At 40.5% G+C, this 576,716-nt stretch overlaps 20 protein-coding genes, 5 long non-coding RNA genes, 1 other non-coding gene and 5 pseudogenes across 46 annotated transcripts; 13 read left to right on the forward strand and 18 right to left on the reverse strand.

The window, feature by feature from the left end:
- Window positions 1–915: 915 nt before the first annotated feature.
- Window positions 916–238,616, forward strand: galnt14 (UDP-N-acetyl-alpha-D-galactosamine:polypeptide N-acetylgalactosaminyltransferase 14 (GalNAc-T14)). 2 transcript variants are annotated; one of them, XM_085432500.1, is made up of 15 exons: window positions 917–1,385; window positions 43,424–43,593; window positions 129,250–129,348; window positions 147,615–147,682; window positions 164,859–164,924; window positions 175,943–176,064; window positions 180,826–180,913; window positions 183,851–183,935; window positions 197,527–197,630; window positions 210,109–210,235; window positions 215,542–215,634; window positions 216,524–216,607; window positions 218,904–219,048; window positions 227,294–227,413; window positions 236,022–238,616. In XM_085432500.1, the coding sequence occupies exons 1-15, from the start codon at window positions 1,224–1,226 to the stop codon at window positions 236,178–236,180; spliced, it is 1,692 nt and encodes a 563-aa protein (XP_085288626.1). In that variant the 5' UTR covers window positions 917–1,223; the 3' UTR covers window positions 236,181–238,616. The 2 variants fall into 2 exon arrangements, with proteins under 2 accessions (XP_085288628.1, XP_085288626.1); XM_085432502.1 differs by lacking the exon at window positions 227,294–227,413 and having other exon boundaries at window positions 916–1,385.
- On the reverse strand, window positions 89,337–90,238 carry LOC146692420 (uncharacterized). The gene is made up of 3 exons (XR_014915186.1): window positions 89,797–90,238; window positions 89,526–89,703; window positions 89,337–89,439 (listed from the first exon to the last, which is right to left on the reverse strand). It is a non-coding gene; the product is annotated as an uncharacterized LOC146692420 (long non-coding RNA).
- On the forward strand, window positions 202,196–202,963 carry LOC146692421 (uncharacterized). The gene is made up of 2 exons (XR_014915187.1): window positions 202,196–202,423; window positions 202,648–202,963. It is a non-coding gene; the product is annotated as an uncharacterized LOC146692421 (long non-coding RNA).
- Window positions 238,617–240,394: 1,778 nt separating the features above from the next.
- angel2 (angel homolog 2 (Drosophila)) lies at window positions 240,395–249,213 on the forward strand. Of its 4 annotated transcripts, XM_085432506.1 has the most exons (9): window positions 240,395–240,616; window positions 241,963–242,864; window positions 243,340–243,551; window positions 244,163–244,232; window positions 244,759–245,189; window positions 245,450–245,585; window positions 246,586–246,655; window positions 246,787–246,920; window positions 247,600–249,213. In XM_085432506.1, exons 2-9 carry the CDS (start codon window positions 241,970–241,972, stop codon window positions 247,734–247,736), a joined length of 2,085 nt encoding a protein of 694 aa, XP_085288632.1. In that variant the 5' UTR covers window positions 240,395–240,616; window positions 241,963–241,969; the 3' UTR covers window positions 247,737–249,213. The 4 variants fall into 4 exon arrangements, with proteins under 4 accessions (XP_085288632.1, XP_085288629.1, XP_085288630.1 ...); XM_085432505.1 differs by lacking the exon at window positions 240,395–240,616 and having other exon boundaries at window positions 241,949–242,864; window positions 247,573–249,213; XM_085432503.1 differs by lacking the exons at window positions 246,787–246,920; window positions 247,600–249,213 and having other exon boundaries at window positions 245,450–246,626.
- Window positions 249,214–260,856: 11,643 nt separating this feature from the next.
- vash2 (vasohibin 2) lies at window positions 260,857–290,966 on the reverse strand. Of its 6 annotated transcripts, none has more exons than XM_085432508.1 (9): window positions 290,749–290,966; window positions 289,249–289,686; window positions 276,826–276,914; window positions 276,567–276,623; window positions 276,187–276,327; window positions 270,678–270,915; window positions 270,447–270,590; window positions 266,331–266,449; window positions 260,857–261,184 (listed from the first exon to the last, which is right to left on the reverse strand). In XM_085432508.1, exons 2-9 carry the CDS (start codon window positions 289,567–289,569, stop codon window positions 261,115–261,117), a joined length of 1,179 nt encoding a protein of 392 aa, XP_085288634.1. In that variant the 5' UTR covers window positions 289,570–289,686; window positions 290,749–290,966; the 3' UTR covers window positions 260,857–261,114. The 6 variants fall into 6 exon arrangements, with proteins under 6 accessions (XP_085288634.1, XP_085288639.1, XP_085288638.1 ...); XM_085432513.1 differs by having other exon boundaries at window positions 276,187–276,261; window positions 289,249–289,526; window positions 290,749–290,965; XM_085432512.1 differs by having other exon boundaries at window positions 276,187–276,261; window positions 290,749–290,965.
- Window positions 274,452–274,524, forward strand: trnat-ugu (transfer RNA threonine (anticodon UGU)). Its single transcript has one exon. It is a non-coding gene; the product is annotated as a tRNA-Thr (tRNA).
- A 1,185-nt stretch (window positions 290,967–292,151) lies between the features above and the next one.
- On the reverse strand, window positions 292,152–309,133 carry LOC146692425 (cytochrome P450 2K1-like; annotated as a pseudogene). The gene is made up of 9 exons (XR_014915188.1): window positions 308,830–309,133; window positions 295,808–295,970; window positions 295,562–295,711; window positions 295,305–295,465; window positions 295,027–295,206; window positions 294,720–294,844; window positions 293,459–293,643; window positions 293,095–293,236; window positions 292,152–293,014 (listed from the first exon to the last, which is right to left on the reverse strand). The product of XR_014915188.1 is annotated as a cytochrome P450 2K1-like (transcript).
- Window positions 309,134–310,042: 909 nt separating this feature from the next.
- LOC146692426 (cytochrome P450 2K1-like) lies at window positions 310,043–319,374 on the reverse strand. The gene is made up of 15 exons (XM_085432521.1): window positions 319,125–319,374; window positions 318,834–318,996; window positions 318,580–318,729; window positions 318,323–318,483; window positions 318,045–318,224; window positions 313,963–313,976; window positions 313,103–313,274; window positions 312,837–312,999; window positions 312,604–312,753; window positions 312,358–312,518; window positions 312,059–312,238; window positions 311,618–311,759; window positions 311,215–311,399; window positions 310,729–310,870; window positions 310,043–310,655 (listed from the first exon to the last, which is right to left on the reverse strand). The coding sequence occupies exons 1-15, from the start codon at window positions 319,317–319,319 to the stop codon at window positions 310,468–310,470; spliced, it is 2,346 nt and encodes a 781-aa protein (XP_085288647.1). The 5' UTR covers window positions 319,320–319,374; the 3' UTR covers window positions 310,043–310,467.
- A 963-nt stretch (window positions 319,375–320,337) lies between these two features.
- On the reverse strand, window positions 320,338–326,525 carry LOC146692427 (cytochrome P450 2K1-like; annotated as a pseudogene). The gene is made up of 8 exons (XR_014915342.1): window positions 326,318–326,525; window positions 326,049–326,211; window positions 325,816–325,965; window positions 325,701–325,730; window positions 321,913–322,161; window positions 321,510–321,694; window positions 321,024–321,165; window positions 320,338–320,950 (listed from the first exon to the last, which is right to left on the reverse strand). The product of XR_014915342.1 is annotated as a cytochrome P450 2K1-like (transcript).
- A 1,832-nt stretch (window positions 326,526–328,357) lies between these two features.
- On the reverse strand, window positions 328,358–329,608 carry LOC146692428 (uncharacterized). Of its 2 annotated transcripts, none has more exons than XR_014915189.1 (3): window positions 329,242–329,608; window positions 329,038–329,093; window positions 328,358–328,906 (listed from the first exon to the last, which is right to left on the reverse strand). XR_014915189.1 is itself a non-coding variant. In XM_085432520.1 (3 exons), the coding sequence occupies exons 1-3, from the start codon at window positions 329,311–329,313 to the stop codon at window positions 328,746–328,748; spliced, it is 351 nt and encodes a 116-aa protein (XP_085288646.1). In that variant the 5' UTR covers window positions 329,314–329,608; the 3' UTR covers window positions 328,358–328,745. The 2 variants fall into 2 exon arrangements, 1 of the variants encoding a protein (XP_085288646.1); XM_085432520.1 differs by having other exon boundaries at window positions 329,038–329,155.
- Window positions 329,609–342,524: 12,916 nt separating this feature from the next.
- Window positions 342,525–351,549, forward strand: LOC146692429 (cytochrome P450 2K4-like). The gene is made up of 9 exons (XM_085432519.1): window positions 342,525–342,777; window positions 342,872–343,034; window positions 343,143–343,292; window positions 343,361–343,518; window positions 349,468–349,647; window positions 349,838–349,979; window positions 350,079–350,263; window positions 350,695–350,836; window positions 350,914–351,549. The coding sequence occupies exons 1-9, from the start codon at window positions 342,583–342,585 to the stop codon at window positions 351,096–351,098; spliced, it is 1,500 nt and encodes a 499-aa protein (XP_085288645.1). The 5' UTR covers window positions 342,525–342,582; the 3' UTR covers window positions 351,099–351,549.
- A 2,605-nt stretch (window positions 351,550–354,154) lies between these two features.
- Window positions 354,155–359,616, reverse strand: LOC146692430 (cytochrome P450 2K1-like). 2 transcript variants are annotated; one of them, XM_085432514.1, is made up of 9 exons: window positions 359,305–359,616; window positions 359,051–359,213; window positions 358,616–358,765; window positions 358,361–358,521; window positions 358,070–358,273; window positions 357,746–357,887; window positions 357,434–357,618; window positions 355,254–355,395; window positions 354,155–355,172 (listed from the first exon to the last, which is right to left on the reverse strand). In XM_085432514.1, exons 1-9 carry the CDS (start codon window positions 359,509–359,511, stop codon window positions 354,985–354,987), a joined length of 1,542 nt encoding a protein of 513 aa, XP_085288640.1. In that variant the 5' UTR covers window positions 359,512–359,616; the 3' UTR covers window positions 354,155–354,984. The 2 variants fall into 2 exon arrangements, with proteins under 2 accessions (XP_085288640.1, XP_085288641.1); XM_085432515.1 differs by having other exon boundaries at window positions 358,094–358,273; window positions 359,305–359,615.
- A 1,692-nt stretch (window positions 359,617–361,308) lies between these two features.
- LOC146692431 (cytochrome P450 2K1-like) lies at window positions 361,309–370,076 on the reverse strand. 2 transcript variants are annotated; one of them, XM_085432518.1, is made up of 9 exons: window positions 369,792–370,076; window positions 369,509–369,671; window positions 369,273–369,422; window positions 369,018–369,178; window positions 368,734–368,913; window positions 368,000–368,141; window positions 367,263–367,447; window positions 366,876–367,017; window positions 361,309–361,510 (listed from the first exon to the last, which is right to left on the reverse strand). In XM_085432518.1, the coding sequence occupies exons 1-9, from the start codon at window positions 369,996–369,998 to the stop codon at window positions 361,329–361,331; spliced, it is 1,512 nt and encodes a 503-aa protein (XP_085288644.1). In that variant the 5' UTR covers window positions 369,999–370,076; the 3' UTR covers window positions 361,309–361,328. The 2 variants fall into 2 exon arrangements, with proteins under 2 accessions (XP_085288644.1, XP_085288643.1); XM_085432517.1 differs by lacking the exon at window positions 361,309–361,510 and adding an exon at window positions 366,138–366,798.
- A 2,006-nt stretch (window positions 370,077–372,082) lies between these two features.
- LOC146692432 (cytochrome P450 2K1-like) lies at window positions 372,083–380,265 on the reverse strand (annotated as a pseudogene).
- A 5,706-nt stretch (window positions 380,266–385,971) lies between these two features.
- Window positions 385,972–387,014, forward strand: LOC146692433 (uncharacterized). The gene is made up of 2 exons (XR_014915190.1): window positions 385,972–386,200; window positions 386,275–387,014. It is a non-coding gene; the product is annotated as an uncharacterized LOC146692433 (long non-coding RNA).
- Window positions 387,015–391,840: 4,826 nt separating this feature from the next.
- On the forward strand, window positions 391,841–393,743 carry LOC146692434 (uncharacterized). Its single transcript, XR_014915191.1, has 2 exons — window positions 391,841–392,929; window positions 393,004–393,743. It is a non-coding gene; the product is annotated as an uncharacterized LOC146692434 (long non-coding RNA).
- Window positions 393,744–395,689: 1,946 nt separating this feature from the next.
- Window positions 395,690–396,871, forward strand: LOC146692435 (uncharacterized; annotated as a pseudogene).
- A 7,526-nt stretch (window positions 396,872–404,397) lies between these two features.
- LOC146692436 (cytochrome P450 2K1-like) lies at window positions 404,398–405,068 on the forward strand (annotated as a pseudogene).
- A 123-nt stretch (window positions 405,069–405,191) lies between these two features.
- Window positions 405,192–405,882, forward strand: LOC146692437 (uncharacterized). Its single transcript, XR_014915192.1, has 3 exons — window positions 405,192–405,255; window positions 405,620–405,762; window positions 405,840–405,882. It is a non-coding gene; the product is annotated as an uncharacterized LOC146692437 (long non-coding RNA).
- A 3,069-nt stretch (window positions 405,883–408,951) lies between these two features.
- Window positions 408,952–410,702, reverse strand: LOC146692438 (uncharacterized). The gene is made up of 5 exons (XM_085431147.1): window positions 410,226–410,702; window positions 410,047–410,136; window positions 409,927–409,955; window positions 409,760–409,807; window positions 408,952–409,602 (listed from the first exon to the last, which is right to left on the reverse strand). The coding sequence occupies exons 1-5, from the start codon at window positions 410,524–410,526 to the stop codon at window positions 409,483–409,485; spliced, it is 588 nt and encodes a 195-aa protein (XP_085287273.1). The 5' UTR covers window positions 410,527–410,702; the 3' UTR covers window positions 408,952–409,482.
- Window positions 410,703–430,359: 19,657 nt separating this feature from the next.
- LOC146692439 (uncharacterized) lies at window positions 430,360–435,593 on the reverse strand. The gene is made up of 7 exons (XM_085433424.1): window positions 435,537–435,593; window positions 435,140–435,332; window positions 432,528–432,556; window positions 432,342–432,389; window positions 431,479–431,535; window positions 430,871–430,930; window positions 430,360–430,672 (listed from the first exon to the last, which is right to left on the reverse strand). Exons 1-7 carry the CDS (start codon window positions 435,591–435,593, stop codon window positions 430,547–430,549), a joined length of 570 nt encoding a protein of 189 aa, XP_085289550.1. The 3' UTR covers window positions 430,360–430,546.
- Window positions 435,594–445,111: 9,518 nt separating this feature from the next.
- LOC146692440 (uncharacterized) lies at window positions 445,112–451,848 on the reverse strand. Its single transcript, XM_085433428.1, has 6 exons — window positions 451,842–451,848; window positions 450,521–450,577; window positions 450,277–450,447; window positions 447,599–447,916; window positions 446,955–447,224; window positions 445,112–446,773 (listed from the first exon to the last, which is right to left on the reverse strand). Exons 1-6 carry the CDS (start codon window positions 451,846–451,848, stop codon window positions 446,658–446,660), a joined length of 939 nt encoding a protein of 312 aa, XP_085289554.1. The 3' UTR covers window positions 445,112–446,657.
- Window positions 451,849–454,580: 2,732 nt separating this feature from the next.
- LOC146692441 (uncharacterized) lies at window positions 454,581–456,937 on the reverse strand (the record flags this gene model as incomplete). The annotated part of the gene is made up of 3 exons (XM_085433430.1): window positions 454,581–454,764; window positions 455,857–456,135; window positions 456,565–456,937. Coding segments are annotated over 3 exons (804 nt in total), but the record flags the coding sequence as incomplete, so codon positions are not given.
- A 1,377-nt stretch (window positions 456,938–458,314) lies between these two features.
- Window positions 458,315–465,592, reverse strand: LOC146692442 (uncharacterized). Its single transcript, XM_085432523.1, has 8 exons — window positions 462,494–465,592; window positions 461,842–462,150; window positions 461,118–461,399; window positions 460,866–460,979; window positions 460,576–460,604; window positions 460,341–460,382; window positions 459,040–459,111; window positions 458,315–458,757 (listed from the first exon to the last, which is right to left on the reverse strand). Exons 1-8 carry the CDS (start codon window positions 462,537–462,539, stop codon window positions 458,671–458,673), a joined length of 981 nt encoding a protein of 326 aa, XP_085288649.1. The 5' UTR covers window positions 462,540–465,592; the 3' UTR covers window positions 458,315–458,670.
- LOC146692443 (uncharacterized) lies at window positions 465,588–469,161 on the reverse strand. The gene is made up of 5 exons (XM_085432524.1): window positions 468,848–469,161; window positions 468,098–468,279; window positions 467,838–467,939; window positions 467,732–467,760; window positions 465,588–466,211 (listed from the first exon to the last, which is right to left on the reverse strand). Exons 1-5 carry the CDS (start codon window positions 469,117–469,119, stop codon window positions 466,128–466,130), a joined length of 669 nt encoding a protein of 222 aa, XP_085288650.1. The 5' UTR covers window positions 469,120–469,161; the 3' UTR covers window positions 465,588–466,127.
- A 12,484-nt stretch (window positions 469,162–481,645) lies between these two features.
- flvcr1 (FLVCR choline and heme transporter 1) lies at window positions 481,646–497,208 on the reverse strand. 2 transcript variants are annotated; one of them, XM_085432525.1, is made up of 10 exons: window positions 496,508–497,208; window positions 495,897–496,041; window positions 495,013–495,153; window positions 492,299–492,366; window positions 490,101–490,204; window positions 489,061–489,171; window positions 488,553–488,658; window positions 488,112–488,223; window positions 487,919–487,986; window positions 481,646–486,084 (listed from the first exon to the last, which is right to left on the reverse strand). In XM_085432525.1, the coding sequence occupies exons 1-10, from the start codon at window positions 497,189–497,191 to the stop codon at window positions 485,986–485,988; spliced, it is 1,638 nt and encodes a 545-aa protein (XP_085288651.1). In that variant the 5' UTR covers window positions 497,192–497,208; the 3' UTR covers window positions 481,646–485,985. The 2 variants fall into 2 exon arrangements, with proteins under 2 accessions (XP_085288651.1, XP_085288652.1); XM_085432526.1 differs by having other exon boundaries at window positions 486,017–486,659.
- Window positions 497,209–497,458: 250 nt separating this feature from the next.
- On the forward strand, window positions 497,459–501,566 carry spata45 (spermatogenesis associated 45). 2 transcript variants are annotated; one of them, XR_014915193.1, is made up of 2 exons: window positions 497,459–499,952; window positions 500,561–501,566. XR_014915193.1 is itself a non-coding variant. In XM_085432535.1 (2 exons), exons 1-2 carry the CDS (start codon window positions 499,206–499,208, stop codon window positions 500,578–500,580), a joined length of 261 nt encoding a protein of 86 aa, XP_085288661.1. In that variant the 5' UTR covers window positions 497,459–499,205; the 3' UTR covers window positions 500,581–501,566. The 2 variants fall into 2 exon arrangements, 1 of the variants encoding a protein (XP_085288661.1); XM_085432535.1 differs by having other exon boundaries at window positions 497,459–499,446.
- A 315-nt stretch (window positions 501,567–501,881) lies between these two features.
- Window positions 501,882–507,977, reverse strand: tatdn3 (TatD DNase domain containing 3). Of its 4 annotated transcripts, none has more exons than XM_085432529.1 (10): window positions 507,831–507,977; window positions 507,651–507,683; window positions 507,355–507,428; window positions 506,837–506,921; window positions 505,720–505,782; window positions 503,782–503,891; window positions 503,294–503,349; window positions 503,113–503,225; window positions 502,942–503,022; window positions 501,882–502,854 (listed from the first exon to the last, which is right to left on the reverse strand). In XM_085432529.1, the coding sequence occupies exons 1-10, from the start codon at window positions 507,885–507,887 to the stop codon at window positions 502,720–502,722; spliced, it is 807 nt and encodes a 268-aa protein (XP_085288655.1). In that variant the 5' UTR covers window positions 507,888–507,977; the 3' UTR covers window positions 501,882–502,719. The 4 variants fall into 4 exon arrangements, with proteins under 4 accessions (XP_085288655.1, XP_085288653.1, XP_085288654.1 ...); XM_085432530.1 differs by having other exon boundaries at window positions 502,790–502,854; window positions 502,942–503,035; XM_085432527.1 differs by having other exon boundaries at window positions 501,882–503,022.
- Window positions 507,978–508,014: 37 nt separating this feature from the next.
- nsl1 (NSL1 component of MIS12 kinetochore complex) lies at window positions 508,015–516,319 on the forward strand. 2 transcript variants are annotated; one of them, XM_085432531.1, is made up of 6 exons: window positions 508,015–508,282; window positions 509,851–509,923; window positions 510,028–510,161; window positions 510,418–510,472; window positions 515,185–515,252; window positions 515,346–516,319. In XM_085432531.1, exons 1-6 carry the CDS (start codon window positions 508,091–508,093, stop codon window positions 515,601–515,603), a joined length of 780 nt encoding a protein of 259 aa, XP_085288657.1. In that variant the 5' UTR covers window positions 508,015–508,090; the 3' UTR covers window positions 515,604–516,319. The 2 variants fall into 2 exon arrangements, with proteins under 2 accessions (XP_085288657.1, XP_085288658.1); XM_085432532.1 differs by having other exon boundaries at window positions 508,016–508,282; window positions 510,031–510,161.
- A 69-nt stretch (window positions 516,320–516,388) lies between these two features.
- Window positions 516,389–519,294, forward strand: batf3 (basic leucine zipper transcription factor, ATF-like 3). The gene is made up of 4 exons (XM_085432534.1): window positions 516,389–517,196; window positions 517,540–517,644; window positions 518,619–518,663; window positions 518,840–519,294. Exons 1-4 carry the CDS (start codon window positions 517,122–517,124, stop codon window positions 518,981–518,983), a joined length of 369 nt encoding a protein of 122 aa, XP_085288660.1. The 5' UTR covers window positions 516,389–517,121; the 3' UTR covers window positions 518,984–519,294.
- Window positions 519,295–536,332: 17,038 nt separating this feature from the next.
- On the reverse strand, window positions 536,333–540,457 carry atf3 (activating transcription factor 3). Its single transcript, XM_085432536.1, has 4 exons — window positions 540,314–540,457; window positions 538,882–539,140; window positions 538,645–538,752; window positions 536,333–538,473 (listed from the first exon to the last, which is right to left on the reverse strand). Exons 2-4 carry the CDS (start codon window positions 539,137–539,139, stop codon window positions 538,171–538,173), a joined length of 669 nt encoding a protein of 222 aa, XP_085288662.1. The 5' UTR covers window position 539,140; window positions 540,314–540,457; the 3' UTR covers window positions 536,333–538,170.
- Between the last annotated feature and the right edge of the window lie 36,259 nt (window positions 540,458–576,716).

Raw genomic sequence — 576,716 nt, forward strand, 5'->3', positions numbered from 1 at the left:
TGCCAGTTTGGGAAATTTTAGTGTAATGGTTTACACATTTTACCTAACAAGCAAAAAAAAAAAGTCCCTCCAGTTTTTGAATCATTGCGAGAATAACAATTGTCACCGCAGTATAAGGAGAAATAATCAGTAATGGAATAGATTTGGGGGAATGTACAACAAAGTAGAAAAACTTGAGGGACAAATATGTATACACCCAATAAAATCCAACCACGCCAACATTTTATTTTTCTATCAGCTGGTACCACATACAAAACACCGGGGCACAAACACACGGAAATGACCGTATAACGCAAGTATAAATTCTAGCAACAATGTCGGCCACTTACATAAGTTACATGTCAGACTCTAAAAAGATTAACTGAAGAAGTCTAAATCAGGCATTTGGGATTAGTTGAAAGCAGCTTTATAAACGTGGTAAGACTCTGCCCCCTGATGGTGAAGGTTTTAATTACATTCTGTCAAGGTTAATTACAAAAAGTACCTTTAAGCAGTACTTCATATTAGTTTCCTATTCTTCACACTTTTCAGAAACTGCAACTAACTTATTTTAATTTATGATAATCTGCCAGTTTTCCACATTGGTTATTATCGATAAACTCAAACTTGGATAACTTGGCTGAGCAGAAATTGCAAAATCCAAAAGTATGCAACAGATAAACAATAATCTATCAGAGCAAGGAAACAAGTAAATGCATGCCTACATCTTTCCCCAGTCAATGCCTGTCATGCTGACCTAACTGATCATTCTCCCTTTGTTTTCTCTCAGTTTTCTTCTCTCTTCTTCCTCCTTGTTATTTTGTTTCGGGCTCCTCCTTAGTGGAGTAGTTGCGGGTGTCGCCAGGTGGAGCTCCATGCTCTCCCAGTCAAACCTTCAGGAGGGTCCAGGACTCCCTCAGCGAAACACACACACACACACACACACACACACACACACACACACACACACACACTAACATGCTCGCGCACACCAGCGCACGCGCTTACGGCTGTCAGGCGTGTCAGAGAAGCGCTCGCGCTTCTGTGAGTTGAAGGAGCGAGAGTGAGGGCGAGCGAGCGTGTAGTCGGTGCTTTACAGTGAGCGGGACCAGGCACGCTGCTGCCGTGTCAGTGAGTGGAGGCTGGCTCCGAGTCCGCTTCTTTCACTTCTTTTCTCGCTTCTGTGAAATGGACTTCTGACAGCAGCCGGGCTGCGGGCGCCGCCGGTTCCTCCTGACCGGAAAATGAAGCGACTCTGTCGGAGGCTGGCGGTGGCCGTGGCGGTGCTGGTGTGGCTGGGAGCGCTGGTTTACCTGCTGGTGTTGAGCCGGAGGAGGTTGCCGGAGCTCAGTCCAGGAGCGGTAGCAGGGGGAGGCGGAGTAGCAGGAGAGACAACCTACAACCAGGTGAAGTAAAAATATGACCTGCTGTGTACGCGTGGCGGACTTAAGCGGGACGTCTGCGGAGCTCGGGGCAGTCGCACTAGTTTTAGCAGCATCATGAACCCAAATCCCGAGTGAAGGAGTTTCTGAAACAGACATGGAAACGGAAAAAAAAGTTGTAAAGAATTGCTCCAATATGAGAAAGTCCTTTTTGACATTAATCTTAAGTAAAGCAACCAAATTGTCAGAAAAAAAAGTCTAGTGAAGTTTAATGATGGGGGGAAAGTGTTTACTCTTTGTAATTACCTCCGGTGGACCTAAACATCACTAATGAGCTCTTTCAATCGTTGCACTTTCTCTTAATGTATTGGTGAATTCTTGACCTGTAAAATACTTTGGCCATGCAGTGGACTAAAAACAAGACTAAAACATCTCAAAGGTGAGATGAGAGCAAATGCCACCAAAGATCCCAACTTTCTTCTGATTGCTTTTCTTGACTTGACTCCCAGAGTAAACTAAATGTTGTCTTCTGTGTTGCAAGTTAAAAACTTTTATTTTTCAGTAGATTTATTATCAGTGAAAAATCAGTTTTCTAATCCTACAGTATTCCTATCAGAGCAACTCAGTAAATTGTGAGGTAATACTCAGTTTGTCATTTTAAATTTCATTCCTTTTTTTAATGAAGTGTTGCACGCTCAGTATCCACTATCAGAGCTCTTATCATTGTTTAATTCAGTTATCAGATTGCAGTGGTTCCTTTGAAGATAATTGGGTTCATTTTCGACCCAGCTTGATACCCATGCCCTGTGTTCACTGCAGGACGTCTGTTATGCAAAAGACCCGCAACATGTTCACTGTAGCTGGGGGTATAAACGTATTGATCCTGTCTCTCTTACCTTGTTAAACAGAGCTGCCAGCGCACACATGCACACCATGTAGGAATTGTGTAACAGCCCAACTGAATGGTAAATGGCCTGTATTTGTATAGCGCTTTACTTAGTCCCTATGGACCCCAAAGCGCTTTACAGGACATCCAGTCATCCACCCATTCACACACACATTCACACACTGGTGATGGCAGCTACATTGTAGCCACAGCCACCCTGGGGCGCACTGACAGAGACGAGGCTGCCGGACACTGGCGCCACCGGGCCCTCTGACCACCATCAGTAGGCAATGGGTGAAGTGTCTTGCCCAAGGACACAACGACCGAGACTGTCGGAGCCGGGGCTCGAACCGGCAACCTTCCGATTACAAGACGAACTCCCAACTCTTGAGCCCCGATCGACCGAATGTCCGTAAGAATATGGTGAGATTGTCATACATGGTATAAACCACATAATTAGCAGGGATACTGTATGAATTTATCAAGAAAAGATTATCTATGCTTAAGATAAATTGTAGCTGACCTTTGTAAAGAGTGTTCTGGGTCAGGAATTTGTTTTGTTGTGAGGCACAACAGGTAAAATGCATCCGCTTCAATGTACTTTACCTGAATAAATCTAATGAATAAGGATCCAAGATGCAAGATTTTTAGATGGAAGTACCACTCCAGTGTGTATGTGCAGGGCATTTCTGTGTGAGGACTGCTACATATTCAGCATCTCCACCACACACTGGGACTCAGCAGTCTGTGTCAAAGGAACATGTGTTTATAGAAACTGCAAAAAATACAAAAAATAAATTCTGCATATGAAGTAGGAAAGATCTCTCATAAGCTGTTGTGTTCTTTGTGCTTTTCTGAAATTAATATGCATGTACTCGAATCACATTATTTGTTCTTCAACACCAGCGTACAGACCTCTGACCTCCCCACGGCCCTTGTTAATGTTTGCTTGTTGCTAAAGTGCACACTAAGCACTGAATGAAGGCTTTCAGAAAGTTCTGAGTACACAGCAGAAACCCACGTTGCAGTTAGACCACCTGCAGTGTGCGTTTATTTTTGTGAGTGTATGTGTGATCTGTTACAGTGCAGTGAATTTAGAGCTAGTGTAAAAGCTGCTTCACAGGAATTCCATTCTTCACATCATCCTATATATACAGAATAGACTTACACTTCTGCGTCAGCTCTATGTCGTAACTTATGCCATAACCGGAACCCTATTTTAACCCTACACTGCAACCTTCTACCTGGTGTGCACCTCCCAAGAAACATAATGCAAGTTGAAGCACAACGCAATTACTCGAATACTGTGGAAAGTTGTTGTGTAGGAATAAAAGGAGTTTCCAGTTACTATGAAAGTTACGACGTAGGATAAATCAAGCTTTAGGCTTCTCTGAAACCTGCAACCAGCTTTTCAATGGAGGCCTACAGCTGTAGGTATTCTCTGTCTGAAAAAGAGCTGTTTTAACTCCATCTTTCTCCCTTTAATCCAACTTTATTTTGATTGGGTGCCCTTCTTAAACAGGAGGTTTGAACAGCAGGTGCGTGTGCTTGACTGTGTGCACGTATTGACTATTATAGAGTAGCATGCTCTGTCTGCGTGGGCAGAAAGGTTCGCAGACTGAATCAAAAGCAGGAAGATAAGTCATCATTCGTGACAGTCTTACTCACCTTGTCACTCTACCGTGACTGTAGATTTCAACATTTGTTTGATAGAATACTAAAAAGATCAGGAAAGCAAAACCACAGTGCTAGCAAAGGGTGTGCACTGAAGTCAGAGTATACAATTTGGAGCAAAGTATGTATATCTCACTCCTTGGGGCTTAAAAAGTTGGAGTGGTTCATCAGATGATCTGGGAAACTCATCTCTTATAAGATACTAGAGATGTGTTCAAATGTCCATTTGATATATAGCGCACTACATATATAGAGTCCGCAGTTTTATAGCGCTGATTGAAATCTCAGCTGTAAATTTCATCCTCTATGTTATGTTCTACAAAAATCGCCACATGAGACAGCAAGAAGTGGGTTACAGGCGCTTTATTGTATATCCATCGAAGGAGACCGCCGCCTCGCTATCTGTTAAAGAATTCTGATGTAGTGTGCTAATGTGATTTTCTTACCTGTTGAGAGGGGAGCATAATACTCCTTGGATGTCTCAGCGGTGCGGTGGCTTGTTTCCTCCCCTGCCCTAGCAGTAGGATTAAAAAAACGAAATTATGCGAGACACCTACAAGAAACATATTTGAGACTTTTCAGTCTAAACTGTAAATATGTTGGAGACGTGTTATTAAGTAGCATGCTTATGAAACCTTTGCACACAAGCAATAAGAGTGAAGCTGCTGCTGTTAAAAAACAAACTGTTATTACGTTGCATTTGGCTGTGCTTCGAAGGGGTTTGAAATGCATATACTGGAGATACAGTTACAGCAGCCCTTTCCTTCTTTTGCTCTTGTAGGTGGATTTGGTTCAGCTGAAGTACGCTGTAAATAAAGTTTGCACAGATGGTGTGTGGATTAGACTTTTTTTATTTTAAGAATACAGAGTCGTATGTCAGTCACAATGTGTGTGTATACCCAAAAACTGTGTTACATTGCACCATATAGAGGATGAAATTGTCAGATTTGAAAGACAAACTGTCTCACCCTGTGAGATGATGGATGGACTATCTAGGGACACCTGGGGAACAGCTGGGCAGATGGGTGATGATGGTCAGGTGATGTGCCTCTGCATTGACCTTCAGAGTTGGAGTGACTGAAGTGGCAAATCATGTGTTTGTGCACAACTAGCTCATGAAGAAGGACGGCCTGGCAGAGATGAGTTAAGCTAACTCAGTGATGATCAACGTGATTATGCTGAACAAGAGAAACCCTTAAGCAGCTGACTTCCAAAGCAATTGTAATTTTTGACAATAATTTATGTAGAACGTTACATTATTGTAAATGCCCCCTCATTAACAATAATGTAAAGTCGGGAACAATATGAATCGTCTTAATTTTGAGGCGTGCCTTAATTTTGTGTGAATAGGGAGGTGTTTTCAAACTGCTGATAATTCATGCAATGAAGCTTAATCTGCTGTTGCTCTCATTGTATGTTGACCTGGATAAGATTCTCAGCTAAATGCCTCAAATCTGAAATCTGAAATGTAATTAAACTACTTCAGTTGGAGGGATAGAAACAGCTGCAACCACTTTAGCCTATCAAAAGAAGAGGAAAAAAAGAGTGTCTTGTCTTGTGTGGACTTGTTCGGTAAGCTGTGAGCCTACAAGCTAATGAGAGAATCGCTGTTCATTCAGCAGAACAGTGTGTGTGTGTGTGTGTGTGTGTGTGTGTGTGTGTGTGTGTGTAAAAATGAATGTATCATTTTCAAGTCAGGACACACATGCTGAAATGCACCTCGGCTAATACCCAGCCAGATACAGACTTGCCAACTTAATCCTACAGTTTTTCACACCCAGTGTAAATCTGTAGGTACAGATTTGCCTGGTATCATCATTACCATGCACACAGTCTGCTTGTATCATAAGAAAAGAAGAATATATTTGGCTCTTTCTAGTGCCGTGGTGTATTCTCCAAATGCAAGTTTAAACAGGAGCGCTAGAGAAGTGATACAGTCTTAATTAGAGAGAAAAACATTTGGAATCAAACCAAATGTATCTATAAAAAAACAGGAAACTTGTCTGAGGAATTTTGCTCAACAGAAACTTCTTAGTTTTAAATTCCTAATTCAGTGTAAAATCCTTTTGTGCAATATTTGATGATACACTCTGCTAGCTGTCCCATTAAACTTAAAATATTCTTTCTGTTTGTGCATGCAAAATGATCTTGTCTATCCACATCCACACCCCTGAGTTCATGCAAGCTGTCAATGTGCATGTGAAATTTGACTGTGCAGACTGTGTGACTGAGAAATGAGTGTGTGCACGTTTGCTGTCACATTAGAATAAAAATAAGAGAGTCACCTCCTCACAACTGGGAACAGTTGGTGAGTACTCAGTGATTACATTGAATACTTCTTCACATTTAGTGACTGAATTTAAGTAATTGCAGCGATATGTTGGTTGCACAGACATTGAGAATATAATTACTTATAAACCTCATGGTGACTAATTTTGTTTGCAACATAATTGCACAGGTAAGACAATGGAAGGCAACTTGTCTTCAGATATTCACGGTCCAACTAGAACTGCCTGCAATCATTCTCAGACAGACTGGCAAAGGTTTGCAAATAACTGCTGATTCATTAATACAGATTGCCAACATGTTCCAATCAATCTCACTTAGTCTTTGCTGAAAAGTACAACAATTTCTAATCTCTGAGCTCTGGCTATAGACTCTAAATGTAAGTAGTTATTATGAATTTCTGGGTTTGGCAACAGATTTGTCATTACTGATGACATATCACAAATAATTGTTATATTGCAACAAAGAGATGGCATTTAATTGACAATTCGTTCCCATCCAGCCTGAGACTGATGGCAGTCTGACTCCACCTTATTGCAGACAGTAACTGTCTGCAAGTCGTCACAGACCTGGAGCCCAACTTCAAAGCAAACATTTCAAATGCAGTGAGATTTTTAGTTTATTACACATGATCGCAGTAATTTTGGTTGTGGCGTGGTCTCCAATCACTGTTTCTCTCTTTTTTGTGACTGTAGCTTTATGTTTGACTTATTGCCATCTAAGTCTTTGCACATCTTTTTTGTTGTTGTTGACCGAATGCTTAGTTAATATAATAATTTTCCTTTATTTTTGTTCTTTTTTACACTCGTTTGAATTAGTCTAAATTTGCTTGTAGCTGTTTCAATGTTGGCAAACAGTGCTTGTTTTTGTGTGAATGAATGCAGTCTCAAGGCGTGTGTTTGGCATTCAGAACTACAAACTCCACCCTGATCGTTTCTGGTTTATCGCGAATTCCACTGCAGAAGCAGGAATGTTTGTGGGGCAGGAATTACGACACAAAAAAAACAAGGTTCGTGCTGTATAAATGCAAGCTAATCTCACGAATTCTTGAAAGGCCATAGGAGGTGGACAATACGTCACACTTCTGGAACTTTATCCTTTCTGTTTATGAAAAAAATCTTAATCCTAGTTGCACTTCGGAAATTGAACAAGCAAGATTTCTAAACAAACATGTATGTTCCTGTGGTAATGAAACATGCATGCAATCATGTACCGCTTACATAGGGTCCTATCCTTGTTGTTGACCTAATTACACTGTAAGTACCGTATTTCCCGGACTACAAAGCGCACCTGAATATTAGCTGCACAAGCTAAAATCAGGGGAAAATCCTGTTTTTTACATACATTAGCCGCACCTGACCAAAAGCCGCAGGTGTTTCAATGTTGACTTATCATATGTAAGAGAATATGCACAAAGGGAATTGTCAGGAAAGAGATGGCTGTTTGGAGACACACCCCTTTTATTAATATTTTGAAAAACAAGTTATGGGTACATATTTGCATAACTTTTTAGGTATATGTACAAGCAGTGTTGGTCAAGTTACTTGAAAAAAGTAATCAGTAACTAATTACTGATTACTTCCCCAAAAAAGTAATCCCGTTACTTTACTGATTACTTATTTTCAAAAGTAATTAATTACTTAGTTACTTTTTAAAAACATGATTTACAACCTGAAGAGGTGATAAAGCGATAGATCTTTCAGCCCAATTCTACTTTTTCTGCATAATCCATCATACAAAATGTAATCAAATGGAAAAATCTCTTTTTTTAACTTGTTTTATCAGTTTTAATCTTTTAACTTTATGCATCAAGCAAAAATTTAATTATATGCAACATTCTCTGAGTTGAATAAATTAGTTTAACATTTAAACCTATTTTCTGCACATTCCAGCACATAAAATAAAATATTTTTTGTGTTTACACTCACTCTTTCAAATAGATGCAAGTAAAACACTTGAAGAATCCGCGACTTTCTCTGTGAGTCTCCCATTACGTCGTTGCGCACTCGGTACTTGCTTGGAAGTTTAGGGATTTTTTCGCTTTAAAAAGAAGTTTTCTTCCCACGCACAATGGACGCTAATGTTTTTGTCACTTTTTATGGAATCAAACTCAAAGTAAGGTCAGTACTTCCACGCTTTAAACGCTGCACGCTCATACTCTCTCCCGCACTCGATATATTATCCATTGTTGATCTGCACACAGCTGTTGTCACTAACGGCGCACTCGCTTACGTCACTGTCGTGAGACATTCTCGCAAAAAATCACGGTTTTAGTAACGCAGTAACGCAGCGTTCCTACGGGAAAGTAACGGTAATCTAATTACCATTTTTGCAATAGTAATCCCTTACTTTACTCGTTACTCGAAAAAGTAATCAGATTACGCCCATCTCTGTGTACAAGTAGCGGTAATTACAAGTACGAAACATGTACTGTGCTTCATAAATGAGTAACAAATGTAGTACATAACAATAACCTACAGCACACCAGAAAAATAGATTCAGACTACCTTTTAGGCTCAGGTGCAGTGACATGGCTTTAACAAGAAGAAAAGTCAAGTCATTCACCACCATCTTTCTCTTCTTCCTGCGCACTAAAACCACCAAAGTCCTCTCCTCCAGTGTCGGATACGAACAGGCTCAGGATGGCTACGTCATCCATTCTCAGCTTCTTTCATTCGTTGTCACTTGCAAAACCAAAGAAATCCTCGTTGTCAGTGTCAGAGTCGAACACCCTCTGAAGGGCCGTGGCGGTGTCCTCCTCTCCATAATGCAGCAGTCCAGCCCTTGATCATGGATGTTTTCACACTTTTCCACGCTGTCAGAATCCAATGGTGGAGTTGAGCATAACTTGCTTTTCGCAAGTTTATCGCCGCTCGTCATCCACGACTCCCGCTGAACGCGTAGCGTTAATTTGAAGTTTGTTTTTCGCGCTACTTGTACAGCACTATGTTGCCTGGCGGATGGACACGTGACCAACATACCACTCTTGAACCCCGATACTGTGTGTCTGATCACATGCCCTTCCGCCAGGCAACGTAGTGCCGTACAACAGCGGAACAAACAAAACAAATCGTCTTACGATATGACAAAAATCATGGACAATCCATAGAAAAGCCGCACCTGACTAAAAGCCGCAGGGTTCAAAGCTTGTGCAAAAAGTAGCGGCTTATAGCCCGACAATTACGGTATATTATTGACACGGTTGATTAAAGGTGTGTCTTTGCAGAGGTGTGTAAATGGTAGGCAGGTAACATTTACACACCTCCAACATTTGAAAACAATCAGCAGGTTGCCATTTTTTAATCAGAAGGAACCTTTAAGCTACTTGTCTGTGGCTGCTAAAAAACATTAATTTTTTTAGTACATGTCAAGCATTTGTGTGTGAGTGTATGCCAGGACAGAGGATGTGTCTTTTGTCAGCAATGCTCGTGCTGCTGAGTACTATTCAAATGCTAATGCAGAATTCCCACTCCTCACTGGATTAGCCTGCACTCCTGTTTACCTAGCATGACTACTTCCTGTACAAGGAAGGATACTCCTGTACTCTGTGCACACACAGAGAAATGCTTATATGCAGAATCACACCCTCATCTATATGCACGCACAAGAAAACTGGTATTTCTTGCGGGATCCCACACATGGACACACACATACACACTGAGAGAGCTTTTGGAGAGCCTTTGAAGCAGCATGGTTGGAGTGTGCCGTGTCCTCGGGCAGGTTGGCAGGGGGTCTTTATGGAATTTCTGCCTTCAGAAATCCAAACATGAGAGGAAACAATCTGTTGGTTCTTTGAATACTGAAGGACACTGCCTCACTGTGTGCCTCTCTCATTCTCTCTCTCTGGTGGAGGAATGTCAAGCGTCTCAGGGCAAGATGTTGATCAGATCTGGACCAGACAGAAATTATTTCTGTATGTAGTACATTATTCATTGAATTCATTATTTCACAGAGGATTCTCTCTTTAAATGATGAACACAATGGCACTGTGTCTAACAGAGTTAGCGCTGGTACTTCCTGACACTTTACAAAAGCACCACTGCTAATGCACTGTTTTGTTTAAAAAAATATACATGTTAGCAAATGATTGAAGAAAAGGTTTTATTAAATTGTTGAGGTGGCCATTGAATCGTTTTTGCCAGCTTTGCCCTTATTGTGCAAATTTGTCTTCGCTGAACTCTGATGGCAGAAGTTCCATACAGCGTAGTCTGTTTTTACATGATTGATTGACATTATATTGATCAAGTGACGAAAAGATGGTGTGATTGTCTGAAGCATTAGACTGATTAAAAGTTAAGAATCACCATGTGCACCCACCTTAGTAGTGACCAATTTTTAAGGATATTCTGCTGTTACTTTTGAACAGGGGCCAAACCAACTACGCCCTTCCACTCCTGTCCTGCCAACATCTGGTTGGTCTCATCCAGTCTAATGTGTGTTGTTATTCTTCAGTTGTTCCATTAAAAAAAATGCTTATTTCTAATCTTACCATCTTGTAAACCCTCCCTTTCACTTCTACCTCTATCCTTCTCTCACAAATCACTCCCAATACTTGTCTCCACCCACTCCACCCTCCCTGGACTCTCCTTCACCTCTCCAGTGCTTGTCTGTTCCTTATTAAAACGTCACCTGCACTACCTCCACTCCTTGCGTCTTACAGCTGCCTCCTTTTTTGCACACATGTATTCTGTGTGGCTTCTATTGACTTTTGCTGCTCTTCTCTCCAGAGCATACCTCCACCTCTCCAGGCTTTATTCCACCTGCTCCTGACGTTCAATGCAGATCAGTGTCATCTGCAAACATCAAAACCGACTGATGCAGTGATGAAAGAACTCAGTATTAGTGCATATTGTGATTTTTTTCTTTTGTCCCTAACTCATGGTTCAACCAATCACACAACTCGAATGCAAGATTGCTTAGTTCAGTATATAGAGTGACAGAGTGCTGAGAGAGTATTAACCCTGCTGCTTCAAGTTCCCTTGTTTTGTTTTTTGCACTAATCCCAAAGCCAATAGTAGCCCTTTTTTAAAATTAAAAAATAAATAAATAAAGGAAAAAAACACCTTAATTAATGGATTAATGGTTGATGCTACACACTGTAGTGCTCTATGCATGTAGAAAAACTTAAAATACAATATACATTTTCACAATATTCTTCTTCATACACTCAACAAAAATATAAACGCAACACCTTTGTTACTGCTCCCATTCTCCCATTCCCCATGGGATGGACGTAGAGACCTAAAATTCATTCCAGATACACAATATAACCATCCCTCCCAAACAGTGGTCACAAATCAGTCCAAATGTGTGGTAGTGGGCACATCTGCTATATTGAGATAATCCATCCCACCTCACAGGTGTGCCACATCAGGATGCTGATCTGACATCATGAGTAGTGCACAGGTGTACCTCAGACTGCCCACAACAAAAGGCCACCCTGGAATGTGCAGTTTTGTCTCACAGCAAAATGCCACAGATGCCACAAGCAATGAGGGAGCGTGCAATTGGCATGCTGACAGCAGGAATGTCAACCAGATCTGTCGCCCGTGCATTGAATGTTCATTTCTCAACCATAAGCCGTCTCCACAGGCGTTTCAGAGAATATGGCAGCACATCCAACCGGCCTCACAACTGCAGACCTCGTGTAACCACACCAGCCCAGGACCTCCACATCCAGCAGGTTCACCTCCAAGATCGCCACCCAGACAGCTGCTGGAACAATTGGTTTGCACAACCAAACAATTTCTGCACAAACTGTCAGAAACCGTCTCAGGGACGCTCAACTGCATGCCCGTCGTCCTCATCGGGGTCTTGACCTGACTCCAGCTCGTCGCCGTAACAGACTTGTGTGGGCAAATGCTCACATTCGATGGCGTCTGGCACGTTGGAGAGGTGTGCGCTTCACGGATGAATCATGGTTCACATTGTTCAGGGCAGATGGCAGCTGAGAATGTCCCAGTTCTTGCATGGCCAGCATACTCACCGGACATGTCACCCATTGAGCATGTTCGGGATGTGCTTGACCGGCGTATACGACACCGTGTACCAGTTCCCACGAATATCCAACAACCTCGCACAGCCATTGAAGTGGAGTGGACCAACATTCCACAGGCCACAATTGACAATCTGATAGATTCCATGCGACGATGTGTTGCACTGCATGAGGCAAATGGTGGTCACACCAGATACTGACCGGTTCTGGGTCCCCAGACCCCCAATAGCGCAAAAAACTGCACATTCCAGGGTGGCCTTTTGTTGTGGGCAGTCTGAGGTACACCTGTGCACTACTCATGATGTCAGATCAGCATCCTGATATGGCACACCTGCGAGGTGGGGTGGATTATCTCAATATAGCAGATGTGCCCACTACCACACATTTGGACTGATTTGTGACCACTGTTTGGGAGGGATGGTTATATTGTGTATCTGGAATGAATTTTAGGTCTCTACGTCCATCCCATGGGGAATGGGAGCAGTAACAAAGGTGTTGCGTTTATATTTTTGTTGAGTGTAGCATCATTTTTAAAACAGTCATCAATTTATTAGCTTATTGCAATGTTTTTTGTGGAAATCTCTCTTACAATTTGACTTCTGTCTCAGTTTCTCTCTTTTCTTTCTCGAGAAAACAAGATCGATGCTCCAGTCACTGTGCTCGTCGTGTGTATCACAACGCCCAATCGCGCCACAATGGCACAAGGCACACTTACACACAATACTGTACACTACACTAAATAACACAAGAGCACACATACATAAACTGCATGCACACGCACAGTTGAAATTATTCATTTCCCTGTCATATGAAATGCAGTTATTGTTCCTTTCTCCTTCCCTCTCCCTATCAGGAGGCATTCACATGGACAAGAGGAGAGGGAAATGAGTTTTCAGAGCGGCTATAACCAGCTCCCAGGGAGGGAATAATAATAATAATGTTTTATATGAAGCACTCAGTTCAGCAGGGCCCACAGGTTGGCTAACTAGACTGGCCTCTGGCACTGGAGGACTCATTTGTGAAACACACTTACCACTGTGGAAATGAACCTAACTGAGGTTCAACAGCTACAGCGGCTGATATATCACTAAAGTTATGTCGCAGCTTTGCGATTTTCATGATGTTGGTTTGGAGAAATGCCAAACAATCAACCAGTTAAGTGTTTATTTTTGACTGGTATTGATGGTAGGGATAAAAGGGCACCAGTTTAAGCTTTTAATTAAACCATATGTTAATGGAAATTTGTCATGTCTTTGAGTAGGTTCAGAGGTTTCCTAACATGTTTTTTCCCTGACATTTCATAGTGTTATATTGTCATAACATAGACTTAGTGTTATTTTTTTTACAATAATTATTATAAAATATGATTATATTTTGGCCATGTTTCTCAGTTTTCCCATGTCTGTATCATAATGAGAAATGTGAAGCTAAATATTTGCAGACATCACCCAGCAGAGATCCACGTCAGAACGCTAATGTGCCAAGCAGTCAGACTGGACATGTGGTGGTTTGGTGTAAATCAGTTCCCATGTTTCTGCTTTGTGTTTAGTATACTGATTCATATTCTATTCTATCTGTTTCATATCAAAGCAAATGTAGGTTTAAAAAAATCTGAGATCTCAAACAAAACAGACGGAAATGTTGCTGTGAAAGTCTTTACAGTACAGCAGCTGTGGGGAATATTGACTTACCTGTGAGGCTTGGTCACTGAAGGCCATATGTGTTTTTAGTGAAAGTGGAGCATTGCAAAGGTAGAAAAGCAGTGGTATCGAAACTCTGGAAAGAATTCATTTGCATTTGTGATTTGGATTAACTGAAGTTGGGGGGGAATCCATCTGTTATTTCATTTTTTTGTGAATATCAACAACAGAATATTGTTTATTTAATCATATTTAATTAAAATTTCGTTATTTGGTGCAGTTTCTATGTTCCCCCCAATAATTCTCAGAACCTTCAGAAGTTAATTTTCATTTCAAATTTTGACATTTTAGCTTTTTGCTTTGAAAAGTTTTTTTTTTCTCCCAGCGAGAATTGCAACTTCTTTACTTGTTTAGCAGAAATGGTACAAAGAAATATTGTTACATAAGCATTCATATGTAACAAATGCAATGTGCAGTATTTAAGCCATGTGGCCCTAATTTCAACCCTTTATCTCTCTCACCCACAAAAATGACATCTGATGACCTCCCCTGTACCCTTAATTACGTGTTTTTGACACCACAGGATATTACGATAAAGATGTACATAGTTTCCGGGTTTTTCCAAGGGTAGTTGCGTAGGCAGAGGTAACCCTCAGTAACTTCTGATGCAAACCCAGCAGGCCTTAAATATGACAGAAACTGCTCAGTTCAGAAAAGAGCTTTAAGGGATATTCCTAGTATGATTTCAAGGGGTAAAGAGTCAATATGGAGGGCCTTTTTCCAATATAGAACTTCACCCTTTACTGTATATACATATTCTTCACATCATAAAGTGTTGATTTAAATTTCTATTGGTGTGATGTTTTGAATAAATGTCTCTCAGAAACTGTTCTTTACCTAATTACATTTCCAACGAATGCACATTTTACTCATATACATGTATCTGACAGCTTCAACTAATGTTTGTTTTTTTTACTTACAATTTTTCACTGACTACATAGTCTTCACTTCAGAGGTTATTGGACAGCAGCTTTCAGCTAAATTAGCATTTGATCAGATGTTATACAAAGAAAGGGAATTTGCCATCACCATACAATTCCTGAAATGAGAAGCATGTTTCTCTCAACAGCACAAGAAAAGGCGTTTAGCATTTTTCCCTCCTAATTCCTTCCTACGTTATAAATGGTAAATGATTCAGAAGCTTAAAAAAAAAAGGGAAAAAAGCAAGAATCAGCATACATTGGATTTTTTTTTTTTTAGATGGGGATGCGGTATAATCAAGCATCTTTGACTGCAAAATTATCCATGTACTCTGTATGTGTGTGTGTCTGTGTTTCTCTTACACACACAAACATACAGATAAACAGAGGCTGGGAAAGGCTCGAAGGTTTGATTATGTCATCATGCAGGCTCAGCAGGACAGTGTCAGTAAATCATAACTTTACATGTACCGACATTTCATTTATAATTCATATGATGGTCATGTAGGCGTCAGTTTGGGTTCCGCTTTGCGAGTGTGTCTCTTCACTTGTGCTACACATACTTGGGTTGTGTCTGTGTGTATCTGTGTGCAATGGAAATTAACTGTCACTGATAAGACATGCACCACTTTGTCACGCTACACAACAGACGCCTTTGTGTGTGTTAGGGTTACGGTTTTGTGTGTGTGTGTGTGTGTTTCTGAAAAAGATGTTGCCATGGATTTAACTAATTTGGTTACTGTCGCTTTCCACAATGACTTGACTTTTTAATGTAATATATAAATCAGGCTCTTGATTTCTTGTTTGAATATGGGGATTAGAGAACAAGATTCACACAGCTGTTGAAAGAACATGATGTCTTAATAATCAAGATAAACAAGTCGTGTATGTATGGCAAAAGGGTTTTGAATAAATTCTGACTGAAAAAGTTTCAAATTTTAAAACTTGAATTAAATATGATGTTAAACAAAAAACCTAGAAGGAATTTTTGCTACTTGGTAGCCCTGTTGGTAACACCTTCAGGTTGTTATTTTAATATAAGACTGTAGATCTGAAGGACAACATGGTGCTAAACTTAATAATCACATGGATTTAAAACCTGTGTGGAAAGAATCATGAATCAGATCTGACAACTTCTTAAAGTTTCTAAAGTTTCATGACAGCAGAGCTTAATATATGGCTCAGTCCACGGTGATGCCACGATCAACATTTTGAACAGAGTACTTGAACAGATGCTTCAGAAACCATTATGCTTGCATAGAAATCCGATTGGTATTGGTTGTTCTTGGTTTTGCTGTTTTAAAGTTTTGCTGTAAAGTGTATTTTGGCATAGTGTTGGTTTCTATTCTACAAATGTTGCTGTCTTTCCTGAAGACAACTTCATCCTGGGGTTGGATGTAACCTACCTCCACTTTCTTGGCCTGGCACCAAAGATGATCCTCCTTATACCACTGTGACCTTAGTGGTAATTGTAATTAGAACCTGCAGCAGCTTGAGAACTGATCATTCATGATCAAGACAGTAACAGTCACCTGCACTGACTGGACAGCAGCTGTTACACAGTGCAAGGGAAATAAAATATTTGCAGAAAGAAACATTTAAGAACACCTCTTCAGGGCACACAAGGATGCATGTACATACTTAAACACTAAATGTTTAATGAGGTTATATATTAAAGAAGTGCAACTATAACTTTTCCATATATTTTCATGTAGACATTTTTTTTTCCTCATTCAGAGGTGTTGATCCATTCTAGCCATGAGAAAGAATTGTGGTTTAAAGCACTTCCACATCAGCTGTACTTTTCACACTATGTCCCTGTTTTATTTTCAGTCTGTGGTTTTGTGTTTTTAGCCTGGCCTGCAGCTCCTAACCTTTTCTGAATAGCTAGTGTTGCACTGATCAGGAGGCAGGCAGACACCTCTGTATTGTTAAATGAACACTACGTGTAACATGTTTTTAGGCCAGAAAAAGCAGTACACAACATAGGCAAGTCAAAACCCTTCATGCCTTCATGGGTTACTGCAGTACCACATTATACCTTGATATTACGCTAACTGAGGTGTGCCAGATTAAACAGGATTGCATCTGGAAAATCAGTGGCAACAGGTGTTATGGAGTAATTAATCCAATTATGAAATTTTGGTTCAAATCCTCAGTATGTATGGAGGAAGTCAGGATAGAGGTACAACAATGAGTGTCTACAGCCATGTTTAAAACAAAGTAAAGGCTCTATCTCTGTTTAGGGTTGTATTTTAGCCCATTTTTATTGCCAACTTGTTGCTTTGTGGAATGTAACAGATTGGCAATGGCTTTGTTTTTTCAGCCTGATAATGATGCCAAGCAGCACTGCCAGTGCAGTAAAAGCATACCTGGATAGTTTTTTGTTGTGCGTTTTTTCTTTTGGTCATGGATTGGCCTCCCCAGAGCCCAGACCTCAGCATTACTTAAGTAGTGTTGGATCATCTCAACAGGGAATTGAACAAAAGACAGAAACATCCAAAGAAGAGCTTTGGATGTCCTTCAAGAACCCTGGAGAATGATTTCCAGTGAACGCTTAAAGAAATTACAAGAAAACTCGTCTAGGAGAGTTCAGGCTGTGCTGAAAAACAAAGATGGCCATACTAACTATTGACTTTCAAGCTTTTTTCCTAAAAAATATAAAGAAATGAAGGATGGTTCATGACTTTTGCACAGTACTATATCCTCTGATATCCTGTGTTAAACTTGACTCCTGCCAGCAACCAGCTTATTTTGTGAATGTCAAATTAGCCTGAGTGAAAAAAGGTGTGTGTGTGTGGGAGGGAGGCAAAGGGAGAGAGTGTGTGTGTGAATAGGGCAGTAATTGTCTACTGCCATTTCTGTGAGTGTATATGTGTGTGTGCGTTGGTGCAAAAATTGTAATTCTCACCTTGATGCATGTAAGATTGAGCCATCAATCTAGTTTATAGAGAGCGGAGGGTAAAATGAGGATAAAGAGAGTGGGGGAGAAAGATAACAGAGAGGGAGAGTGAGGGAGAGGAGGGGATACAAACGAAAGAGGAAAGTCAAAAACTAAGAGTCAAAGAGAGTGAGAACAAAGAAGGCTACAAAAAACGAAGAGCCAAACAGCAGCATTGACAGAAAAGTCGCAAAATCACAATATGAGAGAGAATAGAAAAGCTGATGAAGAATAAGAAAGATGGCACAAAAGGAAAGCGTGATGAGAAATGAGAAGAAAAATGAGAAGGAAAAAATAAGAAAAGACAAAAAATGGGATATATTGAGAGGATGTGAGGTAAAGAGAGACAAATGGATCCGCAGAAAGAGCCGACACACACGCACACTTGCACACACAAACAATGAGAACAACAGTGAGCCGACAGGGAGCAAATTAACTGGTTTAAAGCAGACAGAGTACAAGCTGTTTTCACTGTCACCAGTCATTTGTGCTCAATGTGTCATTTCTCCACTCAGTGCCAGTTACAGTCGGCTTCTCCTGTCACTGCCTCTGTGCGAGCACAAGCTAGTATCAGTACTTACACAGCATTGTGCGGTGAGCCATAGTATTTCATGCAAGAAGCCACCTAGCAGAGGACAGCCTTTCACGATGCTCATGTTTGCAAAGTTACAGCGATCATGTCTGGTGTATGTGTGATGATGTACAGTGCTGTGTGGACACAGCACAGTTTTACCGTGGAATAAATGTTGATTGAGCTGGAATATTATTATTATTTCTGTAACTCTACAACAGAAACTGAGTGCTGTGAAAACTGCTTACTGACTGGTTTGTGAAGTCCTCCATTGAAGCCTCAGCTTGATCACTTTGGCTGTTGCCGTCTTGTTCTTTTGAAATGAGATGCAATAAGTGAGGGTTGGCTCCATTGTCAGGTAGCTGTAGACTAAATCATTCTTCTAGTTCATCGATGTTACTCTTAGTAGACTGAATATGTTGTACTGGGGGGAAATTGTAAATTAGTATTTGAGACCAAAATACATGCGTTGTGAATTTTTCTTCTGAGATCATAAATCAACCCGAATTCTCCCCCTACCAGGTCCACACTAGACAAAACACCGCAGAGAACCAGTCTCTGCCCACACACACAACCCCCCCCCCCACAACCCCCCCCCCCCCCAACATCTCAGGACCCATACACATAACAAGCATAATCCCCAAAAAACAACAACGACCACAACCCCTCCCCCCCACCCCGCAACCAAACAAACAAACAAAAACAAAGCAAAAACAGAGAAAACAAAAGCAGTTATTATAGTTAGTTATAGTTATAATGTTATGGTTATAATGTTATTTTGTTGTCAATTTTTTTATTTGGTTTTTTTTTTTTATGTAAAAGTGTTTTCGGAAATGTTAATTTTTTGTTGATGTTGTAAATGTGATTTGCACTTCACAGCCACCGTAGTACGGACATTTGATGTAAAAATCTGCCAAACATGTGGAGCTACATGCTGTGGTGACCTGTTATGAATAAGGGGGCATTTGAAAGGAGCTTCTTTTTCTTTTCCTTTTTCTTTGCCAAAGTGTCTGTCTTGTGTTGACACAAAACCTTTCTATTGATTGAATGATGTGCCTTTTGATGAGTTAATGATTCGTAGTTCGTAGGTTAAGTGGATTAATAAACAAAACAAGAAGCAGACCTTCAGAAAGCCATGAGAACTGTTGTTAAAGAGCATTTAAAAATACAATAGTCTGGCTCCTTGGAAGTTAAATCTAATGAAATGAGGGTCAAGACTTGCACACAGCAAACAGCACAATTTCCATGCATTTCTCTGTTACATAGCCAGCGTGCCATGTAACCTGCAGAGACTGAAAAGAGACTTTAAAATCTTGTCAAGTCTCAAGTCTGCAAAGTCTCATTTCACTAACCCTCTAAGACCTGAGGTGCATTTGTAACTTCAGAACTGAAGCAAATTCCGGCGCTTCACTCTGAAACTCGTGTTGCTTCAAAGCTGTCAGCTGTGAGGCCCAGACAGGAGAGTCTGCCGACTGCTGTACGTATTGCTGCGGTTGTCATCATCACCATTGCACTTTTCAAGCCGTTGCTGTTGTCACAGTTGTTGTTGTTGCTGGGGCTAATAGCAGATATATCCTCTCCATTAGCAGTTAATCTCCTTGCCAAGGGAGTGAAGAAAGCAATATTACCAGCGGGATTTAAACGAGCACTCCTATCATCTTTTTCCTCTTCCACCTTCTTCCAAACTCCCCTCTAAAAATGTAAAATTTTCATTCCTGCTCGGCAACAATGACACACACTCTCTCTCTCTCCCACACACTCACACAAACGTACACACACAATATTGCTTATTCCCCGGCTGACCCTTCTGCTTGGGGCCAATAAAGAAAGGGATTAGATTGAGAGCTCAGTGCACACAACAAACACACGCAGCTGCTGTCAAGACATTTAATAATGAATCTGTGTTGTTGTGATTTTGTCCTTGGATTTTTTTTTCAGCAAAGCCAGACTTCTATGTTATTAATTTTTATTACTTCTCCCGTTTGTTGTTTGATAACTGCAGCACCGTGTTTATGTCTGTGAGCATGTCGCTGCTCTTTCAACATCAATTTTAATTTCATTTTGTTGAAATACCAAAAATAATATTTCTTTGAACCACACTTGATGAAAACCAAAGGTGAACTGGAGAAAGGAAAGTATCTGTGTCTCTGCATGTGTGTCTTTGTGTGAGAGAAAAATAAAATAGAGAGGAGGTGACAGAGAAGAATAGAGGGAAAGAAGAATCACATTTTGTATTTTGTCTCTTCTCTTAAGTTTGTTTTTATTCATGGCTTTTGCACAGGGTGAATTATTGCTGTGCTTCCAGACGTCTGGCTCTGCAGTGTTTGCTAAGCATCCAAAACAACGTATTCACACTCCCAGGAATTTAGATTCACCAGCGAAAGTGGGTTTTGTGGGAGAAGGTGAGGAATTTTGAACAGCTGTGATTGGATAAATGGTTTCCAGGACTGTTGTCCACTGGGATATCTGGACAGATTAGGGACAGACAGAGAGGGAGCACAGTCTATCATTGACAGCTACTGCACCTGAATTGTAGATGGAGATGGTGTTATTGTAGAGTAGAAAGTGTGTGACAGTTTTCTTTGCATTCACAAATTAGAAATGGTCTTAATACTGAATACATTTACCAGCAGTGTACAGGAACAGGCCACCCTGTACACTGTTCTTTACCACCAAAGTAAAATCAAGAAACTGGTTCTTTCATAACTATTAAAACTCTTTTCTTGACTTTAGCAGCTTTTTCTCCAAAACGGTTGAATAGAACATATATGAACACACAATTAAGCAATCTGACAATCACTAAAATTAATTGGAAGATAGTATAAAAACAATGAAATGCAGTCATTGAAAATGACTAAAGAATGCTTATTTATGGAGTGGGACTGTGGTGAATCAGAATCAGAATTAGAATACTTTATTGATCCCTAGGAGAAATTTTTTTTCGTTACAGTGCTCCATTATAAACAAACATTAACAGAGACAGACAATACACTAACTAAGAATAGCACAATATATGCAGGCATATATATACATAAAAGTCACTTATTAATAAATAGCTGAAAAAGAGCATGTGCAAGAAGGGTGTAGCTGTTGCAGTAAACAGTGTGTTAAGTGGATGCGTTGTACAGGGAGATGGCCACAGGCAGGAAAGATTTCCTGTGTCGTTCAGTGGTGCTTTTCGGTAATCTCAGTCTCTCACTGAACGTGCTCCTGTGACTGACCAGCATGTCATGGAGTGGGTGGGAGGTGTTATCCAACATTGTCCTTATCTTGGACAACATCCGCCTCCATCCCCACAACATTACTGGCCTTAAGAATCAGTTTATCGAGTCTGTTGGCATCTGCGACCCTCAGCCTGCTCCCCCAGCATGCAACAGCATAGAGGATCGCACTGGCCACAACAGACTCGTAGAAAATCCTGAGCATTTTCTGTCAGATGTTGAAGGACCTCAGCCGCCTCAAAAAATAGAGATGACTCTGGCCCTTCCTGTAAAGTGCTGTGGTGTTTGTAGCCCAGTCCAGTTTATTGTCAATGTGTACTCCAAGGTATTTATAGTTCTCCACAATGTCAACACTGACCCCCTGAATTGAAAGAGGGGTCAAGTGTTTCCTGGTCTTCCTGGAGTCCACTATCAATTCCTTGGTCTTTGCCACGTTGAGCTGCAGATGATTCTGCTCACATCACGTGACCAAGGAGTCGACCACAGCCCGGTACTCTGTCTCATCATCCTTGCTGATGCATCCAACTACCGTGGAGTCATCAGAAAACATCTGAAGATGGCAGGTCTCTGTGCAGTGGCTGAAGTCTGTGGTGTAGAAGGTGAAGAGGAAGGGGGAGAGGACAGTCCCCTGTGGTGCCCCTGTGTTGCTGATTACCTTGTCAGACACACACTGTGGGAGACGTACATATTGTGGTCTTCCTGTCAGGTAATCAACAATCCAGGACACCAGAGAAGCATCCACCTGCATCGCTGCTAACTTATCACCCAGGAGGGTCGGCCTGATGGTATTGAAAGCACTAGAAAAGTCAAAAAACATGACCCTCACAGTGCTCGCCAGCTGGTCCAGATGGGTGTAGACACGATTGAGCAGGTAGATGATGGCGTCCTCTGTTCCGAGACGAGGCTGATAAGCAAATTGAAGGGGATCCAGATGTGGTCTGACAATGGGTCGCAGCTGGTCCAGGATGAGCCTTTCCAGGGTCTTCATGATGTGGGAGGTCAATGCCAGTGAAGTTGTTAGCACTGCTTGATCATAGGTGAAATTGTGAGCATGAATGATTGTCTCTTGTTATTAGTAGTCCTGTGATCAATCTTGACACACTGGGTAAAGACAATCAGTCAAACAGAAAACCGGTTAAAACTCTGTCATGTTAACATCTACAAATACTGCTACCTTCTCTGAGCTTGAGCTCATTTAGGATGACTGTGATAAAATGGAAAAATGTCCTGTGATCACACAAAGTTTTATTCGTTATCAGTCCACGTTTGGTAAACCAACATCTGTGATGGTTTGGGAATGTAGAAGTGCACTGGCATGGGAAACTTGCACATCTGTAACGCTCTGTTAATGCTCACTGATATATCCAGGGCCTGGAGCGACAGATACCGCCCATATGAAGTTTGTATCAGGGACAAAAATGCCTAACCATGTTCTGCATGTTCTCCAACAGGATGGTGGAGTAGTAAGAGTTTCAGTGCTAAACTCACCTGTGTCCAGACTCGTTAACTGTTACAGACGTGTAGCCCATCATGAAACACATGAAAACCTGCTGAGTACTTGAAATTCTGTTTCCGTGTTGCTTTCCAAACTACAGCAGCTGGTCTCAGTAGTTCACAAACGCAGTGTAGTCAAAATAAAATGTCATGCAACACTGTGGGAAACAAGCAGAAACATGCAGCAGGCTCATTCATATATTTAAAATATTATCTGTCTTACCATGTAATATATTGACTTTGGTTTATATTGGCAAGTTTAATACAGTTTTGGTGATTTACACGACAGTAAATAGCGTTATTTACATTTTAAAGCTGTTTTGGAAACAGGATTGTTAGCAGTAGTATATCCTTAACCATTCATAAATCCCTTTGAGGACATACACTGATCTGGCATAACATTATGACCACTGACAGGTGAAGTGAAGAACACTGATTATCTCTTCACAATGGCACCTGGTAATGGGTGAGGTATATTAGCGAGCAAGTGAACATTTTTCCTCAAATTTGATGTGTTAGAAGCAGGAAAAATAGGTAAACATGAGGATTACACAGAGCATCCCAGTTTGTTGTGTAGGGTCTGCACAGCTACAGACCAGACAGTGTGCCCATGCTGACCCCTGTCCACCCCTGAAAGTGCCAGTAGTTGGCACATGAAGAGCAGAACTGGACCATGGAGCAAATGAAGAAGGTGGCCTAGTGTAATGAATGATGTATTAATTTTACATCACGTGGATACCTGGGAACATCTCACACCTGGATACACTGTAGGAAGAAGGCAGATTAATATTAGCTGGGAAACATTGGGTCCTGTCATTCATGTGGATGCTACTTTGACACAAACCACTTTCCTAAGCATTATTGCAGACCATGTCTCATTGGAACAATATTCCCTGATGGCTGTGGTCTCTTTCAGCAGGACAACACACCCTGCCACAAAACAAAAATGTTTCAGGAGTTGTTTGAGGAGCACAATGATGAGTTTGAGGTGCTGACAACCTCCAAATTCCACATATTTCAGCCCAATCGAGCATCTGTGGGATATGCTGGACAAACAAGTGTGATACTAGTGCAACTAGTAACTAACTGACAGTATTCCAGTTGTTTCTGAATATATGTCAGGGTTATTTTGAAGAGTATTATGGTGTGTATGTTTATGCATAAATCTCCATGCTGAGGCTTCTCATATGTGTGTGAAGGGTAAAATGTGCATCTGTACAAGGTAATGTTTAAATTACATTCCATCTGTCACCTCATACATATGCATGCTGAAATACACACACGCATGCAAAAGATTGGCCTTGGCTGTTTTTCTTTACAGTTTTGAGCTCGGTTGAACAGACACGGAAAGCCTTGCAGGGCTGCGAAGAAAAATGCTTTAAATTCAAGGCAAATTTTTGATGTAGACACCTACAAATGCATTTTCTCTCTCTCTGTTTATCTCTTCCTCTCTCTACCACTCTCCTTTTTTCTCCTATGCTTTATGGTGGATGCATTTATCCCTGGTTCTTTTGGTGTGCCATGAATATGCAATGTGATCCTCTCTCGATCCCTGTGGGGACACTCTGCCTCATCTCAGCCCTACTGCCTACGCGGGGATGCCGGCGGTCAGAAATTGGGTTTTTGCTTGAGAGTAGCCACAATCTGGACCACGTACAGTTTCTGAAAGTTGCCAAACAGCGCTTCAGCTGTGACTCTTAAGGTTTGAATGAGAATAAATGTGTGTGTTTGGCTCTGAGGGCATCATACAGGAAGTTTTTTTTTTTTAAGTTTTTTTTAAAAAAGTTTGGAAAACCAACTATAGTAAGTAAGTAACAGTATGTTACTAGATTTTGACTATACAGTATGTTTGTGTCCAGTCATGTGATTATACATAATTTATGTTTGGTTGATAATAAAGTCCTGTCCAGTTGTGTTGTAGGTTTTTGTTTTTTTTAATATATATTTATATATAAAAAGCAAGTTCCTGTGCTCCAATGACTTACTCAATCATTGTTAGATTTCTTGTTCAGTATTTGGGTTTTGAGATAACTTCAGGGATATATGTCTACACATTTGTGTGTGTGCGCATTCTCAAGCAATATATCGCTTTGTTGCTGTGTTTGACTGACTGGAAGTGCAAAACCTGAAAATAGATAAGACTGCAGGATTTGTTCTTGTACCTGTAGAACTCTTGACAATCTAATGCCTCTTTTTTGCACGTACCTTTTGCTTACTTCTGTAGGTTTTCCATTAGGTGGTAGCACTTTGCCCCAGGTATTTATTTTAGTACAAATTTGTCCAGAGTTCCAAGTGATCTGAGTCACAAATGTGATGTCAACAGACTGTATGTCACTGATTGGCCAGTCAGATATGTCGATGGAGGATGTCGAAGCAGATGTACTTCGACATCCTCCATTGTTGTGTTTTGTTTGTGTTGCATACAAATGATGTCTCTGACTTTTGTAGGTATTGCTATAATGTCCATGCCCACATTGAGGTGATACTCATTTATAATGGAAAACAAACAAAATCCAGTGGAGTGGAGTCGAGTTGAGCCAAGTAGGTGCAGAAGAGGCATAAGAGGCTTTTGAAAAAGGGCATTGCCTTGAGAAGTTATTGTTGTAAAAATGTTCCTAGTTGTCATGGCCGTGTTATATTTCCCAAATAGAAATGAAAGCTCGACTCAAATGTGGCCAATATCTGCAGTTTTCAGTGGGCCACATTTCGCCTTGATGGTGTTGACTCACAGTTAATTTGACTTCCTTATCTCAGCCAGTGGTTTGTGTTATGTTAGCCAGATGTGTCAGGCATGCTGTGACATTTGGGCCACATGAGACACACTTAACATTTGCAATAACTTGATGTCAACTACTTGTCTGTTGTAACTGAGGGACATGAGTCCAAAGGCATTTGCCATTATGTTCAACAAAAAAGGATAAAATTTCATATTTCATGCCCTTAATGGTTTTATTTTCCTACTGCTTTCATACTTAGTTTCAAGTATACATCAAATAATTGCATTTAGATTAGGCAGTAAAATTGAGTTGTTTTGGTTTTTTTGGGGGGGTGTACAGAGAGTAATATCTTTATTTAAATTTGAATTTGGTGAATTGTGAATTTAATCCAATTCAGGGTCACAGGTGGACTAGAGCCTGTCCCAACTCCCATAGAGAAGGAGGCTCTGTAGCATCTTATTATTATAATATAACAGGGACAGATGCATAAAACAGTGTGTACATTAATGACTAAAACTAAAGTGCTACACACAAAGCATGAAAGTGCAAAAGCATTGTTTTAGTCAGCTTTTTTAAATTCATACATATACATGATGATTATAGCTCCTGATCAGGATGACATTTCACAGAAGTGCATGAGCCTCTCTTACACTTCCATATTTAGCTATTTATTGAGCCTCCCTCAATCACCATTTGCATATAAAATTGCAGGTTATTTGAAATAGAGAAAGATATACAGACAATAGCATAAAAAAACGTGAAGGAAACATCGTTTGTTGGTCTCAGAGTCACAAACAAAAGAAAAACTACTGAAGCAGAAAGCCAAACAAACACAAAAAGAGATCAGTTGTGAAGTTCAGAGCAAAGGACTCCGGCTGAGGTAATGAATAAATAAATAAATATATATTTGGACTACAAACAATTCACACAATGAAAGCAGACCATTACATATGGTGGCAGTGATTTAAAGTATCCACCCTGAGCCACACATAATAATAATATTAACCACAAAAACAGGCCTGTTTAGAATTTGTACATTTGTATACAATAGATTATTTGGAATGAAGACTGTGTTAGTAAATTCACTTATTATGGTATGTAGGTGTGCTTTCTAAACAGACACACGAATAATGTTAATAAAAAATGGCAAAAAACCCAAAACATTTAAACCAAAAAAGAAATAAATGTATGTTTTATTTTGTGTCTTGATTTATTTTTTAATCTCCACTCTGTCTGGTTTGATTTGTCGTAGAAGATTTTTATGGATGATCTGAAGAATGCCTGCACATTTATGACAGATTCTTCCTGTATAAATACCAGTTTATATGCTGGAGAAGGCTTTTTTTTTTGCTTTTGTTGTTGGCTTTGCTGTTCAGCTTTCAGTTCACTACCACACAAGCACAAATGTCCTTATTTCATTTTTAAAAATAAAAACGAAATAAAAACTTGGCTCCTGTGGTCAAAAGCAGAGAAAAGCAGGGCTACAAAAAATGTTCAGAGACAACAAAACTAATAATGTTGCAGAGGTGTGTGTATCTGTGTGTATATCTGGCTGTATGTGTCTGTGCGTGTGTGGCTGTATTTGTATGTGTGTTGGGGTCATAGACAGAGATGTATGAGCTGGAACAGAAAACAATGTAGAAACCAAACAAGCACCACTGCTGCAGGGAGAGATCTATACACACCCTTAATTGATGACTGAGCAGTGTGTGTATGTGTGCATCCACTTCAGTCCCTGTGGGTGAGACAGCGTTGATAGAAGAACAGAGAGAGAAAGAGGAGGTGTTTGTATCGGTGTGTGCGTGTATTTCTGTGTGTGTGTGTAGTATCGACGTAGCTGTGCTCTCCCCAGACCTGAGCTCAATAAGCCCTGACTTCAAACAAACAGCAACCACTTTACACAGTAGGAGAGGTGGAAGGAAAAGGGAGTAGGTAAAAATAAATGAAGGCCAGAGAGAGAAGAGGAAGAATAAGGAGAGGAGTCAGGCAGTGTGGAATAACAAAGGAGAAGCACTAATGATGAAGAAACTTCAGAAGCTGACAGTAAAGGAGAAAGAAGGGGAGAAGGAACAGCTGGGAATATCAGAATAGGTGTGAACAGAGGGAGGATGACAAGAGGGAGCAAAGGAGAAAAAACATGAATGGAAAATGAGGAAACATGAAAATAGACGAGACATTTCTTTTTAGGAATGACTATAATGATTTAGCCCAGATAGCTTCTCTACGATGAACAGAACAAAGTTAAGAATCTTCATGCTGTGTAAGTGAAAACAGACAAAAAGAGAGGGGGGGAAATGCACTAGTTTGCGGATTAGCCTCTGTGGCTGCTGGGTTTTGATTGGTATCACTTGGAAGTTCCCAGTGGACTTTTTTTGACCACTAGTAGTGCTTTCGAACACTGCTTTGATGGGTTGCAGTATTTTATTCATGCACACTGCTACACCAGTGATGGCTTGAGCAGCTCGCTCTGATCCCCGGAGCGTCAATTAGTGCCGTTTTCTCAAAGCCAGTGGTGTGGCTCGTTTGCGCCTAAGGTGTCCTCTGGAGCCCGTGCCCTCACACACTGGGTTATTCGAATTAGTCAGACAAGTCTGTTTCTCTCACCCCATCATTTTTCAATATGCAGAGTTACTACAGAGGGTGATGTTACCCAAAACACAACTTACTTTGCTCAGTGTTTTAACCTCACCAGCAAACAGAAAGCAAACACACAAGCAGAAACCTGTCAAACATGTGATGTATCCCGTCAGCATCACCCCAAACTTCCAACATGGATTTTAAAGGACTGTTAACTGGATACCAGCAAACATATTACTCATAGACTTACTTTTGCAGGAACAGTCAGGAAAGAATGAGACTACAATCTGTAGTAAAAATACAATATTGTGCATAAAAATATTAAACGATTCAAAATTATGGTATCTTATAATAATTCTTCTGACTGCTCATTTAGGAATCACCACAGTGGATCATCTGCCTCCTTCTCACCCTATCTCTTGCATCCTCCTCTGTTGCTCCAACCCTCCTTCACTGCATCCATGAGTAAAAAATGTAAAATTTGGGTATGCGATTTTATTACTATATTGAAGTAATACAAAGATGATGACAAAAAAAAAGATGTCAGAACTGCTTGATTAAGGCAAAAATCATAACCATGATTCTTTAGGTCATGTTTTGACATGGCCTGTCGCCGCTGGCTGTAGCATTCACCTTTGGAGACCTGTGAGTGCAAACCCGGGCAATGAGTGTCCTGGCAGTCTGCAGAAGTGCATGCACTAGGGCTGGGCCATATCATACCGTTCACGGTTATTACCGTGGTTTTTTTTGGAAAATACGGCACACTTAAAAGCGATCCTTTGATTTTTCTGAAAATCGACAGTGCCCCTTATAATCCCGTGTGCCTTATGTTTGAATTCTGGTTGTGTTTACTGACCTCGAAATGATTTTATGTCGTACACGGCGCTCGAAAATCTGTCAAATGTTTTAGTACGACTTTGCTAAGATACAAACCCGCACAGCTTGATGGATTGTCGGAGCATTACGGCTATCGTAGGCAGGAGCCTCGCAGAGTGATATGTACTGTGCTTGAACATAATATTACCGTATTGTGTGTGTATAACCTCTTTTTAAGTTTTGTGGATATTATGCATGGTTATGCTGAGGATATGTTGGCCAATTTCCACTGGAAATGCCTTTTTGGTTAAACTGTCAGCAAGGAATTTGCATTTGCACTGTTACATTTTTATATAACTTTAATGCACATAAAAACAGCTGCTTGTTTAAGTGAAAATACATTGATGAGGTTTTTTTTTCACTAATAACGTTGTGGAGTTGTAAAGTATTTTGTCTAGTGTCAATTATATCGTCAGTTATATTGTTATCACAAATTTTCAAATGTATATCGTGATAAATATTTTTGGTCATATCGCCCTGCTCTAGCATGCACACCTGCACAGAACTGCAGAGAGAGTAACGGGATGTTTTCTATGATTCACCTAAGGCAACCTTCTCATGACTTTTCCTTCTTCTTGTTCTTGTGTAGTCGTGGCTGGAACTAAACAGTGAGTAGATCAGGGCTTTTAGAAAGTGGTGAAAGAGTGCTGAAGCAAAGAAAAGGTCACACTAGATTTATTACACAAAACAAAACATAATTGCAAAAGAACCAGTTGCAGCACAGCAACTGTTTTATATCATATATCTTGTTTTCAGAATTATTGGAAGCAAAAATTGTAATCAAAAATGAAGCCTAGCATCATTATTCATCAAAAGCCCAATCGGCTTTGTCAGATTTGGTCTATGTTGGATCCACAAGGTACAGAACTGCCTGAAAAAGCAAGAAGGAAGTTGCTAGCATTAAAAAATGGGGGTATTAGCAGGCTACTGAACAGCTGCAGGCAGCTTGTTTAATAGGAGCATACTGCCAATAATAGGAGGGCCGATGGCCATCCTAAAAAAAGAAGCTACAACCCCCCCCCCCCCCCCCCCCCCCCCACAAAAAAAAAACACTACATAGAACCTGGCACTGAAAAACAGACTATCAAGTGATTCTGATTTGCACTGGGGACACTGGTGTTTTAGTGACCAGTGAAAGACCTGGCGTGTACTCAACCTCAATGGCCAGTATCTAAGAAGAAAGCCATTTTGCCAGAGAGTGTGAAAAGAAGCCTGATTGAAACTGGCAGCATATTCTTTAGTCAGTTAAAACCAAAATAAAATTGTCTGCACCAGTACTGCCACAGTGATTTTGGAGTGCCAACTGTAATGGCCAAATACCGAATAAAAAGATGACTCTCAAGAATCTTGGCAAGAGATGAATATTCCAGCATGTCAATGATCCCAATACACTGCAAAATTGTGGAAGACATTTTGAAAGAGAAAGTGAAAACGAATGCCCAACTGGAATCATGTGAGGGGACATGAAGCAGCAGAGTGATGAAGAGGTTAGCGCTGTCATCTCACAGCACAAAGGTTCTGAATTCAAACTTTCTTCTTCGCTCAGTTCCTGCATGGGTTTTCTCCAGGTATTCCAGCTTCCTCCTACAGTCCAGTGACATGCTTGTTGCTTGTTAGGTTAACTCAGTGGTTCCCAAACTGTTTTTGTCCATTATGGTAGCAGTGTCCAAGCGTTCTTTTTTTCTTTTCTTTCTTTTTTTTGCCCCCCCTGCAATGGCTCTGCGCCCCCCCCCAGGGGGCGGGCCTCACACTATGGGAACCTCTGGGTTAACTGGTGAATCTCAATTAGGCGTAGTTGTGAATGGTTCAGCCTCACCGTGACCCTAGATTGGATGAGTAGCCTATAAAACCACCTCAGTAAAGAGCACCTTATAAGATTTATCCATGAAAGCCACCAAAAAAAACATGCAGATGATTGCAGAGCATTGGTATTCAGAAAGGTCAATGGAAGGAAATACACATCTTTTTATTTAGTATTTTATTTTTGAAAATAACAGGTTTCATTCTTTTTGGACCCTCAGCCGGTTGTGGCAGATGGCTGAGGTTTAATCCTGTGAAAGGGGAGTTTTTCCTTCCCACTGTTGCCAAGTGCTTGCTCATAGGGGGTTATCTATTTGTTGGGGTTTCTCTGTATTATTGTAGTCTTTACCTTACAATACAAAGTGCCTTGAGGCAATGTTTGTTGTGATTTGGTGCTTTATAAATCAAATTTAACTGAATTAAAAAAACAAGTAAAGCAACGCAGATTTAGCAACACTTCCTTTGCTTGCCCGCAAAATGCCGCTGCTCATCCTCACCCTGGCCTCCCTCCATAGACACTCCATAGGAACCACTTTAAGATTTTAAGATTGGTTTTAAATCTTTTAATTGATCAGCACCACCTTATATAGCTGAGCTGTGGATTCCATACATCATCCCGAGGTTGCTGCTCCTAGTAGTCCCAAAAACTGGACCGAAAGCCACCAGAGGTGATCGATCATTTTCTGCTAAAGCCCGCAAACTCTGGGATAAACTCTCTGTCGATGTTAGGATGCTCCACTCATTACCTGTTAATAAAACACATTTCAAAACAATTTTTTACTGGGATCTTACCTGGTATTTATTGTAATTTTTCTTGTTTGCTTGTTTTGCTGTGTGGAGTTTTGGTGCTCTGTTGTATTTAAAAAAGTGTTCGCTACATAAAATTGGATTGGACTTGATCACAGCTCAGTGATATGACCAGAGATTTTGTTTATAGAAACCATCAATTATAAAAAGTATATTTAAAACCGTTGATGTAAAAGATTTAGATCCTGAATAAGTTTCCTACTTGTGAGATCACTGCCTCTCTATATTTCTTGTACTTGCATACATTTTCAGAAATTAATTACGATTACCAACAGATAAAAACTCCTATTTCTCTAGATCAATCATTAATAATCTTGTTATCTCAAAACAGCAAAATCTGTCAGTGCTGCTTTGGAGTTTTATCTATAATAGAAACTTTCTGCCTCTTCCATTCTCATCAAAGCAGAGTGTGAAGAGTTGTTCAGTCATTTCCACTGACTGTGCATGAGCTGCTTTGGTTTCCCTTCAGTGAGCTGGACTTTAAAGAGCGACGCCACCCCGAGTCCTTCTGAAGTTGATCTGAAGATCTAAAGTCACAATCTTACAAAAGAGTTTGCAGTTTCATGAGATAACAAGATGGTTAGTCGTGACCTGAAGATAACAAAACTTTGGTACCTCATCGCAGCATGAAAACTAATTGGCAAACTTTAGATAACAGGATTATAAAAAAAGAGTCTATGTAAATGAGGCCTGTTTCGCTGTGAGTTGTGCACCCTTTTTTTCAAACATGGGTGTTTTGTGCAGCATCTGACCTGTCTTGGCTGTAACTAATCCAACACTTTTATGTTTCCTTTTTGGTTTCTTTTATTTGTTTACGCTGCATAATCTGTCTTCTGGATGCTTATCTCTGTGTCTTTTGAAGCGGGGGTTTTACTGTCAGCCTGCGCTGCATAGCACTTAATCTGCAGCTGAAAATCCATATTCATATGTTTGTTGTATTCCTGCAGATTTTGTGCCATTTATACATGACCGTGGCTCCAAATTGAATTCAGCATCTCCAACACATTGTCCCTGTGTTATTTTATCCTAACATTATTTTGCTAGAAGGCTGTATTTTTTACATTGTCATTATTGAGATGGCAACCACATAATGTCATAGGATCATGCACAGAAACACAAAAGGAGGGGGAAATGGTTGCGTCTGTTATAAGTAATGCTCAGCACCCTTTCTGCCTTCTCCTACCCGTATAACCCGAGCGAGATAATTTTCAAATTGGATGACATGAAGGATTATATTCTCCTTCCTTTTATGTAATAATGTCACCGATAACTGCCAATGCTATGAGTTTAATTTGCCTTTACAGAAGCAAACAGATATTTTAAATAGAAACGCAGAATAATGGAGACATTACTTGTTTGGCTTCTTGTTTAGAGTTCTTACAAAGGTGATACATCACAATATAATAAAGGGGTTGACATGTTTGTTTATGTGTATGTGTGTTCAAGTGGTGCTCATGAACAGGGGGTAATAAAGACACACACATGATTTATGCCTTGGATGTAATAGGTAATTCATCATCTGACTGGGGCACATTTTAAGGTAAAGAAGCAGAGAGAGGGTGAGAGTGTGGTATTGTTTGGTTTATCAGAAATAACAGTAGCAGTAAATTGAAAGCTTGATTTGTAGGCTGTTTTACTAAAACTATACTTCTCTTACACCATATCCTTCATTTTCTGTGCTGTGTTCAACTGGATAGCCTGTAATACTCTCTCTACCAGACGCGTGTGCACGCACACACACACACACACACACACACACACACCCTCGCACAAACACGTGTGTGTCTTCAAAGAGCAATGTTCTCATTAGCAGCAGTCCTCTGTTCAGACACTGATGTCTCTCTCCAGCTCTTTGCTTCTGTGTGTGAATCTATCTGACAAGCAAGCAATGCTCTGAAAATAAGAACACTAATACTCTTTACACCGATAATGACACTGATATTAAAATAGATTCTCATTACAGGTAATACTGATGATTCTCCTGCTGCCATATGCATGGCTTGTATGACAGGATTAGTGGAGGCTGTAGTACACAGATTATCAAAAGTAAAAATGGTCACATACACCAGATATACTGAACATGGAGATATATGTTCAGTATATCTCCATCTACCAGTGCAGGAATAAAAATATGTATTCTAGAGATAGTTTTATGATATGGAGAGGCTCCAACTCCATATTTTTGTACAATACCCTCAGCACTGACTGCAGCTCATATAGCTCATGTAGAGTATGGACAAGCAACAACTAAAAAATGAAGTCTGTGTCCAAGTGCCAAAGACTGCAGTTTCACCCATGACCACTTGAGGCACACTCCTAAAACAGCCTGTTTCTACAGGCAGGTCAAAGAAACTCTTTTGCGCTCTATAGCTAATTTCTCCCTTTTTAACAAATGCAACAGGGGTGAAATGTTTTATAGCTCAGCTCTTTAAGCGCCAGCCTCAATAAGCAGGGATCAGATCTCCAGGGCCTGTGCCCTTAATCTCCACCTCACACACACACTACACTCACCCTCTGGCTGTAGCTCAGGAGGTAGAGCAGGTCAACGACTAATCAGAAGGCTGGTAGTTCGTGGTCTTGGCTGCTTCGGTCTGCATGCCTTCAGTATCCTTAGGCAAGGATTGGTGAAGTTGCTCTCTGATGCATGAATGCAAGACAGAAAGCACTTCTGTGTAGAAAATTACTGCTTGTATGACAGGATGAACAAGATACATTGAATAAAGTGTTTTGAGTGCTTAAGTAGAGCAGAATAACTTTGTATCAGTACTGGTCCAAAATCTATGGCTCTACGGGAGGGCTCTCCTTCAAGCAACCTCGCCTCTACGACATAGGCTCCTTTGACTGACAGGTGGATGCCAAAACAAGTGGCTGTAGCTAGTAGCTGCCTGCGATACAGTTTTTTATTTTTCCTGTCTTTTGGCAGCATGCTTTGTAGCGATTTGGACCTTTTCTGATCTGCATGTTGATATGACAAAAATATAATGTCAGATGCCCGTATCGACACAACCTTCACTATTCATCTGGGATTGGCACAGCTAAGATAGAACTTTATTAATCCCTCGGGTGGGTTCCTCTGGGAAATTCGATTTCCAAAAAAGCACAGCACCGACAGAAGTTACAGAGTTATACACACACACATATATATATAAATGAACTTCATAGCTTCATATAAATGGTTCATAGCTATGAACCAGCTATGAAGTGAGGTCACTGAGGCCTTTTTTTAAAGAGTGAAAATTGGCACAAATCACTGTATGATGCGCCAGATGGCTTTTAGTTAGAATTCCTGTGGAGACTTTTTAGCAAAGTTATGGCCCAGCCTACTGTGTCTCTGATTGGGTTGAGTTCAGGGGGTTGTGTTGCCGCATGACTCATAATAAATGATAATTGGCTGGTTTAGGCATGAGGAGTCAATCAGAGGCACAGTAGGGCCAAAGTCATCGAATAAGTAGCTTTCCCTCCTCCTGCTATTTTATTTAAACTGAATTAATAATTCTGCAGTTTGTTTTGTTGTATTTTTTATTCTTCTATACACACAACTCACCCGTTCCATAATATTTTTTACACATGGCTTTTTTTTATACATAGCAATACATTCACAGCTTTTTTTTAATATAGATAAATAAAACCATTTACCCTTTTTTCAACACTAGGAGTTGTTGCTGCAATATTGTAGCCTTTTCTAGTGCTGTACCTTAAATATAATACATTATGAGAAAAAATGGACCTCCCTAGTTTCAAAAATCTGATTACAGCCTTGGCAGTATATTTAAAGTTTTCTGACCACCAAAAACCCAGCATCACCAAACACTATACTCTGAACACAGCAAAATCTCCAGTGTTAAATTAACACTGGAGAGTGTCTATATGGGTCCACACCTCTAGTGTTAAATACAACACTGTTGAGTGTTAAATTAACACTTTTGACAGTGTTATATGTTTAGAAGTTGTCATGCGGCCGTGGTGCGCGGGCACGAAAGGATCCAGGCGCAGACTCCGAGCTAACAAAAAGACACTTTATTAAAACAACGAAAGGCGACCCGGGGAAAGTAGAGAGCAAAACAGAAACTAAAAATCCGGGGAAACAATGACACGAGGAAGCCGGGATCGGGACGGCGGGGGGCTGCAATAGAAAGGGGAGATGATTACTAGGGAGCCAGGAAGCGGGGAGAACATATCAGGACTGAGTTAGAGTAGGGGCTTACGATAGAACGGAACCGTGGGAGCTCGGGAGGGAAGTGTGGCAGTCCGTGGGGGCAGGAAGTCCGTGGAATGGTGAGTGGGCCAGGTGAGCACCGCGAGATCCAGTTGAGCCGGAGGACAGGCAGGTAGCAGACGCCGAGTAGAAACCACTGTGGGGATGACTACGGACTGGCGTGGAGCATCCGTCAGCGCCGGATTAAGTGGATCTCCGTGTAATCACCGGGATGGAGAGCAGGTGTGCTGGTGATGGCCCAGCCCGGGGGTGTGGCTACCCGAGCATCACGCATTCCACAGACACAGGACCACGGACCATGACAGAAGTAACCTAGTCAGTTTTGAAGATTAACAATGGCTAACACTGAGCAGTGCTGGTTTGCTAACACTGGAATATTTCTAACATTTTGAGTTATTTTCCAGTGTTAGAAAATCAGCACTGCTCAGTGTTAGCCATTGTTAATCTTCAAAACTGACTAGGTTACTTTTAAACATATAACACTGTCAAAAGTGTTAATTTAACACTCAACAGTGTTGTATTTAACACTCAGAGGTGTGGACCTATATAGACACTCTCTAGTGTTAATTTAACACTGGAGATTTTGCTGTGAACAGACAAAAAAAACCCATGAGGTCAGACACTGATATAAGTTAATGATTAACAATTTCTTGTTTGATTATACATGACGCTGTTAGAAAGTGGGATATAAGTGAGGTAATAGCCTCTGATGTCGAATGTGTAGATGTGATGATTTCATGCCATCTATTGCTATGCGGGAGCTTGAAGTGGAGAGGGTGAGCAGTTTTAGATACCTGGTCATCCACATCAGTGAGGACCTCACCTGGTCACTGAACACCACACAGCTGGTCAAGAAGGCTCAACAGCGGCTGTACTTCCTGAGGAGGCTGAGGAAATTTGGTATGTCGGCCAAGATCCTCATCAGGTTCTGCAGCTGCATTGTGGAGAGCACATTGACCAGCTGCATCACTGCATGGTACGGCAACACTACTGCTATGGACTGCAAACGCCTGCAGAGAGTGACATTAACCTAACCGGGCATTTGTGTGTGGCAGCAAAGAATGTGAGTATTTCACAAGTTCAGGCATGCAACGCTACTATCAATATCACTTATGATCATTTCCAGCTGCATAGTTTTATTCCTGGACTCTAGTAGAGTAGCTTCGTCTGATTCACAGTCAGAAGTTATCCTTATTTATTAAATACTATGACTTTGTGCGGTCTGTCAGTTTATCCTCTGTCTGAAACAAGCTGCTTTAGCTTCTGCTAACTGGCTGCCTCTCACAAAATGCACAAACGAGAGTTTTGAACAGCAGGTGGGTGAGGCTTCATAGATATAGATAGCTGGCCTTAATCCTAATGGTATCATACAGAGCCAAGGGTAGAAAAAACTGTCTGAAACACACCAGTCAAAGACGTCTGAAGTGTAATGGATCGCCTATAAGCTTGTTTAAAAAAAAAAGCAGCTGATTGTGAACTTGTTTTGCTCTTTTACTTTCTTTGACTGGATCTTTCAAAGTGGTCAGAGGGATCTAAATCAATAATCTTCCATTACAGGACCACATTTTAATATACAGGTTACCTTTTGCTGTCTTCTTCTTTTCCTTCACACACCTCTCCGTTTCTCTCTCTTTACCCCGGCTACCTTTCTCCACCGTGAGCTGTCAGAAAGTACGCAATGACCGTGACACCCCGGTGTGCGTGTGTGTTTGTGTGTGTGTGGGGCTCAGGCTTCAGCTTTCTCATTATGATTCTAAATGTATCTGTCTGTCTAGTCTGGATGAATTAATAGGTTCCTTGGTGGCTTGGCTCGACACTCAAACACACACACACACTCGCAGAGCCACACATTGTTTGTCCAGCGATTCGTGCCTCAGGTTTGTTAATTGAATGTCTGTGTTCATGTAAGCGACCGTGAGAGGCATTGAGAGGATGCCACGGTGCATTAGGAAGACAAGCTGTGTGTGTGTACGGGTGTGCGCCTGTGCGGGTATGTGTCTTGTAAATAGGATAGAATCCAGGGGACCTTGAACGCAGCCACTCCTGAGCTTCTAGCGAGACAAGACACAAACAAATCCTACAGAGGCGAGAAGGCCGCAGGTGTGTGTGTGTGTGTGTGTGTGTGTGTGAAACCCAGAGAAGCTTAATCACAGCCTGCCCTTGTTCCTCTTTTCTTACTTTGTCCACTTCTTTTTCACTTTCTCGTCCTCATTTCCTTTCTCTTTACTTCTCTTTCCTCTTGCCCTTCAGTTCTTTTGCTTTTTTCCCACCTCCCTACTCCCATTTTCAATATTCTCCTATTCCCATTTTCCTGTTTTCTAACTTGCTTATCTATGTGTCTCGTTCTTATCTTTTTCTTATTTGTCTTCACTTTATATCTCCTACTTTTTGTCAGTTATTTACCATTTTTCTGCCTCATTTTTCTCATTTTCTTTGCCATCTTAATCATCCTTCCCTTTTTAAAAATCGTTTTTGTTTTTATCTTCCCACTTGTCCCACCCTTTATCATTTCACCTTGCACACTTCCTCTTTCTCTTATTTCTTTTTTCTTCTCCTGTTCATCTTCCTCTAACTGTAACCTGACAGGTACAGTGCAGATCTTTTTCTCAGTGCTAATAAGTTACAGAGGCACAACTAAAACTGCTGGATTTGGACAAGCATTGAATGTTCTTTATTTCTCCTCACTTTTCCCTCTTTCCCTTTTTTGTAATTAGTTTTCATGACTTTCTTATTTTTAATTTCTATTTCTTTCTTGCTACAGTTGTTTGATTTCAAACTGCTCTTATTTCTTCTTCCAGGCTACAACTGTGTCATTTCCATTGTTCAAATCTTGGTTTTCTTTCTCTAGACTGCTCTCATTTTCTAATTTCTTTTTGTGCTCAGCCTCCATCTATCTTCCACTTTCTCCCTTTCTTTCCCTCTACCTGTTTTTTCTTCCTCTGAATCTTTTTTCTTTCTCTTGTGTTATTCTAGCCCTCTTTTTGTCTTTAGTATCTTTATTTTTTCTCTTCTTCTGTCCTCCACTTTCTTTTCTTTCCCACTGTCATCCACTCCCCATCTTTTCTCTACTCCAATATCTTCTTCATCTCCCCTCCTCTCCTCTCCTCTCCTCTCCTCTCCTCTCCTCTCCTTCTCATGCTTTGCGGTTAAAGCCACCAGGGGAAGTTCCACTAACACATCCTTACACATTCACATACACACATTCAAAGAGTCTGACTCCCAGCACTCTAATGGCCCCATTTAGACAATGTGTCGCATCAGCAAGTCGTATGGCTGAATAATGAGAAGAGGAGGAGGAGAAGGAGGACAAAAGAAGATGATTCGTTTTCCACATCACTCCATCCAGGCAGCTGCTTCACCGTAAATGTTGTTCTGTTACACACACCATCAACGCTGTGACCCTGCGAGTGTGCGTGTGTGTGTGTCCATTCATCCGCACTACATGCTGGGCTGTATGGTCGTTGAGAAAAAATATGGCCTCCGGGGATTTTGCTGAAGCTCCTGTGTTATGTTTATGATGCGGCGAGAGAGAGAGAGAGAAAGAGAGAGAGAGAGAGAGTAATAATATACATTCATTATATCTCTCACCCTCAAAGAAACTATTCCTTGCTCTGTCTCTCTCATGTATTACCCAAAGATGAAACTCACACTTTCTCTTTATCAAGTGAAATACACACACACAAGACTGAGAAATCTGATTCTCAGTCTCCCAAACAACAGGCATCTGCACTGTCTCATAAGTGATATATACTCCCTTTTAAACTCCACACACACTCCAAGCAGAGGTCTGACAGACAGAAAGTGCAGCTGTAGCTTTTTTTTTGTTTTTTTTTAAAGTCATTGCCACCTTGTGTTTTTCACCACCAGCTGTTCAGGAGCTGATTGGGATTTATGAGCTACATTAACATTTTATATCTTATTTTATAATGTTTGTATTTTCTGGAGACGTAAAGATTTTTGCAGAGTCGGTTGTTTCCTTTGTGCGACACTGTCTCTGGTACTTGTGATGAATAACATAAAGTTCGTTTTTGGTGACTTACACTGACAATTTGCTTCCTTACTGGTATGTTGAAGGGCCATATGGCTGCTTTCGCATAGCCCATCAACTGCAAACTGCATATGCTTTACATTATTCATGTCTACTTTCCAATGTGTTGTAAAAGTTTTAAAGTTTGCTTCCAGAACATTTTTTTCGCCCTCATTTTACTGTAAAACTGTTGTTTTGTGGTACTGCAGTTGAAAAATGTTTTTCTAGCTTCTCTAGTCATTAAAAAGAAGAACATTTCCGTGCAAGAAATGCCTAAATTTTCTGTGTTATATTCACAGATTTGTTCCATGCTCTTTCTATGTCGCTCTGGGAGTTGGGGGGGGGGGGTATTTTCCAACCACCAAAATCATGAATGCAGAACAGTTCAGCAGCCAGCCATCAATTCTCAGATGTCAAAATGAATTGAATGCATGTTCATTACCACTTAGTAGTAAGTGACAAAAAAACTACAGGCAAGATGGATTACCTACTGTATCTCAAGTAGCTTTTTTTTTTTAAGTCTCTGCATATGATTTTCATACATTACTGATATGAGCTGATGCCAGTGTTTTTGAAGGTTAGAAAACTTGCATCAGTCTTGCGTGGTGTACCAGAATTACAAAGTAATGGTGTACCAGACGATTTTTTTGTTTCATTTTTGTTTTCCCTTTGCTCTTAAAGCCCTCAAAACCCACAAGAGCATCAAACATTGTTTATTTGCATATTTTATGGTAAACGTGCGAAAAACTAAAACATCTGTGAGCTGAATTGAAGAGTCACAATGTTAAAGTGTTTAAATGATTTTGGACGGGTTATAGTTGTAGCATCATAAACACCCGCCTCTCCTTTGACCAAAATGATCTTAAACACAAAGAGACAAATAATATTCTGTATCTCCAGCACACGTTGTGATTTTACTCCTAAACATATCTGTTGGAGCTAATTTGAAAGTCGTCATGTTTTGCCTGCGTTGGACATAGAGCAGTGAATTTAGCTCATTTTTACGCCAGTCTGATGCTAATTTATTTTGATGTAAGTTAGAAGACTGAGAATAGTCCCTGTAAGCACCAGTAACGATCACTAGGCTTTCAGTCCCACAGGTCTAGAGACCAGTTGATGACCCCCTGATGACCTCCAATTGCTATGGAAAAAATGTATAATCCCCAACTAGCTGGCAAGTGGTTGCTGGAAAGAGTGTACTGCACCAAACTCATAATGTACTCTCTGAGCGTTAGTGATACTTTCACTACTAATTACCAATTTGTGAGGCAAACCAGAAACTAGGAACGCTCCCCTTCAAAGTAAGTTGTGCCTTAGAATAGAATAGAATAAAATAGAATAGAAAGGCAGCACGGTGGCACGGTGGTTAGCACTGTTGCCGCACAGCAAGAAGGTCCTGAGTTCAATTCCACCATCAGGCCGGGGTCTTTCTGTGTGGAGTTTGCATGTTCTCCCCGTGTTTGCGTGGGTTCTCTCCAGGTACTCCGGCTTCCTCCCACCGTCCAAAGACATGCAGCTTGTGGGGATAGGTTAATTGGATAATCCAAATTGCCACTAGGTGTGAATGTGCGAGTGAATGTGAGTGCGAATGGTTGTCTGTCCCATGTGTTAGCCCTGCGACAGACTGGCAACCTGTCCAGGGTGTACCCCGCCTTTCGCCCTATGACAGCTGGGATAGGCTCCAGCGCCCCCTGCGACCCTGAAAAGGATAAGCGGATGGATGGAATAGAATTCAACTTTATTGTCATTGCACATGTCACAAGTACAAGGCAACGAAATGCCCTATTGCTTATTGAATGCAAACAGTTTGTTTCTAGTTTGTCACACTTTTCACAGTTTGCAGTGTTTGCCGCTCTGCACACCTCTGCACTGCATACCTGTGACCTTCCAGTAACCACTTGCCAACTGGTCGGGGAATGTAAATTTTTCCCTCGTGGCCGGTGGTTGCCTCACGGTTGCTGACAGGTGTCTTGGCCTGTGTGACTGGGGCCTCTCTTTTTCATGCAATACTGCATTGACACATTTAATTGATCATCATGCTGGATGACTGACTTGATGACTAATTGCCTCATTGATCTGTTGACTGGCTAACAAGCTACATCCCAACTGGGCTTTTCACAATGCTGGCAGCAGTGCAACAATGCAATAACATGCATGTGTGAAAAGCTGTTATTTAGAGGTGTATTTGGCTGATTTGTGCCCTTAAATGTCTGTAACAAGAAGAGGAAAAGTGGTGCGCCCCTTTTCCATGTTTGTTTGTTTGGATAGTTCAGATTTAGAGCATCACATAATGAAGAATTACAACTTCAAAGTACAAACCAAACAAGCTGCCGAGAGACAAAAATGCAGCGTTTAGTCACAAAATAAGCAGGCAGCAAAGAGGATGAAAAACTGAAGCACGGCCTTCATCTTGTTAAATACCAAAAAGCAGGAACTGAAAAGCTCTCTGAATCTCCCTTAAATAAAATGACCCCTAAAAGCTCTTCAGATGCTTTTAAAAAGCCCTCTGCTGTGAGCAGCAAAGAACATGTGTGAATAAATCCAACGTTCACTAGTTCAAATGTTCTGATGACTGATAAAATAGAAAAAGATAACTGTGAACCTGATGCTTTTTTTTTTTTAAGATTACATCACGTTGTTTCTTTTCTTATATGTCAAAGATGATTTTGAACACATGGTAGATCTTTTCATTGTGTTGACTGCCTCATGCATCTGCCCACTGCAAGCTAACTCGTTTCTACTGCACCATTGTTCAGGAACCAGAAATTGCCATTTTAATCACATGTGTCCGCTAATTAACATGTCAGACTAATACAATGCTGGACTCTCATTCACCAAAACTGAAGCACAGACTTGTTGGAAGGGCTGTACCACACGGCAACCATATTTATCACTAGCACACAGCTAGCAGCTACGCGTGTCAGTCGAAACACTCACTATTAAGCCTGAGGAAAATCCAACATGAGTGAGTTAAAAAACAAAGTTTAGTCCTAATGCAGTTATTAAAAAAGGAGTGATGGGCTCTAAAGACAAGACACATTTTTATGCCACATTAAAACATATTTTTTTCATGGTCTAAGTTGGATGTTTTAGCACGGGCACCTCAGGGGAATGACTCCCTTTTGCAGCCTGTCTCAAGTGACCGTTTGGCACTTCTTGTTGGCTTCATTTTCAGCACCTAGGCTGATATAACTGAAATAAAACAGAGCAAACTGATTTATTTAATATTTTTATTTAACAAACAGAAACTGCATCTTCTGTTATCTGTTATACCGCATCAAATTTGATGAGAGTGCATTTCTCTTTTACATGTGATCATTAGTTCTCTTTTTAACAGCTTTGACTGATTTCCAGATTTCAGATGCAGAGTGGGAGGACATGTTGGAGGGCTTTGATGAGCGGAGTTACCTGAGCGCTCGGCGCTGGAAGCCCGGAGACGACCCGTACACTCTGTACGCTTTCAACCAGAGAGAGAGTGAACGCATCCCCAGTGATCGAGCCCTGAGAGACACTCGACACTACAGGTACAAAACCACAGAGTGCAGTATATAAAACGAACATGCACAAGTATAAATGACAACACACAGAGAAGTCTGACACAATACAACGTGTGTTGTGTTAAAGACGACAGACGAGCTTGAGAAAGTGCAGATTCTTTGTAGCAAAATGTTTCTGCAGCACCTGAAAGACAAACCTCTGGAGGAATCTATTTATTACAGGCAGACTCTACAGAGTTATGTATAAATCTATCACAAGTTTGCATCCCTGCATAAAAGGAGAGCTTATCACACAAAACAAACTCATGTTGCCTGCAGGCATAAACAAACACATCAACAAACACACAACAACACCACAGATCAGCTTTTAGTATTACAGGTATGTGTGCGCACATAAGCGCGCACGCACCGAATTAAAGCAGCAACTCCTGGAGTTCGTAATGAATCCCCTATCTGTACTAAAACAAATTTAGATTATGGAGCCAACACGTTTTCATAGAGAAACCACCAAATTACAATCCGCCTGTCCGCTAAGAAATTAAATTAAACCAAAATAGAAATCCTCTTAGCAGAGCGCCGTCTTCCTCTGTTGGAAAGACGCTCAGCAGGAAGATAAGGAGCTTGCCGCATTGACAGCAGCTCCCTACTTGTATATTTCAGGAGATAAAAACTTCCAGGCACTTGTAGAAGGCGTTCAGAGGTCCAGTGTTGTTGGTTGAGATCGTGTGGGATACACAAACACGGCTTTTTTGCTGAGATTCTGTTTCTATTAGGCTTTCAACAACAAAGCCACGTCTTTGCATTGATATATAATTTTTTTCTTTTTACAATTTTTTTTTTGAGTTTTGTTTCCTGGGTTTTTCTCACCCGGCCATAATTGATGTGCCTAGAAAGTCTGGGAGCAAAGTTTATCCACCCGACGTAGTTTCTAATGATTAACCCACACACTGGGTGGTCTGTTTGCTCCTTGATTTCAAAGCAGAACCAGCATTGCATCTAGTTTGCAAACTTTCTCTCGTGCTAAAAAAATAGTGCAAAATCTCTTTCTGACTGACGGAAATAACATTAAGCGAAGAAAAAAAAGCCATGCCAATGTTGAATCTGTCTTCATTTTAGATCAAAACAGTAAGTACCAAACTGCAGTACCAAAAGTTTTTCAGGAGTCTCTAAGCGGCAGTGAGATGCACTGGATCCACCTGAGTTGTGCAATATATCTTAGATCTTTAATTAAATCAGGGAATAACAGAAGCTGTGGGAACATAAAATGAAAAATGGAGTGAAAAGGATTTTTTTAACAGTTTATATATAGATTTATAGGTTTTTGTTATGCCCCCCCCTCTTTTTCCTAATTGACCTCAGTGACATGGAACTCTAATTATTGCTCCAGACCACATGGTCCCATAAATTAGACAGCATATCAGCTTCTTAGGTCCTTATGTAAAATCAAGCCTTAGAAATCTCGGTGTCGTATTTGACAGCTCGATGTCGCTCGAGCAGCATTCTAAGCAGCTGGTCCGAAACTGTTTTTATCATTTACGGAATATTTCTAAACCCAGACTAATGGTATCAAAGCTTGAACTTGAGATGATTATTCATGCTTTTATTTCTTCTCGTTTAGACTACTGTAATGGCCTTTTTACTTGTTTTAACAAATCAGCCTTAAATCGTCTTCAGACTGTGCAGAATGCTGCAGCACGTCTCTTAACAGGCACCAAGAGAAGATCGCATATCACTCCAGTCTTGGCCTCCCTTCACTGGTTGCCTGTAAATTTTAGGTTTCATTTTAAAATTTTAGTTCTAACCTTTAGGGCCCTGCATGGTCAGGCTCCTCAATATTTATCTGACCTGCTGAAACCACATACATCTTCTCGGGCTTTAAGGTCATTAGATCAGAGACTGCTGGTGGTACCGCGCACTCGTTTTAAAACTCGTGGTGATCGGGCCTTTCAGACTGTGGCACCATGGTTGTGGAATTCTCTCCCACTGTCTCTTCGCTGCACGGACTCCATTGATTCTTTTAAGAAACAGCTGAAGACATTTGTATTTAGAAAAGCATTTGATTAATTTCTTCTTATGCTGTTTTATAGTTTTATTGTTTTACATTGTTTTATTTACTGTTATATTGTTTTTATATTCCCATTTCCTGTGTTGTAAAGCACTTTGTGATTTTTATCTGTGAAAAGCGCTATATAACTAAATTTTACTTACTTCCTTCAAACATCGGGGAAAACTTACTTGATAATGGATAATGGATTTGAGTGTAGCTTTAGGTCATGCCCTTCTATGCATCCAGTTGACAAATGTTCAACATGCTACTTTCTTCAGACATTCGTTATGCTGTTTAAGCTCCTTCAGCTTGCTTAAAGTGTGTCTACAAGCTGCTTTGCAACCCATCTTCATCCCAGTTCTGTTCTCTTTGAGGGTTTTGGTGCTGCTCATGGAGGGGCGTTGATGTCCCATACCACAAAACATGATTACAGATCGCAATCCTTTTCATTTTTTTCATGATTTTTTTTACTAGTATATGTATAGTATATTACTTCATAGTATATGAAGTACATGTCCAGCTTGAACATCCGTTGTCCTGTTTTGCACATGTGTATGTGAGCCAGTGTTTGCTGTGTGATTAACCTCCTAAGACCCGAACTCTTCCACAGCATGCATTTTTAATTTCTCTTTGATATTTGGGCATATTGGGGCGCGATGAATGTAAAAACAAAGAATTTTTTACCTTATTTTTGTTTTTAAGAAAAATGAGAGCCACATATGAGGATATTCGTTTAAAATTTTGATAGAACAGTAGCAGTATAATGTCCTTGTAAGTGGATATCAGGCCCTTGTAGAGCAAAATTAAGTAGTTTGGTCTAAATTACCCAAAATGTGATGTCCACATATGTGGACCCCAGGTCCTAGGAGGTTAAAGGTTACAAGGCAGCTCATGGTGACCCAGCTCCCTAAGAGGAAGCTGCATGTGGGTATTTGTTGGGTGACTGTTGGTTTTGGCAGTCGTGCTGAACATGGTCATGTCCTGATTGGTTGCTGCTGCTGTGGCTGATGGTGATGAGCGCAGCAGGTTACAACTTCACAGGCTATAATCTGTTAGCGTAGCCGGCATGTACATCACTGTGTGCGGATGTGTTTTGACGTGTGATGAGGAGATTGATGTCTGACTCAGTCATAGCTTGTCTGCTGCTTCCAACACTGACTGTGTGCGCGTGTGTGTCTGTGCACAAGTGTGAGTATTTCTGAGTGTTTATCCATATGTGCACGCTAATGTGCGTAAGTGCACATTGTGCCGATCGTTTGCATCATCTGCTGTGCTACCGGAGGAGGGAAATTCACTGTCGAGCTGACATAAGGCGACTGAGAAATGTGTGAGTTGTGTGTCTCATTGTGTGTGTGTGTTAGAAAAGTGAGAAGGATGTGTAGGAAGGGGGGACCAGGGATACGCTTACACATTAATCTGTTAGCAGGGAGGTAGGGGGCTGATGGTGCTCATTTATCTCATATAGGACAGCGAAGTGTGCGTGTCTGTCTGCACGCATGTGTGTGGATGGGGAGGGGGGTTGCTGTTATGTGATTATCTGTTAACTCAGTTACCTTGTAGCTGTAGATCACAGGAGCACTTGGCAGGGGAAAATGAAGGCGCCTCATCCTCTTTTAGGATTGGAAAAAAGAAGAAAAACTGCAGTAAAATCTTTGACTGTAGCTACTGAGGTATTCTTAGAAACACCTTCTTTTCTACTGCAGAGTCATGGAGGTACTTCCTACACCTTGGCAGGGTTCCCAAGAGGAACTATTTGGCTTAAATTAAAGGTGGTGTGAGGGCTGGTGGGAAGGAAATTGGATAAGACAAGACAAACGGATATGGGAATGATGCAGCTGGGAACTGCGTGCCGTGTTTGAATGTTAACCTTATCTTAGGTGTTTGATTCAATGCCAAATATTTTCTGTTCTCACCTTTCACAAAAATAAGCACAGGTTTAACAACTTGGAGGTTTTGATACCATGGTGATGTATGCTTGTTCCCATTACTTCTATGTGCAGAAATGTAAAAAAAAAAAAAATCCAAAACAGACAAGAAAAGCATTTCCATTTTGTCTAGTGAACATATTTATATGTTCAGAAATATTTCTGCTTATGCTGAAAATCAGTGGCCCCATCTAAAGAAACCAAGTCCAAGGAAATTGACTGACAGGCCATCTCTCTAAAGAAGCAACTCAGCAATGAACCTTGAAAGCTAAATAGAAAGACACAAAACCAAGAAGAATTTTAGATTACCACTCTAAAGGAAAGCACCAGAAGCGAAAACACAGCAGGTTTAGTGAAGCTGCTTCAGGTCTGTTATTTTCCCAGTGGGGCAAGGATAAGCTAAAGATTAGCAGGCTTGGAGAGATCAGGAATCTATAAGATCCGTAACCCCTGATGGTAAGACTGTGGCTGCGACCACAGAGATGAATGCAGTGCAGGTGGAAATTGTACGATTTGTGTATACAGGGGGTAAATGTGTCGGCAAGAGAGATGCAGTTGGTAAACTATAATAGATGATTACTTAATATATGATTGCAAGGTGATGGAGTGGTTAGCACTATTGCCTCACAGTGAAAAGGTCCTGGGTTAAAATCTGGGTGCTTGTAAGTACCCCACCTCTTACCCCGGTCCCAGCTGGTTGCAGCAAATGGCTGCTCCTCCCTGAGCCTGATTCTGGTGGAGTTTTCTTAATGGTAAAAGGATGTTTTTCCTTCCTGGTGTCACCAAGTGCTTGCTCAGATGCGGTCGTGTGATTGTTAGGGTTTTATCTCTATTATTGTAAGGTCTTTACCGCACAGGATAACGTGCCTTGAGGCAACAGTTGGTGTAATTTGGCATATATAAATAACATTGAACTGAAAAGTATTTTTGAGGTTGGGCTGCTTTCACCAACAATGCCAAAGCCTAGCACTGAAAACTAAGGCTACTCAATTAGCCCTAATCTTCAATTAACCGGAAGGCAAAAAGCACAGTGACAATTATTTCATGATCTTGAGTATTTAACATCATTAATTATGAACTCACTGAATTTATTAAAAACGTAATAAATGAAAAATGTGGTGGCTGATTCAGTTCAATCTTTGACCAAAGTCTGCCTTGGTAGAGCCACCTATACCTGCTGATCTCTTCAGCAGGATGTCTGCAGATGCAGACAGGGGCAACAAGAGGCCAAGGAAGCAGCTGACTTAGCCCAAGTTGACACCATTGCAACCACGAGCTTTTCATCCTCGAGGTTTAAAAAAAGGGAAGCTGTGTTCTTTATTTATAAGGTTTTTAGCAAAAACAAAAAAGAAAGAGGTCACAAAACAGTTGCAAAAGGGTACTTGTTTCATTCCTGTTATCTTATTTTCATAATCACTAAAAGCCAAAATTATAATTGAAATTAAAATCTGATTAAACAGCCAGCTCTACTGAAGGTAACTCTGGGCTACAGTGTGGTTAGTATATTTTATACATTAATTTTGCAGCTGTATGAATCTCACATTGATCCTCAAGCTGTTTGTTGTTTGTGTCTGTGCGTTGCAGAGTCACTGCATTAAGAACAGTGGTGTTCAGGTTGGTAGGAGGTCCAGAGAGGTGTGGAAAACAATTTCTTTTGAAGCAGTGTTTTGTATATTTATTTATTTGTATTTTTGAAGGGAAGGCAGGATGTCCAGGTTGTTACTGCGTATGGGGGGAGTGCTTCTGTCTCTATCTTGTGTTTGACGGTGGAACAGTGGAGTGTATGCAAGAGGAAAGAAATGAGGAGAGAGCTACAAACAGCTTAAGCAAAGATAGGAAGATAGAAGAGAGAAGGTGATAAGAGAAAGAGGAGGAAGAAAAGTCAAGTGGAGATTAGGGAAGGGAGAGAAGGGGAAGTGGTAGAGGAGGAGACTATAGGGGAGATGGGGGGAGATGCCACAAGCTGCTGAGAGGAGAGATAATTGCCACATGCAGAGCTGAGGAAGCTGTGTATGTGTTGGGGTGTGTGTGCTTGTGTGCGTGTGTGTATAAACCACTCCACTTCAGTGCGCTGCTATTATCTCGGTGAACAGGGGAACCTCCCTCTGTCTGCTCTCCGGCAGACAGTCTATAAGCCCAACAGCCGCTTCGCTGCAGGGATTAGATCCAAGTAGGGAGACAATGGGCTGATACAGTACAGGGAGGAAACATGTCCTACAGTTATGCACAATAGGTTGATATGGCAACAGGAAGTGTGTAAGAAAAATGTTTTAATGCGTGAGTAGACAACAAAAAGTGATGTTCAGTGCAAGACAAGTTGTTAAAAAACAAACTTTTATGTATTGAAGAAATATCGAAAGCACTTTTATCAACATGCCATAGAGAGAAATATCATCTGTATATACTGTCTCACTATCTTCAAATGCAGAAAATATGCATAAATATATTTTACACATTTTGTTCCACTGACTTCACTTTTATACACTATTTGTCAAAACTATTCGCTCGTACGCCTTCACACTCATTTGAGCTGAAGTAGCATCCCATTCATAATTCATAGGGTTTAATATGATGCCGGCCCACCCTTTGCAGCTTTAACTCTTCTGGGAAGAGTTTAGGGGTGTGTTTATGGGAATTTTTGCCATTCTTCTAGGAGTAGTTTCGTGAGGTTAGACACTGATGTTGGACAAGAAAGCTTGACTTTCAGTCTCCACTCTAATTCATCCCAAAAGGGTTCTGTCGGGTTGAGGTCAGGATTTTCTGCAGGCCAGTAATGTTCTTCCACATCAAAGTTGCTTATCTATTTCCTTGTGGACCTTGCTTTTTACACTGGTGGGCAGTCATGTTGGAACAGGAAGGTTTCCATCCCCAAATTTTTCCCGCAAAGTTGAGAGTATGAAATTGTCCAAAATGTGTTGATATGCGAAGCATCAAGAGTAACTTTCACTGGAACTAAGGGGCCTGAAAAACAACCCCACACCATAATACCCCATCCAACTTTACATATTCATACAAGTACCGTTCTCCAACCGCTAAACCCAGAGTCATCCATCAGATTGCCAGATGGTGAAGCCATGAAGCTCTCTGCACACTGTTCTTGAGCTAATGTGAAGGGCACATGATGTTTGGAGGCCTGTAGTGGTTGAATCTGCAGAAAGCTGGCGACACCTGCGCACTATGCACCTCAGTATCCACTGAAAGTGGAACTGTGTGTGGAACTGTGGAATATTTATTAGTGAGGAAATTTCATGACTGGACATGCTGCACAGGTTCATGTTTTGTTTTTATTTATTTTATTTATTTGATTTTTTAACCAGTGTTTTTCTATATCACAGGAAGTATTTTTATTTCTTTTTTTTCTTTTCTTTTCTTTTCCTTTCTTTTTCTTTTTTTTTTTCATGCGTTTTAGGTTAAAAGACCTCACCATGTGGTTGAAAGAATGTTGGAAACATTGTTTGGCTGTCTGTTGAATATCCTTTCCTTTAGTTTCTCACATGGAGCAGCTTCCTTTAGATTTTTCGTACATGATCTTTTTATTAATTAGAACAAAAAATAGAAACGTTCAACATGCAGGCAACAAAAAGTGTCTGAAAGCATTTTGGATGCAGAAATGCTGCATTATACTTACATTGCAGTTTTGCTGTTAAACCATGACCATTTTTGACTATGGACACACTTTTACTGTTGCAAAGGTATTTTTTGGGTTTATTTTTGCACAAGACAAGATTTATTTAAGTATTTTAGGTCAAACTCCTGCACGTTTGCTTTATTTTGTTACCTGAAAAATTTAAAATACAGTATTATGACAAGCCCTCTGCTGTCTTGGAAGGAGTTACAGCCTCCTCTTTAAAAGGTCATCCTCCAACTCACCCATTTGGTCACTGCCCTCTTGTCTGTTATGTACTTGACACAAACCGTCTTTGGTGATTACTTTTTTGTTAGTTTATCTTCCTATTTCTATTATACTCATTTGTCTGTGCTGTCAGTTATCAGGCAAGGCCCTAGGGAGAAATAATGGTATTAAAGTGGTTCCACAGTCAGCCACATTGAAGCTGGTGTAAAAACATTAAAAATGTGTAAAACTATCATCCTTTCTGTCCTCTGAAGCACATCTGAACAACACACACTGCGTAGCACACAATTTGTCATTTTCTTTGTTTTGCCTCAGTGGAAGATGTGATAACGCTCCAGTGTTTTGTTGTTACTGCTCCAAAATGGAGGCATCTCTCCTGCAACCAGACAGTGCTGCAGGGAGAAAAAACCCAACAGTCCATTCAGTCACTTACTAATTATTTGATTACATTTTGACCCTGTGATGCTCAAACACTTATTACTAACTAGATCATGCAGTCGTTCAGCACTGCCCTGCCTGTGCGTGTGAACGTGTGTGTTACATGTGCACACTGGCGTCAGTGTCCTTTCACACTCAGTCGGCTACTTAGTCATATTTCCATGAATCACAACAAGCAGCTAAACATTAATCACTGTATTAGCTCTGGTGCCTCCCACGCTAACACTTGTCATCCTTCTCAGATCACAAGCCTCGAAAATACACAAAGAAAAAATCCCTCTGAACTCTGACACTAAATGATTTTTATTATCTCTTGTCAGGCTTGCTTATTTGATTACCTGCTCTGGTGATGAATGATCAGAGTCTGGTATCAAAAGCAGATGGAAGAAACATAAAACAACCTCGAGGCTCACATTTTCTTTATATCGATGTTCTACGAAAATGCTCGGATGTGGAGAAAAAAAAATACAGGTCTGACCTCCAAAAAGTATAAACACCACCCACTGCATTACTTTATTTGCTTCTTCCCAGTAAGCACAGATTTGGTGATTTGTAACACATTAGATGTCTAGACTTTTAAAGTGGAAGCACTTGACTATAATATCATCAGTCTTCTTGCAGACCTTCAAATAACCGCCTACTGGTTAGATTTATTGGTCATTCATGTAAGTCAGGTGGTGTGTCCATTGACAAAAAACTGAAGTTTTCTTGTTGATTGAATATTATCCTTTCAACCAATCAATCGAGTTTACAGAGGGTTGATGTTTTTGTTGTTGGCATGAGTTTTGCACTGGACAAATGTCCCTGCAATAATAGATACAGAGATAATGCAGAGACAAACACAACAATTATATGATCCCCCCCCCCCCCCCCCCCCAAGCTCTTTGGCGACTGTGGGAAGGAAAAACTCCCTGTTAACAGGAAGAAACCTCCAGCAGAACCAGGCTCAGGGAGGGGCGGCCATCTGCCGTGGCCGGTTGGGTGAGAGAAGGAAGGCAGGATGAAACACATTCTGTGGAGGAGATTAATAACAAGTACTTGTTATTTAAATTATTGTAATCATTAGGTTGCAAAGCAAAGTTACAGATGTTGTACATTTTATGCTGGGTAACAAAAAAAGTATAAAAGAATGAGTATATAGTTTATTTATAAAAACCTGATTTTCTTGATGAAATGTGGAGGATGAGTTCAGTAGCCGCACAGCCTGAGTGTGTTAAAAAGCGTGGTACTAGGGTGATAAGTCCTTTTCCTACTCCTGGCTCCTTATCTTTCCATCTATGGTGTGTGTTTCTTGTATGGTTGTGTCCCAATACAGGGAGTGCAGAATTATTAGGCAAATGAGTATTTTGTCCACTTCATCCTCTTCATGCATGTTGTCTTACTCCAAGCTGTATAGGCTCGAAAGCCTACTACCAATTAAGCATATTAGGTGATGTGCAACTCTGTAATGAGAAGGGGTGTGGTCTAATGACATCAACACCCTATATCAGGTGTGCATAATTATTAGGCAACGTCCTTTCCTTTGGCAAAATGGGTCAAAAGAAGGGCTTGACAGGCTCAGAAAAGTCAAAAATAGTGAGATATCTTGCAGAGGGATGCAGCAGTCTCAAAATTGCAAAGCTTCTGAAGCGTGATCATCGAACAATCAAGCGTTTCATTCAAAATAGTCAACAGGGTCGCAAGAAGCGTGTGGAAAAACCAAGGCACAAAATAACTGCCCATGAACTGAGAAAAGTCAAGCGTGCAGCTGCCAAGATGCCACTTGCCACCAGTTTGGCCATATTTCAGAGCTGCAACATCACTGGAGTGCCCAAAAGCACAAGGTGTGCAATACTCAGAGACATGGCCAAGGTAAGAAAGGCTGAAAGACGACCACCACTGAACAAGACACACAAGCTGAAACGTCAAGACTGGGCCAAGAAATATCTCAAGACTGGTTTTTCTAAGGTTTTATGGACTGATGAAATGAGAGTGAGTCTTGATGGGCCAGATGGATGGGCCCGTGGCTGGATTGGTAAAGGGCAGAGAGCTCCAGTCCGACTCAGACGCCTGCAAGGTGGAGGTGGAGTACTGGTTTGGGCTGGTATCATCAAAGATGAGCTTGTGGGGCCTTTTCGGGTTGAGGATGGAGTCAAGCTCAACTCCCAGTCCTACTGCCAGTTTCTGGAAGACCCCTTCTTCAAGCAGTGGTACAGGAAGAAGTCTGCATCCTTCAAGAAAAACATGATTTTCATGCAGGACAATGCTCCATCACACGCGTCCAAGTACTCCACAGCGTGGCTGGCAAGAAAGGGTATAAAAGAAGAAAAACTAATGACATGGCCACCTTGTTCACCTGATCTGAACCCCATTGAGAACCTGTGGTCCATCATCAAATGTGAGATTTACAAGGAGGGAAAACAGTACACCTCTCTGAACAGTGTCTGGGAGGCTGTGGTTGCTGCTGCACGCAATGTTGATGGTGAACAGATCAAAACACTGACAGAATCCATGGATGGCAGGCTTTTGAGTGTCCTTGCAAAGAAAGGTGGCTATATTGGTCGCTGATTTGTTTTTGTTTTGTTTTTGAATGTCAGAAATGTATATTTGTGAATGTGGAGATGTTATATTGGTTTCACTGGTGAAAATAAATAATTGAAATGGGTATATATTTGTTTTTTGTTAAGTTGCCTAATAACTATGCACAGTAATAGTCACCTGCACACACAGATATCCCCCTAAAATAGCTAAAACTAAAAACAAACTAAAAACTACTTCCAAAAACATTCAGCTTTGATATTAATGAGTTTTTTGGGTTCATTGAGAACATGGTTGTTGTTCAATAATAAAATTATTCCTCAAAAATACAACTTGCCTAATAATTCTGCACTCCCTGTAACATTACATGTTTCCAAAGGGTTCTGATCATTTCACATGTTTCTGTGAGATCATCCACTGACGGTTGTGTGGTGGTGATGTAGATTTGTTTCTGTTCATCAGTCTTGGTCAAATAAACCAGATTGCATCCAAAGTCTACCTATTTTTTTGCTCACTGTGTGCAGCATTGCAATTCTAGGAATCATGGCTTCAAACGAAAGCGTCTGAAGCCCACTTGTTATTCTGAGCAAAGATGAGTTCTCTCAATATCGAATCCTGGCTCAGTTACAGGTTTTGAGGGGGCAGTTCATAGCACTCTCAAACACTTCATGGCAACTGGATCAGTTGTACCCAAAGCACGATCGGGCAAACTAAAAGACCTTGCACTATCAGAGGATCAATAACACAAACATTGTTCACTAAGATACAAAAAAAATCACCTTCATCTCAGAAAAAAGATTTACTAAATAAAGAATGGAAGAACTTTGATGGTTTAATAATGAGGAATAATTGATATAAATGTTAGATTTCATTTGCAAGAGATTTGCAATTTGCATAATTTTATTGTATATTAAATTATATATGCAAAGACATGCAGTTAGTGGGGTTAGGTTTCTGGATTGGTGCAAAAGGTACCCCGCCTCTCACCCTTTGTCACCTAGGAAGGCTCCAACCCCCTTCTGACCCTGAATTGGATAAGCGGGAGGAGGGATGGATGGAATAAGTTATATTCATAACGATATTATATTTTATTAACTGTAACTCTGTGTTATAGTCACTGAGTTATTATTCTTCATTAGAAATATAATATTGTTTCTTTCATCATTAGAAATATCTACGCAACATTTTTTCCCCCCTAATGTTAGGCTTTAAGTAGCAAAGATGCTAATATGCACCACATGTTTTAAAGTACTTTGAGGCAGGTTCCTGTGTCCTCCAATGTTCCCAGTTTATCCTGAATTCCAGTCCAGGATGTTCCCCAGTCAAAAAACACCAGTGGTTCCTCTTAAGTGTGCCACTGTTTACACTGGGTCTAACGAACAGCACAAACCACAGCAGAAAGCTCTCTGTGAGGCGAGGAAATCCCCTTGGTGTATTGTGGGTAATCTGCTGATGTGGAACCTGAGCTGCGAAGCACCCCGGTGCTCTACAACAGCGCAGAGTGACAGTGATGCTAAGCAGCTTTACCACAGCTAGCGTCTCAGCTAACCGTCCTGCTCTGTCTCTGAGATGAATGTGTGTCGAAACAATCACCGAGCAGACGACATTACAAGTGTATCTGCTCTGATACCTGATTAGATTTGTTTGACTTTTCTTTAGCCTCTGTGCTTTTGGATTCTGCCCTTTTTTTTTTTATCCCAGCTGCTGCTTTTCTTTGGCATCTTTTGCTCTGTTGATGAGTGCAGAGAATTACGGGGATTTACATTATGAGAAAAATACGCTGCATGTTTGAAACATGAGGCAGAGCTGCGCCTTGAAATAGACTGATGGTGGATTTGAGTGAAGCTCTGATGTCTCATTGATTTCACCTCTTAAATCCACTTTTCAGCTGTGAAGGTGAGATGCAGAAGAAGAAGAGGAAGCAGATTAAAAAGTTTTTAAGTCCTCGTATATTTTGGGCATGAATGGTAAAATGTAAAAAGCCGCCCGGTCTGAAACACACAGTGGCTGGTGTTGTGTTTTGCACTGCTGCATCTATTGTGTTATTTTAGTGTTTCATGTCTCTCAGATAAAGCAAGCTGAAGAAAAGTGTTGTAGCTATAAAAGTGCTGCTTAAATCTCATCACAACACTACAAGTTAAGCCAAAACTGATTATATCTTCTGAACCCCCAAACCCATCTGGAGGTTTGGAAGATTATAAACAGGAAGAAGGGAAATCATTACTAAAAGATTAATTGCGATTATGCAATAAAAAAAATAACTCTTTCCTTTTGGGCTAGGTTAATTAAATTGCTTGTTGTGCAGCACTGTTTTTGGGTTTAATTGTGCCATAGAAATAAACTGACTTGACAAATTTACTTGATTTAAGTCAACCAATGGGGGATGCAAGGAAGTATACCTTTGTTTTAGGTCATTTGATTCCCAATCATTGGTAGTAGATTACAGTGGGTCCAGAATTTGTGGGAGTACGTTTGGATACATATGCTTTTCATATCAGGTACAAATGGTTTGTTTTCAGTTCTCAAACTTGTCAGACTCTTTGGTTGGTTCTCACAAAAGAACAAAAAAGAACCGTAATTACCCGTGAAACACACACACACTGATGGAGGCAGTTCTATGCATGTGCATAGAGCTTTCTTTGAGCTTAAAAAAAGGATTACATAGAATGTGATCTTTTTGGCTATTCCTCCTTAACCCAAGTGCAGAAATACACAAGGGTGAGCCAGAGGATCAAGCTGAGTGACAGTTTGATTGAGCTTTTATACAGGTGCAGTGCTTGATTGGAACACAGGAGTCAGGCACTGGTCAATTCAGCCATGGTGGAAGGCTAGATGAAGGATAGACAATGAAAATGATGAGCTCAGCAGGAGCTAAATGGAGGAACCAATCAGGAATAGGGTCTTATACATAATTAATTTGCGTGCAAGATAAAATAGTTCATCACGCTGTGAGGGGTTGGAACATAATGACCTAGGACTGGAAGAGATCTCAACACTCTGGCTGATCTGTAGATGGAAAAATGAAAACCTGACGACAGGATCGCATCGATAAATGTACAGTTCAGCCTGGCCTTCTTGTGACCTGCACACCAGTGTAACCAATCAGTATTAAAAACAAATTAATTTAATTTCATGCTCTGAAATATGGTAATTATGATATTATTTGATAGTTAACTGCAGAATTTATGTAATATCTACCTACACAATGTGAATGGGGCCACATAATGGCACAGTGTGTGTGTGTTTGTGGATTTGTGTGTGTCACAGGGGTTGCGGCAATCATCGATTGGTCCAGTCACGTATTGATCCATCTTCATCGATTGGCTGGTGTAAGTGCCTGTCAACCATCCTGTCACTGCCACTCCTCACTTGAAGGATTGCTGTTACATCCACTACTTGTCGTCCTCCTGTGCTGAGCATGTGTGTGTATTACTCTTGTGCTGTGCAGCTCCTTTTGTCTTCTTTTTCTGATCATTTTCTCCTCTCCTTACCTTCTCCATCTCCTTCCCCCCTTTTACTTCTCTCCGCCATTTTCTCTCATTTCTGCTTCAGGCCATATCTAAATTGAGCTGGACCCAGAGAACAGTCAATACTGCCTGATCCCTGCAGATGTGTGTTCTGTGTGTGTTGGGTTTTTTAAATTTTAAAGTAAAAGATGGATGGAAAAAAGGAGAAGAAAATGGAGGCATAGAGTGTGTTTGACAGTTCAACACAGAACCTCATGGGGTGCACAGTACATGCATCCAGAGGGGGTGTAAGGATCTTAACTTCGGGTCAGAAATCTTTTTGAATATTACCTGATAACTGCACCATTTCCCAGTCATTAAGTGTACAATTAATATATGAATTAGAGGACTGGTATTTATATAGAGCTTTGTTTTTAGAGCTCGTTTATTCTAGTTGCATTCACCCATTCACACATGTGCACTTTAAGGACTCACACACACACACAGACCGATGGAAACATTAGGGGTAATTTCGGGTTCAGTATTTTGCCCGAGGACACTTTGACATGCAGACAAGCAGAGATGGAGATCAAACCACTGACCTTTCAACTAATGGATGACCTCGTAAGCCCCTTCAAAGACTAATGTGAACCACTGTGCTCTGCCATAAGATTCAGTACACAGCTAAATATTACATTATACTCATTTGAGGTTTAGTCTACACTATTCCTACTTTTTCTTCCTACCAATTCTGCTGATTCTTGACTAATTATGGATTTCTTCATCCAGAATTTTAAATCTGTATTCCTTTTGACTGCATGAAACTAAATATAAACTAAACCATGAGTAAAAATGTGATGGTACCTGATACGTTGGCAAATAATGTCCAAAATAGGCGCTGACTAGTCACATTGGCCAAACAAGGTCAATGTCTAATTGTGTGTCAGTTCTAACATCCCAGCAAGAGTGCACTGAGTGCAAGAAAGAGCTGTTTTATGTGCAACTTTTTAAGTGGCTGTTCTGCAGAGGTAGGTTGTTTTATCATTTTACACTGTTGGCAACATACATCCCACATTGGTCTTGAGTAGGGCAGATAAGAGTGTAAAGATATGTAACATTTAACTTCCCAGATATCTTAGTAGGAAACATAGAAGTGCTATTTCAACAGCACATCTCTGTTCTTCTGCATAATAAAGAAATGCTGCTGTAAGAAATCTATCGCCACAACAGTTTGGGCATAAGTTGTAAGAAATATGTAAAATTACAGAGAAAGCTCTGGTAGCTCATAGCTCAGACTCTAATGTAATCATAAAACAACGTTTTTGTTAATTCACACAAATGTACTAATTTTTGTTATTACGCCAAACCCCCCCCCAAACCCCCCGGATATTTCTATAATAATGAAAAAAAGGAATGTTTTTGTCACTTAAATGTTTATGCGTTACTTTGGTGCAGTGGGAATGGCCATGAGGAAACTCTTTATGAGAAGGAAAGATGTCCTGAAAATAGAACACAAGATTTATATTTATCATAACTGTCCAGTCGGCCAGGTTCAAGTGTTTGCCGGGTTGCTTTTGGTTCCTGGGGCTTATGTTTGACACCCCTGCTTTACATAGTAATGCATTTGTTATAAGAACTTTTCAAGGTGAAGTGCAGCATATTTGTTGTTGTCAAAAGTACCTATAGTTTAAGCATGGCCAGATATTAGTTACAGCCTTTTGTCATTCCTTTGTTATGTTTCAGACTGGTGATGAGTCTGAAATGCTCAAAACCAAAATTAATAGTTAAACAGTAACTTTGTATTAGAAAGCTCACTGCTCTATTCAGGTATTTGACCGTATTCATTATAATTCGGCACAAAAGCAGAAAATATTATAATGAAGGACAACTGAGCAGATTTTCTTCTTCGTAGGTCATGTTTTTATTATTTTATCATTATCAGAATAGTTATTAATTATTTCATGCAGTAGCTGAAATGTGGCTGTAAAGTTCTTTCGGTTGAAAATCCATGTTCTGCTTGCCTGGACTCGTGCAGTGCGAGGAAATTGTTGATGATCTTACAAACAGCTGGATGCAGCTTCACGCCGAAGCCCTCCAACATCATCTCCATGCACGGGCACACACAGACACACAAAGACCAAAACCTGTGCACAGTCGCACACAAAAGCACCATCAGTCACCCCTGCTGAGCTGTTGATAATTACAAGTAAAACTCTGCAGTAAACACCCACCTACACACACACGCGAGTTGAGAAGGAGTTTTATTGCAGTTTGGAGCTGCTGGGCCTCTGTTCTCTAAGCAGCATGCAGAGTTCACTAATAACTTTCAGCAGAGTTGGAAAAAATAAAGCAAGCATGCAGAGGCTGATGGACAGATTAAACACATACATCATAAACATGCATCAACTAATGAGCGAGTTAGGGATTGAATGAGCAAATAATTGAGTGAAGCGATTAACAAGATCAGATGAATAATTAACAAATGAACAGGGGAGAGGGAGAAGTAAACAACAGGAAAATGAACACAGGTGACGGAGCAGACGCCCGAGTGCACGAAACGTTGAACTAATCAGATTCTCAAAAGCGTCAGACTTCCAACACCTTTCAATTCTCACACTGCTGTGCTGGGGTGCGCTGAAACGAGATGAAACAGCTGGCAACGAGCAAGCCGCACCTCCACAGAAATCAACCCCATAGGTTTCTACAAGCTGTTACTCCAACCTGTAGTGATATTTTTAAATGAAGTGACTTCTAGCTGCCACATGTAAAATGTATTGTAACCTTTAAAGCTCCTACTTCAGAGTCATAGTGTGTGACGAGGATCTAATGAACATCAAGTTTGATGCATCTGGACTGTACAGTGATATTACCTGTTATATTGGGACCTGGTATACACAGCCACTGTTTCTTCCTCTTTCTTGGCAAACTCATAACAGCCGGAGGATACATCACCCAAGCAAGGCGTTCTATTGCCAATTTAGCTTAACTTGGGATTTCAAAAACAAAGTTTTCTTCAATAATTTCATAAAAACTACTTATTCTTCCTCCTAAACAATAAAAACATAACCAACAATTAATAACAAGGAGATAATGAATCCAAACAATTGTCTCAGGGCATGAAGTGGTCTGCTTTTCAGTTAACACCAAGACAAAATTATTCACTAATTACTGAATATCCAAAAAAACTGAAACAAGACAGCGTGCATTTCATTGCTTTGTCCTGGTAGTTTTTTTCAGCATGTTAGAATAAATGAATAACATTTCTTGCAGCTTTTACACAAAACAACCTTGATTCAAAACCTACAGGCCTCACTTGACCTCTGTGCTTATATACACCTGCACCAGGAAACCAACAGGTGACCCTCTCCAAGTCGAGGTCAGCTGAGTTGTTATCGCTGAGTTGAGCCAGCTGTCTGAGACCTCGAATGCTAACAAGTGCTCCTTCCTCCTCATAAGCTCACTTCTGTTTAACTTGCACACAGAGGCTGCACAGAGTAGAAGAACACACACATAGGCATACTTACAAAGTTTATGTATCCAAACATGCACAAGTAACATGCATGTAAAGTCACACTCAAACATGCACACAAAATGCAGACAAACACACAACACAGATTTTTCACTTGGCTCGATTGTAATGATTACAGCATTTCAGCCTGAATTTCTTTCCTCCTTCTGGCTTTTGTCGAACAACTGCAATATGTTCCAGCTCAGCATGATGAAGTGTGCAGAGACAAGCCTGAACAGGCTCGTACAGATCTTTGTGCGTGCGCGCGCGCACACACACACACACACACACACACACACACGATCTCTCTCTACTTTTTTTTTTGAAGCAGCCTAAGTAGGACTACCGTTAAATAACCTATTAAATTAAACTTTTGTATAGCTCCCCAAAGTGTATTTTTCATATGTGCTAAATTTTTTATAGCTCAAATCCCAAATTCTGTATAAGGGACCTAAAAATTTTTTTTAGCATGAATGCAGTTTTAATGAGAATTGTATAATTTCTTATCGTGTATAAAATGTAGGGATGATGCTCTTTAAATTAGGTTTATAACTCTCAGAGCCACACAAATGTACTGTTTGCCTTCTGATTATAAATAGAGTGCACTGAGGCCTGTGAGACAGGTGTGTAGAAGAGGGAACTGCTAGTGAAAAAAGTTCCACTTCTACATACCAGCAGCAAAACATTTTTAAAAGGTTTCACCCTGCGATGACAACAGAATTCGCCTGAAACATGTTCAAGATTTTTACTTTTCTGAGCTCAGATTTATAAGACACATGGAGCCCTAAGCTATATATGGCCCCAGTAATCACCAGTTTATGCCTCAGAACTGCTCAAGGCAAAGATAGTCTGTGCACTAAGTACACACAGTATACTAAATATACCGTACATGCACATTATGCACAATGTACACACAGATATAAAGAAAAAAAAGAAGAAGAAACAACTCTTTAAACATTAAGTGATTAAATAAACTAACAAAGCACAGAGGGTGAACGTACAGGGAGGGAGCGGGTGTGTTTTCCTTGTTTGAAGTGATCAATAATGACAGATAGAAGTACCCAGAATGCAGATGGATCATCGTGGCCTCTAACGTCGGAGGTCGACCGTTCATCAGCTCAAATCGAGCGTGATGAAATATATCGCTGTTCTAGCCGAGTGAAACATCGCCTCACGTTACATTACATTTAGCTGACTGGCTTTTAAGTGACTCGCTCGAGCGTGAAGACTTTGTCAAACACAAGTTAACACCCACACAAGGATGTTGAAACAAATACAGCAGGCTCCCAGTTGTGTTGTTACTTGTTAAGCATCAGGAACTTAGCAGGTGCTCTTGTTTTTTTTAAGCAGAAAAAGGCTTTACATGGCTCTAGAGAAAGGATTTCAGGGGTCACAGGTAAAACATAAAGTCGATTGAACTCTTGAACACAAAAGGCTTTGAAAACAGTAAGAACTGGGTTTATTTAGACAGTTTAGTTCAAGGGGGCGGGGTTAGGTTTGGGTGATTTTCTTCTATTGAACTTCACTTGAAGGTATATCAGTAACAATCTGATATAATCTGCATTAGAAAAAGAGACTGTCTGAATTGTTATTTATAACAAAAAGAGAGATTTGTTTTCATTGGAGCTTAACAAATTTGTGTATTCTACCAAGATCCAAAATGAGTTGCATTGTGATCATTTGATATTGAGTGTATATTTGTAGATTTCAGGTACCATGTTTAAACTAAAAATTCGATGAATGAATCACAGTTTGGACTGAAAAAATATAGACAGAGTAGAATGAGGGTCAAGATTTGAGGCCTGGGCTTTTACTCTACAGCCACATTGAGGGGCTGATCATTTTCAGTCAGAGGCAGTCGGTTCAGGACTGTTTGGCAGGCAGATAGGAGAACTGGCTCTCTGGCACATGGCTGTCCGCCTCCAATTTGATCCATTCAGAAGCTCTGAGATCATGAATCACACTCTAACCACAGAGCTGACCAGCAGACGGCACTTTTACCTTGATATATGATACAGTTTTTGCCCACAGAGATACTTCGGGCAGGTACACAAGCTTTGGAAGGCAGACGGTTTGTGCACAAAAAGGCAATATGTTAAAAACTGATTGTTGGTCGTCACATTGTGAGACTGTTGTTTTTCCCAGCATGCTCCTGGGTTCCTATAACCGGGCACTGTTATCAAATAAGGTTTTTTGGGGCACTTTTATCTTAGAAGAATGTTTTCCCATTCCAAAAGAGTAAGAAAAATATCATTTAAATGGTTTCTGGTGATTATATACAGTATTTGTAAATCGACATGTATGTATAACAAGCAAAAAAATTGTCTCTGCAGGAATATTTATATATGAAAACACAAAGCAGAGATTAGTATTGCCTTTTACAAGGAATTACTTCTGCTTACAATTACTTTATTAATGTTTTTATGTAACACTAATCCCACCCAGAACTGCATCGTCATTTAATCCCATTTGGTCCGACATGGTGATTACCACAATTACCAAAGTCCATCTGGATAAAGAGAAAAGAAAAAAAATACAGCTCCACTAGAAGTGTGTAGATTAGATCACATCAGATTAGTGGCAATAACTTCAATACTGTGCAAGTATTCAGATATAATCTGATAATGAAATGTATGTTTTTCCCTAAATTAAAATTTTTTGCAACACTGATCATAAAACCCCCCAATTTCATCCATTGTATAAAGATCATCCTTTTTTAATCTATCTTTAGAAAAACAAATATATTTACATGAAAATGTACTTCAAAAATTCAAAGCATGAGCAGAATTGCTGAAATGACCACTTTGAACCATACAAGGCAAACCTATTTAACTTTAAAATTTTACACTACTTTAATTAAAATGTGTTAATGGGAATAAACATAATGTGTCACACGTCAGCAGTTATTCCCACACAACTGGTTTATCTCAAATATGGCGCCTTCTCATTATTTTTGACTCACTATTTGTTAGAGAAGCGATATTAGCAGTGACTTCTTCCACAGAAAGAAAGCAACAGTATGAGGACCTGTGCAGTCAGCGTGGTTAGACTAGCAGCCCACTTTACTCATGGTTTCACATCTTTGCTAATCTTATACAAAGGTAAATAAAAACATAACCTGAGCAACAGTAAACATAATAAACATAGACCAGCTCATAATGGACAGCAAAACCAGGGAATATAGGGTCCATGTTCAAATGTGGATTAACATGTATAAATGTATATAGCTGGATCATATTGTTGATAATTTCACAAAAATTTGTAGAGCTGATGCTTCGATTGGTTATCACAGAAGCATAACCACAAAGTCAGACCTACTCGTGAGCAAAATGATAAATCTGGCATCCTCCAACCAGGAACAGGTTGAGAATGATGCTCCGATAATAAGAAAGGTATGTCAAGAGGGGAAGATCAAGATTGTCAAGAGGTAATTATGTGTACCATGAACGCTGGCAAATGGATGTTTTTTTAGTTGTAACAATGTTTGTCCATTCCAAATATGATCTTATCATTTATATGCTCTTATCGTCTATTCATTGGCATTCACTGAATGTTCTTTTTTGTGCTGCAGCACATAAAAGAACATTCAGTGAAACAAAGTACTTTTCAAAACAATCGTGTTGGATTTTTCTGCTGACTTATTAATTGACAGGAAACAGATAAACTCATGTTCTCTGTCCTTCTAACATAAATGGGTAGAAGACGTAATTCATAAAATAAAGTAATAACTGATTACACTGCACTGAAAATATTATTCAGCGAGTGTCTCAGGGTGTCGAAGGGGAGACTTCTTGGAGCTAGGGACAGGGTGAAACTTTAGTTCAGGTAAATAAAAGGCTGCATTGTCATTTCAAACATTTGTATGCATGGTTTATGCACAGATTGATGCCTCCGCACTGTTTGTGAATGAGGTCCATTATAATTCATGTGGGTTTTATTAATGTAAAGACACAAGCTTGATTCTATGTTGTTATATTGACATCTGTTCATGTTTATTTATTCAGTTGTTTTTAGGAATCAAAATGTCTTTAAAATGAAGGTGATCCAGGAAGATCATGGATCATACTGATGATTATCTTCACTACAAATCTAACCTCTAACACCGGAAGATGATGGAAGGATCTGATCAGCAAGACTTTCAAATTTCATTTTTGTGCTTTAATAATAGTTATATGGCGAATCAAAGTTCATCATTCAGAAGCAGATTAAATTGAGAAACAAGTTATTGGGCAGGATCACTGACCAGAGGTGATAGTACGATTCCATCCACATTACATTGTTCTATAAATTCACGGGTTGTAATTTTAAAAAGGGAACTGAGTGCATTGCAGAGACAGACAGAGAAAGGACTAATAAAAGTTTAATGGAGGGAGGAAAGGGAAAGTCAGACAGAGAGACAGATAGAGAGATGGATAAGCCGATCGCCCAACATGACAGGCTCATCAGACAGCGATGTGTGTGAGGTGGAGAAAGGTAGAGAGAAGACGAAGAGAGGGAGGAAATTGTTCTGTCTGGATTCTAGCGGTTGCATCATTATCCTGCAAAGCTGTGTGCTGCTGTCTCTTGCTGTCTCCTCTCTCTCTGGTCTCATCTGCTCTGCTGTCCAGCCAGCTAATAGAACAGTCCATGCAAATAGCTTGGGTTAATAGAGCAAGGGACAGCAGACAGGAGAGGGGGTGGAGGAGAGTTAACACCTCAAATCCTCTCATCAGCAGGCATGTTACACCACTGCTGCTGCTGCTGCTTTCACGTCAGATTGGATTTATTACAAAATGAAGCTGCAGCATCAATTAAGAAAAATCACAAAATTAAAAAAACACTATGTTGTTGTTACTGGGCTGTTGCTACGGGTGTGCTGTGTGAAGCAGTTTTTGTTACCAACAGCTGTCTAATGCAAAAAAGGGAAACATATCCCTTGTACCCAGAGTAATAACACCAAAAGTTAAAAAGCAGGCATTGTCTGAAGGAATGTATGAATTTGCACAACAAAATAATTTAGTTGCATTGTTTTGAAACCCAGACATAAAATATATATGCAAAAATAATACACAGATTTTTCAAGCACCAGTTTGTAGCCCTGTTACTTGGCGTTAGGGGTGGTATCTGAATGTTGGTTTGTTGGCTCATGAGTCCAGGCTAATTTCATGAACCACTGAATGAACTGCCATGACATTTCATACAAACATTTACGGCCCCCAGTAGACGTAAACATGGTGGTCCTCTGACTTTTATTTTAACACCAGCAAGTTGATGGATTGGCACCAATTTTTTCACTTCACATTTCTGTCTATCATCACCTTACCTTGGAATGCTGCAGGGTTCTTACTGCAATTGAACCATGGCTGGTTTGGACTAAACAGCTTCCCATGAGTACCTACTGGTCCAGAAGGCCACGCCTATAGACACGTTTTAGGAGATGGTTCATCAACAGCTCAGTATTTTTCACTTCCTGCTTCTTTTACCTCACAAACAAAGCAGGAATCGTCTAAGGACATTCTGACTACATAGCTCGCTATACTTACTGCTTGCTACCTTTAGGGATCAATCCAGTGTTTCTTGATTTGCTATATTTGTTATTAGCATTTTATAGACATTTGAATAATCCAATCATCTTTGCATTTTATCAAAGTGCCTGACCTTTTTGTGTTTCACAGGAATACTTCTTAGAAGGTTCTGTGTAACAAACCTTTTCACACATCAGCTGCCATCAGCTGCTTGACATTTTTTTGGTGGAGACTGAAATGTCAACTTGTTTTCCGTGACAAATGGTAGAAATTCTGATGTTTGACTTGTTGAATCATGTTGATGCTTGATACTCCTACATAAATTTGACATATTTCTCTTTTCATTGAAATATCTCAGCAACTCCTGTGTGAAATGTGATGCACACATCCCAGTGGTTCTTGTTATATATTGTCAACAGTCCCTGAGATTTTTACCATCAGCTCCTGTTGTAGTTTGTGTTAAATGCCAATTAACACAAGATAGCATGCTAACACATTAACCAACGATAATGGTAATCATTATGCCTACTAGCATGAAGATCAAAGCACTGTGCTTACATACAGTCTTAAAAAGCAGAGGACTCTTAGTTTTGTTTACATGCATGTCTTCATATTTGCATGAGTACATTTGGGGTGGGGTTGTAGAGTGAGCTCTGTCGAGCTACAACAACAAGATATAATCTAGTTCATTTGAGTCAGAGATGAAATTTCTGTGCTTTTTAAACAAACATGTAAGAACATCAAACAGCGCTATATGGAGATGTTCTTGCTTATTAGTTAAGTATAGACCCAGTGTCTATGCATGTTTATTTTCCTGCTTCTCATTTTTTGTTGTATTGTATAAAGAAAGTAACTAAGTAAACTTTGTAAAAACAGTAATTACCTTTGATTTTCACAGATTTATGCAACGTACATGTGGACCCATCCGCGCTTTAAACTGTAGCTCGACAGCAATATTTGCTGATTTGTGGTTCATCTCTCCAGCAGGCCCTTCTTGGTCATGTTTCCTCTCTTGTGTTTCTCTACTCTCTGTAGTGGATCCTCTGTTATTTAATATTTAGAGTCGAGCCTGGGGCAAATCACGCATGCAAGACGTGCAGTAATATCGATTTTTATTGCTACACAGATTACACATTACATGTTGTCATTTATGTCCTTCTTTGCTGAAAATCTGATTTTCACATTCAAAAGCTTCCTGCTCTTGAATCAGACTAATCAGAAATAATGATAATGCAGCCTCCTAACCCTGTTATTAACAATCTTTTTTCTCATCTTGGTTAAAGAAAATCAGGTTGTTTTTTCAGTTCCTTGGACTAAAGCTGTGCAATTACGGTTTGGTCCAACTGAGATGTCATTTCATCTGCACCAGTATTTTCTGGTCTTAAAGACTACAAAGAATACAAGACAACTGATTTTTTTTATTTAATATTGTTGTATGTGCATGCAATTTGGCCACACAAAATGCATACACATTTGACTAATATGCTACAAACTATTAATAAAAAAATGTTTCAACATTGCAGACTTACCATATATCTTTTTAGATTTGCGTGGATAATATACACTTTCTGTAAAAATATGAATAAAATCCAGTAGTCATTAAAATTAACGTAGGCTTTGAAATAAATAGTACATGCTTATTCCTTCGTTAACACACACAGCCTGCCAAAAAAGTGTAAACACTGAATGAAATGCAAACTGAGACAGAGAGCTTGTAGTTGAGTAGAAAGACATACTGGGTCACGTTCTGCTGGCAGAGAAAACAGCTTCTCATCTTTCCATGACATGCTGTCACACCCTAATATAGAGCCAACACACACAACAGAAAGCATGATGCATCCTAAAAATACATGCAAGCCTGGTGGATGCAGACAGTCGTGGACTGTACTGGACCAAAGGTCCATGTAGAGCACTGACAGATTGACTGACAGCTGCACGGAGGATTTGGCAAGTGTTTGGTGTAGCATTTTAAAGATTACTTTATCTCTGTCAAATGAGGCCTGACATGTTCGTGACCAAGATCTTTGTAAAGCGTTACCATATACATTTCCAATTAACGCTTGGTGATATACTGCAGCAACTACACAAGCACAGATGGCATCGTTGTCACAACATTCAGGATCATTTTGTTTTGATAAGAGATGATGTCAACAGCACAAATAGTCCTCTCACTTTTAATTGTTGTTGAAGTTCAGAATAAATCTCCAGCTTTTTGTGTGTATATAGATGAATCGAAATTTTTTCTTTACCCTTTTTAAACCCTGGTTATTACCTTTGACCTTCAAACTACACAGCAGAGCAGAAAAGTGTAGGTCGGTGAGGCAGTGCAGAAGAATCATAGGCTGTGGGGACAGAAGCTAACAGTGCATCGATCTGCCCCCTGCTAAGAGAGCCTTCAACCTCTGAAGGATGAAGGCTGCAGATCACTAATTCCATCTAATCAAGTGTTTCACTGTAATAAGCTGTCTGTGAATGTGAAAGACAGACTGCTGTACAGAGATGGAAATTTAGTAGAGTAGAAAGACTTTGTTGGGTTAGGTCTGCTCATACTTGACAAATATATTTTTGTTTTCATCTATTTATTTTGGCCTGGGGCACCACGGTGATTAGCACTTCTGCCTCACAGCAAGAAGGTCCTGAGTTTGATTCCTGGCTGGGGCCTTCCTTTCTTTGTGGAGCTTGCATGTCCTCCCGTGGTTGCGTGGGTTCTCTCCGGGTACTCCAGCTTCCTCCTACAGTACAAAGAGGTGGGGTTAGCTCAAATGGTAATTCTAACTTGCCCATAGGTGTGAGTGCGAATGGTTGTCTGTACCTGTGTTAGCCCTGCTACAGACTGGTGACCTGTCCAGGGTGTACCCTATGGTAGCTGGGACAGGCTCCAGCCCCTCCTGCGATCCTGGATAAGCAGAATATTTTAAATGAGTGAAGTTTGTAGTAGATAATTTTTTTTTCTCGGTCCACAGGGATGCAGGGAATATGAATGAAATCCAAATCTTTTAAATGCAGTATCTTATCCATCCACGCTGGGAAAATCTTTAAAGGTTGCAGTTAGAAATCTGTAGATAAATAATAAAGATGTCATTTTATCTACTTTTGCAGGAGGTATCTAAAAAAAAAAGATGCACTTTATGGCTTTCACTGTCAGAAGACGCACAGTCAAAATGCAACAGCTTGTCTTACAGAAACAGAAAACTGACAGTTGCAACAGTCAGTTTTGGATTTCTTTGACTTTGTATCGGTTACAAAATGTCGTTGCTCACAGACTCACAGTGAGTATTAGTACGGTGCAGTTTTTCCACAATTGAAATGGATCGCGCGTGTCTTTGTGCCTTTATTATCGACTTCTGTAAAGGTTCATTTTTTAATTTAATCGTTTATGCTAACTTATTTTTGTTCCTCATTAGTGATTCCCATCACACAGCAAGTTATAGGCATTTAGTATCAGTTTATCCTAGCAGAGGGAATTGACTTTGAGCCAGGTTTGCACAAAACAAACTCTATGGAGTACCAAGCTTTTCCTTTTCTGTCTCCAGCAAGTAAATTTATGATTAGTTAGACTTTTTGTAGACGCATTCATTGTTTACACTGCTGTAGAACCATAATTCTGTGTAGTTCACTTAATACTTCATGCTTTTGCATTTTAACTGAATTTAAAATGAATGCAATTTGACAGATATGATTGATAGGCTTAAAAAGAACATCTGTTCTTTTGCTTCTGGTTGAGGATATTTAAAAAAATATAAAAACTCTACTGAAGAACTGAATATTAATGAATTGAATGAAATTAATTGAATGAAATGAATTGAATGAAATGAATTGCTGGCCTAGAGGTCAAATAAGCTCCCATTGCTGGGAAAAACTATGGATATGTAAATATTCATATGTGTATGTTCCCAAAATATAATAATAAGTGGTTGTTGGAAATTACTGTGTGTCGCTGGGAGAAATCCCTTGCAACGACAGTGCAGCAACAAAATTTGCCTGTAGTTTGTATCAAAGGTGCCAACTTGTCTGCAAACACTCAATAGTGGCTACCCAAGCAGTAGCACAAACAAACCACTGTAAATGGAGAGCATTCAACTGCAAAGTAAAAGTGGTGCCACCACTTCAAAATATACAACTTTTGCTTTGAAGGCAAACGGTTCCATTTCTGGTTTGTAGACTGCCGCCAGCTAGTCAACTGCAGGTCAGAATACTACTACATTTCCCCTTTTTGGCTACCACTGGCTACCAATGTGTTGCTGATTGGTGTCTAGGCCTGCGATACTTGACCTGTCGCTGTGGGTTTCTACACTAACAACTTGGGGAATGGACGCAGAAAAAAAAAGACCCGTAGTATTTTCTCTAAATTCTTATTTGCAGTTTGTGGGTTTTGTGTCCACTGCAATCACCTGCTTTTTCCCTTTAGCTAATATGCACCAATCTTAAGTCCTTTCTTAGTGGCATCTAAAATAATGAGAAAAATGAATCTCCACTGCTTAACTGCTTTTAGCATATCCTGCCTAATCAGGTTTGCATGAGAAAGCTATCTAGATAGCAGAAAAAGTTGCCCGCCGTTAAACATAACGACTCTTTACTTGCTACTTTGGCATCAGACTGGAGCATGGTGTTTTCTTAAAAATGCAGATGACAATAAGTGAAGCAAAGCAGTCCCCCATGTGGCTGTCAGTGTGGCGGAAATGGGACTTTCCATGTTAACAACGCTCACTTCCTTTATCCGACTCAGCCTCTGAAGCTGGTCCAGGAAATGAGGAGCAGGTCTCTGATTGTTCGCTTTGATTCCGACCGACATTTGCTTTTTATCCTCGCTGCTCTCTCATTCCCTTTATTGTTTTTTTTCCCCTCCTGCATTCAGCCCTTTGCTTTCATTTTGCATTCTCTCTTTCACTCTGAATCTGCTTGTGAACACATCAAGGGATGTAAATGAAGAGAGATGGTGTTGACTGCTGGGTAGATGGCCTGATAAGCAAAACGACTTATGATGCAGAGATATGGGGCAATTTGACGCTGGAAAACGGAACTTTATTTTTTTCTTTATCTTTTTATCTAAAACTCATTTTTATTGGTGCCGTCCTTCCTGCCACATTGGTGTTTAAGGTCACTGGCTGCAATACTTTCGGGCAAGACAAACAAACTCACGTGGACCTTGAAATACTCTAAATGTAAATTCCTATCCGAAGCTCAACTCTACTGTACATTTGAATAAATAACCTTCTCGAGTGTGGGTGACTCTGAATGCCCCCACTGTAATGTATGTAAGTTACTTTAAAGAAAATGGTCCTGTCAGCACACATGCATCGGTGACTGCTGAATAAAAAAAAAGAAACTTAATACTCCTCCGGATGTCCTTTACTGTTATTATGGGTGGTTTGGTGCTGCAGACCAGCTACATTGCTGAACATTCTCAGTCCCTCAATGTGGGAGCTAGGACCTCAACACAAAGGTTTTACTGCTTCGGATATTAGCTTTCTTACTGCCTAGCGTCCCTTCTAGTCTGTGCAGAGTTTGAAGAGCCTTTGGCCACATTGATATTTTATTATAATACCAAATAATGCAAAGTCAGAGGCAACGTATGTCTCCGTGCATACATATATGAATGATTTCAGTTTTCATACTAGCACTAGAACAAATCATGTTTAATTCCAGACAGGTCGTGCACAGCAAAAGGCACAAAAGAAACGGTGTGAGGACACAAATTGAAATCACCATAAAACTTAATATTATTAAAAAGCTGAAATATCTTTTGTATCTGAGTGTCTTTTGTGCTGTATTCAAAGGTGACCCAGTGGTACATCGAGGGTTGCTGGATCTATTGTAATGTGGCAGCAGAGTTCGTTTAATCCCCGTCCCAGTGCAGCATAATCCAAATGGAGTGCTGAATAGTCCTGAAGCTAATAGCCTCCCAGGAGCTTCTCCGTTGGCTCTGCCTGCAGATTAATGCAAGGTCTATTCCAAAATGTTTCCAGTCTGTGATTCTGCATCTGTGTGTGCAAGTAGGAGTGAAATTTTCTTTTGGCCTCCTCAGCTATATCTCTGTGTTTTTTCTTATATTTTCGACCCTGGATTAACCAGACAACCAGACCAAGAACAGCTGTGATTGCACACGTAGCTGACATTAGTGAAACAAAGCCGAGCAGCGACTTTGTAGAATTGACTGTCCTGACATTATTAAACAAAAACCATCAAATTAACAGTGCATGCTTGTATGCATTGCGCATACAAGTTAGGACAGCTAACATCATAACATCACCTCTCCAGACAATCAAATAATAAGAAATCCAAATAGAGACCTTTGCTTGTTCGCCCTCAGTGAAGTAGTTTCCATCTCTTAAACTGCTCGCTGACCCATCCGAGCTGTCGTAATAATATCAAACATGTTCCTTATTAAGAATTTCAAATCCAAATGACAGGAGAGAACCAAGACGACAGAGCCTATAATGAGACAGAAGTTAATAAGAGGACTTGTCGAGTGCTAAACAACAAGCTGCTTGTGTGTTGGTTGGCTGAGATGGAGGAAAGAGATTAGTTCAGTGGCTGAATTCCTCCATCTAGCAGCTCTGCAATTACTTTGGGGCCAGGTCATAGTGACCGTGTTACTGCTGCCTGATGATGATGATGACAGCCACATGGAAAAGTTTTATTTGAAAAATGTTTGCCATTCCTGGTGGAGCCGCTGAGAACTGCACTTATTCTGCACAATTTTATACACATTATTGTCAAAAGTTGCATTTCACCATAAGTAAATGGACTGATACTTATGTAGTACTTTTCTACTCTCACTGTGCACTCAAAGCACTTCTTTTACTAAAAGCTATTCAGATACATTCATGCTGAATTTTATTTTATGCCTATAAGCACAACTATCACAAACACTGACAAATTCATCAGGGGTCTGTATCTTGCCCAAAGTATACTTCTGGTACTCCTCCAAATTTCTCTATACAGCATTAGTCCCTGGTGGTATTGAAGTGAAGTGGTTGGAACTGTCTCCTCAGAGCAAAACTATCGGCTGGCCGGACCCTTTCTGAGCAAGGACAATTCAAAGAAATCATGGAGAAAGTTGGTTTTATTTCTGATTCTAAACAGACCTGGTGTACCCCTCCATTCATTCTCATTCTTCAGTCAGCTGATTCATGCCACTCCGTAAGGATAAGTCTGATCTGTTGGTCGTCAGTCCAGGAGCAGCTAACAGGGTCAGCAATCAAACATTGTAGCCTTTGAAGCTAACGTTAGATTGCATACGGTTGACAGCTATAACTGTAAGAAAATTCACCTCCAGGTCTCACTAATGGGTAGACAATCTCTGCCTACTGCACCTCTTCAAACACTTTATATTCTACATGTGTTTAGCCTCCTGCTTTGGTTTCTCCTCACTAAAAAATATTGCTGCAACAAGATCTTTTTGGTGTGGATGTGGCTCAGGATGTAGAGCAGGTCATCTACTAATTGGAAGGTTTGTGGTCTGGCTGGTCAGTCTGCATGCCAAAGTATCCTTGGGCAAGATACTGAATCCCAAGTTGCTCCCGATGTATTCATCAGAGTGTTAATAGATAGAAAAAGGGGAGCATGGTGGCGCAGTGGTGCTCACAGGTCTGGGTTTAAATCAACCTTTCTGTATGGAGTTTGCATGTTCTTACCAGGTACTCCAGCTTCCTCCCACAGTCCCAGGACATGGAGTTAGTGGGGTTAGGTTGACTGGGGATTCTAAATTGCCCAGGGTAGAAATCTAAATCCACAACAAACTGGGGACCTGTCCAGGGTGTATCCTGTCTCTCACCCCATAGCAGCTGGGATAGGCTCCAACCTTCCTGTAGCTGTGTAGGTTGTGTATTGGATAAGCGGAAGAAAATTGATGTCTTACTTGCATCTTTGTTTACATCTACAGATGCAATAACACAAATTCCCTCTGGTTTAATGATATTAATATCATGCTGTAGTGTGTGTTATGCTGTTGTTTAAAGTTTAAATTATTTAAGAGTGTGTATAATTTTCATCTTTGGGATAAAAGAGAAGACAATCTGAGATTTTCTCTGCATGTTCTTGATGCAACCTGATTTCAGAATTGGTTAGAGTGAGTCTGAGCCAACCATTAATTGCACATTCTTGCTGATTGTGATGTTGTAAGGTTAAGAAATAAACTCCAACGTGCCTGAACAGAATCTGTTTTGGTTTAGTGCAGTGCATAATGTGCAATGTTGCTGATGCTGTTGTTTTAAAACTGCATTACTGAGGCAGCACAGAGCACCTGTAACCCCATGTGAAAACATAGTCTGCTTCTCTTCTCGCACTAACCTGCACAACAAAAAGAAATCAAACAACCATCAAATTCACACTAGCTGCACGTCCTCCCACCTGGAAGTAAGAGATGGATTTTCTGGCCACAAGAGACTAAATCCATCCATGAATTAAACATTTTGTTCTGCAATTCTCTCAGTTTCAACAACACTTTGCTCCCACTGCACAGTCATGCTCCCAACTCCCACCTCTACATCCAACTGAGTACTTAGAAAACACTTTTTCACTTGCTTAAGTAGCATGACAGGCCTCAATCTAACTCAGACTAGTTAGGAGACAGTGTAACGCTTAATTTCAGCTTCGTGTCACTTAATGCACACGTTTAAACGACTCCTTTTTATCCCAGTTGATAACCGAAACCTGAAATAAAATTGAAGAAAACTTAATTGGATTTTAAAGTGGAGGAGCCTTTTGAAAACGGTCAGAACATCACCCTCAGTTTATGTAGTTTTATTTAACATATCCTATGAGTAACTCACAGGTGGCATTTTTCTCTCTGTTTACTTCAAGCACCGCTGGTAGCCTCTCTGGGAAGTTTTAAAATAGAACAAAATAGAAAATAATCTTCCCTGAGTGGCACTGTGTTTCATTTTGAGTGCCTTGCTCAAGGACACTTTCAGTTCTCATTTAATGGAGCTGCCTTCACCTCTGTGCACTTTCTCTCGCTCCCACCCATACACCCCCACAGTCTACATCCCTTTCCCTCCTAACTCATCTAGTTTTCCTCTTTCTCCTTTTTCCTCCGTCACAGCAGCACTCTCGTAATCCCTGACTCACTCCTTGCTTTTCATCCGGTCGTCTAATCTGCCTTCTTTGCCATCTTGTTCTAACACTTTCTTCACCTAACCCTCCTTTTTTCTCTGCTCTTCCCTTTTTTCTTTCTCATCCCTTTCTTGCTTAACCAACTGCTTTTCCAAACCAGGTCCTCCTCATCCTTCCTCCCTTGTGCACTCTCTCCAGTGATTCATGACTCCTTCTTTCCTTCATCTTCTTCTCACCTCTTCTTTGCTAATTCTTTTCTTCAATCAAGACTCCCTCTCTCTTCTTTCCTGCTTTGATATGAAATTGGCTTCTAAGTGATTTATGAACGATGAGAGGCTAATAAAGAGTTTATGCTGTAACTCTTCATTACTTTACTATTAACTGCTTTCTTCTGTTCTGTGTGTAACTTATGAGCCTGTGTGTGTGTGACTGAGAACCATTAGAATAGCACCTTAAAATGAATTCAGTCTTGATGGATGTCATTAAAGCGATCGTCCGGAGAATTAATTGCTTAATTTTTTTTTGTGTTGCTTCACTCTCAGGCACAAAAGGTGTGTCAAGAGATTTTTTTAAGCTTTTTTAAAAAGACATCACAAAACAAAACTGAGGACACGCAGGCTCCCACATACACTTACCTGCAGCTGAAAGCAGGGAAAAACAAGCAGCCCACACAAGTACAAATGACCCTTGTCTCCTGCCAGCGTACTGAATTCTGCAGCTTCCAAACTGCTGTGAAAGTAAAATGGATTGAGCATGCAAGTCTCTTTTTTTTTTGTAAGTGATTTTAAATGGCTAAATCTGCACTCAAACAAAAGTCTTCATTGTCTTTCCTTTTCTTTTCCTCTGTTAGACTAAGCAGAAGGCTTACATTTCCTGTTGAGCCATTTACGCTGTAAGTTATGAGCATTTTGCTGCTAACGACAGCCAAATGACCGACACGGCTGCCGTCAAACTCTAAATGTGTAAATCGAAACTCCGTGTTCGGCTCGGTTCAATCAATATCTCGTCCTCAGGACAGGAAGATACTATTTCCCAGCTCGGTGTGTGTTATTATGTGTATATTTTTCTGTTGGTGGGGGTCGTGTTCGTGCTAAGGGGCATGTCGAATGCTGCGGGGATGAATACAATATAGATGTGTGTCATTTATTCTGGCGTGGGAATCAATTACTGTTACGAGTTTTGCTTCTGCTATAGGCAGAAAGAGAGCAGTGAGAGGGTGGGAGGGGAGCAGAGGGGAGCACAGACGGTACAGAGACACTACAGTACAGTTTACATGGAAAACTGTGCTGTTATATATTATGTTGGGAATGGAAATATTTTTGGTTAGTTTCTTTTTGTGTTCATTATATTTCTAAGAAGCAGTGCACTGTGATGCAGTTTGTTTTTATGTTTCACCAAATTGCAAGCTTCCCTCTGGGGACCGTTTATCTGAAGTTGATGTTTTTGTGTATTTTGCTCTTGAATGGTTGCATAATGGTTAGGATTTTTCGTTTTTGTTGTTGTTGTTGTTTTGTCTTCACTTTTTTTCTCTCGATCTGTTACTAATGTAACCACGTTAACATAATGGGATGGGACATAAAGGGAATGGCTAACAATGTAAGTAAGACACAAGATGAATATGCGCTTTATAAATGCTTGAAAACTTAGTTTGTCTTTACCGCATCCTTAGTGTCAAACATTTATATACTGTACTATTAAAACTAACAGCATGACCAAACGTTGCACATCCAATGGTATAAAACTGCTGCTTCTTCCACTGATAATTCATCACACTCAGAAAGAAGTTAAAATAAGAAAAGTCCAGAATTTCTATACAGACAATACAGTCGTAACCAGAATTTTTGGCAGTGGCACAAAGTTTGTTCCTCAAGAACTTTTCCACTTGAGTTTTTATTTATATTATTTATGATGTTATTTTGTTTCTATAGTGAAGAACAGTGACAAGGATTTTATAAGTTTTAAAAGTGTTTATTGGTAAATAAATAAAATGTTTATATTGGCAGGGGTGCTACTGTCAGTACTTTTGGCATTGACTGTAGTGTGATAGTGCCATAAGTCACAGAGACAAAAACTGGAGGAAGAGAGTTTTCAAAAACCATCCATCCATCTATTCATACATTTTTTTGATCGTGGCTCAAGATCGTGGCTCAAGAGTTGGGAGTTCGCCTTGTAATGGGAAGGTTGCCGCTTCGAGCCCCGGCTTGGACAGTCTCGGCTGTTGTGTCCTTGGGCAAGACACTTCACCCGTTGCCTACTGGTGGTGGTCAGAGGGCCCGGTGGCGCCAGTGTCCGGCAGCCTCGCCTCTGTCAGTGCGCCCCAGGGTGGCTGTGGCTACAATGTAGCTTGCCATCACCAGTGTGTGAATGTGTGGATGACTGGATATGTAAAGCGCTTTGGGGTCCTTAGGGACTAGTAAAGCGCTATATAAATACAGGCCATTTACCATTTTATTCAAGTTTTGTCTAATTTACGGTCATGGCTAGAGGAGGGGCACACCGTGGACCAGTCACAAATCTGTTTTTTGTTGTTGTTGTTGTTTTAAATCCACTATATTTCATCTACCTTTACTCTTTTTGTAAGATGTGTTTTGGACATTCAGCATGCCCTCCCCCATATACATTTTTAAAAAAAATTAAAATATAATAAAATGCAATACAATAAAATACAGGCACTAAACATACTCCCACCTGAATCCTAAACTGCAGAATGGGACTAAAACATGAGGTCTCACTGATAAATAAACCGTAAACACATTCTTCTTTGATGTTTTTCTGACTCACAGCTTTTTCTCAGTCTTTAGTTTCCAGGAGGAATTAGGTCACATGGCCCAAAAATCAATTCACCAAATACGTGACCAAACTGCTTGTGAGCTGTTCACCAAAAAGAAGCGATTTTACCAAGGGTTAGTAGAGTGTGAAAAACTGAAAGTCTCAAAATGAAAGCGTCTCCGATGTTGTGATGAGATGTGTGACTCTGTCAAATGGTGTTTCATTGAATGCGGAGCCGGAGCGGAGTAGGAGCGCTCCGTGACAAAGGTTGAGACGCACTTATGGTGTCAAGGATTGCCTGGATTTTGTGCAGACTACAGCCAAACTGCTAGAGCTGGTGGTTCTGCCTCTTCACGTAAGATCATTGAATTATTTCCTGCAAAGCCAGCAGAGCAAGAACGCAAATGTTATTTTCTTCACAATAAAAATCCTCTTCACATATAGTTCTTTCTATTTATTCTATTCCTTTAGTCATTTCAAAGAACTGCTGTGTTTACAGCACCATGCAGTAGCCTTAATCTGTAAATTAAAAAATTCCACCACAAATTATGGTCCATGTTTCTCCAAACACAGCAGTCATTGTATCATAGTTTACAGTGAGCCTTGTGCGAATGTGTAGCAGAGCATCTGTGTAGTTCTTTTTACTTCCCCCCATGGGTCAAAAATGATTGAGGCTGCAGTGTAAATTATTAACAAGAGCTGGGAAGGCTCATCTAACTTCACAGCATGGTGAGTCATTACTTTTCATTCGCAAGTGAAGCTAATCGTTGTCATTTGGATCATAAATTTGGATAAAACCCGTTTTGTTTTGAGACACGGGGTAAACAGGCAATAAGAACACACAGTTGTAATGACTGCGTCATGGCCTCTTCACTGTTATTTTGTTTTTTTTAAAATGCACTGTTCATTCACAAGAAACCATCCAGCGCTGCACTTTGGCAAATGTGAGATCTGCGGTTTCTGATAATCCAGAAGGAGCAGACTAATTGGGAAGGTCAGTTTTATAATAGATTGACCACAGTATGCGCTCTGCCCACAGGGACTGTCTGACCAAATGTCTATACTGCATATCTGCATTTCTGCCTGGCCACAGAGCATCAGGTCTTACTTCTTGCTTGATATCTCAAAGGATCTAAAAGTTTTATTACAAGACTTTGGTATCATCAATAACAATCCCACATGAACATAAGGAGAGAAGAAAGTTTTGTCTGCTGGAATCGGAAACAATGACACAAACTTCCTGTGAAAGTGACTTCAACACGGTTCTTTAGTCCTGAACAGAAGGTAGCATGTCTCATTTAATTAGGCCTTGTAGGTTCTTCCTTCCTTTTGCCCGTGGTCCTTTATGAGAAAAGCCAGTTTTACTTACATCTGTGAAAGCTTTGGGAATATTAAGGAGCAGCTACCTAGCAGAGCGAGTCTGATGCATGTAGGGTGTTTCATTAAAGAGCTGCAAACTTTTCTGCTGCTCACTTTTTACAAATATGTCTCAGTCTCTCTGCCCCTTGAGTGCAGCAGGTGTACACAGGTTTTTTTGTACATCATTAACTCTGACTGACACAACAGTCTTATGAAGAAACCACCTAGGATGGATTTTTTTAATGATAGATCAGAGGGAGACTGTTGCTTACTAGAATAAGAACAGTATGCAGTGTCCTGATGTTTGTCTGCCTCTCTGAAACATGAAGTACTGTCTTTAAAATTAATGAAAGTACATATTGAACTTATGTTTGGATTTCTTTATTTTAAAATGTCGTACTGTCCTCACCAGAGAGACACTTGCACTATTCTTTTGCTCACAAGCTTAAAACATGTTGTTTTTTTTAATCATGGAAGTGAATTCTTGATCTTAAAATGTGTAGTTTAACAAAATAGTTCTAGCTCAAGGTCAGGGGCTCATTTCTCTCAGTGTTAGTGGGAGCTAGGTTACTGTTATTATTTTCAGTTGTACTTCTAAAGCCACTCATGACCGATTTCACTGATACTGAAAACAAAAGTGCAATTTCTAAAGCGAAGATTGTTTATATCATCTTAATTTAATCATGAAAGTTCAAGCAGTTTCACAAAGTTATGTTTTTAAGCAACCTGAAGGATGGATTCTGACAAAATAAAGAATTTATTTAATTATTCAAACTCTTTTTACATTCTTTCTCTTCATTGAGGTTTGTGCACATTCATTTATGCACAGCTCATTGTCAGGTTGATGTTTGGACTTTAGTTGGGCCATTGCAACCTTGATTTGATGGCGCCCTTGCTTTGTCCTGTTGCATGACCCAGTTTCAGTCAAGCTTCAGCTGTCAAACGGACAACACCACATTTGACTCTAGAATACTATAATGCTATACAGTTCATGATTCATGGTTTATGGGTGGCAAAACCTGCACAACAAACTCAAGTTATCCACCCCCTGTAAAACTGATATAGGGTGTACTTTTTGACTGTAGATAACACAAAAACCATCACATTAAAGTCATTTAGTCATTAGTCATTTGAATCATTATAGAGGTCACTTATGTACCTGATGTACCTGTATTTAAAAGATAAAAGCAACAAACAGGGCATAATAGTTGTTTTAAAGACTACTACTTTCGAGAATGTTTTTAACCAGACATAATGAACAAGGGATAAGTCATACTGAGAAACCCAACTTGTCAGTAACAAAGTAACCACAACCCAAAAGCATACCCTGCTTTATCAAGTTCACTCTAAAATTTGCAAAATACAAAATACACAATGCACTAACCTCGTTTAAAGTGAGCAACAAGAATATGAACTGAATAATTCAGAGGCCATAAATCCGGTTAAAAGTAGGACCCCTTTCTATTATTTTCTACAGTCATACAATGTAGGTATACAATGGAGAGATGCACATGACTTTTTTCATTTTTAAATATGCCAGTGTCAGCTCTGCGGTTAATGTAGGTAAACTAAAAAAGGCCATAAATGTCATAACTGGGTTTTAAAATTATATTAATTTGCAGCCTTTAATATTTTACTTGGTGATCAGGTAATTACCTGCAATTTGCATTATTTATGATTATGTGAAAATCTCATTCATCTGACATACTTAATAAGTTTATTTGATACCTGCATTGTACTGATATAACACAACGGCACTGCACTGTGCATTTTAGTCCAGATGGTTCCCGCACAGATAAACACTCGCATGTAAAAATGGAAGATAATGTTCTTGCTGCCAACAGGGATGGCACTACTCCATCAGTAAGAGTAAAAGCTACTTACAATATCCTTGTATGGGTTAATACACAGGTTAAAACAGGGACATTGTATGGAGAAGTCGTTAGCAATGCTAATTAGGCGAATCAGGAGGAAATGAAAGTCGGTGCTGCTGCTGTGAAGCTGAATCTGTGATCTTTAGCCCACAGTGAGCCGAGGAGATAGGAGATAATTTAAATGTTCAGAGCCCCGAGGCTTCAGAAGCTGGCTTCATGTCATGTTAGGGGAGGCAAGAGTGGAAATGTGATCTCTTTGAATGTATGTGTGTGTGTCTGTTCGTGTGTGTGTCAGAGGGATACTGTACTCACCCTTTCTGAGTCATAGACAGCCAATTATAAAAACCCAACGGCCACCTCGTCCCCCCTCTCTCTATCTGCCTCACTCATTTCCTACCTCTCTCAGCCTCCTTGTCTCATTCTCCATCTCTCTCTTATCTTTCTCACTTGCTTTGTTTTTATCTGTTTCTCTGCCCCCACCGCCCGCCCCCTCCCCTCTCTCTCACAATATAAAAACTTGCACCTCATTAATAAACCTCAGTTGGGGTAAAAATAGTAGAGGAAGGGATGGTAAAGAAGAAGAAGAGAGGAGGGTAAACGAAGTAGAAGGTGAAGAAGTGGGTGAGGGGAGAGGGGTGAAGAGTTGAGAGAAGATGAAAGGATGGAAAAGAGGCAGCCATAGCAAGGAGAAGAGACATTAGGGGGAAATAGAAGAGAGGGCAGATTAAATTAGATTAGCTTTGACTCTATGCATGTCTAAATGGAAATTAAATTTTCACGACAGGAGGTACAATATAACAATATTTCACCCCAGTTCAGCAACATTTGCTGTTTCCTCTTGTTCTTTTCTGCTCCTGTTAATTGCATCAGTTTTAGTCTCTTTGCTGCATGTTGAAATAAACGTCTTGTCTTGTTTTACCCCGAGCAGAAGACTCACCATGTTAGTGTGAATATAAGGAAGGATATCTCTGCTGCACTGCACACTGCTGGTTTTCTATATCTGAGGGGAATGCACCAGGCTATATGGGCACTGGACAGAAATATTAGGCTGATACATATTTATTACAGCTTGAATATTATATCTCAGATTGTGTCAGATACTTGTGGTATTATGTAGCGATCAATGTCGCAGTGTTGATTTATTTTTTTCTTCTTATTGTGTTACTCTTCTTATATAAAGATGGAAAATGTTTTGGGAAATTCATCACAAATTCATGCATTCATGCTTTGTGCATGCAGTTGCAAAACTTAAAATCTTCTCACGTTTGCGTCTTTCGCTGAACTGACTTATTTAGTCTGACGCATGCAGGAAATGTTATAAATAAGCAGAAGGGGCAAATCATCATTTGCATTTTGAATTATAGGTTGATTCAGCAGTTGTTTAAGTGCAGGTTTAACTGTAGGGCTCAAAGTGTAAATCTACTCATCACATCATTGCTGCAATGTAACAACTAAGGACAAAATAAATCACATTTTTTCAGCAGCTTTGCTCAAGCTAGAGCAGGTGGGCAGTGCCTCATAATATTATTATTATTATTATTATTATTATTATTATTAGTGTAGTTATTCCAGCTGGCTCCGTCTTCCTTCCTCCTCCTCTGTGTCACAGAAGGGTTGTTAGAATGTTTTAATATCATCTGATGTATTTATTTTTCTTCTGTCAGTGCAAAATGTTTAATGTGAGTTGTTCAGTGTATATTTCCTCCCGCCGGTTCACCAAATCAGAGGGATTCATGTTGCAAGTAAATAATCCCACTTAATAGTGTTACCGCCGTATGCCTCTCACTTCATCAGATTAATTCAGTCACTGTTGGCTGCTGTATCTGTGTAGCTGTCAACCACACATCTGATTTACATTAGTGTGTGTCTGTGTCTGTGTAGCCACAAAACTCCTGCACGCAATTATCAAGCGTATAATGTCCTCTGTGGGTGCGACGAGGCATGAGGTTGCTGTCACTTGTTAACATCTTGATGTTTATTTCCAAACTAAATGAGAACACAGGTGAGAGAAGATTTGGGCTGATCTAAAAAAAAAAAAAAGATATTTAAGTGGAACAATGATGCCTCCCATAAACACCAAAGACTGTATGTAAAAGATGATACTAACTTTAAGCCCTAACAAAGTGGCTGAGTTATTATAAAAAAGATTTAAAAGTTGGTATTGTATGGTGTTATTGTAAAGTTCCTATGAAGTGGAAAACTAGCCACAGAGCCCAAAACTGCCTGTTGTACCAGTTTGCAGTTACACAGGCGAGTCTACTGATTGACTCCAAGTGGCCACTAGAAGAACTACAGTTTTTGGTACTTCTCTGTTGGTGCCATTTTTCTGCTACTAATGTTGAGCTATATGTACGAGAGCATGCATGTTAGCAGAAGGTTGTAAGGCTGTATCAAACCTGAAAAGGAAGACCTGCTGCTCAGCCGTGAGTCATATTCTTAATTATTCAACTTATTTTTGTTCAGATGCGACCCTGGGGATCTGGATACACAGAAGGCTCAGTGATACAGGGATTACTTGCAAACCTATTTAGCGGACATGCTACAGTGGGAATATAAATCTGAATTCCCTTAGCAACTGCCAATTGGTAGGAGTTCAAATTCCATTCAGTTCAGGATCGTGCAGAGGCTGAAGACTATTCCAGCTTTCTTTGGGTGAAAGGCAGGGTGGACCCAGGACGATTTACCAAGCCATCACACGTCTAACAAGGGGCATTTTTGTTTTCAGTTGGGCGGCACAGTGCAGAATGAAAGCAAAGCAAACGGGTGCCCACTTTCAATACCAGTGGTGATGTTAGTTTTATAGTACACTCTTAAGGCAGGATCCAAGATAGACTGGGTGATATTCAAAATAGAGTTTATTGGCAAATGTGGCTCTGAAAAAGGATTGAATGCAACACGTTTATGATATGGGAAACTGTGCCATCCAGGAGAGTTCATGGATCGAGTAAAGGTGGGTCAGTCTGAGCGCGTTACTATAGTTTGGATTGGAAGAGTCTGATTTACTTGAAGAGATGGAGATGGCTGTACCGTGGAAGGCAAGTGATTTGTTCTTGAAGTCACTGAGACGTTGGAGGGTGGACAGTGGATGAGGACAAGAGGTAAGGGATCCACAGTTTTTCTGGGTACAAGTGTGGCTGCAAGGTTGCCCTTCAGACACACATATAACTCTGTGAGACAGGAGAACACAAGCTTAAGCACTGGGAATACTAGCATGCATGGAAGCCATCTAGGAGCCTGGTTACCACACTGAGGAGTTTGACAATCTGGTAAGGGAAAGGAGACTTGAGCCGGTCTATATATATTGCTTCAGATGAGGCTGATGGGAAGCAGGTGCAGTGGCTGAAATGCAGGAAACTGAAGTCTACACCCTTGGGTGGAGATGGGACCAGCTCAACCCAGTCTGGAACTCAGATCATATACAAAAGGAACAAACTGCAAGGACTAGGATACCCGCAGGAAATCTAAATTTAATCAGAAATGATAATGATTTTCAGTCCCCCCCCCCCCCGCCCCAACAGTACAAATTTCATAAGTAAAATGTGATGCTGTGCAACACTAAGTATAATTTTATGATGAATAATTGTTCTCCCCAGCCGGAGTACCCAGAGAGAATCGACAGGCTCAGGACTAACACACAATCCTCACACAGAACAAAAGGGTCCAGATGGCCCTCAAAAATATGGATACTTTAATACACATTTTGATTTTGACTCACGACTTATGCAAATTCAAATTGTGTATTAAACAATCCATATTTTTGAATGAAACCTCTAAAAATGTAATTATTGAAAGGCTGAAGAGTGTTTGGTGTGTGTGTGTGTGTGTGTGTGTGCGCGCATCTGTATGTTGATGTTATTTAACTCGATGAAGAGGTGTGTGTCCAGGGTGTATTGCCTTGGACAGCTGTGCTGCTGGGAGCAATACAGTCGTCACGCACCATCTGCCGTGCACACATGCCCACACAAACACACTCATGGACATGCACACACGCATCAGCATGTTGTGATTTAAGCAAACAGGCACATCCACCACCTGGTGTGGCTCTCAGCTACCTACTGCTGTCTTTCTTGGTTTACCTCTTTCTTTCTCTCTCGCTCACACTCTCTCGCTCACGCACACACACCTCTCTACGCAAGCAGTGTCAGTCTTTCTCTTTTTTGTTTTATTCGCAGACGCAGCCTGATTTCAGATTGTTGAGCCTGTCAAGAAAAGAGTGTGTTTTAATTGGCCCGTATACTTCTATAACGGCTGCTCCTAAACACCAATATAGCTCCCCGGAGTCACTGACAGGTGCTGCAGTGTTTACTGCGTGTGTGCATGTGTTGAGGGGGTGGTTGCATAGTTGTATCTCTCTCTGTGTGTGTGTGTGTGTGTGTGTGTGTGTGTGTGTGTGTGTGTGTGTGTGTGATGTGTCACAAACAATAGAGAGCTTGAACTCAGATAGATGACACGGAGATGCACTAATAGGTCCGCAGAGACTGCAGCTTCCTTTTGTGAGTGTGTGTACTTGTGTGTGTCTGTGTGTGTTTTATATCTAATGAGCATCCCCCTTAACAACAAAACATCCATTTCTAGTGAATCTGCAGACTGACTGACTAATGAACTGTTTCAGCGAGTGGCGGACTGACCGATTTAATGGCTGCCTTACTCACAGAGTAGTTGCTCTTTTTCTTTAATAAAACAAGTTAAAAAAAGATTTCTTTAAATGTCCTGATCTTAGGATATTTTCTTTTATGAAACTCATTGTCCTGCCCCACAAATTTGGGTCTTCCTCCACTTGTCCAATATCCTTCACACGTCATGCATCTCGTAGTGAAGGATTGCAGTCGTTAATTAGTACAGGCTCTACAAGTGTTCTGATATGTTTGTTAGCCAATTAAATAGTGAGTGATTACATAATGTAACATAGAGGATATTTTGTAATTTGTTCTGTATGGCTTGTGGTGTAGTCTGTTCCTTGCTGTAAGTATGATGGTGTTAGAGTTAATATGCTGAGCAACAACACTGAAGCCATGCTACTGTTTTGGTCTAAAATCAAGATACGCCTAAAAGCTAAAACTTACTGATAGATAACCATACCAGAGTGGTTCTGTTATGTAGACTTCTGAAGCAACTTAACACACAGAGTTAACATCCACTGGTTGATATGTGTTGCAATACCCAGTGAGCTTGTTGACATGGCTTTCTTAGGTGCATCTTCAGCATTTTCTGACCAAGAAACCTGGTATATGGGTATGATGGGGGAAGCTGTTGTTGCAAGGTCTGCAGTAATGATTGGGTCAGTGATAAGAACAAGGTTTCCCAGCCCTTTATTAATGGTTAATATGATTCATTTCAGCTGTAAATAATTTCAGGTTCTGACTGATTGTTCTATAGTACACCTGATTGTAGGTATGTTATACCACTTTCTGTTTGGCTTACTCTTTCAACAATCCAAGCTCTGTTTTATTCTTATTTTTCTACTGCAATTTAATCATGAAACATTTGGAAATTGCTCTGATTAATTTAAAGCAATGGTGCTGTTTTATTTTGAGATTCATGACAGAAACAAAGTAGAAGTGTACGGTGTCGAGTTTCTTTCCATGTTTTGTTGCTGAACTTGGAAAGCAGTCTGGATGGTTTAATGAGTAATTTAATGACTAACAGGCTGGTTATGCAATTGAGTGGCTGCCCAAAACTTGGACAACACACAATACTAAAGCTGTTTTTATCCAAATAATAAAAGCAGGGAGGCTAGAGGCTGCACACATTTATTATTTCACAGGAAAAGAGCATTTATCACAAAGATTAACAACATGGTGAGACATTTGCATATTCGAAATTATGTATTTTTTGGTTCAATAAATCATTTGCCGCCCCAGGTTGAGAACTGCTGCATAATGCGGCATAAAAAATATACTTTTTAAATTTTAACATTCTGCTTCTACAGCTGAGCAGCATAGTTAAAAATGCATACTTACATCTTGTAATGTTTTGAACTTTTGAGTTTCAATTTTGATATCAACCTGGAAATGTTTCCTTAAGATTTTATTGGATTTTGACACAATTTGGGAACGTGTGATGGATTAATACAGTTTTTGGGAACTAGACATTCTGTGCGTGTGTGTGTGCGTGTCTGGATTCTGGTGGCCTGTTGGTGGGTTTCCTGTGTCTGTGTTTGTTAATCATTTGCTTTTCTTGAAGCCCATACGGAAAAGAAATAGTAAAAACTTATATGTGATTACTCATGAAAGTGGCCACTTTCTCATTACTTTCATACATTGTTTTAGTAAGTATCCAAAACATACAAGTTGTAATTTTTCAAGGGATCTTATATCTGTTTTCACTCTTATATGCTTTTCATATAAGTTTCACACAAGACAGATACAAACTTTATAAGATTTATATATATCTTTTCCATATGGGTGTGCATATCAACAGTTCAGTGCGTGATTTGCTGTGTATCTGTGTTTAGAGAAGTGATGAGGCATGTAGTATATTACAGCAAGTGTTCTCTTTTTGTGTTGCAACTGTCACACACTTGGTGTGTGTGTGTGTGTGTGTGTGTGTGTGTGTGTGTGTGTGTGTGTGTGTGTGTGTGTGTGTGTGTGTGTGTGGTCCTCCAAATTTAGTGGGAGCTATCTGAGGTAAACAGCTGGTGATTGGAGGGGGTACGTCCTATTTTGGAGAGCTTCCCAGACTCTCACTCACTGTCTCTCTGTCACACACACACACACACATTAACACTCTCTCACACTCTGTCACTCACTTTCCCTCCCCATCAGATTCGATTAGGCGATCTTTGGATGATGCTGAGGTGGAGTCATGTGAGCATGAGATTGATGAGAGAGAGAGAGAGAGAGAGAGAGAGAGAGAGAGAGAGAGAGAGAGAGAGAGAGAGAGAGAGTGTGTGTGTGTGTGTGTGTGTGTGTGTGTGTGTGTGAGAATTAAGCACACTGTGTGGATATGACACTGTTTACACAGTCACACTGTATAGAACTGCTTCTGTTTTGGTGACAAAAAACAAGTCAAGCTTAGTATTAAGACTTGGTTTAAGATTAGGTTAAGTTTAGGTTAACAGTGCAGTAATTCTTCAAGTAATGAGCCAGTGTAGTCCTAAATGATAGAAATGTGTGTGTGTGTGTGTGTGCGTGTGTGTGTGTGCGCGCGCGTACACGCACGCGCTCATCTGTGTAATTTCTTCAGAGTTGTGACAGAGTCTAATTAGGGAGTAGGCAGAGAGTGCTGACTGACTAACAAACCGAGTATATAGTGTTTGTGTGCGTGCATGTGTGTGTGTTGGTCTAATAGCTTCTATAAAATGGCAGCAGATGGCCATGTGCTTATTGAAATTTTCCTGAACCTTGAAGGTGTTACGGCCGAGACCGTTTCAGACGAGTGACAGGACTCAAGACGCCGAACAGCTCGTAAGTATATTTTAAGAATAATGTTTAATGTTTACACAAAATATTCATAAACAAAAGGTGAGCGTAGACGTTAAACTAAATAACGATCTGGTCTGGGTCAGAGAGGATAGCTATTCCGGGGATTGGACTGGAAAGCAAGTCACAAAGGGTCCAGGAAAAGGTCGGGGTCACTGTAACAGAATGCAGATGTTCAAACATAGATAAGGAGGCATATGAATATGTTGTTTGGCTCAGAATCCTCCTTCGTACTGCGTACTTGCCAACGGAGGTCGGAGATGACATAGAGGGGTGAGTAGTCCGGGTGTGTAAATCCAAAAACTCCTGGCGTGGAGGCAGAGAGGCAGGTAGGTAATTTTGGTAATAGCCTGAGGGACTGCCAGAAGGTCCAGCATCCAAGTAGAAGCTCTTCGCCAGGGGTTGACAGTTAGGTGTAGCTGAAAAGGGAGGCGCACAAAAAACAAACATACAGTGAGGCAAGGTGATTCAAAAAAACACGTAGGGAATTTATGGTGGTGGCCTGCACTGACTGATGTTTAGCAGAGAATCTGGCGAAGAGAGATTGAGAACGCTGGCCTTATGAGTCCCCGGCTAATTACCCACAGATGTAAGCGATCAGCAAAAACACTGAGGCCCCTCCCAGGGGTGGAGACGCCGGCTCGGAGGGAGACACACTGGCACACACCCGGACCATGACAGTACCCCCCCTCAAGGGACGCCACCCGGCGGCCGACCAGCACCCGCCCCACGACGTGACCTAAGAAAATCAGAAACCATCACAGAGTCAAGCATCAAAGAACGAGGAACCCAAGAACGCTCCTCCGGCCCATAACCCTCCCAGTCCACCAAAAACTGCAGCCCCCTACCCCGCCGCCGCACATCCAGAATGCGCCGGACAGAAAACGCAGGGTGCCCGTCAATGAGCCGGGCGGGAGGCGGGGGCACCGGAGGCGGGCACAGACGACTAGACACCACCGGCTTCATCTGAGAAACGTGAAAGACCGGGTGAACCCGCAAGGCAGCAGGCAAACGGAGCTTGACAGCCGTAGGGCTGAGGACCCTGTCCACAGAATAGGGGCCGATGTAACGAGGAGACAACTTGCGGGAGGATGCCCTGAGAGGGATGTCTTTCGCGGCGAGCCACACCTTCTGTCCCGGTGAGTAAACAGGCGCAGGAGACCGGCGACGGTCGGCACAGCTACGTTGGCGAGCCACAGCTCGCAACAGCGCCTCCCGCGTACGAGACCAGACCCGACGGCAGCGCTGTAGATGATGCTGGACCGAGGGGACAGCAAGATCAGCCTCCTCCTCCGGAAACAGGGGCGGCTGATAACCCAAAGAGGCCTCGAACGGTGACAACCCAGTAGCAGATGAAACCAAGGAGTTGTGGGCATATTCCACCCACGGCAGATACGAGGCCCAAGTCGCAGGGTTATGACAGGTCACACAGCGGAGCGCGGCCTCAAGCTCCTGATTTAAACGTTCCGTCTGGCCGTTCGTCTGAGGATGGTAACCAGAGCTCAGACAAGGCCTCAGACAAGCAGCGCAAAAAGAACCCCAAACTTGGGACGAGAACTGCGGACCCCTGTCCGAAACTATTTCCACAGGAATGCCATGAAGCCGAAAAACATGGTCCAACAACAACGTAGACGTCTCAGCCGCAGTGGGAAACTTCTCCAAAGCGACGAAATGAGCAGCCTTAGAAAACCGATCCACGACCGAGAGAATAGTGGTCTTCCCAGCCGAAACCGGGAGTCCCGTAACAAAATCCAGGGCGATGTGGGACCAAGGGCGATGAGGCGTAGATAACGGCTGCAACAGCCCAGCAGGACGGTGAGTACGCGACTTACACCTGGCACACACAGGGCACGCAGCCACATATTCCCGAACATCTTTGTCCAGAGTGGCCCACCAAAAATGTCTCTTAACCATAGAAGTCGTCCTGCCCCTGCCCGGGTGACACGCAAACCTCGAAGCGTGCACCCATTCCAGTACCTTGGAGCGAGCAGCCGCAGGAACAAAACGCCGGTTAGTCGGTCCCGTGCCCGGATCCGGTTCCGTCCGGAGGCCCCGGTTGATGGCGTCCTCCACCTCCCAGGTAATAGCTCCCACCGTACAGCCGGCCGGAAGAATGGTGGAAAACTCCGCCGGACCCGTGTCAGAGTCAAACTGCCGAGAGAGGGCATTCGGTTTGGTGTTTCTGGAACCCGGGCGATAGGAAATGGAAAAGTTAAAACGTGCGAAAAACAGCGACCAACGAGCTTGACGTGCATTCAACCTCTTCGCACCGCGTAGGTACGTCAAGTTCTTATGATCCGTCCACACCAGGAACGGTAGCGCCGCGCCTTCCAGATGATGACGCCACTCCTCCAACGCCAACTTAACGGCAAGCAGTTCCCGGTCCCCCACATCATAGTTCCGTTCCGCTGGTGAAAGCCGCCGAGAGAAAAAGGCGCACGGCCGTAGCTTAGAGGAGGGGCCGGCACGTTGTGAAAGCACAGCCCCCACCCCCACATCAGAAGCATCCACCTCCACAATAAAAGCCTTAGACGGATCGGGTTGAGCGAGGATGGGCGCAGTAGAAAACAGATGTTTCAGCTTCGTGAACGCGCTGTCTGCTTCGGCGGACCAGCCGAACGGAAGCTTCGTAGAGGTAAGGCGTGTAAGCGGAGCCGCCACCAGACTGTAGTTCCTTATGAACCGACGATAGAAATTTGCAAATCCCAAAAACCCCTGGAGTTGCTTGCGAGTAGAAGGCACAGGCCAGTCTGTGACCGCCTTCACCTTAGCCGGATCCGTCTTCACCTGCCCCCCTGCCAAAATGTATCCCAGGAAAGAGACCGATGTCAAATGAAACTCACATTTCTCAACCTTGGCATACAGTCTGTTTTCCAAGAGGCGTTGAAGGACAGCTCGGACATGTGAATGATGCTCAGCCAAAGTTTTAGAAAAAATAAGAATGTCATCTAAATAGACGAACACAAAACGGTCGAGGAAATCCCGTAGGACATCATTTATTAGGGCCTGAAACACCGCTGGAGCGTTCGTTAAACCGAAAGGCATAACGAGATACTCGAAATGACCCAGGGGGGTGTTAAACGCGGTCTTCCACTCGTCTCCCTGACGGATTCGCACCAAATGATAAGCATTGCGAAGATCTAACTTAGTGAACACCGTGGCACCCTGTAGCGATTCAACAGCGGAGCTAATGAGTGGCAAGGGATACTTATTTTTAATAGTGACGTCATTCAAGCCCCTGAAATCAATACACGGCCGAAGAGACCCATCCTTCTTGTCTACAAAAAAAAACCCAGCCGCCACGGGGGATGAAGACGGACGGATTAACCCAGCCGCTAGTGAAGCCCTAATATACTCCTCCATCGCAGCACGTTCAGGCCTAGAGATACTATATAACCGGCTCTTGGGCAGGGACGCTCCGGGGAGCAAATCAATCGCACAGTCATAAGGGCGATGGGGCGGTAGGGACTGCGCTTTGATCTTACTGAATACTTCCCGCAAATCATGATACTCAGGCGGCACCCCTGAGAGATCGGGGACATATTCGTCAGTCCCCGTAGCCTCCCCCGGGCCGGGAAAACGGGCGGAAGTCAGACAATTGGAGTGGCAAAAAGGGCTCCAGCTGACAACCCTTTGCCCCTCCCAATCCAAGTGCAGATTGTGTAAGCACAGCCAGGGATAACCCAAAGTGAGCGGAGTATCAGGTGACTCGAGGACAAAAAAGGTGAGTTTCTCCCTATGATTCCCCGAAGTGCACAGTGACACTGGACCAGTGTGAAAAGAAATTTTAGTGAAAACCTGGTTATTAATCGCTCTAACTGGAATGGGCGGCTCAAGGCGCACGAGCGGAACGCCTAATCGTTCAGCGAGATCGAGACTGATTAAATTCTGTTCAGAACCAGAATCTAATAAGGCTGTGCATGAATGAGTAATCTGTAGCATCTCCAAGGTGACAGGGAGTTGTAAACGGGGTTTCTGACCAGAATTCGAACCGCCCACCCGTATCCCCGATTCTACCGGCGGGCGACACCTTTTCCCTCCTTCGGGCATGCAGCAATCAAGTGTTCCAGCGAGCCACAGTAAAAACAGGCATGAGCCCGACGCCGCCGCTCCCTCTCCTCCGGTGTCAACCGTGACCGGCCAATCTGCATAGGCTCCGGCTCGGGATTAGTGACGTAAGCCGAGGCGACAAACTCATGCGAGTCCACAGTCGGAGGCGGCGACGGTGACGTACCCGGAAACGAGCGCGGTAAACGGCGCTGGGATTTGTAGTTCCTGTCCCTCTCCCTGTCACACAACCTGTTGTCAATGCGAAGGGAGAGGGACGCCAGTTCCTCAAAAGATTTTGGCTCATCACGGGAGGCAAGCTGGTCTTTCATACCCTCGTTCAATGCCCGGAAAAACACCCCACGCAGAGCGTCGTCAGGCCAACCGGTTTCGGCGGCGGCAGTACGAAAATCAATCAAAAAATCGGCAACCCTCTGACGGCCCTGGCGAAGATCCAGCAGCCTCTGCGCAGAACTACCCTCAGAAATGGGGTGCGCAAACGTTTTCTGGAATTCCCCCAAAAACACCTCATAAGAACAGGTTAACAAAGGATTCTTTGATAGATACGCCTCCGCCCACTTAAGTGCACGATTACGCAGTTTACCCACCAAATAAGATATCTTATTAGAATCCGCAACAAATGTGCGTGGAGAACGACCGAAAACAAGGTCGACCTGAAGCAAAAACCCGCTACAACTCCCTGGATCCCCTGAAAATGGTTCGGGCTCCGGGGACGTAGCATCACGGAAAGCTGATGTAGGTGGAGATGCAACGGCAACAGGTTGAGGCAGAGGAGCTGGTGTACCGGAGTCTTGGCCCGCGGGGCCCGAGGCGGAACCAGCAGCAGTAGAAATATCCGCTTGTAGAGCCTGGAGGGACTCCAGTATTTTACTTTGACCATCTCTAAGAGTCTGCTGCTGGGCTAACAGGAACTGAATAGATTGTTCATGACTTCCTAATATCGCCCCCTGCCTCTGAATGGCTGACCGTTCCGCGTCTGCTGAGTCCATAACTGCTGGCCAGATTCTACTGTTACGGCCGAGACCGTTTCAGACGAGTGACAGGACTCAAACGCAAGACGCCGAACAGCTCGTAAGTATATTTTAAGAATAATGTTTAATGTTTACACAAAATATTCATAAACAAAAGGTGAGCGTAGACGTTAAACTAAATAACGATCTGGTCCGGGTCAAAGAGGACAGCTATTCCGGGGATTGGACTGGAAAGCAAGTCACAAAGGGTCCAGGAAAAGGTCGGGGTCACTGTAACAGAATGCAGATGTTCAAACATAGATAAGGAGGCATATGAATATGTTGTTTGGCTCAGAATCCTCCTTCGTACTGCGTACTTGCCAACGGAGGTCGGAGATGACATAGAGGGGTGAGTAGTCCGGGTGTGTAAATCCAAAAACTCCTGGCGTGGAGGCAGAGAGGCAGGTAGGTAATTTTGGTAATAGCCTGAGGGACTGCCAGAAGGTCCAGCATCCAAGTAGAAGCTCTTCGCCAGGGGTTGACAGTTAGGTGTAGCTGAAAAGGGAGGCGCACAAAAAACAAACATACAGTGAGGCAAGGTGATTCAAAAAAACACGTAGGGAATTTATGGTGGTGGCCTGCACTGACTGATGTTTAGCAGAGAATCTGGCGAAGAGAGATTGAGAACGCTGGCCTTATGAGTCCCCGGCTAATTACCCACAGATGTAAGCGATCAGCAAAAACACTGAGGCCCCTCCCAGGGGTGGAGACGCCGGCTCGGAGGGAGACACACTGGCACACACCCGGACCATGACAGAAGGTGACGGGTTTGGCATTTCCTTGCTTTGCTTAAGTGCCCTTGAGCACCACCCTCAGCCTTCTAATGAAACTGTTTGTGAGATTATCAGTTCACCTAAATAAGAAGCACAATCAATACATTTTGAATACAGTGAATGTGAATACTGTACTTACTACAAGTTACTTTGCATATTGAGGTTTTGCATACAGATCCAACATATTGTCCTAAAACAGTTTACATCTACAGGTGACCTGACTGAGCAAAATTACAGCTTGTCCAAAAGCTTTAAAATAGCCTGTATTAAATGAAATACGCAGCAGCCTGAGGATGTGTCCACACACACACACACACACACACACACACACACACACACACACACACACACACGCATGCACGCACACCTGTTGTTGTCAAGAATGCCCATTTAGATAATCTGGCCGATCTGATTGTGGTAGACATACACACCTGTTGTTGTCTTCTTCCTCTCTCATTGTCTGACTGTCCATCTTCCCGATGATCTCCTTCTCCTTTTCCTCCTTTCAGCGTCTCTTGGCAGCACCGCAGTCTCATATCCGAATGAGTGTTGAAACAGTAATGAAGTAGAGATCAGAGAGCTTTTCTTGGGGAAAAGTACACGAAAATGGGATGTGTCCTGTTCCAAACAGAGTAAACACATTTTTTGCAGGCAAAACAAGAAATATTGAGGGTACTCCAGCATCTCCACTGATGAAGGCAGCCTGACGTCTTCGTGTAGATCCATCCAAAGTCATAAATGCACCAGTGTGATCTGCACCTTTAGATTAGCTTGCATGTCATCTTACTGAACTTTGAGTTGCCCCCAAAGCCATCCATTAGCGTAGGTGTATGTGACTGTTAGTGCTTTAAGTATAGATAAAGGCACCGTATGAATGTGTATGCCTGGGTGAATGAGACTTGTAGTAGAAAGTGTTTTTAAGTAGCTTAAGTACGTTATATAAGGATGAGTCCATTTATCATTTTACTATTTATCTAACTAGATATATGAGAGAGCATGTATTTACATATCCTCCCTTTGTAATTGTAGTTGGTATCACTAGCTTAAACCTATTCTGGAATGACTCCTGCATTATTATGTATTTATTCATAATATATGATGTAAACCTGTCAGATTTCCAGAGTCAGAAAAAGTCAAACTGTGTCTTGCTTATAGTTCAGCTGTAAAATTCTCTCACCACATGGAGCATCTCTCCTGCCGGGCTGCTGACAGCCAAAAACTCAGTCCCAGTGAAGAGCAGTAGTGAAAGTTGAACTAGCATCTAACTTAAAAGCAGTTTATCCAACTTCATTTACAGCCGGCAGTAGAGCCGAGAGCGTCAGGCCGGCCAGCGGACACATTCTGCACTACTGCGTCCATTACTTCAAAACTAATCGGGGTGAGGTGCTTTTCAGGCTGGACTTGGTTTGTCAGGTTTACAACCTGCCTGCCATGCCGTTGTTCTCACATTGCACATTTGCAGCGGTTGGAGAAAAGTCATCATAGATTTTTAGGGGCAACCACAGTCTCCAGTTTCCAGAAGAGTAATAACTCCTGAACAGCTGGGCAGTAAGGAATGTTTCCCAGAAATATTCAGCAACATTTGTTTTTAAAAAGAAATGAGTGCATGACAATTAAGATAGAATATAACTTATACGTTGTAATTAAATCATTTTGAATCATAAGAAAAAGTGATCTCGAAGCTGGTTGTGGGGAAAAACAGACCAAAAGTTATTAGCTTAATTAAGTTATTTTTCATTGTGTCTGGACTTTTTCTATGTTCCATGATGCATCATTTTACAACACACCACCATTTTAAGAAAGAGCAATGACTGTTCCCCTGACAGATTTCCATTTGTCTCATAGCAACAGCAGAGCCGGCAGCGGCTCCTCTGCAGAGCTCTGCTGGCTAAGTGTTGAGGGCTTTGGAGGAAACAGGACATCAGCACTTTGAAGAGAAGGTCATCTGTCTGCTGGCTGCAACTGAGGACCAGTGTGTGTGTGTGTGCCTGTGTGTGTGTGTGTGTTTTTATGTATGCGGCTGGATGTGTAAAGAAGCAGAATGACCACAATAGTATTGGGCTCAAGATAAGACACAGGCATGTGCATTCACAAACACATGAAGGTACTCTATGTGTACTCTGGCAAACAAATACACAAAAACGATAATTACCAGCATGAACAGTGTGAATAGAGTTCAAAGTAATCTCTCCATTCAAGCGATTGGCTCAATTGTTGTGAAAATGCTGCGAAAAACCAGCAGGGATCAGCTGAAAGTGGTGTTCCTCTGTCAAGAGCATTTCAGGCTGAACTTTGTGGCACAACGCTGTGTGACAAACACTGCTCTGACCAGTCCATCTTAACAACTAAGCTAAATACATCAATTGTTTTTCCTTTACATTATTCAAACATGTCACTGAGCAAAGAGCTTTAGCAAATTTCTGCCGTTATTGGATTTTTTTTTTTTGTCAGTCTCAGCTGTGCTTTCCGCTCAAGCCTAACATACCATGTAACCATGATTGCAGCTAGCAAGCTAGCATGCCTGATTTAGGATGGGAGGTTTTTATTGACTGTAACCATGTAAGGATGCCAGATAATATGTTTGAGCACAGCGTATGAAGCAGAAAATTAAATTCATAGAAAACATTCCAGGACATCCCATGCCTCTGCAGAAATACGTGCAGGAGATCAGGGGACTACTTTGCGTTGTGTTTGGTCCTTTGTTTTCTCTTGTTACTTTGAGTTGATCTCTCATGTCTTTGTTGATTGTGTCCTCACTTGGTAGTTCAGTTCAATTTGGTTTTATTTCCATAGTGCTAAATCACAACAACAGTTGCCTCAAGGTTCCTTATATTGTAGGATGAAGAACCAGGCTCAGGGAGGGAAGGCCTTTTGCCACGACCGGTTTGCGGTGAGGAAAGGAAGTCGGGACAGAAGTCATGCTGTGGAAGAGAGACAGAGATTAATAACAAGTATGCATCATGGGAATCCCCCAGCAGCCTTCACCTAATGCAGCATAACTAAAGGAAGATTCAGGGTCACCTGATCCAGCCCTAACTATATGCTTTAGGAAAAAGGAAAGTTTGAAGCCTAATCTTGTTGTGAAAATGCTGCGAAAAATCAGCAGGGATCAGTTGAAAGTGGTGTTCCTCTGTCAAGAGCATAGCGTAGAGATAGTGTCTGTCTCCTGAATCCAAACTGGAAGCTGGTTTCACAGAAGAGTTGCCTGAAAACTGAAGGCTCTCCCTCCCATTCTACTTTTACAGTAAATACTCTAGGAACAACAAGTAAGCCTGCAGTGCGAGAGTGAAGTGCTCTAATAGGGTGATATAGTACTATAAGGTCATTAAGATAAGATGGGGCCTGATTATTTAAGACCTTGTATGTGAGGAGCAGGATTTTGATTCAATTCTGGATTTAACAGGAAGCCAATGAAGAGAAGCCAAAACAGGAGAAATATGCTCTCTCTTTCTAGTCCCTGTCAGGACTCTTGCTGCAGCATTTTGGATTAACTGAAGGCTTTTCAGGGAGTTTTTAGGACATCCTGATAATAACGTTCAGTTTAGGCACCAAAACTAGTTGGTTAATTTTAGAAAGAGTTGATATTTTTAACCGCCGGTTTCACCCTAATAGAGTTCTCGTTATCAGTGAATCAGTTAGTCCACCCCCCCCCCCCCTTTTTTTTTTAGAGAAAGACAAAAAGTGAACCATACATCAATGTCATCAGTGTTCCACTTTAAACTCTGCTGCTGGGTCAGCCTGTGACCTTCATCACGACACGCCACCTTACTATCTGTGTTAGCTAAGTGGGTCAGTGTGTGTGTGTACGTGTGTACCCTCACTATGAAGATGACCTTTAAGTATGTTTATTATGTAGAATTATTTTCATGAGATAGTATATCATATTTTTGTCTTTCTTAAATGAAGTGCATGTCCTTGTACTGTATGTGTGTGTGTGTCTGTGTGTGTGTGTGTATATATATGTGTTGCATTGTGAAAACTCATAGCTGGGTGTTAAAATACAGTTGCTATCACCACTCTGTCCTCATAAATGTAGCAGTAGAGGTCTGTGTGTATAAAAAACAGATGAAAGGAGGAGATGGCCCGGGGGAGAAACACAACTCTTTTTCAGCATCACTTCCTGCAACATTCAGCCTCAAGGCATCACCAGACGAGACCTGAATCACAGATTGGAAATCTAAGAAATATTAGAAAGCACTGTTCTGTGCTGCTCTGTGTATGAGGGGAAGTGTGCCTATTGATAGTGAAGGACCCACCACTCTAAATTAGCATGCTGCAGATTACTGTTTCAACGTGTTTTAACGTGCTGTGAGTGTAACAAACACTTTAGATTTGATTTCTAAACTGCTGTTTAAGGTCTTATCTCTCAGGGAAATTAATGGATTATTTTTCTTGGAAAAAGTGTGTTTTTTTTCTTTTTAACATTTTCTACACCAAGTGTCATTTTCACAAAAAATCACAGAGAAACATCGTGATGAGGGTGAGCATGACTGGCAGTGATGAACAAGCATTTTTTTTAACCATAAGATGCTATCAATCTGAAAAGTGTGGAAGGAAGAAAGAAGTGGGCTTGCCAACTGTTTTTTTTTAATTAATTTTTTATGCCTCAAGTTGTCCATCTGTCGCTCTTTCCATGTTCTTCTGAACATTCTGTCATGATTGCTGTGAGGTCCAAATCTGGCACCTTTACCTGGGATCAAGAATAAACTGTTATAAAGAGTACTCAAAGGTCAAGGTCAGTGTGGCCTCTCAAAACAATTTCCCCACTAATCAGCAGTTTCTATTAAAATATTTACTATGTCTTCAGAAACAAGAACAGGGGGCATGTTGTCAACATAATCAAAAGACCTTTTGGTCCCTACCTCGAAACTGTGGTGAAGATGTGATTTTGGATAGACTTGGATGTAAATGTGATGCTACTTGACTGGTTGTTGGTGGCAAGTAAATTCAACCAGTTTACTTTATCAAAGTCCCAGTTTGTCAAAGAGATGAAGAAAGGCAGCTCCCAAACCAGTCAAGGAGGCTGGCAAAATTTGCAGCTTACTTCACACTATCCCCTGTTTCCAAAATGTAGTCCACAGAACTTTTATGGGTCATCAGGATATCTGCTAGTGCTGTTGAAGCTGGTGTATTAAGGCACTGATGCAATAAAATAAAATAAAATAAAATAAATGGCAGTATTTGTTAATTCTACATGCCGACATTTTGGAAAACTCAAGAAATCACAACTGTGTTGAAAGGATTTTTTATTTTCTATCAGTTGTTGCATAAGTACCCCTGAGCTCTGTGAACAGCAGCTTCTGGAGCTTAGTTGGAGATATTAATGTCATCAGTTGCAGCTCTCAGGAGTAAGAGTGTGTAACCGAGTGAGATTGAATTACGGTTTTCCTGATAAAGAATACAGCTCAGTGGATGTTCCCTGAACAAATTAAAGCTAAATATTATTTCTAAATTACTACAATGTGACACTCATGAGCATTTGAAATGAAAATTGGGTTTATTTCATGTTTTTAATTGGTTTGCACAAGGTATCATTGCTCACTGGCATGTTTCGAGCAAACTGGGTCACATTAACTTGTGGGTCCCGTGAGATGAAATTAATTTAACTTCAAACATTCAGTCACTTTTTACATTTTCTTTTAGCAATGACACTCAGGCAGCTCAGACACCCCCCTGTGAGCACTTCCTCACTCCATATCGAAAACACCTAGCCTGTCTCTTCTGCTTTTTTAAAGTTTTTTTAAAGGCATCACTTGCTTTATTGGATATGACATGAAGGGAAGGGAAAATGAACAGCACCTTCTCTCCTGCAGTAACCTTGAGCAAGGCACTTAACCGGCATCATTAATGGGCTAGTTGCACTCCTGAGATTTAAAACTGTGTGAATGTCAAACAGTGTAATGTTGATAAGAGCATCCAAGTTCAGTCGGTGTTTGGCTGCCAAATCGTGGCAAAAAAAAGCGTCTTTACATGTATGGCTTAAAGCAAGCCTTGACTAGACGTTGATTGGTTGGCATGTTTCAGCTCCAGTAAACAAGGTCACATTAATCAGCTCATTTCTAAAATATAGTTTGACAACCTCGAGGCTAAAATGAGTCAATGATTTCATAAAGCGAACCCAGGGGTCGTAAACTACCATGCGAGTTGTCATTTTGGATTTTCATCTCTCAGTGTATCCTTCAGTTTTACTGGAATTTTCAGTTTAAAGTGTTTTGGACAGCAAATGGGAAACAATTGTAGGGTAGAAAATGCCTTCAGTTATGTGAAAATTTAAATACCACAGAGGTATCCATGAGCGAATTACAGCTTACAGCTACTGTACTGCAGCGTAGTTGAAGGCGGATGTTTTGGAATGGGAAGGCAAAATTAATCGTACTATGGACACTTTATTTAGGGGACCAGGGCTTTAATTTCAGTAAATGCCACACTTGCCACACAACTGTACAGCATCCCAGACCTCTATACGAGAATCCACTGTTTGATTCAGCCACAGCAGATCTTTAATCTCCCACATAGTATGAAACCAGGATGAAGTCTGTTAATGCCAAGGATGGAATAGTGCAGGAAAGTGGTGGTAATTTAAAAAAAAATGACACTACTGTCTCAACTTTAAATGATGACAGACCATCAAACACTTTGTCGTTTAAGCTCAGTGTAAAGTTTGGATTTCTTTTGCTGCATTTTCTTTCTTTTTTCCCCACCCAAAACATTCCATTAATTCAGTGTTTTGCATAAAACAGCTGATTTATTACCTGATGAAGTAGAAATATGGGAAATTGAAGGGATAGTCCTACCTGTATTACACCAAAAACAGGCAAGTAAATGCTTGAGCAGGGTGATAATAAAGCTTATAAATGCCCCTGCCAGAATTTTCTTTTCCATTTTTATGTCATTTGAAACATTTACATATGTCCAAAGTTGCATGACACTATAGCACATACCCAAAAAAAAAAGAACGGAAAAAAGTGATGCCTTCATACTCAATTTATCCATCTGGTTCTTGCAGCGTATCAGCCAACTAGATATCTTTGAACTGAGTATTTGTATTGCTACAGGTTTTTGAATGATTATTTTCAGCAAACAAAAAATCGTCTGCAGTTTATGTAACATTAATGACATAGTTCAGGATTCATGCATACAGATCTGACACAAGTATGGCATCAAGGGCTTCATCAGAATTTTAGGAGGGTTGATATATTTCAGTGCACACTGTTATATCTAAATTGTACAGAGGTTCATTTACAAAACTTATTAATGAAACATGGTGGTATTTAAATAGCTGTCTGCTATATGCTTCCCCACACTTTTCTCTCTCACTGTTTGCCTCTGACTCTGTGTCTCACAAACACTGAGAGTGTGAAAGTGTGTGAGAGAGGTTTGGATAGAAAACAACTAGGCCAGCAGAGGCCTTTGCTTCTAGTCCTGCAGGCAACCTGGCATCACACAATCTGCTAAGCCCCGACAGTCTATTTGTGTGTGTGTGTGTGTCTGTAGCTAGTGGTGTCTATTAGTATGTTCATAAATTTTGTGTGTGCGTGTGAGAGAACGGTACTGCTAACACTTGCCTGGCACTGACCCACTGCACAAAGTGACGTTGGAGTGACGTCTTTTAGAAGTCATTTTTGGATGTACACTGAAGGGTTGTTTTGTAATTCCAGGAATTGTCTTTCAATGTCTAACTTAGACTCATTTTAGTCGTGGTTTTATAATGCTTCTATAGGCTCGGTAGTCCGATGTTTCCAGAGGATGGAGGACATGTCTTCTGTACAGAAACAGTTATGTGTAAAGGGATGCAGAGTGATCAGCAGACATCTACAAGACGGCGCAGGCTCTTGACACTAAAACAAAAGTGAGCAGCTGCACGATGGATTTCAAACAGAAAGCTCCTCAGCTTCTCACAGACAGTTTGCAAAATGCGCACATCCACAAGAACTGTTGTTATGTTCTGCCATGTGTAGAGCCACCTCGACAGAACTAGACTCACCTGCACATCTTCATCTAAAGGTCAAAGGTCACTGTTTGGAGTATGCATTGTTCACATTTTGGACAGAGAAAACAAATGGTTTGAAAGAAGCAATCTATGTCCACTGTGAACAACCATCCTTGATGGTGGCTTATGACACCAACTGTCTGCCATCTAACACAAACAAACAACCTTTGTTTCATACACAATGATACAGTGAAATGGATTACATTGTTTTTAAAATTTCAACACATTTGAATAATTGACAGTTTTAAAATGGTTCTAAACAAATAACTTTATTAAAAATATTATATTTATTAATCATGTACATTTCCTGCACCTTTCAGATGACATTGATGGTCCAAAGTTCAAATATTCAATGTAATATTGATGTTCAAATTGGATGATAGTTGGAAACCAAATTGTGGACTTAGTCTGGACGTTGTATAGATGTCCACAACTGGTCGTGGACTGATGGATCCATGATTTGATTGATATGATTTACACGTCTATCTGAAGTCCAATGGTTAGTGGGGAGATACTTGCCCTCTGGGCTTTTGCCTAACACAGTAAAAGAACACCACACCCTCTGCAGAGTTTAATGCATGTGACTGTCTGTATGCATGCGCGTGTGTATCCTCTGTGCGAGTGTGTGCTTGCATAAAGATGTGCATTTACATGTGTTTGCATTTTTGTGTGTGGAGTAAGACAGGTGATTCTTCTGTGCTGCAGACCCTGTCGCACTCTGACGGATGGGGTTTTCACAGCATATATTGTATGTGTGTGTGTGTGTGTGTGTATCTGTGTATTATAGAAGGAATACGTTTGTGTATGTGTAATGTATAAGCATTTCTCTGTACCACCATCTGTGGTGGGATGCTGGTTTAGACTGAAATATTGCTTCATTCATCACCCAGCACAACCCACACACAGTCACTGCTGTGTGTGTGTGTATACTTTTTTTGCGTCGATATACTGGATGTGTGCTTGCTCATGCATTTTATGTGTGTTTTGCCTGTGTGTGTGTTTGTGTGTATGATGGAGAATGACCACAGATCCATTGTACAGAATCCTCCATGTGGAAAACCTCTCCCTCTGCCTGCCTTCAAACATTCATCTACTATACTGTGTGTGTGTGTGTGTGTGTGTGTGTGTGTGTGTGCGTGCGTGCGTGCGTGCGTGCGTGCGTGACCTGGGGCTACAGCGTGAGTGATGGTTTCCTGCTTGTGTGAAGCAAACTGACTTGGGAGTTGCAGCTATGTCAGGACTGGCACATGCACACGGACACACACACACACACATGCACATAAGATATATGGATGCTAACAGAGACTCTTCTCTGTCTCCTGTAATGTGAGCAGGAGTTTAGAGGAGGCAGAGCACTGGGCTGCAATACTGTCTGATCATGACATCAACATCTGCTAAGTTAAAATTTTAAATTTGAAGGTTTTTTATTTTCATTTTTATTTGTACAGAAAAATTAAAATGCAAAATTACGTTCAGCTTGACCTTTATTCATTTGTCTTTTTATGACTCCAAATGAACATGGCTTCCTCCCCCAAAATGAAACAGTAAAATTTCGTGAATATCTTGTTCTTATTTACAAAAACACTGTTCTGAGCCATCTTTTAAGGTTTTTTCTTAACGTTATAGATAGACATAAGGGAATACATTCTGTGTTTCATTTGAATAAGGGTGAGTTATTTATCATACATCTGAATCATACCATTAATATTCATGAAATATCAAATATGAAAAATCCATCACTGGAGAGATTTTACATGTTTTCACTTCATCAGACTCACACTCGTGCTCTCGGAAGCAACTGGCATGATAATGTGTAGCAGTTAACATTTTTCAGATTGTGTTCCTATTTTGACAGTGTGGTGGGAAATTGTGACTGATGAGCAGGTGATTTGCTCCCCCAGCTGTCTGTGCAGTAAAGAACTGCTTTGACTTGTTTTCATTTACCGTGATTTCATTTTATTTTTTTCTCCACCAACTAAACATGTTGAGAAAAGGTACAAGAAACCTTTAAAGCTGACTAATAATCGCAAATCAGATCAATGACTCAAGTCTCAAACTTACTGCCTTCCTAGAACTCAGCAAGTAATGCAAAGAACAACAGTAGCTACTTTCAGTTCCTCTCTCCAGCTTCGACTCGTGGATCAAACCATGGAGTTCCCCCTGCTGCTGCTTTCCTGTGAGAATTGGATGAATCCAGAATCTTTCTTTCCTTTTTCCTTTTCTTGTTTAGAAAGATCAGGACTAGGGCTGCCACGATTAGTCGACTAGTCACGATTACGTCGACTATCAAAATAATCGTTTGTGGCAGCCCTAATCAGGACCAGGTCAACTTTTTTTTTTAAGTCTATTTTTGAGGATGATTTTTCTGAAAAAAACAGAATGTGTTGGGTGTGTGTGTGTGTGTGTGTGTGTGTGTGTTACATGGCACATTTAAGATATTGGTAGATTATTTTACACTGGGTCCAACATCAAAGGGATTTGTGTCTCCTCTTGGAATCAAATCAAGGATCTTTTGGTTGTTGGGTAAATGCGTAACACACTACATTATAGAGCTACTGTTACAGTCTTGTGCAGTAATGGATGCAAATGAAGATTAGAATATGTGTGGAAAATGAAAACCTTTAGTTTATGTGATGACGAAAACCAATCAGAATTTTTTAGATTTTGCTTTCCATCTATTTATCCATCCAAAAAACAAAAAACACCCAGCAGTTTGTTATTTTGCTATGGAATTTTAACTTGTGGATGTCAAACTGTTGTTGTGTCTTAGTAATGATACAAATAGTTGCTTGGAGCGTGTTTGTAAATTATTCAACTTCTGATAAAAACTCCAAGTTTTAAAAGAAACCTGGAGTGTTATCACCACAGAATAAAGACGAAGGAGCCATGAGCGTCACTGAAAGGGAGTGATTTTTGCTGATTGACAAGGCCAGGTCTCACCCCTAGGCACATGTGACTGTGTTGAGCCATGGATTTGTTGGAGGAGCATTTCGGGCAGAATAGTGGATCATTGCAGTGTATGCATCGGAAACAGTTCAGTAAATTGTATGTTTTTGACGTAGTTTTGATGAATATTTGCAGACAGTCAAGTTAAGATAACAAACATTGGAAATATTAGAAAGGCTGGTTGTTCTCGATTCACATCATTGCTTGGCAGTTTTATGCGCATTTAGTATTATTGGTCTGAATCTTTGGCTGGGTTTTTGGATGCTGTGTCAGGTAGTGATGTATGAAGATGTAAAAGTGGTTATAAAAAGGAAATTGAACCTTTCTAATTGGACTGCTGTTTTAAATTGCTGTACCTGTGCAGCATTTAATAGGTTAGAAACTAAAACGTGACCAACAACACAAAAAATTTAAAGAGTCAGTTTAGAGATTTTAGGGAGACATCTTGTAACAAATATACAAAGTTTAGGTCTTAAATAAGAAGACAAAACAGGTAAAAGCTTCATTATTTAACCCTCATATCTCAATGATTTTCTTTCTCTATCAAAATGGCTCCGTCCTGATTTACTGTATGTATACCCAGTACTATGCTCGCCCAGCACTAACAACAAGAACCTGCAAGGTAACTTGTTGACAGACATGACTTTGAGTCTGCACTCAGAGGCGTGCATGTATATGAGCCGTAACCAATAAACAATACACAGCTTTCGTGCGTTTAACAGGGTTTTCTTTGCGGATTTCGTCCAGCTCCATCTGCAGGAGCCGCATTCTATAACGTCTGAGTCTCAGCAGCTGTCTTCTCCAGCTTCTCGTCTGCACAAAAGAGCGCAGAGGCAACAAAAGTGGCAGGCTGCTGCTGCACGTCAAGCTCCATCTGGCATGCTGAAATCACCTGAAGAAACTGTCACCTTTCACATTTGTTTTTGTGAAAAGGAAGACGGCTGAAAATTCTTGTGACCCGAGTTTGAACTAGATGATTTTACTGGTACAGAAATGGTGAGAGCAGTAAAGACTAGCCACTAAAATACAAGCTGACAAATATTGTATTCCCTGAAGAAATGCACATATCACTAAAATAGCTTTCAGAATAATGATTCTGAGGACAATAGATGTTCGAGTGGAGCACTGATAAACATGTCTGCCTTTTTTGTTCCCTCTTAATCTTCCCACATTTAGTAAACAGTGCATCTGTTATTTGGTAGATCAGAGATATTTTCTTTACACTGAAGCGACAAACACAAACCAAACATCCAGCAATTATCTCCTGTCCTGCAGAGATATATGGTATAAAAGCTTTGACTGCAGAATGACGTGATAAAAAGAGCCTGTTGTCCCTTTTGTTTACTTGTCTGACATATTTTATGTCCTTTTTTTGCCTTCTGTCACCTCCTTTGCCTTGCTAGCTCTTTTGAAAACTTCTTTTAGTTTGTTATTCCCCTCTCCTTTTTTCTCTTCATGGTCCCTTTCTTCTCATTTCCTTTCCTCTGCTGTCATCTACAATCTTTCTCTCCATTCGCCCACTCTCCTCCCCTCACTCTCTATCTGTCCAACTCAGAATCTGTCTTTCTCTCTGAAGTTGATTCAGCTGATAGGGAGACAGAAAGCGGGCTCGTCTCTCTTCCCTCCCTCTGTCGTTCTCAGTGACACAACTTTCATTATTTTTTATTGTTCAAAGCGTTGTCTGAGTTTAGATCCTGATTTCTCTCGGTTCTGACACGACAGGACAAAAGGGCATGGATGGACAGACAGACGTGTACATAGAGAGGGGGAGGAAGGTTTGGGAGAGACAGAGAAGGGCAGGGGAAAGAAGGATGGGAATGATATTAGAACAGTATACGTACGGCGTCCACACTCAATCAGTCACTTGTTGTTTACATCTTCTGTGTCTCTGTTTTTCACTGATCTCATTACATTACAGAAAACAAAAGCAATAACAAGTCCCACTTTATTGATGTCATAAAAACAGGATCATGTACTGTGAATATTTCTAATTAAATTAGCTCCACTCAAGCACAGAAACTCCCCAACTTGTTGCCAGCATGCTCATCGGAATACTTGAGGCAGAAATGTCCATACAGGCGTAGACTTGTCTTAAAACTGTTGCAATTCAAGAAAGTCTCGTGGGAATAGATTAAAAGCCATTTCACAGAAACTGTATGTTAATGCTCACTTGAGAGGAATATAAATGGACCTGAACTTTGTGCAAAGTACACTCAACAAAAATATAAACGCAACACCTTTGTTACTGCTCCCATTCCCCATGGGATGGACGTAGAGACCTAAAATTCATTCCAGATACACAATATAACCATCCCTCCCAAACAGTGGTCACAAATCAGTCCAAATGTGTGGTAGTGGGCACATCTGCTATATTGAGATAATCCATCCCACCTCACAGGTGTGCCACATCAGGATGCTGATCTGACATCATGAGTAGTGCACAGGTGTACCTCAGACTGCCCACAACAAAAGGCCACCCTGGAATGTGCAGTTTTTTGCGCTATTGGGGGTCTGGGGACCCAGAACCGGTCAGTATCTGGTGTGACCACCATTTGCCTCATGCAGTGCAACACATCGTCGCATGGAATCTATCAGATTGTCAATTGTGGCCTGTGGAATGTTGGTCCACTCCACTTCAATGGCTGTGCGAGGTTGTTGGATATTCGTGGGAACTGGTACACGCTGTCGTATACGCCGGTCAAGCACATCCCGAACATGCTCAATGGGTGACATGTCCGGTGAGTATGCTGGCCATGCAAGAACTGGGACATTCTCAGCTGCCATCTGCCCTGAACAATGTGAACCATGATTCATCCGTGAAGCGCACACCTCTCCAACGTGCCAGACGCCATCGAATGTGAGCATTTGCCCACACAAGTCTGCTACGGCGACGAGCTGGAGTCAGGTCAAGACCCCGATGAGGACGACGGGCATGCAGTTGAGTGTCCCTGAGACGGTTTCTGACAGTTTGTGCAGAAATTGTTTGGTTGTGCAAACCAATTGTTCCAGCAGCTGTCTGGGTGGCTGGTCTCAGACGATCTTGGAGGTGAACCTGCTGGATGTGGAGGTCCTGGGCTGGTGTGGTTACACGAGGTCTGCGGTTGTGAGGCCGGTTGGATGTGCTGCCATATTCTCTGAAACGCCTGTGGAGACGGCTTATGGTTGAGAAATGAACATTCAATGCACGGGCGACAGATCTGGTTGACATTCCTGCTGTCAGCATGCCTATTGCACGCTCCCTCATTATTTGTGGCATCTGTGGCATTTTGCTGTGAGACAAAACTGCACATTCCAGGGTGGCCTTTTGTTGTGGGCAGTCTGAGGTACACCTGTGCACTACTCATGATGTCAGATCAGCATCCTGATGTGGCACACCTGTGAGGTGGGATGGATTATCTCAATATAGCAGATGTGCCCACTACCACACATTTGGACTGATTTGTGACCACTGTTTGGGAGGGATGGTTATATTGTGTATCTGGAATGAATTTTAGGTCTCTACGTCCATCCCATGGGGAATGGGAGCAGTAACAAAGGTGTTGCGTTTATATTTTTGTTGAGTATAAGAACTGCAAAACATAAGTACGATGTGGAGAACAACACCTCATTGAAAGGAAAAAGGGAAATTGTTCCACTTAGCTACTGCTTAGAAAAAAGAAGGGTTACCGTCTCTCTAAAAAATCATTTTAGCTATAACTGCAACAAAAAGTAAAAAAAAAAAAAGAAAGAAAGAAAGAAAAGAATTTTAGCCTATTAAATCATTTTTTTAAAAACGGGACTCTATAACACGCGTAACACATTCAACATCAGACACACTATCAGGGTGAGAGACGCAGGCAAAAGAGCTTTTCATTGCATTAGTACAATATATCAAAGTAATAAACCTAGTAAAATCTTGTAAACTTGGGTCGTAGAGAAATCGAAAGGAACAAAATCAGGGTGGAGTCTGACTTATTTGTATTGTGTTTGTATCTACTACATGGTAGTAGATACATTATTGCTAACATTAGTGCTATTAATTTCATTACTTCCCCTAGTGGTGCAGATAACTTTAATAGTACTCCTGGTAGTAATAGTAGAGTAACACAAAAGCACAATAATAGCAGTCATACATACATATTAATGTGTAGTTGTACTAGTGTTAGTACGAGCAATAGTAACTGTGTGAAGTATCTCAGTCAGTACTACGAATTTCAAAGGTGTATTAAAATGTATTCATGATACTATCAAAGATTTTCCTTGTGCAGCAGCTTGGCTTTACACTGTACCAGGGAATTAAAATAAAATCCATAGACAGTTTCGGGGTGTCATGACACAGATGTGCACTGTCTGTCTGCAAAGTTCCTTCAAAGAGGTTTACTTGCATAACAGTATAAAACAAGAAGACAAGAAAGGCAGCTAACTAGATCCCTGCTTCCCAAAAGGAAAAATAACAGATCGCAGAGAGATCTCAGATCATTGTCTCTGAATCTTCAACCAATTAAATTCCTGAGGCTAGATTTTATTATGAGAAACAACTGATTTGGTTTCATGCTTTGATAATTAAAAGAACCCCCACTGTTTCACTTTATGATCACCAAAATGAAACTAGTGGAAATTCACAAATGCCTTCATATATATATAGTACATGCATGTTTGAGCAAAACACACAGGCAGACGCATGTAGCATATGTGTATTTACATGAAGGTGTACACAAGCTCAATTTCATGCTAAGTGTTTCCACACAAGTAGGGAATATGCATAAACACGGACTGCTGCACACAGTCGGTGGCAGTCAGAGTTGTGGAAGTATAAAGCATGAATATATAAGCAGCACGGGGGTGAAGCATCTCTCCCAGCAGTTCCAGCCTCATGTTTTTCAAACAGTCAGAAAACTCTGGAAAACATGAGTCTCTCCGCTCCGCTGGGGGATCCAGCAGCTCTAACAAGGAACCAGAGGAGCCCAGGCGGTTGTTAAATTTTTTTTATTTTTTATTTTTTAGCAACGCATCCTCTTCTTTTGTCTCTGCTTTAGTTCAGCTCTCACACCCTCTTCCCCTTTCGCAGCTCCACCAATAGCAGCTAGTCTTCAAGTGTTGCTTGTCTCTGAAGCTATCAAGAATTTTTTATTTTTTCTACCTTTTTTGTCACAGGGATTGTTGTGTTGTGCAGGTTAGTCTGTCACAGAGCCTGGCTTGAGCCCTCCTGGGAGACAGTGTTCTCCCTATAATGTGGGTGTTGGAGTTTGGAAGATGCTCTTGCTTGTGTTAATCCTTGGCAGGATTTGCAGTATGTGTGACACCCTCGCCCCCTCCTCCCCTAATTATAGTTGTTATATGGCATTCTTTCAAAACAAAAACAAAAAAGTAATACTTTCCTTCATTTCTGTTTTTACATCATTATTTAAAAAACATAAATGAGATACTGTCAGCAGAGTGTGAGATCCTCATAAATGATCAGATCAAAATCTCAAGTCATTTGTTTACTTGGACCATTTTAGTGCATCAGAAAGAAAATTACTTTACTCTGATAATACAGCTCGACTGTTGTGGAGTGATGATAATGACACATTTATGCTGCTCTTTCTCTCTAAAGCTGAGGCTCTCTGGATGACTTTAACAACTTGGCCATCTGCTTCTAAATGCAGTTTGTGACTATGTACAGTACAGTCTTCCACAGACACACAGCAAAGCTACACTACAGCACAGGTACCCACACAAACTTTGATATTCTGTACGAGCTCACAAACACTTCTTGTTTTGCAAGGGGAGAAAAAAGGAGGCAGCGAAGTAGCTTCTCTTAGCTGATTAGCCCTGACAATCAGCTCTAGGTTACTTTTTTGAAGTCACTGACCTAATTTTTTGTTTGTTTACTGTACATTTTACTGGTTATTTTGCCTCCAAACATACGAAGGATTTTATATAATGTCTCCAGGATTTGCGGGGTGTTACATCACGTACCTCTGTCCGAGGTCTGTGCTGGCTGGCAGTCAGGGCGGTCTTAGACCTACACACACAGCGCAGGATATCAGAGCAGGCCGTTTCACTGACAGAACTGCTGTCTGTCAGACTGTCCTGTAGAAATGTCTCATCTTATAAATACACAGACACATTCCTCAGAGACACGTAATAACATCAAGCTATTAACATAAAGTAGATGTTTGCACATTTAAATGTGTTAGAAGTCAGAGGCTGAAATGTCTGATATGAAATGATGTAAACACAGCACATTTGGCATGCAGTGTAATAAGTTTAATTCACAGACTGCATATTTTTTCATGGAGTCTTTCCCATTCATCTCATTTATTATGTATGCACGTCATATACATGTACTACACACAAGCATTGCAATGGTTTCCCAGAAATTTCACACAGCGCACATTAGAAATTTCTAGAACATTTCCATACTGTGCCTAGAGTCTCTATCGCTACTATTTTATTCATCAGTTAAATGTATGAACCTTTTACGTTATCTTTGTAGTTATACAGGGTCATTTATATGGATACACCGTAATAACATGGGAATGGTTGGTGATATTAAAGTCCTGTTTGTGGCACATTAGTATATGTGAGGGGGCAAACTCCTCAAGATGGGTGGTGACCACGGTGGCCATTTAGAAGTCGGCCATCTTGGATACAACTTTTGTTTTTTCAATATGAAGAGGGCCATGTGACACATCAAACTTATTGGTAATGTCACAAGAAAAACAATGGTGTGCTCGGTTTCAACGTAACTTTATTCTTTCATGAGTTATTTACAAGTTTCTCTTTGTTCACAGCCATTGACATGTCGAAGAGGTTAACACGTGAGGAGCGGATCGAAATTGTGTTGATAGCTAGTGAACGCAGTAACCGGGTCATTGCAGCAGATTTTAAAACAAGACACCCTACGAGACCACCCATCTCCCATGCTACAGTTAGCAAACTGCTTGCTAAGTTTCGTGAAACTGGTTCAGTGTTGGATTTGCCAAAATGTGGAGGCAAGAAAACTGTCACTAATGAAGAAACATCAGTGGCTGTCCTAGCTTCATTCAGCAAGAGCCCACAGCGTAGCACTCGCCGCATGTCACTGGAGAGTGGCATTAGTCGAACATCCCTTCGGTGGATATTAGCTACTCACAAATGGCACCGTTACAAACTCCAGCTACTGCAGCATCTCAACGAGGGTGACCCAGATCGGTGCACAGAATTTGCAGAATGGGCAAAACAAAAATTGGAACAGGACCCTCAGTTCATGCAGAAGATTTTGTTCAGTGATGAGGCAAACTTTTATGTGAATGGTGAAGTTAACAAAAAAAACCACCTCAATTGGTCTGACACTAACCCACATTGGATGGATCCCTCCAAGACTGTTGGACCAACAAAAGTGATGGTTTGGTGTGGTATATGGGGTACAACGATAGTGGGTCCATTCTTCATCAATGGAAACCTCAAGGCCACTGGATATTTGAAATTGCTACATGATGATGTGTTTCCCTCTTTATGCACTGAAGCTGGCATGTTCCCTGAGTTTTTCCAGCAAGATGGTAAATGGCCTGCATTTTTATAGCGCTTTTCTAGTCCTTAAGGACCCCAAAGTGCTTTACACTACATTCAGTCATTCACCCATTCACACACACATTCACACACTGGAGATAGCAAGCTACATTGTAGCCACAGCTGCCCTGGGGCGCACTGACAGAGGCGAGGCTGCCGGACACAGGTGCCACCGGGCCCTCTGACCACCACCAGTAGGCAAACAGTAGGGGTTAGTATCTTGCACAAGGATATTTGGCACCGACCTTCTGATTAGTGGCTGACCTGCTCTGCCACCTGAGCTACAGCCACCCCACATTATGGTGCACCACCACATTTTGGGTGCCAGGTCCGAGCATTCCTAGATGAACAGTTTCGTGGACAGTGGATTGGTCGTCGTGGGCCAGTTAATTGGCCCCCAAGGTCTCTCAATCTGACCCCCTTAGACTTTTATTTTTGGGGTCATCTGAAGGCAATTGTATATGGTGTGAAGATACGAGATGTGCAGCACCTGAAACTACGGATACTGGATGCCTGTGCTGGCATTTCTCCTGCGGTGTTTCTATCAGTGTGTGAAGAGTGGGAGAAGAGGGTTGCATTGACAATCCAACACAATGGGCAGCACATTGAACACATTTTATAAGTGGTCAGGAACTTGTAAATAACTCATGAAAGAATGAAGTTACGTTGAAACCAAGCACACCATTGTTTTTCTTGTGACATTACCAATAAGTTTGATGTGTCACATGGCCCTCTTCATATTGAAAAAACAAAAGTTGTATCCAAGATGGCCGACTTCTAAATGGCCACCGTGGTCACCACCCATCTTGAGGAGTTTGCCCCCTCACACATACTAATGTGCCACAAACAGGACTTTAATATCACCATCCATTCCCATGTTATTATGGTGTATCCATATAAATGGCCCACCCTGTAGTTTGATTGAAAATACTTGGTCAAGAAGGACACAATGCTACACTCCAGACTTCAAAACAGGATTAAAATACATGATGTCCTGGTAGCTACATCTATGTGGGTTGTTTTTTTTAGGTTTTTTAAAAGCTGTCTATGGCCAAAGTTGATGGTAACACGTCTCACATTAGCCCACACAGACAAACACACCCACACAATGATGTAGATATAGATGGTTTGGATCTGGCCACCATAACCAAGTGAAGGTCTTGGTATCCACTCAACTGTTCATGAATCGTGGTAGTTTAAATTACTGTGTTGTATGTCAGTTTCATCATGATTTGTAACTCTTCCGTCAGCGTGGTCGTTGTTGCTTCTTCTTCATGTCAGAAATGGAAAATTATTCATCGGCGTGCGTGGGTGTGTGTGTGTCTCTCTTTTATCTTATTAGTACCAGCAACTACACAAGAGTAGCTGCAAGTTGCTCCTCTGCAGATTCACAGGTTCAACAGTACAATGTTTACAATGAAACATTTACCAACCAAACCTTAAACAAAACCCCCACCCTGATGATGATGAAGATGATGATGATTATTTTGCATTTATACTATAAATACAGTTTTTAGTCTATTGAAATGTGCCTCATGAGCCAAGTTTCATCTTACCCAACGTGTTTATATGGGTTTCATTTGTTTTACTGAGTGTTTTTGTTTGATTGAGTGCTTTACACAGCCTTGCAGAAAACTTTATAGTTGCTTATAAGAACTGCAAATAACTAAAAACTGAAATTTGTTAGGAGACATAAGTGAAAATGAGGCCAATACCTTGCCAATTTCTATTCTTGTGCAAAGTCCATACACCTCTAAATGCCTTTCATGGATTGAACCTGGCTCAATTAAAATAGTTGAATCCACAGAAAGTATTCATTTGAGCTATTCATTCATTGGAGTCATTGACTCGGAAATTTTCCTAATGGAATTTTCCAGTAAAAGAAGAAATGAAGCATTATCAACTGTCCCTTGCTGTTTCTTCCCTCTTTTCTTCTCTTCCTCTCATTCAGGAGAAAAGAAATCCCCTGCTCCCTCATTCACTGTCGGTGTGTATAAATATGTAAATGGCTGTTGCCTAACCAGCCAAAACTAGGCCATCTTCTCCTCTGTGAACACCTGAATAGAAGTGAGACAGAGATAGTGGAAAAAGAGGGGGGGAAAAAGGAAAGGCCAGAGGTGAAAAGCTTACCAAAATATCTTACTCCAGCAGGCGTGCTGCTACTTTGCTCAGATTAAACTGACATTGTTCCATATCATGCTGCCCACGTAAAAGCAGAATGATATTATACTTATAATTCCCACGTTTATTCCTGAGAATATCACATTAAAAAAATATTCTTTTTTATAACAAAAGGCAACTTTTCTGTGAACTCTGTTTGCATGCTGTAAGCACTTTCCACTGGTGCATAAGAAGTTTATGATTCCTGCATGCTTGCAAATACATGGAGAAGCACAGGAAGTTTAGAACATTAAAAACAAAGGGTCCTGATGATGTAGTGTTTGGGAGGCAAGCGTAAGCTTATTTTTAGGGAATTTAAATGTTTTGCTGTCTCAAGTGAAGTAATTAGATCAGTCTCTCATCTCAAGTAAAAACTAATATTCAGGAAATGCATTCATTTTATTTATACTGTACTGTGCAAAAGTCTTAAGCCACCCCTCATGTACCTATATTTTACTTCCCAGGAGCCAGACTCTGTCATCTTTAAAGTGATCTTGAGAAATTGTTCTACAGGCTTTCTGATGATTTTCTTCACACATTGTTCTTCAGTCCAGTTCTTTAAGTTAGCCACTCTCAAATTGTCATGATTCGGCTGTGTGGCAGGCAGGAGAGGACCCAAACGCAAACTCACGGAGACAAAACATAAACTCAAAAACACAGCTTTAATGCTGGCAAAAAGTGGAACATGAAAACAGTACTAAACTAAACTGGGAAAGCTAAACATAAAGTAAACCAGGAACCACGGGGAGAATCACACACAGCATGAGGGAGAAGGCGACGCCGAACAGAGGGAGACGCAGACAGAAATACACAGAGGGTTAACGAGGAAAGTGGAAACACACGGGGAACACAGCTGACACAGATAACCATAACGAGACAGGGCGGGGTGAACATAACACTGACGGGAGACGGGCAGAGTCAAACAGGAAGTACAGAGGTTCAGACAGGAGGAGAGAGAGCACGGGGAAAACACAGACATAACGGGCTGGGGAAACATGGAACAACCACAAAGGGAGACGAGGACTCATAAATACACAGAGGGCACACAGGGGTGAGAGAGAGCACGGGGAGAACTTAGACATAACGGGCAGGGGAAACATGGAATAAAACATAAGGAGAGACGAGGGCTCACAGATACACAGAGGGGCACACAGGGGGTAAAAGCCACGAAGGGAAAACACTTAGGGAACAACACAACAGGGCAACTTAGGAAACATGGCCTAAATAGGGAACAAAATACAAACATACAAGAAAACTAAGAATACTGAGCCAACATGGCCCAGGACCATGACACAAATGAATTATTGTTTGTTAATTGTTTGTTAAGCGCTTTAACACCAACCTGTGAATCATTCAAGCAATTGCAGATGCTTAATGTATTCACTACGGTCAAACAATCAGGATGTGATTGAAGCAACATATAGAGAAACGCATCTAACTCAAGGCTTGAACCAGTGTTGTGTCTGCACATAACGGATAACTTTGCAAAGGACCAGCTCCCATTGTTCCCATTTCTTTATAAATCTATGAGATGTGCCTGTTGCTGCTGATCTTCAGTCCAGTTCTTGGACTGAAGATCAGCGGCAACGGACATAAGATCAGGTGACTGACTTGGCAACTGAAAAATATCCCATTTATTTGTCTTGAGACACTCTTGGCTTGCTTTCCCAGTATGCTTTGGTTCATTTCCCATTTCCACAGTGGCATGCTGTCCAATCAGTTTTACAGCATGTAGCCCTGTGCACTTCTCAATTCATTGTGCTTCTCCTATCAGGAGTCACCGTCACCAGTGGCTCGGATCTAGTGACAGTCATGCATGGCCATGCCATAGCATTGTCTCAACCATGTTTGACAGATAATGTGGTGTTCTTTACGATTATAAGCTCTTCCTTTCCTTCTCCTTCCTTTTCTCTTCCAATCATTCTGGTGCAAGCTGATTTTGGTTTTATCTGTCCAAAGAGTTTGATTGTTTTTCCAGAACTATGGTGGCTATTTTAGATGTTTTCTCACAAAGTCTAATCTGACCTTCCTGTTTTTGTTGTCATTAATGGTATGTGCCTTGTTGTACACCCTGTTTTTACATGAAGATGTATCTTGATTGTAGATCTTGACAATGATACACATATTTCCCTAAGTCAAGTCTTCTTGACTTAGATGTTGTGAAGAGGGTTTTCTTATCCAAAGAAAGATTCTTGTGATTATCCACTTTAGTTACTTCTGTGTTGCTTAGGTTTCCTGTAAATGTCTTCTTTTTAAGAATGTACTCGATTGTTGATTTGACCAATCAGTGTTTTTGCTATCTTTCTTACAGCTTTGAGTGTTTCAGCCACTTTTGCACCAATATTTCAATATGGCTCATATTAAAAGTCAGAGTGAACAGCTACCAAATACCAAATCGTTAGAAATCTTCATTTTTGAATCTTCAGCTGTGTTGTACAGAGGCAAATATAGGGTCCAACTGTTTGCACAGATATGGAAAGGTTAGGCAAAACACAAATAACCAAAATAATGTTAAAGATACTGATGATAATGTCAGTGATTACAGAAAAACACTTGTTACACGTTCCCACTGCTCTCATGTCGTGATTACTCACTGCTGGGGACCTAATAAAGCAGAACTTTATATACTGACACAAATTAAAAGCTACATTCTGGGAAACACAGGTGAACCACAGAAGAAATCAACAACAGTCAACACAACGAAGTCAATTTAATTAACAAACCCAATCACATCCCACAATAAATAAATAGAAATAGAAACCTATCGCGTGGTAATAGTAATGATCATACATCCTGTAAATAGTGTTGGGAACTGATCACAGCGTGAAGGAAGACGACGGTCAGTAAATCTTGATGAGAATGTGTTTTCCTTTATAACTGCAAACACTTTAGGTGACTCAGTCGTAAAGCTGCAGCATCATTTGATGTGTTTACTTACCAAGGTGAACTAGGGCATTCGCACATCTTGACAGGTCCTATTTCCACCGCAGTTCTGAGGATGTCCTCCATCACAAGCACCTTTATGCTGCAACCAAATATTCTGTACACTTTTTTTTCATTCAGACAAGGTACTTTCGATTATTTTACTCTGCACAACTAAACACATTATGTACAGATTACGAGAAAGACATAATGGCATAGAGCAGACTCCCTACACATGACCCCCGAGCAGGTCATCTACTTATTGGAAGGTTGGTGGTTTGATTCTTGGCTGCTCCAGTCTGCATTCCTCTCTGATTTAGCCATCGGAGTATGAATGAGTGTGAAAGGTAGATAGAAAAGACTTTTCATAGAAAAAATTGCTTTGAATGCTACAGGAGAGTAGAAAAGCTCTATATATGAAAACTTATAACACTTTTACGCTGCTCAAAAAAAGTCAAGGAACATTTGATTATCATAGTAGAACCCAAAGTCAGTTGGACTAGACTTAGAAGGATGAACCATCTTGAATCCACTTTCACCTGCTATAGTGCTAATGAGGGTGACACCACAACTTCCAAAGGCCTCCTGGCTAATATTTATCTGGTTTTGGTTTTTGTTAGTGTCCTCATCAGCGCTGGTAGCATGAGATGGTACCTGCAATCCACTGAGGTTGTCTAGCTAGTCTGTGGAGGCTGTGGAGGAGATACTGGCAGCAGGAACAGCATTGTGTGAGGAGGAGCAGCATTGCTAGAGTTAAACAAAATGACCTCCAGCGGGCTACTCGTGTGAATGTTCCTAATCAATTTGTCAGAAACCAAATCCAGTGTGGTGTGAAACCCGAGCTCCTTTAATAGGACCTGAGTTCAGCACCATGGAGAGCAACTGGCAAGTCAGTTAGACCAGAGAAAACCCAAACTGGCAGGCCCACCTTTGGCATCCTGTTCTCTTCAATGATGATCTTGCAGGCAGCATAATTTTTTACCACATATTCTCCAGACTATTAGTGCTCTGAGAGTATTCTCTTAGACTCTTATGGTTTTGTTGGAGGATCCGGCTCACCGACTGACGTGTTCCATCCAGAGGAGAACAGTTTAGTGGGGAATGGAAGAATTCAGTCTTTAAACCATCACCTTTCGATTACAAAGTCTTTATGCCTTTGTTTGGGTGAGTTTTCTGCCAGGAGCAAGACATCGCCGGACAGAGAAAACAAGAGCAGAGACAGACGGGGCAGGCCAGGCCAGGCCACTGAGCGAGGGAAAAATGCTGGGAAAATAGAACAGAAAAAGGCTGAGAGGCAGAACAAGTGAAGGACGGAGGGAGAGAAAAGTGTTGGAGGTGTTAATCGTAGGCTGCGAGCAGGTATGTGTATGAGTGAGAGAGAGAGCGTTTGTGCGTGTGCACGGGTCTGACAGTATCTCAGGGCTACATCAGTGCCCATTAGTATTTTGCAGCACGAACACACATTTTGACAGGTCGGCCGCCGCCGCCTGCAGAGAGGGACTGTGAGTGTGCGTGTGTGTAGCTGCTGGTTTTGACCTCCCTTTTCATGTGTTTATCTCACCTCCAGATGAACTTTGATGAGCCAGCATACACTTTCACAACCACAAACACACAAATGGCAGCCACTCCTCATCAAATATTAATGATTTTCCCACCATCTGAGCAGAAATGTACACTAAAGACATTCCTCATATTCTCTCAATTCTTGTCCACTTTTCTTCTTCTTCTTCTTCTGCACTCTTTAAAAAAAAATTTGCTCTCCTCTTCTTTTCACCTACTCTCCTTTCCTCTTCGCTCTCTTTTTGTTTCATTGCCGTGCGGTTTTGTTTCCTCTGCTTTTCTTCTCCCTCCTTCCTTCCCTTTTTATCAATTTCAAACTGTGGGCAGAATACAGATATGCAGCTTCAGATTTGGCTTTACTGAGGGAGGACACTGGGAGATGTTAATGGCCCAGTTTAGTGTTTCTCACTAGTAAATGGAAATGTTTCTGCCTTTTTACATTTGTTTTTGCCTTTTCTGTTTTTATCTCCAGTGGATATAATAGATTTTTTGTGATTTATAGTAGTAATAGCCAGGAAGTTGAATGAGAATCACTTCTTAGTTTGATTTTCTTTTCCTTCTCTTGTAGTTTTATTTTCTCTCTTGCTTCCATCTTTTTGATCTCATCTATTTTTCCCCTCTGACATCTTCTTTTCCTTATTTTACAACATGCACACTTCTCCATTTCTTTTACTTTTTTGTTCCTTTTTTCACTTACAATAGACTCCTGCTCTTTTCCTATTCAGATCCCTCTTTACTATAGCCTAGTTTCTTTGCTCCTTCTCATCACAGCTTTCAACTCCCATCTCACATTCTGTCCTTTCCTTGTCTCCTCCTCTCTCACACCTACCTTGTCATGGTTTCTCCTGTCCCTCTCTTTTTTTTTGCATTCCTGTATTTCCTTCACTGTTTATTTGTGTTCTCTTTAGCTTTGACGCAGCAGGGAGTTAACACACACACACACACACAAACACATTGATACGCATGCACATACATACATACTCACTTGCTTTGGGAGTATAAAGGCTTGTTCATATCAGCTTTAACATCAGTCAACTGTCAGCACAACTTTTATCTGAACATCTCTGTTGCTCTCTCTCTTTCTGCCTGTCTGTCAATGTCTCTCGACCTCAATCATCTTTCATTCAGTCTCTGTCTCAAACACACACACACACCACACACACACCACACACAGTCTCTCACTCGGAAGCGGCTCGTCTTTATCTTCTTATCGTTCCTCTCTGGTAGAGCTGCTGAATAAATCAACTGCAGCAAAAACCAGAGATGGAGGCAGGGAGATAGAGGGATGGAGGAGGCAGAGAGGCATGATGGGATATGATATGACAAATATATATCGTGCATATTCCCGCTCTCACCCAGGGAAAGGGACAGACAGTGGAAAAGGAAAGAGTAAGGACGTAAAAATATAGAAAGAAATCCGAATTCAAAGAAGCGAAAGATTTCACTGATGCTCAGCTTTGAAAAACCTTGACTTTCCCAAGTGTGCGTATGTATGTGTGTATATTTAAGGGCACTTTAACCTCTACATAAACAGATATGCACGATGTAACAGTGGTTAGCACTGTTGCCTCACAGCAAGATGTTACTGGGTTTGAATCCACCATCTCATTAATAAGCATATTCAAAAATTGTACTCTGGCTAAAGTGCTGCTAAAACCAATAAAATAATAAAGCAATAAAAATGGTTAAAATATTTTTAAATGTCTGATTTAGGTGAAGAACTCTGTTTCAGATAAAGCTTATTTGGGTATGGTGTGCATGAGATTTGAAACTAGCTGGAACATAATCACAAAGTGTGGCACAGTCAGTGTTATTTACTGTCCGTCTGGTTTTCAAGCATGATGTACGGTAGCTCTGCAATGCAAACCAAACTTGCCCAAATATCAAAAGTCACATTCACTTTCTTGCACTTCACATAAGGTTTGAATATGTGCAAATGTATCAAGTGTCTACTCTTTGTATCCAAAACCAAGGTAGCAGTAGGATAAAATAGTACTCCACTGTGAAGTCAGGAACTCTACGAAGCCTATTTTACCCTTTATGCAAGGGTTTTGTGGAGCATGAAGTACGCACACTCATGTATGCACATCAGTGTAATGTGGACAACAGGACTAACGTGGAACCCTGTGAAGGCAAAAGTGCCTTTTTTTGGCTACACGTGTCTCTTAACCAGAACAGGAAGCTGAGTGAAGCTGCAAAATCTCTACATCATTAGAAGCTGGCTTGTGCTCCTTTACTCCTCTGCCAGTTCCTGGTGCCTTGCATGTTTACTCTCATTGGTTTCCTCATTATGGTCTTCTCATGGCATTGAGAGTTCCAGCTGTTTTGTGGCCTCAGAGGTGATGATCATGTCTGGTTTAAGTGATGTTTTGGCTGTGTGCTCTAGGAACTTGTGGGTAGAAACATTGAAATCTAATGCACAGTTTATTCCACACCGGCTGTTGGACTACCTTAGAAATGTGCACTGCTGTTTGACACAGAACTTAATTCTTCACTAATTTGCCCCATTATCGTATGTTCTGATGAAAAATACTAATGGAAAACGGAATAATAGAAAGTGTTGCAGTCTATGCTGACAGTGGACCCAAACACAAAACTGAAAAGGCAGACAGAGTTAACAAAACATATATGACCTTTTATAAGGTAGGTGCAAAGTTTAAAAGTAAAAATACAAAATAAAAAGTAAAAAAAATACAAAAGAAACAAAAAAAAACAAATCCAAGAAACCCCATAAATGAGCAAAGAGCACATAGGGAGAACACACTCCCTGTGTGTTCTCCCTATAAACACTCAATAGACAATAGACAAGGATAAGAGAGGACTAGATATTGTTTAGGGAACAGGATAAAAGACAAATGGGACACTAACTAACAAAGTAAAAGAGGAAATGCCAAGAGAAGGACGCTGAATACAGAAATGAAAAATTCGCACAGAAAGAAACAGCCATAGAACATAACTGAGAGAACCAGAAAACACCTAATAACAAAAAACAAGGATAGAAAACTCAGAGGTGCTCCAAACTGTGTGAAAAACAGGAACCATAAAAGTAAGGGAAAACCAAAGCAGACTGTAACAATGTTAGAGTGATGAATAAATAAAAGAATAAAGGAGGAAAAACAACTAAAGTATACATACATAGATAGGAATGCATGGGTAGACAAATTCTCTAATCTCCTTTGGAAATATTGTTTCCCTACTTCATCTCTGTGCCTCCAAACAAAAAAGGAAAAAAAAATCAAATTGCGAGTTAATGAGGTGCTGATGGTATTATTTCACAGCCGGGTGCTCGTGCGCGCTGACTGATGCTGCGTGCCGACCTGTTAATACAACAAATTAGGAGTTGAGCTTGTGTTCTAACCCACTGCAGATCTCAAGAGGAGGTTCAATGTTTAGCTCAAGGACACTTAGATGATGCACACTGAGCTGAGCTCACAAACTAGTGGAAATGTGGCACATGCGGTCTGCTAATACAAAAACTCAGCTCATTGGATATTCATTGTTGTTGAATGTGTTCCTGAATAATTACACATGACCCGACTGATGTGATCTTGGAAGGTTGGAAACAATGTTTTTGAGTTTATGTTTAGTGAATAAATCCCAAGAAACTCAGACTGGCATCGTGTTTGATAAGCCATGAATACAGAAACACAGATAAGCTCCAAAGAAACTTATATCAGAAGACATATTTATGTTTTGTGGTATGAAAAAAATATTTGGTATGATCACAGTAAGGCAACATGCTTTTGGTGTCTTCGTTTTTCATATGTCAGGGAAGTAGAAAAGTCTCCTTCCCTTAGATTTTTCTGTGAGGAATATATATATCTTATCTTTTTGAACTACAAAGTTGGGCAGCAACAGGAAGGAGCTCCCCAATCTGTCTTGCTGGGAAATGTGAATATTTGTACTTATGCTACAAGAAAATTCTGTATTTTTGAGCACTATGATATGAACATGCTTGGAGAAAATTATGTGAACTGCCTATATAATATGTGACTAACCACTTTTTAATTTTAATACTGTGTTACAATATGAATTATATACACAATACAACATATTTCTGTTGAGTCAACGAGTTGCTGGAAAAAAAGACATTTTAGATAAATACAACTTTCTAAATTTTAAGTAATTTCAAATTATTTAAATCTGCTTGTCAAATATACAAACTTATACATGGTCTGGCACTTCCACCAATGAGTGATTTTATTAAACAAAAGTCTAGCAGTGTTGCCGGGTAGTGACTGACTCGAGCAACTGTGAGAGGTGATTGTGAACTGACATTTAGACGGACCACCTTTTCACAGAATGCTCTGTCATATCAAGGAATGAGCTTCTGGAATAGTCTTCCACTGTCAGTGAGGGAACGTACAAGTCTCCCCATCTTTAAGAGTCACTTAAAAGGGCAGCTGAGGGACACACAAGCATGTGATCATGTTTAATAATCATGCTTTATATTGAACATGAAAAAGAGTCCGTGTATTACAAAAAAGGGAAACAACTATTAGTGTAATGGGTCAGTGCAATATCAGGACAGTCAGGGCATGTGCAATACTGGGGTTTGTGCAATATAATTGATGTGTTTCCATTATTGTTATCTATATTGTCCTCTGTTGTCCACTCTTCTTGTCATTGTTTGTTCTAGTATAATGTGAGCACTGTTTTTGTCCTTGTCACATGACCTGTAAATAGTGTCTCTGTATGTTTTTACTAACTTGTGTGTAACACCAACCTGCCAGAGGGTCTGCGGATGGAAATTAGCCCAAGGCTATAATCTGGCATATTTATATTTGTTAAAATGTTCATTAATATGTATTGCCCCTCTTTCTAAATGAAATAAATAAATGAATACAGCTTCCTTTTTTTGTCTGTAAACCACAGTTAATTTAAAGTCAAGCATTTAAGATGTGCAGCAGTGAACAGGTAGGTTGTGGCAGTTAGCAGACAGCTTCAGTTCAAGGTTTGCAAAAATGTTGCATTAAATACAGCCATTTTCATACATAAAAGTAATTGGACAATTGACTAACAAGCAGTGTTGTGATGAGGTGAGGCCTGTTCCCATGTTATAATATGGAAAATAAAGCAGACCTAGTGTTTAAAGTTAGTAGTGGGGATAGGCAAATTGTAGCAAAGCCTGTGTGGCGTGAATAAGACACGGCGGGACCACGGAGCAACGTTCAGAGTCATCTTTATTTACATCTCACCACACCACAACACCCCCAAACCCCTCAGTCCCCGTGTTTTTAACTAGGCGGGCGTGATTAAGGATGCCGTGCAGGTGCGTCCGCCCTCCCTGCACGGCACCGCAGACCACGCCCCACCACATACCCCCATCGCCCGATTGAGGCCGGGGAGCCATCCGGCCGAACCTACTCCCCCACCGCCAGTGGGAGAGGGAATCAGCCCGGACAGCTGGCACCCCCAGGCCCCGGCCAAGCGACGGGGAGGTGCGAGTTCAGGCGGCCGCCCGCGAATCCAGCGGCGCAGGCAAAGCTGGTTCGGAAGTCGGACACGTGACAGGTGCACCCGGCGCGGCCGGCACAAGCGTGAGCCCCAGCTCACAGGTGGCTGGGCAGAGGTGTGGCGTGTACAGGCCTCTGGTGGTGGTGAGGCCGGTCTGGCGAGCACGGCGATCTCAAGCGTGGCGCCCGCCTCGCTCGCCAGTTCCACTCGAGCAAGCTCCCCTGGCACTGGGACCTCCAGCTCCTTGCGCGGCCCCTCCGTCACCGCTGTCGCTCCCTGCTGGAGCAGCCCATAGCGCGACTCCTCCGTCACTACTGCTCCCTCCGCCGCCACTCCCGGCTCGAGCAGCCCCTCGTGCAGCTCCTCTTTCTCCAACCGGCGCAGACCCTCGCGCACCTCGTCTGCCGCCTCCGGTTGGAGCGGCTCATCCACCACTCCCGGCAGGAGCAGCCCTTCACCTGGCTGTTCCCCCTCCTCCGGCAGGCGCAGATCCCCGCGCGCCTCGTCTGCCACCTCCGGCTGCTGAGGTGCCTCACGCGGCTCCTCCACCGCTTCACTGTCCTCGGGACACACCTGTGGGGGTGGCGCCCAGGCCCAGAGCAGCGCCGCCAGCTCCCCAATCCTTTCCAGGTGCCGCTCGGACTGGTCCTGCAGCTCTTCCTGCTGGCGACGCACCTCCGCCGCCTGCTCCCGCTGGGCGGCCGCCATTTCGGCCACCCTCTGGGCCAGCTCCTCCATTCCCTGGCTCCGATATGGACCCGCCGTGCTGCCTCCTGGGTTTCGGCACCAATGTGGCGTGAATAAGACACGGCGGGACCACGGAGCAACGTTCAGAGTCATCTTTATTTACATCTCACCACACCACAACACCCCCAAACCCCTCAGTCCCCGTGTTTTTAACTAGGCGGGCGTGATTAAGGATGCCGTGCAGGTGCGTCCGCCCTCCCTGCACGGCACCGCAGACCACGCCCCACCACAGCCTGGAAGGCCATTGAACACAACTAGAGAGAGTGTATGACGACAGAATTCATTTCATAGTTAAGAAAAATTGAATGGAGTTCAGTTTATTTATATAGTGCCAAATCACAACAGCAGTTGCCTCGAGGCGGTATATACTGTAAAGTAAAGACTCTACAATAAACCTCCGTCTCAACCTAACCAAGTCAAGATCACTCTTGAGGAGGTAGCTCAAGAGTGTCAGGAGGAGGACGTCATTGTCAGCATCTACAGTCAGTAGTTGTAATACAATGGGTTTACAACCACAGCGCCTTGGTTTGCAGAAAATCTGATTCAATAGAAAACATCTAAAAGTCCGACAGTTCAAAGAATCCAAAGATTCTTTGGGTAAATAAAACCGGAATGAACTTATATAAAAGTATAAAAAGGAAATGTGAAGCACAGTGCATCATCTGTCAAACATGGTGTAGGCAATTTTATGGTATGGGTGTGAATGACTGCCTGTAGAACTGGGCCAACAGTGTTCAATGATAACGTGTCATGGATGAATTATGAAGTGTACAAAGCTATACTCTTTGTTCCTATTCAGACAAATGCAGAAGCAATGCAAGAGTTTCTCAAGACAGATTTCACCCCAGCAGAGCATGCTTTTCATTTATTACATACAAAATGATATGTCAAATGGCTAGTTTTTGATCTGTAAAAATGCCTTCTGGCAATTTGTTTGTGCGTTTACATTTCACATTTTGTATTGATCCTCTTGTAATGATACAAAACAGGAAACTTTTTTTCCTGTTTTGTATCAAAGGAAATGGATAAAACCAATCATATTTTTCTTGCTTGTATGCGGTATATTAAATTAAATATTCTAACCTCGTCGCCTTCTGCAAAACAAATAATGAAACACGTTATGGAAGTAGATTAGGTGAGCTGCAGAAAACCACATGTTAGGCTGGTTAATGGTGCAGTATGTTTAGTTCTACAAACACACAGATGCACAAACACACACAGACACACACATATTCGAGAAAGGTTAACTTCTTAAAAATAAAGGCCAGAACAGACCAAGCAGACTGTTTCTGTTGGAAAATGTCACCAATCCATCAATCTGATAGGTAAAGGCCAGTCTTCTCATTATACAGTGCGCCTGTGTGTGTGCGCGCGTCTGTGTGTGTATGTGCGTGTGATGTGTGTGTGCGTTCCTCTTCTCTTTTAGAAGAAAAGCCTGCTGACCCAGCGAATGCACTGCAATCAAACATGCACACACTTTGCAACGTATTCTAATGAGCATAGTGGTGGTCATCTATAATTCATTTTCAACATGTCTGGTCTGATCACTTGGTTACTGTGTGTGTGTGTGTGTGTGTGTGTGTGTGTGTGTGTGTGTGTGTGTGTGTGTGTGTGTGTGTGTGTTATACCTGAAGACAGGAGCAGCCAACATTATAGGAAATAGTCTCACAGTAATCACCTTGAAACAAGTACTATTGACCAGTATAGTGTATGTTTGTATACCAGCACATCACAAAAAAATAATAATTAAATAGAAATTCTAGAAAATTGCTTGTTTTGCATGTATCATGGTAGTCTTAAGCACTTAAGTTGAAAGCAGTTGGATTTCTTTTTAGGTTCATGAAGACATTTTCTCTCTCATCTAAAATCCTTCTTCAGTTTTGGAAACTGACTGGGAGTCATAGATATTAAACCCGTATTGGGGTTATCATCGTGGGGGTGGTCCTGATAGTCACAGAACCTCCATGCCTCATGTAGTTTGCTACCACTACATGAGCCAAGATGTGATTCAAGGTGTGGGTCATTACAATCACATAGTGTGAGTGCGAGAGAAATCATCTGGGAAGGAATGTCAAGATTGATGCATGTTGACGATAGTTGGGGTAATTTTCTTTTATATTTAAATATTTTAAATAATAAACTTACATTCATTCTGTATTAAGTCCATTAATTCAAGCCTTTTGTGTTTTACCAGTATAGTCAGTTTTAGAAATTTTTATTTAGTAGCATTGTTTTTTTGTCAGGTACTACACATTCTTGTTTGGGGATACATGGAAAACTAGAGGCAGGGAACAGCAGCAAGACCCAAGCACAAAGCAGACATATAGCGACAACAGATATGACATTAATAAAGTCATATTATTAACGGGAGTGACAAGGATGGAGCTGGGTTGCAAAGTGGCTTGGACTTGAGGTTTAGAAGGATATGAGCTGAGCTGTCAGCTGATGCAGTAGTCTCACTGTAATGTTTGACTATCCCTGGCTAGGGTGGTGGAGACCACAGTTGCTACATGGGTGCTCCTCTAATCTCTTGCCAGATTTGTTATGTCAAGATCAGACAGCCTTTGATTTTTGACTCAACTTGAAAATGTGTGTCTTGCCTGAAAGTCAATTTGTTATATTTTGGGAACTGACAGCGAGCTGAGCTGAACAAAAGAGTAGCTGGAGGACTTGTTGCTCATTTAACTTTTACTCAAAGTTCAAAACAGTTTATGTTTACCTGTCTTTTAATACAGCATTTTAAAATTTGACATGCCTTTTACTAAATCAAAGGGTTCCTTGCCAGTAGCATTGAGTAATGCTTTTCTCTTTCTTTAGGTGCACCACTCTTCACTACGACTCAGAACTTCCTTCAACCTCCATCATCATCACCTTTCACAATGAGGCCAGATCAACTCTGCTGCGGACCATCAAGAGGTAAACACACATCTGAGACTTCTATATGGTAGAGCTCAGTGATAAAACTGCAATTGTGCTATGTAATTCACACCCAATCCCAATTCTAGGAGGATTTTGGTTATTTGTATCTAAATATTAAAGTCATGAAAAAAGTAGACAGGATTACTGAGATGCTAGGTGTACATCAAAGAGAGTGGTAGCAAAGGAAAAAGGCTTATAGTGAGTGGTATGTGAGACTGGACACAAAAGGACTTGTATTGACAAGCAAGGTAGAGAGACTGAGTTAAAAAGGATGTGCAGCAGGTTAGAGTGATTAAGGATGGAGATGGAAATGTGCTAACAAAGGAAGCGAGTGTTGAGAATAGATGGATGGAGTACTTTGAGGATCCGATGAATGAAGAAAAGGAGGGAGAAGAGGATGGATGAAGGAAAGTTGCTGAATGAAGTGCAGAGATTAGTAAGGATGAGGCAGTCTGTCTGATCTCATCCTTGTGTTAATGTTGTTCCTGAATTAAGATAATGTTTTTCCAGGATCAAAATTGCATCTAAACAATTATATTGCTATGATGTCATAGCTCTGTGACTTGGAAAAAACCTACACATATCCACTCAGGAAAAAATCATAGATAGGGTTAGAGGTTACAGCTAAAGTTAGAGTGTGGGTTAGGGTTCACCACTTTATGATTTGATGTGTGGTGTGACGTGTTTCCATGAAGCAAAACTATGACATTGCTACAATGTGACTGGTCACTTGCAATGTTGAACCTGGACAAACATTTGTTTTATTGGTCCAGGAATAAGACCAACACGATATAAGGTCGAGCTAGTGAAGGCATCAAAAGAGGCGATGAAGGTGTGGAGAGAGGGCAAAAGACTGACCAGACTGTTTAACACAGTCTTGGAGAGTAAGGGGATAACTGAGGAATGGGGAAGTTAATTGCTACAAATTTTTAAGAACAAGCGTGAACAAAAATACACTCACAAGCTGATGTGGTATGCTGATAGTATGGTGAGTAGTATGGCTTTATGCTGAGAAAAAGCACTAAAGATATAATGTATCCTTTGAGAGTGTGGATATAGAGAAAGCATACTGTAGTAACAGTATAGGTGAAGAGGAGAGTACAGGTAGGGTGGAGTGGGTGGAGAATAGTGTCTGGGGGAATTTCTTGCAGAACAGTAGAAGCAAGAGTGAAGGGGAAGGTTTACAAGATGGTGGTGAGACCTCCTATAATGTGTATTCAGGACATGGTGGAAAAGACAGGAGGACGAGTTGGAGGTGGCAGAGTTGAAGTTGAAGACCAGGATGGACAGGATTAGAAATGAGTGTATCAGAGGGACAGCTCAGGTTGAGCAGCTTGGACATGGACAGAGGAGGGATACTGGATATATAGGACAGGATGCTGAAGATGGGGCTGCTAGGCAGGAGGAAAAATATTAAAACTACAGATGATATGTGATGAAAGAGGACATGCAGAGGATTTGAGGAACAGGGGAGGATGCCAGAGTGAGATGGAGGCAGATGATTTGCTCTGGCAACCCCTAAAGGAAGAAAAGGTATTGAAATATTAAATCGTATCAGCCTTCATCAACCTGTATTGTTCTGACTTTATTTATTGTTTGCCGGTAAGCAGAGCAACATTCAAAAGACACACATTTACATTCTCTTGACCCTCAATCCACTCTATCATTGAACCATCGTTCTGTCAGCAGGTTACCACACCCACAATCAGCACAAACAGATACACAAAGACTCACAGACACACACAAGTTTTGGCTTGAGTTCAGCTCATTATACCAGTCAGTCAGCAGGGACTGGCTACGTCTCCTCACTATCACAGAGGACATTTTGTGATTTGTGTGTGTATGTTTGCTGTGTGTGTGTGTCCCCTTCAGCCCTTTTCAGAGCTCTGCAGTTTTCAACCAATTAAAAGACAATCTGTCTCCCTGGGCCCCTCTGCTCCCTTTGGCTCTGTCTCTCTCTCTGTATGCGTACAAGTGTGTGTGTGTTTGCCGGTAGTGACTTGGAGCTAGAAGTAGTTTAGCTGCCTTTTATTTTTACTTTGTGAATTTGGAACGTTTGTGCTCACCAGGGTGCATTAGATCCTCTGAAGCTTCCACGCTGCTCCAAACTGGTTTGCTTGGCATTAAAACATTTGAAGATAAATATACTGTATAGTCCATCTGAAAGACATTAAGCTGTGTATTATTTGTATTTAGACATTTTTAGGTATTTTTATTGCCCTTAAATACCAGTTAATATAACAAAGTAAGTTGCTTGCAGCAAAAAGAGTATTTGTGTTTTTTAATGAAAGACTGTATCTCTCCCTAGAAAATCATATTTTGAATGGATGCAATGTATTTCCAATCTTCTGTTGTCCAATTTTGGTGAATCCAGTGATTTGTACCCTCAGTTTCCTGTTTTTAGCTGATAGGAGTGGCACCTGGTGTGGGCTTCGCCTGCCAAGGTTCAATTTGATGTGCATTCAGAGATGCTCATCAGTTTGACATTCAAAAAAAAACTTTTTAAAATTTTCATTGTGGACAGGCTCTCCTTGTTTTGGCTTTGGTGATTTTCAAAAGGAAAGGGGACAAACCCTGCGTGGATTTGGTGTGACTGTTGAAGAATTGTCAGCTTTTGACGTTTCATATAGTTTTTGTGAAAATTAGCCCTGCCAAACTAAAGGATCGGTGTCTTAACAGAAATCAGCCACTTGACAGAAGAGCTTCAACTGGTGTCTTTACAGAGAGAGTGACGCACTTAGGTAAAGCTCAGACGAGTTAAGAGTGCTGCAACAGATCACTTGACATTTGCAGTTTTTCTGAAACAGAAAAAACAGCCAAGAAACAGAAACTGGTGATGTTATGAGTAATGAGACTGTAAGTGTGGAGTAACTTCTGTATTGGAGGCTACACACAGATCTTTTTTGAGAATAGTAAATTGGAAACAAACGTATTAGATGCGATGTTTACAAAGTATGTTTTTTTTTTCTAAGACAGAGTGACGCTGTGGGATCACAGAGTGTTTCCATAGTCCCTTAGTAGGTTGCTTAAGGGTCCTTAATGGACTATGGTGTGGCTTTGCAGGTTGTGGCCCATTAAGAGCAAATTGTGTGCTAATTACATTTGCCCTCACTCAAAACAAACCATCAATTTTTAGACTGATGACTTTATAGCCAGGCAGTGCTTTCAGCTTATATTTGTGCCCTATGAAATTTTACTGCAAGTGCTCACAAAAGGTCATTCAGTCAAATTCTCATATTGTTTTCGTTCCTATCACTGCTTACCCATTTCTTACCTGCGTAAGTTTTTGAGAGGGTGACAAAATCCACACAGAAAGATGGTTGAGTCGGTGGTGGCTCAAAACAAACAAAAACTAGGTTTTGGGAATTGTATAAAATCATTTTTGCATTTGGCTTTTACCAAAACTACTTTGCTAGTTTACTTCATTATTATTGGTCTAATTGTATAGGTTTACAGTGTTAAAGACATATTAAAAAACTACGACATGATTAACTACATGAAAAGATACCAGAGCACATTTTACATGCCCCAATCTGCATCAGCACAAAAAACTATTATAGTTAAATATTTAACTATTAGTTGCATTTATCTTCTCGCCCAAATATGGCTGATTTTTGCCAGAAGGCTGTATTGGTGTGGTAGTTTTTTGTTTTATTATTATTTTTTAGAAGTGTCAGAATGATTTCCATGATACTAATAGGTGTCCTTTAAAGTTTAGTATTATAACACACTATAGAAAATCTGGCATAATGTACCTTGAATGTGTTGATAACTGGTGGTCCTGCTTAGCTGCACAAACAAGTTCTCCTTGGCAAACACCTTGCCAGAGATTTCCACGAGTACATGAATACCAAATGTTTATAAAACTGCCCCAAGAAAAGCCGAAGGGAAGGACGTACCACTAAACCGAGGCAGAGTTAAAATACTGAATTGGAAAAAAGCTTCAGCATCGTACTCTTTGTGTGAAAAATGCTTAAAAATATCAGTGTGCCTGTCTCTTCACTGGATCATGAAAAGTTTGCAAAGATCTTCAGTTTAGTGAAACTTTGTAGATTTTTTCTTTTATGAGGCTTTGACAGGCATTCAGTCATAGACAACTGAAGTCTAATTTCAAACGCCACTATTCATGCTGAGTGAAAAAAGAATAGAAAAAAAAACTTGAATAGCCTGATAATGGAAAGATAAGTTTGCTTTTTACTATCTGCAATCATGTTTTGCTTCAAGGACTCTGAAAACACTGAAAATGTATTGAATGCCTACAATTACATTACAAAGGGGTGTAATTTTGGACCTTTGTGTGCTTTAGGGCTCGGCAGTATGCACGCCGAACTTTAATAAGTTTGATTTGAGACAATGATGGGTACTTTGAAAGCTTTTCATCTGGTGATCAAAGAGTTGCTTTCTGAGGGAGAGCCAGGCCTTGTCGATATTTAATCAAGGTCTGATCCTGAAAATTGATCTCATCTTCTGTCTCCGCTGGGCAAGAGATAAGCAGGCCACATGAGAGAGAGAGAGAGAGAGAGAGGCAATGACAGAAAAATAAAAACTAGGAGCTTTTGGGATATTTGGTTTTTAATAGATTTAGTTTGTTTTGGCTCTGTGTGTGTGTGTGTGTGTGTGTGTGTGTGTGTGTGTGTGTGTGTGTGTTTTCATGTAAAACAGGCTCCTGAACTGCAAAGGTTTCATTATGTACAAAGGAGCTACAGCAGGAAATGGGAAAATGAGAGAAAAGCGCTACAAATATTATTCTGTGATCATCATTCCTACTGTTATGTTATGTTATATGTTATTGTATGTTATGATTCGGTTGGTTGTTATGTTAATGTCAAATTTAATGACATAAAAAATCCTACAAAAGGGATTGATTGTGGCAGCATGTTGCAGATGAAGAAATATATCTATTAAATAAAATCTAGTTTAATGCATTTCACTGTTCATTATGTTTTCAATTCATTTTACATCTTCAGCCAAATCACTGCACACTGAATGTTAATTGAGTGGAGAAAAGGGTTAATTAAATGTTCGGGTGTGATATTTGTTTTGATATCCAGCCCGCACTTATCGTGCGTTTTTGTTTACATGCGTTCAATTAACCGCTGATTGTGGTTCATTTTTCCTCTCTATGTGAGGGCACTCTAAACACAATGACACCCAAGACTGCATTCATCTACATCAGGGGTGCCCAATCCCGGTCCTCGAGAGCTACTATCCTGCAGCTTTTAGATGCATCCCTACTCCAACACAGCTGAATCAAATGGTTTGATCTCTTCAGCATGCCATCATGTTTGGCAAAGGCCTGATAACAAGCCATTCATTTGATTCAGGTGTGTGGGAACAAGGATGCATCTAAAAGCTGCAGGACGGTAGCTCTCGAGGACCGGGATTGGGCACCCCTGATCTACATCCTTCATATGCCAAGCAGCACACACATGCTGTGTGTTATCTACATATCTGTTTCACATGCTGCTTTTTGCAAATGAAACAAAGGACTGGCTGAGAAGGGACTCATTCCTGTAGCTTTAGGACATTTTCTGTTGATCATATAATCATATATATTTTCAAGCTCAAGCTGTCATTCTAAATAATCTGGAGAGGGGCATTTTTGAAGCGTTTTGTTGTTGTGGAAACATTATAGGCAGCATTGCACACTCATCACAGTTTTAAATCCCCGTTCTTATAGTCCAATAAAAATAAAATAATAAAATGTTTTTCTTAACTATTTTAGAATAAAAATGTAAAACACTAACAGAATTATAACTAGGAAGAATTTGGTGGATCCTTCATTCTTTACCTGATCAGTCTGTCTTCAAGACCAGTATGAAGGTTATACTAAATGGTATTTACCTATGATTTACACAGTGGTTTGAAGTATTATTTGCAGATAGTTTTGCTTGCTTTTGTAGTATTAGAAAGTAAATGATGCTATGAACCACAATTAGCATCGCAGTTCAACAGACTTTCTTTTTGTACAGTTTAAATGTAGAAATTTTCTTTAAGAAGGTCAAGTGTTAAATTTGTGTGTGAAATAAACCTCAGGGAGTTGTCTAATTACCCAATCGGTCCATCAGTCAGTCTGTAATCCAGCCAAGCAACCATCCTGCTCTGCTCAGCAGCCAGCACGCACTGCAAGTGTAGAAATGCCACTTCTAGATCAGCACCAGCTCAGCACTTTCTGATTCAGTGGTCCTAAAAAATGCACAGTAAAGAGTCCAGAACACTTCCTTTAGAACTGATCACTCAGGATTTATTAGGAGGAGGACGAGGCAGATTTATAGTCTCTGCCTCCTTCTGCAACTTGGCTGTTTTACGAAATCCTTCCTCCCACTCTGTTGGCTCTTTGTCACATACTTCTACCTGAATCATTATCCCTTTCGTTTTGGGCTAAAGCATTTTCATAGATAAGGAAACCCACGTGTTTTTAGTATATAGAAATACCCAATACGTAAACATTATTTTAGATACAAACAGTCTGTATTTAAAATGTATTTTTATTGCTTGTTTGACAGGCAAATATATGTTTTGTTTGTAATTGTGATTTCAACACATGCAGTCAAGTTAAACAGAAATTTCTCAGTAGTCTCTGTGCAGTCCTGTAAAAAACTAAGTAGACTAACTACTAACTATACCTTCTAGCACCAGTAACATGAAGTAATAATTTTCTATATGAGTGTTTTAGTGTTTGTTTTTGCACAATTTGGCCTTAAATTTTCAATCAGGTCAGGACTTTAGTTACCTATAGTAACACCAAATTCCTTACTTCTTCAGCCACTATGTCCTGTTGCATGATCCAGTTGGATCTGAGCTTTAGCAGAGGAGTTCATGGTCTGTTCAATGACTGCAAGGTGTTCAGGTTCAAGCCCAAAGTCATCACCCCTCCAGCACCATGCTTGACAGTTGGTATGAGGGGTTTATGTTGTTGTTTATGTTGATGTGATGTGTTTACTTCTTGCTAAATTTGGCACTAATCGTCATGAACTTTAAAATTGTATATACAAACTGTAGGTGTATAGTGTAGGGGGTTTTTTTTGGGGGGGGGGGTTTGTTTTGTTTTTCTCAGTTCCTCTTAGGTTTGCACAGCTTTTCTGACCTTTGGGGAAATTTGCTGGACATTCACTCCTGTCAAGATTATGGGGTTGTGCTACCTCACTCCTAAACACTACAGTAAAGCTGCCAAAACTCGTTATAGCAGGAGTCGCACTTGATGATCAATTAAACAGTTGCATTTGATTAGCTGCACATCGCTTCTACTTACCCTCTGAATTCATATGGAAGTAGTAAGGGTGTACTCACTGTATAGAGTCCATTGAAAACTCTTTCATGTGACTGTATTTCTAATAATGTTTCCATGTTGGTCTGTCTGTGGGCTGGAGTTGACACAAAGATGTGTGCCTAGTTCCCTAAAGTATTTTAGGCAGGCTTAAGCATAGCATTACTTTAAGCAGACCACAAAGAATCACTCAAGGGATCACGATAAGCTTGCCCACAGCTGCTCCACATCTGCAAGCCACTTTGGAACCCATATAGCTACTCCTTTTCATGCTGTTTCTGACTTAATCAATTGCATACCTACCTGTTTTATTCTGAGCAGAGCCATAGTACCAGATATAAGTTCCTGCAGATGGAAAATCGTTTTTTGACTACAAGAATTTAACATTGCTGAATAAAGGGCATTTCCAAGATAAATGCATTTGATACCCATATCAGCTCAGAATAATCTTTGACGAGACTTATAATGTAAATGATACTGTAACATTACAGATCATTAGTAATGAGATGCTATTCCATCTAGATACCATTCATTGCGTCTGTGAGGCATTAGATTAACACTGACGAGCTTATACATACAGCATCCTCTAAATCAGGGGTGCCCAATCCCGGTCCTCGAGAGCTACCGTCCTGCAGCTTTTAGATGCATCCTTGTTCCCACACACCTGAATCAAATGAATGTCTTGTTATCAGGCCTTTGCCAAACATGATGGCATGCTGAAGAGATCAAACCATTTGACTCAGCTGTGTTGGAGTAGGGATGCATCTAAAAGCTGCAGGATAGTAGCTCTCGAGGACTGGGATTGGGCAGGCCTGCTCTAAATAAACAGTCATAATGAGAATGTAATTAGTGAATATCAAAATAGATTTCTGCAAATTAGCGGGGACAAGACTTTATTTAATGTGGACAAACTAGCACTTTGATTTCAGACTAAGGCTGATAGATTCAGATGTATAGTGATAGATCAGCACTGATGAGACAGTATTTACTGGGTGCAGATATATAGGATAATGAATCACTGGTGGCTAGACAGAACAGAACATACTGAGTGGCTGAATCAGGAATTCGTTCCAAGAGAGAGATTTTCTACAGATGGATTTAAGATGCAGTGAAAAGGGCAAAGTATACTGTTTTTAAAAAAAGATGCATCAGCATTTAATACCACATATTTTAATACTGCGTGGATGTACAAAATACTTTAAGAGATATTTGACATCCATAGGAAAAAATTTTCATTGCTGTCAGAGACCTTGATAGAGAAATAGGCTGGAGGAAGATGTGCATGAATGGAAAGATAGGTAGATTCAGAGGTGGGGGGAAAAAAGAGTGATGAATTACTCCAGCAAGCTAGAGGACAGAAGAGCCGGCTGTCAGCTAAGCAATCAGGCAGAGAGAGTTTGGAAGGAGGAGGGAGGTAACCAAGCTGAAGCATGAGAGAGAGGGAGAAAAGGTGAAAGCTCCACAGAGGAAAACAGGAGAATTTTGATGTAAGCAAAGCCTGATAGTAGTTAAAAGTAAATTAACTTCTTAACTTCTAACTGTAGAAAAAATAATAGGTAACGGGAAACATTCTTCAGCTGATTTACAGTTCAAATATAACACAGACCCCATTCACATGAAGGAAAGAGTGGCAGTGTGTTTTTACTGTAACCAACGGAGCAGAAGAAATCGAGTTCCCAAAAGTTGAAAGCATCACTTCTCAGCTGTGTATAAAACCCTGAGCAGTAGAGAGGCGAGACAATCTAAAACCTGAAGGAGGTTTTGTATTTACTTCACATGTTCAGAAACACATTTCCTGGAGAGGTTTTAGTGCACAAACAAGGATGGTTTAATGGTTTAATACCTGAAACTAAACAAGGCTTTTGAGAATTTTACAAAGTTAGTGGTCAAGGTGAAGTGTGGACTGAGTGTTTGTATCAATGAGTACGTACACCACAGACTGATATCTACGACTTTGATGTGGCTCAAGCTTAGTTCTAATTTGGAATCTTCTTTTTTTGTTGTTACCAAATTATGATTATTTTCTCACTAAATTTAAAGACATTTCTAGGTGAGAAGAGAGTTTTGAAGATGAATAAAAGTCCTGCTTCACCATCTGCTGCATCTTTGTTGATAGTACAGAATACTTTGACCTTACAGAGACAGTGAGTGGGTCTAGGAAAGTACAGATGAGACCAAAATGATTATTCCCTTATGAAGTTTCAAATTTTTGTTCAGATTTTAGCAAAGAATGCACAAATCACTGGTGGGCAATAATGGACTTTAACTTTGTAATGCTCAAAACTTGTAAAATTAAGTTAAGACAGAGGATTATCTTCTACTTTACACACAGTAAAAAACTTAAGCAAGAGTTTGAGCTGTTGCTCGAAAGCATCATACCATAAACAAAAGAAATCAGAGGGGACTAAAAAAATCATTAACGCTCATAAAGCAGGAGATGGATATGCAAAGCTTTCCCAGGGTTAAGGTACAAGGACTGGAGTGAGAAGTACTATCAATAAATTTAGGAATACTTTCAAGCCAGATTGAAGTATGCTGGATATGCAAAGCTTTCCCAGGGTTAAGGTACAAGGACTGGAGTGAGAAGTACTATCAATAAATTTAGGAATACTTTCAAGCCAGATTGAAGTATGCTAAGGACAATCTGGAGAAAGATTATGCATACCAGAAGAGCGTCCTTTGGTCCGATAGGACGAAAGCAGAGCTCTTTGGCCATCAAGACTGCTTATGTTTGGAGAAAGAAGAGAGAAGCATACAACACTAAAACCACTGTCCCCATAGTGAAACACAGTGTTGGGAGTGTTATGCTTTGGGGATGCATCATTGCATCTGGAACTGGGAATCTTGTTAAGGCAGAAGGAATCGTGATAACAGAAGGATATGTAAAGATTTTGAAAGACAACCTCAAACTGTCATCAGCAAAACTGGGTCTGAATCGGCACTTTTTCTTCCAGTATGACAACAACCCAAAGCATACATTGCTCCTGATTAGCTACGAAGGGGCATAAACAAAGCCTTTACTTGATCCCACTGCAAATCTTTGGGGTGAACTGAAGACCAAGGTCCAAGCAGAGAAGAATAGACTAGTATTGCTCAGGTAACCTGAGTAATACTTGTTGAAAGTACAACAAATAACTGCAGGCTGTTATCCAATAGTCATTCTGTCATAACTCAACCCAGAGCTTCGGACAGGGTGTAATATAGGAAGGTTAGGGGTGGGACATGAAAACAAAGAGTTGACATGATCAAAGACTCAAACTGTTATGTCCGGCGTGGCAGATGTGTGGAGTTGTAGATTAGGACCCAAGATGCAGCTTTTGACGAGAGTGAACTTTATTAAGTAAGAAGGAATAAAAACAAACAGAAACGGCGAGATGAGAATAAACTAAACCGGAACAACTAACGAAACAAACCTAGAACCAAACCCAGAGACGTAGGGAGACACGGAGAGACAACGGAGGGAGATACGCAGACGAACCAGCAACACACACGAGAAAACATAGGGCTTAAATACACATAGGGCAATCAGGAAATGGGAAACAGGAGCGAGGCATGGCTGGGAGTAATTGGACATAACAAGACAAGGGGAGTGAAATACAGGGTGGGCCATTTATATGGATACACCGTAATAACATGGGAATGGTTGGTGATATTATGGGGCGATTGTGGCTCAAGAGTTGGGAGTTCGTCTTGTAATCGGAAGGTTGCCGGTTCGAGCCCCGGCTCGGACAGTCTCGGTCGTTGTTTCCTTGGGCAAGACACTTCACCCGTTGCTTACTGGTGGTGGTCAGAGGGCCCGGTGTCGCCTGTTTCCGGCAGCCTCGCCTCTGTCAGTGTGCCCCAGGGTGGCTGTGGCTACAATGTAGCTTGCCATCACCAGTGTGTGAATGTGTGTGTGAATGGGTGGATGACTGGATATGTAAAGCGCTTTGGGGTCCTTAGGGACTATTAAAGTGCTATATAAATACAGGCCATTTACCATTTACCATATTAAAGTCCTGTTTGTGGCACATTAGTATGTGTGAGGGGGCAAACTCCTCAAGATGGGTGGTGACCACAGTGGCCATTTAGAAGTCGGCCATCTTAGATACAAGTTTTGTTTTTTCAATAGGAACAGGGCCATGTGACACATCAAACTTATTGGTAATGTGAAGTTAACAAACAAAACCACCGCTATTGGTCTGACACTAAACCACATTGGATGGATCCCTCCAAGACTGTTGGAACAACAAAAGTGATGGTTTGGTGTGGTATATGGGGTACAACGATAGTGGGTCCATTCTTCATCAATGGAAACCTCAAGGCCACTGGATATTTGGAATTGCTACATGATGATGTGTTTCCCTCTTTATGCACTGAAGCTGGCACGTTCCCTGGGTTTTTCCAGCAAGATGGTACACCACCACATTATGGGTGCCAGGTCCGAGCATTCCTAGATGAACAGTTTCCTGGAAAGTGGATTGGTCATCGTGGGCCAGTTGAATGGCTCCCAAGGTCTCCTGATCTGACCCCCTTAGACTTTTATCTTTGGGGTCATCTGAAGGCAATTGTCTATGGTGTGAAGATACGAGATGTGCAGCACCTGAAACTACGGATACTGGATGCCTGTGCTGGCATTTCTCCTGCGGTGTTACTATCAGTGTGTGAAGAGTGGGAGAAGAGGGTTGCATTGACAATCCAACACAATGGGCAGCACATTGAACACATTTTATAAGTGGTCAGGAACTTGTAAATAACTCATGAAAGAATGAAGTTACGTTGAAACCGAGCACACCATTGTTTTTCTTGTGACATTACCAATAGGTTTGATGTGTCACATGGCCCTGTTCCTATTGAGAAAACAAAAGTTGTATCCAAGATGGCCGACTTCTAAATGGCCACCGTGGTCACCACCCATCTTGAGGAGTTTGCCCCCTCACACATACTAATGTGCCACAAACAGGACTTTAATATCACCATCCATTCCCATGTTATTATGGTGTATCCATATAAATGGCCCACCCTGTAAAAACACTGACAAAAGACACGAACCTTCAAAATAAAACGGGAAACACACTTAACAGACTGGGGGACACAGAACATAGGAACATGAAACGTGAAACAGGAGAGTACAAAAACCCAAAATAAACAAAACCACAAAATAATAATAAACTTAACATAAACACGGAGTCACAGACTCCGGACCATGACACAAACAGTCTTTGGACCTAAATTTCTCCAGACATTACCTGATCAGTGAAGTCATTAGCAAACAGGATGTGCTTTCTGTTTAGCCTGATAATCAATCTTCTGTAATGTGCTGATGAAATAGCAACAGAATGTCTTTTTGCTTATACGCTGACAATACAAAATGGCGACGGTGAGGTCGGCTGCCGTGCTCGATGCTCTGCCCCAACTTCTCCCCTTTTTGCAGTTTTTCGTCACTTTTTGCTATATCTGCCATAATCTTGCATGGGCATCATGCAAAACACAGAAATTCGCTACAGTAGAGACACTTTGGTTTCTATTGGTCCACAATACACGAACATTTCACCATGTTTAACTCCGGACCCAACCTGGCCAAAGGAGATCCTGAGAGAGAACAAAGGACGCGACCCCAAGTGATGGCCTCGAGGGAAACGAGCCGGCATCAGGAACAGGCTACGGGCTCGCGCACACCGCGCACCCATGCCCGGTATCCTGCTAGCCAATGTTCAATCCATCGAGAACAAGCTTGATGACCTCAGAGCCAGAATCAAGTTCCAGAGAGACATTCGGGACTGCAACCTCCTCTGCTTCACCGAGACTTGGCTGAACCCAGTGATACCAGACCACGCCGTGCAGCCGACGGGGTTCTTTTCGGTTTACCGCATGGACAGGACAATGGAGTCGGGGAAGAAAAGAGGTGGTGGAGTGTGTTTGATGGTGAACAACAGATGGTGCGACAGCACAAACATCTCCCCACTCACACGCTCTTGCTCGCCCAATCTGGAACTTTTGATCATTAAATGTCGCCCTTTCTATCTCCCTCGGGAATTCACCGCGGTCATTGCCTGCACTGTTTACATTCCGCCTCATGCGGACTCGGACACTGCCTTATGTGAGCTACATGGGGCTCTCACACATCAACAAACACTTCACCAAGATGCCGCACTCATTGTTATGGGAGATTTTAACAGAGTGAATCTCAACGGACATTTCACAACCTTCACCAGCACATCAACTGCCCCACCCGGGGCACTAGGACATTAGACCACTGCTACACCCCGTTCAAGAACTGTTACAAGGCTCAGCCCCTGCTGGCATTTGGTAAATAGGACCATGCCGCCATCTTCCTCATGCCTGCTTACAAACAAAGGCTAAAGCAGCAACCACCAATCAGGAGGGAGGTCGCTCACTGGACGGACCAATCAGTGGCCGCGCTGCAGGACGCACTGGATGACGCAGACTGGGACATGTTTCGGCGCAGCTCTGATGACATCAACATGTTTACGGAAGCGGTTGTGGGATTTATCGGGAAACTAGCGGACAGCAGAAAGAACTATCATCCGAACATTTCCCAACTAGAAGCCGTGGGTGGATAAAAACATCCGCGACGCTCTGAGATCATGCACCGCTGCCTACAATGAAGGGCTCGTCTCCGGTAATATGGACCTATACAAGGCTGCGTCCTACAACGTGCGCAGTGCGGTCAGAAAGGCAAAGCGGAGCTACGGGGAAAAACTAGAGTCACAGCTACGACAGTGCAACTCTAGGAGCCTGTGGAAAGGACTGCGGACTATAACGGACTATAAACGACCAGCTTCTTCAATGATGAATGCCGATGCTTCACTGGCTGATGAGCTGAACACGTTTTATGCTCGCTTCGATGCCGCAGCAATTAAAACAAACGGCTGCGCGCGCTCGGAGTGCACTAGTGAAGAAAATGCATTCATCATCATAGAGCATGCCGTGAGGAACACCTTCAGGAGGGTGAACACCAGGAAGGCAGCAGGACCAGATGCAATCCCTGGCCGGGTACTGAGAGCCTGCGCTGACCAGCTAGCACCGGTGTTCACGGAGATCTTCAACCTCTCCCTGGCCCAAGCAGTCGTTCCCACGTGCTTCAAACAGTCCATTATTGTTCCTGTTCCAAAGAAACAACAGCCCGCTTGCCACAATGACTACCGTCCAGTAGCACTGACTTCAATTGTGATGAAGTGTTTTGAAAGACTGATGAGAGATCACATCACTTCTTCACTTCCTGCCACCATCGACTCACTTCAGTTTGCTTACCGGACTAATCGTTCCACAGACGATGCCATATCTCACCTGCTCCACACATCCCTGAGTCACCTGGACACTGGCAGAGGGAATTATGTTAGGATGCTGTTCGTGGACTACAATTCAGCATTCAACACGAATAATTCCCTCTAAGCTTTTCACCAAGTTGACGGATCTAGGACTCAGCTCATCACTGTGTCAGTGGATCCTCAACTTCCTCACAGACAGACCCCAATCAGTGCGGGTGGGAAAACAAGTCTCCCCCTCCATCTCACTCAGCACTGGAGTGCCTCAGGGCTGTGTTTTAAGCCCCCTGCTGTACTCACTGTACACTTATGACTGTGTAGTCACATCAGACACCACCTCCATTGTCACTTTTGCTGACGACACTGCTGTTGTGGGCCTGATCTCCGACAACATCGAGACGGCCTACCTGGAGGAGATTAGGAACCTGGAGACCTGGTGCCAGGAGAATAACCTGCTCCTAAACATCAGCAAGATTAAGGAGCTGATCGTGGACTTCACTACAAAGCAGGCGAGGAATTACAAACCCCTCATCATCAGTGGCACGCCAGTGGAGAGAGTGGACAGTTTCCGATACCTGGGTGTCCACATCACTCAGGACCTGTCATGGTCCTGTCCTGTCATATCAACACCCTGGTTAAGAAAGCCCGTCAGCATCTCTTCTTCCTCAGAAGACTTAGAGACTTCCATCTGCCACTGAAGGCGCTCAAGAACTTCTACTCCTGCACCATCGAGAGCGTCCTGACGGCAAACATCTGCACCTGGTTTGGGAACAGCACCAAGCAGGACAGACGAGATCTGCAAAGAGTGGTGCGCTCAGCCAAACGCATCATTCAATCAGAGCTCCCTGACCTGCTGTCCATCTACACCAAGCGACCAAAGCTAAGAAGATTATGATTGACCTCTCCCATCCCAACAATGGACTCTTCTCACTGTTGAGGTCTGGGAAGCGCCTCCGCTCCCTTAAGGCCAAAACAGAGAGAATGAGGAGGAGCTTCTTCCCCCAGGCTATTCGGGCCCTGAACCAGGTGTAGGACTGAACTCTCCCATACACGTCACTATAAGACTGGACTCTCACACACATCACATCACCACACGCACCACCACACATTTCCTATAATCCTATAATTCCTATAATTTATAATCTTTATAATCTTTATAATCTCTTCTGCTATTTGCACATTCTTTACTGTAAATTCCCAAGTTAATTTGTAAATTTTGTAGTAACCTCTAAATTGTAAATATTGTAAAACCTTTTTTTCTGTCATTTAATGGTCGGACATTGTACAGCTACAAGCATTTCACCCCCACGTCATACTGTGTATGGTTGTGTGTGTGTGACAAATAAAATTTTAATTTTAATTTTGAATTTATTAAATATCTCTTCTTGCTTAACAGTTGTTTTCATTTTGTTGTTTCACAGATATTTCAGAGGAAGCTTTTATCACTTTTATTCAAAGTGCCTCACTCTACTCTGAGAGCATGAACGCTCTCAGCCTGTATACATGGCTCCTGTGGGAATTGAACCCCTCACCCTGGCAGTCATACAGTAGCACCCATTTAAGATCAGTGCTATCACTGCCAGAGAGTGGGGTTAAATTCCCACGGGGCCCCACACCTGCCACTCTTTAAAAATGCATGCTCTTAAGGCACTTTGGATGAAAGCACCCTCCAAATGACGGCTGTAGGTAATGAAAATTTTTCAAAAAATTCTCAGCTAAAACTGATATATAGAGTGTTGGAAATGAGCGGCGCAGATATAGAGCTGCTATTCTGTGGCAGCCGACTGCGGTATTGTCAGCGGTGATAATATTTTCTGTGAGCTGAAGATAGCTTCTCCCTCAGCACGCCTGAGGGGAGGTTAAGCCTCATAGCTAGTGGCCTGTGAACCAGAGAATGGGAACTCCTGTGTGTGTGTGGGTCTGTGTGTGTCTGTGTGTGTTTGCGTAGATGGAAGCTAGTGAGAGGAATTGGAGGTTGTGAAAGGGAGAAGAAAAGTTGTAGCGAGAGAAGGAAAAGAGATTTGTGTCCTTTCACTCATATCTGTTTCATAGATAGATGCATAGATGGATACAGGGTGATTTAATGGGAACTAATGCGATAAATGCACTATTTTCTTTCTACTTGATCACCTCATCTCACCGTCTTTATTTTCCCCTCCATCTTGATTCCACCCGTCTCTCCCTCTTTCATTTATTTTCCTGCTCCACACCTTTCCTTCTCCTCCCCCTCCTCTCCATCTCATCCATCAATCCATTCATCCATCTCTCCTGATCGGCCCTCAGCCCACAGAGAGAGAGCAAGAGAGAGTTAGCATCAGGATTATTTGTCTCCCTTACTATGCTGTCATATCTCTCCCTGACCCCCTCTCTCTCTTTCCCCCCTCCCTCATTATCTTTTATCTCGCCCCACCTCTCCTACCCTCTACCTCCAAGCATCCATAACTCCTCCTGATGGGGTCCAGTGCCCCAGAGACACAGGTTCTCTCCACACCTCCTCCTCCCTCTACATTACCAACCTTTCCTCCATCCATTCCTCACTAGTCTCTTGCTAATTTTCACCTCTGCCATTCTTCTCCATACACAGTACCTCCCTGTTTTTAGTCTCAATCAAGTGACAACCCTCCTACTCATTTCCTCCTCCTTCCCCCCGTTTTTCTTTCCTCTATCTATCCTTTTCTACCTGTCAATTCAGTCTGATTTCCTTTTTTCCCTCCTTTATGCTTGCTCACCCCTCCTTTAGCTCTTTTCTTCCCTCGTCTTCCTTTAATTTTCACATTTAAACTTTCTCACCCTTTTCCCCACTTACTCCCCCTTCCCATTCCTGCTCTCTCTTCATCCTCGTATCTTTCCGCCCCTGCCTGTATCTCTTTCTCATTTTCATCCTTTGGAACAGGATAAATATGAAGAAGGAACAGATCTCTTTCCTTTCTCATTCCATTTCACCTTTTTTCTGTCTCATTTGGTTTCTTTCTTCTCACCTTTCCTTTCCCCCCTTTTCATTTACACTCTTCAGTCTCTCCCTATTGCTTTTTTAATATTTTCTTTTATCTTTCCTTTCTTCCTCTGCCCCGTTCCCTCAACCGTGATCCTCAGCCATCGATTTTCTACTTGTTCATCTTTCATGTACTTTCTTGTACCTTTTTACCTTCACTCCCTGTCTTCCCCTTACCATACTTCTGTTCTTCTCTTCTTCCTCCCTGATTTTTCTCTTTTCATTTCTTTCACTTTTCTATCCTCTTTTTTTATCTACTCCATCCTCTCATTTCTTCATTCCCTGTCCCACATTCATCCTCCTCTCCTTTTCTCCCTTTTTTACACTTCTCCAGAGGACATGATGAATGCAGAGGTTATTGAACGGTAGAAATAATGAAATAAAATGGAACAGAAACCCACCCAGAACAAAACACATTTTCTCATTTTCTTCCAGTAAAAGTTATGAATTTTTTATGTTTCAATCTTCCTCTTTAATGAAATAGTTTTTTTAGAGGCGACACGTCATACATTTTCATAACAGGAATTTGGGCTGACATTTTCAATATGTTGTTTCGTATGGCGTGTGCTGCGTACATAATGGATTCATGAGCACCTGAGTGTGTGTTTGCATCACTGCAGGTTGGCATTTACTTGTCAGCTTTTTCCATGCATTTATGCATTTGTTTTGAATACTTATTTATGATTGTGCAAACTGACTAATATTTTAAATCACTTTTTTTTTGTCTTCTCTCCAGTGTTTTAAACAGGACCCCGGTTCATCTCATCTATGAGATCATTCTGGTGGACGACTTCAGTGACGACGGTGAGCTGCAGCTGGACACACACATTCATATACACACTGCAAATATACACATGCCTGGTTTCTTCCAGGTCAGAGATAACAAAGATGAGACCTACAAAACAGGTCAGAGGGAGGAATGTGTCCACAGCAGCTGGGTCCACAGCTTCAGGATTAAAATGGAGTTTAAAAAAAAGAGAAGAAACTCCGTTCTGGGTCAGAACGGAGTTTCGTTCACAGCGTGCACACTATCTCATCCACAGATGTGCCCAGTCCATCTCCAGAGGTTCAAAAAGTCCTAGTGAACTATATCAAACAAGGTCAAGGTCAAGGTAACTTTATTTATACCCAAAGGCAAGGTAAATTTGCTTTACAGAAAAATGAAAAATTGGCATCCCTTTAAAAACACACATACCTAGTAAATATATAAAGCTCACTGTGGCACATATATAGTATATTTCGAATCAAAAACAGTTCTTATTTAATTCAGTGACAGCAACGGGGACAAAGCTATTTTTATAACGCTTTGTCCTACATCTCGGAAATAGAAACCTCCGTCCTGAGGGAAGAAGCTGAAATTCACCCCTTAGAGGATGGGAACCATTTTTAAGGATTGATAAAGCCATCCTCTGTACCTGCTTAGAGTACAGGGAGGCTAAACAAGACTGTGGCTCACCTATCAGACGACTGGACCATCTCACTATCTGATTTAGAGAGTTTTTCTCTGTGACAGAGGTCTGACCAAACCATGTCACCAAACAAAAGGATAAAACAGACTCAATAAAAGAACGATAAAACAAAGTTAAAAATTTTTGGTCAATGTGGAAGTGAACAAGTTTCCTAAGACAATAAAGGTGCTGGTGACCCTTTTTACAAACTGATTTGCAATTTTGATCAAAGTTCAGTTTTTCATTTATTATTGTCCCAAGATATTTATATGATTGTACTTGCTCTATTTTCTGACCTTTAATTAAAGTGACTCCGTGCCCATTTTGTTGTTTCCTAAAATCAACAACCATATCTTTTGTTTTAGATATGTTCAGCAGGAGATAAGACTCCTCACACCACTGAACAAAGTCATCAATGACTGGGCCGTGGTTAATTTCACCTCATCTTTCAAGTAAAAGATGTGCCTCACCTCTGATACCACCCCATTTAAAAACATGCAACTTTTACTTTGAAGGCAAAGGTCTCTGATTCTGCTTTGCATCACACTCTTTACAGTTTCACTACTGCTTGGCAAGTGGTTGGAGAGTGTTTGCAGATAATTTGGCATCTTTGAAACAAACTACCAGCTTTTAGTGACAAGCAATAGCAACAGCAGGCAACTTCTAGCAATCCCTCATGACCCTTATTCACAATAGATCATAGAAATATCGATATCCTATTATATATATCAAATATCAAAGGTTTAAATTGTGCCATTTAAAAAAAACCAAATAAGCCCATTTTGAATTTGATGAATGCAACACATCTAAAAAAAGTTAGAACAAGGCCATGTTTACAGCATCCCCTCTTCTCGTAGGTCGTGGATGGAGTAATATAGTCAACAAATGAACAAATCCAATGAAAAGTCCAAAATCAACAATAATTTGATCCACATAAGTATTGTTTGTGTGTATTGGGCACCTAATATATTTTGCTCTGTTTATACCATTGAGTTAGCTCTTTCTCCCTTAAATTGGGACTAACTGGATGGTTGGAGCTTCAGTCTCCAGCTTTTCCATTAGCAAGGTTGAAATGCCAGATACAGTGGGGCAAAAAAGTATTTAGTCAGCCACCGATTGTGCAAGTTCCCCCACCTAAAATGATGACAGAGGTCAGTAATTTGCACCAGAGGTACACTTCAACTGTGAGAGACAGAATGTGAAAAAAAAAAATCCATGAATCCACATGGTAGGATTTGTAAAGAATTTATTCGTAAATCAGGGTGGAAAATAAGTATTTGGTCAATAACAAAAATACAACTCAATACTTTGTAACATAACCTTTGTTGGCAATAACAGAGGTTTACTATAGGTCTATACCAGGTTTGCACACACAGTAGCTGGTATTTTGGCCCATTCCTCCATGCAGATCTTCTCGAGAGCAGTGATGTTTTGGGGCTGTCGCCGAGCAACACGGACTTTCAACTCCCGCCACAGATTTTCTATGGGGTTGAGGTCTGGAGACTGGCTAGGCCACTCCAGGACTTTCAAATGCTTCTTACGGAGCCACTCCTTTGTTGCCCGGGCGGTGTGTTTTGGATCATTGTCATGTTGGAAGACCCAGCCTCGTTTCATCTTCAAAGTTCTCACTGATGGAAGGAGGTTTTGGCTCAAAATCTCACGATACATGGCCCCATTCATTCTGTCCTTAACACGGATCAGTCGTCCTGTCCCCTTGGCAGAAAAACAGCCCCATAGCATGATGTTTCCACCCCCATGCTTCACAGTAGGTATGGTGTTCTTGGGATGCAACTCAGTATTCTTCTTCCTCCAAACACGACGAGTTGAGTTTATACCAAAAAGTTCTACTTTGGTTTCATCTGACCACATGACATTCTCCCAATCCTCTGCTGTATCATCCATGTGCTCTCTGGCAAACTTCAGACGGGCCTGGACATGCACTGGCTTCAGCAGCGGAACACGTCTGGCACTGCGGGATTTGATTCCCTGCCGTTGTAAGGCAAGGCAAGGCAAGGCAAGTTTATTTGTATAGCACAATTCAACAACAAGGTGATTCAAAGTGCTTTACAGAGACATTAGAAACAAGAACAAATAAAAAGCATGATTTAAAATTGATTAAAACAAGCAAATAAACTAACTAACTAATTAACAAACAAACAAACAAACAAACAAACAAACAAACAAACAAACAAACAAACAACAGTATATAAAATCAAAACAGATAAAATCAGAACAGTAGATAAAATCAGTAGTTAAATGTAAGTTTTGAAATTTAAGCTTAAAGTGTGGATTTGGTGCTTTATTCAAATGCAGCTGAGAACAGGTGAGTCTTCAACCTGGATTTAAATAAACTGAGTGTTTCAGCTGATCTGAGGCTTTCTGGGAGTTTGTTCCAGATATAAGGAGCATAAAAGCTGAATGCAGCTTCTCCGTGTCTGGTTCTGACTCTGGGAACTGATAAAAGACCGGATCCAGATGACCTGAGGGATCTGGATGGTTCATACTGGGTCAGGAGGTCATTGATGTATTTTGGTCCTAAACCATTCAGAGCTTTATAGGCCAGCATCAGAACTTTAAAGTCTATCCTCTGACGGACAGGCAGCCAGTGTAAGGACCTCAGAGCTGGACTGATGTGGTCCACTTTTTTGGTCTTAGTGAGGACTCGAGCAGCAGAGTTCTGAATGAGCTGTAGTTGTCTGACTGATTTTTTAGGTAGACCTGTAAAGATGCTGTTACAGTAATCAAGCCTACTAAAGATGAATGCATGGACTAGTTTTTCCAGGTCCTGTTGAGACATCAGATCTTTTATCCTTGATATATTCTTGAGGTGATAGTAAGCTGACTTTGTTATTGTCTTAATGTGTTTTTCTAAGTTTAGGTCTGCATCCATCACTACACCCAAATTTCTCGCCTGGTTTGTGGTTTTTAGATGTATAGATTGAAGTTCTCTGGTGACCTGTAATCGTTTTTCTTTGGCGCCAAAGACTATTACCTCAGTTTTGTTTTTGTTTAGCTGGAGAAAATTGTGGCACAACCAGTCATTGATTTCCTCAATGCATTTACCAAGAGCCTGTACAGGGCCTCGGTCTCCTGGTGACATTGTGATATATATTTGTGTGTCATCTGCATAGCTGTGATAGTTTATTTTGTTGTTGTTTATAATCTGTGCCAGTGGGAGCATGTAGATGTTAAACAGAAGGGGTCCCAAGATGGAACCTTGGGGAACTCCACATGTGATACTTGTCTGCTCAGATGTGAAGTTACCTATTGATACAAAGTATTTCCTGTTTTCTACGTATGTTTTGAACCAGTTTAGTACAGTTCCTGAAAGACCTGTCCAGTTCTCCAGTCGTTTGAGTAATATGTTGTGGTCAACTGTATCAAATGCTGCACTGAGATCCAGTAAAACTAGGACTGACATTTTTCCACTGTCTGTATTCAGACATATGTCATTAAACACTTTGGTCAGAGCGGTTTCAGTGCTGTGGTTCTGTCTAAAACCTGACTGGAAGGCATCGTAGCAATTATTCTGTTTTAAGAAGTAACTGAGCTGTTGAGAAACTGCTTTTTCAATGATCTTACTTAAAAACGGGAGATTTGAGATCGGCCTGTAGTTGTTCATTTGTGTCTTGTCAAGATTGTCCTTTTTCAGTATAGGTTTGATTACAGCAGTTTTTAGTGATTCTGGAAACACACCTGATAATAAAGAAAAGTTGACGATCTGCAACAGGTCTGACTCTAAAGTCTTTGAGACCTTTTTGAAAAAACTTGTTGGCAGGACATCTAAACAGCAGGAGGAGGAGTTCAGTTGACCTAAGATGTCCTCCAGGTCTTTGCTGTTAATAGGTTGAAACTGTTTCATGGTGTTTAAACAGTTTTTTGGTGGACACAGTACATATCCTGGATCTGCTGTTGATGTACCAATTGCTTGTCTAATTTTTTGGATTTTTTCAGTGAAGAATTTGGCAAAGTCATTGCAGGCCATGGTCGAATGAAGTTCAGCTGCCACTGACACAGGGGGGTTTGTTAGCCTGTCAACTGTAGAAAATAAGACCCGAGCATTATGGCTGTTTTTAGTGATGATGTCAGAGAAGTAGGACCTCCTTGCATTCCTCAGTTGTAAATTATAATTGTGAAGTTTCTCTTTATAAATGTCATAATGAACCTGGAGGTTTGTTTTTCTCCATCTGCGCTCAGCTTTCCTACACTCTCTTTTTTCATTTTTCACCAGTGTGGAGTTTCTCCATGGAGACTTTTTCCTTCCAGAGATAACCTTCACCTTAATGGGAGCAATAGTGTCCATTACATTTAACATGTTAGCATTGAAGCTATTGACGAGCTCATTGACTGACCCTCTGGACAGGTCAGGTGTTAATGGGAAGACCTGGTTAAAAATTGCACTACTGTGTTCAGTTATACACCGTTTTGTGATCACTGTTGTTGATATATTTGTGTGGGCTGAGATTTTACTTTCAAAGAAAACACAGTAATGATCAGACAGGCCCACATCAGACACAGTAACCTTTGAAATGCTCAGGCCTTTGGAGATCAGTAGGTCAAGAGTGTGTCCTCTATTATGTGTGGCCTCTGTTACATGCTGAGTCAGCCCAAAGTTGCCCAGAGTGTTACTCAGGTCTTTAGTCCCTTTGTCCTGAGGGTTGTCCACATGAATGTTAAAATCCCCAGCAATAATTACACAGTCAAAATCAACACAGATCACAGACAGCAGTTCACTGAGGTCATTAAAAAAGTCTGTGCAGTATTTGGGAGGCCTGTAAACATTAAGAAACACAACTTTGGATGGGGCCTTCAGCTGTAAAGCCACATATTCAAAAGACTGAAAACTTCCAGGAGATAGCTGCTTACATTGAAATGATTCATTAAATAAGACAGCAACCCCTCCTCCTCTCCTGCTCGCCCTGACCTCACTGATAAAACTGTAGTTAGGAGGGGTCGTCTCGATGAGAACAGCTCCACTGTTACTTTGGTCCAACCAAGTTTCAGTTAAAAACATAAAATCAAGGCTGTGCTCAGTGATTAAATCATTAATTAAAAATGTTTTCCCAGCTAGAGATCTAATGTTTAATAAAGCCAACTTAAGTGTTTTAGAGGTATTACTTGTCCCCTCGTGTTTGGGAGCAGTCTGTGGCACACAAGGTATGTTTACTATGTTTAAAGATCTTTTAGAGTGCAGCTCTCTGTGTTTTGACCAGGCCACATGTCTCCTGTCACCTAAAAGTACAGAAATTTTAAAACCTTCTAGTAAACAGGGTCCCAGCTTCTCCTGGGAAAAGTCATCACTGCCATAATCCTCACAGCCCTTCACACATCACGCATCAGACTGCGGAGACAGGGCATGAAGAGGAACTAAGGGGGGCGAGGCTGGGCAATGTGACTTCGATTGCTCTGTTGAGGGTGGGGCTCGATGGCGAACCTTTGGCCGCTCTGGTGGGGGGTTTATGGGGGACAAAAAGGGATTGGGACGGGGGGTAGATCTGAGCCCAGCATTGACCCGCTCCATCATCTCCTCAGTGAATTTCAGGTGTGGGGAGGAGGGAGAAAGGGAGGGGGAGGAGGGTGATGGCCTGTCAGGGGTTTGGGGGACTGGGGAAGGTCGTGGTCCCTTGTCCTGGTCGTTGGTGTTGTTGAGAGAGTTGGAGGCAAATAGGGACCCCTCTTCTTGCCTTAGATGTCTCTCCTTTCTGAGGCTCTTCCTCAGATGCCATGGATGTCTCTCCTTTCTGAGGCTCCTCCCGGGTGGGGGCAAATGGAGCTCCTCCTCAAGGTTTCTGCTGGGCTTTGTCTGTTCTTGGAGTACTGTTTGTTCCTCTTTATGAGATAACTCCTCGTTTATCTCAGCCTTGGCACCAAGCACAGATGGATGACGTATGGAATAAAACAAGTTGGAGGTGAACAGTTTCACCCCTGACTTGTTAAAATTAAATCCATTTGCTTTGAACAGATGCCTGCGTTCCCAAAAAATATTAAAGTTGTCGATAAAATGCACTGAGTGGTCAGCACATGCTGATATAAGCCATTTATTCAGTGTAAACAACCTGCTGAATCTCTCGTCTCCTCCTCTGACCGGCGGTACAGGTCCACTGATGAATACAGCTGCATTCAGAGAGTTTACAGTATTTAATAATCCAGTAAAGTCCCGTTTCAGAACCTCCGACTGTTGTTTGGACACATCGTTTGACCCTGTATGCAGAACAATGTTTGTCACAGTTGGATATTCATCTGCAATTTGAAGAATTCTCTCCTTCAGGTTGTTGACCATATCGTTAGGAAAGCAGAGGACTTTAGTGTTCTTACCGCACATCCTTTGTACATCCTTTACGGCAGAGTCACCCACAATCAGAGTTTCAGGCCTAGCCTTTAGCTTTCCCTGTGGCCTTTCACTTTTCAACAGATTTTCAGACCTTATTTCGCTGCTTTTAGATGGATGGTTGTCCGATATAGATCCAGGGTCCTTTGATAGTGGAGCAAATCTGTTCTGCAGTTTCACATTCAGTTGTTTTGGAGGTTTGTTGTTAACCTTCCTATTCACGGTTGTCCAGTCCTGTTTCCTCCTGTATACAGGGGTAGAAGAGCTTCTCTGTCTCGTAGGAAGTGAAGGCCAGTCGGTTTCAGAGATTTCAGCTCGCTGTGCCCTGCCTGTGATACGTCCTCCCCCTTCCAGGAGACATGATTTATGTCTTGGTTTTGCACCAAGACAGTCTAAGGGGGGATTATCACTTGAGGATTTATAATAATGCACAGAGTCTACTTTCTTGGTCATGTTATCTGTGCTCCTTAGCTGTGTACTAGCTTGCTCATCGCCATTGTTTTGAATCAAAGGCAAGGTTGTTTCATTTCCACACAGTCCATTTACCTCCACGTTTACTTCTAAGCGATGAATTTTTGTCTCCAGTACTGCAATCTTCTGCAGGAGGCTGTGGTAGTCATCTGTGGAGAGGGAAGGCATCTTGTTGCTAGTTAGCCTAGCGGTTAGCACCTTTCCAGGCTATTGAGGCTGCTCGGTGCCCAGACGCTGTAATCAGGCTTCAGCTGTGTCTAGGCCACAGACACACGGAGCGCTGAGGACAAGGTAACCATAAAATGTTGCTGTTTCTGTTAAGAACACTCTAGTCCTAATGATCTACAAGTGTCCAGAAGTTATCGCAGGTAAGCTCACACGGAAAAAAGGGAAAAAATCAGCATAAAAATCAATAAAAATCAATATAAGAAGCAAAGCATTCAAGAGCAAAGAGATGAAGCGTCCACACTCACAAAGGGGAGGAGCCAAAAAAAAAAAAAACAAAAAACTGACTGTTTGAGGCTGCGGACAGGTGTCTTTTATACAGATTGTAGTTGTAGTGTGTTACTGATGGTGACCTTTGTTACTTTGGTCCCAGCTCTCTGCAGGTCATTCACCAGGTCCCCCCGTGTGGTTCTGGGATCTTTGCTCACCGTTCTCATGATCATTTTGACCCCACGGGATGAGATCTTGCGTGGAGCCCCAGATCGAGGGAGATTATCAGTGGTCTTGTATGTCTTCCATTTTCTGATGATTGCTCCCACAGTTGATTTTTTCACACCAAGCTGCTTGCCTATTGTAGATTCACTCTTCCCAGTCTGGTGCAGGTCTACAATACTTTTCCTGGTGTCCTTCGAAAGCTCTTTGGTCTTGGCCATGGCGGAGTTTGGAGTCTGACTGTTTGAGGCTGTGGACAGGTGTCTTTTATACAGATGATGAGTTCAAACAGGTGCCATTCATACAGGTAACGAGTGGGGGACAGAACAGCTTCTTACAGAAGACGTTACAGGTCTGTGAGAGCCAGAGATTTTCCTTGTTTGAGGTGACCAAATACTTATTTTCCACCCTAATTTACGAATAAATTCTTTACAAATCCTACCATGTGAATTCATGGATTTTTTTTTCACATTCTGTCTCTCACAGTTGAAGTGTACCTCTGGTGCAAATTACTGACCTCTGTCATCATTTTAAGTGGGGGAACTTGCACAATCGGTGGCTGACTAAATACTTTTTTGCCCCACTGTATTGATATTGCCCCCCTGCACCCGTGTATCTATGTGTGATATTGAAAACTAATTTTTATTTTTAATTAATGCATATGAGTCCTGCTGCTGCCCCAAATACATGCTAGAGTACCAAATGGAAATTAATCAACAAAATATATAGTGTCATATGATGTTTTATGTATTTGATTACCAAGAAATGATAGTATTGAGGGTTTTTTAGTAACTGTAATTTGATAATCCTTAAAATAAAATGTAGTGAGTGTCTGAGTTTGGGACGATCGTGGCTCAAGAGTTGGGAGTTCGCCTTGTAATCGGAAGGTTGCCGGTTTGAGCCCCGGCTCGGACAGTCTCGGTCGTTGTGTTCTTGGGCAAGACACTTCACCTACCGCCTACTGGTGATGGCCAGAAGGGTCGATGGCTTAAGCTTAAAACTCTACTCTCAAAGCCCTGTTTGTTGATTTAATTTATGAAGTAATTTAAGGTGGCATTTTTAAAGTGTGGACAAAATGCATGATGTCCATTAATTGGCATCCTATAAATTAAAAACATGGTTAATCACACAGAAAGAAGTGAGTCTATGGAAAATTTGTTTATCAAAAACCATGATTTGAATCCTTTATATTGCCTATATACTCACAAAGTGATGTCGCAGAGATGTCCTTTAGAAGTTCCTCTTCAAAATAAGACCAGCCTCACTAAAATAAAAACAAACCATTTATAATGCAAGTGGTTTTTTAAACTTATTAAACACAGTGTACTCCTTTTAAAAGGAATTCCAACATTTTTCTAAATACTATTATTATTTTACATTTTAACATTGATTTCAACAGTTTTTGCCTGGTTACAAAAAAAAGTTGATTAATTAAAATAAATAAACCAGTTAAAAAATGTCAAATAAAAAAAAAATCAATAAGCTAACACGTGAGAAATTGTGTTTGTTTATAAACAATCTGTATTCACGTGTCATGTTGATAACAACAATGTTGATATTTGTAAATAAAAAAAATCTTACATTACTTAACCATGTAAGCTCCCTGCACCTGTCATAGGCGTTCACATGACGTCCCAAAAAATGATCCAGTCTGAAATGTTGAACATCATAGGTTGGGTTGGGTCATGGTTGGACGTCCAAATTGTGGACCAAGTCGGATGTTGTATAGATGTCCAGAATTGGTCATGGACCAACGCACCCAGTGTAGAAATGTGTACGTCTATGTGATTTCCAATGTTTAATACAATATCTAAATGGTCTCTGGTCCTATAAATCAGTTTGATTTGCGTAATTAAAAGTGAGATGATCAGAGTATTTATGTAGGGACCTATTTTTGCTACTGTTCCCCTAAAGATTAAAAATTAAATTGCTCATTAAGCAAAAGGGTTATTCAAAGTAATATATCAATCACTGGATCATTATTGGTGTCAAATGAATATGCAGCCACAGTTTAATGCTTTAGCTGGTCATAGTGGAGTTAATTATAACTACTAGGGGTAGTAAAATGGTTTAATATTCCAGGATCATATGATTTGTTTTAAATAGAAGCATAGTGGAATAAAAACTACAGTATGTCCAAGAGCAGAATATAATGGAAGTCAAATATAAATAGCTTCAAAATGTTACTGCAGACCTAGTAAGATAGTATGTTAAGAGGTGCAGTCATTTGTAGTTTTCAGTTTTCTGTCCACTCCTGCTAGGAAATAAATTCTGGCCAGCAGACTTTGATATGATCAGAAAAAGTGTCTGCACTTTGGTTTTTGTGGTCAGGGAGTAAAGCAGTGATAAGGAAAGCACAAATATACAGGCAACTGAACACTACATGGTTTACATTGGAAACAGCAGCTTCAGGAGAAGCTAAAGCTGCCTGACAAGATTTGATTTGTTCCTGCAACTTTCTCCAGTTTCACCGACACACAGTTTATTCTTAAAGGCTGCTCAACTGCTTCAAGTGTAGTTATGCTCCTCACTATAATTTTAAGTCACAATTAAAGAATTTTTTAAGAAAACGATAGAGGCACCAACAAAAAACTTGTGTTTAGATGTTTTTTTCCCTCTTCAGGCTTAATGAGCACGTAGCAGAGAAAATAACCACAGTGAGTGCTTCAGCGTCCCTCTTAAATTTGAATAAGATCCAAATCAGCGCAGGGAGATTTTTCACTTAACGATATGTGGCAGCTGAGTGTTTTGAAGATCAACTTGTCAAATTGCAATTCCAGCCAGTTTTCCCAAAAGCATCTTAAAGATAGAATGATAGTAAAATTCTGTGAACTTTCTGAAATCCAAGAGCCATTTCCCCAAAGCATCGTAATTTCAGATGTTCTTAGGAATTCAATTATATTAACGACTTTCTAACCATTTACTGACAGCTAAGAGTCTCTTTAAAAAGCCCTGTGATATTTTTGGTTTTTCATTTAAATTTTTTTTTATTTAGGCTATATGCATCACAGGACATGTTATGCATCTTTGTTGCAAGTTTAGTAACCCGTAGCTAAATCTCAATGCATGCCTTGAGCAGCAGGATGTAATATAATGCTAACATGCCTTGAGCAGCAGCTAGATTAATTGAAGGTTTCTTATAGTCTTCTTATATTTTCTTAATTCCATTATCATTAATTAAAGCAATCCAGAAGCTAAACCAATTTTCATGTTGTCTCTACATTATTACATTTCATAATGAACATGGGCAGATACAAAATATTTCACAGTATTTTTAAAACATTTAAGAAAGAAGTCTACAGAACATCTATATTCAAACGCTCAACATGCAATGTGTGCATTTGTTTGCAATGTTAGGAAACACTGTAAATAAAAGATGGCTTTAGCTATCACCCATTGTATGTTTTGAGAATGACAAGTCTCAAAAGACTGACTGAATGACAAGTGACAGACCAACCATGACACCGAGGACACTGTATGCCCACTTTAACATGCTTTTTGATAATTTGTGCTATAATTTACTTAAAACTGTGTTTTCTGATTCATCACACTGCACTGGGGGACTTTAGCCTGTTTGACTGGTCAATTACAAACCAAACAGCAAATAGAAACAAAAAGGTTGTTTTAAACATGGAAGTTAAAACATGAACCCCAAACCCGTACAACCTTTGTAGAACAGGCTTTGTGTCTCATTAATAACTCGTGATTTTCCAATGTTTTTTCAACATGCAATTGTTAAAACATTTTTCTAACTCACCAATCTGAGAGCGACAGAAGTGAAAACCTGAGTGATGAAGGTTAAATAACAGCAGATTTAGACTATAAAGACATGATTGGTGTAGGTGAGGCAACAGTGAATAGATGCAATCAGCAGTGGAGACAGATACATGCCAGTAAACAACCACAGATGGATGTGCAAATCAACTACCGACAGATAATCAGTGTTAATAATACTGCATATACACTTATACAACCATATCACCAGTGCATATGCATGCTGATATACATAGCCAAAGAGAAAACAACTTTTCCAGCCGCCCACACAGGTGTGAGTCAATAAATTTAATGCCTTGCCTTTGCTTATTTGCGGTGATTTGTTTTAGGATATTTGACCTATCATAAACAACTTTTTTCTTACTACCTTCCTCAAGCACATCAACTTAATGTTTCTGTCTTGTTCACTGTTCCTATGTTGAGGCAGTTCTCTAGATTATAAACTCTCATAAAAATCTTCTTCTTGATGTACTAAAGTTGATACATTTATAATATCACTTCTATTTAAAAATAATAATAATTATCCAATAATTTATGGTACTACCACCTAACCTCTTGCACTTTTAGCTTTCTCCTCTTTCATTCAAGAACTATTGTTGCCATATGTTTCCACAGAGAGCTGTCCTATAAATCTATATATCTCGACAACTGTTCATCCGATCTGCTTTAAACTGTGCACCAAAGAGATTTCTTTTTCTTCTGGCAGCTAAAAAATGCCAGCTGCGAGTGCTTGAGAGCAATCTGGAGATGAAGTATTTCTTTCGTTGCTATGATACAGAATATCCAAGGAAGTAATATCTTGTAAAAACCGTGACTCTAGATGACTTTTGTTTACCTGCTATACCCACTGCAAACTAAATCGTCCTGCAAGCCAAACTTTTCATACAAGCAGTAAAAAGTCCCCATTGTTCAGCACTAGTGCGAATAGGACGTGATCTTGGTTCACTGAAGTATTTGACTCACCCTTTTGCCACTGAAAATGGAAGTCTGGTTAAAAAATGACAGCATTGGCCATAATTGATTATGAGAAGTTGAACATTTTTCAACTGAAAAATCTGGAAAGAAAAAAGATGACCTGCTTTTTGTTTTTTAATTTTTCTTAGCATATTATCAAAAATATGTTTCTATCATTGCAAACAGCTGAGAGGGCAGTCCATGAGATGTATGCTGTGGTGGACACAGCCCCTGAGGACAATGACCAAGAAGATTTTATAATTAAGCAAGCATAGCTGTAGCTGGATCTAATCTGCATAGGAGGTAATGACTGTCTATATGTTCTACTTTTGCTGATGTTAATATACAGTATAATAGTCGTCTTAAGCAGGTAGGTACAAAGACGTAAAATGTCCACAAACAGGACTTAATTACAACAATAGTGTAACGGGAAGAGTATTTACAGTGGGGCAAAAAAGTATTTAGTCAGCCACCGATTGTGCAAGTTCCCCTACTTAAAATGATGACAGAGGTCAGTAATTTGCACCAGAGGTACACTTCAACTGTGAGAGACAGAATGTGAAAAACAAAATCCATGAATTCACATGGTAGGATTTGTAAAGAATTTATTCGTAAATTAGGGTGGAAAATAAGTATTTGGTCACCTCAAACAAGGAAAATCTCTGGCTCTCACAGACCTGTAACGTCTTCTGTAAGAAGCTGTTCTGTCCCCCACTCGTTACCTGTATGAATGGCACCTGTTTGAACTCATCATCTGTATAAAAGACACCTGTCCACAGCCTCAAACAGTCAGACTCCAAACTCCGCCATGGCCAAGACCAAAGAGCTTTCAAAGGACACCAGGAAAAGTATTGTAGACCTGCACCAGACTGGGAAGAGTGAATCTACAATAGGCAAGCAGCTTGGTGTGAAAAAATCAACTGTGGGAGCAATCATCAGAAAATGGAAGACATACAAGACCACTGATAATCTCCCTCGATCTGGGGCTCCACGCAAGATCTCATCCCGTGGGGTCAAAATGATCATGAGAACGGTGAGCAAAGATCCCAGAACCACACGGGGGGACCTGGTGAATGACCTGCAGAGAGCTGGGACCAAAGTAACAAAGGTCACCATCAGTAACACACTACAACGGCAGGGAATCAAATCCCGCAGTGCCAGACGTGTTCCGCTGCTGAAGCCAGTGCATGTCCAGGCCCGTCTGAAGTTTGCCAGAGAGCACATGGATGATACAGCAGAGGATTGGGAGAATGCCATGTGGTCAGATGAAACCAAAGTAGAACTTTTTGGTATAAACTCAACTCGTCGTGTTTGGAGGAAGAAGAATACTGAGTTGCATCCCAAGAACACCATACCTACTGTGAAGCATGGGGGTGGAAACATCATGCTATGGGGCTGTTTTTCTGCCAAGGGGACAGGACGACTGATCCGTGTTAAGGACAGAATGAATGGGGCCATGTATCGTGAGATTTTGAGCCAAAACCTCCTTCCATCAGTGAGAACTTTGAAGATGAAACGAGGCTGGGTCTTCCAACATGACAATGATCCAAAACACACCGCCCGGGCAACAAAGGAGTGGCTCCGTAAGAAGCATTTGAAAGTCCTGGAGTGGCCTAGCCAGTCTCCAGACCTCAACCCCATAGAAAATCTGTGGCGGGAGTTGAAAGTCCGTGTTGCTCGGCGACAGCCCCAAAACATCACTGCTCTCGCGAAGATCTGCATGGAGGAATGGGCCAAAATACCAGCTACTGTGTGTGCAAACCTGGTAAAGACCTATAGTAAACGTTTGACCTCTGTTATTGCCAACAAAGGTTATGTTACAAAGTATTGAGTTGTATTTTTGTTATTGACCAAATACTTATTTTCCACCCTGATTTACGAATAAATTCTTTACAAATCCTACCATGTGGATTCATGGATTTTTTTTTTCACATTCTGTCTCTCACAGTTGAAGTGTACCTCTGGTGCAAATTACTGACCTCTGTCATCATTTTAGGTGGGGGGACTTGCACAATCGGTGGCTGACTAAATACTTTTTTGCCCCACTGTATATGCCAACAGTCAGTATGTTGAAAAAGCTTGAAATGAGGAGCTGGGATAGAGTTGGGTTGCAAAGTGGCTTGCAGATCATGGGCAGACTAATATAGCTTAAAGTGAGCCATAAATGAGGTTTGCCATTTGAATCCATAGGTTGAGATATCAGCTGCCGCTGAGACAAGCTGACCTGTCCTCATTGTTTTTAAGCTTAACTTCGTCCTGCCCCAACAAATGCTGTGGATGATTTCAGATATGAATATGACTGATTTTATAGTCAAATTATGTTAAATATCTGGTTATATTTTTCCTCACAGCAGGTACAGTATGTGGGTTCAGAGGTTATGTGTGCATATCCTGGACAAGCCCCCAAACATGTAACGGTTCCTATGTACATGCCTCAAAGGATCCTAATATAGAAGAAGATAAAGTTTTAAATTGAAACTGATATTGAAAGTGTAAACTGAATTATTTACAAAGACCAAATACAAATAAGGGACTTGCAGTCCTAGCAAAAACAAGGAAAAGATCAAAAACACCAGGAACTGACCATACAACTGCCCATTAGTTCCGTGCTTTTTCCCTAACCTGATATTAGCCAAGACTAATCCAAACTGAAACTGAAGCTGATGCCAACACCCAATTAATAATATTAACATAACTCCACCTTCTCTGGCCTTTTGTGCATACCTTGAGGGTTTTGCAGCCAGTCAGCATTAAGGCATGTGGAACAGTAGTACACAAACTTTTCTAGCTCTGCAAAGATGCTGTTACACCAATGCTTGCAATTAAAATTTGAATGCCTCTCAACCTTTCGAGCTTTGTCAAACATTAGTGTCTGTTTATATGGTTATTTTGTTTTTCTTTTTTTTTCTTTTTTTTTCTTTTTTTTTACTTTGATTTTTATTAGGTTATTTTGACATTGTGGACATACAGTAAAGAAAATAACAAACAGACATACATATAAACAAACATAGAGTCTGGAGTTTACATATCTTTCTCCATTTATCACGTTGCAGGAAAAAAAAAAAAGAAAACCTATTATGTTATTTCATTTGTGTCACTTCTGAATGTTTTCCACTTCCTCCATAGTCTGTCGTATTTACCTCCCATCAAAGGTTATTTTGTTTTTCATCATGCAGGGCATCTCAGGCTGAGAGAGAACCACAGAGCCAAATTAGTATATAAAAACAAAAAATATTTATGGGGGTGTGTCTGAACTTTAAGGTTTTTGGAAACTGTGTTGTTTTAGTTCAAATTCCATATAAAATAACAATAAGAATTTATCCCCAAACTGAGTCAAAACCTTTCTGCTTGGATCAAAGTGCATATGCTCTTGGTCACATATATTTTGTCCACTTGAAGGGAGAAGTTCAGTGGAGAGGGGAACAACCATGGGGCATTGTTTCTGGGTCAGAGCGCTCTGATGGAGGTGTTAAGTCATTCAGGGTCGCTATACACAAAACATCACATACAAAACCATTTGAGAAAAAGCTGTTATATTGTGTAAAATATAATACTAATAATAATTTTTAAAAACTGAAAATGTCATGCACCCATATGTTACTCACAATAGAGCACAGAAAATAACTTGAATATTAATATGAAGAAAATGTGTTTATTTTTAATTTGACTGCAGGAACATATTTCAGAAAAGTTTTAACAATAACACTTACAGGGAAAAACAAAAACTAACTGTTAAGAAATCTTTTGAGATCCCACCACCATTGTGATTAGGAATGTAAGACAGAACATACTCATCATATTATCATAAGTCATGACATTTTCCAGTTTTTTGAGCCGTGACGGCTTCTCTTTCTTCTCTAGTTTTTTTTTTCTTCCAATCTTTGACTCATTATTCTGAAATTTATAATGGAACGCTATTGAAATCCTTTTTTGATATTGTAAGTACATTCACTATTTTCCTGTTCTAAAAATCATTAATATTAATTTCACTTAACTTGACTTCATTAAATGACTCACATATTGTACACCAGTGATTCATTTTTTCTGCTTTCTTCTTTTCATTTTGAGACTTTCAACCAGAGTATTTTTGACAGTTTTATTAAAAAAAAGAACAAAATACAAAAAAAAAAAAGAAATACAGCTCAGAAATTCAGTGGAGACCTCACAGCCGGCTGAACAGCAACTAGACAAATGTCTAACTTTGAATTGTCGTCATTTTTTTCAGTGGGCTACTATTTGGTTTCTCTGCAGACTTTCAAAGAAATTATCAAGATATACATTACACGGCACACAATGTTTCCTTCTATTATTCGTATTCTGCTCATGCTGTTTTTTTTTTCTTTCCCAGAGAGTGACTGCCAGCTTCTCACCAAACTGCCCAAAGTTAAATGCTTTCGCAACAACAAGCGAGAAGGTATGGAAGCAGTTGCGTTTGAAAAATTTCATTAGCATTTTTAACATGCTAGTGTGTATAAATTTGCATGCTTAATCATTCTTATGTTCTTTGTAGGTTTTTTGGCATCTCATTTGTCACCGGTGTGCTAGATTTGTGTGTGTATGTGTATAAAAAGGTGTTATTCAGGGTGTGTATAAAGAATATAAATTTCACTGGTGGTACTGAAAACTCTCTGCCTAAACAATCCCATGCGGTATATAAACACACAGAGACGGGTGGACAGACAGAAAGACAGTGAGTGAAGTGAAATTGATTCATTCATCTCTGGCTACATATTGAACTGCAGAACTGAAATGACCTGAAGTGAATTGAAGTGACAGGAGAGCTACTGAAATAGAGCCCAGAGTGGCAAGCTATCATAAAAAAAATGTCACAGAAAAGAAAATGTCTTCCACAATCTCAAACCAAACATACATTAATTCAAAAGCAAGCTTATATGCTGAAATTTAAAAAAAAAAAAAAAAAAGAACATTTATAAATAACCTAATCACAGATGACAACCAGTTTGAAGTTAAAGCCTCAGTCACACTAAATATGGATGGTGTTCCTCATTTTAATGGTTAATACAGTCATGTGTCATGGCTATGCTTATCATTTTTCCATATAATCCATTTGGAGCTGCCTCCATGCTCTTAAATATAGAATACGAATGAATGGAATACATAAATTAACATGACAGCTTGACAATATGGCGGGGTCAGGAGTATACTGTGAATAAAGAAATGGTTAATGGCCAGAAAAAGGTTTAAGACATATATAATCTTCCACTGTAGCTGACTGAAGATGTTTGGTATGTGCATGATTTTTAAGGAATTGAAATGGATTAAATACTTCGGGCTGAAAGAACATTTTATTTGACTAAAACAATAGTGGAGGTGGCATGCTGTGGTTTATTCAGGTCTTTTAATCGTTTAACTTTTTGCCACTGAATGTTGCACTTTAACTACTACACCCCACTGTTAGAAGCAAATTCACAAAATAGACCCAAGTACAGACACATACTGAGGCAGACAGTAGGGGTGCAACGATACACAAAATTCACGGTTCGGTTCGGTTCGGTTCGATACTTTGGTGTCACGGTTCAATATTTTTTCGATACAAGAAAATGTTCATGCTTTTTTAATTTGTCATTTATTAAAATTATAAATATATATTTTAACTCCAATGTACAGTTTTTAAATTTAATGTTGCTGAAACAACAAGGGGAGAAAATAATAAATCTATCTGATCGAGAAATCACTCATCTTTGGAAAAGAGAGTTTATTACAGAGAAATGGCTCTTTCCAAAATAAAAGCTATACTATACACTTCTTCTGGGGTACACTCTCAGCAGCATATTAAACATATCAGGTCCCCATGAGGAGAATCATGTGCTAACGGCTGACTAAATGACTCGGGTAAAGTTTGTAGCATGCGTGCTTGTTGTTTTTGTCTGCTTCCACTTGTCTTTGCACTAGGATGATGTCGGCGTAAATGTGCAGTCATATTCATTGTGTTCCCACTAATGCTGTCAGCATTAATCTGAAATGACGTTAATGCCACAACACAGCAAATCTCCTTTTTTTTTTTTTTTTTTTTGCCTGTCCCGTTTGGCTCTTTTGCCATCAGAATTATTGTCTAAAGGCAAAGAAAGATGCCCAACGGATTTACTTTACCAAATTGACCATCCCAGCCTTGCCGTAATGGTCCATTTGATTCACCTTTTATTGTTTATTTTATTTTCACTTGCTGAATACGGGACAGACTTGACTGGGGAAAAGAAGGGGAGAAAGAAAGAGGGAAAGAAAATCAGCTGAGAAGAGGGACGGGGGAGAAGGGCAAAAAACAAAAACCAACAGAATGGGCAAGAAAAAAAAATACATATATCGATCACCTGGATCACCTGTTGAGAAAGAAAAAAGAAAACAAGCAGAAGAAAACGAGAGCAATACAATAAACAACATCACAATGATATATGGGAATATGACAGTAAATACTAAATATTAAACATTATTGTAAGATCGACAGCGCACAGTGTGCTTTGAGGTAGGAGCCAAAAAGGGTGTAGTTTGCGTGTGTGATCACCAGTGTGTACACCTGTGAGCATGGACGCGCTTGTATTTAAAAGGTTCCTTCATGTAATGATCTGCTAGAGGGTGTGGGAAGCTACTGCCCCGTCCACCAGGGCATGAAGCAGGTATGGAGGAGATCAAAACTCCAGACATCCAGAGGCCCCCAGAACACAAGAGACCAAGGAAGACCAACACAGGGACAGCCGCGCCACTGTCCCAAAAAGAGCTGAGGAGAGTCCCAAATGAGGGCTCACTCAACAGCCGCGGAGCAGAAGCCAGGGGGAGTTGCAGTGACGCACCCCTGAGCTCCGCCGGCAGCCAGCTGTGCCTGAGTGACCGAGCCCCAGGCCGAGAGGCCGGGGGCACCCCACCTCCGAAGTGGCCCGAGCGAGCCCCAGGCTCCAGGCCCCGATAAGCGGCCGCCAAGGAGTGAGCCGGTGTGTACCTGGATGCCCATCGCCAGACACAAAGAACCACCAACGCACCGATGTCTGAGGGAGTCCGCCACCGGCAGGGGAAGTGGTGGGGGGAGATAGGCCTCCAAACCTTGGAGGGCCTGAGATGTCCCCAGAGAGGTGGCGTCTGATACCCAACCTGACATATAGACACAGACATACAGGCACACACAGATACAAACATCCATTCCTACCCTCATGCTCTCATATGCACTTACTCCACACTCAACCAACGTGGAGACAGACATAAAGAGACGCTGTACACACAATCACACTCCCCAAGCGTACTCTACGAACCGGGTCTAGGTACCCTTGCCCCTGGAGGGGGGAACTGCACCCAGACCCAGGTGGTGTTACCCTTTTCCCTGCGGTGGGGAGAAGCAGACCGCCCCGACTCCGCAGCAGCAGGGAGGCCCCACATTCCAGACCCCAGTCGGACGGCCAACTCCTCCTCCTAGGACCCCCGCTCCAGCAGGCCGCAGAGAACGGGGGTGAGAGAAGACTCCAAACCTCCCTCCACCCGCTCATTGTAGTGTTGATGCATGTGTGTTCTAAGGTGCATTTAAAACCCAGGAGGGCATGGAGCTACCTGCCAGAGAGCAGCAGGTAAGCGCATAGCCCCTCCTGATAGCCCTCAATGTCTACGTGTATTTAAAATTGAGAGGTGGGCAACGACGCCAGGGGTGAGGTGTACACCCTGATGGTAATTTGGATTCCGTGTATCGTGCCCACCCCCAAGATCCTATATGTATGTGTAATGAGAGTGTGAATAATGTGAATGTCTAAGTTGTGGGATAAAATTGAGGCAGAGGCAGCCAGAAGGGAACAGAGGGGGGGGTAGCCTCCTCTGCACCCTGGTGACCCTACTTCAAGGCCCTGCATGTGTGGGTGGTTGTGGTGGAGCAGGAAGAGGGAGGCAGCTGGAGATGGGGAGGGAAGGAAGGGAGGGGCAAGTGACCCCTCCCTGGGGCCAGCTCCCCCGCTGACCCCAGTAGGCACCCCCATACTCCGCGACCCGCCAGGGAAAGGAGGCCCAGGCCCATCCGGACCGGGGCCCAGTGCAGCAGCGCCGCCCGGCCCCACAGAGCCCGGGACAGCCCACCCGACCCCACCACAGAGAAAACTGCACCCACCCCATCATCCACTCATCTTCCAGACTACATAAGACAATAGACAACCAGGCTGAGATATGAACATATTCTAATGATGCAAATCATTTTGATTTAATTTGGACAGACCATCTCCAAAAGTGGAAAGAATGTCATTAAAAGGTTAGAAAGGTCAGAATAATTTAGAGCTTTGTTTTAAGTGTTACTCCATTCCATAGAGAATAATTTTAAATAATTCAGAACAGTACAGATATTTAATTCCACCCGTGTGACCTTGAATGAATTGACTGTTTACAGTTTAGCCGATGCTCATTATTTTTAGAAGTAGAATAGTGATGCTAATTCTTCATGGCACAGATTGAGCAAGGTGGCCAGAAAAAGGCTAGTCCATACTGCCATGATGGCATCACACAGTTGCTGCAGATTAGGTGGCTTCACGTCAATTATGCAAATCTCCCCTTCCACCACATCCCAAAAGTGCTCTATTGGATTGAAATCTGGTGACTGTGGAGGCCATTTGAGTACAGTCATCTTCCTGTCATGTTTAATAAACTAGTTTGAGATGATTTGAGCTTTGTGACATGGCACGTTATCCAGCTGGAAGAAGCCATTTGCAGATGGGTACACTAAGGTCATAAAAGGATCGACACAGTCAGCAACAATACTCTGCTGGGCTGTGTTGCAACAATTAAACAATCCTCAGTTGGTACTTAGAGGCCCAATATGTCCTAAGAGGTTGCCTACGCCTACAGGCTGTCTTTACAATGTCTACTTGCCTAAATGCATTGAGTTGCTAACATGTAACTGACTGATTAAACATCCATGTTAACAAGCAGATAAACAGCTGTGCCTAATAAAGTGATTTAAATGCAATGATTCATGGACACAAACTCATAATGAAAGAAATATGAAAATAATGTGTGTCATGACCAACGTCAGTCAGGATTCAGATGTCCTAAAGTCACAGATTGGCTTGTATTAGTTGCTCCTCCTATGATGTAAATGTTTGATGCAGTTTTAAATGAATACTAGTTTGTGATGTTATCTGACTAATAGCCAAAGAAAAGGATGAATTGTTTCTCAGTCAGAACCAAAGCTGTAATAATAAAATGATGGTAAAGGTAGATTAGAGGGCAGCCAGAAATTTCTCTGTAGTGATACACTGTTACAAAGATGTACAACTTATTGGGTGTTAGTAATTACAGCCACCATTTTATATACAGTATAATAACACTAATTGGATCATAGCAAGCACTTTGCAAAAGATGAAGGGGAGTTCAAATATAGTGTAAAATAACAACATGGTGCAATTAAATAGAGATCACAGACTAACACAAAGTTCATCCGTAGAGTTAGTGTGAAAAACAAAAAGTAATTTCTGGCTCTCGATGGTACATGGCTCCTTTTCCCCATTGTTATTGTTTGACAGTGATATTAGGGGTTTAAAAAAAGATATTTAAAGCCATTTTACAGTAATAATATTTCTAAATGGTGCCCACTGATGTTGGACCTTTACAGCAGAAGACAAATCCCTCTAGTGGAGCATCATCTGTGGAGTATTCTGATCAAGTCTTTGCTACAGCTTACTTTCAGTGCAGTTCCTCTGAAAAGTGATAGAAACATTTTCAGACATCTCATTGCTTCTGAAGATCAAATGGCAGCATTTTTTACAGGAACAAATTAAGGAAAAAACACTCAGAAACCACTTCTGACATGCTTGTTGTTGCCTCGGTGAGAGCAGCGCCGTTTGAACTCCGGTTACTGCACTAAAACGTCTGAAAATACGAGTCCCCTTTCCACTTCACTAATACCTCTCTCTGTGTTCTTCTTTCTCCCTTCTTTCTTCCTCTTGCTGGATGCTTTATTTCACCTCATATTTTAAATTTATCTCGCTTGGCTGTTCTGTTGCTTGCATTTTATAGTTTCCCTCTTTCTTTCTCACTCACCTCTCTGTCTCTCTCTATAACAACAGGAACACTTGTCCTACATGCTGTCACTGAAGGATTTCATTATAGCACAGTCATGCTGATCACACAATGACACACACACGCACACCCACACATAGACATCGGCAGGGTTCATCAGTTCAGCTAGTTAATAGTTTATGGCTTCAGGCTTTCTGACTTGATTGTCTTTTTAATGGCCATAAAAAACACACCAGCCTGATACTGTATGTCTTCTCTGACACACTCACACAAACACAGGTGGTTGTACGTGCACGTTTGTGAGAACACAGTGTTGGCATGTACCATTAATCCAAACATCAAGTTGTTTTAGAAAAAACTATATCTAAACAATGAAGCGCTTTAGTACTTGCCCTAAAAAGCTAACCCCCCAACTGTATGAATATCCTTGCTAGCTTCAAAAACACACTGTGAAATGTGTGAAAAGACCCGATTTATGTGTGTGCATTACAATCTAAATCTTTTTTTTTTCCATCTAGCATTTTGCCATGGTGCCTAACTAGATTTGAATTTTAAGAATCTTTCCCGTCGGACATTACCTAATACATGTTCCAGTCTGGAGACGTTCCAGACGTGAACTCTAATTTTCCCACCTAGCTTGATAAATTGTAAATTGATTTCCTTTATATGGAGTCTTTTTGCTCTGGTAATTTGGACAGCTCAAAGCAATTTCAGTGCATCTTTATCCTAGAATGCCAAATACTGTTGGTCTTGCATATATATATATATACAGTCCATTGGCACTGGCCCCTTGATGCACCTGCCATTGAAATATTGTATGCTGAAACACAAGGGCTCTCTTTTAAGATGCAACAAATCCCACAAATGGAAATAGGATGGGTAGCGATCAAGTTTGTTTCAAGTTTGCCAACCAGGAGACCACAGTTTGGAGCTTTGTATTTGGCAAAACCCAAAGATATTCTAAGTAATTTTCCTTTTCAGTTGGTTTTCATTAGTGGTACAATTGATCATTCGTTTACTAAACACAAATTAACTCACTTACATGCTTGATAATTGGTTCAGTTTACTGCACTCTCAAGCCAGTGGTCTCAGAATAGAAAAAACAAAACAAAACAGTGGGCGTGTGACATTGTCATCATTGCCACCTGGCAGTAATGTTGACTGAAGCCGGGCTGTAAACATGCTGAATGCTGGACTGTGTGTCTGAGGTGCTGCATGAAAGTGCCATTTGTAATCAGACTATTGTTGATAGAGGATGAAGTTATTAAGATGAGATGCTCCAGCCTGTACCTGTGGCATGGCTGCAGCCCAATCTGCAGCTGTTATTGCAGCCTAATGTCTGCCGCTACACTGCCAAGGTAGGACAGACCATGCTAGTTCAGGTACATATGCAGACAGACAATTCCTTCACCAGGATTTAGTCTAGATGTGTTTCCTTTTAACCACACTGGGTTGACATGTTCACTGGAGGCAACCACAGCTAGTGATCGTTGCAAAGCAGCAGGCTTTTAGATAACCAAATGTGGTTACATTTAAGAGGTAGAATCTTATTTAGTTAGGTTTAAAATTAAAATTGCCAAAAAAACAAAACTGTTTAGTCATTTCAGATGACCATAACTTCTTGGCTAAGTTTAGAAATACACTCTTGTCTGAAGGAAACCATTGGCGCTCACACTTTCATCATTTGGTGGTTTTAAACAAATGTGTATATGTTTATATCGTATATGTACATCAGATCAGCTGGCTATTGCATTTGTTATATCCCATGTTGCCAAGAGGGAAGTTGCAAATTGCCCTCTTGTGGACAAACTATGCAGTATCAACACCTATAAGGCTGTTTCTCCGATTTCTTTTTTACTTTTTGCATTTTTTATTCACGGTTATAAATCCTGATACTGATATATCAGTAAGTATATCAGTATCAGCAGGGCTGACATACTAGTCTGGCTTTAATACAGTGTATTTAACTGGAACCTCAGGATCTCTTTCAAAGTGCCCATATGGACAGACTTAAGAATGAGATCCACTTCTGCAGTACCTTGCTGACAGACACCTATTGTGTATCTGCAAGATGCCAGTGGCTCTGGCAGAAAGGTAGTGTTTGATGTCCTGAATAAGAACACGTTGTACTTTCATACACCAACTCTACACATACATTCATACACAAATGACACACGGGGCAGTTTCTGAAATTTTGTCTAAGGATACTTTAATATGAAAACTGCTGGTGGATGACCCCTTGAGTCACAGTTGCTATCGTGATCAACAATATTGACACCTTTCCAGCTTCACATTTTGGAAGGTATCTCGCCAGCAATTTTGGTAGTATTCTGAAACTGACACACCAACAACTACACCAATGTAAGCCATTCATGCAGCACAGAAAAGGGAGAGCAGGGTTTGAACTTCTCTCTAAAAGTGCCATCACTCACGCTTTTCATGTCTACAACCAAATACAACATAGTGAATTCTTTGTGAAGAGCATATGATTATCCTTTTTAATGACATGGGGCTTTTCATGATGCCATCAAGTGTGGCCATTCATAACAGCTAAACTGGACAGACAGCACTTTGTACTAACTAGTTCTTTTCAAGCATAATGCACTCTTTGGATCAATTGCCAGACAAAATGCCCTCACTTCTTACAACTCTAATGGATCCACTCAAGCGTAGAAGTCCAATAGCACACAACAATGTCCATTTGTACAATAGTGAAGACACATTAACAAAGACATTATGCATTTTCTTATCTGATATTAATCTGTTAAGATGTTAACCTTCAAACAGCCCTTTAAAGTTTCAAAGCCTGGCCAAAATGTCCTCACTACACTGGCTTCAAATAAAAGGTGTCTACACAAACACAGACCCACATCTGATAGGTGGAGACAGTTAAGAGTTATCGGTGTAGATTAACACTCTCCTCTGTACAAAGTCAGCCCGCCATGCACTGTGTGTGTGTGTGTGAGTGTGTGTGTGTATCTAAGTAAACGGGCGTCCACTTCTGTCAGTGCAGATGTGTGTGTGTGTGTGTGTGTGTGTATCTAAGTAAATGGGCGTCCACTTCTGTCAGTGCAGATGTGTGTGTGTGTGTGTGTGTGTGTATCTAAGTAAATGGGCGTCCACTTCTGTCAGTGCAGATATGTGTGTGTGTGTGTGGGTGTGTGTGTGTGTCCCTGCTTGTATGTGAGTCCAGTTTATGTGTCTGGGTACGTGTGTGTGTGTGTGTGTGTGTGTGTGTGTGTGTGTCCATCCATCCAGAAAATAAAGCCTTATTGAGGATGAAATGGGATTTTTAATTGGCTGAGCCTCGGCCTAACGGCTCCGCGTGAAACTTCACGGCCCTTTGTACAATGTCACCGACACACACACACACACACATTCACAATGGGCCCCAGCACTATCACGATAACACACATACAACAATGCAGACTCCTCTGTGGGCATGTACCGCACACATATTCAACAGTGCACGCACTCACACACACATTACGTCTCCGTGTCAGGGAGTATCGATTAGACCATTTAGTCCAAATAGAGGGGAACACTGGACCCCGTCAGGGAGACCTCCTTAACAGGCTCATTTACACACAAACACACACACTCTGTGTGTGTCTGTCTTTGTCTTACTAAAACACAACTGCAGTTAACTGACGCACACATTTGGCCTTTTGCTCCACTCCCTTCTTTGCTTTTCTCTCCCACTTGTTTAAAAATGGATACGCAAACCTGTTCTCCAACACACACACATACAGACACACAAATGCAGAGAGTGATGCGCCTGTTAAAAGGTTGTGTCCATGTCTGACAGGCCCTCTAAGAGCACTGCATCGATTTTCCCCTCTGCTGACTGACTGCGAGAGCAAGTGAAAGAAAGTGAAAGCAAGAAATGTGGTGTCAATAAATGGAGCAAGGCACTAATACATCCAAGGTTACGGGTTCCATTCTCACCAGTGCCTGAAATATTCTTTGTCTTGTTCTTCTGCTGCTGTGGGGCCTTTTCGATGAAAGTCTTCGTGTATATTTATAGCGAGCGGATGGAGGATGTGTGTGTTTAACTGATAGTCACAGCTTGTGAGCATGAAACTTGAGTATATACTGTCTTATCCGATCTGCCGCCCTGAAAAGAATCAATTTCAGACGGCAACGGATTTCAATTTAGCAAAGAAAAGCTGGGAGGGCTTTAAGTTCAATATCGACGGTATCCAAGTGAACACTGTACACAACATTTCAATGTTAAAGTGTGTATGAGACTGTAAATGGGACTGAGAAAGATGCAGTAAATCGACACTATCAGTACCATTTGTGCTCGCTGTAATTATGGCTGTTTCTTAATTGTGATTGGATGATTAAATGTTGTTACGTTGTTTACAAATTTAGATCTGTTGTTTACAGAAGACTGAAATTAACCAAAAGTCTTTTGAGTTGGCACAACAACACCATGTTGAACTGATGATTGTATCATACTGTAGTCGTTTTTTCAGCGTTATGAATCATATTTCACAATTTCACAAACACCGTAATTGTTTTGTTTATTTAGTTGTATTTTTATCAATAGTTATCTTTTTCCTTTGTTTATTTGTTTTTTTTTTTCCAAATGTTTTGGATTTTTTTGTTAATCAATGCAAATGTTGTTCCACTCCACAACATTTTTAGTTTTTTTTTTTATGGAGTAACTGCATCACTTTATGTAAAGCTACCAGCAATATGTAATTACTTCATATAATCAACAATTTCAATATTAAGGAGATGCTTTAATAATATTAATGATGCAATAGTAAATCTAAAAGTGGCATTAAACATATTGAATATAGTTACTTTAAGTACAACTCAAAATTATGTTGAAAATCTTGTACAGCACCACTTTCATGTAATAAATCTGTATCTCTATGACAGTTTTATACATTTATTTTACCCCCACCCACCCTGTACCGGGTACCTTGTATGGTTAAAGCTTTATTACAGAAAAGATACAGTGTTTTCCAAACCTTATTTTAAAAGCTAAAGCATGAATGACAAATTAAAATCAAACCTGTTGGTTCTGTTTATGCACAGGGACACATTGTCTTAATGTGCTTATCAGTGGGTGATTCAGTGAAATGGTTTTCAGTGCAAAAATAATTATAGATCTGGATTATATGCATTTTTCAAAAGACCCTTCTATTAAATGTCTTCTCTATTCAGTTCATTTTGTATTTATTTATTTATTTTAAAAAAACATGTTGGTGCAATTGCATTGTCCTTTATTATATATCCATCAGCCACAACATTTAAACTGCTGGCCTAAGTTTGTCAGTGATATTTAAAAGTGCAGTGTGAATAACAATTGTTAGGTCTTGTGTAATAAAAGTTATAATTTTAAATAGATGTGGTTAATATTTTGAAGGTTTTGCATGAACAGGAATGAGATTAAACTGTCTTTCTATTTGTCTGCTTAAGGTCTCATCAGGTCCAGAGTGCGGGGGACGGACGCTGCAAGAGCCAAAGTGCTGACCTTCCTGGACAGCCACTGTGAGGTCAACAAAGACTGGCTGCCACCCCTCCTGCAAAGGATCAAAGAGGTGTAACTGCATGTTCATTTATAAACCCTAATGCAACAAAGTATATGTGAGTCTGAAAGCTTCTCTATCAAATTACAACCCTCTCATGTTCCAGATGTGTCTATATATACACACAAATATATGTGAGTCACGAGGCATAATGACCAAGGCCAATCTGCAAATATGGCATGCTTTACTACTCAACAAAAAGCCTCTGCGTGATGACTCCAGTGGTCGAAGTGAAATCGTGCCATTAAAGAAAATAGATGCCGGTCTGATTGCCTCTCATTAAGAAATAAGTGCGGTACTCTCTTCTTCACCCCTCTTACTCTCCCGTCTGCTGTCCTCTGCTTGTGTCTGCTCTTCTTGTCCTCCCCATCCAATCTCTCATCACCTTGTTTTGCCTCCTCTCACCACCTCTTCTCCGCTCCCTTTTGTCCTGTCACATCTCTCTTCCTTTCTTCCCTTTTTCCGTCTCTCGTCTCCTTTACTTTTACTTACTCTTCGGTACCATTGCACCTTTTCTTTTCCATTTTCATCTCCTCTCCTGTTTTCACCTCTTATCCAACAATTTTGGTTATCGCACTCTGTTCTACTTTCCCCACCTCATGTCTTCCTCCCTGTGCTACTGCCATTACTCTCACACCTTTGCTTTTCTTCCTTTTCTCTTTACATCTCCTCGTAATTTTCCCCCTCCTTTCTCTGGCCTCCTCTCAGCTTCTTTCTGGCCTCTTGAAACGTCCACTTTTCTTTTCTAGCCCCATCTCTTTTCCTCTCTCGTTTCTCTGCTCTCTTGAAATCTCCCTATCCACTTCCTCTTGCATCCTTTTCTATCCTACCCTGGCTTTACACATACCATCACCTTCCTTTGATTTGCTTTACGACGTTACATGGCCTTTCTCATCTCCTTCCCTGTCCATGTGCCTCGCATACTCTCTTCTCCAGTTCATTTTAATTTTAACACCTGTCTTGAACTTCTCCAATTCATCAAGTCAACAGTTGTTTGCCTGCTATTAAAGACCTTTGATCTCAATCTGCAGAGAAGCGATCAATAAATCCACCAGAGAGTCTGATCTGTTTCTGCTGCTGTACCATCACCATCCATATTTATACTCGTGGTTTATTCGTGTGTGTGTTTGTGTGTGTGCGCCTGTGTGTGTTCAAGCACAAAAGCGATCTGTCACTGTCTATGTAGTCACTCTATAGTCGTATATTTAGATTTAAATGCATGAGGTATTGATCCGATTAACACACACGCGTAGTCAAAACTCCAGGCTACCGTAAAATCACATTCCCCGCAAAATAATTGTCTGTCTTATTGATATAGAGAGCTAAAGTCTTGTCCAAATTTCAGGTTATCTGCTTTTCTGTATTTCACATCTGATCAATTTTATCATATATTTTGATTTTGTTCTCTTTTAGTTGTTGTCAAGCTTTTTCTGTTTTGCCAAAAAAGCCTTTTTTTGAATACTTTACTGTTTGATGCTAACAAATCATTTTGTGTCAAATAAATGATTTATTGTAATTCCATTGTCAGGGAAGTAATTGAGAAATAATACATGCAAATATGAATCTTCTCATTTGAATAAATAGAAATTTCCCAGCTTTTTACCACTGATTGAATCTAGAGAGTATTTACTCAGCCCCATGTCTATCACATTACCGCTTTTGCTTTTGTCTTTCAGCACCAAGGCAACAATTTATTGTAATTGTTCACCAGTTAACAGTAATATTTTCAGAGCATGTCAACATAAAAGGATCCTGGTTGTGTTTAGCAACATTGCTCATTTGTTGCTATATGTGCATGTGCAATCAAAGAGAGCTGCAAAACAAAAGCGATAATCACAATGAACGGCCAAACATGTAGTGAATATGTTGATGGTTTCATTAGTATTTCCAGTCATTTCCTAAGAAATGACTGGAAATGAAATAGGACAGTGACAGGGCTATTTAGGCACTATGGACGCTCAGTGAACATCACCTATAAACCTCACTCCTAAATGAAGGAAAAGAAAACAGAATAATTGTTTACATGAGGAGCAATGAACAAAATTAACACTAGCACTCCCTGCATGCACTGTTGGATTTAAAAAATGATTTGAAAGATGGTATTAGTGATTAAAAATATATAAAGAATTGCATTAAAGCCTAGAGTGCTTGTTGTTTTGGAATAATGGGTTTTCTGAAGGGACAATTTAGATGATAATTTTGTCAATAGTCAAACGTCTGCCTCGACACAACTTCCTTGCATGCTTGCATAAAATACTCAAGGACGACTATGTAAAACAGGTCATTTATTAAAATTCAATATTCATTTATAAAATCATTTATAATTCATTTATACATTTATTCATTTGTAAAATTCAATAAATGTTTGAAAGTTGCACTTTAAAAACAAGAGTCCAAAACCATAAAAGAAGCAGATTGCTTTGGGGTCAGATTCCTCTCAACTTACTCATCAAATATTCTCATTTCTATTCAGGTGAAAGGAAAAAAAAAAGAAATGGCTAAAATTAAGAAAATGCTCCAGAGTGATTTGAAAATAACAGTTATCCGGTTACGACAGTAATGTCGTGATGCTTCACCCTGAGTGCTGCACAGTGTCATTACCCTAACAGCTATTAAAGCAGACAGAGTGCTTTGTAATGTGGCTGAAGCTGTAGAAGGATGCAGCTTGCGTCCCCTTGCACTGACCCTGCAGCTAATGGTCCAGAACCGCTCCACCTGCTCTGTAATATCACTGGCTGAAGATGCATCCAGCCGTTTGACCAAACTAATAGAGGGACACTTCATGATTTAAAAGGGAGTGCAAGTCTGGCAGCGCCAGTGTGTGTGGGTGTGTGCAAGTGAGATTTTGTACCTTTTATCCTTGTAAAGAGCAAATGGCACCATCAAGGAAAAAATATGAGGAAAATCAAGTGCAGCCATTTTTGCCAGTTTTCACTTTAAAAGGATTTAGGACTCTGTTTAAGGGTTAAGGAGGCAATAACTAAACTAAATCCATGAGTATCTTATGGCCTTATGGACGATTACACAGGGTTGAGGGATACGGGAATTTTTGTTGGTGCTTGATATTATCCCATTTTTTACAGTCTCATCAACCAGTCACAAATATCAAGCATTACATTTTTAATGGCTTTAAATGTTCACTTAAAAAGTTAGAAATGCTTTACACGCTAACCTTTTTCCCCGCATCCTGTCTGCATGATTTAAGCTTATAAATTTGCTCATTTCCAACACAGAAATGAAATCTATCTATAGGATTAGTTGCTCCACTGGGACATGAGTTGAGGTCTATCAGCAAGCTTAGTAGAAAACTGCCAGCTGGATTTCATGAAAGTTGGTAGAGGTGAATTACAAGAAACACCAGAAAAATAGAGGAAAAAAAGGTTTGGTGCATTTCCAGACCACTTTGTTTAAAAGTGGAAAATAGTTCATTGATGGAGGATGTGCTTTCCAAATGTTTTTTAAAAATTATTGTTGCGCTACACTGAGGATCTTATTCTCTGAACCACATGAACCAAACTGTAGAGTTGAGTGGGCAGCTGCTTGGTTGTTACTTCAGAAAAGTCTCAAAAGTGCCATAAACCAGAAAATCACTGTAATAAAGTGGCGTGCAGAGCACAAGAAATACAAATTACAGTGGCTGAAAAGTCAAGCAAATGAAGCCAAGATTCAGTTTCTTAAATAACCACTTGGGGTTGGCTTAAACACAAAGGGTCAGCTTTAGAGCAGAAATACATTGTCTTACAACCAAAATCTCTCTGGTTTTGATCTCTCTGGTTATTTTCTTCCTTCTGACAGCCCTGTGAAGGAGGAGTTTTATATTACTTACCTTAAAGTTAAGGATTTGGTTGATTTAAAAGACTAGTAGGTATGAACACAAGGGGCATGCTGAACTCTAGCCAGGTAGTAAATTAGCTCTCCCCATCTCTAATCAAAAAGTATCTTTGTCTGTGTCTCTACTCCAATATGGTCGCATCCACCAAAATAAACAGAAAAAAAAAAAAGATTTGCAAGCCAATAATTAAAAACATGTATTAGTAATATCAGTCTTTTATATAGCACAGTCAATGTCATGCTCTAAATATGCACTGTGCTCAAACATCACTTGACAAAAAATTATGCAGCCAGCTTTGCTGTTGTAGTAAGACGAAGACAAAGCTTTCCATCAGGATAGCTAGGTGTCAGACCTTTCTTTATTCGTCAATTCCAATATAGCCCTAACACAAATGAAATGAAATACCAGAGCCCGTATTGAACTTCGCAAACTAAAATATTGAATTCTACACAGCCTACACAGTTTACCTCCAGTAACCTATTGATGTGTTACTCATTTTCTCTGCTGCTTCTTAATAAATTGTGTTGTCACCTAAAAGCATTTTCTGTATCTCTTCATTTCATGTGGCTCAGTGGTCTGACATTAATGACAGAGAAGGGAATAAAGTAGCACTGAATTAAAGTCAACAGAGGTAGTGGTCAATCTCACCTTGCTACATTTGCTGTCTGCATGATTGTTGCTGAATGGCTGAAATTCCCTTTCGGAGAAGTGCAGTATAATGACCTTGGAGTTTACAGTCTGTTTCACACACAGATGAACACACTGGACTGAGCGCCTCATTTATTCGAACAGAATTTGGTGATGAAAGCAGAAACACATTCACTTCTTTCTCTTTTTCTTCCTTGGTAGCTTGTTTTATTTCCCTTGCATTACACTTTTTAAAAAATTAATCTGAAGCCCTAATTAAGCATAAATGTGTGTGGTTCTTTTTGTGTCTCCAGGACCCGTCTCGAGTGGTTAGCCCAGTCATCGACATCATCAACATGGATACGTTTGCTTATGTGGCAGCCTCTGCCGATCTCCGTGGAGGTACACAACCACTTTCTTCCATCTACACTCAGAAACAAACGTCTCTGAGGCACCTTTGGGTTGTGTTTTGATGACAGAGAGAAACCCCTTTGGGTTTCTGACTTATGAGGTGGCCCTTGATGATAAGTTTGTGATGAGTTCATGAACCTGTTCTCTCTGGCTGCTGTGAACATTAAATGCTTTGAGATATTTTTTTTCCTACTTCTTCTTCTTCTAGCAGTGACTCTTATTCGCTCATATTGGACCCCTCGAGAATAGTTGCTGTCCTTGAATCATCTTATCTTTGAAATGTGCACTAAAGTCCCTCAACCGTGTGTCCTTGAATATTCAGATTTTGTTAGAGTTGCCCTTTTTTTCTGCCCAGTTTCTACACAGATAAGTGCTGATGTCTTGGTTTTAAACTGTGCAGCGAGTGCACCAACTTTCTTTCCATCATTGTAAAGGGAACTAGAGACTGTAGGTTTATGTTCTCAAATTTAATTGTTTATTTTTAAGAAATAAACTACAACAGTCTTAAGGTCTCATATGTCTCAAATGCTGTTTGATGTTGAAAAAGCAGAGGCATGAATCTAAATATATTTCCAAATAAAAGAACGAAACGCCTTTTATTATTATTTATCATAGTTTTGTCTTTCTGTTAATAATTCTTCTAAGACAAAAAAGGCTAGCAGGTGGAATTTTGCATATTTAGTTACTCTCAGAAAATGTCCCCCAATCACATCCCCAACTTTTCAATTGTTTGATTAATTGACTACAGCATGGCATTCAGCTGTGGACTGCAGATGTTCACTTACCTATATAACACAAACTCTGTGAAAAACATGGAGTTTCAGAGAACTGTGATGGTCAAAAAGACTTAGGACACAGCACTAATCCAACACAAGAATCAGTTTGCATGCAAGCTGTGAAAGAATGATCACATCTTCATATTTTGTATCCAAGGATCCCAACCTTCTTGTAATTTTAAAGTGGTCTTTAAAGCAATTGGTCTCCAGGCTTTCTGAAGGACTTTTAAAGTGTTTCTTTGCATATTGACTGCTTTGTCACTCATCTTCAGTCCAGTCCAGTCGCTTTACCTGACTGTTTCCAGTGTATTTTTATCGTTGTTTGTTTTCTTTTAGGTTTTTCTTTCTTTCTTTTGTTTGTTTCTTAATGATTCTATGAATCATTCAAAGAATGAACTGGTGTGGTGTGCAAACTTTGATTTAGTGTTTGTCATAATTTAAGCTTCTAGATTCTTTTAGTTTGAGTTTAGTTCTAGTTGATTAAATATGATAAGATTATAGTAGACTAGACTGAAGTTGTTTCAGTTGACTAAAATATAAAGTGTAAAGGTTTGTCGTGTTTTCACCAGTGACAGTGGCGCCACATGTTTCACGTGTCTTATCTTCCTTGACATCAAATGAGAAACGTGTCCATATGGCTGCTCTTGTCTTTCTACCAAGAGTTGACATTTCATCACGTTTTGATGACAAACAGGGAGCGTGGGAGCCTCCCCCTCACACCCTGTTTTTTCTGTGACAGATCAAAAATGAAAGAAAGATTAAGCTGTGCCAAGTTACACAAGAACTGGACTGAAAATCAGTGGAAACAGGTCTTATGGTATTATTTAGCATGACAATAATTCCAAACACACAGCCAAAGCAGTAAAAGCACACAATGGACCACTATCAGCATGGATTGGCCTCCCCAGACCTCTACATTATTTAAGTAATAAGGGTCATCTTGACAGAGAACAGAACAAAAGGCAGCAAACATGCAAAGAACTTTGAAATGTCCTTCAGGAAGCCTGGGGAACTATTCCTGAAGACTACTAATAGAAATAATAAGAAAGATACCTAAGAGAGACCGATCTCTCACTCCAACCGGTCGTGGCAGATGGCTGGCCCTCCCTGAGCCTGGTTCTGCCAGTCAGCGATTGCCTTGTATACTGTATTTCCATGTATATGTGCACTTTTAAATAAATCCCTGAACATATTGAGGGGTGGCTCAAGACTCTTGCCAAGCATTGTCTATATGTGCACAGTAGGGTTCTCTCACACAGCTTTGAAATGTGCTTAAAGTGTTGGCACATAAAATGACTCTTTGAACAGTTAACACAGTCCTTTTAATTTGTTGATATCAAATTCTTAGATATCAGTCAGTTCGTTCGCTGCCATCAGGATCCTGACATCATCTTTAAGACCATCAGATGAGCTAAAGCTAAAGCTGTAAATGCTTTTTAAAACATTAAATTAGTAACTTGAATAAATGTAGAAAGTGAACATTTCTATTAGCTCAGCAGGATTATACTCGCAGATGAGCTAAAGCTAAACGGCCTGTAAAAAAGCCAGAACAACACATAACTGTGTTCTCTGTCTGCGATCTGCACTACCTCCCACTTTATCTGTTGACTTCATAGTACCTCTCTCCTTCCATTAGACTCTTTTACCAGTCTTATTTTCTTGGTGAAAGCAGTCCGCCAATCAATGCAGATAATAGGGCTGTCCACTGTGCACGCACAATCACACAGGAAGGAGAATCGATAACGATAGTCGTGCTTATAAAGAGCATTTTAATTATAGATGAACCTGTCGCTGAAATCATAAAAAAGACGGTCATCAGATCCATCTGCATTGATCCTGACATTCACACACATGTTGAAGTCTAAAGACATGCCAACAGAGAGTGGAGGGGGAGTACTGTGGTAGCTAATCCGTGACCTGGTGGACTGTAAGCACACAAAAAACTACACAAGCCAACACAACATTTTCTTTGTTTTTCCTCTAGTATCAGAAAAATAAAATATATCTCTATTTGTCTTTTCATTAACTATTTTATATACATATTCTAAAGAAAGCATAGCATAACAGTGACCTTGATGTTTTGGTACAGCACAGTAGCCTCTGTACTCAGTATTATTTAAAGCATGTTCTTTACTCTGTTGTTCTCCCTCAGGCTTTGATTGGAGTCTCCATTTTAAGTGGGAGCAGTTGTCGCCTGAACAGAGAGCCCGCCGGACTGACCCGACCCAGCCAATCAAGTAATGCACGCATACACAAAAACTCAAACATTAAAATGTATAACTGTGGGTGTATAGATTCTGAACCCAGGGCTCATTAAGTAAGTGCAGACAAGTGGAAACAGAGAAGGCAGAGAAGAGGAGGTTAAAGAGTAGGAACAAAGGACAAGAGGGGGAGTGAGGAGACAAAAGGAAAGAGATGCACTGAAGTCTGATGAAAGGATGAAAAGGAAAAAGTGTAATAGCACGGGTTTAGTTGTCTTCTTAGGATGAATTCTGAACAATTAAGTTCATTAAAAACTTGAAGAGTAAATGTTTTAAATTTTCACCAAATCCAGAAGATGCTGACGGTGAAATAAATAGATAACATTTTCATATGTATCGTTTTACAGACTTGAGTGCAGGGTTTTACTTGTTGCTAAATAAAGTGTGTGTGTATTTTTATGTGTGTGTGCGATTGATCCATACAGCATAATTATTATTAGGGACTCTGCAGGAGAAAAAATATTTGACTCAACATTTTTAGCAGTATTTAACTCCACCAATAACATATTTCTGTCTACAAGCAGAGGTTAAAGTGGGCCAGAATGATCTGGAATAACATTCTAGCAGCTTTCATTAATAACCAATTAAGATAAAAGCAGATAAAGTAAAAATAATCTGCTTTGCTTATCCCCAATGTTGGAAAGGACAACAACCTATAACAAAGAGCTTCAATAAAGCAGAACAACTCAGTATCTTAAAATATAACATGACCATAAGACAAAACAAGGAGGGCTGGATTTGGATAGATCCAGCCCTCCTTACTCATCTATAATTATAACCATACACTGGACCACATTTACAGGCTGCACAACGAAATCAAGCTACTTTGAATCATATTATGAATCTCTGTGCCAAATTAGAAACATACACGTGGATGGAGGATTGTAGCCACAGTTATAAAAGTGCAAAATTATTTTTCTTTATGTGAGGTAAAGTAGTGCAAATGGTAAGAAAGGTGATAAGTAGACAGCATCAGCAGACTGGTCAAATTTCTTTTTAGTGTATTTTTTTTTCTGGCATCTCCATTCTGCCATCTTAAAACGACCTCTGTTGTCAAAATCTCACTTTTATATTTTACAGAATTTTACACACACCTGAACCTCATTAGTCTCTACTGTTTAAAAAAAAAGGCTAAACCAAACAACGAAATCTAAACAAAGAAACAGGAATAAGATTATTCATCTAATTTACAAACTCATTTACACAAATAAATGGTTTGAAAAGAAAACAACTTCACTATGCAAAAAGGAAAAACCATTTGGTTGTACCCAATAATAATGGATTTGATTTATATAGCGCTTTTCAAGGCACCCAAAGCGCTTTACAATGCCACTATTCATTCACTCTCACATTCACACACTGGAGAATGCAAGCTACAGTTGTAGCCACAGGTGCCCTGGGGCAGACTGACAGAAGCGAGGCTGCCATATCGCGCCATCGGCCCCTCTGGCCAACACCAGTAGGCAAGTAGGGTAAAGTGTCTTGCCCAGGGACACAATGATCAGGACAGAGAGCTCAGGGATCGAACCGGCGACCTTCCGGTTATAGATACGCTTCCCAACCCCCTGAGCCACAGTCGCCCAGTGATGCAATCAATGACATCATGATATAAACCCCATATAAACAGGAAGTGCTGGGCCGGCCCCTCCCCCACACCTGTTTTGGATGTAAGATCTGAACAAAGGGACAAACTATTGTGTAATTTACCAGAAATTGACCTTTCAACAGAAGAAAATTCAAATGATCTTATGTTTCAGTAGTATTTGCTTTAAAAACATACGCATGGATGTAAACTGTAACATAAAGCTACCACAAACAAACCCGGGATAGTATGTAGAGCAAAGTTACAACAGCAATGTCTAAACTATAGCATTATGGGCAACTGTAAAATAACATGGGATAAATTATAAATATGTTCAAGGGACAAGTGGTAAATAAATTCAATCTTTTCTCAAGGTGTTAGAGCAGGTTAGCACAGTACATGGCAGTTCAGAATATCCTCAACACATTTCTGTTGGTTTTCCAGTGGGATCACACTTAAAGTAAGCTGTGCGAGGTGATGAATGACCTCCTTTTGCTTCCAAAGAGACACGAGTGTAACTCCTCAAAGTCGTACCGTGCCCTCCTCAGTCATGCTGCCAGGATTGCTGCAGATACACGAGCTACTATTAACTGAATAATTAAAATGAGCATGGTTGGTACTGCAAAAGGTTATTGGTGATGTGGGTGGTTGATTTTTTCATTACCAAGCTGCATCAATTCATTTTACTTATAGTTGTAAAAGTACACCGAGCAGGCACAATGACCGTAACACCAACGCTATCAGTAAGGTAAAAGTTATGCAAAGGAAATCAGGACAATTCGATTTTAGAAAGCACCCACTGCATAAAACAATAAATAAGATAATATAATGCCATGTAAAAAGGCAGAGTATAATACAACAAGGAGCAAAAATCTAAAGAAAATGAATACAGGTGTTGTGGTGTGAGGTAAAAGTATTTCTGTCATTTGGCAGTGGAGCTGAAAGCTGAAAATGTTATTACAGGAAGCTCTGCCTTTCCAGTAAGTTGTTCAGTGGGTGGCCTGGATTAATGGCAGTTCTTTCAGTGGCCTCCTCTCTACCACAGCCACCAGTTATTTGGATGCTGCGTCTGCAGGTTTGATACATTTAAAGATGTCTCATGCTACATCTGTGTTATTGGCAAATTGATACGTGTTACCAGCTTAGTTAATTTTTCATCTGACGCATCCCGGTGTCCCTTCCCACTGATGCAATTGAGATACTCAACAAATCAGAAAGTAGTGTCACCCTATGGTCCTGTCTGTGCTCATTTGATCACAGACTTGTCGTCCTCTTGTCATCCCTGTCATGTGTTCATGCTTGCTGATGTCAACAAAGTTAATCTGGGAAAACGTCCGCACCTACAGAGTGGCTGGTAATTTCAAACAGCTCAACAAATACCACCAAGCATACATACAAACAAAAAAGTTGATATTTTATATAAAAGTTGTGATGTTCTGATTAAATTTATATTATTTTTTTAAAACGATGATACTGTACTTTTGCCAAAGGTTATACTAGACAGTAGGTGCAGATTATGGAACTGTGGAGTTTGCAGTAGTGTGATTTATAGTAATTGATGATGCAGGTGCAGAACAGCCTGTAGCATCCATTGGCACTGTTAGGTCAAAGGTACCAGACTTTAAATTAAACGTAAGCTGATGGTGGTTTTTAATATTGCTCACCAAATGTAACTTTTTTAGAAAACAGTCCGGGTGGAATCAAACCCAAACCCCTGCAGTCTTTCACCATATAGCTCACCTCACTTATTCTTAGCAAAGTAATATTTCTCTGCTACACCAAATTGTACCACCTTCAAATTCCCTTTTTAACCCATTTCTATAATATTTTTGTTGGAATTGCTTTTTGGTCCAATTATTTATACTTTTTATTTTATCTTATAATAAACTTGCCACACTCATGTGCTTGTTACTCATTTCAAACCAGATTTCTTATTATTTTCTTATTATTGATACTTTTAAAGCTAAACTGTGAAGGTTTTCTTCACTTTTGTGTTTTTTTGTGCATAAACGTTCAGAAACATATAGACAGAGAGCAGTCAAAGAAATGGTGGAAAACTGAGGCGCATAAAACTAAAACAGCATCAAAATTTACACCCAATATTTCCTTTTATTAAGTCCACATTGGCAAATAGAAATGCAGCTATGCCTTCCAGAAACGCATTCCTCAGTGTGCAATAGTTTTTCATGTGTTTACATTTGCCTTTGGGAAGTTATTAAAAACAAAAATCTACTGATTTTGCCTTTCAGGCCCATTTTTCTGCTTTTATGAAAAAAACCTGAACCCATTGTCATCCTTCTCTTTGTGGAATTTTTGTATTTGTTATGTATGTTCTATTCAAATATAGAGTAATGATATATGTATAATATGAAGTATATATAATGAATATCTTGTTTTTGTACAATGAGCTTAAACTTTTGTCTTTACAGTCTAAATTTCTCTATAGGTTGTTTATTATGAATGCATGTAAGTTTATCAGACCTCATTAGCCCCCGAGAGGGACAATGGACCCCCTAATTATCCTCTACCTAATCAAATGAGCCAAGGTGTGAAAACGGGTGTAGGTCACAATCAGCCAAGGTTTCGATGAGCTAATTGTGAAACCTAGGCCCACCCTATCATGTGACTTCTTGAGGTCAGACGGCCCAGGATGTGAGTGGGCATTAAGGCGTCTGGGAAGGGATCTCAAAACTGGATTGTAGATGGCAGACAGTTGGTGTCATAAACTACCGCCTCTGTTCAAAGATGGTCACTCACAGTGGACATAGATGGCCTCTTTTACTCCTCTTTCAAACCATCTGTCCTCTCTGTCCAAAATGTGAACATTGGCATCCTCGAAGGAGTGACCTTTGTCCTTTAGATGCACATGGACCACCGAGTCTTGTCCCGTGGAGGTGGCTCTTCTATGTTGTACCATGCGTTTATGAAGTGGCTGTTTGGTCTCTCCAATGTAGAGGTCTGGGCATTCCTCGCTGCACTGTACAGCATACACTACATTGTTAAGAGGTTCTTAAAAGGTTCCTTTTTCATAAAGCTTAAACTTACTGTTGGATCAGGTGACCCTGAACCATCCTTCATCATGATGCTTCCAGTAACTATTATCTACCGTCAACCTCCAACCACACATAGTAGGTGGCTGCTTTTCTCTGGGCTTGGTTCTTCTGGGGGTGCCTTCCTGTAAAAAGGGAGTTCTTTCTCCCCATTTTCAAGTGCTTGTTAATCGGTATCACCCATCAGATCATTGGGTTTCTTTCTTTAATATTGCAGGATCATTACGTTAGTATAAAAAGTGCATCGAGATGTGTTGTTGTGAACCAGTACTAGAAAAAAACTGCTGAATTCATAAAATTCCAAATAGACCACAGTAAATGCAGCTGACTAACTAATGTTGGTTACCTTATGTGCTATACTGCATGTAGACTAATTTTTAATAAAAAGCCCCAATACATAATTAATTTAAAATGGCAGTAATGGGCCACAATCACAGACTGTCAGAGTAGTGCTTAAAAAAAGCTTCTATGTCTACATAATGTAATTTTCTGTGGGGTGCTGTGATTAATGGCAGTGCTGATGTGCCCCACCACTGCTAGAATAAAAAAAAAAAATGCAGTTCAGAAATCAGTAAGAAATTAATCATCCTGCTCTGACCTATTATTACTGCAGTGACCTCAGCAGGGTTGTGGCAGGCTGACCTCATCAGAAAAATAACAATAGTGGTCAATTTTGATTGGGTTAAAATAACTGCTGTTTACAGAGGCAGCCTTCTAAGGTCATGTAAGTAAAACCTCCAACCTTTCTCAGACAGGTGTTGACTGAGGCCATATATGTATATATTATGAAAGAGAAGTTTGACTTCTAACCTTTAATTACACTGTTATTTTTATCCAAATCATTTTCTTTTTCCTAAACACTGCCAAGTAGTTTAGTTGCCAAACCCAAGTGAACAATTAGTCAAAATTGTTATTTTCTAAACCTAACAACTAAAACTGTGTGGAAAAAAATATAAATAATTGAAACAATATTGTGTACTTACTAAACAAACTTATATAAAATGAACTTTTCTTTTCTTTTTGGTCTTTTAGTTAAGTTTCTGTGGTTTTGAGTGATGCTGAGTTTTTTTGTGATATGATGCTTAAGTTTTGATTTGAATCTATTTGTTATTCTAGCCTCCCTGTGTTTCCCTGTCTGTTCACCACTTTGTCTTACTATGTTTAGGTTAGTTTCCGTGTTTCCAGTGTCTTCTCTTTCTTTCCTGTGTTGCTTTAACATTTAGTGTTCTTTTGTTTTTGTTGCAATAGTTTTAGTTTCTCCATATGTGATCATCCTGAATAAACACAAAAATCGGCTTTAATGCTGTTAACTCACAAGAGTTATTCACAAGAAACAAAACAACCATGAAGGACGATGCAACAAAGCAAGACTGAGACAATACACACACACACACACACACACACACACACACACACACACAGGATAACGAGGGCAGAGGTAACAGGTGGGAACACAACTGAGAATAATTAACTTAATGAGTCGGGGGAACCAACACACGGAACAACAGTCGCCAAAATAAAATATGGAAGAGAGCCACAGCAGAATGGGGAGACAGCACTAACTTGACACAAACAGACAAAAGGAAAAACAGAGAGCGAGAAGACTGAAGGAACATCATGAGAACACAAAGGGGAACTAACAAACCTGACGTCATCTAAAGCTGAACTAAAAGCAAGAGACACATAAACTAACTCTCAGAAGCACAAGAAATCTTTGGCTCCTTTGGTGGTTCGACACTGGCACTTAAATCTACTCAAGTTTAGTTTAAATTTAGTGAAACATTGTGGTTTAGACTAAAATCCGCCCCTTCACAACACCAACCCTGCACTGCTGAGCTTGATGCCTTGGAAATGAAAGCAGGTTGCATAAGGACACATTGGCTGTGATGAAAAACCTAATACGCTAAAAGTTTACAAAACCTCAAATCATCGATGCCTGACAAATCATTTGCTGTGGAGAGATGAACAAACAAACAAAGGGAAGCCACAAGAGCCACAGAGCAAACACACATGCACGGTTATAAATAATAAACTTTGGCACTGCTCCTTCGTCATAAGTCAGATTGGTGGCAGGAACCCAGATTTGCTGCTGTGCCAACTTATGACTGCCTGACTTCATGCATGGTTTTTATTTTTATGTTTTGGTGGAGGCAGCGGGGCAGGCAATCACATATGGTGCGTGTGTGTGTGTGTCCCTGTGTTTGTTTTTTGGAGATGGATGTAGAAAGATTGTGGAAAGGTTGTAGCTTGTTCACTGTCATGGTTTCTACCTGCAAGTCAATGCAATGCTTTTATCTGCCATGTCAACCTTGTTACCAAGAGTTACCATTTATGCATTTATAAACTATACGTATGAAGACCATGATTGGCATTATGTATTTCAAAGCCTCCAACCCTAACCTTTACAACCACATACATCATATATATGCACTGTAACCTGTAACACAGATACTCGAGGAGATGAGTTGGGGTGCTTTTCACCACTTTTTTTTTAACAGCATCAGTTTTTGGAACAAATAAACACACAGGGGCAGTTGAACATTTAGAAGTGCTTTCATTTACTCTTATCCTGGTGTTTCAACCATGCAAACATTTCCATCTAGTATTAATTTACTTCTAGAAACAAGTTTCACCACTTAGCAGCCGTCTCAGTAATAACATAAAAACTGCGTGCATAAAATCACCATCTATCCATCCATATAATATCTTTACTACAATATTTAGTGGATGTGCCAGCTGCAGTATAGTTGAAAACTTCTGCTGCACCACATTTTCCCATATTTATCCTGCATGTCCTGTTTTCTCCTCTGCATTGATGATAAACACTGTAAATGTATTTTGGTACTTACTTACTGCAACATAAAAAAAAAAAATAATCAAACCTTTGCTGTCAACCAGGGGTCTGAAACTTTTAGTGCTCAGTTTCATTCTCTGCTGTCTTTAATTCTGTAATTAATTTTTTATGTGTACAGGGAGTGCAGAATTATTAGGCAAATGAGTATTTTGTCCACATCATCCTCTTCATGCATGTTGTCTTACTCCAAGCTGTATAGGCTCGAAAGCCTACTACCAATTAAGCATATTAGGTGATGTGCATCTCTGTAATGAGAAGGGGTGTGGTCTAATGACATCAACACCCTATATCAGGTGTGCATAATTATTAGGCAATGTCCTTTCCTTTGGCAAAATGGGTCAAAAGAAGGACTTGACAGGCTCAGAAAAAGTCAAAAATAGTGAGATATCTTGCAGAGGGATGCAGCAGTCTCAAAATTGCAAAGCTTCTGAAGCGTGATCATCGAACAATCAAGCGTTTCATTCAAAATAGTCAACAGGGTCGCAAGAAGCGTGTGGAAAAACCAAGGCGCAAAATAACTGCCCATGAACTGAGAAAAGTCAAGCGTGCAGCTGCCAAGATGCCACTTGCCACCAGTTTGGCCATATTTCAGAGCTGCAACATCACTGGAGTGCCCAAAAGCACAAGGTGTGCAATACTCAGAGACATGGCCAAGGTAAGAAAGGCTGAAAGACGACCACCACTGAACAAGACACACAAGCTGAAACGTCAAGACTGGGCCAAGAAATATCTCAAGACTGGTTTTTCTAAGGTTTTATGGACTGATGAAATGAGAGTGAGTCTTGATGGGCCAGATGGATGGGCCCGTGGCTGGATTGGTAAAGGGCAGAGAGCTCCAGTCCGACTCAGACGCCAGCAAGGTGGAGGTGGAGTACTGGTTTGGGCTGGTATCATCAAAGATGAGCTTGTGGGGCCTTTTCGGGTTGAGGATGGAGTCAAGCTCAACTCCCAGTCCTACTGCCAGTTTCTGGAAGACCCCTTCTTCAAGCAGTGGTACAGGAAGAAGTCTGCATCCTTCAAGAAAAACATGATTTTCATGCAGGACAGTGCTCCATCACACGCGTCCAAGTACTCCACAGCGTGGCTGGCAAGAAAGGGTATAAAAGAAGAAAAACTAATGACATGGCCTCCTTGTTCACCTGATCTGAACCCCATTGAGAACCTGTGGTCCATCATCAAATGTGAGATTTACAAGGAGGGAAAACAGTACACCTCTCTGAACAGTGTCTGGGAGGCTGTGGTTGCTGCTGCACGCAATGTTGATGGTGAACAGATCAAAACACTGACAGAATCCATGGATGGCAGGCTTTTGAGTGTCCTTGCAAAGAAAGGTGGCTATATTGGTCGCTGATTTGTTTTTGTTTTGTTTTTGAATGTCAGAAATGTATATTTGTGAATGTGGAGATGTTATATTGGTTTCACTGGTAAAAATAAATGATTGAAATGGGTATATATTTGTTTTTTGTTAAGTTGCCTAATAATTATGCACAGTAATAGTCACCTGCACACACAGATATCCCCCTAAAATAGCTAAAACTAAAAACAACTTCCAAAAACATTCAGCTTTGATATTAATGAGTTTTTTGGGTTCATTGAGAACATGGTTGTTGTTCAATAATAAAATTATTCCTCAAAGATACAAATTGCCTAATAATTCTGCACTCCCTGTATTTCTCAGTCCTTCGTAGCTTGTCTTCATTTAGTCCACAACTGCTAACAAAAACATGCCTGTGCCTGCTTATCACCTCTAATCTAGCTTCCCTTCATTGGGCAACATTCAGAATTCATTGTAAAATGTAGTAATTTCATGGGCAGGCTCCTCCTATTATTGCATTAGTTGGCCTGTCCAATCATCTGGTCAGAGTCTTTTCACTGTACTGTGGTCTTCTTTTAAATTCAGACACAAGGCTGCAGGAACCTTTGGAACAGCCTTCCTAAGCTCCTCCGGTCAGGGGTCCGTTCTTCGTACCTCGCTTACTACATCCAAGATCAAATGACACATCCAAGATCAAATCATCGCGCTAACTTTGAGCTCGCTATTCCGGTTCTCCGAACACACCTGTTGTTGACGATTAGTATAGCTGGATGAAGTAATGTGAGATAACTGGGTGGCTTAACAGGGGCTACGCATCGATAGTAGAAACATTGATCGGCAACCCTTTGATTGGTCGGCGAAAATGTCGAAGGAGCACGCTCTGTATTTTTTGGCAGCAGAGCAAGAACTCTTGATTGAGGGATTTCAGGAGTTTCAGAGTTTAATTAAAACGCAAGGGAACACTGCAAAGGCTGCAAAAGCAAGGAGAGAGGGCTGGCAGAAAGTTGCTGACAAATTAAACTCGTAAGTAATTTAATAATAATAATAATAATGGATTGGATTTATATAGCGCTTTTCAAGGCACCCAAAGCGCTTTACAATACCACTATTCATTCACTCTCACATTCATACACTGGTGGAGGCAGCTACGGTTGTAGCCACAGCTGCCCTGCGGCAGACTGACAGAAGCGAGGCTGCCATATTGTGCCATCGGCCCCTCTGGCCAACACCAGTAGGCAGTAGGGTAAATTTATTATATTACACTATATTATATTATATTATATTATATTATATTATATTATATTATATTATATTACATTATATCCTCTTTCACATTAGAGCCACGACAGGACCCACTAGAACATGGGAACAAGTAAAAGTGAAATATAAGAATATTCTACAGAATGGTAATATTTATCACTTATATTGCTTTTAGTCTCTTGGAAAGAGACCCTGAAATAATCTGTTTGTTTATAACAGCAACCAAGAAAAGGACAGAGCAACAAAAAAGACAGGTGGTGGTCCTGCACCCCCTCGTCAACAAGTTGGTTAAGTAAATAATACCCTCACGGGAAAATCGATATCTCTCTATGAGCACACTGTCGCGCTGAGCTAAAGGATCCTGTCTGTCCCGCAATATACGCTGAATTCTGAAAACTCTCCTTATCAATCTTGCACCTTCCGCAATGGGTGGCTCGCGTATACGGACAGGACATGGCTGCGACAGACTTCCCAAATCCACCTTCGCTTTTATAGCCGTGGTCTCTCATCTTGATTACACGAAGTAATTTACAATTACTACTCTAAAATATGAATTACATCTGAAATAATCAAATACATGAAATAGAATGATTAATAGTAGGGGAGACCGGGGATAGTTGTAACGTGGGTCAGTTGTAACACTTCCAATTTCTCCAATCAGGGCTAAGTTTCAAATGATGTGACTCATCCTGTGCATGCCCAATTCAGTTCTGCTATCACATGTGGAAAATCAGCACATTTTGTCAAACACAGACAATTTAACATGAAAAAAAGTAATTTGTATGCCAAAAAGTAAGTTTTTCTACTTTATTTCAATTTCTAATAGCATTATCTGCTTTGCAGTTAAACTCATCAAACTTAAATTATGTTATTTGTATGTCTATGGGGATATAATCTGTGTAGGTCTTTAGTGCTAATGTTTTAGCCGTTGGCTGTAATGTTAGCTAGTTCATGGCTATAGGAGTCTGGGTCAGTTGTAACAGCAACAGTCTGGGTTAGTTGTAACAATAATGCAGATGTTGCAACTTACCACACTATTACTTTAACTTATATTAAACAAGTTGGGGCAACGACATCAGCAGAGAGAGGTTCACTGGTCGCTTTTGTATATGCGGTTAATGCCATTGGCAACACAATTCCTCCACTGTTTGTGTTCCCACACATACATTATGCAGACCACTGTGTCAGAGATGGACCAGTAGGAAGTACTGGTAGTGGAAATAAATCAGGATGGGTGCAAGAAACAGATTTCCTCATCTTTCTGAAGCACTTTGCAAACCACACCAAGGTAAGCCAGGATAAAAAGTAATGGAATTGCGATGCTGGTGAACAACTACATTTTTTCAGCTTCATTGTTATGTTCAAAATTGGTGCAAGAGCTGTAGGTTATAATGCCCACTGAGCCAATGAGGCCAAACTCAAGGAAGACCAACCAAAATGAATGAAATATTCAGTTGCAGAAAATTCCATAATTTGTCTTTTTTGGGGGGTTGGAATATGTTCAAAAGCTAGATGTCTGCATTCTGTCACACACACACAGCTACATAAATGGCTCTAAGTGCATTCATGTGTTGAATAAACAAAGATTACATGTTAATATTTTGTCAGTACCCTTATTTCATTGTGTTACATTTCACCCCAGGATATGTTACAACTAACCCAGACTATGGGGTTAATTGTAACATTTCACTCTTTGTGTTTGAGGCCATACCATGCAATGGGTAATTGTGCTGCAGAGAAAATAGCTGCACTATTTAATAGCAGAGACATGTAAATACTTTGCATTACATTTTGAATCCACTACCTTAAACGAGCTCCAATTTACAGACAGAAATGTCAAAAATGTTACAACTATCCCCGGTCTCCCCTACATTTCCCTTTTTTTAGGAAATGACCTGTATGTATCTGTATGAAATCAATAAAAGGATCAAATACTGCATTAACTTTAGTTACATTGATAATATTTATTTATGGTAAAACAGTGGTAAAATATCGCTGTTGCTTTCGTATAAGTGAAGCGGACATACCTGAGTGGCCGCGATCTAATCCTGTTTACATAAAGTAAACCTGCTCCCGAGCAGGTTTACGCTTACGGATCTGTTGCTATGACAGCAAGTCCCGGATGAGCTTTGGAGAACCGAACGATCCAAGATCACGCAAAATCGTCAACAATCAAATCCAGCTAACTTACTTAGCGAGGTACGAAGAACGGACCCCAGGTCAATCTGTGCTTTGGTTAAATTACTGCTGAAAACACATTTTTGTATGTATGCACACTTTTCTAATGTGTGTTTTCTCCAAACTGAAAAGCACTTTGTATCTGTATCAGAAACTGCAATACAAATAATAATGTTATTATTATTATTGTTACTCATTTCAGTGAAACTGCTCCATAATGCAGTGATTTAAACATTTGTCTAACAAGAAAAAGATCCTGTAAAAGCTCGAAGTGTGCAGACAGACTCGCTGTGGTCACCTTTTGTGAATAAGGGAGAAGCTGAAAGTAGCTTTATTTAAGTGACACTGCGGTAACGTCATCTGAAAAAGGAACGCGGTGGGCGGTCGATTGTGATGAGGTCTGCATTCCCGTAACTTTTGAGCTTAATTTCTTAAATGATCATTACTGAGATTTCTGCTGTTCCAGTCCTATGTCACATCATCGCTGCTGCACTGTGTGGTGTTGTCCGATCGGCCTCGACACTCTAGAGAAAAAATAGCCCTCGAGCATCAGTCCTCATAAAGATAGGGACACATACACATAAATGTCCACAAATAAACGCAGTCTTGTTTGTCTCATCCTATTCATTGCATTTGCCAAGTTATTTTATGCCATTTAACATCCTCACTTTCTGCAGTCAAAGTCTTATACACACACACACACACACACACACTGCTACATTCCTTTAAACACACAAGGACAAATTGAGCTTGAAAAGAGTTTATGTTCTGCCACCCACATACGGACACACACACTCGGGGTGCTATTTGCAGGCGATGACAGCGGGATAATTGTTGATAAACAGAGGGTATTTGATGGCGCGTGCTGGCCTTCAGCTATTCAGTCGTCTCATTGTCCTGCATGTGTCTGTGTGATTGTGTGTGTGTGTGTTTGCGTTATGGCAAACAGAAAGGAAACGGCAAAACTCAAAGAGAAACTACACAGGAGCTCCTCGTGTTTGGATTAGATCTGATGAGATTCTGGAGAAATGTGAGGACAAATGTAAGCAGCACAAGCACGTGTGAGGGCTGAAGCTTTTACTTTTCTTTCACATGTTTATGTGTAGCTAAAAAGTTAGGGTAGTGAAGGTAGTGAAGATTTATGCTTTTGAAACTCCCTTTTCATAAATGTTTTTTTTTTATCTGTTTTGTCATCTCTGGATGTTTTCGGGTCAGTAGTGAGACATAAATCTAGTAGACATGCTTAGGACTTAATTACAAATTACAAGGAAATGTTTTTCTCATCTTGTGACTCCCTTATTTTCCCCCTTTTGTTGTTTCTCTCACAGGACCCCCATCATTGCAGGCGGACTGTTTGTGATTGACAGGTCCTGGTTCAATCACCTTGGAAAATACGACACTGCCATGGACATTTGGGGTGGTGAGAACTTTGGTGAGTCATCGTACTTGGAAGAAAGGTGCTGTGAAGTTTAGAGGGAACTCGTAAAACATTGGAAACTAATATTAACGGTTTAAGCAGTAATATTAATGATGTTTTCTGTTGAGTAATTACATTTTTGCCACTTCTACATTTTTAAAATCATTTTATTTTTGTTGTTACAGACCACCCATCTCAAATGGACTAAACCAGTGAAACCATTATATCCTAACATTAGCAAAAAGTCAACCATCCATTTATGAAACACAAAATAAATAGCTCAAGCTGCATTTTCATCAGTATCTTTTGGTTTATTTACATTCAGTCAGTCCACTCTCACTGCAAAGAAACTGGAATGTATCTTTGGACCAAAGGAGGCCCACATTTTCAGTTTCCTATGAGCTGCATTAGGCTTTAACTGCCAGTGTTGCTTCGGGGTGAGTCTGGCCACAGTGACACAGTCACAACTCCACATCTGGAGCTCAGCTCAGATTAGCCCACAGACTATTTTCCTGTGCCATGACTGGGCATAAGAGTCCAAAGTAAATCAGATTAGGTCCAAATGTGTCTTCTGTCAGGCTGTGGATGGTGTCTTTGTCAGTACGAGGGCCATAAAACTGATTCAGACATAAGTGCAATTAAATTAGCTCGAGTTCGAACCATGACTGATGATTGTCATGCATTTTTAATGATTTAGTGCAAGGTGTACTTACAATGTGCATCAAAACAGCAGGATAACCTGAGTCATTTGTATGGGATCAGGTCCACTCTAACCTGGCTGATCGTAGCCAGGTTAGCCAAAAACGTTTAATTTACTGAATGCCAATGTGCAGACTTAAAAATGCATTTGTCCTAGCTGCCACTGGTCTTTTGAACAGTGTTTTTTATGTTTTATATGATTTGTTATTTATTGCATTTTGCTTTATGGTTGTGTGATTGATCCTTTATCCCAAAACATTTAAAAGTCCAAATATAAGGTGTTCTTCCCTGCAGATTTCACATTATGCAAAAACACATCAAGTAACGCAGATTGGTCCTTTTATCAGAGGAGTTATTACCAAATGTAAGGAGTTAACAAATTCTACAGATTCTTCTTCTCTCTTCCCTTATCGTCTCTTCTCTTCTGTGGCAAATTAAGGTATTCCGTGTTAAATTAAATAACGACTGCATTCATTATTATTTCTCAAGGTACAAAATATAAGCAGGAAAAAATATTAGTCAAGCACTCAATCTTATTTGCTAATGTTTGCAACATGCAGCTTACTGCCAGTTGCGCTGATTTTTAACACTGGAAAAAAGCATGTAGGATTTTTTTACGTTTATTGAAATGAACTGACTTCTCCTGTGTAACTACAAAATAAGTCGCCAAACTGACCATCTAAAAACATCATAACATCACAGAGAAACCTGCTGGATGTCTGCAAACTTGAACATCGTCACAAAATTTGTAGGATTATTACCTTAAGGGAAAAAATCATGGTTTTAGTTAAATATTTAAAACGTTAGCTTTCACTTGAAGGAGGAAATGGGCTAGTTTGCTTTTTTCATTTTATACCAAACGCTGCTATTATTTCCTAATCATAATCAATCTTAAATAACAGTGCGAGGGGCCCGGCCCTGGAGCGGGGTGCCGCCGGTGCGTCGAACCACCTGGGGGGGCTCTTCAACTGGTGGGGGAGATGGTCACATCTTGCAGGAGCTTTCCTCTCTTCAGGAACTCTCTCTGCAGGAGGGGGAGATACAGGAGAGGTGGAGGAAGATCTCAGCCTGGGCGTTTACTGTCTTATGTAGTCTGGAAGATGAGTGGATGGTGGGGTGGGTGCAGTTTTCTCTGTGGTGGGGTTGGGTGGACTGTCCCGGGCTCTGTGGGGCCGGGAGGCGCTGCTGCACTGGGCCCCGGTCTGGATGGGCCTGGGCCCCCTTTCCCTGGCGGGTCGCGGAGTGTGGGAGTGCCTACTGGGGTCAGCGGGGGAGCTGGCCCCAGGGAGGGGTTACCTGCCCCTCCCTTCCTTCCCTCCCCATCTCCAGCTGCCTCTCTCTTCCCGCTCCACCACAACCACCCACACATGCAGGGCCTTGGAGTAGGGGTATGTCACCAGGGTGCAGAGGAGGCTACCCCCCCCCTCTGTCCCCTTCTGGCTGCCTCTGCCTCAATTTTATCCCACAACTTAGACATTCACGTTATTCACACTCTCATTACACATACATATAGGATCTTGGGGGTGGGCACAATCACGGAGTCCAAATTACCATCAGGGTGTACACCTCACCCCTGGCGTCGTTGCCCACCTCTCAATTTTAAATACACTTAGTCATTGAGGGCTATCAGGAGCGACTATGCGCTTACCTGCTGCTCCTTGGCAGGTAGCTCCATGCCCTCCTGGGTTTTAATTGCACCTTAGAACACACATGCATCAACACTACAATGAGCGGGTGGAGGGAGGTTTGGAGTCTTCTCCCACCCCCATTCTCTGCGGCCTGCTGGAGCGGGAGGGCTAGGTGGAGTTGGCCGTCCGACTGCGGTCTGGAGTGTGGGGCCTCCCTGCTGCTACGGAGTCGGGGTGGTCTGCCTCTCCCCACCGCAGGGAAAAGGGTAACACCACCTGGGTCTAGGTGCAGTTCCCCCCTCCAGGAGCAAGGGTACCTAGACCCGGTTTGTAGAGTACGCTTGGGGAGTGTGATCGTGTGTACAGCGTCTCTTTATGTCTGTCCCCACGTTGGTTGAGTGTGGAGTAAGTGCATATGAGAGCATGAGGGGGGGAATGGATGTTTGTGTCTGTGTGTGCCTGTATGTCTGTGTCTATATGTCAGGTTGGGTATCAGACGCCACCTCTCTGGGGACACCTCAGGCCCTCCAAGGTTTGGAGGCCTATCTCCACCTACCACATGTTACACCCCGGCCTAGGCAACCGGGGTGCAACGTAGAAAAACAAAAATAAAGAAAATAAAACCACGAAGAAAAACACTAAGGCTCTCCACCAAAATCCCAAAAAGTGTCTCAAAACGAATTTATTTACATCAAAACACAAAACGTCAAACTATTTACAACGGGGGGGGAGATCGCGACCATGACATACTGAAACACAGGGTTTAAATACATAGAAGGAGCAATTAGGGAATGGACCACAGGAGGGAAACACAGCTGGGGCAAATTAGAACTGACGAGACAGGGAAAATGTAAACTGAACACACTAAAATAACACAGACTTTCAAAGTAAAGCAGGAAATACATAACAGTCACGCAAAAACAAAACACTGACACACCGAAACGTAACATTTCCCCCTACCCAAAAATCAAACATGTAACCCCAAGTGAAATGTTTTGATCAAAACCGGATGAAGGCTGGTGGAGGCTGGAGCGGTCCCACGGACCCTCCAGCAGACGACGAAGGCTGGAGCGGTCCCCCGGACCCTCCAGCGAAGACGGATGAAGTCTGGAGCGGTCCCACGGACCCTCCAGCGAAGGCAGACGAAGGCTGGAGCGGTGCCTCGGACCCTCCAGCGAAGACAAACGAAGACTGAAGCGGTGCCTCGGACCCTCCAGCGAAGGCAGACGAAGGCTGAAGCGGTCCCTCCAACGGACCCTCCAGCGAAGCCGGACGAAGGCTGATGAAGGCTGGAGCGGTCCCACGGACCCTCCAGCAAACGACGAGGGCTGGGGCGGTCCCTCGGACCCCCCAGCGAAGGCAAACGAAGACTGAAGCGGTCCCACGGACCCTCCAGCGGAGGCAGATGAAACCGAGGGAGGCCGGAGCGGTCCCCCTGACCCTCCAGCAGACGACGAAGGCTGGAGTGGTCCCACGGACCCTCCAGCGACGGCGGACGGCTGGAGCGGTCCCCGGGCCCCCCAGCGAAGACAGACGGAGGCTGAAGTGGACCTCCCTCGGACCCCCCCAGCATCCCGGACGAGCCCCCATATGTTACACCCCGGCCTAGGCAACCGGGGTGCAACGTAGAAAAACAAAAATAAAGAAAATAAAACCACGAAGAAAAACACTAAGGCTCTCCACCAAAATCCCAAAAAGTGTCTCAAAACGAATTTATTTACATCAAAACACAAAACGTCAAACTATTTACAACGGGGGGGGAGATCGCGACCATGACATACTGAAACACAGGGTTTAAATACATAGAAGGAGCAATTAGGGAATGGACCACAGGAGGGAAACACAGCTGGGGCAAATTAGAACTGACGAGACAGGGAAAATGTAAACTGAACACACTAAAATAACACAGACTTTCAAAGTAAAGCAGGAAATACATAACAGTCACGCAAAAACAAAACACTGACACACCGAAACGTAACACACCACTTCCCCTGCCGGTGGCGGACTCCCTCAGGTGTCGGTGCATTGGTGGTTCTTTGTGTCTGGGGGTGGGCGTCCAGGTACACACCGGCTCACTCCTTGGCGGCCGCTTATCGGGGCCTGGAGCCTGGGGCTCGCTCGGGCCCCTTCGGGGGTGGGGTGCCCCCGGCCTATCGGCCTGGGGCTCGGTCACTCAGGCACAGCTGGCGGCCGGCGGAGCTCACGGGCGCGTCACTGCAACTCCCCCTGGCTTCTGCTCCGCGGCTGCTGAGTGAACCCTCATCTGGGACTCTCCTCAGCTCTTACTGGAACAGTGGCGCGGCTGCCCCTCTGTTGGTCTTCCATGGTTTCTTGTGTTCTGGGGGCCTCTGGATGTCTGGAGTTTTGATCTCCTCCATACCTGCTTCACACCCTGGAGGACGGGGCTGTGGCCCCCCCACACTCCCTAGCAGATCGTTACATGGAGAAACCTTTGGAATACAAGCGCGCTGATCCACACAGGTGTACACACGGGTGTTCACTGCTCGTAGACCCAAATTACACCTTTCTTGGCTGCTACTTCGAAGCACATCTGTCCTGCGTGCTGCACAACAACATTGAATATTTAGTATTTACTGCTGTTTACACTTAGCTAGATTAATGCGATGGTGTTGTGTTTAGTATGTTGCTTTGTTTTTTGGTTTTTTTTGTCTTTTTTTGCTTGTTTTCTATTCTTCTCTCAACAGGTGATCCAGGAGATTTTTATTTTTTTTCTCCCCCCCTTTCTCACTGTCCCTCTCCCCTTCTGTTTTTCCTTTCCTTCCTCTTTCTTTCTCCCTTTCCTATCCCTCACTCATGTCTGTCCCGTCTGTAACATCTGAAAATAAAATATAATAAATAATAAAAACAAAGATCGACCAAATGGACCAATACGGCAATGCCACGATGATCCATTTGGCAAAGTAAATCCATTGGGTATCCTTGTTGGTCTTCAGACAACAATTCTGATGGCTAAAGAACCAAATGGGACAGGCGGAAAAAAAAAAAAAAAAAAGAAAGAAATGAACTGACTTCTCCTGTGTAACTACAAAATAAGTCGCCAAACTGACCATCTAAAAACATCATAACATCACAGAGAAACCTGCTGGATGTCTGCAAACTTGAACATCGTCACAAAATTTGTAGGATTATTACCTTAAGGGAAAAAATCAGGTCAGAATCAGTGAGTGGATGAATTATTAGCGGGTATGAGTTTCTCTCATGTTCAATAAATTTGGTACCTAACAAATTAAAGGTATTCATCACATTAATGCCAATTCCTATAAAAACCCAGAATTGCCATAAAGCAGTTACCGTATCACTTTGTACCATTGCACACAAAGGTCTAATTTGCCCAGAGATAAGGCACTATATCATGATCAGCTTTAATGAGCTCAGTGCTTCGGTTACAAGAAAGCCAAACCTCCTCTTCACCTTCAGTTCTACTGTTTCACATCTAAACTGTATTTTCATTTTCTTCACTATAGTTTTAGCAACCCTGTCTTCTCACCACCAACATTCAGAAATGATTAATTTACCCAGAGCAAATCTGTGTGGTTGTCATGTTCACTGGCAGGATGATGCTTTAATGCAAGATTCATGTTTTTTATGGTTTTAGTTAAATATTTAAAACGTTAGCTTTCACTTGAAGGAGGAAATGGGCTAGTTTGCTTTTTTCATTTTATACCAAACGCTGCTATTATTTCCTAATCATAATCAATCTTAAATAACAGTGCGAGGTGCAGCCATAGTTAATAAGCATGCCTAAATTTAATTCCTCATTGTGCTTCCAGTGCTGCTGAAATTTTTAGATGGCTATTATATGATGGATGTCCCATTTTGATGGCTTACACCTACAGTCTGTGATTTCACCACATGAATCGAAATTGCACCAACTTCAGTGTCAAGAAGACTCGAGTTTCATGTCAGGTATCATCACTTGTGATGAGAACTGTGTCTGTCTGCAGCTCTGAGACAAAACAGCAGTTTTCAGGAAAAACAGAGACTCAGTGTGCAAGTTTGAAGGTTAAGCATCAGGTCAGGGGTATTACAGTTTTTTACAGCCGCTAGGACACATTTCCCAATACTTAGGTCACTTTTGCAAAACTCTTCACACAATCCTCCTAACTGACCGTCAGCTTGGCAAAGCAGTTCATTTCACATTCAAAATGCACTACAACTACCAAAACACTTCATTCAGGTCTCAAATAAACTCATTCTTCCAGAACACTAGCAAAGGTTGACAGCCGACAAACACACTTTGTCACCCACAAAACAATGACCTGAAAAACACTAACAACATGTAGCATTACACAGTGTTTTCTTGTGTAAAACAAGGACACATCTCTGTTTATAATTTCAATATATGTTACTGGAATGAATCAGACATCATGCAGAATTCGTTAATATTTGTTTATGTATTTCTATTTTTTTGCACTAAGTAATCCCAAAATACAAGAATTTGTATACACACCATCCACTGATACACATACAATAGTAATGCTAATCTACTCGGTCTTCTCCATTTGGCCACAGGTTCTCATCCACATCACATCTTATGTCATCTAGGGCAACACACCTAGGAAAGAATCTTCTGGCATGCCAGAATTGAAGGAGTTGAACAATTGAAGGAGTAACACCTGTGCAGATGTTCATCTGCAATGAGAATCAGCTGTGGCTGGTTAAACTGCATTTTTAGATTTAAAATATGTTTCAATAAAATATTGCTGTTGAATTTTGCTGTCTTTTCAAGTTTTGCATTGTGTTATTGTTTTGGCCATAAGTTTAACAGTTTTGACAACAGTATGTAAGCACATGCAAAATGTCCTGTACGTACAAAGATTTTTGGCAGTTGTTGTGTCTGAGTGAGAAGATAATTCATGAAATTTGAGAGATGTAGTCATTGAATGCATTTTGTGCCAAAGCAATGATAACTGGTCCTCAGTTTAGCCCACATAGACTTCTGTTGTGCTCACTGTGTGAGGAGTTTTGCAAACGTGACCTAAGTATTGAGAAATGTGTCCTAGCGGCTGTAAAAAACTGTAACACGAGCATACTTGCCATTTTGTTTTGACTTTCACAACACACAAAGACATTGTTGCCCAGAGTCACACTGTCATGGCAGAATTATACCATCATGTCCAGTGGTGTCTGAAAGATAACATCTATTGCAAACCAGCTGAACTGTGCATGTGCTACTGTACCCTAGCACACAGCACAACCTTCACTTACCACGAGCTCGACCAGATGCTCTCTGTAACCTTGTCCTTTTCCACAGAATTAAATTCAAGTTGAAGGTTTGGCCTTTCGACACAATAGTGGGTATCCAGTGAGCATCATTGACGCATACAGAATTTGAGATAGTGATCTAAAAGTAGGAGGACAGCTGTGCCCGAAGGAGACAACTTTAAAGGCGACTGCTCAGTAATTTAAATCAGATTTGAATTCAGATTTGTAATAGTGGAGTGACAGAGGGGGGAAAGTGAGGAGATAACAGCTTGTAGTTTTAGCATACACCTAGCACTGCATCAGATGCATGACTTGAACAGTTTCCCTGGTGTTGACTGTGTGATCACAGACAGCTGAGCCGATTGCAAAGACAGAGGGATGATTAAATTAGTGAGATAACTGCCAGAAACAAAGGTGAAGTTTTCATTCAACAAAAAAAAAGTCTTTACCTTCTGACATCCATCCAGCAGCAGCATCTGGCGCTCCTGCTGCTACCTGCCTCCAGTCATCTGAACTGTGCGTGTGTGTGTGTGTGTGTGTGTGTGTGTGTGTGTGTGTGTGTGTGTGTGTGTGTGTGTGTGTTTGTGTCTGTCTGTGGGTGTCTATGGTGTTGAATTCAGTTTGGTGATTGTTATACTGCTGCCTTTTCTCTGATCACTGAAAGATGGTTAGCCTGTTTTTCATCTCCCTTTGAGAAACGTGCGCACACAAACACGCACACACAAACACGCACACACACACACACACACACACTCATTTGCTCTCTGTCATGTTTCTGTCAGTCTCACAGGCTCTGTGTCAGTATCTCAGCATCTTGCTGACTTCTCTTGTTCTCCTTTGTACTCTCTCGTGTTTCATCTTTGCCTCCATCCCTCCTCTCCCTCATCAAACCAGTCCATGCTCTAATTTTCACTTCCTCTCTCTTCCATGCTCTCACTCTCCCTCTCTCCCCCCCTGTTACTGCAAAAACTTTGTGAAATTTTCAGCTTCTCTTTCTTTGGGGGAACGCTTGTTTCTTTTTTTCTCTGTGGACAGATAGAAACTCTGAGAATTAACACACACACGAGGAATGATGTGAAATGAAGTGAAGTTAGTTTTGTCTTTCATCTGTGTTGCAGTGCTCACATCAGAGAATGAGCACAGTGTAAGCAGGTCATATGAATGCATCCGCACACACATTCTAACACACATAACTCAAACAAACAAATCAAATATTTAGGGAGGGTTGTCCCACTTAGCTGTGATGTGCCGAATAGAAAAGATACAAAATAGAAAAAAAGGACAACACTTCAAATAAATAAGCGTGAGAGACAGAATGGAGGTAAATTTAACCAGTTAACCTGACACACTTGATGTTTGCCTCCCAAAAGTATGTTAAAACTGGTTTCATCCCTAACACCACCTCTTACTTTAGTGAAGCTTGTTCTAGACATTTAAAATGAACCCCATGTCTGTGAAGGTTCTCAGTCATCCAGGTCATTGTAGTCAAATGAGCTTACAAAGAAAAGCGTCTGGACTTCTTTAAGTTGCTTGAAAATGGTAAATGGTAAATGGCCTGTATTTATATAGCGCTTTACTAGTCCCTAAGGACCCCAAAGCGCTTTACATATCCAGTCATCCACCCATTCACGCACACATTCACACACTGGTGATGGCAAGCTACATTGTAGCCACAGCCACCCTGGGGCGCACTGACAGAGGCGAGGCTGCCGGACACTGGCGCCACCGGGCCCTCTGACCACCACCAGTAGGCAACGGGTGAAGTGTCTTGCCCAAGGACACAACGACCGAGACTGTCCAAGCCGGGGCTCGAACCGGCAACCTTCCGATTACAAGGCGAACTCCCAACTCTTGAGCCACGATTGCCCCACAAAGTGGAAGTGGAAGGGGTTACATGAATAGGATGAATAGGATGAGGGATCTATGGAATCTTCGATACCCAGCATCCAGATTGACAGTCAAACCACTAGTAGCTCAGTGTTCCAACATTCAGTAGAAGGAAATATTCTCATGTCTAGAGTTTGACAAGGTACAACACTAATGCTACGGCAAGGGGGAGCCAGGATGACGGCTCATGGGGGCGATATCATCACCTCCACCCAAGATTGGGTACCAAGCCCCAAGTGCAATGGAAGGAGGATTGTTGAGTGCTTGAGGAACTGTCCTGAGAGAGGGTATCATGGCAAAGCTTGAAACCTGGATCCTCCGTAGCTGGTTACTAAGACTAAGTGAAGTACCATCTGAGGATCTGCTAGATAATGTGAACGGAGTACTATGGACAGTACCTCTGAGATTGCAAGTCCAGACTGACCAACCTGTGCCCTACCTGGATTGACTACAAGAAGGTCTATGACTCCAGTGCCCTGCACCTGGATCCTGGAATGCCTAGAAATAAACAAGATCAACAGGACCCTAAGAACCTTTATCAGGAACTCCATTGGGATGTGACGTACAACACTAGAGGCCAACTTCAAGCCCATAGCACAAGTCACCATCAAGTGCACGATCTACCAAGGAGGTAGTCTGTCCCCACTGCTGTTCTGTATAGGCCTGAACCCCCTCAGTGAGATCACTGACAAGACTGGCTATGGATACCGACTACAGAATGGAGCAATCGTTAGCCACCTCCTCGTTAACCAGGGGGAAGGAAGAAAGAACTTATGGGATCATGCTACAAGTATCTTGGAATCCCACAGGGAAATGGGAACCACTAACAGGCTGCTAGGAAAGCTAGAACCACCAAGTACTTGCAGAGAGTGAGGCAAGTCCTGAAGAGTCAGCTAAATGTTAAGAACAATATCCGGGTTATCAAAACCTACTCCCTGCCAGTGATCAGGTACCCTGCTGGGATAATAAGGTGCCCAAAGGAGGAGATAGAAGCCACAGACATCAAGACAAGGAAGCTCCTGACCATGAATGGAGGGTTTCACCCCAAGCCTAGCACCCTGAGACTGTACACTAAGTGCAATGAAAGAGGCTGAGGACTAGCTTGAACATCCACACCCATGAGCACATCAGGAAGATGGCCTTCACTGACAGCATGCTTAGTTAATACTTCAGGCAGCAAAAATCCAAGAAAAAAGAGGTGCAATAAGGACATGTAAGGACAGGTCCTTGCAGATACCACCAGCAGATAGAAGAACTGTCTGACAATCAGAAATCCTACCAGTGGCTGGACAAAGCTGGACTGAAAGGCAGGAAAGCGGCACTAATCATGGCAGCACAGAAGCAAGCTCCAAGTACAAGATCCATAGAGGCAGGGGTCTATCACACCAGGCAAGACCCCAGGTGCAGGCTGTGTACAGTTGCCCTTGAGAAAATCCAGCACATAACAGTAGGGTGCAAGATGCTAGCAGGCAGGGCATACATCGAACACCATAATCAAGTGACCAACAGGAACAAGTCCTGAGGTCAAAATGGGACACCTAGGGTAGTTGAGAATGACGGATCTAAGTTCCTGTGGGACTTCCAGATACATACAGACAAACTGGTGATGGCTAACCAACCAGACATATTAGAGGTGGATAAACAGAGGGAGATGGCCGTAGTGATAGATGTAGCTATACTGAAAGACAGCAAGATCAGGAAGAAGGAACATGAGAAGCTGGAGAAGTACCAAGAGTTGAGAGAAGAATTTGACAAGATGTGGAGGGTGAAGGTAACAGTGGTTCTAGTGGTAATCAGGGCGCTCAGTACAGTGACCCCCAAGCTAGGCGAGTGGCTCCAGCAGATTCCAGGAACAACATTTGAGATCTCTGTCCAGAAGAGCGCAGTCCTAGGAACAGCAACGGTACTGTGTTGGACCCTCAAGCTCCCAGGCCTCTGATAGAGCACGTGAAGGATAGACTGAAAAGGGGATTTTGAAGTGCAACATTTATTATTTACTGCTTCAGCCATGCCATTTGAAGCACTTTGGGCTGTGTGACAGGTGCTTTGTAAAAAACAAAGCTTAGGATGAAAGGCGACATTTATTTAGGGTGCCTTTCAAGAGCAGAACATCACAAAGTGCTTCGCAGAAGAAATAAAACATTTTTGAAAAATTACATAGTGACACTGATAAAGATACACAGAACAGATAACTCTATTCTTGGCTTTGTGTAAGGGATGAGCATTCTTGGGACAAATGTCATTTTGTTTAGGATAAAAGAGAACCCCCCCCCCCCCCCCCCACACACACACACACACACACAACTTTAGCTTTAAAAAAACAAGAAAAATAAAACTTACATCACTGAATAAAGCTACTTCAGCCAAGTCATAAATACTTTTTTTCTGATCCCTCTTATTACAGTTGAGCATTAGTGAAAATACAGAGAAATATTTGAATAAGTATAATTTTACCATTCATGGCAGTTAATTGAGCTGGATGCCTGAATATCTTTAAACAAAAACATCCCGCGTCTTCATATACGAAATGTCTCTACCTGAATTTAATTATTTTTGACTTTGCAATCAAATTTTGCTGTAAGGCTTTTTATTAGATATTAAGCCTTCAGTTTCATTAAAGTCTTACAGACAGATTTACTCTTCGTCATTATTTTATTTTGAGACGTTTCTGTATTTGACTATAAGAACTCTCATCATCAACTTTATGCCATTAATACAAAATAATCAAAGCTGCTCCCAGTGATCAGCTCAGATTGTTTAAGTTTACAGTTTGTCACAGCTGCATGAAAACCAAACCAAAATTATCAGTGATTTTATTTACATTTTTCAGTACAACAGGAACAGTAACAGACTGAACTAAAGTAAATAATACAATATATTACAGAGTTACAAAATATAACAAATAGCTCAATTATAAATATCCAGAATATTACAGAGATTAAATATATATGATTGACATTTTATACAGCTTTAGTGAAACTTTAATAATCGCTTCATATATCAATATCAGGGAATTTAAAAGTCTTTCTTATGTCTGTTTGTGTTGTGTGCAGAGATCTCATTCCGGGTTTGGCAGTGTGGCGGCAGTCTGGAGATCCTGCCCTGCAGCAGAGTGGGTCACGTCTTCAGGAAGAAACACCCATATGTGTTTCCTGAAGGCAACGCCAACACATACATCAAGTAAGTGTCTGAAGGATAATTTATAGAACTATTTTTATCACGGTTTAACAAAAAAATCAGTAATACTTGAGCATGAACCTTTGTGAATTCACTTCACCTGTTTCGGTGCAATTCAGAGGGACAACAGAGGTGTTGGAGAGGTGGCAACAGACCCTCTTCTTATTCCTCCTGACTGAGTTTTTTCTACTTTTTCTTTTTGCTCGTCACTGCTGATAGTATGAGACGATACCTGCAGCAAATTTAGGCTGCACATGTAGCCCAGCTCCTCCACAATATTGTAAGGTTTGTTTAATCTCTGGGAACAGACTCAAGAGCATGGAGGAGATACCAAGAGGTGGCTCCTGTTGCTGCTGTGTTGATGCCTTTCTTTGTCACTTTCATTTGTACTAAAGCAGATGAAACTGATCTATAATGGCTTATGTTTCTTTTTTTTTTCTTTTTTTTTTTTTGCCATGTATAAGAAATATTTGAGAAATTCAATGTTAGATTGAACAAAGTTATAAGTATCACAATTTTTTAAAGTGCTACACTTCTTGCAGCAAACAAATGTATTTTTTTTCCCGTCTGCTCACTCATTATTGACTCAGTGTCATGAGTCGACAGTGAATCACTATAATGACCATTTGGACCGAAGGAATCTGCTCTGTTCCTGACATTTAGAAGATCACAGTGTTAACACGCAGCCGTCTGTGTCCACACTCCAATGCTTTTGAACTCTCTCCTGGAAAAATTCAGTGAAAATATATTTTCAATAAATAAACCCTTCCAAGTGTATCTGTAGGCTCGGGACAAGAAGAAGCAGAGGGTTTCTGCTTGTACTCAACTGGACCAATCACATTTGAGCAGGCTTTGATTGCATCCAAGGAAAACATCAAACGCAAAAATAAAACGTTTACCAAAATAGAATCAGCTCTAACCCAAAGTCCAGAAAAAGTGGTCTTCAGACCTGCATATACTGGGTCTAAAGACTAGCTGGTCATAGGAATGACAAGAATTCAGCCTCAGCTTTGCTATTAAATCTCACAGCTAAGAAGTTTACTTTCTTCCATCAGTGGTCTCATTCATACTTGGCTCATATTTGGCTCTTTTCTTCACTTTTTTTGTCTTCACTTTCTAAAATGCAGCTGCATAAATATCAAGAATAACGGATCCCCTTTGAGGATATGTGCAAACTCATATTCCCACAGAATCTTTGATTTATATTATACCATTGCAGCTGTTATTAACATTATGCATGTCCTACCTTCTGTGTTTGCTCAGTCACTCAACATCTTTAATTTAATATGCTGGAGGTAAATTAATTATGTGAGGAATATCGTGTCTGTCTAGTTTCTGCTATCTCCGTGGTGCTGACCTTCTAGCCTAAATACTGTTTGTTAACGAACTTTGGTACTGAATTAATAACATATCTGACTTTTTTGTAAATTTATATAATCCTCGAGCATGCGCTAACCTTCCTGCCTAACTAATAATACGAGATCACTTTTGTGTGACTGAATTGCTGTGGCATGCAGAGGAAACAGACATGCAGCATTGCCATTCGGCGCTGTGTGTGTGTTGCAGCCTCCAAATGATGCTCCCATCATTGTTAAAGTGGATTTACAGCTGCCTGGGAGCCTTTGAGCTGCGAGCACAATATTATCCTATTAGCATAAGCTGTATTCTTATTCTGCCCCTGTCAAAGAGTTTGAACAGAAAGATGCTTTCAGGCAGCCCAATAATCCATTAACAGGACTAATGTGCTCAGAATGCTTCCGAATTGGTCTTGTATAAATAGATCAATCATGGCTACAATAACAACTCCATTTAGATTACAGGGTCAAGAACAAAGTAAACATGACTGCAAGGTGTGTTCCTAATAATGGCACGGTTTGGGATTTTGATCATGTTTGTGTCAAGTGATTTACTCAATTATTTTGTACTCCCATTAGTTTTACTTCCTTCCTTTGTTCTTCCCTTCAATTTCCTACCACACACATGCAGACACGCTTACAGTATAAGAAGTTTCTTGTTTTCCTCTCATTAGTCAGAGTAGTCAAGCTAGTTTCCTTTTTTTCTATTTATTTGAATATTTTCCTTGTGCTTATAAAAGGATTTCCTTGGGTATGACTACTGGCTACTTTTATGCTTTTATGCTCTTCTGGATTGTTTGCCATGTTTATTGACCCCTTGTGTATGACCCGAGCCTTCAAATTCTTCCCTTTTGGACTTTTACTTTGCCTCCCGTGTCCCGTATTTTGCTTTTCATCTTATGCTTTAGACTCTTCAATGCCTATTAGGGAACATGAGCTAAAAATTTACATTAAAAAGTTGCCACAAGAGAGAAACTCAATTTCTTCATTTAATATTAAAACCCATTAGTTTAATTGGGCCCTTTGCTAGTGAATATCCAATATTATGTTGAAGCATGTATTAAAAGTCATTCTGGGAAACGCTTAAAATGACAAATGAAAGTAGAAGACCAGTGAGAGGTTATCGAAACCCAAACTGCGGTGCTTTTTTTTCACAAATTAACTCACGAATATATTGATGATTTGTCAGGTGATTTTTTTTCCTTTAACAGTTCACTAATTCATAAACCTCAGCATGCAAGCAAGGCGCTAGCACTGCCAGCGTTGGGAGTTGAGGTCCCCTTTGTGGCTTAATGGACAGAGCAAGGCACTAAAGATGCCAGAATGAAGGGTTCTGTTCCCAAAATGAGCGCTCCCACTGCTAAATGGCACTTTGGAGCGAAGCCTCGGCCAAATGGCTCATATAAATTTATTGTTTTGTGTCAAGCAGCTAATCCATGCCAACACTGATACTTTTTTTTCAGTTGGGCTGTTTAGTTGCTCATTTTGCTCCCTGTTGGCCGTTACCGAGGCAACATCTGTTCTGCGCAGAAGAAGATGACTTTTATTTGTATCACGATGGCCTGATGTTTGTGATCAACGCCGTCCTCCCAAACAAAGCTGCTGTTGTCTGCTCTCGTGTTGCTCTGCTGGTTAATTAGCTCGAGGCTTCAGTGCTGGCAGTCTGGATTATGAATATGCTAAATAAAAAGGGGCTGCTTAATAATTCGATTACAAAGTTTATGCTGTTTCCTCCCTCGCTGAGGTCTGCTGCTGTGACCTCGTGTTTGCCTGCTTGCGTGTGCACAGTGAGAGGATTTAATTGTAAGCCTGCATGTGACACATATTTATGTTTATACGCCTACAAGCATCTCATATCCCCTCTCTCTTCCCCTTTCATTAAGCTGCCACAGCCAGTGTGTGTAATGCCTGTAATGGAGGGTTTCTGTCATTTCAGTGAGATTGTTCACAGCTCACAGAAACTCAGCTAATAGCTAATTACTACAGAGAGACAGAGGGAGGGAAAAATAGAGTAAATGGAGATGAGAGATAGTGAAAATGTGGTTTACTGTTAGCGCTGTGTGGGTGAATAAAGTGCAGTGAGTTGAACCGAAATGATGAGATACAGCAGTAGCTATGACTTACACTTGGTATCAACATGGCTCTATATGTGGAAGTCCTGCCTGAATAGAAGAAAACATGATGTGCTTGAATGCAAATGCAGAAAACATCGCAGCCAGCCATATGACAGCCTTTGTTGTGATCTCTTCTACACACTGCGTTACAGCTTATATTGTATGTACACTGAATGCCACTGAACTGTACAGTAAAAGGTGGATACAACCAATGTTTAAGTGCCTTAAACTTGCATTCTTTCTGATGCTGTCACAGGTTTCGGGTCATATTAATTACACTTTGATCGTGATTTTGTAAATTATTGACTCGTTCAGCATCTTCTCAGTGAACAAGTCGCCACTGTACATGTATGAACATGCGGTCAAGATGGTGTTTGCCAAAATTCTCAGCTCAAGGCTTTCAAATTAGACTTTAAAAAGTGTGTTAAAGAGATCTCACAGAGGTTATGTATACGCTTGTATCTGTTATACACACTCCATGGTTCCATGGTTTCTCTGGTGCCCAGCTGGATTGAGATCTGGAGCATCTGATATTCAGGAAGTTGTTTTTGAGGTCAGCAGATCAAATTGTCCTATGGGGACGAGCAGGGGTAGTGACGTTAGAGAGTCCTATTTTTTCATTGTGGTGAGGGAGTGTGCTCGAATCAGTGTTGAGGTGTGCGGTCCAAATAACGTCTACATGAATTATTCCCTGCAGCTGTCAGTTGTTTGAATATCATGGCTGATCTGTTTGTAAATGTGCACGCTAGGGCAGGTGAACATGCAAAGAGACTCCAGTGAGGTCAGAATGGGATCTGATTGATCTGGCTAAGGTTCTGATTGAGCAGGTGATCCGGCTCACTTGGTTAAGTATGTGATCTATATACCAACGGTGGTGCAGGAACCAGGGTTTAGGTCTCCTCCAGACCTTTTTCTGCATTTATGTCCCCCTACTCTCTACCTGCTTTCTTGTCCACTCTGAGCTGTCCTGTTGAGGCTAAAAATGCAAAAAAAAAATACATTTTAAATAAATAAATCAGCCAGACCACATCTAGAGGTGGGTTGTTTCTTTGTGTGTTTAAAGGCAGCAGGTAAATGATGTCTGTTTTTACTTCCTTCCATTTCTCCTTCCTCCTGCAGCCGCTCATCTGTTCGCTGTGGTTAAAATAACAGCTGGATCATATTCAGAAGTAGTTCAGACTGCAAATGAGGGCGAGACCTGACCTTACATATATATGCAAATACTACATTACATTACAGCACAGAGGTTGTGTTGCTGTATCTGAGATGAAGCTGTTCTGTTTGTTCTCATTCTGTTTGTATGTGATTAATAAATTACCTCTTGGTTTCACAATGCATTTTGTCAGTCATAATCACACATGCATAAAATGATTTTTGATGTCTCACATAGTGTTAAATAAAAAGGCCAATTATGCACCTCCTGTTTTTATATTTATGAAAACAAAATCTGCAGCCTGAGGATCAAATTAGAGACATAACATCATTTTAAGTCCCAAAGCTCTCTTTCTCATACACAATTAATATATTTCACAGAGCTGGGAAACACAAAGTTGAAATTAGTCTTGGGTCACATTCTTATCTGAGTGATTAAAGCAAAAACCTTTGTTGCTCAAGAAAACTTTAACATGAAAAATTTCTGTTTTCCAACTAAATTGCAAAATGTCTTTCAGAAAGCACATTATTAATTTCAGGAACGTGACGTTAGCTTACTCGTTGTCTGGTTTAAATTTGTCCAGTGACCTTGTATAAATCAACAAGAGGAATATTCAGAGTAGCACATGGTCACCATTAATGATTTTTAGCCTGAGTGTGATGTAAGTGTGTGGTTGTGCGTTTGCAGGAACACACGTCGTACAGCCGAGGTGTGGATGGATGACTTCCGGCTCTTTTATTACTCCGCTCGCCCGGCAGCACGAGGCAAATCCTACGGAGAGTAAGAACACACAAGTACATCTGACTCTCACATGTCAGTGTGTCATCTGCGTTGCCTCTTAGTCCTCAGATATTCAAACAGGACTGGTGTTTCTTTATTTGCACCAAAGCACGGGGACTTGTAGTATTGTCTTACCACAAGTAATTTAATGGAAATGTACCCTAACTTTGTTCACCATTAAAATTCAAGCATAAAGTAAAAGAAAGGGACAGATTGTTACATTTTACCAAAGTTAACTCACAGAAGTATAAACTCCTTTCCTTTATCAAGTTAACTGCCCCTAGCAGCTACCACAATCAAACTGAATTAGGGCACAGAATAAGGCCATAAAATAGTGTGTTCATTGATTTGCACAATGGAATAATACAATCAGAGAAACTAAAAGGGTATTTCCTTTAACTCTTAGTTATTTAATGTGCTCTGAAAGTGTTGCTTTTGTTTTCTTTCAGCAATTTAAACAGTGAGAGGACTGCAGCTCAGCTTTTCAGCCTGGTGTGTTACTCTTAAAAAAATAAGGGTTAAGCCTAAAATAAATGGTTTATCTGTTTTGATAGCAGAAAAGATATGAGTATCAGAAATGCAGCCAGTAATAGACGCTGGCGACAGTTGTCGGTGAATACATGTCAGTGATTATCAGTCCTGCACATGTAGATGATGCTGCAGCTCTGCTTTAAGATTTTACCTGTTTTCATATCACACACCTCCGTTATTGGTAATGGTTGAACTCTTAGTTTGTCATTACTTGTGTCAGTTTTATTTTGTGTAGTTGCCTTATTGCTTTTTCTCCCCATATGATAGTGGCAGAGAAAAATAATTTTAATGAAAGTTGTTTGCTGATCATCTGCCAGCTTCTGTATCAATCTGATTGTCTGTTTCTGCCTGTGTTCAGTATCCGAAGCAGAGTGGAACTTCGGAAGAAGCTCAACTGTAAATCCTTCAAGTGGTACTTGGACAATGTCTACCCAGAGCTCAAGTAAGTATGTGTGTGTGTCTGTGTGTGTGTCTGGAGACTTATCTGTCTAGGAAAAGCTCCTGCTGAGTATGCAAAGTGAGAAGAGAATTTTTAAAGCTAATGCCGAAAGTGGCTTAAATACTGCCTGGCTCATTGTTATGATAAGATAATTTCTTTTTGTGCTTTTCTACCTTTTTGTTTATCCTCAACTTCTAAAGAAGAACCTTTTGCTGTATACACTTAAAGTTTACTTTGCTCCCCATAGGGGATACCTCTATCTCTGCGAAGCTTTTTAACAGCTTTGTAAAACTGAGTGAGTTATTCCTTTTTTAAAAAAACAGGGTCACAGACAAGTTTTACAGATTAGCCATTATCCAGGTCTACGCCAGCCTCTGCTGCTGGAGTTGTAAATGCTCTGTTTTTAATCTGTGTCCTGGATTCTTTAACGCTAATTCTATTCATAAAAAAGTGATTTATGCTTGGCCAATCTCCCCTTCGAGGACAACCACTTAAATCGCTTCAACCACAAGTGCCGTTGTGACCATTTGTGATTTGTCAAACTCAGGCAGCCTTCATTTCAATGTTCACTGCTGTTGATTATATCTCATGGATAAATCAGTAAAAACACCCAGAGTGTCTAAACCATCAGGTTAGGTGTGGGTTTTTTGTTTTTGTTTTTTTTTTTACAGTAAACCATCAATGCAGGTCTCAACTTCAATGTCACGAGACATCTGAGGGAACATATGTTTTAACTTTTTGTACAGATCAATACAATAATTGCTCCCCAACCACTTTACCTAATTGATTTTAATGCAATGGCAGCACCGTTTATAAATGCATACATATGAATACTACAAGTAGTAGTAGCAGTGTAGAGCCACTGGTGCATAACTAGCGATAAAGCTCAGCTTGGTTTTTTGCGCTCAAAAACACAGCTGCAGCAGCTATAGCATGGCTGCTCATGAATGGAGTCTGATCAGCACTTTGTATATGGCTTATTTAGCAACTCACAAATGCATCACAAGTTTTACTAATGTTTGCATTCACTGCCGCCACCTTGAAATGTTTGGAAAGCAGCAGTGGTTAAGAGACGTGTAAGCAGTTTGCATCATTTCCAATGTTAACAGCTATGACACCCTGATTTGAGGGTGTGAAGAAGCAAAGGTCCCACTGGGTTTGCGTCAATGTGGGACCTTTGCTTCTTTTTTTTTCCCCCTCACTTCTTACTTTCGCTTCCATTAAAAACTACTTGGTTGTGGTCATGAAAAGAGGTTCAGGTTAAAGTATGCCCTTTCACACCAGTAGTGAAAAATGATGAGTTGTAACTGATCGCTCTCATTTACCTTTGCATAAATGTGCAACTCAAGCAGTTTTCAACCACATCTGCTCACATATACAGCCCATTTTCATGTCCTCTTCAACGCCTAACTGTCTCTGTGGGTTAAATGTCTCCCCGTGTCCTGATTGGCTGAGTTCCCATGGGATCTGCTTCCTCAGACTGACTCCCCTATCTGCACACAACACACACTCACACACAAATATAACTAAACGGCCACACTTAAGTGTGCCCTAAGCTCTGGCAGTGATTCTTCCTTACAAGCACACAACCTAGCAATGCAAAATACCTTTAAGACACATAAACACTTTCATTTAAATGCTTCCTCTCCCTTTCACACACTTTAGCACACACACACACACTCCCACTTAAATACCGGTACCCATTTATCCACTGGAGGCTGGTGTTAATCCCCCAGAATGGAATTAACACGGTTGCTCTCAAGGGAAGACAGACCTGACCCTTAAAACGCAGAATAACCTTTAACGGGTTATTAAAACAGAGAGAGATAGCAGATTGAATTAATGCTACAGGGCTTAAGCCCGAGTTTATAGCACAGTGGAGACTTTAACAAGAAAGAGTGAGAAAGTTTATCACAGAGGAAGACAAGGAAGAAACTTTCTGAAGTAATGAGTTTAGAGAATCGTAGCCTTCAGCAGATTTTTTTAAAGGTGCAGAGCATCTTTTTTTTTTTCCCAAACACTGATAAATTTCTGTCAAATTAAGAGTGTGATCTTGATGTGGCTAATGAGACCATGCAGGAGATGATTAAAGTCTCTGGTCTCATCACAATGACATTCCTATTATAGTTTAACTTTAGGCCAAACTTCCTCTAAAGGCTATTGCTTCTTTTTCAGATATGTGTGTTCTTGGAGATTAAGTACGTATTTTAGTGGTAGAGTTTTTATGGTTTCATGTTGCTCCACATCCGTACGATGCAATGAATACCTTAACTGAAAGGAGTCTCGTTTTCTCCATCAGGGTCCCAGACGACTCCGACTCACAGTCTGGAGTGATCAAACAGAGGCAGAACTGTCTGGAGTCCCGCAAGGTGGAGGGTCAGGAGATGCCCGTCCTCACATTAGCTCCCTGCACGGGAACTGAGGGCGTCCCCGCCATCAATCAGGTGGGTCAGTCAGCAGTTTGAAAGGAAGAGACAGAGCTTGGAGGAAATGCTGAAACTGTCCCTACTGTGAATCAGCAGGGACTACTAGAAATGAAAGAGTGCTGTTTCTTTTATTAAAAGCAGGATGGCAGTTTTATATTTCAACAGTTTAGTTCCTGGTTTGCATTCATTTGGTTCTACGGAGAATTTTATTTTGTTACAAATTTTAAAAATGTGAAATAACTTTTACAAAAGTTGCATTGATGCTATATCTAGGGAAATCTAGGAACAAAGCAAGAAAATGTTTGAAATGCAGATCTCTTTCTTCATAATAATACAGTATTTTTAAAAAGTGATGTGTGAAGGGGTCAATCATCCAAAGCAGGGGACAGTACAGAAGAGAGGTGAAGAAAGAAGAAAGTGCAGGCAGGGTGGAGTTGGTGGAGATGCATGTCTGGTTGACAGAAGGATAGAACCAAGAGTGAAAGAGAAAGTTTACAAGATGATAGTGAGACCTGCTGTGAGGTGTAGTTTGAAGTTGGTGTCACTGATAAAAAGACATGAGGCGGAGCTGAAGATGTTGAGATTTTCATTGGGAGTGACCAGAATGGACAGGAATGAGTACATGAGAGGGACGGCTCAGGTTGAGATTTCTTTTATTATAGTGGATATATTGGACAAAGGATGTTGAAGCTGGAGCTTCTAGGCAGGAGGAAAAGAGAGAGACCTTCATGCGGTGAAGGAAGAGATGCAGAGGATTGGTGGGACAGAGGATGAGAGCGAGGTAGATGATCTGCTGCCAACACAGCCCCTAAAGGAAGCAGCTGAATGAAAATGTAACACATGAAAAATTCAGTCTTCAGCAATAGCATTTTGTTTGCCAAACTCAAAACTTTAGGGCAGGAGAATAATTTGAAATCTGTTGCAATAGCATGGAAAATTCTTCTTATAGTGGCTTTCACCTGATTGTGAGTGTGCGGAAAAGCTGCAAGTGCAAAATGGTGGGCTGAACGGATTTAAAAAAGAAAGAAAGAAAAAGGATGAGGAAATACTGCTCAACCTCAGCTTTCATTTTATTGTCTCTCACTTGCCATTTTCCAGAAAATTGTTCCCCTAAAACACACTAAGGTTTTAAAATGTGTGTTTTTTTGTGTTTGCGACCTTTATGTGTGCATGCTGTGTATAAAATCTGCATGTACAGACAGGATTTAAAGAGAAAAAAAGCTTCTCTTTCTGACCTGGAGCACACAACAGAAAATAGTTGGTCATATACTTTCTCACTATTTGACTGTTTGGTTTAGGTGAAGGTGCTGCTGAAATAGAGCAGGCAGGAGCAGGACACATGGCGCCCTGTCACTCGCTGTAAATTCACAGGACGTCAGTGCGAGTGTGAAAATGTCTTGTTTGTGTTCAGCCAGTTATTTTTTACTCTTCTCTGTGTTTATGTGTGTATGTCTGACCTGCTCTCACTATGTTCATTTTTACTTACTTTGCACAGCAGCATGCTGAGGAGCGTGTGTGTGTGTGTGTGTGTGTTTCCCTTTCTCTGAGCTATAATTAATACCCGTAGGATTCTTATTATTCCATGTTAAGAACAAGTGTGAAGGCTGCGCTTCACTCTAAACAAGCCGCTGCGCAGAAAGCAAATGTGTCAGCAGCTGGGATGCCTAAAGGCTGCAGAGCTTGGCTTGTGGCTGGAAGGTCGCTGGTTCAGATCCCTGAGCTCAAAGGGAGAACCGCTGAGATGTGTTTGAATGTGAATGAGAAACTCTCAGTAATCAGCAACGCAAGAGAAAGGCCTGAAGGGGGGCTCTTAATCCCTGTTTGTTCGTGTTCAGAAGTCTGGTTTGAACTGGGCAGCTCCCAGGTGGGTATAATTTTGAATTTTAATTCATTTCCCCCTTCTGTCATGTTAAGGTTTTAAAGCAGCCCAATTACTATAAAATGAAGGAATTCAAATGAAATATTTCTAATATGAATTACTAAATTTACCTGCGGTTTTGGTCATTACTCCTATCGAGGTATAGTTATAATCATGTCCTGTCAAGGCCGTTCTCAACAGAAAATCGAGAGCATTGACAAAGTTGGATACTGATATATAATTTCAAAACTATCTGGCTGTAAGATAGTGTCTCACTTTGGAAAGGGAAGTAAGAGTTTTTTTTTAACATTAATCAGTGTAGCTTCAAATGTATGTAGTTAACCAAACCCAAATCATGCCATGCTCAGGTGGTTACAAATGTGCTGACATCAGTTCTTTTAGGGATAAAAGTCAATTCAGAAATCAGAAAATAAATGTTTATCCAGTCACTGGTGAATTCAAGCAAGCAGCCACAGTATAGTCACGCTGCAGTAGTCCTGTAGTGGGTTTGTTTTGTACTCATTGGTAAGGTTGTGCCATAAATAGTGCTTGGGGGTAGATGTGATATCTATCACAGTTGAAATAAATTTTAATCCCAGTATCGTTTTTGTCTTTTTATACCCAGATTACGAGAATGCTTTAGCCATATGTCACTGATAACACGGGCCTTGTAATCAAATATAAATACTGAAGTTGGCAAGATACCTTTTGATTGCAAATTTGTTAATAAAGTCTTCATGAGGCCAAAGCTGTTGCTATATAAATAAAATGTAATTTATTTAATGTAGTAAGAGAGATTCCATTGTATCTGTCTCTTGACCAAGTCTATACATATTGACAATTCATCATATTCATTACTCCGTAAGACTTGTTGGCATTAATTTTCAGTCCAGTTCTTGTGTAATTTGGCATGCCTCAGCCCTCCCTCCCTGTTTCCTTTCCTTATGAATGGCTTCTTGACAGCCGCTTTTCCACTGAGACCATTTCTCATGAGGCTTCAGCAAACGTTTGATGGATCAGCTGAAGGGCCCGATGGTTCCCTCAGGTCCAGCGTCAGGTCTTTGCTGGATTTTTCCTCTTTTTAATATAATATAATTTTCAGATACTGTTCATCGGCTGTAGAGAATTTGTAGGCCTGCAACTTATCTTGACCTCCATTTGTCCAGTTTCCTGAGATTGACAGACTGCACACCGTCCTGAGCTATGCCAAGGTTTTAGCTAATAGCTTCTTGAGAGTCATCTTGTTGATGTGGAACTACTACTTAGTATTACTTAAAATTTTATTTCTGTCTATCTGTGTTATCTTAGATGTTTTCTGCAGATCTGTTTAAAGACGTGTGAGCAAATTATGTGTTTTGCCACAGGATGTTGTTGTCTGTTGCATGTATACAAAACCCTGGTTAATCCCTGAGTTGGTTGTCTTTTTTATGCTTGAATTATTCACCATTCAGTCAGTGTTAAGTGGTTTAACACTGATTCCCCCCAGGAAATCCTGGAGAACTGTTGCTCAAAATCATTTTAAAAAATTAAAAATCTTTTTCTATGGAAGCAAAATGGAAAGAGAGGAGAGTGACTCAAGACTATTAATATTTTGTGCATTATGATGTAGAGTTTTTACAGACATTTTTAAACAAAACCAGGTGAATTGAAAATAGGGAAGAAGTGAGTAAGACCCACCAGGATTCATGGGCAGCAGAGGATGGCTCATTCATCTGTTTCAGAAAGATTGTATAGAAATCTTTGAGAAAATGACATTTGTGTTGATTTTATTTGAAACTTTGTAAACCTTTCCTTATGGATTTATGCTCTCCATCACAGTTAGGAATCTTATTTAATGTAACGTCCATTTTGTAGCTATTACTCACATTTCCAGTGACGTGGTAAAGTGGGGTCTACTTCCAGACTTATCGAAGATTGCTACGAGTCAGTCATGCAAATGTTTTGTAAGCCCACACATCTTAATTTGAATAGTAATTTCCTAAATAGTAGCAAAACCTGTGTTAGTGTTTGAGTAACATAGCAGAGGCCAGAATGGTTCCACCAGCTGATATACAGTACTAGTCAATAGTTTGGATCCTCTTAGCCTGTCCAAACCTTTCAGTGGTTCTTTATTGTCGAATGAGGGTGAAGAAGTTTGTAAATGTCTTTGTTTGTCTCACTTTGGACTCGGGGTGTCCCCTGGTCTCTCTTCCAATTTGTTAGATGAGGATGCTGGATTACCAGCGCAGGCAGCCAAACATGAAGTGAAAAGCAATTCAAAATAGCAAGTGAAAACAAAGCTCTCCCACAGGACATCAACTTGAAAGTTGACGAGAAGTTTTTTGGCATAAGTAATGAAATAATAATGGAATATCAAATATGGGACATTAATAGTGTAAATAATGCAATGTAAGAACAAAAAATAGCCATTCTGAAGCTTAAAAATCTGAAGCTTCGGTCCATCAGAAAAAAAAGAAAAGAAATTTTGCACCAACTTTCACATACAAGGAAATAAAAATCAATAGCAGAGGCAGAGAGACCATTTTATAAACCCACAGCAGCAGAAACTAGAACTGAATCCTGCAAAGCAAGGATTCAAATGCATTATATGAGTGTATTAATGGGAGGTGGACAACTGTGTATAACATAGCAGAAATGTAAGATGAGGTACAAGAATGATGGGTATGAAATCCAACCCACTGAGCCACAAAACCATGAATTTAAACACAATTTGCTCCAAATGTAATGAGTGCACAGGCATGAAATTGTACTTTAATCATTTCTGCTGTCGACTCTGAATGTGCACACAAATAGAAAGTAGTTCGGGCAACTTTCTTTTTTCTTTTTTTTCAGGAAAGAATAAAGCTTACACTCACAGCTTTGTACACAGAGCTGCAGGTGTCATCATTATTTTGAGCCAAAGTCCACTTTGCTTTTAACCTTTTAGCTATCTGGGGAACACTTGTGCTGAGCATGCAGACCTTGTTTCAGTGCTGACCTGCTTAATGTTTAACAGCATAACCAGTGAGCGTGTTTACCCGCAGCCTGATTCCCATCACAGTTAGCAGTCCGCTTCAACCTCTGCCTAACGTGTTTACATGCAGGCGGTGACTTTCTAAAAATATTCCTGAGATACGCATACGTGACATGTCAGGATTGTGCAGAAAGTCGAATCTTGTTGGAACACATCTGAAATAATAAAAATCCTTTTCTCACGTCTGAAACCAGGCAAATTCAAAAGAAAACAGAAGAATAAGGCATGAGTCAGCAGCGAGGCCAAGAGATTATAAACGTTAGGAATAATTATTTGAAAGTAATGCAGGACCACCGTGAGGGCCACACTGCCTTATATTCCAGGAAATATTGAAGTGTGAGTCAGTGCCTGATTTTCGTGTCTTTCTTTACTTAAATAAAGACATTTTCACCAGAAGCTGAAACAGAAAAAGCAGGCGGAATCCTCAGGCCCAGCTATTTAATATGCATCTACGAAAATTATAATAGAAATGTGCTCAAATTTTTATTATTGTTATTATTACAGTAATAACAACAATGATCTTGACGGATTTAAAAATGCTTTAGAATTCTCATTGGAAAACAGGTGTGTTAGTTACATCCCAGCCTGAGCAGTGGTGAGGTTACTGGTTTTATATTGTTGAACACTGACTCTTAAGTACGAATCCTGGGACGTTCCAGTAGAGAGAAGATGTACTGAGCTGCAGGACCAATTAACTTCTAATGTCATTCTCTTTGCTGCAGTTCAATAAATCAATCATGTGATGAAATACACCCCGCAGCGTTGAGATATTTAAGATAAAATGTCATAAATCACCCAGCTGGTTTGAAAAGACCTCCCACTGTTCTGCCATCTGACTCTCGACCTCCATTATTCTATAAGGTCAAGTCAGCAGACTTATAGCAGTATGATTATGTTAATAATGTTTGAATATGAAATGAAGGGGGGGGGGGGGGGGGGGGGTTTAAAAAACACATTACTTATTCACTGAAAGATTTAATGATTAACTGAAAAGCAAGTCAACAGAAAATTAATGAAAAGCTAATCTGAGAATAGAGTAATCCATTAAGTTAAAATGCCAAACAAAAAAGAAGTGTTTGGAGTTTAGGTAAAAGCAACAAAGCTCCAGTACAGATCACAAGTACAGAGCTGAAAATTTCATGTTAATGGCTGTAAACACAAAATCACTCATAATTTGGAAATGTGGCCCTGAATGTTGTACCAATGTAAAATCTAGTATTTTTTTCTTAATGATATACATTCATCTGTATGTACAATTTCCTCAATGAAGCTGATCTAATGTAAGGTGATATCTAATGATTTTATACTTAATACTATTCATGATTAATTATATTTAATATAAAGCTGACTGTTGAGTAGCAATTTTCATGCGTGTTGAATATAAAATGGTAATCTGTTAATTAACTAGTAACTAAGACAATTAAAGTACACCAGTTCCCTGCAGACTGCAGACATTTGTAGTAACTACTAATCATGTCTTGATGACCATTAAAAAAAGCTAATTCCATTGATTTATGAAAAGTATTTGTGTTTTTCTAAGTATCTGTTTTCAACATTGCTCATAAATGTTTGTCTGCAACTCTCTATCTAATTTAAGTTTTTTAAAAAAAGGTACTCGGACTGAGTCTGATATAATCATTTTGGACAAGACGTTCGAGCTTTGTGAGTTATATATTGTCTGACTTTAATCTTGATACATTTATACAATATGCGCTACACAGTGAGCTACACAGTGAGCTACACAGGTCTGATACTCTCTCACAGGCTTCTGAAAGAAATGTATCTGTGGCCGGAGCTTAGTGAGATCGTTTTTGTAGACTGATTATTCTTGGTGATAAATGTGCTACAAATGGATTGACTGATTTTTCTATTTTTTGCTCTATTTTATACAATTCCAGCAGTTTAAAGAAACAACATAACAAAAAAAACGTATTCATGCATTTTTTGCTTCACCAACGAATACTTGAAGATAATGCTGATAATGAGATACACAGTCTGTAACTTGATAGCAGGACTTCTTTCAGTGCTTTCTAAACACAATCCATAAAAATGTATCATTTCAAGCTGTTTTTACCTGAAACTTGTAACACTGCCTGCTTCAGACAAGGTTATATGTCATTATAGTTACCAGGGTGATCTAGCCAGGTGTCATCTTTGTGACATTGAAAACTCTGACTTTAAGCCTTGCATCTGTTGCTAGCTCATTATTCACAGTAAACCCTTCAGGCAGTTCTACAGGAGAGGAAGGTCTGAGCATCTTTGCTTAGACCGCTGCTCCTACAACCTGGACTCAGATAAGCTGGTGAAAATTGAATAATGGAAGACAAAAAGACTGCTTGGGCAAAACTGCTCTGTAATCACTCGGACCATGCAATCAGCCATGAACTTTTCTTTATACTAAAGTATTCTAGAGTCAAATGTGAGGCCATCTGTTCAACAGCTAAAGCTGGGCTTAAATTGGATCATTGCAAAAGGACGATGATAATAAACACAGCAGCAAATATGCAACTGATGGCTGAAAAAAACAATCAAGGTCCTGCAATGGCCCAGTCGGTCCAGACCTCTGCCCGACTGAAATGCTGTGGCAGGACCTTAAGAGAGGTGAGCAGAAATGAATGCCTGCAAACATCAATGAGGGTAAAACAGTGTCATAAAAAAGAGGCAACATTTCTCTACAAGATTTCTCCTTATAAGACAAATTTGACTGAACTATGAAGGAAAATATCACGGAGTATTCTTTTTACCTTTTAGGATCCCGTGAAAACTTTCTTTGTCATGTGACTGTTTATATATATTTATTAAGGCAAGAAATAGCTGCAGGAACATTTTCAGTATTTTCATATTGAAATGAAAAGTTATAAGTCAGGATCATCCCTAGTTTGTTAAATGCCCTTTAATTCTAATAAAGATATATCAAAATCAAACACGATTAAGACGATTTAAACCATTTGCTTTGACAAGCATGTCAGCATTGTTTGTTTGGTCTATAAAGAAATGGCTTTCACAGTTTGTTGTGGATGGCTGGCCTGGATAGAGCCCTAATTTCCTCCCCATTCAGCACATTTGTGCTGAACTGCAATGCCAACTGCGAGCCAGGCTTCACCGATACTCTTGTAGCCAGATGGGAGCAAATCCCTGCAGTCAGGTCTGGTGCAAAGCAAGAAACAATGGGAGTTGAGGATTAAATTCACACCAATTTAATGTTGCTTTTCCACCTGTCTCTACCGCTGTTGTGCTGTCTTTAATGACTTTATCTTCATGACCGCTTATCAGAAACAACACCAGAGGCGGGGCTGCACTTGAAAATGTCAGCTTTCAAAAACCAAACCCACACACAGCATTTCAAAATTCAGAGCAGATAAAAATGATTAACTCCATCTTCCTCTCTGCAGGAGTGGGTGTACACTCACGGACAGCAGATCCGACAGCAGCAGCACTGCCTGTCTGTCTCCACCACGTTCCCTGCCTCCCAGGTCCTGCTGCTGCCCTGCAACATGGCGGATGGCAAACAGGTCTGAGCACATACACGCATACACTTAGACAGACACACACAGTCGAGGAAGACAGGTGGTGCGTATCTGCTGGCGGGTCATAACCGTATATCATATGGCTGATAAATTAATCTAAATGTTAATTAATCTGAAGGCAAATTTGTCTAAAGATGATTGTTATACACACACACATACTCGCACTAACACACACACACACACACACACACACACACTCTGCAGGAGCAGATGCTTGACAGTTTTTTGGACAGGTAGCTAGAAATACAGACACACATACACACTCGCTCTTGTCATTACCTGACCACTGGGCACCTTGACGGCGTCCCAGAAGCTCCTGCAGCACAGAACGACCTGACAACCAATAAATCACCTGAGAGAGAGAGAGAGAGCGATGGAGAGAGGCACAGGTGGAAAGGTGAAGCTAGACAGACAAAAAGAAAAGATGAGGAAAATAGAAAGGCAGAGGGACACAGAGGAGAGGAAGTTAAGGGAGAGGTATTGCAGAAGATTAGCTCATTACACCCCACCAACTGTTCAGTCTGCATGGAAAATTCTGCAAAAGTGCACCTATGTGTAAATGTTCATCTGTGTGTGCGTGTGTATTTGTGTTCATCCCATCTGGATTAATAGAATCTACTGGACACGTGGGCAGGATCAGACATTAAAAACCATGTACAGGTGCTAGGGTGTATGATTCACTCAGTGTTCGTCATTGCTCTTATTATGCATTATTTGATCCATTAGTCATTGAAGCGCAAAAAGCGGGGGAAAAAGGAGAGACAGGAAATTGAAGTAAAAGGAGAGGTAATTAGGGGAGCGACAAGGGGCTAAAACCAGGAAGAGAAAGACTAAAGGAGTAAGAGAAGAGAAATGGAGGCTGAAGGAAATGTTGATGTGTGATGATAAAAGAATAAAGAGTAAATACTGATAAAAGAAAAGAGAATGAAGGGAGGAAAAAATGTGGATGTGAAAGGAGAAAAAGGTAAAGAAAAGAAAAAGAACAAACAAATGACCTCGTAGGGCAGCCGTTCATCATATAACACGTCGCTGCAGCACACAGTGTACATCAACAAAAGCCCAGAGCAAAAAGTAAACACAATAAATCAAAATAAATCTTGTCACAGGATTCAAGAGTCTTTGTGCATTTGTTCACTTAATTCCTCACCTGAAGAACAGTCCGCCCCATTTTAGCCTTTATGAGTGAGGCTCAGGCTTCTAGGGGTCTGCATATTTTTATACCTCAGCAGTAAGCTCCCCTGTGGCAGCAGCAGCAGAAGAGGATGTGCTGTCACCAAACGAGACAAAAACTTCAGATACAATAGATGTGCCAGCTGAGGGAATCTGGGGAGAAAGTTGTTGCTCTTCTGGATTGTTAACTGGATGTGACTCTGACGGACAGGAGCGTACTCTCCTGCACGTGTGCTCTTTATGGAGACACTCTCAGTACACTGGGGAGAGGGGTTTGGAGGTAAAGCAAGAGGAAGAGCAAACAAAAAGATCTTTATCAGCAAAACTGATGGAGGAAAGATGGAAAACAATGTTTAAAAAAATGAGGAAAGTGGAGAGAAAGAATGACAGAGGTGAAGGATGTAAGGATAGAGAAAATAGAATGATAGAAATACATAGAGGAAGTTAGGAGAGGAGAATGGGAAAGAAATGAAGGAACAAAGGATATGGGAAGGAAAATATAATAGGGACATCAAAGAAAGGAGAGAAAGAAGGAAGAAAGCAAGGTATAGAAAAGAAAGGAAGATTGGAAGAAAGGAAGAAAGAATAGGGAAGGAAAAGAAAGCCCGTGGGGGCATGAAAAGAAGAAAAGAAAAAGAAAGAAGGAAGGAATTAAGGATAGGAAAAAAGGAAGGAAACAGGTAAAGAAGGCAGGGGAAAGGAATGAAGGAAAAAAGATATGGGCAGGGAGGAAAGTGTAATGTGGCATGGAAGAAAGGAGAGAAAGAAAGAAGGAGGACAGGTGTAGGAAGGAAAGAATAAGAAAAGTGAGGAAGAAACAATAGGAAAAGGAAAGAATGCATGCAGGTAGGTGTAAATGGGACACGCAATGAAGGAAGGACGGTAGGAAGGAAGGAAGCAGTGAATGAAAGGAAGGAATGCTAAATAGTAGGAAGCAAACAAAGAATAAATTTATCGAAATGGTATGGATAAAAGAAAGGGAGAAAGAATTGGGAGGGGAGGGAAGGAAGGAAGGAGGGGAGCTATATGAAGGAAGGAAAAAAAGATGGATGATGTAAAGAAGGAATGAATAACAAACATGCATAAATGGGCGAAATGGAAAGAGGACATTAACAAGGAAATAAATAAGGTAGCTTGGGGAACTAAATAGAAAAGGATGAATGAAGAAAAAGGAATAAAGAACAATGTGGAAAGGAAGGAAGGCTAAATGGCAGGAAAGAAAAAGCAAACAGAAATAAGGAAGGGAACAAAGGAAGCAAAACCAAAATAGGGAAAGGAACAGTTTGAAAGGAGGAATTAAAGGAAGGAAGAACGGAGGTTTGTGGCTAATGATGAAGACAATTGAACACAAAAAGCGCACAGGCAGGTGTTTAAAGCTGGAGTCCTTGAGACTTAAACTAAAGGACTGAAACCACACACACACACACACACACACACCAGTCACTGTGTATGTTTTGTTTGTGTTTTTTAGCTGAGCCACTAAAGCGGATCTCTTTCATGCAACTTTTAAACTTTTGTACCGAGACACACACACGCACACACAGTGTTGTTACATGTCCCACTTGAGAGTGTGCATACGTATGTGTGCGTGCGTGTTTGTGTGTCAGAAGGCAGGAAGTAGAGGGATGATAGCTAATTAGAACGGCGATCCACCAGAGAAACAGCCCAGAGCTGACTGGTAGAGAGACTCAGACCCAGAGAGAGAGAGAGAGGAGAAAATGCAGAGAGGTTAAATTGAGGCTAGAGAAATGTGGGCGCGGTGATGGGACGAAAGACACAGAGGAAGACAGCAAAACGGGGAGTGAGAGTGAGTGGTGAAGACGGAAATAAACAGACCGTGACAGACAGAGAAGGAGAGAGAGGCAGGGTGAGAGAGGTAAAGAGAAGGTGAGAGTAGACCATTCAGTATGAGAGGGAAAAATTACGTTTGACCTGAGGAGCTGAGAGAATGTAGCCACTTAGATTCGCACTTACAAACACTTTGATTAACATGCGCTGAGTGCCATCTCGTCACTCACAAACCCAGTAGAATAAGCATCCAGTCACATACACTTCCACTAACCTCAGTTTTAGTGACAAACACCTCCTATAGCATACAATTACAACCACAGGCAGTTGCACCACAGATTTTATTTCCTTGCAGATGCACACACATCTGTAGAAGCCCAGCATGCAAGAAGCCTATAAAATTCCTCTTCATACAGTATGGCTATGCAGCCACTGTACTGCAAGGCCACCAGTGCTTCATTGCGAATAGACCAGAAAATAGTATAATAAAACAAGCATTACTCACCCACGCATGACTGCAGGGACGTGTAGGAACACTCACACCAATCAGGAGGGTCAGGGGCATGGATCGGGCCAGTGGTGGAATGTAACTTTGTCCATTTACTCAAGTACAGTTTTAATGTACTTGTACTTCAAGTTTTTATATGTTTTGTTACTTTCTTATTATTTTGCATATTAGAAAAGACATCTTTACTAATATAGCTACCTAATAGTATTAAAAGATTTTTTTGTTAAAAAAAACTTTATTTGTGATGGTTAAACATTCGCTCCGTGAAAGAGGCTATTAGAAGGAGCAGTTTTACCATTTTGCTAAGCACTTTTTCAACTTGAAAAAAGTTTAAACCTTGGAGGAGTGCCATTTTTCATGTAACACCATCTGCATGGCGTATTGCTGCACATGAGCATCAAAATCAAGCCAGATTTTTTTTCTACACTGTGTTTATTTATTATCACATACACTTTATGGTTAAACGTACTGTGTTCCACCTCTTCATCTTTGAATTCAGGTGTTCTTTCAGTCCCATTTCCACAGATGTATAAAATCAAGCATCTAGCCATGATGTCTGCTTTTACAAGCATTTTTGAGAGAATGGGTCGCTCTAAAGAGCTCACTGAAAAACAACAGAGGTGTCTCAGCACAAAAATGGTGCACCCGGAGCTTCGTGGCATTAGTTCCCATGGCTGAGCAGCTCCTGTAGGTGTAATGTGGAGATGGCTCAGTACTTTTGTACACAATACATAATGAATTGTTCTTTCATGCAGATCCCTGTCCCTTGTTCTTGACACATTCTGTGCCCCCAATTTACTTTTAAGTGAAAGTTCCAAATGAGGATAACTTTGATCTATTTTCAAGGTGCACATATTAGTGAAAGTAAATCTAAACACCATCAAGCTTTCTAATGTATAGAAAACATTATCGTGAGACCAGTGCATTTAAGTGTCTGACCTTCATGAAGGTCAGATCTGCTCTTACGTTAGACTGAAAACTGAAACTTCATTATTATTGTGTTAAAAATAGAAACTCTGCAGTAGGACCTCAGAAGGCAGTGCACTTTTTTCCTTTGCATGTGCACATTTATTATTGATGGCAGACTTAGTTGTCCTCGACATGAGGGTGTGCTGCATAGGTTTCTGGAGGGATGTTCTTCCATTCTTCAGAAACTTCTTTTTTTTCCAGCTCTTATTTGCTGGAGGTGCTGTGTTGCTCTATTTTTATCTTTAAAACCCCAAAAGATGTTCTGTTGATTTCAAGCCAGGCAGCATCCTGGGATGTCAAAGTTCTTCAGAAATTCCTGTGTGAAATATACATTTTTATTCTTTAACATTTGAGTGATTTTGCATGGAGTGTGTTTCTTTTGTATACTTAGACTTCCTGTCACACACTTCCGCTCGCATATTTTACAGATTACTTAAAATCTCAGCTTTTTCTGATTTCAGTTTTCCACAGAAGCATATCGGCTTGTGTTAACCAGATATAAATCACAGCTTGTGGTTTTTCTTGAACAGTAGGTTAGTAGCACAACTTGTCACAAGGTAAAAATAGGCAAAAACATTGAAAGAAAGTTGGTCTTTCTGTCACGTCCTTAGGATGTTTCTCTATCACAAATCTGTTTTCTTCCTCTGAGGCAACAGACTGTTTTTTCCTGGAACTCATTTCTGTTCCTGGTGCCATGTCTGTTGGATTAGAACGACAACTTGCAGTCAAATCAAAAAATCACAGCACTAAAGAGATGGAGTCGCAGATGTTCAGAGTGAGAAGGAGCAGCAACCTTAATATTGTCAGAAAAAAGCGAATGGGCCTCATGCTGGAAACCAGATTTATTTTTGAATAGAGTACATGAGTCAGAAAATGGTTGGTGTTCACCTCTCTTTTAAAGGTTTGAGTTGTCAAACCTGCCAACATGTCCTCTATTCACCAAGAGGGAAAAAACACAGACACACAAAAACAAACTAAAAGCCATTTGTTTGATGAATTCACCTGAGATTTAAATGATAAGAAAGTGCAGTGGTGCACTTTAAATGTTCAGATATATTTCCTGCAAATCCATCATTGAGGCTCATCAGTGATCAGCCCCAGATTCATTCTGCAGCACATCGACAAGCCCAAACATCCAGCCTGAGTCATAAAGAACTATTTTCAGCCACAAGAAAAACAAGGAGTTCTCCAACAGATGGTTTAGCCCCCACAGAGCGCTGATCTTATCATCATGGAGCCGGTCTGCGTTTTCACAAAGAGACAGTGAGACAGCCTGAATTCACAGAAGATCTGTGGCATGTCCTCCAAGATGCTCAAAACAAAACCACCTGCCAAGCAGGTGTGCCTGCAGATTTATTATTTCAGTGTTGCTTCCTGTTTGCTGTGAATCTTTGAAAGCATCCTTATCCTTTTCTATTTAGAGCCAAAAACTTTTTTCAAGGTGTTTTATAGCTGATTAGATGCAGAAGTAACACTTGACTGTATTACTTTTACAGCTGCTGTATTCAGCCTCCGGTGGACTCTAATGAGACAAGTTCAGCATACTCCCTGTGCAGATTCTTGCATTTTGCACTTTGTTATCTCGCTCTTGTTCTTTTGTGCAATAAAATATAATAAAAATGAAGCTTTATAGTTAAACTTTCTAGCTGGTGACTTTGCTCTCACGCTCTCGTACAAATACGATAATTTCCATTTCCACCCTTATGACACAGTGGCTACATCCACCTTTAATGTACAGTCTCTTACCAGGGTATTTTGATACCTGTAGATTCCTGGAGAAAGGTGATTTCATTTCAGCCTGTGTTGTTCACCAGGTTGTAAAAGACTCCCATCTCCCTTGAGTCATCCTGAAAGGCAACAAAAGGCTTATGAACTTTAATGTGCAGTACTTAAAAGAGAGACAGTGATGTGTAGAGAAAGACCAACGCAACATGTTACTCTCTATAGTCTGCTGGAGCCGACACTAATGAGTTGAATACTAATTAATTTACTTTTAATTATCCCACCGTCTTTTTTTTTCAATTAAAAATCTCGGCGGCCCGTCGCTGTACTCTGATGGGCATGTCATCTTGACAATGCCGCAGCAGACCCACAATGCACTTCTACAGAACAAAGCTGATTTGTGTGTGTGTGGGTCTGTGTGACTGTGTGTGTGTGTCTTTACAATGCCTCATGAGATCAAGATACATGACAGTGATATGCTTCAGAGGCTCAGCAAATACAACATGGCCGCTCCGAGCCAACGTAAGCATAAAAACACTGATACAAGGAGATAACCACACAAACGTGCAAATTATGAAACACAAAGATACAGATATCACACAAATGGCACACACACACAAATAGTTTCTATTTTTCCCTCGTTTTGTCTCTCTTCTTTTATCTTTTATTCTGTTTTTCTTTGTCTGTCTCAGATGGCTGGGTTTCAGACCCACTGCTAGATAAAAGCCTCTTTTCATGTCTGATCATATCTACTGCTTTGTTTCACAGCTAAAGAATCCAGCTATGAATAATACACACACACACACACACACACACACACACACACACACACACACACACACACACACACACACACACACACACACACACACACAGTGTCTATCTGGTCAAAGAGCCACTGGATTGTTGAAAAAGTCAGGAGACTTCTCCATCTAGTGGTGACTGTGGGGAATCACATGCTGTCCATTGTAAACTGAAAGCGGTCAGAATTTATGATTACCTTTTAATCAATAAATGTAGAGAGTATAATTAGATGTGGAAGTACAACCATAAATATGTTTTTATTACCAGGTGGCTTCAAGTAAAGTTGGTGGAGTCATGTGAAAAATGTTAGTCACTTTGCATCTGTAGAAAATGATTTTAATGAATATTAAAGGTGAGAATAATTTCGCTCCTGACAAAAACACAGCTTTTAACATTAGTCTGAATGATTCCAATCAAACAATACAAACAATTATTGAAGTATTATTTGAGTAAAAAGGGAACAAATATCATCAGTGAAAGCAGTTGTAAGCTATTGAGCTGGCACATTTAATAACTCCACCAGGGAGCCTGAATCAGTGTTTGATTTGTTTTTATTATTAGGATTACTTAAATTACTTTCTTTTTTCATGAACATTTTAACAGCAGTTGAGCTTGACACAACTTAGAAGTGATTTTTGGAAGAATATTTTACCATTGTAAGATCCTAATCACTTATATGGACATGGGTCATAGACAGGCTGGAGCCCAACTCAGCTATAGGAGTGTGAGAGGCTGAGTACACCCAAAAGCACAGCCATGCACACCTAAGGCCAGTTTAGAATCACCAATTAGCCCGAGTCATGAGTCCCACTAAAACCCACACATCCACAGGGAGAACATGGCCCAGCTGGATGGAGGATATATATAAATCAGTGAAAACTTGCACTTTTCATACTTGTAAAATCTGCATACACATGCACTTCTGAAAGTAAAGATTTGATCACCAATAACAGCGTTCAGGATTCAGTGAAGCGTGCTTCTCCGACGGGTCCTCTGATGAGAATTGTGGTGCTAACCTCTGTTTGGTGGTCATCGTGCGGCGTGCGGTTCCTGGGGATTTCTGCTGAAGCATCCTGTTTTTTTTTCTTAGATGTTATGTTGGTGTATTGTTAGATTCGGTGGCGGCTGTATAGCCTGCATATTCCATGCTTTCTAAATTACTTCAGTGACTTGAGCGAGGCCTGCCATTCAGTGCCGTGTGTGCAGGTGTAACCCCTAAAAAACGTTTTCTTTTCATTTTCTTTTTTATGCGAAAGAGTGTGACATCAGCTCTGTCATTGTCAGATTCGTGTTTCTCAGCATATTTCTCTGCGGTCATACAGTAATACACCTGCTCAGCAGAGCATGACTGAAGACCTTTTCACAGCTGCTGCAGGTTTCTGCATTCATTAGATCCTCCGAGCAGCTCTTGACTGCAGTACAGCAGCTGGATCAATAGTGAGCAAAAAAAAGAAAATGAAGCACAGCAACAACAACAAAAAATTAATTTTTGGACTCCTTATTTGTGGTATGTTTTCCACACTAACCAGTAAATGTTTTGTTTTCTAATTTACATGAGATGATAAAGTAGTTAAGATTTTAAACGTTTGTTTGTAACTTTTTAAATGTTTTTTTTCTTCATTTTTCCTGCAGCGGTGGCAGAAGTCAGGGACTCACTTGGAGCACCTCGTCTCCCGGTTCTGCCTGGACTCGGAGATGGCTCTGGACGGGATGGACGATTCCCGAATGTTGGTGATCAGCCCCTGTGAACTGAGCGCATACACGCAAAGATGGGAAGTCCCCTTCTCCTGACCCCTGACCATGTGACCTTTACTCCCTCTTAAAAAATGTGCCCTGTCACACTCATCCCTCAACTCAAAGAGAGAATGCTGCTCACACACTGACCATGCATGAGCAATCATGTCACAGTGCTGCATCGAGGATATCTGAATAGAAAGCTGATGAAGACTTTTTTATGGGTCTTTGTAGCATGAAAAGAAATGCAGACCTTTCAGGTATAAAGACCTGATTTATTTATGAGCTGCACTGGTTTGAAATAATGTTGCTCCAAGAGAAGCCGGAAAATTGTGTGGTTTGGAGATTCAAGTGTCTGTATTGGAGAGTGAAAACCAAGTGCACCTTAAAACCCAGAACTTTCAAATAGCTGAGATGGACAAAAAAAACAAACAAAAAATAACAATCATAGAATGTTTCCTGTGTCTTTTGCAATCTGCTTTTAAAGGATGTTTAATAAGCTGGAAATTAAAACCAAGCACAGCTCGAGGTTTTATTTCAGTTGGTCAAATACCTGTCACTGTCTTTACTGCAGCATCCCAGTCGGTTTCTTACTGGGATCTAACCAGAAACTCACCAAAGTAAAGCCCCAGTAAACTGCACAAAATGTGAAATCTTTAGTCTGTCACACCAAGCGGGATGCAATCATCTCCAGTCTGGAATATATCCTAAGGTTTTTGTTTGTTTGTTTTGTTGCTTGGCTTAAGCTTTCATTTACTGCTTTGGGAATAGTCTCAGTTATTGAGGTTCTCAATTATGAGAACACTTTATGTACAAGTAACCCCTGTGATCCTAAAGCTCTGGCTCCACCCTGCTCTAAATGCTCCGTTTCATACCATTTTTTTCAACGGTAGGCTCTTTGTGATGTCAGTGAGAGAGGATATTCCTAAAGTGAGCACAAAAGCCCCACCCATCTTCTGTTCAAACCTTCTGTTTGCAAGGGGCAGCCAATCAGAAGAAAGTAAGCTTACAACAGCAGCTCCTAGTTTTTGTGGCATATGCCCCATTTTAGAAGCGCAACACTCTCGAGAGTTTAAAAAAAAACGAGGATGAACGATAACAAAGGATCTTTGTGTGAGGTACAACTCCTCTAATGTTGACCTTTAAAGGTCAGTGCAGCAGCATCAGCTAACTATTTTTGTATACTCTGCCTAGTAAAAGCAAACCCAGTTTCACTTCATATTTTTCACCAGGTTGACAGTGTCCCACCTGCAGTGGCTCTGTGCCCCACCTACAGGACCTGCCCCACACTTTAAGAAACATAGGCTTAAAGGGTGGGTGGCCTTAAAGGAACAGGAACTAAAATGGCCTGTTTCAGAGAGGATGAACTTAGGAGCTGTACCAAGTATGAGATAAAGAAAGATTATTTTGAACTATGAATGATGCAAAGCCACCTTAAATGACTAGAATTGCTCAGTGCTCAGAGTAGAAAAGCGCTATTTAAATATGCCAAAACATTTACCATTTACCAAATAAAAATTAAGAAATGGGAAAAGGAATGCTGACTTTTAGAAAGCTTTGCACCTAAACACAGTCTAGATCTAGAGTAGTTTCTGTACGCCAACCAAGGCTGCCTACTCTGGGACTGCTAGAATTCCCATATTGTTAGTGTTATAGGGTTTGCACAGTGGATGGAGCATTTTAATGGGTTCTTTAAATGACTGTAACTTCCCCATTGAAACTTGGCCTCATGCAGCTCTCTTGGCCATGTGAATAGCTTTGATTGCAGAAATATGAGGAAGAGGATGAAAAGGAAAGAAATAAACAATGAGGGGAGTCACATTAGGTAACACAAAACCTGAAATTTAGAGCACGCCCTGGCTTAACTACAGGATGTAGCATGAAAGCAGACAGGACAGAGCTACAGGTGCAAATATGGACAAACAGTCACAGTGGAAAAAAATATGTAAGAGGAAGAACAGCATGAATGCAGCACATGTCAGAATATCTACATGCTGGTAAATCAAAGCAGCAAATTTCTGATTCCTGTTGCCCAAATGAAGCAGCTGCTTCACACAGCTGCTGTGCATGTGAGACTTTTTATACACAAATGAGATTTTTTCACCATAATTACAAAGTATTGATATTTATCAGGCAAGTTTGGTAAATTAATAAAAATGATGCTATTTAGGGTTTATTTTAATAAATGTGTCCACTCTCGAGGTGTGCTATGATGCAACCAAACCTTTTGTTTTTCTCCTACTTGAGATTATTTCTGAGCACTCTGAATGGGCACGAGGTTGGGCTGGTGGAGCTCAAACCTGTGGGAAGAGTCAAAATCCAAACTGATGTTAACTGCAAGTCTTCTCTAAATCGCCTCTCTGTCTGTTCACAATGATTTTTAAAAATTGTAGAACTTCTTTGCGGTTCAGTTACATAATGTGTTTGACATCTTCAGCATCAGTTTGATATCCTGTTTGATTCCTGAATCCTGAATAAAGCTTTTATAATGGCTGTTTCTATTTTATTGACATGCTTATTGTGCAAACTGTGAGCTGCTGTTGGTGCAAACACGGTGCTGCTCAAAATATTTACAAAACTACAACTAATCTTTTCTTATGTTTTACCCTTTACACAGTTAGGTCCATGTTTGGACTATGGCACATTTTCTTGTGATCGTGCATCCTCACAGTAGACTTTATATTAATTCATTAAATTTAAGGGCTTTAAAGTACTGCAGAAACAGGTTAGAATTACACAGCCTCATGTTTGTTTATAATGCAAGTATGGTGTCATATATTAGCTTCAGAAATACAAGGGTATTTCCTTTGAGATCTGCAGCTGTGGTTGTGAAAGCTCTGTGTTTAACTTCAACAGAAATCAGTTTATCTTATGAACCAACTGGTTTTGAAGGTCACACCTTTATAACCAGTTGTACATCCTTTATAACTAAGAGTGTCTTTGACAGTGAGGACCTGACTGTTCACACACTGGCTGTTCTGTCCTACATCAGCGTCACATAAAGCAGAAGCCCTGGATGAACAGTCATGTCAAAACACTCCTCAAACCACGCAAATCTGCTTTTAGGTCCACCATATTACCAAATTCAGGGGGCAGTCCAACACAGTTGTGGACCTGAGCATGCATTAACAAAAGAACTAAACACCTTCTTCTCACACTCAAAGTCCACTTTAATCATTCCTGTACCCAAAAAAATAATCTACAAACAGCCTCAACAACTTCCACCCCAATGCACTCATACCTGTGATCACTAAGTCCCTGGAACAGCTGGTCTTAAAGCACATAAAGGCCACCCTTCCTGTCTACACCCCCCACCTCTCTCCTGGGCTGCAAACACCTCCACCTCCTACCTGAGAGTGCTCAAAAGGAACAGCATCTCTGCAAAACTGCTGGTGACCTCCATCACTCAGTCATCCAGAGCATCCTCACATACTGCACCACAGTGTGGTTCACACACTGCTCCCAGGATGAGTGGAAGAGGTCAACACAGTGCAGGAGTTCATCAGCTGCCCCCACCCCTCGGTTGCAGACATCTATACATCCCACTACTGCTGCAGAGCTAATGCAATCACACAAGACTCCACCCATCCTCCATCCCACCTCCACCTGTTTGATCTGCTGCCCTCTGGGAGACTCTACGGGTCCATCCAAACCAAGACTAGCAGACTCACGAACAGTTTCTTTCCATGAACCATCGCTGTATTGAACACACGTGCACCCCAGCCAAACTCACAAACTCACACATCAGTACTGCTCACACTCATACAACACACACGTGCGCCCGCTTTCGGATCTATATAACCCCTGTACATTTGTATAGTTTTATAGTTGGTATTCTTGTTTTTATTGGGGGTTTTTTTTTCTAATTTATTCTAAATGCTACTACCATGTAGCTGCTTCTAATTTCATTGAATCTTTGATGTTTAATGACAATTAAACAATTCATGACAAAAGGATTCTGATTCTGTTTGGTTTAAGTTTCTTTGTCTGCTTTAAGAAGTTTCTTGTCATGAACACAGACCATTGTCAACACACAATGGTCCGTACTGCCCAGATTTTCGAGTTTTAAATGCATCATTAGGCTCTCCGTCCGTTTACACGAGCCTTCATGTAACTCAAAAAAATTCTGTGAATATACACATGGGGACGATTTTTGTGCTGACACCATAGTACTCCAAATCTGAAAATTAGCTAGAAAATTCTTCATTTGTGAAAACTGGGGAACAAAACTGGAACGAGGCAGGGTTTGTTTGTCCAAACACACACACACAGAGAGAGAGAGATACCGTTCATTGCCTCTGTGCCCACTCCTCAGCTCTAACAAACCACTGCTTCTCTAGCCACACTCAGCAAACTATTACTCCGACACAAGACAGCTCTATTTCAGATTTCAACGACGCATTATAACAGAAAATGACACAGACTGGAAGGTGACATTTTGTGTTTAAAGAGGCTTTAAACGACACCGCTGTCTTCGAGAGGCTCGCTTTTACGTAAGTACAATGACCTTTGTTTTAATTCTTCATTCACGGCGCTTTCAATAAAGAATCCTAGCTGTTGACATAATTCACGGGTTTCTTTAATAATGAGTCGCTATCGCTTTTATAACTGATAACCTCAACGTTTGAAGTGACATTTCATAATGCGCTCGATAAAAATGTATAAGCAATGGTAAGTTACGTTGCACCCGGACCACTTTCCGCACCGTACCCGGTTGTCTGTAGTACCTTCAATAGTTTGAATCATATCACTCACTGTTAACTAACTCAAGTAAAAGACTACAACATCCAGCGCGAGAAAGAGACGCATGCGAGAGTGATGGTGATGCATTTATGTAGCCTTGAAAATGTTGGGAGTTGCGCTACCAGCTTTGGCAAAGAGCAAGATTCCTCTGTAAAAGCGGAGTGTTTGTTTCGTTAGCTGTCATCCCACTCTTTAATATTTGACACACCTTTTTGTAGCTACACTGGTACGTTAGCACACAAAATCTGCGCCGTATGTTGTCCCTGTTGGATTTGACGAAAATACTGACGGTACATGAAGCCAACGCCTCATTCCGCGCTTTGTTTTTACGTTTAGTTACGTAGGATTTCGGGGACTCGACTTGTCTTGATCTGACTGCAGATTCAAACTCAAAGGTCGAAACTTCCATCCTGTTATCTCGTTGTGTCTGAAAATGCACCCAAGCTGAGGCTTAAACAAAGTCGCCGATGACGACACGTAAGTCGACGTGAGCTAGCAGCTCCGGGTTAAAAACGAATCACAGTGTTTGAGTTCTGTTAATTTTCAATGCGGTTGAAATCATTTATAACAAACGCAACGTCAACTTCTGATTGGTGATTCGTCCTTTTAGTATTCGCCTACTCGTTTGTTGTGTAATCCACATTTAAACACACATCAGTTTTAACTAGAAGTGCTCCAAAACAACCAGGGAAGCAGCAGGTAGTTAGCAACTAGCTTAGCCATCGCTGCTTCTGGTAGCTGTCATTTCAACAAAGCAGCTAGAAAGTTGCATGTTTAATGAAGAGTTCATATAACAGTTTTGATAACATGTTCTTGGACACCCCTGGGCTTTTTGCCAGTTATTTTTGCGATTTTAAACTAAATATATGGTTTTGAAAGTAATTTTTGCCTCCACTTAGATCATTCTCTCATCGTGTTATTTCAGACAATAAGTTATCCTTAAATCTAACTGGCAGAAAATTTTTTTTATCATTTAATCTAACCTGCAGTTAGATAAAAGACATATGGATGTAAAAATAGCAAATTCTCACAACTGAGAACCTGCAGACATCGGCTCCGTGTATTGATTCCCCCCCCCCCTAATGTCTCCCTCCAGTCATCCCATGTTCCTTCGCCGGCTGAGCTCTTTGAGCTCATCTTTCCCACCCTGCAGTCTTCCTGCTCTTTCCCAGGCCCGCTTCAAGAGCAACACTGATTCCTCTGCGTCCTCCTTCCTTCCCCAATTCATTCCCACCCCTCATCCATGGTGGTCGGTGCCAGGGTTTCCACCCTGGCCTTCTCGACTTCCCCACTCCCACCCGTCTGCCCTTGAATCTTTCACTCACAGGGCATTACACCCCCTGAACATCAACCTTGGTGACTTTGGTGCTTGCCGCTCATTCCACACCTCTGCAGACCACTTGATGGAGTTCCCCGACAGAGACAGAGGGCCGCCCTACAAACGGAGGAAGAGTGGAGAGGAAAGAAAAGAACAAAATAAAGAAAAGGAGGGACCCAGAGGAGGAGCAACAGAGGGTAAGGAGGGAGGGTCCAAGAGGGAGCACCATCACCTAGATTCCAGAAAAGATGGCAGCCTTCGATCTAGTCACCACTTCAACGATGGAACTAAAGACAGAGTGAAGAATAATGTCGGGAAAGATGTCAGAGGGGAAACCAGCAGAGATAAAAATGTGGAAAGGACTAAAAGTGAGACTAAAGACAGACAGCGAAGAGAGAGTGCAGACAGAGATCATCATCATTATCATCGTCATCATCATCATCATCAGCAAGAAGGACATAAAGAATCACAGCCAGTGATGCACAAACCCAACCAATGGTTCAAAGGGAGGGGGTCTCAGGAGCTGGATGGGCCTCACAGGGACACAAAAGGGACTTCAGAGCAGCAGAGGGATGGATGTAGTGATGGAGGGCAGCCTCGCAGCACCACTTGCCCCTCAAACCTGGGGCAGGTACCTGGAGGAAACACGCAGCCCTCTCCACCAAGAAGGGCTGTGAAATGTGAGTCCTTTTGTTAAGTATAATTACAGTTTTGATGTGTCTTTTCTGCTGCTTGAAAACATGTTGGAAGCAGAGTCTCCATTAAGAGATCAGCTAGGAAATTTTCCCTCCACAGAGCAATAATCTAAATCTGAAAAAGTCCAAGTAAAAGCAAAGGTGGAGGTCCTGTCTGTCCCACAGTGGGAACCCTTTTTGGGGAAAGCAGCTGAATCATGTCAAAGACCAGAACAGCAATCTGGCCTGTGGTTTGGAAATGGACATTTTGACAGATTCAATCCTACTTTTGTGTTCAAAACAGGCTGTGAACCTGCATGGAGACGGTGCCTGTTTCAGTGTAATTAACTGGTCAATACAATTCAGACTAAAAGCAAATTGCACACAGAAATGGCTAATTCTTGTCTTCTGGCTGCAGATTCTATTTCTTCATATTTAGAGATTATATTTCCAGCTCTCCATTTGTCTCATCTCTCCTCAGCTCTTCAAAGACACTGGGAGTCCTGCAGCACTGACCTCCACCCACCAGGCGACAGTTCAGTCTTTGACTTCTCGGTGATGTCCTACAACATCCTCTCCCAGCAGCTTCTGGAGGACAATGCCTACCTGTACCGACACTGTGACCCGGACGTCCTGCCTTGGGAATACCGACTGCATAACCTACTGGCAGAGATCCAGCACCACAATGCTGATGTGAGGGGATGCAGTGTCATAAAACGTATTAATACGTATAGTTTAATGGTCTCAGGAGGAAGTTTTGCCCTGATGTTCAGTGGTAAACCTGGGCTGGGCCATAAAAGGAACATATTATCTACTGGTTACTGGCAATTAAACTAATCAAGTGTTCATTTTTTGGGGAGAGTTTATTCATTCCACTTGTAATGATGACTCTTCTCTTTTACTTCTGTTGTGCTTAAGTTTAGAGAGTTACATTCAGTAAAACCTGTTAGGAGTTTGGCCATCACAAGTTACAGGCTGTGCATCCTGATCTTTTAAATATCTTGTTACTCATCTTATCAAAACTTATAGGCTGCACTGGATCCTTTATCTGATCCTTTATCCTAGGTTATTTGGAGTTGACATTAACGTATCGATTAAGCCCATTTAAAGCAGAAGTGAAATTGTTGCCACAGAGTTTGTAACACACAGTGGTTCAAAGTCATTGTGCTGCATCATTAATAGGAGTTGCAAACCACCAGAAAACAGCAAAATGCACAGAAGGGTGTTGGTAAACGTGTCCATATACTTTTGGCTCTTCATCATAAATTTATGAGAGGTTTTTTTGTTGTTGTTTTTTTTTTTAGATCCTGTGTCTTCAGGAAGTGCAGGAGGACCACTATGAAAACCAGATTAAGCCTGCTCTCCAGGCACTAGGTACTGCTGCTCATTTTTGTGTGTACATGTGTGTGCTTGGGAGGGCCGTTAAAAGTGAAAGACAAAAAAAGTGAAGACAGATAAATCTTCCCTAACTAGTGCAAACAGACTGTATATTAAAGATGGGTAAAGCGACGTTATTGCCACTCACTGCTTTTCGGAGTCGAGACTCGAGCATTTTGCTCCTTTCATTTCATTTCTCTTTTTTTTTAATCGATCTTCTGAGTTGTGAGTCTGATCACAAACTCAGTTTCACTGTCACACCCTAATTCACAACCTGCTTTATTGGTTATTTTACTTCAGATGGATCTGAAAACTCATCATTAAAGTGTTTTCTGAGGTTGAAATGTTATATAAAGCATGCTGAGCTGGTGGGAAGAGCAATATATAAGAGCCAGCCCAGGTTTAAGGCCTTTTTGCTGTGGTAAAATTTGATATAATTTGATTGTTTCTGTCTGTGATATTTCTTTGTCATTTATTCATGATATTTTTAATATAATAACCCATCTTTGTGTGTGTTTGTCAGGTTATCACTGTGAGTATAAAAAGCGGACAGGAAAGAAACCAGACGGTTGTGCCGTTGTCTTCAAAACCTCCCGCTTCTCCCTCCTCTCCTCCAATCCCGTCGAGTTTTTCCGGCCCGGCGACACCCTCCTCGACCGAGACAACGTGGGATTGGTTGTGCTGTTGCGACCTAACAAGAGCTTCAGTCATTTAAATCCCTCCTCATTCATCTGTGTCGCCAACACCCACCTTCTCTACAACCCCCGGCGAGGTGACATCAAACTGGCCCAGCTGGCAATCTTATTGGCTGAGATCAACCGACTGTCCCGCTTCCCAAACGGGCAGGTTAACCCAGTGGTTTTATGTGGGGATTTTAACTCTGCTCCCTGGAGTCCACTGTACAGTTTCCTGACCACAGGCTGCCTGCAGTATAGTGGAATGCAGATTGGCATGGTGAGAATATTGTGCCACTCACAAACTGATCAATTAACTTATAGTTAGTAGACATTCTGGTCGTTGATGGTCATTCATGCAAAACTGTCATCTGTGGTTTTCAGTTCAGTAAATCCAATTTGTTTTTGCCTGGTTTCTGTCGCCTCACAGTGTCCATTTCCCACTCATCAAAAAAAGAAATACTCGATGCTTCAATCCCCAACACTCACTTCTCCGTTTTGTTTTTCTTTCCCCCTTTTCTTTTCTGGGTGTTTGTGTAGGTGTCAGGTCAGGAAAACAGTCCCAGAGGTCAGCGTCTCCTCATGTCTCCAATCTGGTCTCCCAGCCTGGGAATAACCCATCAGTGCCAGTATGAAAACAAAGCTAGTGCTGAGACCTCGCCCACCAGCCCTACAGGTAAACTTTGGAAAAGCTGTTTTCTCAAAAGAATTCTGGAAAAAGTCAAAAGATTCCAGCCGGCTCGTTGTTCAGAGAGGTGGTTTCTCACACTTAGAGCACAGTGGGAGTCGGTTTGCGTCAGCTGCACTTCAGGGCATATCGTGCCTGGTTTACGTGAGAGAGCTGCCGGCAGGATAGTTGACGACCGCTTGCAGTTTCTGCTCTTTTCTCATACGGTGCTGTCAGAAATCCCACATCACTGTGTGCTCGTGAGCTGGCAGGTTAAAGACGCAAGGTGTCTGAAAGCACTTCCAGTAGTACACTGTGCACGCTACATAATCAGCTGCTTAGTGTGCAAGAAGTGTGAGAAATGGTTCAAGTCGAAGAGCTACTTCTCGATGATTTTACACTGAATGATCTTCCTGACTCGACCCTGCCTGTTTATCCAGGCCTCAGACTGGTGCTAGTAGTGCACTGGCTCGTGGACTCCCTGTGGCTGCGTTTAGCTCTGTCTCAAAGGACTTATTAGAAATCAAAATATAGCGAATCCTCTAATAATATAGAACTGTATCAATGGTTTGCTTTTTTTTCTCCTCTCCTTCAGCTATTGAGGGCACAAAGTGTCCAACCATCCACTTCCAATTTTCTGACCATTATGAGTACATCATGCCTGTACTGGTATACTCCAGATAGCCATTTTTGTCGGTATGAACATATGTATGTACTTAAAATAATAAGTGTAATTATGTGTGCTTCTCTATCGGATGATGTCTAGAAAAATTCAGGCCTCCAAAGCTTAACCTGCATTTAATTTAACATCCACTTCGCAGTGCAGCACGTGATTAGGCAGGTTTGACTTTGATCTCCATTTGTTTAATCTTTTATTCAGACTTTGCTTAGAAAGTTACTCATGTTGTCCTGGATTGTCGCCAGTTTGCCTGAGAGATGTTAATAGAGTTTAGTGATTAGTGTGTTGAACCTCGTCACTAACAACCGCCTGTCCTTTTCTCTCCGTCAGCTGTAGAGGGAGCGATCTCTAATCTCAGTGTGGAGGATCTCGCTGCCAAAGCTGCTTATGAATTCAGCAGGTAAAGTCTCGCCGTCCTTCTCTCGTCACTCCCTCCTCCTTTCATTTCTGCCTTTTTAGTTCTCAGTAATTGAAAAGCTGGTTGTCGCCATAATAAAAATGGACAAACTCTCTCTAACCACGCGTATGCAGAGCGTGGAGGATCGAGCACAGCCTGAAGCTGCAGTCGTCTTATCAACATCACCTGATGCCTGACAGGAGACCTGAGATCACCACCTGTCACTCCCGCACGGCCCTGACAGTGGATTACATCCTGTATAGTCCCGGTACGCTCTCTCACAAACACACAAACACACAAAGGTCAGATTTTCTTTAGTATTTCTATTAGTATTTAAGTCTTTTAAAATCTCAGACTTTAAAGATAGGTACATTTCCTTTAATTGCTGTAAGCGTCTATATTGGCAATAATATGCTTTCTGTAGATGATCATGGGTCCGTCTGGGAACAAATGTCTCTAAAAGGCTGTTAATAGATTGAGCAGGCTGTTAAATCCTTTACATGTACAAACCCTTTCACTACTGCTGCTGAATGTGCCTTTATGGCTGTTTTTAGCTTCCATATCCAAATGTCCTTTGTTGACACTGAACCCTCAAAACTGTGACAGAGGCGTGAGAAATAAAAAACTTCTGTATGAGTTAATGTGAAAGGGTGACTGTTGTTTCTCTGCTTGGAGTGGCTTAAAAATGAGATGTGCTGTTTAAATGGAGTCGATTTCCTACTTTTTTATGGGTTAATTCATTTATTTGTCTTTATGTTACCATACCGTCACTGGTGACTTTTCAAACAGTAAGATCTTAAAGCTGTATTAAGTAATACCTGCTGGAAGCCACTATCTCTGAATTCCTTCTGCTTCTTCTTTAATCTTTAATCTCTTTAATTCAGTTTCTCTCTTTCCCCTCTGTCCTTTTTCTCTGAAAGATTTCGTTCCACCTCCCTCACTTCCAGGTGGGCGGGGCCTCCAGCTGCTGGGCAGGCTGTCATTGGTCGGCCAGGCGGAGCTCGAGGAAGTCAACGGCCTGCCTAACCATCGGCACTCATCGGACCATCTCCCTCTCCTCGCTCGTTTCCGCATTTGGTGCTGAAGCGCTGCAGGTCCACTGAGGAAAGTAGGAATGTTCAAGGAATCTGCAGTTTCTTCCCCACATAAACAACAAAAACAGGATGAACATTAAATGCTGGGGTGTTTAATTCAGTATGTGATTTTATTATTAAAAGGGAAAACCCTTTTCAAGTCCTCTCCAAGAGTGGCTGCAAGTTAAATTAATGATTTCATACAGATTGCTTCACGGAGTTACAACAATATTTATTTTTCTCTATTTTTTGTGATTAAACTATTGATACTATTTCTACCCATCTATACTATTATTACTTTTCATGTCTTGTTATGGGATGAAAAACAAACAGAAGGTAGAGGAGGAGCCTAAATCCCCGTTGAACCACTTAAATTATAATTTGTGATGTTTTCTCCAAAAATGCCCCATCTTTAAGTGGCAAAATGTTTAAGTCTGCTTATGAAATGAGACCCACTTGCTAAATGGCTTTGTGCAGAGGACTTTCACCTGAGAGAGTGAGGATGCTTATGTGGTGGGAGGAGCTTGAAGCGTAAGGAGAGGTATCTTTCTAAAATAACATTTTTTTTTCTTAGTTTAATTTATTTTTTTTGTTCAGGCAGGAAAAAGTAATTATGTTAAAGCTTTTCTTGTTTTTCCTGCTGCATGGTGGCGCGTCCCATTTCTTAACCCCAGCAGGCGGTTGTTTTCCTGCACATTATGTTCAGGGGTTTTAACTAAAAGTTTAGGTCTTGTTCTTTAAATGATGAGTAAAAAATGAATTCTGGCAGTCTGGATTTCCCCTGAAATGATTAACGTGTTCATATCTCTAAACATCCAAATGATCATCATTTTAAAGCAGTAGTAACATATTTAATTTGACATTTTTCCCACCATGTAGAGATGTTTACCATATTTTCTTTCTTTTGTTTTTTAATAAATAGAAAGTTTTCTTTCTTACTAATGTTTCCTTTCGAGCTGTATCGATGAAGGGATGGATTTTAAGTCACTTTTTAAAGCTGAACGTTTACTGTAGTGCTGCTAATTTGGAAAACTTGATCATTTTCTTTTGATAACAAGACGGTGCTCATTCTCCTTTAAAAACTAACAAAATATAAATAAAAGTTTAGCTTGTATTTCTAAAGATCTTCAGAAATATCTCCTGTGTCGGTTGCATCACAGCCATGTAATGATTTTCTCTTATATTTCACAATGTGCCAAAAATTAAACTAAGCACTATACAGCACTCAACTAGTTCTCATATATTTCAATTATTTATAGTTAAATTAAGATGTTATATGGAAAACATGGATGTATATGTCCGCTGAGGACTCTAAATTTTAATTCTGCATAAATATCAGTATGGTCGGTTGTTACTGGAGCGGTCTTGTGTCATATTTTCACACATGTAAATACTGAAAATAAAGACTGGATGTATTTTTGTATCATTTTAAGGAGTTGATTTTTGCTGGAAGTTTACACTTTGTAAATAAAAGTTCTTTTTCTATTACATTTACCTTTGGTTTCAATCATTTTTGCATTTTATACACTGACTTCTAATAAAGCTTTAGCACTTTTTGTTTTGTTTTTTTACAGTAGTTTTTCTCGGTCTAGCTTAACAGACTCATTGGACTGTAACTGCTCATATTCAAACCATTAATTTGAAAATGATGTGGTAGTTGTTATTTTGTGTCACACACTTTAGTTGTTGTGGTTATGTGTTGATATACATTTGGTGTATTAAGTTAGCTCATGTATCTTGTCAACCTACCATCGGCTTTTTTGCCCTAATAAGAAAAAACGAAATAAGTGAACATGTGGTGCCACTCATTGGTTACTAAAGTCCTGTTTGAAGCCTCGCGTTCAACGTTTTCGTTGTCACCACCTTTAATTGCTGTAAGCGTCTATATTGGCAATAATATGCTTTCTATAGATGATCATGGGTCCATCTGGGAACAAATGTCTCTAAAAGGCTGTTAATAGATTGAGCAGGCTGTTAAATCCTTTACATGTACAAACCCTTTCACTACTGCTGCTGAATGTGCCTTTATGGCTGTTTTTAGCTTCCATATCCAAATGTCCTTTGTTGACACTGAACCCTCAAAACTGTGACAGAGGCGTGAGAAATAAAAAACTTCTGTATGAGTTAATGTGAAAGGGTGACTGTTGTTTCTCTGCTTGGAGTGGCTTAAAAATGAGATGTGCTGTTTAAATGGAGTCGATTTCCTACTTTTTTATGGGTTAATTCATTTATTTGTCTTTATGTTACCATACCGTCACTGGTGACTTTTCAAACAGTAAGATCTTAAAGCTGTATTAAGTAATACCTGCTGGAAGCCACTATCTCTGAATTCCTTCTGCTTCTTCTTTAATCTTTAATCTCTTTAATTCAGTTTCTCTCTTTTCCCTCTGTCCTTTTTCTCTGAAAGATTTCGTTCCACCTCCCTCACTTCCAGGTGGGCGGGGCCTCCAGCTGCTGGGCAGGCTGTCATTGGTCGGCCAGGCGGAGCTCGAGGAAGTCAACGGCCTGCCTAACCATCGGCACTCATCGGACCATCTCCCTCTCCTCGCTCGTTTCCGCATTTGGTGCTGAAGCGCTGCAGGTCATTTTGGTGTTTTGAAACTAGATGTGAAAAGTGAGGCTTTGATGTCACTGAAGCCAACTCGTGGCTCAAGAGTTGGGAGTTCGCCTTGTAATCGGAAGGTTGCCGGTTCGAGCCCCGGCTTGGACAGTCTCGGTCGTTGTGTCCTTCACCAAGACACTTCACCCGTTGCCTACTGGTGGTGGTCAGAGGGCCCGGTGGCACCAGTGTCCGGCAGCCTCGCCTCTGTCAGTGCGCCCCAGGGTGGCTGTGGCTACAATGTAGCTTGCCATCACCAGTGTGTGAATGTGTGGATGACTGGATATGTAAAGCGCCTTGGGGTCCTTAGGGACTAGTAAAGCACTATATAAATACGGGCCATTTACATCAGTTTACAGCTTCATCATTTTGCCTCCCAGCCCCCCCCCCCCCCCCCCCCCCCGTGGAGGAAACTTACAGCCTGCATTCAGAGTAGCTGTTAAAATGTTGCATACAGCAAGATTGCATAACTGTGTGCTGCAAAAGGAAAAACACTGATATATGGTCATAAACGACAGACAAGTGGCCGAATTCATGCTATATTCTAGTTGTTCTCAAGTTTATTTGAGGTGTTCTTATTAGACTTGTAGGCAATTTTTAAAAATTATTGTATTCTTTAATTTTTCTTCGTGTTCATTGATACTGAGTTGCTTTTTACTGCATATTTTCATGTTGTGCTGTTTGTTCTGCACTAATCTGCATGAAAAGTGTTATACAACATTTGGTTGACAGTAATTTATTGCCCTTCCTACTGTTCATCTTCTACAGTAACAGACTGTTTTTTGCAGATAACAGGTCCACAGTAAAATAACTTTACTGCTCTTTAATCTGACTGCCAGTACTTTACTGTCCAGGATGTTCACTAAGTAGTACACACAGTGTATACTGATTACTGCATCTTGGAATATGTTCTCAGACTATTTTAATGTTTCTTTTTGCCCATATATAATAGAAGATGTCATTGTTGCCCTGTTATTTGGTTCTTGGAGAAATAATCATATAAATTAGGATCCTGCTGTTTGTCCTCCTGGTGGGAAACAGTTGTTTTTTTCTCTACAGTCTTGCCTCTTTGGCTGTTAATGGAAGTGCTGGTGTAATTGTTTTTGACGCAGAGTGTGCCTCTGCATAACAGGCCCCACATCTTTCCACATTAGCGTGAGTGCGATGGTGACAAATGGCTGCATCGTTTACCTCAGTTCACTGTGTGCTCAGGATGCAGAGCTTTTGATATTCTGAGCGTCACTCCGCACTGCAGCAAGACACTCGGCTGGATCTCAGCAGGCTTCAAGGGCTCCTCTCTGCATCCTATTGCAGAGTCGACGGGGGTCGGGTTTCAAAACTTGCCCGTTTACAGAGAGTAACATTATAATCAGGAAAATTATACAAAGTGGAGTTGGTATTGGTGATTTCTGCAGCATTTATGAGCAAGCTTCTGTCAACAGCTGACCTCTGTGAGTCTTCTCCGATGCTGCTGATGCACAAAAGTTTGTGCCCATCAGATTTCTTAGCAGCATACCAACAAGCTTGTGGCAGGTGTCTTTGGAGTTGTTTGAGTTTTGGCCACTAGATGTCAGCAGCAGAGTGCTTGTAAACAAATGAGGTGGATGGCAGGTGAATAAACACCGTTTTGGTTGGTTGAGAGGTGCAAGATGATGACGATGATGGATTCAGAGGTTTATGTGGATTTTTGCTTGAAAATCATCTTGAATTCATTACTAAAAACTGACTTAGAGCTGAGGTATGTGTGATATATGAGATATGAGATGTTGCACTCACAAGTCTGTGAGAGAGCTGCAGCACTGCTGGTACAACCAAAGTCTTTCAAGAAGCAAAAGTCACCATCTTAAAATGCTGTATTTTGAGCACTACCAAAATGATTTAATATCCTTAATATAATATCATAAAACTGCATGTATAGAATAGTTAACACTGATTTAAAAGCAGCTTAAAATGCTTGTTAACTTTGTGCCAAAGTAAGGTTTTATAAAATGTTTTCTGTATCTTTTTTTTCTGTTCAGGATTCTTTGAGTCTCTGGTTCAACTTTGACTGGAAAAGGTGTTTAAAACCTAATTTTAGGGGAAGTCAGCTAAATCTGAGCCTTTTTTTTAGGACAGATTTGTTTGTGTTTGTTCAGTGATTAAAGTTAATACAGACGAAGTTTCAAAATAACTGCCCGGAATTTCAAGATTGTTGCACAGTTGAGGTTCTGAATGTCCCTCAGTGGAACAGATGCTCACAGACCAACAGCATGTAGCATGATGGAGAGGACTGGAACTGGCAGGTCTGCTACTGGCGCACCCGTCTCCTCTCTAAATGATGCTGGGACCTCATTCTCACAGATGATCGAGTCTTCTCTTATTTATTCATTTATTTTTAAACAGTGCATAACCTGATAATTACTGCCTTAAACAACTATTCTATTTACCAAAGTGGGTTGATTCGCTGAGTGTTAACATGGATGTGAAGTTCAAGAAGTGTGAATGCTTTGACTGTGTGTGGCATTCATGAGGGTAGCTCCCTTGCATGCCTCCTGTCTCCTCAGCTCACCTGAACAATACGGCAGATTTCTGGAATCTTCAAGGAAATGTACCTGTAGCCAAAAGGCTTTGAAACGTCTGTGGGTTGCAGCAGTCCTAAAATCAAATCTGTAATCTGAGGAGGTGCTGCAGATGAAAGGTTTAAGTCAGTTTAACACAGTTTCAACAGGGAGCTTTTGCTCTGAAAAGACCGCACAGGTTGCAAAGGGACTTTTTGGGTTGATGTGATTTGTGGTCCTGGACAGTAAAAGGTTTCACACATGACCCCCAGGAAGGACAAATCAAAAACCCAGGGCCAACCAGAGACCCAATCTGACCTCTCTTTTTCATAACATTGAGAAAAGCTCTGCTGGCTTCTCATCTCTACAGTTTGATCCCTGTGACAGTGTTTTTGTGCTCACACACAAACATTACATCACATTAAGCTGAGTGAGGTGAACCTCCCCTGCCTTCCAATCCCTGAGCTGCTGCTGAAAAATGAAGGATTATTTCTCTAAATCTGCTGCCTCCATGTGCTTGTCTGAAACACACACACATCTGCAGTGGAACGTAAGCAGATTATTTTATCAAAAGGCTGTGTAGCACAGAGGTGTACGACGGTGTGCACAGGAGCGTCACTTAAAGAGGAAGAACACACTGTAGTTTCCCTCTGTTTGTCTTCTTTCTGTTGTTCTCCCTGAAAGTTTAAGGAGAGTTTGCTGCGAGTGCGTTTAGCTTTGAACTTCACACCAGAGATCAGATTTGTAGGGCTGAGCTGCTGAACAGTGCTTCAACAGGAGAGGAGAAAGTGCCGATTTTGTTGTTTTCTTGCCTTACCCGCACTTTCCTCATGAACGCTGCATCACGTTGGTCCCGTGCTGTTTGCTTTTCAAGATTGCTGGAGGGCTTTGTGCTTTGCTGGATTTTGTGAAACATGTTCTCTGAGATAATTATGAATCATAATTGTTCCATACATTTAGCACTGAGTCAGCCAATGAACCAGTCTACCGTTCAGTCAGATAGACATGCTTGTGTAATTGAGCATGCTTACTTTTAAGATTAACCCTGTTCATTCACCAGGAAGTCCAACAATCACTCATCACAACCAAGGTATGCAGAGAAGCAACTCTGAACACACAGCACGTCAAACCAGAACAGAAAACCAGGACAGGTGCCACTCCTGTTAGCTAACAGGAAACTCAGACTAAAAGTCACGTGGGTGCACCAAAACTGTACAGTAGAAGACTGGAAAAACATCTGGTGAGTCCTGATTTCTGCTGCAACTTTTAAATGGCAGGATATTCTGATATGGTGTAAACATTATAAAAGCATGGAACCATCCTGCCTTCTGTTAGCTGCTGGGCTGGTTTGTAGACATATTCTTGGTACACTTTGGCTCCCTTTGTACAAACACCACAGCCTACCTGATTATTGTTGCTGACCATGTTCATCTCTTTATTACCACAGTTTACACAGATTCTCATCATGGATGTGCAGCCAGCAAATCTGCAGCAACAGTGTGACGCTATCACATCAATATGGACCAAATTCTCTGAGGAATATTTCCAGAAACTTGTTGGATCTGTGCCATGAAGAATTTAGGAACCACAAAGAAGCTATACCTCATGAAGTGGATGATGAGCGTATGAAGCCAAAAATGCTTGTACTAAACTCATTTGACAAGTATGCTCCATGTTTGTGCTTCTTCAACATGTGGATAAAACCAGCTTAAACAGGTGGTTGTCCAACACAGTCTTTAGTAAAGTCTAAATGAGCATAACAGTTCCCCTTATAAAGAGATCAAGTTACATCAAGTTGTATTTGGCTGCCAAGACATGCCAGACAAGTCTAAAAAACGTTAGCTAGTTTTCTGGTTTAAGGATCTATTAATCAATCCGTCACTAATTTGTTATTAATCAGTTTGACCACAAGGTTAAAAACATAGAATATTTATTAAAAGAACACATGCTGCTACAGTTGTTGATAAAAACAGCTGCTATCAAGACCAATCACACTGTAACAGTAGGAGATTTACAATAATAATGATCACTGGGCTCACAGTTTCTCCCACTATTGATTGCCATAAAACAAAAACAAAAAAAACCTCACACTGTGTTTTTACACAGGAAATCTGGATGAAGTGTGCATGTGTGTGTTCTTTAGAGCACTTTCCTCAAACTCAGTGTTCATCAATCCGATCCATTGGCTCCAGTCGGTCCACTGAGCTGTTAAATCAAATTCATCACTGGATAAATATGCAGCTGGAGTTTCATTTCACACACAGACACACTTATTTTTGCTTTTCATGGGCCACAAACTAGGCTGCCTGTCCCTTTGTTCTTTGCAGCACGAAGTAAACGTGTCCGCTTTACAGGCTCACAAAAAAAAAAAGAGGAAAAAAAAGAAAATCAGGCAAGAAAACAGGAAACAAAACAGCTTTTTTTGCTTTCTTATTTTCACAGAACATCTGAATAAAACCGGTGAGCCAAACACGAAAGGAAAACGTGCGGTCAGCGTGAATGACACGTTATTCGTGGAACACACGAGGGCAACTCCCCCGAACACAAAGCAGAGATACAAGGTTGTAATTAAAGTAAAAACATTTCTATCTGACACGGCTGAGGCACTGGAAGCTTGGCGTGGATACGCGTCACAGTCCACCAGACTGTTTGTATTTATATGTGTTTAAGTGTGTCAGCAGCTGTGGCACAAACAGATTTCTATTTTTTTTTTTTTAATTACTGGATGCAACAGCAGGCTACGTCTGTGATCGGCGTCCTTGTTCTAGGCCATCAAGATGGCTATGATGGCTGTGACATCTGTTGCAATAATGTGGCTGCAGGAGGATTTGGGTTTTTTTGTAATGTGACAGTACTTTTAATGTAAAGCTGATTTATGAAAAGCTGAACTTAAGAACAGGATATAGTACATTTTACAGTATAGCAGTGCCTCTCAGAGGGACTGGTGGATCTGTGTAAAGCTGCTGCAGGGGGGAAAAAGTGGTAGTTTTACTGAACAGTTTAATACTGTTAGCCGCCCCATCACACAGGCCTAGAGTCAGTGACCCTCAGCAACCGCTTCTTTGGAAAAAAGCCCTCGACCAGTTTGCAGTTGTTAGGTGATACTGATTGCAAAGAGGTAGATGGTGGTGCGCTGAAAACCTCCTCGTCATTAATTAGGTCCACTATTGTTTGGTGAGTAATTGCAAGTTTGTGTCCTCAATGCAAACTATGGGCAACCGTGGGAATCTGCTAGCAACCAAAGCAACTTTGTGACCAATTTCACCTGGCAACCACCAGCAACCACTCGTCAGCTGGTCAGTGAAGGCGCATTTTTCCCTAGCGACAGGAAGTTGCCAGAGAGTTACCAATCAGTCTTTAAGCATGCACGAATTAGGTGATTGGCTGAATATTTGATAGAAATTAAACCAACTTTTTTTTTTGTTTTCCAATCTTCTGAAGTCGAGCATGACGGAAGAGGTTTGGGAACAAGACCAGAACAGTTAGCGTCAGAGTGGAGAAACATGGTATGAGCACTTGAAAACAACTCAAAGGCCTTCAAAAACAGCACCTGCTACAAGTACAGGCTGTTTTTTTGTTTTTTTTTAAAGAAACACTTGTCATTCAAAATGATAGATTACAATCGATTATTAAACTCCAAATAAAACTGATTCAGTCAGATAAATTGTCAAGCACAGAAGTTGCAATTGCAAACGGACACAGAAACAAATGTAAGTTGCTACATGGAGTTTAACTGTTTCAGGTTGCTTTGCTGCCATTTGTGACCTCAGTGAAACGTAACATGGTGCAGTTTGTGTGTCCCTGCTCAGCAGTCTGGTTGTTTATCACTGTCTTTGGGTAAAGTTTTGATCTTTCTCTTTGAACAAAGTCATCATAGTCATAGAGAGCAGTCTGAAGTTAGGCCCTTCGAAACTTGTTGATCATCAGTTTGTAGTTCCAAAAATACAAAGGCATCAGTGCCTGTCATTCCTAAAAATCTTCTGAGATATGTTGCTTCTTCAGTAAGAAAATGCATCATTTCATTGCAGTGAAACAGCCTCAAAAAGCAGAATAACTTTGTGCTTCTCCTATATGCTAACAAACATCAAGCCTTTAGAAAGTATCAACAAGCAACCATCAGCACAAATATGAACGCGCTCGGCTGGTTAGTTTGTTCCAGAGTTTCACATGTAACAGTCTCCGTGCTGTGCTGGTCCAAACATCAGGAATATCTAAAAAATATTCTGCTTTGCTCACAGCACCTTGAATCAGCCTGGATATACAGAAGAAAAAAGCTAAGTAGAATCATTCTGAAAGATTTTTTTCTGTGCGGATGGTTGAAAACACGACTTGCCTTGTGTACATTGAGCAACAAACACTTTCCCCCTCCAGCATTTCAACTTTGGAAGACAAGGATTCATATGTTTCGGTTAACACAGTGCGTGCATAGCTCACTGTTGAAGCAAAAAGCTAGCATAAAATGTTCGCAGTGGCAAGTGGCAACAAAACACACGTTCTGTGATTAAGAGGGTGTAGTGAAACAGTCAAAGAAAATCGATAAAACAATCAAATGATCACATTTACACATAGATTTCCGAAATCCTTCTGAATAACCAAAGAAAAAATAAAGTTTTCCCAAAACGTTCCAGCCATTAAAGATCACCTTTGCTCTGTTAGACACACAGTTCAACTAAGACCAGGTTCACACGCTGTTAAAGGCACCCAGTGAATAATGCCAAATTAAGGGTTCCTCACCACAGTCTTTCCTTAAGGGACAACAAATGTGTTTGATTCCTTCATATGCATATCACGTTCTACAACTCTGCTAATAGTAGTAAAACATTGCATGATCAAAGTCTGGACAATCTTCCTTGTTGGGTCATCTCCTTCTTCCCATCTGAACCTCTTCCAGGGCAGCTGGTGTGACCTATTGCACTGTAAATTCTCCCTACCAAATCAGCTTTAATTCGTGTGTGGCACTATATGGATAGACACTGTGCTGAAAAAGCAGATTTAGCTACCTCTGATTTTTCTAGACTTTCTGGACTTTCCTTAATTATGTTAAATTCATCAGCAACCTACTGCCACTAACTGTCAAACAAAACAGGAACCACTCCTCGCCTCTTTAACAATGTCTAACTTTCCTTTTTTAAAACCGAAGCACAAGGTTTAAAAACAGCGTTCCACAGGGATCTTTACTCAGCGCCCTGGTGTAAGTGAACAAAGATGAGCTTTAAACTTTGGGTGTTTTGGGAAACACAAATCTGAGTTAAAGGTTCAGGTGAAAACTATAGAAGTCAAATGTTGAATCATCAAATTATTCCACCATACAATTCTGAATATTTATCCTAAGCCACCAAATTCATGTAAATTTCTCTGAATGAGCTGGTCTGTGGGCAGTGATGGAGGACTGTGGATGTACTTAGAAATATCTTGTTTTGAATTAAAACTGACTTCTGCAGTTGTCACCCAAAAGACTTAAAACCATGCGGTACATTCTGCGGATGTAACAGACACGATGTAGATCACAGATCACATAAAGGCATGTATGCTTAAAATCTGCTTTGATTAAACGTTTGCGTACAGTTTGAAAGAAAATCCGGATATGCAGATATGAGATATTCAGCCATCATTTCAAGCATTTGTATTCAGATGGATAAATGCTGAACGCATGTAATGTGTGATTTCAAGCTTCATTAATTTCAAGCTTTTGAGCTTAGCTTAGCTATTCACTGAAGGCCTCAACAGGAGAATCCAAAAAAACCATCGGATTTAAGCTTGACTGGAATTTTTGGACCACCTTTACAATAGATCAAGCATGAAACTGCATACAGTACTGAATGGACTCTTATAGGTCACTTGGCTTCAGGGGGCAAAAACAAACTTCTTCGGGCTGCTCTGAGAACTTGCGTGTTTTGCCCTTATTGTCTCCTGTACTTAGACAAAAAAAAAAACCCACAAAAAGATTTGCACTCATTTTGCAGACGTTGCACGGTTCTCACAAATAAATGATTTGGTTAGAGTGTGTGTCACACTGGACGGCACACAAGTGGGAAGCTAAAGAACATCGAATATCGTCCTTTAGGTAATATCTGATCATTTTTTTAAAACAGCTTTATATTGGCTGTAAAATATATATTTTTTCATGCTATTAAGAAAAAAAAGCCAATCTAATTTAGATTAAAACCTGGAGATTTCCGAACTATTTTTCTCATTTTGTACCAAAACACCTTGAAGGGCTCTCTGGCCCCGTCTCTGATATCTGCCGACAGCTTGCACAGACTGTTACATCCTCTCTGGCCGTCTTGAATGAGGCTTTTGTTGCTGAGATTCATTCAGTCAGCAACATCGCTCCTTGTTTGCCTTAGTAGAGAAACTGGCTACAGCTGATCTTGGACCAGCTGAATCATTTTATGTTCCAGCTGTTGGTGGAACAGCAGTCAACTGGCCAGCACTATGTTGGTTTACTGTGTGAACATGCAGAGTGGCCACAGCTGAACTCTACAGGTTTTCTCCAAGCCAGATTTAGAAATAATGATTCCTGACTTTTGGATCAAGATTTTTCTTCTTTTTGGTGCATTGTGTGAGAACAGAACACCGTGTATTTAACGTTTGGCTTGCAGGTTCTTGTTTGTATGTCAAAGCTTACCATTTTCATTTGAGCTCTGCTTTTTTCAGTGTAGATTTTTCCTATTTTACCAGGAAACGGGAAATCCAGTCGGTCACTGGTAAATGAAAGGATGAGAAAAACAAAATTTACATATTGATTTTCTCCCCCACACTACAAACCAAAGATTATGATCAATGTTTCCCAAGATCTTGGCCAGCTTTTGCCGTCCCCCCCCCCGCCCGCCTGCCTGCCTTTATGGCTCAGACATGAGCTGTGTGAGAAATTATACCCACAACTGTTTTATTTATTTATTTTTTTAAATTTGTCTGATTTCCATCCAACAGCAGAGCTTTTGTTTGCTCTTTGCTGCAAAGTGAATATGATGGAAAATGAGTCTCTTTAATAAATATAGATGTGGACGTAAATGCTAAGTCTGCCTATTTATCTTGACAGAAAATGTGTCCTTCTGTCTTCATATTAAAAAAAAGTGACTATTAACTGGGTCTAGCCTGTTCCTGGAGTCTTTCGATCTTCTTCCATGAAGTTTTGCCATGAGTTATGGTTACGTTTCAACAGACGCCTGAGGAAGAGGAGCAGATGAAACATGAACATTGCCGCAGTGCTCTAATGATCACTCCGTCTTCTGCAGTGAATCGTCTCTCTGAATCACTCCCTCGTTTCTCACACTGCTTTACCTCATCCTCTTCTTCTTTTATCCTCTCTATTGATTCTGCATCTTTGATTTCCCCGCATACTTTATCGCACTTCCACTGTAATCAATACAGCTGGCACACAGGAGTTTACGTAATCATCTTCCTAAAACTGCTGCTGGTTGAGGAGTAAGTTATGACTTGGATCATTTACAGCGAACCACAATATAAAAGTCGAGTGGCAGACCAGAGCTTCCCATCAGATTTGTTTTGTCATTCTTAAAAAAATGTAAAAATGAAGCTTTAATCTCTTGTGCTTGTTAACACAGGTGGCAATTTCAGTCGTCTTCATGGTGGCTTTGCCCAAACAAACAAACAAAACAGTCATCATTACTTCCACCTGTGATAAAACATAATTCCCCTGGTGTTCTGAGAACTGCTGAGACACCAAAACAACCCACAAGTGAATATTTCACCAGTTGTGTTTGATGCAACGACACCCGAACATCTCTTTGTTCCAGCACGACGATGTCATTTTAACCACTGACGAATACTTTCAGTTATTTATATTGACAACTTCCCATTCCACCTCCTGGTGAATACATATGATAACCTAACAATAAATTTGAGCTGATTTTGCTCGAGTGCTTGTCTCTAAGAGAGGGTGACTATTTCAACCAAAAAAAGAATACTGGTTTAAAATACCAACAGAATGATAAAAGCCACCCTCTTGGCCTGTGAATGATGATGATGAGACTATTTTAAGGGATTTATTGCTACAGAAATGAGCAAACACTGTATGAAATATCAGGACCAGGCCAACCATTATCACGGTCTTCCATTTAAGCCATTCTCTTGTTTTAAATAACACCATCCACCTCGTCTGTGTAAAAAATGTGGCTCGGGTTTTGGCGACTCTCTTGCTGGGTTGGGTAGAGACTCTTGGATCAGGGTGGCTGAGGAGCCTGGACGGATATGGAGAAGCTGAGGGAGTCTCATAGGTGAAGGAGGGGATCAGATGCGGATCTGGTAGCCGTCATTGAGCATGCTGAGTTCTGGAGGTTTCCTCTCCACTGAGGCCAGCCTGAAAGATAGGACATAAAGTTGCTGAACATGCACTGCATACTAAGAGCACAGTGGCAGAAGAAACTGGAGAAGCTCTTTCATTCTGACAAGCTCCTTAATGTTGTGCAGCAGAGCTAAACGAGAGCAAGTCTCCAAACTATCTCCCAAAACTCTCCCCAGCATGGCTGCAGTCGCTCATTATTTTCTTACTGTTGATTAATCTGCAACTTTTTTCTCATCTCACTCAAAAATAACACAATAATCACTGTATATTAAGAGTTCAGTTGGTTGTTTCGTGGTTAAATGCAGTGAGCTCATTTTTACAAGGACCATCAAAACCAACAGATATAAATTGAAATCACCTGAATTTTGAGTGTTTTGCTTAGAAACTGACCAAAAAACTCAAAAAGTGGCTAGAAATACAAGACTGCCTGACACAAATAAAAATCATGTTTTAGTTGCTTAAAATCAGGGGCACAGATGCTTTGATTGGCAGGTGGACACTAAAGGGTCGTCCACATGGGAGGTAACCAACAGTAGTAACCAGAGATGGCAGGAAGTCGATTCGGATCCTGAATAAAATTTTTCTCAACCTGGAGGCGAGTGACTAAAGCGATTCTAAATATGCAAACAGTGTTGTTGTGATTTGGCGCTGTATAACTTAAAGTGAATTTTGGAACTGCAGGTGCTGACAGCACATAAAGACCCTGATATTGTAATCACAAACAAATGTGTAACATAACATTATACGCAGTCTAGTTGTTCCCTAGTTCACTGTACAAAGAAAGAGAAAAGGCTTCTAATAAAACGAGAGGAACTAGAGATGGACCGATCTGATATTACGTATCGGTCCGATACTGACGTAAATTACTGGATCGGATATCGGAGAGAAATAAAAAATGTAATCCGATCCATTAAATATCAAAAAAGCACCTCACAAAACTTGTGACACAGCATAACTCGGCTCATAACCTAGCATGTCGGAGCAGTGTGCGTCATGTGATAGAGCAGCTGTGTGTATTTGTAGCCTTGCTAGCAATCCCGCATTTCATCTCCGAGGAATTTATCCCAGAGAGAAGGAAAGCAAGTGTGTAAGTTCATCTCTGAATGTTTGTAAAGCATTCCAGCGTTAAGCTTAACAACCAATATATGGAGCAACGGCCTCTTCTCTCTCCCTCCCTCTCCTACTGCTACTTCAATCATGAAACTGATCAATGATCAGCTGATCGGCTTTTCTGTCGTGAGTCCGTCTCTCTTCTTTGTTTTTGGCCCACTTTGCACCAGAAAGAGGAAACCAGCGGCTGAACAACAGCAGCACGTTTAAGCTTGATAAGCTGTTGTTAGAATTTATTTAATATTACTTTGTACACCAGGATCTTTTTCTACGTAGCTGACGGCTGGTAACTGTGCAGGGGCGGATCTAGCAAAGTTTAGCCAGGGGGGCCGATAGGGCATTAACAGGGAAAAGGGGGCACAAAGACATACTTTTCTTTCTTATTCTCATTTAAAATGTCGAGCTTTTAATAAATAATTATCCGAATCTTACACCCAAAGTTTTAATCTGATGTAAAATGTATAGAAGTCCATTACTGTATATACCGGTAGTAACTGTTAAGTCTAATATACCCTAGTAAACTATAGTACTTTTTCCTTTGGGAAGGTACCATCTGTGCAGTCTGCAATTCTGTTGAAGAAAGATGTTGAATCTATTTAATTATTTTTCAATAATTTTTCAATAATTTTGTGCATTTTGTTTCCACACTGCATCAAATTAAAGTTGATTACGTCGATTAAGCATCATGAGGTGGGGGGTGGGTTCCCTATTTTTTTACTGGGAGTTTTAGAACCCTATTAGTTAGGTTGCTTACTCTTTTAAATACCAGAATAGGAAGGATGGAGTAAGTTTAACTTTATTAGATTGATCAGTATTGCTGAACTATGAGATATTTTGGGTGCAGTGTATTTTTTGCATACAGGTATAAAAGAATAGCTTTAGTGTTTTGTTTTTTAACTTGAGTATGAACTTATACAAAAAGCAGCAAGATATTAAAAAATAAGTTTTATTGATTAAAAAACACTATATTGGATTCATATCGGTATCGGCAGATATACAAATTTATGATATTGGTATCGGAAATAAAAAAGTGGTATCGTGCCATCTCTAAGAGGAACACAAATATATCACTGTCAGAATGCAAGCTTAAAAACAGGCAAATTCACCACAATAATAATAATAATAAATAAAACAAACAGTGACTTTAATCCAACCTTCTTCAGCGCAACTCAGAAGGAAAGAAACAAGTGTGAAGACAGCAGAAAATCAAAAAGGCCTTCTTATTTCTAAAAGCCCAAAAGTGTTCGATTTAATCCTCCTTCAGTGCTTTCCGTCTCTCCTTTTCTCCCTGCCCTCTCCTCTAATGTCACATTGTCCTCCCTCGCCTCCCATCTTTATTATTTCTGCTCAGAAGGAAGCTTTCAAGCTCTCTGACACATCACAGAGAAGTGTTCCTTGTTACAACCAGTCTGGAGAGCTGACAGGCTTTTTATTCCTTCTCATCTTTTGCCAGACCTTCACCTCTTTTCTCATTCACTCTCCTCTCTCACCCTCCTAACCCTCCCCTTTTTCCACTTACTCAGTTTCTTCTCCCCCTTCTCGCCATCTTTTTCCATCTCTTTTGCCCTCTAACACATAATTATTCTTTTTTCCTTCATCCCTTCTCTTTGCTTTCTATCCTTCTATCTTGAACGTCCCTGTGTAGAGAGCCGCTTATGTAACAATAATATTACAGAAATTCATTTTGAAAATTGAGTCATTTGTATAAAGCGGGCAGTGCTGATAACAGCCTCCTGAAACGTCTCGCTCGAGCTGTAAAATGAGCCGGCGCTGTTGTGTCCGCACTCTCAGCTGTTTGAAGCAGCAGCAGGTTATTACACCATTTCTGCTGAAGTCGTCGCTCTAAGGTGGCAACATATTGTTAAGGGTGTAAGTGCTCCGTTGATAACAGTAATAGCTTTTTAAGTATCGCATTCAAGTGGCTAAAAGTGGTGATGTGCTGTTCTAAACATTTTAACTGCTTCTCTGAGCTGATGAAACTACGGCGCTTACAGAAAGTGAAAATTAAACCATGGCTAAATGAACTCTGAAGGTAACAGAAATAGATTTATGCAAATGAGGAAACCATTTCACACTTTCACAACTCATTTAATTAAAAAAAAAAGTCTTGCTTTTATCTAACTAACATGCTCACTGCAGACCATTAAGATATGTTCCTTGATTCTGCACATAGCTGTGCAGTTACACTTTATGGTATCAGTTCAACTGAAGCCCCAGTTATAAGGCAGAGGATAAAGTTTTAGTGTTTGGATTAAGGGTGCCTCAAAAGCACAAACATACATTGATAGAAAGACTCTTTGTTACTGCAGAGGTTTGAGTTAGTTAGCTCACTAGACTTGTTCATCATCTTTTGAGAAACTCTCTTTTTGTCTGTGTCAACTGTTGTAAAACCACAACAAAAGAGAAAGACTTTGAATAGCAAAATGTTCCAAATGCAAATCAACAGCAGAGTCACCAACAATAAAAGGTGGCATGCACCTCATGTCAGCTAGACTTCTACTGCAAGGTATAAAAGATCTGTGGGCATGAGAAGTCTAAAGGGAGTCTAAAAGTCTTACGTCAGTTGGTCAGCTGTTGGGGGATTCCATCCATCCAGCCACTCATTTTCTTCTACTGAACCAATTCTCAATCACACCTATGGCCAATTTAGTTAACCTAACCCCATAAACACGTATATTCAAATGGCAGGAGGAAGCCACGCAGAAACAGGGAGAACCTGCAAACTCGGACCAAAACCCAGACTGGATTCTTACATTTAATTTTCTGAGGTTTACAGAAAAACTCAGCAGCTGTGCTGGTGATCTCAGGGACAACCAGAGTCATCAACAAAGCCTGGCATCTTCAGCTCTGAATACTTTTGTAGAAGCTGTATGCCACAGCCCTTTTTAATTTTCATATAAACTTGCATTCAAAGCTAATAAAGATTAAAGTGGATATACTAAACAAAAACATACGAATGCAGCTGAAAGCCTGTGAAAGCTTAGCTCAGTGTGATAATATGTGTGGTTTAATAGCTCAATTACGTCAAGAATTTTAGGATCATCATCTCAAACGATGCGGAGATGATGATCTAATGTTAGATGACTGACAGTGATTTAATTGAAAAGCCAAGTGCATTTCCCTAACCACCAACATACACATGCAGATCCCCAAATAATTACTCTCTTAAGCGCAGCAGAGCTTAATATATGAAAGGTCAACAGAGAGTCAGCCAAATGGCAACACTAGCAACGTCAGCAATTCGTGTGCCGAGTCTGTGTGTGTTTGTGGTGACTCTGCAGTACGGCCACACTTCAGCTGTCGTCAGAGTCAGATTGTGTTACATCCCACCACACAGCTGACGGCACATGCAAACACACTCAGCATCGTCATACGTGTGTGTGTGTGCGCGTGTGTGTGTCAGAAGGCTACAGTGTTAAACTTTAAATACTTCAAACAATATCTTGGATTCTTTAATATGTTGGCATAGAGGCGAACAAGGACGCTCTGATTTTACAGACTTTATATGGAGTTTGTTTTTAAGCCTGTGTTTGACAAGCAGCATTAGAGACCTTATATTCTGCTGAGTGCTGGTGATATGGACACACACACGCACACATATATCATAGTGATAACACTGTCAGCTGAACACAACAAGGAGTGTCTGTCTGATGATAATGCTGAGCTGTCGGCGACAAAAGCAGATAAGCAGACCCACACACTCATACATAAAGTCCTCAGTGCCACCCAGCAGATACACAGTTGTTGCCACTAAGATGTCAGAACAATTTATTCTTTAAAGGCGCACACACTAATTAAAGTCCAAACTTTCCTTGACCTGAAGAGCAGACCTTTAGAGAAAGAAGACAGGGGGGAGGAAGATGGAAGTACCACACAAAAGCTGACAGACACCAGCTGCCAGCACTGCTGATTAACCCTGCTCTAAGTGTGGAAGCCTTCTGTATTTTAAGGATGTCATCAGCTGCTTAACCAGTGGAAACTGTCGGGGAAAGAGGATATGAGGCAACGAGCGCCCTGAGCAACAAACTGTTCAGCGATGGGAAGAACTTACGATTTGTCTCTGTGGTGCATGGAGCGTCGCTGGGGGCTGCTCTGTCGACGCCGTGGCGATAAGGACTTCCCTCGGCTTCGCTCTTTGATCGGTGACTGGGCACTGGATGATTTTAGGATCTTAAAAAAAACAGAAGAATCAACATCACTAATTGTAGTTTATTAAAGTTTTAAAATTTATTAACACTCTGCAGACCAGCACGTTTTCATTCTTTTCTAGCTTATCAGTGTACTATCATCCAACCATTTTAAGCCGCACCAGCAGCAATATGCACCAAAAAAGCTCTGATAACAAAACTGTACACTTTTACCACCAAATATCAGAAAAAGTTTAGATAATTGATGATGGAAGTTGAATATCCAGTGACACTCGGGTCCAGTCGGAGTGTATTATGAGGTAAAGGTGATCACTAAGAAACCCTGGAGAACATCTCGGTGAATAATCATTAATGTTTCCCATTCAGAAATGAAGAATATTTGAATAAAATATATGCTGCTGTGTATCTGACAGAGGCTAGTCAGTGTTTGGACACAATGTTAGCATTGATCCAACAGAAAGGTTAAAGAACTTCAGACTTAAAAGCTGCACTTTAAGTCATATTGCCTTTTCACCAGGTGGACAAAAATCATTGTCACCTATTTCAAGGTTAATCTTTTAATTATTATGAACTGTGATAAAAGTGCAGACAATACTGGAAAAGTTTAGAATGATGGCATTAAAAAAAAAGCAGTGAGTGAGAAGAGTTTGGCAAAACATATGGCTGTTTACACCCTGCTTTCATATTTACAAAGAATCCCTGAACTTCTAACATTTCAGTGTACAGCGGTTATGTTAGCATGAAGGGAAGAAAGCGTCACCGTGATGAATGGAACAGCAGACAAATGTATGTGATAATGTGTTTTTCTCTATTTTAATCTTTCTCACTGTTGTGACAGATGACTCATGCAGACAATACAGTTCAGAGCGACAAATGAGGCATTCTTAGTGTATTAAGCAGCAACTTGAAGCTACCATTAAGCTCTCAGCAGGAGAAAAAAGAAAAGGATGACTCCGGATGGCAAGTTTTCCTGAATGCAGTAAAGGAAGTTGCTAATATCCTGCAGCTGGTTGTGTTCGTCATGTGTTTGTGGTACAAACATGGATCATATTTCTTTGTTTTTTGTAAGCAAAACTATTTTATTCCTTTTCTTTTTTCCCCCTTTTTAAATGTCTGATCCAATAGCTAAATTACATCTACTACACTGCTGAGTACCATTAAAACACCCGAATAAAGTGACTATTTGCTACGACTGTGCTTAATTATATAGCAGCTTTTCAGCTTCACGTTTTCACTGTCATTTGGACAGAATTCCTGTTTATCTCATGTCCGGCTCTTTATGTAACCTTGGGGTTCATGCTCTGTCTACAACAAAGGTTCTTATGAAGACAGAAATACAATCTGTGTAAAATGGAAATGGAAATAGAATGCAATGATCTTCAAATCATATATTGTACTAGAAATAAAACACAGGAAACATATCAAATGTTTGACAGAGAAACTGCAAGAAAAATATATAGAAAAATAGTTGCCATCAATATTGAATTTGATGGCAACACAAAAAACTCAAAAATGCTGGTACAGCAGCGCAAAAAGGCTAGAAAAATATGCAGTACTAAAAACAAACAGCTTGAGGAACATTTCGCAACTAATTAAGGTTAATTGGCAACAGGTCAGTTATATGATTGGGTAGAAATAGAGCATCTTAGAGAGGCAGACTTTTATCATTCTGCAAAAAAAACTGACACAAATTATGGGGTGATTTCAGAATAATCTTCTTCAATATAAAACTGTACAGATTTTAAATATCTCACCATCTATAGTACATCAAATATCATCAAAAGTCTCAGAGAATCTGGAGAAATCTTTGTACACAAGAGACAAAGTCTAAGCTCTTCGGGCTCAAAGGCAGCACTACATTAAAAAGGGAAGGATTCTGTCATAGAAATCCTAGCAAGGAGTCAGGAAGACTTTTCAGACATCACTGTACGTGAAAAATTCAACAAAGATGATCCAGGACTGCTGAGCTACTAGAATACTAATACAAGAGTGGGAGAATGTTCCAAACGTCCAAAAAAGCTCCTCTCACTTCCCAGATGTTTACAGAGTATTGTTAAAAGATGAAAGGGTGCTACACAGCGGTAAACATAGTCCCACTCCAACATTTAAAACATGTTGCTGCCATTAAATTCAAAAAGAGCTAAAATCTTTCTTAAAATGCTGCATTTTCTCAGTTTAAACATTTGGTTTGTTTTCTATGCTCTACTGTGAATAAAATATAGGTTTATGAGATTTGCGGATCATTCCATTTTGTATCTATTGACATTTTTATGCAGTATTACAGCTATTTTATTTTGTACATGGGCACAGACACAAACGCACTCTATACTAACTTCACATCCTCTGGAGCACAGCAGATTATACCAAAGTCTCACAAACCCCAATGCACTTGACCTGTGCCTGCCCGTGATTCTATGTGCGTGCGAGACAGCTGCAACCTTACTGACCTACATAACTTGCTGACATACAGTACATGTTATATACTGTATCACTGTCTAACATCAGCGTCTATCACACAGCTACTCACACATTGCTTTCATGGAACTGCAAATGCTGCAGGAATACACAAAAAAGAAAGAAACTCATAATAAATACAAATAAAAACCTACGGGTCCTCATAAAACATTTAACCTTGTGCAAAACACTTCTGCATCTCCCTTCCTCACACGTACACTCACACATTCCTTCTTCCCCATCGTGCCCTAAATAACTCTTGCCAGTTTATATTCCCTGTTCAGCCCAAAGGAAACGACATCTATCTCTGGTCCGACGGAAAAATATAATAAAGGTGTTTCCCTGGTTCTTTCTCTCTAAAAAACAAAAAAGGCCATGTCTGTCCAAACAAAGGATGCAAAAAATTGCATCAGAGTTGAATCACAGATAGCAAATTTGCTTTTATTTTAAAATTTAATTAATACGACCATGAACTGAAACTGTGTGTGTGTGTGTGTGTGTGTGTGTGTGTGTGTGTGTGTGTGTGTGTGTGTGTGTGTGTGATTTTAAAAAGGTAATTTTTGTCAGCTGATCTAAGTTTGAGAGACATTTTCATCTTTTCTAGTGAAACTATTTTCACTGAATTTTGTCAAACAGACCTCTTTCCCACAGTGTGGAATTACCCACTTTCCCCATTTTCACCTCCTAATATTCAGTTTTTCAGCATCTTGGCTGATTTATTTTGTGGTTTGTTTGTGGTCTGTATTTTCCACTGCTGCTGACTGTGGGCTGCCAGTTCTCTCTTCCATTCCAGGCTGTTCTTACTTTCTCCCTTAGTGTACAACCCTTTTTCCATTTATGCATTATTGTATACATAATATATCTAAGTCTGCCGGTTAGAAAAAAATGTCTGAATGTTCACAAATTTTTTTTTTTTCAAACCAATAAAGGTGTTTCTGACCTGATTAATATTTTAAATGGAGCAATGCTGTGAGACTCTATCTAGTGTCTATGTAGTGTAATATACAAAACAGGAAAAACCAAACCTTAAGTGATGCTGATGGAACATTTAATCATCAGTCGAGAAAAGCATTATTTCAAGCAAGCTATAAAGGTAATTTAATCGGAAACGTCGACAGTGCCAGCCCACTTTAGATACACTTCTAAACACCCAAACGTCAGCTTCTTTAAAAGGTTCTTTCTTACAAGCCTCATTCACCCAGTCACACACACATTCATACAAGCACCTTGCCTAACATTGGCATACAGTCACATGGGATGGGAAAAGAACCACCAATGCTGCAATTGGTAGATGAATCGCTCTGCCTCCTGAGCCACAGTAGCTTTACCCGACCTGCATTTGCTATGAATCTGCAAGCCACTGTGCAACCCACCATCACCCCAGTTCTTCTTTTTCATGCCGTTTCTGATTTAATCGATAACATATATATTGCGATTGATGATTGCTTTTTCATGTACTGCCCAGGGCAGCAAATTCCCATAACAGAGCTGTGGCACAAAAGCAAATTAAGTGTACAGAGAAAAATACCCTGGGGCATATCTGTATGTGAATACACAATATGTACCTTCATCCTCATGTCCCGCCCATGTTTCTCTAGCTCTTTTTTCATCTCCTGAGCTCCCAAACAGGCCAGGTTCAGCACCAAATGCTTCCATTCAATTGGCTGGAAGACATGTGGGTCGTGAGGCACGTACAAACCAATCTTCACCTGGTAGAAACAGAAAATGTGTTTAAAGGTTCTTCATTAACTCTTGGACTGCATTTATTTCCCACACCCTTTATCTTCTTCCTTTACCTTCTTTAGTGTGTGCTGGTATCTCTTGTAGGAGTTTTCAAATTCAGCCACCAGTTCTCCGAGAGTCCGATGGGTGAGTGGTTTGTCCATCAGGTCCTGGCGGCGGCTCATACCTAGCGACCCATACCGGCCATTGCAATAGACGCCCAGCACAACATGGTGAAAGCAGTGACCCGAAAACTGGGTCTTAAAGCTGATGGGGAAACGCTCGAGAGACGTCAGCCCATTGGTCAGGTAGCTGATCAACACCGCAGGATTAAGGAAAGACCTGGAAGTTTTTTTGTGGTGTAAAAATATTATTGGGGTAAAATAAATGTCTGCTGTGCTTTTATTGCACCTCTGGAACTGCTCAAAAATTATTTACCTTTGAGTACAAACCTGAGAGTGAAAGTGTATTTGTTTGAATTTGTCACAGCAGAGGAAGCAAAGCAGCTTGAGTTGTTTGAAATGAGATTCAGTCTGACTCTCAGAAGGCCTATAGTATGAAAATGTCACTGGGTAAATAATGTCTTCTGAACACAGTTTGTGTGCTCATGAGAGTTTGTGCAGCTCCATCGGTCTTACTGAATCTGCCAGGTTCACTGATGTTTTTACATTTATTCAACAAGGAAAACAGGGGCAGAGAGATATGATCTGTCTGGTACAGAGGACACGATAACACACACATCAGATCATATGTCTGCTGATCTTAGTGACTCACCAAGACGTCACAAATGAAGGCAGGATTCGACTGCATGTTCATACCATAAAGACATGTCAGTCCTGTTTTAGGCCACGCCCCAAAACACACCCTTCTTTATCACCTATTTAACTTAGAAACTAAGCTTCGTGCTGTATTAGGTCAAACTCAAGACTGGCTATTAATACTGATGAGGAAGGTTTTTACTGAGGTGACAAATCAAGTGATTGAGGGTTGATTTTCCAATTGAATTCTATATATTAGTTCTGTTTTTGCAATCACAAAAATTTATAGCTACTCGTTATTAGAAGGAAATGCATCCAAAAGATCAGATTTTCAGTAAATTATTGAATCTATATTTAGACAGATCTCATCCTGTGTACTGCACATCTTCATGCTACATGCATCCAACTGTAGCAATCTGTTCTACCATACAGCAACAGAGAAACTTGGAAGATGTCTTTGTGGGCCAGTAGCCAGCCATCTGCTCTATTCTGCCTATGGATGGAAGTCTGCCATTGGTTAGAACACATGTCTGTCACTTCACCAGCCTGGATGCCACAGCACTGCTGTGTTGTCATTAAATATTCACAAAGCAGACCACTGATGACATGCACATACCAATGTATTTCAATGTGTCTCTCTGGCTGTGTGGGGGAGTTTGTGGTTTTAAAGTAGAACACGGATCTAAACAGGGTTGGCTGGACAGTCAAGTAAAGAAACCACTGAACTTCCACAGTCAGCGTGCTGCCCAAGTGACTAAACCTTGGGATGAATGCTTGGACGGTCACACATAGGTTTTATTTGTGCGCAAACATACCACCTGCATTATTCCCCTTAACAAAATAACTTAATCAATTAATAGCACAGTCAAAATAGAGTTAAATGTGTTAAGAATGTGCTTTTGCTTGTATCATATTGATCATATATTGAAATATTATTTTAGGTAGGCACACTGTTTTCAATCCACAGACTCAGATATTGATACACCTTCTTAACTGGTCCACTTGACATCCCTCTCACTTACAAAAAGGATCAGCAAACATCAGTTTATCAAAACAACACAAACCTGGTAATTTCTTTGCTACTTTTAGCAACTTTTTACATCCTTTCAGCAACAAAAGCCTATGGAGTTCACTACTTTGCAGCAAGATCGTGCCTTCCTGGCACAGAACAGAGCTCTCTCTCTGCACTGTTGATTAGATCAGTCAGAGGGCAGCTCTTTCTATCGTCCCGTTCTAGTTGTCTTTTTTTTAAAATTTGCAATCATGTAAATAGATATCAAATCACAGCACAGTCACTATCTTTGATTCTTTGAAAATATTTACTGTTTTTACTGTTTGTATTTACTGATTACCAATGAAGCTCAAGAAGCCCCCAAAAACTGATCCTGGGTATCCTGATATAACCGACTGTCACAAAATTAATCTAAACCACAATAGTTCTGACAAGAGATAATTTAAATCAGGGTTGATGATTGTCTTATCCTATTCTAATAACAAATATCATAAAAAATATTTAAACATGTTCATTAGTAAGAAGCTTTTATGAGTGTCATATTTTATTGTGATTCCTTTTCTTCATTGGCAAAAATGAAGAATGATCCACCAATGACAAGAATGCCTGGACGCCAAATGTTTATGTTTGGCATCAGCTTTAACTTCCTCTGACAGATTCCTGCGAGTGTTTCATTTTGGATCAATATTTATCCTACAGGATGAATACAAACATGAAAATCATACACCAACACACCCTGCTGTTTCTTGCTAATGAATGCTTCATTAGACAGGCGTACTTCCTGTGCCAGAGGACATGTGACACTGCTAGCAGTAGCTCCCTGACTGAGACTGCGACTAAAAGAGCACCTATCACTACCTCACACTACTCATCCATCTGTCAATTCTAAAGCAAAAATTAAAACAAACCTCTGTGGATTAGTTTCTCTGCCCCACAGGGATGCTCTAATGCAACAGAAATCCATACTTGTTCTGTTTCTGAAAAGCAGAGGTAACTGAAAAAGCTTAATAATAAATATAAATTCGTTGCAGCAACAATGTTCTGGTTAACTCTCTCACTGTTCCTCTTACCTTTTGCATCCTTTTCCTCTCCAATCCTCTACCCTCCCTTCCTCAAGTTTCTATGTCAGTGCAAAGATTAAAGATAATATTTTAGAAGCATAAAATTCCCTTTACATATATTTTTTCCTTTAATCAAGGATATACTAGGATACTTCCAGCTTTGTGGTCTTTCCTTATTTTAAAACAGTAAAACCTTATATATATATATATATATATATTACATGCTTCATGCTGTTTATATATATTGTATAATGGCAGATTTTGCTGGATTATTTTGATATTTATAAACAACTAAGTTTTACACTAGGATTCAAGTGGAGGCTGCTTTGTGCTCTAGCCTTACTCTGCAAAGCACCAGTCAGTGATGGCTAATACAATGGGACATGTCACACACACACTCACACACACACACACACACACACACACACACACACACACGCACGCGCGTATACATGCACGCATGCAAACACATGCATGCACACACACAGAGCTGGTTGGACCCAAGATAAACCCTGCGTATCCTGGAGAGATTTCAGATCACTGATAACGTGGAAGAACAGAGAACCAGAAGCAGACTAAACCCAGACAGACAGCCCCCACCATTACAGACTACAACAGTGGCTACTCATCCCTTTTTCTTGCCTACGTTTCTATCTTGGCTTTCCACTACTTCTCACAGCGTGACTCTTTCTCACAAATGAAGTGTTTTGATTGAGTTACCAGGTAGGTTAACGTTGCAGGTAAATGTGTGTGAATGACACTGGGTCATTCTTGTTTCACAATGATCCATACAGATTTTTATGTCTTTTAAGTCACTGTATTTTATGTGTGATAATATTATTTAGGACATTATTTAATACTGATGATCCATTGCGTTAAGACATTTCAAAATCAACTGGTTAGGTTGGTTATGCATTAGCATAACAATAGCTGGAATCCAAGGAAGGCATGTCTATTAATTGGTGTGGCCTTGGTTGACATTCAAATTACACGTAAACCACTGCAGTCAACAGGTGAGGCCTCATAGCTCAGTGGTTAGAGCACTGGTCTTGTAAACCAGGGGTCGTGAGTTCAATTCTCGCTGGGGCCTGAGAACTTTTCTTTTCCCCCCGCTTAAATTATATTTATCAGTCCTGACCTCATAACACAACCAAAGGTGAAACCACACAATTACTGTCTCTTATAGCTCTGAATGTCACTGTGGGGTTCTTTAAAGGGCATGCAGCAAATGGAAAAACAAAACAAACAAAAAAAACTAAAACTGCCACTGTCTTATAAATTCTCCTGTCCTATGGTGACCCCCCGCCCCCCAGAGCTCCTACCGTCCCCCCCAGCTCACTCTCTCCCTAAAGCCAGTCTCAATTAAAGTCACTGTCAGCTGTCACCCTTACAGCCCTTGAGGAAAGCAAATATGAAACTAGCACATGCGAAACTGGACCAACAGTTCACAGACGGGGAGGGAAATCTCTCATCTGGTGACACTCAAAAGTCCTAGTTTCCTGACCTGCTGCTTGTATTTGAAAAGTATTTGGTTGCACTGAAACAATTTTAATATATTTTGTTTTGCAAACTAAGCCATTATTTCACAGGTGTGCAAATCCAATCAATCAAATGAATGTTGCAATGCAATGTGGTAGGCTTTATAAAGTGTGGACCGAAATTCAAAAAGAATTCAACTTCTGAAAAATCATCCATCCCTTTTTGCTCTGCTTATCTAATTCAGGGTAAGGGATGAAGCATATCCAAGCTCTGTTGGGGCAACAGGTGGGGTATACACTGGAAAGGCCATACAGAAAGGCCCCAGACTGGATTTAAACACAGGACCATCCAAACCGCCACTGTTCAACATCTGCTGATAGATCAAATAATACTTTGTATCTTTCAGTTTAATGGTTAAAGCTGGTAATATATTTTTTCAATATGGAAAAATGTTACTTTTGACATGTTACTTTGGTCTGATAAACATAATCAATGAAACAAAACAGAAGCAGCACATTTGCTACAACAGTCATTTTAAACAATAACTCTAAATCAAGGATGGTTTAACAGCTGAATGAGGCTGAATTACACTGTTGGGGTCAGCGCCTTAGTGAATTTACCATTTAAAAATAAAATCACTTTATAACATTTTCTTCAAAATGACACACATACTCAGTACAAGTGTATTTCTGTGAAGATAGCCATTTGGGTGTCAACTGGCCTTTGGAACCAAGTAGCCACTAGAGTAACTGCAGTTTTTAAGCACCTCTGCATGGCTTTATTTGGAGTTTAGTGCATGGAAAAGCATTACAGTTCAGCATATCAAAAACAACAACAACAACAAAACAACTTGCAAATCACTTGTGGTAAATAGTCAAAACAAACATTTCCTTTTAGAACAATGATGAAGAACGAGTTCAGATTCTAATTTTGCCATAAGCAAACATGTTTTCAAGGAATTGAAAAAACACTTTCTCAAATCGCAATAGAGAAGGAGTTGCAAAAATAAAGCACTGCTGCTTTCAAATTTAAGCTCTGCTGGATGATACTAAGCTGGTGAGTATTGGGGGGGGGGGGGGGGGGTGTCGGTTAAACTTTGAAGTGGGCTTGTTGCCAAGCAACACGGCAAGCGCTGGAAAGAGTGGCAATGGTGGGGAGCATTAGGATATTACAGCAGCATGTCTTATTGATTTCACCCACAAATAACAAAATGACCTTTTGGCCCTCTGCTTAGTGTGTGTGCGTGTGTGTGTGTATATACAGGAAAGGATACATTCCCAAGATGACGGCCTCGAGGCATTTGATTGGTAAAGACTCCCTGATCATCTCTCTTGCTGTCTCCATTAATCTGAATGGGGAGGAAGATGATGAGATGAGGAAGAGGAAGGAAAGGGAAGGGTTGGAAGCAATACACCTTGCACAGAGACAGCATTGAATTAGACACATGATTTAGGCACTGTGGTAATGTTACATCCCAAAGTCATAATCAAGTAACTCAAGCAACTTAGCTGTTGCTTCCTATTCAAGCCAGCTTTTCATCCAATCAGTAAAGATGATGACAAAAGGGTGATAACAGGACAGTTCTGTTTATATTACTGTGATTGAGTCACAGTGTACAGTTACATGTACTTGCCAAAGCTGCAGTTCACTTACCCACACAGTGGACGGCTCTTCTTGATTTCAAAGAACTGAGTTCCTGTGTGGTTATATCTGATGGAAATGTCAGGGACAACAGCGACTTTACAACACTTCAGTCCTGTGGCTCAACTCCTATTGACATAAGTGATTATGGTGTTTTGATCACTTAAAGTCTATAAGAGCATCCAATGATGTGAGGCACAAGCAGGACTAGCTTCACCTGACAGATAAAAGCTTATACTGTCCTCCCTGTCGTGCTTGTGATAAAGGATACTGCAGAGCCTTCATGAAGTTTTGGACGGCCAACAGCCAGTCTGGGACAGACATGGATGGCTTGAAAGTTGGAATTGAGGGAATTGGATGCTGGAAAGAGAAAAAGAGAGAGCATTAGAGATATTTTTTCCACATCATTTTCAGTAAGTCGACATATGGTAACACTCAGAGCCCCCAAACCACCTTCCGCCATCTTTAAAAAAACCCTGCATTCCTAATGTGCTGTGACTCATTGCATCTCATATAGCTGACACACACCGCTGTTCCTTAAACCAGTCTTCTTTATTTTTAAACAACAAACACCTCATTAGAAACTCACCTCTCTTTATACTCGAGTGCAGTGCATGTCTGACACACAACATGAGCAAGTCTCTAACTCAAGATATTAGGGTCATGTTCTCTGCACCACCTCTACGCCCACAGATACCCACATGGTGAACAGCAACATGTGGTGAAAATGAACTCCCACTGCTGCTTTGGCAGCTGTTTCACCTCAACAAGAACCACTACAAAGAGGAAACAGCGGCTGCAAGTGTGGATACATGAACGGACGCGACCACACCAAGAGAGGGTGAGTCAGGCTGAAATACAGACTGAAGCTTCCTCATACACAGGCAGCCTGCGTGATGTACATATGTGTGTGTGTGTGTGTGTGTGTGTGTGTGTGTGTTTGCGCGTGTTTGTGTGCAGGAAGGGTGAACCATAGCACAAGGCCTATCATTTCCTGTGGGTTTTGCTCCATTCTTTATTGACAGCATAAAAAGGGAAGTGAGAAGGAGGACAACAGAACAACATGGTGACACAGCTCTGCATGCTACAGTGTTTTTGGTCGCTTGTCTTTCGTTTCCATAAAGAAAGATTTAAAAAGAAGGAAGTCAGAAAGGTTTGTTTTACAGTCCCACAGGAGGTATTTCACCTACACGCTTCAGTTGTTGGCCTCGTTCATGTATGATAAACAGACACATTTCTAATTTAATCACTAATGCTGTCACAACAAACAGAGTCACACTGTAACCCAAAACATATTTATAAAATTGCAGCATTATATGTTTTTTTTGAGCCCAAACTTAAAATGATAGAAATGCTAATTTCATTTCTATGTGCAGCCAGCTTCTTGGTAGAAGGCTAAGCTATATGACACAACTAAATTGAAATGATCAAAGGTGATTAACTTCGGACTGGTTCAAGGGTTTATGTGATATGTTATGTGGAACATGCAGTTAAAATTCACATACACACTTTAGTGTATTTATGTTTGGGCCAGTGTAGCCTCAGTGAAACTGAGCTGATGCTATCCTACATCTGACCGTTTCATCTAGGTCCCTTGGTTTGTCCATAATCTACGATGGTTTGACAATTTTGACAGTTAGCCTGATCCCACTCAGTACAGTACTGCTACAGTATACAGGCTACACACACATATGTTTAAACTAATATCTGACAAGGCTCAATTGAAATTGAAATCTATTAAATCTAGCTTAAATGGTTGCCAATTAACTTGTGTTTCCATAGAGACAAAAAAGTCAAATCGACTTTAAAGCAGACGCCAAGCCAGCCAGGCAACCTGTCAGACAGTAAGTCACAGAGCAAATAAAATAATCAGCCAACTGGCCACTCGTACAGTTATTAGGCAAGTCAAAAGTCATTCAGCCCATAAATCAGTCTGCCAGCTGGCCCAAACCAGTAAATAGCAGGTTTTACTACCACATAATCTCTCATGTAGTGAAATCCTCACTAAGGCGTTATGGAGTGGCTACAGCAGCTGACACACACACAAACACGTGCGCGCGCACAAACACACTAAAGCGGCTTTCGTCTGGGTCAGGGAGTGAGATGAGTGCTGATCTCTCCGTTATCATCCTCCCCTCTCTCCTTTCCGCTACAGTAAAAGGATGATGGTGACTTGCACAGCTTAATGTCCTTGTGAAGCGTGCGTTAAGCAATCACATTGGACATATATGTACAATATGCAGCACACTCTTATTAACTATAATATACTGTAGACAACAACACAGTGTCAGGATGCAGTAGCCTTCCCCCTGTCTATTAAGAGTTCAGCTTGGAGAGCATCAGTTCAGAGCCACAGTTAACACTGATAATTAATCTGTCACTGGTTCCTTTCCTGTTTTCCTCCCTCCTCTGTAATCTTGTCCCTTTTCCTCTTTCTTCTCCAACCATCCTTTTGTTATGTTTTTATAGTCATCTCTACTCTACTCTACTCTTCTTTTGCCCTTTCTTTCCCATTATATTCGTATCTATCATCTTTTTTCCCCCCCTTTCTGTAACGCCCCTCGTTTTTCTCCCTCTTCTCATATGTCATTTTGTCCTCCTTCTGTATCTTCACCAACATGTTTTTTCTCCACCTCTACAGTCCAGAGCCAGCTTTACATCCACCAGGTCTAAACATCATCTGTATCCGTCTCCCCTCTGCTGGGTCTCAAGGACTAACATATCCCATCCAGCAGCACAGACAAAATACAAAGCGACTGGGACACAGAGGAGACAGTATGACTGTCCTGGTTTTTGAATTTTAAATTGTTTGATGGAAATGGGGGATGAGCAGTAAAAGGCAGTATAAGAAAGAAAAGGAGGTGGAAAATAGTAAGAGAACTGCAGAATAATTGCCAAGAGTCAAATTAATTTTATAACTAGTTTTAAGAACAGGCTCAGCTGTTGTTAACAAATTATTAAAGCTGAGCAAGACATGTAAATTTATTTACAATTCCATGCCTTATCTATCCAAGCTTTTTGGGAGTATAAATAAACAGATGAGTGTTTTTGTCTTTAATGTATGCTGGGTAATACTAAGGTGACAGATACTACAGATAGCTGTGTCCTCTACAACCTTTAAAGCACTTTTGCTCTGTGTGATGAAATATTCAAAACAAATAAGCAGGACAGAAAGAGGGAGAGAGACCGATCAAATTTCCTGTTGTCAAGTTATCTTTAGAGCGGGACATCCCAAGGAATGCCTTTTTCTCTGAGCGTGTGTGCAAAAAAGACAGCTGAGACACCAATGATTAATCCTCAGCATAAGACTTCCTTTTTTCATTTGTATGAAAAGTAATGACAGCATTCCCTGAAGGCTTCCACTAGTTCACTGCAGACAGCAGTACTTAACTGTGGCTTGTATCTGCTGCAAGACTATGATAAGCACACACACACACACACACACACACACGCACGCACACACACACACAGTTTCAGTTTATGGTCATATTAATTAAATTTTAAAATAAAAGCAACTTTGCTATCTGTGATTCAAATCTGATGCACACACACAGTCACCGAATGTATATATTATATATAATGTTCTCCCCCCCCTCCCTTTTGCACAAGTCAGGCTACATTTCACTGTGTGTTATACCTGTATAACTATGCATGTGATGAATAAAGAACCTTGAACCTTCTTGAAGATTACTGCTGCTGTCTGTAATTCTTTGCCTCAGAGCACATCTGTCTGCAGTAATCCTTGTTGGCAGGCGTCCATATGTATCAACGTCCGAGCCAAAACATTTCTACTTGAATTACACACATAGGGATGTCTGTAATTCAGCAGCACTGTTTTACTCTGGACCCTGATATATATTAGGGCTGCCACGATTAGTCGACTAGTCACGATTACGTCGACTATCAAAATCGTCGACGACCAATTTAATAGTTGACGCGTCGTTTGAAGCTTTGTAATATCCCAAAAGACGCAGGAATAAGTAGTAGGATTTAAGAGTGTAATAACGGACTGAAACAGAAGATGGCAGCACTGCATGTACAAGGATGCCAACCGTTAAACCCTGAAGAAGAAGAAGACATCTCATATTTTCAAAAGCGCTCTGACGTTTTCGGAGACGTCTGTTACCCACCAGCTCGATACCTAGCCCAGGTTCAAGGCTCACTAGAGCCCGTGAGAACACCGGACTCCCGGCACATCATTTTCAAACCCACCGCCGTCTTTCGCTACTCAGGTTAAACATGATATACAAGTCACTAAGATAACTTAAAATGTTATTGTTTGGCTTTTTTCGGTATTTTATTTGTTCCTGAGTAAATCAGTTTGGCTGCGATTCAAGTTATAGTTTTTACACAGCTGAGTAAACGTCAAGCAGACAACTGACTATCAGAAGTGTGAGATGCTCGAGAATATACTCCGGGGTCCCGTTATATTTTAGATAGCAAGGAGCAGACGGCTGAGTTTATTAAACTTCACCGAAACAATCTGTAAATTTCATTAAAAATTAAACAATCATCTTGTCTTTATTTTTAGTTAGCACATACCTAAAACACTTAAAAGCTGTAAGCTAATGATAGTTATATAAGAGCAGATGCATGCTGGTGCAATAAGCTGTAGGTTTTACGCTCAATGGATGCATGATCTGATTAGTCGACTAATCGCAAAAATAATTGGTGACTAGTCGACTATCAAAATAATCGTTTGTGGCAGCCCTAATATATATAACAGGTCATATTCGCTAAACTATCCCACAAAAATAATATCATTTTGGGAATCTGTCAGCTGCAGATTTTTTTCCTGCTTTCTTGTTGTTATGTCACTTGTTATGTCACTCAGGTCATTCTGCTGGGGCAATGCTAAAAGGTTATAGTTGTACTGTGATCTGTTAAGGCCAACCAAAATAAATAAATCCTATTGTCATTGAAGAGAAACATTTACCCTTAAAAGAATTCCTCCCTGAAAAAAAACTGAAAAACGTGATGACCAACACTTTGCCAGATGTAGAAAAGTAAAGCAAAAAAGCCATTACACTATGGCTTTTTAATATTTTACATTGGGTTGAGCAGGTCACTGCAGGGGCCATGGTTTTGCATTTCATTGCCCTGTTTTCTCTCTCTGACTTCCCATTTACTCTACTGTCCTGTCAAAAACTGTCCCCTGTCCCTTTCTTTTCACCACTGCTACAAAATCTCCAGGCATCAGAAGATATAACCCCTGCAGACTTCCTGCTTGAGGCTCTGAGCTGCATGAAGTAGACATGTGATTTTGAGTTTGGTTTTAGCCCGGACAACGTTGGCTATACCCAGGAGCTCTTGCATCTCGCCAAAACAACTGGCTCTCCTCCACTGGTGATGTAAACAGACCAGATGAGCGGTATCATTGAGAGTGGAAGGGGATTGGCCTACGTAAGAGGAAGACTGCAGAGCTGTAAGGTTTTTAGGTTGGGTGGTGCAACAGATGAAAAGTCCAAGATAAGCTCATCCTTGGTCCATAAGTCTTGCTTGAGCTTCATCACGTTTTTTTTGGAAACTTAAGTAAGCAAGCCATGATGATGATGCTAAACATATGTTCGCAGTGACAAAGGTTAAAAACAACCTGATATCTGTCTGTGGAGCAACACCTTAACTCAGCTTTCTGTATTCTATCTTTCTACAGCTGTTTCTTAGATTTATAGTGCACATATTATTTATTAATGCACTTTGCTCTACTATCTACTCTCTTAATCGTACCTTTTACTCTTAACTTAACCCAATTTTTCTTTTCTTTTTTAAAAATCTGTTGCATACATAAGTTGTTTTTCTGGCAGTATAAGACCCTCACTATGTACCTGGAGGACTTTTACTTAATGTTGTTTATTGTAGATTGTATTTTATTCTTTATCCTGCTGCTGTAACACAACAATTTCCCTTGTGGGATCAGTAAAGTAAAGATTAACCCATCTCTCTAAACAGATTAAAATCTATAGTGCAGTATTTATTAAAGTCAGTCAAGTGTATAAGAGTAAGGACCAAAATCCAGTCCATAAAGCACAAATTAAAGCTAGGAGAAAGGCAGTCAAAGTCTCGTGATTTAAAATAGTGAGCAGGAACCAGAAGAATCGAAATCCAAATAAAAATCAACATGTCTGCACTTTTGAAACAATGGCTGGTTGTCTCTTAGGAACCAAATTTCACCTGATTTTAGACTCTAATCAGAAGTAAATTGGTTAGTGTGATTTAGTGAATGGTTGCAAATAAGCTGTATTCAATCTGTTGTAATAGCCTGAGAAGATTAATTGCCATCGTTCAGCCAAGTGTACATGTAAAGACTGGGACTTTTTAGAGGCCACGGCTACCCGACCAGATTTAGCCCAGAAAACCAGGTCCATGGATATTGGGTGCTTCGGGGAAAGAGAGTGCAAAGGAAATGAAAAACAAATGTATCCTTCCCCTCGACTGACAGCATCTGTACAGTTAGATTTAGCTCATGTTCCACTGACCAGTAACCAAGCCTCAGATGTAGCACAACAGAACACACAGCAGGACATGAAAACAGACTCATGCTTCAACCTGTCACGCTGTGCTTTTAGGGCTTACCGAAATGTTTCAGATAAAATTAGTGAAAATTTAAAACCCTCAGGAAAAATTGCAAAGTGAGCACTGGCTGTAATTATGGTGTAGTTTACAAGGCTTGCAACTTTTGGAGACACTATATCCTGAATCAAATCATTTCTTTCAAGCTTTGGTTGTAAAACAGATCTTTGCTCTGTAGAGTTCTCGCTTGTTTTGTTTCCCCATCAAAAACCCTTCAGGCAGTCCAGTTGGTATTCAGAGATTATCCACCACCCAGATTGTATTAGAGGGATTATTTGGGTGCTGTGGTATGGTGTTAGGACACAGAGAATGGTGACAAGGATTCTGGTCATAGACTGTAATACTGACCTATATTTTAAAAAGCATGTCAAGCTACCACATGTTGCACTATCTTTACAAAGTTATATCGTGGCTAATGATGTTCTTCTCACCATTTGTCTTACTGTCATACGACAAATGGTTTATAAAATGTAAATTTATATAAATTATAAATTTACATTTTATAAACAGCAGCTGTTAGAAATGTCACATTAACAGAGACTACCAAATTCAGATTACACTATATGACGATAATATGCTAATTAATAAGTTAATTAAACATTTTTGGCTTTCACTGTCGGTCCTATTAGGGAAGCAAAACCATTTTCACTCTCATGTCTTCTCCTTGTTCTCTTTCCCCACCTTAAAGCACAGTTAACCCACCTTGGTTAGTTGTGACTGTATCTGTGGTAACCACCCGTTTTACACCTTATAGACACACACACACATACACATACTAGAAGGAGTATCAGGTTACAATAATGGATTGGATTTATATAGCGCTTTTCAAGGCACCTAAAGCGCTTTACAATCCCACTATTCATTCACTCTCACATTCACACACTGATGCAGGCAAACCACAGTTGTAGCCACAGCTGCCCTGGGGCAGACCGACAGAAGCGAGGCTGCCATATCGCGCCATCGGCCCCTCTGGCCAACACCAGTAGGCGGTAGGGTAAAGTGTCTTGCCCAAGGACACAACGACCAGGACAGAGAGAGCAGGGGGATCGAAGCAGCAACCTTCCGGTTAGAGATGAGCTTCCCAATCCCCTGAGCCACGGTCGCCCCACGGGGCCAGGTTACATATCAACAAAGTTACAATGGAAACCAACTGACAATGGAGATACCTACATAAAGCACCAACACAAGACATTACAATAGACAGAGACAGGAATCGAAATCCATGGAAACAAATAACAAAAATGGTAGATGAAGTATAACTTACACAGCTGATGGTTTTTTTTTTATTATATTTGTAAATCAGATTTAAGTGGTGATTCTTAGCATTACTTAACGTCATATTAGTTCATTGGTTAACTTAGCTAGCAGAGGAACTCTGTTGGCTGTTATGAGATTGAATTGAGTTAAGCCAATTTTGCAACATAACGGTACTGATCCCTGGTTAAAGGTGACCCCCTGTGAATTTTTGCCTAAGCTCTCAATAACGCTTAGAATCACTAGTGACTTTGGTGGTCTGATCTTGACCTGCGGCGGGACAGATTCCAACTCCACCTTTGAAGTGGAATCATGTTCATGGGCTATGACACCGAGTTGACTAAGAACACAGACTATGAGTTGTAGTCCAACACAGCGGACTTTTAAACAGTTTTATTTAACAGGTTATTTGTGAGACTTGATTCATAATGTATGCAAGTCTAGATTAGACACACTGAAGAAAAAAAACATCAATTTGAAGGTTTTAAAAAGTAGACTAATTGTTTACATAAAAATGTGTTTATATTTTCTTCGTATTAATTATTGCTTCACTGAAGACTGCAAGTTGTAGTGTGTCTTACAATATGCAACGCTAAATCTGTCCAAAAGTAGATACTTCTACATATACAAGGCACAGTTTAGTGTGTTTGTGTGCACACACAACCTGATGCTGTCCTTGTATCTGGAACACAGTAAGTGAGTTTGGCATTGCTAGCCAACCAGGTCACTAATGACCACATGGCCAATTAGCAGAGCCAAACAACAACCGGATTCCCTTCACCTCTGCCTGCAAAACAACAAGCATTCATCCAAATCACTGACGGGAAACTATGAGGAAAATCTGGGCTGAGGGGCCTCAGAAGCAACAGACAAAGATAAATATGTGTTTATATATATATATAAAAAACACCCAGCACGCCCCTGCGGGCGGTTTATCCTTCAAGCTCGGGTCCTCTACCAGAGGCTTGGGAGCTTGAGGGTCCTGCGCAGTATCTTAGCTGTTCCCAGGACTGCGCTCTTCTGGACAGAGATCTCCGATGTTATTCCCGGGATCTGCTGGAGCCACTCGCCTAGCTTGGGAGTCACCGCACCTAGTGCTCCGATTACCACGGGGACCACCATTACCTTCACCCTCCACAGTTTTTAAATTTAACCCTAACCCTTGTGCATGTTTTTTATTTTGACAGCGAATGCGCACCTGCGGACCACTTATGTGCAGCCCTGGTTATTTAGCTCGTCATATTGCAGCCACAGAAATTCTTTTGTCCATGAAACCATAAAGCTGCACTTTCTTTTTGCCTTATAGTCTGATTTGTCATAACTTCTCCGTTTTGTGGTAAGCTTTTCTTTGGCTGTCACTTCTTCACCCTGACCTGTCTTATTTGGCTCAGCAGAACTGAAATGCTTTTACACACGCACTCACATAAGCTCAGCGATTCTCTGCGCGATCAACCTCTCACATGTTTAAGCTGCGGGAGATTTCACTTGTCATGTTTGCATAGTAAGCTAACGATTAATAAGACGATGTCAGAGGAATTGGTGCACAAATTATCATCACTCACAGATCAGTGCTGTCGCTCTCTATACACAGTTCGCACGATTGCAAAGTGAAAGCAAAAAAACAAGCGCAAATTCAAACGCGACTTCAATATGTCACATATTGACAGTGGCTCACCGATGCCAATGACATAATTACCCAGCTACATTTCTGAAAGAATGCAAAAGCATTGACATATATTTTTCCTACAATAGCCCGACGGGCAGGGAAGAGATAGATTTTGGTAGCCCGACTGAAAAAATCTCTAGCCCCGGGACGTCGGGCTAGCGATATTGCGAGCCCTGTATCTGATTGAGGAATCACTCATCTTTGGAAAAGAGAGTTTATTACAGAGAAATGTCTCTTTCCAAAATAAAAGCTATACTATCCGCTTCTTCTGGGCTATATTCTCAGCAGCATATTAAACATATAAAGAGAATCATGTGCTAACAGCTGTCTAAATGACTCAGCTAAAGTTAGTAGCAAGCTTGCTTTTTTTTGTCTGCTTCCACTTGTCTTTGCACTAGGATGATGTCGGCGTAAATGTGCAGTCATATTCGTTGTGTTCCCACTAGTGCTTTCAGGTTAATCTCGTTGAAATGACCTTAACGCCACAACACGGCAAATCTCCGTTAACGAGCTACCGCCGATCGCGCCGTGCATGGGGCTAGACGGCCAACACGTTAACGAGCTAACTGCGCTAACACACTAGTTCACACCAATGTAATTGAGCATTGCATGGCACATCCAACATACTGTTTTACTTTAGTCCATGACTCGCTTACCTTCAGGGTCATATGTCACATGAAAACCAAAATAATTCCAAACGCCAGATCTGAATGAGGGTCAATTTGCCTGTTGCAAGGAGAGCTTAACTTCTGTCTCGCTAGCTTGCCCTGCGCTCTTCCTTCTGACAATGCTGTCTGTGTTGAACGCTCAGTGGATCTGCGCTGGACAGTGCAGGCTAGGCGGAGTAGTCGAACACAGATTCACTGAGCGCTCAACACAGACAGCATCGTCAGAAGGAAAATTGATAAAATAAATTACAAATGTTGTATTGTTCGATACATATGCGTACCGAACCGAAAGCACTGTATCGAACGGTTCAATATCGATACGAATATCGTTGCACCCCTAATAAATAAATATATATATATATATATATATATATATATATATATATATATATATATATATATATATATATATATATATATATAAAATAAAAATTCCCCACTTGCCCCTGGGGGCGGTCAATCCTTCAAGCTCAGGTCCTCTACCAGAGGCCTGGGAGCTTGTGGGTCCTGCGCAGTATCTTAGCTGTTCCTAGGACTGCGCTCTTCTGGACAGAGATCTCCGCTGTTGTTCCCGGGATCTGCTGGAGCCACTCTCCTAGCTTGGGAGTCATTGCACCTAGTGCTCCGATTACCACTGGGACCACCGACACCTTCACCCTCCACATCCTCTCGAGCTCTTCTCTGAGCCCTTGGTATTTCTCGAGCTTCTCGTGTTCCTTCTTCCTGATGTTGCTGTCATTCGGAACCGCTGCTTGGGTCTTAATGCCACTATAAGCATACCCTATTATTGTTATCGAAACAGTCTTCTAACAAACAAACAGGTTATGATAATAAGCCTGTGTGTGTGTGTGTGTGTGTGTGTGTGTGTGTGTGTGTGTGTGTGTGTACGCGTTTCAGAAGTGACACCGAGTCCCACTCAATGTGACAAATCCAAAATGCAGAACTAATTTCAACTGACAGGTATGATGGCTCAATTTAGCACTACTGTTGTCATGGTAATGCCATGCATTTGTCTGTGTGTACACCTGAGAGTGTGCATCCGAGAAACAACAGACTGTGAAAACAGGCTGACATCAACACCTAAGGCGACCATTATGCCAACGACTTGGAGATACACTATCTGACGCCCCGACTAACATTATAAAAACATAAATTCCTCATTAAAGTTGGAACAGTCACAGCAACAGGAAGGATAACACAGCTAGATAACAGTATTTTTTATAATGCAGTGACTCAGATACATGTATTTATTTAAAAAAAATTTCTTTGCAATGTTAACAAATGATCCATACAAGTGTAGATTCATCTAACTGCAACAATTAGTCAATTAAATGTAGTCAACTTTAATCACTGAATCTGTAAATAACAGTTTATACTCAGTGATGTGCCTGGTTATAGATAGGATATGTGAGAATTAAAATGTGTTTTAGCTAATCAGACGTGAGGATTTCATGTCATACAAGACAGAAAGTGAAAAACAATTAAAAAGCTTCACTTTGATTCATTAAGGAAATACCAAGCATACTAATCAATAATAAAAATGACGAGTAAGTGCATTGCAAGATAGGATATAATATAGAATATATACTATATATAATGCTTTTAAAATCCATCTGTTCGTTCAAAAAGCTCTTGATGATTTAATATATCTTGTGGCAGCCAAGTATGTTATGTAAGGACAGAGTTATGTCCCAACATGGCTATTCCACATACCCATCTCTAACCCAGGCAATCATATAGTCCCTACAAACTAGACAGCCTAGTACATTCAGCACATTCAGAAGATCTTTGAATTTCTTTGAGATGAGAAGATTCAAGGAACCTCAGAGGGCTCAGTGAAACCCTTCACAAAAAGTCCATTAACAGTGAAGAAAACCTTGGTGCACATCTAACTGTCATATTTTTACTACTACACACAGTGATGTCATTTGAAAAGCCCTCTGGCTCAACTGAGAAATATTACGCTATGGTGTTATGAGAAAGAAGGAAAATTAGCAGGAAAATTAGACAAAATAGTTCAACTGTCTTGTGCTATGCCAACCAGGTTTTCTTTTGCAACCCGGTTTATGCTGGAGTCTATCATAGTTGCTTCAGGCAAAAGAAAAACTGGGGTGCAGTGAACACCAAAATGCTGCCATAAACTCCATCTAAATGTAATGAAATAATAAAAAACTAGAGTCCATAAAGCACTAGGATCACACCTGTCTCAGAGCAAGTTACTTCTCAAATCATGATCAAACTTGGCCTTCATTTTGATGTAAGATGCATATCTGAACCCTTTCGTGTTGAAAGGCAGACATACAAACACCTGCTTTTGTAGGACATGCACACACACAAGGTAAAAACAATTCCAACCTTACTACTGTGGTGAGTAAAAATGGCATGCACTTCTGTAACACATAAACGATAGTAACAAATCAAAACAAACCAACAGATGTCTAAGCATAACATCTAGTTTAATTAATAAAGACATTTGTTGCAGTAGAGAATTTAAAAGCACTGAGAGATGGCCCAGTCCCTTGGCCAGCTGGCTTACCTTGGGAAGGTATGTAGCATTTTGTATCCTGTCCACCATCTCCTGTCCGTCAGGGTGCACGGCCGCCACATGGGACCACATCCTCTCCCAGGTGACACTCTCGATAGGAAAACCAGATCGATTAACGTAGAAAAGAACCCCTCCATCCTTCTCCTCTTCCTCCTCGGGGGATCTCGAGCTGTTCTTTGGGGGAGACAAAGAGGAGGACTCCTGGGTGCTGCAGCGGAGGAGACAGTGCGAGCTGGTGCTCTTGGACCGGCCATGCCTGCTCAGCTTGGCTGTAGAGGTGCCAGTCCGGTTTGGGGAGTTGGGTCCAGTCATTGGCCCCAGGAAGAAGTAGAGGAGGAGGAGGAAAAGTTAGGGCAGGCAATCTTCCTCCAGCTACAAGAGCTTCTTTTTGTTAGTGAGCAGTGCAAAGCACATGTTGATCTTCAAGGTCTAACGTGGTAATGGGGGAAAAAAAGGAAAAAGAAAACGCATTAACTCAACTATGCTTTTTAAAACGACAGTACATGTACATGACTGCCCAGCAAGGATCACTACAAAAAGTGTTTGTATAACACAGTGGGGATTTTTTCAGGTACTTTCCACTGAATTGTTACAAAAAAAAAAAATCAACGTTATCCGTATTTAAGAAAAGGGGTGATTGTGATAAAGAAGCCAAAAATGCAGCAACAGTCGACAATAAATGTACCAAAAACAATATATGCATAAATAATAACTTCTGATTCCAGAGTAGCTCAACAGCTGATAAAAAAACCCCTCCGAGCATTAAAAATCAACATTAGCAGTCATATAAACTCATGAGTATGAAAAACACAGTATTTCGACACAATATAGCAATCTGCGGAATGAATTGATTAAATCTCACTAAAGTGTAACTTAACAGAGCAAAGGCAACTTAATGTCGACTTAAGTTTTTCTTTTGATTGAATCAGCTGAAATATCCCAACCGTTATCATCCTGACCGTATCGTGTTTTCCAGGAAGGCTTCTATTTCACATAAACAATCGGACTCCCGGTTGAAAAGGCATTAGATCTGAAAATCAGTCACCAAGGCGAGGTGTGTTCCATTCATAACAAAGCGGCGTTGTCCACCACAGGCTTTAAAGTCTTGTTTTGGTTCAAGGCTTTGTAACTTCACCTCTTCTGCTATATGTCAAGCTAGCACAAGCTAACATTTGCTAAGAAGGAATTAGAGCGCGATTCCTTTCAAAATAAAACCAGTACTTTGGTCAATCGTTCATAACAACTGATTACTGCGAATCACCAGAGAACACTCACAACTCCATCATTTGCTTGCCTGTAAGGCTTCTAAAACGTGTTAAAAGTAATTACGCACAGAACCGTAACGAAACAAATCATTTGTCTGTGGATATGTTTTTATTTTGATAGCGCCGTCCAGGAAGTTCCCCTCTACTGTTTTTGCTAGCTTTGCCGCTGTATCTCGGAACACTGCGGGGGCCGTTGCCTCCCACCACCACAATACGGGGAAATTACCTCGTCTCTGCATTTCTCTCTGTCAGCAGCCTGCAAGGAGCCTCGATATCAGCTACCTCCTCAGAAAATCCAATTTCATGGTGATAAAAACGCTTCTTTACCCTCTCATGTGATTAAATCATTGGGGATAAAACGGTCCTACTAGCGGCCACTGTTCTCCCGTATCTGTCCGTTGCTCGTATCCCCTACGGTTGCCACTGCTCAACAGCTTCTCATTGGTCGAGCTAACAAAGAGAGGCGGGTCAGAGAGTATTCGCTACCTTTTTTGGATCGGGTGGTGCCCTCTGATTGGTTAATTTTGATGGACGAAGAGGTCAACAAGTGATAGATCTGCAACAAATTGGATTTTCTTCCACTTGTTATAACTGTTGATTTGGAATATATTGTTTTAGGGGCTGGACGCTTTTTCTTAGTAAGAATGAGTTTAAATACATTGGAAGAAACCTAAGCAAATAGATAGACTACAGTCAAATTATTCTAATGGCATAAATTTATAACCACACACATCCCATAATATAGAGTTATCAGTTTTATTGTGATTTCCAACTGTCAATAATGAATGCATTTTTTTAAATAACAAAAAAAAATATTATTATTATTTTTTACTGATGTTACAATTATATGTGAAACATACTAGAAACAAAGTAGACACGTGAAAACCTCCCACCTAGCATTAGATGTGTGGCACAATAATATACAGGACCTGTTGGGTTTTTTTTAAATAAAAATTGTCATATTATGTGTGATATTTTTGTGGCACTCGACGCAGCAATATGAATAATGGGCTGCTACATTTGCAGTAGTAACGTAACTTGACTTAGAACGCCACCTTATGGACAAATTGTTTGTTACAGCACACAAACAATTTGGCACACCTTAGTCGTTTTCTCTTTTATAAGAATGGCTTCTTGACAACCACCTTCCACTGACAGCACGTCTGATGCCACTTCAGCAAACACCAGATGAATGAACTGAAGGTCTAGATCCATCTCTCTGCACTATTGCTAAGGAGCACTTTTGACAAGACAAGAAAGTGTTGCTTTTTGGAAGCAAAATATACAGAAATCAGAGGTGGCTCAAGACTTCTGCACAGTACTATATGGATGTCGCCTCCCATATAGTACTGACTCCCTAAACATGATGGATTGTAGAATAGTGTAAAATTATTCCACACCTATTTGGCTTGATTTACTCATAAAAAGACTCCATTTTGACATATAAGGAAAATCATCAGAGGGCCAGTAGCATTACAGTCACATTAAAGATTAAATGGGAAACAGGTCTGTATGAAAGTTCTTTGTGTTTTATATTCCAGCTGGTCAAACATAGACACTTAGAAGACTTGCTGAGAAGACTGGTGGAGTGAGGAAGGAAATGATGTGTGAGGTGTATTCATTTTAATATTTCAACTTTATTGTGGAGAAAATGAAGAAAATATTAAGTCTTCATGAACAAGAGAGAGATTAACATGTGCTTGTGCAACATTTTTAAGTTACAGTGAACATGTTGAGCAAAACAATCAACCAACTTATGAAAAAACTCATTGGAGACTCCATTTCCAGGAGAAAATGCTCACTTAGGCTATGTTCAAACTGCAGGTCTTAATGCTCAATACCGATTTTTTGATCAAATCTGATTTTTTTTTGTCTGCTTGTTCACACTACAAATAAAATGTGACAGCAAACGCGCTCTAGTGTGAACCCTCAAAGCGGCCCACATGCGCATACGAAAGTGACCTAGGTCGGATTTGAAAATATCAGATTTGTGCTGTTCAAACTGTCATACCATGATCGTATATGGGTTGCATAGGGTCAAAAAAGTCGCATTTGATGCACTTTCGCCTGCAATGTGAACGTAGCCTTAGATTCATGTGATGGAGCTGTACAAAAAGCTTAAATTTAAAGGATCGATATCAAACCTATGGCCCAGAGGTCAGTTCTGGCTTTGCAAACTCTTAAATTTCCAAAGAAGCCTTTACCTAATCCATTTTTTTCCCAGAATCTATTACGATTACTTGTACGTCATGAAATAATAACGTGATTCAGAGAAGACTGGTTCAGCGTTCAAATACAGTTTCCTTACATACGGGAAATAGCTCATAGTTTATGAGGCAAAGGGCTGAGAGTAAAACCCACAGCTGGAGTCAGATCTAATTCATCCTCTGAAACTCCAGGTGCAGGGGTGAAACGAAAATGCTGAAGGAGAGTGGTGAAGAAGAGGAAGAGCTCCATCCTGGCCAGACTCTCTCCGAGGCAAATCCTGCGACCTGTAAGAGACAATTGAAGAATAACTTCAGCTGTCCTGTCAGCAGATGTAACCTAAACAGAGATGGCTGAGCTCACAAACCTGCAGAAAATGGAATGAAGGCATCTCGCTTAGCAAACTTTTTCTCGTTGTCCAGGAAGTGAGCAGGATAAAAGCTGTGTGGTCTCTCCCACTCCTTGGGATCATGCAGGACAGATGTCAAGAGAGGAAACACCGTGGTTCCCTGCACAAATTACAATACACAGACTGCTAAAACCTTTCCCCACCTTGTATTTACATGTATTTTATCTGCATTTATGTTTTCCTACCTGCACTACCAAACCATCACCCTTTACACATAATTATCATAAAGAAACAATCCACAATGCAGTTATATTTTGTTGCACTTGATGGCTTAGTGCAGGCCAGGTTTTTTAAAAGCGGTAGGTGTGTTATGCAGTCTTACCTTCTTGATAGAGTGACCCTGAAAAATGATGTCTTCGGTGGTTTTGTGAGGAATTCCAGTGGGAACAATGCTGCTCAGTCTCTGTATCTCATGGATGACGGCGTCAGTGAAGGGCAGGCTTTTCCTGTCTGCAACCTGCACCTGTCGATCTCCTATGACTCTCGTCAGCTCCTCCTGGACCTCATCTGGTGTATAAAAGTAACAATAATTAAATTTCATCCCTATTAGAATCACTCAAACACTCCATTTTACAGTGTTTTCACAGAAATCTATGCAATCTTGTAAAAAAAATTAAGTGCACGCCAGTTGAAGTAATAGTTCTTTTTAAATTATTTTATCAGTCTCTCACATTGGTGTAGAGAAATTTTGGCCCACTCTTCTTTACAGTGCTGCTTTAGTTCATTGAGGTTTGCAGACATTCAGTCAGGCATGGCTCTGTTAATGTCTTGTCACAGCATTTCATTTGAGTTTATGTCTGGACTTCGACTGGGCCATTGCAGCACCTTGATTGTTATCTTTTTCAGCCATTCTTTTGGAGAGCCCAGTTTAGGCCAATCTGGGACAGATCCTCTGACATTTGCTATAAAATACTTATGATCATTACAGAGTTACCCAAGGTACCCAAGTCCTGTGACTGGAAAAATCAACTGCAAATCATCACTCCTTTAGCACTGTGTGTGAGTTTGTCTGAGGTGTTTGTGCTGACATACTGTGTTGGATTTGTGCTTGATGTGGTACTTTTGCATTATGATAAAACATTTCTAGTTTTGTCTTGTCAGTCAACAGGATGTTGTCTCAGAAGTCTATGCTTTCTTTTGGCAACTATTTTAAACAAGCCGTACCTGTTCTGACTTTTTTTAATTGTAGAACTGCAGAATTGTACTAGAATAAACTGGTTTTTAATTTGGGGTGCATTTACTGGAACTTCCACTCCAGGGAAGAATGAAGCCCTCAGGTGTGTGTTAGTCCACACCTGAAGGCTTCAGTCTAACAAACTATAAAAAATCTGTCTTCATTCAGTTGCTCACACTTGCTAAAGATCAACTAATCGTGCTTTTGATTAGCACCTTATTGACTGGCTGCTACTCCTAAATCCCATGAAGGGAATAATTTGTGTTTCACAGGACTAAAAATAGAGTACTTTGAAAACGTGATTTTTCACACGGCTATAAATGAAGGTGACATTATTTATTTGATTTTGTTTTTGTGACAGTGATTTGATTTCATTAGCACATTGAAGTTAAATTTTTAGGCTCCTCACCCTGAATCTTTGGATATTTGGCCATAAGCAGAAGTCCCCATCTCAGTGTAGTTGATGTTGTCTCAGTTCATTACTGTCATCAAAAGGTTATCATCATGGAAATGACTGTTGGTAATCCCAGATTCCTTCAGACATGCAACAATAAAATGCCAGTAAATCTAATTCCCTTAAAACTGACAAAATGTGTACTTTGTTCTTACTAGGACACAGCATATTTGTTTAGTTAAGCAGGAATGTGCACAGCTTCACCCTGAGCTTCAGTTAATAATTTCAGACTACAAACTTGACAAGTGACAGAGATGCCAACCTCCAGAGTTTGCTTGCGGAGCAGAAAGGCATCCACAAAGCCTCTGCACATCTGTGGGTTCAGAGTCTCTTTTAAATGACTGAAGATGCCAAGGTTTTGTTTGCTACTGGTAGCAGACATTTCGAGCAGTTCCTTCCTGGCACCAATCCAACTCAACAGCGCTGGACACATGTTGTACATCTGTCAAAAATTATATAACCACCAGTAACTAGAATAATATTTTGTTATTTGCAACAACTGATGCTTTATGTGCTTATGAAAGTAACTATAGAAATGACCTGTACTGAAGGAGAACCCAAAAGTTTAGCACCTCTGCTCATTCGATCTACCAGAGATGTAAACTCTGGATCATTATATTCAAATCTGCTTCCATAGACAATGGAGCAGATAATATTAGAGACTGCATATGATAATCTTTGGTTTGTATCAAAAGCTTCTCCTGTGACAAGACAAGTGAAAGGAGTGAAAAACAAATAACAGTCAAATTAATCTTCATCAACCTTCATTAATTTTTTTTAACATAAACAAATCTTACCTTTGAATTTCTTAAAAACCTCAATGAGGTATTGACATTCTTCAATTATTTTGTCCTCACATGCTCTCTTGCCCATCCCAAAGTCTCTCAGGTTAGTCAGTGCAAAGCGCCTCATTTCCTTCCATGAATCACCGTTGGACCACACAACCCCTGTAATGAAGTGTGTATAGAGTTTAAATAACAATAATTTAAGACACATAATGTGGTTATGCCCATTTTTTATTTTATTTATTTATTTATTTTTACCATTTCCATGGTTCATTTGATGCACAATTAGAATTGGATCTCTGTCTCCAAACACTTCATCATAGTCAACAAGTGCCTCCTTCACTGTCTTGTATCCTGCCAGCACCACCACTTTTTGGGGTCCAAGATAGACAGTAAAGACTGATCCATATTTCTTGGACAGCTAAGAAGGGCAGAATATGTTGATATTTTGACACACATTAGAGAGACCCTGGAAGTTGTAAGAGCTGCATGGAAAGCTGAATTTACAAGTCAGCCTAAAAGAAAAGCAGCCTGTTATGGTTCAAAAATATTGGGGATGGAGACAAGAGAAAAACCACAATAACAACACTGGTCCGGTCGGGTTGAGTCAAACGATGATTTAATGATCACACACGTGGGAGATGGACACTGATGCAGACAGCCTCAAAATCTCAAAATGGTGGAGCATTGCTCAAACTTTTATAGCCTCTGGTGCCTCCACCTTATCATAAAAAGCCTAAACATTCACATGCTTTCTCTCACACAATGCCTAAGCTACGACCTTGGCTCCCTGATTATCTGCTCCTGCTGAAATGGGGCAGAAAACTCCAGCACACTCTGTTCTCTTCTACTCAGACAAATTAGACAATAACCTTCTGCGAACAGTATTTCTTATAACTCAGCAATATAATGCATCCTAAAACAATATCATTCATTCACAACAAGTCAGCAGTTTAATGTAATGCAAATCAGTTTAACTAATGCAATAGTTATCAGCTTCTTCTAATTCAGGAGAATAATGCAAACTAAAACTACATAATAATTCACAATCTTTAATTAGGGGTATAACATGGCATAAAATAATATCATAATTTTACAATTCCCCCTGATGAGGTCATTAGAATAATGACCTCACAAACACCCTGTAGCCCAGTGTGGCCGGGTTCATCTCTTCTCACTCCTGAGGTCCTTTGTCCCCCTGACGGGCAAACCATATGTAAGATGACCTCTGTGTTTGCGCAAGTCAGGTGCAAGACAAACTATTACTACAAGGATAGCAGGTCCAGATGACACTCCCCTGTTCTCCCACAGCTTTATTTGGTGTTCCCTTATACCATTCAGACGTAGACTAGAACCCCTGTCCGAAGAGCTCTTAACCTTTATTTTATTGCTGCAGCTACCAGTGTCGTCCAGTTGCGTGATCCTCTGTTCTTCTTACTTCAACCTCAGGGGTTAGACAACCCTTCAGTCGTGACACAGATCAGGGGATTATTCTGCCCCTATTTCAAACAACGATCTGTGTATCCTCGGGTCCTGTGTCTCCCGTGTATCCTCCAGAAAAGAACAGGAAGGCGTCCCCCTTTTGCCCAAGAGCCTCTCGAACCTCGTTGGTCTGGTGTTTCCGGATTTCCGCCAACCCCTTCATGGTTATTGCTGTATTTATGGGATTCATCCTTTTGAAGTGACTAGCTGGAGCCCAAACGCCATAACCCTTGGACCCAGTTGGTGTCTCGGCAGTCACTGTATCTGTCTCTGCTGCGAAGGACCCTCGTATCTCTGTGGCCTCGTCTGGTGTCTGTTCCTTTCTCTGCAAGAGACAGAAAACCAAAACACCTCTCTTCCTAACCCTAATAATCTAATGTTGTTATCTACTGACCTTCTAGTGATTCAAAATTGGTCTAAAACATTCAGAATGTCCCAGGGACTTATTCTAATCATATCTTATGTGTGTGTAAGCTTGTTTGCATTTAGCCCTCTGCACTCAAGGCGTTTCCTACACTTTATCAGTCCGGACAGTCACGCCGAACGAAGCTTCTGACCTTCAAAAGGCCGAGTGCCAACTCGTTATAAGCACATTTGCAAGGTGTGTCTGAAAATTATTGAAACCCCTCTTTTTAACAAAAGACAAAGAAATTAACAAATCTTCTAAGCGCTATTCAGTTCATTTCAATGAGTAATGATTAAACATGAAAGTGATAGTTTATGCTTTTTCACTGATTCCCTAAAAGGTCCGTCTTCTCGGACCGCTATTAGCTTAAGCTTTACCATTTCTAAATTATTAAAGACACAAATGAAGTTATAAATTGTTCAAATAATCCTTGTTTGATGTTAAAGCTCAACCTTCCCCCCCTTTTTTGACACATTCCAATGTGTCAAATCAACGGAGCTAGAACATTAAAAAAAGTTAGGCAGCTACAAAGTTTCCCAGATCGTTAAGGTGATCCGCGTGTAACGTTCTGACTCAGGTATTTAATATTTTAATAAATGTCATTTAATTAACTGCCACTATTTAAACTAACCTTAAAGACATAATTGAAGAAAAGATCACAAAGAATAACATGATATCAATGTTATGTAAGCGCGTGTGGCCTTCTATGCTCGAAGCCTTTCCCCTCAATAGATCAGTCAGACATTCGCGCTGACTGTAGCTTTTAACCCTTATTAACTTGAGCACAACTCTACAATGAGCAACAAGTTGCAATATGTATGAAAATGATCATGGTTACACCTGCAATGAAAAATTATATCATTATCCTAACACCTGTAAATAGAAGATTCATCAGAGGTTATAACAATCACAGGAACACAGATGTTAGTATAAGGTCAAAAGCTTCAATAAATTATCATCGATGCAATGCTTGTTGCATGATTCTCATACAATAATAATGCTGACATTAAAATAACAGTAAAACACCCCCTTTCGTCCCGTTTCACTTGACACCTAAACGTTTATAAATGCCTCTTTTATTCTTGATTTTATTTCCCCCTTTTCTCCCCTTACTGACCACAGCAGGGGGATCTTAGTTTTGAATCAGCCATGAATCCAGCTCACCTGATTCATCAGTGAGCTCCACCATCACTGGCGTCTGACAGGGTGGCGCTGCATACTCTTCCTTTAATGTCACTATTTTCAACCTGTTAATGAGAGTGTTTAAACCTGAAGTCGACTACGTCCACAACAAGTCAATACAGCTGTAAATGTGGCCAATTATCAATCTATTACCAATCAATAACAACAGATAACTTCTATTTTATGCATGCTTTTAATCAACCACTCACCCAGAGGATCCCCAATCCCAGGAAATTCCTTCTCCTCCTTTAATGAGTCTGTCCTCCTTCCATGCCCTGGTAACTGGTCCATCCAGAGCCATATGATCTCAAATATACATACAACAAGACAAACCACACCTTGGTCACACCAACCCTCCTCCTCCCCGAAGATGTCCAATGGCATCCTAGTATGGACTGTCAAATGTGGCTTTAACGCTGACTGTTCTGACAATCCATTTTATAACGTTCCTGGTCAGATTTGCCAATCTCTGCACCAGGGTTTTAAACGTTTCGCCATTTTCATTAGGTTTTATTTTTTATTTAGTTTCGACTCCAGATTTTCAATTTTTTGCCAGTTGTGATTAGTTCTTACCAATTCTTTGCTAGTTTAGTCTAGTTTTTATTTTCTGAAAATCCTTAGTTTCAATTTAGTTTTATTTGTGTTTTGCAAAAGTTAAGTGTAACAAACTCTCAGTTCCATCATATCAATCATGCTCTTCTGCTTATCCTTGGGTGTTGAGACTAATAGCTATTAATTCTTGCCGCACCGAGTGTTCCTAATTTTGGTTGAAGTCAATTGATAACCTTTTCCATGCGATTGTTTCACACCTTTATTTAGATGTCCCAGTCCTGTTATCTCGGGATCCATCACGCTGCCTTATCTGGGGTTAGCTGTTTTCTTGGAATGAGAGTTAAGTGGGTGAGCTCTTCAAAGAGGGGGAGTGTGCTCCCCCTGATGAGGTCTTCTAGGTAAGCTAGGTTAACCTTCTTGTGTGAGCTTTTCAAGTGCACTTTTAAGGTTTGTGGGATTTTTTTTTTTTTTTTTTTTATAAATGTCCCTCAAGACCCCCTGATGGCCCAGTAATTCATTTTTTTTTTTTTTGCGCACTGTAGTACACATTTAGTTTTTTGCTTGTAGCTCTCATACTCTACTTGCCACTCCTCTAAGTCCTGATGTTTCTTAGAGAGGACAACAGTACCTTTAAAATTATGTCACATGTGTGGGGGTGTGGCCTTGCCAATTGTTTTTCCCACCTTTTCAAAATGGCTGGCGTGCCCACAAGCACATTTTATGGAAGAGAGAAAGGTAATCTTGATATTTACATTTAAAATGTTTTGTTAAACTCAGATTCTTATTTTATTCAAAAAATAAACATCTAGTAAATAATTTCAGGGGTCTTTAAGAATTAGGCTCATTTACTTTCACAGGGAACATGACTAATTTATTAATGTGTGCTCTACACATTGGGACTTTATATTTATATTTATTTCACTTTTTCCTAATACCCAACTTTTGACCAAGGCGGAGAGAATTCTTAACACAATTATTAAGGGAGATTCAAACATAGATTTTTCAAAATATGAGAGGGTCAGGACCCACTAGAAGCCACACAAAGATTATCGAGATGCAGTGGCAGATGTAATAGAGGAAGACACAGGGCCACCTGAAATCTGTCATCCTATCTGGTGCAAAACCAACATGTAGTAGAATCTGGAATTTTGATTTTGAGTTAAAACTAAAATATGGGTAAAATGCAGAAATCTTTTCCAGTAAAGTAAAAAATAAGAGTCGCAATTATAGTTGAATCCATAACACCTAATTGTTTCTACGAGATCACGTCGTTGCTGAGAGTTATCAGTGATCTCAATGTGTGAAAAGAACTCACAGTATCTGGGGTTTAAGCTCCTCTTAGCTGAGAAACCTGGGACAAACATGTGAACAAGACCTGAATAATACCAGTAATGAAGACTTCTCTCCAAAGATCAATAAAAAGAAGCCCCAATCTGATGAGAGTCTAGCAAAATATGGTTCACTCCACTTGCCTGAAATGGTTAGCAGTCCAAGGCATTTCAGTTGTAGAATGATTGGGTACAACAATGAAACAGATGTGAGATGAGGGAAGTGCCAAATGTTCCTTTGTGTCTCCAAATAAAATCAGTACTTCCTCAGATATCCTAAATAAATTGACTTTTGTGAAATAGAAAGTTCAGTGCCATCACTTATTCCTAAACCAATAGTTTACAGCTAGTGAAGTGTCAGTGATTTCTGGGTTGGTCCCTGATCTTCATCTTATGAGATTGTTATTTTAATAACACTTGATTTATTCAAAAGAAAAAAGAAAAAAGAAAAAAAAGAAAAAACGAAAATATTTTCTCCCTGTTTTTTCTTATTCTCTGGGTCTCAGGAGGACATTATGTCCCTCTCCACTACAAGACTCTTGTTATGTCTACAAAACAGTTATATTAAAATCATCCTCAATTCTATTCTGGAGCTGTCTCCCGACTTTTCCTGACCTGATTCTGCGCGTGGACGGAGCAGCAACACAGACGACTCGACTAACGTACTACCTTAATTTCACTACAGCAGGGCACGCACACATCAATGCAACCAAACACATTTTGCTATAAATCTAGTTAATTTTAGTCAGTTTTGTGAACATTCAGTACAGTTTTAGTTAGTTTTAGTTAGTATTCCTTTTTGTTTTGATTTTATTACCGTTAACGCAAATTCTTTCCACTTCTACTTTTCGTTATTTCATTTGTTGTCTGTAATAATACTAATCTCCTCTGCACCCTTGAATAAACACCATTAACATGATCAACCTTTTGCTGCTTGTTTTTTCACCATCTTATTGAATCAAATACTTCATGCTTATGTGGTTTACGACATTATATTTATCTAAATCTCCGCTTTGTGTCTAAATGTTTGAAGAATTTTTGAGGGTCAAATTTTGAGAATTTGACCATAGTGAAAGTTATGGCGTTATCACCCCCTTTGGGGATTACCTTTTTCCCGTTTTGATGATATTCCTCCCCGTTCTTTATTTTTTGCAAGTACCCCTCTTCGGTGGCGAGAAACTGTTGGTGTGATCAAGCGGGTGCTGTAAAAACAAAAGCTCAGGACAGAACAGTCACCAGTCATGTACTTCATTCAAAATTAACAAATATCAAGCTTCATATTGATCCTCTGAGTGTAATGGTACATTTTAATTTGCACTTCTCAAAACTAAAAACAATATTTTCTTTATTTTACTCTTGTTCTTGTGCAGCACCACCCCTCAGCACATGCCCCTGTTATTTTATCTTACTTTTAAAATGTTGACTACTTCAAGAAAGCGCCCAAAGGACGGGGACCAGTGTTTATCATTACATATCTCCATTTTGAGTGTGGCTGTCTATCATTCCCCTCTTATTCATAGACCTCGGTGGAGGGTTTTTTGTTTGTTTTTTCTTTATTTCTCTAAAATTAATTCACTCTCTACATTGACCCACTATGGTTAATAATAACATGCTCAGTCATGAGTGGGATCAAACCTTTTCTTCACTTTAGCATTTAATATTCCCAACAATATAATGTAATACCTTAATTAAAACACAGCTACTAAAACACAATTTTCTTAATGCAAACATCAGTAGCTCAAAATTAGCAACCAAAGGGTTCAGTCTGCAGTTCACACTGCTGTGAAGCTACAGCTCTTTAGTCTCTGTCATTCTTCTGTTCTTGCAGACAAAACAAAGCAAAACAAAACATCCACCCTTCTTTTACAGACTGGGTGAATTGTCTGTGGACATTTAATAATCCTAAAGTCGGCACCGTTTTTGTCTCAGTACCAAGTCAGTTAAAACTTTTAGTCGTCAGTCCGTCACAGTCCAGTCCCATGCATACATTCACACACATTCATACCAGATATTGCTGATAATGGAGTCTCACGCGCAACCTATTCGAGGCTCCATCACCAGCAAAATGACGTCATCATTTTAAAGGAAACAGCTCCTTGTTTGTTTTTCCTTCTTTGGACTGGATTGACTCGCTGCAATCCTTTTAGGCTTCAGGATCAGTGTCCCATATAAGTGAATTTTCTCCCAAGCTCATTATAATCATGGAGAAAAATACTTCGCGACTGTTTTCAGTAAGAATATTTTATAACACTTTAAAATTCACTCTCTCAGGCCTGGATTAAGGAGCCGATTTGTTAAATCAGGAGCTCACAAAATACCAAAATATCACCACCGGTGGATCACACCTCTCAGATGTTCTTATCTCAGTGCACTGTAACGAAAGCAAACACAGACGTACCCAATTAAACACTCATATAATAACAGATACTGGGGCCCCTTACAAACATGCCCAAGCATAAAACCATCCTTTTCTCTCTCAGAGAAAGAAAACAATCCAAACCTCACTGATAGAATCAACCTAGTATCAAACAAAACCCAAAGATCAACCAAAACTCCTTTTTGCACCAACAAAACATGTTGGATTTACTTGACTCAATAGTGGACACTAGTTACACACCAACTCTTTACTTTGGCAAAAACGTAAACAACTAAGTTGAATCAACACAACCTTTTCATAATCTCTTCGAAATAAAACTCACACCATTCATTCATCATTTTCGCGGCTTTGAGCCATAAACAGACATCACGCACAGACATTGTTTTCATTATCAAAGTGCTTCAGACCATGTCCTCTAAATCTACACAAATGCCCTCTGTGTGGCATGAAATACATTTAAGCAATAAATAATCAATCAGTTCTTGCTGTTGTAACCAACTCCGTATTTGGATGTTTATGTGCAGCATTTGTTAGTAAAGCATTCTTCATTGCATCAGCGTGTGTGTGTGTGGATCACTTCTCAGTTCATTGAATCAACATTTTAATTTGTGTGTGTGTGTGTGTCATTTCTCCCTCAATCAACGAGTGCATATGTTCATATGTATGTTTCTTTTCACTCTGAGTCGGTGCATGTAGATGTGTGTGTTTGTGTGGGTGTTTGTGTTCATCACTTTCCTGTTGTAGTGTTCTGGGTAAACCACGGCCTGAAGCGTGCCCTGGGTCCTGCCCTCCTCCTTTTCAGTCTGTTTGCATCCATTGGTGCTGCTGCTCAGAGTTCTGTCCATACTGGTTCTGGCCCCAATTGAGGCAGTCCTTTTCTCCAGTGTCCAGCATCTTCTCCTTATTTCGCTCCTCCTTAACTTGACCCTTTTGCTTCGGTCTTCCTTCAGGGTTTTGATACGCAGCTCAATTGTCTGGATGTCCGTTTGTTGCTTGCAGAAGTGCGACTGCTGTCCGTTTGTTTGCAGGTGGAACGGCTGACATCCAGAAGGTGTATAGGAGAGTCTGCAGCTTCCACCTCCCCAGTGGAAGACCTCAATCTTTGTTCTGTTAGTTTAACACAGGCCTCAAGGCTCTCTGGGATCCCTGCTTGCACTTTCAAGCCCACGGCTCAGGTCGTAGTCGTGGTCCCATTCCAGGGGAATGGAGTCCATGGTTGTTTGGGTGTCTCGGCCCGAGCGTTCAGTCCGGAGCTGGGCAGCCCAGGACGCTGAGCGATCGGAGGACGGCAGAGGCGACAGGAAGCCATCCCCCTAACGTTCGCTCCATAGCAGACCGGACAAATCACACTGCTCATCTAGCTCCAGGATGCTCCGGCCTGATTTCAAGTCCGGTGTCTTGGACTCCAAGCCTGATGGGTTCGATTTTCAGCTAGCTCCTCCTGGGCCATGCTCAGTTTCTGCTCTGATGCCTCGAGGTCTTATTGAGGGCAGAAACCTCAGAGTCTTTTCCGTAGAAATCAGATTAAAGTCCATTGATGTTTTCCTTGCTTTGCTCCACGGCCTTTTGCGGCTCTGCTGTTCGGCTCTTCTCAGAGGTCAGCTCCTGGCCGAGCCCCGATACCTGTGCCTTCAGCTTATTTTCTCCTGGTGTTTTGTCCATTCTGAGGTGCCTCCTGACCTCAGTTACTCCTCCTGTCTCTGGCACGCCCTTTTTGCTGCCCGATGGTCATTGTTGGTCCGTCACTGTCCTGCACAGTTTTAATGCAGAGTGGTTAAGGTCAGCATGGTTTTGCTCGGCCTCACTTTTCATCTGGGCTTAATGGGCGTCTCGTCACAGCTCTGTCAGCTGAAGCTGTCTTTTTCCATATGGCAAGAGTGTGAAGAGTGTGTGAGAGGGGTGTGTCCGATCAGGCACAATGCTGGTGGCTTTGCGAGTGCCTCGTTTTCCAAATCCAGATGTTTATTTGTCACGTACACAGCAACAGAGAGAACAGTCTGTTGTTGGGATGGCTGAGGTCTTTCACGATCTTCCTGGCCTTGGTCCAGCACCGCCTGCTGTAAATTGAGTGCAGGTCAGGGTGCTCGGAGCGGATGGTGCGCTCAGCTGATTGCACAACCCTCTGTAGAGCTTGTCTGTCCGGCATGGTGCTGTTCCCGAACCAGACAGTGATATAGCTGCTCAGGATGCTCTCAATAATTCCTTTATATAAGGTGGTCAGAATCGGTGGTGGGAGCCGGGCCTTTCTCAGTCTTCTCAGAAAGAAAAGACGCTGACAGAAATCTCCCCGTGTAGTGAAACGGGCCTTGGATTTAACTCTCTCCGTCTCTGCTGCCTGAGATCGTTTTCCTGCAGCACTGTTGACAGTTTCAACTTGTTGTGGGTCCAGCTGCTTTAGCATTTGGTCAGAGTCACATCGAAGATGGTAAAGGAGAGAGCAACGATGGTAGAGGGGAGAGCAGGAGTCCAGGGTCAGCCTCGGCTTTTCCGGGCCGACAAAGCAGCCTGTAATCAGGCATAAAGAGAAAAAACAAAACAAAACAAAAACAAACGAACAGGAAAATCATGTTGTATTGGCTGTGTTACTCAGAGAGGGGAAAAACAACGGGACCAGGCCCTGTGTCAGCCTTCTCCCCCCCTTTTTTTGTTTTTTCTCACCATATAATCCTCTCATAACCCACCAAGCTGACAGGACAACACAGGTACATGTTAAAATTCTTAAGATCATGTTTAAAGCACAAAAATGGAATTTTCTTTCATTCAGTAATCACTTGTATTAATCAATCAGAAGAAAACATGTCACAATTTGACTTTTATTAACCACTAAATTTGTCGTGTTATCACTGGTTGTGATTTTTTTTTTTTTTTTTTTTGAAGTTAAGTTGTTGTCCTGCAACCCAGAGGGTTTATTTGTTAGTAGTGGATAAACTTTATTGTGTAACGGCGGGTGTATGTTAAGCTTCACTGCTTTAAAGTTGCTGGAAAATCTTCACATGTTCATGGGTGTAAGCTGTTTCTTCATTGCGTGTATGTGCGTTTGTACATGGGCTAATTTAACGTTTTTTCTCAAACGAGGCATTTCTCTAGCACGTGCCTCTCTCTCACATTTCTCTGCTTGTGTGTGTTTTTATTTCACCTTTTTGTTGTGATGCTCCAGGCGCCTTCCCAACCTCCACAAGTCTGTTGGCCGCAATTTTATGTGTAAAACTTCTCTTAATTTCTCCTTTAATTCTCTGCTAGCTGCTGTCTTTTCCACAGCTGCTGATTCTTGCTGAGTTTGGTTTCCATTACTATAATTTTGCTTCGGCCGCCGTGCTTGTGGGGGCAGTTGGTCCAGCCCCATAGCCACCTGTATCAACACACTGAGAGATTTATTTAATATCATTTTCATCACTGTTAAATAGACTAGCAGGCAAGACGCCCACCTTTGCACTGCAGACTACATGCCAGTCTCCCAACACACTCCTCTCTGAGTTTCAGCTTTAAACTCCAACATCATTCACACCCTAGTCATTCAACACCTTATTTGTAGTATCATAATCAGCAAAATCAGCGTTTTACTTACCGGCATGTATCATTGTTTGCAAATCAAAATTATAAAACTCAAAAACACGCTAAACAGGAAGCAAAGTCCTCTGTGCGCGTCACAGCTCATTTGCATGTTCACACACCGTCTAAAAATAGCTCGCAGCGCTGCAGTGCGCTGTCGTCACACACAGGGTCACACAAAGCTCAGACAAAACTCTTTTATTTTATATTACAAAGACGTCTTATATTTACAATCACTGACAGGCCTGACAGATTCAGCACCTAACAAATTTCGACAAATTTAAGTTAACGGGTCCAACCGAAGAAAGCTTCACTTTTTTGTAATCAATTAACCAGTATCTGTTTCCTCCAGAACAACCTATGGCCTGATTTCTAAAGTCCCTAACTCAATTTAACTTTGTCCAAAAAAGCACATCACACCATTTAAAACGGTGAGGAGATTCTAACTCCTAGCTTATTTCAGGATGCCCTGTACCCCACAGTTAAACCAAACTGAACTAACCCTGTTCGCCGACAGGTCAAGACCGCGCGTCCACGGCCAGGAGGGAGCGTAACCTCCGGGCTATGTGCTTCTTAGCATCTTCCAGTGCCGTCCTATAACAATTTTCACCTAAACAATTTTGACAAATTTTAACATATCAATTAAACAGTATCTGTTTCCTCCAGAACAGTTTCTGTCCTAATTTCCCTACCAAACTACCTGAGCCTTCAGCTCAATATCCAGGGACTCAAACCCAACATTATATCTGTTACCTCCAGAACAGTTTCATATTTCTTCAACTTCATTAAACATTCTTAAGCAACTTTAACTGCATAACACACGGTGATTCTCATCAAAATCAAAACAGACACTCTACCAGTAATTTCAGTGAGTAGACTTTAATTTAGTCATATCCAATTTGGCACATTTTGGAAATAATTCAACAGGTAGTGCCTTACCTTTAGATAAGCCGGCTTTTGTCCACTCAAATCAGACCACTGGCTTGTGCCTGTCCGTTCGACAACCTCGGACCGTCCAAACTTTTAAATTCCACCCCAATACCACAGGACGAGCCCCCAAAATGTTATGGTTCAAAAATATTGGGGATGGAGACAAGAGAAAAACCACAATAACAACACTGGTCCGGTCGGGTTGAGTCAAACGATGATTTAATGATCACACACGTGGGAGATGGACACTGATGCAGACAGCCTCAAAATCTCAAAATGGTGGAGCATTGCTCAAACTTTTATAGCCTCTGGTGCCTCCACCTTATCATAAAAAGCCTAAACATTCACATGCTTTCTCTCACACAACGCCTAAGCTACGACCTTGGCTCCCTGATTATCTGCTCCTGCTGAAATGGGGCAGAAAACTCCAGCACACTCTGTTCTCTTCTACTCAGACAAATTAGACAATAACCTTCTGCGAACAGTATTTCTTATAACTCAGCAGTATAATGCATCATAAAACAATATCATTCATTCACAACAAGTCAGCAGTTTAATGTAATGCAAATCAGTTTAACTAATGCAATAGTTATCAGCTTCTTCTAATTCAGGAGAATAATGCAAACTAAAACTACATAATAATTCACAATCTTTAATTAGGGGTATAACATGGCATAAAATAATATCATAATTTTACAACACAATTTTCTTAATGCAAACATCAGTAGCTCAAAATTAGCAACCAAAGGGTTCAGTCTGCAGTTCACACTGCTGTGAAGCTACAGCTCTTTAGTCTCTGTCATTCTTCTGTTCTTGCAGACAAAACAAAGCAAAAGCGCGTGCGGCCTTCTATGCTCGAAGCCTTTCCCCTCAATAGATCAGTCAGACATTCGCGCTGACTGTAGCTTTTAACCCTTATTAACTTGAGCACAACTCTACAATGAGCAACAAGTTGCAATATGTATAAAAATGATCATGGTTACACCTGCAATGAAAAATTATATCATTATCCTAACACCTGTAAATGGAAGATTCATCAGAAGTTATAACAATCACAGGAACACAGATGTTAGTATAAGGTCAAAAGCTTCAATAAATGATCATCGATGCAATGCTTGTTGCATGATTCTCATACAATAATAATGCTGACATTGAAAATAACAGTATAACACCCCCTTTTGTCCCGTTTCACTTGACACCTAAACGTTTATAAATGCCTCTCTAATTCTTGATTTTATTTCCCCCTTTTCTCCCCTTACTGACCACAGCAGGGGGATCTTAGTTTTGAATCAGCCATGAATCCAGCTCACCTGATTCATCAGTGAGCTCCACCATCACTGGCGTCTGACAGGGTGGTGCTGCATACTCTTCCTTTAATGTCACTATTTTCAACCTGTTAATTAGAGTGTTTAAACCTGAAGTCGACTACGTCCACAACAAGCTATTGGGCAAAAGCCCAATAGCTTTACCTCACCTCCAATAATGTTTTGTAGGGTCTTTTCAGGTTCATCTGAAGCAAGTTCCCAAACAAGGGAAGTGGTCTGGGTCCTGGGGGATCCTGGGTACTAAAGCTAGCAGAGGAGATTAAATAGATGAGCAGGAGGACCGTCAGAGCCCCCAACAAGAAGGTAGAACTGAAGGCCTGAAGAAAAACATTTAATATCCCCATGGTTTTCAAGTAAAATATACACTCTGTTACTTGCACTGAAAACTCAGTGACTGTGAAAGACACTGCACAGGGATAAACAGTGCAAACAGTGTTCTGTGGTTATGAATGAGTAAATGATTAATGTTGCAGTTAGTACTTTGGTCTGTGTCAATATTATATTTTCAGGATGAAAAAAAAATAAAATTAATAAAACACGTATAAATGTGTGTACCTGATATCAACACAGTTATTTGTGTAAACACTTTAAAGTGCAGCATTTTTTTTACTATATTTTAACATTATTTGAAACTGAAGCTCATTTTTTTGTATTGACTTTTAGAGTTGAATATATGATAAATGTAAAGAGCATTTATATTTTATGCTTTTCTATAAGACTTCCAAACCGGAAGTATGTCATAAATCAGAAAGTACGGTAAATAACTTTTTATCCAACCTAGCTGAGTGTAGGATAAAACGGGTAACCAAGCAGTTTTGGCCAAAGTGACTGGGTAGCAAAGCAGGTTTCCTAACAACAAGGGCAGCAGGTAAATAAAGTGGCAATATCTAAGAGAAGCAATAAGGTTGGAGAAACCTGCATTCAGCTAAGACTGAAGAAGTCACTTGGATGAAATGCTTCTCCCGCTGAAAAAACTACATCAAGATGAACTGAATACACTTTAATTATGGGTGACTTAGACAGCTACAAGTGATGGTCATTAGTTTTTCTTATCACTAAATGAAAAAGTGAAGCGGACAGATAGAAAATGGCCCAAAGAGTCTGGTAACCATCAATTAGCCCCCCAAAATTATGAAAAAACAATTCATCTATACAAATAAACATTGATATATATTTCAGTTCCTTTCAGACATTCTTCTTCTCTCTAAAGAGGTCACATGGAAGACCAACAATGTAACAATAATGTGTTGTCAACCCATCTGTAAACTTCTCCAACCACCAGGGGGCGTGGCATGGCGGTACTTACTAAGAAAACTGAGGGTGTCTTCTTTCTTGAGGGGCAGTAATGAGCACGACATGCACTGATGCAGCATTTGATCTTTATTGTGGAGGAAAATGTTTAACATCTTACATCTTTATGAGCAAGCGAGAGAGCGATACATGGCAGGTGTAGCATTTTTAAGTAATCAAAACATTCTGCCTTTATTGTCAGTGAAAACTTTGAAGCCAACAGGCAATCTTTACCTACATGAGATGGGGCTAATAAAATCACCTTGAAACTAAAGGAACAATTGAACTAAACATTTTGTAAATCATGTCAGTGAGCCTGAAATTGTTGCCATGATGCCAGGTCTCTCTTGGAAATTAGATTTTTAATCTCAATGAGATTTTTTTTACCTGGATAAATAAAGGACTAATAATAATTAAGGACACAAGAAAATATTCTGCTAAAAATTGACTGGAGCCGTTTCACAGGACAACAAAAGCTTATAAAGACCATCTCTTCCTCACATTTGGGAAACAGCACATAATTTGTGAATCGAAGGGCTGAGAGTAATGCTCACAATTGGAGTCAGATCTAATTCATCCTCTGAAACTCCAGGTGCAGGAGTGAAACGAAAACGCTGCAGGAGGGTGGTGAAGAAGAGGAAGAGCTCCATCCTGGCCAGACTCTCTCCGAGGCAAATCCTGCGACCTGCAAGAGATGAATAATAATCAACTGTCCTGTGATGAGATGTACCTCAGTGGTAATGGCTGAGCTCACAAACCTGCAGAAAATGGAATGAAGGCATCTCGCTTGACAAACTTTTTCTCTTTGTCCAAGAAATGAGCAGGATAAAAGCTGTGAGGCCTCTCCCACTCACTTGGATCATGCAGGACAGATGTCAAGAGAGGAAACACTGTGGTTCCCTGCAGATAACAGCTGATTTCAGAGATGCACAAAGTACAAAACGTACTAAGACAACACATAAAAACAGCACATACTTTTGATTTGGATTCAGTTTCAAACTTTCCCGTATTCCTGTGATTGCCCGTCCAAGATGGCATCAAGCTTCTGTTTTGTGCACTCAGTAAACTGATAACAACTGTTCCCACTCATGCTTACTCTTTGTGTCTGCACTTAGGTTTTTTATAGCTTTAGAACTTTGGCACCTCAACTCAAAGTTAATGCAGGACGATCCAGGATGTAGTTACATTATCTCAAAACATGGCTTGATGCCGAGCAGATTCGAATAGATAACAATTAGTCTAACCTTCTCAATAAAGTGACCCTGAAAAGTGATGTCTCGGGTGGTTTTGTGAGGAAGTGCAGTGGGGACGATGCTGCTCAGTCTCTGTATCTCATGGATGACGGCGTCAGTGAAGGGAAGGTTTTTCCTGTCAGCAACCTGCACCTGTCGATCTCCTATGACCCTCCTCAGCTCTTCCTGGACCTCATCTAGAGTATAAAAGTAACAGTAATTGAATTTCATCCCTATTAGAATCCTCTGGAGTCTAAACGAGAACAGTGGACACATTACACTTGTGTTACACTGACAATAACACTCCAGTATATTTGATAAATGTATGCTTATTGTGATATTGCTCTTGTGACATGTGTCATGTGATTTCCAGTAAAAGAGTGTATTCAAGTTGTGGATTATTTGAGCTCCTCACCCTGTATCTTCGGATATTTGGCCATTAGCAGAAGTCCCCATCTCAGTGTAGTTGATGTTGTCTCAGTGCCGGCAGAAAACAGATTAATGACTGTTATCAGAAGATTATCATCATGGAAGTGACTGTTGGTAATCCCAGATTCCTGCACATAGACATTTAACAGCAAAGTCACTAAAATCATTCTAATCCCAAAGTTGGATGGGGGTTGCACAGTAGAAAAAGAAGTGTCAAGGCACCGAACAGTAACGAGGATGTAACATACACCAGAAGAATTACAAATGATCAATAGTGTTCGCATACATCTGCTGGGTGATAAAGGTATTAGGATGCAACACAGCTGTTTTGTCTTAACCATAGCTGAGCAGGATAAGGCACAGTTTCACCATCAGCTTAAGTTATTTATTCCTGAACACAAAGTTAAAAGATAATAGAAAGTCCAACCTCAAGATTTTCTTTGCGGACCAGAAAGGCGTCTACAAAGCCTCTGCACATCTGTGGGTTCAGAGTCTCTTTTAAACGATGGAAGAAGGCACGGTTTTGCATTTTATTGGCAGCAGCCAGTTTGAACCCTTCGTTCCTATCAGCAGTCCACTTCAGGATTGATGGAAACATTTCATACATCTGTGAATCATCAAATATACATCTGTACATAAAATACCATTTTTCATTTACAAAGGTTATTGAGTTGTACCTTGAAAAAATCTGTAACTCCATAAGTGTCACAAAGTAGGAATCAATACCTGTATTGAGGGACTTCCACCGAGTCTGACAAATCTGTTTGTTCGATCTACCAACGATGTAAACTCTGGATCATTATATTCAAATCTGCTGCCATAGACGATGGAGCAGATAATATTAGAGACTGCACAGTTAATTGATTGGGTTGTATCAAACGCTTCTCCTGTAGCAAAACAAACACATACAGTCAGTATAAGTAATTGGACCATTAATTCAATTCAGTTCAAACAAATGTGATAATTTTTTACCTTTAAATTTCTTAAATACTTCAATGAGATGTTGACATTCCTCAATTATTTTGTCCTCACATGCTCTCTTGCCCATTCCAAAGTCTCTCAGTTTAGTCAATGCAAAGCGTCTCATTTCTCTCCATGAGTCACCATTGGACCACAGAACTCCTGAGAGTGGTCATATTTTAGTTTGACAGTACCAAAATAGAAAAAAAGCTAAAAGATTTTAAGAAAAAATATTATTCCTTTACCATGCTCTTTGGTTAATTCATGCGCAAGTTTCGTTGGGCTTCTGTCTCCAAACACATCATCATAGTCTACAAGTGCCTGCTTCACTGTCTTGTATCCTGCTAGGACCACCACCTTTTTAGGTCCCAGATAGACCGTGAAGACTGATCCATATTTCTTGGATAACTAAGAACAGAATATTTTCATATTTTCACACACATCAAAGAAACCAAAGCTAAAAAGCTGCCTGGAGAACTGTATCTGCAGCATAGTTCAATTACTTTCTCACCTCCAGCAATGTTTTGTAAGGTCCTTTCAGGTCCAGTTGCAGCAGGTTCCCCAGCACAGGTAGTGGTCTGGGTCCTGGAGGACCCTTTTGTTTTTTTTGAGAATTGAAGCTTGGAGTGACGATGAAATAGACAAGGAGGATGACTGTCAGTGCCCCTAACAAGAAGGCAGAACTGAACGATTGGAGAAAGACATCTAATATCCCCATGGCTGTGAAACGAATTCTCTGCTATGAGTTCTTTGTACTGAGAGCCCAGAGACTTAGTGCTTTTTGCGTTGTCTGCCAAATTTCAGTCCTGTACTGTGCAGCATATAATACAAGGTGTGACAGTAACAGAGCAAAGGTCCTCTATGAAAGAAATAGTAAATCATTAACGTTGCAGTTGATACTTTGGTCTGTAAAATAAATGGAAAAACATTAACAAACCAACAAAATAAATTAAACACAGAATAAAAATATCTACTTGGATGTTAGAATAATTTTTGACAGAAGTGCGTATATCTGTTAAAAACGTAATAATAGTTTTCATTTTTGGTAGATTTTAGCATTAAAATTCAGGGTTGCCATGGCCGTTCTATCTATCTATCTATCTATCTATCTATCTATCTATCTATCTATCTATCTATCTATCTATCTATCTATCTATCTATCTATCTATCTATCTATCTATCTATCTATCTATCTATCTATCTATCTATCTGGCAAGACTGCAAACATGACAGATATATATATATATATATATATATATATATATATATATATATATATATATATATATGTACAAGACAATGAAGCTCCTGACCATGCATGAAGGGTTTCACTCCAAGTCCAGCACCCGGAGGCTGTATGCTAAGTGGAACGAAAGAGGCCGGGACTGGTGAGTGTCATCACCACAGTCCAGGATCAGACATGAACATCCACTAACACATCAGGTAGAAGGCCCCAACCCAAGAAAGAGGAGGAAGAGGAGGAACCATCATGGAAGGACAGGCCCCTGCATGGTGTGTACCACCAGCAGATAGAGGAAGTGGCTGACATCCAGAAATCCTACCAGTGGCTGGACAAAGCTGGACTGAAAGACAGCACAGAGGCACTAATCATGGCAGCACAGGAACAAGCTCTGAGCACAAGATCCATAGAGGCTGGGGTCTATCACACCAGGCAAGATCCCAGGTGTAGACTGTGTAAAGATACCCCTGAGACAATGCATGACATAACAGCAGGGCACAAGATGCTAGCAGGCAGGGCATACACAGAACGCCACAACTAAGTGGCTAGCATAGTAAACAGGACCATCTGTGCGGGGTTTAACCCTCACCCCAATAAGGGAAATTTAAAACTGTTGGTTAAGGGTAAATGTAACTTCAAGCGTAAACATCAATTGGAGCTCACTAAAATTAATATTGAATCCATGTGTAACTTTGCCAAAACAATGCCAGACTCTTTAGTTTTCTCTGGTCCCCTCCCCAATCGCACCATTCCTTAATTTGCTGGCTGTCTGAGTGGTGTCCACAAAATGATGTGGTCTTTATAGATAATTGGAGAAAACCTGGTCTTGTTAGGAGAGTCGGCATCCATCCCTCTTTGGATGGAGCTTTTATTTATAGAAATCTCAGTCGAGCCCTACCTCCTCCCTGTACTTTGCAAAAACCATATTTTTTGAACCAACTTTAAAACTGAGTTATGCTGAGACATTGCTTCAGTTCTTCAAGTAGTCTATTCCAAAGCTTCACTCCACACACAGAGATGAAAAAACGTTTTAGTGTTGTACAGATTAATTAATGCTTCAATACAGGGAGGCTTGCCCAATGGCACTTACCGAGACGTGGCTGATCGATGTGGACAGTGACACTTCACTGCGAATCAGCGGCTTTGGGACTAATGTCCGGACAAAAAACAGTTGTGTTGCCCTTCAGGGGTGTTTTGATTGTACTGACTGGTCCTTGTTTCAAGAGAGCACTTCTGATTTGGATGAACTCACTGGTGTGGTGTGTAGCTACATCTCTTTTTGCAAAGACTCTGTAATTCCAGTCAGAGAATTTAAGACTTCCCCCAATAACAAACCGTGGCTCTCTAAAGATATTAAGGATCTGATTCTTAAAACGAAAATTGCTTTTAACAAGGGAGACATTCCCACTGTGAGAATACTGAGGAAGGAGGTGAGGGCCGCAATACAGATTGCCAAGATGAGATACAGAAATAAGATTGGGGGAAAACTCCACAGTAACAACCTCAAAAGAGCTTGGCTTGGTATGAAAACAATGGCAGGGCTACAGATGAAAGGTAAAAGTAATATTACCTTAGAGGGGTTTACCTCTAAAAACATCTGGCAGACAGTCTTAACAGTTTTTACCTTTGTTTTGAGAACTTTGACTGTTCTAGGCAGACCAGCACACTGAGGGAAAAGACTATCACTCCCCCATCATTTTGTATTGATGAGAAGGGGGTAGCTAATCTCTTTAGACACACTAAAAGTAAGCGTCCTGGACCTGACAACATCTGTGGACAGGTACTGAGAACTTGTGCTGATCAGCTGAGTGGGATTTTTCACCATATTTTCTCACTATCTTTAGAGTTTCATTCAGTACCTAAGATTTGGAAACATGCTGTCATTGTTTCTGTTGCTAAGGGCAGAGCCTCTGGCTCTGACTTCTTTAGTGAGGAAGTCCTTTGAGAAGATAATTGGAAGGAGATTTTAATGCATGTTGAACACCATCTTGACCCCTTCCAGTTTGCCTACAGAGCAGGAAGAGGTGTGGAGGATGCTGTTGAAACACTCTCGTATTTCTTGTATGAGCATCTTGAGGCCCCTCACATCCAATTCAACACTTCTTACTTGCTGGCAGGCTTTACAATCATTTTAAACTTGATACTAGTCTGGTCAGCTGGGTGACAGACTTTCTGACTAATAGGTCACACTGCGTGAGGGCGAATCATGTGTTTTCTGATGTGCTCTCCTGCTCTACTGGATCACCCCAGGGTTGCTGCCTCTCTCCCCTTCTGTTCATTCTTTATACAAATGAGTGTCGCAGCAATTTCATGAACAGACACATCCTGAAGTTTGCTGATGACACAGTGATCGTCAGTCTTCTAGTGGGAGACGAGTCAAGCCATGGACAGGTTGTAGTCCTTTCTTTCACTTAATGTGTCAAAAACTAAAAACATGATTATTGATTTTAGGAAGTCCTCTTATAGCTCATCACCTACTATTATTAAAACTGCTGAAATCGGGATTGTTGAGAGTTACAAATATCTAGGTGTGGTACTTGACCATAAACTGTGTTTTGAATCTCATTGTCACAGTGAGGTTCACCGGTATGTTAGTTAGAGCAGGGCCCAAGAGCAGACATAGGCAAGGAGACATGATATGAGTTAACAAAAGGCGAGCCTTTATTATGGCTGATGACAAAAGGCAAAACAAAAGCTAAACAGACTATGAAAAACCTATGACACTGAACGCTATGCGAGACTATGAAACGGTGATAAAGCTATGAAACTTTGAAAACTGATTCTATGACTGTGACTACGAGAACTGTGATGACTATGACGAGACATAACTGGGAAGGTTACACAGACGACGCGACACAGACTGAATGAAACATAGAGACTAAATACACATAAGGGAAGATCAAGGGAAGTGGCCACACAAGGGAGCACAGCTGACACCCGTGAACCTAATGGCAGGACAGGGGAAGTGAAACTAAATACAATGAACAAAGAACACTGGACTCTCTCAAAATACAACAGGAAACATGGAGTCGTAGACATGACACAAGGGGAACCTGATAAACCATGAACTAAACTGCAATCTAGGCCTGACTGAATAACTAGAAAACTGAAAAGAAACTGGAATACAGATGAAATAACAAAATAACATGAAACTCAAAAACACTGGGTCGCATGACACAGGACCATGACACTCATGCTGATGCCACTACTAAAAAGGTTCAACAAAGAATGTTCTTTTTAGGGAAAATGAAATCTTTTAATGTCTCATCTGAGATGTTGTCTTTGTTTTATGGAAGTTTTATCAAATCTGTGATGTCCTTTTGTATCGCTGCCTGGTTTGGTAACCTGACGGTGAAGAATAAGAATTGAGGTTGGGACTTCTGGTAAAAACTGCTAGCAAAATTTCAGGGCACTGGCAAGATGGACTTTTGGCCATCTACAACAAAAATGTGCTTAGAAAGGCTCATTCTATTATGAATTGTTTGAACCATCCACTTCACACTGAGTTTGAGTTGTTGCGGCCATCGTTTTAGAGTACCTCTGAGGAAGATTAAAAGACTCCAGGTTTCTTTTATCCCTACTGCATCTTGTCTCCTTAATGGCAAATAACCGTCCTTGGACTTTCTATCACTACTATTGTCATTATTATTTTATATTATTGTTCTGTTTACTTTTATCCTGCTGCCAAGCTAATCTTCTTTGTCTGTTTTCTGATACATACAGGTTTATGAGTGTAAATGTGCTTTGCTTGATTTCAGCAATTTTGACAATTGATTCAAATTGTAGATACCGAATAAAAATAAAACTATTTAAGACCAGTGTTGGTCAAGTGACTTGAAAAAAGTAATCAGTAACTAATTACTGATTACTTCCCCAAAAAAGTAATCCCATTAATTTACTGATTACTTATTTTCAAAAGTAATAATTACTTAGTTACTTTTTAAAAACACGATTTACAACCTGAAGAGGTGATAAAGCGATAGATCTTTCAGCCCAATTCTACTTTTTCTGCATAATCCATCATACAAAATGTAATCAAATGGAAAAGTCTCTTGCCAGTAAATCTAATTCCCTTAAAACTGACAAAATGTGTACTTTGTTCTTACTAGGACACAGCATATTTGTTTAGTTAAGCAGGAATGTGCACAGCTTCACCCTGAGCTTCAGTTAATAATTTCAGACTACAAACTTGACAAGTGACAGAGATGCCAACCTCCAGAGTTTGCTTGCGGAGCAGAAAGGCATCCACAAAGCCTCTGCACATCTGTGGGTTCAGAGTCTCTTTTAAATGACTGAAGATGCCAAGGTTTTGTTTGCTACTGGTAGCAGACATTTCGAGCAGTTCCTTCCTGGCACCAATCCAACTCAACAGCGCTGGACACATGTTGTACATCTGTCAAAAATTATATAACCACCAGTAACTAGAATAATATTTTGTTATTTGCAACAACTGATGCTTTATGTGCTTATGAAAGTAACTATAGAAATGACCTGTACTGAAGGAGAACCCAAAAGTTTAGCACCTCTGCTCATTCGATCTACCAGAGATGTAAACTCTGGATCATTATATTCAAATCTGCTTCCATAGACAATGGAGCAGATAATATTAGAGACTGCATATGATAATCTTTGGTTTGTATCAAAAGCTTCTCCTGTGACAAGACAAGTGAAAGGAGTGAAAAACAAATAACAGTCAAATTAATCTTCATCAACCTTCATTAATTTTTTTTAACATAAACAAATCTTACCTTTGAATTTCTTAAAAACCTCAATGAGGTATTGACATTCTTCAATTATTTTGTCCTCACATGCTCTCTTGCCCATCCCAAAGTCTCTCAGGTTAGTCAGTGCAAAGCGCCTCATTTCCTTCCATGAATCACCGTTGGACCACACAACCCCTGTAATGAAGTGTGTATAGAGTTTAAATAACAATAATTTAAGACACATAATGTGGTTATGCCCATTTTTTATTTTATTTATTTATTTATTTATTTATTTTTACCATTTCCATGGTTCATTTGATGCACAATTAGAATTGGATCTCTGTCTCCAAACACTTCATCATAGTCAACAAGTGCCTCCTTCACTGTCTTGTATCCTGCCAGCACCACCACTTTTTGGGGTCCAAGATAGACAGTAAAGACTGATCCATATTTCTTGGACAGCTAAGAAGGGCAGAATATGTTGATATTTTGACACACATTAGAGAGACCCTGGAAGTTGTAAGAGCTGCATGGAAAGCTGAATTTATAAGTCAGCCTAAAAGAAAAGCAGCCCAATAGCTTTACCTCACCTCCAATAATGTTTTGTAGGGTCTTTTCAGGTTCATCTGAAGCAAGTTCCCAAACAAGGGAAGTGGTCTGGGTCCTGGGGGATCCTGGGTACTAAAGCTAGCAGAGGAGATTAAATAGATGAGCAGGAGGACCGTCAGAGCCCCCAACAAGAAGGTAGAACTGAAGGCCTGAAGAAAAACATTTAATATCCCCATGGTTTTCAAGTAAAATATACACTCTGTTACTTGCACTGAAAACTCAGTGACTGTGATAGACACTGCACAGGGATAAACAGTGCAAACAGTGTTCTGTGGTTATGAATGAGTAAATGATTAATGTTGCAGTTAGTACTTTGGTCTGTGTCAATATTATATTTTCAGGATGAAAAAAAAATAAAATAAATAAAACACGTATAAATGTGTGTACCTGATATCAACACAGTTATTTGTGTAAACACTTTAAAGTGCAGCATTTTTTTTACTATATTTTAACATTATTTGAAACTGAAGCTCATTTTTTTGTATTGACTTTTAGAGTTGAATATATGATAAATGTAAAGAGCATTTATATTTTATGCTTTTCTATAAGACTTCCAAACCGGAAGTATGTCATAAATCAGAAAGTACGGTAAATAACTTTTTATCCAACCTAGCTGAGTGTAGGATAAAACGGGTAACCAAGCAGTTTTGGCCAAAGTGACTGGGTAGCAAAGCAGGTTTCCTAACAACAAGGGCAGCAGGTAAATAAAGTGGCAATATCTAAGAGAAGCAATAAGGTTGGAGAAACCTGCATTCAGCTAAGACTGAAGAAGTCACTTGGATGAAATGCTTCTCCCGCTGAAAAAACTACGTCAAGATGAACTGAATACACTTTAATTATGGGTGACTTAGACAGCTACAAGTGATGGTCATTAGTTTTTCTTATCGCTAAATGAAAAAGTGAAGCGGACAGATAGAAAATGGCCCAAAGAGTCTGGTAACCATCAATTAGCCCCCCAAAATTATGAAAAAACAATTCATCTATACAAATAAACATTGATATATATTTCAGTTCCTTTCAGACATTCTTCTTCTCTCTAAAGAGGTCACATGGAAGACCAACAATGTAACAATAATGTGTTGTCAGCCCATCTGTAAACTTCTCCAACCACCAGGGGGCGTGGCATGGCGGTACTTACTAAGAAAACTGAGGGTGTCTTCTTTCTTGAGGGGCAGTAATGAGCACGACATGCACTGATGCAGCATTTGATCTTTATTGTGGAGGAAAATGTTTAACATCTTACATCTTTATGAGCAAGCGAGAGAGCGATACATGGCAGGTGTAGCATTTTTAAGTAATCAAAACATTCTGCCTTTATTGTCAGTGAAAACTTTGAAGCCAACAGGCAATCTTTACCTACATGAGATGGGGCTAATAAAATCACCTTGAAACTAAAGGAACAATTGAACTAAACATTTTGTAAATCATGTCAGTGAGCCTGAAATTGTTGCCATGATGCCAGGTCTCTCTTGGAAATTAGATTTTTAATCTCAATGAGATTTTTTTTACCTGGATAAATAAAGGACTAATAATAATTAAGGACACAAGAAAATATTCTGCTAAAAACTGACTGGAGCCGTTTCACAGGACAACAAAAGCTTATAAAGACCATCTCTTCCTCACATTTGGGAAACAGCACATAATTTGTGAATCGAAGGGCTGAGAGTAATGCTCACAATTGGAGTCAGATCTAATTCATCCTCTGAAACTCCAGGTGCAGGAGTGAAACGAAAACGCTGCAGGAGGGTGGTGAAGAAGAGGAAGAGCTCCATCCTGGCCAGACTCTCTCCGAGGCAAATCCTGCGACCTGCAAGAGATGAATAATAATCAACTGTCCTGTGATGAGATGTACCTCAGTGGTAATGGCTGAGCTCACAAACCTGCAGAAAATGGAATGAAGGCATCTCGCTTGACAAACTTTTTCTCTTTGTCCAAGAAATGAGCAGGATAAAAGCTGTGAGGCCTCTCCCACTCACTTGGATCATGCAGGACAGATGTCAAGAGAGGAAACACTGTGGTTCCCTGCAGATAACAGCTGATTTCAGAGATGCACAAAGTACAAAACGTACTAAGACAACACATAAAAACAGCACATACTTTTGATTTGGATTCAGTTTCAAACTTTCCCGTATTCCTGTGATTGCCCGTCCAAGATGGCATCAAGCTTCTGTTTTGTGCACTCAGTAAACTGATAACAACTGTTCCCACTCATGCTTACTCTTTGTGTCTGCACTTAGGTTTTTTATAGCTTTAGAACTTTGGCACCTCAACTCAAAGTTAATGCAGGACGATCCAGGATGTAGTTACATTATCTCAAAACATGGCTTGATGCCGAGCAGATTCGAATAGATAACAATTAGTCTAACCTTCTCAATAAAGTGACCCTGAAAAGTGATGTCTCGGGTGGTTTTGTGAGGAAGTGCAGTGGGGACGATGCTGCTCAGTCTCTGTATCTCATGGATGACGGCGTCAGTGAAGGGAAGGTTTTTCCTGTCAGCAACCTGCACCTGTCGATCTCCTATGACCCTCCTCAGCTCTTCCTGGACCTCATCTAGAGTATAAAAGTAACAGTAATTGAATTTCATCCCTATTAGAATCCTCTGGAGTCTAAACGAGAACAGTGGACACAATACACTTGTGTTACACTGACAATAACACTCCAGTATATTTGATAAATGTATGCTTATTGTGATATTGCTCTTGTGACATGTGTCATGTGATTTCCAGTAAAAGAGTGTATTCAAGTTGTGGATTATTTGAGCTCCTCACCCTGTATCTTCGGATATTTGGCCATTAGCAGAAGTCCCCATCTCAGTGTAGTTGATGTTGTCTCAGTGCTGGCAGCAAACAGATTCATGACTGTTATCAGAAGATTATCATCATGGAAGTGACTGTTGGTAATCCCAGATTCCTGCACATAGACATTTAACAGCAAAGTCACTAAAATCATTCTAATCCCAAAATTGGATGGGGGTTGGACAGTAGAAAAAGAAGCATTGTAAATGCTGTTAAAATGTTCTGTGTAGATTTCATGACATAGATGACTGATTTATAATAAGCTACATAATTTCATTAATGTACATATAGTTTGTGTTGAAATGTCTTTATTTGAAATGTACACGTGTAAAGTGTAAGAGCTAGTGTCTCGTGAGAATACCCTTTACGAGAGTACAGAAGACTTTTTTCATGGACTGCGAGGGAGCAGATGTCTCTCATGAAGCGATTTTAAGCTAAAGGTTTACTAAAAGAAAAAGCAACACAAGGACTTAATATATATATATATATATATATAACAAAACACCCAGCACGCCCCTGCGGGCGGTTTATCCTTCAAGCTCGGGTCCTCTACCAGAGGCCTGGGAGCTTGAGGGTCCTGCGCAGTATCTTAGCTGTTCCCAGGACTGCGCTCTTCTGGACAGAGATCTCCGATGTTGTTCCCGGGATCTGCTGGAGCCACTCGCCTATCTTGGGAGTCACCGCACCTAGTGCTCCGATTACCACGGGGACCACCGTTACCTTCACCCTCCACATCCTCTCGAGCTCTTCTCTGAGCCCTTGGTATTTCTCCAGCTTCTCGTGTTCCTTCTTCCTGATATTGCTGTCATTCGGAACCGCTACATCGATCACTACGGCCGTCTTCTTCTGTTTGTCTACCACCACTATGTCCGGTTGGTTAGCCACCACCATTTTGTCCGTCTGTATCTGGAAGTCCCACAGGATCTTAGCTCGGTCATTCTCGACCACCCTTGGGGGCATCTCCCATTTTGACCTCGGGACTTCCAGGTTATACTCCGCACAGATGTTCCTGTACACTATGCCGGCCACTTGGTTATGGCGTTCCATGTATGCCTTGCCTGCTAGCATCTTGCACCCTGCTGTTATGTGCTGGATTGTCTCTGGGGCATCTTTACACAGCCTGCACCTGGGGTCTTGCCTGGTGTGATAGACCCCAGCCTCTATGGATCTTGTGCTCAGAGCTTGTTCTTGTGCTGCCATGATTAGTGCCTCTGTGCTGTCTTTCAGTCCAGCTTTGTCCAGCCACTGGTAGGATTTCTGGATATCAGCCACCTCCTCTATCTGCCGGTGGTACATACCGTGCAGGGGCCTGTCCTTCCATGATGGTTCCTCGTCTCCCTCCTCTTTCTTGGGTTTCTGCTGCCTGAGGTATTCACTGAGCACTCGGTCAGTTGGGGCCATCTTCCCAATGTATTCTTGGATGTTCGTTGTCTCATCCTGGACTGTGGTGCTGACACTCACCAGTCCCCGGCCCCCTTCCTTCCGCTTAGCGTACAGCCTCAGGGTGCTGGACTTGGGGTGAAACCCTCCATGCATGGTAAGGAGCTTTCTTGTCTTTATGTCAGTGGCTTCTATCTCCTCCTTTGGCCAGCCTATTACCCCAGCAGGGTACCTGATCACGGGCAGGGCGTACGTGTTGATGGCCCGGATCTTGTTCTTACCATTCAGCTGACTCCTCAGGACTTGCCTGACCCTCTGCAGGTACTTGGTGGTTGCAGCTTTTCTAGCGGCCTCTTCATGGTTCCCATTCGCCTGCGGGATCCCCAGGTACTTGTAACTGTCCTCTATGTCTGCAATGTTGCCTTCTGGTAGTTCAATCCCCTCAGTTCTGACTACCTTCCCTCTCTTTGTTACCATCCGACTACACTTCTCCAGTCCGAACGACATTCCAATGTCATTGCTGTATAGCCTGGTAGTGTGGATCAGTGAATCGATGTCTCGTTCACTCTTGGCATACAGCTTGATGTCATCCATGTACAGGAGGTGGCTGACAACTGCTCCGTTCCGTAGTCGGTATCCGTAGCCAGTCTTGTTAATGATCTCACTGAGGGGGTTCAGGCCTATGCAGAACAGCAGTGGGGACAGAGCATCTCCTTGGTAGATCCCGCACTTGATGGTGACTTGTGCTATGGGCTTGGAGTTGGCCTCTAGTGTTGTACGCCACATCCCCATTGAGTTCCTGATGAAGGCTCTTAGGGTCCCATTGATCTTGTACAATTCTAGGCATTCCAGTATCCAGCTGTGGGGCATTGAGTCATAGGCCTTCTTGTAATCAATCCAGGCAGTGCACAGGTTGGTCAGTCTGGTCTTGCAGTCTCGGCTGATTGTTCTGTCTACCAGTAGCTGGTGTTTTGCACCTCTGGTATTCTTGCCAATTCCTTTCTGTGTCCCGCTCATGTATTGACCCATGTGCCTGTTCATCTTAGCCGATATGATGCCTGACAGGAGCTTCCATGTAGTACTGAGGCAGGTTATTGGTCGGTAGTTGGAGGGGACCGGTCCCTTCTTGGGGTCCTTGGGGATCAGGACCGTCCGGCCTTCAGTTAGCCATTCCGGGTGTCTCTCGTTAACTAGCAGCTGGTTCATTTGTGCTGCCAGACGCTCGTGGAGTGCAGTCAGCTTCTTTAGCCAGTAGGCGTGAACCATGTCGGGCCCTGGTGCTGTCCAACTCTTCATACTGGAGACCCTTTCTTGGATATCTGCCACTGTGATGGTTACTGGACCCTGTTCAGGGAGGTCGCTGTGGTCTGCCCTCAGATCCACTAGCCACTGAGCATTGCCGTTATGGGTTGCATCCTTCTCCCATATGCTCTTCCAGTATTGCTCCGTCTCCAGCCTTGGTGGTGCTGTTCTCTTATTGTTCCCTTGCCACTGAGAGTACACCTTTGCTGGTTCTGTGGAGAACAGCTGGTTTATTCTCCTGCCTTCTATCTCTCTGGTGTACCTCCTCAAGCGGCTGGCCAAGGCTGTGAGTCTTTGCTTGGCAGTTTCCAAGGCCTCAGGTATGGACAGCTTGCTGTATTTCTTATGCACCTTCTTTGTCGCACCTTTCTGCAACTCCGTTAGTTGGCTAACCTCCCTCCGTGCTACTTTGATCTTGCCCTCTAGCCTCCTTCTCCATGGAGGGTACTGCCCCTTGTGGCTGTTCAACTTGTAGCCAAGCATCTCACTGATCACTGCTGCCGTATTGTAGATCAGCTTGTTAGTGTCGGTAACCGTGGTTGTAGGTATTGTCCGTAGTGCTGCATTAACATCATCTAGCAGACCTTCTGAGGGTACTTCACGTAATCTTGGTAACCGGCTACGGGGGATCCAGGTTTCAAGCTTGGCCATGATCCTATTTTTCAGGTCAGTTCCTCTCGCACTCAACTCTCCTATCGCACTTGGGGCTATGTACCCAATCTCGGGTGGGGGTGATGATATCTCCCCCCTGACCTGGCGTCCTGACTCCTCCTTGCCGTAGCATTTGTGTTGTACCTCGTCAATCTCTAGCTGTGAGAGCAGTCCCTTCTTTCGAATGTTGGAACACTGAGCTACTAGTTGTTTCGCCGTCATTGTGGATGTTGGGTATCGAAGAATCCATAGGTCCCTCATCCTATTCATGTAGCCCCTTCCGCCGGGGTTACTTGCGTAGTAGCATTCCAACAACGCCCTGTTTTCGTCCCTTGCCCACCGATGCCTTCTTATATATATATATATATATATATATATATATATATATATATATATATATATATATATATATATATAGTATTATATAGTATAGTATAGTATAGTATCAAACGCTTCTCCTGTAGCAAAACAAACACATACAGTCAGTATAAGTAATTGGACCATTAATTCAATTCAGTTCAAACAAATGTGATAAATTTTTACCTTTAAATTTCTTAAATACTTCAATGAGATGTTGACATTCCTCAATTATTTTGTCCTCACATGCTCTCTTGCCCATTCCAAAGTCTCTCAGTTTAGTCAATGCAAAGCATCTCATTTCTCTCCATGAGTCACCATTGGACCACAGAACTCCTGAGAGTGGTCATATTTTAGTTTGACAGTACCAAAATAGAAAAAAAGCTAAAAGAGTTTAAGAAAAAATATTATTCCTTTACCATGCTCTTTGGTTAATTCATGTGCAATGTTTGTTGGGCTTCTGTCTCCAAACTCTTCATCATAGTCAACAAGTGCCTCCTTCACCGTCCTGTATCCTGCCAGAATCACCACTTTGTTTGGACCCAGATAAACTGTGAAGACTGATCCATATTTCTTGGATGACTAAGAAAAACAGAATATGATCATATTTTCACACACATCAAAGAAACCAACGCTAAAAAGCTGCCTGGAGAACTGTATCTGCAGCATAGTTCAATTACTTTCTCACCTCCAACAATGTTTTGTAAGGTCCTTTCAGGTCCAACTGTAGCAGGTTCCCCAGCACAGGAAGTGGTCTGGGTCCTGGAGGACCCTTTTGTTTTTTTTTGAGAATTGAAGCTTGGAGTGACGATGAAATAGACAAGGAGGATGACTGTCAGTGCCCCTAACAAGAAGGCAGAACTGAGGGAATGGAGAAATACATCTAATATCCCCATGGCTGTGAAATCAAACCATTAGGAGACCTTTTACTTTAGAGCCTCAGTGACTCATCATTTTGGATGAAACACGTCAGCACATCACTTTGGCGGCCAAACTGGAAAGCCAGTACAAGGGGGATAGAATAAACATTGGGAAGCTTCAGTAGTAAAGCAGTAAATCATTACTGAGTAAGGCGGTGTTTCGATCAGTGTCTAAACTTTTCATGTGAATCAGAAAAGTAGGGCTTTGCTTTTTAAAATATTCACAAAATGTTTCTAAAAGTTAAAAAATAAATTCTTAGAAACCATCTCCAGATATCTTATCTTCCTCTGGAGATGGTTCACAGTCCTGAATGGTACTGATGTTACACCCCTGAACAGGAGAAATAATCATATTGAAATGATGAACTGATGCTTCCTCACTGAGAACCTTTACTCAAATGGGGATACTGTGATTTCATGTAAGTGGGCAGAGACAAAAGTAGTAGATCTCAGATGACCTCATTCAGACTTCATAGATCATTGACAAAATGTTGATTCTTAACAATATAAAATTAAATAAACAAATTCAACCCCCTGATTTTAACACAATGAGATTTTAATTTTTTAAAGCAGTTTTTTAACACATGTTGTGAAATATGTCATTTACCTGCATGAACTTTTTGAATAAACAACAGGATCTTTTTTGTTATTTTAACTTGTCACCCTGCTGGCTCTGTTAGAAGGATTAGCCAACACCGTTAGTGCAAAAAAAACTCCAAACAAAAACATGCAGATTAACACGCAGGTGTGTGTGTGTGTGTGTGTGTGTGTGTGTGTGTGTGTGTGCATGTGTGCTCCAATGATATTTGTCTGGACATTTGGCAAGGATACACACAGCGATGTCTGGACAGTTTGAATTATAGGGCAGGGCCAAATTGGAGGGTGTTTATATAGGTGTTACAGGCCTAAATTCAAAGTTTCAGAAGAAGTCCTTACTATTCACAGTTACCCGATTTTTGTTATCCTCCGTGTATCAAGACAACTCCCCTGGAGTTTGATTTGGTTACTGCACCTGGTGGGTTTTTTTTTTAAGTTGGAAGGTCCCTATATGTGTTTGTCAAAAATTGTGTGTTACACAACAATGGCCTTAAATTTATCTGTATCTATTCTAACTCTATCTATTAAAAGTAAAATACTACTTTCAGTTATGGTAAGCTAATTAAATGACTTAATATATCACAAATACTCCAGTTATGGTTTATTGATGGTTAATTTCAGCATTTTTTTTTCCTGTATTGTGCTCGTAGAACCCATTTTTTTGTAATTGCCTGTTTTTGTGCACTCTTTAATTCTATACACTTTGTGGAGAGCTTTATTTTGTTAAAGAGGCTTTGGGAATTCTTATGTGTGTATATATCATAGGTTTACGAGTGGTAACCTGTGATGTTGTCACGGTTCTGGGGGGATTTGACCCAGCATTTTGAGTTTATTATGTTTTGGTTTATTTTTTGAATTATGGATTGTTCTTTATGTTTCTCTGGTGCTTTGTTGATTATTATTATAATCTATGTTTCAGTTATTCTTGTTAAGAGATTAGTTCTTATGTTTGGTTTTTCTCTGAATTATGATTTGCTTGGGTAATGAGTAGTGATTCCTGTTTTATTGTGAAAGTCTTTGTCTTATGTTAGTGTGTGCAGCTTTGTTCCCTGTCTCATCAGCCCTGATCTCTCCCAGCTGTGTCTCCCTCCTGTTGCCCATTCCCTCATTATTACCCTGTGTATTTAAGCCCTGTGTTTTCCCGTGCTCGGTGTCGTGTCGTACCCTCAGATCCTGCCTGTGTGTTCCAGTTAGTGTTTTCATTAGTGATGGGCAGATGAAGCCCCATGAAGCACTGAAGCTTTTCATCCAATTGGTTCACCCCAACGCGAAGCTTCATGAAGCTTCATTTGCTCTAGCAGGACACCTACTGGACGTAAAAATAATAGCTGGCATGAATTTGAAGAGTGTGGCATTTTGCACACAGCCTGTAAATGTCAACAACAAAAGGAGTGTGTAAAACATGTATATTGTAGTGATGCAGTATACTGTGTATATTTATAGTGGCAGTATGGGAAATGATTATTTGGAAATGCTTGAAATGGAAATGATCATTTACTGTGAGGTGAGGTGTGGTTGGGGTGTGGACAGTGGTTGTGCTTTTGTAACGTTGAGGTATGGACAGCTAGTCCTGCCTGTTCACATTTTATTCTGTAAAAACTAAATTTTCACTGCTTTTATGGCCTTTTTAGTGGGGAGAACATAGCTAGGATTTAATGATTTAACAAATCTTTTGAATCCTTTGTCCTCCACAATGCTAAATGGCTGTGAGTCCTCAATCACCATGCTGACCAGGTCTTCATCTATTTGAGATTGTTCTCCTGAGGAAAGACAATAAAGATAAAGCACAAATATAAATATCACACACGTAACTTATAACAGTTGTATAATATTGTTATATTATTTAGTAACATTACTGCATGCTATATTATCATTGCATTTGATGGCTCACCTGGTCTTGCTCCACAATCGGTGTCCCCCTTATTCTCATGCAAAGCTCTGTAGTGCCTAAGCATGGATGAGGTGTTGTTGTTATATCCCAGCTCCCTGGCACATAGCAAACACTTCACCTTGTACAAAAGTCAAGACAGCTCAACATAAATTGTATTGCAGCATCAGTATCATGAAAATACATCTTCTGTAGAAATTTACATACCTTGTTGGGAGGAATAAGATCAAAATGTTCCCACACAGGGGAGGACATCCTCCTCTTCTTAGCTGGCTCCATTCTCTCCTGACTTTCCTCACGCTCATAAACCTCCAAATGGTCTCCAAACTCTCACTAACCGCAACTCTCCATCAAACACCCACATTTTGAATGAAGTCTGAGGGTTTATATCGCTGTCATATCTCGCGGCAAAGTTCGAACCACTTCATGAACCAGTCACGTGGTACAGCCGGGCAGCGAGGCTTCGGACGTCATCATTTTCAGCTCCTCCCATAAATGAAGCAAGCCTCGATACGCGCTTCGCGGAAACGCCCCCTCCATTACTCGACACAAGCTTCGAAGCCTCGATACAGAACGTCCCATCACTAGTTTTCATGTTTGGTTTCTGTTTTGTTGGTGCCAGCAATAAAGCTGTGGTTTTCAGTTATATTTCCGTCTCAGAGTCCTGCACTTGGATCCACATCTCCTCCTGCCCGCACACAGAGCACTGACAGATATATTCATTTATCAGGGAAGGGAAGACTTCTGAAGAGCTGGGATTCCTCCTCTCTGATGCCAGAATATTTGTTTTGCACTGCAGCATTTCACACCCACAAGTTTAGTTTCTTCCATGTTTATAAGTATTTTGTATTACTTAGATGCTCTTGGCTGCCATATCTGACCTGCAACCTCACAAGCTAGAAACAGAGTTTACCCCTCTCTCTAGTGCTTCGTCTTTACCTTTCCAAGAATCCCTCATGTCACAGTTTTACTCTACAGTCATTTGAAAGAGAAAGTAAAAAGTCAGCTGTTAAAGCTACTATGCATGATGTAAGTACAAAAATCCATCAGTACATCAAATACGATGGCTCTGAGTGATGAGGTACTTAGTAAATAGCGCAATCAGCAGAAACAACAGTAAAAGAAGAGGTGGAGGAGCAGTAAGTGTCATTGTATTGTATCTTTATTTGTTTCAGACATATAAAACAAAAAACAATATATACACACTACATATATTTTCATTTACAGATACGAATATATATGTAGATATATACACACACACGTATGTGTTCAGATAAACAAAAAAAATATAATGAAATAAAACAAAATCGTCTGACATAATGTAACAATGTTTGGTCTGAAAAGGAGTAGGAAGAAGTATGAACATACTTATTAATTCCTACCCCTGCTCAACATCTTATTGATCCCACATAATTCACCTAATTCCCATCATCACATACTCCACACAATACACGAGGAGAACCTATATAAACTTGGCTACCGTGATTGATATAATTTGGATATAATTTGATATTTTTATACATACAATGGGTGATCATCTTTATCGGTATCATATTCTTCCAAAATCAGTTTTCGAAGTATTTTCATGAACTTACTAATTCCTGAGCATTGCTGTAGATCTATAGTAAAACTATTCCACAGTTTTACCCCATAAATAGTGACACAAAAGGTTTTAACCTTTGACCGTGCTTTAAGAATCCTTAGATTCAATTTCCCCCTCAATTCATAGTCTCCTTCTCTGTCATAGAGCATCCTCTGTATATTTCCTGGTAACATATTGTATCTGGCCTTGTACATAATTTTTGCAGTTTTATATTTTATAAGATCCATAAACTTCAGTATTTTTAATTTCAAAAACATGATGTTAGTATGGTCTCTAAATCCTGCTTTATTAATCATCCTGATTGCTTTTTTTTTTAAATTTTACATATTGGTTGAAGTGCAGTTTTATATGTGTTTCCCCAAATTTCCACACAGTATTCCAAATATGGCAATATAAGTGAACAATAAAGTACCCGGAGTGATTTGGAAGGCAAAAAATATTTAACTTTACTTAGTACGGAGATGCTTCTTGACAGTTTGGCTTGTATATGCTTTATGTGAGGTTTCCAGCAGATTTTGTTATCTATTATCACACCCAGAAATTTTGTATCCGAAACTTCATCAAAGGACAAACCTTTGTAGGACAAACCCTTGATGTTCGTCCTACAAATTAGGGCTAAGCTATATCATACCGTTCACGGTAATACAGGTGTAATGTTGGGCAACGATAAGAAAATGAAATATCGCGATAGAATATGGGTAAAACGCGCATGCGCAGTGCCTTTGTTTACATACACACATGGCCACGATGCAGAATGAGAAGAGCGAAAGCGGATCGTTAAATGAAACGGATGAACCAGAATTGGTTTGTAAAAAAGCTGCAACTTCAGTGGTGTGGAACTGGTTTAGCTTTCATCCGTCAGATACACAACAAAGCACTATTTTTGGTAGAGCATGCTAGCGGGTCGTCGTTATTACCGTGTTTTGTGGAAAATGCGGTACACTTAAAATCAATCCTTTGATTTTTCTGAAAATCGACAGTGCCCCAATGGGCCTTATGTATGAATTCTGGTTGTGTTTACTGACCTCGAAACGATTTTATGTGCTACAGGGCGCTCGAAAATCTGTCAAATGTTTCAGTACGACTTTGCTAAGCTACGAAGCCGCACCGCTTGATGGATTGTCGGCGCATTACGGCTATCGTAGGCAGGAGCCTGGCGGAGTGATATGTACTGTGCTTCAACATAATATTAGGGGTGGGTTTTTATAATCAATTTATCGATTAAAATCGATTCTGGCTTGGATAACGTAAAATCGATTCATTAAAATCCTGAATCGATTTTTTTTAATATAAATTTATTTTGCCCGAAATGCCAGAATCTCTGGTGAAATCTCACAAAATTTCAACAACCACCAAACAGCTAAGACAGTAAATGAGAGCAGGAACACGGATTCTGCACAAAGACTTAAACACACAGCGCAACCCGCGGATCAGAATCAGTTAGATGTCGCCTTTCTCACAGTCGGGGCTGAAAGCCGACAGCTCGCTGATTCTGATCTGTCGGCGGGTCCGCGCTTTGTGTTCACGCCCTTTATGCACTGATTCTAAAGCTGTTAGTTTGATGTCTCTCCAAACAATATTGACCGAACCAGCAGCAAAAGAAGATCCAAACTACGCTTCACATAAACATCGTCACGAATTCACTCTGACTTTTACTGTTTTGCTTCGACCACGATGCACAGCTTTCTCTCCGTCTCTCTCTCTCTCTCTGTACTTCAAGAACAGTTTCCCGTCTAAAAATCTGTTTTCTGCATTATTCGCTTGCTTGTTACGCACAAGTCTACCGTTGTTTACAGCGCTGTCGGCCGATGGTGTTTTTTTCATTTTATATACTTCCGAAAAGAAAACCTAATTTCTGCCGTTCAGTACTGAACAAATTTAAACTTTTTAAAATTATGCAAAATGCAAAATGCTTAGCTGTGTCTCTAATAAAACCTCTGTAACTTCAGAGGTAATGTTCATATGTTGATTAATGGTTTTCTTTCGTTTTTGATGTACTGCAGAATATTTTTATAAAATCCCAGGCCAGGAAAATCCCCTTCATGTTTTTCTGTGATGCTCACACCTTTGATAAAGTCTTGCGTGTGTCAGCTTCCTTTAGATACAAAAATATGTAAATGTACTGATCTGAATTATAATATTTCTGACTGTCAAAATTTCCCAGATTCAAATCGAATTGAATCGAATCGAATTGAATCGAATCGAATCGAATTAAATCGAATCATGGATCGAATCGATTCGGGACCTTGTGAATCGGAATTGAATTGATTCTAGAAATCAGTGATGATACCCAGCCCTACATAATATTACCGCATTGTGTGTGTATAACTTCTTTTAAAGTTTCGTGGATATTATACATGGCTATGCTGAGGATATGTCGGCCAATTTCCACTGGAAATGCCTTTTGGTTAAACTGTCAGCAAGGAATTTGCATTTGTACTGTTACATTTTTATATAACTTTAATGCACTTAAAAAAGCTGCTTGTTTAAGTGAAAATACATTGATGGGGTTTTTTTTGCACTAATAAAGTTAAGGAGTTGTAAAATATTTTGTCTAGTGTCAATTATATCGTCAGTTATATCGTTATTGCAAATTTTCAAATGTATATCGTGATAAATATTTTGGGTCATATCACCATGCTCTACTACAAATGTCCTACCAATGGCTTGACAAAGCTGGACTGAAAGACAGAGCAGAGTTGCTAATCATTGCTTTAACTGCAAGTTTATTAAAATCCAATGTGTACCACACCAGGCAGAATGCCAGGCGCAGGCTTTGCAAAGATGCCCACAAAATAGACCAGTATCTATCAGTAGAGAGTAATATGCTAGAAGGCAGGTCCTATATAGCTTGCCATAACCAAGTGGCTGTTATAGTACACAGAAATATCTCTGTGGAATATGGGCTGGAAGTCACAAGATCAAAATGGAGTCCTCCTCCAAAATGTAGCTAAGAACAACTGAACTAAAGTCATGTGGGACTTCCAGATACAGAGTGACAAACAGGTAATGCCAAATCAAACAGGGAGAATAGAGGTGGATAAATAGGGAAAAGAAGGCTGATTTAACATTCCAAGTGATAGCCACATGAGGAAGAGAGAACATAAGTTGATAAATGTTAAGGACTAAAACAAAAAAAAACAATACAAAAAAAACCAAATTCAAGATCCATGAACTGAAAGCAAAAAGTCATTACAGGTCTGAACACAAAATAGAAGAATAGAATAAAATAGCGCTTTTTTTGTCATTGGACATGTACCAAAAAATATGTATGCTCCACGCCAACTTTGCAGGAGTGAAAGAAAATATCAATAGTAAAGTCATCAGGAATAAATAGCAAACAGAAGATATCATATGTATATATCAAAGGCGTAGATTTGGTTTTGGCATTGGTGGGGACGGATGATTCAACCACCGAACCCTGCCCTGTTTCTTTTTCTTTTTTTTCCTTTTTGTCTTTGCTTCTTGATTAAAAAAAAAAAAAAAAAGGAGGAATATACTTGCCTGCATATGCTATTCTACATGCTTTTAAACCATTTAAAATTACAATTCATAGCTTTATATGTGAATTATATAATGTTAAATTACAAGATACATGCAGTCACACATGTGCACCACCAAGTCATCATCCAATTTCACCTGTGATCTTCTGTCACCATTGCTCTCTGAGCTTTGTGTTGGTTCTTCTTGGTTCTTGAATAGTCTTAACAGAGTTAAGTAATTCAAAGTAAGTTAATTATGTCTAGTGTAAAATATAACACGCAGAGAAGAAATGTATCCAAATCATATTAAGACATGATAGTAGGTAGTCTAATTTATTTTAGCCTTTCAAGACAAATAGCCTATATTGAGCATCGTGAATATGAATAATAGACAATTGTGATATAAATTGTAAAAAAAAACCCAAAAAACATACAAAATACTTGAAGAGCAATATTATAACTTATAGGCAACATAGGCTAGCGCTTAAATGTTTTTTTTTAGCATCAGACCAGGAGGTTAACCAGTCTGATCCTGCTGGTGAACCCAGCTGGACATGAGGAGCATGGTTATGACTACAGAGGGGACAGGTAAACAGGATACCAGTTAACTCTTTAAAAACGATGTACATAACAGATGTGACTGATAGATTCAAAATGATATCTATGTATTCAGAGTGGTATAAGCACAGGCATAGGTGTTTTGACTAGACTAAGCAAAATTAATGTATTAAAATTGATATGATCCCAAATAAAATAGATTAACAATATTTAAGCATTGGCTGCTATCTCAGTCCATAAATTCCCAGAGCGTATGTCCTACGTTTTATAATGATATACATTATAGGTGAGTCAGATGCTGAAATGGAAGCTATAGAGCCCAGTGAGACAGTAGCAGCATTGCAGCAGAAGGTCCAAGATACTCAGGCAGCTGGAAGTATAGATGCGGACATGGAATTTGATTACGTTGCTCATCTTCAAGCGCAGGATCTACAAATGTTTTTCAGTTACCATCTACAATAGCCCACAAGTTTCCCTAAATTGTTTAACAACAAGCATGCCATCAACCACAAGTGGGTGACATTTAATGAAAAGAACAAACAATCCCTCTATTGTTGTTTTTGGTGTTTGACCTGATAGAAATTGATAATACATTCATAAAAGGTGGTATGAAAGCATGGGAACATATTCATCAGCTCATGAGAAAATTGGAGAGACAGTGTTGATGCATACTTTCTACTGGCTAAGGACAGATGTAAAATTCCTTCTGCAAGACAAAAATGTCTTTAAATCATGAGCATCAGATAATAGAATTTAGATGTGGCAAAAGTCATAGTGGACTTCGTTACAGAGGGATTAGAGGGTGCTTACTCTCCATAAAACACTGCAGTCAATCATGGCAACTTTCTAGAGTTGTTAACCCTTTTGAGGGGGTATGATATGTGCCTTCAACAGCACATTAGAAGTTGTACCAGCCAGATGGAATGACACAGGTGCAAAAGATAGGGGTTCTTTTGTGACCCTTATGTCAAAGGATATAGTCAATAAAGTTGTGGATGCTCTCAGAAAAGTGATAGAGTACAAATGCAAGTGAGACATGTTTTCATTTCAAATTTATATAACCAACAGATGTCAACAGACTAGAACAGTGTGCTATTGTCCTAAGATATGTGACAGACGCCATTCATGAGCACTTTACTGCTGTGGTGGGCTGTGGAAAATCTACAAGGAAGTATTTCACAGAGGCAGTGAAACAAACTTAAGATTAAATCAGTATTCATATTTGCACGTGTGGGCAACTCCACTGATGGTGCTGCCAATATGCAGGAACAACATCATGGGTTCTCTTAATTTCTCTCTGAGAAGTCTCTTACGCTGATCCACATCTGGTGTTATGAACAATTCTCAGTCTTGTATTAACAGACACAACAGATAGTGTGATAGAAACGGAGAAATGGAAAAAGCAAAGGGACACATTGAAACACTTGTGAAGTATAAGGTTGTCCTTATGGCCCATGTCTTCTAATATTTTAGCAGCTCAGTGTTTGGTTGACAGAATAAAGGATAGCCTCATTAAATATATCAGGGAGTTTCAGGGAGTTAAAGGAGCAGCTGATGAGTTTGTGAGTTGGACCAATAAACAACTGGAAGAGACGAACAGTGAGCTAGTTGTGGAGGCTATATTCCACACAAACGTGTTAGAAAAAAGAAAAGAATGCCACAAGAGCTCTTAGAAGACAACCCTGTACCCTCAACCTGATGCCCCTTTCAGGTCAAGGTCCATAATATCATTCTGGACACTGTTGTTGTTTCTTTTTCAGGTAGAGTAATGATGAACCAGGGCATGTTTAATTACCTGAAAGTGTCAGAAACCAAACGGCAGAAAACGGCATTACGAAATGTTTTAACATTGATACGGGTGTGCGACAAGGCTGTGTCCTATCGCCATTCCTCTTCAACATCGCCATCGACCATGTCATGCGCCGAACAATTGGAACGATGGGTGTCGCTGGACGCAATCCCCTTCAGCAGTTCATGGATTTGGACTTTGCGGACAATGTAGCCTTGCTCGCACCAACGCTCCAACGCACACAGACAGCATCGATCTCCGCCCAATGATACACAAGCAGTTGTTTTTATAACATCAGGGTATTATTTATGACGCCCCCTCATGCGTCAAAGCAGATACAATACATGCATACGTTTCTGTTGGGTCTGTGTTTCCACAGCCCCGCTAATTCTAGAGACTTATTCATCATGAAGAAAACAAGACAGTTCGTCTGTGTCCACCACGAAAATGACCCCCAGATCTGACCTCCTCCTGCTACCTTTTATTGAGAGACAGTTCACACAAAACACGTCAGAGCAAAGCCACGCCCACATGGTCCCAAGATGTGTGAACTTCTGTATTTAAGTAAGAGTGTGTGTGTGTGTGTGTGTGTGTGTGTGTGTGTGTGTGTGTGTGTGTGTGTGTGTGTGTCAGACCTCCTGCTGACCAAAGGGTCAGAAAAGAAGCAGATCTTCCAGATAGGATGTATCTGCAATAAAATCTCCCCCAGCACAGAGTGGTTGGAGAGGTGGTCAGGATCAAAGGAATGGCTTTGATCCTACTGCTTGAACTAAGACTGTACAAATTTAAGAAACACAATGGCAACATTCAACAATTAGACTTAACAGTTTCGAAACCACAAATGTTCTGTTGATGACTTTTGACACATTTAAAAGGACATCTTCTCCGTCTCGAGGCCAGGTGCTTCCTATTAATCTTCTAACTCTCGCTAATCTCCTGGAACAAACTGTCCCTTAGGCAGACACAATTTTGCAGTCACAAGCTTTTGCAAACTATTATTTGAACTCTTACCTAAACATGAGTCTAACTACTGTTCGTGTGTATGTATGTCTCGACCTCAAAATGCACTCGGCCTCACCCCGCCCGTTGACGCTTCTGACCTTTTACCAGACAGAAGCTATCTGTGATAGGTGTAATAATCTTAACTAAGAACATGTGTAATCTATTGAATAAATGCTTTAATGAAATGATAATTAATGTAATGGTAATGATGAAATTATCAGTAAAATATTTCCCTGATCTCCACAGCGGTCACTGTGAATCAGCAGCAGCAGCTAGAAGAGGTGGACAGGTTCGTGTACCTGGGTTCCACTCTCAGCAGTGATGAGAGCATGGTCAAGTGCCAAAAAAATTATTAGGTTGATTTTTGGATTATATTTTACCATGAAATAAACGCCATGTATTTTCAAAGAATCAAGTCAGAAGTGCATTCTGAAACAAACCACCTGTTGCCACCCACGGCCTTTTCTTAGACTATTTTTCTGTTCTGGAACTTAAAAGGCCATGACACTGGCTGTTGATTCATCCTTTGACTTAAAGACACAAGCCAGGATGAGGACCCCCAAAAATCCATGTATATGCATTTGCATGGATATACCCCCAAAACACAAACACACCGTCCTTTTAGATTAATCATTTTGAGAATGACTTTCTGTACTGAGTTGGCCATGACAAGCTCAAAAGCTTACTGTCTGTCACACAAGTCACTATTACCACTATTATTTTGCTATTTTTTGATGTGATTCTCTTGCTTGGAAGGATATAAATAGCAGTGTTAAAGGTTGGAAATGTGTGTTCAAGAAATATATATGGATTAAATATTGTTGTCTCACTATACTTCATGTTATAGCTGCTTGGCAATACCTAAAAATGCCACTAGGTGACACATAGAGCTCAGGAAGAGCATAAAGCCTCTGCAAGTGCTGCAGAATAAATCCTACAGCCAAAACATGATCTCCTATTTTAATATAATACATAGTTGCAGGAATTCTGTTTAAACCCCTCACTGACACCCACCAGGTCAGGTGGCAACAGCAGCTTAATTGTTTGGTTCATAATCACAATCATTAGATTCGGAGATGAGTTACAGAGCCTGCCAACTTTTTACTTTGGCTGCTCATTTTGTAGAAGTCTGACAGGTGACTATATCATATGTAGCTGCAGAGTGTAATGTTGTTAGGAGTCACTTGCAGAAAACAATGTTCCTGTCAAAAGTCATAATATGACTTGCATTATTGCACTTTACACATGAGATGATTTGATTGGGGTGTGCGTGTGTGCATGATTTTTGGGGTGAAATATATGTTTCAAGTAAAGTCAACTTTTTTGTAAGCACATTTAAAAACAACACAGGTTGACCAAAGTGCTGTACAGCGAAACGAAATCTTTGGGAAGTGAACTTGACCTCATTTTCAGAGGCTCTTCTAACATTTAATGGTTGTGAAAGATGTCAAACCTTTCTCCCCTCCCTAAAGTTAAACAGCTGAAAGCACCATGAACACAGCGGAGAAAAAGGTGTGCACTGAGGATTTTGAACTATGGCGTTAAAGCGTTGTCACTGCTGAGGATTTGTGGACACAGGAGGAGTGTGGACACAGATCCTTGTTGACTTACAGTGGGGCAAAAAAGTATTTAGTCAGCCACCGATTGTGCAAGTTCCCCCACTTAAAATGATGACAGAGGTCAGTAATTTGCACCAGAGGTACACTTCAACTGTGAGAGACAGAATGTGAAAAAAAAAATCCATGAATTCACATGGTAGGATTTGTAAAGAATTTATTCGTAAATTAGGGTGGAAAATAAGTATTTGGTCACCTCAAACAAGGAAAATCTCTGGCTCTCACAGACCTGTAACGTCTTCTGTAAGAAGCTTTTCTGTCCCCCACTCGTTACCTGTATGAATGGCACGTGTTTGAACTCATCATCTGTATAAAAGACACCTGTCCACAGCCTCAAACAGTCAGACTCCAAACTCCGCCATGGCCAAGACCAAAGAGCTTTCGAAGGACACCAGGAAAAGTATTGTAGACCTGCACCAGACTGGGAAGAGTGAATCTACAATAGGCAAGCAGCTTGGTGTGAAAAAATCAACTGTGGGAGCAATCATCAGAAAATGGAAGACATACAAGACCACTGATAATCTCCCTCGATCTGGGGCTCCACGCAAGATCTCATCCCGTGGGGTCAAAATGATCATGAGAACGGTGAGCAAAGATCCCAGAACCACACGGGGGGACCTGGTGAATGACCTGCAGAGAGCTGGGACCAAAGTAACAAAGGTCACCATCAGTAACACACTACAATGGCAGGGAATCAAATCCCGCAGTGCCAGACGTATTCCGCTGCTGAAGCCAGTGCATGTCCAGGCCCGTCTGAAGTTTGCCAGAGAGCACATGGATGATACAGCAGAGGATTGGGAGAATGTCATGTGGTCAGATGAAACCAAAGTAGAACTTTTGGTAAACTCAACTCGTCGTGTTTGGAGGAAGAAGAATACTGAGTTGCATCCCAAGAACACCATACCTACTGTGAAGCATGGGGGTGGAAAAATCATGCTATGGGGCTGTTTTTCTGCCAAGGGGACAGGACGACTGATCCGTGTTAAGGACAGAATGAATGGGGCCATGTATCGTGAGATTTTGAGCCAAAACCTCCTTCCATCAGTGAGAACTTTGAAGATGAAACGAGGCTGGGTCTTCCAACATGACAATGATCCAAAACACACCGCCCGGGCAACAAAGGAGTGGCTCCGTAAGAAGCATTTGAAAGTCCTGGAGTGGCCTAGCCAGTCTCCAGACCTCAACCCCATAGAAAATCTGTGGCGGGAGTTGAAAGTCCGTGTTGCTCGGCGACAGCCCCAAAACATCACTGCTCTCGAGAAGATCTGCATGGAGGAATGGGCCAAAATACCAGCTACTGTGTGTGCAAACCTGGTAAAGACCTATAGTAAACGTTTGACCTCTGTTATTGCCAACAAAGGTTATGTTACAAAGTATTGAGTTGTATTTTTGTTATTGACCAAATACTTATTTTCCACCCTGATTTACGAATAAATTCTTTACAAATCCTACCATGTGGATTCATGGATTTTTTTTTTCACATTCTGTCTCTCACAGTTGAAGTGTACCTCTGGTGCAAATTACTGACCTCTGTCATCATTTTAGGTGGGGGAACTTGCACAATCGGTGGCTGACTAAATACTTTTTTGCCCCACTGTAGCTGCTTTTTACATTTCAAAAGTCTTTATCAGGACAAGCACTTCTAATTGTACTTCATTGTCCTCTCTTGTCTGTAAAGCAAGCGCTGACAAAACAAGTCCAGTAAATGCACTTTTATCTTTAAGTTTGGTATTGTAATCCGTCTTAATCTATTTATGTTTTATTCTGTTTCTTTATCATATGGGGGAAAAGTCCTGTCAGCCTTGTGCTGGGGGGGCTCTGGTCATCCATGTGTTTTGTTTTAATAGCTCTGTTCAGTTTTATTGATATAGCACCACTTACCATCAACTAATCTAGCCTCAAACCACTTCATATTGTAAGGTTAAGACTCTACAGTTTTAATTTAGGACAAATGTTCACTCGGATTGATCGGTGAAATGAATGCAGATGAATGAATTGGTAATTAAAGCTAAGTTTTTGGCCATAACTGATTACATACAGCATATACACTGTATTATGGGTGGACAGATATATATGTTTGGCAATCATAAACCATCAACGAAAATGCATCTTGAAAGAAAGTCAACGTTATCAAAATAACAACAAACAGGACAGGAAAGACAGGTAAATGGCAGGCCACAAACACCAGTGCCATCTTGACTCATATTCAAAAAATACTTGAGAATTCTTTTAAGAATATTTAACTTTAAATTGGGTAATTTTTACTCACACTAAACAAAAGTTAACTTGGCTATTGCATCCCATGTTTTGGTCCTTTCCTGATTACTTATCTGTTGTTACAGACCAAAGTACAAAACAAATATGTACGAGGTTATCTGGACTTCACTAAAACACTCAGTCTGTCACGGCCTGAGGCCAGTAGGAAAACGGACTCTAAGGCAGACAACACTCGGAGGTGCTGGGACTGAGGGTGACAAAGCTTTATTTACAGTGGTGCAATTAATGTAAACAGCGAACGACGGTGAGAGGTGCTCAAAGTGCTCACCATAACTTAGAATTGCTCAACGTAAACAAGGAATAACTTAAAAACACTCATGAGAAACTGAGTGCTAGCGGCAACCTAAATAAACTTAACACACGCTAGAAACTCTACTCTGGAGCATGAATTTAGATATAACTTTAGCTTAGAGGCACACTATGATTCATAATACTCCGCTTGGAGTCACACAGTTCTAACTCAGAAATTCACAATCCTTTACTTTGAAACACACATGGCCGACTTGGCATTTCTATGAAACAAAACTAGAAGGAGCACTGGAAGTGTCCGTGGTGAAGCCACGGGGCTGTTGTGGATTGAATGGAGAACCCGACACTGGGAAATCTGGGTGAGGGGAGATGATTATTCTGAGCGCTGGGCAGGGAGGCAGGCAGGCACGGAGAAACTGTAAACAGACCAGCGCTGAAATCCTAACAGGTGACGGCAGCGGCTTGACAACGTCCAGAGGTCCTCTGAGAGTGGAGAAACTGTGAAAGCCCTGACTGACAAAGGTTTGCCGACGATCTGGCGAGGTGTGAGTCTGAGCGCTGGTCTTAAGAAGCCGGCAATTCCAATTATGCTCAGGTGCAGCCTGTCAGCATGCTGTGGCGGCTCTGCCTAGGGGTGGAAATGCCGGCCCTGTGGGAAGGCCCAGCACTCACCCGGACCATAAAATAGTCAGATGTCTATTCATATTAATGTACAGAATTCACCTGCTTGCTGCTACTACTGCACATTCACCCAGTGTATATACTATATGTAGATATATATAATGTTCTTCCTCTACACCCCCCCAATTTTTGCACATGTCGAGGAGCGTGTCAGGCTACATTTCACTGTGTGTTATACTTGTATAACTATGCATGTGACAAATAAAGAACCTTGAACCTTGAACCTTGACCATGACACAGTCATCCTGTCTGTCAGTTGGAATAACCAACAGAAGTCACTGAGCTTAAGCCATGGATATACTATATGTTTTTCTCCAGGGGATTTATTCAATTGTTTTGTGTCTGACAGTCCTTCTATTGATCCACTGCCTTTTCTCTAACATAACCCAAAAGGATGGAAAGGAGCCTCCAGGACCCACACCATATCCCATTTTTGGGAACTTCCTGCAGCTGTACCTGAAGAAAACACATGTCACGTTACTGGAGGTGAGGAAGTCATTGGAGGAATTTTCTTTCAATGTATCTGATCATTTTAATGTATTTTAAACAAAGATATATGAACATTTTTTGTTGTTTTTAGCTATCCAAACAATTTGGATCTATTTTCACCATCTATCTGGGGACCAAAAAAGTGGTGGTCCTGGTAGGATACAACGCAGTAAAGGAGGCACTTGTTGACTATGCTGAAGTGTTTGGAGAAAGGGATCTGACACCAATTATTGATGAGCATTTTCAAGGACATGGTGCGTAATTAAGACAAGACTTTTGCAAACACATTTGAGTGTGAGTCATAATTAGCAACTATGTATAACCTTTATCTATATTACTGAAAGTTGTTTCTGTCAAATCAGGTATTGTGTGGGCTAATGATGACACATGGAAAGAGATGAGGCGCTTTTCAATGATCAACCTGAAGGACTTTGGAATGGGAAAGAAAGAATTTGAGGACAAAATCATTGAGGAGTGTCATTACCTTATGGAAGCTTTTAAACAGTTCAAAGGTAAACAGTGAACTGACAGAAACTGCAACTTTTTGATACAAATGAACTTTTTGTAATTTTCTTTGCAGGAGAATTTGATGTCAAGCAATCATTAAACAATGCAACTGCCAATATTTTCTGCTCCTTGATCTATGGCAACAGATTTGATTACAATGACCTGGAGTTTACATCTTTGGTACATCGTACATGTAGAAACACCACACTTTTGAGTGCCCCATCTGTCCAGGTATATTTTAAAGTTTTTAAAGATTTTGTTTGTAAATTCTAACTGACTTTTATAACTAAGGGGCAGTGCTTTGCTTATGTCTGTGTAGTGATATGCTTTCAAATATTTGCTACTGTTCATTTAACTTTGCTTTCTTTTTAATGATCACTTCCTCCAGGGGCTTTACCTTTTCCAAGTGTAACCACTGACTCATTTTAAATAGTTTAGGACAGCCAAACTACGGACCAGTTGCTAGGTTCGGCAGGGCTACAATAGAAAGCGAGGCAAATATGGAATGAAATGGCTGGAGACAGGAATCTGAGCAGCAACGGTTATTATTTTACACAAAATGAAATAAACAAGACACAAATTCCACATTGACAGTAGTAATGGTAATAATAACAATAATAAGAATAAGCCGGCCAAAAAAAAAAAAAAAATAGTCCCTTTGAGCTCAATGTTCAATTGTCTTTTTGTCTTCGGTCATTCGTCATGTCAAAAATTCTTAGTCTAGTTCTTTTTCTCTTTTGTTTGTGGTTTGTGTGTTACCACTTGGGAGTCTCCGTCGAGGAAGAAGAGTAAATTCCTCTGTAAAGTTCAGTCCGGGCTCAGGCTCGCCATCTCCCTCCGGAGAGAATCCATTGTGATCCAAAATCTTAGTTTCTTCCACACGAACAAGAAAAAAACCTAGCCTGCACAACAATATTAACATTATTGCACACAGCCAGCTCCGTTTCTACTCTTGTATCACAGCTATAGCTTTAGTTCTTTATCTCTTTTCACATCTCTTTCACATTACCACAGTAATACATTACAAGCATGCTTTGAATATATCTCTCATTGTGCATGAAATTATTTTAACCACACGTAAAACAACAAATGAATTTCTCGTTCTGTTTTCAACCATGAATTTGTGATTAATAGATATAAACAACAAGATAATAGATTTTTTCAATCATCCTTCAAGTATGCTAAACAAATTCTACCACAAACAGCAAATTACCACTCGCAAATCGGTATGAACAGAAGAAACAACTTTTAGCAACAGACTAACACATTATTATTTTCTATTTATTTATTTATTTTTTGTCCCGTTTGGATCTTTAGCCATCAGAATTGTTGTCGTAAGACCAAGAAAGATGCCAAGCGGATTTATTTTACCAAGTGGATCATCATGGCCTTGCCATATTGGTCCATTTGATTGACCTTTATTATAATTATGTATTTATTTGATTTGATTTTCGGTTGCTACAAACGGGATAGACATGACTGGGGGATAGGACAGGGAGAAAGAATGAAAGAAAGAGAGGGAGAGAAAGAAAAACAGAGGGGAGAAGACATGGTGAGAAAGGGGGGAAGAAAGAAAGAAAAACAAACAAAACACCTGGATCACCTGTGTGGAGAAAAAAAACAGAAGAGAAAACAAACAAAAAATTAGCAACATAATAAATACAACACCATCACAATAAACTAGCTAGCAGTAGATAACAGTAGATACTAAATATTAAACGCTATTGTGCAGCACACAAGATAGACAGCGCACAATGTGCTTTGAGGCAGCAGCCAAGAAAGGTGTAGTCCGCGTCTGTGAACACCCGTGTGTACACCTGTGTGCATACCTGTGTGGATCAGCATGCTTGCATTCCAAAGGTTTCTCCATGTAACGATCTGCTAGGGAGTGTGGGGAGCCATAGCCCCGTCCCCCAGGGCATGAAGCAGGTATGGAGGAGATCCAGGCCCCAGACATCCAGAGGCCCCAGAGTATGAGGACCCGAAGAGGACCACCAAAGGGGGGGAACACAATAGTGCCCTGCAGACTGTTCACAAAGCTGAGGGATCTGGGACTTAACAGCCGTCTGTGTGCATGGGTGTTGGACTTCCTCACTGGCAGAACTCAGGTGGTGAGGGTGGGCAGGTGCTTCTCCAACAGCATCACCATCAACACAGGAGCACCTCAGGGATGTGTCCTCTCGCCACTGCTCTACTCCCTCTACACTTCAGACTGTGTGGCCACCCATGGCTCCAACACCATTGTGAAGTTTGCTGACGACACAGTGGTGTTGGGTGCCATCTCCAACAACGATGAGGCGGCCTACATGGATGAAGTGAAGAATCTGGCATCGTGGTGCCAGGACAACCACCTCCAGCTGAACGTCAGCAAGACCAAGGAGCTGGTGGTGGACTTCAGAAGGGGTCAGCACAGAGACTACAAGCCCATCATCATCAATGGAGCTCCAGTGGAGAGGGTGCAGTCCTTCAAGTATCTTGGTGTCCACATCTCCTCAGACCTGACATGGGCTGCCCACATTCATGTCCAGACCAAAAAGGCTAGGCAGCGCCTGTATCACCTACGACAACTGTGGAAGTTCAGGGTCTCTCCAAAGATCCTCAGGATTTTCTATACAGGCGCTGTGGAGAGCATCCTCACACAGAACATGACATCGTGGTTTGGGAACAGCTGTGTGAAGGACCAAAAAGCTCTCCAGAGAGTGATCCGTACAGCAGAACGCTGCTGCAGGATTGTTCTCCCCCCGCTTCAGGACACCTACACCAGGAGATGCTGGACTAGAGCAGCGCAGATACTGAAGGACCCGTCCCATCCTGGCAACAAACTGTTCCAACTTGTGCAATCTGGTAGAAGGTTCCGCATCTTCCGGGCAAGGACAGAGAGACTCAAGAGGAGTCGCACAGGCGGCCAGAAGGGGACAGAGGGGGAGTGCCTCCCCTACACCCCAAGCCCTGCGTGTGTGGGTGTGTGTGGTAGAGTGGGAATAGGGAGGCAGCTGAGGATGGGGAGGGAAGAAAGGGAGGGGCAAGCGGCCCCTCCCTGGGGCCAGCTCCCCCGCTGACCCCAGTAGGCACCCCCACACTCTGGAACCCACCAGGGCAAGGGGGCCCAGACCCATCCGGACCGGGGCCCGCAGCAGCAGCACAGAGTCCGGGGTAGCCCACCCGACTCCACCCCAGAGAAAACTGCACCCACCCCATCATCCAATCATCTCCCAAACTACACAAGACAATAGACACCCAGGTTGAGTTCCTTCTCTACCTATCCTATATCTCTCCCCCACCTGCAGAGTGAGCTCCTGTAGTGAGGAGACCACCTGCAAAGATATAACAGCCTCCCCACCAGTTAGAGAGCCCCCTAGTTGGGCCGATGCATCAGAGATCCCCTGCACTGGGGCTGAGCCCCCCTGCACCCACCCGCCCACAGCTCCGGCGACACAACAGCCAGGACCCAAGCCCCCAAGGCCCAGCCAGCACCCCAGACCGGGGGCGGAGCACCCCCAGACCCCCAAGCCTCCACGCCCGTCCCGGACCCACCCAGGGGCAGCCAGGCTACCAGGCCAGTAACCAACGTCGGCCAGCAGACACCCTCCCCCATCTCCGCTGTACGCAGCCACAAGGAAAACACCATCTAAGAGCCACCAGAGCCCCTAACCAGTTCATGGCCACGTCCCCTGGGTTAGGCCCTCCAGGGAAAACGTCCCTAGGGACTCCCCAGACGCCCTAAGGCCGTCCCTACCCCCATATCAACCACAATAGTGAAAGCAGGACCAAACCATGACCCCCCACCCCCACTAGGTGATGAAGCTGATCAAAGGAGCCCAAAGGGATTGATCAAATGTGATGGCAGAGGCTGTATCAAGACTAATGTGATCTATTAGATGGTTTCTATATTGGTTAGAATTAAGATTATTTTTATTTTTCCAGTTAATGAGGACCATTTTCTTGGCAATGCATAGGGCCGTAAAAACAACGTGGGCTGTGTTTATTTCTGCAGTGACCTCATCCAAGTTGCCCAGCAAGCATACTAAAGGGGAGGCTGGAATGTTACATTTCAGACACTTTGATAAGTCTTCACATTTCTCACGCCAAAACTTCTGAACTGGTGGACAGAACCAAAGAGCGTGGATGTAATTGTCCGGTGTATTTGCTAGACAGTGTGAGCAGTTGTTGGAAGGTGTATAGGCCATCTTGAACATCCTATGACCAGTATAGTGCACTCTATGTATTATTTTGTATTGTATTAATTGCAAACTGGGATTTCTGATCCATTGAAAGGTTTTTAAGCATATCTGAGACCAAAGGTTTTGGTCTAAGTTGATCGATAAATCTGCTTCCCATTTTGCAATAGGAAGGGATATTGATTCATCTATTTTAGAAAGTGTTCTGTATATTTAAAACAATAATTTGGGGGCTTTTAGGTTAAAAAATTCCACAACACTTGGTGGTGTTTGTAATTCAGCTTCACTGGGATTAAATTTCTTTTTTACTATGGATTTAATTTGTTGATATTCCAAAAATCGTTTCTTGGAGAGTCGAAAATACGAGTTGTCGCCGACCAGAAACGGGAGCTGGAAGCATGTAAATATAATAATAACCACTGCAGCTAACAAGAATGCCTGACGAGCCCAGTTGTAAGTAAGCTATTTAGACTCGACTGTGTTCGTGTTTTTTTCCGAAACAATAAGTTCCTTTTGGAGCAGCCTTTCAATGCTTCTCTCTGTCTCTTGCTAGCAAAGTTGACCCAGACAACAAAGTAAAGCTAGTTTTCGGCTACGAGCCCAACACGGAACCCGACGTATTAGCCAGAGGTCCCTTTACTACGGTTCGGAGCCATAGACCTGTTTTATATACGTGAGGAATATTCTTATATATGAGATCGCTGCAAAAAGTGCAGCCTTACCTAATGTCCACCCTACTGTTAGTCATTTTATATTAAGATTTAAAAATCTAGTTGGTATTGGTACGGCGAGTAGCCTTCAGTAATAGTAATAAATCACACAGCAATAGTACATTCATGTACGGTAGTTGTAAACAGCATGATAATATATTAAGTAATCCAAAGTATTCAGAATATGTTACTCTCATTGACTAATGTAACAGAATACGCTACAAAATACATTTTCGGGCATGTATTCTGTAATCTGTAGTGGAATACATTTTAAAAGTAACCTTCCAAACACTGTGGAGACCAATGACAATGTAAACAAAAAGGGGAGACACAAGGACACACAGCAACACACATATCACCAACACACAGAGGACTAAGGCTACGTTCACACTGCAGACGAAAGCACATCAAATCCGACTTTTTTGACCCTATGCGACCCATATCCGATCATGGTATGACAGTTTGAACAGCAGAAATTCAGTATTTTCAAATGCAACCTAGGTCACTTTCGTATGTGGTACTGAATCCGATACATATCTGATGTTTTAGAAAGTGACTGCTCTTTGAATGGTCATGTCACATTTAATCCGTCTTTTATGTCACTGACACAAGACGCCAATTATCAGCGCCGGAGAAGATAAACCTCTGAGTGGAGGTAGCAGCCACTGCTCCAAACGAGGCCAATGTTAAAGCACGGGCACTCTTTTTTTCTCAGTGTCCTTCTTTCTCTAATTATTTGTCAAAATTCTGTTGGTTGCGACTGTGCAGAAATTGATAGACTACTGGAACAACACCTACTAGCTTTGTAGCCGCCATTTTACTGCCATAAACAGAGCACGTTGTGTGTGACGTCTCTTTTGCGCATGCGGGCACTTTGAGGGCAGTGAACCATTCACACTAGAGCGCGTTTGCTTTCACATTTTATTTGTAGTATGAACAACCAGACAAAAAAAAATTGTATTTGATCAAAGAATTGAAATTGAGCATTAAGACCCGCAGTGTGAACGTAGCCTTTGACACAACAGAAACCCAATAGACAAGAAACTAAAGTGTTCATAAGAATACCTCATGATGTAATAAGAATAACCTCAGAACTAACCAGTAAACTTAAATTACACTGGAGGGTGGCACGGTCCCCCCCTTACTTGACATTTCTGATTTTAAAAATAAAATCATAACAAACCATAATCCTTTAAACTACTTTCAGACACATTAGTTTTTCTTCTTATGAAATGAACAAACATTTGCTTGCCCTTTTAAATACTAACACAGATGCATTTGGGTTTTTACAGCTTTATAACATGGTCCCGTGGATTGGCAAATGGTTCTCTTACCCAAATGAATTCAAAAAAGCATTTGCAGCCAATAGGGAACAACAGAGGAAATTGGTGAGTCATTTGAAAGATACTCTCGATCCAAAGATGTGCAGAGGATTTGTGGATGCCTTTCTGATTCACCAAGACAATTTGGAGGTGAGGAACAAAAATTTATACAATGCTGATATTGTTTTTTAAAGAGCAATGGCAATAATGTGAACACGTTATCCTAACCTGGTGGTGCTTCTGCCCAACTGGTGAATAGAAATCTGTTTAACACAGCAATGTGAATCTGTGTCATAATCAAAAGCTTCAGCTGTTGAATAACTTCTGGTTTTATACGCAGAAATCTGGAATTACCACCAGTCATTTCCACAATGAAAACCTCTTGATAACAATAATGAATTTATTTGTTGCTGGCACTGAAACATCAGCACGCACAGTCACATGGGGACTTTTTCTTATGGCCAAGTATCCAAAGATACAGGGTAAGAACCTGTAAATGTTCAAAGTGCTTGCAAACAACAAAAATTTATGTTACACTGAAGTCAGATTTATTACATCCTTCGAGCCCTTTCATCTTCCAGAGAAGGTCCGGGAGGAGCTAAGTAGTGTAGTGGGAAATCGTCAGGTTCAGTTTAAAGACAGGACAGAGCTGCCTTTCACCAATGCTGTCATCCATGAGACACAGAGGCTAACAGCTGTTGCTGCCCTGGGGCTTCCTCACAGAACTTCACAGGACATTACCTTTAGAGGTCACTTCATTAAGAAGGTAAAATATATCAGAAAACAAATGATGTGTTTATTATATATTGAAGCTTAAAAAATAATCATATTTTGATTACTAAAACATCGTCACAGATGTGGAAAAAGAGAGTTGAATGATTCTTTCTCTCAGTGTTTGATTATCAAATTGAAGATCAACATTTCATGGAATTTGCAGTAGTCAGCATGTTCCAGCATCAAGGAGGAAATATTCTGTGATCAATATTTATAGAATACAACAGTGTGAAAAATGTTCATCAGCTTGATTTTTTTTAAGCTAGATTAAATGAATCAAGTAGGTTTTCAAAAACTCATTTTGTCCCAGATGAAATTTTGTTTTGAAGTCACAGCTAAAAAATAATATTTGATTTTTGTGTAATATCCTGTGAATACATATTAAAAAAGGGAGGAAAAAAGTTTGGTTTGTGTATTCAACAGGGGACAGCTGTGTATCCTTTCCTGTTTTCTGTTCTGTCTGATGAGAGTAAATGGGAGAAACCGTACACTTTTTATCCGGAACACTTCCTGGACAAAGATGGAAAGTTTATCCAGCGTGATGCCTTCATGGTTTTTTCTGCAGGTTTGTAATCAACTTCTTGTCATGACCCAGATTACTATCAGATAAAATGTAGTGTATTTTTTTGTTTTCTATTTCAGGTCGCAGGGTTTGTCCCGGAGCAAATCTGGCCAGAACGGAAGTCTTCATCTTCTTCACCACCCTTCTGCAGCACTTCCGAATTACTTTTCCACCTGGAGTTTCAGAGGATGAACTGCTTCTATCACCATCTGATAGTCTCATCCTTAACCCTTCAAATGTTAAACTGTGTGCTGTCCCCTTGTGAGACACAGTGGGCTGATGTAATTAATTCTAAACAAGAAATATTTTATATAAAACAAGCTTCTAATGAAATAGGTAGAAGGGGTGGTGTTTCTTTGATTCTTCTTTAAGCAAGCAAAATCAGTTTGAGACTCCGAAAGAAACCTGCAGCACCACGAGGAGCTTTGTAAGGATATTTTTGATTCATGTCAATTAGCTTGAATAAAAATGTACACTTAAACACAAGAAAACGAATCGATGAGTGAGTGGAAAGACAAATTGATCTGTGAACTAATGATAATCAATTATAATCTTCATCTTTAGGAGCTGGTTAAAGCAGAGATAAATGTAGAATGCAGCTGAAATAAAGCAAAATGTAACTAACAAAGTGTGCAGGTCAGTACATAAAAGGTGTGGTTTGCCACTGTTAAAGTATTTCTGTATCAACCAACAACCAAATATATCTTTAACTTCAACCAAGTTCTCAGGTGGATTTTCTTGTACATTGCATACATGTGTTAATTGAACATGGTGACTCCATTGTGGTCAGAGAAGTGACTTGTTCCAAGCAATGTGAGTTTCACTTGTGCTACTGTTATAAATGTATTTAAAGGTTTCTGACATTGTAGAATTTGTAGTATGTCAGGAGGTGGAGCAAGACACTTTGAATAACAATGATACACAGTGAGAAATATGAAACAATGATCCTAAAAATACTGGCAATTACCAGTGCTACCTTCCCAGCCTCCTCATATACACCTTTGGTATCAATTTCAAAATCCTGTATCACCTTGTTTCCGAGTAATTACATTCACAAGAATTTCAGAAAGCTTGACCTCTGACCTTGACTTTGAAGTCAACGTTACTGAGATTTAAACTCATCTAAGATTTTTAATAAATGCTAGTTCTCATACAGCACTTACTCTACCTGAACACTTAAAGCACTTCATGCAATTTGCCTCATTGCCCCATTTATACATGCATAAGTACCTTGTATCTAACATTCACACACATTCATAACCGATGATACAAGAAGAGGATAGGTTAATTGATCAATCTAAATTGTCCATAGGTGTGAATGCAGGAGTGAATGTGAGTGTGAATGGTTGTCTGTCTCTGTGTGTTAGCCCTGCGTCAGACTGACGACCTGTCCATGGCATGCCCTGCATCTTGCCCTATGACAGCTGGGATAGGCTCCAACAGACAGACCAAGACAGACTGTCTGTCCGGGACTGAAAAGTGGTGGTAGAAGAGAGACAGGGGCTCTTGTTGATGATAGGTGATTACTCACTCTTACTTTTTGTCAGTTAAACTACTTTGTAAATCATTCACACATCATTCCCATGATTTTATGGTCTAGTAGTGATCCACTGAAGTACATGATGTACTTTTTGAACTTTGGCTTGTTGTGAAACCGTTCTTTTTCTCAGTGTTTGCATTTAGGCCAAAGGAAACTCAGTAAGAGGTCATTGCCATTTTGTTCTGTGTCAAAGGCAATTCAAAAGGGGTTTATTTCTTTTTCCGAATCACATGATTGGCTTTGAAATAACAAATAGTAATAGTAATAATGATAAAAACAGAAAGAACTAATTCAAATAATACAAAAAATATGGCCTCTTTTAGTGCATGACATTCGGGAGTACATCGACTTTGGAACAAAAGCAGCAACACAGCAATATTTTTTCTCTTCAATTATAAATTTCTATTGAAATTGTTGAATTCTTAACAGACCGACAGAAGTTTCTATGGCACACCTCTTCACCACATACAGTCCCTGGGACTCATATGCTATCACAATAGTCACTTCTTAGTGTGAGAACTGCTAAGAAGACACAGGTTTTCTTCTATGACCACAAGTCCAGGAAATTAAAAGCTGGTTGCTTTTCTTAAAGCACTTAGTCTTGTCTAGATAAATGTATAATGCATAGACAGGAAAAAGTGAATTCACCTCTGGGGCAGCTATAGGTGGACTCTTGGAAGAGGAGATAAAATAGATGAGCAGCATTTGGTTTAAAGTTGTTTTTTTTTTCTGTAGACAGCCAGCAGACGAGGGTGGAAAAATACAGTAGAAAGATTCTGTATGAATTCCACTTACATATAAAACAGCATACTGCTCAAATATTATCAAGCAATGAATGTATTTGAGTGAAATGATAATGACTAAAAACAGAAATACTGACACAATCCAACCTCTGGCTGTTTATAAGGCCCTAGTAGTCTCCCAGATGTCATCTCTTTCTTTAGAGAAGCTTCACCGGCTTGAAAGATGCCAGCTACGGCATTACTTATCCTGCTTCTCACTAAATGTGATTTATGAGAACTCTCTCTCTCTCTCTCTCTCTCTCTATATATATATATATATATATATATATATATATATATATATATATAAAAATACTTTTTATTTTTATTTAAATCACAAAACCCAAGTTTGTATTAAATTATAAGAAATAAATACAATATAGAGTTAAGCTGTTACAGTTTAGGACATAGCTTTCTTTTTAAATCTCAGGTGTATTTTCCTGTGTACTTGTACACCTGTGTGGTCACCCCAATGATTGCAAGAAAGTAACTAAACCCAAGCAACCTAGGTTTCGCTCTTTTTCAGTCAACAGACATCACATTTCAAATGGCATTTGGTACATCAAATTATGTCTTACTGTTTTAACAGAATTTCTAACACTACAATAACGACAGATACTTTCTTCAAATTATAGATACTGCATAAAAATATGTCATGAATATTTATAAAAGATCTCATATCTCAAAGTTGAACATTGCTTTGAATTGAATTGTTTTTGAAATGAATATTCTTTAAATAAAAACGTTAACCATGGACAGGTACACTATGACAAAAAAAAACCAAAAAAAACTTGTCTCTTGTCTTGTTGTTACTTCCCTGATGGAGGATGAGCATATCTGCATTAAAACACTTTCAAAATAAATCACTTCATTCCTCTCATATGTCTCTATACTAGTATATGATCCATTTGTGTGATGCTAAACTACATAAAACAGGACCATTTGGACCTCTCACCAAAGAACAAGGTGGAGATTTACAGGTAAGAAGAAAAGGCAGTCTTGTTCTTCAAAATCAGTTTATTTCATTTCGCACTTCATGTGAGCTTCTCTGAAATAACAAAGAATAGAAAAAAACAGAAAGCACTAAAGGCTGAATTCCTTGACAGGCGTCAGGGTAGGACAACTTTGGAAAAAAATGCAACTTCATCACACGCAGGAAATAGCATCAAGTTTGTGAGGTGAAGGAATGAGGGTACTAGTTGGAGTTCATCCTTTGAAATGCTAGGTGCAGGAGTGAAACGGCAGTGCTGTTTACACAAGTAAATACAAAGTGCATTTTCTAAAGTTTCTGTGTTTTATTATTAAGGGGAAAAAAAATCCAAGCCTGTGCGAAAACGTGAATGTTCAGCCTATTTACATTGTTTCTTATTAGCTAGGCCCTGGGACGTAAAATGCCGGTTAACTGGTTAGATTTGTTTTCATATTCCACTCTCCATGTTCTAGATGTTGGATCTGCAGAATGGTCATTTTCAGTCTTCTCTGTCTGTCAGTGTGTCATGCAGTTTGACAAGATTAACAACCTTGGCAAAGAAGGGTGCCCATCTCCAGCTCATGCAAAAGCATACACGTATCAATGAAGCCCAAATGGTTACAATGAGTTGGGCTTCATTAGTTTGTAAAGGCCGATCCATATGCCTATGATAACTATGATAACTAAAAACAGAACCATATGCTCATATTTTCATAAAAATCGGAGGATTGAAATGTTGTAGAAATGAAATAAAGGGCTGATAAAAAAAACCCCCAACCAAACAAGAAACTACCCAAAAGAACTCATTTTTATAAAAGGATTGAGAAGATAGGACAACTTTGTTTAGACTGCCTCCTTCTTACATACAGGGAACAGCACATAGTTTGTGAGGTGAAGGGCTGAGAGTAATGCCCACAACTGCAGTCAGATCTAACTCTTCTTCTGAAACTCCAGGTGCAGGAGTGAAACGAAAATGTTGAAGGAGGGTGGTGAAGAAGAGGAAGAGCTCCATCCTGGCCAGACTCTCTCCGAGGCAAATCCTGCGACCTGCAAGAGAGAATTCATGAAACATTTCTGGCTCTCTTGTGAGTCAAAGTAAACTAAACAGTGATGGCTGAGCTCACAAACCTGCAGAAAATGGAATGAAGGCATCTCGCTTGACAAACTTTTTCTCTTTGTCCAGGAAGTGAGCAGGATAAAAGCTGTGCGGTCTTTCCCACTCGTTGGGATCATGCAGGGCAGATGTCAAGAGAGGAAACACTGTGGTTCCCTGCAAAAATTACAATACACAAACTGAAAATGCTTTTTATATGATACATTTTAATAGCTTACAGAAGTTACTTATGTTACTAATGTCAAACTTCTTCTAGCAAAGGTAATGAGGGGGGTTATGGTCAATGGCTGTCTGATCAGCATGATCAGACATGTTAATACTTGATATTAACAGTATGTTACAAGCCATTTTCAGAATATCTTTAAAGGGTAAATTCAATAGTTTTATGTTAAATACCTTTTTAACAGTGAAGAAATATTAAATATACATTCTACTTAAGTAAAGATAGACATGACAACCCCTTTTACAGTACAATCAAAAACACTGTAGAATACAAATCCAGTTACTAGTTTAACAACAGTATATATATATATATTTTTAAACTTTTTTATGGGTGATATTTCATTACATAATTTCCCATTTATTTTAATTTATTCTACCATAAAATTCGATACATTTTCCATTGTGTAATTACTAAAAAATTCTATATTCTATATTTTTATGGTAGTAAAAGGACATTTTGTTATTTAACTTTAAATTTGTTTTTCGGTCGCCCCAGAAAATCACAGTTTATTACTCAAGGTGGAGTATTTGAATCAGCTGGGTATCCAGACAAGAGGGAAATACAAATCCAGATTAGCTGCAACACAGATTAATTGATCAGCATTTTTTTCCCTTTGCATATAGGCTGTGATCAGCAGCATATTGGTGAAAATACTTGCATTCTTCTATAACAGTGTTGTAATTCTTCTTTTTTTTTTTTATTATTCATCTGCTGCCTTTAGCGCCCTCTTCTGTCACACTGTCTTCCTGCATGTCTTCCTGCACTGCTATCTTCATGTTTCCTCCTGCCTGCTCTCTTTTCACCATTGTCCAACATGCTTAATATCCCTCCTCAAACAAATGTATAAATAATCTCAATCTTGGCTCTTTGAATTTGTCTCTAAACTGCTCAGCCTGAGCCTTCCCTCTGATGTAATCCTTTATAATGGTGTCTTTTGTCAAATTAATCAGCATTTATTTACTTAATGCGTTTGATGGCCTGCATGTCGTTCTTGCACTTTTTTTCTAATATTATTGTGAACAGCAGGCAACTTCCTCTTTTTTTTTCCTTTCAGCTATTCCCTTTAGCACCCTGTTCTTTCACATTAACCTTCTGCATGTCCTCCTTCTTCAATATTTAAATACATCTTCTCTGTGGTCTTCATCTTTTCCTCCTGCCTGGCTGCTCTGTCTTCACCATTGTCCAAAATCCTTAATTCCCCCACTCTGCATATGTCCAAACAATCTCAACTTTGCCTCTCTTACTTTGTCTCCAGAGTGTTCAAACTAGAATCCATCATATGCATTTTGCTTTTTTCTGCTCTTTATAATTATTAATTGGTTCTGCACTCACTTTAGCTTCTTTTTTACATGCTGTTTTAAAAGGAGGATTGTTGGCGTGCCACTTTAGCTCAGTGGGTGAGCAGGCAGCTACATGGCTGGAGAAAGAAGGCTCAGGTGTGAGTCTGACCTGCAGCCCTTTGCTGTGTGTCTTTCCCCTCTTTCTTCCCAGTTTCCTGTCTACGTTAACTGCTACATAATCCAATAAAGGCAAAATTGCCAGAAAAAAATATCTAAAAGAAAAAGAGCATTGTGAATCTGTACAATATTATCACGAAAAACAGAACAGCACACTAAAAGGCACATAATCTATTCTCCAGTTTCACATTTTACAAAGTTTTGCAAGGTGCTTTTGTTGTTTTTTAGTTGTTTTTTTACGATAACTTGTGTAATTCTTGCCTGTATGATTTTAAAGCTTTCTTTTGCTGGCAGCAGTTTTCCTGCCAACCTCCCTGTAAGCTTCAGTTTCCTGCTGACAGGTAAATCAGTAGAAGCAATGCCTATGCCTTTGTCTGCATTTAGGCTGACCTGCCTGTCGTCATGTATCATGGCCCCAACTTGAAAGGACATTGTTCATATTGCATTTATTTTTTCCATCAAGATATTTCTTTGGTATATCTTCGGTTTTCCATAGTAAGTGTGTTAGTGTTACCTTCTCAATAAAGTGACCCTGAAAAGTGATGTCTCGGGTGGTTTTGTGAGGAAGTGCAGTGGGGATGATGCTGCTCAGTCTCTGTGTCTCATGGATGACGGCGTCAGTGAAGGGAAGGTTTTTCCTATCGGCAACCTGCACCTGTCGATCTCCTATGACCCTCCTCAGCTCTTCCTGGACCTCATCTGAAGCATAAAAGAGTGCAGTGGACACATCCCCATTACCTGACTAAAACACTTCACTTATACTAAATAAATACATAAAAGCTTTGTGGTTCACTTGATCTTGTCTTTTTTTACTTAGGCTTCTCACCCTGTATCTCTGGATATTTGGCCATAAGCAGAAGTCCCCATCTCAGTGTAGTTGATGTTGTCTCAGTGCCGGCAGAAAACAGATTCATGACTGTTATCATAAGGTTTTCATTATGGAAGTGACTGTTGGTAATCCCAGATTCCTGCACATAGACATTTAACAGAAAAGTCACTCAAATCATTCTAATCCTAAAGTTTAGTTGAGTTGCAAATCAACAGAGGTTTCAGATACATTTCAAAGTTCTATGAACACACAGCTACAGTTTTGGGCAGGAACATGCACAATTTCACCCTGAGCTTCAGTTAAACATCCGAGAACACCAACTTGAAAGATGATAGACAGTCCAACCTCCAGATTTTGTTTGCGGACGAGAAAGGCATCCACAAAGCCTCTGCACATCTGGGGATTCAGACTCTCTTTTAAGCGACTGAAGATGGCTCGGTTTTGTTTCTTATTAGCAGAATATATTTTGTGTATTTCATTTCTGTCCCCAGTCCACTTGAAGAGCGATGGAAACATGTCAAAGATCTGTCAAAGTTGACAAAGTAATGCTTTATGCAAAGCAAAATAAATAATACTGTCAGTGAATATACTTCAAAAAGTAGCAATTAATACCTGTATTGAGGGACTTCCACCAAGTCTAACAATTCTGGATGTTCTCTTTACCAGAAGTATAAACTCTGGATCATTATATTCAAATCTGCTGCCATAGACGATGGAGCAGATAATATTAGAGACTGCACAGTTAACTGGTTGGGTTGTATCAAAAGCTTCTCCTGTTACAACAGAAATAAAATAGCACATGAACTTTAGAAAAAATGTCAGTTTATTTACTATTTACTAAACTCAACACAATGTGATTAGTTTTACCTTGAAATTTCTTAAAAACTTCGATGAGGTATTGACATTCTTCAATTATTTTGTCCTCACATGCTCTCTTGCCCATCCCAAAGTCTCTCAGGTTAGTCAGTGCAAAGCGCCTCATTTCTTTCCATGAATCGCCGTTGGACCACACAACCCCTGAAATGAAATTTTTACAAAATAGTTTACCTAAGATAGATTAACCTCAAAGTGTAACTGTGTGAAAAAATACATTTATTGTAGCATAATATTAGGGTTGCCAACTGATTCGTCCTTTTAGTCTACCTTAAATGTCACATATATTGACCATTACTTGTAATGTCACATACACTGCATATTTACACTATGTCCAGAGGGTTGTGCATTGTGTTTCTGACATAACAGAGTGTCTCTTATTTCATAGTTAAAAAAATAGCAACCCTACATAATAGTCATTTTCCATACCATGTGATTGAGTGAGTTCACGCATGATCTCCAGTGGATTTCTGTCTCCAAACACGTCATCATAGTCGACAAGTGCCTCCTTCACTGTCTTGTATCCTGCCAGGACCACCACTTTTTTGGGTCCCAGATAGAGAGTAAAGACTGATCCATATTTCTTAGATAACTAGGGACAGAAAAACAAAGGCAAATGTGTTACCTGGTGAGCTGAATCTACAAAACACCCTGAAAGAAAAATAATACAAAAACTACCTCACCTCCAGTAATGTGTTGTAGGGTTTTTTCAGATCCAGCTGCAGCAGGTTCCCAAGCAAGGGGAGTGGTCTGGGTCCTGGAGGCTCCTTACCATGTTTTTTGGTACTGAAACTGGAAGGGGAGAATAAATACATGAACAGGAAAACTGTGAAAGCCCCCAACAAGAATGTGTAACTGAAACAATGGAGAAAAACATCTAATATCCCCATGGTTTTCAAACCAAATATCCACTGAGAGTTCTTTTTACAGGGACACTCTCTGACTCTGCATTTGGTACTAAACTAGATTTTTTCTTTGGTGCCCAATCTAGACAATAAGTACTAGGGGGTGGGATGATTTAGTAGAAAGGTTCCAAATGAACGACCTAGTAAACCATTACTGTGAACAAACTGGTACTTTGGACTGTGCAAATATGCAAATATTAAAATTGTACTTGGATCTGAAGCAACTAGAAGGACATTTCTATGTACAACCACAAGCTCAGCTGCAACCGTAAGATGTTATATATATATATATATATATGAAGATTTTTTTTAAAATTTTCATTGTAAATAGACTAAAGCACTTAATTAAAAGTAGTCTAACATAAACGTAAATGCTGTAATTTGATTAATAAACCATGTAACTTGGATGGATTCGATGCTGGTGTGACCACAGTGCACATGTCTGCTGTTGCTCACAGTGGTCCAAGGGACCGCTCAGGGAGTTTGTGTGTTCGCTTCAGACACATGAAAAATTAGAGGGAACATTTCTCCCAGGCTGTGGAACTCTCTACCCCCAGATATAAGAAACATTGGTTTTCTCCCCCAGTTAAAAACTCAAAACCCATCTGTTCAAATCTGCATATTCACTGTCAACCCACTGTTTGTTAATTTTATCTTGTGCTTTTGCCATTGTTCTATTATGTGTTTTTATCTATTGTATAGTGTCCTCTGGTGTCTTGAAAGGTGCTTTATAAATAACATTTATTATTATTATTATTATTATCTTTAAGAGCAAGTGAGAAAATGATACATGTGCTGATGTAGCATTTTTAAGTGATCAAAACATTCTGCCTTTATTGTCAGTCAAAACTTTACAGACAGCTATTCAGAGACTGTTCTAAAGCAAACAGGCAAATGTGACATCTTTACCTACATGAGACTGGGCTAATAAAATTACATTGAAACAAAAAGGAGCAAATTAACTAAACATTTTGTAAATCAGTGACTCTGAAATAAAGGACACAAAATGACAGAAGGCAATATTCTGAAAAAAAACTGGGCTGATTTATTTTCACAGGGCAACAACAGCTTTTAAAGAGCATCTCTTCCTCACATTTGGGAAACAGCAAATAATTTGTGAATAGAAGGGCTGAGAGTAATGCCCACAACTGGAGTCAGATCATTTTGGAAACAACTTGTCATGTTTTGGCTGTGTGGCAGGCGGGGATTGGACCCAAACGCAAACTCACGGGGACAGAACTTGAACTCAAAAGCACAGCTTTATTGCTGGAAAATAGAACACAAGCAATACAAAACTAAACTGGGAAAAGCTAATTATAATGCATACCAGGAGACACGGGGAGAATCGCACACAGCATGAGGGAGAACACGACACCAAACTGAGGGAGACGCAGACATAAATACACAGAGGGTTAACGAGGGAAGTGGGAACACACGGGGAACACCGGTGACACTGATAATCATAACAAGACACGGCAGGAGTAAATGCAACACTGACAGGAGACTGTCAAAGTAAAACAGGAAGTACACAGAGGTTCAGACAGGAGGAGAGAGAGCACGGGGAGAACACAGACATAACAGGCTGGGGAAAACATGGAATAAAACATGAGGGGAGACGAGGGCTCACAGATACATAGAGGGGCACACAGGGGATAAAAGTCACAAGGGGAAATCAATTAAGGAACAAAATACAAAAAGACATGAATACTAAGACTGCTGGGCCAACATGGCCCAGGATCATGACACAACTGAGGTGAATCTTTTAACCAGAGCAAGATATGTTTTTAGAGAATATCTGTTCCTCACATTCTGGAAACAGCACACAGTTTGTGAGGTGAAGGGCTGAGAGTAAAACCCACAGCTGGAGTCAGATCTAATTCATTCTCTGAAACTCCAGGTGCAGGAGTGAAATGGAAATGGAGGGTGGTGAAGAAGAGGAAGAGCTCCATCCTGGCCAGACTCTCTCCAAGACAAATCCTGCGACCTGCAAGAGAGAACTACTTTCATCAATGTAACCTAAACAGTGATAGTTGAGCTCACAAACCTGCAGAAAAGGGAATGAATGCATCTCACTTGACAAATTAATTCTCTTTGTCCAGGAAGTGAGCAGGGTAAAAGCTGTGTGGTTTCTCCCACTCGTTGGGATCATGCAGGACAGATGTCAAGAGAGAAAAAAATGTGGTTCCCTGATGAAATTACAAAACACAAACTGAAAATGCTTTCTATATTGTATATAACTCATATGGAAATCAAAGAAAATGGACATGCTTCTTATGACAGAAAACTGCTTCCAGATGAAGATGAATATTGGAAAGAATCAGAATCATTTACCTTGACACATCTTCCAATATTCATAAAGGGTGAAGCTGAACAAATTTTCAGCCCAGCTTTAATTTTCTATTACAGTTTTTGCCCACTGCTTGAACACATTTTGCAAAACCCCGCTCGCTGTGCCAAAACTGTACACACAAGTACACATGACACAACACTGGGAAATATACTATTCACATCTGTGCCAAATTGGAACTCTACTCCCAAAACCTAAACTCTGCTGTCAAAACCTAACATTCCTTTGTCAAAATGTAACTCTGTTGACAAAATGACACATACCTGCACCATATGCAAACACTCACAGATCAGGGGGAACACACTAGTCTGCTGTACATAAAACACTGCAGTCCTTGATTCCCATTGTTTATTCAGAAGGCACATTTACAGGAGACACATTTCCAAACAACCATAAACGCAAATAGACCTACTCAATACTGTACATTGCAGTACCATGAATACAGGTACAGCAAATAAAACAACAACAACACAATAGTACTGCAATAGAAAAAACACTATACTGTAAACACAAAAAACCATGACAATTGTGCATAAGTGGGCTCATGGATCCCGCCGTCTGTTGGGGTCTGGCCACAGGACCTCATCAACATCGCAAGCAATGTCCTCTCCCGCTAGGCACCGGGGTAAATATCCTCTTGCTCTCCCTCCATCCATGCTTGCAAAGTTCTTGGAATGGCTACGCTGAGGGCTTTTTGTAGTTGGCTAATTGGTGTTCGGTTTTGCAAGTAGGTGCCTTCAGGTGTGTATTTGAGTGGTTGCAATTACCCGATGTGTTTTGTATTTTGGATACATGTGTTTTCCGAATGGCACCCTGAGATTTCATTTTGTGAGCGAAGTGTCTTATGTATGAAATAGAGTGTAGCATGCAGGACCATGTGTGTTGCATGAGGGAGTAGGTGTGTTGCATAATTGGTACTGGGGTGCAAAGCAGCGCTTTTGTTTAAGGTAGGGGTACATGTGTTTGAGGTATGGTAACAACAGCTTCACGTTGTGTTACTTTAGTCTAAGCATGGGTTTATAGTGTTCAAGCAACGGGCAAAAACTGTAATTGCATTTTAATTTTCAGATTAATTTAAATTCACTTAGGTTCAATTCAATTTTATTTCTACAGCGCCAAACCTCTAGGCGCTTTATATTTTAGGGTAGACCCTACAATCATGTTGCTTCACAACAAAGTTCATCTTTAGGTGTTGTATATTGTAAATTCAGGTCTTGCTGAGAACTGGCTTCACAACAGAGGAGCCTGCGAGATGATGGCATTTCTTACTCTCTTTTTTTGGAAACTCCAGGAACCTCAAGTAAGCCTGCACTCTGAGAGAGTTTAAGACACGATGGAGCTTGCATAGTCAAATTATTTTAATTCTGGCTTTGAGGCCTTTTTTCATATGACAGGGAAGCAGTTTAGAGTCTATAATCACTGTTAAAGAGCATATCCTGGCCAAGTCAGATTCTTTAGTTTAGTCTGAATTAAGAGACAGAAACATAGTGGTGATCCAGACCTTTATCTTTTCAAGCTAATTCTATAGTTTAACTATTTGATTTGATCTGACCTCATGGATAAACACAACTGAGTATCATTTGCATATAGGCATACAACTGTTTGCTTTGTTTTCTAATAACATTACCAGTGCCAAGCATGTATTACTTGGAAAGAATTTTAAGAAGTGAGCCCACTCCTTGTTGCACGGCCCTTCAGGTTCTCTGTCTGCCCTGCAAGCACTACATGCCATTTGTTCTCAGTTTGGTGACAGTCCCCACCAAGGCCTTTCCCAAACTGCAGTCTCAGTTCATGCTCAAACCATCTGACATCATTTACTATGAATCCGTGTCTGTGTGCATCTGTATGATGTCAAGTCTCAGATGCAGTTTTGCCATGTTGTGTGAACATCTTCATCTGACTGGGCTGAGGTAGAAGTGGAGGGCTAGTCATGGTTTTAAAAACAAATTCCGAGTATAACAGTGGCCTCCTGCCATATCATCGCTGCCAGAGGACTCCACGCCTGCTGGTTCTGTTTTGTCGCTGCCAGGGGTCTCCGCACCTGCTGGTCCTGCTTCTGTTCCCACTGGGGGGTTCTGGAGAACGGAACCAGCTGTCTCCGCTGGAGGATCGGAGTGGCCCGTTCAGTTGTCTGTCTCTGTTGGAGGCTCCAGGGAGTTCATCCAGCCATCAGCCCCACCAGATCCTCCACCTACGGCTTCCACACCATTGACTGCACTGCCACCACTTGCTCCATCACCTGTGGCTTCCACGCCATTGCCTGCAGTACCACCACCTGCAGTTTCCACACTGTCACCTGCAGCTGCATTTTCCACTAGTGGTGAGTGGATCGATCCACATATCGATTGTACCAATACCAGGTCGGCATCGGATCGATACTAGCCTGGTGAGATCGATTCTAAACTTTAAGTTCCGGACTTGTTTGCAATGCTGTGGTTTTGGCAAAGACGAAACAGTCAGGTCGTCGAGGTTTGCGTAGACTTTTTATTAAAAATCTTTCTAATAAATATTGATAATATTCATTTTCTATAAGCGTTTTCTATTTAATTACAAACTTTGTGCCAAATATGTTCTGGGTTTTAAGTATTTAATAATAAAAAAGGAAACATCACAAAAAACGCTTGAGGTCATGAAAATGAGATTTGTTGAGATTTGTATCGGTGATACTGGCCTGTATTTACATGTAGCCTGGCTAAATTAACCAGCCCAGAACACAGATTATCTTTGGGGTTCTTTTAATCTGAATGATGAAGTAAGTGCTCAGAAGAAAATAACAAGGTTGTAAAAATAAAGAAATAAAATTGTTACAGACAGCTCCTATCCAGTAACAGCTTTGTGCTCTGGTAACCCACTGCTACTGCAGGTTATTTCCCCAACTTTATCAGCATCTGGAACTCAAGGACATCTAGCGTCATTTCGTGTCTGATATAAACCCAAACATAAATAAAACAAAACTTAGCAGTGCAAAAATAACTGTAGTGGCTTCTCAGTGCATTAATCCAGCAGAAAACGGAATATGGATCCCTCTGAGACGAACGGCGAAGTTGGTGGCAGCTACTCCTGGTGCCTTAACTGTTGCACACTTTGCGTTCAAAACAGATCACGCAGCGAAAAAAGGCATTGCACACCCACATAAAACCAATGCAAGCTAGCACTCATGCATGTCTCCGTAGATCCCCATGATCCCTTCCGCTCTCAGAGGTACCCCAAAAGAAAAACAGTGCCATCCAGTGGCATGTCCCATAATATCGAACTTCCACCCGGCTACATACATGGTATCGCATCGATACCAAAATATGCAGTATCACACACCACTAGTTTCCACACCGTTGACTGCAGCTCCACCTGCCTTGTCTGGTCCTGCCTCGTCTGGGCCTACATCATCCGGTCCACATCCTCCTCGGCTGGCATGGCCAGCTTGTTCACGCCTAGCACACCGTCGTTGGCCACTTTCCAGGCCGCAGGCTGAGGAACATTGCCGTCATGGTCGGCCTACTGAACGGTGTTGCTGCCTTCCACATGTCGTGTCAGTAGTCCTCCTCCGTTCAGCAAGCCTTCGATCGGCTGAAGCAACATTTCTCATGTGTGCCCATCCTGATCCAGGTTGACCTCAACAAGCCTTTTGTGGTGGTGTTTTGGACTCAGGGGTTGGGGTAGTGCTGTCCCAGCTCTCCGATGGAAAGCTTTGTCCCTTTAAAGTTTAACTTTTAACATTTATGAATTCATCACCTATCATCTTTTTGTTACTTAAACGACTTTCACATATTTTTTCTGGGTTTTATGGTCTAGCAGTGATCCACTGAAATAGATGAGGTGCTTTTTGAACTCTGGCTTGTTGTAAAACTCCTTGTTCTCAATATTTGCATTTAGGACAAAGGAAACTCAGAAAGAGGTCATTGCCATTTTGTTCTGAATCACTTTACCCTCCACTTTGTCAATATAATAATAATAATAATAATAATAATAATAATGGATTGGATTTATATAGTGCTTTTCAAGGCACACAAAGCGCTTTACAATGCCACTATTCATTCACTCTCGCATTCACACACTGGTGGAGGCAAGCTACGGTTGTAGCCACAGCTGCCCTGGGGCAGACTGACAGAAGCGAGGCTGCCATATCGCGCCATCGGCCAGAGGCGATATGTTTGCTTGTGTAGTTTTGGTGTAATTGTGCTGTAGAAGTACTGGGGCGGGAAGATTGTGCATTTGTTTGTTGTTCAGAATTTGTATCATGTGAAAAAATGTCATGCCATTGTTCACATAGTGTTGAATAATTTTTATTATCTAGTATTTTTAACTATTCAGACTGTTATACAGGTAGATGGTAAATTAATGGATAAGACTGGGTTATACAAAAACCTTGAAAATAAAATTTAAAAGTGGTTTATTTAATTTTGTAGATCATGTGAATTGCTTTGAAATAACAAATAATAAAACCCCACAGAAAGGACTAATTTAAAACTAAAATAAGACCTCCTTTAGTACATGAGACTGGGGAGTACATCAACTTTGGAGCATAAGCAGCAACACAGCAGTTTTTTTCTTTTTCTAGATCACAAAAGTGTTTCAAAACACTTTCTAAACACAAGCGATTATTATTATGCATTAAACTGAGCTGGATTCTTTAACAGGCCAACAGAAGTATATTGCTATGGCACATTACCTTTACTGAGCAGAACAGAAATGTTAGAAATCTTACACTTGGGCCTTAACTTTGTTAAGAACACCTCTTCATCACATACAGGAAACAGCACACAGTTTGTGAGGTGAAGGGCTGAGTGTTAAGCCCACACTTGGAGTGAGATCTAATTCGTCCCCTGAAACTCCAGGAGCAGGTGTGAAACAAAAATGCTGCAAGAGGGTGGCGAAGAAGAGGAAGAGCTCCATCCTGGCCAGACTCTCTGCAAGGCAAATCCTGCGACCTGCAAGAGAGAATTCATGAAAAATTGATTGCTCTCCTATGAGCAGATGTAACCTTAACAGTGAGGAGCTCACAAACCTGCAGAAAATGGAATGAAAGCATCTCTTTTGACAAACTTTTTCTCTTTGTCCAGGAAGTGAGCAGGATAAAAGCTATGTGGTCTCTCCCACTCGTTGGGATCATGCAGGACAGATGTCAAGAAAGGAAACATTGTGGTTCCCTGCAGAAATGACAATACAAATAATTTCCCCCAGGGATCAATAAAGTATTCTGATTCTGATTCTGATTCTGATACACAAACTGAAAATGCCTCCTGTATGTTAAATAATAATGTCTTATAGTAATTAGTTATGTTACACACAGTCCTTATTATCCTCAACCAGTCCAAGTACCTGATGGGCCACAGCTTTGTTGAGTATTTTGTTGAGCTTTGTTTTCCATAGTAGCTGTGTTATTCAGTCTTACCTTCTCGATAAAGTGACCCTGAAAAGTGATGTCTCGGGTGGTTTTGTGAGGAAGTGCAGTGGGGTTGATGCTGCTCAGTCTCTGTGTCTCATGGATGACGGCGTCAGTGAAGGGCAGATTTTTCCTGTCAGCAACCTGCACCTGTCGATCTCCTATGACCCTCCTCAGTTCCTCCTGGACCTCATCTGGAGTATGAACAGAATCAGAATCAGAATCAGAATGGGTTTATTGCCAGATGTTGAGGTTTACAACATTAGGAAATTGCTGCGGTGCTTCAGTGCAGACAATAAGAATTAAAGTGCTATGTAGAAAGAAAGATATGTGCATGAGATATACATGAGATATATACATGAGAATAAGAATTATGAGTGCTACGTAGAAAGATATATACATGAGTGCAGGTGGTGATCAGTGCCAAACATGAAATGAAGCAGTGACACAGCGTAGGGTCATGTGTTAGTGGCGGGGACAATCATGTGGTTATTGTTCATGTGTCCAACAGCAGAGGGGAAGAAACTGTTCTTGTGGCGAGAGGTTCTGGTGCGAATGGACCGGAGCCTCCTGCCTGAGGGGAGCAGGTCAAGAACAGTGTACACATTTCATCCCTATGAGGCAGACTAAAACACTTCACCATACTTGAAAACTCCATGAAGATCAGATTTTGTTTCTGTGATGGTCTGTTTTCAGTAAAAACAATAATTGGCATATGCAAGTTGTGGATTACTTAGACTTCTCACCTTGAATTTTTGGATATTTGGCCATAAGCAGAAGTCCCCATCTCAGTGTAGTTGATGTTGTCTCAGTGCCGGCAGCAAACAGATGCATGACTGTCATCAAAAGGTTTTCATTATGGAAGTGACTGTTGGTAATCCCAGATTCCTGCACATAGACATTTAACGGCAAAGTCACTAAAATAAAGTTTAAGGGGCTTCAGTAGTACAAAAAAAGAAGTTATCCAACACTGATTTTACATGTATTTCCAATCCCTGTGTAGGCAATACCTCTAAAGAATTCACATAGACATAATGTCTTATATACAGTGCCATGAAAAAGTATTTTTCCCCTTTGTTGAATTCCTCTTGATTTTTATGCATAGTTATCACACATAAATGTTTCAGAGCATCAAAAAACTTTAATTTTAGGCAAAGTATTTTGTATTTACCCAGGTAAATATGAATTACAGGTTTTAAATGATGATTTCATTTATGAAGGGGAAAAACTATCCAAACCTACCTTGTTCTGTGCAAAAAAGTATTTACCACCTAAACCTAACAAATGGTTGTGTCACCCTTTGCATCTAGAACTGCAATCAACCACTTCTAAATAAGCAGTTCTGATAATGTCTTTCAATCAATGTGGAGGAATTTTAGCCCACTGATTGGGATTTTTTCACTAGTTGGAACAAAGTTTCACCCTGAGCTTCAGTGAAACATTCATGAACACCAACTTGAAAGATGATAGAGATGCCAACCTCCAGATTTTGTTTGCGAACCAGAAAGGCGTCTACAAAGCCTCTGCACATCTGGGGATTCAGAGTCTCTTTTAAGCGACTGAAGATGGTTTGGTTTTGTTTCTTATTGGCAGAAAATATTTTGTGTATTTCATTTCTGTCCGCAGTCCACTTGAAGAGCGATGGAAACATGTCGAAGATCTGTGAATCATCACATTTATATTTGGGATTAAATAACATTGTTGAATTGATACAGTTTATGTACTTTTAAAAATTCCGTAGCTTCAAAAAATAGGAATTGATACCTGTATTGAGGGACTTCCACTAAGTCTAACAATTCTGGCTGTCCGATCTACCAGAGATTTAAACTCTGGATCATTATATTCAAATCTGCTGCCATAGATGATGGAGCAGATAATATTAGAGACTGCACAGTTAACTGGTTGGGTTGTGTCAAAAGCTTCTCCTGTTACAACAGAAATAAAATAGCACATGAACTTTAGAAAAAATGTCAGTTTATTTACTATTTACTAAACTCAACACAATGTGATTAGTTTTACCTTGAAATTTCTTAAAAACTTCGATGAGGTATTGACATTCTTCAATTATTTTGTCCTCACATGCTCTCTTGCCCATCCCAAAGTCTCTCAGGTTAGTCAGTGCAAAGCGCCTCATTTCTTTCCATGAATCGCCGTTGGACCACGCAACCCCTGAAATGAAATTTTTACAAAGTAGTTTAACTAACACTAGATTCTGAAAAATACATTTATTGTAGCATAATAGTCACTTTTCATACCATGTCCTTGACTAAGTTCACGCATGATCTCCGGTGGATTTCTGTCTCCAAACACGTCATCATAGTCTACAAGTGCCTCCTTCACTGTCTTGTATCCTGATAGGACCACCACTTTTTTAGTTCCCAGATAGACCGTGAAGACTGATCCATATTTCTTGGATAACTAAGAACAGAAAAAAGTTCATTCTTTGACACAAATCCAACAAAACAAATGTAGGCAGCTCCCTGTAGAGCTGAATCTTGAAAACCACCTAAAAGAAAAGTAATGCAAAAACAAACTCACCTCCAGTAATGTGTTGTAGGGTTTTTTCAGGTCAAGCTGAAGTAGGTTCCCAAGCAACGGAAGTGGTCTGGGTCCTGGAGGCTCCTTACCATGTGTTTTGGTACTGAAACTGGAAGGGGAGATTAAATACATGAACAGGAAAACTGTGAAAGCCCCCAACAAGAATGTGTAACTGAAGCAATGGAGAAAAACATCTAATATCCCCATGATTATAAAACAAAATGTCCTCTGATAGTTCTTTGTACACAGCGACTCACTGACCCAGCATTTGGTACTGAAGTTCTTTTTCTTTCTTTTTTTTGTTTCTTAGTTGACCAATCTAGACATCCACTACAAGGGGGTGGGAAAATGCAGTAGAAAGGTTAATCTGAATGACTTAGTAAATCATTACTGTTAGCAAGCTGTTACTTTGCTATATACTGATATTGATTTTCAACTCAGAAAGACCTGTCACCGAATTCTTATTGTTTAACCACAGTCACAGTTTTTTTGCTTCAGCCAAGTTCTCAAGCTTATTTTTCTGTGCAGTTGTACAACTGTGTGGTCACCCCAGTGATTTCAAGCAAGTAACTATTTGCTATTTGGGGGAGACCATGGTTCAGGTGGTTGGGAAGATCATCTGTAACTGATGGGTTGCCAGTTCGATCCCCCAGCTCTCTCTGTCCTGGTAGTTGTGTGCTTTGGCAAGACACTTTACCCTACCGCCTACTGGTGTTGGCCAGAGGGGCCGATGGCGTGATATGGCAGCCTCGCTTCTGTCGGTCTGCCCCAGGGCAGCTGTGGCTACAACTGTGGTTTGCCTGCATCAGTGTGTGAATGTGAGAGTGAATGAATTATAAAGCACTTTGGGTGCCTTGAAAAAAATTATAAATGCAATCCATTTTTATTTATTGATGTATTTATTTAATTTATTTTGGCACTCCATCCATAGTAATGTGTTAGACAGAAATCATATTTCAAATGGCATTTGGTACTTCAAACCATATATTACTGTTTAAACAGAATTTCTAACACTAGAATAAGGTCAGATACAGTCACGGCCGCGTAGCTGGTGTGTTTGTGAAGCGGAACAAAAAACAGACACAGGAGAGTAAACTCAGTATAAGAAAAGGTGAGCCATTTATTTGGCTGACAATACATGAACACAAAACAAGGCAAAGTGCGCTGGGGTAAAAACTAAACTGAAATCTAAACCGGGAATAAATTCAGATAAACTGTGACAAGAGAACATAAATCTGAAAAGCTGCATGCGGAACTATGACGTGAAAAAAAGAAGAAGAAAAAAAACACGCCAAAACTAAACACACTGACCATGGAAACAAGACTTTCAAAATAAAACAGGAAACATGGAGAGATGTAGACATGCTAACAAAAGCTCGATAACATGAAACATGCAGACAAGAACTACATGACAGGCTGGGGAGACACTAATTTGAATAAAATTAGGCTAAATTTTAAATCCAGGCAACAGGGTAGGACAACTTTGTATAAACTGCCACTTCTATGACCAAAAAGAGAATTCAAATTGTGAAAAATTTAGGTAGCATTTCAGGTAATGCAGTACTAGTTCATCCCAGTTTAAATAAACTAAACTGTACCTTTAGACGTAAACATGAGGTATTGACATACTTCTGTTATTGACATTCTTCTGTCACAAGCTCTCCATCCGGAAGTCTCTCACATTAGTAAATGCAAAGAGTCTCATTTCCATTCATGAATCACTTTTAGACCAAAAAAAGCCATGAGAAATGATTACATATAGCCACGGTCACAGTCAAACCCCTGAGGAGAAACGCTCAGAAAGTATTTTAAATAACACAGTTGGGACGATGGATCCTTATTTTGATAGTTTTCTTACCACGCCCTTGTCTAAATTCTTTTTCAAAATGCAATTGTTTTATTTCCAAAGACTATTTCATAACCAACAAGTGTGTCCTTCACAGTCTTGAATTCTGCAAAACCACCACTATTTTAGGTCCCAGATAGACTGTGATAATGGATCCATATTTCTTAAATACCTAAGAACAGCAACATTTGGTCTTCCGATGTCTGTGAAAATATGGACATATGCTGCTGTTCTAAGGAGAGATAAATCATCCATGGGGAGAAATAACAAGACAGAACAAAACAAAAAAAGAAAAACAGTTTTTTGTATCCATATATGATCCATCTTTTGTCTAACTAATAAAAGAAAAAACAAATTCTTTTACACACACATCCAAGAAAACATCAGTACTGATGATTCTGGCGTACATTTCTATGGCAAATTACTCTTATTGTTTAGTAAAAAGAAAAAAAAAAAGATTACACCCAGATGATTCAGTTCTTTGTACAGGCTAGGACAACTTTTGTCAAGAATTTCTCTCCATCACATACAGGAAACAGCATACAGTTTGTGAGGTGAAGGTCCGAGAGTAGCGCCCACACTTAGCGTGAGATCCAATTCATCCTCTGAAACTCCAGGTGCAGGAGCGAAACGAAAATGGTGCAGGAGGGTGCTGAAGAAGAGGAAGAGCTCCATCCTGGCCAGACTCTCTCCGAGGCAAACCCTGCGACCTGTAAGAGACAATTGAAGAATAACTTCAGCTGTCCTGTCAGTAGATGTAACCTAAGCAATGATGGCTGAGCTCACAAAACTGCAGAAAATGGAATGAAGGCATCTCACTTAACAAACTTTTTCTCTTTGTCCAGGAAGTGAGCAGGATAAAAGCTGCGTGGTCTCTCCCACTCCTCTGGATTATGCAGGACAGGTGTCAAGAAAGGAAACACAAATTACAATACAGAAATGGAAAATCCTCTATATGGGGAATAATAACGAGAAGGCAGTGTGTTGTCTTCGTATAGCTTTGAATAATTACACAGCATCCACTTGTGTTTCGCGAGCGTCTGCTCCAAACATTTTTATTCTCCCATTCACAAATCAGTCTTCTTTTATAGAGGCATTCATGAGCCCTCTCAAATACAGCGCCCCCTACTGGCAAAACCCCATTAGCACATGAACACCCACACATCACCACATCCCCTTTTCTCTGAATTGTTTTACATCAATATATTTTTTTTTCCAACACCATCAGAATATAAGATAAAAACAAATCCAGTCGTAGCTTTACAGATTAAGCCTAACTGGTCTTTTGACCTTACGCTCTGACCTCCTCAATACAGGTTCTGAAACAACTGCACTTTTCTCCACATGCTCATGTCCATCCAGTGGTTTTAAACCAGACACTATCTCTGCATGTGACACATCAACATTTTCATCTTCCTCACCATATTGTTCCTCCTGAAATGTCTCTTTAGTCTTCAGCAAGTTACGACGGTTCCTTCTGAACACATGACCTTCTTCAGTTCTTACGTCATATGATCTCGGACCTGCTTCCTGAAGAACAATGGCTTTCCTGCTCCATGCATTCTGATCTTGGATTCTCACTACATCATCCTTTGCAAGCAATCCAAGTGCTCTTGTTCCCTTGTCGTATTGCAGTTTTTGCTTCCATTTCAGATGCTCCTGCTTTTTTATAATTTCTTCACTCTGCTTGCTTTCTGCATAGCAGGGCAAAGTTGTGTGTAGCTTACGATTCATCAGCAATTCTGCAGGGGATAAACCACAGTCAAGAGGAGCAGTCCTGTAGCTCAGCATAGCTAAATAAGGATCTGATCGACTGTCTGTAGCCTTCTTCAGAAGCTGCTTGATGATATGCACTCCTTTTTCAGCCTTGCCATTTGCCTGTGGATGTTGAGGACTTGATGTGACATGTTTAAAGCCGTATTCTCTTGCGAAATTCTGCCATTCTTTGCAATTATAGCAAGGACCATTGTCACTAATGACAGTTTCAGGTATTCCATGCCTGGAAAAGATAGACTTCGCATGTGTGATCACATTATTAGCAGTTGTACTTGTAAGCAGAGCAATCTCAGGAAAGTTAGAGTAATAATCTATCACCAACAGATAGTCTTTCCCATTAAAATGAAATAAATCTGTTCCGACTTTCCTCCAAGGCGCTGTAGGAAGTTCAGGAATCATCATGGGTTCTCTTGACTGTCTGCTCTGAAACTTGTTACATGTTTCACACTTTCCAACCATGGTCTCAATGTCTTTATTAATGCCAGGCCAGTACACAGTGTCTCTAGCCCTCCTTTTACACTTTTCTATTCCCAGATGTCCCTCATGTATTCTTTGAAGTATCAGCTGTCTCAGACTATGTGGTATCACAATCCTATTGCCTCTCAACAGCAGTCCATTTACCACATTGAGCTCCGATCTAACATGATAATACTTTGAACAAGACCCTTTGGGCCAGTCTCCTTGGATATTTTACATCACCGTTTGCAGCTCCCTGTCTGCAGCTGTCTCCTCGCATATTTGTTTTATCTTTGCGTCAGACACTGGCAGAGACTCCACTATCATATTAACATGATCGTCTACTTCTTTCTCAGTGGAGCTTGCGTGACACACCTCTGATGCTCGCGACAGTGCATCCGCTAAAGCTAAATGCTTTCCTGGTGTGTATATCAAGTCAAAGCTGTACCTTTGCAGTTTCATCATGAGACGTTGAATCCTCGGCGACATCTGATTCAGATTTTTCTTAATGATTGACACCAAAGGACGATGATCTGTCTCAACTGTAAAGGTAGGAAGACCATAAACATAACAGTGAAAAATATCAAGTCCATATGCCAGTCCGAGACATTCTTTCTCAATCTGAGCATATCTGGTTTCAGACTTAGTCATGGATCTAGAAGCATAAGCAACTGGTTTCCAACTCCCTTCTTCAGCCTGAAGTAAAACAGCTCCAAGCCCATCCTTTGAGGCATCTGTCGAGATTTTCAGACTCTTAGTTGGATCATAATAGGCAAGCACCGGGCGCGTTGTCAGTGTGGTTTTCAAATCATTCCATTCTTGTTCATGCCTCGCTGACCATTTAAATTCTATGGAATCACGAAGTAACTCCCTTAGTGCTGATGTTCTCACTGACAAGTTAGGTATGAATTTTCCTACAAAGTTTATCATTCCCATCACTCTGAGCACACCTCTCTTATCTGTCGGGCGTGGCATTGTTGCGATGGCTTTTACTTTTCTTTCATCTGGCTCAATACCTCCAGCAGAGAATTTGTCTCCCAGAAATGTTATTTCCTTCACACCAAAATGACACTTGTCACGATTTAGCTTCAATCCATTCTCCCTCATCCGCTGCAGCACCTTTACCAGTCTTTCATTATGTTCTTGTAGGGTGGAGCCCCATATAACCACATCATCAATATAACAGCGAACACCTTGTAAACCCTCTAACATGTTGTCCATGGCACGATGAAAAATCTCAGATGCTGAGATTATGCCAAATGGCATTCTGAGGAATCTATACCTGCCAAAAGGTGTATTGAAAGTACAGTATTTTGAACTTTTCTCATCCAGCTTTATTTGCCAAAAACCCTGTGCTGCATCTAGCTTTGAAAAGTATTTGGCGCCTGCCATTTCACTTGCAACCTCTTCACGCTTTGGTATCTGGTAGTGCTCACGTTTTATGGCTTGATTTAAATCGCCAGGGTCCATGCATATTCTCAAATCATTGTTTTTATTCCTTTTATCCACACACACACCATTGAGTTTACCCACGCAGTCGGTTCTTCCACTTTTGTAATGACCTGCAACTGTAACATCCTGTTAAGTTCTTTCTTTAAACGGTCCTTCAGTGGAGCTGGGACTCTACGTGGTGCATGGATCACTGGCTTTGCATCCTCTTTCAGCTGGATACTGTAATTGCATGGTAGACATCCCAAACCTTTGAAGATATCCTCATAATGCTGTACAATGGAGTCAACTGCTCCGCGCTGTCCACTTTCTGTTTCTGGACAGCTGATGTGATACACTCTTTCTACTAGGTTCAATCTTTTGGATGTCACGCCACCCAGCAGTGATTCACGACCTTCTGGAACAACATTAAACAATACATCATAATCTTTATGTTTTATTGTCACTTTAAGCCTGCATTGACCACTGCTCTCAATATACTTTCCATTGTAGTCTTTTAGAGGTACTCTTTTCTTTATTATTTTGGGCTTTGGTTTCATGGCATGGATCTCTGTCATGCTGATTAGGTTCGCCTGCGCACCTGTATCAATCCTTAGTGCCACCAAAGCTCCTTGTATTGGGAGTGAAACAATCCATGTGTCTTCATAATCTGAGCATCGCTCACTGTCCTCTGCTTCGTTATGCTCACTTTTTACATCCTCAAGTGACACTATGCCCACAAAGAAAGTCTCGCTTAAGTCAGTCTCTTCAACTACATGCACTGATTTGGGTTTGGCTTCCGACAGACATTGTTTGGCAAAATGATTTTTCCCATCGCATTTCAAACATCTTTTGCCATAAGCTGGACACTGTCTAGGTTCATGTCTGCTACCACATCGCTTACAGGAGTACACTGTATCATCATTGCTGGGCTTCTGCGACATATTCTTCCTCATTTTCTTTTTAACCACAGCTATTCTTGCACTATCAGGTACTGCAGCGACGCTCGTCTCATTAAATGTCTTTGCATGCTGCAGGGCTAACTCACTCGCATGACACAGTCTTTCTGCTTCATCCAGAGTTAACTTGGAATCTCTGAGCAGCCGTTCTCTAGTCCGTTTATCATGGATCCCATACACAATTTGATCACGAACCATAGAATCTTTCAGCTCTCCAAAATCACATGACTGTGCCTTTAGCTTCAAATCAGTCACAAAGCAATCAAAAGTTTCTTCTGGTTGCTGCATCCGAGATTGGAAAACATACCTTTCATATACTGTGTTCTTCTGTGGTGAACAGTGTGCATCAAACTTTTCAACCACTCTGTCATACTTATTCCTGTCACCAACTTCCTCAAACTCAAACGTGTTGAAGACTTCAATGGCTTGAGGACCAGCTACCGTGAGCAGCAATGCAATTTTCCTGGCATCGGGTTTAGAGTGCAGTCCCATGGCAGCCATGTACAGCTCAAACTGCTGCTTAAAACACCGCCAGTTGCTGTCCACATTCCCCACCAGTTTCAGTCCTTCCGGAGGCTTCAAACTTTCCATCTCAAACAGAACTTTGAGCTACTATCGCTTCCGCTCTCCCACTTTTACTCCTGGTACCATGTGTTGTCTTCGTATAGCTTTGAATAATTACACAGCATCCACTTGTGTTTCGCGAGCGTCTGCTCCAAACATTTTTATTCTCCCATTCACAAATCAGTCTTCTTTTATAGAGGCATTCATGAGCCCTCTCAAATACAGCGCACCCTACTGGCAAAACCCCATTAGCACATGAGGCACAAAAAGGACCGGAATGAAAAGAAACAGCACATACGTGTTTTCTAAGGCCAATCATTCCCCTCTTTCTGCAGTTGCTTAACAACCTGCCTTCAAGATTCAGTTTTATGCATTCAGTTAAACCAATGAGAATATAGGAGGTGGGTTATTCAGTCTAACCTTCTCACTTTATCGAGAAGGTTAGACTGAAAAGTGATGTCTCGGGTGGTTTTGTGGGGAAGTGTAGTGGGGATGATGCTGCTCAGTCTCTGTATCTCATGGATGACGGTGTCAGTGAAGGGCAGACTTTTCCTGTCAGCAACCTGCACCTGTTGGTCTTCTATGACCCTCCTCAGCTCCTCCTGGACCTCTTCTGGTACATGAAAGACAAAGTGGACACATTTTATCTCTGAAAACCCTAAGCTACAGTGGGGCAAAAAAGTATTTAGTCAGCCACCGATTGTGCAAGTTCCCCCACTTAAAATGATGACAGAGGTCAGTAATTTGCACCAGAGGTACACTTCAACTGTGAGAGACAGAATGTGAAAAAAAAAAAATCCATGAATTCACAAGGTAGGATTTGTAAAGAATTTATTCGTAAATCAGGGTGGAAAATAAGTATTTGGTCACCTCAAACAAGGAAAATCTCTGGCTCTCACAGACCTGTAACGTCTTCTGTAAGAAGCTTTTCTGTCCCCCACTCGTTACCTGTATGAATGGCACCTGTTTGAATCCATCATCTGTATAAAAGACACCTGTCCATAGCCTCAAACAGTCAGACTCCAAACTCCGCCATGGCCAAGACCAAAGAGCTTTCGAAGGACACCAGGAAAAGTATTGTAGACCTGCACCAGACTGGGAAGAGTGAATCTACAATAGGCAAGCAGCTTGGTGTGAAAAAAATCAACTGTGGGAGCAATCATCAGAAAATGGAAGACATACAAGACCACTGATAATCTCCCTCGATCTGGGGCTCCACGCAAGATCTCATCCCGTGGGGTCAAAATGATCATGAGAACGGTGAGCAAAGATCCCAGAACCACACGGGGGGACCTGGTGAATGACCTGCAGAGAGCTGGGACCAAAGTAACAAAGGTCACCATCAGTAACACACTACAACGGCAGGGAATCAAATCCCGCAGTGCCAGACGTGTTCCGCTGCTGAAGCCAGTGCATGTCCAGGCCCGTCTGAAGTTTGCCAGAGAGCACATGGATGATACAGCAGAGGATTGGGAGAATGTCATGTGGTCAGATGAAACCAAAGTAGAACTTTTTGGTATAAACTCAACTCGTCGTGTTTGGAGGAAGAAGAATACTGAGTTGCATCCCAAGAACACCATAAGCATGGGGGTGGAAACATCATGCTATGGGGCTGTTTTTCTGCCAAGGGGACAGGACGACTGATCCGTGTTAAGGACAGAATGAATGGGGCCATGTATGGTGAGATTTTGAGCCAAAACCTCCTTCCATCAGTGAGAACTTTGAAGATGAAACGAGGCTGGGTCTTCCAACATGACAATGATCCAAAACACACCGCCCGGGCAACAAAGGAGTGGCTCTGTAAGAAGCATTTGAAAGTCCTGGAGTGGCCTAGCCAGTCTCCAGACCTCAACCCCATAGAAAATCTGTGGCGGGAGTTGAAAGTCCGTGTTGCTCGGCGACAGCCCCAAAACATCACTGCTCTCGAGAAGATCTGCATGGAGGAATGGGCCAAAATACCAGCTACTGTGTGTGCAAACCTGGTAAAGACCTATAGTAAACGTTTGACCTCTGTTATTGCCAACAAAGGTTATGTTACAAAGTATTGAGTTATATTTTTGTTATTGACCAAATACTTATTTTCCACCCTGATTTACGAATAAATTCTTTACAAATCCTACCATGTGGATTCATGGATTTTTTTTTCCACATTCTGTCTCTCACAGTTGAAGTGTACCTCTGGTGCAAATTACTGACCTCTGTCATCATTTTAAGTGGGGGAACTTGCACAATCGGTGGCTGACTAAATACTTTTTTGCCCCACTGTATAGTCAAGAAATGCAATTTACATCACTTCTTTCCTTTGATTTTGTTATGGTCACTCCTTCCTGTCCATTGGCATTTTCAAATCGAGGATTACTCAGGCACCTCACCCTATATCTTTGGATATTTGGCTATAAGCAGAAGTGCCCATCTCATCTCAGTGTTTGCCGGCAGCAAACAGATTCATTACTGTAATTAAAAGGTTATCATCATGGAAGTGACTTTTGATAATCCAAGCCTTCTGCACATAGACATTTAACAGCAAAGTCACTAAAATAAAGTTTAAGGAGCTTCAGTAGTATAAAAAAAACGTTGTCCAACACTTATTTTACATTTACTTCAAAGCTCTGTGATGCAGGTTCAAGAACAAAAGTTATTCTTTACAAAAAAAACAAAAAAACAAAACAAAAACTCCACTATGAAAATAATCTCTCTCTATTGATTAACAGAAAAAATTGCAACACGTTGCACATAGACATTAACATTAGCAAATGATTGAATCATCATATTCAAATCTGTGTCCATAGACAATGGAGCAGATTATGTTAGAGACTGCACAGTTAATTGGTTGGGTTGTATCAAAAGCTTCTCCTGTGCCCTCCCCCCCAAAAAAGGAAAAAAAAGATATTTAAGTAAAATTTCAGATAATACTAGTTCATCCCAGTTTAAACAAACTCAACTGTACCTTTAGATTTCTTGAAAATATCAATAGGTATTGACATTCCTCCATAATCTTGTCTTCACATGCAAACATGCAATCAACAAGTGCCTCCTTCACTGTCCTTTATCCTGCCAGTACCACCACTTTTTTTAGGTCCCAGATAGATGGTGAAGACTGATCCATATTTCTTAAATAACTAAGAACAGTGGAGTATGTTGATATTTTCACAGACATCGGAAGATCAAAGGTGAAAAAGCTGCCACGGGGGGGGAAAAAATCCCTGAAAAGTTGCCACAAAAAAAACTGACCTCCATTAATGAGATATCAAGTCTTTTCAGGTCCAGCTGCAGAAGATTCCCCAGTAGGGGAAATGCTCTCGGTCCTCGGTCCTCGCTCCTTTACATTTCTTTTGGAACTGAAGCTTGAGGAAGAGATGAAGAGGATCAGTATCAGCACAATCAGAACCATTACTAAGAAGACAGAGTTTGTTGACTCAATAAAAACAGCATCTATTGTCCCCATGGCCTTGAAAGAAAATATCCAAAATGTGTTATTTGAACTGAAAGAGACAATTTTTTTTCTCAGAATGTTTCAAAATTTATAGAAAAACTATTTTTTTAGACATTGTCAAAGAGCAAGAAACATGTATATAAACCACAGCTAGCACACTAGACTGTGACTTCTGTGGTAGTGAATTAATTGCTTAATGACTGGCAGGTGGGTTGAAGAGAGAGAGAGACAGACTCAAAGGCTCTTGATGCTGCAGCTGGAGCTGGTGTGGTGCCTCAGGTCCTAGTCTGCACTATACAGCATACTTTCTCTTTTAGTGTACACTTCTATAATTGGCAAATTCTGATCTATAATAATACCTAGATACTTTTAAGATGTGAACAATTTCAGCACCTTGAATTGTTTTATTTTTAGGAAACAACTCTGCCATTTGAGAACAACATGAACTCGGATTTGTCTACATTTAACACCGTAAGTTAAGTTAAATGGGACTGAAGGCAGACTGCAGAAATTCAAGGGTTTGTGCTACTGTAGGAGATGAAGAATAAATAGTTGTGTCATCTGCAAAAAGATGGAATGCTGCATTTGATAAATTATCAGAAAGGTTATTCATATAGAGATAAAGACCAACGGTCCTAATATGGAGCCCTGAGGAACTCCTTTGGGTACTGGGAGAAAAGTGGAAGAAGAAAGTAATTTGACAAAGAAATTAAAGATAAACCAATATTGTTTAGTCTGTTTACTAAAATGGCATGGTTATTGTGTCAAAAAGCTTCAAGCTTCCAGTCAAGAAAAAGAGCAGCACAGTATTTTTTGCAGTTCATTGCATCAATAATATCTGTTCTGCCTTTTATAACTTAAATTGGATATCATAGTTGTAAACTGCCCTAGAGCTCCCTCTAGTGGCTGCTTTGTAATATGGGTTTGGTTACTTTGGAAAGGGGAAAAAATGAGAACGTGAAGAAGAAATAAAAGATGGCGGAAAGTGATACCGTAATGTTATCGTTCTAAGCTGATACGGACCTTAACATGTTGTTGCCTTGGACAAGATATGTCTGTAAGTATGAGTGTCGATAAAATAATTATTATCTTCAGTTTTGTGTAAAAATGGTACGATAACTTGTACATTTGAAAGTTTTATCTTGTTAGCTTGCAGTAAGAGTGTAACAAGCTAGTTTACAATGTTAGTTAGCTAATACAGTATTTTGTACTTTCAGTTTTACGATGGTCAAAGAGAAGGCAATGGTCAGAGGCCATTCTTCAATAAATCAGCGCAAAAAGGAAAATAAGTCTGGTTATTGGAGCATCGTTATCTCACTGTCTAGCTGGTGAAACTAAGAGACTCAGGGCGCAGACACACAGTAAAAAGACATTAGCGCAGCGGGCAGGAGGAGCTATTTTCAGCACATCAGTTATGAGTCTACGGTCAGGAAAGCAAAATCAACTGGATCTTCCAGAAGAGGAAGAAACACTAGACCAAAGAGAAACAGAACAAGTGCACAACGCAGTGGATATGGAGAACAAGGATAATGCAAGCAACGCAGACACACAGGGGGAGTCTAGATGCTCGCGTACATCCAAGCGTTCATCCACAAGTTCTGCAGCACTTAAAGCACGAGCAAAAGCAGAGGCTGCACATGCACAGCTGGCGTATTCAGAAAGAGAAGCAGCTATAATGAAACAAAAAACTGAACTTGAGGCTAATTTACATGTTTTGAGTTGTCAAAAGGCTGTTGCAGTTGCAGAAGCAGAGGTTGCAGTTTATGAAGAAGAGGAGGAGTGACTCTCAAAAAGTGAACTGCGCTATCCATTGGTGGGACCACCCGCTAGTTCAAAACAACGCACAGCAGAGTATGTACAAAAACACTCAGATATTTCCCTTGAAGAATTCAAATTAAAAGTAGATCCACTTGCCTGTCACAAAGCTGCACGTGAACAATGCGAAATGGCTATGAATGCAGATATAGACAAAGACGGCTCACATAGTGCTCAAAAGGCTAATGTTAAAGTGGAACTCCAAACACAACAGAGAGAGAGACTGGATTCCCCCAAACCTTATCCGTACGACACTCTTCAAACATCAACAGAGACACAGGGTGTCCAGGATATTACAAGGTACCTGACACAGAGGGAAATGTTAAGTACTGGACTTTTGCAGTTTGATGACCACCCAGAAAACTACTGTGAGTGGAAGGCGTCATTTCAAAGTGCTATTAAAGACTTGCATGTTACACCTCAAGAGGAGCTAGATTTAATGGTCAATTGGCTTGGAGTTGAGTCTGGTCACCAGGCCAAAAGAATCCGATCAGTCCATGTCTTTAATCCAGCTGCAGCTCTCAACCTTGTGTGGCAAAGACTCGAGGAATGTTATGGATCTCCAGAAGTGGTAGAAAATGCACTGTTAAAAAAGATTGAACAGTTTCCCAAACTAAACAACAGAGACAACACAAAGTTAAGAGAGCTGGGTGACGTTCTTCAGGAAATAGAATGTGCAAAAGATGGAGGATACCTACCAGGCCTCTCATATTTGGACACAGCTCGCGGAGTCAACCCCATTGTGGAAAAGTTACCATATGGACTGCAGGAAAAATGGATTGCAACAGGAGCAAAGTACAAAGAAGAACATAAAGTTGTTTCCCCCCCTTTCAGTGTCTTTTCAAAGTTTGTAAGACAACAAGCCAAAATAAGAAACGACCCAAGCTTTGTCATCACACCTCCTGCCGACACAAGCTTCAAGAAGGAGAAAAGCTTCAGAGGCAGTAACAGGCAAGTGATTAGTGTACACAAAATGGACATTCCTACAGGCACTAGTTCACCTCAAAATAGTTACAGCAAGCCTATAGAAAGCCCTGACAAGGTATGCCCAATACATAAGAAGCGTCACCCTCTTACAGTTTTTTCTGATTGCTTAAGCACATTTTTTGTAACTATTGGCTAATTTTGCAAAACTCTTCACACAAATAAGAAAACCTGTCACCCAATAATCAAAACATTGTAGTTCTCTTGCAAAAGCAAACACAGTTAGATTAACTCTTCACACCTTTGTAAAACTGGTGTTTCCGTATCAAACAGTACACACAAGCCATCATCTACTAAGCACACAATGCGCCAACTGCACACTGATGGTATGAATACAAAACACATCTGGCCTTTGCTTTCTCTGTGCACAAGGTAGGCTATGTCAGTTTGAGCTCATACTTCTGTCATAGATCCATAAGCATAGAGGGATCCAAACTTCAAGTACTGGTGTTTATTCACACACATCAAAACAAACACAAGTGTTTATTTCCAAGTATAGGATTATTTGCAATCGCCATAATGACTATATGGGTTACTTGGTCTGCAGTGAACATGCTTCCTCTGTCCCAGCATCTGGTCATCTAGCAATTCTGTAAAGTAACAATTTCAGTATTTTTACATCAATGGTATTGGTGTGTTTCTCATTGGCATATGGCAGTGCTACAAATCTTTGTGCGAAGTGACTGTACTAACCGATTCTCATTTCAAGATGTCCTTATGGTACTTGCTACAGTGTAGCGGCTCAAGTTAGGCTGGACCCGTTGGCCAGCTACCCTCAGGGTCATTCCACGGTTGATTACATGGTCCACTATTGTAGCTCTGATGTCATCAGCAATTCTATTTCTTACTCTTCCTACCCTTCCTCTCCCCCCTCCTCGTCTTCCTCTTGCTCCTCCTTGTCCTTGTCGTCCTCTTCATCCTACTTCTTCACCTCCACGTCCTCTTCCTCGGCCTCCTCTACTTCTCACTCTTCCTGCTCCCTCCATTGTACTCCGCACACACAGCTTACCTGTATTATAGTGCTTAGCCTGATTGCAAAGTGAACGAATTATCTAAAAAAGTTTTCACATGTGAAAGTGTGCCAGACAGTTGGCAAATTAGTGTTAATGATAGCCATACATGTGTATACTTTTGCTAGGAGTGTGTTGGAAATTTGGTAATTGAGTGTTGTGCAGTGAATTGTGCCTACAGTTGTGCAAAGTGTGTGTTACAAAATTGCAAACTGAGTGCAAAGCAGTTTTTGTGCTTTTAGTTTTGCAAACTCAGTGAGTGGTTTTGCTATAAGTCTGAATAGTTTTAGAGATTGTGCTACAGGAATCACAGTTAGGGTTTAAGCATTCAGAAAAAACTGTAAAAGGTGCAAGAGTTTTAGAGCAAAGCCCATAGATGAGCGCAAGTCATTTTTAAAAGAGAACAGAATCTGTTTTAAATGCTGTGGCTCTACTCAACATCTAGCAAGGGACTGCAGGGCTCAAATAAAATGTATGGACTGTGGTAGCGACAGGCATTTAGCAGTGCTACATCCAGGTCCACCCCCTGCTCCAGCTGAGAGCTCTGGAGCTGATAAAGATGATGGCGGGGAGACACAGGATAGTTCAAATGCCTCAGTTGTTTCCAAATGCACAGAAGTCTGTGGTGATGAAGATAGCCCACATTCATGCTCAAAAATAAGTCCTGTGTTAGTCTATCCAGAAGGTGAAAAAGAACAGGCTAGAAAGATGTATGCAGTGCTTGATGAACAAAGTAACAAGTCACTAGCTAAGTCTCAGTTTTTTGAGCTCTTTAATATTAAGACACGCTCAGAGACTTACAAGCTCAGAACATGCTCAGGACTGTCAGATAATGTCGGCAGAACGGCAATAAACTTCATGATTGAGTCAATGGATGGTAAAGTAAAGCTCCCACTCCCAAACCTGATTGAATGGGACATGATTCCAGACGACAGAAGAGAGATTCCCTCTCCACAAGTGGCCATGAAGTTCCCACACTTACAGAAGATAGCTGAAAAAGTACCTCCTGTAGAAGAACAAGTACCTATTCTGTCGCTTTTGGGAAGAGACATTATACAGGTACACAAAGTCAGAGAGACAATCAGTGGGCCACACAATACACCTTATGCGCAGCGTTTGGATTTAGGCTGGGTTATAGTTGGGGAAGCCTGCATGGGAAAGACGCATAAGCCCCCTAGTGTGAGTGTTCTCAAAACACATATTCTTCAGAATGGCCGTGCTTCTTACCTCTGCCCATGTCCTAACACGTTTCAAATCAAAGACCAGTTAAACACCACACCTGACCCCAAAAAGGACAGGGGAAACACAAACACCAATCAACTGGGAGAAATTGTTTTTGACAGGACAAAAGATGATGACAAACCAGCACCGTCAGTAGAGGACAAAGACTTCATTGACATCATGGAGAAGGAGGTGTATCAAAATGAATGTAACAGCTGGGTGGCGCCTTTGCCATTCCGCTCTCCAAGACCAGAGCTTCCGAGTAACAGAGAGCAAGCATTCAAGCGCCTCCAATCTCTCAGAAAGACACTGGACCGGAACCCATGAAAAGACAATATATCGAATTCATTCAAAACATGCTGGACAATGATCATGCAGAAGTCGCTCCACATTTGGACTCAAACAAAGAACACTGGTACTTGCCATCCTTCGGTGTGTACCACCCACAAAACCCTAATCAGCTGAGAGTAGTCTTTGACTCAAGTGCAGAATTTGAAGGACAGTCCCTTAACAAAGTCTTATTAAGTGGACCCGACCTGAATAACACACTACTGGGTGTCCTTATGGGTTTTAGGAAAGAGTCTGTAGCATTTCCAGCTGATGTGCAACAAATGTTTTATTGTTTTGAAGTGAGAGAGGATCATAGGGATTATCTGAGATTCCTTTGTGTGGCAGGATGAATGTTATCCCGCGGTCCAACCCACTTTCAGCCTGGCCCATTAGGGGGCGCTGGTATAAATAGTGGCCATTTGAGTGTCTCTGTATTGCTTGCCTGTGATCTCCTTTTTGGTCACCTGACTTCCTCGGTGTGGTAGAGATCGTTTGTGGGTTACTCTAAAGTCTCCATCGCGGCTGGTCGTAGCTATAGAAGCTTCCTCTGAGCTATTCTGCTTACATTCTATGACCCGGCTTACTTGGTACGTAATCAACTTTTGTTACGCTCTCTGCCTTCTATTGTTCTTTTATAGTAATTATTTATTATGTTTCGCAGGAAGTGTGGGCCTTTTGCGCCAAGCTACGTGAACTGAAGTGCTGCTGTTTTGCCTTGCTGTGCTTTTACCGTCTGTTCCCGTTGTGAGAATTCTTTCCCTGCTGCTGTCAGCTTTTACAGTGGACGTCGGCGTGGACAACGGCCATATGCATGCCGGTTATCGGAGTCAGCTGGCGTGCATATTGATTGACTGTTAACTTATCGTCGTGTGGACGGCAAGTTGGAGCAGTACGGCGATTCCGTTTGCTCCAGATTTTAGAGTTTTATCCAGATTGTATGTTGTTTTATTGCTTTTGATTTGTAGTTTGGATTTTTGTTACACCACTGGTGGGAGGCCCTTTTTCTAGCTGTAGATCACCAGTGTGGTCCTGCAGTTGGGTTATCCCCCGGTGCTACACATTAGTTTGTTGTAATATATTAAAATTTTCTTTGTTTCTTTTTATTCAGATGCGGAGTGCCGACGTGGAGGAGACTAGGGTGCCTTGGTGGTGGGATCCCTTGAGTGTACACACCTGCCTTGTTTAGTTTATTAGTGTGAGTGTGTGTGTGATAGTGTGTTGCACTTGTGTTTTGGGTGTGTTTTCTTTCTTTAGTTTGTGTGTGGCATCCCTGCCCCTCCACTGGTAAGCCTCAGCTCTGAATACCTTTTTAAGCATATTTGTACTTGAATATTTATGATTGTGCTTTTATATGGTGTTTTAAATAATTATTAATAAATTGTGAATTTGTTGATCATTGAACCTCGTCTCTGGACTGAGTATAGCGAACCTAAGTGCCTTTCTGGTGATTTAGTGTTACTTTCAGTATTCTCTGGGTGAAATTCCCAGGGTGGCGTTGTCTTTTTAAAACTGCAAAGAGTGTTTACTTTATACCCCATCCTCGTCTCGCCACAAACTTGGCGTTGTTGTCGACAGGATATACTCTTTAAAACAGAGACGTGTGTTCTTCTTTTTTTTGTTTGGTGTAACGTAAATTGTTTTTTTATATTATTTTGTACAGAATAAAGGCAAAGCAGCAGCTACTTTGGTGTGGGATTTCACAGCTGTGTTACAGAGATGGAGGAAGAGTTACAGGAACTCAGGGACTTGATCGCGCAGCTGAAAGCAGACAATGAGAGGCTGCGTCAGGAGAGGGCTGTTGGGTCAGGTACTAGTGCTACACCTTCTACTTCAACTGCATCATCTGTTAACCCCCCAACGGCTGGTGTCTCTGTAGCAGAGAGACTAGTTTTTGTGCCCCGTGACAGAAAGTGCCCTATGTTTAGAGGAAAATCAGGTATAGGGTTGAATGAATGGTTGGAGGAAATAGAAGGTTGTGCTAGAGCACGTCATTTGTCTTTGGCTGATAAAGCATTTTTCCTGTTTGACCACCTAGAAGGGGAAGCACGTGAAGAGATCAAATATCGCTCTAGTGCAGAGAGGACTGATCCTGCTAAGATAATCACTATATTGCAAGAACTGTATGGCTGTTCAGACTCCTATGTAGCATTGCAGGAAGCTTTCTTCTCTAGAAAACAGCAGGAAAGTGAGACACTGCAAGAGTTTTCCCTCGCTCTCTTGGGTCTTATGGAAAAAGTTAAATCGAGTGCCCCCAATGGCATGCCCAATGCTGACGTTTTATTAAGAGATCAATTTGTTGAACAGGTCTTAGATAGTACCTTGCGGCGGGAGTTAAAGCAGCTAGTAAGGAGGCAGCCAACACTGACATTGCTGGAGATTAGAGGGGAAGCTATTAGGTGGGAACGTGAAGGGTTGCCTAGTGGCGTTAGGCATAGAAGCAGTTCTGTCCCTTCTGTTTATGGCATTCAGTATGGGGTCCATAGCGGTCCCTCAGGAATAGCTCAGTCTACCCATTTGTCTGAGATGAGCGAGATGAAGGAATTGTTAAAGCGCCAGCAGGAGCAACTTAATCAGCTCACTCAGAGCATTGCTCGATTGCAGGGCCCCCATCGAATGCCTCGCTCAGGACGGGGCGATTCCATTATATGCCGTCGTTGTCAGCAACCTGGACATGTTGCTCGGGAGTGTGATGGGGAACGCGTTCCTCGTTCCCGGCCTCCTTCGCAGGCCCCTCTGCATAATCGCAGGCACTCTCCTTTAAATACGGCTTCGGAAAACTAGCACCCTCCGTATTGCCGAGCCACAGTTCGGGTGGGGTGTCTATTGGCTCAAGGGTTGTTTCTAATGGTCCAGAGGCAGTCTCGAAATTAATTTCATCCTGTCCTCATATAGATGTGGACATGGGCGGTATAAAAGTACCTTGTTTGGTTGATACAGGGTCCATGGTCTCTACCATTACTGAAAGTTTTTTCCGCCAGCATTTTGAGTCCTGGGGTCAAGAGCGTCTCCAAGCTTGTCATTGGTTGCAGCTTAAAGCGGCTAATGGGTTGTCCATTCCTTACCTTGGCTATATCGAGCTAAGTGTAGAGCTCTGTGACAAGTTCCTTCCACAGTGTGGCGTGTTGGTCGTTAAAGATCCTCCAGGTGCAGGACCTTCCACGGTTCCGGGTGTATTGGGGATGAATGTCATTCGGAAGTGTTACCACGAGCTTTTTGGGCAACACGGTGAAGCATTGTTTAGTTTGGGCTTTGTCACCGAGGCCCCTAAACCCCTTGTGCAGGCGCTGCAAAAGTGCCATGACGTTAGTATAAGAGCCCCACTGGATTTGTCTGGCCATGTGAGAGTGAGGGGTAAGCGAGCATGTTGCATTCCGGGTGGTGTAATGAAAGTAGTGGCCGCCACCTGTTCTGAGCAATATTCAGGTGCCACTGTGTTATTTGAACCTACTGATGTTAACTTGCCTGCTGGACTTTTAGCGTCCCCTGCATTGGTTCGAGTGGTTAGAGGTACTGCATACATACCAGTTGTTAATGTAGGGACTACGGCGGTCTTGCTTTACCCTAGGACCGTTATAGGGACCCTGGAAGATGTTCATGTGGTCAGTTTGCCCGCTGGTGTGACAGAAGTACTCCCTAACGTAGCCACAATGGCATCTCACACCGCCACTCCTACTGTGCAGGATCAGATGGAAGGGATTGATTTGTCTAAACTGTCAGCAGAGGAACAGGGACAGGTGAGGTCTCTCCTTAAGAAATACAGCTCTGTCTTTTCTGCTCATGACACTGACTTGGGTTGCACTAACTTGATCTCCCATGACATTCCAGTCTTAGACGATATCCCCGTGCGGCAGCGTTATAGGCGCATCCCCCCTTCAGAGTACGAGGTTGTGAAAGAGTATATTAACCAGTTGTTAGGGGCCGAGGTGATTAGAGAGAGTAGCAGCCCCTATGCTTCTCCCATTGTGCTCGTTAAGAAGAAGGATGGCAGCCCGCGCATGTGTGTTGATTATCGGCAACTGAACAACAAGACAAGGAAAGATGCATTCCCCCTGCCGCGCATTGAAGAATCCTTAGATGCGCTGACTGGTGCCCGTTGGTTTTCCACCATGGATTTAGCAAGTGGCTATAATCAGGTCCCAGTTACGGAAGAGGATAGGCCCAAGACTGCCTTCTGTACTCCTTTCGGCCTATTTGAATGGAACCGAATGCCATTTGGGCTCTGTAATGCCCCTAGCACCTTCCAGAGACTAATGCAACGCCTTTTCGGTGATCAACAGTGCCAGTCTCTGCTTCTCTATCTTGATGACATTGTAATCTTTTCATCAACAGTATCGCAACATCTTGAGCGGCTGGATGTGGTGCTAGGTCGGCTTCAGCAGGAAGGTTTAAAAGCCAAGCTTGCCAAATGTGCCTTTTTCCAGCGGGAGGTTCGCTACCTAGGCCATGTCATCTCCGATCAAGGTGTCTCTACGGACCCTAGCAAGGTGGAAGTGGTGGCTAACTGGCAGCCTCCTAAGACTGTTTCGGAACTACGCTCCTTCCTTGGGTTTGCCAGCTATTATCGCCGTTTTGTGGAGGGTTTTGCCAAGTTGGCGGCACCTCTGCATAGACTGGTGGCAGAGTGGGGAGGCAGAAAATCAAAGAAGAGGTCAGAGCATGGTGTCGTGGAGAACTGGACTGCAGAGTGTGCTCAAAGTTTTGAGGCATTAAAGACTAAACTGACAACAGCACCAGTGCTTGCTTATGCAGATTTCTCTTTGCCTTTTATTTTAGAAGTGGATGCCAGCCATGCCGGCCTAGGGGCAGTGCTTTCCCAGGAGCAGGGAGGTAAGGTGAGGCCAATAGCCTATGCCAGTCGGGGTTTGAGGCCCACTGAGCGCAATATGCTAAATTATAGCTCAATGAAGCTGGAGTTTTTGGCACTTAAGTGGGCCATGACTGAGAAATTTAGAGAGTACTTGTTGGGCCACAAGTGTATTGTTTACACCGACAACAATCCTCTTAGTCACTTGTCTTCTGCTAAACTTGGGGCTACTGAACAGCGCTGGGCAGCTCAGCTCGCTTCGTTTGACTTTGACTTAAAGTACAGGTCAGGAAGGAGTAATAAGAATGCAGACGCTTTATCTCGCCAGCATCCACCTGATCCTCAGGAGATTAAAGCCATGGTTCCTGGTACAGCCTTGCCTGGACCTCTTCAACAAGCCTTGCGGCTGGGACCAGCTGAGGTATCACAAGCTGCCATTACAGTTTTGCCCCATCTCACTACTCCTGATCTTCATACCCTCCAACAGGTCGACTCAGTGATAAAGGAGATCTTGGTGTTCTGGAGACGGAAGCAGCGACCCAGCTTTGAGGAGCGGCAGCAGCTTGCTCCACTTGCTCTGGTGCTGCTACGACAATGGGATCGTCTGATTGAAAGGGAAGGAGTTCTGTATCGTCAGGTTCATCGCCCTGACGGTGCCGAGGTGGTACTTCAGCTTTTGCTGCCTAGTGCACTAATTGAGCAGGTGTTGACTCATGTTCATCAGGAGCACGGCCATCAAGGTGTGGAAAGGACCCTAGCGCTTCTCCGCTCACGGTGCTATTGGCCAGGTATGTCTGCTGAGGTAGCTCGTTGGTGTCAGAGATGCGAACGTTGCCAAGTTGCAAAAGACACCCAACCAGCAGCTCAAAGTTTCATGGGACATTTGTTGGCTTCTCGACCAAATGAAATCTTGGCCATTGATTACACCTTGCTCGAACCTTCCCGGAATGGGCTGGAGAACGTTTTGGTGATGACTGATGTTTTCAGCAAATATACATTGGCTGTCCCCACTCCTGACCAATGTGCGGCTACAGTGGCCCAGGTTCTCGTGACTGAGTGGTTTTCGAAGTTTGGTGTACCAGCGCGTATCCATTCTGATCAGGGTCGTAACTTTGAAAGCTCCCTGATCCAGCAGCTCTGCAGGTTTTATGGTATCGAGAAGTCCCACACTACTCCTTATCATCCGGCTGGAAATGGTCAGTGTGAACGTTTTAATAGGACTTTGCACAATTTGTTGCGGACCCTGCCAGTATCCAGAAAAAGAGACTGGAATGTATGTTTGCCCCAGTTACTCTACTGTTATAATACCACTCCCCATCAGGCTACTGGGGAAACCCCATTCTTATTGATGTTTGGGCAAGAACCCAGGTTGCCAGTGGACTTTCTGTTGGGCAGAGTACCGGACCCCATCAGTGGAGAGGTGCACGAGTGGATTCAGGAGCATCAAGCCCGGCTACAGGTTGTACATGAAGGAGCCAAGGAACGATTGCAATTGGCTGCCGACCGCAGAAAGAGGCACCATGATAAAAAGGTGAAAGAGGCACCATTGAACAATGGCCAGTTGGTGTTCCTGCGCGATCTGAGTGGAAGAGGGAGATGTAAAATCCAAGATCGATGGAAACCCGTGGTATATAGAATCCTGAAGGCACCTAAAGGAGGTGGGGCAGTATATACCATTGCACCTGCAGATGATCCCAGCAGTGTGAAGCATGTTCATCGTACCTTGTTGAAGGCTGTGGTAACGGCAGCTACACCATCAGAAGGGCCTGCTCCAAGCAGTAGCTTACATGGCCCAGAAATATCCTCCCCAGAACCAGGACATGACTCATCACGTGACAGTGACCTGTTATTCCTGAGCATAGGAGCTCCTCAAGTAAATGTTTCACCATCTTACAGCCCAGTGGCAGTGATTCCAAGTAGCCCTGAGTTGTTGCTTCCACCAGAAGACCGAACTTCCGATGTTCCAGCCACTTGTACAGTTACTCCGAGTGTAGCACCAGTTCCATCTAGCTCTCTTCCTGCTCCCTCTACGAGTTCTGATACAAGAAATGTGGTGGTGCGAAAAACAACCCGGTCCACAGCTGGCCAGCATTCAAACATCCATCATCTCCCAAGACCAACAGGGGAGGTGGCACAAGGGGCTGCTAACTCTATTTCTGAGCCTAGGGTACATGCTGTCTCTGCATTTTTTAGGCCTTGGGACTAATCTGGGTGTCTTTGTAATTCATCGTCGGGGCGACGATGCAAGAAGGAGGGGTAGAATGTGGCAGGATGAATGTTATCCCGCGGTCCAACCCACTTTCAGCCTGGCCCATTAGGGGGCGCTGGTATAAATAGTGGCCATTTGAGTGTCTCTGTATTGCTTGCCTGTGATCTCCTTTTTGGTCACCTGACTTCCTCGGTGTGGTAGAGATCGTTTGTGGGTTACTCTAAAGTCTCCATCGCGGCTGGTCGTAGCTATAGAAGCTTCCTCTGAGCTATTCTGCTTACATTCTATGACCCGGCTTACTTGGTACGTAATCAACTTTTGTTACGCTCTCTGCCTTCTATTGTTCTTTTATAGTAATTATTTATTATGTTTCGCAGGAAGTGTGGGCCTTTTGCGCCAAGCTACGTGAACTGAAGTGCTGCTGTTTTGCCTTGCTGTGCTTTTACCGTCTGTTCCCGTTGTGAGAATTCTTTCCCTGCTGCTGTCAGCTTTTACAGTGGACGTCGGCGTGGACAACGGCCATATGCATGCCGGTTATCGGAGTCAGCTGGCGTGCATATTGATTGACTGTTAACTTATCGTCGTGTGGACGGCAAGTTGGAGCAGTACGGCGATTCCGTTTGCTCCAGATTTTAGAGTTTTATCCAGATTGTATGTTGTTTTATTGCTTTTGATTTGTAGTTTGGATTTTTGTTACACCACTGGTGGGAGGCCCTTTTTCTAGCTGTAGATCACCAGTGTGGTCCTGCAGTTGGGTTATCCCCCGGTGCTACACATTAGTTTGTTGTAATATATTAAAATTTTCTTTGTTTCTTTTTATTCAGATGCGGAGTGCCGACGTGGAGGAGACTAGGGTGCCTTGGTGGTGGGATCCCTTGAGTGTACACACCTGCCTTGTTTAGTTTATTAGTGTGAGTGTGTGTGTGATAGTGTGTTGCACTTGTGTTTTGGGTGTGTTTTCTTTCTTTAGTTTGTGTGTGGCATCCCTGCCCCTCCACTGGTAAGCCTCAGCTCTGAATACCTTTTTAAGCATATTTGTACTTGAATATTTATGATTGTGCTTTTATATGGTGTTTTAAATAATTATTAATAAATTGTGAATTTGTTGATCATTGAACCTCGTCTCTGGACTGAGTATAGCGAACCTAAGTGCCTTTCTGGTGATTTAGTGTTACTTTCAGTATTCTCTGGGTGAAATTCCCAGGGTGGCGTTGTCTTTTTAAAACTGCAAAGAGTGTTTACTTTATACCCCATCCTCGTCTCGCCACATTTGGTATGAAGATAATGATCCCGACCAAGGTATTTGTGACTATAGAATGAGGGTTCATGTTTTTGGGAATAGCCCTTCCCCAGCTGTGGCTATTTATTGTATGAGGCATGCTGCAGTCAAGGGAGAAGAAGAGCACGGACATGATGCAAAGCAGTTTGTAATGAGACATTTTTATGTTGATGATGGTCTCACATCCACAGCAACAGTGGAAGAAGCTGTTGAGACTCTCACAAGCGCTCAAAAGATGCTGGCACAGTCAAACTTAAGGCTACATAAAATAGCCTCTAATGACCACAAAGTAGTGGAAGCGTTTCCTGCTGCTGAGAGAGCCAAGGATCTAAAAGACTTGGATTTAACGTCGGATGACATACCCCTGCAAAGGAGCTTGGGGGTACTGTGGAATCTTAAAAATGACTGTTTTAACTTTCACGTCACCACTGAACAAAAGCCGTTCACCAGGAGAGGTGTCTTGGCCACTGTTAACAGTCTGTATGACCCGCTGGGTTTCGTGTCACCCATCACAATGCAGGGAAAAGCTCTTCTCCGTGAATTGACCTCGGAGCAAAAGGACTGGGATGAATCACTTCCTGCAGAAAGAGAAGATGAATGGAGCAAATGGAGAAGCTCATTGAAGGATCTTGAGTGGCTACAGATACCGAGGTGCTACCTCCCATTCTCCCAGGCCATTGCTGTGAAAAAAGAACTGTGCATATTTTCAGATGCCTCCAATATGGCTATAGGAGCAGTGGCATATCTGAGAGCTCTTGATGGTGAAGGTCAGTGGCACTCAGGTTTCATCATGGGCAAGTCCAAAGTAGCCCCAAGACCCGCCCACACTGTTCCTAGATTGGAGTTATGTGCAGCAGTGTTAGCTGTAGAGATGTACGAACTCATTAGAGATGAGATTGACATTGAAGTAGACACTGTCAGATTTTTCACAGACAGTAAAATCGTTCTTGGTTACATACACAACAACACAAAGAGGTTCTACACTTGGCTAACCGAGTGATTAGAACCAGGAAGACTACACATCCAGCACAGTGGTTTTACATAGCCACTAGTGACAATCCAGCAGACACAGCCACTAGACCAATTGCAGCTTCTGCATTGGCTTCTACGAACTGGTTTAGTGGTCCTTCCTTTTTGACACAACACGACATAGAGAAGTCTCACTGTGATGGTTTCACACTGATCGATCCTGACACAGATGCAGAGATCAGACCTGATATAACAAGTTTTGTTACCAAAGCCTCAGTAACACAGCTAGAGCCATGCCGTTTTGAAAGATTCTCTCTCTCTGGATGAGATTGTGTCGCACTATTGCATCACTAAAGCGTGTGGCAGCATCATTCAAGAAAACAAACACAGAAGGTAAAGGCTGGAAGTGTTTCAGTGAAACTAACACCGCAGATGAAGTGTCTAAAGCAGCAAAGTTCATCATTCACACAGTACAAAGTGAAACGTTCAAAGAAGAGTACAGATGCATAAAAGAAAATCAGCCACTTCCAAAACAAAGCTGTCTTCAAAGGTTAAATCCAGTTATTGATGAAGATGGGCTCCTCAGACTAGGGGGTCGATTGGCACCTGACAAAAGATGAGAAACATCCACTCATTATCCCAAATGCTCATCATATAGCCATCCTTCTTATTAGATACTATCATGAGAAGGTAGCACATCAGGGGCGTCACCTAACAGAAGGAGCTCTCAGAGGTGCTGGATTTTGGATTATTGGCAGTAAACAGCTCGTCTCTTCTGTTATTTACAAGTGTGTCGAAAGCTTTGATGACGACTTCAGACCCAAAAGATGGCAGATTTACCCGTGGACAGGCTGACACCAATGCCACCGTTCACTAGTGTAGGACTGGATGTCTTTGGACCCTGGACGGTCACCACATGTCGCACCAGAGGAGGGAGTGCAGACAGTAAACGCTGGGCTGTGCTTTTCACCTGCATGTCCACGAGAGCTGTGCACATTGAGCTCATTGAAACAATGTCAACATCCAGCTTCATCAATGCGCTAAGGAGATTTTTCTGCATCCGTGGACCTGCTCAAATACTCACATCTTATAGAGGTACAAATTTTGTTGGAGCATGCAATGAGTTGCAAATTGATCACAAGGACACAGAACTAAACTCATACCTGCAAGAGAAAGGATGCACATGGCTGTTTAATCCCCCACACTCGTCACACATGGGTGGATCATGGGAGAGACTTATTGGAGTTGCAAGGCGCATCCTAGATGGTATTCTGTTGAAAGCCGTACATGTCCAACTATCGCATGAAATGTTAAGTACATTCATGGCAGAAGTAATGGCAATAATGAATGCAAGACCACTTGTACCAGTCTCAACAGATCCAGACAAACCAAACCTTCTCACTCCAGCAATGCTCCTACACAAAAGGTCAATGCATTATCTGCACCAACAGGAAGCTTTGGACCGCCAGACCTCTACTCAAAGCAATGGAAGCAAGTACAGTGTTTGGCAGACTGCTTTTGGAAACAGTGGAAAAGTGAATATCTTTCAACACTACAGCAAAGGAGAAAATGGACTGATGATAAAACAAACATAAAAGTTGGTGATGTTGTGTTATTGAAAGATGCTCTCGCACACAGAAATGACTGGTCCATGGGAAAAGTTGTAAGAACATTTGAGAGCAAGGACAATAAGGTTCGAAAAGCAGAAGTAAAGACTGTGAAGGATGGAAATGAATAAGTGTTTTTGAGACCCATCGCTGATATGGTTTTGCTTTTATCAAGTGATATATATAAGTGTTTGAAATAGCCCTAAACTGTTCAAAATGTTTATTAGAAAAGTTTGTTGTAATGGCACAATTATATTGTACCAGGCGAGGAGTGTTCTGCCTTTTATAACTTAAATTGGATATTATAGTTGTAAACGGCCCTAGAGCTCCCTCTAGTGGCTGCTTTGTAATATGGGTTTGGTTACTTTGGGAAGGGGAAAAAATGAGAACGTGAAGAAGAAATAAAAGATGGCGGAAAGTGATACCGTAATGTTCTAAGCTGATACGGACCTTAAAATGTTGTTTCCTTGGACAAGATATGTTTGTATGTATGAGTGTCGTGTTGTGGAAGTTTTCTATTTAAATAAAGCCTGCAGATGAGCGGTGAGCGGTAGCTAACATTTTTTAATCCAAACACACAAAGAACATACAACCAAGCTTGATGGAGAGCCTACATGACCACGGGGCAGGGTCAGCAGAGTCTCACTGAGCCTAGCATGGCTCTTAGTTAAATACCTTCTCCAGGAACAAAAGGCAGTACACAGCTGTTTCACACCTTAAGGTTCACACTCCCTTGCTACTTCCCAGAGTCCTCGAAGAGACAAAAGACTGGTCCTCTGGAGTTCCTGTTTCCCCCAACATCCTTACTACACCCCCTACCATTTGTCTTAAGTATGAGTGTCAGACATGTTAAAATCCAGTGGCACCAAGGCATTACAATAATGTGATTAATAGATAAGTGAAAGAAATTCCTATACAGTCGATAAAATAATTATTATCTTTTGTTTTGTGTAAAAATGGTACGATAATTTGTACATTTGAAAGTTTTATCTTGTTAGCTTGCAGTAAGAGTGTAACAAGCTAGTTTACAATGTTAGTTAGCTAATACAGTATTTTGTACTTTCAGTTTTACGATGGTCATAGAGAAGGCAATGGTCAGAGGCCATTCTTCAATAAGTCAGCGCAAAAAGGAAAATAAGTCTGGTTATTGGAGCATCATTATCTCGCTGTCTAGCTGGTGAAACTAAGAGACTCAGGGCGAGGACAGCATAATATCATTCACCACTTTAATAGCAGCAGTTATTGTGTTGTGTTGTTTTCTGAATCTTGACTAATGTTGGAAAAGAAAAAAAAAGGATTGTAAAAAAATATTGTAGTTGTTCACTACTAAACTAAGCTAATTTAGATATGGCGCTATAGTTATTACAGTTTTTTCTGATTGCTTAAGCACATTTTTTGTAACTATTGGCTAATTTTGCAAAACTCTTCACACAAATAAGAAAACCTGTCACCCAATAATCAAAACATTGTAGTTCTCTTGCAAAAGCAAACACAGCTAGATTAACTCTTCACACCTTCGTAAAAATGGTGTTTCCGTATCAAACAGTACACACAAGCCATCATCTACTAAGCACACAATGCGCCAACTGCACACTGATGGTATGAATACAAAACACATCTGGCTTTTGCTTCCTCTGTGCACAAGGTAGGCTATGTCAGTTTGAGCTACTTCTGTCATAGATCCATAAGCATAGAGGAATCCAAACTTCAAGTACTGGTGTTTATTCACACACATCAAAACAAACACAAGTGTTTATTTCCAAGTATAGGATTATTTGCAATCGCCATAATGACTATATGGGTTACTTGGTCTGCAGTGAACATGCTTCCTCTGCCCCCAGCATCTGGTCATCTAGCAATTCTGTAAAGTAACAATTTCAGTATTTTTACATCAATGGTATTGGTGTGTTTCTCATTGGCATATGGCAGTGCTACAAATCTTTGTGCGAAGTGACTGTACTAACCGATTCTCATTTCAAGATGTCCTTATGGTACTTGCTACAGTGTAGCGGCTCGAGTTAGGCTGGACCCGTTGGCCAGCTACCCTCAGGGTCATTCCACGGTTGATTACATGGTCCACTATTGTAGCTCTGATGTCATCAGCAATTCTATTTCTTACTCTTCCTACCCTTCCTCTCCCCCCTCCTCATCTTCCTCTCCCCCCTCCTCGTCTTCCTCTTGCTCCTCCTTGTCCTTGTTGTCCTCTTCATCCTACTTCTTCACCTCCACGTCCTCTTCCTCGGCCTCCTCTACTTCTCACTCTTTCTGCTCCCTCCATTGTACTCCGCACACACAGCTTACCTGTATTATAGTGCTTAGGCTGATTGCAAAGTGGACTAATTATCTAAAAAAGTTTTCACATGTGAAAGTGTGCCAGACAGTTGGCAAATTAGTGTTAATGATAGCCATACATGTGTATACTTTTGCTAGGAGTGTGTTGGAAATTTGGTAATTGAGTGTTGTGCAGTGAATTGTGCCTACAGTTTTGCAAAGTGTGTGTTACAAAATTGCAAACTGAGTGCAAAGCAGTTTTTGTGCTTTTAGTTTTGCAAACTCAGTGAGTGGTTTTGCTATAAGTCTGAATAGTTTTAGAGATTGTGCTACAGGAATCACAGTTAGGGTTTAAGCATTCAGAAAAAACTGTAATTGATTTATTTGTTCTGTATGACTGGTTTATTTCCCTGTACTCTCACCTCCCAAAGAGCTCGGGGGCTAGAAAAAAATCAATCTGTAATGCTTCAAAATTCTGTTAAGACAAAATGCTTCATTGTTCTTGTGCTTATTTTATCTGGAAATGTACAACCTAACCCTGATCCAGATTGCAAATGTTTGAGTACTCCCTTTGATTTTAAAGCTAGATATTATTCATTTAAATGTTAGAAGTCTTCTTCCTAAAAATAATTTTAAAAAATTGGGAGAAAGCATTGGATACTGATATTCTTTTGTTATCTGACACCTGGGCTAATAAATCAATTACTGACGAAGATATTGCAGCAAAGCATTACAACCTTTATCGTTGTGAATGCCCAAAGTAAGGTGGTGGTGTTGCAATTTATGTTAAAAACAGATTCCACAGTACTTTTCAATCATCAGTGTCTGTTTGAGAGGAATTTGAATTTCTTGCCCTCAAGCTCCAACTTTTCAAGGGCCATTTACAGTTTTTGCTCGTTGCTTGAACACTATAAACCCATGCTTAGACTAAAGTAACACAACTTGAAGCTTTTGTTACCATACCTCAAACACATGTACCCATACCTTAAACAAAAGTGCTGCTTTGCACTCTGGTTGCAATTATGCAACACACTTACTCCTTTATGCAACACACATGGTCCTGCATGCTACACTCTATTTCATACATAAGACACTTCGTTCAAAAATGAAATTTCAGGGTGCCATTTGGAAAACACATGTATCCAAAATACAAAACACATCGGGTAATTGCAACCACTCAAATACACACCTGAAGGCACTTACTTGCAAAACTGAACACCAATTAGCCAACTACAAAAAGCCCTCAGTTTAGCCATTTCAAGAACTTTGCAAGCATGGATGGAGGGAGAGCAAGAGGAAGAGGAGGAGGAGGTCAAAGAGGCCATGCACGGACCCATATTTCTGATGATATAAGAGCAACTTTGGTGGACCATGTCATCAACCACGGCCTGACTATGAGGGAAGCTGGGCAGAGAGTCCACCCACATCTAAGCCGCTTCACAGTGGCATCTGTAATAAGAAAATTCCGACTAGAAAACAGGTCTGTCTTCATCTCACTGCCTTCTACTCTACTCAGATGGTTTTCATAGTACTGTTCTACAGTTACCATATCAAGTGTACAGGGTATTGCAGGGTGCTAATGCTCCTTTTGCAGCCAAAGTGGTAGTTTCTGTGAAACATACCATGATTACTTATATTGAAGTAGTGTTGTACAGTGGATGATACAGTATATACAGTAAAGTACTGTAAGAAAAATAAGCAAACCGATGACAATATGTGGTTGTATTTCTCTAGAATGACTCGAAGACCTTCTGGGGGAGGACGCCAATGCCTGTTCACACAACGGCAGGAACTTGCTGTTGTGGACCTAGTGAGGGCAGACAATGCCATCCGTCTCCACCAGCTACGACGGAAAATACTTGCAGACAGGCGAGTGTTCAGCAACATAGACCATGTGAGCATCACCACCATCAGACGCATCTTGGGAAAACACAGCATCACCATGAAGCAGCTCTACAGAGTCCCATTTGAGAGGAACAGTGACGGGGTCAAAGGACTTCGAGCTGAATATGTACCAATATGCCTTCTGAATGAACAATGGAAATCAAAGACTGCAGTGCTTTATATAAAGTAGACTAGTGTGTTCCCCCTGCTCTGTAAGTGTTTGCATATGATGCAAGTATGTGTCATTTTGTCAACAGAGTTACATTTTGACAAAGGAATGTTAGGTTTTGATAGCAGAGTTTAGGTTTTGAGAGTAGAGTTTCAATTTGGTGCAGATGTGAATGGTATATTTCCCAGTGTTGTGTCATGTTTACTTGTGTTTAGGGTTTTGGCACAATGAGCAAAGTTTTGCAAAATGTGTTCAGGCAACGGGCAAAAACTGTAATTAGTATTGTAGATTCTTATAGATCCGTCTCGGCAAATAATGAGGCTTTAATTTAGTGATAAATTGTCTATTTTAGTGTAGATTCTAATGAAATCTTAATTTTAAATGGGAGTGGTTGTCTTCTGCATCGGACAGCTTTACAGTTTTTTCTGAATGCTTAAACCCTAACTGTGATTCCTGTAGCACAATCTCTAAAACTATTCAGACTTATAGCAAAACCACTCACTGAGTTTGCAAAACTAAAAGCACAAAAACTGCTTTGCACTCAGTTTGCAATTTTGTAACACACACTTTGCAAAACTGTAGGCACAATTCACTGCACAACACTCAATTACCAAATTTCCAACACACTCCTAGCAAAAGTATACACATGTATGGCTATCATTAACACTAATTTGCCAACTGTCTGGCACACTTTCACATGTGAAAACTTTTTTAGATAATTAGTTCACTTTGCAATCAGCCTAAGCACTATAATACAGGTAAGCTGTGTGTGCGGAGTACAATGGAGGGAGCAGAAAGAGTGAGAAGTAGAGGAGGCCGAGGAAGAGGACATGGAGGTGAAGAAGTAGGATGAAGAGGACGACAAGGACAAGGAGGAGCAAGAGGAAGATGAGGAGGGGGGAGAGGAAAATGAGGAGGGGGGAGAGGAAGGGTAGGAAGAGTAAGAAATAGAATTACTGATGACATCAGAGCTACAATAGTGGACCATGTAATCAACCGTGGAATGACCCTGAGGGTAGCTGGCCAACGGGTCCAGCCTAACTCGAGCCGCTACACTGTAGCAAGCATCATAAGGACATCTTGAAATGAGAATCAGTTAGTACAGTCACTTCGCACAAAGATTTGTAGCACTGCCATATGCCAATGAGAAACACACCAATACCATTGATGTAAAAATACTGAAATTGTTACTTTACAGAATTGCTAGATGACCAGATGCTGGGGGCAGAGGCAGCATGTTCACTGCAGACCAAGTAACCCATATAGTCATTATGGCGATTGCAAATAATCCTATACTTGGAAATAAACACTTGTGTTTGTTTTGATGTGTTTGAATAAACACCAGTACTTGAAGTTTGGCTCCCTCTATGCTTATGGATCTATGACAGAAGTATGAGCTCAAACTGACATAGCCTACCTTGTGCACAGAGAAAGCAAAAGCCAGATGTGTTTTGTATTCATACCATCAGTGTGCAGTTGGCGCATTGTGTGCTTAGTAGATGATGGCTTGTGTGTACTGTTTGATACGGAAACACCACTTTTACGAAGGTGTGAAGAGTTAATCTAGCTGTGTTCGCTTTTGCAAGAGAACTACAATGTTTTGATGATTGGGTGACAGGTTTTCTTATTTGTGTGAAGAGTTTTGCAAAATTAGCCAATAGTTACAAAAAATGTGCTTAAGCAATCAGAAAAAACTGTAAATCAGACTGTGGCAGAGGTGTGGTCTTTGACTTCGCTGCAGGGGAGGGGTGGTGCAGCAGGCTCAAGGGGCAGTGCCAGAGAGGCTGGTGGACAACTGTACGTTATTGTGTAATCACATCTCACCCCTTTTACAGTGACGCTGGGACCCGGAGTGAGGTACTGATGTCAGCTAGGAAGCTCGGCAGCTGTGGTCGTGACAACAATGCAAGTCAAAAAATGCTCTTGTTGCTAATAAAAATCATTACACACTGTGCCAAGCTGTCTAGACTCGTGACTGGGGTTACACAGATAACATGAGTTTGAAAAACTTCTAAAAGCTATAAGATCCGATTTTGTGCCCTTTGAGATGACTAAAAAAATATTGCTCATCTTGCTCTCCAGACTGTTCTGTAACAGCAATCTGGCGAGGAAAGAGCAGCTAACTGGTCCAGTGGGAATGTGGTGTGGCGGTTAGCTGGATAACTCGAAGCCAGTCAGTTAAGTTGATCAACAGACCTTTATTTGACATTAGCAACATAAGACCATACAAGCCAGGTCTCCACGGCTCTACTCCGTCCGTACATACATGTGAGGGGATAGGTAGTCGCTGGCACCAGCCTGTTACAATGGCAAGGTCTCTCTCGGAACAGACACACTAGCAGCATGTAATGGTTGCCACACTATACTCACACACACTAGGAGGACTCTCCCAACGATTACAATAGTAGGGCAACCCCTCCTAGTGGTGCTGTAACACAGTAAGGGTTGTTACAGTTCATGCACCTCAGATGGACAGAGAGCTGCCAATAAAGTCAATAAAACACAGAGCTGCTGAGAATAACGTGCGGATAGACATGTAGCATGAAGAAAATACCTGTGAAATCTACTCTAGTGCATTTACAAAGCTACTAAATTGCTACTTTTAAAAATGTACTTAAATGTTTTCAGAGTTTTAGAAATTTTTCATTTTATGCCTGGTTTGCGATGAGATGAAACAAGACTCAAATGCAGTAAAATAATTTTCAGTGAAAAATTTTCAACAACGATGATCTGAAAACTACTGGCAGCCACCAATGTTACCCCTCAACCTCTTAGTAGGCACACCTCTGGTATCAATTTTATAATCCTACGTCATCTCATTCTTGAGTTGTTGCATTCAAAAGATTTTAAGAAAAACTCTGACTTTTCTTTTCAACCTTGAAGTCGAGGTCACTGAGATTCAAACTCGTCCACGAATCTTAGGAGCTGATCCTATGATCTAAATTTCAAAATCCTATTGCATTTTGTTGAAAAGTAATTTTTTGACATCTACAAAATTTTCAGAAAACTCATCCAAGATTTATTGTACATACGGCTACGGTATTGAGTTCAAAATCTTCTTGAGTTATGGCTTTCATGATTTTTTCAGAAAACTTGACCTCTGAACTTTATGTCAAAGTCACTGACATTTACACTCACCTGAAATCTTTAGTAGCTACACCTATCGTATCAACTTGAAGCTCCTATGTTGCCTTGTTTTCAAGTAAACACATTCACAAACTTAGGTGTCAATGTCACCTGCCTGAAATGTCACGCTGACATTTGAACCATCTGTCCCTCTTAAAGAACAACTAGTTATTTTTTTAAAGACATGCCCGTTTGTGTTTAAAGAACTAACAGATACAAATTAACTAAAAGACAGTGACACATTAATGGACATCTTGGGCTAAACTGATACAATGACAATAAACAACAGTCTAAGATGTAGAACACTAAGTGAATGTGTCAATCATCCCCTGTTTCCTAATCAGTTAGCACAGACCAAAGTACAGTAATATGAGTTAGGTTTTCTGAACCGTGTCTCATTCCTATTGTGTTCATCATAACCCCCAGTCATCGTGTCTTTCAGTTCAAACTCATCTGTGTTTAAGCCATGGAGATATTACATGTTTTCCTCGAGTCCATTTATTCAGTTGTTTTACTTGCAGCTCTGACAGTCTTTCTACTGTTCTATTTACATTCCTCCAACATTTTTCACACCCAAAAGGATGGAAAAGAGCCTCCTGGACCCACACCACTTCCTTTAATTGGGAACCTGCTGCAGCTGGACCTGAAGAGAATATATGTGACGTTAGTGAATGTTACAGGGTCATACTGTAATGTATGATAAGCATGGATGGGTTAAGGTGTTTTTTTGTTATCCAAAAAATATGGATCAATTTTCACCATCTATCTGGGAACCAAAAAAGTAGTGTTCCTGTTAGGATACAACACAGTAAAGGAGGCACTTGTTGACTATGCTGAAGCATTTGGAGAAAGGGATCCAATACCAATTATGGATGAGCTATTTCGAGGACAGGGTGAGTAATTAAAAAGACAAGATTATGGCAAATACATTTCCTGTTGTGCATCATAATTTGAAAATATATATTGCCATGTGTATGTCATTGAAATTTGTTTTGATCAAATCAGGTATTGTATGGGCTAATGGTGAATCATGGAAAAAAGATGAGGCAGTTTACGATGATGAAGCTGAAGGACAAAATCATCGAGGAGTGTCATTACCTTTTGGAAGCTTTTAAACCCTTCAAAGGTAAAAGCTGATTAATGGCTGTGGAGAGAAAACAACTTCACTCCTTTAAATTTCGAGAAATTTAGTCAAAAAATAAAATTTCTCAAAGAAGTGATTTTTAACACCTTTTTCTGAATTTTAAAGGTTTTAAATGTCTTGAAGAATCTTAAAGAAGTTCCATCAGTTCAGGACCTCTTTAGGGGTCACTTCATTAAGAAGGTAAAATATATCAGAACACAAATGATGTGTTTATTGTATATTACAGCTTAACAAATGATCAGAGATTTGATTACTAAAACATCGTCACAGATGTGGAACAAAGCAGAGTGAAGGATTCTTCCTCTGATCAGTTAGTATGTGATTATCCAAATTATTATGAAAATCAACGTTTTATACACTCTTCAGTCTTCATCAATCAGTTATTTGCATTTTTAAGTTCTAAAAATGTTTTCATCCAAAACTTGTTTGTCCCAGATGCAATTTTACTTTTAAGTCGCATGTAAAAACAATATATGAGTTTTGTGTAATATTCTGTGAATATATATTAAAAAATGCAAGAAATAAAGGTTTGTGTATTCAACAGGGGACAGCTGTGTATCCTTTCCTGTTTTCTGTTCTGTCTGATGAGAGTAAATGGGAGAAACCGTACACTTTTTATCCGGAACACTTCCTGGACAAAGATGAAAAGTTTATCCAGCGTGATGCCTTCATGGTTTTTTTCTGCAGGTTTGTAATCAACTTCTTGTCAAGACCCAGTCTACTCACAGATATAATCTAGTATATTTTTTTGTTTTGTATTTCAGGTCGCAGGGTTTGTCCCGGAGCAAGGCTGGCCAGGATGGAAGTCTTCATCTTCTTCACCTTCCTTCTGCAGCACTTCCGAATTGCTCTGCCATCTGGGGTTTCAGATGATGAACTGCTTCTATCACCATCTGATAGCCTGATCCCTAACCCTTCAAATGTTAAACTGTGTGCTGTCCCCTTGTGAGACACAGTGGGCTGATGTAATTAATTCTAAACAAGAAATCATTTATATAAAAGAAGCTGCTAATGAAATAGGTAGAAGGGGTGGTGTTTCCTTGATTCTTCTTTAAGCAAGAAAAATCAGTTTGAGACTCCGAAAGAAACCTGCGGCACCACGAGGAGCTTTGTAAGGATATTTTTAATCTCCAGTGTTGTATTCATTTAATCAGGGTAATTCAGACATGCATCTGACTAGTGCATTCAGCATACCCACAATCTACAGATGATTCAGAAGATAGAAACCTCCGTTTGTTGTAAATACAATACTATGCATTTAGGCTTAACCCAAGTGTAGACAGTCAACTGACACACCAACATCTTCAGTTACACTGAAACAATCCATTCTAACTTTTGTCAGAGTCACACCTTTCCTTGACATTTTCCACTGAGGTTCAGAAAAAGTGTTTATGAAAAGATAAGATAGGATTTTCACTACTAATACAAACTAAACTGATCTCTTTCACAGTTTATTCCATTCATCTCATTCAAATTCTGTCCTTTGCATTGATGCAGTATAAACATTAATTCACACTTCACACTGAGTTTTCCTATTTTCTCTTCCAATGGTGATTGTGTATTTCTCCTGGCTCTCCTTACATTTTCCCTTCATGGCACATAGCGGCCCCTCCCTGAGCCTGGTTCTGCTGAAGATTACTTCTTGTTAAAAGAACTTCTTTTTTTTCTTCCTACCTCTGCCAAGTGCTGCCTATAGTTCATCGTTTGATTGCTGAGGTTTTACTTCATATGTGCATGCTTTACTATGTGTCAGCATAGATTTACACTTCTGCAAATCTAAACTGTGTTATATCCAAACTTTGTTACATAATATATAAAAGGAGTTGGCAACATATAAATGCAGCTGTGTGAAACTGAATTGAGTATTGAATTGTTAACATTGTTCACCCAGAACAACGTGTGTTCTATCTTGATTTTGTGTTTACAGTTTGGTTCTGAACTTATTTTGCATATTGTAATGATTACTATTTCAGCATCAGATCAGTCAGATCTATACGGTCTCTTTATAAAATGTACTGATTAAATCTAGCGGAGCATATACTGTTAAAGATTTTATAATGAAATATATATGCTTGTTATTCCCTCTTCCACATTATTACAAAAAATATGACATGTATTCTCTGTAGACACAGGAAGAAGCCTCCAGAAGAACCAGGCTCTGCTGTGACTGGTTGGGCTCACGGGAAGAAGAGAGCCAGAGATTAATAATAACCAATAATTAAATACAGAGAGGTGTATCAACACATAATGAGTGGAAAAGGTGACTGAAGAAGAAATATTCAGTGCAGCAGCCTACACCTATTCCAACATAACAAAGGGAGGATTCAGGGTCACCTGATCCTGTTAGGATGCCTGGGTCGTCGACCCAGGGTTTTTGAGTTTTTGATATTATTTATACTTCCTAGTTTTTGGTTTCTTTGAGTTCCGTCTTATGGCTTATGTCTCTGTCGTCTTTAGTTGCTCTGTCTCCCCTATCACCTGCATCCCCTTGTCTAGTTCGCGTCTATGTGTATCTTAAGTTCCTATATCCCCGTGTTCAGTCAGTGTTTGTGTCTGCCCTGTTCCCACGTCTCTGTTCCCTTTGTAGTGCCTGCATGTGAGTCTGTGTCTTTGTTCAGTCTGTGTTATGTGTTTCCTGTTTTACTTTGAAGGTCTCCGTCTTTTCTCAGTGTGTTCAGTTTATGCTTCTTTGGTCTCGTCAGTTCTGATTTGCCCCAGCTGTGTTTCCCTCCTGTTACCCATTCCCTGATTGCTCCCTCTGTGTATTTAAGCCCTGTGTTTCTCTGTGTCCGTGTCGTGATCTACTGTTTTCTTAGCTGTGTGTTCTGTCATTTCTCTAGTTTAAGTTTGTTTTGAGTTTTTTTAGTTTTGTTATATTTTGAGTATTAAATTAAAGCCTTTTTTGAGTTCAAGTCTGTCTCCGGAGTCTGCACCTTGGGTCCTATTCCTGCCTGCACACAGCCACACCTAACAGATCCAGCCCTAACTACATGCTTTGTCAAAAAGGAAAGTTGTAAGCCTAATCTTAAAAGCAGAGATAGTGTTTGCCTCCAAAATCAAATTGAAAGCTAGTTCCACAGAAGAGGAGCCTGAAAGATGAAGGCTTTGCCACCCATTCTAATTTTAAATACTCTAAGACCCACAAGAAGCCTGCAGTTTTAGAGTGAAGCGGTCTACTGGGTTATAAGATGAGGTGTTTAGATTGGGCCTGATTATTCAAGACCTTGTATGTGAAAATCATTGTTTTCAATATCTGTGTTTATTTGAAAAAAAAATGCTGAACATTAAAATGCTTTATTAAACTCAGAAAGAACATCATAACCAACAACACAAAACATTATTGATTAATATTTCTGATACATGAGAGATTGTGACTTCATGTACGAAAGTCACAGCATAAACCTGCGACAAAGTGAGATTAAATGGCAACTATGTGAATTAATCTTAAAAATAAAAAGATGCACCTGAAAGCATTTGCATATTGATTGTATATAACTGCATACTACTACTATTAAAAAATACAATATACTGCAATATAAGAAAGAAATTTTACAAATGTATACTTCATTAAGATTATGCTGGTCATAACTCTTGATGTCACAGTATTACAGCTATTACTATTACTGTATTTAATCTATTCGTAAATCTGAAAAATATAAAATAAATTAAAAAAACATTTTGGTTGATGTTTAAAAAAAGAATTAAGCACATTTTAATGTAAATGAAAATGTACTTTTAGATTGTTAATTAGATAAAACTAGACAAAAATAAATTATGAAGGTTATATAATGAATTTCAGGCATGATATTGAATATTACTAAATATTGAATAATATATACTACTGAAAATTAAATTTTACTAAGTAATACTACTAATACTTGTAACTATAACAAATAATTATGAATGCTTAAATATGAAAAAGGTCAGTGCAAATGTTAAGATGTGAATATGAAAAGCTAAAGACTGATTATCAAACGATATGTATGTATGGTATTTATGTAATGTAAGATAGGAAAAAAACACTGCAAAAACAGGGGTTAAAATATCTGGAATATATAACTGTTATGTAAAACAGCAGTCCCCAACCCACGGGCCTCGGACCGGTACCGGTCCGTGAGTCGTTTGGTACCGAGCCGCGAGAGTTGAGGCTCAGGTGTGAAATGTATAGTTTATGAATACATTTTCTTTTTTTCGGTACCGGTACTAGTTTTATTTTGTTGTATTTATCCGCGACACCTTAAAGGCTGGTCCGTGAAAATATTGTCGGGCATAAACCGGTCCATGGCGCAAAAAAGGTTGGAGACTGCTGATGTAAAAAACATAGCAGATATGCAGAAAATCTCTCTTAATGTAGTTAAACAAATGAAAAGTTTCATTTGCTAGTTTTCTCATTCGAATTCTGGACCATTAGATTCTTTTCATGGTGGCGTAGATGCTGCTGCTATCACTGGAAGCTGCAGAAGAGGCGTAGGAAACTCTGACTCTCCTGTTGGTCGCCACATCACCTTCCTGACGTTTACTGTGAGCCTGTGAGATAAGAGTAAGAAACGTAACAAATAAACACTTAAACACACTTAGAGAAAAAAATACATGTGCTCTGTCACCCGAGTAAAAAATACTTGTACTCAGTCTTGTACTTGTAAATATGAAACAAGCGTGAATTTGCACTGGTGCATAATCTCACCCTTTCTTGACTGGTTCCTGGTACATGGCAGTTGTCTGTGCTCATTTCCTGGACAAACATAGTTTAGTTTAAGTTTATTACTGAAAATGATGGATAGAGAAAATAAAAGAATTCACAAAAGTTGTCATTATTCTTTAAAACCCTGATTATTTAATTTGAAAACTCACAATGTTGCCACTTGTCGGTGATTTTTTCACTAAAAACATAGAAAAGGACACATTTCAGTTCAATACTGACTGACTTGTAAAAACATTTTTGTTTATAAATTGTAAATATACCATTCTTACGTTTACTTATTTTCCATATGACGATAGCAATCATTATAAACAGTACAGCAAACCCACCGGCTACAACGATCAGAATGATGTTGGACTGAACTGTAAAGTTCATAAGTGAAACAATGAAACATGACATTATTATGAATCAGAGCTCAGTATGTTGGCAGGATTTGAAAAACTGTACTGACCTGCATTTGGGCATTCTTGAGCTGCTCGAGCCGATTTAATTGTAGTTGTTGCTGTAGTTGATTCTGTCGTGTTTCTTGTCGTGTGTGATTTAGTTGAGGTTATTGTTGTAGTTGAATTAAATGTGGTTGTTTTCGTAGGTGATTTAATTGTGGTCACTGTTGTATTTGATGTAGTTATTCTTATTGTCCCCAGGGATATAGCTTTGGTTCTTATTACAATCGATGTAGTTGTATTTTTTGTCATCAGGGATTCAACAACTGTGGTTGTTGTTGTAACTGATTTAGTAAAGGTTGTTGTCATGGGTGATTTAGTTTTGGTTGTTGTTATAGTTGTTTTACTGTTGATGACTGTTGTTGAGGGTGATGTTGTTACAACTGCTGTTGTGGGTGCTTGAGTAGTTGTTGCGCTTGATATAGATCCTTCTGATTTGGGTTTTTCTGTAGTTGTTGATGATGCTGTTGTTCTTGTGCTTGCTGAGTCCTTTTCTAAAGATGTCAAGAATACCAGAAAAATAAAATCTCTGATATTTAGTTTTACAATCTAGGAATATGCAGATATGATTAAACCAGACAAAACTGTTTGTGTGTGTGTGTGTGTGTGTGTGTGTGTGTGTGTGTGTGTACTCACACATATATCTCTGCACCATAACTTTATACATATTTATGTATAAATATATTTGATACATACATATTTATTAGGGGTGCAACGATACACAAAATTCACGGTTCGGTTCGGTTCGATACTTTGGTGTCACGGTTCGATATTTTTTCGATACAAAATAAAATGTTCATGCATTTTTAATTTGTCATTTATTAAAATTATAAATATATATTTTAACTCAAAAGTACAGTTTTTAAATTTAACCCTAACCCTTGTGCGTGTTTTTTATTTTGACAGCGAATGCGCACCTGCGGACCACTTATGTGCAGCCCTGGTTATTTAGCTCATCATATTGCAGCCACAGAAATTCTTTTGTCCATGAAACCATAAAGCTGCACTTTCTTTTTGCCTTATAGTCTGATTTGTCATAACTTCTCCGTTTTGTGGTAAGCTTTTCTTTGGCTGTCACTTCTTCACCCTGACCTGTCTTATTTGGCTCAGCAGAACTGAAATGCTTTTACACACGCACTCACATAAGCTCAGCGATTCTCTGCGCGATCAACCTCTCACATGTTTAAGCTTGCTGCGTCATGTTTGCATAGTAAGCTAACGATTAATAAGACGGTGTCAGAGGAATTGGTGCACAAATTATCATCACTCACAGATCAGTGCTGTCGCTCTCTATACACAGTTCGCACGATTGCAAAGTGAAAGCAAAAAAACAAGCGCAAATTCAAACGCGACTTCAATATGTCACATATTGACAGTGGCTCACCGATGCCAATGACATAATTACCCAGCTACATTTCTGAAAGAATGCAAAAGCATTGACATATATTTTTCCTACAATAGCCCGACGGGCAGGGAAGAGATAGATTTTGGTAGCCCGACTGAAAAAATCGCTAGCTCCGGGACGTCGGGCTAGCGATATTGCAAGCCCTGTATCTGATTGAGGAATCACTCATCTTTGGAAAAGAGAGTTTATTACAGAGAAATGGCTCTTTCCAAAATAAAAGCTATACTATCCGCTTCTTCTGGGCTATATTCTCAGCAGCATAAGGAGAATCATGTGCTAACAGCTGTCTAAATGACTCGGCTAAAGTTAGTAGCATGCTTGCTTTTTTTTGTCTGCTTCCACTTGTCTTTGCACTAGGATGATGTCGGCGTAAATGTGCAGTCATATTCGTTGTGTTCCCACTAGTGCTTTCAGGTTAATCTCGTTGAAATGACCTTAACGCCACAACACGGCAAATCTCCGTTAACGAGCTACCGCCGATAGCTCCGTGCATGGGGCTAGACGGCCAACACGTTAACGAGCTAACTGCGCTAACACACTAGCTCCCACCCATGTAATTGAGCATTGCGTGGCACATCCAACATACTGTTTTACTTTAGTCCATGACTCGCTTACCTTCAGGGTCATACGTCACATGAAAACCAAAATAATTCCAAACGCCAGATCTGAATGAGGGTGGGGGAGGTGCCCTGCGCTCTTCCTTCTGACGATGCTGTCTGTGTTGAGCGCTCAGTGGATCTGCGCTGGACAGTGCAGCCTAGGCGGAGTAGTCGAACGCAGATTCACTGAGCGCTCAACACAGACAGCATCGTCAGAAGGAAAATTGATAAAATAAATTACAAATGTTGTATTGTTCGATACATATGCGTACCGAACCGAAAGCACTGTATCGAACGGTTCAATATCGATACGAATATCGTTGCACCCCTAATATTTATGTATGTATCAACTGTTCACATTTTGCTCACAAAAGTGAGCAGAAGTTTAGATTCAAATTTGGAAATGTTCATGCTTGAAAAAAAAAGACATTGTATGCATAACGATAAACACATACAGTATCATAGGTCAAGCATCAGGGTCCAAAACTGAAAATTTAAACAAATATTCTTCAATCTCATTTTCTGTCTCCTGTTTTAAGGCTCTTAATTAAAAAAAAAAAAAGTCTATTCTTGTGAGTAATAACAACATAATTGTATCAGTGTGGTTTAGACATTTGCATAAAAAGGGAAAGATCTTTGGTTGGAGATCAGAGGGGGTTGCATCAGGGTGGAATCTGGTATTAAAATCTGCCAAATCAAATATGTTGAGCTACCAGCTGTGGTGACCCCTGTAGTGACACAAGGAGTGTCAAAAGTAACCTTTATCAGTGGCTTTACACTTAACTTCCTCACTCTAATCATAATTACTGTAATGTTTGAAGGTTCACACATCACTATAGAAACACTAACTGTTAGAAACAGACAGGAGAGCCCCAGAGTCTGAAACTTGTTTTCCTGATAAAAACTCCCTGCAGCGGTAATCACTGTCATCCAGTGATTTGATCCAGTGACAGTGTCGCTGATGTATTACTTACTCAACCAACAAAGGTCCAGGTTTTACTGTTACATTTAGCATTAAAGTCTGCTGCATTTTGACAGTGCAAGTGATATTTATAGGAAATGGGAAATGCAAAAGGCAGACATCAAGGACCCCCTGCCAAATGCAAAATTTATAAAGGTATTTAAACTCTTTACATAAAACTACTATTCTTATTTTTTCTCTAAAATATGTGATTTAGCTGTTTTGATTTGGGGGGGGGGGGTTGTTTTTTGTTTTTTCAAAATGACCTATCAGCCAATACATATTCCCAGCTAAATGTCCTGCAAGACATTTTGCACACTTTTTAAAACATTTTTAGTTAGTTCCCTTTAATGTTTTTTACATTTAGTTTCAGTTTTTTAATTTTCAATTTAGTGAACTATATAAACTTATTTAAACTTAACTATATAAACTTTAAAGTTTTCTTGTCAGCTATGCACAAATAGATTTATTCTATATTTTCACTGTTGTGTCTTGAGAAACCTTGTAGTTGGAAGACTGGTATACTTTTAAATGTTTTTTCTTCTTTTATGGTTTCATAATTTGCTCACCTGTGTTTGTGACTGACACACACATACACACACACACTCACTTTATCACCCTCAATTTCAAGGCCCTTCCTACAGCTCTGAATTTCTGCTCATAGATAAGCAATAGTAATGCTGCACTACTTGCACAAAACAAAGGCACTTCACCTTCATGTCTCACGTTGTTGGTGAAATTGGATGGTGGGATTCCTGCTGCTGATAAAAAAGAAAGAAAAACAAAGTTCATTCTGGGTACTTTAATTAAAATGATTATTTAATAAGTTTGAAGAAGACAGAAGAAGAAAGTTATCATGACAAAAACATACAGCACTATAGGTAAAGCATAATTTAGAACAATGAATTAGATTCTCCTCTGAGTTTTTGCTTCCTGTTTATGAAGCTATTAGAATCTATAAATCTTTATATGTTTGTGTGTAAATCACACATAATTAAATAAAGGTTGGATTTGCACATCTGCTTAATAAGTGAAAGATTGGTAGTTCGAGATCATCTGGCTTTAAATCTGCCAAATCAAATACGAATTGTCTCCTGCGGTGACCTTTTGTGAATACGAGAGAAGCCAAAAGTAGACTTTATCAGTCACTTTAGAGTTAATGACCTTCCTCTAATTATAATTATTGTAATGTTTGAAACAGTTTAAGGCAAAAATATTATGATAGAAATACTCACTGTTAAAAACAGACAGAAAAACCATAAAGTTTGAAACTTGTTTTCCTGATATGAACTGTCTGCAGTTATAACGACCGTCATCCAGTGATGTGATGTTCTTTATAACCAGAGAACAGTTTTCTGTGACACTCAGTCTGCCTGACTTAGATCTGGCGTCATTGTGAATCTTCCCATGTTCAAACAGTGGCACTGTTATGAAACTTCGGGAAGCACCAAATAGCCAGGTAGTACTGTTACAGCTTTTATTAAAGTCTTCTCTGTTTTGACAAGCCAACGTGATTTCATTTCCAATCCTAACAGACAGGTAGGGGTGAGTTCCTGCTGCTGAGGAAAAGAGAAAAGCAAAGCAAAACAAACAAATAAAAAACATACAAACGTAAAACTTTTGTCTTCATTCTTCATTAGATTAGAAGTTCTGGCATATAAAACCTGGTATTCGATTCCTGTCTCACATCACTACCTGTAAAAGTTTCTGTACTTTTACTCTGGAGACCAACGATGTCAAACTCATTTGAAATGGTGGACCACATACAGCCCACTTTGATCTTAAGTGGACCAGACCAGTGAAATTACAGTGGTCCCTCACTTCACCTTTTGCGGCCTCGCTATTTCGCGGATTTTTTTGGTGCAATTTTGCATGCTTTTTTTTTTTTTTTTACATCGCATTGTGTTCTGCGTCCTGATCGGCTGTAGACCATTATCTGTAGAGCATCCTCCATGCCGTGTCTCCTGTCCAGCACAGAATGCATTCAGCTTGTCAAATTTACATAAATCTTTGATCGCTGGCAGTGAGACTGAAGTGCTGTACTGTATGTTTGTAAGTTTCCTCCCCAACAAACACAACAATGTCGACAAAATGTTTTGCACTGTCAAAGACACCTGCGGTAGCACCCAAAAGGCAGAGGAAGATGCTAACCATCACACAATAAGTTGGACTTCTGGACATGCTAAAGGAAGCTAAAAGTTACCGTATTTTTCAGACCATAAGACACATCGGGTTATAAGGCGTGACATAAGCAGTGATATAAGTCAAACTTTACTCAACTCGTTCTTCTTGCTTCGTCTATTTCTGTACCATTGATTCATTAATGTTGAATTCTCTCGCAGCTGCTCTATTCCCATGTTCTGGACCTGAAAACAGGCTTTGATCTTTGGTTTCATTCTATAATACTGGATGTATTTTTCTACGAAGGTTTGAACTTTGAGAGTGTTTAAACAAGAGAGAAACGTGAAAATGTTCATGCCTGTCTGAGAAAAGTGTATGAAGTGTGTAGTTAGGGGTTTTACAGCCTTAAAACATCTATAATAACTGTAAAAGTAAAAGTTGGCTACTTTGTGGATTTCCCCTATCGCGGGTTATTTTTAGAACATAACTCCCACGATAAACAAAGGACCACTGTAGCCTTTGTGTAAGTGTAAAGAAGTTTAACACATTTAAACACTGATATATATTTAATATATATAACAATACACCTGTTTTTCCACATGATAAAGTAATGCTGCTATTGTAAATGAAAGAGGGCTGTCAGCATGACTCTTTGAGCTTAAGGTTTAAGAAATAATATAAAATTAAAGGAAAAAGTTTTGTTAGCTCATCGTCAGACTTCACAGAAATTTCTATAGTAGATTGTGAAAAATGGAAACTTTCTGTCATTTCATTGTTCAACTATGTCTTATTTATTCAGTGTAGTATAAATGGCAATGGGGAAAGGTCTTTATCAGTATGAAAAGACGCAGAACTTACGAAAATACAGTTAAAAGTCCAAAATGCCTTCTGTATGCCTTCCTTTACATTTTCCAAAGCCATACAGTGGGACAGTCTGTGGTGGGTCAGTTCTTATGTTTGACACCCCTGCTGTAGACTTAGCTTTAAATTTCCTTATCGTGATGCTGTCTTATTACTGTAACGTTTCAGACCATTCAATGTGCAAACAGTTTCGAAGGACATACCCGCTGTTAATACAGACAGATGCATAACTGCTTCTTCTGATCTGAATTGACTGAGGCGCAAAGACCAAAACACTCAGCTGTAAGATTCTTTTTGACTAAAAAACAGTCTGTCTGATTAAGTCTGTTGAAGATCTGTTTTTTGAAAAAAGTGGCATCACTAGGATAGTGGTACATAGAAATCTTGTCACTACTGCAAAATTTGAACTAAAAAAAATACAGACTCATATTTTTTTTTAAAGATATGTTAAATGTTTCCTTACCTGCTAATGGCAGCATTAGTATCACAAACACATAAATGTTAGCCAGTTTTAATCCAGCCATTGTGCTTTATTCTGTCTTTTCTTGTCTCCCGTTCTCTCACTCTTGACTCTGAAATGGCACATACTCGAGTGTCATAGATATAAATGTAGACATAAGTATGTTCCACCAAAGCATGACTTCACTGGGGTTTTTTGTGTGTGGGCGGATCATATTAGACCATTAGGCATATGTAAAGAAAAAAAAAGAAAAAAAAGAGTGATGTTTATCCCTTTTTTTTTTAACCAAAGTGACACTATCAGAGCTAACTAATGTGTGTTGTTATTCTATTTGTGTAAATGTGTAAATGTGCAGATGCTGTAGTTTTGTCTCTACTGAAGCCAGAGTACACTTCCTGTCCACAGCCATCTTTAAAAGCAACTGTGACCAATAATGAGGTCATTATTACCATAAACACTCCAGCTATTTTTGTCTTCTGGTCATGATTATTATTTGTATAATTTTCTTATCTCCAGACCCTAAAAATGGATGTATGATATTAGAAATTTTTTGGTTATTCTTTGTGCAGCAGAAACATACACAGTTAAATGATAGCCTCGTGCAATTTATCCTAAAGCCCACTAATCCACGTACGTTATATAATGCAGTGTGAAATGTGCTTTTAAATAAAACGTATATTATTTATTCTGTGTTTATTAGACAGCAGAATTCATGTTAACAGTAGACATAAACAGGTGGAAATTGAACAGTTGAGCCCATCTTTATGTCCAGGTTGTAAACATTTTACTTGTTTAGCAGCTGGGAAAGAACAATTTTTAGTCATATGACACCAGTTATCCTCAAATAATTTTTGCGTGGGAGGTCTTTCGTTATGAATTTGGTCAAAACAACAGCAGAGCTCTGGAGGTGTTACCCACAAATGGACAAAATAATCATGAGGTGTGAACACACTGATGTTAGTTTTAACTTGCATGAGAAACTCAAACACTGTCATGAACTGGCTGTGTGGCAGGGACCATGACAAACACAATCCCCCTCTTTGGAAACTTGGAATAGTATGTTTTGTTTTGTTTTAAATAGCATAACAGTAAACAGCTGCGTCAAGACAATAATTAGAAATGACTATTTCTAATTATTGAAAACTGATATTATCAGTTCCAAGAGTAAGTTTGGGTGTGTTTTTGTGTGCACTGGTTAGATTAACTAAGGTCGATTCAGAGGATGGTGAGAATGTAGGTAGAAGAGCAGCAGGCCTGTAGTTTTAGTCTCTAACAAAAGCCACATGACTCATTCATGGACATTTGAGGCCAGTCGGTCAGTATAATACACCTTCCTATAATTCACAGCATCTGTGATGTGTGTTTGTTTCTTTGTCCACTAACTCTGGTGCACAACTGGGAGCTGAGAGACAAACTTTGCAGGTACACCAAGGCCTCTTAGCATCCCTGTCTAAATTATACACTGTGATGCCATCATGTTGTCCACAGACTACCTTGCAACACGCTGAATAAAGCTATTTTTAGCATATACTGTACCCACATATACTATGCCTATATGTTTTTCACACTAATGGATTTTACTGATGTTACCAGCTTTATTTTAACTAATATTGTAGTGTCCCTCCAACAGAAGATGGTATTAGGTATTCCGTTTACTGGCTGTTTATTAAGAACAGTAACACAGTCAACTGCGGACCGTAGCCAATGCCAAAACAACAGGGAAAACGCTCTCTCCAGAATCAAAACAAAACAAACAAGTCACTCTCTCTTCACCTTTTCATGATCCTTTTCCCTGCATAGACCAAAGGCACACTCTCTAACACCCACCCCCCAAACACTCTCAGCCAACCACACGCATGCTATCCTACAGACTCTCTCTCATGATCTGATTGACAGGCCCAACGGCCTCTAGCACTAGATTTACTAAACCTGTGCAAATTTGCGTAACTTCCCTCAACCCAACACCTCCTAGAATTACTGGCTTTTTTATTTTCTGGTGCAAGTCCCGAGGTGTTAATCACCCCTGCTGAGATTTTCACAGGTCGTCAGCTCGTTTCTCCTCCAGCTTTTGTTGTGCAAACCACCCATTATCCTTGAGGCCTGGCACATTTGCATTTGCTCACTCAGAGTTGCTCAGATCCAAGTCAGGCCAAACCTCTGTGTTACAACTTTCAGAAATGCCTGCCGTATCTATACAAAATATCCCACACATTGACTGACCTGCAAATATAAAAGACACACATTCACACCTTCCTTGACTCTCAGCACAGATCTTCCATTGTTCCATTGTCACTGTGTATGTGAGGAAGAGGCATTGCTTGACTACAGCACAGTACTGTGCATAAAAGCAGACCGACCAGGCGGAAGAATCATTTCTTGTTCACATTTCTGAGAACACACATCAGGATGGCCTCCGTATCACTGCCACGCAGGAAGAACCTCTCTGTGCAACAGGCTTTGGCCTGGCTTCAGGAAATGGACAAAGCAGATTTTGATGGAGGAGAGGTTTCATTTGTCCAGCAGGCCACTGATACCTCCTCAGAAGAATCTGAAAAGGAGACGGAACAAGAACCCAACATGATTCCACGGAAGAGGCACCGTGGTACTGGAAAGCCCTGTTTGAGCCACACGGCAAAAGATGGCACTGTGTGGATGAGGAGGACATTGGAATGCCCAGTGCAGTAGGAAATCGCTCGTGCTTCACTGTGCAAGCTGGACCCACAGAGTCTGCTAAGGTTTGTCACTGCACAGCAAATCCAGCATGTCCAAATTAACACTGTCAGATTAGATTTCAACACTATTAAAGTGTCTATATGGGTCCACATCAGAGAGTGTTAATTTAACTCTTTTTGGAGAGTTGGTACGTTAACTCTGATTTAGTGTTAAACACCAAATCTATCTGGAGTTGATAATTTAACATTTACTAATGCTAACTAGGTGGTAAGAGTTTATATATTAACTCTCAAAGAGTATTTTAGTTTAACTACATAAGAGTTATCTTCTAATTAATTCTAAAAAGTGGAAATTTTACTGTTCTGAACTTCTAGAAATTCCTTTGGAAATAAACAGTTATTAAAAAGATGCAATGGTTTTTGAAAAACATTTATTCTGAACTGTGCACCACAATTTCAAAACATTTTCTGAAAGATGTAACAGTGTACATGTTCTTTCATTAGAATTTTGTTTGACATAGATGAGCTGGTAAATGCAAATAACAGCATTCTCATCACTTATTTCTTCAATACAATATGCATGTCCTTCATTCATCACTTTGTGGAACTTCAACGCACTTCTGCTGTCCCCCATATTCCATCTTCATATTCACAGCATATTCTGTGTGGAGATCAGAGAGTAACGCGTTACTGTAATCTGATTACTTTTTTCAAGTAACGAGTAAAGTAAGGGATTACTATTGCAAAAACGGTAATTAGATTACCGTTACTTTCCCGTAGGAACGCTGCGTTACTGCGTTACTAAAACTGTGATTTTTTGCGAGAATGTCTCACGACAGTGACGTAAGCGAGTGCGCCGTTAGTGACAACAGCTGTGTGCAGATCAACAATGGATCACATATCGAGTGCGGGAGAGAGTATGAGCGTGCAGCGTTTAAAGCGTGGAAGTACTGACCTTACTTTGAGTTTGATTCCATAAAAAGTGACAAAAACATTAGCGTCCATCGTGCGTGGGAAGAAAACTTCTTTTTACAGCGAAAAAAACCCCTAAACTTCCAAGCAAGCACCGAGTGCGCTATGACGTAATGGGAAATTCACAGAGAAACTCGCGGATTCTTCCATTGACCACGGCACACCTGCACCAGGGTAAACCTCCGCCTACCGCAGTCCTGCTTTACAGGTGAAAATAGAGCAACAGGACCGCTGAGTCTTTGACTTTATTTATTTTCTGCTGTGTTTTACTTGCATCTACTTGAAAGACTGAGTGTAAACACAAAAAATATTTTATTTTATGTGCTGGAATGTGTAGAAAATAGGTTTAAATGTTAAACTAATTTATTCAACGCAGAGAATGTTGCCTATAGTTTAATTTTTACTTGATGCATAAAGTTAAAAGATTAAAACTGATAAAACAAGTTAAAAAAAAGAGACTTTTCCATTTGATTACATTTTGTATGATGGATTATGCAGAAAAAGTAGAATTGGGCTGAAAGATCTATCGCTTTATCACCTCTATCAGGTTGTAAATCGTGTTTTTAAAAAGTAACTAAGTAACTAAGTAATTAATTACTTTTGAAAATAAGTAATCAGTAAAGTAACGGGATTACTTTTTTGGGGAAGTAATCAGTAATTAGTTACTGATTACTTTTTTCAAGTAACTTGACCAACACTGGTGGAGATTGATTAAAAATTGATTAAAAATTAGTTGACACTAATTAATTGCACAAATAATCACAAATAATCATAGTAAAAAAAAAAAGGAATAATTTTTGAGCCATTACTTGTGTAAAGTATTTTCCCAAAAGACAAGGACACAGACAACAGGTAATACTGAACTAAATTTAAAACCTCAACCTTTTTCATTTTTACCTAAACCGTGTGCACAAAACTCTGGAGGGATCTAGATGCTAACGTAGAACCCAGTCAGGACATCTGCTACTGCTGTTTGCTCATTTTTTTATGGGAGATCGTTTTCAGGCTTCAAGTAGCACCATTATACCAACATTTCACATTCTAGACATTGTTTTAGGTGTATTTAAGTTGACCAAAAATTTGACTGAAAATTCACATGTAAGCTTTTTTTCAGGACTGTAGTATTTGCCCGCAAACAATACCTTCCACCTAGCTAAAACAGAATATTATGCTATCAGCGAGCAATATGGCTAATGCCTTTCACATAGCTTTGTCTAAACTCCAAAGAGCCACAGAAGTAAAAGCTAATAATAATAATTGAAACAATCTTTGAAAAAATGACTTACCAAGCATGGCAAACAACTCAAATATGTAGAGCAAAATGTTCTGAAACAGCTGAAAACAGACAAATTTGCGGCGATCTCCGACATCTGGACATGCTTCAACAAGAACTGTGCTAAGAGTTTCACTCCAGGAGAACATATGACCATAGATAAACAGATGTTCCCTACCAAGGTTCCTTGTCCATTCACACAGTATATCGCAACCAAGCCAGAGAGATTTGGAATCAAGTTCTGGATGGCCACGGATTTGGAGACCAAATATGTCTGCAACGCATATCCTTACTTGGGAAAGGACGCCAGTCGTCAGAAGGGAGAGAGGCTGGCAGAGAACGTGGTCATGAAACTGATGGAGCCGTTTTTGGATGATGGGAGAAACGTCACAACGGACAATTTCTTTACTTCACTGTCACTGTCGCACAGACTACTTCAGCGCAAAACAACATTACTGGGCACGTGAATAAAGTCCGGTGTGAACTTCCTCAACTTGCAAAAGATACTGCAAAGCGAGAGATATTCTCGACTTCAGTGCTTAGAAGTGGCATGTTTACCTGTGCAACATGTCACAAATTCACCTGTGCCAAATGCAGGGATGATGGACACTGGGTCTGCCAATGCTGTAAAGTTTGAAACACTTTGAAATAAAACAGACTTGTGTACCCATATATTGTGAATGTGTGTCTTTTGTATCGATACAGCAGGAATTTCTGAAGGTTGTAACACAGAGGTTTGGCCTGCCTTGGATCTGAGTAAACAAATGCCAATGTTGCACACACACACACACACACTGCTCTTGCTCTTGACGAAGGCGGTCGCACAGAAGATCTTGGAGAACGCACGGCTGCCGTGAATACTCAGAACAAGACCTCTGAGTGAAAAACTGGATTACATCTGGAGGGGCTAGCTCGAATAACACCTTTGAACGCAAATTCGATCACATCTTGGGGAAGTGCACTGCGGTCGTGAGTTCTCAGAACCTGCTCTTTGAGCAAAAAGAATGAAAACATCACAGAACGTAAGTTTGGATAACATCAGCTCGCGGCTCTCCAACAGGAGATTGAGAGACCAGTGTTGGACTGTTAGAACAGCTTTGAAATTCATAAGAGTTGTTCGCACTAAAGTAAAAACCATCATCACTTCATGCGGAGACCCCTTCGGCACCAGCTGCGGTCTCAAGGCTGGAGCTGAACAAAACACCCTAAAAACGACTGTGTTTAGACTGTTCCCCCCATTCCATGCAAGGCCACCTGGGTTGGCTGGAAGACTGTTTACTTAGCCTGGCGGAGCGAAGGACACTGTCTCAGCTGAACTCTGGACACACACACACACACATACACTGATATGCACACACTGATCCCCCCTCCCTTTCCAAACGCCTTCCATGCTTGTGCCCTACCGGGGAAGATGGCAGTCGACTGGACCAGCGCAGACATGCTGCAGGACCGGATGCGCTGTCTACACCGGCTCTCTCTTACCCTTTACCCACCCCTGTTGCTTGTCTTGTGTTTCTATGGTGTATTGATAGTCATTTTGTGCTGAGGTGTTTTTTCTGTTATCAAACTGTTCTCCCACTAGGAGCTCAGTCTGAGTGGAGTTTTTTTTCTCCTCCTCTTACTTCATGTTATGTATTTTCGTTGTTTTTTTCCTATCAGCCTACCTTTCTGACATGTCTCCCCAATGTGATGTTTGTGTAAAGTTGGTCAGAAGGTTCCTTTGTAAGTGCGCATGCGCCATTAGCGTGCTGCCTGCTGTAACCCTAATTTCCTTCGGGATTAATAAAGTATTCTGATTCTGATTCTGATTCTGATTGCCTACTCTTTCTCTTGTCTATTGTGGTGAAACTTATAAGGCGCAAATTATCTGTTCACATCCGTTATAAGGCTTGTGCGTAGTATCTGCGTCATTTGAATAATATCGAATCTTGACCGACATTTGCCGTCATGTTAAATGTTGTTGTGTGTTTTTGTCTCCACCCACGCTTATCCTGAGTACTAATGCCATAATATATTATCCTGATTACCTCATCTTCACTTACCAGCTGCAGATACATAAACGACGGTTTTATGCCGTTATAAAGATTGTGTTCCTGCTTTGAAATGTAACCCATGGTCTCTATGGCTATTGTTTGAAACTGTATTAAATCAACTTCTTGGTGGTGGTGGGGGGGGTGTCCTCTGTTGTTTAGATGATGTTTTTTGGGGGCAATATTTTTGTTTGATGTTTCCAGGATGTGCTTCATCATCAGAGAAAAACATAGATAAGCTATTTTAATTGTGTGAGACGTGATGTAATTTTCCCGAGAACTGAGTAAGCGATCTTTCATAAGAACGTAATGACAAGAGCAGCAGAACTTTGTACGTTTCTGCCTGATGTCGGGTTTGATTCATGCCACTTCTTACTATATGGAAACCCATGTGCATTAGACACAAGTGTAGCCGGATGGGCTACTCGCATTTCTTTTTCTCTCTCTCCCTCGCTCGCTCTCCCGCCCTCGCTCTCTCCTGCATTCGCAACTAGGTTAATTGGGAACCCACCTGCATATTGATTGCAGGGGGGCATCAGTCCGTATAAAGTGAAGCCGGTCTTCTCCTGGTTTATTCCTCCCATGCCTTTCGCGAAAAGCAGCAGTAATGCTGGCACACCGCTACGGATTGATCAGCAATTATTAATCCTTTATTTATCCAGGTAAAAAATCTCATTGAGATTAAAAATCTCATTTCCAAGAGAGACCTGGCATCATAATTGAGCAGATCATGTGACAGCTACAGCGCGGCAGCTTCTGTTTTACTCCAGCGTTGCGGAGAGAGGTGCTAGAGTTATCTCCACCAGTGCAGTATAGCGCCTCCAGTCCAGGGGGTTTGATTGCTGCCTTCACCTCTCCGTGGCAAATCGCCCAACCTTAATTGGAGAATCGAGACGCCTGCCTAGTCGCTGTTTGAGGGCTCCTCCTCAGTGCAGCTGCTGTCTTGTCTTGTCTGGTGTCATCTTTTATTTTCCTGGAACTGTTTTTATTAAGTGGGCTTACCTTTCTTGGTTTTATTCTATTTTATTCTGGATTGCTGCTTGTCCCCACGCCTCCGTGATCGGGCTAGAGCGATCCTCTGCCCAAGTGTCGTGTTGGGAACTTTAAACTTTTTTTAAACTCCAAAACACATGCAAACTCCAAAACACTTGCAAATTCCAAAACACAACGGAAGTGCTCCAGGACGCTAGGGGCAGTGTTGAGGTTTTGTTACCTAGTAACTACACAAGCCAGAAAGTACCAATGACCGGATTTAGGCTGTATCCCAATTCAGGGTCTGCGGCCTTGAAGGCCGCATTTTAAGGCCGATTACGTCACAGCGACACGACGAAGGCTGTCCCAATTCAAAGGCTGCTTGAAATGTGGCCCCCAAATGCGTCCTTAATTTCTCTGAATTTTAAGGATGGGTCGGTGTAGCCTTCATGGCCCAACATATCCCAGATTTCATAGCGCGGCGGTGGTGTGGATAATTTTGCCGAAAAAAACGGCGGAAGCGGAGGCCTGGACAGTTACCACCAACCCAAGCTGTGGTTTGACTCGTGGGATGTAAGGCGTGTGTGTGTGTGTGTGTGTGTGTGTGTGTGTGTGTGTGTGTGTGTGTGTGTGTGTGTGTGTGTGTGTGTGTGTGTGTGATTTCTTTTATTAAAGCTATTAAAGATGATATGTAGCGAGCCTGATGCTCAGCGTCCTTTTATTCTTTTAACGTGTTGTTCTGTGTTTTATTTCAGTGAACAGAGGACGTGCCAGTGGTCCAGGGACCTCAGGTGGTGGGTCGTTTTCACACTTCCTTTTGTACAACACTGGGTGCCAGCTGTAGTGATTTTCTTTTTGTGTGATTTTGTTTTGGGTCCACGGCTGCTGGTTAGTCCAAGTTCCATGATTGTTTTATTGCACTTTTAGGACACTGTCAACTACGATGCTACATTAATGTATTAATTTTATTCTTTATTTTAACTATAAATAAAACTGTATTAATATTGGAGCCAACCTGCCTCGGTGTGCATCCTTGAATATGTGCGGCCTCTTTTATTTATTTTTTCTTAAATATATATATTTCCTGGAGGTGAAATTCCTCTTGGTGGCGTTGTCATGTTATTACTATTTCTTTTATAACTCCGCCGACCACTTGGTCACACAAGCATTGCCCTATATGAAATTTTTTTTTATCACTCTTTTTTTTTTTCATTAGTCAATTCAGTTGTGGTTGTTATGTCTTAGAATTTGCACAATCCAATAGCAGAATTAGCTAAGAATCAGAAAGGCCCAAAAAAGAAAGCATGGAGCATGAAAAATGCAGACAGTGGTGGCAGAGCACACTTTTCATTATTTTGAACACTGGTTTTCACTTCAGCTCTTTGTGTGTTATAGCTTCACTCTTCTTCAACAATAGGGTGATGGATCAACAACAGCACAAACAAGAGTACCCCACAGACCATTGGTATCCCTGGCAGACTGCCTCCACTGGCAGCAGAACTCTCTGTAGGTACATTTGCCATCATTAGATTACCAGCAGACCGCTTCTGTCACCCCTGAACCATAAATTCTAAATATGGTCATGCTTACGACTGCCTGTTAAGAGTTGGGCTGCAGCATCTGAACAAACTGAAGATGAGAGATCAGAGCCTGGCTGATACCAAAATGAAGACTATTACAGTACTCAACCCTGGATTAAATAAATGCACGTATCACTTTCTCGAAGTTAGCAAATGATAAAAATGTTCTTAGTTTTTGCAAGAGCCCTGAACTGGAAGAAGCTGGCTTTTACAACAGAGTTTCTTTGTGTCTTAAATGAAAAAAGATGAAGGACACAATCAGATTTTTTTGAAATGGGAGTTCTGGACTTTTCCAGAGCCTAGGTCACCGTTAAGAGAAAAACGAGGGTCAGAAGGTCCAAATAGTACAATCTCAGTTTTTTGATCGTTTACATTCAAAAAATGTAATGCAAACGACGATTTAATATCAACAAGGCAGTCTAGCAGAACATTTTTAGAGAGTCTTTAGAATTCTTTTTAAGAGGAAAGTAGGTTTGATAGACATTGGCATAACAATGAAATGAGATTTCATGTTTCCTGAAAATAAAGCCTAATGGGAGCATGCAAAGTGAAAAGAGTACTGGGCCACAGATAGATCCTTGGGGGGGACCCCACATGTAAGGTGCGTGGATGTGGATAAAGAGCTACCGGACCTGACCGAAAAACTTCTATCAGTTAAATAGGATCGAAACCAGTCAAGTGCAGTTACCCACACAGACCAGGTCACTTCTTCACATTTGTTATGTCTACTTGAAATATGTCAGATGATAGAAGCTCAACAAATACACACATAAAGAAAAAATATACGAGTGACGAGACATTAGATATCACAAATATACACACCAAATTTTAATCGCTATTTTAAAGAGATAGTAAAATGATAATAGGACAGCTTGAGAAAATAAATTTCAGCCATATATGTCTTTTAAATTTGTATTTGAAAGTTTTTGTTTGCTTGAAATATGCATTAAACTCACCCTATTTAAAGATAAATACCATCAGTAATATCAAAACACATTACTGATCTCTGTGTAAATATGTTTCTTTGACTGGAACACCATGATACAGACAGACCATGAACTCAATGTTAAGAACATCCACCTGAGAGTCTGTAACTGATTGTCCTGATCTGAATCATGGTGTAAGGACCATGATCCTCTGATGTGACCTTTATAACCAGAGAACAGTGTGCTGTAACACTCAGTGTGTCTGATTTAGATCCAGCTTCTTTCTGAACCGTACCAAATTTACGTTGGTAATTGAATTCTTATCTATCTCAGGCAAAGTAACTCCATCTCCAGCTCTAACAGAGAAGCTGGAACTGGATGGCTGAGATGGAACTGTTGAGAAAAAATAAATAAATAAGGAGAGAGAGAGAGAGAGAGAGAGAGAGAGAGAGAGAGAGAGAAATGTAATACCTTTATAGGTTTTTGATAGGTTACGGGTCTGAAAAATACACTAAATTTGCCATGTTAAAAGAATAGGAAGAAAGAAAAGAAGAGGTTCATGCATAATATCAATGATATTCAGCTAGAAATTTCCTGAAAGCAATACTGTGTTAAAACCTTTTCTTGCACCTTTTCTTCACTCACCCAGACCCAGCTTAGCCTTCCTCCTCTCACAAACCTCCACCTGCCATTAGGGATGGGTACCGGTATCCAGTGCCATTATGGCATTAACGGTAGTAACCAGACCGAGTTGTCACACACTTTGGATTCTAGCCAATCATTTTACCTTTGCAAGGATAGTAGGCGGGCCCAGGTACGTACGTTCTTTTAGAGCAGACCTACAGATAAAAAAATCCCCAAGGCGAAGTGGTCAAAAGTCTGGCTGTACTTCACAGCAAAAGATGCAAACTCAGCAGCCTGCAACAAGTGCTTTAAGGTGATACTGTGCAAAGGAGGTAACATCTTGAATCTGGTGAAACACCTGGCGACACATGGCGTTTTTTTAAAAGCCGAGAAATGCACCATATTTGATAGCTTGCTGCGAGACCTCACACCGGCACATCTACTGCGGGTGTGGTGCCTGTTATCGACCCGGTGTTAGCAACATCCCCCAAGAACCCGAAGACGAGAGTCCTGGCCCCTAGCCCTGCCAGTGTAGCAGAATTGATGACGGATGATGATGGCAGCAGCAGCCGTTCTTCTCTGGTGAGTAGCTTAATGTTGTTCGTGTGTAATTTACGTTGAGTAGGCTAACCACGTTATTACATTAATAAGGTAAGGTGAACTAGCAAACACCGTCATAGTTACATGCGGCTGTCTTCTTGTTTGATGGCAGATACTCCCTTCACCCTGGCCAAAAAGGCTAAAATGACCAAAGAAAAAGTGGGAAACAGCTAAACATGAGAGGTTTTTGGACAAAGTTGGTGTTTTTTCCAGTGTTTAAGCACTGCTTCCAGCCAAGAGTGATACAATATATGCCCTATAACTGCAAGGCTAATATTGTTATCTTTTTACAAAAAAAAACAGCTAACTATGAGAGGTTTTTGGACAAAGTTTGTGTTCTCCATTCTTTAAAACACCAGTTCGAGCACCGTTTAAGCACCGGCACCGTTTCAAAAGTACCGGTTTGGTACTGGTATCGGATAAAACCTAAACAATACCCATCCCTACCTGCCATCAATGACCCTGTACACCAGCTCATTACCTCTGTCCCCTCAGGTTCTAACTCTGTCTCTAGCCCACAGCCTCCATTCCCAGCCCTGATGTAGATTTAGTGTCTTGTTTCCTATTCAGGGTTATAGTCACAGCGTGTGTATATAGCACTTCATGTTCCTTGTAATAGTGTATGTAAATAGTGCCTCAATCGTTCTCAGCCATTGATTCCCATGTATTTGTTTATTCTCTAGTTTTGTTCACTGTTGCACTTCCTGTCACATTCTTGTAAATATCTCCACAGTCTCTCACTGTTGTAAATAGTCGCATGTTGCAATCTTCCACTGTTTACCTTGGTATTGTAAATAAACGCTGTGCACATCAACTGCATCTCGGTCTTTATCTGCTTTCTAGGTCCATCTTGGGGTTCAGCTCTTTCAGTCGTGGTACAGGGAGCCTATGCTGCCCTCCCTCTTTGTATCTAAACCAGTTTATCCAGTTAACTAAACAACTCTCAGACTGAGAAGTTTGTGCTGCTGTTCTTCCATCATGTATTATAAGCATCCTGCTGTACCATGTGCTCTCTCACTTCTAGTGAGCCCCACCGTTTTACTTCCTGCTTCAATAGGGTGGAAGTATTTCACAAAAAAATAAGGGTTCTCTGAATATATCGCTTGGGCCATGGCATACAGAGGCCATGATAGTACCATTGCCTAGCCCAGGGGTGGGCAACCTGCGGCTCTTTAGTCTTTATGCTGTGGCCCTGTGGTTAGGGAGAATAAATTGTAAAAGTATTTAGCTGAATTGTATTTTATTTGTGTTAGTTCTTTTTTAACTTGTAGTTCTAAATTGAAGGATTATCATGATCTTGAAATATAAAAATAAAATTATATTTTATTATTTTTCGTTGCTCAAAGTAAGAGTCACACTCGTGGAAGCCGGTATACCAGCCGAAACCCGCCGTGCATTTATTGAGACTTTCAACCCCAGGTAGGCCAAGTATGGAGAAATGTAAAAAAAAAGAAAAGGAAAATATCTGAAGAAAATAGAAGATGTAATGATGCCTGTGCAGATTTATTTACTTCTGACGAGAGCTGCCTAACAGTATGCCTAATTTGTGGATTGTCGATCTTCGGATCCACATACGTGTTTGAGCAGCTATTCCCCACCATGAACAATGATAAAAACAAAAACCGCTCATGCCTTACAAACAACAGCTTACAGTCCTGCGTAAAGATGAAAGTGACATTGTACAGCCCCAGTCTGCAGAAGCTGTGCGCAGAGGTTCAGGAGCAGAAGTCCTATTGTAAAGATATCACGGCAGACCCGACGATGTTTGCATGAACATGTTTTACAGTTTCTCTTTGTTGATCAATTTCACACACGTTGCTGTACACATGCAGCTGGGTTTAGCTTTCCAGCACACAGCCCGACACATAACACAACAGCAGAGACAGCACAGACTTTAAGGCAGCGAGGCGTGATTGTGGATGACGCTCAGGTGTGACCACCTCTCTTGCAGCGGCACTGCAGGCCACGCCCTGCCACTGATTAATATAAGTATTTATTCAAAATATAGCAAAAAAATTAAAAGTGTAAAATGTTTTGGCTGTTAGCAAAGTTTGGAATTCAGATCACGCAAAGTAAATTGACAGAAAATATCTCATTTTTTTATTAAACATAAGATGTCCGAAAAAGAAAAAATGTTACAATTATAAGTTGTTGTTTTTTGTTTTGATTTTTGAAATTTGTCTTTATGAATCATTTAGGGAAAAAAAGGATTTATGTAGGTTCCTAAATGATCATCACAGTAATATCAAATAATATAAAGCATATTCTGATCATTAAAAATAACTGCCCCTGGATTTTTGTATGCTTTTCATGTTCATGTAGATCCTGTTATCATTATTGGAGGCTTTGCCAAAGGTGGAGAAAGTCAGTGCATCATCTTTATGGTCATTACTCTGAACCTGTAAAATATAGGAAAGCAGCACACACACACACACACACACACACACACACACACACACACACACACACACACATAAATACATAATAAATACACACATAAAAAAACTGCATAATTTTTCAGTCATCAGAAATAAAAAAAAATATCTATACAAAATTTTTGCTGCTGTGATTTGTTCTTGATCAATACTGGTACTTACCTGGGTTTTATTCCTGGACTTTTTGATGGAGGAATAGGAAACATCAACTGCAGGATTAGCCTAGACATTAAAAATAACCAGAGGTGATATGTTAATATTTTTGATATCAAATTTCTTGTGATTAACCTGTGCCTTCTTTTAGTATTTCCTAGTGTGCAGATTCAGAAAGATTTCTAGATTGAATTTACAGACATTTAAATCTCAAAAGTAATGATTGCAGATAGATATTATCTATTATTTATTTTAGAGGGACATACTTAAAAAAATTTGATTTTTTTTTTGAGACAATAAACTAGTCTAGTTTAATAGTTGAATAGACCAGACTGGTGAAGTCATTGCTTTTTATACTTTTTTTGTTCTTCATGAATTTCAAACATGTGTGAGATGTGTTATTTTTGTTCATTGCACCCTTGATGCTTTGATTTAATCTGCTGTAGGGGTTTTACACACACACACACACACACACACACACACACACACACACAAATCCTAACGCATAATGTAAGTTTTTTTTCATTCAACACAATTATACACAGCAAATTCTAATTGTTGAAATTTGTCTTCATGCAACAAAACTAACATTAAGTATAACCAGTGAGACAGCTTACTGGGGCTTTGTAGGTCTTGTTTCTGTTACCAATGGTATGATAGTAAGCAGGATCAGCCTACGCAGTAAAGTCAGAAAAATATAGAAAATGAACATAAATACTCAAATACACCTCATTACTTAATTTCTAGAGGTACATTTATAGTATATACTTTTTTACCATTTTCAAACTATTTTGTACTTTTACTCCAACACCATTCAAAAAAGGTGACACATTTTTTTAATCATTTGCATTTTTTGTGAAGTTGCATTTAGGCAACAAATGTCTTTTGATGTCAGTTTTATATAGATTTCAAATTCCTTATAAACATTTATAAGGAATTTGTAAGGGGCGACCGTGGCTCAGGGGGTTGGGAAGTGCATCTGTAACCGGAAGGTCGCTGGTTTGATCCCCAGGCTCTCTATCCTGGTCGTTGTGTCCTTGAGCAAGACACTTTACCCTACCGCCTACTGGTGTTGGCCAGAGGGGCCAATGGTGCCTCTGGTGTTGGCCAGAGGCACCTCTGGTGCTGGTGCCATCGGCCCCTCTGGTGTCAATCTGCCCCAGTGCTGCTGTGGCTACAGCTGTAGCTTGCCTCCACCAGTGTGTGAATGAATAGTGGCATTGTAAAGCACTTTGGGTGCCTTGAAAAGCGCTATATAAATCCAGTCCATTATTATTATTCTTTGTATCTGGACACCCAACCATCTACCCCTGACACTAAGGAAAATGGAAATGTAATGAGTACCATTACTTTTAATAATTGGTTCAGTGTATAGTGTGTGTGTGTGTGTGTGTGTGTGTGTGTGTGTGTGTGTTAGAGGATAAATATATCATAAGTAAAATATGAAACAGGTGTAATTTGCACTGGTGTGTGATCTCACCCCCTTCTGACTGGTTTGTGGTATACCGCAGTAATTCATGCTCAGTTCCTGAACAAATAGAGGTTGTTAGATATTTTTCATTTAAACCACTGATACTTAAAATAAAGTGATGTTATAGCCACAGAGAAATTAACTATAGAAGTCCTCGCTGTATAAACATCTTTGACTATTCAGTTTAAAACTCACAATTTCATCACTCTTCTGTGTTTTGTTCCCTAAAGAGACAAAATAGGGAATTCCAACAACAACAATTTAAGTCCAACAACTTTATTTAAAAAAAATATTTGTGTTTCTCAAATATAAATGTGGTGTTCTCACTTTTATTTCTCTTCCATCCAATGAGTGCCAGGATTATGAAGAGTACTAGAAAACCACCTGCTAAAATGATCAGCATGTGTTTGGTTTGAACTGGAAAAAAAATTTTATTCAGAAATTAACAAAATATAGCTATTAATTACAATACTATGTATTTATTAAACCAGAACTGTGGTCATGAGATTATTTTTTTCTGAGAACTCAAATTCAAATTCAAATTTTTATTTGTCACGTACACAGTCATACACAGTACGATATGTAGTGAAATGCTTGGACAACTGCTCGTGACCTAAAGAGAACAAAAAAGGAAAAGGCTCTGAATAAGATAGGAAATAAATATGAAAAATTAAAAAGGGTAAATTTAACTAGGAAGGAATAAAATATAAATTAAGGTTAAAAATGAAATAACTGTACAACACAAATTAGAATGAAGGGTAAATTTAACTGGGAAGAATAAGATAAAGATAAATATATAAATTAAAGTTGAAAATAAAATAACTGTACAACAAAATACACAATACACAATATAGAACTATATAAGAATGTATGAAGAAATCTAAATATAAATAAATATATACACAATAACAGCAGCTGTACAAGTATTAACTGGAAATGAAGAATATAGTGACCAGTGTTGTGCAAAAACAAAGTCCAGAAAGTCCAGTGTGTGTGTAAGAACCACATGTGTGGGTCAGTACTGTGTGGTGGTGTGATTGAGAGACCGTATCGCCTGCGGGAAGAAGCTCCTCCTCAGTCTCTCTGTGTTGGTCTTCAGGGAGCGGAATCGCTTTCCCGACCTCAACAGAGAGAACAGTCTGTTGAGGTCAGGAAAGCGAACTAGGGTACTAGGGTAGGAGGTGTTTTGATGACATTGTGGTTAATGTCAGCTCTGTTTGCGTGCCATACACATGACAAAAATAAGCATCAGGTTCAACCACACTGTCATATCTAACTAATTTTAAATTGCGTGTAAGTCACAAACCCACAATCCTACTTATTGGAAATGTAAAATGCTATCCCTCTATCTTTTAGCTACAAGGGCTTACTTCGTCCCACCTGGGTTATTGCTGGGCAGGGAAGACTTTCCACTAACATTGCTTCAGGAACCTCCTAGAATTTGTCCCTCTACGATCTAACATTTAGCAGATAACATATTGAAACATCATTAAGCATAGCTAAGCATTTTTCACCAGGACATATTGACACACACACACATCCTTCATCTAAGAAATAACTAATTTGTATGCATCAGGGACACCTCTAGGGACGCCTATAGCATCTATGTAAGTTGGAGAGTTTTTAGTCAAATCAGAATCTTCTGACATGGTTCTACCAGTTCTACTCACAACGGTCTCTGCAGTAGCATGAGATCCCATTAACACTATAGGGAGCGCTAATCTCACAATAGTACAAGTTCCTGACCAACCACTGGGTAGAGTGTCTCTCACGGTCTTGTCTCCACACCACCAGGAGCGGTCAGCACGAGCAACATTAATGCTGCTCATATTTGCCCATTCAGTGACATCTATGACCTCATTGCACCATGCAGCGTCTGAGTTTCCTATAGGGGTGACACTTACCCTGGTTAAACAGGTGTAATTTCCGGCCCTTGGGGAAAACAGAGGAGGAGTGACACCCTTCCTGACTACTGGGAAAAGTGCACTTAAAATTTGTTAGTCATGACCCACCTCCTCCTTCATGTGGAGCTGTAACATGCAGTCAAAGCCTGGCCTGTCCTCCCTGAACAATAAAGGGGCAGTCACAGTGAACAGTGTGGGGCGCGCTGTAGAGCAGGCCACACACTCTATCATGTTGTTTGTACTGGCTGTGTATGTTATCCAATCCAGCCAGGTGTTTTTATCTATGTACCCTGTTTCTACCTGTATCATGTCCTCTGGTGAGGATATGTTTACATACCTCACAAATAGGTCTCTGGAGGTCTCGTAGGCCAAATCCGTGACATTCACCCCTTAATCTTTGTGGTGCTGAAGTGCCGTTGACTGGAATGTAACCCCCACCGACAGTTTCCGCCTTAGAGTGAAGAACTACCTTAATTATCCCCATGCTATCTGTGCCTGCCTGGTCTACTCTGATAATCATGTAAAATGAGTCTTCAGACAGATCATAACATCGTCCTGAATATGCGATGGACCAGGGATTTTGTTTCAGACCATTTATGGTCAATAGCAAGGGGTTGGATCTGGTCCCAGTCCCACCCGGCCTCTCTTTAATGAGAAAAGCGCAGATTTCGTACCTTGTTTGGGCCCCAATAATTTGGTTGCAAGTGAGACCACACATCGTCCCAGCTACTGCACCAGCTTCGGTCTCTAGGTTCGGGCCATCCCCTTGGTGGCCTACACAAATACAAATCATACCCTCTCCAACTGTCACCCTTTCCCTTACAATTAATCACATTACACAGATCAAAACTTAAATCTTGAGTGGTTGAGTATACATAGTGTAGTTCAAGGCATCCGCCATACTTAGAGATTTGTCTCTCTGCTTGTTGGCAGTTCCTCCTATTGTACGGATGTCTCTGGGCTTTGGCATGGTGTTCAGCTGCAGGTCTTCAGCTGCAGGTCTCCCCAGAGGCTCGACCACAAGGCAGCCCTGTGAATAGCACAAGGGCTGCTTCTCGGTTTGGCACATCATTGCAGGTAGAGGGTAGCCTACTACCTGGATGAGGTGCGAGGATTATTCTGCCCAATGTGTTTTGTCTGGTTGTACTTTCTGTGTCACAGGCAATTCTCCTGTGAAGAGCTTACAATGGCTGACGTGGATCAACTTGCCTCTTTCCGCGACCTTCACTGCTGTCTGTGTGGTCAGCAGGAATTGGAATGGGCCCAACCAGCGTTTTGCCTTCGAGTGTTTCCTTCTTACGCCTTTCACCAGCAACCAGTCACCTGACTTGAAAGGGTGCAGGGGTTCCTCTGCCATTCTGGGAGGGACTGCCTTCGCTGTCTGGTGTATCTGCGAGAGAGTCTTGGGGAGATTTTGACAATACACAATCAGTTCACTGTTACATAGCTCTGTAGACACGCCTGTCCACTTTGGGGTTTCAGCCCCCATTCTGGCAGCTCATCCATACAACTCTTCATAGGGACTGAGGTGTGCTGGAGGTTTTCAAGGAGTCTTTCGCTATTTCTACAGCCCCTCCATGCACAATGTGTTTGTAATCTAAACCCCACTCTCACACTGATTTCTTTCAGTGCCTGATTTACAAAATGGGTGCCATCATCACTTGTGATTTTCTCCAGGATACCCCATCTGGAGATGATCTCTGATAGGAGGGCTTTTGCCACTGCGCTGCCATCTGCATGCTTATATCTAAATATGAGGATAAACCAAAATTTTCCCCATTACAAAGGTCAACTAATAATTTATTGGTTGAAAATTGCCAAACAGCCTTATAAACTTAGAAACTAAGATTGTTACTTAGTGTTGTATGTATTACCAACACAATGGAAGTACTATGTGAAGATTTAAAATATCATGTCATATCACTACTTCTTCAGTCACCTTTCTCACTCACTGTGTTAATAGACCTCTCTGCATTGAATCATACTTGTTATTAATCTCTCCCTATTTTCCACAGCATGTCTTTCATCCTGTCCTCCTTCTCTCATTCCAACCAGTCGCAGCAGATGGCCGCCCCTCCCTGGTTCTGGTTTCTTCGTGTTAAAAGGGAGTTTTTCCTTCCCACTGTCACCAAAGTGCTTGCTCATAAGGGGTCATATGATTGTTGGGTTTCTCTCTGTAAGTGTTATTGTAGGGTCTACCTTACAATATAAAGCGCCTTGAGGCGACTGTTGTTGTGATTTGGCGCTGTATAAATAAAATAAAATTAAATGTTGACCTCTGACCTGATGGTCTGATGACTGTCTGTAGTCATAATGACCATCATCTTCACCTTTGTCCTTTTATAACGTGAGAAAGGTTTTCTGTAACACCCGCGCTGCTTTATTTAGCTGTGGCATCTTTGGCAGCCGGTGCTAAATTCCTGTGTTACAGCAGCATTATTGTTTTATTGTTTCTCTAATCAATTAGAGCCAGGTATTATTGTGACATCTTTCATGAACATCTTTTCCATTTTCACAAGGTAAAGTGACTTCACCTCCAACTATGACAATAAATTTAATTTCTTCCAGGTGCTGCTGTTGAGGAAACAGCAAACACAACACTTTCTGTCAGTAATTAATACTTTACAAAGTAAACTGTAATATAAATACAAGTTTTTGATTGTTGTTTAAATATATGTTATATATTTGTTTCCTTACCTTTAAGTAAAAAAAAAAATCTAAAATAGAAAGATATTAAAAATCTTTGCTCCAAATTATCAGCTTTTTCTTCTTTTATCTCCTGTTCTCAGTCTAGCATCTCTCAAAGGTTTCTGTTGCACTCTGTCATGAGCAGAAATGTGGTATCTACTTCCTGTGGTTAATGTCTCCTCCCCATGAGACTATAGTGTTGTTTATTTTAAGGTAGGTAAGCTCATAGTATCTCTTTCAGATTTGATTCATAACCAAAGACAAAAACAACATTTTTATTTAAAATGTTCTGAAACATAGTACATCCACATGCACTTACGTAATGTGTCGACAGTTGACTTTAGGAGATGGGAATCATGCATATTTTGTGTGGACATATTGCAATTATATTTGCAGCCTCAGACTATGAACACACAGATTCTGATAATTAGACAGCATTACAAAACTGTGCTTCTGCTGTAAGAGTCTATGTCAATCATATTATTTTACTTCATTGTTTAGTTACCATTTTTTGGATGTTTGATACTTGGCAATGCTGATACTATTTTAGAGGTGTGACAAATGATGCCGCTTCTGTTTTTCTGAGAACTGAGAAGCACTCAGGCAAGTGTGGTTACAAATCACAAGATATTCATCAGGTGTGATCAAAACAATGATGTCAGTCCTAACTGATCTATTATTATTTTGTGAGACTTATTAAATTTAAATGCAAAAAAAATGTTGCTAAACTCTAAATATAATATTTGCTAGAGGCTTTGTACATGTGTGTGTGTGTGTGTGTGTGTGTGTGTGTGTGTGTGTGTGTGTGTGTGTGTGTGTGTGTGTGTGTGTGTGTGTGTGTGCATTGTGTTTAGACATTGGTACAAGGATCCACAACAGCAGAATATCCTTGTCATCTGATCTGGTCTCACACTGTGTCTGTATAATACAGTTCATGTCAGTTTTATGTATATAGTGCCAATTCACAACAGTCACCTGAAGATAAAGACCCTACAATATCAAAAGGAAACCTTAATAATCAGATGACCCCCTATAAGCAAACACTTAGCGACAGTGGGAAGAGAAAAGCATCCCTTTAACAGTCTTGATGAATGCTCAATCCTCCAGCAGAACCAGTCTCAGGGACGGGCAGCTAGTGGTGGGCAAATGAAGCTTTCTGAAGGATTGAAGTGTGTATTCAAAAGGGGCTCATTACTCTAAACCTTTGAACACAGTCTTCTTTAGTAGCATCTGGTGGTCAGAAATATGAAGTGCGGCTTGCGTCTATAAATTAAAATCAACTTTTTCATTATGATTGTTCACTCTACAGATCTAAGTTGACAGCTTCTTTTAAAATATCACATATAAACAAAATAATGTTATGTCTATCTGAATATTAATTAATAAACCTTCCTTGTTTAAACATGTAAAATGATGTGGTCTCATTTGTACTGTGACTACTTGACATTTGTAAACATGATAAATTAAAAATAAATCAATCAATGATGTATAATAATACACAACACAGTCATATACTAGGTTGGGAGTATGTTTGTGGTGTGAGGTCTCTGCCCCCACATGGTTATGTGATTAACCAGTGGACAGATACATTTATATATAAAATACTATAACTTACATGTATAATGTATTTCTAATTTATTTTTTTAATCTGGGTAAAATAAAAAGTTCAAGTTCAAATTTATTCGCCACATGCAGGTTGCCCTGCAGTGAAATGAACCCGCCCCCCGACCTTACACACACAACACAGACATCACATGGGGATACAAGTCAGAGAACGGTTGCATTGCAGAAAAAAACACTGAAATGTACACTACAATGGGAAAAGTACAAGAGGAAAAAAAGAGACCTCTACTCATGCTGGGCTACAGGAGGACAGCATGTGAACAGGAAACAAAAAAACTCCTCTGCACAGAAAGCACATAAATGTCCACAGTACAACATTATAGAGCACATGACCAGCAACAGGGTTGGGTAGGGGATAAGGAGTAATCCCAGGCAACACAGCAGCCATCCTGCCACTGCGCCGACTCACCAGCACGGGCCCAGACCCGCCTCGTGTTCCCAGGAGGCAACAAGCATCGAAGGCATTGGAAGGGGAGGGGGGATGTGTGAGTGCTTATCAGTGTAAGTGTATGTGTGTGCGTGTCCGTAGTTCAGCTGAGACAGTGTCCTTCACCCTATCAGGCTAAGTAAACAGTCTACTAGCCAACCCATGTGGCCTTGCATGGGATGGGAAGAATAGTCATCACACAGTTGTTATCAGGGAGTTTTTGTTCGGCTCCAGCCTTGGACCCGTGCAGCTGGCGCCGTGGTGTCCGCATGTTGATGTTGTTGATTTTTCTTTTATGCGAGCAGCTCAGGAGAATTTCAAAGCTGTTCTTAACACTCCGACACTGGTCTCTCAATCTCCCATTGGAGAACCGCGAGCCTCCCCATGATGGTATCAAACTTCTGTCCCGTGGTGTTGTCATTCTTGTACAGATACAAACATAACAGATATAAGGTTATTATTTTTGTTGTTTATTTATGAACAGGCCGAAAGTCCTCACTGGCTCCATGTCATTAAGTCACACACTGGTTCGCTATCTCTGGATGGACATACCTAAACACATCACAAATCCCGCCAATGATTCACTTCCTCGTAAACCATTGAATCAGGTACTGAAGCAGTGACATACTGAATTGAGCTTTGGATATCACTGATCACGTGACTTTGACCAGATGAACCAAGCTTCGGCACTGTGCTTCTGAAGTTCTGTGTTGGGTTGTTGTTTTTTGTGGTTGTTTTTTCTGATACCTGGGACAGAAATAATTGGTTTTAAGCCTGATCTAAAATGTAGAGATGGTCTGTCTCCTGAATCCTAAAATGGCAGGGGTCTTTTAAAAACTCTAGGAACAGCAAGTAAACCTACAGTCTGAGAGCAAAGTGCTCTACTGGGATAAAAAGGTAGTACCTCCATTGCTGAAGCTGCTGCACTCAGCTGTGGCTGCAAAGTGGTTGGTGCCTGTGGTCAGGGTTTTAATAGTTTTGCAATGTTCATTAGTTTTTATTTTTATTTAGTTTTGACTTCAGATTTTCAATTTTATATCAGTTTTAATTAGTTTTTACCAATTGTTTGCTAGTTTAGTTTTTATTTTTTTGAAAATCCTTAGTTTCAGTTTAGTTTTGATTAGTTTCAGTTATAGTTTTAGTTGTGTTTGCAATAATTAAGTGCAACAAAATCCCAGTTTCATCATATCAGTCATTCTCTTCTGCTTATCCTTGGGTATGTTGCTATTCCAGCTACCATACCCTGCACTCTGGACAGGTCGCCTGTCTGTCGCAGGGCTAACACGCAGAGACAGACAACTCACATTCCCACCTATGGGTTCTTTAAATAAATAAATAAAGGCAGATGAACAACCATTGATACCAGGCAAATATAAAATTTATATCTTGGCCCCAATGAGACTATTAACTCTTGCAGCACCGGGTGTTCGTAATTTTGGTTCAAGTGAATTGATAAACCTTTTGAAGGCAATTGACTCACACAGTTATGTAGATATCCCCGTCCTGTTGTCTCGGGATGCATCACGCTGCCTTGCCTGGGGTTAGCTTCTGTTTTCTGGGGATGAGGTTTGAGTGCGCTCCCTTACCTTCTCAAGGTAAGCTAGGTTAGCCTTCTTGTGTGAGCTTTTCAAGTGCACTTTAAGGTTTGTGGGATTTTTTTCCCCTTTAGAAATGTCCCTCATAATTTGTCTCTTTCCACTACAAGACACTTGCTTTATCCAAAACACAGTCATATTCAAAGTAATCCCAAATTGGACTCCGGCACTTTCTCCCGACTTTTCCTGACATGATTCTGCGCGTGGACAGAGCAGCAACACAGACGACTCGACTAACATACTGCCACCTGCTGGCATAATGAGACATAGCAAGAAAAAAAATCTGGAAACTAAACTTCATTTTCACCCTTGACCAGTGCCGTAGCTCCGCAAACGCACATAACGCACACTGCGTAGGGCACCAAATGGCCGGTAGGGCACCAAAAAAATCAGGGTCGTAAAAAAAAAAAGTAAACCATATTAATACTATAAATATCATATGCATTAATATGGTTAAACAATACAAAAGCAACATAAAACAATTTTCCCGAGAAAAGGGGTGAATCTGCTTTGTGCCCTGTCTCCAGTCTCCTCCTGGTGCCCCCCCACTCCCAGTGGTCTGTTCTATAATTGGTAAACACCTGTTTGAACATGGCCTCGAAACGGCAACAGGAGTCGGGAGCGGAGAAAAGAAAGAAGAAGAGGAAGCGTGATGAAACTCAGGCGTCGCTTGCCGGTAAGGCAATGTTTAAATAATAATAATAAAAAAAGTTCATTATTGTAGCCCTTGCTTGCACGCTCATGTCCGTCAACTCTGTGATAGCTCCTGTTAGCAGTGTTCATACTGTGTTAACAAATGTTGCAAATGATTGATGTTGGGTAGTTTGTTTACGTTGTGGATATGAATATAGAATGGACTACTAAAAGCAACTCATCATGGTCACTCAATTGACGGTTTTCAGATAACGTTAGCAATCGTGACTCACGATTGCTAACGTTATCGTGATTCGTGAGACTAGCATTTCCCTCCTCAGGTTGCTAGCTGGCTAACGTCATGCATGCTACTGATTAACCTTAACTTTGGGATAGGTCAGTGATGCAGTCAAGTATTATTATCAGATTAGACAAGATTACTTTGTATGTTGCTGCATTTCAGGATATCTATAAAGACGCATATCTTATTTATGCCATTGACGTCTGAACACATAAATAGTTCTCGTCTTTCTTTAGGTTCATAGATCAAGGGCGACATCTGTTGGTGAAACTGTAATATGAAACCTATATCTTCCAGTAATATAGATTTCCTACTTGCGCATTTATATCAAATTATGTACAGCATGTTTATATTGCCATTTGCCATTATGAAAATCTATACATGTAAAATATAGTTAGTAATTTTTAAATGTACCAGTGACTTACTTAATTTATTAGTCTTATAATGCAATCTTTCGTAGGCCTACTGTAGATTCAAAATTGTATTTCTGTAAAATCCCTGAATATTTTCTCTTGTATGCAGGGTCAATGCTTAAATATGTTCAAGGAGGATCTCAAGGACAGGATGAACCATCCAGTAGTAGTGCCATCCCTGGACATCAACCACCAGCCATTGTAGACCCTGCAACAATCCCTAGCCAAGAAGAACAAGAACCATCAACCACCAGTTCAGGTACAGTTCCATACACAAGTACCACTGAGAGTCCTGTCACTGAGAGACTATCAGAAAGTGACACTGTGGAGACATGTGTGCCCCCTTCAACCGATCCTGCTCTTTGGCCAGCTCACATTGTAGATGCTGATCGTGTTGAAATTGTGCGGAGAGGTCCTTTTAATGTGTTCAAATTCTTATTTTTCTTATTTAAGTTTCTTATTTAAATTCTATTGTGAAACTATTTGTAAATATATTAATAATAATACTATTATATTATATATATTATTTTTTTATAAAAAAAATTACACATTATTGCCAGGCTCTTTGTTCTTGTTCCAATGTTCAATTTTTGTTTCAGTATTTATTTGTAACAGTATTTTTAACCTCCTTTAACCTTATTTATTTGTTTAACTGTCATGTTTGTTGTTATTTAATTAAACAAATTCCACTGAGAAATTCAAAAGTATTAATGTTTTGGGTTTTTTTTTCAGTGGCGGGGGGGGGCACCATAAAGCATTTGTGCTTAGGGCACCCAAATGGCTAGCAACGGCCCTGCCCTTGACTATGACACACACACATCTACGAAAACTAAACACATTTTTGCTATAAATTCAGTTAATTTTAGTTAGTTTTGTGAACACATATTACAGTTTTAGTTAGTTTTCCTTTTTTTGTTTTTATTTTTATTTCCGTTAACGAAAATGTTTTTTCACTTCTAGTTTTCGTTATTTCGTTAGTTTTCGTTAACGATAATAACCTTGCCTGTGGTGGTGCTAAAACCCGAACCAGCATGGGTAGATAGCACTGACATTATGAGAGGTTTTATTCCCTCTGATTTAATTTTGGTAAGCTTAGCAGATGTTACTGTAGATGCTCCTGGGGTCAGTTTCTGCCTTCGTCTTCGCAGCAGAATAAGTCACCGCCTCCTCGTTTTTGACCTGCTTCACACAACATTTACATAAGTCAGATCGTTACAAAGATTTTGATGTTGAGTTCAGTTTTTTTATTCAGTTTTTAAACAACTCACTGATTGAAATCAGAGGAGTTGAAGATAAATATATGCTTTGTAATACATCCTATTATATAGCGCTGCAAAGAAAATTTAAGATAAGATCATAATTATTGTAGGAAAAAACTGACAAACTTACCTTTTACTTCAGAGTTTTTTGATTGGAGTGGTCAATTGTGGCGTAGATGATATTCTCCTCTGGCTCGTTCTGATTAGAAACACAGTGGTTTAGATTGCATAAATATCAATACACAGAACTCCGCTCTTGGGTGAGAACTTTGACATCATAAATTCCATTTTAGGTCAACAAAAATACTTTCAGAAACTACAATATGTTGCATTTCTAACAATTATCAGTTTGTGCATTTTCTCTTTACCCTTTTTCTGTTAAAAAAAACTTTGGGGAATCTATAAAGGTGAAAATTCAATATGAAAGGATCAATGTGAACATAACCATAACCCTCATTTGTCTTTCTGACAGGTCAATGGGTCACTGTCTCCTGGTGGATCTTAATAGGTTAATTTAACTTTAATCTTAATTTGGCTGTACTTTAACAAGTATGATCAGATTATTGCAGTTCAATAATCTGCCACATAGGGCAGCACGGTGGCACGGTGGTTAGCACTGCTGCCGCACAGCAAGAAGGTCCTGAGTTCAATTCCACCATCAGGCCGGGGTCTTTCTGTGTGGAGTTTGCATGTTCTCCCCGTGTTTGCGTGGGTTCTCTCCGGGTACTCCGGCTTCCTCCCACCGTCCAAAGACATGCAGCTTGTGGGGATAGGTTAATTGGATAATCCAAATTGCCACTAGGTGTGAATGTGTGAGTGAATGTGAGTGTGAATGGTTGTCTGTCCCTGTGTGTTAGCCCTGCGACAGACCGGCGACCTGTCCAGGGTGTACCCTGCCTCTCGCCCTATGACAGCTGGGATAGGCTCCAGCACCCCCTGTGACCCTGAAAAGGAGAAGTGGAAGCAGATGGATGGATGGATAGTTATGAGGAGAATCCTGGAAGCATGGTAAGGTGTTGTAAACTAATTCAGAAAATAAATCAATGTCAAAAAACAAGAATTAGAGGTGGGCAAATGCCATTTAATCTTAGGAGATTTCTAGAGTATAGCACTTTTTTTTTTCTCTAAGTACAATTTTTTCCAAAAATTTGGAGTTTATCCTCAAAATGATCCATCATATTTTTAAATGCAGATTAATCAGATTAATGTTGATATCTATCTAATATAGATATTACCTAACTAGCTAATATCTACTATATGTTAATTGTAAATTTGATATTTCAAAGCCATAACGTAAAGATTTATCAAGGTAGCAATGTTACCTCACAGCAAGAAGATCCAGGGGAATTATTATGAATTACTTTGTTCAAGTGACGACAAATATTAAAGCTTAAGAATCATAACTTGGCTTTATTGAGTACCGCTGTACTTTTCAGTGCTTTTATTCTACCAACAGCTACTTAATGGGAAACACCTATACGTTAAGCAAGGCAGCCCTAGCAGAAACTAATAGACAGCATATGTGGACCCATTTGAAAACAAGATGTTACACTATAGTCTATAGGTTTAGCCACTAATAATAAACTAATAATTAAATGCAATCATAAATAAACCTGTAGAGCCGGAAAAGGGAGATTTTCTTTTTCATTTTCACCAAGTGTTTAATTGTTGGGGTCTCTGTGTATTTCTAAATGGAAATTATTCAGACATTACAAAAGAAAAAGAACCTAATGATGAAATCAGTGTTGCATTAAAGCTTATGTTCATTGGGCCGCCTACAGTCTTCTATAAAAGGTTGGTGAAGACATTTGTCGCTGGATTTCTGTAAACAAGCTTTACATCAGAAAAGGTGATGCCATTTCCTATTTCTTATGAATTAAAAGGCAGAATTTCAGAGGAAGTTATGTAGTTACTATTGCCCAATTACCATTTAAATAACACAAGATCCTAAATTTAGTCATAACATTTTAATTCCTTAATTTGGTATCTTTTGTGTAGATGTTGTTACGAAATCAGTTTCACCCCGGTTCTTTTATTCCTCGGGCATCCAGAGACGGCACCGGACTCAGTAGTCATTTTCACAAAAACCTTTATTAATCTTTATTCATCTTCATTTAAGCATGCACTTCTAGAAGAGGAGATGTGCAAGGCCAGTGTCCCTCTGCAAATCTTCCCTCCTTTGTCTGTGAAACATAGCTTTGTAGAAGCGACCCTATCATAAAACCCCCATGGTGTGCTGCAAACTTGTATCTGTGTGTGTATACACGAACACGTGAGTGCCTGTGTGTGCACATACCCGTGTGTCCATGTGAGTGCACGTGAGTGAGTGTGCATGTAGGTGTGGGTGTGTCGTAACAGCCAAAGCACTGTGTGCGTGACTTCCTGCCGGTCATAAAAGTAATCTCCTCACCCAAGCTAAACCAAATTCCTTTAGACAACATACAAAACAGAGTTAACAGATTACAAACACTGAGACCCCCACTCTGCATCCACTGGGCCATTGGCCCCTTGTTGTCTTACAGTTACAGATAAGCGTGTGGAGAGTCTCCTGCAAACCTACTTCTAAGTTTATAACAATTATGAGTTTTTATTAAAGGTACAAGCATCAGCAATCCCCAACTGTAGCTTCCTGTCTCCTTTTATGACAGGCAGACCCCCAGTGTCCATAAATTCCTGTCCCTCAACAATTACACACTCTCAGGCCTACAGCTAAGCCAAACTAAAACACACAGACAAATCCTTCCCTGTTCCTCTCATCTACTGCTGGACCCTCTTATCTAAGCAAATTTAACACATTATATTCTAATAATTATTTTCTTGTACTCACAATGTGCAATGCTGCTACATTTTATTCAGCAAGAAGAACTGAAACTGCAGTGAACAAAAGCCCATATCCTTATCATTGTGACAGTCCAAAGGCAGGTAACAATACCGGGGTGAATGACTGGATAATTTACCACAGATGGGGAAGAAATGTGGGGGATTATTAAAATGGAAATTCTTATATAGTGAAGCAAGGTCAGGTTTATTTGTCTTAGATGGGTGGGCAAAACCAAAAATCCAAGTCAGAAATAACAGGGATTGAGCGTGGTTATTATCTTTATCTGCTAACCCAGGCTCTCAGGCCCTCAGGCTCTGCTCTCATACAAAAGAGCATTTCATCATTTCATTTTCTGACCAGGTGAGTGCAACTCAGTCCTAGTTCAGGGATTAGCTGAGAAGTATGATTATTACATTAGAGACAAACAATCTCTAATTTAACTCTGACACAAATAGTAAAGTGCTCATATTGACACAAAGATGTCGTTTGGTGTCCAAAGCTTACTTTGAAATAAGAACACGTGATATAAATTTCAAATTTTTTGAGTTTTTTTTTTTTCATTCACTCTTATGTCTTCAAGTGGCTTTTTGCATCCTGAAAAGGCAGAGAGCACAGCAATTAGATTCAAATGTCAGATTGTTTATCAGTGCTCTATCAGGATCTAAATCGTCTCATCTCTGTCTCTGAGGACAAAAACAGTGATTGCAGTCATTAGGATCACTGCTCCAATGCGAAGAGTCCACATGATGTAGCTCACAGGAAACTGATCTGTGTACTCTATGAAAAACAGTACAAAAAAATGTCATGCTTTTGTAACTTTATTATTAAAATCTGGTCAAATTAATGTTTGAACATTTGGAAACTACAGTAAATTACTTCTACAAATAAAACCAAAGCTTTATTTATTGAAGTGCATAATTCAGATTATTTTGAAATTCATTTAAGCTTCTTATCATACCTATAGGTGTGTAGTGAGCTTCTATCTTCACACTGTTGTTCTTGATATACTGGCAGGTGTATGTTTTGTTGTGGGCCCTCTGAGGTTTCACAGTCAAAAGAGAAACACACATCGGTCCAATGTCCCTCGCACCACTGCCGAGCAGCACAGTTCCTGTTTCGTTCAACCAGACGATGCTGTTCTCGCCACACAATTGGGAGTCAGAGTATTTGAAGAGAGTGCACGTTAATGTGATGTATCCATCCCAGTTTTGCGTCTGAGATGCTGCAACTGAGAGAAAACAGGTGATAAAAGAAATCTAAAACTCTGTAACAGGTCCTCAGAACTTTTCCCACATTTCAAACAAATTTCACTGGATTCACTGGTGAGATTTCCCTTTTAATCTGTTGTTTCAGAGGTCGGCATGAATCTGAAACCTTTTAAATTCCCAAACTAAAACTGTTATATGATGTTTGGTCAAATCTTCGCCTCTTTCACAGTTTGTTAGTCTGCAGTTACTGCTTGCTGAATGTTCTGTGTACGCAGTTAATTTATTAAGACAAAAATGTAGTGAACATAACTGTAGTGTTTGGGAGGAGAGTCAAAGTGAAGAAAAGGATATGAGATTTGTCCAAGCTCAGAATCATTACAGTCTAAGTACTCACTGTTCAAAATATGCAGACCCACAATTGTATCCTGGGCTGTAGTGTTCCCAGACCAACACCAGTAAAGGCCAGCATCTTCAGCAACAATGTTCCTGATGCCCAGGGAGCAGTTACTGTACAGACTCAGTCTGGCTGCTTGAGCTGAGTTCTCCATAATAGCGCCATTCCAAACCATTTCTATTGTCTCAGAGTTATCTCTGTTATAAAACCACGTAATGATGGAGCATGATGAGTTCAATGAGGATGTGTTATCACAGGGGAGAACGACATCATTTCCTGGTGTGTAATAAACATCGATGTAGGTTTCACTGATGCATGCTGCAAAGAAATAAACATGTTTATTCTACTTTCTTTTTTCTTTGAATCCATGTATTTACCTATCAATCAATACCAAGAAACAGGAAACTTAAATGTTCATTTTTTTGCCCACAGCCTATAAGACTAATAGGAACCTCTCATACTCATGCTAATTTGAACTTTCTTTTTTTTTTTTCATAATCATTTCTGTGATGTAGGTTACGTTCCTTCACTTATTTTTCTGACTTTTACTTGAAGGCTTAAGTTAGGGTGGCATGATATTGTGATCATCAGCAATTGCTACATTTCAAATGATGTTATATTGCTAAATTATTTTCAGCCCCTGAAAATAAGGGGACCATGTATATAAAACCTGTATGATGTTGGTATATCTCATAGCAAGAAAGTCCTGGGTTTGAATCCGCTGGCCAGCTCAGGTATTTCTCTGTAGAATTTAAGAATTACAGCCATTTATAAATATGGTCCCCTTATTTTGAGTTAGTGAAAATAATTGAGCAAACTAACATAATTTGAAATATAGCACTTGTTTTTAACATTTAAAAATTCTTTGCAGTCAATGGCTGTCTGAAGTCTAAAGCCCATGGACATCAACAAATGCAGTTTTTCCTCCTTTGAGATCCTCTGCTAGTCCAGCCTTCAGTTGCTGTTTGTTTGTGGGTCTCTCTGCATTCAGCTTTGTTTTTAATAATGGAAAAATATGCTCTGTTGGGTTGAGATCAGATGCCTGACTTGGCAAATGAATAACGCTACTGTGGCAGGATGTGGTTTGCAGCTCAGCTGCAGGGGAGGGGTGGAGTAGTGCATTCAATGGACAGTGCCAGGGAAGGCCTGCTGGCGCAGTTGATTTTCATCATCCTAACCACACCTTCCCTATTTCTAGTAGTTGCTGGGGCCTAGAGGAAGAGGCCCCAGAAACTGCCGGGGTTCTGGTAACGAGTGTTACAGTGGTGCCCAACTTCCAGGTGTGATATGTCAAACCCACAGGTACCGCAGCCAGTTCAGGTGGCCCAGATGATGGGCAGATGCAGGCAGTTGTGAATGGGAGGCAGCTAGAGGACCTGTAGGTCAAGACTGGGCGTGGACACTTCCACCAGGAGTGCCCATTCATGGAAGCCAGCCATGTGTTTGGTGTTGCTGAAGTCCCAACAGACTCCCTGGCTCAGGAGGCACGTACAGGGATCCAGTAAGGTCCCAAGGGGGTACACGCCAGGCTATTGTTGACACGGGCTGTACACAGACCCTTGTCTAACAAACGCTGGTTCAGCCAGGGAGGTTGGAGGCTGAGTTGGTGGAAGTTAGATGTGTGACATACCCAAATATCCCATAGTGCCACTGCAAATTAAACATAAGGGCAAGACGCTAGAGGAAAGACTGTGCATCCCTTAATTCTGGGGACAGACTGGCCAGGGTTTAATAACCTGCTGGGGCAGTGTGCGGGGATGCATGGCCTTTAACAGTATGTAGCAGCTGTGCTGCACCTAGCAGTGACACGGGCTCGTCCGGGAGAGGAGACAGCAAGGCCCTGCTCGCCCCAGGAGATTTCCTACTAGAACAATTTCATGATGACACCCTGCACTCAGCCTTTGACCAATGGATAAAAATTGATGGTCACATGGTACACCCTGATGCAGCGCTGACCTACCAGCATTTTGTACTGATCAGCGATAGACTTCATAGAGTGAGTCATGACATTCCCAGTTGTTGGTTTCTAAAAGCCGCCAGAAAATGATATCGCCGTCGGCTCTAAAACTCCATGGCAAGGCATATGGGATATGAAAAAACTCAGGTGGACTGGCATCTCTACTGCACGTTTTACCATAATTTTGGGTTGGTGCGATTAATGTACATAAGTTTAAGGATATAATGGTTTCATCTGTTGAAAGTTTTTTTTCTGAACTGTGCATGCCCTTGAAGTTTTTACCAGCTCTCTGACAGGTTTCTGTTTTTCTGCCTAATGATGTCCTCCATCACTTCCATTCTTCTATTTGGGCCTCATATTTAGAAATCCAGTGGAAAGCAACAGTTTGTGTCACGGCTCAACGGCACGAGGGAACAGGGATGGACACAGGCGCAGAAACCAACCCGGAAGCGAGGTGACAGAAAACAAATGATTTATTTCCGCCCACAGGTAAACAAAGGTGAAACACAAAGCGACGCCACCACACTAGTGGTGCGTAGGACTCGTCGGTGATAATGAGGGCGACCTAGACACCTCTAGGAGACGGCTGAGCAGCGGGGACAGTGGGGAGGTAGAAACAGGACTAGGTAGGGGCCGGGGGCACTGGAACAAGAGGAGATCACGATCAGAGGGATCCAGCAGACAACCAATAATCCTCCGCAGTTGAATTGAATTGCCTTACTTGGTTTCAGATGGAGGGGACAGGTGGAGCGGAAAACCCGGAAGCGGTCGAGGCGTGGGGAGGCAGGCAGGTGAGCGGTGGGTCGGCAGGCCACGTTGTGTAAGCAGCTGGCGGCCCAGGTCCAGGAGGACGGGAGCGAGGGGAACAAGATCTCCACTCCGGGTGCTATCGCTGAGGACAAGAAAAGACAGGTCAGTCATCACACGGCGTTAAGACAAGGTTTAGGATGCTCCACTGAACTAACATGGGAATAGCAGATACTCAGGCGATGAGTGGTTGAGAGCGCAGGTCTGATATACCGCTGGCACGATTGCTCACAGGTGGTCAGCCAGGGAGGGGCAACCGGACTCCGCCTAAAGGAGGAGGAGCCGCTGTCTGAGACCTGCAGGTGCCCAACCAGACCATGACACCTTGAATCAAATTAATATATATTATCTGTTTTATTCGTCATGAGATACAAAAGAAAGAAAAAAAGTCTCCCCTGGCCATGAAACCACTTGCCAGTCAATTGTACAATTGCCTCTACAAAGCCTCTGAAAGTGTAAAACAGCTATGATTTCTGAACAGTTAATGCACAATTTTTATAAGATGCCTTTAAATTAAAGCCAAAAGTCAGCATTGCAATCACATCTTGACTGTTTGAATTAAAATCCACTGGTACTGATGTACAGAGGCAAAACTACAAAAATCGTATCTGTCCATAAAGTTCTTAACTCTACATCGTCCCTATCAAGACCTGTGAAAAGATCAGTGTTTTTCTAGTAGCTTCTATCCTGTCATTTGCACCTCTCAGCCAACTGAAGATGTAAACATTATTCTAACACTGATATGCAGATTTCATTCTATAATTAATAATTAATAAACAATAGAAAAAACAGTAATAAACAAGAGAAATATGCTGTATATTCAACTAGAATGAACACTTAATTGATTGCTATGTGCATAGCAGAATCTACAGTAGCCCTGCTTTGTGTGAAGCGCTGGATCATAACCTTTTCAGTTTTCTGTTGCGGTTAAAGTCAATGGAATTGATCAAATTAAGGTCCAAAATCTAAGAATACAAAGATGTTGTCATTTTGTGTTGGCAATTGATGATAATTTTCCTCATGGCTACAACAATTTAAATGTTCATATTTCATAGCAACATAGTCAAGCACAAAAGTAAGAAAAGAAAATCTGAGTAATTACCTTCAAACTGAAGCATAAAAATCAGGATTGTTAAAAGTGAAGAAATGTGTTGTTGCATCTCTCTCTGCAGGCTCAAATTAGGCTCTCTGGCACAGAAGAACAGAAGTGATAACATTTCCTGTTCCTGGTTTCAGAGAAAAACTTGTGAAATAGTCCCATTCGTCACCCAATGTATCTGCAGTTTGACAGGGTATGTATGAATCTGAATGTGGGTCACAGTCCCTGGCATTGGGCACTTTTTTGTTTGATTTTACTGCTGTTCTTGTGCTCTACATTCATTTATTTTTTTATTGTTTGAGATTTGAATTCCCATTTTGATTTTGTTATTTTTGTAAGAGTAATTTCTAATGATACTGTTGAGTCTTTGTCTGTTTTACTGTCCATGTGTTACTCTTCCTGCTCTCTGCCTCATCTTTCTCTGTTCTGTAAAATTAGCTTTGTGTCTCTTTCTTGGTAATGATAACTGGACTTGCTCTCATACTGCTTTTTACTACAAACCACCAAGGGTGATCGTGGCTCAAGAGTTGGGTGTTCGGCTTATGATCGGAAGGTTGCTGGTTCGAGCCCCGGCTCGGACAGTCTCGGTTGTTGTGTCCTTGGGCAAGACACTTCACCTACCGCCTACTAGTGATGGCCAGAGGGGCTGATGGCGCAATATGGCAGCCTCGCCTCTGTCAGTCTGCCCCAGGGCAGCTGGACAACTGTAGCCTGCCTTCAATGTGAGAGTAAATGAATAGTGGTATTGTAAAGCGCTTTGAGGGGTCCTGAAAAGCGCTATATAAATGCAATCTATTATTATTAATTCAAATAGGCCTTCAAGCACTTTTTCTAGCAGTCACACACACTCACGGCTACATCCAGGACAATTAGGAGATCAAACCTAGTCAAGAGCAGATGGAACCTGGGACTGAACTACTAATCTTAGAGATCTCTAATTGTTAGAGAACAGGTTCTACTGCCTGAAATCAACAGGTATGTGTGGCGGCGGTGTGATCGCTAGCTAAGCTGCAGGGGAGGACTGGGGCAGTTAGGCTCAAGTGGGTGGTGCCAAGGAGGCTGGAGGGACAGGTGGCGATGATTTGCCTAACAAGGTTTCTCCCTTTTTATATAGTGAAGCTAGAGGGAGGGGTGTTCGCAGATGACTAACTCAAAAGTTGGTGAACAGTGTGCCAAAACATAAAGCCACATGTGTGGTGCTTCAATAAACACTCCTCAAGTGAACAGCATCACAGTCTGTCGGGTCAATCTTTACAGTATGATGTCATTACCTACTGACCAATCAGTTATCTCGAAAAAAAATGTGACCATTCCTGTGAGTACTAGAGTTTGGGGTGGGGGGTTGATGGTATTATAATATCTTTTGTAGCTATTTTATGTATTCACACAGGGATATGATAGTTTATTAAATAAATTAAAAAATAATCTGTGAATGCTAAAAAAAAATGAGGGCTCATCTCCTGCACTAACATCCTGAGATAACATCATCAGAGCAAACTTATATTAAATTGGCTCAACCAAAAAAGCACCCAACACTGGACACACTTAGACAAAGCTACCTCTAAATGCAGAGCATGCCGATGGTAAAAGTGGGCTAGCAACCTCCTTATTCATGGGGATCAAAGAAATGTGATTCAGAAGGAGGTACATTTTTGGATTATTCAATCCTATCTTTAGGGTTTTTTCTAATTTGCGCAGCTTCATCTCCTTGTTCTACCAGTGACATGGAGATCAGTTTCAGTATCTGTTGTGAATGATATCTCAATTGCTAAAATACATCTGGAGAACAAAGAAGACTGGAGGCTTGCCAGAAAAGCTGTGTTCAATGATGGAGAGGTGCACCCAAGTGTTTTTGCTTTCAGCATATAGCATATTGATTAATGATCTTTGATCAGTGGTTGTTGATCAATGGTCATGACAATTTGCATATTAATGATCAAGGAACTGACCTCACAACCCATTGTTCATTTAGTTGGCTGGTTTCAGTTATTGTCCAAATGCACTGTTTATAAGGTCTCAGCTGAGAGTGATGAGTGACGAAACGTTTCTCCCAGGTGAACAGAATCAACCTTTTGAGATTCAGCATTTAGAGTTTCCAAAAGAAGAATGTGAGGCAGCGCTTTTAGCTGTTGGCCTCTTCTCCTGTGCTGCCAGTTGGGATTTCAGAAGTCAGACGCCATCACTGCTTTAGGATTAGACTCCTAATTTTCATTTTTGATAAATCTCATAGGGATGATTCAGATGACTCTGAATTATCCTTTAGTTATGCTACTACAGGCTAAGGCTGCTAATGCACTGAGCATTTCTTCTCCATTCACAGTTTTCAGCTTTATTTATCTTCAGGAATCCAAAGTTATATAAGCAAGAAGCAGCATAACTTCATTCAGGATCACTCTATTACTGCAGTTTCAGTAGGTAGAAAGTAAGATTTGACCGAAAAAGACTAAACCTGGTTACAGGTCTATTTTTTTAGTTGGATGGTGTACATTACATTATTGTTAATATACAAAAGACTTAAAGAGAATCTAAGTAGTTGCAAACGGATTAAGAAAATGTTGAGCTGAAGTATGTGCTCTGAAGTTCAATGCAGTTCAGAGTCAGCCAGACTTGCCACATTTTCATAGATCACTGTGCCATCATCGCAGTCACCAACATAATGGACCTGTAAAAAGCACACAAGCAGATGTTTAAGGGAAACTCGGGTGGCCACTGAAGTAATAACTTGAGGATTCATTATACTTCACATAATTGTTACCAAGGATCTGGCAGGTTAAAGATTAAAGTCCAGTCTAACTGTTTAGGACATTTATGTTTTCACATGCATCTTTATCAGGTAAGTCCTAGAAAAATTCAATACTGCCATGCAGGTGTGAAAACAGCTTTATATTAATGGTAACTCACGGTGAACCAACTTTCTCATCATCTGTCTTACAAGCTATTTTAGTTCCTCCTAGGTTTCAAACTAGCCAGTTCACACTGACAAATTGTGTATACATGAAATCTGCTTATCAGAGCCACTTACTGTGTACTGTTTATTGAAAAAATCCTACATAACATTTAAAACAAGATCGTTTTAAACTCACGTTGCTCTCTTCAAGAAGCTTTCTGTTTCCTTAAAAAAAGAGCAGCAATTTAATTCAAACGTATACTTTCAGTAATTATAGTTATTATGTGTAATCTGAATTGGCTCACCTGTGTATCTGATGACTAAAATAGTGATGACAATCATTAGGATCAGTGCTGCCATGCGAAGATGCCACATGGCATAGCTCAGCGGAGACTGGTCCATGGACTCTCTAAAGTCTGCACAAAGCACATGGTTCACAGTATTTCTTCATGCATTTCAGCGTTTGAATATTTGGAAACTAAAGTAGGACTCAAAGTTATTTTTACAAAATGCAGCACTGTGGAATAAAAGAGGCCATTTCCCTAAACATTGGGTTGGGGTTTTTTTTCTATATAAGTTATTGTATGCCTTTATTTTCTGTAAGAGTGGAGACTACACTGTACTCCAGAGGTACATTATAATAGTCAATTTTTCTTGAATGTTCCTAACTGGAATGTGATTATTAGAGCTATTCTATCAATCTGTTTTCTTATCCAAGTCATCATTGTGGAGGGGTTTGAGCCAATCCTAGCTGCCATAGGGTGAGAGGCGGGGTTCATCCTGGACAGGTTAAAAGCTATTTGAATTCTTCAAATACTAAGGAAAGAAGTCTTAAATGCTTTTTTTTAATCACCTCCTATAGCAAGGGATTCACCAGACCAAAACATTAATTAGAGTTTGATTCAGACCTGGTCCTGTATGTTGGTAAGATCTGCCAATGACGTTACAAATTGTTTGAAAATTAGGACACCCTGGAAGGTAAAAAGAAGAGCATTGTAGAGTTTAGAAGCAGCTGCTTTGAAACCTTGGTTTCAGCTGTGGACCAAAACACTACTATCGTTTTAACCTGGTCTGGCTTCTACTGTCTTTTTGTCTTTTTCTTTGAATCACAATTTTAGGTGGTGGCCAACCTGATGGAAGGCAGCAGGCTTGGGTGGGAAAAGACTGACAGTTACACTCCCAGGTCGGAGCATGGAGCCCACTACCACAAGACCTATGACAACCCTGAGTGTGGTGTCCTTGAACCCTGAACTGGCCAGACTTTAATTTCCAACCCACAAGTTACCATGGTGGTTTTCCCCTCGTCACCGATAGAACTTATTGTCTTTTCAAATCTAAGGCAATTTGCCTTTTTAAAAATGTATTTATAGCAGCGACTTGCACATATTAGGTAGAATTAACCAGCTTATTTATTCTACCTAGAGGTGTGTAATGAGCTATGGAATCTGTGGACTCTGTTCATCAGTGTTTAATAGGTAAAAATCATCTAATCGTTATATATAACCTACCTATGAAGACTGGTGTGTAGTGAGTTTCCATCTTCACATTGTTTTCCTCAACAATCTGGCAGGTGTATCGTTTGTTGTGGTCACTGTGAAGCTTCACTGTTAGAAGTGAAATGCATGTGCGTCCAGTGTATCTGACTTTATTAAGCAGCACAGTTCCTGTGTCATCCACCCAGCGGATGCTTATCTCGTCACAAGGGAGGCTACTGAGTCTGAACAAAGAGCACTTTAATGTGATGTTTCCATTCATCTGTAGGTCGGGGTTTGATGGAGATGCTGAAACTGAAAATGAGTGACGACAGTTACCTCAGCATTAAGAAAAAAGTGGAATGTGAATTTAAATGCAAGTTCTGTAATTTCTTCTTACTGTCACAGGTTTACTGAGTGATTGTCCTGTAGAAAAAGTACTTTTGCACATTGAATATATGTAACTTTCATCCAGATGTTACTGTAAAATCTTGCTCCTTTTATTGCATAGGCATATCGAGTTAAAGCTCAGACTCCACCAAAATGGATTCATTCAGTTACTCCAAATATGCCTAATGATGGATTAAAATCAAGGCTGGATCCCTCACAGAGCCTGTGGGGATGATGGATGTTTAATCCTTAGTGCGGAGTGTCATGCACAAATTTGTTTTTGAGGGAAAGGGCCTCAGAGATTTTTTTTTTTTTTTTTAAAGGATATTAATGACCATGATACTCTGCAAAGACCCAAATCATTTATGTTCAAGTACTCACTAGTCAAAATATTTAGATAGACAGTTGTGTCCTGGCCAGTGGTCCCCTCAGGCCGACAGTTGTAAACACCAGCATCCTCAGTAGTGATGTTGTTGATGCACAGAGAGCAGTCACTGTGAAGACTTAGTCTGGCAGCTTGGGTTGAGTTCTTAACATCTCCATGATAAACCACCTGTGTTGTCTGAGATGGCTCTCTGTTGTAAAACCAGGTAACCATGGAGCACGTATCAGGCGCCTTGTCACAGGGCAAAATGACATAATTTCCTGGTCTGTGATAGAGAAAGTATGGTTCACCACTGATTCCTGCTGCAAAGGAAAGGAAAGTTTCTGTGATGAATGACACGCATCATCCATCCTCTTCCCCGCTCACCCGTCCTTTTCAGGGTAGCAGGAGCCCATCCCAGCTGTCTTAGGGTGAGAGGCAGGGTACACCCTGGAGTGGTCACCATCAGGGTTAACACAGAGAGACAGACAACCATTCACACCTATGGGCAATTTAAAGTGACCAGTTAACCGAACTGCATGTCTATGGACTGTGGGAGGAAGCCAGAGTATTCAAACTCCACACAGAAAGACCCCAGCCTGATGGTGGAATTGAACTCAGGACTTTCTTGCTGTGAGGCAACAATGCAAATGCAACTAAACAAATAATGAACGTAGACCTTAACATTTGCAACATGCATACATAGTGCATGAGTTCTTATATGAATAACTTTCAATGATATCTAACTTTACTGTACATCTCATGTAATCCAAAATCAAGACTAATTAAAAATAAATTCTACATAAAATTGAGAATCACTCCAAATATAACTCAGTCATTATTACTATTCTTTTTTTTCTCCCAAATACTGGCTACTTTTTAAAAACTGTTACTGAAGCTTATGAAAGTGGCATCTCTTTATCATTTCTGCAAAATTATTCAAAGAAATTTAACATAAACTGTCATGGCATTGCAGGATAGAGGACCCAAATGCAGACCCACGGTGACAAACTGAAGAAACACAAAACAACCTTTTATTTTGGCCTAGCATCATGAAAAAAAAGCAGATTTACCTTCAAACTGAAGCACAAAAACCAGAAATAATTTCCAAAGAGCCATTCTGCACCATTCCCTGTCAGCAGGCACACACTGTGAGGTATTTCTCTATCTTTATGTTGCTGCTGTTTTGTCTTTGAGCCCATCACACGCCACCCATTCTGTCATGAGTTTGGATTTCTTCACATCCGTGTCTGCAAATAGACTACACGCAAGTGCTTTCAATGAAAGACACTGCTAACAGGCTGTTTGATTTATTTGCTCTGACAGTCTTCCAAAATTAAAATATACATCAGTATCATTTACCCAGCTGAGTACTGTGTTGTGGTTCAGTTGTGAGGAACTGTTGCTAGTGCAAAATTTTTCTTTGCATAGTTTGTTATTTCTGTTTCCTTTGTTTATTGCCATTTTGGGACTGCCATCTCCCCTTTTTCTTTTTCCTATATATTTTTATCAGCACCTTAAGCTTAACCTAAAAATAAAATCAGTTGTTTTGAATCTGGACTTGTTGACTTGTTTCCCCATTTGGACATCTAATTGTTATTCCTCCTCATAGTTCTATGATTCTGACATGACTGACTACACACTGTGGACGCTGAGGAGGACAACCCGAGTAAAGACGGAGAAGGAATTAATTTAAACAGGAACTAAGAACTAGAACTTAAGTAACAGAGGCACTCTACACTGAACATCGGAAACTCAATATTCTGCAAAAATCAAGAACAAGTCAACCAAGCTCAAACACCTAGGTCAAATACCCAGGACCATGAGGAGAACAATTTAATTTATGGATGACTTAAACTAAAAAATTAAATAACATGTCAAAAACACTCACACACACAATTATACAAAAACAACTTTTTACTTCTTTAGTTGGATGAACTCATGTATTTTACGGTAATGTTGCCATATTTCATGTTTGTATGTATTTGAAGCTGACAAAGATGTAGGGTTATGTTTATCTCTGACAACAGCAAGCTTAAATAAAAGCAGTGACATTATGAGATGTTTTATTTTTTATATATTTATTTTTGGTAAGTTTAGCTGATGATACTGTAGAAGCCGCTGGGGTCACTTTCTACCTTTGTCTTCACTGCAGAATAAGTCACCGCTTCCTCCTTTTTAACCTGTATAACAGAAAATTAAAGGATTTAAATAATTCAGACCATAACAAACACTAGAGAGTAGAGTCAAAGGAGCTTGCAAAGATGACCTGGATGACTGAGAACCTTCACAGACACTAGAGAGTAGATTTTTTTTTTTTTTTTTTTTGCTTTTTTTGTTTCTCAAAAAATTCACTGATTCAAATCAAATGGGTTGATGAATAAAACATGAATCTACAACTGTTATATAGCCCAAAAGTAATTTTAAAATGGAATATAAGTAAAAAACAAAAAAACAATAGTTACAGTTTTCCTCAGTGAGGCATTTTGATCAGTGTGGTCAATAGTAGCATAGGTGATGCTGCTCTCTGGCTCATCCTGAAAGCAAACACAGTGGTTCAAAAAGCAAAGACATGAATGAAAACTACTTTAGGTTCTATTTCAGACACATGATGATCAAACATAGTCTCAAAAACTAAATGTTAACTTTCAAATAAAGACTTGATTTTGGCTTTACTCTTATTTTAGTAAAATTCTGTATAAAAGGGTGAAACTAACCAAAAAACCCTTTTAAAACGTCCACTAAAACCAGTGAAGTCAGAGAAGAGGAATTACAAGCAGGCTGAGGTTATTATGCCATTGTGCCAAAAAAAAGTAATTGTTGTTCCTCAGTTACTCATTGCATCTCAAACCAGCTTTAAACTGCTGCAAAGTGCACCTGTCCACTTAGTCACAGGTATGTATTTTTTCCCCTCTCTATACATACAGACTTTAAATAACAGATGGATGTAGTGTCCTGGTTTTAATAATTTAATATAATGAAGACAGTACCAAGAGAGGATGCTTTAAATGCATGTGATTATGCATAGCAGATGTTGACAGATGTTTGATATATCTGCCACTGTCGATTTGACTTTTGCACACATTACATATCGCTTTGGTTTCACCTACAGTACTGATTGTAAAATGTTTCCACAAATGCATAAAATTCGACACAACTACACAAGCATTGTTCTAACCTTTTAACCGAACGTTAACGTTACTCTGTCAACAGCCTATTTGTAAATGACCGAGCTAACAGAGCTATGTAAACAGAACGAAGACTGCAGTCGTCAGTAATGCAGCGTAATGGAATAGTCTCCCGATCTTCGCGAAAGTTATAAACAGCGTCCGGAACCCAGTTAAGGTACAAAAAAATCTATTCAACAAGAATAGTGATGCAGTTCAGTCTTTTTTCGCTCAGCCGAACTGTCTCTGTAGTTGTGTGGAGCAGCCTGTGTCAGTCACCTCTTTCACACGTCACTCACTCATCCAGTCATGCACAGCGGTTTCATAAGGAAACTCAGCTTTTTGATATAAAGTTTTTCTTGTTCCCGAATACAAATATATTTTTAAAGTATTTGTTCGAAATAAGTATTCGTAAAAAAACACGTTATTTGTGCCTCTCCGAATACCGTATTCGGGTTCAGCATACACAGTAATCTGATGAATCCAGGTTTAACTGGAATACTTTAGACAGCAAATTAAGCCAATGAATTATATAAATAATAATTTAATTTATTACTATGTTCATTACTATATTTATTATAGATACATGAACTATTTACCGAGATCAGCTGGCCCAAGACTCCTTGAAGTATTTCCTCATTCTAAACAAGAAAAGGGAAGAACACATTGTCATCATATACTGTGGCACGGTCAGCATGTTGCAATTTTCCGAGTGATCAGTGGCAATAATGTGCAAGAAAAAAGTTCATTTGTAAAGGTTATATTAATATTAAACAAAGGTATTTCTGTTATATGTGAAAACATATCATATATAGTGTGTATCAATATACTTACATGTTTGGGTTGGGTGGGTTTTTGAATGTCTGGAAGAAAAAGTAGAATCAATAATCACAATGTAGAGCTTCTTAAATCAATTTTCCAGTGCAAAGTATATTAGACTGAAGTAACCGCAGTGAAAATGTAGCATTTTCACAAGTTAACATTAAGCTGCAATTATTGCAGATTGCTCAAAATGGGATAGAGCTCTTGTAATAATATATAATAGTAATAATAATATTAGATGAACTAGATGATAAGTAGATGACCCAAGAATGACCACATTTATATGTACTATAATTACTAACCCTCTGTCACTTTAGCACGCCTCCTGTATTTGATGAAAACAGCAGCGATGACGGCAACCACCAGCACCAGCATCACAGCACCAATGATGATGAAAGCCTTGTTTGGGGTGGAATCTGTCAGAGGATTCAAAGTAGTCAGCATTAAAAGTCTTTCAAAAGTCATTAAAAAGTATGTAATTCACTTTTTTAAAAGTGACTCACTCTTATATCCCATCTTATCTTAATTTACTTTTCTTATTGATGTTATCCTACCTATGAGGACAGGTGTGTAGTGAGCTTCTATCTTCACAGTATTGTTATCTTCAAACTGGCAGGTGTATCTTTTCTTGTTGCCACTCTGAAGCTTCACAGTCAGAAGAGAAACACACGTGTGTCCAGTGTTCTTGACATCTCTGTCCCACAGCACACTTCCTGTCTCATCCACCCAACGCATACTGTTTTCTTTACAAGGAGAGGGATAGTATCTAAACAGAGAGCACTCTAACATGACGTTTCCATCGTCCTTTGGATCAGTGTCTGATGGAAATGCTGAAACTGAGCAGAGAACACGAGTGAAAACAGTTATGCAAGTTCAAAGCATCTGGATTATCTTCCTAAATGTGAGAAACCTTATGAGACATTACAAATAAGTTCTATTTTTCTCCTGGTATTTTAATAGCTTAAATAAGTGATTATCTAATAGTAGTTTTACTAATTTAGAATATAAAATTTGAAATGAATACATAAGCCATGGCCAGATTTACTGCTCTCATCCAATGAAATAAAAACTCTTTTCATTTAAGGACCTGTCTCCATGTTTCAACACGAGAATTTTAATTCCCCAAGAAGGTGATACATTCAATTACATGACACGTGTAGAGGGAAATCAATGCTGTATAATAGTAAGTGTGGTGATAATGGGTGTGTTTAATGCTTAATGTACGGTGTCATTCACAGATATGGATATATGGAAGTCCATGGAAGTCTAAATACTCACTGGTCAAAATATTTAGGTCCACAGTTGTGTCCTGATCAGCGTTCCCCTCAGGCCGACAGAAGTATTGACCGGCATCCTCTGCAGTGATGTTGTTAATACTCAGTGAACAGTTACTGTGCAGACTCAGTCTGTCAGCTTGAGCTGAGTTCTTCTCAACAATTCCATTATGAACCATATTTATTGTCTGAGACTCATGTTTGCTGTAAGCCCAGATAACCATGGAGCATGTATCAGGCACATTGTCACAGGGCATAATGACATCATTTCCAGGTGTTAGATACAAGACGTGTTTGGTTTCACTGACCCCCACTGCAAAGAAAAGAGCACATTCAGAAAAATGTGTATATAGCACACATGGTCATCTTCAAACAAAAAAATGAATAAACTGAGTGCAAGAGGTTTGTCCCCCCCCCCTTTTTTTCTTTTTAGAATCATTCAATGTCCAAAGATTTCTTTGTATTATACTGAAATGGCTTTGGATTTGTCAGAAGATCACAAATCAAGTTTAAATTTGTTTCCAAACTGAACTCACGCTCATGCCACAATTCTGTCTTCCGAAATATTGACTAATTTTAACAAGTAACAAAAAAAACTTGTATGAAGCTATCAAAGTGGTTATCAAAGTAAGCAATAAAAATAAAGGAGGCTTTACCTTCACACTGAAGCACAAGAATTAGAATAAATGTAAGCAGGACCATTCTGTGCCGTTCTGTCAGCGCGCAAACGTTATGAGGCTTTTCTCTGCCGATGGTCTGTCTGATGCTTCCATTTCCTCTTTGACATCATCACAAACCACCAACATTATTTTAAAAGAACTTGGATTATGTAACATCTGTGCCTGCAAACACAGCTTAAAAAAAATTCACCTTAATTAGATGGATGAAAACCGTACTGGTTTGGCCTGATCGCTGCAATGATCGCTGAAACATTTTTTTTTCATACATCTCTTTTCCTTGTACTATTGTAGCCAATAAAGCACTTGGAGACTAGAGTAAAACTCCACACTGAATTTGCATATCTTAGGTTAATTAATTTTTTAAAATAATCCTGGCCATGATTTGATTTGATTTGATTTTATTGATTAGCATTCAAATTCAAATCTCAGTGAAAACAGTGAGAAAAAAAAAAACAAAAAACAGTGAAAACAGAACAAAAATCTACCATAAAGAAAGAAAGCATGAGACAAGGCTAATCAAAAGGTATTGGCTGAAGCATTTGCTTATTACGCCAACCCTTTTCACAAAATATCTTTTTGTATGCAGCTCCTGTACACAGGGCTTGAAGAAAATAATAAAACAAAGCAAAAACCAAACAAAACAAACAAACAAACAAACAAACAAACAAAACAAAGAAAAAAAAACTTTCCACCTTAGATAAGTAACTACATCAAAGTAAAGAATCAAGAGGTTGTTGTTTTTTTTCTCCTTTTTGTTCTTTTCATTCTTGATATATATATTTTTCTAATACTCTATTTTTAAACATGTTTTTAAACAAGGAAAATGAACTACACCTTTTTAAATCACTGTCATAACTATTCCACAGGTTAACTCCTCTAACAGAAACACATCTCTGCTTTATATTTGTCCTCATCTTGTTTTTCTTAAAGAAATCTGTTCCCCTTAAGTCATATTGACTCTCTCTGACTTTGAACAGCTTCTGAGTACTGGGGCAAAGCAAGTTATTTTGTGCTTTATACATTATCTGTGCCATTTTATATTCAACTAAATCATAAAATTTCAGGGTATTCAGATTAATAAACAAAATGTTAGTTGGTTCTATATAGTTTGATTGGTTTATAATTCTTATAGCTCTTTTTTGTAACTTGAAAATATGAAGAGTGTTCGTTTTATATGCATTACCCCATATCTCCAGACAGTAAGTCATATATGGAAGCAACAGAGTACAATAAAGTGTGTATAATGATTTTTTGTTCAGGACATGCTTTGTTTTATAGAGAATAGCAATGGTTTTTGACATTTTTGTTTTCACGTGGTTTATATGAGACTTCCAACTCAGCTTATCATCAATTATCACTCCAAGAAATTTATTTTCGTACACTCTTTCAATTTCAATTCCATTAACCCTTATTTTAGATACATTTTTCACTTGTCTAGTGCCAAAAATAATCAATTTTGTTTTCTTTATATTTAATGATAACTTATTTACATCAAACCAGTTTTTTAATATATTTAACTCCTTTTCCGCTGTAGTCAGAAGCTGTTCTAAGTTTTTACCTGAGCAGTACAGAGTCGTATCATCAGCAAACAATACACATTTTAACAGTTTGGAAACACTACATATGTCATTTATATATAATATAAATAATTTAGGGCCCAGCACAGAGCCCTGAGGAACACCACAAGTTACCTTCAACTGCTTAGATTTTACATTATTGAATTCGACATATTGATATCTTTCATCCAGGTAACTTTTCATCCACTTGTATGCTATCCCTCTTATGCCATATCTCTCGAGTTTATTCATTAATATAGAATGATCAATTGTATCAAACGCCTTTTTTAAGTCTATAAAAACACCAACAGTATATTCCTTATTATCTATTGCATTAGATATCCCTTCAACAAGTTCCATCACTGCCATTGAAGTGGACCTTTTCACTCTAAAGCCATATTGGTTATCACTTAGGAGATTATGCTTCTCAATATATTTATCAAGTCTATTAACAAATAACTTTTCTAAAATTTTTGAGAACTGTGGGAGTAGTGATATTGGCCTATAATTGGTAAACTGACATCTCTCTCCGTTTTTATGGATTGGAATAACTTTTGCTATTTTCATTTGTGAGGGAAACACACCAGTTTGAAAGGACAGATTACAAATGTATGCGAAAGGTTGCACTATATATTCTATAATACTTTTAACTAATATCATGTCAATACCAAAACAGTCAGTGGACTTTTTATTTTTAAATGTCTTCACAATGTTAATTATTTCTCTATGAGTTACAGCACCAATAAACATGGAGGACACATTCTGAGTAATATGTTTATTTAGGTCGTTATTATTTCTTGACTCTGGAATTTCTTTTGCTAAATTAAAGCCAACATTTACAAAGAAATCATTAAATTCATTTGCAATGTCTTTAGTTTTATCAAGCACAATATCTTTATCTTTTTTAAAATAATCTGGATAATTCTTATTTTTTGAGCCCTTTTTGATTAGACTGTTTAATATCCTCCATGTTTCTTGTGTGTTACTTCTACTTTGCTCCAATAATTTGTGGTAATATTCTTTCTTACTTGTTCTTATAATATTTACTAATCTATTTTTATATAACTTGTACTTTATTTCAGCATCTTTTGTCCTCTGTTTTATGAATCTCTTATATAGATTATTTTTCTTTTTACATGCATCTTCTATCCCCTTTGTGATCCATGGCTTATTTGATCTGTGATGCTTTCTAGTGATTTTCATTAAAGGGCAATGTTTTTCATATAGTGAAATTACAGTTGATAAGAATGCATCATATGCACTATTTGAATCTTCATTTGCAAAAACCTCATTCCAATTGTGTTTTTGATGACATGTGGGTAGCAAGATCCTATCGTCCCATGGTTTTTCCTCACCAAATTTACAGGTGTATCTATTATCGTGTCCATTCTGATGCTTCACAGTCAGAAAAGAAAGAAGGCTACAGAACTACAGGGCTGATGAAATTTCCCCTGTGTGTGTGTGTGTGTGTGTGTGTGTGTGTGTGTGTGTGTGTGTGGGGGGGGGGGGGGGGGGGGGGGGGGGCATTATTTTAGTGGTGAACTTATTTAGGTTGTGACCGTCCAAAACAGGGTCCACAGTCCAAAGCAGGACTTCAGAAGCAGTGCAGGACACAGTCGCTGCTTACTTTTAAACAAAGAGTATGGTAATAACAACCATAACAACAAAGTGTATGGTCGGTGAGTGACTGGCTGATTGAACACAGGTGGAGAGGTAAACTTTCAAACGAAATGCAAGAGAACAACAGATTACAAAATAGGAAAGTGAGAACTTCCTTGTTTTGAAGCATATTATTTGCAGTAAGTGCAACACAAATTCGACTGAAAATGACGAAACCTGATTTCAGGACATTGCTCATATAAGCAATATTTTGTTACGCAAGCAATATTGTTATACGTAGTTTGGTCAATATTCAAAAAGATGTCATGAGATTATGAAGCATTAAAAAAAAACTTATGGGGAAAGTGAACGATATTATTTTTTAAAATAGAAAAATCTAATTAAAAACAAAGATTCATTTTTGTTCTGGTTAACAGAAGGTGGTGCTCTGACGTTCAGTCCAGTTCACGATCAGCTGTCCTGTTTCTCACATTTTCATAGTTCACTGTGTCATCATCACGGTCACCAACATAATGTACCTGCGAAAAACAACACAGGTAAATCGTCAAGGGAAACTCATTGAGATCAAAATTTAATTATATTTAAAATAAAATACTAGGTCATCTAAAAGGTATCCTTAGCTAGTTTAAATTAGCTAGCAATGATCACACTGGTGGAGACTGAGGGTAGCACATTTACATAATTTCACAGTACTACTAGTACTAGTACTACTGCCATCGTTAAGCAATTTTCACACAAATGTCAGATAATTTTGGGAGACTCAGGTTAAGATGTCCTCCATAACAGGTGTAGTACACAGGAGGAAATAGTTGTCTTAGGTTTTTGGAAAATCTTTTTTAGCCCAGCTAAAGAGTGCAGGAAACAGAGCACTTGACCTTTGAGGTGCATGCACCAGATGCTTAGCTGCAGTATCTGCATGCCTGCTCACAGTATGAGATTGTTTTTGAATGGAGACAGTAATGCTTTACATACAACTGTTAGTTTTTTTTAACTTTACTTACTAATGGCTATTTCACTATCACTTAAAGATTTAAATTAACTGTGAGCATTTCTGAAGTCTTAAAAACATGTTCTGCTGCCACTGAAGAAAAATAATTATGGCAACCAAAAATGAGGTCATAGTGTTTCCTGCCATTTACAGCAGAAAGAAAAAAATCTCCCAAAGAGCTGAGAAATAAGTGTGTGACAGGGACACAACGATCAGTTGAGATCAGTTGGGTCACAGACTGGTCTCAGCAGATTGTTGCCCCTCCTTGAGACTGGTTCTGTCTGAGGCTTCTTCCTCTTGAAAGGGAGTTTTTCCTTCCCACTGTAGCCAAGCGCGTTTTTCAAAGAGGTTGTTTGATCATTGGGGTTTTCTCTCTAGTTGTTGTAGGGTCTTTACCTTTGAATACAAACCATCTTGAGGTGATTGCCGTTGTGATTTTACGATATATAAATTAAATTAGATTGAATATGATTTTTTTAATTTGTTTACTTGTTTATTTGTTTATCTGTTTGTTTCTGGTGCATAATGGAAAAAAAAAAGTACACAACGCTCTAGACTTATTTGGGGCAACAAGATAATAAAAAAAAAACTACCCAGTAATCCTATAAACATTTGCGATGAAGCATCATGGCAGATTAAATTGTAAACATACAGATTATGTTTTTCTGTGCCATTTAAAGTCTTTATATTAGAAATGGTAAAAATGGTAAATGGCCTGTATTTATATAGCGCTTTACTAGTCCCTAAGGACCCCAAGGCGCTTTACACATCCAGTCATCCACCCATTCACACACTGGTGATGGCAAGCTACATTGTAGCCACAGCCACCCTGTGGCGCACTGACAGAGGCGAGGCTGCCGGACACTGGCGCCACCGGGCCCTCTGACCACCACCAGTAGCCAACGGGTGAAATGTCTTGCCCAAGGACACAACGACCGAGACTGTCCAAGCTGGGGCTCGAACCGGCAACCTTCCGATTACAAGGTGAACTCCCAACTCGTGAGCCACAGAAAGCCTGTGTGTTTAAAATTCAGGTTTTTTTTAACTCACATTCGTGTCTTCAGGTGGCTTTTTCCTTCCTAAAACAAGAGCACTGAATAAATTCAAAGGTCTTTTTGTTGGTAATCTGTCTCATTACTGATCTGAATTGTCTCACCTTTGTGTCTGATCACAAGAACCGTGATTACAATCATCACTGTGAGTCCTACAAAGCGAAGAGCCCACGTGATGTAGTTCAGAGGAGACCGATCTGGGGTACCTAGAGAACACACAGTTCAAAATATTTCTTTATAAATTTGATATCTTTTAGTCAAAGTATTTAAATAACTTTAACTGCTGTAAAAATCCAAATTATTATTTATACTAGGAGTTCAAATGTCATGGGTCAAACTGATCTAATTGTTATACAAATCCTACCTATGAGGACAGGTGTGTAGTGAGCTTCTATCTTCACAGTATTGTTATCTTCAAACTGGCAGGTGTATCTTTTCTTGTTGCCACTCTGAAGCTTCACAGTCAGAAGAGAAACACACGTGTGTCCAGTGTTCTTCACATCTCTGTCCCACAGCACACTTCCTGTCTCATCCACCCAACGCATACTGTTTTGTTTGCAAGGAGGGAGAGTACAGCAGAGATAGAAGTAACGCATTATTGTAATCTGATTACTTTTTTCAAGTAACTTGACCAACACTGATTAGGACCCAAGATGCAGGCTTCTGCTTCTGATGCAAGATTCATTTTTATGGTGAGGGTAGAAACAGCAGTGGTGATAGCATGTGCAGAACGTAGCCTGGCTAAATTAACCAGCCCAGAACACAGATTATCTTTGGGGTTCTTTTAATCTGAATGATAAAGTAAGCGCTGGAAATAAAAAGGTTGTAAAAATAAATGCATTTATTTCTTATCCAGTAACAGCTTTGTGCACTGGTAACCCACTGCTACTGCAGGTTATTTTCTCAACTTTGTCAGCATCTGTAACTCAAAGATGTCTAGCGTCAATGTGTGACTGATATAAACCCATCCAGAAACAAAATCTCAGCAGTGCAAAAATAATTGTAGTGGCTTCTCCTGCTGAAAGACAGAGCCAAGATTAAACAGTTAACAAAGGTACATTTTCCCTCTTACCCACGGAGATATTATAATACAAGTGTGAACTCAAATACATACAGTGCATTAATCCAGTAGAAAAACGGAATACAGATCCCTCTGAGATGAATGGTTGAAGTCGGTTGCAGACACTTCTGGTGCTTTAACTGTTCCACACTTTGCGTTTCAAACAGATCACGCAGCGAAAAACCGTCGTGATTACATTGTGGGCATTGCACACCCACATTACACCAATGCAAGCTAGCACTTCCGTGAATGTCTCTGTAGATCCCCATCATCATCTCTTGCGCTCTCAGAGGTACCCCAAAAGAAACAGCGCCATCCAGTGGCATGTCCCATAATACTGACCTTCCACCTGGCTACACTAAGATAACCTAAACTGGAAAAACTAACAAAAACATACCAGAAACCTTTAAACAGGTTTAAAGGGAGACTTGGGGAAACAACACAGACGAACCAGCAATGAGCACAAGATGACACACACTGAATACACAGACGGGAACATGAGGGAATGAGGAACAGGTGGCAACACAGCTAGAACTGATTGGGCACAAAGAGACAAGGAAGCAAAGCAGAATGCACTAACGTAAGACACAGACTTTCAAAGTAAAACAGGAAATACACAGAGAGGCAGACTGGAGGGGGAGAGAGAACACTGAGGAGCACGAGGGAGAGCACAGACATGATGGGTTGGGGAAACATGGAATAAAACACAAGGAGGGAAAATAAGGCACCAGAACTCCAATACACAGAGGGAGACACAGGGGGTAAAGACACAAGGGGAAATCCAATCAACTAAACCGAACAACAAAGAATAACTCCTTAGAATGACAAATGATCTTAGCATGATACAGAAACGCAACAAAACTGAGAGTGCTAGGTCAAAATGACCCAGGACCCCAACATACTCATTGCCATTCATTTACCATGTTACCTGAAGTGTTTCACCCACAAGGTCAATCTTATGTCACAGTAGATGCTAAATCAGCTATGGGGACAGTGCGGTGTATAACTGGCTTTTCAATAGAAGCCCAGGGGCAAGTAAAACAAACAAAAGAAAAAACAGGTCTTGGTTAATTTAACCTGGTAGAGTTTCTAAAAGTCTGTAAAATACATGCCACAAAAGAAGGACAAGAAGGCCAAATTATACATACTTACTCCTTGTATAGCCCCTTTTTATCTTTTGTCTGACAGAAAACGTCTTCATTTATACCTTTATAAGCTTTCTTCCGATTGGCTGCTCCTCATCAACACATGTACCAAAAGTTGAACGAACAACTGTTGTCACATCCAGAGCTGTGTGCCTGAGGTGAGCTTTGCACATACTCATTATTTCAAACTCTGGGCTGCAATTAAATACATATACAGGATAAGACACAAGGAAAGGCAAAATATGCTGAGAACTCTGTTATTCTCTGTGTTAAATTAGATTAAAGTTCTTCCCTGGAAATGCAATACGCCAAACGCATGCATATGCATTTGATAAATTTAATTAATAAATTATCTAAAAAGAAGAGAAAAAAAACACACTAGTGGCACTATAGGTCAGAGCAATGCTTCAGTGATCCTTTGGGATTACTGGTGTTATGTGGGCCACTGATTTATTCATCATCCTTTTATTGTCTTCTTGTCATCTCATTAACCAGCTCTGTTGGTCGCAGAATACTCGTCCACGTATATAAAGCCAGAGAAGTCAGAGCGTGGAAGTTTGCAGCTGACATCTTGTTCCCTTTCTCTTCCTCCCTCACCACGGGTATTACCTTTTTGTTTTATTTGTGTATTTTAATTACAAGTTAATCACAATCTAGTTTTGGTTTTTTTTCCATTAGTTTAGCTAGAAACCTGATTTTGTTGACTGTCTCCCTCCTGTCTCTTTTGGCCCTTTGGGCCATGAATTTAGCAGCTATAACAGTTGTTTAACTCATTCACTGCCAGCCATTGGCAGTGAATGAGTTAAACCCATTGACTCATTCACTGCAATTGACGGCTATAGACGTCAATGGCAGTGAATGAGTTAATAGACTCTTTTTTTAGAAGAAAAAAAACATGTGAATGGTTGTCTGTCTCTCTGTGTTAGCCCTGTGACAGACTGGTGACCTCTCTAGAGTATACCCGGCCTCTTGCCCTATTGCAGCTGGCACAGGCTTCTGGTGCCCCTGTGACCCTGAATTGGATGAGCAGAAGAGAATAGATGGAATTCTGAACGTTTAAATCTGATCTATTTAAAAAGTCAAAGGTTATTCTTAGTAATAAATGGCCTTCAAATAGACTGTTTAGTTCAGCAGTGTAGTTTGCAGCAAATTAAGTCCAAGGAAAAAATGCAGGTTCTGCCTTACATGTATGTCATTTAAGCTTGTTGGAGTGAAAATGCTTTAATGACACAAAAAGCATCTGACTATATTTTATTTGTGTTATTGGTGGAAAAAACGATTTAGCTGGCCAATGATGTGTTTACGTTTTTAAATTTATTTTTTTTTTTAAGTTATTTAAAATTTGACTTGCACCTAGTTTTACTCAAATTAGAGACACATGGTTTTTCAGTGACCATGTGTGCATATGTGTTGATCACTTGTCAACACATATGCACAAGCAGGATCCTGAGGTCTTAACTCTGAGATGGAAATTTCAGAAAGTTTGGTTTCAGAAAAGCTGATCAGGGCATAATTAATGAAAAAAGACTTCCAATATCACTGTTCACCATGAAAAAGGAGCATAAAAAGCACCAAGCCCCCATTTTTTTATCCAGTTGACTGTAGAATACAAATACATATCTCACTGTGAGCAACAAAAATTGCCCTAAAAAAGCAGAGGGAGAAAATTATCCACTTCATTTACCAACCTCATTTTAACATCGGCTACGGGTAAACTCTTCCACATTGTAAACATTTAAAATTTTACTGTGAAGCACAGCAGAAGATGAAGCATTTTCCACTAGATTATTTAATTTTTCTAGAAGTTACACATTGTACAGTGTGTTTCAGTCTTGTTCAGTATCCAAAGGTTTCATGATGTATTTGTGCAGGAACTGAGAAGCCACAAAGCACAAGAAAGAGAAAGTAAACATGATCTTTCTGAAGAATACAAATTATTTATAAAATGATAAAGAACTAAAAAGAATTATGATGACTCTTTGTTCCTGGTGAGATAAAGTTGGTGCTCTGAGCTCAGCACTGCTTTTCAGGGTCACCAAAATCAGCACGTTCACCATCAACCTGTTAAGTAGGGGAGACCGGGGATAGTTGTAACGTGGGTCAGTTGTAACACTTCCAATTTCTCCAATCAGGGCTAAGTTTCAAATGATGTGACTCATCCTGTGCATGCCCAACTCAGTTCTGCTATCACATGTGAAAAATCAGCACATTTTGTCAAACACAGACAATTTAACACGAAAAAAAGTAATTTGTATGCCAAAAAGTAAGTTTTTCTACTTTATTTCAATTTCTAATAGCATTATCTGCTTTGCAGTTAAACTCATCAAACTTAAATTATGTTATTTGTATGCCTATGGGGATATATTCTGTGTAGGTCTTTAGTGCTAATGTTTTAGCCGTTGGCTGTAATGTTAGCTAGTTCATGGCTATAGGAGTCTGGGTCAGTTGTAACAGCAACAGTCTGGGTTAGTTGTAACAATAATGCAGGTGTTACAACTTACCACACTATTACTTTAACTTATATTAAACAAGTTGGGGCAACGACATCAGCAGAGAGAGGTTCACTGGTCGCTTTTGTATATGCGGTTAATGCCATTGGCAACACAATTCCTCCACTGTTTGTGTTCCCACACATACCTTATGCAGACCACTGTGTCAGAGATGGACCAGTAGGAAGTACTGGTAGTGGAAATAAATCAGGATGGGTGCAAGAAACAGATTTCCTCATCTTTCTGAAGCACTTTGCAAACCACACCAAGGTAAGCCAGGATAAAAAGTAATGGAATTGCGATGCTGGTGAACAACTAAGTGCATTCATGTGTTGAATAAACAAAGATTACATGTTAATGTTTTGTTAGTACCCTTATTTCATTGTGTTACATTTCACCCCAGGATATGTTACAACTAACCCAGACTATGGGGTTAATTGTAACATTTCACTCTTTGTGTTTGAGGCCATACCATGCAATGGGTAATTGTGCTGCAGAGAAAATAGCTGCACTATTTAATAGCCGAGACATGTAAATACTTTGCATTACATTTTGAATCCACTACCTTAAACGAGCTCCAATTTACAGACAGAAATGTCAAAAATGTTACAACTATCCCCGGTCTCCCCTACAACGCAAGTAAATCTTCAAAAACAGGTGGTGTATTAGATATTACAGACACATAAAAAATAATGCCTGTGTTGTTAATTTAGACGGTTGCTATGTTTGAACTGATATGCTTTGCTTGTTTTGTGCAAACATGATGATATTCTTTGGTTTGTTCAGGTGCCACTTTATAAACCTAAACTGTGCTGCCATATTCTTTTAAGAGACAAGAGGCTTTCTCTCCTGGCAGAACCTCCAGTGAAAGCTGTGCTTTTTCATGTTTGCTTATGCAGTTTTGTTTCATTTTTGTTAAATAAAAATGACACAGTATCAATGGCATATGTTGCTGTTCATCTGAGGTTGCACTTATCTAACTTGAAGGCCCTTTAAAGACCAGATTAGTATGCTGCTACAGTCAGTCATGTAAATGTGCTGCAGTACTGAATGATGCCACAAGGTGGTGCCTCCTCCTTATAGCAAATCCTGCAATAAGACAGGTTTGCATGTCTTTCCTGTACTAACTCATGAGAGTGTTCCTGTAACAGCAAAACTGTGAAATAAAGTCCTAGTTTCATCCAGTATTATGTTTATAGGTTTTCAAAAACTACCAAATTGTTCAAGAGGCACTTTAGATGACTCATACTGCTAACTGCTAACTTAAACTGTAAGCGTTAGCTACATTTTTAAATCGAAAAACCTACATATTTCAAGCTTCAACTCACTTTGGTGTTTTCAAGCTTTTAAAGTAGCTGGAAAAAGTAACAGAACAGCAATTAAACTGAAACGTCTGATTATTTTTGATCAGCGAACCTTATATGATGCAAATGCTGAAATAAATGCTTGATATAGGTAAAAAACATCCAAATCAAAAGGAAAGCCTTCCAAATTGATCCTGTGCTTGAAATTCTGCAGTAAAACTTATATCCTATGGAACGCCAGGACTGCCATAATGAATTAATTAAATACACCATTAAATAATTAATTAAATGTGGCAATAATTAATTAAAATTGGAATTAATTAATTAAATAAATAGTTATGATATATGTAATTAATTAATTATTGACACATTTAATTAATTATTTATGTATTTCACGTTTTAATTAATTATTGACACATTTAATTAATTAATTATTGACATATTTAATTAATTATTTATGTATTTCACATTTTAATTAATTATTGACACATTAAATTAATTATTTAATGATATATTTATTTATTTCATTTTGGCAGTCTTGGCGCCTGGCTCTCATCATGAAATAATTTTATCTGTCAGCCTCACCCATCAAACTCAGGGGGCGGGGTTAACGCTGATTGAGTCAAAACCATTGCTTTGGCCTGGTGGCCATTGTTTCTAGCACACAACAACCGGCATGTGGAAGCTAACAGAACTGAGCTTTGAAAAACCCTGTTTGTGTGTTACCAAATACCGTTTTAATATTTTTTTAGCCGAGAATGTAGTGGTTTAATCTTCATGTGTCTGGTCGGTTTGTCAAGATACAGCCTCTTTGCAAAAGTGTTTCGATGATTTCGGAGATGTCGTCCCAGTCTCACGGCAAAGCGTGGGATAGACCCGCTCGCCTCGCAAGCAATCCCACCGACAAAGCGCAGGCCCCGGTACACAGCTGTAGTAACCCCCGCTGACTTCTTTTACTGAGGTTATATTTATCGGTGTTTTATTTCCTGATGTTCTTATGTGTCCTACGTGTTTCAGTCGCCAATTCTGAATTATAACTAACATTAAAAACATGTTTAAGGAGGAGAGAGAGCAAATAAATCTGTTTAACATCTGATCTTTGGGTTTTTGTTCAGTAATCAGCGTGACCTGTGTATAAACACATAAAAGAGATAACGTTGGTGTTTCCGTCATGTAGTAACTGCTGGCTTTAACTGTACAAAGGTTGTTCGACACTATGAAACACATACAGACTTCATGATGTTCGGCTAATATTTTTATTGTGAATATTAATCATGCTGACCTCGCTCTGTACACCACGCAGCGAGGTCAGCATATCCACGATATCCTCAGCTCCATGAGTTAACACAAAGTTTCCCAGCTGACTATCTAACTGCCAACTATTCCAGAGACGTGAAAATATACAGCATAAAGAAAAGTGTAAGAGACTCAGCAGCAGATTAGAATAACAGTTATACATTTAATAAATCACCAAATGAATCCAAGAAACGAGCAAACCTGTTCCGACAATTTGAATTTGTATTCCCTCAGCTGCAGACTCGCTGCTGTTTAAATGTTTGAAAAGGAAGATTAGATATAAACAAACGTCAAACATAGACTCAGTCTGCCTTCACATTTGATATGAGGCCAGCACGTATAGTGGCCTCAGCAGGCTATTACTGAAATACACGTGCTATATCTTAAACTATGATATAAACAGGGAGGTCCTATTAACATGTTTAGTTTTAAAGGACACCTTCCTGCCTTCAGTCTCATTCATGAGCAGTATTAGTTTTCTTCTAACATCCAGAAGTCTGCACAATGTGTTTCATAGTTTGTAACAAGCCTTTGACAGGTAAACATAACATGACCGAAAAAAAAAAAAAAAAAAAAAAAAAAGAGAGAGAGAGAGAGAGAGAGAGTGTTGACATAAGAAGAGAAAATGCTCTCAATTATGGAGACAGGCAAATGGTTCATTTATGTTTGATGTGTGTTTATTCCTCCCTAAATATCGTCGGTGAAGTTTGCCATGCACGTCAGATTTTCCTGCGCATTTTTATACCTCTGCCAACAGAGAGAGAAAAAAAATCACATTCTAACAGACAGCTGGTGCTTAGAATACAGTTGAATAACTATTAAAAAACAGATGATATTTAGATGATAGTTCAGTCTAACACATGTGCCAGTGAACCATTAAACGTCTGTGAAACTATGCAGTTATGAAACGTAACTTTAACCTCAGCCAAACCGATTTGCTCAGTTGTAAATAAAACAGCGAAGTAAACGTGACCCGACAGACAGAACCTGAGTGAATGAAGTCCAGCGTTTAACCACTGAGAGCTAAAACTCAGCTGAGGTTTGAAAGCTGTGTGCTGGTGATTGGACATCAGCCGCTGATAAAGCTGGCTCGCCTATAAAGTGCTCTGTAAGGAAACAAGCTCCAGCAGCTCTGCGTTCGGGGAAAATACTATATTTACTTATCTTGTGCAGAAAAATGCGCTGACATTGCGTTATATCGAGCACCGGCTGCCCAGTTAAACTGTGACTATCACCAGGTAACTAGGCGTGTTTCTTGAATTAGCAGCAGGTGTTAAACAGCTGACAGATGAGGAGGAGGATGCATGCAGGTAAACTGAGGGTCTGCTGAGCTGATCGCTGGTTTCGTGAGAAAAATGTCAGCTCGTTCTTTATGTTACAGAAGCACAGAGACACAAGACCAGGCGGAAAGAGACGATCGTTCGGTGAAAATGAGAATCTGCGAATGCAACATGTGGAACACGGAGAGTGGAATATGTAAACAAACCGGTTAACGTAACCCCCTCGGTGCACTCTGCATGCTAACTGTTAGCAGAGCTAGTGAAATCTCTGAAAACATCTGAGCACTTTTGCAAGCATGTTCTATGTTGACAACCTGACCAGACATACGGCGCGACATTCGCGGCTAAAACACTGTTAAAAGTGTAGCTGGTGACAGAAAAACGGGGTATTTTAAAACTACACCACCACCATTGCTGCCTGTGATTTGATCTGCATTCTGGGATAACTGGCTGCCCCAAGTCTACACAAGCAATCGATTATCTAGGATCGACCTGTTTTGACTTACTTTGCACGGCAACCAATCAAATGTTAGAGAAGCTGCATGGGCAGCGTTAACCCCGCCCCCTGAGTTTGATGGGTGAGGCTGACAGATAAAATTATTTCATGAGGAGAGCCAGGCGCCAAAAATGAAATAAATATATCATTAAATAATTAATTAAATGTGTCAATAATTAATTAAATGTGTCAATAATTAATTAAAATGTGAAATACATAAATAATTAATTAAATGTGTCAATAATTAATTAATTAAATGTGTCAATAATTAATTAAAATGTGAAATACATAAATAATTAATTAAATGTGTCAATAATTAATTAATTACATGTGTCATAACTATTTATTTAATTAATTAATTCCAATTTTAATTAATTATTGACACATTTAATTAATTATTTAATGGTGTATTTAATTAATTCATTATGGCAGTCCTGGCGTTCCATAATATCCTGCAGCTCTGTTAGCATTTAAATTGTCTAACCTCTGTTTCTCATAAGAGCAATGATAGCAATTATTAGGATCAGTCCTGCAATACAAAGGGCCAACATGATGTAGCTCAGAGGACACGGATCTGTGGAATCTGTGAAAAACACACGAAGGAAAATATTAATTCCTAAATTTCTTAAATTTCCTTCTTGTAACCTTATAGTCAATGTCCAGCAACATCAATGTTTTGAACATTTAGAAGCTACAGTAACAAACCAAAGCTATATGTCAAAATCAATCTGTTCTTTATCCTACCTGTGAAGACAGGTGTGTACTGAGCGCTCTATCTTCACGCTGTTTTCCTTAAAAAACTGGCAGGTGTATGTTTTTCTGTGGCCTCGCTGATGTTTCACGGTCAGAAGTGAAACACACGTCCGTCCAGTGTTCGTGACACCTCTGTCAAGCAGCATCTTTCCCGTCTCGTCCAGCCAGCGGATGCTGTTCTCTTCACAAGGATGGAGGTCAGAGTATCTGAACAGAGCGCACTTTAATGTGAAGTCTCCATCCCCATTTAGTGTCTGAGATGCTGAAACTGAGAGAAATAGGTGATAAACAAAGTAAATGTAATTAGGTCATCACAACTGCTCCCACATCTCAAACTAATTCTAATGTTTAACAGCTTTATGCACATTTCATTGGATTCATCAGTGAGACTTTATTCTTAAGTTGTTGTTTCTAAGGACAGCATGAATCTGAAGTGTTAAAATCACTCAAACAAAAGCCTTTAATACATTTCATCATCCGTGTTTAGTCAAAACATTGTTTTTTTAGTTTGCTACTTTCCAGTTACTGCATGCTAAAAGTCTTCAATCCATCCAGTTTATTCCACTTTAGGGTCATGGGGACTAAAGCCCATACAATTTTTAATACACTTCAATGTATGCAGCTTCTAACTCTAAATGTTAAACGCTCCACGGCCCATCCCGAGGAAATATTGGACAAATATTGGACAAAGGCTGTTGATTATGGAGCGGCCAGGCTGGAGAAAAAGAGGAAGACCGCAGAGAAGATTCATGGATAGGTGGACATGCAGATTGCTGGTATGACAGAGGAGGATGGTAGGGAAAGGGTGAGGCAGATGATTCACTGAGGCAACCCAATTAAGGAATTAAAAGAAAGAAGAAGACACAAATACATGTAGTGTGTTTTACAGCAGAGTGTAAGTACCCACTATTCAAAATATGTAGATACACAACTGTGTCCTGGTCAGTGTTCTTGCCAGGCCGACAGCAGTAACCACCAGCGTCCTCAGCAGTGATGTTCTGGATGCCCAGGTGGCATTTACTGTGCAGACTGAGCCGGGCAGCTCGGGATGAGTTCTTCTCGATGGCCCCATTGTAAACTATGGCAGCAGTCCCAGATCGATCTTTGCTGTAAAGCCAGTGAACGACGGAGCAGCTTGAGTCAAGTGGGGCTGCGTTGTCACAGGGGAGAATGGCATCATGCCCCGATTTGTAATAAAGGTAGAAGTATCTTACACCAATGCCCGCTGTGAAGAAATAAACATGTTTACCTTTCTACTCATTTCTTTTATAATTCTAATGGAATAATCCATGTAACCTATTCAACCTAATGCTTTGAAACATGTATAATAATCATAAATCAAATTATATTGTGTTCTGTATTTTCGCCATATTTTTATCATTTGGGTTATTTTTTCCTTTTAATTTTAAATGAACAGCCAAATGCCTCAAACTGAATTCTCCACACCAATAAATCATGCTCATATCCTTCTAATGATCTGTCATAATGAAACTGTTTTAAATAAAAACAATAATAATCTTCACATTTTGGCCTAGAAAATTGTTAGAGAATCACACAGACATAAATATGGAGTGTGTTTCATAGGATCAGTTTGGGAAAGAATCAGTCAGTAGGAGGTTCTAAATATCACTAGCAAATCAAGTTCGCTCAGGTCATTGTACTCACTTGTCAGGATATTTAGATACACAGTTGTAAGCAGTGCATTGTTGTCCCCAGGCCGACAGTAGTAAACACCAGAGTCCTTCAAAGTGATGCTTTTGATGCCCAGGAAGCAGTTACTGTACAGACTCAGCCTGGCGGCTTGGGCTGTTTTCTCAATGATGTTTCCATTGTGAACCACCTCTGTAGTCCAAGGTAGCTCTCGGCTGTGAAACCAGCTAACGATGGAGCATGTTGAATCCAAAGGGGGTGCGTTGTCACAGGGGAGAATGGCATCATCTCCAAGTCGGTAATTAAGAGTGATGTATGCTTGAATGCTTGATGTACTGATGCATACTGCAAAGAAAAAAGATGTGTTTATTCTAGTCTACCCAATTATCAAGATGAGGAAGGCACCATGACTCAATAGTAACGGGACAAAGGAACATAATTTAAAATATATTTTTAACAGTTTCATGAAAGAATTTTGCAGACAGTGACTGGAAAACATGGACATGGACATTGTGGGTCTCCGCATTCACTTTTGAATTTAATAACTTGAAAATATGCTCTTTTGTGGCTCTTGGGTTTTGAAGAATACTACATTTCTTTGATTTGAGAAACTCTGGGGTTTCCTAAACTTGCACTGAGCCTTATATTTAAGAAAATACGAAAATAAAATACAAATGAATTCATCGGTGTTGGAGTACAGAGCCATAAGTACTAACTTTTTTGTGTCTTTTTCTAAAAAATTGTGAACGAACTGTATTTCTCTCTTAACCTCCTAGAACCTGGCGTCCACATATGTGGACATCACTATTTGGGTTATTTAGACCAAAATACTCAATTTTGCTCTACAAGGGCCTGATATCCACTTACAAGGACATTATACTGCTACTGTTCTATTGAAATTTTTATCCTCATATGTGGCTCTCATTTTTCTTAGAAAAAAAAAAATCTGGTAATTCTTGTTTTTACATTCATCGGGTCCCAATCAGCCCAAATATCAAAGAGAAATTAAAAAGCATGCCGTGGAAGAGTTCGGGTCTTAGGAAGTTAAAACAACGTTTAAAAGATCAAAGCTTTGAGTTTTTCTAATAGTTTTTCTTCCTTCAGCTGCTTTATATTCAACTGGAATGAACAGTCAGTGAAAGAATATGCACTGTAAGATCCAGGGTAAGATCCCTAGTGCACTTTATGCTTTGGGTCAAGTGATTTATGATATCTAAAAACCCTTTACATTCTATTGTCAACCGAATTCAATGGAATTCTTCTAATTATGATCCAAAACCTAAAAATATACTTTACATGTTGGTATTTCTTTTTTTCCACATGGCAACAACAATCAATTAAAATGTATATATTTCATCGCAACATAGATAACAGAACCAAGAAAAGAAAATCGGAATAATTACCTTCAAACGGAAGCATAAAAATCAGGATTATTACAGGTTCTTGCATCTCGCAGGCTCGAAATGGGCTTCCTGGTACACAAGTGATAGTGTTTCCTGTTGATGGTTGTATTTATGAGTAAAGAATTGTGTAACAGCACCAACTCATCAGCCAAAAATAGGTTGAAAGGGCATGTTATAAGACCACTGACATTGGTCACTTTGGAGTTTTTGAATGCGTTTCCTGTCTTGGTTTGACTTTTATACCTTTCTTGGTAAGTACTGATACTGCAAGCCACATTCACCAATACATAAACCAACACCCTCTTTGGAAAATGTACACACATACACAAGGATAGTCCTTCCCAGCTATCGTAGGATGGGGGCCAGGACAGGTCGCCACTCTGACGCAGGGCTATCACAGAGACAGACAACTATTCACGCCTATGGCCTTTTTAAGATCCCCAATTAGCCAAGTACCCAGAGAGAACCCACACAAACATGAGGAGAACAAGTAAACTGCACACAGAAACCAGTGCTAACCACTGCACCACTGTGCTGTTATATGCACCTAATTCTTATTTATTAAAGTCATTAAAGGCTTACATACTACAATCATGGCATCCTGGAAAGAGAGCAGTTCAAAGAAATTGTTAAAAGTCCAGAATTAACAGGAAATTCTTGCTCAGGATGAGTTTTTATAAACTTGTGACCGCAGCTGTAACCATCTATGGTATAACACAGGTACAAAGTCACCGCCTACTGATCAGTTCTCTGGAAAACAGTGTCACAGTTCCTGGAAGAACCCTCCTACCTCAGTATGCTATTTTTATGCAGTGTCTTATAAAGTATTTGTCTTTCTCTGGTAAATATCCGTAATACATTCTTACAACCTCATACTATCAAACTGCCCACAGCTTCAAACAACAACTTTCCTCTGTCGCTCGCACGCAACTTATTTTGTCTGTTACTTTCAGGTAAATGAACTTATAGGTAGATCAGCTTGATTGTTCACTTCTGGGTTTACTTATTGAGTCGAGAAAAAGTCTGTAAGAACAAATATGTTACAGTAAAATGCTTTTATTGACAGTGAAGAAAAACAAGATATTTTCTTGGTGTTTCTTATTTTAAGTTTCACTTGTCTGGATAACAAGTTCTTTGAAAATAAAAGCTACTTTTGGCTACTGTGCTATTTCTTTGAAAATATTCAACAATAATTGGCATTGAGATTTACAATATACATCCTTGTTTCACGGGTAAGTGACATTATTCATATTTTTGTTACAGTCAAAACAGAATTCTCTACAAAGACCCAAAACAAGAAAAAGTCCGGTAAAAGTTTTATGTACATCTCTTGTATCCATCCACAGATAAAAAAAAATAGTCCTCCACATTTGCAAAAATTCAAATTTTTAACCAGTTTTCTTTATTTTTAACTTTTGGCTGACCATTTGAGAGAATACCAGTGAGCTAGGGGCTCAATGCAGTGCGATGTGCAGCAGCTTGTTTTGGTCTATTTAGCCTTTAAAGATTAAACTTGTGTGGGGGAACAAAAAGTCGCAAACTACCCTCAACTACTTGATTTTTACATGTCAGAAAACAGAAACTGTCAATCATGCAAAAGCATTAAAAACATCTGCTGCATAAAAACTGTTTCTAATGCTGATATAAAATAGCCACTAAATCCAGTGACCCAGTTAATGCAAACAGTATCCCCAAGACAAAGGAAGCATATAATGCTTTACTGATTTCACATAATTTATTTCCATGAAGAAATGTTCAAAACTGGATGTTGACAGTGTAAAATATGGCTGACAAAATATGAAATACTTTTACCCCAGAGGCTGAAGTCTTTTCAGACTACAAGGCCATGTTATTCACCACCTCATCATTGTAATTGTTAAGTGCTGTTTTCTGTAACATACTCACAGGAAAATAAATAGACTGAAAATAAATAAAATCAAATTATATTCCAGATAAAACCTTTTAGTAGTTTATAAAAATGACAAACATCAGTGAGTCAGAAAAAGTAAAAAAAACAAAACATATCTTGATTAACAAGAAGCCAGAAAACAGGAAAAATGCATAAAATAAAAGTATTTTAAAGATTCTGAGAAAAAAGAAAGGTTTAACGGAGGATTTAACAGTTGTTTGGAGAAATACCCTACCATCTCAAAGGTAAGGGTATAAAAAAGTAAAATGTTTGAGGTTGTGGTATCAATATGTAATTGTCAATCAATATTTATTTACTTACAAATTCCAGAAAAACAAAGAGACCCTGTCAACTGACATGAATCCTCTTGGAGTGAAGAGTTGGTGAGATTGCAGCAGAAAGCAGAAAAATAAATGTTTATACCAAAAAATCTTGCACATAGGAGGAAGACAAACGCTCTCTTTCTACATCTTTTCAGTTCTTAGCTGAATTAAAAAAACACAAGAATGGACAGGTAAATGTCTGTGATGGTGAGCCCGATTTTTTTAAGCCCTCCTACCGATCAAGTATGAGGAGTAGCCATAACAAATTAGCCCTAAGGTTGACAAGTGCGGCACATCTACTGAAGAGGCCACCTGGTGCATATGATTTGTTGTGCTTTGTTGCATCCTATTTAGTACATTTGTAATGAGACTTACTCAATAAGTCTGTTATTTATTCTAATTTACAATTTTTAAGTAAAAATAGAATCGAAGTCTGACTTCATGCATTTCACATTATAGACCAGGACTTATGAGGTCAAAATAAGTGAAAACAAATGTGTTTCTTACAAGGTTTACGAGCTTGGACACAAACATGAAACAAGGCTACGTGTCAGCTAAGACCAAAGTATCTGCGTTTATGCAAGACTTTAAAAGGAAAAAGAAAAACTTTTACGGATACAGTAGGAATATTAAACTGAGAATATTCAGATGTCAAACTTTTGTGCTTCTCCTGTCCACTCTGCTTTCCTCGTCCCACAAACGGCAGCTCGACCAGCCATGACATGCATAACGGATAGAGTTAAAACTGAAATCATGTATTTCAGAAAAAGGCCTAAAGTTGTGCCTGTGTTTAAAATTGTGCGCTGAACTGTGCGCTACATTCTGTTTGGTCCAAATTTGGAAAACACTGCAGCACATTCCACTTGTCACATATTTATGAGTTCCACAATCTGTTTTATTGAGCGATATTACCGCCGAGTTACCATGTCATCAGCTTTCGCCTTCCCTCCAAATGATAACTAAACTATTTGCTCTTTGTGACTGCATGTGTTCACATTAGGATATGATTGTGTGCGTCTCTATAAAAAGAGCTTCTAAGATCAAGTGTTCTGATCCTACACTATCTTTGTGTGTAAACAGAAGAAAGAAGGTACAATGCTCAGGGATTATTCATTTCCTTAACTATTGAACCTTTTTGGGGGGGACGTAGCAAGTAGGTGCATTCAGTCACCATGAAATGTCACTGGAGCTTTAAATGTGTCCAGCAAAACAGCACACATCTATACACAATGCTGCGGTAAAAAGAAACTACAGTTAAACGCAATGAGGTCTTCATGGTGATTTTTAGACATCATCTAGCAAAGAAGTGCAATTCCTTGATTGGCCACTTGCCATTGGCGCAAAAAACGAGTCATTTCCCAGAGACGCCCATGTTGAAATGCCCAAATTCAGCATGACATGAAAATAACATATTTACAAGAAACAGCTGGGCGAAGCTAATTTCTCCCACCATGACAACTAAACTAGAGCTGAGTTTCTTTTTAGCTATAACCATCCATCTGGATAAAGTTAAAGGCTTAAAGTGAGGGTGTGGCTCCTTTATTTCACAGGTGTGCCACACAGGCAAGTAACTTTCTGCCAGGCCCCTCGACTATGGAACCAGCTCTAGTTTGGATTTGGGAGACAGACACTATCTCTACTTTTAAGATTAGGTTTAAAACTCTCCTTTTTGCTAAAGCATATAGTTAGGACTGGACCAGGTGACCCTGAATCCTTACTTACTTATGCTAAAATAGGCATAGGCTACTGGGGGATTCCCATGATGCATTGAGTGTTTCTTCTTCAGTCACCTTTCTCACTCACTATGTGTTAATAGACTTCTCTGCATTATACTAGTCATCATACTAGTTATTAATCTCTGGCTCGCTTCCACAACATGCTTTTTACCCTGTCTTCCTTCTCTCTCCCCAACCAGCCGCAGCAGATGGCCCCGCCCCTCCTGAGCTTGGTTCTGCTGGAGGTTTCTTCCTGTTAAAAGCAAGTTTTTCCTTCCCACTATCGCCAAAGTGCTTGCTCATAGAGGGTCATATGATTGTTGGGTTTCGCTTTGTATGTATAAATTTAGGGTCTACCTCATAATATAAAGCGCCTTGAGGCGACTGTTGTTGTGATTTAGCGCTGTATAAATAAAATGTCATTGAACTGAATCTTTTAAACCAACTTCCCTAAATTGACGTCTCCATTGTGCCGATGCTTTGTGAAAGACTTTTAATGGCTGTCTGTGTGGAAAAGCCCATCCAAGCTGTCCGTGAAACTTAAATATTCATTATTATTTTCATAATTTGAAGTCTTTTACTTGGAACTATTTAGGATCAGTGTTTGTGGACCTGTGCACTTTATGGATGCAGTTTGCTAACGAAAGTTAGCTGAGCCCTAGCTAGCACCCCACCCTCTCATCTAAATATGGTCACTTCTGACTCCAAAAGAAACACGGCCTGGCAGCTTCCAAATTGCTAATGCTGAGGTTTCAAACTGTGGGTTGGTGATGTCACAGTGCCTACATCCATCCTTTATACACAGTCAATTCATGCTGCTTTATAGAAAACAGTAAACATGTTCCGTATTCTTTGCTGAAGCAGGTTTGAAACAGATTCCAGGAGTTAATCTGAGTCAAAGGACCTTTTGATTACTGCCATGTAAAAAAATTTAATAGATATTTACAGTGAGATTCACATCTAGAGTAGAGCTTCAAAGAATAATTCAAGTAAACTCAGGAAATGGTGGCCTAACATCTGTGGCAGTATAAAACTGAAGGAACCAGTGTCACAGTCGTCTGGGACTGGCGGGGGGGGGTTCCAGCCAGTTTTCCTTCACTAACCAGCTAAGAGTGCCAGCCTTTACCTACAGCCAAGTAAAGTGCAATGGAGTGTCTTCTGCATGTCAGTGTACAACAATCTTTCCAGGAGCTTTGAAAGGAGTCAGGCAGCTTGGTTACAACATTAACCAAATCACCTAAATCACCTGTAGATTGTGGCTGTCTTTAATTAGACCTGGCTCACGCCCGGCGCCTTCAACTTTCCAAGTTTTAAGGAGGAGATTTTTGGCAACAAAAAGCAGGTACTGCTGTAGGTATTTGATGCCAACTTGTTTCCCACGGGAGCAGGGAGATAGTCTCACTTGTTTGTGATTGTGTGACTTGGCAGGTCACAGTGAGGTTTCACGAGAGAAGCTGACTGAGGGCTCCATCTTGTCTCCATTGGATTTCTTTTCTGAAGGGCAGTCTCCAGGACAATCAGTAGTAAGCTGGGACACAAACAAGAAATCAAAATGAACTGTAATGTAATTAATCAGACTTGATGCACACATCTCTTTTTGGGCTTTTTCTAGTAACTGCCAAATAACCCACAAAAGAACAACTCCTGTGACTCTTGTAACTATAAGATATTTCTGTCATGATCCTGGGTCTGCTGACCCAGCGTTTTGTGTTTAGTTTATGTAGCCTTCAGGTTTCCTAAGTTCATCATAATCATGCCTAGGTGTTTCTAGTTATTTTCCCCTCGTGTTTCCACTATGTTAAGTCTCCCCTGCTTTTCATGTATTTCATGTCTGTGGCTTATGTTGTCAGTTCAGGTTGTCATGTCTATATCTCACTGTGTTTCCTGTTTTATTGTGAAGAGGTCTGGCGTGTCTGTGTTCATCATGTTCAGTTACTCTCCCCCTGTGACGTAATTATGTTTATGTGTCAGCTAGGTTCCCATGTGTTGCCACTTCCCTCATTATCCTCCTGTGTCCATTTAGTCTGTGTGTTCTCAGTCATTCTTTGTCAGGTCGTCCGTTGTACTGCTCCGTTGTTTCCTATGTCTCCGCTCCAGGTATCCCTGTCAGTTTGTTATGTTTAGAGTTTTGTATGTTTCGTTTTAGTTCACCCAGTTTAGGTCATTGTTTAGTTTTCATCGATTCCCTATTATTTTGTACCCTCATTTCTTGCCTTAATAAACGGCTTGTTTTGTTATTCACATCTCATTTTGGTCTGCGCTTGAGTCCTTCCCTGCAACATACGGTCTGCCCTAGCCAGACCGTGACAATTTCCTTATTTACATCTCTTCTCATGGTTTTAGGTTTTTCTGAGCTGTGGATTTCAGAAATGTGGCAATTCAGGGTTTTATCCAAATCCAGCATTACTCTTTATGTAATTTATTATCTACTATTTGTAGATTTTGTGTGATTAAATCTCTGTTCTGATTGAAGCTGGCACAGTCCTGTGCTCTATTTAGCACCTACTAAAACGTTATTCTTAACACTGCCACCAGATGGCACCAATAAAAACATGCAGGCATTACTTGTGACCCCTGAAGCAAAGGAACAGTTGGACAAATCATTTTTGCTATTTTATTTTTTGCATTTATTAAATTGTGGTAACCTCATAACCTACAAAAGATTGTGTGAACCATTTTTTTAAAAAAAAACTTCAAACGTGATAAAAGCAACGAAGGAGAGCCTGAATAAACTCGGGTCTCTAAAGGGCGCTTCAACTGTGACTCAGCAGGATGGTGGGAAGGTGGTCTATCAACTGAATGGAGAGTCCTTAAACAGATTTAAAGGCCTGGCTTGTCTAAAGGGTTTTAAGCAAAATGATTAGAAACAACCAGCTGGCAGCAAGATAATGTGCGAAAGATAGGGTTTTAAAGCCTTGTCTGCTTAGAGGACAATTTGCAAGGCTAAATGCCAGAACAGAAACAAAAAGAGACTCAATGTTCAGGGAAAGTAGAGAAAGGTTCAAGAATCTGTCACCTCTGAAGGTCACATTAAAATATCACACAAGGAGACACTCAAACTAAATACAGTCAGCTGTACAGGACACAGAAAGCCAACAACATAATGTAAAAGAGATATTTTGAAAGGTGCCTGTGAATGGTTTCCATTTACTATCAATTATTGCTACTTTTCTGCCATTACAATAAAAATATAATTTTTATTTTCTGTAAGCGTGTGAATTTACATTTGTTTGTTTCCGGATAAAGACTCTACTTTCAAGAGGCAAAGAACTTTATTAGGTTACATTTTATAATACTAATATTTTATTTTACTGTTTAGCTAAACTGTTTAATCTAGTTGAAACATTCCTGGAAGGACTTACCGCTTTCAGGTGATTGCTGTCTGCTCCCATGTTCACATTGTGTCTTTTCAGTTCTGATTTGATTAAGGCTGAAAACAAAACATCATGAAATATTAGAAATCTAATATTTCATTTAATGAACACATGAACACATAGTGACATCCATATAACCCCCCCCCCCCCACACACACACACACACACACACACTGCTTACCTGTAAGAATTATTCCCAGGAAGATCCAGGCACAGAGAAAGAGATTTCCAGACAGTGGGCCATGGTCTGTGGTCAGTTTTCCCTGAATCAGAGTGAAAATAATCCCAAATATCTGCAAGATAAGTAAACACCCACATAGCATGTTAGCAACAATTGCTAATAAAGTACATTACATCCTTAAAAAACATTCCAGTCTCTGATCACTGGCAAAGTGATAAGAAGATGTGGAAAATTTGTAGCCAAAAGGTATAAAATGAAAAATAATATTTAGCTTCTTTAAATAAATGCTTCAGATAAAAAAAATGTTTTATTATTAGAGGAATCAAAAGCTGTTTGGAGAAAGAGGTCCAATCTTATGTTTTCTTACTGCAGATGTGGCCCATAGTGCAAATAGAAGGCGCTCCTTAAGTATGAGAAAGTGTTGCACAGCTTCTGGAGTACCTGAGCAAAGGCATTGAGGAGTCCTGATGATGTTCCCTCAGACTCAGGGTAGGTGATCTCCACTCCAAACTCAAAGCCCAGTGGCAAGTAACCTGTCATGAAGAACCTGAAACACAGAAGTCACAGAAACGAGGTTTAGAGTCAAAACAAAATCCAATGACCTGATCTACATAATGTGCAAGAATATGTATTTTCATTTGGTATTTACATGTAAACATCGGCACTGTATCTCCCTAGGGGTGGGGTGTGTTTCAACAAAAAACACTGAAAGATGTGTGGCCTGCAAACAAGCTAATTTAACGTACTAGCATCAGCAACAGAGCCTGCAAAATGAAAAGCAGCTAATCAGTTTGTAACTGAGATCTGTATACTCAGTTTAAAAGGAAGGTAAAGCCTGTTCTCTGTTGGTTTGTTTGTTGTTGTTGTTATTAAATAATATAACTATAACACTAAATATATTCTATGTATATATATTTCTTTAATGCTTCTTAAGAACAGCTGGACCTACCCCAGGACTCCAGCAGTGACAAAGACCAAGTGGATGTTTTTGAGGTCCAGAGTGAAGGTGAAGACCAACATGCCCACAAACGACAGGATGTACACGATCAGTGTGGTGATCCTGTGAAAAAGCAACAGCGCGAACATGAGAGCCCCCGTACTCATTTGATTATGGTCACCAAGCACAAACACAGCCTTCATACTTCTCAACATATCAAACTGTTTTTTCTCCCACACAGACCAAAACAAACTGACAAAAACTATGAGAAAACATTAAAATAGAGCTTTAATTGCAGAAACTGAATCATGGCCAAAGTGGCAGGTGTTTGACTGCTTTAATTTACTGTACCTGCCCTCCTGGCTGAGGGATTACCACTCTTTGTGTCAGACATATGAAACAACTCTGATATCCCTCTATATGATCAAAAGTATGCAGCCTGGTCTTAGCTGTCATGAAGGGGAATCTTACTGCTACAGTTCACAATAATATTTTAGTAATGTTATGTCAGCTCTCTGGGGAGGGTTTTTTCCTGTCTCAACCTTAAAATGCTTCCTCCGTTGGTTCAGAGCCTGTTCTCAAACACATTCAAAAGTGCTGAATGTGAAATAGACCTTATAATTCAAGCAAATGCTGCTGTGGCAGTGTCCAGTGAGCAGAGGAGGCTGCCATAGCATGCCATAGCATGCCATAGCAGTTATTATACACTGCAGTGTATAATAACCGCTGAAAAAACACTTTTCACTTTTCAGCAATATGTCTCAGTTTTTCTTAAATCAATCAACCTTTTGTAATATCCCTCAGAAACACACTGGCACAGCTCCTTGGTTTAACAGTCTTACTTCAGTGTCCTTTGGCAGATCAAAGGTAATGTCTTTGTTATTAGGAAGTCTTTCTGCCTTTAATGGATCACCGTTCTTAGAGATGTGCAAAATACACTAATATTTCTGCCATCCAGAAACCATCCTGCAGGCTGATGGGTCATATTTTTGACACCAGCCTATAACATAAACTATATCTATAGCTTGTGTAAGTGTGTAAGTGTCGCTTACTTGTACAACTTTGTGCGGTCCAGCCAAAGGCCACAGAGGATAGATCCAACCATCCCAGCAACAACCAAAGTCAAACCGATTCTACCAGCATTCAACTCCTGGTTCTGAGGAGAGGAGAGGAGAGGAGACGAGAGAAGAGGAGAGGAGAGGAGAGGAGAGGAGAGGAGAGGAGAGGTTACAAGAGCCACAGTGCAGACAGCTGATTCAAAGGCATTAGCCTCCGTTTAAACTGAGCATACAGTATCTCAGTTGCAGGTGGAGATTAAAAAAAAGTCACATGTTTTGTCAGTATGATGGCTGTTAATTGGAGGCTGGGGGGAGGGGGGGTCAGAGGTTTAAAATGCTTCTGGTGGGAGAGGGCTGCAAAGTCATCTAACAGTTTAGCCAAGAGACGGAGAGTTTTTTAAGGTCATGTAAGGTTGAGGATCTGTGTGTGTGTGTGTGTGTGTGTGTGTGTGTGTGTGTGTGTGTGTGTGTGTGTGTGTGTGTGTGTGTGTGTGTGTGTTTGTATTGCTGAGACAAGCAGCAGCTGAATGAGCATCAGCTTTTCCATCACTCAGTGTGTGTACAGTGTCTGATGGCGACAGAGAAAAAAAGACATGAGTCTTTCAAAGTGACTGAATCAGCCCGCTCTCTGTTGATTTAGCTTTGTGTGTGTGTGTGTGTGTGTGTGTGTGTGTGTGTGTGTGTGTGTGTGTGTGTGTGTGTGTGTGTGTGTGTGTGTGTGTTATGGTGGGATGCAGGCATGCATGAAAGCAGCTAATGAACTTAGAGCCATAGACAATAACCTCGTGTCTCATCGCAGCCGTCACAAGTTGCTCTGTTCTTTGCTTTCTCAATAACCTCTCTGTATATTTCTCCCTCTCAGCCTCTCCATCCACTCTGCAGTTTTCTAACACCTGTTTTATCTGCATTTTACATTCACCAGAGTAACATAAATGACACAAACATGGTTTACAGTGGTCGAAGTGGAGCAGCTGGTGCACATATGTGCTGACAGAGTAACAATTTTCCACTATGATGACAGTATTTTACCCACATTGCGTCCACACTCACGCTCTTTTCATCATAACCTTTAAGAACATGAGGGTCAAATCAAAGAGAAACAGTGAACTGAAGGCTTCACTTTGCCCTTTGGCTCAAAATACAGTACACACAGAACTGCAGCTGCTGATATTAAAGTGCAATATCAGATGGTTTTATGTGTAATTTAAGCGTTTTTTATGTTTAAAGAGTCTATTGAGTTCTGTGTTGTAGAGGTTGGAAATCGGTATATATATTAGACACTTGTATGCAAGGAGGAGAGATGTTTAGCTTTGTTGACTGTCACCAGTTATTGTTTGGGTTATTTTTAAAAGCATTTATGTCTCACATTCATGACTCCCCAACTTTGGTCTCTAGGTGGCTTTTACTTGTTTCTTGAAGTCTCAAAAGCATCAAAACAAAAACAGATGCATCACAGTTATTAGCCTAAGTAAAAAAGCCAGATAAACATGAATAAAGTTAGTAGGTTGTGTGGTATTACTTAACATCTTGCTATATAAGAAAACGGAGTTATCTTACCAATAAGTAAGTAAGCATGTTGATTGCAAGTTTCCAGCGCTTTTACCAAACGAAAGAGCTTCTTAACATCAAAAGTATCAGAATAAGTAAGATGGAAATTTCAAACCAGTGGGTTTCCAGAGTTATTGGGCTTGATCTTGTGCAAACATCAAAATGTCTGCACAAGATTTATTAATATGTTTATTAGTATATCAAACTAGTGAGCAATCCATTGACCAGTTTAATGACACCAGAACCAATCAACCTGATCAAAATTACAAAACTGTGAAGATCGTCATGAGCTAAGAGCTCAGAATAACGATTACTATGTTAATTATTAATAACAACCTCTTCACAATCAAATCAACTTGATTGTGATGAGTGTTTGTAGTCATGGATGTCTGCTACATTATTGTACTGTAATGTGTAACAGCGGTTAGCACTAACTGCCTCACATGCTCTGTGGGGCCTCTCTGTGTGGAGTCTGTTTGCTCTCCCTGTTCCTGCTTTGGTTTGCCTCCGGGTGCTATGGATAACTCCCAGTCCCAAAATATGCATGTTATGTTAACTGGCATTTCTAAAATGACCTCGTGATACTCATAACTTCTCCAGAGTCATCTTGCCCAGTCTCAGCTGGGACGGATGGATGATTTTACCTCATAACAGGCCATGATCATCTGGTTGAGAAGTGTTGAGACAGAGTAGAAGGAGCCAGTCATTATACCTGCAGACAGACAGCAAAGGCAAAGGTGAGCACAGTTTTGCATTTAGCTTACAATTGAAATAATCCATGAGGATTATGACTGAGCTAGAATTGGATGTTTATAATTATAAATAATAAATAATAAGTATAATTCTGAATGTAAACACCCAAAGCAGACATTAAAATAAGAACCAAACAGTAAAAGTAGCATTAGTAGTAGTGATGTACTGTAAATTGATGTTATAGCTCTTCTTTCATTGAGCCTCTGAGACCCCAAAAAAAAGCAAAATATCAAAGTTTTTGATATTTATTTATTTTTATATAATATAAGTATTGTGGTTGAAAGAAATATGTGACAGTAAAATAAAAAAAATATTTATTTTTAGTCCTATGTAAAGGACATCTGGTCTTGCTTGACTGCAGAATGGTTTAATGTAATGATATTGTTTTCATTTTTGTGTGGGTTTCTGGTAAAATGTATTTTTATTTCATGGACATCAACAGTTAGGTGAAGGTAACATGTCTGAAGACTAAAACATGATTTTAACAAAGAAGTTTTAGCTTAAACTTCGTTCTGCACACCTGATTATCACTAAGGTTGTTAGGTCATATCTCCCACTGATCATGTGTGACATGACAGAGTGATATGAGTGACGCAGAAAGGATTTCACTCAGAATTGTGAAAGGGGACTCAGACTTAGTGCTGTCAGGAGACGAGGTAGAGAAGGGCCAGACAGCAAAACAGGAAAGCTCAGAGGAGGGAATACTAACTTTTGAGGAAATGACTATACCTGAAGTTTATTACTGATACGAAGTGTTGTGTATGTTAGGCTGAAGTTGTGGGATTTGGTTTCTCTGGCACAAAGTGGAGAACAGGACATCTCCTCAGCTACTGATGTAGCACTGATGTAGTCCTGTTGCAGTCCGTTTAAGAGAGGTCTCACCTTCCAGAGGGCATTATTGTTTTCCCCTCAGAGCCAACCTTTAATGTACTTTTAGCAAATGTATTACTAATGACAGAAATCAAAAAAAGTTTTTAATGTAAGCTAAATTTTAGCTCATTATGCATTCTACATTTATGTGTGTGTGTGTGTGTGTGTGTGTGTGTGTGTGTGTGTGTGTGTGTGTGTTTAGTGTACACATTGTAATCCCAAAAAGCTTTAAAGCCCTGGGTTACAAATTGCTTCTTACCCATAACGGTGCTGTCACTTTTTCTCTGCTCAGGCTCTGCAATAACTTGTACAGCCTCCTCTGCACTTTCACCATCTTGCTCTAATTCCTACCCTCCTCCACTTCCTCTTCTGACTACAATAGGTCTGATTCTCCTTCTACAATTCTGAGCAAAATCCTTTCTACCTCACTCTTTCCTCAGCTTCCTGAAGGAGGGACGTAGGTTGACACCAAGAGTTAGCAAGTCATTTATCCACGTACACTGCCAAGGACACGCAATACCCTTTGTTTTAAAAGGGTAAAACTGATGTATATTTCTGAAATCCTACTAAACTTAATTAACGCACCCCATATCGAAGAAACAATCTGATATGATTTTAGAAAATATGTGATCTGTTAGCCCAACCCTCAGATAGGATGCATCACTACAAAGCCCACAATGTCCTCTTGCCAGTGCAGTAGGACTCATGTAGGGTGCATACTTTGTGCTTGATGCAGAGGCCTCAGACTGATTTCACTCACAAAGCACAAGAATGAATTGCTGCGACTTTAGAAGTTAATGTTTATTTGATGGAAAATTACTAAATGCACAGCTCTGTTTGTGTGTGTGTGTGTGTGTGTGTGTGTGTGTGTGTGTGTGTTAGATTAGCCTTTATTGTCTCCTTTAGGGGAAAATTGTCTTGGACAAATGAGGAAAACACATCATGTAAGATAACAGTTTGATACCCTGTACCTTTTTCTTGAGGGTTTCAACTCATACTCTTTATAAAGGATGTGATTTATACCCTCAGTGATTTTCAGACAATGTTTTATTAATGACTCTTCAAATATCACCTGGAGAGAAGATGAAGTGAGCATCCCAGTTATCATTAGCATATCCAGTTATTATTATTTAAGTATCCCAGTGCTGCTCTTTTTAGAACAAATCGCCCCAAGCATCTTGAAATTTACACACTAGCAAAAAAAGGTTATGAAATTCAACCTTGGTGCCACAGTGTTTGTTTAATGGAGCTTATCAAAGGTGAGACAGCGGTCAGCTGTTTTCTAAGAATGCAGAAACAGAGGTGTGCATAGAGAAGTAATTCTAGCATAAAAAGAAAGCATACCAAATGAAAGAAAATATGTGTAGCAGTACTGTGGGTAATGCTGCTATCTGGAGTAACTTTATAGTGATAAGGTTGTGACATTGTAATGATAATCTGTATAGGTGATAATGGTGGGTGAGAAGAAGTTGCTACTATTCATCATGATGATAACAGCATAGGCCGTAAGTCCGGATAACATAGGTAATGATCGTAGTATTACGCAATCTTTACTGGACTCCTGCTTCATATCATATCAAATAATTGGAGGAAATATCAGGGCTGAATATGCTGAGTGTGGCCAGGGTTTGTTTTGACTAATGGTAATGTATTAGATCTGCTGACCTGAAAGAGTCTCCAAAATGTTACCAAAAATAAAGACAAACAATGTAAAAGTCAGGTGTTTTACACTTGCCATAGGTGATGAGGAGCAGGACAAAGGCTTTATTCTTCACCAGGTTGAGGATGGACTGTTTGTAAGAGTAATCTTCAGGAGGGGAGTCTGGTAAGACAGCCTGTGCTTGACTGGGAGGGAGAGGAGGTCTGTCTTTTATGACTGTGGAAAAGGCAGAAACAGTGAAGTCATGGACCTTTTATGTGAGAAGAAAATAAATCAGAGCCTCTGTGAGCATACAAGAACCAGAAAAGTTAGGAAATTATTGATATGTGGTATCAAATGTAAATAATACACATCTGCGTACATACAGCCCACATTTTGAATTATAAACTATTTATTTAGATTATTTTTGACTCAATTCAAGTATGAGGTTAAATCAGAGATTTGTTATAGAGTCTGAGGTAGTTTCAGGAAGTCAGCTGCCAAAACCAGGAGTTCCTGAAATTACTGCAATGGAACTTTGATAATATGTCAACTCTTGATTGGCTCGTTTTAAACCAGCTGCAGTTTCAACACTGTGTGTTTACATACGGTGTCATAGATATTTAAAGACACCTACTATTAACCCCACTTTACAGAATGATGCAGAATCTTAATCTCAAACCCAATTCATGATCCTGAACTGGATGCTTAGTGTTTTTTAGAATATTTACAATAATCTTAGTCTCAAGAAGACAACCTGGCCCTTAGATGCACAAAAGCATACTTGCACACCTGTGTACCTGGAAGCAGAGGTGTGCCAGTGTTCTTTGTACCTGCAGGCCTCTGTACACATGTACACAACAGAAGTCTGAGTTTGAGCACCACTCCCTGGCAACTGAAACATTTGGCAGTACCAAGAAAACGTATGCTGCTTTGCATAATGTAAGCCAGCGTGCGACTGTGTGATATTAAATGTGTACCTATCACTGCCAGGACGAAGAGGACCGTGGAGACGGCAGCTGTACCGTAGAACATAATCATGATGTTGTGACCTGTGAGTTCAACATTATCAGGGGTGTTAGGAACCAAAACAGGAGGCAACAAGAAGCCAATGGCTGTCCCCAACTACAAATAAAAGGCACAGGAAGAGAGAGAAGAAGAGATTATTTACTTACACAAATATTACTATTGCTAAACTGAGCATATAAAGAGCTGATAATCTGGTGATGATAGTGTTGTCCATTAGTTGGCTGTGGCTAAGAAATTATTTTTCATCTACTATAGGCCTATTCTTAGGTTTTATTAGTCCTAGTATGTTCCACTGGTCCCTAGTTTTTCTAATTTCTCTATTTCTAGTAATGAAAATGTTGGAATTTAGACTGTTCGTTCGTGGGTACAATGATTTTTGGGGGGTCAATAATTGTCAGTGAGTTCTTGGCTGTTATTATTGTATTTGTTGTTCATTTGCTGTAAAAACTTTGAATGATCACTAAAATAGAATCACGTCTCTATTCCCCCCTGACTCGGTCTGCTCACTAAACTCCACACAAACCTAACCTATCAATAATCTGTGACACGCGCACGCGCTGACCTGATTTCCGAGCACTGCCGTGGCGCACGCAGTGGAAACCTCTCGGGGTCCGAACCACACCGAAGCCACGCGGGAAGGCAGGCCGAGGATGAACACCTGCGCCACGGAGCAGATGACCTGCGCGGTGACGGTGACTGCGAACAGCTGGGGGTTCACGCTCGCGCATTTCAGCCAGGCGCCGGCGCAGTTGAGGCCGGCGCCCAGCAGGGACGTTAAGCGCAGACCCTTTCGGTCCAGCAGCCAGGTGGCGGGGAAGATGAGCGGCACGTAGGCCACCATGTAGACGATGGAGAGCCAGTCCACCTTGTCGTTGGTCACCCCGTAGTACTGCGTGAACACGTTGGTGATAATGCTGTACTGGATCCACTGGAAGGCGTTCACGAGGGAGTACAGGCTGAAAACGGCCAGCACGGCGAACCGGCGGGCGTACACCCTGGTCTCCAGCCTTTTCTCTTCCTCCTCCTCGCCTTCTCCTCCTCCTCCTCCGTTAGGTAGCATCACCTCTCTTTCATCAGGCGGAGCTTCCTTGTCCTCCTCCAGCTCCTGCGCGCGCTTTGAGATTGTCTCCCCGGCCGCTTCGTTTGGCCGTTCCTCGTCCTCTGGCTCCTTCCTGCCGACCGTGATGTCGTCAGGTGCGCCGGTACCCGCGCGCAGATGCTCCTGCACGAGCTCACCGGCGACCATGATGCGTGTTCGCAGCCTTTTGCTCTTTTTGCGCGATGCTGAGTCCAGAGATGATCGACTGAGGCGAGCTGAGCAGGAAACAGAGAGGTTTCCTCATTTGGTTACCGGTGAAAAAGAAGGCTGAGCTGCAGATGACTGAAATATGAACAACTGCTGACTACATATCCTTAAATATGAAAATACTCGAACACTCAACACTCCTTAGAAAACAATACCCGGCTTCTGTCAAACAGCGTGCTGCTCCCGGTCTGACACACTTGATTCTCTCTCTCTCTCTCTCTCCCTGTCTGGTGGTTTCAATACGTCTCTCTACCTTTTAAGCCGACTCTGACACAAAGCCTTTCGATAACGATGAGCCAATAGCAGAGCAGCATGAGCTTGTAGTAGTATCTAGTAGTGCTGCCTGTCTGGGCGTATGTGTGAATAGTAACCGTGGAAGCTCTGATGCACACGTAAAGAAAAGTCTCTGCTAGGAAGTCAAAACGAGTCAGTTTCGTCACTAAATCATCTTCTCTTTAATCTGCTTTCTAATACCAAAAAAGTAACGCGAGATCATTTAAATGTTTGTGGATGTTAGACTGTTTCTAATTTCTACCAAATTAGATGAGTGAGTTATTTTCATGTAATCTGTGCTTCTTGTGAGATCTCTCGGTACCATAGTCAGCGGCTCCTAGAAACACGGCCTTAAACTGTCAGACTCTCCCGTGGAAACAGCTCAGTTTGGGAGCAATAGACACACCCTCTACTTTTAGAGCCCTGCTTTAAACAAAGTAGAGGCTGCTTTGTTTAAAGCAGGGCTGGAGCAGGCACGCTTGACTCACCTGATATTTATGCTGTTGTATGCCCAGGGTGCTGGGAGACTTCCCATGATGCACTAAGCATTTCCTTCTTTTTCTTTTTACTCCTGCTGCTAATATGCCACTACTCTATGCGACTAATGTTTGGCCACTCTCTCGTGGATTTTATGTTTACACTGTCTACACTCCTCTTTCTTTGGTCACAACAGATGGTTGTGCCTCCCTGAGCCTATGGGAGACGTGGATAAAACAGTGTTCTTCCTCACCACAGTCGCCAAGCCCTACCTTAATGGGGATTATCAGATTGCAGGGGTTCTTCCTCTAATACTGTAAATGGTATACAAGTAAAGATGAACAGAACTGATAGAAAAAATATAAAACTAATCAGTGTTCCTTTAGTCTGTAGCTACGCTGCCTGTTCCATATACTCAAAGTAGCCTGTCCATATGCTGAGCATTATCTGCTCTAATCCTAGTGTGACCCAGTGAGACTGGATGCCGCAGCAAGTCTGATCCTACAGGTGATTCACACCTACAGTAAAATCTACACGCATCTGATCTCTTTACTGGACTTTAAAATGCAAAGCAAGCAACATTTCACAGCCCTTTCTGTGTTTCTTTTCCAATGAATGGCAGTGCAGTGTTGTTTGACTTCACTGAACAATGTGTAAATATTCAGCTTGCAATCATTTATAAATCTCCAGCTTGTAAATATCCCAGTTATTATTATTAGGTTCTTTCTCAGTGGGCTTAATCAAACTTCTGTCCACTCCGGACGTCACAACTACGTTAATTATACACAGTGGTTGGTTTTATTTATTTTGTTTTTATGCAGCTGGCTTTACAGGTTCTGCAGACTGTAGAATACCTGAGGTTGAATCTCGTACAAGGCTTGTTTTCTCATGTATCAGTGTTTTATGAAAGCCTGACAACTAAAGAATAAAACAAAACCAAAGGAAACTAAGATCACACCTCGACTAAATTTGAAATTTAATATCTGATGTGGGATTCTTACTCCACATTCTAGTAATCTCGAGGCGAGGGATGTTCTACTTTCGCTCGCACAGAGTGGCTCATCTCCCTTAATAAATTATCTTTGAGACCCCTCTTCCGGTTTCTTGTTGCCCAGGTAACTAGTGCATTCTCACAGCTTACCTTTGGATAATTTATGAAAGGAAATCTAGTCCACATTAATACTTCCTACAAAGATAAAAAGTAATGTCCGGGTATGAGGATCGGGCTCTGCTGGAGCTGAATCAGAGCAGGGAGACGTGGTGTCAGGTGGAGATGAACCCCCGGCAGGGCTGGGAGAGATCACAGAGGAGACATTACCGGAGTCACTTGAAGTCCAGCTCGGTTCTCCTTACAGCTCTGACCGGCGGACCGCAGCGCAGAGAGGCCTGCACCCAGCGGCCTGCCCCCATCAAGCTCCCGGAGAGAAGGCACTTCGAGGAGGGCTGTAAGAAGGCTTCTCTGAAGATTTTACAGAAATGTTTCTGTAGATCTGATATGGACACGAGAAACTGTGTCTGTCCCAAATACTTTAAAGATATTAATATTTAATTAGGTAATTAAATTCTAAAAGGCTGAAAGATTCAATATTTTAAAACTACAGCAAACCTGTATCCACAGTTATTTAGTTTATCAAAGAATCCCACTTTCCAGATATTCCAATTTCCCGTATTACGTTATTAAAGATGAAATTTGTTTAGTACCTTCATTTGCTCCACAGTACAGAGAAATGAAATGAAATGTTAGCAATGAGAGATAGTTTGCACACATGCCATTACATTAGGACCCTACAGGTCACCTGTTTTATGACTGCTGTTGTCAAACATGTGGCCCACATGTTTTTGCTGACAGACCCAGCCTCAGTAGGTCCTTTCCACCTCATTGGATGGTTTTGCAGAAAAGGAGAGCATGGCTGTTTAACGTGCTAAATCTGAGCCTCAACCCTGAATCATGGTCAGTTTCTCAGCCTTCTCATTAAAAGATTTTACCCACAATGTGTCATACAACACCTTACTAATCTACTTACACCTAGGAGCCACGCTGATGCCTTTCTCTAACAGTAGACGGGAAAAGTAAAAAACGAGGCGTATTATTATTAGCTTGATGTTAAAAACTTGATGCAGTGGTCTTACCAGTCCAGTCTACTTAAGGTTAAATTGATGGTATGTGGCCCACAAAGTAAAATGAGTTTCACATCACTTACCCAGGCAATCATCTAATGCAAATTTACCACTTGTACTGTAGTTAACTGGCTTAAAGTTTAAAATCTGTAGTGCACCACTTAATTGCTGCATGTCTTGATCAGGCTGACATAAACATATTTATCAAAAACATGAGGTGGAACTATGCTGTATCAATGATTTATGGAGGAAAACAAAACTGATGCTATTCTTCTTGCTTTTATTTAACTGAAATTCTACTTAAGTATTGTTTTGTTAATGTTCAATAGAACTCGTTTGAAAAACAAGTTTGAGAACAGCCGTATTATTTGATTTTCTATAAAGTGATCAAAAAGAAAATGAGCAGCTGTTGACTCCTGAGATCTGTCTCTTCTCTTCCAGATAAAACTCACCTGGTCTAGAGAGCTGCAGCCTTAGAAGATGACCTGAGCTCATACTGCAGATACACCAGGGACCCAGACGTGGGGCAACTTTCAATATTTTATTTTCACAACTAATATATGACGTGATACAAAACCCCAAATACGCTGGAGATCATGGCACATGAGGTCTTAAAAGATTTGATTGTACTTGTTATTGACAGTACCGAAATTAAAAACTCATTTTTAAAAAATAATTTCCATGCATCACTCGCTTTGATCAAGAAAGACACATCTCATTAATTATTAAAATCATCTGCAAGACTTTGCAAAAAGCTTCTAGCTTGTGTGAAACTTAAAAAAAACCCTCAAAAGTAAAGAAAAACCTTTCTGATATTCAAACGTTAGCAGTGTTCATCACGTGTTTAAAAAAGTTCACAGCCTCGCAGTGAAACACTGAGAGGCGGACAGTAGTAATAGGGCATCGTCACTGATCTCTAGAATCGATTAGATTCCGATTCACAAGGTCCCGAATCGATTCGATTCAATTCGACTCGATTTGAATCTGGGAAATTTTGCCTCAGACAGTCAGAAATATTATATATAGGTGTGAGCATCAGAGCAGATGGCTTTGTGTCAAAGTAGCTGAAGATAAAACACAGAAAAACATGAAGGTGATTTTCCTGGCCTGGGATTTTATAAAAATATGCTGCAGTAGATCAAAAACGAAAGAAAAACATTAATCAACATATGAACATTACCTCTGAAGTTACAGAGGTTTTATTAGAGACACGGCTAAGCGTTTTGCATAATTTAAAAAGTTTAAATTTGTTCAGAAGCCTATTTGAACGGCAGAAATTACGTTTTCTTTTTGGAAGTAATTAAAGGGGGGGGGGGAAACAGCGGCCGACAGCGCTGTAAACAACGGTAGACTTGTGCGTAACAAGCAAGCGAATAATGCAGAAAACAGTACAGAGAGAGAGAGAGAGCTGTGCATGAAGTGTGATTTTATCGTGGTGGAAGCAAAACGGCAAAAGTCAGAGTGAATTCATGACACTTGTTAGGTATTTTAGTACCATGGTAGCATTTACTGGATATTGTTTTATAGTGACATTATGCAGGAAAACTCTGTCATTTAATAAGGCCCCTTTTGTTTCAGTGTTTTTCTCTTTGACCCAAGAATTGATGTGTGAGAATCACAGGCTGGTACAAGGTTGAAATACCACAGAGATCACTCCCTCAGCTACATTAGTTTCTTAATCTTTTAGACGCCTGTTGAAGGCCAAATGGTTTGTTTCAGATTTCACTAATGAAAGAACTCTTTATTTTGTGCCTTGAAAATATGTCGCTGAGATAATCACAATTGTAGCTGAACTGATACACTACACAAAGGATGCTTCTTCACCCATGGGCAGGAAGACGCTCCCTTATCTTGGTCTGTACTGGTTTAAACTGATAATCTGCTGTCTCATGAATTTTACCCTCTATATAAACTGTTGTACTTGTGAATAAAGTTGAGTCACTTTGGGAAGACAATCTAAAGCAGTCTCTGTTTTCTTGTTCTCCCAAGCTGCTCCCGAGCTCGTACTAACACGCTGAATGGCATGCTTGAATGTTGCTTGAGAATATATTTGACTGTGTTACAGACTAAGGGACATTCTCTGCTGATAGGTGAAGGTACATTCTCTGCTGATAGACGTCCACGCCTCGGAGGAAGTCGATCCACGGATTAGGCCCTGGAAACCGTTTCCTTCAACACTGTTTATGTGAAGCGTTTGGATCTTCTTTTGCTGCTGGTTCAGTCAATATATTTGGAGAGAGATAAAACTAACAGCTTTAGAATCAGCGCAAAAAGGGCGTAAACACAAAGCGCGACCGCTTTCAGCCCCGAACGTGTCCGTGTCGTCGGGTGAGAAAGGCGACATCTCACTGATTCGTCAGCAGGTCCGCGCTTTGTGTTTACGTCTTTGTGCAGAATCCGTGTTCCTGCTCACATTTACTGTTTTAGCTGTTTGGTGGTTGTTGAAATTTTGTGAGGTTTAACCTGAGATTCTGGCGTTTTGGGCAAAATAAATTTATATTAAAAAATTGATTCACCCCTAAGTAGTAAAGGGAGTTATCTTTTCCATGACGTCACACACTGGGTGAGCCTTGGATTTCGAAATCACGCTCATGTCACTGTCAGCGTGTTTTAGCTTTGGGGAAGAGTCTGTATGCATTGTGTGCGGTGACCAGCCGAACAGTTTCTGGAGGGAGACCTTTGACATCGGCGATGTAGCGACATGGCAGGATGATGTTAGCGGGCTCATTCCTCACCTGGCAGACAAAAGACAGATTAAACATGTCTGCACTTGTGGCGCTGTGTCTCAATATGATGATGACTTTAAAGCCTTTAAAACTTACATGCTGGTGAAGCCCGAGGGCAGGAGAGTCGGTCTCAAGACAAATGTGCTCCAATGGGATCTGCTTGATTAACTTGTCTCTCTGTGTGGCGGTACTAAAACTGTTTATTCAGGTGACTCAGCAAAAAATGTTAAAAAATGTTTTTCCACAGGACGACATTTTTCATCTCACCTGTTTGCTTCTGCAGACGGCGGGGGGAAAAGAGAAGAGGTAGCCCGCCTTCACACCTTCCAGAGCGACCGATGGCTTCCCCGCAAAGTTATGAAGCAGAGCTCGGCTGATGCCTGACAGAAAAACAGAACATGAGATAATGTTCAGATGTCGGCACGGTTCGCTGGAATCTAACACTCACCTTGTTCCTTCATGGTCTCAATCGTGACCCTAGCAGCTGATCTGGAGTGGACGTTCCTGAACAGAAATTCACAATCGACACGTTACACAGACTTCTATGTGGATTAAAAACCTTCACTTAGCGACTTGTGCATGCTCGGCAGACTGACTGTTTGATTATTTCTGGGAAACACAGGCTCGGGGTAAAAAGCTCAATGTGAGCTTCCTATTTTTATTCTTGGACTCTGCATGATTTGTTCATTCATGTTTACACTGAGTCTTGATGCACTAGGACTTCTTTAAGCTATAAGATCTTGTTTGGTCCTAAAATGTGTTAAATGAAATCCGTCATTTAAAAGTTCAAACACTTTAAAAGTTCAAACCTTAAAGCAATGAAACAATGGAATTCAACACAGTGGAGTACACAAATATAAACCCTGTGTTATATTTGTGAAAAGGGAAAGAACTTGAATTTGAACTCTAACAACAGCTATTTTAATTAGTCCTCACACAGGTAAGTCCAGCTCCTTGGCGATGCTGAGCTGTTTGATGAAGACGGTCACTTGGTCATCTCTGTCCTGCTGAGTCGGGGCGCACCAGGGAGTGAAGTCTAAACCAATCTGAAAAATTAAAAGAAGGCTGTTATGGCCCTAGCAGGGCCTCCTGTGAAATTGAACTTGTGTGGGTGTGTCCTGCTCTCTCCTACCGTAGGTGCCACCCTTTTTGCACAGCTGACTCTAATCAGCAATTAGGACCAGAGACAGGTGAGGTCTAGTGCCAAAGAGCCTTGTTGGGTTTTGTAGGTGGCCTGCTCTGTGGAGAGGAGTGTGTTTCGGTGACTAACCCTTTTTTGACTTACTTTTCAGTTTATTGACCAACTACTGGGTTTTGTCGTTTTCCTTCTTTAAAATGTGATAGGGCTTGTCCGTCTCTTTTAGTTGAATTACTAATAAAAACATTAATAAAACCCTTTAATTTAACCATTTTGCCTCCCACGTCTCCTTTAGATATTTCCCTCATCCCCTGGACCCTTTAAGAGTACGTAAAAGTTTGGGGCTGATCCGGGATTTGAAAGTAGGACCTTACACACCCCAAGCCCAAATCGTAAAAAATAAATACATTTTCTTTTAATCAGTCATCCCATCCCAGACTACTATTAATGTAGGAAAAGTTTTAGAAGACCAGAATCACTTTGCATTTCTTTTTCACTATGATCGTTCCAAATTTTAAGTCGTTTTTAGAACAAATTTAATCAAAATTTCATTTCCTGAAAAGGTACACTCAGACTAGCATCTTAATGCTCACCATTAACTTGACATAAACATTTAACGCACTGATCTACAAGTTCAGTATTCAAAGGGTTTATGCATGCTACGGTAGAAACTAAACCTTGGTCTCAGGTTCGCTCTTTAAACTCTCAACTTTGATCTATGTCAGTGAATCGTTACTGATTAAGTTTCATAAGAGAAGAAACATAAGAAATTTCTATAAGAAACAGAAATGAGGCGCACCAAATGCTACATTGGATTTGTGTGTGCCACCTTAAAAACTGACACCTGCTCTGGTGCATGAGCCTCTGGCAAGGAAGAGGTTTAAGTCGCCATCTCTCAAGTGAGTCAGTTCTCACAGAGCTTATGTCCAAATGAAGTCGAGTCAAACTGGTTTGATTGCTCAACCTAAAACCACAAAGTACCCTCAACCACTCAAGCATCCGCAGATTAAAGAAAAAACTGCCAGACCAGATATGAGGGAAAAGGTTACAGATTCAAACTGTAGCTGAACTAAAATGTGCTCAGTGAAGCAGAGGATGGAGCTCTACGTCTCCAACCTAATCCAACAGCTGGAAACAGCAGTAGGAGAGTGTCGATTTAGCCCTGTGACGCCTGAAATGTGCTGAAAAAACACACATTCCTCATTGAGACCATGTAGAAATTCCCTGCACCATCAGCGCCTGCTGGAGAGCAGTTAGTGTGTGTGACTGTCTGTGAGCCTGAGAAAGATTGTTACTGACCGTGTGCATTAACCTTTTCTTACAAGCGAGATTAGCAGGTAAATCGGGGCTTTTAACAAGTTTAATCTGCTTTGCTTCAAGACAGGTTACGTTAACAATGTAAAGATTTTTTTAACATGGGGCAGACACAGTGTGTGTTAGTGTGTGTGTTTGTAACAGTTGAATCCATGACCACCCTTAAGCCTTCAGAAGCTGATATAACTTAAATTATCTATGAAGTCTTCCAGTCATGGAATTATTTATTATATAAAACTTTGGTTAAACTTTTTCCTACTGAGCTCCATTTCATGGAGTCTGAGATGCAGCACACTTCTTAGTCAATTTAAAAAAACGTTTAGCTTAGACATATAAACATGTTTTATTAAATCCGCAGAAAAATTAAAAATAGTTTAATAAAAGAGATTATTATAAGGTTCAGTTAGAGGTTAAAAGTCTACCTCTCCAACAGCGACCAGGCGTTCTTTGTGATTATAGAAGTGTGGAAGGGCGACGTCCAGATCCTGTAGAACATATTTCTTTATTAAAGGTGAGGTTTAAAAAAGAAAAAAAAAAAAAAAAAAACATTAAAAAAATATTTTTCTGGGTATTCAGCAAACACTGATCTACTGGAAATTTCCCACACCATCTTCAGGGTTTACAGAGAATAGTCTGAAAAGAAGAAAACAACCAGTGTGCAGCAGTTCTGTGAGTTTAAATGTGAAGTTAATGACAGTGATCAAAGAAGAATGGCCAGACTGCTGCAACAATAACTCAAACAACCACTTGTTATAGCTAAAGTGTGCAGAAGAGCATCTCTGAGCACACAGACACGCACTCACAGATACTTGAAGCAAATGCGTAGCAGAAGACCACAATGGTGGTCTGATTACATCATTTCCTTAGGGATTAATAAGCATTCTGTTTCTGATGGGCTGCCGCTCCCGTCAGCGAAGAAAGGAAAACTGACGCTAAAATTAAACAACAATAAATTTGAAAAACAGAAAGCCAGAATTTGGTATAAACAACATGAAATGGATCCTGCCTTGTATTAACTGTTCAAGTCTGCGGTGGTGTAATGGTTTGACACGTTGCACCACCTTAGAACAGATTGAACATCCTTTAAACATCACAGCCTTTCTGATTACTGTTGCTGACCATTTCCATCCCTTTATGACCACAGTGTGCCTGTCTGTTGATGGTTGCTTCAAGCTGGTTGGTACATCCTTGTCAAACTAGTTTCTTGAACATGTATGCAAATGTCCTCCACAGTCACCAGATCTCAATCCAACAGAGCACTTTAGGGTGTGGTGCGGTGGAACAGGAGATTCATATCATGGATCTGCAGCCAACAAATCTGTACTGGATGGATAATGCTATCTTGGACCAAAATCTCTGAGGAATACTTCAAGCACCTGGTTGAATTGCTGCCATGAAGAATTAAAGCAGATTTCTACCATAGTAAGCAAACTATATGAATCACTGGATACAGTCTGGATACAGATTTCCTTCCCATTTTTTCATGATTATTTAAGTAAAATATTTAAAAGACAGATGCGCTACACATTGGTTCACTACCTGAGGTTTCACGCTGCGCTGCTGAGGGCCCTCGGCAGCCTGCAGCGGATGGATGCCAAAACACGGAGCCACGAGATCTGGATAGCTGTGAGAAAGGAATTCAACATAACATCAAAGATAATAAATGCAATGCTTTCCAGCTGTGAACAGCTGTGCAGAACAGTATATACACATTTGTTTTCTTTACACTCTGCATGACTGACTTTAGAGGAAAAGTAACACAAGCTCTGTTCTTACTGTGAGCGCACCTCAGTGTGTCTGTGTACTTTTACTATACAAATATTAGTTCAGAAAACCTAACCTTTAGTTGCACCTAAGTTCCTGGATAGTTGTATTTATTTCATCAGCAAATAACTGAAATTTTGTCTCTTTTTCTCCTGTCTTATTTCAGCTTAATGATTCTTTTAGGCTTTATGCTGTTGATGTCGTTTTTCTTCAATTTGGTGTCCTCTCAATAAAAAGCAAGCAGCATAATATATGTTTGTGAGACAGACAATGTGCTTTGCAGACGTGCAGACCTTTCCTGCAGCTGGAGAACTCGGGCAAACTCTCCGACTTCTTCTGTAACTGCAACCAGAGTCTTCACACCAGCCTACACATAGACACACATAACTGCATGCTTACTATTTTAAATATTATATTAAACTGCACTTATTGTACTTGTGTGAAACAAGATGAAACATACAACTACACGTTTTCTTCATCTGTAGTTTCAGGCTGTATTTCCAAATGGCTCTGAAAATATCTACAGGTTTCAAATGGCCAAGATCTGTAAGGCATATGTGAAGGTATAAAAGGAATTCATTATGCTTACCTCCCTCGTCCTCAGGATCACATCCTCGAAATCCTAAAAGTAAAAGAAAGGCTATATTTGAGTAGTATATATAAAGCTAGGAGCTGTAATCAGACTGTAAATAAAAAGAGTAAATAATGCTCCAAATTTCCTGCAGTTCATGAAGAGGTGACGGATAATTTCCAACATGTGACAATTTACCTCTTCAAACTCATGAGCCGAGATATGACAGTGACAATCAACGAAGCCATTCTCCATTGAAAATCAACAAATAAAAGCTAAGAGACCAAATAATATTAGAATAACTTCTCTGCGTTAGTAGCATAGCTAACAACCATCCCGGAACACTCCTCCAGAAATAAACGTTGTTCCTTCACGGTCATTTATGGTAGAAGGACCGGTTCGTTTCTGTTCAGTTCCGGGTTGCGTTAAAAAAAAATATAAACAAGTTGGCGGTAAAGATGGAGGCTGTAGAGAGTGAAATCTTACCAAGTGAGGAAACAAATCCAGAGTACAGGGTCCAGGTAACCTCGAAGAAAGTAGTAAGTGAGCAGGTGAACAAATACAAAGAACTTTTAAAGACGGCTCTGGACGGGCAGCCGGAGGACTTTCCGGAGGAGACGAAGCGAGTTTTACTGCAGGAGCTGCTGGCAGTGAGTCCGAGTCCTTTCTCACATTTTGGGATTGACTGTAACTGAACATGATGTGGGCAATGCTAAACTGTAGATGCCAGGCCGCTGATAGTTGTTTTAATGAAGGCGTATTTATAAAATCTTTGCATATATACTTTACAGCTTGATATTATTAAGCCACATCTGTTAAGCTCACCAGTAATAGTTATGAGGTCAGGCATTAGTGTCTGTGGGCTGTGATGTTAGCAGACCACACTGAGAGTAGGTGGAAGAGGGGAAATGGAGGTATGCTCTGGAAAGTCAGTTGAAGCAAGACAGGATAGATATGTGTGGATGAGAGGAAGGCAGGTGTAGCAGCGAAGATGCAAGGAGCGGATGTAGCGAAGGTAGAGGAGCCTAAATACCTGGGGTCACCTTTCAAAGAAATGGACAGTGCACGCGAGAGGTGGAAAAAGATGATAGTTGAACGTGATGAGACAAAATTAGATATAAGTACATCAGAAGGACAGCTCAGGTTGAGCATTTTGAGACAAAGTTGGAAAGGTGAGGTACAGATGGTGTGGAAAAGTGCAGAGGAGGGATAATGGCTCTATTGGACAATGGATGTTGAAGATGGAGTTGAAGAGAAGATGAGGCTGCATGGGTTAGGATGAGATGGAGACAGATGATATGCTGTGATGACCCCATTTTTTTGATCTAGTTATTTTTACAAATCCTTTATGCACCTATGATTACAGACTGTCTGTGCCAAAAAGAGACAACAGACAGACAGCTGAAAAAATGCCACTATGGTGATTTTTTTTTTTTTTTTTAATTACATAGAGGAAATCTGATATGGTGACAGTACTAAATTTCACTTAGGGGTAGTCTAAATGCTCTAGGATGGAGAATAATTAAATGGAGAGTGTGTAAATACTGTGTGTTTGTTTGTTTTGTGTTTTAAGTTGTGCTGACTGCTGTGTGGATACTTGCGTTATAAACTTACAATCTACAGATATTGCCGGCTGTCAGTATTCTAACGAATTATTTTATTGTAACCAACGCAGCGTTTGAAGTTTATGTTGTGACTCGTGTCAGTTTTTGCACTGACTAAATCCTCAAAGACAGGCATGACTGTTTTAGTCTTTTTATCACACTATTATTTTAAGTACACAGTAAGTGCATCCCACGTATTTCGAGCTATGTGCTTCATACTGAATCATCATCACGCTGCAGCAGAAGAAACCAAGTTTTCATGGAAATTTGGGGAAAACAGTGTTTCAGTTGTGCAGATTATTTGTAGCCCACTTTAAGCTTCATGTAAACTAAGTACAGAAACAACTGTGATCAACGTTTGACCTTTGTATGGAGGACTGTACAGTGTTCATATAATAACAGCAACAGAGTTTCCTGAAAATGATCCTGGTAGTCTTCTTTGGGACTAGATTAATCAGGACAGTCCTGCAAAATAAAGTGTAATATGGCTTCCTGTGTTGACCAAAATAGAAACGTTATCAAATTGATCTGATCCTGCTGCAGTTGAACAGCTGACATCATATTTTAATGTGTGTTGCCACTGATTGTGTGTTTGTTTATTTGAAACTGTGCAGAATTTTGAGGCTGCTGTTCAGGCTAACGTGTTGGTGAATGGACGGCCTTGGGAGGAGGCGCCCGATGATGAAGGTGATCCTTCGCCCTTTTCATACTCTTGTTTCAATTATTATATTTTAAGGAAAGCTTTATTAAGTCAACTATGCTGTCTGTTTCTCTACCACCAACACCCTCAGCAGAGGATGAAGCTGTAGATCTGGAAAGCCTCCTGGACGATACTATTGTTGAGACCACAAGAAGGCGCCGTACATTCCCCAAAAAGATCCTTCCTCATGTGGTGCATGCCCTCAAGGCTGAACGGAAAATCATGGTGGGGCTTTTTTTTTCTCCTTGTTTATTTTTTGATTTACCAGCTCTGATTATTGTGCATTACTCTCAATTTGAGTTTTTTGTATAAAAATAAACAAATATATTGAATAACTAAAGTGCAAAAGTGGCAAGTGTTTTTCAAAGCAAAGAGTATTTTCTATCATTGATAAAATGTTTATTGCTAATTATAGATTTCACAGAATCTTTCATGAACAGATATTTGTCTAAAGATTGAAACAAACTGTTTCATGTTTCAGGGGCTGTATGAGCAGGCCATCAAACCTCAAGAGGTGGTCAAAGATCCTGATCAAGGTAGTAGCCTCTGATCATTTCTATAGACACAGACATTTTTTATTTTAGCTTCTTCCCCAAATCTTTACAGGTATACCAGTGACTGTTCACCTGCAGCTGACTTGAATTGCTGAGCACCAGCTACAGAGTGCTGTACTGCTGGCTCAGGACAGTGTTACTGTCTTACTTTGGAGAGTAAATTTAGACATCTTATGGTTACGTGTAGAGTCAAAAAGAAAAACACATAAAGCGCCCTTTGTTCAGTGAGGGGGTGTTTGCTATTTTAAAGTGCATTTAGGAAGAACTGGTTCTTTTTCAAGGCAGACATGAAAGTTTCAGCATCACTGAAGTGAAATACCTAAACACATCAGTACTTCTTGTTCACCGTTTTTAGTAGAATGAAGCAAAGGCTGTGAATAAAAACATATCGGCAGGTTGTAGATGACTCATGAAGCGATAACAATAGTTTTACTGTAGTATCGCAGGTCACACAGTCATTCATACAGTTGCCATGAAAAATGTTTATATATATATATATATATATATATATATATATATATATATATATATAAACTTAAACACCCAGCACGCCCCTGCGGGCGGTTTATCCTTCAAGCTCGGGTCCTCTACCAGAGGCCTGGGAGCTTGAGGGTCCTGCGCAGTATCTTAGCTGTTCCCAGGACTGCGCTCTTCTGGACAGAGATCTCCGATGTTATTCCCGGGATCTGCTGGAGCCACTCGCCTAGCTTGGGAGTCACCGCACCTAGTGCTCCGATTACCACGGGGACCACCGTTACCTTCACCCTCCACATCCTCTCGAGCTCTTCTCTGAGCCCTTGGTATTTCTCCAGCTTCTCGTGTTCCTTCTTCCTGATATTGCTGTCATTCGGAACCGCTACATCGATCACTACGGCCGTCTTCTTCTGTTTGTCTACCACCACTATGTCCGGTTGGTTAGCCACCACCATTTTGTCCGTCTGTATCTGGAAGTCCCACAGGATTTTAGCTCGGTCATTCTCCACCACCCTTGGGGGCATCTCCCATTTTGACCTCGGGACTTCCAGGTTATACTCGGCACAGATGTTCCTGTACACTATGCCAGCCACTTGGTTGTGGCGTTCCATGTATGCCTTGCCTGCTAGCATCTTGCACCCTGCTGTTATGTGCTGGATTGTCTCTGGAGCATCTTTACACAGCCTGCACCTGGGGTCTTGCCTGGTGTGATAGACCCCAGCCTCTATGGATCTTGTACTCAGAGCTTGTTCTTGTGCTGCCATGATTAGTGCCTCTGTGCTGTCTTTCAGTTCAGCTTTGTCCAGCCACTGGTAGGATTTCTGGATATCAGCCACCTCCTCTATCTGCCGGTGGTACATACCGTGCAGGGGCCTGTCCTTCCATGATGGTTCCTCGTCTCCCTCCTCTTTCTTGGGTTTCTGCTGCCTGAGGTATTCACTGAGCACTCGGTCAGTTGGGGCCATCTTCCCAATGTATTCTTGGATGTTCGTTGTCTCATCCTGGACTGTGGTGCTGACACTCACCAGTCCCCGGCCCCCTTCCTTCCGCTTAGCGTACAGCCTCAGGGTGCTGGACTTGGGGTGAAACCCTCCATGCATGGTAAGGAGCTTTCTTGTCTTTATGTCAGTGGCTTCTATCTCCTCCTTTGGCCAGCCTATTACCCCAGCAGGGTACCTGATCACGGGCAGGGCGTACGTGTTGATGGCCCGGATCTTGTTCTTACCATTCAGCTGACTCCTCAGGACTTGCCTGACCCTCTGCAGGTACTTGGTGGTTGCAGCCTTTCTAGCGGCCTTTTCATGGTTCCCATTTGCCTGCGGGATCCCCAGGTACTTGTAACTGTCCTCTATGTCTGCAATGTTGCCTTCTGGTAGTTCAATCCCCTCAGTTCTGACTACCTTCCCTCTCTTTGTTACCATCTGACCACACTTCTCCAGTCCGAACGACATTCCAATGTCATTGCTGTATAGCCTGGTAGTGTGGATCAGTGAATCGATGTCTCGTTCACTCTTGGCATACAGCTTGATGTCATCCATGTACAGGAGGTGGCTGACAACTGCTCCGTTCCGTAGTCGGTATCCGTAGCCAGTCTTGTTAATGATCTCACTGAGGGGGTTCAGGCCTATGCAGAACAGCAGTGGGGACAGAGCATCTCCTTGGTAGATCCCGCACTTGATGGTGACTTGTGCTATGGGCTTGGAGTTGGCCTCTAGTGTTGTACGCCACATCCCCATTGAGTTCCTGATGAAGGCTCTTAGGGTCCCATTGATCTTGTACAATTCTAGGCATTCCAGTATCCAGCTGTGGGGCATTGAGTCATAGGCCTTCTTGTAATCAATCCAGGCAGTGCACAGGTTGGTCAGTCTGGTCTTGCAGTCTCGGCTGACTGTTCTGTCTACCAGTAGCTGGTGTTTTGCGCCTCTGGTATTCTTGCCAATTCCTTTCTGTGTCCCACTCATGTATTGACCCATGTGCCTGTTCATCTTAGCCGATATGATGCCTGACAGGAGCTTCCATGTAGTACTGAGGCAGGTTATTGGTCGGTAGTTGGAGGGGACCGGTCCCTTCTTGGGGTCCTTGGGGATCAGGACCGTCCGACCTTCAGTTAGCCATTCCGGGTGTCTCTCGTTAACTAGCAGCTGGTTCATTTGTGCTGCCAGACGCTCGTGGAGTGCAGTCAGCTTCTTTAGCCAGTAGGCGTGAACCATGTCGGGCCCTGGTGCTGTCCAACTCTTCATACTGGAGACCCTTTCTTGGATATCTGCCACTGTGATGGTTACTGGACCCTGTTCAGGGAGGTCGCTGTGGTCTGCCCTCAGATCCACTAGCCACTGAGCATTGCCGTTATGGGTTGCGTCCTTCTCCCATATGCTCTTCCAGTATTGCTCCGTCTCCAGCCTTGGTGGTGCTGTTCTCTTATTATTGTTCCCTTGCCACTGAGAGTACACCTTTGCTGGTTCTGTGGAGAACAGCTGGTTTATTCTCCTGCCTTCTATCTCTCTGGTGTACCTCCTCAAGCGGCTGGCCAAGGCTGTGAGTCTTTGCTTGGCAGTTTCCAAGGCCTCAGGTATGGACAGCTTGCTGTATTTCTTATGCACCTTCTTTGTCGCAGCTTTCTGCAACTCCGTTAGTTGGCTAACCTCCCTCCGTGCTACTTTGATCTTGCCCTCTAGCCTCCTTCTCCATGGAGGGTACTGCCCCTTGTGGCTGTTCAACTTGTAGCCAAGCATCTCACTGATCACTGCTGCCGTATTGTAGATCAGCTTGTTAGTGTCGGTAATTGTGGTTGTAGGTATTGTCCGTAGTGCTGCATTAACATCATCTAGCAGACTTTCTGAGGGTACTTCACGTAATCTTGGTAACCAGCTACGGGGGATCCAGGTTTCAAGCTATCCTATTTTTCAGGTCAGTTCCTCTCACACTCAACGATCCTTCTCCTATCGCACTTGGGGCTATGTACCCAATCTCGGGTGCGGGTGATGATATCTCCCCCCTGACCTGGCGTCCTGACTCCTCCTTGCCGTAGCATTTGTGTTGTACCTCGTCAATCTCTAGCTGTGAGAGCAGTCCCTTCTTTCGAATGTTGGAACACTGAGCTACTAGTTGTTTCGCCGTCATTGTGGATGTTGGGTATCGAAGAATCCATAGGTCCGTCATCCTATTCATGTAGCCCCTTCCGCTACACACACACACACACACACACACACACACACACACACACACACACACACACACACACACACATATATATATATATATATATATATATATATATATATATATATATATATATATATATATAGAGCACCACTTTAAATGGTAAATGCACAGAATTTTCTACCTTATTTTGCCACTCAAAATTTTTATCAGTCATACATATATAAGGTATCACTCATTTACACACTTTCACGTTTTCCTACGTGTTAGTGCATTTTATCATTCTGTGAAACTTGAGATTCAGTATATTTCCCATTGATTCTTGGAGATGAAGACTGGAGCCTTCCAATTAGTACATGACCTACTTCTTGAGCCACAGCCGCCGAATCAATCGCTTTAAAATAAATTTGAATCAACATTAGCTTGAAAACGATAAATGATGCTTGAGGAGCAAATGGCTCAAGCAGATATGTTTATATGGTGTATAAATAGATGAGTTCTTCCACCAGTTTACTTTTAATCATTAGTTGTTATTCATCAATGGCTGCCTTCCACAGTATGTCCTGTCTTCTTACCTTCACCCCCAACCGGTCGCAGCAGATGGCCACCTCTCCCTGAGCCTCGTTTTGCTGGCAGTTTCTTCTTGTTAAAAGGGAGTTTTTCCTTCCCACTGTCACTAAGTGCTTACTTGTAGGTGGTTGTTTGATTGTTGGGTTTTCTCTGTATTATTGTAGGGTCTTTAACTCAAGGTAACTGTTGTTTCGATCCAGTCCTATATAAATAAAACCGCAGTATTTGTCCAGATATAGTCACTGTTTCCTTACTAATTTTATACCAGACAGTATTCCCTTCTGCACACACCTAGAGTAAGTTTAGTTTCAGTATTTCCAATGATTCTGTGACTATTTTGTGATATTCTTTGTGTTAAATCAGTGTGGACAGTTCTTTTTATTTTGCAGCAAATCTCCACAATGCCTAAGCAGACAGACAAGACTAACTGTAGACACAGCTGACGTGCAGTTTACCCTCGATAACAGAGCCGTTCTTGTGTGTTTTACCAGAGAACATCATGAATGATTTGACAGCAGCCGCTCCTAGTGTGGTAAAGCAGGCCATCCAGGTCATAAAGGTAACACACTGAAAGCTCTTAGCAAGTTGTCCTTCATGTATAGAGTCACACCTTCATGTATGGAGTCATTACTCACATATTTTTTTTCTACAGTCAATCAACACTCTGCAAACACAAGTTGAAGGCCTATGCGAAATCCTCAAAATGAAACCCAGCCAAGCCTCTCTGGAGATACACAGAGAAGTGTTTGGTTTTAATGACCAATCAGAGGCTCCTTTTCCTCCTGCGAAAAGAGCCATGGGAAACAAGCAACCAATCAAGAGAGCTGTAGAGGAAGCAGCAGCCGCAGAGGGCTATGTGCCCCAAGCCAAGAAACCAGAGTGCTGCGTGGGAGAGGACAAGCTCGAGTGACACTTCAAGAAACATTAAACCAGTGTGAAATTCCCAAACACTGCAGTTCCTCTAATGGCCACTTGGCTGATCCCAAGAGCCAGCACATCCATAGACTCCCACATTAAAATGTCTAACTTTACAGCGGAAATAAATGTGCTTTACAAGCTGCTACAAAAATCTTTTGCTCTCTGTAACCTGCTCCACCCTCTTTAACAATTGTACAAGGTTTAGCTTTAGTATGATCTGGTCTGTGTCTGTATGCAGCTTGCCGTCCAAACTTAGCCAAAAACTTTTCACTGCTCTCTTTGTCAGCACTTCACCAGCACTGTGGTGGCCAAAATAGCAACACTGGGGCCTTAAAATATACCAGATTGTGTCAAAGTGGATACATCCCTTTTTAATATCCAGTCTGTGGCTGAAATTAATAAGTGTAAACATGATCATTCTTTTCCATGAAGCCAAACAGAAGTTTCAGTTCCATGTGTGGGCGGCAACAGAGATACTGTTTGGCAAGTCAAAAGCACAAATAAAAATACCTCAAACTGGCTGATTTGTTTGTCCACTTGCAAGGACTAAAGTAGCATCAGAGGTTTAATCTTGTGGAGTTACGTGCAGCATGTTTTTGCATATTATCTCAACTTGATCAGCATCAGATTTGTTCATTTGTTAGTCTAAATTGATTTTTGTAAAGGAAAAACTGATTAGTGTTGAATCAAATGAAATCATTTATGTCATTTCTGTTATCTTGTGCATGATGTGTATATAATACAATTCCAGGGGCTTTGCTTGTACTTCTTTCTCATATTGGTCACTTTGTGGTCACTTTAATCCACTTTAAAGAGCTTCATAAACCTTAAATTTATGGTTAAAACTCCGTAAAAGCTGTCGGCTTAGTTAAATATATTGTTATGTCATAACTCTTTAAATCCCTTTTCTGTTTTTCAAAACTTTAACTGAGAGAAACTGTAAGTAGTGGATTTATAGTTGTCACCTGCAGAATATGGGAATGATCTGTGCGCACAGTAAAAACAGAAACTTTAAAACATGTTTATGAATGGAAGAAGTGTGTATTTTAATGCACAACATTTCATTCTGTAAATCTAACCAAATAGTTTTGGTGCATAAATCTAATGTGTGAGTGTAAACAGTAGCTGAACCCTAACCTCCAGGGTGAAAGTCCTGCGTCTCACCAGTTTGTTGTTTTTAAATAGAATCTGCTTCGTCTGTTGATTATCTCAGTTGGCTGTCTGGTAGTCCTGAAGACAGACTTCTTCCATATGCTAAATACAGGTTAACCATGGGGCCCCACAAGTCACGTGACTTACATTAACTGTGCTCGCCACTTCTTTAAAAAAGGCAGCGAAATTGAAAAGTAAGCTGAAGTGAAACTCGAGCTAGTTTTCTACCCAGTGTGTTTGAACTTGACTGGACTCAGTGCCCAGCACACACACACACACACACCTATCAGTCTCCTGACAGAACCAGTGTTAAGAACACCGTCGTCTTTCCTTTTAGGTTTTGATTTTAAAGCCTGTGATGTCAGTCTCTGGTTTTTCATGCCAGTCTCAACAGAATAACATCAGCACCAACCAGCTCTGTGAAGGATGGGAGGTAAGAAAGATCACGTCATCGTGTTTTTTCTTAACACGTGTACATTTAGGTTTGTTTTTTTACTGTTTACCTTCCTATTAATCCACGGGGAGGTCAAGGGTCAAGAAGTTTTAAAGATGGTTTAAAACATCATCTTGTGTATATAGGCTGATATCGCTATGGTCGCCCTCGGTGCTTCACATGGAGGTTGTGTGAGAAATAGGCAGATATGTGATGTAACGCTGCCAGTGTCCTCACATGAATCTGCACAAACAAACTCTGGTTAAGCAGTAAAAAACGAGACGTAAAATATCACAATTGTAGAACGTGTCAACGGATTATAGTGTTTGTTTGTTTGTGTCAGTGTTCGGAGGATGAGGGGCGGAGGATGAAGAGGAGAGAGAAGAACAGAGTTGCAGCTCAGAAGAGCCGCAAAAGACAAACTCAGAGAGCCGACCTGCTGCACGAGGTGGGTGAACGTATTTCTGCTGATCAGATTCTGATATATGCATTAAGTCGGTGTGTCAAACATATGGCACTTGGGCCCAAAGTGGCCCACCAAAAGGTCTATTTTTGGGCTCTTAACAGGTTTGCAAAATGTTGCAAATATTTTTTGCACTGTATTTTTTTCCTCCATGAAGGTTTATTTTGCAAGTCACTGAGAACAGATTGTGTCTTTGAGACTGGTTGTCTGAGACGTTAATTTCATCACAGCCAGATGACCGCCCGCTCACCTTTACAGACTTGTTACTGACCATAACACATCGGCTAAAGTGAGGTGGTTAAACCAACGACCATGCCAACACGTTTCTTTGATTTACAGCTGGAGTGTTTCTGGCTGGCTGTTTTGTTTCTCAAACTGTTTTAGGTTTTACTACAGTTCAGATCAAATTGGGCTGTATGTGGCTGATAAACTAGAGTGAGTATTTTGACAGGTCCTTTCTTGCTTGAAGCTGCTGGTTTAAAGCAAACTGTCAGTTGAAGAGCAAATTTACATGTGGACCACCGGGATAAAAATATGAAGTGAAATTGAGTTAATTAATATTACTTTTATAGCTTTTTTTTTTATTTATTTATTAATAAAAAAAAAGTGATGCGTGTCTCCTGACTGTTTGTTGGCTTTTGAAATAGGGCAAGGAGAGTGCTCTCTGATTTCTCTGTCTCCATATTCTCAAATCCAGAGATGACTGAGTGCTTACAAGCTGGGACTGCAGCAATAAAAATCCCATTGTGCATTTATGCAATGAATGTGTGGCAGCCCCATTTATGTGTCTATGCAAAAATCACATTTCCAAAGTTACAATCCCAATCAAAATACCCCAAAGATGAAATGTTCAGTCTAGCTTTTGTTTTCAAATAAATATATTTTTTTATTCATATGAAAGCTTTTGTTTTTTAATGTAACATGTATTTCCCACATTGTTTCCCCCTCTTCACCTCCAGGCCTGTGAGCTGCTAGAGCAGAGGAACAGGAAGTTGAGGAGAGAGGTAAACACACTGCTAATTCTGTCTCTGTTCGTCTTTTATAGACAATTTTATTTTATACAAACAGCAGCAAGTCCTGTTTGTATGAAATGCATAAGACACAGCAGAAATGAAAGCAAATAGTTCTGGTGTACCTCCATTGCTTTTACACAGCAGTAACAGAGTGAATTCATCTCCAGGTGGATTCTCTGTCAGAGGAGCAGCACCTGCTGACCGAAGCTCTTAGAGCCCACGAGCCCTTCTGTCCCATCATGCACTGCTCCTTTGCCTCCTCCACCTCTTCCACCCTGCAGCCCGAGAACATGGCAGCCCGTTCTGTTTGAGGCAGGGAACAAAGTCTCTGAAGACGAGTTAAACTTCTGAATGTATCTGAGAGTTGGTGTCTCTGTAATGCTGCAGTGAACCTCTAGAGAGCGCTGTTCACCACGCTTACACACAGTGACGATGCAACAGGTTCGAGCTGCTGCTGATCTGAAATCCAGGTGAAGAGCGTCCTCTGGTGGTGCTGTTATAGAGCTGATCATGTTACTGAGAGCAGACCTGAGCTGCAGCAAATACGAAGCTATCAGTCGAAAAGCAACGTCAGTGTAATATTGTTATCTTTGTTGTGATCAGAATAAAATACTGACTCATTCGTATGTGGACATATGTTTAACAAAAAGGATCTGGTTATACATTTTCACTGTTCCTAAATGATGAAAGATGGGCCATTACTATTATCTCCTTCTTCTTCTCATAGAAGCTAGTCTGAAGCCTTTGCTCATAAAACAACATTAGTTTAATCAGGGATAGGGATTGAAAGAAATTACACATTAAGTAGCCACTTTATTAGGTACACCTCACTAGTACAAGACTGGACCCTATTTTAACCCACAGAGCTGCTATAATTCTTCATAGTGTAGCGTAGCTTCAGCGAGGTGCTGGAAAGTTGATGTGATAGCCTCACACAGGTCCTGCACATCCGTGATGAGAATCTCTTGTTTCATGACATTCCAAAGATGCTCTATTGGATTGACATCTGGTAACTGTGGACGTCATCCATGTATAGCGAACTCCCTGTCATGTTTTAGAAACCCGGTGGAGATGAGTTTTGTGACAGGGTGTGTTATCCTGCTAGATCGTGACACACCCTACTCATCAATAATCACTGCTCAGGCTTAAACATTGCTCATTTGGTACTAAGGGGCCCAAAGTGTGCTATGGAAATATCTCCAACACCAGCAGCAGCCTGAACTGCTGTTACAACGCTAGATGGATCCATGCTTTATGTTGTTTTCACCAAATACTGATTCTACAATACAATACCAGCCCAGTGAGCCAGTGTGAACGGTAGCCTCAGTTTCCCGTTCTTAGCTGACAGGAGTGGTAGCTGGTGTGGCCTTCTGCTGCTGGAGCACATTTGCTTCAAGATTGGACCTGTTGCGCATACAGATATTGCCTTCTTTGGTTGTAATGAGTAATTATTTGAGTTCCTGTTTCTTTCCTGTCTGCTCAAAGCAGTCTGCCATTCCCCTAAGACCTCTGACATCAACAAGGCATTTTTGCCCAGAGGACTGCATATTTTCTCTTGTTCAGACCATCCTCTGTGAACCTTAGAAATGGCCTTAGAAAAATCCCAGCAGATCAGCAGTTTCTGTAATGTCCAGACCAGCCTATCTGGCACTAACAACCATACTGAGTGCAATGTAGTGTAAATCAGATTTCTTTCCTCCTCCGATGCTTGGCTTGAACTTCAGCAGGTTTTTCTGACTGTGTCTACGTGGTGTGGCAATACAGTTTCCTAAAGCACAAGACATATTAAAAAACCCCGTTAATAACCTGTTTATTAACTTTAATTCAGAGACAGACAGTTTCTGTGAGAATGCTTCTTCCAGTAGCTGTTTCACTCTGCCAGTGATTAAAAAAAAGTCAAATCTTAAAACCTAATTTTATGATAATCCCTAAAGAAGCTGACACTGAAGTAAAATGTTCCTTTAGCATTATTTTGTGCTGCTATATGCTAATACGCCATGAGCCCTGGTTGAAAGAAAAGCACAGCAATGCACTTTATTTTGCACTTAAGAGACACATGAAATGTTAGCATGTCAAGTACTAAACCCACAGACCACACTTTGAATCAAAGCTTTGTTTTCTAATGCACGGTGGTGCAGCGGTTAGCACACCGTCTCCCCACAACATAAAGGTCCTGGTTTTAAATCTCCTGGTCACATGGGGCCTTTCTGTGTGGAGTTTCCATGTTCTTCCCATGCTTGCCTCTCAAAGTCCCACAGTGACACCACACCAAACAACGAGAACGTTAAAACTGCTCACCGTGAATTGTGTGTGTTTGTGTGGGTCAAAATCACAAAAGGTCAAGCTCACCAGACCTGCATGATGTATGAAAACTGCAAAATCTCTCAATTGTGTCACGGGCTAATTGCGAAGCTAATGCTCACCATCATCAGTTTAAGTAACAGAAACGTCTTTGAGGACATCACATCCTTTTACTTGAAGTCCTGAGGTCATTTTGAGCATATGAATAGAAATCTATAAGTTGGTAAATGCTACCAGTTCTCCATTTTGACCGCAACTGCATCAGAGTTTAAGACAGCACAGTACAGAGCCCACTTCAGTTTTCCTTCCTCCTTCCTTCCTTCCCCCTTCACATGAAGAGGTGAGTGGATCATTTCGACACAGAATATGATGAAGCAAACCACCAGAGACCAACCATTTCGTAGCAAAAGATTTCAGGGAAGCCAAACGGATGCTTTTCTTCCACAAACCTGCTGATGAATTCTTTGAAGACAAAAAGAAACAAAGTGGGAAGGTGAGCTGTTTTCAGCGTGTTAGAATTACAGCTGGCAGTAGGCGGCTCCATGGAAAATCAGTCAAAACAACATTAATGATGTCTACATAATGAATAAATTATAATAATATGTATTATTAAAGAGGTGTGATGAATAGTAGGTTTTAAACTTCTTTAAAACTTTAAATCTACTTAGATTCTGGATATTTTTTAACATTGGTGGAATTTTTTAAATAAACACTTAAAGAGATATGTCACTTCACAGCAAAAAGGTCCTGGTCAAATTCACATTTGGGCCTTTCTATGTGAAATTTGCATGTTCTCCCTCTTTCTGAGGAAGTTCTTTCCAAGTACTCCCACTTCCTCCCATAGTATGCTTTCACAGTTTCAGGATTCCCTGAAACTTTCCCTCTAAAATCCATCTAACCACATACAGGTCATATTTGACCGGGAAAAGCCTCTTTGCACACTTTAAGAGAAGTCATTAATTTTCAGGTTAAAAGAATTTATGGTAGTGGGGATAGGCTGCAGCAGGTCAAATTTAACCCATACTCTATGTATAGTGGCAGAAATAATTATTTGATCCCACGTAAAACATGTTATAGTACTTAGTGGAGAAAACCTTGTTGGCAAAGCCAGCGATAAGATGTTTCCAGTAGTTGGCACCTAATGTGCTTCTTCTTTAACCACTCCTTTGTTGCCTTGGTGATATGTTTTGGGTCACTGTCATGCTGGAAAACATGTCCATGACCCATCTTCAGTGTTCTTGCTGAGGGAAGGAGGTTGTGGTCCAAGAATTTACGATACACGCCCCTGTCCATTGATCCCGGTGAAGTTCTGTACCTCTAAAAGATAAACAGCCCCAAAGCATAATGTTTTCACCTTCGTGCTTGGCTGCGGGGATGGTGCTCTTTGGGTCATTCTCACCTTGCGGGGCACTGCAAGACTTCAATCTATCAGATCATTAAAAAACTCCATGTAATTTTGGGCTGATCCCCCCCCATTTCTGCATGCGTGGAGCTCCAGACCGAGGGTTATTTTATATCACACCAACAGCTAGCACCTTCTCACTTGCCTTCTTGCTGATGGTCATATTGTCAAATCGAGCCATGTGCGGATCGTCCCTGATGTCCTTTGACGCCTCCTCTGGTCTTGCCCATGGTGATAGACAGGTTGGAATGGAAGAAACTTACTCTGTGGACAGGTGTGCTTTGTACACATAACAAGTTTAGCTCATGAGTATCTGATTTACTGGTTGATTGACTGATTGGAATCTGTGTGTCACATGGGCACACTGCACCTGTGTGAACCAGAATTCTAGCTGTGTCGTAGGGGATCACACACTTATTTCACTAAATGACACAGAAATCAATTTATAACTTCGATGTAATGTGTTTTTTCCTGGAGTTTTGGTTGATATTTTCTCTTTTCATTAAAATAAAACTACCGTAAAAATGAGAGACTGGTCATTTCTGCCAAATTCAGTTGGGATCAAATAATTGCTTCCCCCAGCGTGAAGGTTAAAATATTCCACAAGTGGTTTTAAATTATTTCTAATGTTCATTTTATTGTCCATGTGTCTGAATACTTTGGAAAATGAGGAAGTTTTACCTTTTACAGCCTGAAGAAACGAATCATGTTAAGCTGTTGAATTTAAGAGAAAATATTTTGCAAGGATATTGGAAAAAAAAATTCTTAGGACCCAGAAAAAGCTGACCTACCGTACATCCACTCATTAATCTGCTGCAATGTAAACACCACTGGCCAAAAAACAGTACAAAATGTTTTCTAATGAAACACAGATCAACAGTTTCAGGGAAAAAAAAAACTTGGACAACTCCCAGTTGCCTTACTGTGCTGAACTCCACCCATCAAGGTCTCCAAGTTACACAAATTAAACCATATTTGGCCTGGCTTCTCCAGTTCCTCAGACATCCTCAGGAAACTGGCAGCACAGACTCTATGAAACTGAGCCAAGACCAACGTATAAGTGAACCATTCTCTAAAACAACTCACCTTGCACAATAAGTAAGGAAACGCTGCCCAGGCGGAAACGAATATGTCACTGACTTATTCAGAGGAATCCAGTAGGCAGCCTGCTGAGACAGATAATTAAGCTACAAATATATGTTCAATCACACAGAACAAAGATAAAGGCATTCAGGCACCTACACAGCTGTGAAGTAACACCACACACACAAATATCCACAGAGTTCTGCTGAAATTCTGATACAATCTTTCATTCTGTGTACAGATAAAGAATGATGAGAACAGGGCTGTAGGAAATGTTTTAGAAATGCTGAGATCATAAATCAGATGAAATTCCATAGTAAAATTTCCGTTTTTCAGGAAACGTATACTGTAATGGAAAAGTTTATCCAGTGACAGAGGTGACCGATATTAAATTGCAAACAAACTCTGCATGGGAATGGGATCAAGTGTTTGTTTTAAAGGAGGACATTTACTCAGGAGAGTACAGTTTGAGTCCCATTGTTGCCTTTTAGCTTGACAATGTTTAGACAGTATGATGTTGTACAGTATCCCCACACTAAACTTTTCAAATTCTACCAAATTTATAGCTGTTTGTTTGTATTTGTTAAAGTCCATGTTTTTTTAGCCTAGGCGTTGTTATATTTTAAACCAAGTCTCTCACAGACTACAGTTTATTTCCCTTTGTGTTGGTATCCTGCTACAAACTGTGATTGGTTATTCTTGGGACAGCCGTGACCTGATTAACTGATTTTAAAAGATCGAAGTGGCTTCACAAAGAACGACATGATAAAAAAAACAGGAAACCTTCATGGTTAAAAGGTGAAGCCAGTGCAGAAATGCCAAAACTGCAGTTCCAATGGTCACATGAGGCTGTCTCCAAAAGTGAGTCAGTCACCATAGTCTCTCATGTTAAAATGTCCATCTTCAGCTGTGAAACAAACATATCTACAGTGTTTCTATAACTATATGCAATACACTAGGATGTTCGGGCTTGCCAGAAAAAAAGCATTGTTGCTGATTACTGACTACTAAGCTTTACTTTTGACAACACAAGTCTTTGAATTATATGAATTGACTGATTTTTAATTATCTGACATATAATTTGGCTCTTTGTGAATGAAAGTCTATTTGGAAAGCTTGCACTTCAGTTTTGTGGGTGAAATGAAAGTTCTTTATTATGTGTCTCTGTGAGCTGCACTCATAAAATAGATGATTATGATACTAAATTACAGCACTACCGTATTTTCCGTACCATAAGGCACAGTGCACCTTATAATCCGGTGCACCTTATGTATGAATTCTGGTTATACTTACTGTCCTCAAACCAATTTTATGTGGTACGCGGCATTCAAAAAAATGTTTTAGTACGACTTTGGTAAGCTACAAAGCTGCACTGCTTGATGGATTGTCAGAGTAGTCAGGAGCCTCGCAGAGTAATCTGGGTCCAAAACTCCGTCTGTTTCAGGTCCCAAATTCAAAAGAACACTGCGGCATCACTGAGAGTTAAAAACTGTCTAAATTGTTTCTAAATTCTTTCTTTAATAAAATGATCAGCGTTGCTGCTTTACCAGGTGTAACAATTAAGTTTCACATCCAGGCAACCACGAAAACAGAATTTATTACATTTAACGGAGTTCACAGTTAGCAGGAAGTTAGCTCGCTAGTTTCCACGTAAACATGATATACCATGTTCTGACTGAGAGATTTCTGAAATAATTAAAACTTACAGCTCTGCTATCACTTTCAACATAAATGAAGACAGATAACTAAACAGCAGTTACTTTTGTAGGGCTGCTGAAGTTGGACTAGCTGGTATATAATGATGTGCCATGTGATCGCTAGCGGCACAGCTATGTTAGCACAACATAAACACAGTGAAGCTGGAAGATGAATGCTAACGTTTTTTCCACTAGGGTGGAAACCCAAGGGTTCCCGATGGTTAGGGACAAATGCAATCGCATGGCAGGATGCTATAAACGGACCAAACTTCAGTCAGGAGAACAACTGAGGTAATGTATCCACAATACGAGGTTAGTCATTCATATACTGCAACAACACGGGAACAGAGCAGCTGCGAAAGAATTCAACATTAATAATAATAATAATGGATTGGATTTATATAGCGCTTTTCAAGGCACCCAAAGCGCTTTACAATACCACTATTCATTCACTCTCGCATTCACACACTGGTGGAGGCAAGCTACGGTTGTAGCCACAGCTGCCCTGGGGCAGACTGACAGAAGCGAGGCTGCCATATCGCGCCATCGGCCCCTCTGGCCATTAATGAATCAATGGTACGGATGTAGAGGAAGCAAGAGTTGAGTAAAGTTTGACTTATCTGTTTTCTTTCATTTAATGCGCCTTATAATCCGGTGTGTCTTATGCATGAAAACAGACGTGTTCATCAATAGTGCGCCTTAAAATCTTGTGCGCCTCATGGTCCGAAAAATTCAGTAAGCTAATGGGTGACCTCAGTGACCATAGCTCAAAAGTTCCTAGGCGAATTATAAAATGTATTCATAAATGTTAATGAGATCAAATTAAATCAAATTACAACTTCTCTGTCTTTTTTAAAGTCGACTTACACCATAACGTTTCTAGCAATTACTCAGTTGCATAATTCAGGGATAGAAAGGGAGATCATGAACATATTATAAATTTAAAATGATTTATTTTATCAGTTTATTGGTGACCATCTATTTAATAAAGCTTTCACTAGATTTATTATGAGACATTAAAATAAAGTGCTAACTTGCTGAGTGGTGGGGTGCATGAAATAGCATTGGAGTAATTCCAGTTTCCTTTAGAAACTTCTCAAAAACTGATGGAAAGCTGAGGGAAAATAGAAATATAAAATAAAAAAATAAAAAAAATAAAAAATGTTATCTCACACACAGACACAATGCACCCACATACTGACATAAAAATTCCATTCACCTCCAACGCATCTACACAGACACACACACACACACACACTTCTGCTGAAATATGAACTGCATTCTCAGTAAGTTCCCTAGAAGAGTAGTGGTTGTGCCAATGGACAGATCATCTGTTTCTGCAGTAGTTTAAGTGTCTAAAGTTTTGGTCTGCAACTCACAAATAGATTTAATTTAGTGCAAGCAGCACTAAATAATTATAAACACTTTGAAAGCTTTTTGAATGCCTTTTTCATCACACAGTTCACTCAAATCCTCTTTTAACTCTGGAATTATAAGTGAGGGCTTGTTTTGCTGCTTCTAGCAACGTGTTTACAAAGCCAAAGCAAAATGGTGTCTCTGTCTTTGCACTGGAACCTCTTGCACTTTAATGCAATGTTAACCTTCCACGTAAAGGCCATCACAGACAGGTGCCCTCATTTTTTATATGCGGTATTTCCATTTTTTTTTTTTTTTTTTTTTACAGGTCTGATGCTGGACGTCATTGACACCATGAGAAACCATGCTTCCTGTAACTACCTGAGCAACTACAGTGGATTCATGTGCCGTTGAGCACAAAAGAGTCTTTCCCAATTTTTTCCAGGAAGGTTATACCATTCGTTCCAATGTTATTTAGAGAGATAGCAAATTAAAAACAATACATCCTACAACCAGTCATGTAATGTAATAGCCACATGTCCCTTCAGGCATCATCTTTTTGAACACCACAGTCAAACTGTATATTGTAATACTACTGCTTTTAGAGGTAAACTTTATTGGATTTCAGTAGTTTTTTGCTTTTTAAACTGTTCCCAGCGCATTCGCCCACAACTTGACTTGGTCCCCTCACAAATAAATAAGGTCAGGTCGAGTTGATTTGACACATCTCGGAAATTAAAGCTACATGCCTGCAATGTTAAATTAGCCTTGGGGTGAAGACTGAAACAAACATGTGAACAATCCACCCTGTAGCTGTTTGTTTACTGTTTGTTTAGAACCCACCCACCACTTTAATCACACTCTAGATCTTGTTTTAACATATGGCATAGAAACTGAACATTTAACAGTGTTTCCTGAAAACCCTCTCCTGTCTGATCATTTCCTGATAACATTTACATTTACAATAATTGATTACACAGCGGTGGAGAGTAGACTTTTATCAAAGTAGATGTCTTTCTGAAAGCGCTGTAACTAAGTTTAAGAATATAATCCACCCACTGTTATCATCTTCAATGCCCTGTACCAACACAGAGCAGAGCAGCTATCTGAACGCTACCCCAACAGAGGTCGATTATCTTGTTAATAATTTCACCTCCTCACTACGTACGACTCTGGATACTGTAGCTCCTGTGAAAACTAAGGTCTCTAATCAGAAGTATTTGACTCCGTGGTATAATTCTCAAACACGTACCCTAAAGCAGATGACTCGTAAGCTGGAGAGGAAATGGCGTGTCACAAATTTAGAGGATCATCATTTAGCCTGGAGAAATAGTTTGCTGCTTTATAAGAAAGCCCTCCGCAAAGCCAGAACATCTTACTATTCATCACTGATTGAAGAAAATAAGAACAACCCCAGGTTTCTCTTCAGCACTGTAGCCAGGCTGACAAAAAGTCAGAGCTCTTTTGAGCCAACCATCCCTTTAACGTTAACTAGTAATGACTTCATGAACTTCTTCACAAATAAAATTTTTATCATTAGAGAAAAAATTACCAGTAATCATCCCACAGATGTAATATTATCTACAGCTACTCTTAGTACCATTGATGTTAAGTTAGACTCTTTTTCTCTAATTGATCTTTCTGAGTTAACTTCAATAATTACTTCCTCCAAACCTTCAACGTGTCTTTTAGACCCCATTCCTACAAAACTGCTCAAAGAAGTCCTGCCATTAATTAATGCTTCAATCTTAAATATGATCAACCTATCTCTAATAATCGGCTATGTACCACAGGCCTTCAAGCTGGCTGTAGTTAAACCTTTACTCAAAAAGCCATCTCTAGACCCAGCAGTCTTAGCTAATTATAGGCCAATCTCCAACCTTCCTTTCATATCAAAAATCCTTGAAAGAGTAGTTGTCAAACAGCTAACAGATCATCTGCAGAGGAATGGTTTATTTGAAGAGTTTCAGTCAGGTTTCAGAGCTCATCACAGCACAGAAACAGCTTTAGTGAAGGTTACAAATGATCTTCTTATGGCCTCTGACAGTGGACTCATCTCTGTGCTTGTCCTGCTAGACCTTAGTGCAGCATTCGATACTGTTGACCATAATATCCTATTAGAGCGATTAGAACATGCTGTAGGTATTACAGGTACTGCACTGCAGTGGTTTGTATCATATCTATCTAATAGACTCCAATTTGTGTATGTAAATGGAGAGTCCTCTTCACACACTGAGGTTAATTATGGAGTTCCACAGGGTTCAGTGCTAGGACCAATTCTGTTTACATTATACATGCTTCCCTTAGGCAGCATCATTAGAAGACATAGCATACATTTTCACTGCTATGCCGATGACACCCAGCTCTATCTGTCCATGAAGCCAGATAGCACACACCAATTAGTTAGACTGCAGGAATGTCTTAAAGACATAAAGACCTGGATGGCCGCTAACTTTCTGCTTCTTAATTCAGATAAAACTGAGGTTATTGTACTCGGCCCTGAAAATCTTAGAAATATGGTATCTAACCAGATTCTTACTCTGGATGGCATTACCTTGGCCTCCAGTAACACTGTGAGGAACCTTGGAGTCATTTTTGACCAGGACATGTCCTTCAACGCACATATTAAACAAATATGTAAGACTGCTTTCTTCCATTTGCGCAACATCTCTAAAATTAGAAATATCCTGTCTCAGAGTGACGCTGAAAAACTAGTTCATGCATTTATTACTTCCAGGCTGGACTACTGTAACTCATTATTATCAGGATGTCCAAAAAACTCGCTGAAAAGCCTTCAACTAATCCAAAATGCTGCAGCAAGAGTCCTGACAGGGACTAGAAAGAGAGAGCATATTTCTCCTGTTTTGGCTTCCCTTCATTGGCTTCCTGTTAAATCCAGAATTGAATTCAAAATCCTGCTCCTCACATACAAGGTCTTAAATAATCAGGCCCCATCTTATCTTAATGACCTTGTAGTACCATATCACCCTATTAGAGCACTTCGCTCTCGCTCTGCAGGCCTACTTGTTGTTCCTAGAGTATTTAAAAGTAGAATGGGAGGGAGAGCCTTCAGTTTTCAGGCCCCTCTTCTGTGGAACCAGCTTCCAGTTTGGATTCGGGAGACAGACACTATCTCTACTTTCAAGATTAGGCTTAAAACTTTCCTTTTTGCTAAAGCATATAGTTAGGGCTGGACCAGGTGATCCTGAATCCTCCCTTAGTTATGCTGCAATAGACTTAGGCTGCCGGGGGATTCCCATGATGCATTGAGTTTTTCCTTTCCAGTCACCTTTCTCACTCACTATGTATTAACAGACCTCTCTGCATTGAATCATATCTGTTATTAACCTCTGTCTCTCTTCCACAGCATGTCTTTTATCCTGTCTTCCTTCTCTCACCCCAACCGGTCGCAGCAGATGGCCGCCCCTCCCTGAGCCTGGTTCTGCCGGAGGTTTCTTCCTGTTAAAAGGGAGTTTTTCCTTCCCACTGTCGCCAAAGTGCTTGCTCATAGGGGGTCATATGATTGTTGGGCTTTTCTCTGTATCTATGAAGCGCCTTGAGGCGACTTTTGTTGTGATTTGGTGCTATATAAATAAAATTGAATTGAATTGAATTGAATTACTAGGAACAGGAATGTAGAACCACCCTTCGTAACAAGAATCTGAGTAAGTAAGTGATACATTTCTGTGTAATTTTATCTTATTATTTCATCTGTGTAATTTCATATCTTTATCTCTTACATTTCAGTGGGGGGGGGGGGGGGGGATTTTGGCCCTCCCTTCTTGATAATATTGCGTCAGTTCATTGAGGACTACAGGCATTTATTTGTACGCGGCATTTCAATCAGTTCAAGATGTGGACTTTGCCTGGGCCATTGCCAAATCAGACCGTTTATCTACACTCTCCTTCTGTATTTTGACAAATAAAGAGATAATGACACAGGTTGTAATTTTTAAAACCTCATAATGACCAATATTTTTTGTGCTGTTAAATCAAACCTTATAAGAGGATGTGCTGTGTTTTTACCACAAAATACAAAATACACAATCAAAGCTGTTGAAACTGGTTTTGACACCAGGGTGACTATATTAATTAAATCAAATGTTTTGACAGGATACTCCTACATTAATAATGCAATACATTCCAGTGTTACCAAATCATTTCCCAGATGTTAGCGGATACTTACCCAGACAGATTCTTTGAAAAATGGAGCCCTTTGGATGCCAGATTTTCCTCATATTTCACACTCATCTTTCTCGTATTCTGTTAATGCGTCAGTAGCTAAGTAAGCAGCTGTGATGATTAGAACAGCGAATGCACTGAATGTAGTTTCGTTAACCGTGAACTGCTCCCTTAATGACCTTTTAGTCTTCATTGGACCTTTTGACCACACAGGATGACATTGGTTAGAGATTATGACACTGCTGTTTCATCAGTTGTCTTTCCTCTGTTTGTCACTGAATTGCCTCAGTTTCCCTCTTATTTAAGCAAGTGACCAACCATCCTTCCTCTCCATTACAACCCCCCTTCTTCCTGCCTGTGTGTACTTTGGCTCCATATTAGCCAACAACTCATGGGACACACTCAAGACAAACAACCAGCAGTTGAGACCACAGGCAGCAATACGTGTTTGCCAGTGAAACAACCAACTATGATCAAACATAGAGGTAGAAACTGAGTTCGCCCTCTGGAATGACTTAACATGATGTCACCTTTTGACCCCAAAAAGACCCAAGGATAAACTGTCCTCTGATTTCGCAGCACTCAGGGTGTGTCAAAGCATGCACTTCCCACTTCTACTTCCGCTTGAAATTTGAGAAACAAAGTTACTTTTTAAAAAGAAAAAAAAATAATTTAAAGAGAAACAACCCATAAAGGATGTTAATTTGTGTTTCAGTTATTTTTGAGTTAAGTTAAGTTACAGATTGATTGCTGTTGAAAATATAAAACTTTATTTCAGCAGCTTATTTTTTTTAACTTAATTATTTATTATTAATGAATTCAAAATGACATTAAACTGAGCAATGAAGCAGAACAGTTCTCATCAGGTTGAAAACATCAGCCATTTTCACTTCTTGTAAATAAACTTTTATTCATAGACTAATGTTCAAACAAACTATAATGATTACAGAAGGAAAATATTCTTAAATCTCCAGCATCATTGGTGTCTGACATTTCCTAAAACATGGCCAAACATCACTGTAATCAACAGGTCGCAGGCACTATAGAGCAATGAACTTTAGGATTGGTAGAGGAGGGGAAGTACAAATTCAAACAAACTGATTATTATGTCACATAGTGTCAAATGAATTGAAACAGAGCCAGGGACAAGTAGTTGTCTATTTTTAAAGTCTGTTTAGAATCAGGCTGAAGAACGGACGCACAATTTTTTCGTAACTTGTCTCAGAGCACAACTCGGACCCAAACAGATGTGTGCATGCTTATAAAACCATAACACTTATGTAAGCCACCCTGCCCTTAATGGTGTTGCCATTAAACTTGTCCCAACAACTTTGTTGACCTGCCAAAAGTAAACATTCCTGCATGGCAACAAGCAACATAAAAACTCAACTTAAAAGTTATGGGCCAGTAATAATGTTATCTGCCACATATTATGCCCTTACACTATAACAGTTTAGCAATGTTTGTTAATTTTGTGATTGTGTGCAATGAGATTGCGGGGCGATCGTGGCTCAAGAGTTGGGAGTTCACCTTAGTTACCATTACTAACACTTTAATGAGTTTGAAAACTATTGTCATATCAGTGCATAACGACACTCCCCATGCCTGCATACTGTGAAGTAGTGCAATCTTAGTTCCTTTTTAACGAGCGCACAAAAAGATTGACCAAATAGTTGGAACTGTTTTTTTTCTCAAAAGCAAAGGAGAAATCCCATTTGCATTACAAACGCCTTCATGTGAGATGCTGTTCTGCTGATGTATCTCCTCCTGACATTCCCACTGAACCTGTTAATTACAGCCTGCAGCTGAAGAACGCTGAACCTTGGCTCACCTCTGAAAAGATCCCATACACAGTTTTGAACTTTTTATTGTAGTTTTTTATGACACAGGAGTATACCTTAAGCCAATCTGAAGTCATCTCTTTACAAGATGATAATAATGAAACTAAGGTGTTTATACAGATGTGATAAATTGGTCACAGCCCCGTTGTTGTTCATCCCAGCGTTCTAATAAACTGAATAATGAGGAGTGGAGTCCTCTTTTATTCTATTTGTTGCACTCATCATTCACTAGCAAGTACCAAAACCCCACATGTGAATGTTTTATAATAATGAAGCAACAAAGCTTGGAGCCTTATGAAGTATTGGCAGCAGCTCCCTGACTGATACCTTTGACAAAGTGCGCGTGAGAGAGGGTAGGGCATAGAAACAATGAGAAACGTATGTGGGCACAGAGGCATTTATAGACAGGAGTGTTTAGGGTGTGGATTCAATTCTGGACTTAAGATAAATTCTTCTTCTTCCAGTCGCTCCCTTTAGGGGTCTTCCCAACAGATCATCTGCCTCCATCTAACTCTATCCCTATCATCCTCCTTTGTCAAACCAAGTCTTTGCACGTCCTCCTTCACTGCATCCACAAATCCTCCGTGGTCTTCCTCTTTTCCTCCTTCTGTCTGGGAGCTCCATCTGTAAAAAATAAAAAACTACATCCAAAATCCAGGCCTCAATTGTACTCTGCTGCCGGAGCTGGAGAAGTAGTTCCTTTGAAGTCAAAAAAGTTGTCATATCGTATGGTCGGTACATTGTAACGTGATGTAAATGATCTGTCGACAAGTCTGTGCAGTCACGAAAATTGGCAAGCATGCAGACATCCACATGGACCCTCGGTCTCAATGTCTGATGACTCAGAGCCAAGCAGATCCCAGCGGTCTCATGAACAACTCTGAATGTCAGCAGAGACAGGTATCAACAGAAGTGAGTGTCAGTGAACCTGGACTAGCCGGCAGATATGATCTGTGAGCTATTTTTTTTTACAGGAAATTGTAGAAGGATACATTTCTCTAAAATGTCAACAAGTTGAAAGTCTCTCATGTTCAAACATCATTTGAGAGCATAAAAACATCAAAAATGGACTAAACGCCAGCCAAGAAATGCCTGAGATGAGCCCACACACAGCACAAGGTTAGAGATTTATATATGGGCGCAAAGATCCTGAACCTGACCTTAATATCCACTGAAATCTTAGGTAACCCAAGACTGATACTACTGATGTCCACATATATCTGGAGGCTGGGACACCACCTGTAGGGCTGCAGTGTACAATAGACTCAAAGAGTGTCGTTATTTCATCACTTCAACAACTAGATTGATAAACGATAAGAGCTGTTGTGAAAGGCCTTGAATAATTGACATGTGAACACAAAAAATGCCACCGAGCTCAACATCAAAAAGGTTTGCTTCTCCCTATTAGGAGAAGTATTTGGGGAAATTATTAAAATGTCAATATGGAAACAGAGCGGGAAGAAACTTGAGAGTAACTGGAATGTTATTTTTGGTTTGTGATGAGTTGTAATTAACATACCAGTTGTGTAAATTAAACTGATGGGCAGGTTTAGACATCACCTTCGGTAAAATGCTGCCCCACCCACTTTTTCTCACGCTGCTTGGTTTATGAGAATCTTACTCACAAGGATTCTTCTGAAAATATCAGCACAATTGTGAACTGAACTCTTTCTTTATTGATTGTTTTCACTCTTTTATTCCATGCATGGTTTCCTGAAATGAGATGACTTGCTCTTTAAGGAGTTTAACAGGAAATCAGAATACTTGTGATAGGAAAGAGGCGGAACGTCATGTGTTCTCTAGGTTCTGGGCAGCTTACCGGAATACTAACTATTGGTACCGTGAAACTCACTAGGACAGGTGCAAAGTATTGATTACAGTGATTGTATACCTGGATGTTTGCTTTCATCCACTTTCAGTGACAGCTAGGTGGGGTCAAACCATAGCAGATCTCGGGCTGGCAGACCTGGAACAAGTTATTTTCTGTGTGAGTTTTAACGTCCTGGTGCAGGTGGGTGAGATTTGATGCTTGAGGGCATGAAGCTTCTTGTGTAATCACATAATTATCTGTTTATACACTTTCAGTTTGCCGGGATTGTTTAGAACACATATGTCACGTTTCATCAGAAAGCTAATTTGAATGGTTTCATCGGATTAATTCCCTATCACATCATTCACATCATTCTATGTTGCAACTTTGGCATAACTATGTATTAAAAAAAAGACGGGAAACAAATGGATTTGATTTTGCACATTCCACATATTGGCTCGTGTTTGAACACGCTTGTTTACGGTGTGATGTACCGCACATCTCTAAGGCCAGTGGCCTTATTGGGCGGGTTTGTTGTTATTTGAACTGCATGTCAGAGCCTTCTTGGACAGATACTGTAGAAAACATCCAGTCATATCTAACAAGGCAGTGTTACCTCACCCTTCTGCCTGCCTCTACCTCTTTGAAGAGAACATGTTCAGTCTTGTCCTTCAGCTCCATCACATGCACAGTTGCTCTGTGATTACATGTAGGAATTCTGTCGGAGATTTTTGTAAGCAAACGTTTATGTTGTGAAATTGTTCCACTTGTGGAAAAAAAACATGGTGATAGAAGTACAGCAGCTTCCTAGTACCCATGGGTACTAGGAAGCTGCTAGTACATCTGGGAATGTAAGCTTTTAAAACATTTTAAAACCGAGTATCCTTCAAGGAAACTGTGTTATTTTTCCTGATATTCATAACACACTCTTTATTTTAATGAGAGAGGGCCCGGTGCTGATGTAACTGTGTTCCTAAAGTAAAGCAGAAGACCACAGCTGCAGAGTTAGTTTTCTAAAGATCAAGCATGAGTTTTGTTAGTTCTGCTGTTGTCATTTTCAGACATGGAGAACATGAGACATACGCGAGCGGGTTAATGGCTACAAAATGAAAATCATTGTTTCAAAACTGATCTGATGCAATCCAAAGCAACTGACCGGTCAACTGCATTGTCAGAAAGTGGTGATTATTGATGATAAGCATTGCAAACATTTGTTTTACAACGTGTTGCATCAGATGGCACATGTTTTCATAAGTGCAGAAAGTCTATAGGTATATGATATTGTACAGCTCCAACAGCGAAGAGCAAGGCACTAATATTTCTGTTTCTGCTCTGTTTAGTGTTATCAACGTACTATCACAGCTTTTTTTCCAACAGCATCATGTGAGCTCACTGTAGCAATAATCATATCATAATTTAATTTAAGATTATCATAAGAAATCAGCTACTCAGCCCACTTCCACTGAGCTTCAGGGAGCTTGTTTTTGGTTCTACAATTATTGCTGCACATTTATTAAGCTCTAACCATTATTATTATTATTATGTACTACTGATATGTTAATAACAATTTTTTTTGCATTTTTGTCCCAGTTACATGTTTCAGATCATCAAACAAAATATAATATTAGAAAGAGATAACTAGTCGCTAACATCTATCAGTCTGGACAGGGTGACAAAGCCAAATGTTTTCAATAATGAGTCCCGTTACATCTGGTGTGAAACTAACACAGCATTTCATTAAACGACAGCCAAACATGGTGGTGTCAGGGTGACGGTCTGGGACTGCTGTCCTGTTTCAGGACCTCACTGGTTGCTGTAATTGATGGAAACATGAATTCTGCTCTCTACCAGAAACTCCTGATGTCACATCTGCCCATCCATTTCCAGAAAAGGCATCTCACAGGTCGCATTTTCAGTTCACATCTTTAATTATCAAAGTATCAAAAATCAAAACAGAGATGGAAGTAGTTACACAGTGATAGTAGCAGTGCAGTTGTACCTGACATCCTTTATTTATTTCTGCTATGACACAGCTATAGAGAAAAAAAAAAGTCTTCAGTAGTAGAAATAGGCACAATATGAATACATGCACTCAGTGCTCAGTGACTATCTAGTAATGACTAGCATCGGGACAACAGGTGACAAAAGTACTATGACCACAAAGACGCCTGCGTCCCTTTAACAATGTGACTCTCACACAACACATACAACAATATAAACCTTCTAACAGAGGAATACAACTTCAGTCTACAAAATTCATTATTATTCTGTCAAAGGAAACCCCTTCTGGTATGTACTCATCCTTCGCTTTGTGCGTCAGAGTTTCAGTTTGATTGAGAATGAGAAGTTAGAATGTCGCTCAGGAATAAAGGGCTTCTGATCTCATGTTTGGCTTTATTTTACTGCCAATAAACAACAAACAGCAATTTGAGCAATAAACTGCTTTTTTCCTTGGGCTATTTTTTTTTTTTTTTTTTTTTACAATGGAAAAGGGTGTGCAAGTGAACAACAACTATTTTGGCAGTTCGTTTTCAAACAGTGGAAGTTCACGACACACTTAGATTCTAACGTGTCAACAAATCTTGCATAACTTCAGAGTAAACTGATGCAGCGCTTCTGATACCTAGCTAACGATATCTAATGAACACAACATCCGGACCAAATGTTTTCAATAAATACATTTTTAAAAAAATAACTTTTGGTTTTGCTCTGTTGAGACCAAAGGAGGCATTGGTGTTTACATACAGCAGCACATAGTTAATATGCATTTGATACTTTATACAAGACACTGGGTAGAAAACACATCTGTAAAATAACACTTATGTAGCTTCATTGTCACAGAACAGGTTGAAAAAAAATCCCCTTTGCTTTAAGAGAGAACACAGTGATAAATAAAGTGTCCATTGGGCAATTGTGATTGCCATAAAATATTGAATTCTTAAGAAAAAACCCCACAACAAAACACTTATCTATACATGTGATTACACTGTCTTTTGTACTAGGCTTTTTTCATTAAGTGCAGAATTAGAAACCCTGCCTGCAACGTACATTTCCCTTTTGTGTCTGCTACACTCACAGCAAGGAACCCGACCCGTACTCATGCTTTTGGACGAGTCATCTCATATTATGTATAACAAAACGGACGTCTATAGCATACCTAGGTCCTGAGTGGTTAGTAGTAGCAGCGTTTTTAGTAATTCACTTTGTATACAGGACAAGCAGACAGGGTTAAAACAGCAACATCCTAACATACAGTAATCATTTAATAAATATGTCATCTTTGCTGTACACTAAACAGAGACCGCTTCTTTTTAAAGTCAGTGACTTGCATCTGTACACACTCACACAGTCATTCTGAATCTCCTTACTGTCGGGGTGAACTCTTAAATAATGTGCCTTGATCACCTTGAAATCGTGCTTTGGTACAAAAATCAGACCATCGACTATTCAAAATACTAATAAATCAAGAAAAGCTGTTGAACTTTGTTTAAGTGCTTTAGCATCTGTTCTTGGCCCTGACTGTTTAAAATGTTTAAAAAAAAAAAAAGAAACACAATGCAAGTCAAAGTGCTGTCCATCATTTCTCACTCCTGTCCAATCAGCAGCTACGGGTTCAGGGAGCGGAAGGTGCTGAGGTCACTTTACACCGCTCTCTTTTTCTCTAGCAGCATTATGGACGGCAGGTGGGCGTGAGGAGTCATAGGTGGCGTTTCATTCTCAGGTCATAAGTTTGTATGTGGCAACTCCACCTCCTGCGAAACCAGTCAGTCCTACATCAGCAGCAGGAGATGGAAGAATTGCAAGCCCTAGATAACACTCTGGGCGATCATAAGTGACTGGGGCACTGGACATGATCGAGAGTCAGAAGTCCTCCGCCGAGAGGCGCTGCTGTGGACGTGGATGCGGATGAGGTGGTGGTGGAGGTGAGGTTGTGGAGTTGTAAGGTGCTCTCCTGGATGTGCTGGATGAAAAGGTTTCGCTCGTCCTCGGGCGTCTGGGGGTTCTGGGCTCGGACGATGCACGTCGGCCGGTGCAGGTTGAGCATGTAGACCAGCTGCTGCTTCTGCTGCTTAAGCTCCTCAATCTGAGCTTTTAAGTCGGCATTGATGCTCTCCAGCTTTTCAGACTCCTGCAGAGAAGGATGGAAGAAGAAGACTGTTATTCACCCGAGAAACATAAGCTACTTCTCACCGCAAGCTGCGAATGTCATGCTTTATAAATTGTCTAACTGTGAGGGTGCAAAAAGCTAAGAGTAGGTGCAGAATAACCAATGCTCAGATTGATGAAAGTGGAAAACTACCTTCTGGAGTGATTCAGTCTTTTCCTTCTTCTTGTTGCGGCACTTGGCGGCAGCGATTTTGTTTCTCTCCCTCCTCCTTTTCCTTCTTTCATGCTCCTCAGATGTCAACTAAAAAAAAGTGAGAAATATAGACCATTAAGAAAAAAATACTCTCTCTCTCTGTATGTATGTATGTATGTATGTATATAACAGACACATTACAGATAACTACATGCTGTAATTCCCCCTCTGCCTTACCTCTCGCTTGACCCCGTTCCTGTATGAAGTTAGCTCAGAGGCTCGATCCGAGCTGGAGCTGGCACCATCGGAGCTCATGTCGGTGCTAAGCCCGTTGGACAGTCGCTTGCTCTGGATTGCCAGCCGGAGCTCCTCTTTCACGATGGGTGTGAAGTTGGTGAAGTCGTCCAGGGTGAGTGTGCCTTGAGGGGAGAAGCAAGGAACCAAGGCGGAGCAGCTGATGTCAGCCAGAGAAGGACCCGAGTGCTGAAGCATCATTCTGTAAACGCAAGAGATGAAAATCATCAGGTGGGTTAGAAACACTTAATATAATTCAAAAGAAACTGAGCTAAAGTCATTATGAACCCAACGCTGAAAGTCACAAGATAAATAATGTGGGAAGAATAATAAAGGAATGTTCAACTTTTTGCTGAGTAACAATGACACAAATGTCAGAAGGAAGTCCAAAGCTAAGATCGGTTTGAAAGGTCAACATGGCATGTTAAGGAGGACAAACAGATTGTGATGACAAGACAAATAGCTGTGTCATTCAAAACTGAGCAAATATTTGCTTTGTGGAAAACATGCTGTAAAAAAGGCTCATTAATTAGGGAGGTGTGGATGTTTGTTATCTAAACGGAGAAGTGAAAAGAGTTGAATTATGGCCATCAGCCAGATAAGAAGGTGTTTACATCAGCTCTGAGACCAAAACCAAAACAAGCACATTTATATTATATTCTTATGTTCTCCAGTAATAAATCATTTGCAACGAAGTCATTAATGATATGGTTTGTATTAGTCTGCACACAGCTGCACCTTCTTAGAATTAAAAAAAAAAGTTTTAAAAAGTCTTGTTAGCTCTACAAATATTTTACCACCGCCTCCCTCTGTTCCCTTCAGTTTCGTTATTATGTGTTCAGGTAATTATAAAAGAGAATTGTGCTATTCATATGTTTGTTTTGGTTTTGTTATTATAAAGTTAACTCAAAAGAAAGAAGAAAAAAAAGAAACAACAATATTAAAAGTCTCGTCAAAAGTGAGGAAACAAGTGCAAAAATCCGAAATACCTGATTATAAATAAGTTACAAAAAAAGTGTAACAAAATGCATTCAAGCAGAATCCAAGAAAAACGTCGCATGATGTCATATTTGAAACAAAAACAATAACAAGTTTTTATAAATACAAAATACGCTAAAATTAAAAAAAAAAAAAGAAAAAAAGAAAAATCGTTAGTGCAAACTGCTCCAAAAAGATGCGCTTGTTTATATATTTTATATTTTCACGCAAAAACACGCGCGGAAGTTTTCGCAGTGTCCCGGGACGGAGCGCACGGAGACACCGGCTCTCTGCGCTTCTCACCGGGATCAAAGAGCGACAACACCGCCTCTCTGCCCCTCACACACACGCTCAAACACCCCCGTCCTCCTCCACGGGAAACAGATCTCCAGCCTACCTGTTAAAGCTGTGAGTGTCCGGATCGGATGAAGTGCGCCGTGAAGAAAATAAACCTTCTCTTATGTCTGTGCGTTCCGCTCTTCCTGTGTCGGCTTCCTGCTCGTTGGCTACGGTTGCTCTTGTGGCCTTTACGTTGCGTCACCTCGCGCTTTTAAATTGGTTGAAGGGGCGGGACACATGACGCAACGCAACGCTACTAGAGAGCGAGAGAGGGAGGGTGCTAGGGTTGGGAGCCTGAGAGTAGGGGGGGTGACGTCATCCTATTTTTAGAAGGCTGATCCGGCGATGATGCAATCTAGCAACCCCGAGTGTTCTTCTCTGCCATAACAGGACAGGCGTCCCCTCCCTCCTCCTCCTCATGTTTTTTCCTCCTCTGCCTATCCTCCCGCAGATTTTCAGCTCTTCCTCATTCTCCTCCTCCTCCTCTCTGCTTCCTACCCTCTTCCCACCAACGCGTTATTCCTTTCCCAATCTTTTAATCTTTTTTTTCCTTTTTTGTTTTTATATTTGTCTCTTTTTTCAACACTTCATTCATCATCTCCAATCCTCTTTTTTGGTATAGTTTCTATCCCCCTCCTTTTTTAATCCCCCCCATCAGCTTTGGCCTTTTTCACAAATTTCCATGGTTTATGTCCCAAAATCCCTCTATTCTTTGCCACTCTCATAACATGTTTTTCTCTTATCTTCCCTCCCATCTAATCTCTGTCATCCTATTTCCAGTTGTCTCTTCTCCACTCGTTGCTGTACCTCCTGCACACGCATCTCCACTAATCACTTGAATCTTTTTTTGTTATTGTCTCATAAATTTACCAAATTTAGAAATACGGGCTAATTTTCCTCTGCGACACCTGGTAGGTTGATGGTATTTACAGATAACCAGTTTAACCTGTTTGATCTTTTTCTTTTTAAAATTGCAGTTTCTTTTATTCCCTTTTTATTTTGTCTCCTGTTTTCTACTAAAAACCTTCACGTCTTTTCCTTTTTCACTCCTCCATCATTATATTTCCAAGTTCTTTCTGCTCACTTTTTCCCAGTATTTACTTTGATACTTTTTTCTTAATTATCCATGTTTTTATATTCTTTCATCATAGTACTTGTACATCTTTCCTTCTTCTATTCACCTGAAGTCTTTTGCCCTCTTTCTTCTACTTCTTTTATCTTATTTCTCTTCTCTCTCTTTCCTCCACTTTTTTCACCCCCATACATGTCCCGTCTTGTACTAATCAGCCTCATTTTATTATTCCTCTTTGCCCTCCATTATTGTTTCCATAAGCATCACCTCTTCACACGCTTCCCTTCCCTCTCTGTCATCTCTCCCTGTTTTGACACTGACATGGATTTCCATTCCAGGCATTCCACACTAACGAGTGAATAAGGCCGTTCAGGCTGAGTGACAGTGGACGGTTATTTATTGAGCGGTTACACCACACTCACCAGCTGGGGTATAAAAGAGGTTAGACAGACATGCAGACAGATATGGACCTTTGCATGGATGGATGGATGGAAGGATTATAATGATTTTCCTTTTCCTGTCTGATGATATGATGACATTTACCTGTCATGTGAGGACAGGTAAAGAAAACTTTCTGTATGTTTTCATTTCTGAACTACTTGTGCTTTTACATGTGTGTGTGTGTCACAGATTTGTAGACTGCCAGTAAATGTAATCTACACGCAGGGATTTTCTTGATTAGTCGTAATCAGATGATCTTGTTTACTCGACTGCTGACACAGATTTCCTGTGAGAATGTTGGTTTTTGGCTTCAGAATACAAAAATATGTGCGAATTTTCACTATTTAACATCTAAATTTAAATTGTAAGTCGTGGCAGCTGTGGAAATACACAACTAGTAAGCATCTATATGTTAATAATATTCAGACATAATAATCGATATTATTAGCAGTCTTTCACACTAGTTTTATGTATTATTATTGATAATAGTTTCAAAGTTACACCTGCAACTTCAGCACTAGCAGTAATGTCCTCGTCCTAGCAGTCAGATTAAAGGAAAATACATTTTAAAGGGTTTTACCTTAGCTATAAAACTCTGCTACTGTAACATAATGTTTATTTTATGCTTACTGAATTGTCCAAAACTGGAAAAGAAGATGGTTCATGAAACGCACGTTTATTTTATTTTATTTTTTTCCATATGGGCTGACCCACATCAGGTGCAGCTGTTTATGTTGGGCTGTTTTAATGTGCAGCCATAAAGCAGAAAGCAGCATGGCTTTAAAGTGCACACATATCTAGCAAAGACAAGCAGAGCATGCTGACGTCATCCTGATTCAGAATCATTCCAAAAAAGAAAGAAAAGAAAAGAAACAGATTGTTTTGTCTCAAATATTTCTGTCAGAAAACAGAACAACGTTATTATTTTGTGTGTGTGTGTCTGTTATGATGCCTACATATCCTGTCAAAGCAGAAAACTCGGCTCAACTTTTGCGTACATGATACAATAATTTCCTGATAGATTGTTATCTAACACGAACCATGCAACAACAGCTCTGCAGTTTTGTAAAATCCTGCTTCCACTAGATTACTCCTACTAGATTTTAAGTGACCTGATTCATGAGGATGTTTTAATTCTGATTAAAAGATGCAAGCTTTTGGGCATCTTGTTGACCTCTACTGCAGTTTATGTGCTTAACTTGTAAGTGTCATAGGTTTTTTTTATTTGTTCGAGTGATTTCACACACTGAAGAAAAGGTTCTTTCCCTCCTATTTCCTTGTAGTCTTTCTATCTTTTCCTTCCTTTTCTCATTTCCTGCCATTTTCAGTATAATGCCCTCTCGGTTTTGTAATTTTGAAACTCCCAGTTTCTCTGAGTGTACCAACAAAATTGACTTTCAGTTTTGCCAACTCAAGACTTTCTTGGAAACAATATTGCTTCACTATTTCATGAAATTATGAAATGTCAAAATCGAGTGATCATCAAGTGGTCACTATGTTTGCATCTCATCTTTTCTTAACTTTACTTGAAATGAAGCCAAGGAGACATGACTTGTCACATGAACGATGACTGCCATGACTGATCTAGAAATTCATGTAACTATGAATCCCACCCAGTTGTAAAGGCCATAAAATGGTTAATAATTAAACAAATGAGTTTCCACTGCTAAGGAAAACATCTGGCCTTATGTGAACCTCTGAAAAAACACTCCCTGACAAAGAAGGTTATGTAGTGGTGACCTGCTGAGGTGTTTTCTCCATTTTTAGACGGTGAGTTTGAAGGCCGAGTTGAACAAGGGAAATATTTCTCTTTGCCAGGAACTGAAAGAAAAGATCTGCTGTTTCCCCAAGCTGTAAATCTGAAACCCTGAAATAGGTTAAAATAAATTCTAATAAAAATTATTTTAATATAATTTAACCCAGCATAAATATTCTTATAAATAAAAACATACCACAGATGCTTTTGTCGGCCTCAGACTAAATGAAAGTGACTTCATTGACTTATGCCCTTGAATTCTTCAATGCATTGTCTACGTTTCCTGTGCATGTGACATGTAATGTATGTGCTAACTCACAGTCACATGGCTTGATTTTGTGCTTTTAGTTTTGGTCCAGATGGAAAACATAAATGCAGAGTGACTGCTGTTTGGAAAGTTAAGAAAATGCTCCGACTCAGAACTCCTGCTCAATCAGACATCACAGAGGATAGGGGAGGGGGTTTCCAAAGCAAACTTAGGATCCTAAAAAGCTCTTCCAACGAAGAATACTCACTCACTCAAAGAAAGAAAACATAAATTGTTACAGACAAATCAGAGGCAGGCTAAATAAAAATGAAAGTAAGAAGAGTAATATATTAATAAGAACACTTTTAGGGGCAAATTAAATGAAGGGACTGAGTCTGAGCTGCTCAGCTGCTCTACTGGGAGCAGGAAGAGCCTCAAAAGTAATCAAAATGACAAATCTAGACTATTCCAGAACATACTGGGAGCCAGTTTAAAAATGCCAAAATGGGAGTGATGGGAGGCTGCTGACTTCTTTATAGTCTACAGTCGTTCAAATAGAGTTTTAGTTCAGGAAAGAAAAAAAGGCTGACACATGTAAAAGCACACTTTTAAATCTTAAATGACATCTTTTTTTTAATTTTTAAGATGATAAAAGCATGACTGCATTAGTCTCACAATGTGGTGCTCGAAATTTAGGTTTTAATTAAATCAGATTTCAAGATAATTTGCAACCAGCTTGAAATTTTCAGGCCGAGAAGCAGCCGGTGGGAGAATCTGTTCAGCGTGACCTACGACCTGGTGGCAAGTTTCGTCTGAATTTAGCTGAAGGAAATGAAATGACGTCCAGTTCTGAACCTCATAAAGAGTCACATGATCTGAATTAGCCATCACTTACATTTATAACAGTGAGTCATGCAGAGACTCAATGTATGCTTTGATTCAGTGTAGTTTCAGTTAACTCATAGAGTAGGTACGCTGGTTTCAGTTTACTTTTCCCCGTTTAACTGGTTATATTAATACTGTTTAGATGGTTTTAAAACATTAAGCTTGTAGTGATGATTTCATTTCATTGGGAAATTTATTTATATATTTTTATTCTTAATTCAGAACAACTCTTATGATAAAAAGCAAAAATGCGTAACCAACAAAACCTATAAATAAAGATGATTTTTATCTTGACAAAAGCAAAAAAAATAGAAAAGAAAAGTGTTTTCGCACATTTTGAGTTTGTCGCTATCAAAGTGAATACATTCAGTGGAATGCGGAGCCTTGGCTTTTGCAACACATTTTGCAAACTCCCACCAGCTCTGGTTATCCACCTGTCAAAATATGTTTATGTCCTATAGTATGTGATGTCTCATAGCTCAGAGCCCCAGATGGAGAACTTCAGGCCCGGGTGTGCACGCTGTTCTGGAAAGTTACAGTACTCCCCTTCCTCAGCCTGACGTTGGAAAGGTGCTCGGGAGGAGGGAGGTGTTTCCAACATAAATGCGCCAGAGTTTTCCAAAGAAACATATTTAATCTTTTACAGCTGACAACTTCCTTTAAAAGGTCACCAGCCCAGACAACTAACGTAAGAGCAGAACATCACAGTCATTCACAATAACATATACAAACATTATGAATAGAGATGTTATAGGTTTTACTAAAATATTTTTAGTTGAGCTATTTTCACATCTAGTTTAGTTGAATTTCTGTCAACTTGTCTTGAATCTGCCAGAGAAATACTCGACATATAAAGTCCAGTGTCGTTTGTTCCCAGCTCTGATTTTAAACCGTACCATTAGTTAACTGTGCCTTTTAGAAATGCTACCTGTGCTGATTATCACTTCACAGATCTACTGTGGCGCATGCTTGACCTCGCCTCAAAATACATCCATGTTACACTGCATCTAATTAAAAGCTGACACGCTTGGAGTTGTAGTTTTTATTTTTAGTATGCCAGACAATCGTCAAAATGCTCGAGCTGAATGGCACAAATGCTCACGCTCGCATTTCCACTCCTCTGTCTTTCTCCGCGAGCAGCCAGACGAGTGTTGAAAAGTTTATGAGGTCAGTGTGGTCATCCAGATTGATGCTGCGACATGAAGTCATTGCTGACACTGTCGCTTATTAATACCATATGATCGGAGTGCTAACCCTCCTCAGCTAAATATTGCATTCTCTATTTTTATGTTTCAAGTGTTTCATGCCAAAGAGCTACGTGTGCTCATATCCACATACAGTATGGAGGAGCAGGCTCTTTGGGCAGCTTTTAAAAAGGAAAATACAGTCTATCAGATTAACTTTCTTAATGTCAAACTTCAAAAAATTCATACCTTTTTAAAATATAAAATCCAATAATGGAAACAGGTGGACTTTAAAAAGCTAAATTAAAAGATAAACAGTGAATTTTAGCTGGTTTCTAAATAAATCTGGTGTAAACACATTACAAAAACATATGAAAACAAATATATTAATCCCAGAAAGTACATAGGGTGATGTATAATATGTAAGTGGGTCTTTGGCCAGTTAACCATAACTTTTCCTTGTGATAATAAATCATTTTGTTTCTATTCAGTTTAACCTAAAAAAAAAAAACAGTTCTTCTTACAAGTTGTAAATAAGGGCACCGCAGGATTTCGCCACAAAACTCTCACTTTCACCTGCTATTCTGCTTACAGTTCACATCCTGGACTCTTACCTAATCTCCAAAACAGTTCCTGATGTGAGCTGATAAAGAAAACAGGACAGAGGACGGGTTTCACTATGACAGAAAGGAATGTGAATAAGAGCGAGTTTCTCATTCTGAGAGTTTGCTCTCAGTGGAAGAGAAAGTGAAAACCAAAGAAGAATTCGTAAGCCCATGTGCAGCAGTCTAGAGAAGCAAAGCCTACTTTTTAAACCCTCAGTTAAACACTAAACACCCTGCAATTCGTGGTTCAGGCTGCACATTAACTCACACCTCATTCATGCTTCTGTTTAGTAAAAGCTTCCCTACTGCAACTGTGTCTTATTAAAAAAGTCACCTTCTTGCCTCCAGCCAGTTCTAAATGCAGCAGCAGCTTCTTAATGGTTTTAGCACATGCTGTCACATGTCCTGGCTCTTGTCCATTGGCACCCTGTACATTTTGGAATTGATTTTAAGATTTAGTGTTAAAGTGTGTCAGCGTCTGCGTTCAAGCTACATGACAGAAATACTGACCTCCGCGTGAGCAGGTTAACAGCCTCAGATCCTTAACTGGGGTTGTAGGGCAGTGAGTAGAACTGGGGCAATGGCTGCACAGACAAAGTAAACAAAGGGCTACATGTTGGATTAACTTAATCAAAATGTAAGAAAATGTTACAAAGAAAGGGATCAAACCCACTGCACTGGAATCAAGTTAAATAGCAGTAAAAACTCACTGCAGCCCTAATAATGATTCAACGGGGGTTCCTTTTAGGACTTTACAGGCTGGCTTTGCTTTTGCTGCTGTGTGACAGCACGCCGCATACTGAGACAATGTCCTGCATGTTCAGTGGCTCTATATTTTACCAACAAGAGTGCACGTGTCACAAGAAACTTGTGGCTGAAAATGTGATTTATGGCTATTGAAACTCAAAGGCGGTTAGCAAACAGAAAAGTAACTGACCGTTAACGGTTGTCACAGTTACTGTAACAGAAAAAAGGAATAGAAAAAGGGAATAAACCACTTTAGCTTTCCTTTTCTGAGTGTAGGAGATGGGAAAATTCAATTAAAATAAAAAGCTTCACATGCTTGATGGCATACTTTTTTTCTGAAACAGGGTTGTTTTGTTTGGGCATTTTTATTTTCATTTTAGTTTTTTTTATTTACCCCCATTTTATTTATTTATTTATTTTAGTTTTTAGTTTTTTCCTTGTTTTGTTTGTTTTTTGGTCTCATGGTCTGGATTTTTGCTTTTCCTTGTCTTGTTATTAGTATAACTTCAATAGACATGGAGAACAGATCAATAAAACAATAGTTCTGGCTCTAATCTGAACTGTATGAAGAATGAAATCTTCTTCAGATCCTATCTCGACCCTTACATGTGTAATTTTAGCTCAGACAGAAAACTCATGGACACGCCTCATATTCAGCACCATCTATATATCCATGTGGTGATACTCATTTATAAATTCTTTGTTTTTTTCCTCCGCATTCACCGGACAATGCTGCAGTTTTTTTTTTAAAAACTCTTTGAGATCAATACTTGGATTGAACAAATGGTAGCTTCATAGTCTTACAATTTGGAATTTCACAAGACCCAGTGAGGCATGGGGAAATTGTCATAATCAATAACTAATATAAGTAGCAGTGTTGCAACAATCAAAGGAAAAGATCCATGATCTACAGTTTTCAGGCCCCTCTTATGTTGAACCAGCTTCCAGTTTGGATTCAGAAGACAGACACTATCTCTATGTTTAAGATTTGGCTTAAAACTTTCCTTGTTGCTAAAGAATATAGTTAGGGCTCAATCAGTTATGTTCCCCTCACTCCCAATAGATCACAGTAGATGGCCGCCCTTCTGCGAGCCTGGTTCTGCAGGTGGTTTCGTCCTGTTAAAGGGAGTTTTTCCCAAGTGCTTGCTCAGAGGAGGTCATCTGATTGTTGGGGGGTCTTTAGCTTACAGTACAAAGCACCTTGAGGCAACTGTCGTTGTGATTTAGTGGTATATAAATAAAATTAAATGGAACTGTCTGTAACAGCAACACTAAGAGGTTATGTTAAATTCAGTTCCTTAACATTTGATTTAGATTTATAGATGATACTAGAAAAAAATAATTTAAATGATTTTGAGGTTTTGGGGAAAAGGAGCTCCCAGACTTAAATGATGCATAATGTAAACTATAAATGAGGAAAATAAACTAATCATCTGCCCTCAAAAAGAAAGAAACTAAAGAAAAAAGAAGAAGAATGCGGGAGAGTTTCTTTATCTGGAAGGGAGAGCCTAGTTTTTCAGCCTCCTTCATACAGAGGACGATCCACCCACCAGTTATTCCAGGCTGAATTTGTTCAACTGGAACCAGAAACCCACCGGCCCACTTGCAGCTGCTGAAAGACACAGTCCACCAACAGCAAACACTGTTCTCAGAGAAAAGATGAATATGTTGTATTCAGGACCGAAATCATGGAGCCTGACATTCCTCCCAACTTCAAATGTCCAGTTGTGAAGCAATAAATAGTGAGTTCACTGCCTGGTACAGAAGACAGTTTGCGCATCATTGGAAAGTTCGATGACAACTACACAGATATTGTTTTGAACACATCAATGTGTCACTGCTTTGACAGGCAGGTGTGTTGATCAGGAAGCTGTGAGCATACCTGCAGTGGTTTACCTGTGCTGAATGGAGTCACTGAACACGCACCACTTTTAATTTAATTATCTGACAAATTTCTGTGTTAACTGATATCTTAGCACCCATTTGTCGAGATATGATTAATTCTCACTTCGAAAGGTGAAAAATTATGAAATTATTTGGTAACATCACTTGGTGACATCCATCCTTTATTTACAGGGTATTTTACAAGCACAAACCCATGATTGGCGTTTAATGATGCTGTGATATATGTGGTGGATTGTGTCTGTATAGTATGCTTGTCCACAAGAAAGTTACCAATAAACAGAAAGGTTTTGTAATTATTTTCTAAAGTTAAATGAGGTGCAAAAGCTAAAATGAGTCCATAACTTTGATATAGCGATATCACATAGAATGCTTATTACCTTTATAACAGTGGGATGAAAAAATCCCTTTGTTCCAACAACAGGCCACGTTCAGTTATTTGAACACTTTTCAGAGACACTTACAACTCACGAGAGTCCCGCACTGTTTAATTGAATCATGGAGCATGATCGGACATCGTTTTCATCTTTGCATATGTATCAGAGAAATCTACCCATATAAACCTGCAGTTTTAAAGCTCAATTTAAACAAACAAACAAACAAAAAATCTATATTAAAACAGTAACATATATAGCAATTATAACGTAATATACACCTCCTCACTCAAATTTCCAGATTAGGAACAAATGATTTGTTTTTTGGGAAGATCAGCCTTCCTGTTTCCTGTTTCACCTTTAAAATGTTCCGATAATAATATAAAAGTATTTATGGTGAAAACGATAAGTGTTGGAACAGGAGGAGGCTGTTTATCCTGCCGGTGTCTCTTCCCGGTTCCCAGCTGGTTGCCTGGTAAAGCCACCGGGAGGATAAGGGGCATTATTTCCCGGAAAGGGTGACGTAATCCTGGAGGGAATAATAAAAGATGAGGAGGCGGAGGAGCTTTTGTTTACAGTTTTTACACCACAAGGGGGAAATAAATAAATAAATAAATATTCTGAAGAAAACACAAAAACAAGCACAATACATTTTATTGTATTTTTAAAGCCTTATTTAGCTGTTCTAAAAATTGTACTCTATTTATTTATTTATCTTTAAAGAAACATGAACTACTTTTTGTGTATTATTTATAATTTAACAATATTAATTTATACAAGATTTCCACTGGAGTCATTTTCATCAACTTGCTTGCGTTGTATTTATTTGCATTTATTTTTTATTTATAATCATTACTATAATTTAACGGAAAGGATACAGTAGAATCCCTAATATTTAAAGAAACGCAATAGACTTACATATGCAGCTCATAGTAGAGATTCGTACCATATACCTTTTAGCACACAACAATATATTTTATCATAATTCATGACATTTTATATTCTTGGTGAATTAAAATGAAGAACAAAAAAAAGAAAAGAAAAAACAACCCAACTTTATTTTGTGTTATTAATCTGCTTAATTTAATTCTTCATCATGTCCTCATTTTGCCCTTCCCTTTCTTTCCGGGAAGCTGCAGTTCTTCCTCGCCCTCCTCCTCCCCGTCTTTTGTTTCGTGTTCTTCATTATCTTCACGGGGTATCCGGGAAATCCCCCCCGCCCTTCTGGTCTCCTCTTCCTCCTCCCACTGATGAGAATCTGGGCGTGAAACACGGCGGTTGGGTGGATGCTTAATGCGAGGCTTACAGTATATTGTTAATGTGGTAAACGGGTTTTCGAGTTTACGGCAGCCGGCCCGGATCATTTGCACTTTCGATCTGAGTGATTCAACGCATTCTGGTAAATCTGCATTTCGCTGAAATGGAACTGCGGCATCAGCGGATGCCCGAGAGCTACATCACGAACCGTGCAGATTCATGCTTATTTCTAGAAACAGGCATAACATCATCTGACATCAGCTGTCCTACTTTCCTGTTAAACGGAAGATCGTTCACTTAATTTTCTTAATAAGGGATTTCAGCCAGTTTACATTATCCTGTAATATTAGCCTGTGGCCCACATGCTAGGTAACCACGAAGGGATATACAGTGCAATATTATTTCCACAATAGTATCTCATTCTTGCTTTGAAAATACGAGCTGATACGAGCGTCTTTTTTTTTGTTATGCTGATGTGATTAGTCATTAAATTAGCTGAGAGACAGAAAACTACTAACTTTGGTATTAAATCGATTGACTGCTGTTAACCTTACTAAACCTTATTTTGTAGGGAAACAGGAAATGTTTGCATGCAAACATAAAAGGAATTATATAAAGCAAAAACGGGTTATTTAAAATGTGATTTGTGTTAAATCCAAGTTTCTTCCTTTATTGTGGTGATTTTGCTCACACGTTTACTGCCCCTCCATCTGCAGGCCTCTGCACATGAACAGTTCTACATAGTTTCTATATAATTATGCAAATCTGTTTGTAGCATTTAAGTGATGGATTTAAGTGTATGTTTTGTTGCCAGAACATTGAATTTATTACTCTGCCATTCAGTGGCGTGTCTAGAAAATTTTTGTTGGGGGGGCCAGGTAGGGGCACAGATTTGGAGAAGGGTGGCAGATTTAATTGGCAGATAATGTTTTAAAAAAAAATTCTACCAACCCTTAACCATAATTCAATAATCCTATAAACCTAATAACCAAATGCACTTTTAACTCTTATTAGAATGAGATTTTAACCACTACGGTGCAAAGTTTTTAGATACTGCGTTGATAAAGTACAAGAGATACAATCAGTGCTTTGTCAGTGTTTACTCAGCAGTCAAGGACAGCAATATTTGCATAGTATTTTTACTGACATATAGTGCACATATGTTTTGGGCAAAAACATTTTTGAAAATTAAAATACGAACATTTGTAACAAACAATTGACAAATTAGCCAATGCCAATGCAAAACTTTATCTGCCTGTTAAAAAAAGAAGATAATCTTCTCACAAACTGGTGTTTGATTTTGAAACAGGAAAAAAGTGGGGAAACAACTGAAAAGACTAACATTTGAATAAAACCTGAAAGCAAGTAAATACTTTCTATGCTGCCTTATCGTAAACTTTGGTAATATTGATAAAGAACAACACTGGCTGATGATAAAATACAGTCAGCTGGCATGGTGACACTGCCAGTATTAACCTGCAGGGCTGGACTGGGACAAAAAAATTGGGCATTTTTACTACAGACCGACCCACCAGGTAGTAAAGCCATAAAGACTTTGACTGAAAACAAACCCTGTTGTGACAGTGATGTACAGTCTTGTTGGTATATGTATGATTTCTATACATTTTACGTCAGATAAAAACTTTGGTTGTAAGATTTAGATAATTATTTAATAAAAACTAGGTATTTTAAATGAGAATAAGAAAGAAAAGTATTTCTTTGTGCCCACCTTTCCCTGTTAATGCCCTACCTGGCCCCCTGGCAAAACTTTGCTAGACCCGCCCCTGCACAGTTACCAGCTGTCTGCTACATAAAAAAGGATCCTGGTGTTATTTGTCTCTCAGAAACAGTTCATAACTTCCCTTCAACTCATTCATGTCACCTAAAAGGTAAACCTGTTTCTCCATCACCTGTTCAGCTCTGATGGTTCAGTAAGGACATCTCCTGGTTTCATCTTCATGTTTCCCTCTCACCACATATCTAAACAGACATCATGACCAGCAGCTTTACAGCTGTGGCTCCAGCAAACATCAGCTGATACTAGAAATTAATATTAAATACATTCTAACAACAGCCGATCAAGCTTAAACATGCTGCTGTTGTTTAGCGCAACATCTGCTGGTTTCCTCTTTCTGGCGCAAAGTGGGCGATAAACAAGAGAGAAAAGCCGATCAGCTGATCATTGATCAGTTTCATGATTGAAGTAGCAACAGGAGAGGGAGGGGGAGAGAATGAGAGAAGAGGCAGCTGTGCAGCATAAAGACAGAATAAATCCAGCTTTGTGTCTTTTTTCCATTCTAGCTAAAGTCCGGGACAAACTGGGTCTCTTCTCAGCTCAATACGAAACGTGTAATATTTTCTCTGAATGAGGGACCATTCCATTTTTTTAAGGAGCCGTTGGCAACTCTACTAACCTTATGAATAAAATAAAGTTCACTATCAGTAACATCATAGCACCACCCAGCTGTATAAAAACTCCGTCAAACTGGCTAGAACGCAGTATGAGTTATTGCAACTGACAGTAAAAAGTCAGCAACATGAAAATAAACTCCACCTAAACTTGGTTTATATCTGACCCAGATAGACTGCAGGTCATAACTTCTTACCTGAAGTTCAGTTCACCTGACACTCGGACTGGTGGCTGCTTCGGGTCTCTCCTCCTGCCTCCCCTTCCCTCATCCACCTGTTGCCTCTGTGGAAGCCCCGTCATAGCCACCACCAAACAACGGAGTTATTTCTACACATCGACCTGCATCTGGCCAATCCACCACCTCTCATTGTTCATGCCATTACAAAAAAAATAAAAAATAAGTCACTGGGGATATGCCCGGTATGCCCGATGGCCAGTCCAGCTATGTTAACCTGCAACCAAATCTGCAGCTCCATACAGCAATGTTACGACTTGGATTATATCTTATAACGCATAACTCTTATGTTAGCTGCCCTCAGTAGCATACTGTCTGAAATATTCCACAGCTGCAATAATTCTTTAAGTGTTATTTTTTTCCTTGGTATTCTAATTTCACCGAAGTTTACTAAACTCAACAAACTTGATATTACTTACCGGGACATTTATTCTGTCCTCATTTTCTTTCACCGAAAAATTGTTTCCTGCAGTGCCATCTTTGGCGCTTGGCTCTCCTACCTTTGCTAACGTGATGCGCATAGCGCAGAAGCGATGCTGCATTCACTTACACTCGGATATCTGAGCGTCACCGTGAAAACATAATCGGACATTTGATATTTGATTGAATTTTATTGTTTTGCCTTTGGGGTGGCACCTGGGGTGGCCAGTCTGGTTTGGGGGGTGGCCTGTGCCCCCCCAGGCCACCCCGCTGGACACGCCATTGCTGCCATTACTCTGTTAGACACGCCGCACTATTTTGTGCCACCTGTTGAAGAGCGTTAATGAAAGCGTTACAAAAAACAAGACTTTCACAAAATATTCACACCTCTTTTCTATTTTTGCACACTTCCATGTCTTGTAGATTTTGTCCATCAAGCTACACGAACATTGGAGTTAAAATACTGCAAGTTTCTTAAACATTATAAAAGAACATTTAGACCTTTAATTCGTGCCACAGCTGCACGGCAGAAGTACAGCTGTGGCAGTTGTTTCGCTGTGTTTATTCCCTTTTCTTTGGAATACATTGAGAAGTGGAACCACATGTGAACTTCTGGCTATGGTCTCTGAGCTGAACATCATTCTAGGGATTCGTGCAACAGGTTTTGAGATGTGTTTTCTCTTATCAAAGTTCTTAATCAGCATTAACTTCTATGTAAAACACCCTGTTGAACATCCTGCTGAACATCCTATTTTCTCAGGGCTGACTGCAGCTCAGGGCTCTGTGAGGTTTTAACCCAGTTGATGGCATGCTGCTTGGAGGGACTGCTGGGTTGGTCACATCACTCACCAAGCCCCTTCCAAGTAAGCTAGTCAGTGTGGCCAGATGCTCGACTCTAAGTAAAGTCCTGGTTGTTCCAAACTTCTTTCATGTCACATTTTTTCTTACCTTTGCCCTCACTAAATTTTATGCTGGGGTATGCAGAAAGTTTATTTATCTTCACAGCTTAGATTTTTGTCCTGACATGTAATGAGAATATTTAAAAACTTGCCCAATACCTTCACTTTCCCACAGGTTGTTCTAAACAAGTGACTCCAATTTGAATTGCAAAATGTTATTTTAGCAAATGTTTTGTAAGTAAAAGTTTTTGAAAACCCTCTCGGTGCTCTCATGTTGTCATGATGTGTGACCAAGTGTAGACTGATAGAGCACCTACCCCAAAATCTATAAACACAAGATTGCAGAACATTCTGCAGAGACTCTGGGTATAAATGAAGGACCTGCCTTGATGTTATACTATGCGGCAGACTTATTTGCAGTTATTAAAACAGATCAAAATAACCTGATTATGCAGTAAATTTGATTTTTGGAGTGATTCTGTGGCTCTAGGCCAACTGTGCATTTACTGTATGAATTGAAAAATATGCAAAGTTTCTTATTCTTACAAAAGTTGAAAAGAAACCAAAGACTTGTGTGTGTGTGTGTGTGTGTGTGTATATGTGTAGTCATTCACTTTTTATGGTCCTATAGTCCGACTGTTATTTGCTATCACAGTGTTTATAATTTGGTTTGAAATTCAGTAATAAAAGTACAGTGATATCATACCCTTGCGCATACGTCATTCCTTTGTCTGTGTTTCACTGAATTTTACTCTCGGTTGTTCTTAAACTATCTTTCTGTTGAGATTCAATGATCATTCTGTCGTTCAGGTTTTGAACTGATATCTGTGGAGATTTCTTTCTGTGGTGAACGGTGACATTCACCACAGAAAGCAGAGACAAAGATCAGGCCCTATGTGAAACTGTATTGTGGTTATGATTCGTCATGATTACACTGCATTAAGGCAAAAAGCAGGCTGATGATTCAGTTTTTATGGTGCTAACGTGAGCAGTTTCACGTGACAAGAGATGACAAGCAGTGTTTTGTGAACTTTAACCTTGATGTCTGACTTATTTGTAGCACTTTCTTCAAAAGGACTTTGTAGGTGTTGCATGTTTGGCATTCTTTTAGAACATGTCACAACCGTTCTGTGGATTTATTCAGCTTGACTCTCTTCTGTCTCCTGATGTAATCACAAATTGACTGTATGATGTTTAGGACTAGGTCCATGTGAGCAGTCACACAATCTGATTGGGGATTCTTTGTGTTTCTTTGTTGTTGGCATTTTCTTTTAGATCTTTATGGTCATGCTCTGACTCTCTGTGGCCATTTTTCTGCATGGTCTTTGTTCTCTTTTTAGTCATTTGTCCAGTCTTTGTAGCCATTGTTTTATTCTACATGGTCATTTTTGCCTTGTGGTCATTTTCAGTCTCTTTCTGGTAATTTCATGCTTTGTTTTGCTCGGTCAATTAGTCTGTGGATGTTTTTTTTTTTGTCTTTTATTTAAATTTTGCGCCTATGTGGGATTTTTTCTGTCTCTTTGAAGTCACTCTCAGTTTTTTGTGGTCATTTAGAGTCTCTGTCGTCACTTTTCTAAAATTGTGTGTCATTTGTCTCTTTGTGGTAATTTTATATGTGACCATTTTTTTAAGTCTTTTTGAGCCCTTCATCTCCTTCCAGACATTTTTTTTAAGTCTGTATGATCATTTATCACTTTTTGTGATCAGCCTGCGTCTTGTTTAAGTTATTTTGTCTCTCAGTCTGTGACAGGCTGGAGACATGTCCGGGGTTTAATCAAAGCCAGCTGAGGTTTTAGCCCCTGTGGAGCCTTAGTTAAAAAGATGTTTAAGAAGCTGGATGGACGATTGGACATATTTATAATTTTGACATTATCAAGGGCGGCAGCGTTGCTTGTTCAGATTCCAGAGGTAACTGTGCAATCCCGAGCCAACGCACTCTAACGAACTGTCCTTGTACTAGTTCTTTACTTCCCTGCTTACAGCATGTGTTTGATCTATCCAATTAATTATTATTGTTTTCTATTTTATAAATACTTTTTGCTACCTTGAGGCATTCTTTCATGCAGTAAACAAACCCCAGTTGCCCGAAAACATTAGATCAGAAGTAAAGGTTTTCCTTTAGAGGTTGTTGTCCTGCTCCTGAACTTGAAGCCGTGGGTGGTTATGGTTGCGAAGGCGTCGTTTGTGGGATGAATGGAGTTGAATGGGTCAAAGGTATAGTCTGTTATCATTATAGAGCAACCACATTGCACAGACTAATGTAAGCTTAAGGTCATGGAGGACAAGCAGTGTGATTCATTGTTTGTGCATTTATCCCCATTTATCAGTTCACTGCCCAGACGGGTTCAACTGTTTGAGTTTCTCTTTATCAAACCACACCTGAACAGGTCGTGTGAGGTGTGTTCCTGGTCTTCTCCCAGTGTTTCTAACACCTCTTCAAAAGTTCACTGAAACAAAAACAACAACGTCGCTGTGCTGCCGTGTGCCGTAGTTTAATCTTTCCATTCGGCAGCAAAGATAAGAAAAGTGATTTATCACACTCAGGAAGCTTGTGCGCAATTCATGTTTACTGTAATGCCCTTGCTGACTTGGACTCATGCCTGTAACTAATAAAAATTCAGCACATAGAAGTCCATAGAGGCCAACGCAAAGGAAATCTAAATGTTTTGCAAGTTAAAAGTCAGGAGTCATTTGTGTTGTTTCTGTGAAGCATAATTACTCCATGTTATATCCAATTTCCCAAATCTACTCAGACTCAGGCTCTATAAAAGTTATTTTAAGACTTTGTTTGTGGCTTATATGATTTCAATGCAAATTTAATGATTCCACCCATTAAAAAAATCTAAAATCTTAACTGATTTAAATTTGCACAAAGTCTCAAGAGGCCGAAACACCCGCTACATCCGTTCTATATACTCCACTTGTAGTACATAGAGCAACTTTTTTTGATAGACTAACAAGTTTTGTCTGGAAGGCTGCTTTTCAGACAAAAAATCTGGCCTGATATGAAGCTGCCAAATACTACTGTGTGGTCTTTATCTGGATTCAAGGTCATGAAAATTACAAGAGAGCCTTTCAGTTTGTTTCCTTCATGCCGAACACAAACATCAAACAAAAGGAAACTATTCATTTTGGCCTCTTCAGACATTCTCACTGCAAATCATGAACACTTGTCCAGTTTCTTCCTATAGGTACTATTGTGGCAGCACAGTAACACTGCAAGTATTGAAGCATTACTACATCTATGGTTCAAAATAGCAAACCTTTAGTTTCATTTCGGGGTAGAGGACAAAGTCACAAATACGTAAGTCTGGTAGAGAGCAAAGGTTGTGTTAGCATGGCCAATGAACTAGTTTTCAAGTGTGAATGTCCCCTTTCAGACACATCAGGGTATTCTGACCCTGAGGTGATGATAAATTCATTGTGAGCATGCTGGTAAATGTGAAAAAATAAAAAAAAATGACATGCACTGCAGTCATGCTCCGAAACTGACGTGTTGAGTTTGACATTTATGTACTGTTTTATGTACTATTTACATCCTGTCACCCCCTACCGGTCGCGGCAGATGACTGCCCCTACCTGAGCCTGGTTCTGCTAAAGGTTTCTTCCTCTTAAAAGAGAGTTTTTCCTTCCCACGGTCGCCAAAGTGCTTGCTCATAGGGGGTTTTCACTGTTGTTGGTGTTTTCTCACTTTTCTTGTGTTATTTTAGGGTATTTGCCTTAAAATATAATACATTTTGAGGCAACTGTTGTTGTGATTTGGCATTATATGAATTAAAGTTTGACATTTGCTCATTGCAGTTTGTACGATGTAAAGCTGCAACTGCACTTGAAGTGGATATTACCTATTACCTATTACCTATACTTATAAATACAACATTACTGAACATTACTCCTCAAACTTTCCATTATGAAATCCTTTTATGACCTTCTCTCTCTTAGTCTTAACCTTTGTTCTTGGTTTTCATCATTGTTTCCTTCTCCTTGCCAGTCTTTCCTCCTACATCTCTTTGTTGTTCCTCATTTTCTGCCTTTTTCATTATGGTGAAAACACTGTGTTTCTGTGACAGAGCTGACCGTGGATGTTAAGGTAACGTGACTGTGAGTTGGGCGTCAGCAAAGGTCAGCCGTGCTCTGATGAGTCTTAAGTTTGAATGTAAGGTCGGCATTTGATGTAAACACCACGAAGGCATGAATCCATCCGACCTTGTAATAACACTTGGTGGTGTAATGACGTCTTAATTTTTCTTGGCACACTTTGGGCCCCTTAGTACGAATTGAGCATCATTTAACCACCTTGCAGTCCACCACAGTATTGTTGCAGACCGTGTCCATCCCTTTATGACCACAGTGCGCCCATTTTCCGATGGATGCTTCCAACAGGCTAGCAGGCCATGTCACAAAACTCAAATCATCTCAAAGTGGTTTCTTGAATATGACAGTGAGTTCACTGTACTCAAATGGCCTCCAGAGTCATCAGATCTTAATCCAGTAAATCAACTTGTTTTTAATTACTTTAATACAAAGTGTTGGCAGAATCTGCTTCACAGTGAAGTGGTGCTCTTGAATTCTATACAATCAATAAAAAAGCTGCTCTTTTAGACTTTTACTGACGTGCAAATGACTAAATCAGTGTTCCCAGGTTGAGCTGTAGTGTTTTTGCCCATTTTATTTATATTTTATTGCATATTTTTTCCTTTTAGTATTCAGTCTTCAAGAACAACATGGATCTCTATTCTATCAGAGTCCTTACATGATTTGTTTAGAAGTAATTTGTCTCTTCAATGTCCCAGAGAGGAAGTGAAAACCAAACCAGTTTCTGCAGCTTGAATGTGAAAGACCTCTCTTTCTTTGAGGTGCATTCTGCAATAGTGACACCGTTTCCCCTGAGGGCTGATTAAAGTTTCATGTATGTTTCATCTCTCACTCTTCTCATCCCCTCTCTCTCCATGCATTACCAATCAGGCAAAAAAATAAAATAAAATTCCAAACAGGAAGTTCCTGATGTTCATATTTCATGTCAGTTGATTAAACGGAAACACCACCTTCCTGCTGGAGACACTGCGATCGCCTCTGGGCCCGAAACTTCTCGTTAGACTTGTTCCTGCATCTGCTTATTTTTTATTAAACCAACAAGTGGATTCAGTGATTTATGACAGAGCGTAGGTGAACTCACCTGCGATGTTTTAACTGATGCCAGTCACTGTTAATTGTGTTTTCCTTGCTTTTATTTCAGTGGAAGGTTATGCCAAGTTTTGACATTTCATGTTGAGCAATGTTAATGAGGAAAACAACTGACATTTTAACGATGATATACATGTGGTAACATGCCATTGCTCGTAAAAAACATTTTCAACAAACTATTTCAAGGACATTTTGATGCTGCATTTAAATCTTTCACACCTTATTTATTATTGTTGAAAATATGGCAGGAATAATCCTGGACAGATTAGATGCTGGGCACAAGAATTCAAATGTGGCTCGACTGCTGGCAACTAAGGAACCTTGAACTTTGAGGTTAATGAATACATGACATAACATGCAGTATAGCTGTTAAGCAGAATAACTTAAGGAATTTGCTAATAAAGTTTTGTTTTTGGTTATACATACATATCAAGTTAAAATAATGACTTACATGACTTATATTTACCTGTTAACAGCATACAAAAGATATATAAGATCTTTATCAAATCAATATTTTTTTACCTTCAACTTCAAGGTATGCATAAATGTCTACAATCATGCGTACACTTGCATCCTTACATATTATTATGTGTTAACGTGTACTGATTGACAAAAAACAACTTCATCCATTTAGAATTGAATATACAAGTTGATTAATGGACTGAATACTCTCTGAGTCAATATAAAATGCAAATGACCTTTGATGTGATTTGCTATGGTTTCTTTCTGTTATTGTAGAGTCTTTGCCTCACAGTGTGACAAGGTGGCTGTTGTTATGAACTGGATCTATATAAATGCAACTGAACTGAGTTGGAGTGGAAGCTGGCAGTAAAATATTTCAAGTGACAAGTGCTGACTTGTAATCAGAATTGAACTCATCTGGCCTAATTCCTCAACAGTGAAAACTCCGTGCTTACAGACATGTAATTATGTCGATTGCGTAACACAGTAAAATCATGTATGTCTCTGTGTGTAAGCTTGTGTGTTTGTGGGCAGCAGCGGCAGAGACAGGAACCAGCATTGCATGGGCATGAATCTTTTTATGATCATTATGTGGTTTATGTCAGTTACATCAGTTTCGTGAGTTATGCAGCATAACTAAAGTTATTTGATGTTTCACTGCTTTTTAAAATTAAAAAAAATCCAAAGGGAAAGACAAGGAAATATTAGATTTTTAAAAACTTTTTTCCTTAGATCCTCATTTGTGTCCGTTTGTTTTGTTTTGTTTTTTAAATCCATCTGATGCCATTTTTGAAGGGATATTTGCTGAAGAGGAAACCTGCTACTACTGTGTGGGTCATTTGTGTTTCATCAGTTCTAGATGAGATAAATCTAAAGCATTTTATAAAGGGTCACAGATAATTTTTTTATTATTATTATTGTTTATTTTAATTAAAGTGAAAGTGAAGTTTTTCAAATCACACTCCCAACAAGCAAAATGAAAACATTGTCCGTACATAAAGAGCTCAAGAAGGACTTGGAGTAGAGCCGCTGCTCCTCCACATCAAATAGAGCCAGTTGAGGTGGTTTGGGCATCTGACTGGGATGCCTCCTGTGTGAGGTATTCTGAGCATGCTCTACTGGGAGGAGGTCCCAAGGAAGACTCAGAACTCGCTGGAATTATTATATTTCTCAGCTGGCGAAAGGCTCCCTCCAGTTGAGATGGATGGATAAGAACCGATTTGCAAAGGCCTAGAGACTGGCCACTGACTCCACTGACAATCCCTAGTTGCTCTGGAAATCTGTGTAGTCCCCAACCAGTCAGTGAATGGTTGCTGAAGGCTGTCATTGGTAAATGGTAAATGGCGCACTGACAGAGGCGAGGCTGCCGGACACTGGCGCCACCGGGCCCTCTGACCACCACCAGTAGGCAACGGGTGAAGTGTCTTGCCCAAGGACACAACGACCGAGACTGTCCAAGCCGGGGCTCGAACCGGCAACCTTCCGATTACAAGGCGAACTCCCAACTCTTGAGCCACAATCGCCTGGTTGTAATCAGTCCCAAAGCAGTTGTGCTAATGCACTGAAAGTCTTCTAGTGATTTCTTTGATTGCTAGCAGCTTGCAGCTGTCAGCAGTAGATTGCATGGAACTCACAAACTTGTCTGCAGGCAACTATTCTTACACTATTTTTTGTGGTTGCTAAGGAGTCTGAAGGATGATCTCTTGTGTGGTTTGAGCCAAGTCTCTCTTTTCCACAGAGGCTGACCTTACAGCAGTGAAGCTGTGATTGACTTAATTTGGTAGGTTAATAGGTTAATTAAAAACAGCTGAGGAGTCAGAAATAACTTGGTAAAAAAAAAAAAAAAACACAGACACACACATATAGACAAAGCCACAAGCATACATCTTCAGTTATGCATAAACATCCTGAGGGCAGGAAATACCTGGATCATTCTCTCCATTTTGGCTCAATGTTTTCTGCTATCGTGACAGTATGAAGCCACAGAAGAAGAGCAAGATGTGGCAGTGACATTTACTGACTGTCCATGCAAAGTATGCAAGATTCCTAGCAGGAACTGCAAAGTCATAATTTATCCACGTGTTAACTGTTCACCAGCAAGTTGTTAAAGCTAGATTTGTCTCTCTGGCTTTATTCACTTATTTACTTAACTGGCGCAAGTATCAGAACATGAAATGAAGAAATTACATATTTTAAGAAGTAATGGTAAAACATGATGACGGGGAACAGAGGACAGGGTCTCTCAGATATGCTGTATGGTGTGTTATAAAAGATGGGAGGCGTGAGTGGTATATTTTCACAGGGGAAGGAGATTGCCCCCCCCCCCAGACTATTAAAGATGGGGAAAAAGTATTTATATTGTAATAGTAGGGTTCATTTAATTTATCATTACCAAGGAAATATTAAACTATTCATAAATAACCACATTTTTCTGCAATTGTTTTGTTTCCTCACCATATTAACACTTCCTATTGTGTAGTCAAAGGAGCTTACAAGGAAAAGTGTCTGGACTTCTTTAAGTTGCTTGAAGACGTTTCACCTCTCATCCGAGAAGCTTCTTCAGTTCTAAGGTCAAATGGTGGAGAGTCCCAGATATAAACCTAGTGGGAGTAACCCCCCACAGAGGGACAAAAGGACCCCCTGATGATCCTCTAATCGCCTGAGCCAAGGTGTGAAACTGGGTGTGGGTCCAAATCAGCCAGAGTTTCGGGTGAGTTCATTGTGAAACCTGGCCCCACCTTATCATGCGAATTCCTGAGATCAGATGGCCCAGGATGTGAGTGGGCGTTAAGGCGTCTGGGAAGGGATCTCAAAACTGGATTATAGATGGCAGAGAGTTGGTGTCGTAAACCCCCGCCTCTGTTCAAAGATGGTCGCTCACAGTGGACATAGATGGCTTCTTTCACTCCTCTTTCAAACCATCTGTCCTCTCTGTCCAAAATGTGAACATTGGCATCCTCGAAAGAGTGTCCTTTATCCTTAAGATGCAGATGGACTGCTGAGTCTTGTCCTGTGGAGGTGGCTCTTCTGTGTTGTGCCATGCGCTTGTGAAGTGGTTGTTTGGTCTCTCCGATGTAGAGGTCTGGGCATTCCTCGCTGCACTGTACAGCATACACCACATTGTTAAGTCTGTGTTTTGGCGTTTTGTCTTTCAGGTGAACCAGTTTTTGTCTGAGTGTGTTGCTGGGTCTGAAATACATGTCATGCTTGGAGAAAACCCTCCTGAGTTTTTCTGATACACCGGCTACATAGGGGATGACAATGTTGTTGCGTCTGTCCTTCTTATCCTCCCTCGCTGGTGACTGGTCTTCTTTTCTGTGCCTCTTTGCTGACTTTAAGAATGCCCATTTAGGATAGCCGCACGTTTTGAGTGCTTCCAGAGGGTGATGGGATTCAAACAGGAGGTACTGGTCCGTGTGTGTGGGCTTCCGGTAAACTTCGATGTTGAGGTTGCCGTTCTCTTCAATGTGCACAGCGCAGTCCAGGAAAGGCAAACAGTTGTCCTTTGTGTCTTCCCTGGTGAACTTGATGTTTTTATCCACAGCGTTAATGTGCGCAGTGAAGGATTCCACTTCTTGTGTCTTGATTTTGAACCCAGGTGACCCATCACCCTCTGGAACACAAACTTGGAGTAATCAGGACCCTACACCACCGGGCAGAACATGTTCCCTCTAAGCCTGAAGGAAAAAAGAAGGAACACACACATGTAAAGGAAGCACTCAAAACGTGCGGCTATCCTAAATGGGCGTTCTTAAAGTCAGCAAAGAGGCACAGAAAAGAAGATCAGACACCAGCGAGGGAGGATAAGAAGGACAGACGCAACAACATTGTCATCCCCTATGTAGCCGGTGTATCAGAAAAACTCAGGAGGGTTTTCTCCAAGCATGACATCCCGGTGTATTTCAGACCCAGCAACACGCTCAGACAAAAACTGGTTCACCTGAAAGACAAAACGCCAAAACACAAACTTAACAATGTGGTGTATGCTGTACAGTGCAGCGAGGAATGCCCAGACCTCTACATTGGAGAGACTAAACAGCCACTTCACAAGTGCATGGCACAACACAGAAGAGCCACCTCCACAGGACAAGACTCAGCAGTCCATCTGCATCTTAAGGATAAAGGTCACTCTTTCGAGGATGCCAATGTTCACATTTTGGACAGAGAGGACAGATGGTTTGAAAGAGGAGTGAAAGAAGCCATCTATGTCCACTGTGAGCGACCATCTTTGAACAGAGGCGGGGGTTTACGACACCAACTCTCTGCCATCTATAATGCAGTTTTGAGATCCCTTCCCAGACGCCTTAACGCCCACTCACATCCTGGGCCATCTGATCTCAGGAATTCGCATGATAAGGTGGGGCCAGGTTTCACAATGAACACACCCGAAACTCTGGCTGATTGGGACCCACACCCAGTTTCACACCTTGGCTCAGGCGATTAGAGGATCATCAGGGGGTCCTTTTGTCCCTCTGTGGGGGGATACTCCCACTAGGTTTATATCTGGGACTCTCCACCATTTGACACTAGAACTGAAGAAGCTTCTCGGATGAGAGGTGAAACGTCTTCAAGTAACTTAAAGAAGTCCAGACGCTTTTCCTTGCAAGCTCCTTTGACTACGATGACCTGGATGACTGAGAACCTTCACGGACATATCTTCCTATTGTGTAATCACCACCTTTTATTTTCATTATTTTAAATGTATTTAACAGCACTCACTGATCAGCAGTCAGACAGGTTATACTTTGTCATTCCAATCAGTTCTTTCACTGGCAGTCTAAATCTGAAACGCTGGACCTTAAAGTCAAGTCAAATTTATTTATAAAGCACATTTAAAAACAACCGAGGCTGACCAAAGTGCTGTACAATAAAATACAAATATAAAATACAATAAAACACAAGTACATAAAACACCTCACTGATAAAACAATAAGTTAATACAGTAAGTTAAACCTTGCTAAAAGCCAATGAGAAGAGGTGAGTTTTAAGAGCAGTTTTAAAAGTTTCTAGGCTTGTGGAGAATCTGATGTGAGGAGGTAAACTGTTCCACAGTCTGGGTGCAGCCAAAGCAAAAGCCCTCTCTCCCCTAGTCTTTAAAGAAAGCGTAATCATTAACAAAGCTTTAAACTGTATAATCTGAAAGTGTTTTAGCTGTTGAACTGCTGAAAAAATAATAATTTTAATCAAAACCAAGTAAAAGCTGATAAACATGGAGTAAAAACATTCTTTTCTCCTATTAGGGACATCTTTTTTTAAATTTCTGTAATAATCAGCGTACTAATTCAGTGAGAAAGTTCAGCAGTAAACCAGAAACAAGTGACTGCTGTGTCCTTCTGGCTTCTTTATGTTTGCTTATTTTTGCATGAAAGTCATTTCTTGCACATGTTGCCGTCATTATGTGTGTTTTTGAGCTCAGTCGGATAATTGTGACATTTGCACTCTGTCTTTGTGTCTTCGTATATGAAAACACAAACACTGGCACAACGATGTAAGTATAGTTTGTTGGTAATGCTGTCGGTGACTTTGTGGTTTTGAGACTCTAAACTTGGCGAGCTGACTTCATGTCAGTGCCACACAGAAAGGTTTAGAGTACTTTAACAGTACTTCCCTTTCTTCCTTCCCAGTGTGTGATTCCTCCTTTTATTCCCTTTCATTTCTTCTTCATGTTTTTCCTTTGTACTCCTAAATTTTCCTCTTTTTTTCTTCCCAGCAGTGGTGATCTGCTCCAATGATAGGAATGTATAATATATAAAAGTAAATCTAGGATTTTTATTTTTAACTATTTCGTTATTTTTATTTTATTTTATAAACTCCACCCTGCTGATGTAGGTGAAGGTAAAAGATTCTCCAAGACACCTAATTGAACTTTACTCCTTTTATAGAAGATTACATAATACAAGGAGTCATATGACCCACTGTTGTTTTAACAGCATGTCCTGAACCTGCATGCTTGCTGGTTTACGCAGTACAGCCGGAAGCCCATCCATCCCATCCATCTTCATCCGCTTTATCCGGGGCCGGGTCGCGGGGGCAGCAGCCTAAGCAAAGAGGCCCAGACCTCCCTCTCCCCAGCCACCTCCTCCAGCTTATCCGGGGGAATACCAAGGCGTTCCCAGGCCAGCCGAGAGATATAATCTCTCCAGTGTGTCCTGGGTCTGCCCCGGGGCCTCCTCCCGGTGGGACATGCCTGGAACACCTCACCCAGGAGGCGCCCAGGGGGCATCCTTGTCAGATGCCCGAACCACCTCAGCTGGCTCCTTTCGATGTGGAGCAGCAGCTACTCTACTCTGAGCCCCTCCCGGATGGCCGAACTTCTCACCCTATCTCTAAGGGAGAGGCCAGCCACCCTTCAGAGGAAGCTCATTTCTGCCGCTTGTATCCGCGATCTCGTTCTTTCGGTCACTACCCACAGCTCGTGGCCATAGGTGAGGGTAGGGATGTAGATCGACCGGTAAATTGAGAGCTTCGCTTTTACACTCAGCTCCCTCTTCACCACGACGGACCGGTGCAGCGTCCGCATTACTGCAGCTGCAGCCCCAATCCGTCTGTCGATCTCCGGCTCCCTTCTCTCTCCGGCTCCCTTCTCTGCCGGAAGCCATTATGGAAATTACATGAAAAGTCCACAGAATTGATTTTGTTTCCTTTCCTTATATAGGCATGCAAAGTGAAAGTTAGGTGATCTACGTAAATATTTAAATTTCAAAGACTTGCTGTGAAAAAATGGAAGTTCCCTCTGAGTTTGCTCTGACGGTGCAACTTTTGTCACCTTGACGCTAACGTGAGAATGAAACATGGCAGGTATCCATTCCACGAATGCTTTGCAAGCTGCTTCTTTTGTCGGCACTTAACTTGAGCAAAACAAAAGGTGTTTGTGAGTTTAAAAAAAAGACCCGTCATGAGCTGAGAAAAGCATTGATGCCTTTGAAATCTTTGTCAAAACTCATAAAAATGATTTTTGTTTCAAGGCAATTTCCTGGCACGGCACATTTTTTAACAGTTCTTCATGATGGAAACACTTGACTGATGAATGAGTTTGGCTTTGTCTATCTTGTATTGATGTCTTATTGTTAATGTGAGTTCAAGATATGGTTAATTTATGATGCTGTGATTGTGTCTATTTGCACTGTACTGCTTTAGAAAGGGTTTTTTTAAACCAAGCTGCTCCCGTGCACTCCTCCAAAATCCCAACTGCACATTGGTCGATGTGTTCACTGCTGACTGCTCATAAAGTGGACCGGAATCGGTAAGGGAGCACCAGTGGGGCGTATTAGGAATGAAAGAAGTACAAAAAAACATTAGAAAGATTAAAAAGATTTAAAAAAAAAAACAGTTTGCAAAGTGCAGACAGTGGCTGCAGTGGATACTTGTTCATTGTTTTTAACACTCCATTTTACTTCAGCTCTTTGTGCATTTGCTCTTCTCCACAGCTGGCTGATGGAAAAACAACAGCGCAAGCAAGAGTGGCCCACAGACCGGTTGTACCACATATTTTTGACAACACCCTCATGTGACAGAAAATGATCTCTGCAGGTACACGGGCAGTCCAGAGCTGCCCATGGAGTGGCAATGCACTTCCACTGCTTGTTCCTAATTTGCCTCTTTACTCCTTCTTTCCTTTCCTTGTGCATTTGTACATTCTTGTTTCTTTTCCTCATCCCTTTACCAAATGTGTTAGTTCAGGACAGGAACCAAGGAAGAGACACAAAAAGAGAGGAGTCAAGGAAACAAGCATTTAGGAAAATAAGAAAATTATTTAATGTGTCACTTAAAAATATCACAGCTCCATTGTCTGTCTATTATTTTGTTTAGTGTACTTATGATCTCAGAGGTCACACGAGCAGTGGTTGTGACACATTTGATTTGTATGCTGACAGTCATTAAAGTTCTTTTATTTATCCAGGTGAAACTCTCACTGAGATGAAATTTTCTTTTCCAAGAGAGACTTGGCCAAGAGGGCAGCGGAGGAATACCACTATGTTCACACAGTTATCATCTTAAATGACTCCAGCATTTTATGAATATAAAGGAAAAGATCATACACCACCACAGTAAGGTGCTCGGATTAAGCCAAGGAAGACAGAGATGGTGTGGAAGCACAAAAGAGAGAGATATGAAAGGCCTTGTAGTTTCCAACATGTCCTTGAAAGCAGCAGAGGAAAACAGACTCGGTATTTACCTAGATTTGATGAACCTGTAACCAGTGACCTTGAAAATAACAGCCCAGTGTAGCACTTTACAACACTTTGCACCTCACTCTGGTCATCCAACCACATCTACACCACCATGCAGGCCCTGAACACAACAACTTTTCAAACTTTTTCAGTGACGCAGAAAAATGTCAGAGTAAAACAGCTTTGATAAAACTATAGTGAACTTCTGCTATCTCAGTTACTTGGTGTAAGGTGGTCACAAGTCTTTGTCTTATCTTGACGTGCCAATAGAATCCAACTTTTTTGCTTTTTGGAAATTTCCACATGCAAGATCATGGGAAATAATTCCAAAATAAATCTACTTGTAGTCTTGTAAATAGTGAACCTGTGAGATCCCCAGTGTGGATCAGTTCAATTCAATTTTACTTAGTGGAGATATCATCTGAATTTCAGGAGCGGGACCACTCCTCCTTCACGCCCCTTCCGACCTCAGACTATAAATGCCCCTTTCTCCAATACCCGCTGTTCTCATTTCCATGCCCCCCCTTTTTCCCTCTCTTCTCCTCTTTCTCCTCCTCCCTTCTTTCATTCACCTCTCGTTAGTACATGGGGTTCTGCCCGGCCCGGGAGCCGTCGCCAGTCCCCTTCGAGGCATTCCCCAAACCGCAGCACCAGTTCATACTCCCTCATCCCTCTCCGCTCATCGTTCAGAGGATGTGGTCCCAGCTAGTGAATACATTACCAAATTATAACAGTCACTTCAACATTTTTTATATTGTAAGGCAAAGGTCCTGAAAAATGATACAGAGAAAACCCCAACAATCAAGCACTTATTGGCAGTGGGAAGCAAAAACTCCCTGAAGAAACCTCCAGCAGAACCAGGCTCAGGGAGGGTCAGCCATCTGCCACGACTGGCTGGGAGTGAGAGGAGAAAGACAAAAGACACACTCTGGAAGAGAGCCACAGGTTAATAGTAACTCATGATTAAGTGCTGGGTGGTGTATAAACAGACAGTGAGGAAAGGAGAAAAATACTCAATCCATCAAGGGAAGCCTGCAGGAGCCTACACCTATTGCAGCTTGACTAAGGGAGGATTCAGACTCACCTCAATCAGCCCTAACTCTATGCTTTAGCAAAAATGAAAGTATTAAACTTAATCTTAAAAGTAGAGAGGATGTCTGGCTCCCAAACAAACATGATTCGGGAGACGGTTTAGATGAGTTTATGACTTACTTCAGAGGAAGACACACTTTAGATATTTGTCTTTATTTTAAAATGGTCTAGTGGATAGTAAGCATAACCAACTCTGATCACAGTTTGTAGCTCTTCATTAGCTGTTGCAGTCTTGGAGCCAGATCATGACGGTATCTACTACTTTTATTCAGATAGTTCATTAACCAGTGATGGATGAAATTTTGTCCCCCTTAATTTTTTCAGGGACTTTTGGAGTTGTTGGAGCTGAGTAGACTAATAAAATAAAAGAGGAACAAACTTTTAGATGAATAAAATGTATCCATTTTGTAACCAACTTACTGTTGCAGGTAGGAGGAGCCTGTTCAAGCTTCATGATGCAAGAGTCAGAGTGCTCCCTTGATAGGTCACCAGTCTAACAGAGAGACAGCTAACCATTCACTCTGTCACAACAAACACCTACAGCTCATATAATCACCAATGCAAGTCTTTGGACTGTGGGAGGAAGTTGGAGTAGCTGGAGCACCTCAGCCAGAATCTTCTTGCTGGGAGGCGACAGTGCTGACTGCTGCACAAATCTCAAATTATAATCTTGTAAATCAAATTTCTTTCTCTGTATACAGAAACTGAAAACTCTTCCTCGGTTGCCAAAAAAAACCCCAATCAAATGTTTGCTTGTGTTTCAGCTTTGTGTTTCTCAATAACACAAAAATAATGAGAGCCTGTTTGGGGAGAGCGTAACCCAGGTTACTTTTTATGGTGAGACTACAATTTACAGATGCTCCCCTGCAGGCAATTACTGAAGTGTTTTGGAGTGGGAACATATAAGGATACACTCACTGAGTGTGTGTGTGTGTGTGTGTGTGTGTGTGTGTGTGTGTGTGTGTGTGTGTGTGTGTGTGTGTGTGTGTGTGTGTGTGTGTGCGTGTGCATGCATTAAATGGTGTTTGTTCAAAACTTGTCTGAGCAGGCTGCGGGTTTCGGCTTTCTTGAAAACCACACCTTAATCATTTGTCAGGAATCCAAGAAGGATTAAAATATGTTAATTTATAATTAGAAAAATGTTGTGTGTACTTGCCCAGATGTGAGGCAAGTTTTAGACTGTTAGTGATGAAATTTTGTACTCTTTTGAACTCTTTGGCTGGGTCTCATTTTTTGTACATCCCTGTTTAAGAGATTTAGTTCTAGGGTTAAAGTTTGGTTAAGGTAAACCTGGCACAGGAAATACATGAATGTCAGTAAATATCCTCACAAAGAGCAAAAAGTATAAGAACAGAACATAATTTTTTTTTTTAAATCCTGCACTGAGTTCAACCTAGACACGTTACAAATCCTTGTAAAGGAAGGACAGGGTTTATAAATAACACAAGGAGAAACTGTTTTCTCACTCATTTCCCAGTAAATCTGCTGCCTGACGACCCCAATCATTATTCGCTGTACGCTCTGTAAGTGGATCCCTGACTGAGGCTTCAGGCTGCTCTACTAACCCCTCTGTTTATGTTTACATGGCTGCCACCATGGAGACAACACAACCTTGGCTCACAAACACAGGCGATCAAGCGAGGTAGTCGCACAAAGGCAGTGACGGAGAGAGAGCGAGAGAGAGAGAGAGAAGGGAATCCTCTGTCAGAGTCTCGATACATCCTGTAAAATTCACACCTTTGTTTAGTTTTTATTTTGCATAGTGACAAAAACTGTCACAGTTTTCAATCATGATATTTAGTTTCTAGATCTAAAGCTCTGTTTTGGTTCTTGAAAAATAATAAATGAGATTCATTAATGTCAATTTTTTAAAAGGTTTTTATTTTCATTTTTCCTTCTGGTGTTTATTTAGATGTATTATTTATTTACAGAGTTCTCAATTTTTTTTCTGCAAAGGCATGAACATTTATTATACTGTATTTTTATATGAATCACATCTAATGTCACACAACTGATCGATTTCCAAGTCCTTGTTTAATGTTTGTGTTTAAAAAACCTTAAAAGGGGGTAACTGTAACACAAAATGTTGACAACAGGAAACTGACAAAATAACATTTTAATTTTTTCCATCCTCTGAGAAAATCCAGTGTGGTTGACAGCTGCAGAAAAACATTCGCATTATGAGGTTGTTATGACGATAACAATGAAAAATAACTCTTTTCAGGTGTGAATGAAGTTTCTTTCTTTCTTTTTATTAAACTGCTGACCTACAAAGACCAGAAAGAAAGCACAAACAAAGACACACAGAGGCGAGCACTGTTTTGGAAACTGTTTTGGAACGGTACGGGTATCTCAGGATTCCCAAGTCATCGTCCTTCATCTCTTTCGGCTTGTGGTGACACCGCCTCCTCGATGGCTCAGTGTTGCTATTTTAAGATCAAGTGTAAAAGGCCTTGGCAGCTGCAACTCACAAACATACAATACTCAGACACATCCCGATTTAAGCCAGAGTGACGTCAAGACACTACAGATCTTTATTTGTCTCACACGACACAGTGTAAAGCGGTGATTTAAAAAGAGATCACGTCACTGTTTCAGTATTAAAGACGGAGATATGTTACTATGTTACTATTGCTATGTGACTCCTGGGCTCTAAAGACATTTCTGCACTTGTGCCATCTGTATTTTTAATATTTAAACTTTTTCCTTTAATCCAGAATCACAGAAGAATAGTAGTTATAATAAAGTTGATATTTAGATTGTTAGCCTTGAAAGCGTGTAGTCAGTTCACATACCCTAGGGATGTGAAATGGAGGCGGTTCTAAAAATAAACTCAAATAGGAATCCCCTTTCTTTTGTGTGACGCCGCTGTTCCATCGTTAAAGTAAAAGTTTAACTCCACTGAAGTCAAACTGCTTCCTGATTCCTCTTTTACCAGATCCTTCCAATGCGCACACACACCAAACACAAACACACAGGAGTTGCAGTTGTTTCACTCCAATGATCATGACTCAGTGTGTTTGTTCTGTGGATTTTTTCCCTATCAGTCTTTTTTTTCTTTTAGTTTCCAGTTTCCTGCTTCTCTGTCAGGCTGCATGACACAGCAGATCTCAGCCTGCAGAGCAAGGTAGCATGTGACCTGGTTTACATCGTGTCTGACTCGGTTTCATCATATAATCGGCTCTCATGTAAGCGTGAGTCATTTCTTTGAATCCCAGCTCGTTTTTGAAAAGTCATGATGTTTCACCTGTATTTACTGCCTCATTGTGAAACCTCATGTAAGATCACTTAGTCAGTGCAAGAATTATTACTTGAGGGTCCATTTTTTTAATAGTAGTTCAGTTTAGTTCAGGCTTTGATGCCAAGTGTATCATATGTGTGTTTTTATTAGGTTTTTTTCTGAAAGAACTAAATAAATCACACAATAAACCTCGAATGTGTTATAAGGTTCAATACTTGAAAAGTTAAAAAAAAATTATGGCAATTATTTTATGACTCTGTCTTTAAAGGGTTAAAGACACAACCCATGGTGAGTATGTACACACATATTGTGTATGCAATACACATGTAATAATATGTCGTATATACAAATATTTATTCTTGGGGTTTTTTTCAGAATCATAATTAATAAAAGCCTTGTGGGTTTGTGAAAGATGTATTTAGTAGCTACAGTAAATATGTTATGTAATGATAACAAAGAGCAGATTAAATGTACCTAAGTAAGTGAGCTATAGTATTTACTCATAGAGAGAAAAGTCAGTCCTTACAGAGATCATAACACAGAATATGATTTTAAATTGGGGTCACAGCACACATTTCTAGATGATATTCATTGTGTAATACTACTTTACACATAAGAAGTGCCACAATAAGCATTGAAGTGAAACCAAAGCTCCTTTCGTTTCCACACAGCTGACCGACATGTATGTGAGCTTTCAGTGTCACATCTGAGACGTGGTGAAGAAAGTTTCTCATGCTCGTCAAACACCGGACAAGCTCTGTGGACACTTTTTACAGTGAATCCCTTTCATTAGTTTCGGTCCCGAAGCTTTACACAGGCACAGGCAGAAGCATCTCATTCAGTCAGGGGGTTAAAATCCAGAACCGAGTGGCTGTGAGCCTTCACATATAATCACATCTGGCTTGGCAAACTGAGCTGCTGCAGTGAGATATTAGTCATTCAGTTCAACTCAGTTGTATTTTCTTCACTATAGCACCACAGAGAAAAAAATACAACTCAGTTGTATTTTCTTCACTATAGCACCACAGAGAAAAACCCAAAAATCAGAAGTGAGAAGAAGCTCTGGCAAGACCAGGCTCAGGGAGGAATTACAGTATACAAGGTGAAAATAAAGTCTGTCCAGTTCTAACCAGTTTCAAAGTAAATATTTGGTATGATCACCTTTATTCTTCAATATAACTCAAACTATCTGAAGCAGCTTATCTTGTAATTACTCCCCCAGTGGACTTCAGGAATAATCTTCAAGGCTTCTTGAAGATATTTAAAGCTCTTCTGCCTTTTTTCTGTCCATTGTGTTTTTCTTTCCAGGTATCCAGGTTTTTACAGCATCGTTAGTGTGTTTGGGATCATTGTCATACCGAAAATGAAGCGAATGCCAGTGTGATGTTTTCTAGATGTGCCAAAATCTTGCTGTGCTTTCCTGATTCATAATTCCACCAGTTCTGACAGGATCTCCAACACCATGACTGAAATGCAGCCCAAATCATGACAGAGCCTTCACTGAGTTTTAGAGATGGCTGACGCTCACTGTTGTACCTCTCTGCTGACCTCCTGTGTACATATTGACAATAATTTGAACCAAAAATGTAACATTTGGATTCATCACTCCCTATGACCCGTTGACACTTATTTTCAGTCTAGTTCTTGTCTAATTGGCATAGCTCAGCCTTTTTTCATGTTTCCCTTCCTTAAGGATGGCTTCTTAACGGCTATCCTTCCACTGAGACCTTTTCTCAGTTCTCAGTTTCTTTGGCAAACTGTCATTGCTATGACAGTCAGTGCATCAGTGGAAACTAGCAAGGTTGAGGACAGTTTTAAGGAAGCCTAATGTTTATTGGACTCTAGATGTCACGGTCCACAGTAGGCTTAGGGACCAGTTTCTTTTCTCTCTCAATGGTTTTTCAGCTTTATTTTCTGTGCAGGTAGAGTTGTTAGGAAATGTTCCTCTGGGTCCACCTTCTGTTCCCAGTCTCTTCATCAGTCTGAGTATTTAGTGATTCTGGTTTCCGACTAACGTGCATTTTCAAGGAGCTCTACATTAATCCAGCCAGTCTCACTTCCCTCCCGACTCTCAGACAACAGTTTTAAATATTTCAAAGCCCCCATGTGTGCTGAGTGTGTCTGTTCAGTCCCACCCTTGTTCTGTCATGACACTAGAGTGATGTCATTCAGTTTTGAGGCATGATCTCACTCAAAAAATACAAAGAAGTATAAATGTGTGGTGGAGACTGTATCCTAAGAGTAATCCTTTTGATTTTTTTCTCTGTGCTCTTTTGATCCATTCATGCATCCATACATACATACATCCAGTTTCTCAAAGATGGCCTTAGATGGGGGCAAAAGCCTCAGCTGGTTTTGATTATGCCTTGGGGAGGGCTCCAGTCTATCACAGACTATAAGCCATGAAATGACTAAAACAAGACACAAACTGATTATAAAGATAGATTAACAAAACAAAAAAAAAACAAAGAGAGAAAAATGTCTAGAAGGACATGAAATGACCACAAATCCACTATCTATCTATCTATCTATCTATCTATCTATCTATCTATCTATCTATCTATCTATCTATCTATCTATCTATCTATCTATCTATCTATCTATCTATCTATCTATCACTGTGGGCCTATCAGAGAGCTCAGGTGAGATGACATCACCCCTCCAATCAGTAGTGTGACTTCAGCTTAGATCATCATGAATTTCTAATGACTGGTCTTTCAGCATCCAATCAGCTGTAGTCTGGATTATCAGGTAATGAGGCATGACGGCACACAGCCAATCAGAGTTGAATACAGAGATTACTGCCCGGTACTCAGAGGGAATCAATAATGTAGAAACACACTCACTCACACACAGTTGCCCTGCGCCTGCCTGTGTTACGTTAAATGACGATGCTGAGGGCAGATACTGTACTACAGAGAAAGGGAGGGACAGACTGACTTGCACAGGGGAGGAAAGACAGAAGTAAAGAGGAGAAAAGTGAGAGCAGAGCGAGAAATCAAAGACAACAAGATGATCTCAGTCTATTGCATATGATTCATTGGCAGTAGCTGAGTCACCCCTGCAGCAGCAATTTAAAACCATTGGGATTAAGTGAGATTAATACTCAGCTACTGTTCACCTGCCACTCATTGCTGATGCTCCACAGAGGAAACTGATTCCTTCAGCGTCGTATTTTCCTTTTTTCCCCCTACTCGATTTTCTACATACTTCACCAGATATGTCCTAACTTGGAGAACCATCAGACTAAACAGAACTTGATTTAGTTTTTGCAGAGAGAAATAGTTGCAGTAATACTGCAGTAATAATACAGCAATTATACAGCCAAAACTAGATGTAGAATATGGGCAAAAGATAAATTCAAGACAGTTTGTTTGTTTGTTTGTTTTGATACGTTTGGGCACCAGCCCAAAATCTCATGTAACACCTCAATGTACATAAAGAATTGACAGTGAATGAGAAATCTTACTTTTATCTCATAAAACCTGTAATTCTGATATCTTGCCAATCGTGTTGAAGGACAGTAATTGCCATGAAATATTAAATGCAAAGATGGCCAAAACAAAGTTAAAAAAAGACAATCAGCAACTGAAAAGAAGGATATAGTGCTATACACTAGGTTTTAACACCTCTTCACACACTTATGGTAAGGAATGGAGGCTTATTCCCCACAGGAAGCCAAGAATATGCCATCTGTCCAACAGACCATAGGGCAGGTTGGTTGTTTAATGATTCCAGTGTTGGTTGCTGATAGTAGGCATGCTGCCAGCAACACCATTTGAATTGTTTGACTGAACATTTTGGAGATAGGAGTTAAATGAATACTGTGAAACTGTTGACTTTCCCACACAAACCCAACAAAAGTAGGGCCAAGCAC

Source organism: Copadichromis virginalis, linkage group LG15, assembly GCF_057382275.1.
Source record: "Copadichromis virginalis isolate Kocher_CV1m ecotype Utaka linkage group LG15, C_Virginalis_male_GT1.1, whole genome shotgun sequence".
Lineage (NCBI taxonomy): Eukaryota > Metazoa > Chordata > Actinopteri > Cichliformes > Cichlidae > Copadichromis > Copadichromis virginalis.

Bases quoted from the DNA above. Each gene is read 5' to 3' on its own strand.
- galnt14 (XM_085432500.1), top strand. From the start codon at position 1,224: ATGAAGCGACTCTGTCGGAGGCTGGCGGTGGCCGTGGCGGTGCTGGTG. The intron at 129,349-147,614 runs GTAAACACACAT...TCTTCTCTCCAG, and splicing joins CTGCTGCGGACCATCAAGAG to TGTTTTAAACAGGACCCCGG. The intron at 183,936-197,526 runs GTAATGCACGCA...TTTCTCTCACAG, and splicing joins GACCCGACCCAGCCAATCAA to GACCCCCATCATTGCAGGCG.
- angel2 (XM_085432503.1), top strand. From the start codon at position 241,970: ATGTTCCTTCGCCGGCTGAGCTCTTTGAGCTCATCTTTCCCACCCTGC. The intron at 243,552-244,162 runs GTGAGGGGATGC...TTTTTTTTTTAG, and splicing joins TCCAGCACCACAATGCTGAT to ATCCTGTGTCTTCAGGAAGT. The intron at 244,233-244,758 runs GTACTGCTGCTC...TGTGTTTGTCAG, and splicing joins GCCTGCTCTCCAGGCACTAG to GTTATCACTGTGAGTATAAA.
- vash2 (XM_085432508.1), bottom strand. From the start codon at position 289,569: ATGACTGGACCCAACTCCCCAAACCGGACTGGCACCTCTACAGCCAAG. The intron at 276,328-276,566 runs GTAAGTGAACTG...TCTCTGTGCAAG, and splicing joins AAGAGCCGTCCACTGTGTGG to GTGTATTGCTTCCAACCCTT. The intron at 270,591-270,677 runs GTAAAGGAAGAA...TGTTTCTACCAG, and splicing joins ACCAGCACACACTAAAGAAG to GTGAAGATTGGTTTGTACGT.
- LOC146692426 (XM_085432521.1), bottom strand. From the start codon at position 319,319: ATGGGGATATTAAATGTTTTTCTTCAGGCCTTCAGTTCTACCTTCTTG. The intron at 318,730-318,833 runs GTAAAAATAAAT...ACTTCATTACAG, and splicing joins TCAAATGAACCATGGAAATG to GGGTTGTGTGGTCCAACGGT. The intron at 310,656-310,728 runs GTTTGTGAGCTC...CATCTCTTGCAG, and splicing joins CTTCATTCCATTTTCTGCAG to GTCGCAGGATTTGCCTCGGA.
- LOC146692428 (XM_085432520.1), bottom strand. From the start codon at position 329,313: ATGGAGCCAGCTAAGAAGAGGAGGATGTCCTCCCCTGTGTGGGAACAT. The intron at 329,156-329,241 runs GTATGTAAATTT...CTTTTGTACAAG, and splicing joins ATCTTATTCCTCCCAACAAG to GTGAAGTGTTTGCTATGTGC. The intron at 328,907-329,037 runs GTGAGCCATCAA...GTCTTTCCTCAG, and splicing joins CGATTGTGGAGCAAGACCAG to GAGAACAATCTCAAATAGAT.
- LOC146692429 (XM_085432519.1), top strand. From the start codon at position 342,583: ATGGATATACTATATGTTTTTCTCCAGGGGATTTATTCAATTGTTTTG. The intron at 342,778-342,871 runs GTGAGGAAGTCA...TGTTGTTTTTAG, and splicing joins CACATGTCACGTTACTGGAG to CTATCCAAACAATTTGGATC. The intron at 349,648-349,837 runs GTGAGGAACAAA...TTTTATACGCAG, and splicing joins TTCACCAAGACAATTTGGAG to AAATCTGGAATTACCACCAG.
- LOC146692430 (XM_085432514.1), bottom strand. From the start codon at position 359,511: ATGGGGATATTAGATGTTTTTCTCCATTGTTTCAGTTACACATTCTTG. The intron at 359,214-359,304 runs GTGAGGTAGTTT...TTCTGTCCCTAG, and splicing joins CCTACAACACATTACTGGAG to TTATCTAAGAAATATGGATC. The intron at 357,619-357,745 runs GTGAGAAGCCTA...TTTATGCTTCAG, and splicing joins CAAATATCCAGAGATACAGG to ATGAGGTCCAGGAAGAGCTG.
- LOC146692431 (XM_085432517.1), bottom strand. From the start codon at position 369,998: ATGGGGATATTAGATGTTTTTCTCCATTGCTTCAGTTACACATTCTTG. The intron at 369,672-369,791 runs GTGAGTTTGTTT...TTCTGTTCTTAG, and splicing joins CCTACAACACATTACTGGAG to TTATCCAAGAAATATGGATC. The intron at 366,799-366,875 runs GTTTGTGAGCTC...TCTCTCTTGCAG, and splicing joins TTTCATTCCATTTTCTGCAG to GTCGCAGGATTTGCCTTGCA.
- LOC146692438 (XM_085431147.1), bottom strand. From the start codon at position 410,526: ATGACAACAACCTTTACTAAATCAGTTACAACAACAACCACAGTTGTT. The intron at 410,137-410,225 runs GTCAGTACAGTT...TGAACTTTACAG, and splicing joins TCAAGAATGCCCAAATGCAG to TTCAGTCCAACATCATTCTG. The intron at 409,808-409,926 runs GTGAGTTTTCAA...ATGTTTGTCCAG, and splicing joins CACCGACAAGTGGCAACATT to GAAATGAGCACAGACAACTG.
- LOC146692439 (XM_085433424.1), bottom strand. From the start codon at position 435,593: ATGGCAGAGGAACCCCTGCACCCTTTCAAGTCAGGTGACTGGTTGCTG. The intron at 432,390-432,527 runs GTGAGTTTTAAA...CTATTTGTTCAG, and splicing joins CACAGAAGAGTGATGAAATT to GAACTGAGCATGAATTACTG. The intron at 430,931-431,478 runs GTAAGCTGTCTC...TTTAATGTCTAG, and splicing joins ACAAGACCTACAAAGCCCCA to GCTAATCCTGCAGTTGATGT.
- LOC146692440 (XM_085433428.1), bottom strand. The intron at 450,448-450,520 runs GTTAGTTCAGTG...TCTTGTCCTCAG, and splicing joins TGAGTATCTGCTATTCCCAT to CGATAGCACCCGGAGTGGAG. The intron at 447,917-450,276 runs GTAAGGCAATTC...ATTTCTTTGCAG, and splicing joins TCCCCTCCATCTGAAACCAA to CATGCATCAGTGAAACCTAC.
- LOC146692442 (XM_085432523.1), bottom strand. From the start codon at position 462,539: ATGGTCCTGCTTACATTTATTCTAATTCTTGTGCTTCAGTGTGAAG. The intron at 459,112-460,340 runs GTAAATAGTTCA...GTTTGCTTTCAG, and splicing joins TCTTGGGCCAGCTGATCTCG to GATGAGCCAGAGAGCAGCAT. The intron at 458,758-459,039 runs GTAACTATTGTT...TCTGTTATACAG, and splicing joins ATGCCTCACTGAGGAAAACT to GTTAAAAAGGAGGAAGCGGT.
- LOC146692443 (XM_085432524.1), bottom strand. From the start codon at position 469,119: ATGCCACTGGATGGCGCTGTTTCTTTTGGGGTACCTCTGAGAGCGCAA. The intron at 467,761-467,837 runs GTGAGACAATTC...CTCTTGTTTTAG, and splicing joins TCTTGTGATCAGACACAAAG to GAAGGAAAAAGCCACCTGAA. The intron at 466,212-467,731 runs GTGAGTTAAAAA...TGTTTTTCGCAG, and splicing joins AGCCACCTGAAGACACGAAT to GTACATTATGTTGGTGACCG.
- flvcr1 (XM_085432525.1), bottom strand. From the start codon at position 497,191: ATGGTCGCCGGTGAGCTCGTGCAGGAGCATCTGCGCGCGGGTACCGGC. The intron at 489,172-490,100 runs GTAAGCGACACT...GCTTTTTCACAG, and splicing joins GACCGCACAAAGTTGTACAA to GATCACCACACTGATCGTGT. The intron at 488,659-489,060 runs GTAGGTCCAGCT...TCTGTGTTTCAG, and splicing joins GTCACTGCTGGAGTCCTGGG to GTTCTTCATGACAGGTTACT.
- spata45 (XM_085432535.1), top strand. From the start codon at position 499,206: ATGTCCGGGTATGAGGATCGGGCTCTGCTGGAGCTGAATCAGAGCAGG. The intron at 499,447-500,560 runs GTAAGAAGGCTT...CTTCTCTTCCAG, and splicing joins AAGGCACTTCGAGGAGGGCT to ATAAAACTCACCTGGTCTAG.
- tatdn3 (XM_085432527.1), bottom strand. From the start codon at position 507,887: ATGGAGAATGGCTTCGTTGATTGTCACTGTCATATCTCGGCTCATGAG. The intron at 507,684-507,830 runs GTAAATTGTCAC...TTTTACTTTTAG, and splicing joins CGGCTCATGAGTTTGAAGAG to GATTTCGAGGATGTGATCCT. The intron at 503,892-505,719 runs GTAGACTTTTAA...TTAATTTTTCAG, and splicing joins GCCTGGTCGCTGTTGGAGAG to ATTGGTTTAGACTTCACTCC.
- nsl1 (XM_085432531.1), top strand. From the start codon at position 508,091: ATGGAGGCTGTAGAGAGTGAAATCTTACCAAGTGAGGAAACAAATCCA. The intron at 510,473-515,184 runs GTAGTAGCCTCT...GTGTTTTACCAG, and splicing joins GGTCAAAGATCCTGATCAAG to AGAACATCATGAATGATTTG. The intron at 515,253-515,345 runs GTAACACACTGA...TTTTTTCTACAG, and splicing joins AGGCCATCCAGGTCATAAAG to TCAATCAACACTCTGCAAAC.
- batf3 (XM_085432534.1), top strand. From the start codon at position 517,122: ATGTCAGTCTCTGGTTTTTCATGCCAGTCTCAACAGAATAACATCAGC. The intron at 517,197-517,539 runs GTAAGAAAGATC...TGTTTGTGTCAG, and splicing joins AGCTCTGTGAAGGATGGGAG to TGTTCGGAGGATGAGGGGCG. The intron at 517,645-518,618 runs GTGGGTGAACGT...CTTCACCTCCAG, and splicing joins GAGCCGACCTGCTGCACGAG to GCCTGTGAGCTGCTAGAGCA.
- atf3 (XM_085432536.1), bottom strand. From the start codon at position 539,139: ATGATGCTTCAGCACTCGGGTCCTTCTCTGGCTGACATCAGCTGCTCC. The intron at 538,753-538,881 runs GTAAGGCAGAGG...ACTTTTTTTTAG, and splicing joins GGAACGGGGTCAAGCGAGAG to TTGACATCTGAGGAGCATGA. The intron at 538,474-538,644 runs GTAGTTTTCCAC...CCTTCTCTGCAG, and splicing joins AGACTGAATCACTCCAGAAG to GAGTCTGAAAAGCTGGAGAG.